We start from the raw sequence: 576,716 nt of genomic DNA, 5'->3' as shown, positions 1-576,716 counted from the left end.
CCCTGGTCCAGGAAGATTCCACATGCCACACAGCAACTAAGCCCGTGTGCCACAACTACTGAGCCCGTGTGCCACAACTACCGAAGCCCGCACGCCTAGAGCCCGTGCTCCAGGGCAAGGGAATCCACAGCAATGAGAAGCCCGCGCACCGCAACGAAGAGTAGCCCCCGCTCGCCGCAACTAGAGAAAAGCCAGTGCGCAGCAACGAAGACCCAACGCAGCCAAAAGTAAAGAAAGAAATTTAGGGGGAAAAAAAAAGCTGTCCCAGTATGTGGTGCTTTGTCTGAAACTGGACATCTCTTTATTTTTCATTCAACCAAGGCTGTGTTTGGGGCCCTCAACCAGTGTTTCCTATCTGACCTACTGCTGATGACCAGGGGGTCACAAAGTGGTGGTCAAGCTCTCCTTGGGCCCTGAGTGACTGTCTGCACTCCGTGTGTGTGAATATGTCTAGGGAGCTTCCATCCCAGAGGCAGAATTGAGGAGCTCTATGGTGCAGACCACTGAATGTCTGTAATTCTAAGTTCATGGCCACTACGTGGCATTTCAGAGGAAAACAGAGATCTGGGAGCAGACTTTGGAGACAACTAGGCTTGGAGATAATGTACACCACCAAATTAAATATAAGTGGGAATTGCAGCAAGTGCTAGCCCTGGAACATGATGGCTTCCAGAGTGACTGAAGTGGGGAGGAAGGGATGGTTCCCCCACCTCCTTCCCTGGCTGTGCTCCTGCTGCTCTATCAGGCCAGGCTTGGTGGGGAGGGAAGAAGGTTCGCAGGCAGCGGGAGGAGGCAAAGGGCCCCGCAACCCCCGCTTCCGCACGCATGGTCTCTTCCTCTCGCTTCCTCTGTAGTCTGATCTCCAGACTGTTCCTGGGTCCTGGGCGAGCCAGTTGAAGTGGGCATGATACTAATAAGCTGATTTAAGAGAGGAGTTTAGCTCATTGGGCCTTTGGGAAAGACCTCAGCTGGCACTCTGCTTGGTAAGGTAAGTTTCAGTGAAGCTAACAGGGATACTAGCCCACTCCACCGTCATATTCTTATTTTATAAGCTGACTGTATCCATAATGACTTCTGTAAGTGGAATCCACCTTTCCTCTGGCAATAGATGGAATTGTAGATGGTATCCTTGGGGTCTCCTCTCCTTTCTAGAGCTTCTCTGAGCTCAGGGGAGGGTAGGCACAGATGACTTCACACATCCACTTACCCTTGGGGTCCCTGGTCAGTGTTGTCCATAACATATGATGCCATTTGGAACATCAATAATGAATTGGTCCTTTCTCTTATACTCCCTAACCCTACTTACTCATAGACCTATTTTGAGGAATAAATGAAATTAAAATAATTATAGTCGAACATCTACTACATGCCAAATCCTTTACTAGGTATTTGACAAATACGATTTCCAAACCTAACGACAAGATCATGAGATAGGAATCATAACTACCATTTTATAGATGAAGAAACCCAGAGAAGTTATGAATTTGCTCAAGGTCAGTAAGTGTTAAGATTCCAGCCTAGGTCTTTTTGACTCTAAAGCTCACATTTTCCCACATGATACTATGCTATATAAAACATTGCACCGACCAGCACAAAATTAGGTTGTGCTGCAGTAATGAGAGACCCCCAGATCTTAGTGGCTTCTAACAACCAAGTGTTGCTTTATCCTCGCATGTGATGCCTTATTCACATCACAGTTGGCTGGGAGCTCTGCCCCATCATCCCCCAGGACTCAGGCTGAAGATGGGGCAGCCACTGGACTGTTGCCAGTCCCCATGGTAGAGGGAGTGGGAGCTCTGAAGGGTCTAAAACCAGCAATTAAATACCCTGACATTGCACAACTCACTGGCCAGAATATTACATGAAGATTCCAAACCACAAGGGGGCGGAAGTGCTGTCTGACTGGACAGCAGAGAACAGAAAGTATGGCAAGTCGCATTCAAACCTGCCATGAGTGTCTGGAACGGGACTTGGCACCTAAATGCTCAGTAAACCATAGTGTATGCCCCCTCCCCTTCCCCGGCTATGAACAGATCAAATAATGCTTCTTTGGATTAAGAGACTGGCATAATGAATAGGCCCTTCATTTTGCACTTTCTTCAACACTTCTTTCTTTATTGGCTTTCAGCTGGATCATAGGATGCTGGCAGCAGTACACAATCTGGGTCAGATGGTCCCAGGGCCTGGGTCTCCAGTGACTTGATGTCTGACCATGTGTCAAGGGTCTCCATCAGTCAAGGTCAAATGCCATGTTGCAGGTGATGGATGACACTCACATGTCCGTGACACACTGCCAATTGGCTCAGGGCTACAGGCAATCCCTGGCTGGCGGCTGTAACTCCAATCCTTCTTCTTCCAGACAGGGAGGTGTATCAGAATGCAAGTGAGTGACAGGGGCGTCATCATAGGAATATGTTGAATCTGTTCTAATCGATAAAAAATGCATCAATCATTTGAAAATCTGAATAGTTCATTATTAATAACAAATTTTCTATGACACACCTCATAACAGACATGCAGTGTGTCAGGACATCACCATGAAGGAACTGCTGGTCAAGATGATGCCAGGCCAATCCATTGTGAAAATGAAAAATTGTGTCAATTAACTGGTTGTTTTATCTACATGGTGCCAAGGAATTGATTGGAAAGAACGTTTTGTCCACACTAACTGAATTGGCTAGTGGTCTTGGCATTGTGTAGACCCAGCCTGAGTATTAAGAATGTGAGCATAGGGGCTTCCCTGGTGGCGCAGTGGTTGAGAGTCCGCCTGCCGATGCAGGGGACCTGGGTTTGTGCCCCGGTCCGGGAAGATCCCACATGCCGCGAAGCCGCTGGGCCCGTGAGCCATGGCCGCTGAGCCTGCGCGTCCAGAGCCTGTGCTCCGCAACGGGAGACGCCACAACAGTGAGAGGCCCGCGTACCGCAAAAAAAAAAAAAAAAAAAAAGTGTGAAAAAAAGAATGTGAACATAATATCAAATCATGGACTGTCGGACTGAAAGGAATCGTCAGAGACAATTTTCATACATTCCCCTCATTGACAGATACGGAAACTAAGGAACAACCAGCGTCAAAACATTTGCTGAGGGACACGCAGCGCAATTGTTAACTATTGTTTCAGAAGAGGTAAATGTGGGCACATCTTCACCCACAGCATTTTTAACATTTTCTGTAGCTATTTCAGAACCAAGACGCTCAACCCAATGGCATTGCATACTTTCTAAAAGTAGACAAGAATTTGAGAAACACCCCGTGGTGCAATTGTTCATTGCTTAAACTTGCTGCTGACTCATTTGCCTTCCACTTCTTTACCAACATGGTTGTGGCATCCGTCACTTACATTGGCTCTTTTCCCCAGCTGGTCCCATCCTCCCGGCAGGGCTGGGAAACGGGATGTAGTGACATCACCTCCGCGAGTCCTCATTGGCTGGTGGGCGGGGCTCAAAGGTGAGGACTCCGATGGGACCTGCTTGGCGCAGGGGTAAGCCTCCTGTCCTCCAGCATGAATCCTCCAGCACGAAGCAAGCCACCTGTTGCCCACGAGAGCAGGACGTTTAGGGTCAAAAAGAATTTCAGGCTTCATCTTTTTGAAAAAGGACAAATACCCCCCTACAAGCAAACAACTCCTGCTGGCCGCACTTAAAGTGTTGGGGGGAAAATGTCTCATCCAGAAATAGTCCTCGGATCAGGGCCTTCCACACTCCCACTTAACTGTGAATTGTATTTTTTCACTCACTTTGGGTTTCTGCCCCTTGAAACGCCTCTAGTCTGAGACAGGCGATTTTGTGGTGTCCCTTTATCCCCTTTCTCAAGTCTGCTTCAGAGACCTTTAAGGCTCCTCGCTTCATGGTCTGGGAGGGAACTCCAGAGCAGTTCTGAATGGCCCCAGAGTCACTGGCCAAGATCTAGCCTGTCCACTGTCACTGCCCAGTCTAGGATTTTGGCAGCTCTCCTAGCCCCACAGGCCCAGATGCAGGAGGCAGCCTTTGGTATGGACAGAGAGCTCTTAGGCTCAGGGCCAAAAAGTCAGCCCTTTCCCCCAGATGGAGCACATGGGACTGCCCTGCCCCTCTCCTGGACATCGCACCTCCCGTGGGTTTGTATGGCTCAGAGAGTATTTGGAGTTGGGTCGGGGTAGGAGAGCAGGGAAGATGGGACAGTAGGGTGACGTCCTGGGACCATTCTGCTCCTAACCCACACCAAGTAAGAGAGGTGGAGGAAGAGGACCATGAGAGCGATTCTGGGTCACAGCGGGTGCCCCCCTCTCTCCTGGTTGTGATGGATTGTTGAAAAGCCGTTGCAGAAAGTCTTGCCCTTTCCAGCCCTCCTTGCTGGCTTTGGTACCAAGCTGCAAGCACAAACACACACACACCACTCCACCTTATAACACACATACTGCTCATCCCTTCTGGGCCTTCTAGCGGGGTCATCCCTGCTAGGTTCGTATTCTGGAAAACCCTGCTGGTAAAGGAATTGATGGCTGAAGAATTTAAGACTTTCAGGGAGAAGAGAGTTAGGAGAAGAAAAGTCAGGAATGAACTAGAGAAAACCCTTATAATGGTTTTTATGTTCAGAAAAGAACCCAATCTGAGCACATACTGAATAAAGAGTATTCTAGAACATATCATATCCACACCTGTGGAAGTACGAACCTGTCAGCCAAGCTAGTGAGCAATTCAGCAACGTGAGTATCACTGGGAATGCACTCTCCCAAGGGCGGCAGCACCACTTCTAGGAATATACCCTAGAGAAACAAGTTCAAGGATGTTCACTGCAGAATCATTTGTGACAGTGAAAAATTGGAAACAACTTAAATGTCCATAAGTAGGTGAGCAGATGAATTGTGGTCTATTTGTACAGTTTAATGTTATTCATCAATTAAAATGAATGAGCTAGGTCTCCACCCATTAGCATGAATAGCGCTTGGAAACATAATGTTAGGTGGAAAAAAAGCAAGTTCCAGAATGATAGTTCAGTGTGACACCACTTATGTGAATTAAGAAGCACTCAAAGCATGGCAAGGTGTAATTTATGAGTTATTCATATGTAGTAAAGTAGGAAGACATGTATGAAAAGAAAATCCATCAATTTCAGGACAGTTGCCATGTTTTTGAAGGAGGAAAAAGGGTGCAAAGGGGACTCTGCCATGTCTGTAAGGTTTTTGTTTGCTGGTTTGTTTACTCATTTATTTATTTTTAACTGATCTGATATGAATGTGGCAAAATGTTAACATTTGCTATTTCTGGGAGTGGGTGCAAGACTTTCATTATATTACCCCCTTGTATTTTTCTGTATGTTTGAAATATTTCAAAATTGAACAAAGAAAATTCCCATGGCATTTTGCCCTCATTTACATGAGCAGTAATGGGTATGGTACTGTGATTTTCCATTTTCATCTTGTCCTTGAAAGAAAACTTTCAAGATTTCCCTTCCTTATACCTCTAACAAAATGCTTGTGTGCTTTTGTTCTTGTTGTTTTGGAAATATCATCAAAAGGGACATTTTTCCAGCCACTTATTCTGTGCCCTCCTGATCTCACGCATGGCTCCGTCACCCGGATACCTGGAGAAACAGGTACAATCCAAGCAGGCTTCACCCAGCCTCCTCGGCACCTTAGCCCAGTCCCTGGGCTGGAGTCTCACCTCTGCCCAGGAGGGCTTCCTGCCAGACTCCTGCTGCCCCTCTGCCTGGAGGGGAGGCCCAGGGTCTGGTTCACTTTCTCTGTCCTTTCTTTACCTTTCTCAAAGTTTCCTCGTGAAACCCTCCCTACTCCTTGGCCACCACATCTCTCTTTTCTATCTCAGCCCTGAGATTCATGATTCCACCAGCACTGACCCACTGAGTCCTTCTCAAACTGGAGTGTGCATCAGAATCACCTGGAAAGCTTACTTAAACCCAGATTGCTGGACCCCACCTCCAGAGTTTCTGATTCAATAGGTCTGGATGGGGCCCAGTGGTGTGCTGCAAGCTGCTCTCTGAAAAGAAAATAGGCACTGATTTGTAGTGTTTGCCAGTTTCCATGGTGTAAATATTCCCACCGCAGCTGATTCCAAGACCCCAGTGCGACTGTCACTAAAGGTGGAGCTGGGGAGCAGATGCGCACATTTTCGTTCTCCCAAGGTGACGCAAACCATCTCAGCACGCCCTTGGTGCTGGGTGCTGGGACCAAGAATGTGCGTTTCTAATAAGATCTCAGGTGGCACTGAAGCTGCTGGCCCAGGGACCACACTTCCAGAACCACAGCCCTGGAAGGCTGAGCACAGGAGCGTGGGGTTTGGGATGGGATTCCTGGATTGTGTGGGTGACTGCAACTTGGACCTTAAAAATCCCACCTTCTTAAGAGGAGCCCAAAAGGAGATTTCCTGCTCTGAAAGCAAAGGCAGCTTTATGTCCTGGGGACAGGCAAGGGCTGGACCGCTGGGAAGACAAGTCCAGGGTGCATCTTGAGGGGTGCACTGGCCTGACGTTCTGTCCCCTGTCCTGAAAGCCCCCTGCCCACAGACCACTAGCCGTGCTGCTCCCACCTCCTGCGATGGTCTGCTCTCCTCCGCCCGCCCAGGCCCTGCAGCTAGGGAACACCGTCCCACAGGATTAGTGTACACTAGTCCCACGGGATTAGTGTACACTAGTCCCTGGGGGCTCTCGAAGGAAAGAACAGTGTCTGAGGGTGTCCTTGGCAGAACAAGCCATAGACGCTGGGAAAGAAAGAAGGGAGGGAAGTGGGAAAGGAGGTATAAGAGGATAGGAAAAGGATAGAGAGGGAGGGTGGGAGAGGAGACAGAGTCCAGAACAGAGAGTCTGATGATGGGGGGTGGTGGTGGGAGGGCTCAGCAACTCCCAGGGGACTCAGGTTACACCCAGATTAGGCACAAATGAAAGCACCAGATGACAACTGTCTATTCCCTTCCTAATGAAATGACAGCTCTCTTCTGGGAGCTCTTTGGTCCTTCCACTGTCACTTCCCCAGGCTCAGCCTGGATGAGGCCACCTCTGGGGAGAACAAAGAAGGCTTTGTAGGCTCTGCTGGGAGGAGAAAGCTCATCCCCGGGAGGAAGGCAGGATTAACATACGCGCTCCGTGATATTATCAAGTTGGTATATAGGATTATATGTCATTAGGATTACAGGGTATAACAACTCCAGGTGCGTTTGACATTTCTATTCAAACGGTACTTTGGGGAAACCTATAGGTTTCATTGCTGGTAATTTCTCTGACTCCTTCCTCCCGGAGGCCCAGTGTTCTGTCTCAGCCTGCCCACCCCCGTACCGCACCCCCCAGCATCCCTTGGCTGGCGCGCCCACGAGCTCCTCTGCACCCTCACAGCTCCCACCCTCCAGACAGCCGGTGGGCCTGGGAGGGGAGGGATGGTAGCTGAGAGAAGGAATCCAGCTCCCTCTGATCTTCTGGAGGCAGAAGCTGAGGCCCAGAGAAGGAAAGGGACTGGTGCAGGGACACTCCCTCAGCTTGGGATGCCTTGCCCCAGGTGCTGCTGGGGAACCTTGAACAGCCGCAGAGGGGGGACACCGACCACCTGGAGAGACTTCCCATTTTGCCTTGAACTCTCCTCCTTTCTTCCCTCTCTTTCTAGATTTTCTTTCGCTTTTTCTGTGCCACCTCCCCTGCCCCACCTCCCTCTCCCTAAGACTCAGCCTTGGCCCCTCCAGCTCTGGCGGCCATGCCCCTCCCATCCTCGTCTCTTGCCCCCAGGGCCTGCGGACTGGCTTCAACCCCTTACAGTGCTGGCCACGGTCCTTGGGCCACAGCACACCTCCTGTCTGTTTGGGTGCGTTAGGTAGGGGGCATGCAACCATGGCTGATTTCAATCAGACAGCTCACTGCCAAATGAACACATACACACGAAAGCAGAAAGACGCAGCAATGCGCAGGCAGCCGGGCAGATAGTCCCCAGAGCTGACAGCCCTAGGCTCAGAGTGGGGGGCCTTCATCTCCATGGTCATGACTGACAGTGACTCCCCTCCACGCCCCTGCAGGGAGGGCATCATTGGCCCCATGTTACTGATGAGGACACTGAGGTACCCACAGGGAGGGTAAAGGACTTTCCCGAGGTGACACAGCTCACAGGGGGAGGACCTGAGATTTGAATCCAGATCTGATTGATTCTGAAATTCAGGTTGTTTCCATTAACATTGGAAACAGGAGCCTTTTCTGAACCCTCCCTCTCCCTGGGCCCTGCTCTCTTTCCTGGGAACAGCTTCCCTGGGGTGCAAGGCTCTGAGTTGCAGCCTGAGGGGCTCAAGTGAAGGGCCAGGGACAGTCAAACGCCTGGAACGTGGACCCAGAAACTCCCTTTGAAAGGTGGCCTAGACCCAGGAGAGTGGCCTGTGGTGCAGACCCCCTCACTGAGAGGCTTCTTCCCTCCAGCAACCTGTCCCTCCCTCCTCCCCTCCCTCCTGCCCTCCATCTGTTTCTTTCCTCTCCATCCCTCTCAGGCCCTGAGCCCCTCAGGACTGTGCCTCAAAGAAACTGCAATTCTGTGCGCAAGATCTGCAGGCCTTGCCCTCCTAGAGCGGAGTCGGACTCTGCAGCGGTGGAGCGACCCGTGAGTGGAGCTCTCTGGAGGCTGTGGGGCGCACTACCCCATTCTGACCACACGATGCCACCCTTGAGCTGCAGATGCGTTCCCCACTCGCGGGCCCGTGGGCAGGTGGCAGGGCATGACCTCCTTTGCACTGCGTGGGGTTGGGAGGTCAGGGTGGCACCAGGGGTAGGAGGTCCGGCAGTCACAGGCACTAGTCAGCTTACTGCCTTTGTCACCACCCTATCATCGCCCACTGATGTCTGTGTCCGGGCGGGGGCTCCGTTGACCTCACACAGCTACAGTAATTGCTCTGGGACCCACACGCCCAGCCCTCATTCCTGACACCACCCCCGCCCCAGCCCCCAGTGAACACCAGCCTCATTCGGGATCCTTTAGCACCTCTGAACTCAGCGTGGGCCACACATCAGCTCATGTGTGACTTGCCTCTTGCGGCTTCTGCATGGGGAAGGAAACTTCCAGCTGCCTTGTTTCTTGCAGGCTGTGGCTCTGGTGTGGCCTCTAATGGCTAATGGACCTGGGGAGGCCTGACACGGTGCCCCTCACCGTGGGCTTCTCGGGCACAGCAGCCAGCCAGGGCCAGGTGGGAGGATTCCAGATAAGGAGGGGCAGGGGAGCGAGCCTTTCCTGGATGGAGAGTGTCAAGTTCGGGACCTCCCTTAGTGGTGGAACACGAGACAGGGCTCACTGCAGCCACAGCAGTGATGTCCAGACACCCAGCAGCTGGCAGGAGGGACGGCGATCCACAGCCACCTGCAGTTGTCACAACCCATCCTCTCCCCCATTTAGAAAATGAAGAACCTGTTTATATTTTCCCTTTTATTTATTTTTTTGCTCCGCGGCCTGTGGGATCCTCCCGGACCAGGGCACGAACCCGTGTCCCCTGCATCGGCAGGCGGACTCTCAACCACTGCGCCACCAGGGAAGCCCCCTGTTTATCTTTATTTCACATTTCTCCATATCACATACGTCCTCCTCTGTCCTTCATCCCAACATTGCTCGCACCTTTGGTAATGTTTCCTTGAGCCTTAAACCAAGCCTTGTATATGACCTCTGTCCTCTGTTCTGTCCCCTGTGCCCTGGGGGCTGACACCATGTGGGCCTCCCCCAAGGGTGGTCCCTCAGCTCCCCGAGGCCCTGCCCCTCCTCCTCTCCAGCGGGAGCAATCCCACCTCCTGTCTCTAGAGGTCTCTGTATCCCGAGGCAAGCAGCTCTATTGAATGCTTAACCAACACAATAAAGGATTGCATTGGAAGGATTTGGGGGTGGTTCATAAGGTGAACGGGGCAGCTGAAGGTCCAGGCTGGCGGAAGGCAGGTGCCAGACAACTCAGGGGATGCCGGCAGCACGAGCTCACAGTCTTCCCATTGACACCGCTGCTACTTAATCAGCATCGACGGTTTCGTTCCCAATCTTGTACCCTCCCCACGGGATTCCAATTCCCAGGCCTGTCTTGGGTCTCTTATCCAAGTGGGCAGGGAAAGGCAAGGTGTCTTGAGTGACAGTCCCACCAGGAGTCCCCACAGGGTGGGAGAGGTAATTCCCCAAAAGGAGCCTAGACAGAGGTGGTCTCTAGACAGGACAGAGGGCCGGAGCCCAGCTGCCACACAACATCTGCCACCTTCAACAGAGCCACTCCTGTTTTTCCTTACCTTGTGGAATCTCCCATAGACTTTGCACACAGGTAAATGATCGAAGGCGTGGTGGAGCACCGATGCACAGAGAGGTTCAGCACTTGCGCTGAGGTCACCAGCAGCTCTATGGCATGGCCAGGTTGACGGCTCCACTCCATGTTGTGGGTTTGGTGTGTGACCCCCTGGAGCCCTCGGGGGCGTCCCCTCTGTAGACAAGGCCTCCCGCAGATACTTTTTGGGGTAAGGGCTTCCTGACTACTGTAGAGAGGAACAGCAAGCCCAGACCGCAAAAAGATCCAAAGGGGCCGGCAGCCCTGCTTGGGCAGAAGGGCAGGAGGGGAAGGCGCATCCCTCCAGGGCTCGGCCCGCAGGACGCCTTCTGCTAGCGCGATGGAGCCAGGACCTGGGGAGAGGAGAGGGGCGGGGAGCAGAGAGCTGAGCCCCAGGAAGCAGGTGAGCAGCTGGAATCCCAGTAACCCCTGCCTCCACCCACCCAACGTCACAACCTAATTCTTACCTGGTCCGTTTGGTGGGGAGGCCGGCAGGGCTGGGAGGACGGTAGTGCACCCCCAGGCAAAGGGGCCCCCTGTATCCTCTCTGACCTTGGAGGATTTTAGTCTCCTGCTGTGACTGAGGTTCAGTTAGATAGTCAGGCTGGTGTAGGGGTGGGCACTGCCGCATCAGTGTACCCAGGTCCTGCTGGGAACTCTCCCAGAGTCACAAAACGCCAAGAGCCCCAAGAAGAGGATGGTGTTGGATGAGAGCTCTGAGGCCAGACACCTCTGAACTTGCAGGCGTCTGCTGCTGGTCTGCTCTGACAACGCCCTCTGTTTCAGCAGATGAGACTGTTATGGTGAAGTCAGGGGTCAGGTGCCAGCTGGCTTAGTCCGAGAAACCTCCCCTGCTCGTATCAAGTGAGCTGCTTCGCAAAAGTGGCAGCTAAGTCCCTGCATCTCAGTGTCCTTCCCTAATGAGGGGCGTCAGCAGAAGTCCCTGAGCTGGCCTGGCCTGGGTCTTACCTGCCTTACCTGGAGGACGCCCCCCGACCCCCAGAGGCCACAGGTGCTGAGGAGTGCAGGGAGTTGTAGCCCGGTCAACATCACAGGTGTGCAGAACGGATGGCTTCGGCCTGCGGTCCATTGCAGAGCTCAGGGTGGGATGGTTTGGCCTGTGCTTTTCCTGAATGAGTCGAGGACGCATCTGCATCCTGCCAGAGAGAAGTGGGCCCTCATGCCTCCCCGACTCCCAACACGGGCTTGTTAGCAGGGGCCGCCTAGAGACCCTGGCCCTGCTCTGTGGGGTGGTCCAGGGAAGAGACAAGAATGTGGGACCTGTAGCCACGGAGGAGAGCCTGTGCCTCCACGTGGGGGGCCCTGGACCTCACTCACGGCAGCTCAGGACCTGAGCCTTCTTGCTCAGCCCTTCCCCCAGCCCCCGCCCCGACCCCGGGAGTCCATACCTGATGGTGACTCAGCTGCATCACGAGGACTGGGGCCTGCGGCTGCTGCAGAGTCTTCACAGGAGTGGAGAACCACCCCCAGCCCGTCTGAGCTCTGGCCGCTGCCGGGTCCTGTCCCCCCACCCCGTTCCACCCTCACCAGCATGGTTCCCTGGGGATCCCCTGGTCCCACGGCTGCAGCCTCTGCCACAGCCAGCGCGGACCGGGCCTTAGTGGCTGGGGAAGGCACACTGGGGGGTTGGAGCCGAGCCAGGCAGGCCTTGGTGCTGGACCGTGAGGCAGGGCCGCTGAGGGCCACCAGGGAGTAAGCCAGGCCCTCCCTGCTTGCACAGGCCCCCTCGCCCCCCACAGGCATCACCTGAAGCCTCCTCTCCAAGGGTCCTCCCTCTGACGTCTGCACTCCAATGTGTTCCCCTGTGGAGGCTCGCTGCAGGCCGGCACATGCTGCCCACTTAATCTCACAGAGACCCCGCTGAGTGGGTACTCTCAACACCCCTCACGGGGGGGAAGCTGACCTGTCTAATCACCACTAGCGAGCGGCTGAGAGCCAGCTGGAACCGAGCCGGGGGTCAGTCTGGCCCTAAAGCCCACGCAGCGCCCTCCCCCCTTGGCCCTTGGCCTCCAGGACAGACAGGACCTAGACTATTGCCGACGGCCCCTCCCTGCCCCTTGCCTGACTCTTTCCTTCTCCCACTCCCTGTCTGGGGAGTTTCTGCTGCCTTTGAATCTTAGGTCAAGTCCAATGTCTAACAGTGGGTACTTCGCCTCTCTGTACCCCGGCTTCCTCATCTCTAAAGTGGGTGTCATAACCCCGTGCGTGGCTCAGACAGAAACACCTCATGCTCCTGCTACCAAGTCTCCCCACCTGCACGCACCTGTGCCCTTGACATCGTCCCCTTCTGACCTCCGGTGAGTCATCCTGCTCCAACCTGAGGCCCACCCCTCCCCTGTGCCTGGAGCACCACCCGTTCCCCATCCCGGCCACCTCACGGACACTGACTGGTTGTGCTCCCTTCCTGGGTCACTCCCACCCGAATAAAAGCTCTCCCCTGGCCACGCGGCCCTCTCTAGCCACTGCCTATCTTTCAGGCAAAACTATTTGCTACTCCGCTTGCCCTGGTCCCACTCTCTCTACAACCCCCTGTAGTCATTTTGTCCCTGAGACCACTCCTGTCAAGGTCACCATCATGTCCATGCTGGAAGTCCAGTGGTTGGTTCTCCAAACTTGTCTCACCTGACCTGTCAATAGCCTTGGACACAGGTGGTCGCCTGATCCTCCCGGAAAGGTCTTCTTCCCTCGGCTCCAGGAATGCCCCTCCCCCGCCTGTCCGCCTACGCCACTGGCTGCTCCTCTGCTGGCAGCATTGAGAGTCACCGCCTCATCTCCCTGACGCCCGCCCCCCGCCGCCCCCCAGTGCCAGAATCACCAGGGTGCAGTCCGTGCACCTCCCCTCCTCTCCCTCCACACTCAGCCTTTAGTGATCTCATTCAGGTCAACTGTGACTCCTCCCCCCCCCCCCGCACCCGCACTTCCAGTCGACTCCAGGTTCGGCCTCCAAAGGCCTCTCTGATTCTGAGTCTCTATGCATCCCTCCTAATGCCCCAGGATTGGCCGAGCCGTTCTGATCCTGGTGCCTCCCTGCTCTGGCAATAGCTGAGATCCTCACCTTCCCAACGTGCGTCTTGGAATCTGGAAAGTGTAAAACGTGGGGTGGCGCACGGGAAGAGGGCCTCAGGCTGCCCTTCCGCTCCAGCTCTTCCCACGCAGGCTGGACCAGGTTCTCAGAAGTGCTGTCCTCAGGCCACGTCCCTGCTGATGGGAGGGGAGAGGGACCTGTCCAGTGCGTTGTGGGATGGGGAGGCCAGGGCTCCCTCTGTTTCCCCAGCTCTTCCGCCTGGCACACCATCTGCCCACACAGGACCAACCTCACCAGGTCCAGACACTGTCCCCTGTCCGAGCCCAAACCCAGCCCCTCTGCTCGTCCCAAGGAGGCTGCCTCTACCCCGCTCCCCGCAGGCTCTCCATCCTCTTCCTCCCCCCTTTCCCTACTGAACTCCTCCCTGCTCAGTCCACCAGTTCCACCTCCTTCCTGGCGCTTCCCTGGGTTCCCTAATCCCTGTCCTGAATTCCTGCCGCACGTGCCTCAGGGCCACCCATTAGCCCACTGGTCGTTGTTCACCTGGCAGAGGTCAGCTGCGTACCTGGCGGAGGTGAGCTGCGTGCCGGCCAGATGCCATACCTGTGCTGGGTGTTGGGGATCCAGAGATGAGCCCACCACCGTCCCTACCCGCCAGGAGCTCCCAGCTTAGAAGCGAAGTGTAGACACGGCCCCCTGGATGCCTTGAGCCCCTCAGACAAAACTCAGCCCCCACTGAGTTCGTCAGCCTCCCCAGGAGTCGATCTCCTTCGGGACCCCTGTGCCAAGGCACCAGCACAAACAGTGACGGGCCAGGTAGGCAGCGATGGGCGCCTGAGGAGGCGGCAGAGCTGAGGGTGCCCAGGAAGGGGGACTCCTCCAGGCGGGGGGGGGGGGGGTGCAGCACGAGGAGACGGGGGTGGGGGGGCGGGCTTCACCAAGGAGCCTGGCGGGAGCTGTGCTGGGAGGAGTGGGGGGTGTTGCACTTCTAGCACTGGGGGCTGGAGAGAGAGATTGAAGCAAAAGCTCTAGGTGGAAACAGGCTGGGGGTGGGGGTGGGGGTGGGGGTGTGTCGGGGAGGGATGGGGAGAAGTGAGAAAGGGTGCAAGGCCATGGCCGAGCTCCGCCGCAGCGCCAGGCATTTCCTCCAGCTGCCATGGGCCGCTTCTGAAGGTTGGTTTGGTTTTTTTTTTAATTTTTAATTTTATATTGGAGCATAGTTAATTAACAATATTGTGTTAGTTTCAGGTGTACAGCAAAGTGATTCAGTTATATATATGCTATGCTTAAAATGGATAACCAACAAGGACCTACCATCTAGCACAGGGAACTTTGCTCAATATTATGTAACAACCTAAATGGGAAAAGAATTCTGGAGGTTTTTGAGCAGGAAAAATGTATGAAATTGATTGGAGGAGGCAGATTCTGACACGCCCTCACCTCGGGGGATGTAGCCCCTACTCCCCGCTGAGAGTCACTGACCTAGTGTATCTTTGAATAGATCCTAAGAGCCAATTAACGTGAATCCTTAAAGACAGATTCTTAGAGTTATCAATACCCTTAGTCTAACATTTCTCTTTAAAGATGGAGAAACTGAGGCTCAGAGAGGGCAATGGCACTGTCTAAGGCCAGAGCTATGAGCCTAGTTGCAGGGCAGGAATAAAGAAGTAGACGTAGAGAATGGGCCTGATGACACGGGGTGGGAGGGCGAAGCTGGGGCGAAGTGAGAGTAGCAGCGACATATACACACTACCCAATGTGAAATAGCTGGCTGGTGGGAAGCAGCAGCATAGCACAGGGAGATCAGCTCAGTGCTTTGCGATGACCTAGAGGGGTGGGGTAGAAGGGTGGGAGGGAGCCTCAAGAGGGAGGGGATATGGGGTCATGTGTATGCATACGGCTGATTCGCTTTGTTGTGCAACAGAAACTAACACAGTATTGTGAAGCAATTATACTCCAATAAAGACCTATTAAAAAAAAGAGAGAGAGAAAAGAAATTGATTGGAAGAGGGAGAGGCTGCAGGCGGGGGAGAAGTTAGACGCTTTGCAACAATTCTGATGAGAGGTAGCAGGGCGGACCTGACCCAGAAAGATGGCAGGCAGGATGGATGCAACAAATTTATGAGGATGTCGTAGTCAGGAGTGGACGATGTACAGGTCATCTGGGAGGCGGGGAGAGGGGTCAGAGCAATGGGGACAGAGGGGCAAACTCAGGGGGAAAGTGACCTGCAGTCCAATTGAATAAACGGAAGTTGACGACCCACTGTGTAGAGGGCCACTTTCAGCAATGATGATGACCATGACATGTGAAGGGCAGAAGGGACACAGGGAGGCAGAAATAGAAGCTGGAGGCTGCCCAGAGAGGAGAAACAGCAGAAGGAAGGGAGGCGGGCACGTGGATGTGGCCACTGTGCTCCGGGCTGGCGTGTGGAGGCCTCCCTGGCACTGTCCCTGCAGCCTGGCTGGGTGGAGGGGCTCCGCAGGGCATGCCTGCAGGAAGGCCACCCAGCAGGCTGCTGGACCTGGGGGGATGCCCAGCCTGGGAGGGAGGCGGGGCTGCACAGGGTGCCGGGTGGGCCGGGGTCTCCTGAGACCGTGGAATCCCCACCCCAGCCTGGAGCAGGGAACTCAGTGGAGATCTGCTCCCAGCACCACTGAGTGGTAGCCGCTGTACTGGGATCCAGTCCCAGCTCTGTCAACTGGCTGGGTGACCTTGGGGGCCTCCGTGTTCCCTCTCAAAGGCCACCTTTAATGCCTCTTAACTGTAAAACAAGAGAGTTTCAGACACACAGAGGAGAGGGTGCCTCCACCGCCTGGCTGTTCTGCCCCAAGTGGAGAGGCCACCACGGGCACCTCCACTTCCTCACCCCTTATTTCGAATATGTCTCAAATTCAAACTCCTGAATGCATTTTGAATCCACCTGTTCGCTCCCTCTGCCCCACTGCCCCTTCCCTATAGAAGACTCCGTCCGCTGGCTACCTTGTTGACCAGAGCAGCCTCCTACCTGGTCACTCCACGTCCACTCACACCTCTGCAATTATTATTATTATTTTTTTAGTGCAAATATGCTCATGTCCTTCTCCTCCTTAAAAAAATCTCTAAATGGTCTCTTATCACCCTTAACTTAAATCCATGCATGATCACCTGCCCTGCCCAGCACCCGGGGCTCCTCCTGAGTCAGTCTTTCCCTCTCTCCCCGTGCTCCAGCCACACTGGCATTCCTCCAGCTCTTTGAACACGTCAGACTTGCCTTGGGGCCTTTGCCCTTGCTGTCCCCTCTGCCAGGAGCCCCAGCCCTCCCTCTCCAGTTGGATAACTCCTGCTTTCTCTGCACTCCCTCTAAGAAACCTTCCCTGAGCACCCAGATGAAATCCACTCGGTTAGTCCGTTGCATAGCACCCTGTACATCTTCCCAACACTTAATCTCCTTTTGCAAATGTATATTTATTAGTGTGATTTGTTTGTTTATTTGTTTAATGTCTGCCTATCCCGCTGGACTGTAAATCCGTGAGGACGGAAACCTTGTCTGTCTTGTTAGCTGATGTACACCTAGCACCCACAGTTAGTGTTGATGGGATGAAGGAAGTGAGAAATTAAAGAAGGAAGATAAAGAGGGAGGGAGAGAAGAGAGGGGGAGGGGGAAGGGGCTGTGTTTTCATGTTATAACTGCTGCTACCTCAGCAGACCCTCCCCACAGAGCTGCAGGAGGCGGCCTCTTCATACGTGCATCCAGCCTAGTCCTGTGTAATAGGACCCCTGCTAAAATTAGGCCTTTTTACATTGTGATTTCATCACTTGCTAAATCACCTTTCCTGTATCTTTCTTCATTTTAGCTTCATATGTTTCGATGCAACACCCTTGGTAACACATTGGCCCTCGTAATTTTCTCAATTTCATATTTACATTTTCCTTTCTTCGTGTTAAAGTAGAAACACTCCTTATTCAAGTTTTACTCATTAATTTATAGGACATTCTTTTTAAATGCTCAGTAATAATATTTTCTGGATCTATTGTAAGTTCTTATTGTGCCTCATAGTTTTATTAACCATAAAACGAAACTAAATAGAGTAACAGTTGTTTAATTTAACATCTGAATCTTGTTCAGGAAATAATTTAGATAAAAATAACTATTGTATATTCTGAATGGTGGGTGAATTGAGGTACTGCAGTTTATAGAATTTCATTCTATTAATAATCTTAGAGTTTCCTGATGTGTTTCTTTCTGATGCTAATAGGAACCCAACTTCCCACCCCCACTCCGCCATCTGAACTCACTGGATCTGGGAAGTTGGACTCTGAAAAGAGGGCCTCAAAATCTGAAAACTGCTATGATTCGCTGGGGTTCTCCAGGATCTGACCTCCAGCAGAAGGAGCTTTTCCCAAAGGTCAGATATTCACATGTGCAGAGAAAACCCTCCTTCCCAGTTAAAGCGGAGGCCAGGCCTGGAAGCATCACCCTCTGGATTCAGGGGATCAGGAAGCACTGTAAATGGCACAGCAGGTGAGCACCCAAGGAGGAGTGGTTTGGGGAGTTGTGCTGCTGGACCTGCCTCGAAGGGCCCTTGGAGAGGGTCTGGGGCTCAGAGCTGTGGCCAAGGGCACATCCAAGCATCGGGGAGATGGTTCTCAGCAAATGAAAGCAGAGGAGGTGGTCTGGAGGGAGCCTGGGACAGGGAGATGGGAGCGGAGGCTTGGGGCTGGTTTTCCACCCTGTGGGGGAAGGAGGCAGCCTGGGTCTAGAGGAGGAAGGGCTCATCCCAGCCTCATCCCAGGCTGCCCTGATGTCCTCTGGTGGCCGTACAGATCCCTAAGCTGTGGGCAGCTGCCGGACTGGAGTGTGTCGGCCCTGGAAAGTTACCCCTGACCCCTCCCAGCCACAGTCAAGGGATAAGCCTGTCTTCAGGCCTTCTCTGCTATTCATGAGTCAGGCCCCTGGCCCTGGCACCGCTCTGGGAGAGTGAATGGAAACTCACGATTCTGACGCTGCAAAGGTCATATCCAGATTCTGGGCCCAAAGCGCAGGCCCGTGTGGAGCCCTGAAGAGAGGCCAGCACTGCCCTCCTACTCCCCTGCTTCCCCTGCCTTGGTCGACTGCCCTTGGAAGAGCCTTTCTCTAGATCTCCATCTTCCTCCTTCTGCCCCGACCTCTCTGCCTGTCTCCCCACCAAAACTGCCTCCTGTGGAAATGTGGCTTTCTTCTTCCTGGGGCAATAAATAAAGCCAAGGGAGGCAAAGGCAGAGAGAAAAGTGAAGGGGAGGGTGTTTGCACCCAGTCCCCATCCAAGGTCCCCATGGACACCCGGGCAGCGCTGGGAGGGAAGCTCGGGCAAAGCAGGCCAGCGTGCACCAGGCACCTGCTAAGTGTCGCAGCGTGACTGTGACCCTCACGGCGTGGGCAAGGCAAGTCTGTATGGCATCATGAGTAATTCTGACCCCTGAACTGGGGCAGAGAAGGCAAAAGCAGCTGTTGGACTTTGACTCCAGCCCCGATAGAGTCACTAGGACTGGACTTGCCCTCCTGATTGGAAGCACAAAATGTGTAAAGCAACTATTTTCAACCATCGGGTCACGGGCAGCACAAGACTGCAATTACTGAGAAGGGAGAGGCAGGAGGTGAGGCCCCCGTTTGCCTCAGATTTCTACCCAGGCGATTTCCACATGGCAGAGGTCAGAGTTCAGGGCTGCTGAAGAGGCCAGAATTTGAGGGGCCAGATAGCTGGTATGGGCTGAACTGTGCCTCCACCCTCAGCAATTCACATGTTGAAGCTGTAACCCCCATACCTCAGAATGTGCCTGTGTTTGGAGACGGGGCTCTTAAAGACAGGAGTAGGGCTTCCCTGGTGGCACAGTGGTTAAGAATCCACCTGCCAATGCAGGGGACACAGGTTCGATCCCTGGTCCAGGAAGATCCCACATGCCGCGGAGCAACTAAGCCCGTGCGCCACGACTACTGAGTCTGTGCTCTAGAGCCACGAGAGCCACAATTACTGAGCCCACGTGCCACAACTACTGAGCCCGCATGCCTAGAGCCCGTGCTCCACAACAAGAGAAGCCACCGCAACGAAGAGTAGCCCCTGCTCGCTGCAAATAGAGAAAGCCCACGCATGGCAACGAAGACCCAATGCAGCCAAAGATAAATAAATAAATAAATAAATATTTTAAAAAATAGAATAAAAAAATAAAGACATGAGTAAGTTAAAATGAGGCTGTTACGGTGGGCCCTAATCTAATCTGACTGGCATCCTATAAGAAGAGGAAATCTGAATACACAGAGGGACACCTTGATCTTGTACTTCCAGCCTCCATGACTGTGACGAATACAGGCTGGTTAAGCCACTCAGTCTGTGGTACTTTGTTACAGCAGCCCTAGCAAACAAACACAATAGTGGAGAGAGGGGAGTTGTGCTGAAGGAGACTGTGGCATCTGCAAGGGTGCCTGGCTGAGGGCTGGGCTGCTCTGCACAGGACAAGACTCCACAAATCCCAGCAGGGAGCGGCTGCTGTACGGCGTTACTACAGGTCATTCAGGGCCCAGAGACCAAATTCCAGTCCAACCAGAAGTAGCAAGACCTCAGTAAGTACTTGGAGCATTCAGGAGTGATCCTGGAAAGTCAACACCTTGGGCTAACAACCATGACTTAGAGTCAGTGTCATACCCTAAGACCAAGGAAAAAAAAACAGCGAAGAAAAAAACATTAGCCTGCCAGGATCAAGATGATCCACCTGCCATTAATGTCTACCAGAACCAAATCAACACCCTTTAAAGGAAGAAAACACGAACTAGACTCCTTACGTCTCATCCATAATGGCCAACAATACAGTAAGAAAACATTTTAGACATGAGAAGAAACAGGAAAATGAGACCCATTACCAAGAAAAATAGATCCAATACAAGCAGGTCCCCAAGTAATAGAGATGTTATAATTAATAGAGAGGAATTTGTAACCAACTACCATAAATATGTTTAGACATTTAAAAGGAAAAGATATTCGTAATGAGTGAACAGATGTAGAAATTTCAGCAGAAAATGGAAACTATATAAAAGATCTAAATGGAAATTCCAGGACTCAAAGCTACAAGATCTAAAATAAAAAATTCACTGGATAAACTTAAAACATCAGATTGGAGTCTCAGAAGAAAGGGTCATTGAACTTGAAAATAGATCAATAGAAATTATCCCATCTGAAGAACACAGAAAAATGAGTTAAAAAAGGAACAGAGACTCACTGACCCATGGGACGACATCAGGTAATTTAACATAAAAAGAATCAGAAGGAAAGGAGAGAGAGAATTGAGCAGAAAGGAATATTTTCAGGAATAAAAGCTGAAAATTCCCCTAATTTGGTGAAAAACGTCCACCTACAGATGTAAGAAACGACAGATCTAAGAGCAGTGCCCTGACTTGAGGCTGAGGAGGAAGAGGGGGCTGGACAGGCACCAGAGAGCTGGAGAAGGCTGGTAATTTGGGAGTCAGTCTGGGAGTGTGGCCTGGGTTGAGCAAGTACAAGGGGAGAAAGGGGGGGGGGTGCTGGGGAAGGGGGGCGGATAGGAGGAGAGCATCTGCAGTGCCCGTCCTTTGCTCTCAGCAGCCCTATGACCTCAGAGAGCAGCTTCGGAGAAAGAAACCGGGTAGAGCCCACAGTCAGCACTTGAGGAGAGGGTGGGGAAGGGGAAAGTGGGAAGGCAATAGCTCGACGTATTTTATTTTATTTTTTAGAAGTTTACTGGTCAAGGGAAAGGAAGTAGAAAGAGGAAGCAGCTGAGGAGGGTGTTGGGTGAGGGGAGCTGTTGCTGTTTACAGGCCCTGGGGAAGGGGCAGATGGCTTAGGTGAAATGACGGAAGACAGAAAAAAAGCAAGGAAGATTTTTGAAGGAGTCAAGCAGGTATGAAGCCAAGGACTCAGGGGGAGCCCCTTGGAAGCCCCTCAAAAATACCAACACATTCTGAAGAGAAACAGAGGATATGGTAAATGATGTTTCAACGTGGTGAGGAAGGAGGTTGACAGAGCTCAAATCCTGGAAAGTGTGGTGAAAATCACGATCCCTTCACATAGTAGCTCACACTTAGACCAGAGCAGGCGCTGCTCTAGGCGCTGACATTTGCCCACACGGCTATCTGTGAGATAGGGGCTATGTTTCCCCCACTGCTACAGAAGAAAATCCCCCAGTGCCGTAGCCAGCAAGGGGCAGGGTCAGGATTTGAACCCAGGCAGTGAGTCTGGCACCAACTTCTCCCTATTAACCACTACACCTAGAAGGGGCTTCCCAGACATGACCAGCTGGGGAGAGGCACACTGTACGGTGAGAAGGTCAAGGAACCCCCTTCTCCACTTAGAATGTGACCCTAAAGTAATCGTTCCTAAAAACTAGGGTCAGAGACCCTTTTGGGGAGCTGATAAAAAGTAGACTCTCACCTTAGAAAGCATACTAACTTTTCTCGTGATATTAGGGGGTTCATGGCTTCCGCAGATCAACCAATCCATGCAGGGGCTGAGCCCAGGACTGGCTTTACAACTGAAGGACTTATTGTCCCAGCTGCAGGGAGTGCTGCCACCCTGACGGTCCCCATCCCTCTTCTGGAACCGTCCTTGACTGAAGAGGGCACCTTGCCCATTGCCCTCTCCTTCCCAAGGCAAAGCACAGGAGTTAACTGACTCGGCGGCTCTGAAGGGCTCCCCCCCCTCCCCAGTGGGTGCAGATCTTGAGAGTGCGACCTAATAAACGTCCAGTCTGTTACTCACCCTCCCAGAGTCAGCTTCTGGGAGAACCTGGAGAACTCAACCGGTGACACATGGACTCCTTCCTTTCATCATAACAGCAACTAGCAAGGGAAACATACATGCTAGATTAAGTCCTGCATCCCCTTTTTGCAGGTAATAAGTCTGAAACTTAGATGGTTGCCTGCCCAAGGTTCCAGAGCCCGCAATAGCTACAGTCAGATGTAAACCCTTTCCATCCAGGGCCAAATCCCATAGGCACTACATCCTCTTTCATCCAGGAGGGGGCAGCCCCAAAAGAATGAGCCAGGAAGGGGAGACAGGTTGGGCCACTCTGATGTGCAGGCAGAGCCCCTGGGTCCTAGAAGGGTGCTCCATCCTTGTGCTGCCTGGGCACATTCAGGGTTGGACAGTTTAAAAAATTTTTTTTAACATCTTTATTGGAGTATAATTGCTTTACAGTGGTGTGTTAGTTTCTGCTTTATAACAAAGTGAATCAGCTGTACATATACATATATCCCCATATCTCCTCCCTCTTGCGTCTCCCTCCCACCCTCCCTATCCCACCCCTCTAGGTGGTCACAAAGCACCGAGCTGATCTCCCTGTGCTATGCAGCTGCTTCCCACTAGCTATCTATTTCACGTTTGGTAGTATATATGAGTCCATGCCACTCTCTCACTTCATCCCAGCTTACCCTTCCCCCTCCCTGTGTCCTCAAGTCCGTTCTCTACATCTGCATCTTTATTACTAGGGTTGGACACTTATGGCCAAGCCGCCAGAGGCCACCTTCAGCAGGGAGTGCCGGGGGGGCCTCTGAGCTCAGCTCTGACGGGGTCTTGCAGGATGGGGATGGCAGTGCCTACAGGTCACACCCTCACCCAGAAGTCTGCCTGCTGACCCTCAGGGAGCCACAGACCCCGGTGTGTATCCCAGCCCTGCTGCTTGTTAGCTGGGTGGGCGGGGGTGGGGGTGAGGGATGGTCTCCAGTGGGTCACTCCCCTCTCTGGGCCTCCCAGGCTCCATCGAGGGGCCCAGGGCGAGTCAGCATTTTTCTCACTCCCTACTGCAACTTTCCAAACATACCTGCTCCTCCTCTGCAGGGCCTACCTTCCAGCTACACCCACCTCCTCGCCTCAGTGCCATCCTCCCAACTCCCTGGACACTCCTCCACACTCACTGAAACCTATGTCCAGCTTACTGTCTCCCTGTCTCTCCCAGCATCATTTGGGGGTGACCTCAAGATCCAGGTAGAATGCCCACTCAACAGGCCAGCCTTGGGGACTTGGGCCTCCTGCTCTCCAGGTCTTTCACCTCTAGCTCCCTTCAGGCACTCACAGCCTTGGCCAGCTCCCAGCCGCCCTGTCTCCACCAGCCCCCTTTCTCCCAGTGGACCAGGCCAGCTGGATCTGCTGGCCAGATCACCTGAACCACTCCCTCCTCTCAGCGTTTCCCCTGCAGTAGAACACACTTCCTGTGGTCCCAACACAAGCACAGACTTCTTGTAACTGTCAGAGACGTGACAGAGCATGAAATCAGTTACATAAGTTATCTGGCTTAAGCCATGGTGCATTCTGTTTGTTTTGTGACAGGGCAAAAATGGAAAATTTTGCCTCAAGGTGGACGTTTTAAAAAAGACAACCTGTGGGCTTCCCTGGTGGCGCAGTGGTTGAGAGTCCGCCTGCCAATGCAGGCGACACGGCTTCGTGCCCCGGTCCGGGAAGATCCCACGTGCCGCGGAGCGGCTGGGCCCGTGAGCCATGGCCGCTGAGCCTGCGCGTCCTGAGCCTGTGCTCCACCGCGGGAGAGGCCAGAGCAGTGAGAGGCCCGCGTACCGCAAAAATAAAAAAAAAAAAGACAACCTGTGCTCTCCGAGAGGCCTGCTGTGTCGTGTGTATCCTCTCAGTTCCTCATGATCCCCGTTGCCAACGTGTGGGACCTGCCAGGTCCACAGCTCCACCGGCTGCCTTCCACATTCACCCATCAGAACGCCAACACTGCCTCAGGCCCACAGTCCCCTTCCACACCCACAGCGCGCCTAGAAAAAATAATTACATCATCTTGCAAACTGAAGCCTCCCAAAGCCAAGGTCTTCAACCTCAGTGTGGCCTGGCATCCATGACAATCCTCTGATTTTCCTCATTTCTCTCAGCAGCTGTTCTCAACTTCCACTACATGCCTCCAGCCATCACCCACTAACCCGGGAGGATAACCGTGCTTCCTTGACGCCATGGCAACTGAGGCCTCCAACCATGACCGGCCCCAACTGATGTGGTCTCTCTCACCTGTCCTGGACTCTTCCCCTCCAGTCTCAGCGTCACAGGCTCCTGTTCCATCAGTTATGTCCTCTTTCTCTTACGTCCTCAAGTGTTTCCTCTCCCCTAGATATGTCTCCACAAACCTATTCATACTTTGAGGAATTATGCTCAAAATACGTACTTCCTTCATTCTGAGTCACTATAGCTTTGGTTCTCTCTCTCTTCCCCTTCTCAGCTAAGCTTCTGAAAGAGTAGTCTGTAGTCTCGTACACCAACATTAATGGGATAAAAAATATTATAAACTGAATCCAGCAGAAGAGTAATAAATATAATAGTATAAACGACAAAGTGAAGTTTATTGCAGGAATTCGAAGACTGTCAACCTTAACAAATCTATCAATGCAACTTGTCTCAGGAATAGAGATTAAAGGAGAAAAATCATACGGCCATTTGATAGATGCCCAAAAGGCATCTGAAAAAATATAGTGTACATTAAAAAAAAATCCCCAGAGTAAACTTGGAATAGAGTGATAATTCCAAAGAGGGATAAAGTACAAGTCTAAACCAGGAACTAATGTCATGCTTAAAGATAAAACGTTATCCTGTAACTATGCAAAGACCTCCTTGATTCAAGCTGTCATGAAAGATTGTATGGAAATAAGTTCTAGTCAATGCCATAGTAAAAAAAAAAAGAGGGCTTCCCTGTGTGGCGCAGTGGTTGAGAGTCCGCCTGCCGATGCAGGCGACTCGGGTTCATGCCCCTGTCCGCGAGGATCCCACGTGCCTCGGAGTGGCTGGGCCCGTGAGCCATGGCCGCTGGGCCTGTGCATCCGGAGCCTGTGCTCCGCAACGGGAGGGGTCGCGGCGGTGAGAGGCCCGCGTACCGCAAAAAAAGAAAAAAGAAAAAAGAAAAAGAAAAAGTGATATAATTATTGGAAAGGGAGAGTCAAAAACCTGATTAACTTCACAGAAAATCCAAGGATCAAGTGAAAATTATTATAATTAATAAGTTGATTAAGGTAGTTACAAAAGAAATATAGAAAAATATATTAGATTTTCTACATAATGGTAACAACCAGTTAGAAAATATAATGGGAAAAAGCGTTGCATTCACAATAGCAACCAAAATATAAAATATCAGGGAAAAAATCTTAACAGGAAGAGTGCAGGACCTTATAAAGAAAAGCTCTCACATTTTACTGAACAATTCAAATGAATAGAGGGCCATACTCGGTTTTAAGATAAGAAGACTTGATATTGTAAAAATGTCAATCTTCCCCAAATTCATCATGAATTTCTCATAAGTGCAATCAAAATCTCAATTGAGTTTTTGAGTTGAAGTTGATAAAATAAATCTGACATTAATCTGGATGAATAAATGTGAAGAAATACATAAGAATTTTTTTGGGAAAAAAAGACTGAATTAGAGCATCCCCTGATGCTTGTCATATCAAATATGAACAAATATATTTTAAACCTATAGTAATTGCAGCAGTAAAGTATTGGTGTCAGAGTCAACAGATGGATCAAAGGAACAGAACAGAAAATCCAACTGGCATTTCGAGACAGTGGGGGAAAGAATATGCTGTTCAAGAAATCGTGCTGGCATATATACAATGGAATATTACTCAGCCATAAAGAGAAACGAAATTGAGTTATTTGTAGTGAGGTGGATGGACCTAGAGACTGTCATACAGAGTGAAGTAAGTCAGAAAGAGAAAAACAAATACCGTATGCTAACACATATATATGGAATCTAAAAAAAAAAAAAAGGTTCTGAAGAACCTAGGGGCAGGACAGGAATAAAGATGTAGAGAATGGGGCAGGACAGGAATGCAGACGTAGAGAATGGACTTGAGGACAGGGGGAGGGGGAAGGGTAAGCTGGGACGAAGTGAGAGAGTGGCATGGACATATATACACTACCAAAGGTAAAATAGATAGCGAGTGGGGAGCAGCTGCATAGCACAGGGAGATCAGCTCGGTGCTTCGTGTCCCCCTAGAGGGGTGGGATAGGGAGACGCAAGAGGGAGGAGATATGGGGATATATGTATACGTATAGCTGATTCACTTTGTTATAAAGCAGAAATTAACACACCATTGTAAAGCAATTATACTCCAATAAAGATGTTAAAAATAAATAAATAAATAAATACTATTAGAAACTGAAAAAAAAAAGAAATCGTGCTGGGATTTTATGAACACTATTTTCTTCTGATTTGATTTGATTTACTGAAATAATGAAATTTTCCATATGTCAAAGACACTATATTGCCAAAATATTTACAGATAAAATGTTATGATATACGGGATTTGCTTCAAAATAATGGGCGGGAAGTGGGAGGGATATAGATGAAACAAAATTTGCTATATTTTGAAGCTGGGTTATGGATATGCTGAGGCTAATTGCACTATTCTCCCTTCTTTTATATATGTTTGAAAATTCCCCCAAATAAAAAGTTTTCAACCTCATACGAATTAAAAATCCAAACTAGGAAAATATTTGTGATATGACACACAAAGATAAATGTCCTTAATACATATGTTTCTCTTAGAAAGCAGTATAAATTTTGACCATTCAAATAGGAAGACAGAGATGCTGTTGAATGAGAAAAAAATCAGATTGAAAATAGTGTGCAAGCTAGGATGCCATTTCAAAAAATATATATCAGGAAAAATATCTGAAAGAATATATGCCAAAATGTTAACTGTGATTTTTCTGAATGATAAGACTGAAAATGGTTTTGCTTCCTTTTTTAACATTTTTCTGTATTTTTCAGATTCTTTTATTATGAGAAGCAAATATTACTTTTATAATTAGAAAAAATAAAATTGTTTCTATTTTTTTAAAAAGGAAGGAAGGAAAGAAGGAAGGGAGGGAGGGAGGGAGGCAGGGAAGGAAGGAAGAAAGGAGACCCGTGTCTTGTGCTTTCTTCCAGAGCTCCTTTATATCTATACAAAATATATGTGTTTACTTTTTTAAATGGAAATGGTAGGTAGCATGCTGTACACACTGTTCTATCCTTGCCTTTTCCACTTGACAGTAGATCTTGGTTTATACCAATTTAGTCTCCCACCAATAATGCATGAATGCCCCCCATCCTTGCCAATACACTATTCTATTTTTGATCTTTGTTGAGTTTTGATGGATGAAAATTGACATCTCATTGCAATCTTCACTTGCAGTTCCCTCATTATAAGTAAGGTTGAGCATCTTTTTATCTGTGCAAGAGCAATGAATTTTTCTTTATCTCTGAAGTTTATTCACATCCTTTGCCCATTTTTCAATTGGATTTTTCATTTTTTATATTGATTTGTAGTGATTCTTTCTATAGAAAAAAGTAGGCATTTGTTTGCCATATATGTCTGCAAGTATCTTTCAGCAATTTATCATTTGTTATTTGATCTTGTCTATATGTGCTTTTTTCCAATGCATATGTACATATATTTTTTATTGAGGAAGGGGAAGGGGAAGAGTGAGGTATTTTATTTGTTTGTTTTTAATATTTATTTATTTGGTTGCATCGGGTTTTAGTTGCAGCAGGCAGGCTCCTTAGTTGTGGCTCATGGGCTCCTTAGTTGCAGCTCACTGGCTCCTTAGTTGTGGCATGTGAACTCTTAGTTGTGGCATGCATGTGGGATCTAGCTCTCTGACCAGGTATCAAACCTGGGCTCCCTGCATCAGGAGCATGAAGTCTTAACCACTGCACCACCAGGGAAGTCCCCAGATGTATATTTTTAAATAGTTGATTTAGCCAGTCTTTTGTTGAATTGCTTCATGAGCATACAGTTCTCCCCTATTCCAAGATCATATATATATATATATATATTTAGAAATATATATATTTTAATGCTCCATATTTTCTTCTAGTACTTTTATGGCTTCAGTTTTAACTTTTATATATTTGTTCCATTATTCTGAAGTAAAGAAGTAGGAGTCAACCTTTTCCCCAGATGTCTCCAGCTGTGCCCAGACCTATTTATTTTAGTGCCCATATAAATTTGTATCTATTTCTGAGCTCTTTATTCTGTTGTATTGATCTGACCAAATGTTCTCCAGTGCCTCTCTATTTTAATTATGTTTCCGCATAGGGTAGAGCTGTTCTCTTCTCACGACTCCTCTTTATAAGAATTTCCTGGCTATTCATGCATGTTTATTTTTCCATATGAACTTGAGAATAAGCTTGTCTGGTTTCAAGAAAAAAATTATCTAGGTATTATCTAGATATTTAAGTGTAAGGCATAATTTAGGAAGAACTAACAACGTTATACTTAGGATCAACATTTTCCAACCCAAGAAGTTTTTCATCTCCATTTGATGAGTTTATCAGTTACGTTCCTCAACAATGTTTCAGAATTCTTCATAATGGACCTTACCCTTTATTGCTATTACAATTGGTTTTCCCCTCCATTGTATATATATATATTTTTTTTCGGTAAGTGGACCTCTCACTGCTGTGGCCTCTCCCGTTGCGGAGCACAGGCTCCAGACGCGCAGGCTCAGCGGCCATGGCTCACGGGCCCAGCCGCTCCGCGGCATATGGGATCCTTCCGGACCGGGGCACGAACCCACGTCCCCTGCAACGGCAGACGGACTCTCAACCACTGCGCCACCTGGGAAGCCCCGTCCATTGTATTTTTAAACTTCTGTTCATTTTATATAGGAATGCTGTTAATTTGCCATATTACTTTTGCATCATCAATCCTACAGAATTCTTACTATTTGCAATTTTTTCCATTGATTCTCTTGCGTTTTCAAGTTATGCAATCGCATCATTTTACATTAATGATACAATTTTACTTCCTGTTTCCTAATTTGGTGCTTCATTTCTGTCTCTTACTTAACTGCTTTAGTTAATACTTCATCTAACTCCTCCTTACCCTGATGGGAATCCTTCTTTGGTTTATCAGTAAGCTATATGATGAATTTGGTTTGAAATACATAGAAATAGAAAAATAATGAAAACACAAAACAGAAGAGGAAATAAAAATGGATCATGAGTATATGAAAATATGCTCACCCTCATCTATACTTCTTATATAACGGATGAGGGTTCACTTATATTACACTGCCCATGCCTTGCCTCTCCTGTTGTATCACCATCTTTGGTTAATTAGTGTTTATAGTATCGTGACAATGTAAACATGGCCATTGCAGAATCAATTAGGGTACAAGGTTTAAGTTTTGTGTGTGTAGGTTTTTGCTTTACCAGGACTTTCTAATTGTCTCTATTTTATTTTTGCCATGATCTCCTTCAAACAATCCTCCATGCTTTATTCAGAAGCTCTGGCACCTCAGGTACTTTACCTTTGGGAAACCCCCTGTCGTGAGCCCTTTCTCCTTTGGGCTCCCAACCAGATGGCAGCTCCCTGGGCTCAGCTATCATCCTGGGACATCTCCCAGCTGCTCTCCAGATGGGAGCCACTGCTTCTGGAATTTCCTGTCCACCTTTCTTGGCTTCCGCCTTTATTTTGTGGAGTACGTTATTAATAACTTCCTTAAATGGTGTGTTGAGTTCTTATATAATCTAAAAAAAGTCTTTATTCTATACTAGATGATGATAATTTGTCGTGTATTGAATTCTGGGTTGAAATTCCCTTCCCTCTGAATTTTGAAGGTCTGGTTTCTCTGTATTTTAGAGTCTGGTGTTGCCATTAAGAATTCTCATGCCTCTGTAATGTTCACAGGGATTTTATGTTGATATTTTCTCTCTGGACGTTTTCGGGTTATTCTCTTTGTCCCTGATATACTGAAATTTTAGGTTGACATACACTACTGATTTTACTCTTTGTTCTGTATGGACTTGGGAACTCTGTAAAGACCTCTAAACTTCAGAGCTGATAATTTTCTTGTATTATTGATTTGATTGTTTCCTCCCCTCAATGTTCTTTGTTCTCTCTTTCTAGAACTGCTATTAGTCCCATGTGAACCTACCAAGTTGATTCTCTTTTCACCTCTATTATCTTTTTCATCTGTCTTGTTATCTGCTCTCTGGGTTATTTCCTCAACTTCATCTTCCAACACTATTGAATTTTTATCTTCTGCTTTCCAGGAAATTTCCTTAATCTTATCTTTAATTCAACTGAGTATTTTATTTGGGCAGCACTCTTAAAATGTTTTAATTTCCATGAGCGCTTTCTTGTCCTCTGAGTTCTCCCTTTTGGTACTGTCTCTGTGGACATTAATTAGAGGCTGTGTCTGTTTTGTCTGAATTCTTTTCTGTTCCTGACGTTATGTCGATTTTCTCAGGGGTCTTCTTTCTCTGTGTTTCCCTCCGTCGCATTATGTCAGAGACTCTCCTTGGGGCTGGATTATCTTTGGCTCTATCTATTTGTATGTTGAAACATAAGACACTGAAATGTCATTTGGGAGTTCTGTGTGCTTGGGTGGGGTTTTCTCAGGAGCTGAGTTTGGCTTTTGGGTTCTCAGTGGGAGCCAGCTATTATGTGGGGACCCTCACATGCCTGTTTTCTGGGGCCACTCCATCTTCCTGAGAAGAAACCTCTAACCATGTGGCTGAGGTGAGGGTTAGAACCCTGGCTGTAAATATTTGTTTGGTGGTGCAGGTTGACAGTTACATAAGTGGACTTTCAAATAATCTCCCTACTCCGATATCAGATCTCACTCTTGCCTTCTGCCACTGCCGGCCCTGCGGGGACCAGTTCTCAGGAGTGAGTAAGTCCCTTCTCTTCCACCTCCCTTTCTCTGAGCTCTCTAAGCCGATTCTTTCTCCACTCTGCCACGCGACTGTTCCCTACCTCCACCTGCTCTTACCCTTCTAAAAGTTTGTGGAAACCTCTTATCTGCTGATGGCCTCTCCTCATCATAGTATTTTTCTTTAAAAAGAATATCCCCTTCCTATACGTCTAGAGGGGTCTTGGGAGCGAAGGGAGATAACAGTATGTTCTGTGTGCCATTTCATGTGACTATTTCACCATTGGCTGAGCTCCCAGGGACAATACCTGTTTCTCAATCATCTTTGTGTGCCCAGAGCTGAGCACAGTGAATAGGTCAGCAGTCTGTAAAGTATCCTCTGAACAGAATGGAACCTGCTGGTCTCTCTGAAGCCCTCATGCTTAATACAGTGTCTGTTTGGCCAAGATAACAAAGGGGCACAAAAATCATGTCATGTACAGAATGATGAGGGGCCTGCAGACCTTCTGTCTGGAGAAGAGAAGACAGTGAGCAGGGGGGCAGAGGGGATATACACGGGGTTTCTGGCCACATACAAATATCAGAGAGATCTCATGCAGAAGGATTGACACTTTCGACGTGGCCTCGGAGGACAGAAGTAGAACTAGTGAAGGGGGAAGTTATTCAATGACAGGTTCAGCTCCTTATATGCAAGCCATCTCTTCAATTCTCAGCTCAGCCAGCTGCCTGATGATGGAACAGACTACTGGCGGGGGATGAATTCCCTGCCCTGGAAATGGTCAAGCAGATCTGGACAACTAGCCATTAGAGTTGCTGTAGAGAGAATTCACTCGTTGAGAGATTAGACTCGACTCTTTTCTAACTCTACTGGAGTTAAAGCACCCTCTTTTATAGCAAATGGTTGATAGTATCCTCTTTATTATTCTGAAATAAAATAATAGAGATTAAAACCTGCTTTAAAAATATTTTTAAAAAATCAGTACAATGTAAATTGGTGCAGCCACTGTGGAAAGCAGTACGGAGGTTTCTCAAAAAACTAAAAATAGAACTACCATATGACCCAGCAATTCCACTCATGGGTATACATCTGAAAAAAACAAAAACACTAATTCAAAAAGATACATGCACCCCAACATTCATAGCAGCATTATTTACAATTGCCAAGGTATGGAAGCAACCCAACTGTCCATCAACAGATGAATGGATAAAGAAGATGTAGTGTACACACACACACACACACACACACACACACACACACACAATGGAATATTACTCAGCCATAAAAAAGAATAAAATTTGCAGCGATGTGGATGGACTTGGAGGGCATTATGTTAAGTGCAGTAAGTCAGACAAGGAAAGAAAAATATTGTATGGTATCACTTATATGTGGAATCTAAAAAAATACAACAAACTAGTGAATATAACAAAAACCAAACAGATCCATATATAGAGAACAAACTAGTGGTTACCAGCGGGGAGAGGGAAAAGGGGGAGGGGCAATATTGGAGTGGGGAAAAAAGGGTTATTATGGTATTACATGAAATCATGTGTGTGAATCTTTTGAAAATTGGAATTTAAAGAATGGAATTTAAAGAATCTTTCATTCAATAAAAAATCCATACAGTTCCCTAACTGACATATAAAAATTAAAATGACACAATTATAATATAGGAATATGTGTTTCAGCATGTAAATGCTCAAACATGGTAATGCAGAATAGGATGAAACTGTGAGACGCTTGCGTCTATGTGTAGAAGCCACATGAACGTGACAGGTGCCAATGCTGATGGACACAGGCATGTTATTTCGGTGGCTCAGTGACTGTGGGATCTTTGCTCTCAGAGAGGTGATTTTCCAAACTAATACCCAGCTCTTAGCGACGTTCTGAAGTACAACCTTCCTTGATTTATATACAGAAACATTCCTAGCAAACTCAACTATGTTTATATGTAGGCCAGAGTTCAAAGATAATTGTGGACAGCTTTCCGCTGCTTGGCAAGGTATTTGAAAGCTATGGACAGTGGGACAAACCTTTTCTTGTCTTTTCCGTGCAGGACTGTCTCGTGCATTAATACTAAGTGTCAGTAGCATTCCTCTAATCATTGTGACAATCAAAAATCTCCCCCCTCCCCGTATTTCCAAAATATCCCCAGGGGTCACTGCTGCCAAACCATTGGACTGGGTGATTGCTAAGGTTCCTTCCAGCCCTTTGAGGACCCTCTGATTCCCTCAGGAGCTGGAGAGTCAGCAGGAGGACAGATGAGTCTGGTATCCCCCATCTCTAGAGCCACCGGGGCTGAGTGACACAGAGTTGCCTCTGCCTCGTGCATCTGTAGGGGTTTCCTCTTTCCAAACATATCTGGCTCAGCCACGGTACTGGCAGTCCCATTAGCCCCCAGCCCCATGAAGCAGGCTCACTGAATGGGCGTTGCCCCTGCATTTGACCTTCATGAGGATGGCAGGAAAACTTGACCTAAAATCATGGCATCGATGGTGCTCTTCACAGAACTCTGGGTGCCCTTGCTCACTCGCCCCTCAGGTTAGCCAATCCCCAAACCTGAAGGAAAACAGCACGTTTATGCTCCTCACCTCCTGGGCCACTGTGGCTGGGAAAAAAATGCAATGCAGTGCAGGTTGCTGGGGTCCCTGCAGCTGGGGTCCCCTGCTGGGGATCTCCCACCTGGCTGGCTCTACCTCTTCTGCTCCAGGAACCTCTCGTGGCTCCTGCGGCTGCCCAGCCCGCAGCTTCCTCCTGGCTGTCCGCAGATGACTTGCTCCAGCCAGAGAACACAGAAAACATTGATGGGGACTACTTCAACATCACTCTCCTCTTTCTGTTCTGAATCTCATCTCCTCTTCCCAGCTGGACAACAGTTATCTTCTCTCCCCCTGTATCTTTAACCAATTTTAACTCTTTCCTCTTAGCTCAGAAATGGGCTCGTCTTCTCCAACCTAAACAGGATACAGAAACCCTTTTGTCCTACTTCTTTTTTAAACTACCGCTCTGTCTCTCCTTCTCTCTTCCCACCAACGTTGGAGATGAATCTACACTTTCTGTGTCTTCTGTCTCAGTACCCCAGGCCCACTACAATCTGGTCCCTCTACCCACACACCACTGCGACCACTGGGTCACTAGTGATCTAATTACCAAATCCAGCTTTCAATCTTCATCTCCAAAATTCTCTGCAGTATTTTACTCCATGAACTAGACTCCTTTTCCTGAGTGTCTTGTGATGTTCAGGCATCCTCTATCTTTTTTTTTTTTTTTTTTTGGTACGTGGGCCTCTCACTGTTGTGGCCTCTCCCATTGTGGAGCACAGGCTCCGGACGCGCAGGCTCAGCGACCATGGCTCACGGGACCAGCCGCTCCGTGGCATGTGGGATCCTCCCGGACCGGGGCACGAACCCATGTCCCCTGCATCGGCAGGCGGACTCTCAACCACTGCGCCACCAGGGGAGCCCCAAGGCATCCTCTATCTTAATGCTCTTTTTCCTTTTCTGACCCATTCCTGCCAGCCTGTCTTTACTGGCTCCTTCCCACCTCTCCACCCTCTTTCCCATCCCCCTCCTTTTCTCCTCCTCCTATCTCCCCTTAAATGGTAAGGCCCCACTATTCTGTCTATTCCTCTCCCCTTCCTTTCCATCTTTAAATTATCTCACCCACTCCTATGGCTTCAGCAACCCTTGGATGCTGTTGACTCCCTGATCTCCAGCCAGCCTCAACCTCTCTCCTTAGCTCCAGTTCCAAACACACAGCTGCCTCTCAACCTGTCCAAACTTGCTCAGCTTCCTGGGATCTTCACCCCACTGAATGGTGCCACCGCCATCTGGTTGCCTAAACTGCACACCCAGGAGTCATGTTCAACTTCTCTCCCTTCCAGCCAGCATGCAACGTGTCCCTAAGCCCTACCGATCCTCCCTCAGAGCCCTCTCCCAAACCTGGCTCTCTTCTCCATCCCTTCGGCCACCCCCTCATCATTGGACCTCTTTCTAAGTGTCCCAGTGGGTCTCCATGGCCACCAGATTCCTTCCATTCCAGTCCTTCCACTTAACCTTTCACAGCTCTCTTTAGAAGACCCATCTGAGTCAGGACATTCTCCTCTGTCTTACCTATGGCCTCCATAGAGACCTCATTATCCACAGCTAAAGCGGAGGCTCCTTGGAAGGCACAGAACCCCTTCTCCATCCTGCCCAGCCACCTTTACAGCAGCCATCCTGAGCCTCCATAACCCTTGAACACACCTGCCCTGTAAGACGAACCTTTGCTCTCCAGAGAGTAAAGGGCACCAGTCCTTGTTCTATCTCACACAGTATCTCCTTTCTGCTACTATAGATGCTGGCATCAGCCTCGTGTTCTGACAGTTTTGTTCTCACTGCACCCCAACCTCATTCATCTTTGAATAAACAGCGCCCGGTACGGTGCGAACACACAGCCAGCACTCTGTGATTATCAGTATAATGACTGAATAGATGAATGAGCAGATGGGTTGATTAAAAAAAATTATGCCCTTGTCTGCCTCTTCATCATTCCCTAGGCAACTTTGAACATGCATACACATTACCTGGAAATCTTGTTAAATAGATTCTGATTCAGCAGGTCCAGAGTGGGGCCTGAAATCCTGCATTTCTTTTTTTAAAATAAATTTATTTATTTATCTATCTATCTATTTATTTATTTATGGCTGTGTTGGTTCTTTGTTGCTGCTCACGGGCTTTCTCTAGTTGCAGCAAGCAGGGGTTACTCTTCGTTGAGGTGTGCGGACTTCTCATTGCAGTGGCTTTCCTTGTTGTGGAACACAGGCTCTAGGCGCACGGGCTTCAGTAGTTGTGGCTTGCGGGCTTCAGTAGTTGCGGCTCGTGGGCTCTAGAGCGCAGGCTCAGTAGTTGTGGCGCATGGGCTTAGTTGCTCCACGGCATGTGGGATCTTCCTGGATCAGGGCTCGAACCTTTGTCCCCTGCATTGGCAGGCAGATTCTTAACCACTGCGCCACCAGGGAAGTCCAACCCTGCATTTCTAACAAGCTCCTAGGTGATCTTGATGCTGCTGTGGACAGACCACACTCAGAGAAGCCAGGCCCTATCCTATGCCAATGGTTTCCAAACTTGTTGAATATTAGAATCACCTGGAGAGCTTTAAAAACTCCTGATACCCAGGGTGCATGCCACACTAGACCAGGATGCCTGGGGAAGAGAGCCAGGTGGCAGTACTATTAAAAATTCCCAGGTGGGCTTCCCTGGTGGCGCAGTGGTTGAGAGTCCACCTGCCGATGCAGGGGACACGGGGTTGTGCCCTGGTCCGGGAAGACCCCACATGCTGCGGAGCGGCTGGGCCCGTGAGCCATGGCCGCTGAGCCTGCACGTCCGGAGCCTGAGCGTCTGGAGCCTGTGCTCCGCAACGGGAGAGGCCACAGCAGTGAGAGGCCCGCGTACTGCAAAAGCAAAACAAAACAAAACAAAACAAAAAAGATTCCCAGGTGATTCTATGTGCAGAAAAGTTGGGGAACTCCTAACCTGTGCCACCTCTGACTTTGCCTGTGATGAATCACAGCCCCGGGTGCTCATTAGAATCATCTGGGGAGCTTTTAATCACCTACTGAAGGCTGGGCCCCGCCCAGATCAATTAAATCAGAATCTCTGGGGTTTGGAGCTGAATGTTTTTAAAGCCCCCGGGTGATTCTAATATGCAGCCAGTGTTGCAATTCATTGTTTTCAGGCTCTGGGTCTGAGGAATGGCTGCAGGTTTGAGGGATAAAGTGCCCAGAATACAGAATAGGTGTGAAATCAGACCCCAGTCTTGGCTCTCCAGTTATGTATAATTTTGGAGAGGTTAATTTAGCCTCATCACTGAAACACGATTAAAAATACACGCCCTCCTTACCCCAATTTTTAATTTTAAGTCTTCTGGAATGGAATGGGGAACGGAATTGGGAAGGCTGCCCACGCAGGAGCCTGTCTGCACGTCTCTAATATGTGGTCACCAATTGCGTCCCCACCTATCAGCTTGGCTTCAGAGGCCCATCGCCGAGGGAAGCCTCTGTCAGGCCCAGCTAGGAAGCAGATGGTTGGGTAGCAGCCCAGGCCACCAGAGGGGATGTCACAAGGACCTGCACTCACAGGCAGACTGAGAGGCGGAATCAAACGCAACCCCTGCAAAGCATTCTGGCCTACAGCCTGGATGCTGCACAGTGGGCTGGTTGGCCCTGCGCAGTGACAGGGCGCACCCGCTGTTCTCTGCACACACCGCGGCGCTGCCACCTGACCCATAGCAAGGAGCCTGCGGGTTTGCACCGAACTCCTCTCTGATGAGCTGTCTCTGCAAATCTATGCAGCTGCTGCAAGAAGGGTACAAAAGGAACAGAAAAAGTAGGTTCATGACTGGCATCCTATTGGCACGTCCCACCTCTGGCTGCCTGAGCTTGGGCTCAGCTTCCTTAGCTGCTGTTATTATTACTTTCTATTTTATCAGCGTCATATACACATATACAAGGGCCCTGGACCGAGCTGGCACACTCCTGTCTCTGGAAGCAGCAGAAAACCCAGAGCCTCAAGGTGTGAAGAAGGGCTAGGTACAGGTTCTGGGTCCTCGGTTCCAGGGAATCTTGAAATTGCCTGTATTTATCTGAAATTAGAATTTAACTGGGCATCCTGCATACTTATTTGATAAATCCAGCAACGCTCCAGGAAAGGAAGGAGGAGTTAAAAGGAACAGCAAGTACTCCTGTGAGACAGGCCTGGATGGGAAGGCCTGTCTGGCTGGGCTGGGTCTGGGCTGGAGGCTTCCAGTTTCTGAAAACCAGACAGCTTACTTTTTTGGTTTTCTCAAAAACTAAATTACACAAACTCTTCTGTCCCTAGAGCATCTTCTGGAAATAGGCCTCTTCCGGAAAAAGCCCAGCCAATTCCCTGAGGCACATGAGACCCTGGCTGGGCTAAGGACTGGGGGAGGGTCTTGACTCCCAGCATCCCAGCATCTATTCACCCCAAGGAACTAAGTCACCGTCACTCTCCCCAACTCTAAGGGAACAAAAATGCCCTCCTGCCACCTGCCTTCAAATGCTTCTACCTGGGACTTCCCTGGTGGCTCAGAGGGTAAGAATCCGCCTGCCAATGCAGGGAACACGGGTTCGAGCCCCGGTCCGGGAAGATCCCACATGCCGCGGAGCGGCTGGGCCCGTGAGCCATGGCCGCTGAGCCTGCGCATCCGGAGCCTGTGCTCCGCAACGGGAGAGGCCACAGCAGTGAGAGGCCTGCGTACCGCAAAAAAAAAAATAAAAAGAGGAGCCATAGAGGGCTTTTGCTTCTCCCTGGTTACAACCCAACCAGAAGCAAAGCTGCAGAGAATCCTGTCCTGAACATGTAAAGGGTTTTCCTGGGGCATCTGGAGATGGCGGGGCTGCCTGGGCCAGCCCCACAAACTGTGTCTGAGAAGCAGCTGTTGTTTGTAGATGGTCTCACTGATGGACAGCACAAGGGGAGCATAAGCTATGGAGTCAGGAGACCAGGGCACAAAGCTTGATCTGATGGTCTTGGCTAGTTACCCAGCCTCAGTTTCCTCATCTGTGAGATGTAACTCTCTTACTGGGTGTTGTGCAGATGAAATGAGATGGGCACAGGACCTCAGTCGTTGTATTATAAGGCCTAAAATTTCAAGGGCTGCCCTGACATGCGTCCCCAAAGCCTAACTGTGAGTTCCCTGCTCCTTCTAGATATGCCCCCCATCCAGCTGGAAAGGCTCCCCACCCAGCAAGTTCCCCCAGTTGCACCCTCCCCAGTCTTCAGCTAATGGGTTTCACTTCCCTGCCAGCCCAAGAAATTATTCAAATGAGACAATCACAACCCCCCACAAGAATCGGGGGGCACCCACCTTCTTATCACTGCAAAGCCTGTACTACGCAGCCCCCGCTGGTTTGCTCCGCTCCCAAGGGCAGCTCCTGAGTGCAACCCTGGTGTGGCTGCCATGTGACCCTGCAAGGCATGCGGTGTCCCCCCCGCACCCCTCCCCAGGCCGTGAGTGTATGTGACTAACAAACTGCTGCGGGTCTCATCGGTCCACTGTCAGGTGCTGTATGTCTGACCACCTCACGATATTTAGCGCATTTGTATTTCCTTGTCTTCCCCAATGCGGTACTTGGCTTCCAGGCACAGAGACAGGCTGAGAGCTTGACAACAGAACTTGGCCAGACAGCATGTGGGGAGACAGCATGCTGGGGTCTTCTCAGGCTCTTAGGGTCAATAGCCCTCCATGCCCCCGACACATTCGTCTTCACTGTACTCATCAGACTAACTAGTGCCTGTGAGGGGCTGGGGCAGATGCTTTATCTCTGTTTTCTCGCTGTGTAGAGAAATTACTAGTTCAAGGTCACACAGACAGGAGAGATGGGGTTTAATCCCTGGCCCCGACCCACTGTCAGTGCCAACCCTGTGACCTGCAGCCTCTGGTGAAGCCGCAGCACTGTGCATGGGGGTTGTTCCCCTTTGCGGAGGAGACACCCTCTTAGTCTCGCTTCTGAGGTCTGCAGAATCCAAAGGTTGGCCTTGGGCATGAGATCCATGTTTCCTGGGAAGCTCCGCATAGTGAGGAAAGCACAGTGACTTTGTCCCAGCTCACTTGGACCTTGTCTCAGTCCCTACTGGGCCCAGAGGCCCCACGGATGGCTAGCGAGGTGATTGGAAGGCTTCTACGTGATTCCTTATGGAAGGGAATACTCCAAGCTTCTTGGCACTAAGACTAAACTTTAGGACTATTTCCATTTAGCTCTTCTGTCTTTTGTTTGGGGTTTGCCAGCTAGAGCTCTGAGCTGAGGGTTAGAGCTGTGTGGCTTTGACCAGCCATTTCCTCACACATGCTTCCCGTGGGTACCTCTCTAATAGCAGTGAGTCCCTGATTTCTCGCTGCTATGATGGGACCTGGGCGTCCATCTGTAGGGAGAGGCTGACCGTGGCCAGGAGGCAGGAAAGTTACCAGTGGATGTGGGGCAGCTTTTCCCATGCCCCAAGGCACCCTGAGCCTCTCAGGAACCCAGATATTTTAGGAGCTGGCTATCTGATTTCAGATGCTACTGCACCTGCAGAACAAGTCACCCTCAGAACAAGTCGACCCTCAAGCTTTGGGGACCACCTCTGCTTCAGCTAATCCCCATCATGCAGATGGAGAAGATGCGGCTCGTCATAAAGACTTGCTTAAGCAACCAGCATGGGGCCAGAAGGAGAATTTGGCCCCTTGTATGGGGAGTGGTGCTGAGTCAGTCCAGCTCCCTGCAGAGCACCTGACCCGGGGGAGTAGAACCAGAAGCCCCTCTGGTCCATCATGCCTGTGGTCAGGCGAGGACAATATCAGAGACCTGGGCTGTCCCCCACACCCAGTGCAATGTCACATGCAGGCTTCCTGCAGGGTAGGGCCCCTCACCTTCCCTGGCTCTCCTCTCCAGGTCCCTACTGTGCACATAAGAGGACAGGCCAGGCTCAGACCTATGGGGCAAACATCCCTCTATCTGCCTGACCTTGGCCAGCCTTCCCCTGAGGCCACAGCCAGATGTTACCTAACTGAGCACAGAAGGAAGCCAGGGAGCCAGGGAGCCAGGGCAGCATGGAAGGGTAGCCAGGAGTGGGGCTAGGCAGATGGTGGTCAATTTGGACCAAATTTTAGCTGCAAAAGTCCTGGGGTGCAGGGTAGGGATCACTGTCCTTTGGCAGAAGCCACACCCCCTTGCTGTTTGCATGTTTTGCCCACACTGCCACCTCCCTAACCACACACAGCTCTGTCATAGAAATTAATTCCTCTGGAAGAACAGCCATTTCCTGACTCCCCTTGAGACCCGTGGAAACTCAGGATGCTGTAGGAGCTGGGCTTAGGTTTCCACCTTGTGAGAAGGAAGTGCTCCTGGAGGGGGGTGACTGTCTCTCCTGTCCTTGCCCCTAGCCTGGGGATTTTTCTCTCCTCACTCTGATAGCTCAGAAGCAAGCAGAACAATGGCTTCTTCAGAGAAAAGGCCATTTCCTGCTGACAGTGTGCACACCTCACTCCAGGTCCCAGAGCTTCTAAGTAAAGAGGCACTCTGCTCTCTAAGCCCAGACCCCCTCTAGCGCTATAGCCTCAGTAGGACAAAGACAACACCTGGATCTGCCCCGGGTCAGATATGACAAGGTTGGCCTAATCTCTGCTACCTGAGAGAGGAGAATATCTGAGGAGGAAAAATGTTCTGATTTCCAGGTAGAGAAAGAGGTTCATGGTCCCCAGCTTGCCAAAGGTCTCTGAAATAGGGCGGGGCAGGATGGAGAGAGGTGACTTCTCCTTGGCTTCCCTCCTCCATCCCTGAGTCTGCTCCTCCTGGAGGAGTTGGGATGACAGTAAGAAGACACATGAGCAAGGTGGAGAGAGGTGTCTGAGACAATATTCCAGCACCATCTCTGGTGCTTTTATCAGCCAAAGGAAACCACGAGTGGAGAGAGCCACAGGTAGATTTGCTGTGTCCTGGAGTCCACGTGGGGGGGGGGGGAGGGGTGGGGGCTATCTCAGAGTCCTCTGTGTGGCCACAGTCCAACGAATGTGGTCTACACAGAGCTCTGCCACCACAAAAATTACTTTGGGGGCCTCTTGGGCAGTCTGGAGCACAGCTCTGGTGAGAACTCACACAGACTTCACTCCATCCAGAGCCCCAAAGCCATGACATTCAGCTGAACCCTCTCTGACTGCTGGGGGAGGTAGAGATGTGGGCAGTATTCATCCCCACTGCCCCTCCGCTAGGTGACGTCTATATTTAGGAAAGGAGGAATGGACGGGGCTGTAAGGATGTCTGGAAAGGGATATTAGGGGCCATGAATTGTGTTTTGAGAAACCAGAAAGCCCTGGACCCAGCCTTCTGAAGGCTGGCTTGCCTTTTGGGGGAAGGAATTTGGCTTTATTTACTTTTAATAAACTGAGGTGGGAAAGGGGAAGTTGTGGCAGGGCCTTAGCAGCCTCTGTTCAGAGTCACTACCCCTTGGAGGAAATCAGGCCACAAAGCAGTGATGGCTGGCAGTCAGCTTCGGAGATTTTGCAGATTGGTTTTACCCCTTCCAGCTTCCGGATAGAGGCCTGGGATAGGGAGGCTAGGGCCAGACTTCTGTGTGTGTTGAGGGCGGTGACGTAGGAGGGTTTAGGGTCGGGTTCAGGAGTGAGTTAGAAGCCAGAGAGGCCCGGGCAGTGGGTGCTCACTCCCAGGCCGGGCACTCAGTGCTGGGAGGAAAGAGGTGGCGGAAGGGCGGGCGTGGAGCTGTCCGCACTCTGGTGCTGAAAACGAGGGCTGCAGCGGAGCCGGTGGAGAGCAGTTCGCGAGCCTGAGCCTTGCCCCAGTGAGAACGGGTGGAAGGAAATGAATTCCCCCTTCTACTCACGCTCCAAGGAGAGAAGAGCACAAATGAGTTCGAGCGAGAAGGCAGGTTGAGCTTTGAGAAGTGAGCTTCTAGCCGAAGCTACAGCCAGCTCTGGTGAAAGCGGGTCATGGCCTGGCTGGGGGTAGGGTGCAATCTGGGCCAGCTGTGGCAGATGAGCAGGGAAAAGACCCTGGACCTGGGCTGGTCCCTCGCTGCCCCCCTACACTCCTGGAAGGTACCCCAGCTACAGGGCAAGGAGGGGTGGATGAAGCGTTCTCACACCTACGGCACTGACACACTCGCACAGCAGACTTCCGTGAGAGCAGAGGTACACAACCCATGGACACACTGCGTGCCCCAGAACACGCACACACCAGGCACACTCAAGCAGTCCCATACACGCGCCCTGCACACGGGCATTGGCTCCCCCCTCCAGGCTTCTGAGGCTCCCACTCCAGTCTCACATCCCCAAGTCTGGCCTGGATGTCCCTCCCCACCTAGCTTCCCGGACTCAGACGCACCTCCAAGGGAGGCACAGCCACTGGGAAGGCCCAGTTCTAGCTTGAGACCCGATAAGGTGCTGGAGAGGAGCAGAGAGGCGGCTCCTGCGCTCAGAAGGGTGGGGGAGACAGGAGGAGGGGCTAGGTCTCCGACACCTCTTCTCCTTTCCCCAGACGCCCAGTTACGGACTAGAGGAGTGTGGACGGGAGTGAGCGCGAGTGTCTCCCTCCCCCATGCTGGGGACACCCTGAGGACCTGCGCGTACCTTGCGTGGGAGGCCCCGCGTGGAGCTCCCTCAGCGAGTCCGGACCTGCAGGCTCCTCTGGTCCCCCTGGATACAGGTGTGGTGGGAGTGCGGGTTACCCCGCGTGCCCTCCAAGCCGCCTCCTGTCCGTGGGCAGCAAAGAAACTCCGTCCCGGGCGGCGGGAAGTTACCCAGGTGCGGGCGCTAGGAGCGAGCGCCCTCTGGTCCCTGGTCCTGGCCGGGGTTCCCTGGCCCCCGCGCCCGCCGCCTGCGCCGCCTCGTCGGCGACCTGCCGCCCGTACACTGCTCGGAGCCTGAAAGCCGGGAGCCCGCCCGCCCTCGCGGAGAGTCCGCTGCTGACCTGCATTGACGTCATTGCGTCATTAGGTTTCCCCTGGAAACACTGGCGCGCCCAAAATAGTAACACATTAATTCAGGCCGGGGGAGCAGGGAGAGACTGTTTGTAACCCTGCAGCTAACTCTGCGCGCGCGAGCGAGTGCGCTGCAGTCCCCACCCGCTCCGAGGGCAGCGCCGAGCGCGCTCGCCGACTATTTTGAGAACAAAGGATGGCAAAATTTAGAATCCCGGAGAGGGTGCGGGGGACGCCGAGACCCTCTCGCCTTGCACGCGCGCGCGCGCGCGCACACACACACACACACAGTGCACAGCACACCTGGGTCTGTCTGTCTCGGGCAGGCGCTCCCCGCATTCGGGCTCTTTCAGGGACTTGCTGGGGTGTGCGGCCAGAGCCCCGGGGCAGAAGGGTAGGTCCAGGTCAGGGCCTCCTGCCCTGCGTGCGGGCTTTGAAGGACGAACTCCCTCCCCCCACCTTGCGACCCCGCGTGGCCGGCCGGCGGGGGACCTCCTTCCACACGCGCATCCACACCCACCTATGCAGACCCGAGCGGGAGGGGCTCCTCTCTCAGGCAGCAGGCGCACCCCTGCTCTTTCTCCCCCGGCCGCGCCCGGACCCCGCGGGCAGGAGGAACCCTGCAGGGGTCCAGCCCGCCGCCAAGCCACAGGTCGGCGCCCCCGTACCCTCTGGCATCAGGAGAGAACTGATTTCGGACGGAAGCACTGGGGGCCGGGGTGCTTGTCACAGGCTCTGGAATCTTTTGTGCTGGGGAGCGACCGACTTTTCTGAGCGTCTCCTCGTTCCCGCTCTCGGCGGGGCCCGGCACACAGAAACGTGAGCACCCAGCTTCAGAGGCTCTTTACTAAGCTCTCCGTCCTGCCGTGACTGGGCCGTTGACTCAGCCTCTGCGAGGGTGAGGAGATGGCTCCTCCGGATCAAAATAGCAAGGGCTTAGCCTTGGGGCGGAGGCTGGGAGGCTGCGCGCGGGGCCTGGGAACTCCGAGCGCAAACGCTGAGACCGCTGGGCGGAGCGGGCTTGGCGGGCTCCGAGTGCACCTAAGTGTAGGTGGGGGGGAGCAGGGAGGGTCTTTCGAGACGGCTCAGCCTTCCCCTTCTTCCCAGAGGTCGCAGAGAGGTCCTTTCTCTCTGCTTCATTGCACCCTGGGCTTCTCTCACCTTTGCTCTCTCTGACTTGGAAGGGGGTGTGTGCCTGGGGTTTGGACACATGTCCCCCAAGGACTCTGTCTCTTTGTGCTGTGTGCAGACCTCAGGACAGTGACTTGGCTCACACAGCACACTGTCCCGCAGCACGGGGGGAGGGCTGCCTCTCACATAGCACCCTGACCCGTGGTCTCCACACTTGGCCTTTGTTCCTGTTGACCACAAAGATGATAAACAGACAACCGCACACTGACCTTGGTGGACACACCCAATTGTACCTATCAAATAGGAACCAGACCAAAGAGCAAGCTTTGGAGAGAACAGGCCTGGCCTTACCCCTTGTGACCGTGTGTCCTTCCTCTGCATATGCCTTTCACTCCCTGAGCTGCAGGGACTCATCTGCAAAACCAGGTCATAAAGCTCACTCCATAGGCTGTTGTGAAGATGACAAGAGATGATACCTAGAATGTGCTGGAGAAATGACATGCTCTATTTCTGGTCCTGACCCTCCTGTGGGTGGTTTTTTTTTTGCAACAGTGAGTGAACCCACACTCCTCAATATATATACACTCCCTGGTGATATCTTTGGGGGAAGCCTGTAAAAGGACAGCAGGGAAACAGTGACATCGAGTGCACCAGCCCCCAAAAGGTTGGCATGTGTGCTCTTTTCCTCCACATCATCAGCCTCTGACCAAAGCCGAAAAGTAGGTTTCTAAAGCCTTCAGATTCAAGGTCAGTCAAGTGGCGGTGGCTAGAGGTAGGGTGGGGGTGAACATGGTGTGTCTCTGCTTCCCTTTCTCTAGGCTTAACTTCCAGCAGGACTTGCACCAAGGCTACATGATCTGGGATCCCCTCACCCTTGCCCTTCTCACCCACAGCTCCTGTCCCACTGAGCTGCAGCCATCATCTACTTGTCTGGCTCCCCCCGGGACCATGGCAGGGATATGTGGCACTCTGTTCCCCCAGCAACTCCTGGTACAGTGCCTGGCACAGCAGCTGACATTAATTGCTGGTAACGTAATGACTGACAGTTCTTCTTTTGGGAATCTCCTGCCCCGGCCCCACTATTTCCATCTCTCTCTCCATGTCAAAGTCCACCTGGTCCCCAAGGCCAGGGTCAAATGTTGACTCCTCCATGCAGGCCTCTCTGTCCCCAGAGATATGAGCTCACTTGTCCTTAGTCTCTGGATCGCTTGGAAGGGCTCTCATGACTTTGATCTTATCCTGCCCTGGGTTACTGTTCTCTGTGTAAATTCTACATCTCCCTGCCGGGTCGTAACTTCTCAGAGCCAGAACTGGGTCTTGCCCATCTCCACGTGCCCCACAGAGCTCAGCTCAGGAGATGTTTGCTGACCTGAACGCTGCAGGTCTGCTCACCGTCTCTCAGCCGAGGACCTGCCTTGAGATGGGAGTGATGTTGATGGTGATATCTCTGCAGACCTGGGCTGAGAGAAACCTGTGCAATCTCAGTCTGGGGATGCCCCACTCCACCCAGCTCCGAGGAGGGAGGCCCTGGCAGAGAATCCTTCCTGCTTTTCTTCTACCCTGGAGGAGAGTGCAGAGTCTGTCTGGCAACCTGGGAGTATGGTGGAGAGGTGATGGAAGGAAGAAACCCACCTGGGTCAAAGTCACAATCTGGGCCCATGGCAGCATCTGCTACTGAGCAAACAATAAACCAGGGACTGTGAGTGAGGAAGGGGCTCTGCCCCAGCCAGTGGAAATGTGGCAGCCGCCAGCCCCCTCCACGCACATGCAGTCCTGTGACTGGCTCTCTGCGGCCCAGCCCCATCCTGGCTGCAGTGCTTCCCTAGACTCTCAGCTCTGCATCCCAGTCAGCACCCCCGGGGTCTCCTAATGGAACACTTCCCTGCCCTTCAAGGTGGGGAGTGGAGGAGTTCTCTGTGCAGGGAGGTGCAGCGGTACCCCACTTTGCCTCCAAGATGCACCTCTCCTCAAGCGTGTCTCTGGGCCATTTGGTGACAGAGATTCACTCAGCCTGCCTTGGGTGACTGGCTGTGTCGTGAGGAGATGCCTGGGAATAAGGCAGCTGGGCTATTCTGTGTATGTTCATACATGGTGGATACTGGAGCAGGGGGCCTGGAGGGCTCTTTGGATCTGGGGGCCTCTCTGACTGCCTGGGGTGTCTTGTAGCCCCGAGGCAGCAGGAGCTGCAAGGTGCCAGGTTAGAGTGTTGCCTCCAGGGCTGCTCAGCAGCTCATGTGTCCTTGCTTCCTGGCCCTGTCTCTGCAGCTGTAGTTCAAATTGCTAAGAAGGGGAGAACCCAAATGTTGCAGGTAGGGTAACCTTGGTCCTTGGTCAGCCAGAACGTCTGCCCCAGGCCACCTTGAAGCTCCTGGGATGTCCAGAGATCTACAACCCTTGGCTTGTAGGACCTTGAGTTCAGACTAACCCATAGGGCTGGAGTAGGACCCAGTAGGGGTGGAGGCGGCCCTCAGTAGAGCTGTAGGAATGGTGACTCTCTTGAAAAGATTCCTTTGATGTGTTGAATGCTTTGGCTGGCCTGTCCAATACAAACATCCTCTGGAATAGACATTGACCTCTCCCTCCTCCCCTAGCCTGGAAAGATCAGGATGTGGTTCATCACGTGGACAGCAGGTTTCATGACAGACAGGACAGCAGGAGCCTGCCAGACTGTCTCCCCAGAGACTGCTCTTTGTCCCACTCAACCCCCACTTAGTTTTCAAAAACAGGTTCAGTCAGAGAGGACCTGGGACTCCTGCGGAACACAGATTGGCCAGGAGAAGAGGCATCCAGTCCCCCCACTCCCCACTAGAGGCCTTGTTCTTAGCCCCCAAAAGGTAAAGTGACTAACTTGGCAACAGAGTCAGGAATAAAGACCCCTGGGCTGAGAATTAGAACTGGCTTCTAATCCCAGCACTGCCGTTAAGTCACCATGTAACTCAAGAAAACTGATGTCTGTTCCCTGGGACTCTTTTCACCACCTACTTCACCTACTATTGGACGGAGATAATCGAGCAGGGTTATCAGCATGGATGTGGAGACCTGGTCACACCCTTAACTTCAGTGGAAATTGACCCAGCCAACAGGAGCCCCTTGAACCTGGGGGCTGTGGTGGGCAGATGGCAGAGTGAGCTGCACTCTTGGGATACGGCCTATGGCTGGCTGGGTCTCTCTTTCCCAATAAGCCCCTCATCTGGTGCCTTCTTAGCCTCTTTTGTCTGGCAGTTTCCTGCACCAAGCAAGGATGCCACAGTGCTTTAAGTTCTTTCCCAAAACATACGTGAAGATCCATTCATTCAGTCATTCAACAACCTCAGTTGGTCCAAAGCCATTTTTGCTCAAATTGTTCTTCTCTCAGTTCCTGTTCCTTGACCACCAGATTTCATCCCAGGTCCTGCCCAGGCTTTGCTCTTAAAATTTCTCAGTCCATGGGTCCAGTCTCTCCCCTAGAGGCAGCAGCACCCCCTCATCATCTTACCAACCTCCAGCTCTGCATCTGAGGGTCCTAGAAAGCCCCCACCCACATCCCTCTCTTCTGTTGCACTGGTCCCCCATCTCCTGAACCACAATCTTTCCCCACATCCTCCTAGCTTTCAATCCCTGCAAGGGGAGCGCTGAGCCAAAGTTACAACTATGCAGGACCCTAGGTTTGGGTCTTGCTTCTGATAGAGGCGCAATTATGCTTGTTGCTCTTTCGGGCAAAGGTGGAGGAAGATGAGCAGCAAATGATTAAATCTGGAACTTGCCAAGGATCCAGTGGTATAAAGCCAAGATTGGGTTCAAACCAAGAGGTGGAAGAGGTACCAGCTCAGCTGGTGTAGACAAGTTCGGCAACCAACATTCAGAAGAAGGCGCGCTCGGGCTGGAGAAAGCTGGCCAGCCCCACAAGGGGAGATGACACTTGGGCTGAACTTCAAAAGATAAGTAGAACCTGGGCTGGGGAGAGGAAACGAGAGGAAGACAGATAGGCGGGAGCAACTGTATAAAGAAGTGGGTCTCAACCCCGGCTCACCTTAGAATCATCCTGGGATAAACCTGGGCTCAACCCAAAGATGATACAAAGATGCTCAGGCCCTCCTCCCAAGAAACTCAGATTCCATTGGTCTAGGGTGGAGGTTTCGCATTTGTATTTATTACCATTATTATTATGATTATTATTATTATTAGCCTCACCTCCTGGCTTGTGGGATCTTAGTGCACCGACCAGGGATTGAACCTGCACCCTCAGCAGTGAAAGCTTGGAGTCCTAACCACTGGACCGCCAGAGAATTCCCCGGCATTCACATTTTTAAAATTTTCATTTGTGCTTTGTGATTTATCGACCATTAATTACGTGCCATGCTATCAGTTATTCTTCATTTGTTGTAATTCTAGGGACTACAACAGTAGTGGTGTAGAGGGCAGTCCTGTCTGTTGGAGTCCTGCCTCCACAGTCAATGGCCATCTGACCAGGAATGATGTCCTGAACTTCCTAAGTTTCTTGTTTCCTCATCTGTAGAATGGTGACAATGACAGTCCCTACGGTACATGGGGCTGCTCTGTGGCTCACACGAGATAATGCTTTCACATGCCGAACACTAACACACCGGGCACTGGTTATGTTCAATGGCTCCAGATGATTTAATGTGGAGCCAGGGCTGAAGATCTCCAGCACAAAGCAAAAGACACACTGGGTTGTTTGGGGAGCTCTCCTGGATGTTGGGGCAGATCCGCATCAGAGGGAGGAGAAATTAAAATGGTTGGGACTCTACGGAGGCACAGTTTCATGACAGGGTGACACGTTGGGGCTTCATCCTAATAAGCACAACAGGAGCCCAGGTTTGGGGGTTTGAGGATGAGGGTGACATGATGAACATGACATCTCAGGAATCTAGGGCTTGTGCAGCCTTGATCGGAAGGAGGGAGATGGAGCCTAGAGAATAGTCTGGGACCAGAACAGGCAGTAGACATCGCAAAGAAGGGATGCGTGTGAGGTGAAGCACAAAGGAAGAATCGACAGGATTTAGGACCTTCATGGACGTAAGAGTTAAAAGGGATTGAAGGAAGAAAAATAAATTTAAGTTTTCAAGTCTAGCGGGACTAGGGAAATAACCCCTGTGTTGGTTAGGATTATATTTAACTCTGAGTATCAGACCACTCAAATCAACAACGGCTTAAACAAAATAGAAGTTTATTTCCCTCCCAGATGAAAGTCCAGTGGTGTTCAGTTCAAGCTGGGAAGGCAGCTCTGTTCTACAAAGTCCTGAGAGAGCCAGGCTCCTGGCAGCTCACTCATCTGCCATCCTGGGGCGTGGTCTCTGTCCTCATGGTACCAGCTGGGGGCCCTTGGGTTCTAGCATCCTTATGGGGAAAGGAACGAAGAACTGGCAAAAGGCAAGAGCCAGGGGCTCTGGGAGGGAGGATTCTTGTAGCTGTCACTCATCACTTCCACTTACATTCTATTGTCTGGAAAGTTGTCTATGGCCACACCTAGTTGCAAGGGAAGCTGAGAAAAGTGGTCTTTATTTTCTAAGTGGCCTTGTACCTGGCTACAAAATTCTGATACCCCCTGTGGTAGAAGTGAATTTTGTTTTATGAAAGAAGAAGAATTCGGACCCTGGGAGAGAGCTAACAGTTTCTGCCATTGCCTCATTTTCTTAAATGGTGAAGTTGAAAATGGAGTCAGTTGGGGAAAACAACTGTTTTCGAATATGTTGAGTTTGAAACAGGGGACAGTAGAGTACAGAGTTATGGGCTGACCCATAAGATTTCTGACCCCTCTGGCATACACACCCTGGATAAACCCCTCCTCGTGGATTGGACTTGTGAATATGATGGGAGCTTTCAAGAGGGCGTCTAGGGTGGCATGATGGGGATGCAAGTCAGACTGCAGGAGGTGAATGAGGAGATGACTAATGAGAAAGGGGAAGCAGCCATCGCCATTGAAAAGCCTTAGCACAGCACACAAAATCCTCCATGAGGCAGCTACTATCTCCCTCTGCAGATTCTTCTACCAATCTCTTCCTTTCACATCACTTCAGAGGATGACTGCCAGACTTCTGATTCAAGAAACTAGGCGGACGCAATAGAAAACACTGGCAAAAGCATGGATTTGAGGAAGAAGACAGGAGTTTCGTTTGACTGAGTTTGAGGTGTCCGTGAGAATACCAAGTGGAGAGATCTCCAAAACAGTTGGAATATTCAAAGGGAGGGGAAGAGACAAATGTCAATGGCCTTGAAAGATCATTTCCTCTTTTTCTGTAAATCAGCTGTTTGTTGGCTCAGCAGATCTTAATCAGCTCATGGGAAGAACGGACCCAGCACTGAGTTTGGAGGTGCCCCTTCCTGGACCAGGGAGCTGTCACTGTCCCAGGGTTGCACAGATGTGTCTGCCCACAGTCTCTATAAATAGGGAGCGTTAAGCGTTAAGTTCCTCTCAACCAAATGCTTTCAGTCTCATCTTTAGATGTCGCCATCAATATCTGTGAAACAGACTCTAGGAAAAAGACTAAAAAAGCTATCTTTATTTAGCCTGGAGAAGAGAGGGAGGGAGAGCCGCGAGTTGCTAGGAATAAACTGCTGTTTTTATCTTTCTGTCCTCAAGGAGGCCAGAAGGGGTGGACTTGGGATGCATTTGGAGAGTTGATTCTCAAGGGGGTGGAGAATGGAGATTTTTGCCCCGTCCCCTGTCCCCCCACCCACCAGGAGACATTTGGCAATGTCAGAAGACATTTTTGGTTATCATGACTGGTGGGGGTGGGCAGGCAGTGCTGCTGGCATCTAGTGAGTAGAGGCCAGGGACGCTGTTAAACATCCTACCATGCACAAGACAGCTCCCCAGAACAAAGAATTCTCTGGCCCCAAACGTCAAGAGTACCCAGGTTGAGAAACCCTGAGTTAGAGGAATTTTAGTTAATTTCTCTTGAAGTAAAGAAAAAATAGTCACTCAGTCCACCTTAAAGGAAAGGGTACTTTATTTGCTTGTTTATTTAAGGATGTATATGGCTGGCAACTGGGGTTAGAACAGGACAGCTGCCAGGAGGGAACCCACCTCTCTCAACTTTAAGGTCTTTGCCTTTCCTGGTTTGCCGGCTCCCACCTCCTCTCTCAGCTGATTGGCCAAACCTTTTAAAATGCCAAGGAAGGCAGCCTGATTGGCTTAGTCCATCACCAGGGCTCCTTCAGAGGCTCCAGACAGGCCACCTTCCTGGGCTCTGGCCAGCGTATGGATGGATGACATACCCTTTGGTCAATGGTCCACCACAAACCCCCCTTCCGATTAGAGGTCACTCTTATACAAGGAACAGTCGAGACATATTCCCTGGACAGGTGACCATGTGCAGGGCAGTGTGAGTCAGAAGGAGATAACAGAATCGAATGCACCGTGACCAGCATTTGTATTGGTCTTTCTGGCCCACTGTTATCTTCTTCTTGGTGTAGCAAAGATAGGAGCTGAATACAAAGCTACAGTTTTCATTGTTACTCCAAAGCAGTGCTGTTCAATACAGTAGCCACTAACCGCATGTGGCTATTCTAATTTAATTTTTTTTAAATTAAATGCAATTAAAAATTCAATGCCTTAGTCACATTAACCTCATTTCAAGTGCTCAAGAGCTACATGTGGCCAGTGGCTACCTTATCGGACAGCACAGATGTAGAACATCTCCATTATTGCAGAAAGTTCTGTTGGACAACACCGCTCCAAGGAAGGTATCGACCGAACAGGAAGGGTTGGCTATAAATGGAAAGCACATTTTAGGGTCAGCCCTAAAGAGAAAGATGAGTTGTCTTGTATTGATTCTGTCCTTACTGCGAGGTGTGAGCAACTGAGCCTGGCCAGAGTTCATGCCTTGGTTTGTGTGTCCCCTGGGGTTTACATGCCTCTTCTCAAGGAAGCAGGAGCTTGGAGAATAATTTTACTTGAGGAGGATTGCTGTAACTCACCCGTTTGGAAAGGTACTATAAATGTCGAAGAGTAAAGAGTCGTTGACGAGCTCTGCAAGAGTGCAGAATCAGCTTTTCAAACACCATGACAATAGATGACACAGAAATTTACAGCTCAGGTGAACACAGGAGTGTGACCACAGCTGTTAGTCTCACTGACATGCCTTTAGGAGCCTCTGAGGCCCTTCTTGCTTGGCTCCCATCTTTCTCGCCCTCCTTTTCCCTGGTCTTATTTCGCCTCTAAAGAGAACGCGTTCTCTTCACCCCCCTATGGTGTCATTACTGCTGTTCATCTAGTAACCCCACCCCTTTCAGGCACAGGATAGACTGCCCTTCCTGTCCCCTGTGGTTGGGGACTGAGCCCCTGAGACCAGCCCTGGCTGGTGAGTGAAGTGCTCCACCAATCTGGATTCCTGATGACTACCACGTCGAATTGCCAAAACCATGATGGAGGTGTGAAGTGAGCAGGAAATAAACCTGTGTTGTTTTCAGACACTAGGATTTAGGAAATTTTTTTTTTTTTTTTTTGGTGTATACCGTATCCTAGGCAATCCAGCCTAGTCACTGTACTTTTCACAGTCACGCCCCCAGCAATTTACTGTGTTCATTAGCCTAGGTTGTTTTCTGTTACTTAGAAAACGAAGTGAGTTGGTTGGGGCTTCCCTGGTGGCGCAGTGGTTAAGAATCCGCCTGCCAAAGCAGGGGACACGGGTTCGAGCACTGGTCCCGGAAGATCCCACATGCGGTGGAGCAACTAAGCCTGTGCACCACAACTACTGAGCCTGCGCTCTAGAGCCCACGAGCCACAACTACTGAGCCTGCGCTCTAGAGCCCGCAAGACACAACAAGTGAGCCCGTGCGCCTAGAGCCCATGCTCCACAAGAGAAGCCACCCCAGTGAAAAGCCCATGTACCTCAATGAAGAGTAGGCCCCGCTCACCGCAACTAAAGAAAGCCTGTGCACAGCAACCTCAAAGACCCAAGGCAGCCAAAAAAAAAAAAAAAAAAGTGAGTTGGAATTTTTTATATTTGTACCACTCACCAAAGTTGGATGTTTACAAGATGAATATATTTTATGGATTGGGTCTCTTGATAGTAGAACAAGGAGCCTCTTCACCTGCTGAGAAGGGGACACATTTCTTCCCTAAACTGGTTAAGTACCAGCTGTCTCCTTGGTTTCTTGCAGAATCACCTAAGGATAACATTTTTGGAAGAGAAACTCAGTGGTTAATAACAATAATGGATCCAAGAGGAGAATAAAATACTGGGGAGGACTTGATGGGAATTATCTCAATCCCTGAGACGGAAATCACTCTGCTTGGGAAATGGACACACAGCTCCTGGGCCAAGAAAGGCCACTCATTCATTCATTTGCAAACAATCATTGAGCCTCTAATATGTGCTCTGTCCAGACGGAGCTTGTGTCCTGGTGGGGGTGACCGACAAAAGTGCAATGAAGGAAAAAAACACGCAATGAAGGAAGAAGCACACAATGAAATGGGGTAATGGGGCGACGGAGCGGACAAGAAAGGCCTCTTGGAAGAGATGACACTTAAGGAGAGACCTGGAGAAAAGGAGTCAGTCATGCAAAGAGCAGAAGAGGATTCCAGACAGAGAAACAGCGGTTCAGAGGCTTGAGAGGGAAAGAGCTTAGCATATACAGTAAATGGGCGGTGGTGGTTTTGGTTGGGGGGACCCCAAAGCCAGCGTGACCGGAGTGTGACGATGGTGGACGCGAGGGAAAGAAGAGGTGTGAGGTGTCAAAGAGGTGGGCAGGGGCCTCTGGGCCTTCAAGTTTCACTCTGAGAGGCCGAGGAAGCCCATGGAGGAGGTTGGGAAGCGGGTGATGGCAGCATACTTTTTCAGTGAAGGTTTTAGGCTGTGTGGTTGTACGACCTCTGGTGCAACGATTCACTGTGAGAGCGGCCACAGACAAAACATTTATAAAGGAGTGAGCATGGCTGATTCCAATAAAACTTTACTTATGGGCAATAAAACCTGAATTGCATATTTTCACGTGTCACAGAATAATATTCTTTGGGGTTTTTTTCTGACCATTTAATAATGTAAAAATCATTTTTAGCTCACGAACCGGATTTGGCCTGCGGGCTGTCATTGGCCAGCTCTTGATTTATATCACTCAGGCGGGACCGCTATTGAAGCAGAAAAACTGTTGTGGAGACTTTTGCAAAATCATCCATCAGGAGGTGAAGAAGGATTGACTTGGGTGGTTGCGGTGGAGGTGATGAGGATTCTGGGGTGAGATGTGTGCTGGGGCTTGGGGCCCAGGATGTGCTGATTAGCAGGATGCAGGAGTGAGAGAGGAAAGCAGTCATGGTTGACTGGGTAGTGGCACCATTCACTGAGGGGACCACGGGGAAGGAGCAGATCTAGATCTAGGGGAAGCAGCGGTTCCAGCTGGGCCACTTTGAGTCTGAGTCTTTTTTTTTGGCCACGTGCCTTGTGGGATCTTAGTTCCCCGACCAGGGATCGAACCCGTGCCTTTGGCAGTGACAGCGCCAAGCCCTAACCACTGGACCGCCAGGGAATTCATGATTTTGAGCCTTAATGGACTCAACCAGATGTGATTTGGAGCCCAGGGAGCAGGTGCCTCCACACCCGGATTTTTCCAGAGCCTGTTGCTTACAAGCTCTGTGACCTGGGGCAGTTCACTTCTAGCCAATCTTTTCTCTTCTTTCAAATATGGAGATAATATTTCCTGCTCATCCCTGTCTGGATGGTAGTGAGGATCAGCTGTGATTTCCCTTGACCCTGATTAGGAATCCCTACTGATTCAGCACCTCAGCACTCCCTCCCCAAGCAAATCCAACTCTGAAGGAATCGATGGAAGATTCTTTGGTTTTTTGTGGGGAAATGGAGGTGTTGAATCACTCACGGCACATCAGAACTTTCTGAAAATCCCCTTTAAACTTCTCTGTTCTTTCCATGAGGTCCCTCTCCCACTGCAGCCGCCTCAGTCTTCTAAGATGAAGGAAAACACTTTCTTCTTGACACTCAACATTTCTAACACCAGATGTATGGGTTTTCCCCCACTATGACCAGTTCTCCAGCTCTCTGGACACCAGGTGGGTGCTCTACGATTCAATTCCGACACTAATTACCTGGAGCTAACGCAGCTCCCACAGGTGACCAAGACTGTCCCCACTTCAGGCACCAATCACACGTAGTGGGGCCCCGGGTTACTCACCCTTCTGTCCACCTTGGCTACAAATACGGAGTCGTCAGACCACTTCCTCAGGTTCGATACTTTGTTATGGTGGCTCATAGAACTCAGGTAAACACTTATGTTTACTGGTTTGTTACAAACAATACAGATGAACAGCCAGGTGAAGCTGTCCATAGGGTGAGATGTGGAAGGTTCCCAAGCAAAGGAGTTTCTGTCCCCGTGGATTTGGGGTGCACCACCCTCCTAGCACGTGGATGTGTTCACCAAACTGGAAGCTCTCTGAACCCCATACTTTAGGGATTTTTATGAAGGTTTCATGCCAGCGGCATGATCGATTATTAACTCAGTCTCCAGCCCCCTCCCCTCCCCGGAGGATGGGAGGTGGGGCTGAAAGATCTAAGCTTCTAATTCTCCCTTGTTTTTTCTTACGACCAGCCCCCATCCAAGAACCCACCAAGAGTTGCCTCGTTACAACAAAAAACCCTCCTATCACCCAGGAAATTCTCAGGGGTTTAGGAAATCTGCCCCAGGAAGTGGGGCAGAGATCAAATATACATTTCTTATTTTGCCACACAGGGTCTTACCTCTTTTTTTCCTGAGCCCACCCTCTCCTTAGTCTCTGGCATTTCACACCCCCAGACTGAAGCACCCTGACTGGCCTTGAGGGAGGAGGGGATCCTCGGGGTGTTAGAACTGCTCTGTATCTTGACTGTGGGGCTGGATACACAAACCTGCACATGTGGTGAGGTTGTGTAGAAATAACCACACACACACACACACACACACACACACACACACACACACACACACGTGAAATGGGGGAAATCACAATAAGATCGGTAGATTGTACCAATGTCACGTTCCTGTGCTATGAGGTAAAGGCTACAGGGGTTCTCTCTGCATCATTTCTTATAAGTGCCTGTGAATCTACTGTTATCTCAAAATTAAAATTTTAATTAAAAAAATCTTAGGTTGTAGTCCCGATCAACAAGTTAGAAGCTAACCTTTTGCGCAAAAGCCCCTCATGGGGTTCGTGAAACAATTTTCTCTACTTTTATCTACATCTGAAGTTTTTCATTAACTAGAAGTTAACACACACCTCCCCTCACTAGCCAAGCACAATCACCCTGCTTCACATCTGAGGAAGTTTAATCTACCTCACCCTAGAAATAAGAAAATGCTTTTAAAAATATGCCCAGGTGAGAAGGTGTATTATTGTTAAAATAGCCCACGAGTATTGAGCACCGAACCCTGTGTTTAAAAGCTAGAGATGCAGGGGAGGGTGTAAGGAGAACTCAGACCTCAGACAGGTGGGGAGAGAGAGGTGGTGTGGGCTGAAGTTCCCCAGCTGATTAAAATATGGGACCCCTGCCCCGTACCATCCCCCGTGACTAACAATCTATCCTAAGAGCATGAAATCGGGTGCTTTGGGCTTGGGGGCCCCTCCCACCGCAGCCACTGTCTAAGCCCAAGTCTTCATAAGGCAAAGAGTGATCATCACTCTTCTGATGATGAATGATCATCATTCAAAATTACTGTAATCCAATTACATAATGTACTTCTGAAACAGTGTTCTCAGACTCTGGTTCCACCGGACACTTACACATATTCCTTGAACAAGGGCCTCGCAGTGCAGGAAGTTTAGGGAACTGTGAACAGTCCTCCTGTGTAAATTTCTCCCTGGAAAGTCACAAGGGCAGTAGAATTTAAAGGCTCAGACAAGGGACTTCCCTGGTGGTGCAGTGGTTAAGAATCCACCTGCCAATGCAGGGGACACGGGTTCGAGCCCTGGTCCAGGAAGGTCCCACATGCCATGGAGCAACTAAGCCCGTGCACCGCAACTACTGCGCCTGTGCTCTAGAGCCCGCAAGCCACAACTACTGAGCCCGTGTGCCACAACTAATGAAGCCTGCATGCCTAGAGCCCATGCTCCGCAGCAAGAGAAGCCACTGCAATGAGAAGGCTGCACACCGCAACGAAGAGTAGCCCCCGCTCTCTGCAACTATAGAAAACCCGCCTGCAGCAACGAAGACCCAACACAGCTAAAAATAAATAAATAAATTTATTTTAAAAATAATAAAGGCTCAGACAAATCCCACAATAAACCTGCTTAACTTTAAGTCAGCAATTCCCCAATTTGTTAGCTACCTACTAATATCAACTGCTTATCCAATGTTTGGAGGGGAAAGCATGTTTGCTATCATCTACAAGCGCCTGCTTTGTGCCAGGCATGGCAAGGTTTCAGTTCCTTTTGCCGCGGGTATGAGAGTTCAGACCATTTCCCCTTTGCCTTCTGGTTCTTTGCTGCTCTGGAAGGCTAGGAGGCTTAAGCCTTCCCAGAGAGGGAACGGCTCATGCTCTAGGTTAATGAGCCATCAAGTGTTTTTATGAAATAATTGAGGAGGGAGAAGGGGTTTCCTGAGAGGGCAGTTTCCTAAGAAGAGGAGGGCCCTTGCCTGAAAAGAGCTCAGTGGGCAGACTTGGCCAACAACCACTGCAAGGAGGATTATTTGAAACCCCAGCACCCGATGGAAGCCAAGTCACTGCCTGGGAGCGCCTCCCCTCCATTCTGACAGTATTGCCATCACCTACACACAGGCAACCAGTCACTGCCATTTCTGCCAGCGTTCAGCCTGGCCTAGTGACCGCCAGCAGAGGCAATCTTTTGCCCAATCCACCTTTTGGCTTTCCATGTGTGGAAACACAGTCCCTGCCAACCCTCTAACCTTTCCATACTCCTCAAGCCCCAGAAAAGAGAAGTGGACTCCTCAGCTCTAAATGGGGTAGAGGTAGGGAGGGGTAGGTATTTGGAGGATCAAACCAGTTCAAGATCTGCAGAACTAGGTCAGTGATCACTAGCACGTCTGCAAGGTAAGTACTCTTGACCCCATTTTACAGATGAGAAAACTGAGGCCCAGGCAGCTTCATTGACATGTCTGAAATGTGTATAACTACTTGAAGGCAGAGTAAGAAGTTGAACTCAAGTGGGTCTTACTCAAAAGTTTGGGCTCTTGACAGCAGTCGACCCCATCCCCACCCTGCTGAGCTGCCAGCACCCATACTCACCCGAATACCCATGCCCACTGCCCCTGCATGGTCAAAGACCAGTCAGTGTCTGCTCCATGTAACGGTAAGCCTTCTCTACAGCAGTTGTCACTGCTTCTCTACCTCCAAATCAGCAAATATGTCTTGGGACTCTGTTATTATAATGCACTTTTCAGTCCACAGGACAGTTTATATGTAAGACTTTACTTGCTCTTCATAACCTCCCTGAATGGCAAACTGTTAAAGTTTTAAATTCAAATAATACCCAAAAAAATACAGGGATAAAGATGCCATTATCTATATTCTCACCTCCAAGAAGTAACCTCAGTATAACATTTTGGTATTTTTGCTTTTCTGCCTTTTATTTTATGTTTATATATTTTTAAAGTATATAAGTAATATATAAATACAGTGTCCTGGGACTTCCCTGGTGGCACAGTGGTTAAGAATCCACCTGCCAGGGCTTCCCTGGTGGCACAGTGGTTGAGAGTCCGCCTGCCGATGCAGGGGACACAGGTTTGTGCCCCGGTCTGGGAGGATCCCACATGCTGCGGAGCGGCTGGGCCCGTGAGCCATGGCCGCTGAGCCTGCGCGTCCGGAGCCTGTGGTCCGCAATGGGAGAGGCCACAACAGTGAGAGGCCCGCGTAAAAAAAAAAAAAAAAAAAAAAGAATCCACCTGCCAGTGCAGGGGACACGGGTTTGAGCTCTGGTCCGGGAAGATCCCACATGCCGCGTAAGCCCGTGTGCCACAACTACTGAGCATGCACTCTAGAGCCTGCGAGCCACAACTACTGAGCCTGTGTGCCACAACTACTGAAGCCCACGTGCCTATAGCCCATGCTCCACAACAAGAGAAGCCACCGCAATGAGAAGCCTGTGCACCACAGGGAAGAGTAACCCCTGCTCTCCGCAACTAGAGAAAGTCCGCACGCAGCAAGGAGGACCCAATGCAGCAACAAATAAATAAATAAATAAATTTAATTTTAAAATAATAAATAAATAAATAAATACAGTGTCCCTTACCAAAAAAATTTTGGCATAATGAATAAAACGAGTGTCTCCCCTTACCTCTACCAACACCCCATCCTAATCCTCTCCCACCACTAGGAGAAATACTATTATGAATTTGATGAGTTCCTTCTAATTGTTAAAAGTGCATTTTATGTACATAACTGTGTCCACAGAAAATATATAACTTTGTTTTGCAGTTTTTATTTACATAAATCATCGTTATGCTGCACATTTCATTCATCTTGCTTTTTTCACTCAATATTATCATTTGAGATCTACCATGTTGGTACATGTTGATCTAACTTTTCTTTTTTTTTTAACGATGGAAGGAGTTTTTATAATCTCAAAGTGAAGAATGTCTTTTGAAGTACAAAACAAAACCTAGATGCCATAAACGATTGGTAAATTCAACTATGTAGAGATAAAAAAATGTCTGTAAGGCAAACGCCACCATAAGAAGAATCAGATGACAAATGACTATACACATGTATTTGCATTTCAAATCATAGGAAAATGGATTATTTTTCTCTTTGTTTCCAGCTTTATTGAGGTATAATTGACAAATAAAATTGTAAGATATTTAAGGTATACATCATGATGGTTTGCTATATGTATATATTGTGAAAGGATTCCCCCCATCAAGTTAATGAACACATTCACCATCTGACATATTTATCCTTTGTCTTTGGTGAGAACATTTAAGTTCTACTCTCTCAGCAAATTTCAATTATACAATACAGTGTTATCAGCTATATTCCCATGTTACACATTACATCCTCAGACATTATTCATCTTATAGCTGAAAGCTTGTACCCTTTTACCAATCTCTCCCTATTTCCCCCACACACCAGCCCCTGGCAACCACTTTTTCTAACTCTTTGTTTCTATGAGTTTGACTTATTTTTGGTTTTTTTAGATTCCACGTATAAGTGATACCATGCAGTACTTGTCTTTCTCTGTCTGACTTATTTCACTTAGCATAATGCCCTCAAGGTCCATCCATGTTGTCCCAAATGGCTGGATAATACTCCAGTATATATTTAGACATTTAGGTTGTTTCCGTGTCTTGGCTGTTGTGAACATAAGAGTGCAGATATCTCTTTGACATACTGTTTTTATTTCCTTTGGACATATACCCAGAAGTGGGTTTGCTGCATCATATGGTTGTCCTATTTTTAATTTTTGAGGAAGCTCTGTACTGTTTTCCATAGTAGCTGCATCAATTTACATTCTCATCAACAGGGCACAAGGCATCCCTTTTCTCCACATCCTGCCAACACTTATCTCTTTTCTTTTGATGTCAGCCATTCTAACAGGTGTGAGATGATATCTCATCGTGGTTTTGATTTGCATTTCCCTGATAACTGGTGATGTTGAGTACATTTTCATGTACCTGTTGGCCATTTGTATGTCTTCTTTGGAAAAAATGTATATTCAGTTCCTCTGCCCCCCCCCTTTTTTTCTTTTTTAGCTGCGTTGGGTCTTCGTTGCTGTGCACAGGCTTTCTCTAGTTGTGGCGAGTGGGGGCTACTCTTCGTTGCGGTGTGCGGGCTTCTCCTTTCGGTGGTTTCTCTTGTTGTGGAGCACGGATTCTAGGTGCATGGGCTTCAGTAGTTGCAGCACGTGGGCTCAGTAGTTGTGGCTCGCGGGCTCTAGAGCGCAGGCTCAGTAGTTGTGGCGCACAGGCTTAGTTGCTCCGCGGCATGTGGGATCTTCCTGGACCAGGGATCGAACCTGTGTCCCCTGCATTGGCAGGTGGATTCTTATCCACTGTGCCACCAGGAAAGTCCCTCCTCTGCCCATTTTTTAACTGAATTTTTTTTTTTTTTTTTTTTTGCTATTGAGTTGTATGAGCTCCTTATATATTTTAGATATAAACCCCTTATCAGTTATGATTTGCAGATATTTTCCTCCTGTTTCGTAGGTTACCCTTTCATTGTGTTGATGGTTTCCTTTGCTGTGCAGAAGCTTTCTAATTAAAAAGCTTCTCAAGATTTTAAGCATCAGTCTGGCAAAGACCTCAGTATTCCCAGCCGTTACCTTTACCACATCCTTCTTTGGTGGGACACCAGGATTGTTGCCACACTGAATATCATTGCACAAGCCTCCCTGCACATAGGTTTGAGTGCAGTGGAGCTGCCACCAGATTGCCAATAAAGCCACTGAACCAATTTACATCCAGGCCAGCACTGTGCCAGGGTGCTATTTCCTCACTTCACTGACAACTCTTGAAATTGTTAAGACTTTTCAATTTTTACTTAGCCATAGAGTTGTTCAGGGCAAGACAAAACAAAGCAAGCACAAACCCATATCCACAAGGACAAATCTAAAACCATCCTCTCTCCACACCCCCTCATGCAGCCACCCACTACCTCTCACTCCTGCCACCGCAAAAGCCACCAATGGGTCTTGCTCCCTTCTAATCCATCCCACACACAGCTGCAGAATGCTTTTTTCAAATATTTCAAAAAATGAGACACCCCTGTGCCCACTTCATCAAATGCTCACTTTTTCAATTTTTAACATTTAATTGTATTTGCTTCCCATCCGAGTTTTTATATTTTTCCTACAAATTTATGGAGTAGCCATAACCATAAACAATATAGAGAATCGTTTTGCATATTTTGAAATTTTCACAAAAGGCATCAGACAGCATGCACCCTTCTGCAACTTGAATGATGTAGACACTGGTTTTAGAGGCATCCTCATTGCTATATGTAGCTCTTGTTCATTTACTCTAACTGCTGCACTGTATTCTGTTATAGGGATACATCACGTTTTTTAAAATAATTTTTTAAAAATAAATTTCTTTCTTTATTTTTTGGATGCGTTGGGTCTTCGTTGCTGCGCGCAGGCTTTCTCCAGTTGTGGCGAGCGATGCTTACTCTTCGTTGCGGTGCACGGGCTTCTCATTGCGGTGGCTTCCCTTGTTGTGGAGCACGGGCTCTACGCACGCGGGCTTCAGTAGTTGTGGCTTGCATGCTCTAGAGTGCAGGCTCAGTAGTTGTGGCGCACAGGCTTAGTTGCTCCGTGGCATGTGGGATCTTCCCGGACCAGGGATCAAACCCGTGTTCCCTGAACTGGCAGGCGGATTCTTAACCACTGCGCCACCAGGGAAGTCCCAGAACACATCACCATTTATCCATTCTCCTACGATTCTGGTTTTTCATTATTACAAACAATGCTGGGGTGACAGTTCCTGTTTACAATCTCCTTATGCATATGCATAATGATTTCCCTAGGGGATGTGCCTGTGAGTAGAATTGTTGGCTGTAAGGATACACCCCTAAGCTCTGCTAGATTTTGCCAATTGCTCTTGAAAGAGATTATACCAGTTTACACACTTAAAACTGTAAACATGTATTAATACTAAATGTTTAATAACTGACAATGTCATGATGTGCAGTTAATGTGCAAATTCCTGATTAATTTTGACATTGAGCAGTTTTTCAGATTGGCAGAGTGACCACTTGGGCTTCCACTTCTGAGAAATGCCTGTTTGCATCATTTGCCATTTTTAAATTATACCTTTTTAAAAAATGATTTGTAGGACTTTTTAATATATTCTAGATGCTAACTCATTGTTGGTTATTTGCATTGCAAAAACATCTGTGTCTTGTCTTTAATTGTGTTCATAGTATCTTTTGTTGTACACAAGTTCTAAATTTTAATGAGGTCAAATTTATCAATCATTTTTTGTAAATGGGAGGTTTTGTGCCTTGTTTAAGAAATCCTCCTGGGGACTTCCCTGGTGGCGCAGTGGTTGAGAGTCTGCCTGCCGATGCAGGGGACACGGGTTCGTGCCCCGGTCCGGGAAGATCCCACATGCCGCGGAGCGGCTGGGCCCGTGAGCCATGGCCGCTGAGCCTGCGCGTCTGGAGCCTGTGCTCCACAACGGGAGAGGCCACAACAGTGAGAGGCCTGTGTACCGCAAAAAAAACAACAGAACAAAACAAAACAAAAAAAGAAATCCTCCTAAAAAACAACAACAAAAAAATGAAAGCCTTCCCCTCCTAACTGGAGATCACGAAGATACTCTACTATATTTTCTTCTAAGTATTATAAAGTTTTGCTTTTCACATTAAAGTCCACATAGAATTTTTGTATGGTATCTGTGAAGACTGATTATCCCATAAAGATAATAACTTGTCCCAGCATCATTTATTAAATAGTCCTTCTTTCCCCACTAATGTAACAACCTCTCTCATTTATCAAGTTTCCAAATATGAGTGGGTTTATTTTCTGGACTCTAGCCTATTCTAAGCCATGGAGTTACTTTTCTGTCTCTGTGCTAATACCTCACTGTCTTACTATATAACTTTATAGTAAATCTTCATATCTACTATGGAAAGTCTGCTCCACCCCTTGTCCCTTGTTATGCCTCTTCACAATTGTCTTAGCTCTTCTTCTTCTTCTGTTTGTTTTTTTGCGGGGTTTTTTTTTGGTCTTCCATAATAATATTTGAATAAGCTTGTCAAGTTACACACACACAAAAAAAAATTCACAGGAATTTTCATTTGTACTGCATTGGATTTATAGATTAAGTTCAGAAGAGATGACACCTTTATGATATTATCTTCCAACCCATGAATATTTTCCATGAACATATAAAAATCTCCATTTTTCAGATCTTCTTTTACGTCCTTCAATAATATTTTGTCATTCTTCTCTGTAAAGGTCTTACGTATCTTTTGTTAGATTTATTCCTAAGTATCTCAAAGTTTATTGCATTGTGAATTACTTCTTTATTGTATTTTCTAATTAGTTATTACCTATGTATGGAAATAGTATGGATTTTTCTATGTTGACCTCTTTCAGCCATTTTCTGAGTTCCCTTATTAGTTCCATTTGTTTTTCTGGATATTTTCATGGTAAAGAATTCCTGGGACTTCTATTTCTAGAAGAGGCAGCCTAGATACTGTGACAAGACTTGTGGCCACAATCATGATTATCTCTCTCAAAACAGTTCTTATTGCACAGCTGGGATTGCAGCAAGTATGGGAAACTTCTAGGGGACCAAGTGAGCTGAAACCAAAGTGCGAAATTATAAGCATACAGGAATGATGGGATTGCCTTGAGTGCCAATGTCCATGCATAAGTGCAACAAGATAAACTTTGCAAGACTAAACTTTCATCCAGCAGCAAGGAGGAGCTGAACCCAAGACACTTGCAAAGAGCTCGAACACTGATAGATGGCTAAAGTGGCTACAGCCCTGTGTTGGTACATCCCTTGGCATCCAGAAAAAACTAATGCAAATCTTCTCTAGAGAAAGTCATCTTCAATTAAGGCCCAAAGATTTCCACAGATTAGTATCCCTCAATGTGAACTCACAGTAAAAGATCTCCAAAGACACAAGGAAGAGCTCCCATTAGTGAGAGTCAAGAGAAAAACCAACAATAGAGTTAGGTCCTTAAGGATATTGGATATTGGAATCTTTAGATAAAGTAACTGTAGCAAGTGTATAAAGATATGAGAGACTGAGTCATGAATATAGGCTAGCAATGAAAGACTATCAAAACTGACTGTGAAGAGTTGCAATTACTGATAAACATATAGTACTTTTAGAAATGAAAAATAAGATTTTAAAATTAAAAAGTCAGAGTGGGATGAATAGCAGATTAGACCCAATTGAAGACTTAGTTGAAGAGAGAATTAGTGAACTGGAAGAGAAATACAAAGATATGACCAATAATTCAGCACCAACTAGGACATAGAAGCTATGAAAAAGATTAAGAGATATGAAATAATCTGGTATATGTCTGACAGGAGTCCAAGAGGAGATAATAGAAAGAATAGAGGAGAATTGAAGAGATAATGGCTGAGAATTTTCTAAACTTGGTGAAAGACATCAATCTTCATTTTTCCTAAGCAAGATGCATTAAAAAGAAAAATCCACCCCTAATGTGTTGGATGGAGCATCCATGCATTCTTCAACACTTCACCCTTCAAAAGGTGAAGACTAATTCCCCTTCCCTTGAATGTGGGCTTACTTTTTGACTTTTGTACCTCTTAGTTTTGTTTTCTATTTTATCTCTCTGCCTTAACACAGAGGAAAGGCCATGTGAGGACACAGCAAGAAAATGGTTGTCTGAAAGCTGAGGAGAGAGATCTCAGCAGAACCCAACCATGCTGGCACCTTGATCTTGGACTACCAGCTTCCAGACCTGTCAGAAAATAAATTTCTGTTGTTTCACACACTTAGTCTATGGTATTTTGTTACAGCAGCCTGAGCAGACTAACACAATAAGGATTGTATTTCTTTTCTTTTAATAATTACCTTTATATTTTTAATATGCATTTTAGTAATAAATTATTCTAGCAATGTCAAAATTTAGTATTTCTACTCTCCTAAACATAAGTCCATTAGCTTATTTTAACCACCACTGAACACCATACCTCCCTATGACTTTATTGTCTTTTTAAAATTTGTTTCACCCTTTTTAAGTCACAAAAACTATCTTTTTAAAGTTTAATAACTTTACTAACACGTTTTATCAATGTCTGGGCTCACCATTGTTTATTGCAACCCACATCTTCCTTCTGGGTTCATTTCTTTTCTCACTGAATTACTTTTTCTTGTGGTGAACATCTGTGGGAGGAAAATTCTTTTTGTCTTTGTGCGTCTGGAAGTGTCTTTATTTTATCTTTGCTCCTGCATGGTAATGTAGCTGCATGTAAACTCAAGGGGTTGAAGATATATTACTCCATTGTCTTCTGACAGATATTACTGTTGATGGTAAGTCAGCTGACAGTCTAATGGACTTGCCTTCAGTTGTATTTTATCTTTTCTTTATAATACTGCAGTGGTCTGAATGTTGAAAATCCTATGTTGAAATTCTAACCCCCAAAGGTGATGGCATTTGGAGGTTGGGCCTTGAAGAGGTACTTAAGTCATGAGGATGGAGCCCTCATGAATGGGATTAGGGTCTTATAATAGACACTTCAGAGAGGGCTCTTGCCCCTTCCACCATGTGAGTATACGATGAGGTCTGTGACCCAGAAAAGGGCCCTCCCCTAACCATTCTGGCACCCTGATCTCAGACTTCCAAATGGGCTCAGAACTGTGAGAAATAAATCTCTATTCAGTCTGTGGTATTGTGTTCTAGCAGCCCCAAAGGACTAAGACAATAGCTTTTACGATTGTCTTGTTATTGTTCCTGTTCTAAGTTTCAGTACAGTGTGTCTAGGTGTAGACCCATTTTTTTTTAACCTTGTTTGGCACCTTGAGTGCACTTATGATCAAAGGATTCATGTCCTCTTCAATATAGGAAATTCCCAGCTTTATCTCTCCAGATATTACTTCTCCCCCCTTCCTATTTTCATACATTGGAGCCTCTTCCTATCATACATGTGTCTTAATTAGCCCTTATTTAAATCTCTTCATTCTCTGCTGCATTCCAGGCTAATTCTTTTGTACTATCTTCAAATTCACTAATATACCCTTTGTTTCAGTTGTGGAATTTATCTTATGACATTTTTTAATGGCTAATTTTTCTCACTTCCAAGATGTCTATTTCTTGGCTCACTTTTCCTTATTAGAATATCTTGTTCTTTTAAAAAATTTTTATTTAATAGAAGTTATTCTTTCAGTCATCTCCTTGAGCCCCTTCAACATATTTATTTTAAAAATTTGTCAAACTATTCTATAAATGAATGCAATCTTCAGTGACTTTGTCTTGTTTCATTGATTTTGTTGTCTTTCTTAGCATTAGAATTCCTCATATGTTTCATAATTTTCAGTAGAAGGTTTCAGTGGTTTGGGTTTTTTTCCCTCTCCCTCTTTGGCATTTTTTGTTGTTAGAGTCTCTACTTGGCATTCCTGGAAACCCCAGCTCAGAACTAAATCTTTGAATAAATCATTGCCCTTGCCTTTGTGGGGAATGTTAATGGGAAATAATGGACAATAAATAAATCTATAATATGCCAGGTGGTAATAAGCACTATGGAAAAAATAAAGCAGGATAGGGGACAAGAATCACAGAGATGGGGGTTCATTTGAGCAGAGACCATCACGCTTCCAGGAAGCAGGCTGAAGCCAGACTGCAAGAGCGCTGGAGAGCACCATTCCTTCCGGGCCGGGTTCAGCTCTCCGCCCCACGCCATCATGCAGCCCTCTCCCACTGTTGCTAAACCTCTGTCAACACCTGTGTTCAGACTGCAGTCGAGAGCCACGCACTTCAGAGTGTGCAAGGAGCAGAGAACTGGGTCACGCACTTCAGAGTGTGCAGGGAGCAGAGGACCGGGGGCCTCCACAGGATTCTTCACTCTAAAGGAGAACAAGGGGTCAGTGGCGGAGCCTGGGTGAGGTGAGGCGGGTGACAAGGGAGCAGCCCTCTGGGGTGTGGGTCCCCTGCTGGGACCATCTCATGCAGAGACCAGGAGCTGCTAGCAAGGATGGGTCGTCACAAGAGCATGTGGAGTTGAGGAGCTGCTGGGCTGTAGGCTGTGCAGCTGGCTTGGGGAAGAGAGAGGGCAGAAGCAGGGGGTCATTCTAGGACCTCAGCAGGGACCCAGAGAACCTCTGGGGGAGGGGGTGGGCAGGAGCTGTGAGAGGTCTTTCCCTGGGTCAGCCTGGTCCCAGGTAGGACATACTGTCTGCAGTAAGCATTTATTGAGCCTGGCCCTGGGTGCAGGGCACTGCTCCAGATGAGTAAAACAGCCACTGCCCTTGAAGGGCTTACATCCACTGACAATGAGACAGTGGATGGAGACCTGTCTCCACCACCAAGAAAAGGTACCATAGCATTCCCAGCTGAGGTTAGTCAAGATATGCCAGTTCCTGTTCTAAAGTCTTAGAGCATCTCATGGCTACTCTTGTGGTAGGTAGGTCCCATTTCTTGGTGTAACTGGGAAGAAAAAGAGGATTAAGTAACTTGCTCTAAATCACGCAGCTGTTAACAGGGATTTGAATTTGGGTCTGTAGAACTGCCCATCCCCCGTTGTCAACACAACAGAAGAGGGGTCCTAACCCAGCCTAGGCGTCTGGGGGAGCTGGCTACGGACTCTCCTGGAGAAGTGATGCCCACGCCCCGCAGAGGGATGAGCAGCCAGAAAAGGCCCACGTCTGAGCACGGCGGTGTTGGGGGGTGTCCCGGGGGAAGAGAGTCCCTGGGAAGGCTGGAAAGATGCCCTACCCTGGCGCTAGCTCACCTTGCCTCTGGCCCTCGGGTGCTGTCCTTAACCTGAAACCAGGAAGCCGAACAGGGCAAGGAAATTCCCCGGGGCCTGGGGCCAACCTAGCTGAGGCTTTGAGCAGAAAGAGGTAACACAGGGCCGGTGGGACAGCTGCTCTCCGCGCTCCCCGCCCCCGGCCAGCACATCCCACACCACCTCTTCAGTCATTTCTTCCCCAGATAGAACGCATAAGGCCGTCTGGGCTTGCATCGCCCTCTTCCAGCAGGCTTCTTTTAATATGTAAAAAGAATTATCCCCGTCTGGCGATAGAATAAGATAAAACAAGTTAAAGCTCGAAATTCTCAGTGTAATTCGGTTTATGACTCAATCAACAAAAACTTGTTAAGGATCTGCTGTGCTTCCGAGGTAAAGCCCATCCTCCCGAGGTGCGTGGTTTGCAGGGCACCCACCAGGCCGGGGTCGCCTCTGCGGTCCTCCCGCCGCCTTGCGTGCCTGCCGCGCCGCAGACTCTGAGCTCGCGCGCCCCCTTGTGGAACCTTGAGACACTGCGCGGCGCCGCCCCGGCCCCGACGACCTGGGACCGGCGGCGGCTCACCCAGGGCAGAAGTGAGGCTCCCTCCAAGCCAGGAGAGGGCTGGGGGCGACGGCCTGGCCAAATCCTCCGGCCCCCTTGGGTCCCCAAGGTTCCTTCCCACGCTGCAGATGCCTCGTCCCCGCAGCCCACCCGGGAAGGGGGTGGCAAACCCCATAGCTGCTGTGAATGGACTTCTTCCTCCTTCAAACCCAGCCTCCAGCTCACCCTCCCGAGCTCCAGGCGGGAGGTGGAACGAGGGGACCCACGGTCCATGACCCACCAAGACCCCCCACCCCCATTCCAGAGTAAACATCTCACTGTCCGCTTTTGACTTGAGGAGGTTCAGAACAGGGGCTTTTCCAAACACGACCCCAAAATGGGGCTCCTGCTTGGAGGGTATTACTCCCTCATCCGTTTTCGCTCTCATCTGGCCTTTTAAGACTCACACTAAGGATAATCAGGGACGCTGGTAAAGCTCTAGTCAGGAGATGGTTGTTCAGGTAGTAAGGATCCCCTGGGTAGGCGTTCCCCTCCCCACCCTGCCCCCAGTACCTGTCTGTGTCCACATTTACAGGAGGGCTGCGACACCTTCCAAAGCAAATCAACCTGACCTCGTCCGAGCTGAGGTGGTGAGGCTGGGACACACTGTTACGCTCTGTGGGCTTTCGCGGAGGCGGCTGCTGGATGGGACCGCACTATAGGCAGAGACCACCGGGGTCTTGTACACAGGTCTCTCTAAGAGAGAAGGGAGTTTGGACCAGCCAGCCAGATCAGCCGTGGGTGTCGGCACCAGCACGGGCCGGGTGGCTGCTTGCCCTGGAACTTATCTTGCTTCATCCACCCCAGGAGTGTGAGTGTGCCCTGGAGAGAACTAGGGCTTTGGGATGAGTTGTCCGCTGACTCTAACTCCTCAGAACCCAAGCCACCTTGACCTAACTCAATGTACCCCTGAAGGAGCACTCTCCTCCCACCCAAAGAGCCTCCCTGAGTCTATGACAGAGGGTCCCTAGCACTAGTTGCTGCAGCTCAGCCCAGGGGCAGCTTTGCACAGCGGTCAGGCCAGCAGCCATAGAACCCTGGCACCACCAGCTGTGACAGTGAAGACAGGGGCAGTTGTCTGGCTGAAACAGAAATGGCAAAGGCAGCGGCTGGGGAGGGCTGCGGCAGGATTCAGAGCAAGGACAAGTGATGGCGAAGACTGGTGCCTAATCAGTCCAGGACACCCCTTGGTGAGTCCAGAAATGCCTGCGGAAGGGATCTTTGCAAATAATAAAAATTCCTATGTGAACACGTGGAAACATCCAATCTTCCACTGATGAGATTTATGAATAAATGATTATGTGAACACATTTTACGCTCACCTTAATGATGTCTGGGTCCTTTAAAGACCATATTTTTCAGAAGCAGAAAAAAGTTTTAATTTTTAAGACTCCCTGACTAGTTAAATCTGGTCCAGGATTTAGTGGGACACTGAAAACCAGCAATGTTCAATAAGATGTTGAGCGAGTCCAATAAATAGCATCTCTCTTCTCTGACTAGGTTCTAGAGAAATTGAAAAATAAGACAGGAACAAGGAGGTGGAGAAATAAAATGTCACCTTTCCTGATGGCCAGGCCTAAACTGCAGGACTCGGCCTGAGAAGAAAAAGACTCACTAACTGAACCCCAAAGGGAGGCAGCCTCGCTTACTCATTCCCGGGCTGGGATGAGCTCATGCCCAGGAGGAAAAGAGAGTAAAGGGTGTTGAAAAGCTAGCAGTTACACCAACGGAGCCTTCCTTACACACCCAGGAGTGTGGATGAGTGTTCCCTGTAGTAATACGGATAGACTTCACACTGTTTTATATGTTGGTTGGTTCTTTTTTTTGAATCCAGAATGTATTTTCTCCATATGGACTGTTTTACATATGACCTTGAAAAGTCTGTTGAACCTATAAAGGAATAGACTTTTAGTACCAACTAAAGCTCTGGCCCAGGGGAGAGAAGCGTGCAGAGGGAAGAGACAGTGGTAGCCATCCCAGTGTCCTTATTCACCCCAAATGCCCACCTGGGACACTCTGTTTTCCAACATGTTTCCCTTCCACTCCATCAGTTCGACTCTTATTCCTCAGGGTGGGAAACTTTGACTAGGAGGTTAAACAATTTCACATTAAGCCGTAATAACTGACAAACCCTTCTCCTTTTACAGTTACAAAAATTTTAAGCAGAACAAATCTTATTAACTCAAACAAATTTCTAATACAATTAGTAGAATTTCAGAAAGAGTGTAAAAGTGAAGTGAAAATTCAAGCAGTTAAAAGGAAAGATCTTTGATAGCATATGGGGAAGGAAAGCAGAGGCCGCCCGGAAGACCGAGTGTAAAAAGGATGAGAACAGGGAAGCTCTGAGTTGAATAATTAAAGACCTAAATAAATGGAAAAACATCTGTATTCATGGGTCAGAAGACTTCATATTGAATATTGTGAAGATGACAATACTCCTCAAGTGGTCTTCAGGTTGAATAAAATCCATATCAAAATCCCAATGGCCTTTTTTGCAGAAATGGAGAAGCTGATCCTAAACTTCATGTAGGATTGCAAGAGACCCCCAAGAGCCAAAACAGTCTTGAAAAAGAACAAAAAATGTTGGAAGATTCAGACATCTGGTTTCAAAACAAAGTTACAGTAATCGAAATAGGGTGTTGCTGGCATAAGGGTAGACATATAGAATTGAGAGTCCAGAAATAAACCCATACCTCTATGGTCAATTGGTTTTGACAAGGGTACCAAGGCCATTCAATGGGGGAAATAATAGTCATCTCTTCAGCAGATGGTACCGGAAGAACTGAAAACCCACAAGCAAAGAAAGAAAGAAAGAAAGAAATGGATCCTTACCTCACACTGTATACAAAAATTAACTGAAAATGGAGCAAAGAACTAAAGGTAAAAGCTAAAACTCTTAGAAGAACATATGAAGGTAAATCTTCATGACTGGGCTTGGCAATAATTTCTTAGATATGACGCCAAAAATACAAGGAATTAACAACAAAGATAGACAAATTGGACTTCATCAAAATTAAACCTTTTGTGCATCAAAGGACACAATCAAAGAAGCAAAAAGACTCTTAGAATGGAAGAAAATGTTTGCAAATCATTAATCTGAAAAAGGTCTAATATACAAAATATATTAAAAACTCTTACAACTCAACAACAAAAAGACAAAGAACCCAATTTTAAAATGGGCAGGGAGTTCCCTGGTGGCATAGTGGTTAAGAATCTGCCTGTCAATGCAGCGACATGGGTTCGAGCCCTGGTCCGGGAAGACCCCACGTGCCACGGAGCAACTAAGCCCGTGCACCACAACTACTGAAGCCCACAGGCCTAAAGCCTGTGCTTCACAAGAGAAGCCACCACAAGGAGAAGCCCGCACACTGGAAAGAAGAGTAGCCCCCGCTCACTGTGACTAGAGAAAGCCCACGCACAGCAATGAAGATCCGACGCAGCCAAAAATAAATAAAATTTTAAAAATAAATAAATAAAATGGGCAAAGGAGTTGAATAGACATTTCTGAAAAGAAGATATACAAATGGCCAACAAGCACATAAAATGAAGCTCATCATCATTAGTCATTAGGGAAATACAATAAAAACCACAATGAGGGGGCTTCCCTGGTGGCGCAGTGATTGGAGTCCGCCTGCCGATGCAGGGGACATGGGTTCCTGCCCCGGTCCAGGAAGATCCCACATGCCGCGGAGCGGCTGGGCTCGTGAGCCATGGCCGCTGAGCCTGCGCGTCTGGAGCCTGTGCTCCGCAACGGGAGAGGCCACAACAGTGAGAGAGGCCTGCGTACCGCAAACAAAACAAAACAAAACAAAACACAATGAGAAACCACTTCACATCCACTAGGATGCCAATAATAAAAAAAAAAAAAAGAAAGAAAGAAAGAAAAAGGAAAATAACAAGTGTTGATGAGGATTTGGAGAACCGTTATACATTGCTGGTGGGAATGTAAAATGGTTACAGTCACTATGGAAAACAACTTGGTGGTTGCTCGAATAGTTAAACATAGAATTACTGTATGACTCAGTGATTCTACTCCTAGGTATATACTTAAGAAAATTAAAAACATGTGTCCACACGAAAACTTGTATGTGAATATTCATAGCAGCATTATTTATAATATCCCAGAGTAGAAACAACCGAAATGTCCCTCAATTGATGAATGGGTAAACAAAATGTGGTATGTCCATACAATGGAACATTTCTCATCCATTAAAAGGAATGAAGTACTGATACACGAGCCTAAAAACATGCTAAGTGAAAGAAGCCAGACACAAAAGGCCACATGTTGGATGATTCCACTTATATGAAATAATTGCAAAAGGTAAATCCATAGAGACAGTTAGCACGTTAGTGGCTACCAGGAGCTGAGGGGAAGGGTAATGGGGAGTGAATCCTTCATGGTTTGGGGGTTTTCTTTCGGGGTAATAAAAATATTCTGGAACTAGATGGTGACGATGGTTGCACAATATTGTGAATGTACTAACTGTCACTGAAATGCGCACTAGCATGAGAGAGCATTAGAAAGCTGTAGGGCCAACAGCTGGGAAGTAGTGATTAACCCAAGAATTAATAAGCAATGGTAGAGGTGGCAGAGCACACTGGAAGGAAGGGAAGTCTCCATAGCAAAGTCTCCAGTTCAAGGCATCAGACACACACTTATTTCTGCCCCACCTAGATCCCATTAATATGATGAAATGCTGATGAAAGAAATCAAAGAAGACCTAAATACTTGGAGAGGGATATTGTGTTCAAAGATTGGAAGACTCAACATAGTGAAGATGTCAGTTCTCCCCAAACTGCTCTCTTGCAGAAATAGACAAGCTTATTCTAAAGTTTATCTGGAAGCACGCAAGCCCTAGAATAGCTAAAACAATCTTGAAAAAGAATAATAAAGTGGGAGGAATCACCCTACCTGACATTAAGGTACTAAAGTAATCAATACTGTGTGTTATTGCCAAAGGGATAGACACGTAGATCAACGGGACAGAATAGGGAATCCAAAAATAGACCCAACACGAAGATATTGGACTGATTTTTTTACAAAAGTGCAAAAGCAATCCAATGAAGGAAAGATTGCCTTTCAACAATTGGTGCTGGTGCAGAGACCAAAAAATGAACTTTGAGCTGTCTCACACCTCATACAAAAATTAACTCAAAACGGATCACGGACTGAATTGTAAAATGTAAAAATTATAAAAGTTTTAGAAAAAAAGTAGGAGACAATCTTCGGGATTTAGGGCTCGGCAAAATATTCTTAGGCTTGATGCCAAAAGCAAGCTCAATAAATGGAACAATTGAACAATTGGACTTCACTGAAATTAAAAACTGTTGCTGTGAGAAAGACCTTATTAAAAGGATGAACAGACAAGCTACAGATTGGGGGAAACAATTGGACTTCACTGAAATTAAAAACCATTACTGTGAGAAAGACCTCATTAAAAGGATGAACAGACAAGCTACAGATTGGGGGAAAATATTTGCAAACCATATTCCTGACCTGCAAAAGGGGGCTCCCTAATCCCTGGCATTCCTTCTCCATTTCCGTGTTCAATTCACTCTCCGCTCTACAGCTGAACAGTTCATATCTTCTCTCCTCTCTTCAAATTTCCAACACTTCCTCACCCTTTTTTTAAAAAATAATTTTCTGATAGCTTTTATTTACTTTTATTTATTTATTTTTTGCTCATTAAAGTTTTTTAATTTTATTGAAGTGTAGTTGATTTACAATGTTGTATTAATTTCTGCTATACAGCAAAGTTACTCAGCTATACATATATATATATACATTCTTTTTCATATTCTTTTCCGTTATGGTTTATCACAGGATACTGAATACAGTTCCCTGTGCTATACAGTAGGACCTTGTTATTTATCCATCCTATATATAATAGTTTGCATCTGCTAACCCCAGACTCCAAACCCTTCCCTCCCCTACTTCCCTCCCCCTTGGCAACCACAAGTCTCACTCTTAACTGATGGATGCCCTTGCTTCTTATTTCACTGAGGAAGCGTAATCAACTGGAAGAGGATTTCCAGGTTCCCCAGCAGCAACTGCCCCCCTGCAGCCTGCCCTTCCGGTGGGCAGGACCTCCATTCCTATCAGAATATTCCAACCCCTTTGCCAACTCAGAGACTTTTGTCTGCAATCGTCACCTGTCTTCTCCATGGTACATCAGATTTTTCTATTGGGTCCTTCCTATTAACATACAAATATGCCATAATAAAAGAGTCATTTTAAAAGAAAAATATTACGCCCTTGACCTCGTGTCCCACCTCCAGGTATGATCTCCTTTCTCTGATGTCTTCTGCAGCAAAATTCCTCAAAAGATACATCTTGGACTTCCCTGGTGGCACAGCGGTTAAGAATCCACCTGCCAATACAGGGGGACACGGGTTCGAGCCCTGGTCCAGGAAGATCCCACATTCCATGGGGCAACTAAGCCCGTGCGCCACAACTACTGAGCCTGCACTCTAGAGCCCATGAGCCACAACTACTGAGCCTGTGTGCCACAACTACTGAAGCTCACGTGCCTAGAGCCCGTGCTCCACAACAAGAGAAGCCACCACAAGGAGAAGCCCGCGTAGCAACTAGAGAAAGCCCGTGTGCAGCAACGAAGACCCAACGCAGCCAAAAAAAAAAAAGATACGTCTGTAGTGGCTCTCTTCACTTAATTTTTCCTCATTTGTTTTTATGATGAAAAAATTTTATCATGAAAAAATTAAATACTCAGAAGAGTGAGAGAATGGTATAATAAACTCCCATATACCTGTTAAGAGATTGAATTGTATTCCTCCCAAATTTGTGTGTTGAAGTCCTAACTCTCAGGACCTCAGAATGTGACATATTTTGAGATAGGGGCTTTAAAGAGGTAATTAAGGTAAAATGAGGTCATACGGGTGGCCCCAGTTCAACATGACTGGTGCCCTTATAAGAAGAGAAGATTAGGACACAAACACGGACCATGGGACGACCCGGTGTGGACACAGTGAGAAGGCAGCCTCAGAAGAAACCAAACGGGCTGACACTTTGATCTTGGATGTCTAGTCTCTACAACTGTGAGAAAATTAATTTATGTTGTTTAAACCTGCGGTATTCTGTTATGGCAGCCTGAGCTACCTAATACAACACCCATCACCCAGATTCAGTAATTATCAAAGGTTTTTCTCTACTTGATTGGTTTATCCCCTCTTTCTGAAGTATTTTAAAGCCAACACCAGACTTCAAGTTATTTTATTTCCATGTGTATCTGGGGAGAAAAAGCACATTTCCTTATATAATCACAATGGCTTCTTCACACTTAGAATATTAGCAAGAATCACTTGGTAATATCTGACACTCAGTCTTTACTCAGATTTCCCTGATTGTCTTTAAAATGTCTTTTCAGAGCTGTTTTGTTGAAATCAGGATCCACGCTGGTTTACTGTGTCTCTTAAATCTCTTTTGACTAGATTAACCCCTCCCCCTGAATCCTGCCCTTTTATTTCTCATCTCACTGACATTGAAAAAACCTAGTCAGTTGTCCTTTACAATGGCCCATATTCTGCATTTGACTGTTGGCTTTCTCATCTGTGTATTCTTTCTTGTGTTTTTGTTTGTTGTTTTCTTTTTGTTTTCAAAAATATTTCAAACTTAAAGAAAACGTGCAAAAATAGTATAAAAAACTTTTTATTGAACTGTTTGAATGAAAGTTGCTGGTATCACACCCCATCACCCAGGATTCCTTTAGTGTACATTTCCTACAAATAAGAACATTCTCCTGCAACACACCAGCAAAATGAAAACGTTAACATGGATGCATCACTGCCACCTAATTTGCACACTCCATTCAAGCTTCACTGATGTCTTTATATATGTCTCAATAATGTCTTTTCCATCGAAAGGATCTAATCCAAGATCATGTGTTTCACTTAGTTGTCATGTCTCCTCCAGTCTAGAATAGTTCCCCAGTCTTTCCTTAACCTACAGGACATTGTCAGTTTTGAAGATCACAGCCAGTTATCTTGTAGAGGTACCTCAGCTCGGATTTGTCTGATGTTTTCTCATGATTAGATTCAGGTTATGCGTCTTTGGCAGGAGTATCACAGAAGCGATGCTACATTCTTCTCACTGAGTCCTGGCAGGTGGTACACGATTTCAATTGGTCTCATTACTGATGATGTTAACCTTGTTAGTTGACTGAGGTAGTGACTGCCAGGTTTCTCCACTGAAAGCCACTCTTTCCCTCTTGGTAATCCATAAGTACTTTGAAGCTCTGTAATATCCTGTTACTTTTCAAACTTTCACTCACTAGTTTTAGCACCCATTGATATTTCTTGGCTGAGGTCGTTATTACTATGAGAGTTGCCAAATTTTCTAATTCCGTCATTCCTTCTGTATTTATTAGGTGGCATCCTATTATTAAAGAAAAGCTTTGTCATCTCTTTTCTTCCTTGCCCCCACCTGCCTTGTCTCTCCCCCTTTCTCTGTCTCCGTCTTTCTGTGTCTCTCTGTCTCTCCCTCTCTCTGTGTCTGTCTCTCTCTTTCTCGCTTTCTATCAGTATAAGCTCATGGATTCCTACTTTATTCACTGAGTTATAATCTGTTGTTATTATTATTTTATTTAATAACCAAATAGTCCCAGATTTGACCAGTGAGCGCTCATTCAGGCTGGCCTCTGTGTCCCTCTGACATGTTTTGAGCACGTCCTTACTTGCTGGTACAAGATGTTCCAGGCTTATCTTGTACTTTTCTTGCTTCTGCCTTGGAATCAGCCATTATCTCCAAGGAACTGTGGTTCCTTTTAGGGGACAGTGGTATTAAGAAACCAAGATCTGGGCAGTCAGTGTGCTTTTTGATTTTGGATTGCGTTACTTCCAGGCCCTCTCAGTAGACAGAGTTAGAAAATCTCTCTCTCTCTCTCCAATATGTCAGCATCAATAGAAGATTGGTTACATATGAGAATTGATCAAATAAGCAAATATATTGAGGATGATGGGATTCAGAGTTCTCACAGGTGGAAAAAGTTCAAATACGAAAAAGAGAAAATTAGAAAGAACCCTATGATGTTGGACTGTAATTAGACACATTGGTATGAACTAATGGCTTTCAACATAGATATGGAAATAAGTATAGATGAAAATTTGTGTAGAGAGAGAGATATATACAAATAGGAATCAATCAGTGACAAAGTAGGGTTGTTGCAGAAGAATTTGCAAGAAAAGAGTTGAATAAATAAAAGCTATACCATGTTCATGGGTGGGAAGGGTCCACATGGGACTTGGACATTTTTTATTAGGTTTATGCTAGATACTTTAGAGTTCACATTGCTATTAAGATGCCATCCCTGGGAGTACAGCACATCCTGAGTCCAAGAATATAAAAGCCACATGCTAAAAAAGTAGAGAAGAAAGAAGTTCAGTTTCTTGTTGACATCATGGGGTCTTTGCACCAGCTTTGGTCTGCATTCTTGTGAATTTACTTATGCAAAACTAAAATTTATATTATGTTAAGTGCCTGTTGCCTCTGTTACTCAAAGTTGGTAGAAATCCCAGTTAAACTTCCAACAAGATTTTTTTGTGCAACTTGACAAACTAATTCTGAAATTCTTGTGAAAGGGTAACACACTTGAATTCTGGGCAGTGAAAGAAGTGAGAAAGAGGAAAGGGCAGTGCCTATAGCAGGAAAGTAAAACTTTCCCCTAAATTCCCCCGTAGACTTCTGCTTGCTTCCCCTAGACCAAAACTAAGTCCCATGAAGCCCTTACCTGAAGAGGAGGCAGGGAAATATAGTTTTATCTGGATATATTATTGTCATAAAAATATGCTCCAAATGAGTTAAAGACCTAAATGTAAAAAGAAGTGCTTTAAAATTATTAGAATAAATTATAGAAGACTATCTTTTTTACTTTATAGCAGGGAAAGCTTATTTAAACATGACAGAAAGTCTACATGTCAAATCATAAAGGAGATTTCTACATAAAGGAAACTTTACAACTCAAAATTTAAGATTCATACAGGGTACAAGATACCACAGACACATTTAAAAGGCAATCAACACACTGATGGCAAACATTTTAAATATATAGAAAAGGAATTAAAATCTAGCATTTATAGAATATCTTTATATCAATAGGAAAAAGGAAAAAACATCCAATAGAAAAAAATGAACAACGGGTATAAGTACCCAATTCACAAAAGAGAAAATATAAATGCTGATAAACAAACGATGTTCATCCCAGGAGTAATCAAAGAAATGCGACTCAAAACTCCACTATTTTAAATCACCAACTTGGAAAAAAATTTCTTTGTAATATCAAGTGTTAGTGAGGGTGTGTGGAAATGGGCATGCCCATATAGCGGCTGGGGGAGGGATGTTAATTGGTACAGCCACTTTGGAGAGTGATTTGATAGTATCTATTTAAAATGGAAAACGTTCATATCCTAGAACCTAGTGATTATGCTTCTGTGTCAACACTAGAGAGACAGACACATGTGGAAATATTCACAGATGTGCACACAGACATGCACAAGAATGATCATTGAGGAATTTTTGAAATAACAAGAGTGGTATAGGGACTTCCCTGGTGGCGCAGTGGTTAAGGATCTGCCTGCCAATTCAGGGGACGTGGGTTCGATCCCTGGTCAGGGAACTGAGATCCCACATGCCACGGGGCAACCAAGCCCACGCGCAGCAACTAGAGAGCCTGCGTGTGGCAGACTACAGAGCCCATGCACTCTGGAGCCTGCGCACCACAACTAGAGAAATCCACACGCCGTAAGGAAGAGCCCGTACACTGCAACGAAAGATCCCGCATGCTGCAACGAAGATCCTGTGTGCTGCAACTAAGACCCGATGTAGCCAAATAGATAAATTAATTTAAAATAAAGAGTGGTAGTATTTTTTTAAAAAGAGTGGTAGTAATTTAAAAAAAAAAGAGCAGTAAAATGTGATACCTTCTTAGGATAGAAGATGACACTTCAGCCCAAAGGAATGAACCAGGTTTAAATGTATCAGTGTGAAAAATATCACTGAGGGAAAAAGTCAGTTGCAGATGTAAGGTTTCAGAAAGTCGCCCCCCAAATATGCCATTTTGGCATATTGATTATTTTGAATTAAAGGAACTTGAGAAACAGCTGGTGTAAGAAGGACACTCTGACCCTCCTTTATCTCCCTGAAAAGCAGGCGATAAATCTCCCATGTGAAAGGTACCTTCTCTGTACTGGGAGGGCAGGAGGTACCCTTATCACCAGAGACAGGGAAGTTAGGGCTGAGAAGGTTGTAAAAACAAACCTTGTTACTTCTTCAGCACTTTATTACCCCAAGTGCAAGCCTCTTTGTCATGTCAATTCTTCACAAATATATTGTTTCTTTGTCTAAAAGGTATAAACGCTTCCTGCTCTGGTCATTTCTTTGAGTCTCATATCTTTGTGGGGCTCCTATATGTATGTATATAATTAAATTGTTTTCTCCTGTTAATCTGTGTTCTGTTACCGGGGGAAGGGGGAAGGGGGAAGGGGTCTCAGGCAAGAACCTAGAAGGGTAGAGGGAAAATTATGTTTTCTTCCCTACGTAGAATACCTATGATACCATTTGTATATTTTTATTTTTATTATTATTATTATTATTATTATTTTTGCGGTACGCGGGCCTCTCACTGCTGTGGCCTCTCCCGTTACGGAGCACAGGCTCCGGACGCACAGGCTCAGCGGCCATGGCTCACGGGTCCAGCCGCTCCGCGGCATGTGGGATCTTCCTGGACCGGGGCAGGAACCCGCGTCCCCTGCAACGGCAGGCGGACTCTCAACCACTGCGCCACCAGGGAAGCCCCATTTATATATTTTTAAAAGCACTCCCCCAAAATAATACTATACATTTTTTGTGGGTCTCTCTAATGGAGTAAAAAAAATTCTTTTGACTCTGAAGGACCCACACCCAAATCATGATGGTGGCTTTCTCTGGAGACGGGAGGAGCAGAAGAGTTGGGCCAATAGAGACTTGAGATTTATTTTGATAATTTTTAAGGTGAATAGATTCCTGTATTGATTTGTAACTGAGATGAATTCAAACTCCAAATCATAAAACATAGAAATGTGTATCAGAATGGTTTGCATATTGGCCATAGGTTTGGGGCATAACTGTGTTCAATTGATAGCATACAGGGTTCTGTATGGCTCTCAGGCCAGTAGTTTTCAGTGAATCCTTCCGCTGTCTTCCCAAAAGGCTCCTTCCAGCTCTCCCTGCACACAAGGGCTGGGCCTAATCAGATCCCAGAATAGACAGAGCAGGGAAGCAGGATCCTTGGACATCTTGATGTGACAAGGCCTGTTTTAAGAGGCTACACAGCCTCTGGGTGCCCTGAGGGGTCTTGCTTTCCTAAACTGTCCTGATTTCCACAGCTCACTTCCCTGGATTCTCTCTGCCAGTGATCTCCAGGGTTACCTGCTGTGTGTGGCAGCTGAGATGATGGGGCTCCGTTTGTAAGTGTGAGGGCTGGAGGCCCTGCCTGGATGGTCAGATTGATATCCACAGTGCCCTGGGTTCCCATTCCCTGGTTGTCTGTTCTGTACCAAACACCCTAAGTCTGTAGCAGCTCTTTCCTGCTGCTGCTTCCATAGAGGGTGGCTCCAGGCTGGGCTTGGGGGTGGGTTGCCCCATCTCTGCCACACGTGCTGGGTCTGCTCTGGTGCCAGCTTGGAGGGTTGGGCACCGAAGCTGCGGGCCTCAGGGGCTCGTGGGCTGCCTGGGGGCCCTGGAGGCCCACTTGATGGTTGCACTGTCCCCACTCCCAGAGTCTCCATTATCACCAGAACTTTTACTGCTGTCTTCCCAGCCAGGAGCACAGGCCACTCAAGGACCACTGTCCTCTCGGCGCCGGGCAGACCACACTTGGATCACCCATTTGTCTCCAGCTCCAGGGATAGGCATGACACACCCAAGAGGTATTTATTGCCTGATGAAATGAGGAAAAGGGGCATAAAAGGAAAGAGTGCTGCACACACTGGTGCCGCTGGCAGAATGAAAGTCACAGAGAACAAGAGAAGCTCTGTTATCAGTCTCTAGCTCCTAATTCTCCCCACTGCTCAGCGAGGTAAACTGAGAGCAGGGGGCCTGTCCCTGTGTGAGGGTCAGAGACTGGAGCCTGGGGCCCTCTGGCTACCTTCAATCCCATCCATTCCCTGCTTCCCCTCAGGCTCAGTCATGTGACCACGGAGCACAGCAGAGGTGGGTCCTCACCCACCCTCTTGTGTCTCCCCCTAAAGTGGGGGAGCCCTGCGCCCTGGGCCCGAACCCTGAGGGGAATCAGGATCCCCCGGCTCTCCCCGAAACCCTGCCCTCGCCTCCCCCTCCCTCTGAGTCCATCCCTGGCAGGCTTAATTAACTTCCAGAGACACTGATAGCCCTGGGTGATGGGAGCTATGAAATTGCAAAGTCTGATAAAAATAATAATAGAATGCCTATTGCCCATTAGCCTGTGCCTGAGCCCTTAAGGAAGGTTAATTAATTAATCATCCTCCTTGCAGCCTGTGGAATCTGGTTTGTTTGGGTCTGAAGTGCCCGTGGTGGCCTGGGAAGGAAGGCTCAGCTGAAGGGCCTGTGCCCTGCAGAGCAGCTGGGCTCCACCACACCCCAGTCCAAGTTAGGCCTTAGAATCCCAAGGGGTCAAGATGATTGCAGCCCTGGTGGTGCTCTAGCCCCACGGCTGCTAATCAGAGATGTGCCTCTTCCAGCCAAGGGACCTGGAAGTGGAGATCACCCATACTGGAGTCAGTGTGGTAGCTACCTGGTAGCTAATGGTGGAAGCAGACAGGATGAAGGAGGTAGGGGTGGGTGCGGCCAGCTTGGAGCCTCTGGCTTCCTGTGCTCCCCGCTAGCACCTTCCTCAACCAGGAGGAGTCTCCAGAGGGCAGGCGGGCAGCTGAGGGCGCCCCTGCACCACCACTGGGAAGTGCTAGAATCCCGCCCAAGGATGTCTCCCCTGCAGCCCGAGCGCTCCACAATAATTTGGCCTGAGAGATGAGCACCGGAAAGTTGCCCATTTAATTTAATTTATTTCAATTTAATTTTAATTTAAGCTAGTCCACCTTTGCTTCTCCAGCTATTTTTTTCACTTCCAGGGCTGTTAAATTATTGCAGCTCGTGAAGAAAAGGAAGATGGAAAATGGTCAGAGAGCCCAGAGGAGCCCAGCCCCTATCCTGAGAGCCCCTCCCCTTCCTGCGCCCCACAAAGTGCCCCTCGTGTCCCCGCGGGACCCTCTAGGCCGGACTGAGGTGGAGGTGGGGAACCGGCACCGCTGACAGATCCAGAGCCCCATTTTCTACCCTAGAGTGAAAGCAGTAACACTCCTAACAATTCATCGAGCCTCTGCTATGTGCCACCCTACCTTACCTCATTTAGTTCTCACTACACCCCGCTGGGAAGCAGGCGTCATTCCCATCTTTCAGATGAACCACCTGAGTCTTTGAGGCCGAGTTGTTTGGCCAAAGACACAGCCTCTAAAAGAGGACAGGGTGGAGGGACTGGCTGTGTGTCCTTGGACACGGGAATTGCCCTCTCTGAACCTCAGTTCCCAAACTGCAAAATTGGGGTGATAATAATCACTCCTAAAAGGGTTTCACAGGTATACTGGCCTCAGAAAATTCGGTAAGTGCAGAGAAGTTATCAGAAAGACTGGACTTAGAATGTGGAACGTTAGGAAGATTTTTCTTCTAGGATTAAAAGCAACTTCTGGGGACTTCCCTGGCGGTCCAGTGGTTAAGACTTCACCTTCCAATGTAAGGGGGTGCGGGTTCGATCCCTGGTCAGGGAGCTAAGATCCCACATGCCACACGGCCAAAACACCAAAGCATAAAACAGAAACAATATTGTAACAAATTCAGTAAAGACTTTAACAATGGTCCGCATCCAAAAAAAAAATCTTTAGAAAACAAAAGCAAGCGACTTCTGCCTTGGAGGGTGGAAACCTGGCTTTGTCTTTGGGACCAGACTTCCCTGTACTCTGAAATGAGCCCGTCAGGAAGCCATGTAGTCGTGTGGGTGAGACAAGGACCTGCTCCCTGTTGGAGGATCAGGTGTGCAGACACTTGCTGACCTAAAGGCCTAACCCAAAGTGGAGGCTTGGTCTGTGGTTTGGTCCTCCCTCATCTCATCTTTGGAAGAACCTGCCCTTGCAGAGGTAGCGAGATTTTTTTTTTTAATATTTATTTATTTGGCTGTGCCAGGTCTTAGTTGCGGTACACGGGATCTGCGTCGTGCCACGTGGGATCCTTCAGTTGAGGCATGAGAACTCTTAGTTGCAGCATGTGGGATCTAGTTCCCTGACCAGAGATCAAACCCGGGCCCCCTGCATTGGGAGCACAGAGTCTTAGCCACTGGACCACCAAGAAAGTTCCAAGAGATTTTTTTTTTTAATCTAAAACCTAGAAGATATCTTCGTCTTTGTCCAAAGCCTCAGAGCCTTTGCATGAGCTTCTCCCTCTGCCCAGAAATCCCTTCCCCAGCTGTTCACATGGTGGGCTCTCTCCTGTACTTCAAGATTCTATTTAAATGTCACCTTCTCAGTGAGGCCTTCCCTGACCACCGTATTTAACATGGTAGCCCCATTCCCCTCCTCCCATAATATCCACCTTCTCCCTGGTTTAGTGCTCAGCCCCCGACCTCGGCACGTGGCACCTTCTAACACACTGTATTATGTCTTGATGTGGTGTCTCGTGTGTCTCCTCCACTAGGGTTTTAGGGCCATGAGGGCAGGGATCGTGCCTGCTTGGTTTACTGCTGAATCGGCAGTGCCTAAAATAGTGCCTGGCCTTACATAGCAGACGGTCAACAAATATGCAACTGAATTAAACAGAAGCTTTTGCTCATTAGAGATGAGGAGCAGAAATGGGAATATGGTTGGGGGATGAGGCGGCCAAGACCGACATTCACTTCGCCTCACATTGGAGGAAAGACCTAGTCCAGAACTCGGATGGGCTTTGCCGGCACACCTGGGACGGATGGTCGGTGACCACAGGCAGGGATGTAACCGCATAGACCCGGCTCTGGAAGGATGTGGCTGGACCCTCAGGATGGTCTTGTCAGGACAAGGTCAACCACAGCCTTTTTGGGTTGCCTGTAAAAGGTATGGCTGGTCCCATAGGAAACAGGGCAGGTCTGAGAGTGGGGAGGTTTCTGTTGAGTCAAAGCTAGCTCTCATGGAACATCCTTAGGGTGGCAGAGAGCTGGTCCCTGCCATACAGTGCACACTGTGCTCGTCAGAGGGCCAGCCCACCCAGAGCAGGTTAGGGTCTGTGGGCTCCAAGGACAGCCACTTCTAATGGCAGTTGGCAAGTCTGTCCAGGTTTCAGAGGAAGAGCCACAGCGGAGAAGAGTGACCCCTTCCTAAGGCTGGAGTGAGGGCCTCAGCCATAGTCACCAGCAGAGACCTAGGGATGCAGAAGAGTGGTGACTGGAAGGAGAGGCAGCAGTGCATCAGAAGATGAAAACAGAGCCAAGACACCCAGAAGGGCCTTTTCCAGAGTGAACGTGTATAATGTGTGTTGGCTGAATTGTTTAAGAATATCCAACTCTGATAAAAAAGAAACAACAACTAAGAGAGACTATCAAAGCAAATAGCTGGTGAAACATTTTGAAGTATAGAGAATCTATGTATGTGAACAGAGAGACAAAGAATGGAACAAATAAGAGTATTACTGATAGATAAGAAAGATTAAAAACACAGGCATCAAATACCCATGATACACTAAATATACATGATGCTCAGTGTTCACAAGGTCTCAATCTGGCTGTCCACCGGTGACACTCGTTCTGGCTCCATGTGTGCTGTGCCCAAGAAAATTACTAAGTTCAAGCATCCCAGATGCTAACTTCTATTAACACCTACTGTGGAAAATACCTTTAATAATCTAAATAAAGCACCAAGTGGGTTTGAATCTTTAAAAGCATGAATAGCTGCTCTACAGGCTCATTGGTGAGCCAGCCTTGCCTCTGCACGTCTCTGATAGAGCAAGTGTTGGCTCCAGGCACCACCATCCACGGAGCCCCTTTGCTCCCCTGACCATCAGTGACAAGACATGCAGCAGGGAGAAGCAGGACATGTGAACACCGGCACCCAGGATTCGGTGCTGTGCTCCTTCTACCCGCGGGCACCCCAGCCTAAGTGTGCTGACTTACCCGTCTCTTTCCCCATGCTTCTCACGGTGCAAGTTTAATTGATTTAATAAGCCATGTAATTCGAGAATCTTTATCTGGTCTGTGAGCCTTTCTGTCCCGTGAGCTCTGGGACAGCTAGTCTGACCATGCGCGGAGGTAATTTCCTGTGTGACAATGTGACATGGAGTACCTTTGGGACGCTCCCTGATAAACCTGGGGGAGGGAGGGCTTGGCGGAACTCAGGGCATGATAATTTGGATTTGAAAGGAAGGGCTACCTCCTTTTGTGGGCATAGTCTACAAGTGTGGCAGACTGCCCTTTCCAGGATGGTATCTCCCATCCCAGATCAGGTGGGGAATCCATGTCCCCTGACCTTGACTCCCAGTGCACCTTTGTGGCTGGTGAGGCTGCAAGGTAGTGTTGGGCGAGGACGGTGGAAGCGACATTACGTGGCTTCCAAAGCCAGGTCAGAAAGAGCGATAAAGCTTCTGCTTCACTGGCTGGAGTGGTTCTCACTCTGGAAGCCTTCAGTTGCCACATAAGCAGTCTGACTGCCCTGAGGCTGCCGTGCTGTAAAAAAGCCCAAACTGACTCACAAGCAGAAAGGCCACAGAGAAAGGCCACGTGTGGGTGTGGATGGAGATTCCAGCCTCTGTCAGCCTCAGCTGCCAGGCACGGGAGCCAGTGAGCCTCGGAGCCCCCAGCCCCCGGCGTCCTGCTCGGGGGAGGCCAGGACCCACCGACTGCAAAGAGGTTTGTCCCTGGAGCTGCCCTGCGTGCCCCTGCCCAGGCCTCCTCCCTGCCAGCCCAACGCTGCAGGCGGGAGAGGAGTGCTCACATCCTTGGCAATGTCCCTTCCTGAGGGGCGGCCGACGCCTCCACCACAGGCCCTGCCCAGCCAGCACCCCTGTGGCCCTCAGTGGCCCTCACCGGGAGTGTAGCCAATTCTGATCAGCAAGTGGCTTTTTGGGACGCATCTCTGACCCCACGAGTCTCCCAGCCTGCATGCCTCCCCTCAAGGTTGGTGGCGCTCGGTGACAGCGGAGACCTGATGAGTGAACCAAGGAGAGCCGAGGCCTCTGCAGGGCGCTGGGCCCTGCTTGGAGCGCACGTGCTGTTTCCTATCCATCCATCTCTCCAGGCCCTTCTCTTTCTTTCCCTTCAAAATAATCTTAAAAACAGCAGCTTCCAGCCCCACCTTCGGCCTCTCATTTGCTCTCAGCTCCGTGTGCATCTCTTGGTTTCAGTCCATTTAATTTACCTCGAGGTGTCTCTCTTGTCCCAGTTCCCCATCCCCGCCCCTGCCCCAAGTCACTCCGGGGGATTCTACTGAGCACCACACAGAGAAAACTGCTTCATGGCACACCTTGGGGACTTGCCCCATCTCGATCTTCCCAGTTCTCGATTAAAGAGTTGCCCAGAGGATTCACCGAGGACCTCTGAGGAGTAGAGGCAGCATAAGAGAGGGGTTACAAACATGGCCAGGTCCAGATCCAACCTCACGGCTCACCAGCTGTGTGACCTTGGGCAAGTTACTCAACCTCTCTGTGCTTCAGCCCCCTCATCTGAAAAAAGGGGTGGAGTGAAACTATTTCACAGGGAAAATGAGTGAATGCCTGTGAAGCATTTGGAGCAGGGCTCAGCACACAGTGAATGCTGTGTAAGTGCTGTTACTGTTACGCTGGTCCCTGTGCTGCCAGTGGTGGAGGGTACAGATGGGGCTGGAGGTTTTTGCTTCTGCTGGAGGGGTCCATGTGCCTGGAATTCTTCTAGAAGAGGAGAGAAGTACCCTACCTTAATATTCACCATTAACAACCCTCCCCCCACACCTTCACCTCCACTGAGCCCAAGTCTGTCTCTTTCATTGCTCTGGCCCTGCTGGTGGTCTCCCCACTTTCCAGGTGAGGAAGAGGCCATGCAGCGATGGGGCGGTGGCCTGCTCCAGGTCAACCAGTTGCGTCAGCTCCCGCCTCCACGCTCCACCCTCCCCACCCACCATTCTTTCTGCCATGTCTCCTGCTGCGGCCACAGCGGGGGCAGGATTCCTGGGAGCTCTGAGTTCTCTGTTCACGCCAGCCCCAGAGCCTGGAGACACCAGCTGTCTGCAGGACTTGATTCCTCCCCCGTCCCCTATTTCTGGCTTTGGGGTGCTGGGAGCCTTGGGAAATGGCAGCCCAGGAGGGAGTCTCTCCGTTTGGGGACCATTTCCAGCCGAGCCTGGAAGGAGGCTGCTGATGAGGCCTGGCCCCTCCTGGGATGAGTTGGTGAGGGAACAGCTGCTGTGGTGGCAATGAGACAGTCACAGTTTTCCACACAGGGCGTGTCTCCCATTTGGAGAGGGGCGCCCGGGATGCCTCAGTCCGCCCTCGCCTCCATTTATCCAAGCCCTTGCCATCCTTCCAGCCCCTTTCGGGTGTTCCCTGGAAGATGCTGACCTCCCTTCGTCATGGGATCTTCGGCTGGGCAGCTTTGAGGGTCCTGTTGATACGTGATGCGGTGATTTGCTCGGCTATTTCCAGTGTCCCTCTGACCCCAGCCAGGCTGGAATGCAGGCCCTGAGCCACCCCCAACTCTGAATCCCCACAGTCTCTGCTTCCTGGGGATGTGGTACAATGACTGTCCGCTGACGTGACCAAAAAGGAGGTGACCTGGAGACTTCAAGACTCTTGTCCATGTCTAGAAGCTGGGGGTCTTGGTAGCAGGTCTACATGATTCATAAGAGCTGGGAAGACGGAGTCATCATCATCAGTGCCACCTCCATCCCTTGCTTTCGTCAAGCCCTGCCTTTCTGAGCTGTGACTTACTCTCTCTCCATGATGAGAGGTCCGTGACAGGAGCCAGAGAGCTGCTCGGTTCTTCTGAGGGAAGGCAGGGCACAGGCTGCTACCAGGCCCTCGTGACACATCAAAGATCAAGAGGAACCTTGATGGAAGATGGCAGAGGAAAGCTGCCTCCCTCCCGTGGAGCTCCTCTCGACAGGTGCAGCTCATGCTGTGTAGAACCAGGCAGAGGGCCGGCGAGCTGGACCAGGGATGAGGGGCAGACGATGACTGTTTATAATTAGTCATAGTCGTCTACCACAAACACTTGTGGAACCCTCACCACCCGGCAGGCACTGGGCTTGATATCTATTCACTTGCTCCTCAGAACGGCCCCATGAGACAGAGACGATTTATCTTCCCTATTTTATAGATGAGGAAAATGAGTCACTCGCCCAGAGACACACACATGGCAGCAAGTGGCAGAACAAGGACTTGAACCTGGGAGGTCTGACTCTTTATCGGCACATTAAGAGCAACCTTACCCCACCCCCAACATCAGTACTCACTCACTCACCCCGCCTATGGAATAGCTCTCTGCCAAGGCTGCATGCTCAGTCCCGTACTGCTCCCGTCTCCCTGGACCCATTTGTCTCCATCAGCTCTTGACATAATAATGCTGTGTAACAAAGCACTTAAAAAAAAATCTCAGTGGCTTGCAACAAAAATCATTTATATCATGAATCTACAGGTTACTGCAGCTTGGCTGCATTTATTAGATGCCTATTACATGCCAGACACTCTTCTCAGTCAGGACCTTAGGATCTAGCCATTCAGCAGGGAAGATACACAAGACAGTCATTATAATGAGAAATGTAGGCACTGATAGAAGTTGTCCAAAGTGACACAAAGAGAAGTGACCAATTTTCCTTGGGGATGAATTGAGGATAAAGGGTCACATGTGAGCTGGTCTTTGGAAAGTCAGAAGGATCTCAAGACAGTGAAAGTGGAAAAGAGCGTTCTAGAAAGTGGGCATTGCCTTTAGCAAAGGCACAGGAGGACAAAGAGACTGGGGTGTTTAGTTTTCTGAGGAGCAGGGTGGGTGGGCAGGCATGGGTGAAGGACTAGGTCAGCCACAGATAAGGAAGGGTCAGTCTGAGCAGTCTGAGAAGCCCTTGGGATTTTTTTAACCTGTAGAGTGGACTTAAAGAGGAGAGAAGGCAGGAATATGCTAGAAGAGTTGGGCAGTTCTCCAGGTAAGATATATTGGGAACCTGGGGCCAGCTAGACCCAGCGCTGGGCAGATGGGAGCTGGGTGTGCGTGATCCCAAGGTGGGAGGGGACAGAGGGGCTCCACGTAGCGAGGGATGAAAAAGCGACACAAGGAATATTTCTGTGGGGCTCACATTCTCCCTGTTTCAAAAGATGCATTATTGAAATGTGTTTCATCAATGGAAACATAATTGAGATAAATTCATGTTCCAACCCCTGATCCCAGGGGGCGATGCTTTGCAGAACTCTCGCTCACCTAGTTCCTTACTAGAATGTTCATTCTTTGCTTGAAAGTGAAACAGCAACTCATTCTTTAGAGGCACAGGTGTACAGGCTGCACCCTTCTAGAGCCTGGGGCCCAGTGCCCACCGTGGGGTCTCTTCTCCGTGGGTCATAGTCCCCGTTCAAAGAGAGCCCGTGAGGCGAGGGGTCTGCGCGTGTCTCCCCACCAAGTGCAGACAGATGGATTCCAGGACCTTCATCTTTGGGCTCCTTAGGTGCCCAGCTCCAACACGGGTGCTCAGAAAGCACCCTTTGCAAGTGACGGCTGGATGCTCAGAGCTACCAGGAAGCCATCTGGGGCCGGCTGAGCCAGCCAAGGGTCCCAAGGGAGCCCCCGCGACCACGACGCCCCCCCCCCCCGCCCCCGCCCCGAGCCGGGAACCTCCCACCTTCCCCTTCTCATCCCTCTGCCTCTGCACCTCCACTTGGCCGCCGCCGCCGAGCCTGAGACTGGCTGTGCTGGGGACAGACACCTGCTTGGAGATGCGAATCCCAAACCCACAGCCGCAGCTGCGGGGAAGGAGGGTGTGGTCGCCGCGGGGAGAGGCTGCTGATTTTCAGCCCGTTTATTGGCTGGGGCTCTGCAGGCCGAGCCGTCGGGCTCCCGCCTCTCCCCGATGCTGTTCTTTCTCCCCGCCAGGGTTGGGAAGGGGTTGATTTTCCAGGCAGCCACTCCAGCACCGCCCGCTGCAGCGGCAGGCCCGGGGGAGGCTGCCGTGTGTCTATTATTTATGATTGCCTGTCTCATGGGGCATGAAATCACCGCGGGGGGATGCGAGCTCCGGGCTGCCCTCGTCTCCCCTGGCTGAGGCCGAGGGGCGGCAGCAGGGTGGTGCCACGCAGGGGTCCCGGGCTCACGGGGGCCCCCGCTGCTTCACGCCCTCTGACCCGGAGGGGGCACCTGAAAGGCAGGCACCGCGCAGCAAGAGGCCGGCGTCAGCTGGGAGGCAGGGCGCCTGGCTGGTGCTGTGTGCGCCCAGCCCTTCATGCCCACCCCCCTCCCAGGTGGCTCGGAGCTTCAGTTGCACGTTTCTGCCAAGTCCCCAGGGCCGTGCTCCCTCTTAGGGAAAGCTCTAGGGGAAATTCCTTGCCTATTCTAGTCTCTGGTGGCTTCTGGAGTTCCCTGGCTTGTGCTAGAATAACTCCAGTCTCTGCTTGCTGAAGGGTAGCCCCAAAAGATGACTGGAAGGGTTCAGGATGTGCCACTCTGAATACGCCACTCGGCTGTATTGATTATTTTAAACTGTAGGCAACTGAAAAGCAGCAGGTGCAGGAAGAGGCTTTCCCTGAACTCCCCCTTACCTGCCTAAGACAGGGCCTCCCAAAGGACCTCTGTTGTCATCAGTCCCCTCCCCAGGGTTTCATCAATCAAGGGGAATTGACTCTTATCACAGGAGAGGAAACTAGAAGTGACACGACACCCTGGCAGACTGTGTCATGAGCTACTCCCATCTGTTCTTCTCAGGGCCCATTCATCTTTCCTAAATATTATTTGCTCTCCCCTAAAAGGCCGACCTCCCCCCTGCCCTTCCCTATTAAATGGTATTTAATCCTGAATTCTAAAGCCACCTTGGGGAGTTACTCATTTCCCCCTGGGCATCTCCCACTTATACATGAGTTGTACATGTTCGTAAACTTCCGTTTGCTTTTCTCTTGTTAACCCGTCTTTGACTGCGGGGCCTCAGCTAAGAACTCAGAAGGGTAGAGGGAAGGTGATTTTCCCCTCCCACACTGTCTCCTTCATGTGGCCTTTCCCTGTGTCTCTGTCTCAAATCTCCCTCTCCTTCTATAAGGACACCAGTCAGTGGATTTAGGGCCCACCCTGAATCCAGGTGATCTCATCCTGCGATCCCTCCTTAACTCAAGTACAAACTTTATTACATCTGCAAGGACTGTTTCCAAATAAGGTCACATTCACAGGTTGGGTGTGGGGAGGGGGTTGGACTTGGACACATCCTCTGGGGGACACTATTCAATCCACTACAGCCAGGTCCTCGTGGAGACGCTTCTTAGTTCTCTCCCCTAGCTGCAGTGTGACAAGGTCAGAGGGCACAAGGCTGCTAGATGAAGCTGTTTGCCCGAGAGCTGCTTCTATGCTGGGCTGCTCACTTACCTCCTAGTACTGGTGCAAATGAGAAGTAGGGCCAGTGTCTTGAGCCACGAGCTCAGAGGAAGGGCTTACAGCAAGCCCTCTCCTCCTCCCTGCTGGCAGAAAAGCCGGAACAAATGAAGAGATAGGAAGAAAGGGAATTGAATTAAAGAAATACGAGGTCATCCCCTGGCAGTCCAGTATTTAGGACTCTGCACTCTCACTGCCAAAGGCCTGGGTTCAATCCCTGGTCAGGGAACTAAGATCCCAGAAGCTGCAGGGTGTGGAAAAGAAGAAGAAGGAGAATAAGGAGAAGAAGAAGAAGGAGAAGGGGAAGGGGAAGGGGAAGGGGAAGGGGAAGGAGGAGAAGGAGGAGAAGGAGGAGGAGGAGGAGGAGGAGGAGGAGAAGGGGAAGGGGAAGGGGAAGGGGAGGGGGAGGGGAGGGGGAGGGGGAGGGGGAGGGGGAAGAAGAGGAGGAAGAGGAGGAAGAGGAGGAAGAAGAGGAGGAAGAAGAGGAGGAAGAAGAGGAAGAAGAAGAGGAAGAAGAAGAGGAAGAAGAAGAAGAAGAGGAAGAAGGAGAAGGAGAAGGAGAAGGAGAAGCAGAAGAAGGAGAAGAAGAAGAAATCCAAGCCTTAACAGAATGTGTGGCCTCCTGGAGGAGAAGGGGGAGAGTAGAGAAAGGGGCAAGTGGGGAGACCTCCAGGCATAAACCCACCGAGATGCTGAAGCCCCTGGACCCACCCCTACTGGGCAAGGAGGCGTCAAGTATGAACTGACACCTTGGGACCCCTGGGCAGCTCCCCCTACTGGGCAAGGAGGCGTCAAGTATGAACTGACACCTTGGGACCCCTGGGCAGCTCCTTGCAAAACTCAGATGCCTCCACCTTTTAAACTGAGATACCTTCCCTGGAGAGCCTAGGACCTCCCCCTCTAACATCCTACCTGCTTTGAGTGGTTCCCTTCGGCAATCGCACACCCCAGGAGCTCATCCTGCTTTCTCCCATCAGAATGTATCCAGCACATGGCTCATTCCCTTAGGCCTTCTTTTTTCAGCTTTTCAGATGATAGGGAGCTAATCCTATAAACAAATTCAAACCAACTTGGGAGTTAAAGACAGAAACTGTTAATGACTGTTAACAACAAAATGGGGCGGGGGGGGGGGCGGTGGTGGTGGTGGTGGTGGTGGCATATTTTGCATTTTAGTGGAGAAGAGGCAGAGAAAGGGATCGAGGAATCCCTAATGGTGGCTTTCTGTCCTGCCATAGGTGGTGAGGCATATCTTTTCATTGAGGGACTTTATCAGCGCTCTGGACACTGTCCCCTGTGAGCTGGCCATACACGCACAGCTGCTGTGGGGCAGCCTCCAGCTCCCCTGCCCTGCACATTCCGGCCACTTTGTGGACCCTCCTGCCCCAGAACAGGTCTTGTTGGATCAGTATCTGGTCCCATAAACATGACTCAGGATCTAGTTATTACTGTTTCCTCCGATTTAAAAAGATGAAGCAGCTAAGTAACATGCCAGGTCACACAGCAAAACTGCCTTGATTCCAGCCCAGGTGTTCTGACAGCGGAGTCCCTGCCATTTTCTCTGATTTAGGGTGTTGTTTATTTATCCCCTGTCAATGCCACTGTCTCTCCTCCCCAAAGCCAACCATTCTAAAATGTAGAAGTGCTGGAAAAATTTTTTTTTTGGTGTGCATGTGGTTTTTTTGTTTTGTTTTCTGTTTTGTTTTGTTTTTGAATTTTATGTTTTTTATACAGCAGGTTCATATTAGTTAACTATTTTATACATATTAGTGTCTATATGTCAATCCCAATCTCCCAATTCATCCCACCACCACTGCCCCCCGCCCCGCTTTCCCCCCTTGGTGGCTGTGCCTGTGTTTTAATCTTATTTGAGTGTTTCAGAATTATGGATCTCATTCCCTTTCTCGCTTTTTCTACTCAGCACTGCTTTTAAGACTCTTGAAAGTTTTTGTGAACAGCGATTTCCTTGCTGCTGCAGAGGGCCCGTGGTTTGCTTCCAATGCATTTTGCCCATCCAGCCTCCCAGGGATGGGCTCTCCATCTCCCACCACAAGGAATGCTGCCATGGGCATCCTCATATCCGTCCCCTTGTGAGGCTGTGTGTGAGGACTTCGTGGGGGGACATGCCAGGAGCAGAAATGGAGCCTGCAGGCTGGAGCCTGCATTTGCCTCAGGACTGCCGCTGTCCTCTCCAGAATGGCCATTTCGGTCTACACCCCACCTATACTGCTGCATGCGTTCTCTTCCACCATATCGTATAGGCTCTCTGGCCATGAAATAGTGTGTGGTGTCAGGTCGGAGAGTCAAGGCTGATGCTGAATAGAGGTTCTGGTGAACCAAAAACGTGAGAAGAGAAAAACTACAAAGATCTGCTGCACAGAAATAGTAATCATAGTCATTGATATCCTGCTACATTTTGGCCAGATTACCAGCCTGTCCAATAATTCCCAATATGTGCCAGTGCTGGACGTCTTCTGTTTGCGTGTCAAGATCTACTCTCCACCCTTCTCCACTCGGCTGTCTTCCCTGAGGCTGACCCATCTGGGCAGTACCAACAGGCTCCCTTTGTCTCTGGCTCCTGGTTTGGGGTGGCCAATGGGAGGCACTGGCTGGAGACTGGAGGGTGGGAGGAAAGTGAAGTAGGCTTCTATGTCCCATTAAAACTTTTCTCATTCCCTTCGACCTTCCTTCTTTCCTCAGCTTTTCAGGTGATAGTGAGTCTGGTCCCCTATCTGATGGCCTTCGTCATCCAGTGACTCTCTCAGGGTTCCGTTAACTGCCCCTGCCCTTGCCCTCCAGGTTTTGGGTAACAGCTCCTCTCTCTTGCCAGCCCTGGGGTCCTGCACCATCTCTTGTTGATTTCCCTAAACTCTGCCCATACACTTTGTGTATATGCCTTTATTGAACAGAATGTGTCACCTATTTCCAGGGTCCATAGAGTGTTGGGTTAGACTAGATGATATTGAAGGACAGTTTCAGCACTCTGCATTTATGGACAGCTACCAGGTCCTCTCACATGCCTGTCTCAATGCCCCAGTTAGAGACATTGCCTGGGCTGTGACCTGCCCTCTCGGACACACTTACCTTCATACCTTCAGCTCTCTCACTTGCCCCTTTCCCCAGTGGAGGCCTCTGGTCAGTGCCACGCCCCACACCACTCCATCCCACCCCCAACTCTTCCCTTGTGTCCCTTCGGCTCCCTGGGTTTACTGCCATAGCTTTCACCCCCTGCCTGCATCAGGACTGTCACAAGATTGTGAGCTCTCCAAGTCAGTTACGGGGTCCCAGGTTCTTAGCACAGGGTCTGGGCCATAGCAGACCCTCAGTGTCTGTGGAGGGCTTGCTGGTCCTGTGGTGTTTTCTCTAAGCACTGGGCTCCTTTCTGGTCCAATGAAGATGGCGGTCAGCATCTGTCTGGCCCCTCCACTACCCCGTCCTGGACCCATGGCTTGTCCCATCTTTGGGAAGGAGTCAATGACAGAAGCTGGAAGATGTTGTTGGAAGATCATGGCGGCGGGGGGATGGGGGTGGACGGCTGACACTTCAATTGCATAATTATTTCCTCAATACTGATGGTGCTGCGGAAGATGAGGCCTGCCTGCAGGATGGATGGTGTGGGGATGGGTGAGTTATATTTTCCCAGATAAAAGCACCGATTGCCTATAAACTCTGATTCGGCCTGGTGTAAAAGCCACTTTATTGCCCATCCAGAAATTACTACCCATAAATAAGCACATTATGATGTAAAAATAGATTTTTATATAATTTTTTCATGCCACCACCTTGTAATTCCTCATTTCCGAGCACCCTGAGATTGCGCTGAGGTTTATTTTTCTCTTTTAATTGTTTGCCATGGCATGCCAGCTTCTGATGAGATATCCTCCCTGAGATCAGAGCAAGGCCTGGGTATAGGTAACAGCCATCGCCTCGTGGCAGGCAAGGTGCTGGGGCACCCAAACTGCCACGAAGCAACATCAGGCTCCACGTGATGCCACAGTGTGGAGCCTGGCGGGGTGCAGGTTCATATTCATTTGAAGCCCTCCAGGAAGGCAGGAAATGGGGAGGGACTGCGTCCCTCCCACCTGAGCAGAGGGAGGGTGCAGCGTATCCCCGCCTCTCTGGCCCCCTGCTTGTGGGAATGCAGCCAAGGAGAACTGGCTCTGGCTGTGTTTCAGCCCTGGTCACCTGCTCCATGTGTCTTATGGGTCTGTGCCCTCCTTGTTCTCTCATTGCATGGGGAACCCATCTCCCCATAAAGCTTCCCCTCAGAACTCTGAGCTTTTCCGCATTGAATCCTTTGGTCTGGGTTCCCTCCCAGGTGGACAGCCCATGGGGGCGCTTACTTTGGGAGATGAATGACTGCCCTCCTCTGCAGAAGACCCTGGGTGCCCACCCAGTCGGGCTACCTCCTCTCTGCAAAGGGCAAAAGACTACTGACCCTCCAGAGACTTCCTTGCTTGCCAAGGGCAGAGGAGGTCACTTCCCTGTCCTTACAGCTTTGATGGTGGGTGCTTTGAGTACAGCACCAAGGCAAACCCGGCAGCTTCTCCCACACTGCACCCCAGGGGACCCTTGCAGCCATCCACTTCCCTCCTGGCCTGAACCTGGGGCCTCCTTTCCACCTCCTGATTTCCTGGTCTGCACTAGACCAAGGAGGAATGCCTCCATCTGCCATCCAAAAGCCACTGGACAGTATCTTCCACATGGTCAGCTAGTGGAGCACCTTGGTGCTTCTGGGTGCCTCTCCTCCATCGGTAGAACTGCTGCGTTTGTCGGGGATGAATGAGTAAATGAAAGAACGTTTAGATCAAAGGCCCTCAAACTTGGCATGCATCACAGTCACCTGCGGGGCTCCACCGTTTCTGTTTCAGTCGGTCTGAGGTGGGACCTGAGAGTTGGCATTTTTAACAAGTTCCCAAATGCTGCTGTCGCTGCTAATCCGGGAACCACTCAAATCATCTGTGTCTGTCACCCTGATGGGTAGGAGGGGTTACTGAGAGTTGGGAGTGGGAGATGGAGAGTAACTGGTAGCCTGCATCACAATTCCTGGGATAGATATGGAGAATATTCGGGGAGAGGGGAGAGGAAGAACAATTACCGGAAGTGCACAGAGACTGGTGGGCGGGGGAGAAGCGGAGGGGGAGGGAGAGGGGAACGGGAAGAGGATCTGAACCAGGAGGCGGTGGGCCTCTCTGGGGCTGGGGTCGAGGGCTTCCGGCGCCTGGTGGAGACTGCATTCTGAGAGCGGCCCGGGGGCAGAAGCAGCAGAGGGCCCAGCCTCCAGCGCCTTGCCAGGGTCGGGCGGCTCAGGCCCCACTGTGCGGGGACGGCATCCTGGACACGCCTGGCTGAGGGGATCGAGGGCGCGGCAACCCCCGCTGCCCGCACCTGCTACCCTCTTCTGCTGCCGCCCAACTTGAGGTGGGGCCCAAGGAGTCGGCGAGGGGAGAGGCGTCCTGGCCAGTCTTGCGCGCCACTGCGCCCGTGGGCCGCGTCTACGTCTGGCGCGCGCGAACACTTGCGAGCGATCAGCCAGGTGTCCATCGTTAGGTGCATGGGCCCGGGTGCAGCACCCATCTGCGGATGGGGATGGGGGGCGGCCGAGGCCCCCCCGGACTCAGGGTGGAAGGCGGGAAGTGGGAGAGATGGCGGCCAGCGGGGAGAAGGCGGCGGGCCACGGGCGCACATGCGGGATGCCAGACGCCAGGTCCCAACTCCGGCCCTGCAGCGAACTAGTTCTGCTACCCTGGCCAAGTCACTTCCTCTCCTCGGTCTCAGTTTCTTCATCTGTAAAATGGGGCGATAATGATTTCCGGTTCTAAGGCTCCACGAAATTTTGATGTGGGAGGCCCAGAGAAGCTCCCACACAAACCAGACCTGTGATGCCCTAACCTTTGCTCGCAAGCCAGCAGTGGGTGTCCTCAGAAGAACCGTCACTCATGGCCTCCCTCTGGCTGCTTCTCACTGACAAGGCATGGGCTAGCAGCACCCAGCTGCATCTACCTGCCTTCCTCCAGGTCTTGTCTCCCGGCCGCCTCGCCTTGGCCCCGAGGGGGCGCTGTTTACCGAGTCTGGGCGTGGTCACCGGGGTTGAGTCTTACGTGTCTGCGGCCTTGGACCAGGGTACGATCTCGGATCACAGCAAGGTGGCCGTGGGATGCAAGCATGTGATGTGCTTGGCACAGAGGCTGGCACAAGGGAAGAGGTCCACGTATAAGAGCATTTGGATAATGGGATCCTGACCAGCCCTAAGCTTTGTCAGGCCCTGCTCTGCCCCCTCAGCACAGTGGACCTGAATCCAGAATTTTCCAAAAAGAACTAGGGAATCATCAACCTGGAGCAATATAGAGCTTAAGGATTTCCCTTTTTTCCAACAAGTAAAGGCTGGCCACTGACTCCCAGGTTACCCTGTTCAGCATGAGTCTTGCTGAGGCCTGGTGAGAAGGTAAAGGGGGCGGGGTAAATTGATATGGCATCCTGGGGGATCTGACCGTCTTTTCTCTCTTCCCTCTGGGCCTGGTCCCATACAATACCCCCTGCCTGGGTTGAGCTGCACGTTAGTTCTTCATTCATTCATAAATCATTTATCAAATACCTGCTACTGGTAGAGACTGTGCTGGGGATAGGGAGACAGATGAGTAACACACGGCCTGCCTTCTAGAGGGTTTCTGTGACATGGAGGCCAGAAGTCCTTCCTTCATAGGGCTACCCATTAGTGCTTAGGCCAGCGCCAGGCACGTGGATGCTTGGCTGTCGCTCACATCATGATCATAATGGGGCCGTATAGTCTAGAGAGAGCCTGCCAGCACTCTCAGCATTGTCCCTGGCACTCCTAGGGCAGAGAGATTCTCCCCTAGGTCGGGTTGTCCTGCAGAGCCATACTGGAGCATGGATCCTTCCCTCAGATTTCTGGCTCTAGGTAGCATGAATCATGTTCTTGCCCTGTCTCCAAACTCAGGCCTTGGTCACCTCACTGGTGCCCTCTGTGGGGGCCAGGTGGGTTCTCTACCTCCCTCCTCCTGGTAGGCTCTGGGTATGGGGCAGGGCTTGCTCCCCAAAGATCCTACTGCCTAAGAATCTCCTGCGAGCTTGTTAGAAATGCAGACTTGGGGCTTCCCTGGTGGCGCAGTGGTTGAGAATCCGCCTGCCAATGCAGGGGACACGGGTTTGAGCTCTGGTCTGGGAAGATCCCACATGCCGCGGAGCAACTAAGCCCGTGTGCCACAACTACTGAGCCTGCACTCTAGAGCCCGTGAGCCACAACTGCTGAAGCCTGCGTGCCACAACTACTGAGCCTGTGCTCTAGAGCCTGTGAGCCGCAACTACTGAAGCCCACGCGCCTAGAGCCCGTGCTCCGCAACGAGAAGCCACTGCAAGTAGAAGCCCGCGCACCGCAACGAAGAATAGCCCCCGCTCGCCATAACTAGAGAAAGCCCGCTGCAGCAACGAAGACCCAACACAGCCAAAAATAAATAAATAAAATAAATTAAAAAAATGCAGACTCTTGGCCTTGCCCCAGACCTACTGGATCAGAACCTGCATTTTAATAAGATTACAACCATGATAAAGTTTGAGAAGCACTGCTTTGGGCCTGCTGACCTGAAAGGCCAGCCCCCACAGGAGGAAAATGGAAGATTGGTCTTCAGGAGATGCCCACAGCTCAAGGACCAGATCCTTCCAGGTTTGGGGCCTAGCTCCCCATCTCTGCCTTTAGGGTCCTCTCCTGCCCCAAGAAAACTGGTCTTACTGTAGTTGACCAGATTCAAAGATCTGCAGATGACACCCACCTGGCAGGGCAGGGGACTTGATGGGCTCAGCTACGGGTCTTTAGTGCTCAGCACAGAGTAGGTGCTTTTTTTTTTTTTTGGTTGCACTGGGTCTTAGTTGCGGCATGTGGGATCTTTGTTGGGGCGCACAGCCTCTTCGTTGTGGCACTCGGGCTTCTCTCTAGTTATGGCATGCAGGTTTTCTCTCGCTAGTTGTGGCTCGCGGGTTCCAGAGCATGTGGGTTCTGTAGTCTGCGGCACGTGGGCTCTCTAGTTGAGTCGTGTGGGCTCAGTAGCTGTGGCACGTGGGCTTAGTTGCCCCGCAGCATGTGGGATCTTAGTTCCCCAACCAGGGATTGAGCCTGCGTCCCCTGCATTGGAAGGCAGATTCTTTACCACTGGACCACCAGGGAAGTCCCTAGGCGCTTAACTCTTGTTTATTAAATTGCAACACATTCTTTGTGACTGGAACGCAGTACAGTAATAGGGTAAGAACTGGCTAGGTTGGGCACCACTGCCTCGAGAGGGAGTTTCCAGGCTTGTGTTCTAGGAGAAGCCGACGCCTGCTGCCAAGGATGCTATGGAAGTGACTCCTGCTTTGATGGAGTCAGAGGATTCCTGAACCCCCTCCCCACAAAGCACCAAGACAAAGACAGCAAATATGTGGGACACATATGCCCACCCCGCCTCTTACACTCTTGGTAGACATCAATCATTGATTGCAGTTGACTTTCTGGCATGACCTCAGAATCCTTTTCTACACAGCACCCCAGGGAGCCAATATCAATTGATCAGATGCGGCACCATTTGAGATCTCTGCCTCAGGCCTCCCCTCGGGAGCTGCCCTCTACAGATCAGGCCAGACGGGACAAGGAGGCCAGGCCAGTTCCCAGTGATGCCCACTGCTCCCACCCTCCCACTGCACTGCCCAGAGTGGGTGCACTGCTGCGCCTGCGGAGACCCCTCTGTAACTCTCCCCACCAGATGTTCATAGCTGGGGGGTGAAACCCAGCCCCAGACCTGTCTCGCTCACACAGGCAACTGTCCCGAGTGTACGTGACTCCCACCTCCCACCACTCTGCAAACTGGAGAGTCAGGGACTCAGCCGAGTGACCTCAGCTCCCTACCCCTCCTCTGACACCTCTGGCTCCCATCTGGCCTGAACCCCACAAGGCTCTCACGAGCAGGAGGCCTTTACGTGCCTGGATTTTGTAGCGTCATCACGAATTCCTTTCACCCAAACCGTTCTGCCCAGACTCCCACCTTCGTCGGGCACTGGCTACCCAGGCACAGGCAGGCTGCCGACGCCGTGCCTCCCTGTATCAGCGGGCATCACGAAACACTGGTCTGTTTCGGGGTCTGCACAAAGGGCTGTACAAATCTCTCATTGAAATCGGATAGCAACTATAAATGCAGAAACTTTTACGTTTTTACCTTCAGTTTACAGATGAGGAAACAGCATCAGAGGTTAATTAGCTTCCTGAGCCTAAGGCTCCGCAAGAAGTTTGAAACCCAAAGTCTGAAACACCCGCTGCAGGACAGGCTGGAGAGAGGGCAGCCTGAGGGCTGACCCAGGCGGGGCGGATGGCGGCGGCGGGCGCGAGGGAGGACCGCTGTGCAGCCTGCCCTTTCCTCTACCGTGAAGCCTCCGAGGCTCAGAGACACTCCTGACCACAGGGGAGCCGTGCCTGTGACCACATCCCACCCAGCAGGGTACCGCTTCGACTCTGCACAGCTCTGGCCTCTCCTTCCACGCAGACAACTGAGAACACGGGCTCTGTCCCCAGGCTCACTTGGCCTGGACCAACACGCAGGTGGAGACAGGAGACCTGCCCCATGGTAGAGGGGGTGGTGGCTTCCTAGGCCCCGGGCACCCAGATGACTCTATGGATTGAGGCTGCCCGCTCACTGAACTGCCTCAATGTCACTCGCTCCCATGGCACAGCGGCTGGGCCCAGGGCCTAGAATAATGAATCCGTCAAGCTGGGATGATGCATCTGTGCTGCCAGCCTGGCAGCAAAGCCCTCATGCAGCGGGAACAGGGACCTCCCGCCGGGGCCTTGTCCAAGGTCCTGAAGCAGCCGTGGCTGGGCTCTGAAGCTCGGATTCTGCCCAGTGTCGATTCAAGCCCGAGCTTCGGTGCTCTGGCCAAAAGACTGTGTGCCAAAAAAAAGTCTTTTAAAAGACCCTGGCCCCAAGAATAGCCAAAGCTATGGGGACAGAGGTAAAAGCTGTCATTATCGTGGGTGGCGGGGGCCTAGGGGACGTTCCGGTATGCTGACCTTCTAGTTTGAGTGATGGTTTCAGGGATGTGTAGACGCGTACACATCCAGGAGCCGTACACTTACAATCTGTGCACCTTACTCTAAGTTTACCTCACCTTGAAGCTATCCAGGGACTCTGAAGTCAGATGTCTTACGCTTTTTCCTAGGGGGTGGTGGGGCCTTACTGGTCAGTGTCCAGGGCTGGCGAGGGCGGGCCTGAGCTTTGGTCTTTTGTTCTGTGGCTGCACACACAACCCTGGAACCCAGCACGCAGCTTCCCCAGCCGGGGAGGGTTTCACTCCGTGTGTTCCCTTACCTAGACCCACTCTCTACCTGGTAAACTGCAGAAGCTGTCACTTTGTCCTTGAAACCTTCCCTGGCAGAGTGAAGTGCTCCTTTTTTAGGTTTCTCTGACCATAACTCCACTTAACTCCCAGGAAAAATTCACTTTCTCTCCTTTGAGCTCCCATGCCACCTTACTAATAAACATCTATAAACCCACCTCCCAGACTGAGTCCCGGGACATTCCCAGTAACTGACATCCTTCCTTATCCCACCCCCAAAGGGTTTCCTGCTCCCTCTGGAGGTGACCACCACCCAGACTTCTGTGTTTATCATCCCTCTGCTTTGGTTTTGTATTTTATTACACACATCAAAGATGTCAACGTGTACCAGTTTGCTCAAAGAAATGCCAGTTTACATCTGTGGTCCAAACGTAAGGAGTTAAGTGTCCCTTTACATTCTCAAAAACATTCCATAAATCTTATGATCGCTCGACATACACATACGTGTAAGCAATGTATTACTTGATTTTGAACTTTAGAATAATGGCATCATATGGTACGAAGTCCTCTGAGATGCGCTTGCCTTACTGTTTCCAAAATTTACCCGTGTTGTTCTGTTACCACAATTCATTCATTTTCATTGTGTGGATATGCTTGTGGTGTCTGTTGTGCCAGTGATTTGACGTAGGAACAAAACTGCATCGACCACTCTTGCACATGACTCCTGGTGCAGGTTCTTACGGTGAGGCGGCCCTTGGCCACAGAGGCGGCAGGAACTGCTAGCGCACGTGGCGTGCACTCCGTCAACCTGACAAGCGACCACCGCAGCATCTGTATAGACCTCTGCTTCCATGAAGTTAATGAGGTTTCTCTATCACCGGCACCTACCGTCCTCATAGACCGTAAGCCCCACGAGGCTAGGGCTTAGTCCTCTTTGTATCCCAGCCCTCAGAACAGTGCCTGCAACCGGTAGGCGCTCAGCAGATGCTGAAGGCCTGAATGTTCAGGGGGCTCTGGGTGGCTCCCCTTCTGAGAAAACAACTCAGACACTGCTGCTGGCAGGGCAGCACGAGCAGCAGCTTTGCACAAACCGTGGGCGTTGTAAGCCCGCTGCAGTTACAAGCGCTCTGCGCCCGTGACAGGAGGGGTCCCCTGGCCTCCCTCAACTGAGCCAGGTCCCCAGCTCGCCTCCGGGTCTCTGACGGCCAGGCCCACTGAGACAGGTACCCACCAAGGTGAATGCTAATGATGTAGAGAAAAATCACAGGCCTGGGGACCTGTTTTCTATTTCTGGGCCTGCCATTAATAAACTGGGTGACCTTGGGCGAGTTACTGTCTCCTTCCTCGTGCTGCAAAATGACTTTGGACAGTGATAGCCAATTCTTGAACTTGAGAAGTCATCAGAATCACCTAGGGAGCTTGTCAAAAGTGCAGACTCCCAGGCCCCGGCCCACAGGAACTGAGGTCTTGGAGTGGGAAGTGATACATGTATATTCACCTGAGAGTGAATTAAAAATAGATAATGAGAAATGCTCGTCTGTGGTGAAAAAACAGTACACAGGGATTTATAAGATACACTCCCCACCCTCAGCTGTGCTACCTACAGGCAACCGCTTTTAATCATCTATTTTAGATCTTTTGGTGGTTACCATCTTATTGCTAAACAATAGGCCAGTTCTTGTTTTATCAACTTCAAACATTACCCATTGTCTTCCTGTGATGAGAGAGAGGATTGAGCTCACTCACCCCACCCCCATTCCCAATATAGTCCCGGCACTATTCTTGGAAGCTGCATTTTAACAAGCACCCCAGGTGATTCTGAGGTAGCTGGTCTGCCAGCCACACTTAGAGAAGGAGTGACTTAGCGAGACGTCTGGGTGGAGACACTGAAGTCCCCTGTGACCATCTCTTAAACCCCTGGTTTTTCTGCTTGGCTTCTAGAACTTGCTAATAGACCCTTTCCCCACCACTGAGAGCTCTGAAAGGCCGGGCATGGGAGGCACGCTGGCAACCACACTGTTCTGGGTTTGTGGTGGGTGGAACTGCCCTGCCCTGTCATCTTGCTACCCCTTCTCAAAATGTGTCACCTCCTGTCCCTCAGCTGTATAATTAGGACGAGCAGGTCTCCCCTTAGGGACTGGCATAGCTCGGGCTCTGGCAAGACTGCTGAGCATCTCAGTTCTTTACAGCCACCAAAGAGAAGTATCTTCACACAGCGGAGCACACAGAGATGAGAATGCACACACTAAGGCTAACGTAGACAGGACGAACCTCTCAGACAAGCTGAGCAAGAGAAGGCAGGCACGTAAGGATACGTACTGCACGACTCCACTTACGTAAAACTCAAACCCAGGCAAAACCAAAAAACAAAACCAAAAATGCAACAAGACAGGTGAAATTCATCCACTGGGATAAAACAGGACTTGCCTTTGGGGGCGACAGTGACTGAGGGGCAAGCTTGTGAGGGGCTGGTGACGTTCTAGGTTCTGTGTGTTTACGTGGCTATGTTCACTTTGTGAAAACCCGAGCTGCACAGTTACAATTCGTGCACCTTTCTGAATGTATGTTTCCTTACAAGTGTTACCAATAAAAAGAGAAGAAAAACCAAGCAGCTCTCCTTCCTTCCCCCTGAACAATCCCTTCCCTAGAACGGGCCCGGGCAGGCAGAGGTGGCACAGTGAGGGGCAGGCCGCGATGTAGCTCAGACTTCCGGCCTGGTGCCCCGTAGAGCGGAGCGGCCTGATGGGTCAAGGAAGTGGCTGGAAATGAGGCCCACGCATGTTCCCTGGGAAGGCTGACGAGATACTAGCCAACCGAGACTCACGTGCCACCTTCCCCACCTGCTAGCAGCTAAGCTGTCCGGGGGAGGGTGGCGTACGGGCCCCTGGCCCGCCTCCCCAGGCTGCTGGCCAACCCAGTGTAAATATTATTACACTCCTACGCAACTGAAGGGCGTTAATTATTAAAACACATGCCACCCAGGGTAGTGCACTGTAATTAGGTTCAAATTAAATTAGCATCCTCTTGTAATTAGGACATCAATAACCACTCTGGAGGCACCAGTTCTCCAGCCCCTCCCTGCTTCCCATCATGGGCTAAAGCAAGAAAAGGGGTCCACTGACTCTCTCCCTGGGATGGAGAAATAATCAAACCAATAAATGAAGTGGAGGCAGCCTTGCGAGCCCTTCCCTCCACCGCCTGCCTTCCCTACTGGTCCCGCCCACTGGCCGGGCGGAGGGAGATGAGTCACTGGGGAGGGGTCTCGCAGCAGTACTTCTCCCTAGTGGCCAGTCTAAACCCTAGAGTCTGCAGCGTCAGCCCTCAGAGACTGGGAAACTTCCAGAGCCTGCCCAGATTAGCAATGCTGCTCTCCTGCCATCCATTAGTCCGACTCGGCCCTCCTCCTCTGTGATGCCTCCCCAGCCACCAGGCGAGGGCGGCCCTCGTCCTCGGGCGCTGCCACTACTGTGGATTGTTATGGGCGTTTCAGCCCTGGCTCCTCCTCCGCACCTAGACTGCCACGCCCCCGAGCCTGTGGAGGTTGTCTTGGCACTCACTAGACCCATCGCTGTGCCGGTGCTGCTGGGTCTTAATCCGTGTTTGGTGGGTGGATGGATGGATGGATGAATGATAGGTGCTCAAAAGATTCTGTTGTTCGGCTGGAAAGGTGGATGGGAAGGCAGAGCTTATGATCCTGACACCAACAGCCATGTTTTGCAACTCTAGCGGGAGAAGGACCTTTGGAGGTTTTTTTTTTTTTTTTTTTTTGGTGCTACTTGTGCAAGTGCTGATGCTGACTGGCCTCAACTGGGGATGAAAATAAAATACGCCAATGCACCTGCACACTCTTGAGCGCCTCCTTAAATTCTGTACCCTAGGCGCCTGGCTCGCCTCACCCTGGTCCCAGCCCTGCCCAGGACAGACCTCAATCGATGTGGCAAAGAGCATAACACTGAGCTGGGGCCAAAACCAGCAGCAGCAGGGCCTTCTGGCCTGGTGAATATTCTGACCTTTGTCTAAATCAGCCTTGGAGAAAGGTTCAGGCATCATTTCAACTGGAGAACCATGAAGGGTTTATCCTTGGGCACAGATGTAACCAAGGCAACTGTTAAGACAGTGAGATGACTTCAGACCCTTTTACAAAAGAGTGAGCTGGCATCTCGCCCCTCTGCCAATTGCGTTCAAGTGAATACACACCGACCTACCTCTGGGCCCTACCAGGAGGTAGAGAAATGGGTGAAATGGGCATTTTCTTTTCCATGACCAGCCTCCACGATGGAGAAAAATAAAATGAGAGACCATGGTGGGAGTGGGCCCTGACTGCGGGGGCAGAACAGCTTCTCCGGGAGTGGAGACAGAAGGAGAGGCTCACACCCAATCCTGCGGACTTCTCGGGCCGCAAGGGGCTGTACGGAGTCATGGAAAACAGTTTACTGGCCCATAAAGGGGTTCTGATTCGAGGAGCATAAACACTCGTTCTGACCAACCCAGCGGTTCCTGCGGGGAGCCATGTGCAGATGAGTCAAAAGAGAAGATCCCCAGCCTTCTGCATGATGGCCATGGTGCCAGGTACACCCACCAGGCCCAGGAGCTGCTTGGAGCTCTGAAGGCCTGCCCTGCTCCAGGAGTACAGGAGCATAGGAAGACAGGAAGGAAGGAGCATAGGAAGACAGGAGTCCTGGATAGAACCCCACGTGACCCCTGGGCCTGAATGAGTGGGTGTGGGGCAAAACTGCCAGGAGCCAGAATTTTCTGGGACCCGGGACCTCGTTTAGGAATGAGAGCTGGCCAGCCAGGCCCCATCACCTCCACTGACTTTCCCCAAAGACTTGACCAAAGGACCAATCTTACATGGCAGCTTGGAGCACCGCCCCAGATCAGAACGTGGGGGCGGGAAGCGGGGCTGCCAAGAAGACGGGCCACGGTTTGACACCAGAGTATGTGCCTGGGAAGGTCAGAGCCACAAGCGTGGGGCCCTGGGGTTTGGGAGAAAGGGCAGGTCCCCTGGACACTGCAGCTGCTGGAGTGGTGAGCCCCCAACACACGTACACCTGCTTTCGTGCCCTGAGAAGCACGCAGGCCCCTCACTGCACACACCACAGTGGCCGCTTAAAGGGCTCCCCCATCAGGGGCTAGGAGTAGCCTGGGGTTTCTGAGCTCCGTGGCCAGCTCCATCTGGAGGACTTGGGGGACACCTTGTCAAGTCGAACAGACCCAGAGCTAACCTGGGGAGACGAGCTCTCCTCGGCCTGCTGCCCAGACCCCTCTCGGAGCCCCCATCCTCCAGCTCCATTCTCCAGTGGACGACACACGCTGGAGGGAGCTGGGCAGGGACTGGGGGCCACTGACCTTAACACATGCTGTGCCAGCCTATCTGGCATTAGCCTTTCCTTCTGCTACAGCAGGAAGAGGGGAATCCCCTCATCTCCCTCGGCAAGTCCCTTCTGGCCCCCTGTGGGGGCTCTGGTGGGTCCTGCCAGAGGACAGGCCCAGCAACTTCCCGCCTGGGCCTGGCGGGGCCGAGCCTGGCCTTTCCTGCATGGAGTGTCCTGGGCACTGCTTGCCGAGCTGCTAAGGTTCTTGAGGGCAGCCACGTGCAGATGAGTCAAAAGAGAAGATCCCCAGCCTTCTGCATGATGGCCATGGTGTCAGGTACGCCCACCAGGCCCCAGGAGTTGCTTGGAGCTCTGAAGGCCTGCCCTGCTTCCCACGACTGGCTATGTTTCTAGGGGGTGTGGCCAGGCATATGGACTAGACCTCAGGGGTCATTCAAGTGCCCAGATCTCCTGCTGCCTGGGGCTGACGAAACCCTGGGCTCTGGCCTCCACCATGACCAATAAGGGCTGCAGACAGCATGTACTATTTTATTGGGCCTCAAAAGCTTTAAATACAGAAATGGGGAGGGCTGGCAAAGGGGCAGACGTGGACACGCTGGCATTTGAGAATGGACGTATCAGAGAAATCACATAATCAACAGCTGGACAGAGAGCTGGGGAAAAGGGGAGTCTGGGATAGAAGTGGGGTGCCAGCTGGCCTTGGCTGCCAGGATCATGCCCTCCATAGGACAAAGTCTTTCATGTTTCTTCCTGATCTGAGGACAAGTTTTAGAAAACAAACCCCTAAAGAGAAACAAAACCAGCTGGGAGAGACAGCGGCTGGCAGTGCCTGTCCTCACAGAAGACAGTGGCCTGTCCCCTGAAAGCCTTGGGCTCCCCCACCCCCCGTCCCCAGCCCAGATGCCACCCTACAAGACATTCCCATACACTGAAGCAAAGCTGGACCCAATCTATGCCCCCCATTTGAGGTCTGGAGCTGAAAACCCCCTCCCGGCAGAGGAAGAGGTACTGGCGTGAGCGGTGATGGGGGCCAGACCCGATTCCCTCCTTAGCGGCTGTAGCCAAACTCATCTGCGTCATCGGCTCGGAAGTCTCCGTAGCGCCACAGGTTCAGCTGCGAGGAAACAGAAAATGGCTCTTCAGGGAGGTGGGACCTGCTGGGACCCAAACGGCCAAGCCCCTCTCTCAGCACCCTCGGGGGCTCCTGAGGCAAAAACTCACCCTGGCGCTCTTGGCCGACTCCTGGGCGTTCAGGTATTCTGTGATCTGGCGGGACAAGAGGACAAAGGGGTGGCCAGGGTGAGGCCCAGGTCACATCACTCCCCTGCTCCTCGGGTCCCTCCACGTAAAATCCAAGTGCAGAGTCACAGTCTCCTAGCTGTTTCTCGACTCTCCATGCTGGCTGTTTCACCCGTCTGAAACACGCTTCCCCTTCCTGTCCACCTGGCTACCTATCCTGCCCCTTCACGTCTGTGGTCAAGTATCGCCTTCTTAAGGAGGCCTCCAATGACCCCATTTAAAATCACCACCACTCCCTCCGACATACTCCTGAGACCCTTTCTTTACTTCTACTTTCCCTTTTTCCATTGCACTTATCGTCTAACATTTAATTTTGTTGACTTATTGTATTTATTTTCCTTTTTGTCTCCTCATGCTTGAATGTAAGCTCCATGGAATGTTGTCTCTTGTTCACTGAGATCTGTCGGTCCTCAGTAAACATTTACTGAAAGAATGAGTAAGTGAACGAACGAACACATTAGGTGTTTCTAGACACCAGCGACGTTATGGGTAGCTTCATAGGGCGGACACTGGGAGCTCCAATTTTATAGGGAAACTTAAGCTAACTCCTAGGAGTGACCTAGGAAACTGGGGGGAAGACTAGGGTCAGGCCCCTCCTGTCCAGATGAGGCACAGAAGTGACTCACACTGAGGTCTTCTTCCAAATGAGTTAATCAACTTGCAGAACCAGAGCCATGGATCCACAAACCACCAATCATTATGCGGGGAGAGAGGAAAGGCAAAAGACGGGGGAGAAGGGGAAGCAAGGCCACAGTGGAGAGAGAAGAACACTGGTTTCAACCCTGCCGCTCGTGTCCCTCCACTCAGGAGTGCGGGGGAGCCGGGCGCTGCAGAAGGGCACGAGCTTCCCACCGGCCTGGCCCGTCCCTCGAGGCTGGCGTGTCGTGGGGAGAGGCTGGGGGAAACTGGGATGAGAACGGGGCCGAGCGGGAGAGGCCTGGTCCTCGTGATCAACAAATGAGCAGTACAAGGAGGTTTCCCGGGTGTCAGCCCCCGATCCTCGTGGCCCACCCTATCGAGCAGCCGGGCTGTCTGTGCTCTCCTCACGTCATGAATGGGAGACTCAGGCTTCCAAAGGCTGATCTCTGGGGCCAGATGTCTCAGGAGCGAGGGAGGTGGGGCCCAGGCCCGGCTCTAAGCCCTGCGCCTCTCCAAACAGGCTGGAGGGGTGTCGTGGCAGAGTGGCGCTGAGTGCTGGGAGCTGGTTATGGACTGCGAGAGGAGCAGGTGAGGACGGGAGACAGCACAACAGGCTGTGACCTTCTCCACGCCACCCCTGGCAGAGCTTCCCAGCCTGCCACCGGGGGTGCGGGCAAAGGCAAACTTTCCGCTCCAGTTTGCAGCTGTGTTTTCAGCCGAACCAGCAGCCAATTAATTTGGGATGTAATTAGCTTTTAAAATTTAAACCCCAACGAACCCAAATCCATTATCTTTCCCCAACAGGAGCAGCAAGACGGTGGGTGCCCCACTCCCCCTCTGGCTCCCGGTGCAGTCCCCTCCCAGTCCCCCCATGACAGCGGTGGGAGGCACGAGGGACACCCCACATCCGCAGCACGTACCACCTTCTGGAACTGTTTCTCCTTGCGCACCTCCACCATGACCAATCCCTCCTTCACCAAGCCCAGCCCCACGTCCCCCTTGGAGTCGGCAAACTGCAAGGTGACGTGGGGACAGCCGGCGCTCAGGTGCTCCACGTTGAGCAGGCACTGCGTGTTCTGGATGTCCCGCACCACGCTGTCCACGGCGTCTGTTCGAGCATCCTCCTGCGGCAGGGACACAGCCGGGTCAGCGTGAGAGGCGAGCGCCAGCCACGAGCCGTGAGGGCCCAGGTCCTGTTCACGGACTTCAAGGACGTCTGCCCAGCACGTGCCGGCATCACCTCACTCCCGGCTTAGACCCCAGCGAGGGAGGAAACAGGCTCTGGACGTGGAGGGCCCCCTTTCCCACAGCCCCTCCCGACTACAACACGAAGAATAACCTCCCTGCCCAGGCAGACAGGGCCCGACATCTCCTGCTGCTGCCCGCAGGGCCCCCAACACCCGGCTGCGGTTGCTGGACCAGTCTTCGCCCAACGTGCCCTGGCCCACCAGGCCCCCCGTTTCTCAAGAGCCAGCTCAGAGGCTCTGACGCCACCGTCCCTCAACCTCCTTGGCCACACCTCTCTCCCCCGTGACTAACAGACCGTCACCATTGTTTCTACTCCTCCCATCAGCCAGTGGGACCTCAGTGGAGGATTTCCGGCAGAGGTGTGACACGCTCAGAGCCGTTTGGGGGCAGTTACTCCTGGCGGCATCGTCTGAGCCTGGAAGGAGCGCTGGGAGACCACCGCAGCCGAGAGCCCAAGACGCTAGAGACAGTGGCCACTAACCAGGGACGCGCCGGGGGCTCAGCCCCGTGAGAGGGGGCCAGGGTGAGGGAGGGGTGGGATCGGGACGGGGCTGGGCTTCTTCGTGCAGATACGTGCTGGGACTGCGGCAGCGTCTGAGCGCCATGGCACAGTCCCCGCTGGGGAAGGCAGGCGTGGAGACTCACGTCTTGGGGCACCTGGATGAAGGCGAAGGCGTACTCCGTGGCTTGAGCCGGCAGCACGCGAGTGCTGAAGGCGGGTGGCAGGGTGCCCAAGCGGGAGGACGGCAGGATCTCTCTCTGCAGAGGACACACCAGGCCGCAGCATCACACACTCGGAGCTCCCTTGCTCTCGGGGGACAACGCGCACGGCCAGGCCCCTAGGGATTCGAACTCAGCGCCTCCATCCCCCACCCCATCCCCCAGGGCTCATTTCCGAGTAGCCACATACACGGACCCGCCCAGTCCGCGAAGCCTGGGAGGTGGGAAGCTGGGCCTGGTGGTGGCACACCCGGTGGCTCCTACTGCATACCCAACCTGGTAGCTCAACTCTCATCACTGTCTCCACTTTTCCCCAACACCTTTCCTCTGTGACATGGGCTCCCTGACCCCTTTCCCACAGGCTGGGTGGGGGCCCTGGCTGGAAGAGCGCTCCAAGACGAGGGTCCAGGCAGCACCCCACCTGCTAGTGGTTCTGGCTCAGGTGTGTGGGGCAACCCCAGCCTGGCAAGACCCCTTCCTCTGTGTATTGCTGGGTGGTAAGGTGGGAGCGTGGCCCAGCCCTGGGCTTTCTATTAACGGCCCTTCCACACTAGTCCTCAGGAGCGGCGCGGCTCTGAACGACAGCGTTCTCTCCTGCTTACTGCTGGGAGGCTCCCAGGCCCAGCCCAAGGGACATTTCTCCCAGGGTTACCAGCCCCTTCCCAGCAAGCCTGGGTTTGGGATGTGCTGGGGATCAGCACACAAGGACCCAGCTGAGCACGTGGACCAGGGGCCTCCAGGGACCCACTCTTCAGAGACGTTGGGCAGAAGAGGAACCGGGGCTGGGGCTGGGGTCTGGACAGAGGACCACTCAGTGCTCACAGGCCTCGGACCAGAGATGCCAGTTTTGCCCAGTCACTCAGGGGTCACAGGCCTGTTAGAGGAACAGCAGAGAGGCCCACACCCTCACCATCCTGTCAGGGAGGGAGGGAGGGAGGGAGTCTAAGGCTCAGAGGGACCTTGGGGAGAGCAGATGGACTTGACCTAGGGGCCTGCTGTGTGGAAGGGTCCCTGGCGGCACTGGGGGCCCCTGCCTTGCGTACTCGTCCACCTCCGGGCCCCCACACTCACGTTGCCGTAGTCGATGTAGAAGACGTGTACTTTGGCAGGAGACTCGACTTTCTCCACTCGGGCGCGGTACCTGCAATGGCATCGCGGGCAGAACTCAAGGGACAGCCCTGAGGAGGCTGGTCTCCCTGGAGCGCCAGCGATGGCAGGGCAGGGGCCACAGCATTTCCCTGCCCAGGTCTCAGAGTGAACACCCATGGGTGCCACAAAGGGCAGTTCTCGGACTCCACAGCTCGGGTGCTCTGGCCACCCTTTAATGGAATCAGAGCATAGCTGGGGGCAGAGGAGGGAGAGGGCAGCGTGTGGAGCAGATTCATGTGTCCTTGGGGCACAAAGCGACAAGACTAATGACTAGATTGATGCCTGCTGTTTAAACCCAGCGCACTACCAGCAGCTGCAATCAGCCGGCGGATCTGCCTGGGAGGCCACAGCGGGGAACGCATCCACATCACCTCGTCACCCTGGGAAGGCCATGGGCCCCACGCTTGGTAGATCAGACATAAGTGACCTTCCTGCAGCCTGTGAGCGCTGCCGCTCACGTCCCAGGCAGCTGGGGTGGAGGGTGGCGGCTGGTCCGGGCTCACTGAGGACCAGCCTCCACCCTCACCTCACCCCCCAGCCCCACCCTGACGTCATTTTTCCTGCGTGGGGTGAGGGGGGTGCTGGAGAGCTCCAGCCAGCCAGGGCTCCCCCAAAGGAGTAGGCCAGGAGAGAGAAGGAGGGACCCTTCTTTATGCCAGAGGCTGACTGCAGAAAAACCACGGGTTAAAGCGCAGGCCGCAAACGGGCTGTGGGCCACAAAGAGGGCCGCTCCGGGGAGCAGCCCAGGTGAAGAACAAGCACCCGGTGGAAGCGGCCACCACGGCAAATGCCTGAGGTCTGGCTAGTGGCTCTGCAGGCCTGGGCCCTGGGGACAGAACTGCTGCTGCTCCTACTTCAGACTCTTTGCCCTGCTCGGGTCCAGGTGGCCTACCATTCTCCGTCTACAAATTTGGCAATGCAGAATTCGCCCCGGCGGGGGGCATAGGAGCCCTCGACGGGAGGGTGGCTGGAGATGTCATTGCGCATGTTCTCCATCAGCTTCTCCAACTGGGTGCCTGTGGGGAGGTACAGGGAGTGAGACCTGGGTGCCATGTGCCTTGGAGTATCATCTCTAGATGGGGCTGGGGAGTGGGCAGGGTGTGGAATGCTGTAGGGTGCCCGTGGCACTGGCTTGCCCCCGTCCCACAGGGAAGTCCTCTTTGGTCCCTGGTCGAGGAGGTTTCACAGTATCTTGCTGACACTTCAGGCCTTAGAGGCAGCCAGTCTCCCAGTCTCGGCTCTCCAATCTACTGGCCATGGCCAGAGACGCCCTAGGGAACGTTCCTGGGCTCTGGTTTAGGAGGTAGAGGAAATGAGTGGACACTAAGCAAGGCCAAGGCCAACCAGCCTTCTCCATTCCTACCAGGGCGGGCCCTGGCCTGGGCGACAGAGGCGGTGACGGACAGCAGCCACTCTCTGCAACGTCTCCTGGGGGCAAAAGTGGAGCTGAAGGATGGGCCCCATACGACCCCGGACAAGGAAAGGGCCTCAGAATCTGCGCCGGGCAAGGTGGGGAACAATTCTGGCAGCACGGCCCGGTCTCAGTCTCTTCAAATGTGGACACTCTGACCTGACGCGCCCCGTGAGACACATGCTGAACTGAACCTCCAAGTGCTGCCAGGCTGGGTTCCCACCCTCCCACGCCAACTCACTGCCCTCCTCATTTGGGGGGAGGGAGACCCCTTCCCTGCCTTGTCTTTCCCGAACCACTGCCCCTGGGTCATCGGTCCCTGCTGCTGGTCTGTTTTTCACTGGGTGTGGCAACCCCCAAGGTCTTCTCAGTGCCCTCCCCTGGCTCCTTCCTGCCACAGCCCCTCACCCCTACTCTGCTGAGCATCAGCCCCCAGTGGCGTCTCCTTTGTGTCCCTCTGGGCCCGACTCAAGCTCTCAGCAGGCCCTTTGCTCCCCCTTCCCTCTCTGAGGCGAGGGCGGCTGGTAGTGGGGAAGGACTCGCCCCCCCATCCTCAGGGCCCCCGGCCACTCTGTTACAGGGGCCTGACACATGACGGCCGTTGGTACGCTTGTCACAGGGGGCCTTATCCATTCCCTGTCTGGTTTATGTTTCTGCCACTACACTGGGAGCTCCTTCGTGGCACAGACCATAGCTCACTCGGTTCTGCTTACTCTCAAGAGACCCAGTAAAGCCCCGGCTGTGCAGGGTGCCTGATGACTGCAGTGCTGAAGAGGGGCCCGCAGGCGTTTACCCTGTCCACACTCTCGGGTCCCGATGCCGGTGTTCACAGGACGGTTTCAGGGACTTTTCAGAAGGCGCTGCCCTCCCCCCAGCCCGGCAATAAACCCTCCGTTCTCCTGCGCCTGCGTTCCTCGCCCAGACAGTAAAATTTCAGGGACTAAGAAGCTACCTCTACACAGACAAGGTCCTGCCATACTTGGTCTATTTTTATTATTATTATTATACTTTGCTCCAAGGCAACAGTTCTGCGAACAGGCAAAGCCCTCTGGGAAGTCCTTACACAGAGCCCGGTTGGTCATTTAGAGCCAATGGCAACGTGTTCATCATTTCACCAGATCCTTCCCGAAGGCAGGCTTTAATTAAGAGAAGGGAAACAGGGCCAGAGGACGTCCCTGCCTCCAAGAAGGGTAAAAGGTTTCAGGAGAGGGAGGCTGTGTACGCTGAGGTTCATTTCCACGGATCTGATGGAAGGCAGGGTTTTCTCTGGAGCCTACACCTAGCCAGATGGCGTGCCACACAGCACCTCACTCGCTCCTCCAATCTTCCAACAATACACGGTTTCCCCCAAGTTCTCCTTCTCTCCCTGTTATCTGCCTTGGCTACCACTCAGTGCAGTCCTGGCTTCCGAGAGCAATCAGAGACAGGCAGGCAGGGTACAGAGCTGGCACGGGAAGCCTCTGAGATCACAGCCAGTAGGCGGGCAAAGGCCTTGAGCCCTCAAGCTCTGTCTCCTGGAGACTCCGGGGCCTGTTCTTACTCAAGGCAGGTCTACCCAGCAGGACCCAGAGGCCAGGTGGAGCCTGCCTGGGAGCCGGGGTACCCTGGGCAGGGTCTTCTTTGAGTTCCCTTTCCCCAAGCTCTCCAAGGGCCATTCTCGCTGGCTTCTGTGCTTAGGAATAGCTCTCCTACCTACCTGGGCCACCACCCAGCCTGGAGGCCCCCTCCCGGCTTCAGTCCCAAGGCAATGGCTGGGCCCCCTCTCACCAGGACTACAGCTGGCCACAAGAGAACTGAATCCTTCGGGCTCATCATTTCCATCTCCGCCCCTGCCTGGCTTTGCTCCCCTCCCAAGTACAGCCAGCCCAGGGCTCGAGGTGGTCAGTCTTTCCTGGTGAAATGACATTGCCACAAAAGCAGGTACCTGCCTGGGAAATATCATTAGAGGGGAGGCGGCTGAGGCGAGGCTGTTGACAATCTGGAGTGGGCCTGGAGGTGAGGCCGGGGAGGGTGGGCAGAGCCGCACCCTGCCACCTACGGGGCTGCGTCCAGTGTCACCGACACCTTCAGCCCCCTCCGCCCTGTAAGGATCTGGCTCTGTGGACTGAGAGCTGGCTCTGGGAGCTTCTTCCTCTGACCTCAACTAAAACGTTTCCCTGCAGAGGGTGGCAATGAGAGGAGGGAGGTCAGGATGGCGAGAGTGAAGGGAGTAAAGGTGGGAAGCTGGGCTGGAGGGGCCCCAGCGCAGCTGCTGTGAGAGCCGCTCTACTGCCCTCTCTCCTCCAGAAGCCTGAGGTCTCTGCTGAGGGGACCCTGGCCACGGTGCGCTGCACTTGAGGGTAGGAGGAAGGAAGAGGGTGGAGAGGGAGGGTCCTTCAGAAAGACTTTCTGGGGATGACTTCCCCTAGAGCACCCCCAGTTACCGTGGCAACTGGCTACCACTCAGGGCTGTGGCAACCTCTGGAGAAGGAGAAACCCCAGCAGAGACGAGCCCAGGCTCCCCCTCCTCCCCTCCCAAGGAAGCTGAGGGGGAGAGGCACTGAGCTGAGCCAGCTTGTGCTTCCTGACCACACAGAGACAATCTGTCCGTTGCTTCCTGATACACGTTGAGGGCTACAAATCCTCCTGCACAGCCCTGCCAGGGGTGTCTGGGACTAAAACAATTACCTGAGAGTCTCCGAGCACCACCCAGACAAAACTGGTTACCTCACCAGTCCTCAGAGGACCTATTCAGCCTCGCCCGCTCCCAGGCTCACTTGCAGCTGATAAAACGACCTCGGGCCCGGGAGGTGGGCAGCAGCCGCAGGCTATTTCGGGGAGGCCCCCGGAAGCCCTGGGCTGTGTCCCTCCCTCCCACTCAACAGAGGGGCCCTGAGGCGGGCCAGATCATGGCAGCAGCCGTGAGGGGCCGCGCCTGTGCGCTCACCCGTCTCCACATCCTGCACGTAGAAGTGCAGGTCGTCGGTGATCTCGGTCACAAACACTGGCTTGTAGCTGGCCGAGCGCTCCTTCTCCTCCAGCACGGGTGCCACCTCCTCCACGGGCTGCTCCTCATAGCGAGCCCAGACCTGCGTGTGCCGTCAGCACAGGGGAGGAGGGCACGAGGAAGTGAAGTCAGAAAGGGGGCCAGGAAAGGGGCTCTGGGCAGGGGGAATCACTGCCCCGGGAAGTGAGTGTGGAGGTGATGTCACCACAGGACGAGCCCCTGGAACCCTCCTACCCCTGCGTGGGGATGGGGAGAGCACTTCCCATCCAGCGGCTCTGACAGGCATCAGAAGCAACTGGGGAGCTTATTGAAAACGTAGGTGCCTGGGTCTCACCCCAGCCTGCCAAATCAGGATGTGCTCTCAGGGTCCCAGGGAAAAGGAATCAAAAGCAAAGTCTCCCCAGCAATTCCCATTCCCACGCATACCAGCGTGTGAGAACCTGGGTCCCCATCTCCCTCCCTCACACCACCCTGTGGGGGTCACTCTGAACTCTCCAGGCCCTCCCACTGTCACAGGGCCACAGGCGCTCCCGAGACTCTCCAAGTGACAGCCCTGGGCCGCGGAGGCGAGGGCTGCCACTGGGCGAGCATGCCTCGGTTCTCACCTCCAGCAGGCTGCTCTGATCCCGGCTCAGAAGCTGGGCCACACCCCTCCACCCTTCCCTCTCCCTCCCTCCCCTAGCCCTGCACTGTCAGGGCTGTAGCGGCTCAGAAGCTGATTCGGGGTGACAGCACGTCAAATCCAATCCTGCGGCCAGGAGATTATCCCAGTAGTGAGGCCTGTCATAGCAGGGGAGGGAGGTGGCTCTCCATCTGAGTGCTGGAAAGGGGGTGGGGGAGTACGGGGGACTGGACCACACACAGGGTCCCACAGACACACACACAGGAAGGAGTGGGGTGGTGATAAAATATTAGCCCAAACCTTACATGCTTACTAGGTACCACACTAAACGTTATCCAGGTACTGGCTCATTTAATCCTCACGACAACCGTTTGAAAAGGTATAAACGTCACCCCTGTTTTTACAAATGAAGAAACTGAGGCACACAGGCTTGCAAGATGTAGCAGAACCAGGATTTGAACACAGGCGGCCTGGCCCTAGAGCTCTTCAAGGGGAATTTTGGCAGTGACTGGGCCTCTGGACACAAAAGATAGTACTGAGCAATGGGGAAAGTTGTAGGTGGGGAGATGTGGACTCTGGTCTTTTCATTTTGCCCTTTACTTTGCTGTGTGACTTTTGTCAAGTCACATGCCTTCTCTGAGTCGCCTTTTCTTCCCTTGCAAGAGGTGGCAGAGTATGACCACATGATCACGCAGCTAACACGCGGACTCCTGGGGGGCATCAGGAAGCAGCTGAAGGGCAGGAAGGCTGGAATTACTGAACCACTTTGGGCCACACCCGCAGAGGCCATGCTCCTGCTTTTAATGTGGCACGAGTGTGTGTCCTTCCATAGGAGAGGCAAGGGCCCCGAGAAATGGAACGAGCAACAGGGACTTTCTGAGCCCGGGCGAGGCTGCCAGAGGGTGGCGGAGAGGGATGGGAGAGACATCAGCTGGGCCCAAACTTCTGCCCCCTCCCCAGCAGTGGCCCTCCTGACCCGGCAGTCTGTCCTCTGCCCCCTTTTCCCACCACACCACCCTCCAATCTGTCTGCACTCAGTGCCCCTACCCGCTCCAGACCAAGTGAGCAGCCGTCCCCTCTCCCATCGTGCTCCCTCCTTTCCTAGCACACAGCGGGTTGGAGAGGCAGGGCCCCTGTACTGCCTCCTGCGTGGGCCCCCATCCTAACCCCACCCGGCTTCTTCTTCCGTGTGGATGAATTGGGAACAGACTGACAGGCTGAGAGCAGAAACTGCTAACACTCCTCAAGTAAAGGTGCCTCAGGCGACAGCATCAGGTTTCCTCCTGGGAGAGAGGAGGCGGAGCATCTTCCCCGGCAGGTGCAGGGTGGGCAGCGGGCTAGAGGTCACAGATGATGCAAACAAAGCCTCGGGTTGGCCCTCAGGCCCCTCTCCTACAAGGAGGCAGCAACGGGCCAGTCCTGTCGGTGTCCCACAGCTCCAGGGGCAGCAGGAGGGGAGCACAGGGGTGTATACTGCTGCCTCCTCCTCAGATGGAGGAGCTCCACTTGTAAGACAGGACGGGCTTGGCCCTTCAGTCGTGGAGCCGTGCGGGGTCCCTGCCCAAGCTGGTCAGCGTGGCTTCCTGGTGGGAAGCAGTCAGTCAACTGGATGGGCTTGGCCACCCAGGTCCCCACCCTTAGAACCAGGGCCTGTTTGCCCACACTGGCTTCTGTTGCCCCCTGCAGAACCTGGGCAGGGAGGGGACAGACACATCAGCAAGACACCCTCTGTGACCCCTCCATGGCCCTGGCTACAGACACAAGTGGGCAGTGGGCAAGGGAAGCCCCTCCCTCCTCTGCTACACGCTGCTCCGTCGCGCCATTTCCTGTCCTGCTCAGATCGCTTTTGCATTCCGGGGCCAGGTCAGGAGTAGAGGCTGTCTCCCCTCCTGTCCTCACCCTGCCCCTGGCCCTCCCTCCTCCCCGGGGAGCCCTGGGTGCACCTCCTGGCAAACGATGGGCAGTGTGGACCGAGGCTCCACTGGCTGCAGCCTTTCCTTTCTAAATCCTGTTTAGTATCGCTGCTCAGGAGGCTCCGGAGGTGGGGCTGGCATGGGGCCAGTGGGGTGGAGGCCTTCAAGCCCGCGTCGGGGAAGCCAAGCTCAGTAAAGGCCAACCAATGGCCAACAGAGCCCTGTCAAGGGCCCTGCTGGGGCACAAAGGGGGAGGGGCGATGGGGGAACAGTCCAGACAGCTGCCATCTGCGGCTCCCTCTTTGGTCCTCAGACCTGCCCAGGATCCCTAAAGGAGGCGGAGAGGGGAGCCCTGCATCAGCCTCCTACAGAGGAAGGGGAGGGCCTGACTAGCCTCTTCATGAGGAGAGGCGTCTGCAAGGCACAGGGAGGAATTAGGCCTGGCAGGGAGGCAGCTAAATTCTCAGAAATGGGAATACAGCACTGCGGGGTTTCCCCAGACAGACCTGCTCAGAAATGTACACGCACATAATCACACCCACCTAAGACTTCTGCTTGCTCCTCGTCTCACAAAATCTCTCCGTATTACTTTCCTCAGTCAGCTCATAGGTACCACGATGATCTTTTAACCCCAGATGTGCCCGTCTCTCAACAGCTAAGGCAGCTCTCGTGGGGTCACCAGTGGGGCAAGGCTGGGGATCCCGGGGACGCCTCAGATATACAGTTTACTGTCCCCCAGAGGACCACCAGCTTCTCTGAGTGCAGCTAACTGTGAGGGCCGCTGCAAGGCTCTGCCCACACTGTTCCTGGGTCCCGGCCCCACCAGGATAAGGCAAGTCATGTGAGGTCACCCCGGGATCCTCGAAGAGGCTGAGATGTGCGGGAGAGGGACCGAGGAGGCAGGCAGGCCCCCACCCTGAGGGTGGTGCGCCGCATTTTAATTGGACCGGAATAAAACCATGCAGCCTGAGTAAGTAATTAATCCCTAGCAATTACTCCTCAGCACCATCACGTGGCACCCGCGAAATGACGACTTGGGTTCTTTCAGACAAATCCACTGCGTAGTAAACAGCGATGCCCAGTTCAGCACCTAAGCAAGGGACCACCCTCCATCTTTGGCCAGATTCCCTTCTCTGTCCTCTCTCCTCTCAGAGGGGAGAAGATCACTCAGATCTGAAGAGACAGCTTCTCAGCTCAGGTGCTGAGTAGCCAAGGAGCAGGGCCGGGGGGCAAAGATGCTTTCAGAATCTGGGCCTTAGAGGCCGGTGCTCGCCACGCTGACACCCAGCTGCTAACTCGTTCAGCCTTTGCACGTGAGGCCCGGCACCACGTCTCCTCCATTTCCACGCGGCGGGCAGAGGACATGGAGGTGGCAGTCTTAAGTTCAGCTGCCACAAACAGGAACTCCAAGAGGAGGCTCCTCTGCTGGAGCCAAGGCTGTCTGCCTCCCCATCAGTCTAGGCAGAGGGTTTAATGTGAGCAGAACTGGAACAAGGAAGGGTGGAAATCTCCTTGGGGGCCCCACGGTGGCCTGCTCACTCCTCCAAGGCATGGACAGTCCCTGTCACCTGTCTTAGCTTTTGGGGCCACCTCTCCCCGGGGTCCTTCAGCCTCCAGTAGGATCGGTCACCTGCCCTAATCTCTAGGGGATGGGAATAAGACATACACAGAGATCCAAGAAGGGGTCCCGGACCGGGCCCCTGGGGGAAGTGATGTGTCCTCTCTCAGAGGACAGGTGGGAAGAGCCGGAGTGGGGGCGAGGCCGAGGGGCCTTCCGGGCCCCAAAGCCCCGACTCCCTGTGGCAGGTGTCTGGGTCTCGGCTCTGAGAGGCGAGTTGTAAGCCAGATGGCTGCCCCATGGGGAAAGAAACGTTTATTCCTGGAACAAATTTATGGCTCAGCATGGCCGTCCCATGAAATCCTCCTCAAACTCAGAGAAGCCCTGACACATTGGTGGCCAGCTGATTTATCCCCATTATCGGTGCTGGGCTGTAAGTCAGTGGCGACAGGCTGGGGGCGGGGGGTGCCGAGCCCGGCTCCCATCACCCAAACCACTGGGTTCTCTAATCGTCCATTTGTTTCCAAAAGCTGCTTTGTGACCCGCCCTCCTTGTCTCCTCAATGCAGTGTCTGCAGAGACTGATGGGCTGTAAATCTGGGTCCTAACAGCTTTATGCATCTCCTGGGGCAGCTTCCAAAATGGGCTTCCCTGCAGGGCAACGTGAAGGAAACTCAGACGTGGGCTGCAGGCCAACGGCCTCTCTGAGAGCACCGGAGGGCAGGGTGCAGGAGGGAAGGCTTCTTGGTCTCCTGCGGCCCAGGGGCTCCAAGGTCACCTTCCAGGCAGCTTCCTGCTCCAGGGCCACCAGAGCTGGCCCAACAGGGAGTGCTCAGAGCGGGTCCGGGGCCATCTCAGCGTGCGGTTCCTGACATGGGGTCTGAGACCAACGCCAACCGGGGTCACTCAGTTGAGGGGTGACAGAACCGCTTCTGTCTGTCGTATGGAGACAGCGGTGCTGGTGCGTGGGGGTGGAGGGGAGGGTGAGAGAGGCAGCCGCCTCCTCCCCGGCCAGGCCCAATTCCACAGCCTACCTTCTCTTTCTTCTGCTTGGCGGCCTCCTCGGCAGACAGCAGGGACTTGTAGTAGGAGCTGCGCTCAGCGGTGAAGTGGACCTTGGAGAGCGCGTGCTCCACCAGCAGGACGGACAGGTTGGCGCTGTCAACGTGCAGCCAGCCGATGAAGTTGCCAGCCTTGTCCATGCCCTCCACCTCCACCTCCACCTGGGGAGCAGAGACAGGGAGCGTCAGCCTGCAGCAGGGGCCCAGGGTGGGCAGCGGAGGAGAGCGGCCCTGGGCCACTGCCACCACCATCACTCCATGGGACAGGAGTAGCTGCAAGGATGAGTCAAGCAGAGTAGGAGCTGGTGGGAGGCTCTTAGAACACTTCACTTGAGTGCTGTGAGCTGGTCTATACTTTTCAGCCTCTTGCAGCCCAGAACCATTGTTGACAGATACATCACTGACAAAGCAACTTCAAAACTCCCCTCTCTTCTCAAATCCCCTCCCCTTGCTCTTGGCAGAGAGCTACTAGGGTAAACTTCACTCTCCTTAGCTTAAGCAAGCTCTGTGTGTGTGTGTGCACGCGCGTGCGCACAAGCATGTAGATAAAGGTCAGGGGTGAGACAGGCAGCGGCCATAGCTGTGGGGACATCCCACTCTTCTTCAGCACCCACTGAACCCCAGCTCTGCCCTGAAGACAGGCCCTGGGGGAGTAAGGCAATCCCCGAGGAAGGGGAACTTGAGTTCTTCCCAGAAGAGCTGAATGAAATAATGCTTAATGAAGGTAATGAAAGAGGTGGGATGAAAGCCAGGTGAGGAGAGGAGGGAAGGGGACAGGTGAGCAAAGAGATGTGGGCAGGAAGTACACTACCACACGGGGGCGGGGCGGCTCGGGGGTGATTCCAGCAGGAAGTTATCCCTAAAAATGCGTAACTGGAAGGGTGTGCTCACCACCATCAGCCCAGACCTCGGGGCGGAGTGCTAAGGCTGATCCCCAGACCCTGCAGGATCCCTGCAGAGCCCAAGGGCTCCCGGGCCTCCTCCCCTGAGGACTTCCCCAAGACCCAGGACCCCAGACCCGGCATGGACTCTGCTCCCGCCTCACGAAGGCAATGGCCCACGAGGAATTCCTTCTTTGATCCTCTCCCAACCTCTTTCTTCTCCTGCTAAAGGGGCCTGTAAAAGCCTTTGCTGACAAACGTAAAAACCTGTATTAATTTAAATGGCTTCAAGCTCGATTAAGCAATAAAACGAATGTCTAAATACCTGGGAATTCTCTGAAGCCTGGGCTGGAGCCAGTGGCAGAAGCCAAGGGCAGAGGGCTAGGTTCAAGGGGCGAGGGGGGAGGAGAGCAGCCCGCCCACCTGGCGGAGTCCTGACTCAGCAGGGAGAGACGCTGGACACGACTCCCTATAAGCAGACAGAGGCGGCTTGGGCGGCGGAGGGAAGGCAGTGGGGGTGGGACCCCAACTTCTTCCTACTCTTGAACACCCTTCTTCCTACTTGAGGTCCCCCCGTTACCCCTTCAGGTGGAACGCAAGTTCAACGACACCTGAAGCGGGGGTGTGGCACAGAAGGGAATACGCAGAGTTTATGAGAGCTAGAAAAAAAGTGATGTCATACCCATCCAGTCCAACTTGATTTTGTCGGCAGGGAAACTGATGCACAGACAAGGGAAGTGGAGCTCGCCAGGGTCAGAGCTGAGAGCAGAAGCCAGGCTGCCCTGCTGCCTTCTTTCCCTACTGCCCACTTGACTTGGGAGCAGAAAAGACCCTCCCCTCCTCTTCCCCCGCAGCCTCTGTCTCAGGAGCAGTCCTTCCTTCCTCCAGGCACACCTCTGATGCCCCTTCTTCGCTTTCCACTGGGTTGAGGCCGGCTCCCTCCACCACCCTGCACTTCCCTGCTACAGCCGGGGCGGGCAGAAGTGTTGGGCTCTGCTGCGCTGGGTCTACCCCACGCGGGCCTCACACCGCTGAGGGCTGGAGCAGGGAGAACCAGCGTCCAGCACCTGGAGGTGGCAAAACGTGTCTCTCCTTTCTCGAATTCTGGCCATCAATTTACTGGAGGACCTGCATTTGCGGGAGAGGTCAGGTGGGCAAAATGGTACTTGATAAAAAGCAGGGGCCCCAAGAGCTCATCAGCCAATAAGCCACCTGAATTCACTTGAGGTGAGTGACGGACGCCCTGAGGAGCCCTTTGCCACCTTTTAAATGCCCGGGGCGCTGAAGCACTGGGCGCCCCTACAGTGGGAGGGCTAAGGATGGAGGAAGAGGCTGCCAGGCTTGCCGTGGTCAGACAAGAACAGGGATGGGCAGATGATACATGAGAAGACCATCTCCTGCATTTGCCGAGCTTTACCACATGCGCTAAGGCCAAGCAGCAGCGGGTCCCAGGAGAATTCTGGGAAGAGCAGAGGGCTGCCTGCCTCGTGCCTGGGGGCTCACGAGACAACGGGTAGAGTACGGGGTGCTGACGCAGGCTCCCACCACCAAACCACTGGGCTCCTTTGCATCTGGGGGCTCAGGACACACCTGCTCACGACCAGCTGAAAGCAAATCAAACTGGAACAGTTCCTGGACCGACACTGAGCCCAGGCCCATGCCAGCACCCCCATTCCTGACCTCTTGTCTTCCATGTGCTCACTGCCAGGTGTCCTTTTCCTAGAACTGAGGATGGCTGCCCTGCTGGAGCACAAGGCCTCCCTCCAGCCCGAGGGCTTGCGGTAGGCTGGTGTGACAAGAAGCCTGATGGCCTCTCTTGGCACCAGATTCCTGGGATGGAGGCAAGAACCTCAGAGAGATGATTTGCAGAGGCAACTGGCCAGGTACAACCCTTCTCTCTCTATAAGGTGCCCACGCTCAGATCCCACTCTACAAGGCCAATGTCGAATTCACATCTCACCCTGAGGCCACAAACCAGATGCCAGCCTCTCAAGGCTCCCACTAGAGGGCGACCCCGGCGACCAGCAGCCACACCTGGGGCCAAAACTGCTGGGGAGCAGCCAGGCTCTCCTGGCAGGTGAGCTCTGGCTTTACGCTTACCCGGCCGCTCCCTTCCTGCAATCGATCTGTTAACTTGGGCTTGACAAGCCCCTGGGCCCAGCCAGCTGCAGAGGAAAGAAATCTCTGGCCTTGGGCACTGTTGCCGCCCAATCCACCCTGGGTTGTGGAGGGAGATAAAGCTGTCGCCCCTGGGCCTCTGCTTCCCCTTTTATTACAGCTGCTGCCACCACAGTAATTTCTCAATCAAACAACTGGGCTCAGGGGAAGCTGGGGTGGGCTTAGTGGAGGGAAAGGGCTGGGCCAGTGTTCCCGCTGCTCCTGAGACGCTTGGCTTCCGCGGCCTCTCTGCCCTCACCCTGTGCTGTGTCTAGCCTTCTGGCCACACCCCAGCCTGGATGGGCACAGGGGTTCAGTTTGAAGATCAAAGTCTTGACTCTTTAGCTCTGGGGAAGTTGCATGGGAACCAAGCAGAGGGTTCAGCAGGGCGCTCCCAGGGGGGTATATGTGTTCATCCTTCATCATGTCTCTCTTTCATACTGACTGCTAGGAATCTGTGACTTGACTATGACATTATGTGGGTCCATACCTGTAAAAGCTCTGTTTCTGTGTTCAACTTTAAGACTCAGCCGCAAGACTCAAATTTCTGATATTTTCTCCTAATTAAAAAGAATATATATACATATACACACGCATAGGCTTATATACAGTTATCTGGGGTACTTATCTCTATAAAGTCACCATGAACAAGGAATTAGGGAATCCTGAACCACTGTCCCCAGGGGAAACACAGGGTTAGGTTCCTACAAGACTCTAGTCCCATTTTTATCAACTTATCAAAACATAACCTTCTTCTATGAGTGTTTCTGTTTAAAGACACTGCATTTAATACATATTGATGATTCATTAACACTGAACTCACAGCCAACAGCACTGTAACTCATGCCTGAATAAAGCTTATCTAACACATGGATTTTCTCCTCAAGGCGCATCACAGCCTCTTGTACTCAGGAACACTAGACAGCACTTCAGCGCCATGCTTGGAGGCCATTTTTAACTACAACAAAAAGTGCAAAAACCGGAAAACCGTGGCACTAAATAGACCACGAGGAGGGCACTTGTTTGCAGAATGATAGCTGAAACAAGAAGGCAGAGCCACTGCCTGTGCAGCCTTAGCTGGGAATGTGCGCGTCTACAAATGATCCAAAAAGCACCAGGAGTACTGACTGAGGTTACAAATAAATTTTAGTAATTAAGTGAATTCGCAAATATGGACTCACGTGTAATGAGGATTGACTATATACAGATACACAGACAGCAATTTCCTACAAGCTGCCTTGAACTGTAGACAGGAGTTAGGGGAGGCTCATTCTTGTCAAACACACAAGAAACCTCTTCTGGTTTCTTTCTGCTACCGCAGCATTAATGAGATAACCATTCATGGAGTGTGGTGTAGAGTGCGAAGCGGTATACAGCATGGCTACCTGTCTCTCTGGCATCTTGGAATGTTCCAGGAAGAGATCTGGACTCACCGTCTTCCTTGGGAGGCCTCCTACAGCGGCATGTGACCTCAGGTAGGTCAGGCCTTGGGTGACTACTACAGGCTGCCAGAACACTTCAGAAGCATGTGGGCATTTGGTGTGTACACAGGTGGGCTGATAATGGCCTTGAGGGGACCACAGGGTATGTGTACATGTGGACACAAGCAATGTCAGCAAGGGACAGATGATGGCTCTTCTCCTCACTGCCCCTCCTCAACTCTCATACAGAAGCCGAATGCCGAGACCTAGCAACACACGGAGCTGGGGGGAGGAGACTGCCTCTGGAGAGACTGTGAGAAGGGGTGGTGCCACGTGGAGGAGGCGGCTTGGTGATAACTCTGGTTAAGACAGAGCAAGAGGGCTTCCCTGGTGGTGCAGTGGTTGAGAGTCCACCTGCCGATGCAGGGGACACGGGTTCGTGCCCCGATCCGGGAAGATCCCACATGCCGCGGAGCGGCTGGGCCCGTGAGCCATGGCCGCTGAGCCTGCACGTCTGGAGCCTGTGCTCCGCAGCAGGAGAGGCCACAACAGTGAGAGGTCCGCGTACCGCAAAAAAAAAAAAAAAAAAAAAAAAAAAAAGACAGAGCGAGAGCCTAGATGTCCAAAGGTCACGCCTGATCCTCAGGCACTGAAGGACACCGAGGTGCTGCCTCACTGCGCACCCCTCCTGGTCTGGTCACCTGCCAACATCTCTTGTCCTGTGCTCTTGATACTGGCAGAGTGGGTGGGGATTTTGTGGTTCTGAACTAGGCCCCGTGAGGTGAGCTCTTCCAGCTTCCACACCACCCTCCTGTGAGGGCTTCCCTAAACCTCAGCCTGCAGTGAACTGAACACCTGGCCTGAACATCTATGGGCTTACTCTCCCTTTGACACGTAGGGGCCAATGTACAGCACAGAGGTTAAGAGCACCAAGTCTGGAGCCAAACAAATCCACCCACCACCTGCATGAGCTCTGGCGAATCAGTTACCTTGGAACTGCAATGGTACCTGCCTCAAAGGATCTGTTTTGACGATAAATGAACTAATGTAAGTATGCTAAACACTTAGAAGAGTGCTTGACACACAAATGCTGCTTCTTCTTCTTCATCAATTATTTACTTCTGGGGAAGGGCAGTTATTTCATTTCAAAATGTCTTTATTCTCCACCTAGACTGTCAGCTCCAAGGCAAGTGAAGCCTGTTCTCTGAATCTGCTCCAGAGCTGGGTATACTGACTGGGCCATGAGGTGGTAGAAAGAGCATGAATCTTGCAGTCAGACAGACCTGGGTTCAAATCCTAAATCTAGCCGTGAAGTTTTGGTGACGTAAAACTGCTTCCTCTTCCTTCAACTAAGGGCCAGCTGACAGCAGCCAGGCTGGTTACAACCAGCAGCAGCCCTGTGTGGCTAAGCTCAATTCCCTTGGTTCTTAACACCCAGAGTGGGAGCTGAGGGAAGTTCAGGCTGACGGGAAAACCTAATGAGTGACTGTCCCCAAACCCAGCTGAACAAACAGATGCCTTTCTAATCAGTGGAGGGGGGAGGGATCCTTCTCCACCACAGGGCCGATCGGGGATGTGGCCCAGCCAGCCATGCCCAGAGGGGGAGCAGCTAGCCCCACTGGGCCCGGGCTGCCTGCGGGGCCGGGGCAGCCAGCAGGCCCTGCTGCCTCACAGCGGGACACGTCCTCCTGTTCCCAAGCACATTAAGGTGCCACTAATGAAACTGTTCTGGCTTATTTACCAAATTAATACAAATGGCACAGGCTGTTAATTTGCACGTCTCCTAATTACTGAGGAAGCACTCCCGTCCCAGGCAGCACACACACCTCAGTGCCCACCCCAACAGGCTGTGGTCTCACCCTTCGCGGCTGCGGGTACGCAGGGAAGGGCAGGACGGGAGGAGGAAAGAGGAGACCCTGAGCAGTTCCCGCCCTCCACGGCTGGAAGCAACCCGGGGAGGGAAGGTGGCAGTGGCCCTGAACGTTTTGTTTCCCACAGCCCTCTTCTCAGCGGCTGGAGCGTCCTGGTCTCCCCCCCCCGCCCAACCCCACCCCCGCGCCCCGCCACTGGTCCCTTTCTGGATTCTGTCCAGCTTCTTAACACAGTAACTACTTCGATCAAACAGGCGATGGGGGCGGAGTCATTCTTCCACTCCAGGCAGTGAGGCACAGGCTGCCGGGGTGCAATGCCGGGCCAGCCAGGCGAGGGGGTGTGCAGGAAGCAGGAGAAACAAAAGGCAGACAGGGGCTGATGTTCTTACAGAGCCGACGACGCTAACCTCTCCTGGCCCCCCAGCCAATCAGCCTTCTGAAAGAGTACTGTGTGCTGGAGAAGAAGACCAGATAGCTCAGCTGTAAGACCACAGAGGAAATTTCAACCACCTTGCGGGGTTCATTCAGCTGTCCCTCTCCTGCTCCAGGAGCCAAGCTGGATGCCCAGGGCTCTAAGTCTCGGGCAAAGCTGGAAACACGCAGGTCCCCTCCTGTAGCCTTCTTCATGGTGGGGTCGGGGGGAAGTGAGCTGGAGGCCGCCTCCACGGAAAGGCCAACCTAAATGAGGCAGCCAGGGGCACTTAGGGCAAAGGAATTTAAAAATATTGGACCAGGTAGGACGTACAGCAGGGGGCGTTACGCTCCACGTGGTGACTCAGGGCAGCCAAAGGAGGCACAGCACAGAGGGGATTTTTGGCAATGCGGGAGGGTGGGGAGTCTCCCCTCCCATATAACCCACCTTCCCCTTTTTACGCGTTGGGAGGATGGAAAAGAGGTACAATCTGCCCCGGGAGAGCGTCTTGGGCTCTCTCTTGTGCAGTGCCTGAGGCAACACAGGAAATTACTGAGCCTCGGCCCCAGAGGCTGGGAGGCTGTATGTAGACTGCCTGGAAAACAGCCAAGGGCGATGCTCCCTTCCCCAAGGGAGGTGGCTGCCTCGGGTAGGACAGGTGATGCCAGCTGGGCAAGAGCAGCAGCTCAGAACACGCCTGCCCTGGGGCATCTGGAAAGGAAGACTTCCTGCACAAGGGGTGGCAGAGCGGGGAGGGGAGAGGTGCTGGCTGCAGGTTCCTCCAGAAGGTGCAGCAGGAGCGCGGATACCTCGGGGGAGGTGACATCATCGGCCCCCACGACAGGCAGAAGCCTCCGTCCTTTCCATATGCTGTCTGGTCCTAGCCCTGCTTTAAATAACCCCAAAGCCATCAGTAACAAGCCTGGAACTGGGAACAAGATAGGAATGAGACTTGGATGGCGAGAAGGCATTGAGAAGCATAGCAAAAACCCTGGACTGAAACAGCGATCCAGGGACCAGCTCTTCTGGGCTGGGGTGTCACACCCTCCTCCGGGCTGTTTCCCCACATGTTAGTGAGAGTTGAACCCGGTTTTTAAGGTTCTCTCTGCTCAGAACGTCCTAAAGTATGAGCTGGGCTTAGGGGTGGTGGCCCTCGTGGCGCACCAGTATGACTGGGAGTCGATGAGGGAGAAGACAGACAAGGGGTTACGTGGGAGAGAAGGGCAGGGGGGAGGCCCACAGGCGCATCGCCAAGCCCTGAGGGAGAGCCTGCAGAGAGGAAGAAAGGCACTCCAGCTCTTCCCAACCCGCACGTCCCATCCAGAGCTTCCTGCAAGAATGTGAGCAGAGATGCAGGGTGACCAGAGTGCAATTGAGCCTCCTTTTCCTGCCCCGCAGAGGTAGCCACGCCGCCGGAGAGCTGGGCTTTCCACCATCACTGATGCTGCATGAAGGCTGTAAGGTGCTGCCACAGCCGGAGCCGTGAACTTGAAGAGACACCTCACCTTCATATGGTAGCAGCCTGACACAGCGAACTCGTCCCCTCCACTCGCGGCCACACGCGGACACACGGCTGTCCTTCAGAGACGAAGAGCATTAACACAATGCAATTAATAATGTAACGCTCCGGAAGCCGCAGAGGCAGTGCCTATGAAATGCCTCCTGGGTCTCACTACCGCCACCCGCCGGCGGGGAGCGGGCAGGTGAGGGGCAGAAGCGGTACCGAGCTCCCCTGTGCTCCTGGAGTAGCAGGGCCCCAGTCCCCACCGGCGCCGCTGCTACTAACCCCTCATCACCTCCAGACCAAATGATGCTTTCAAGCCTGACCCGCAGCGCCAGCTGTTCCCGGAAAACCTCTTTTCTGACATTTGTGCGCTCGTCTAAGCCAAAGCCCTAGGAATGCCTGGAAATCAGGCTCGGGTTGGCAAGAGGGGCCAAGAGGCTCCTGGAAATTGAGGGAAGGCCGGAGCACTGGGCAAGGTGGCTCAGCTAGAAGTTCGGGGCTTCCTTCTCTCTCTCCTTGAACACCTCAGGGATGAGGGGTGGGACGGCAGAGGTGGGGGGTCGGGGGGCAGCTCCTGGTCCCGCCTGAGGTGGAGAGGCAGGAGCCGAGGCGATCAGCAGCGTCTGAGTCTGCTGGGAAATGCAAACCTGCTGACTCCAGGCCTTTTCAAGCGGCAACGCAGTTTACCAACTGACGCAATCTGCTCCTCTGGTGCAGACAATAAGGAAAGCAGACTGTTCATCTTCCCAGGAAAACCCGGGGCTGGAAGCTGGAGGGAAATTTAACTCTCTCTTCCCTGAGGTTCAGGCAGGGAATGTGGCGGAACTGGGGGCCCTCGCTCTGCCCCCACCCCTGTCCAGGGCACCACCACTGACATCCTTTCCCACAGGTTTCCCGAGCCTGAGGCAGGCTTTGGAATCCCTTCTGGAAGTGGGGCGCACCTGAGCGGCCCCACTCCTCCTCATGTTCCCGGCTGATGTGGAGAAGAGCGGTCCCAGCCAAAAGGAGCGGCGAGGACTGCTCTTCATCTGGGGCCCCACACAGCATCCTGGGCCCCGGCCCTTAGCTTGGGCCAGGGAGCCAGCCGCAGTGGGTGTCCTCCCAAGCCCGGCCGGGGTCCCTGAGGCTGCCCCTGAGCCCTGTAGGGACTGAGCTGGGGTGAGAAGTCAGTTGGCCTTTTCTGTCAGAAGAAATTAAGTGTGTGTAGGACCTGTGGAGGAACCGTATGAGGTTGTCAAATCTCTGACCTGAAAGTAACCAAATGTTGTCCAATCGGGTCAAATCCGAATGCCAGCTCCCTCTCTGTAGGCACTTACATCTTCCTGATGCCAAGGCCTGCTCTGGGGCACGTGCACTCTGCTTTGCCGAGCCCAGATCTCAGGCTTTATGTGAACTGCTGTGGGTTTCTATGTGGACCCACACTTTGCCTTCATAAAGCACTTACGGTGGCGTCAGTAATCGTTTCTTTCCCTTCCACCCTGGAGAAAAAGAGCCTGGCTCTAGGGAATTCCCTGGTGGTCCAGTGGTTAGGATTCCACGCTCTCATTACCAAGGGCCTGGGTTCAGTCCCTGGCTGGGGAACTAAGATCCCGAAAGCTGCGCAGAGTGGCCAAAAAAACCCACCTGGCTCTAGATCACACCCTCACCTGCTTCCTGGGGCACCTGTTTCTATTAGTCACCTTCTCCTACAATCAACCACCCTGAGTCCCTTTCCATCAGCATCTACCTGTTTGCCTACAAATATCCTGCCCATCCTAGAAAACCTTGCTTTGACCTCACGTCCCATCCACTCGACCTCCTTCTCTTTACCCGAAGAGTATTTACCTCACCTCCTTTCACTTCTCCATCCAACCTGGCTGGTCATCACTGTCGACATTCCAATGTGACTACCACTTCAGAGGTCACTCAAGCCCTCTTAACTGCCATTTTACTAATTTCTTTTAGGTATCTGACAAAGCTAAGCACTCCCCCTTCTATTTTGAAGCTCTTTCTAAGGCCTCTGTGATTCCCAGTCTTGGCGTCGTCTCCGTGATTTCTTGGTTTCAGTTGTGAATCTTTCGCACCAACACGCCCCTTGAATGTGGATGTTCCCCAGGGGGCCACCTGAGGCTGTAGACAATTTCCGTCCTGCATGGATCAGAGTCATGACACCACCACTCCTGTTTCCAGCCTAGCCCTCTCTTCAGGATTCACCTCCACCAGATAAATTTCAACGAGTCCAACCCTGAATCTACTATCTTCACGATAAAAGCTGCACTTTCACCTGCATTTCTTATCTCACTCAGTAGCACGAGCAGCTTAGAAATCATCCTCGACTCCTTTTATATTCACAGTCAATCTCCAGGTCACAGTGGTCCTGCTTCATAGACATCTCTTGAATTCTCGCCCTCTTCTTTAATCTTATCGCCACTCCCCGAGTTCAGGTCCTGGCTGTGGGTGACAGCCCCTCACTGGCATCCCTGCCACCAGCCTCGCCAGTCCCTAATGGCCCCTGGATGATGCTGCAGTGTGTGGCTTATCACAGGCTGTGCGGTACAGTGGTTAGATGCGGGCTCTGTAGCCAGACCATCTGGGTCCACATTTGCTCTGCTGCTTGCCAGCTGTGTGGTCCTGGGTGGGTTTTTAGCCTCTCTGGGTCTCAGTTTTTTCCTATTTGTCACGTGGGCATAATAATGGCACCTACCTCAAAGGGTTTTTTGTTTTGTGTTTTTTTGGCTGCGTTGGGTCTTCGTTGCTGCGCGCGGGCTTTCTCTAGTTGCTGAGAGTGGAGGCTACTCCTTATTGCGGTGTGTGGGCTTCTCATTGCGGTGGCTTCTCTTGTTGTGGACCACGGGCTCTAGGCACGAGGGCTCAGTAGTTGTGGCTTGCGGGCTCATCAGCGCAGGCTTAGCAGTTGTGGTGCACAGGTTTAGATGCTCCGCGGCATGTGGGATCTTCCCGGACCAGGGATAAAACCTGTGTCCCCTGCACTGGCAGGCTGATTCCCAACCACTGCGCCACCAGGGAAGTCCTCAAAGGGTTTTATTAAAGAATAAATGAACAGACCCAAATTAAACACTTAAGAAGAGTCTGGCACATAGTAACTTTTCAATAAACGTTGTTACTTTGCAAAGAAACCCCAAATTGGATCAATTTTTCCTTTGCTGAAATCCTTTTCTTGTTCTCTACCAAAGTTCAAATTCCTTAGTACAGTAGAGGATAAGCTCCTTATAAAACTGGGTTCTTACTGGTCTCATCGTCTACCATTGTGGCCCTCATTCTTTTGCTTTAGCCACGCCAATCCACCTCCAGCTCCACACAGATGCATCGTCCCAGGCCTCTGTACAGGCTACTCCCTCTGGCGAGAATGCTTCTTCCTATTACTACACCTGTGAACTCCTACTCTACCCACCATTAAGATTCTGCACACTTGAACCACTCCTTTATATACTTAATGCTTTTCCTCACAGCACTTTGTTCATACCAATATTAACTATAGTATCATCTGATGGGCATTTATGAATGGTCCACCTTATTAATGGCACATGGTAGGCACACAACAGATAGACGATGAAAGGTAACAGTTCCTAGCTTCTCCAGACCCCTGGCAGAAGGAAAGTTCCTGGGACAGAAAACTGTCTTTGGGGAAGTCCAGTGGCACCCACCTGACTGGAAAAGGCCTGTTTCAAGAACCCCTCTAAGGTGACAAGGCTGTCCCACAGCTGCCGCATCACAGCAGGTCTGCTCATAGGAGCCAGAGGGGCAGAAACTGGCTTCGGTCAGTACGGCCAGCAGTGATGACTCAGAAGCACCCAGACGTCACGAGCAGAAGGGGCTGCTTTGCACTTGGCTTTGCCTGTACTGAACATAACTGCAGCGAGCCTGGGCTCTTCTCTTTATCCAGGCAGGAGCGCAGGCAGCAGCTGCATGGGCCTCCCCTGGTCTCCTACACACCCCCCACTCCTGGCCACCACCCCTCAGCAAGGCAGGGGTAGGAGCGAAAGCTAGAGGAGGAGTTACGAGGACAGGACAGGGCCCTGACCACCGTCAGGTGCTGAATCCTCCAAGCCAGGGGCTGGGCGTGCCCGTCAGGCCACGGTCAGCTGAGGGAACATCTGAGCACAGGGTTGAGAAAGCCTCAAGGTCTCAGGCCCTTCTAGGAGAACATGGACCCCAACGAGGAGAGGCAACTGCGGCTGGAATGGAGGAATCTGGGGTGTGGACTGGGAAGCCAACTCCTGGCTCGGACTCTTCAGAGTCGTCAGAACTGGGCTGTGGCTGGGGAGGCCACCCAAAGGCGGTCGGGCTGGGGCAAGAGGGTCCAACGCTGAGGGAAGGGGACACGGGGCTCCTTCTCCTTCACCATCACCTGGTCTCTTGGCAACAGGGCCACAGACACCAAGCCCTCTAGCAGGCCAGAAAAAGGCACCAGAGAGAAGGACTGAACAGAGAGAAGTTCCACACTGGCAGCCAGGGACCAGGCAGTTTATTCGTTCCATTGAACTGAATATAGGAAATGGCAAACAATGTCGACACAAAAACACAGAATGCTCATCCCTGACTAACGTCAGATCAACTGCATGAAAGCACAGCTGAAGGCACTGAGAGGATCAAGGAGCACTGTACCCAGAGGGGGACCCCCTGCCACCCCGCCTTTCCTTTCCTCCTCATGTCTGCCTCCTCATCCGGCCAGCTAAGAAGGTACCATCTCCTCTGGGCTCCTCTTATGCAGCCCCCCACTCCTGTAGTCACCTGTATCCTTCCTTAAATCTGTCCCCACCAGGCTGTACATCGTGTGCGCCGTGTGCGACTACCCAGGTAGGGCACCGTTTTCCGATGCACACGAAGGCCATGCGCTAGGGGGCCAGAAGCCCTGCTGACTTACATCCCTGGACGGGCCACAGAGAGAGTCCTGTCCTCTCACCCCACTAAGGAGCTGCTCTCTCAGCCCCAATAGAGAGGAGATCTGGGCATTTGGGGGGACTCTGCCCATGCCTGATGCACGTTCCCAAACTCTGTTTCAAACCTACTGTAACACAGTAAGGAAAATAAAACACCTTTTGAGATGCTACAGAGCCCCTGCAACTGTAGTCTTTGGGTCCTGGCAGAGCCAGTGGGCTAGGGCTGCCGTGTGTTCACCCTCCTGTCACGTGGGAAAACTGGAGTCTTGCTTTGTATGACCTGGAGGGCCCGTGATCTCTCTGGCCTGTCAGTAATGCAAAGAAAAGCCCGTGGGTAAAAGCCACCCGTTATAAGGTCTGAGTGCATACAGCTGAGACTGGGATAAATACAGCCTGCCAGAGGCTAGATCGGCCTGGTTAATGACCCTGGCCCCTGCACTCTTCCATGGGTTGAGGCTGGGTTTCCTCACTGCTAACGGAGATTTTAAAGTGGCACTGCTTACACCGTCAGAGCTGAGCTCTCATGTGCCATGAAGCCTCCCCAGACTTCCCGGGCAGGGCTAGAGTTTGCTCCCTGGCCCCAGCTGCCTCTGCCCAAAGAAAGGCTGCGAGTGATGGGCAGGGGCTGGCCTGAGTATTCTGACCCCTCTGCTTCTCCACGCTGGGACCCCATTCCCACTTCCTCCTCCACTGGCAAAGGCTCCTGATGCTGCTGTGGGCCTTGTAGTCACCTCCTGAAAGTTCCCAAAGCCACAGGAAGGAGATCAGAGCAAGAGAGGGTGGAACATTAGTGGTAGGAAAGGACAGTATGTAGGATGGGTCAGCAGCTTGGTCTTGACGCGATTGTCTGTCCATCCTCTTGACGGGAGCCAGGGTCCCATTAATCACAATTATTTCTCTTGCTCCCATTTCAACCAAATGTCCCCAGTACAATTCAACTTAATGAGGTCCCAGGAGCTAGTGGGTAGCCCCTCAGTGCTACCATTTGCTCAGGCTGACTGTGCCCTGTTCCCAGGCAGGGAGTAGCTGTCCTGGGTGCCCCCCGATGGGGCCAAGGCAGCCTCATTTGCCCTGCTCCACCTCCCAATTTGGCCGCACTAAGCAGACTTCCACTGACAACTGCTCTCTGCTCCACGTGGGGAGCCCTCCTCCAAGATAGGTATGTTCTAAAGTGGCGACAGGAAATGAAAACGTTCACTATCTCCAGCTAAGATTTCCCAGAAGTCACAATTAAGAGGTTTTAAAGCGAATCTCTTTGACTCGGAGAAGCCCAGTGAGCCTGACCTTTGCCTAAGCCTAACTGCCTGTTGAAGGCTGTTCCGATACAGCTACTGCTGCCAGTGTGGCTTCTCCCACCATGGATGGACTTCCTGCCACAGTGCCCTCGGAAAAAAGCTTCGAGACTCCGCCACTCAGTGGAAATACCAGTTAAGAATTTGATTTCTTTTAACGCTATTCGGAGGTGCTCTCAATTGCTCGCTGCTCCTGAGGGGCTGCCTAGAGCCAGTGGGCAGGAAAACACAGAGAGGGAAGGTCAGGAGGAATAAAAAGGAAGTGAAAGGGCAGCCCTGTCCTCTAACTTAAGCAGGTCCTCACAGGGATGCCTCAGGGAGGACAGAGAGAAAAAGAAAGGCTAAGAGGAGATTCTTAGCATCTTGTACCTTCTCAAAGAGAGAATATACAAACCAGGGCTCACACCCCCCCATCTCCCCAACCTCATTTCCTCTTACTCCCCATCAAGGACCCTCCACCCTGGCCCTGCTGATCTGCTTGCTGTGTAAGCTGCCCAACCCCACCTGGCCTCCCGTAACCCTGCCTGTCCCCGAGGCCACGACCCTGCATCACAGCTGGAAAAGCCAGATGAGCAGCAACCCCTGCACTGCCAGGGGAGGTGCAGAGGTGGCAGAGCCCACCCAGAGACGTCTGCTCGTTTACCAGTAAAGAAATGCTAAGACAGGAATTCCCTGGTGGTCCAGTGGTTAGGACTCCATGCTTTCACTGCCGAGGGCCCAGGTTCGATCCCTAGTTGGGGAACTAAAATCCCACAAGACCTGTGGTGTGGCCAAAACCAAAAACAACAACAACAAAAGAAATGCTAAGGCAACCCCTTTCAGGAAGTTTCTGCCCAGGAGTGGAGAATGAAAACGTGTGAAGCTGTTTGTAAGGGGCGACCTCACACCACTTCTGTCCTCCAGGAAGCCTTCCCTGATTCACTCTTCCTAACAAAGAACTCCATCTTACTGCCCATGTCCCGAATCAACTGCTCTACCTTGTCAACCCATGAGCTTTTATGTTACGGCCTCTGAATGAGGCTGTAGGCCTGTCTCCTGTCAACCTACCCCCAGTCCCTACAGCCTGTCCTGAGCAGCAGGATTCTAGGCCGTGCTGGAAAGTGCATGATGGAGGAGGATCCTGGCCTCCTGGGAGAGGATGTGCCTGGCAGGGCTCTGTCGTTTCCGGGCAGCATCTTCTACATGGCTATATTCCTGGTTGCTGTGCAGAGCTTCCCTAGCAAAGACAGCTTCCAAGGCCAGGAAGGCAGCAGAAAACACAGGTTAAAGCTATAATGGGGTACAATGTACCCTGCAAGGGGAGATGGCTGTGGTTCAGCCTTGCATCTCTGAAAAGACCCAGCAGGGCTGGAGAAGGACCAGGAATGCCGAGGTGAGCTGATTAAAACACAGGAGAATGTCCAAAAGTGATTAGGATTTTTCAAAATGGGAAGACAAATGCTGAAGGAACTGAAATGGATAACAAACATGAAGGATATTGGACTTCCTTGGTGGCGCAGTGGTTAAGAATCCACCTGCCAAAGCAGGGGGACACGGGTTCGAGCCCTGGTCCGGGAAGATCCCACATGCCGCGGAGCAACTAAGCCTGTGTGCCACAACTACTGAGCCTGCGCTCTAGAGCCCACGAACCACAACAACTGAAGCCCGTGTGCCACAACTACTGAAGCCCGCGCGCCTAGAGCATGTGCTCCGCAACAAGAGAAGCCACTGCAATGAGAAGCTTGCGCACCGCAACGAAGAGTAGCCCCTGTTTGGCGCAACTAGAGAAGGCCTGCCCACAGCAGCGAAGATCCAACGCAGCCATAAATAAATAAATTTATTTAAAAAAAACCAAACATTAAGCATATGTAAAGAGCCCCAGGAATTACTGTCATCAACCAATCAAGAAAGAGTTATTCGGCATCTACTAAATAGAAAAGCAATGCATCAGGCCCTGCAGTAGACCCAAATGGATGAAAAAAATAACTTCTGTCTTCAAAGAACTTAAGATATGGTGAAGCCACATCATGGCAACCAGTGACAGAACGCCACATGACCACCGAGTGGTAGCACAGACAGCAAATACTGGAGGGGCTCAAAGAAGAGAGCCAGCTCTGAGGGCTGGAGAGTCGGGACACTCTCCAGGGAGGGGAGCGGCCGGGCATCACAGGCTGGGCGGGACATCACAGGCAGGGGCAGGGCAAACACATGCTAGTGTGCAGAATGACTCAGGCCGCACTTTGGAAATAATGCATGACTGGTAGGAAGGAGCAGGAAGGAGGGTAGAATTTCTGGATAGAAAGGGAGGCTGAAGTCAGTGGAGGTGCAAGCAGATGTTAGAGGGACGAGAGAGAAGGGATGACAGAGAGAGCAGAGGCCACGAGGCGGTGTGTGCAGCCCAGAAGAAGAGCTCAAGAGGACGGCCTAGAGGGACGGGGTGGGGGGTGGGACAAGTCATCCCTCCTGACAGGTCTGGGATGGATGAATCGGGGGTGGATCCTGTACATTCTCAGGGAGGCAGAAAGGAAAGAAGGAAGGGTAGGAACCTAAACAAGATGCACAAAACCCCTGTTACAGTCATGACAGTCGGGAGGCAGGGATGAGAGAAGTGAAAAGGCGCAGCGGCGGCTCTTCAGTGGCCTGTGCTGACAAGAGCCAGACCGCACTGCGGGGAGACGGGAGGCAGAAGGAGGGGACAAAGGCAGACGTCCCAGCCTGGACCAGGCTTGGTCTGTTAGCATGAGTGTTTACTCCTTTCTTGCAAGACAGACAGCAAAACGCTTTGTGCTCAGTCCTACCTCCACCCATCTGCCTCAATCCCAATGTTTTCTCCTGATTTGGGGGACCTCATCCACGGGCAGAACTGTACCGTGGTTACCAGTGAGAGCTCTGGAGCCAGACTATCTGGGCTTGAATTCGGCTTCTGCCGTTTAGTAACCCTAGGTGAGTTTTTTAAGCCTCTGCTTCAGTTTCTCCAAACTGTGACACGGCAGTAATAAAACTGAATGCCTCCCTCCTAAGGAAAGTGTGAGGTTTAAACGAGGCAGCCCTCAGAACAATGTCTTGCACACAGAAGGCACTCAATAAACGCTGGCTCTTCCTATTGGGTCAAGCACATAGAGTGACAACAGAAACACATTTTGAGTGTACCCAGGTCACGGAGTGACTAACCTCTGGTTCTCTAAGGGAGAAATTAGGGGCTTTTGGCCAATACACATTCTAGCTTACTTGGTCCAAGCCTTGGCAGGGCCTATGTGACTCACAGAGCCACATGGGAGCTTTCCTTTGAGAGAGGAGGGGGTCTGAACTAGAGGTGCTGAGTTCAGCCTGGTGCCCCGGCGGATGCCACCTGACCAGCCCGGTCTGAACCCTGGCGATTGCCCCGTTCAGCTGAACCAGCAGAGCTTTCCAAAGCTAGTGGAAAATGTGGATTTGCTTCTCTAGTCTCATTTCCTACCACCTCTTATCCCTCTTCTACTTACTACTTGGACTCTTTGATCTGGGCACACAATGCTATGTGTTCCCTAAACAGACACGGAAATGTCACCTCGCTGTGCCTTGGCACATGCTGTCTGTGGCACAATTTCCATTTCCCAATTTCCACTCTTTCTTTCTTCCTTAGTAACAGGCATCCTTTTAGTCCAGACATCAGTGTGGCCAGCTTAAGGACTGTCCCCTCTCTCACACCACTGAGATTCAGTTGAGACATTTAAAAAAATTTATTTATTTTATTTTTTTGGCTGCGTTGGGTCTTTGTTGCTGTGCGTGGGCTTTCTCTAGCTGCGGAGAGCTGGGGCTACTCTTCGTTGCGGTGCGCAGGCTTCTCGTCGCAGTGGCTTCTCTTGTTGTGAAGCACGGGCTCTAGGCGCGCGGGCTTCAGCGGTTGCAGCACGTGGGCTCAGTAGTTGCCACACGCGGGTCCTAGAGTGCACGGGCTTCAGCAGTGTGGAGTGTGGGCTCAGTAGCTGTGGTGCGCGGGCTCTAGAGTGCAGGCTCAGTAGCTGTGGCACACGGGCTTAGTTGCTCCGCTGCATGTGAGATCTTCCTGGACCAGGGATTGAACCCGTGTCCCCTGCATTGGCAGGCAGATTCTTAACACTGCGCCACCAGGGAAGCCCTCAGCTGAGACTTTTAAGTGGGAATTCTAAGAAAGTATTTGCTCTTGCTGGGCTTTCTCTCTTTCCCTTGGCATCCTGTCAAGAAGGAAGATGTGAATGGCTGGAGCTCCACAGCCACCTTGGATCTCGAGAATGGAATTCACATGCTAAGGGGAGCTAAGCAGGAGTTTGAAAGGGGCTCAGATCCCTGTTGACACTGGGAGTCACTGTACCTGTTCAAGACTGCCTGTGTCTGGACTTTTTTTTTTTTTTTTAATGAGAAAAGAAGTAAACTTCAATCTCGTTTGAAGCAAATGTGGTTTCTGGTCCACATCAGCAATTGAATGCAATTCCTAACCGATGCACTGGTACCTCTCTCTGGAATCCATGTCCTCCTTCTACCCTTGGCTTGGCTGATGTCTACTCATCCTTAAAAAATTGGCCTCAGCAGTACTTCCTTCAGGAAGTCTTTTCTGAATCCCCTGTTGTACTCTGAGAGAATCCTGTGAGTTGCAGAGCAGGTATCACCCTGCACTCTGATGAGCTCTTGAGCCTGCCAACTCCTTGATGGCAAAAAAAAATAGCTTACTTGACTTTGTGGTCCCAATTCCTAGCATGGCACCTGACACAGTAGAAAGTCAGTACATGCTTAGTAAATGAAAAGCAAATCCAGATGCCAATCACTGGCACTCAACTATTGATTTATCTTGGCCTTTAAGAATGTTTGATTCAGAGAACATAAGAGGAAGATTATCACAGAGAAACAAGACCTTTCCTTCTTCTTATTACTGATCCAAACATAGTCCCTGCATATAGTTCTGGGGAAAAGGCCTGCTCTGAGGACCCACCACATTATGGCCGTACCCTTCTAGTTACTGCCTTGAACACAGGTTCTGTCTGACAGCAGGGCTAGGCAGGGGGTAGATCACAAATGCCCCAGGCGAGAAGGTACCACAATTTCCACTTCCACATCTGAAGACCAATAGCTCCGTATCAGAGGGAAGAGGGAGGGGAATTAACATTTATTGGGTACCTGCTGTGTGCCACACACTGAATTAGGTTCACAGTCATGCATGTTGCCTTGTTAATCCTCACAACCTTTTTATGCAGTGATTATTTTTAGTCTCACTTTTCTGATAAGGAAATGAAGGCTCAGAGAGGTTAAAGAAATTATCCAAGGTCATTTGGTAAGTACAGAAGCCAGAATTTGAACACAGTCCTGTGTAACTGCAGAGCCTGGCTCCTGTCACTAACCAGAAGGCAGAATGGTTGCTGACATGCAGGAGAATGGCGCTCCCAGATGTCTAAGAGTTTCCTGGAACCCTGCCCCAGGGAGTGGTTGGCCCATTAGAGGCCGGGAGGGGGGATGAAGGCATGCTGAGAAAGGCCAGGAAGTGGACCTGGGGAGAGGCATCTGTCTTCCTGCTGGCTCTGTCTGCTCTGCTCTTGGGCTGAGGGGTGATGTGTCAGCAGAGAGGAAGAAAGTCATTAAGAAAGCCGAGGTTCCCCTCCGCACAGATCTGCCCGAGCTTGTTTCCCCGATGATCCCACGCTGAGCACTCTGGTTAGTGGTGTTCTGGGCTCATTACCCTCTGGGACTCGCTGCGTCTCTTCTCTGTTGGTTGCTCAGCATGAGCCCAGCCTTGGGGAACTCATCACTACCTCTCCCACTGCCTGGGAGAGCCACGGGCTGTAACCCATTCTCTTGGGCCTGCATCAGGAGGCGGTCAGGCTAGAGCACCCCCTTGCCGCTTGTCCTGTAGGTTCCACTGCTCCCATTTCATTCCACCCCTGCTGCCCCTGGACTCCACAGAGGAACGCTAGAGCAGACATCCAGAGACAGGCTCTCACCTCGGAAGCTACAGGGGCTCCTTTAAATCCCTGTGGTGGGAACATCAGCCACACTGAGAAGCCAAGGACACGGGAAATTGGTCTGGGAGAGCTGCGGGGGGAGGGCCACAGGCAGTGGAGAAGGTAAAGATGAAGGACGAGGTGAGCCTGGCACACCTTTCCGCCTGCCTCCCAACCCCCGATTGGATCTGCCCTTTCAGTCCTTTGATCAAAACAAAATCCTTCTGGCTTCCCCAACTGAAAACTAAGTTTATAATTGAAAAGCCCAGAGAATTTATTGCTGTGGAGATGAGAAAATGTAAACCTCATAACCTTCCCGCAGGCCAACAGATCAGGCAGATATCCATCCTATTAGAATAACTCTCCTCTGCAGATATCCATCTTATTCAGCTAAATGGTGAAGAAAGCCTGTCCCCACACCACAGAGATGCTGTGTGTATTGTTTTCTGCTCACCTCTCTGAGTACATTCATCAGCCCATTTTGATTCCTCTGTTGAAATCTGCCTCAGAATTACAAACTGCCGAGTGGCAACAGAGGTTTTAAGTTAAGCATTCCCGGGCGTAGGTGAGCTCGGGGAAACGGCGGGTTGAAAGGCAGGTGGGCAAGATTTAGCGCTTCGTGTGCGGGGTGGGGGAGCTGAGGCTCATCCACAGGTCTGGATCCAGCTGGGGATGGGGGAGCCGGGAGAGGGGGCAAGGAAAGAGGGCAGGGAGGAGGAGTTTACAAGCTCTCTGGTCAAAGGGCCAGACACGCGGCATGACAGAACGGAAACTACTGGAGACCGAACCACTGCTAATGCTCACCTCCACGCAAGGCATAAGTATCTGCCGTGCAGAACGATGTATGTGCGAGGTGGGGACCCCGGGAGGACAGTCGGCCAGGTACTGGTGCCTCCCTCTGCTTCCCTTTGGGCATTTGTGGGTCCCACGACTCCAGCTAGTTCTGGGTATGGGACAGCAGAGGCAGTACTATCGAGGCTTGTCTTGAGGTCGGTTTGCATTAGGAGGTGAAATCGCCTCTCTCTATCCCGTCTTACTGCCCCTGGAGTGGACTACGGAGCCTGAACCAGGATGCCTGTGTATATGTGCTGCTGCTGTTGCTGCTACAACTGACCACCGCGTGGGTGGGTCACTCAGCCTCAGAAAGGAGGCCCAGGGGACCGCAGATGACTTACTGACAGTGGCCTTAATGGTGCTCAGTGGTACGGGGAAGACGGGCAGCAGCTGGTCCAGCTCTCTGGGAGCCCGCCCCCTGCACCAGCCTTTCCCACTACCTTGGTTTATTTTCTTTTACTGCAGAGCGGCTCCTGTGTGTGGGCAATGAAGGTCTGACTGCTGTCCTCCACAGGCCTGGGGTGGGGGAGCACTCAGCTTGCTGAAGTAGGGCAGCGTGGGGTGAGGAGGCCCAAGAAGGGGCTGATTCCCTCTGGTGCATCCCTAGGGGAGCAATACCAGAGCATCCTCCCTGGGCATGAAAGGCCCTTTGAGGACCAGCAGTCGAAGGAGCCACTCAAACTCTGGCTTATCCCTAGGCTCCTCCTCCAGGATCCCCATCCTCTGCTTGCCGGGTTTGCAACCCTCCCCCTCCCCAAGCACCTCATCTTTCTCAGCTGCTATGTTCCATCCTCTTGCTCCTGGACAAACCTCCTTCCACTGCCATCCAGACATCCCACTTCTATCTTTTGAATGATTTTCTGTTCCACAGTCTTCTAGCTACTGGGGGAAAAAAAATATTGCCTTCCAAAGTGACTGGCCTCCTGCAACAATTTTCTTTGACACCTGTGAGTCATTCAGACCCCTGATGGGAGGGCAGGCAAGGGGGGAGAATTACTAGGCATGGCCTCGGACAGAGGTGGGGAGCAGGGTAGAGTTCTTCATTTAAGAGCCAGCAGCCTTGGGAAATGGAAGTGCTGGAGTGGCAGAGGATTAGAGAGGGTCTTCTTGAAGTTTCAGGTACAGGCTTGTATGGGATAAAGGAGGCTTTAGGGAGAGGAAAGAGAAGCTGCTAGCTGACTTACTGCCAAGGCACAGGGTGACAGTTCTCATAGCCCAAAATGGTTTACAAACACAGAACCTTTGCCAAAACGTGTCCTTAACAATTTGAAAGCCTTAAAACCCTGTAATTGCCTCTCTAATGCGAGCTTTTAAAAAGACCCTTCTCCACCAATGGTCTACAACATACTAATCTGGTCACACCCTGCTCAAAACACATCTGCAAAATTTTTAATTCAATCCATTTGATTTATGCTCTATTTTATGCCAATCAATTCAAGATAACTATGGGTCAATTCTGTATGCATTAGACCCACACTGCTCATTACAGCAGCCACCAGCTCTAAACTGGAAGTTCCTAAAGGGCAGGGGCTGGGACTGGTCTCTTCACATCACTTTTCTGACTATAATTCTCCTGCCCCAGGGGACCCATCACTGTAACACTGAAGTCCCAGAGGGAATGATTTTCAAGGCACAAAGTAGGGTGGGATATAAGATTGGCATTCCAGGCACAGCCCATCGGGCCAGGCTTTGGACAAGGAGATGGATTTCGTCTGATTTCCCTTGACGGACGAGATGTGTTCAGCAAACAGCCTGGCCTGTGGCCAAGCTCCGACAGGCATCGATCAGGCTGCAGTGTGAGCGTGCAGACATATACCCAGACCTTGCCAACGTCTTGGCCTGGAAGACGGTTCTGTCCGGACCTGGGATGGCCACACCCGCCACGGGGGAGGCTGCTGCAGAGCGGACTGTACTGATGGGGGGAAAGGAGGCAGGATGGGGCCTCCTCAAAATGCCCATTCTTGGTTGGGAAGACAAGCAAAAAGGGGCACTGGGCGAAGGCTGGTGTAAATGGCCCAGTAAAGCAAAAGCAGAAGAAAGGGCGAGCTGGCGCTCCTAGCCTCCTCCACTTCCCCTGCCCAGCAGCTCGTCTGTACCTGGTGCTGCCCTCGGGCAGCCCGCGGGAATTACAGAACAGCCCATCTGAACCAAAGGTCACCTTGATCTCCTTCCCAATCCAGATGTCTTCCTCATACTTCTGGGAGATGGTCAGCTTCTAGCAAAATATTCCCTAACAGGGAGTTCTCAAAGAAGAGTCCATTCCACTATTTAGAAAAGTCGTCTTTCAAGTTCAACCTGTACTTCCTCTTACTGGTCTAAGTTTTGTAGTCTGGAGCAATTCAGAACAAATCTGATCACTTTTTCTTATTTACCTGCAGGTAATTTTGGGAAGGTTCTCTGAGCCCAAATACCTCTCTACGGGGTTTAGCAAGTCCACAGAAAGCATCCGTCCCCTGCCTCCTTCCACATGGCAGCCATTCATACTATTAATATTTAGTCTGCTTTTTCTTTCCATCCCTAGTGATTTCTATGACTCCCTGGTCCTGGATCCCAGCCACCCTCTATACCACCTGGTCCCTTCCTAGGAATGCGCCTCCATTTATCAAGAACTCTCTAAAAACAGTCAGAACTGAACACAGTACCCAGATGTTGCTTCAGCACAGCAGAATAATTACATCCTTTGAACTACACTATTTTCTATTAAAGCAACTTTTATCCATCGTCATTTCACACCACTGTTAGTACACAGTTTGTAGTAAACAAAATGCCCTGGGGTCATTTTCAAATGAACCGCCATCAAGATAGGTCACCTTCATCTTGTAATTGTGTAACTGACTTTTTGAACTTGAACACAGGACTCTGCATTTGTTAAAACTGGTAAATTACATTTCACCTTGTAAGTTACAACCCATCTCTCTCCATACTTGCAAGAAATTTTGAACCTTGATTTTCTGTCCTAGCAGAACACAATCTTGTATATCTCAAATGTGATAAGTATGCCTTCTGGGCTTCCACCCAAATCTTAGGAAGGGCAGACAAACCCAGGGTCAGTAACTTAAACTTGTATTGTGGCTCCAAGATGCTCCGTAAGTAAGGACCTGGTGAATACTGTTGAGAAGGAAAACCCTATGGTGGGAGCCTGTGGGAAGTCCTGGAGGCACAGCACAACAGGCAGAACCAGGGAAGGACCAGGTCTGAATTCTTCCCTCCAGAAGCTCGTCTTCGTAATTTAGCTTTCAGATACATGAAGCTACTGCCTTTTACAAGGATCCAGAGATGGATTTGGGGTATGAGTCTACATTAAAAATGGAGACGAAGCAGAGAAGAGCTTAAAAACATCTCGACAATGATGCTCTTCCTCAGCTCGGGAGGGCTGACCTGGCTCTGTCCCCTCTCAGGGCCCCTCACATCAGCGGCTCTGCCTATCTTCTCGGAACAATGGTTCTCGCAAATACTTACAGGAACTCTCGGGGAGAGGCTGGCTGGGTCATAGGTAGATGGCTACAGGAATGCAGAAAAGGAACTTGGCGGCAGCACAGAAAATGGATTTGCAGGCGACATGATAAATGGAAGTGGGATTTGGGCCCAAAGACCAGGGGAAAACAGTGTGATGGAAGACCAAAAAAATAAAAAATAAAAAATTAGCCAGGAACTGGAAGATGAAACAAGTTTTTGTTCAAAGATTGTTCCAATGGCGTCTGAGGGGCATGTGGGACTCTCCTGGGGTCCAATTCCCTGGATTTTATATGGCTATGAGGTCCTCTTTCTGGATGGCTCAGCAGCAATGATCTCCTCACTATGGTGCAATAACTGAATTGCTCAAGTCAGGGAAGGAGAAACTTGTGGAGGTCTTTTCTCCGTGTGAGAGTGGGGACTATGAGTGTGAGCTACCTGGGGGAAGGTGGGGGGGAACGGTGAGGTGTGGGGAATCTCATCCAACTTTTCTCTTCAGGATCTGCTGGGTCGTGCTGACTCAATCTATGATATAAAGATGGCCAGAAAACAGTGTTTTTGTTTGTTTGTTTTGTTTTTATGCGGTACGCAGGCCTCTCACTGTTGTGGCCTCTCCCGTTGTGGAGCACAGGCTCCGGACGCGCAGGCTCAGCGGCCATGGCTCACGGGCCCAGCTGCTCTGCGGCATGTGGGAGCTTCCCGGACCGGGGCATGAACCCGTGACCCCTGCATCGGCAGGCGGACTCTCAACCACTGCGCCACCAGGGAAGCCAAAAACAGTGGTTTTTGTAAAACTTCTTTGTCTACTTATGGACATTCATACAGAAGAACCCTCCACATACAAAAAAGGGGAAGGAGAGAAAGAAAAGGGTGAAAACTGAATAAACAACTCTTTCTGTTCACGTCTCTCTTACACACGCATACACACAAGCACACACACGAACGTGCAACTAGCTCCTGATTCAGCCTTCTCATGAAGACTGGATGGGACCAATTATGTGGTACCCGAGGCTATGTGCCTGGGATAGAGGGTGTCCCTGGGGTTAATTCTTCTTGATACAGAATGCAGTGCTCTCTGGTAAGCCCTTCCTATGTGTGTGTTTACCCCGGCCTCCCTGGTTTTAGCCAAGCTTTCATTTGATGACCCTAAGACATCAGCGCAAAACCTCTTTCACCTTCACATCACCTGCAGAGATGCACTGTTCCCCTGACTTATTCTCTCCCTTACTGCACTCCAGGGCTCTCAGGTGACTTTCTTCCCACAACTCTGCTTACTTAATGTTTTATGGATGAGGATAGTAAAGGTTAATGAGTTAAGTGTCTCATGTGTAAGGCCATGCAGCCAGCATGTGAAAGGGCCAGAATTCAGAAGTGGGCCTCTGATTCCCAAGTCCACATGCCAACAACCACAGCATCCTGCTGCACGAACGTGGCAGCAGGCGGGAAGCTCTTCCAGTCTTCTGGTCTTAGCAATGAACTGAGAGGCAGAGGGTGGTTCGAACCATGGTGGACCCAAGAGGAAAGGGAAGGAAGAGGCGGACCCTGTGTCGGGATGGCAACGGAAGAGAAACCTGTCCTCCTTGGGAGGCCTTGGAGGAACAGGGGAAGCTTGGGGAAGTGAGCAGCTGTGAGAGGAGGGACCAGGAAGAACGAGGGCTGGGAGATGAAAGCCCAGAGCAGCCGGGCCTTGTTTCTTTTATCCAGAGTGGAAAGAGAAAAGCTTCTGGGGGACGAGGCACAGCGACAGATCAATCACTGAGCCCTCCACAGTGCTGGGAAACTCAGACCTGGAGAGGAAGGGTGGAATGGAAAGCTCTGGGGCTTGCAATGATCCTGGAGCTGCTCATGTTAGGGTAGCAGAGAAAAAGGGGTAAAGAGAAGAGACTGGGGAGGGCAGAGACTCACAAGTAAAGGTGCTGACCCCACCTCCATCCCCGGGAAGGACTGCAGGGTGAAAATACCCGAGGCTGCTCAGAAGACATGAAAGGCTTTGCAATGCTGCTAACCTTCCCCTAAAGGTCTCTGGTGGACAGAAAGATGGACATAAAAAACACCTGCGTGAACAGCTGGAAGGACTGCAAACCAGAGCGCATCCTGACACTGGGCTAAACCAGTGGGCAGAGGGGACACGTCGCGGAGTGATTAATATTTTATGTGGAGAATGGAAGATCTCTTACAGCAGCAGGGAAATTACACAGACACACCTACGTCACCTCTCTAACAGCTTCCTGCTCTTGCCCCCAAAACAAAAATCGGTCCCGGCAGCTCTCTCCCCCATCCACACAGAGGGACAGGCCACCCCTGGGAGCTGTTTTAGTCGGTGACACCTTCTCTCCCTCCCTCCCTCCCTCCGTTCCTGAGGCTGTTACCAAACAGCCTGAGCTTTCCCCAGTTCATCCCACTCTTTCCAATCAGTGCTAATTGAACCACTTAACTCAAAGACAATAACATTTGTCGTTTCAAACCATTAAGAAAAGCGTCTCAGCTCTGCAGAAGGCCTGCTCTGGGGATGGCAGCGCCCGCTCACATACAAACATGCCCCCAAGGCACACTCAGCGTGTAATAAACATGCACACAACTAACAGTTCCAGGAGAAATTTTGCACAAGCATGGTCAGCAAGTGTCAGCCTGTCCTTCACAATGGGGTTGCCTGAATTATTAAAAAAAAGAAAAAAATCACTACCAGTTCTAATTCAGCACCTGGAAATTGCAGCTGTGGTCTCATCCCCTTCCATCCAGAGCTTCTAACCTCTTGTGTTCTCGGAGGTCCAGAGATGAACAGGAAAGAAGAGAAATGTAGACCCCAGGCCTCCCCACACTTGGCAACTAGAATCTTTGTGGGGGAGATGGGAGAGGGGAGATGGAAGAAGTTCTCTCTGAGCTCTCCTCATCTCCCTTCATAAAGATGCCCACCAGCAACAGCATTACATCACGAAGAGGCGCATGCGGCACAAAGGTTCGACATGACCAGAAAGAACATTCTCTGCTACAGTTTCAACACCAGTCCTAAAAGGCCCCAGGAATGAGAGGGCTCGGGAGAAGCAGAGCTGCAGACGTGGACGAGGGCCTGGAGGTGCAACGGGAAGAAGGAGTGAAACAATGACCGTGAGGAAAGGGAAAGGAGAGCGGAGAAGGGGAGGGTGGGAGAGTGACCCCCAGCCCTGTTTTAACACTGTGAACGGAAGGAGGAGAATGTACTTTTAGTACCTTAAGAGTGAAAATAGCGCAGGGGAGGGGTCCTCATCTCAGCTCTGCCACTACCGTGTGCCAGTGTGACTTCATGGCTTAACTTCTCTGGGTTTGTGATTTCTTATCTCTAGATGGGGGATGGGATTAGACTTCTGAGCTTCCTTCCAGCTCTCAAATACTCCGATTCCAACTCTTGGCTCTGCACCCCGAAGTTGCATGCCCAGTTCAATCCCCTCTGCGTGTTCCTCTCCTGCTGGGAGCAGGGCCAAAACTACTCTGGTGCAGGCCCCTGTCTTCTGACTTTTAGGGCCTCTGCTCACCTAGTTTGTGCTCTTCGAGCTTTGGGACTATGCCAAGAGGGGTTGCCTCTTCTGCCACTGGGTTCCAGAACTGACGCCTCCCCCTAAAGTCCCACTGAGTGACATCAAGCCTCATCAGTTCTCTGACAGCTGCTGGATCTGCGAGAACAGAAGAGATGCTGTCAGAATGGAGACAGGCAATCGCTAGTCTGACCTTTAAAAAGGGAAAAAAGAATGGAGCAAAAGAAAAGGAAAGATGGTGAAGTCCATGAACCACAGGTAAGAAAGCTTGAAGTCTGTCCTGGACCAAATCCCAGAAGCAGTTGTTGAAATGTAGTTTGTGAGTTCTTAGAAAGCAGTGATCATTAAGAGATGACATGTTCATGAAAACTAAGTCCGACTAACCTCATTCCCTTTGTGGGCAGGGTCACTTGGCATCACCCTGCTTTTTCCAAGGGAGTGAATCATTTTAGATGGGGCAATGACAGGGCACTGAATGACAACCACAAACCGTGCTGTTCCATTTTCAATTATTTCTCAGTGACTCTGAATAAATTAAGGAGAAAGTCTTGATTTACTGCTAATCTGTCTTTAGCATCTCTTTAACAAAACCGGGCAGACCTCAGGCTCAGAGCCTTGCTGGCAAACAGGATTTAGCCAGAATTCAGTAACACTGTTCTGCATTCTCCGTATTTATTTTTAAAATTTCCTTTCATTTATGATAAGTGATATGTTTCCATTTTTAAAAGTTCCAAAATAGTTTCAGAAAGAACAGAGTGATTTAAAGAAAAATATTAAGGAGATAACAGTATAGAGGGTACCTGGACTTGGCAATAGCACGTGGACAGTATAACGAACGCCTCAAGTTCAGGAGACCCAGCTGTAAATTAAACGCAGCTGGGCAACAGCAGGGCCGGAACCACTTGGTGGCACTTTGGCTGCCTGAGTCTATGGGCACTTGCTGGGGAAAGGCCCGATGGTTGCCACTCAATAGCCATTTCCCCTTCTCCCTGCTGGCAAGTCTCTGTCCTTTTTCCTTGTGATATCTATGTGACTCAGGAAAATGTGATGATCTAAGTTATTTTTTTGTGCCATGGGACTTGCTGGCAGTCGAGGGAAACCTATGGACCCCTTCATAGAATAATAATATTTTTGGATACACTGATTAAAGTACATGGGATTGCAGAGGAAACCATTTACACTGAAACAGTTATTAAAATATTTTTTAAAACCCACCCAAATCAGGATATAGTAAATATATGTACTTCTTTATTAACACACCAAATAACAACATCTAGCAGTAGGTCTGACATCTATAATCTCAAGGCAGTGATAAGAGTAAACATAATGTTGAAATTCCTGCAACTATTATAATGTGATATAAAAATACTTGTGATTTCCATTGGTGACAAAATCACAGATACACTAGTTTTACTATGATTTTTGGCTTACATTCACATTCAAAGGACATGCTAAATTTGAGTTAGAGGCTAATAAAGACAGAATTTTCTCCCCATCCGAATTCATGGACCCTATGAAACCCTGGTCTCACTCAGTCCATCACTGGGGAGCAGAGTTCTCTTTCCTGGTGGCACATCACAGTTTAGTAGTGTCATCCAAATCTGGACAGTGAGATATAGAGGAAGTCAGGTGAGAGGCATGTGGGGAAGGATTTCTTTGCTTTTAAGAAGAGATGCAGAAACACACTGCTTCTCCTGCCTGTGGAGATCGGCGTGTGGGCATGCAACGCCTGGTGCTATGGCAACCATCCTGCAGCCAAGAAAGAACTGTGGTCACGCTGAGGGAATGGTTCAAACACAGAAGAGGAAAAAAACTAAGGTACCTGATTCTGACCTGGGGCCTCATCTCAGTTAAACTAACCCACCCTGGAGCTGCCTTACTTTGGGACTGACTTTCTATGAGAGGTCAGTCTCTTGCATAGATGGTCTATTGCAGCACGAAGCACCTATAGCCTACAGTGACCCATGAGCCTTTTCCATAGTGACCTGTGTCTTTTTTAACCTACACAACAAAACTAGGTGGCCGCATACCCTAATGTTTCTGAGTCACAGGAGTTGCTCTGTGTCCTAAGCCCATCTGTCATTTTTTTCCAGCTTCTCAGGGTCCTCAATGTACAACTGAAGAGTTGCTGTCTAATGAGAACTGACAAGATGGAGGGCAGAGGGATGGCTGATGCCAGGAGAGCTCTTAGCAAAGGCTGCCACCCACAGCATCGGCTCAGGGTTCTATTCTGGTGCAACAACTGGGGTGGGTAGGGGGAGGAGTCAGGGTTCATGAAAAGTTGGTCTAGGAAAGAGGGCACAGGTGGAGCAGAGTCATGAAATCAAGAGGTAGAAAGTCTAGGTTCCCAGATTCTTAACTGGTTTTGATTCAAATATCAGGACTGATACCATGCCAGTTCTTTAAACGAGATCCTTTTTCTTTTTTCCCTCATCGGTCCATCTCTGCCTGTAGCTTCTATTCTGTCGATGTACAAATCTCTCAATTCATAGCCACAAATCTGATAGAAAGCTTGGAGAGGACATCAGACAGACTGTATAATCTCTGCTAATCCTGTAATCAGAAGCTAAACCCAGGACACAAGTGCATTTGCAAAGTAAGGACTTTAGAAACTCAAATGGCATTAGCAGGCCAGAGAGACCAATGTAGACAATGACTGAATGAGACTCATCAATCCAGAAACAGATTCATTCCTTCCATTCCATGTGCGTTATGTGGAAAAAAAAAAAAAAACGAATGGGAAAAGGCTATTACACCTGAGGATGAGAGCAAGGCCATCCCTAGTCCCTTCTCGAAGGATCTCTTAAATTATAAGTTTGGGAGTAGCAGTGAGAGGAGGAATAACAGATGGGAGAGGTTAGGAGCAAGGGAAGACCAGCACATTCCTTATTCTAAACCCTGTTTTATTATCTTCTCTGGGAGAAAAACAACGAATGATTCCAGCAAGGCGAGAACAAGGCAGGCTTTTAAAAATAAGCATGTTGTACATGCACAGGGCCCATGCAGAACACTCCTTGGTAACCAGCTTTCAAGTCACTGGTTTCAGAATTCCTGTTCACACCTGACCTGCTCCAGGGGACAAAGGTCTCTGTGAAACAGGTAGGGCTATATTTGCCTCCAAAGCCTGTTTTGTCAGGAGCCTGCCTGCCTGTCCCTTTGTGGATGGGGTCTGAAAAAATCTTCCCGCACTTCGCCTCAGGGCTGCAAAGCTCCTTGACGGTGCTGCATGGAGAAGTGATTAACACACCAACCAAAAGTGCCACAGGCCCAAGAGAGGCAGAGGGGCACTGGAGATGGGAGTGGCCCTGGGAGACACTTTCCTTCAGCCGAATGGAAATAGTTCCTTGGTTTTCTTCTCCACGAACCCCGATGTGACGGCACTGAGTCTGTGGGTGGGTCGCTGTGTGGGACCACATCCCTATTCCTTTTGGGGGACCAAACGTTCCTCAGGAGAAGCTGAGTTTGGGCCAGTGCAGGAGACCCTACTCTGCTAGCTTTGGCCCCTGACACAGCCTCTCTCAGGCCCACCGTCCTTCCTAGAGGAAGGTTACACTGTGGTCGGGTTACGCTGTCCTATTTAATGGGCACCCTATAAAAGTGCTGCAATGTTTAGTACATCATTTTGGTGGACTAAATATGGGGAACCGTATTTTTTGATATTTTTGTCCAGAGAGTTGGATATCAGGCCCTTGATCAGTATCTTAAAAATGAGACAAAAGTGGGGGGGTTATCCCTGGCAAAGGTGAAACCAAAATGAGAAACCCAGTAGCACTGAAATACGAGGGGACAGGCTCACCTCTGAGACGGACCACGTGATGGGACAAAATTCAGTCAACCTCTCGGCTTCTCTCACAACAAATGCAGCCTAACACAGAGATGCCAGACCCCTACCCCATGCTTCCCAGCGCTATTGCCCTCCAGGCTCACACATGAGTCTTTAGGAAAATCCTTCAACACCTGCTTAATTCTTCTCCTTCCTAGAAAACAGTATTTAACAAGAATGGTCTTATTCACCTAAGCAAGCAAGTCGAGGTTATGTGTTCAGAAAGCTCGTTAATAACAAATAACACTCTTAAAGAGATAGACGCAGACTGAGACCGGAGCTGGCAGGAAGCCCACCCCTAAGCTGCGCTGAGAATGGGCAGGGCTGTCGACGGTGGTGCTGGAGGCCAGAGGCAGGCCTGGTCTCCGATCAGGGCGGGAGCCCCTCTTAGTCTCAGTTTGATAAAGACATTTACCCTGCAGCTCTCAGGTGTGCAGGAGCAGAAGGTCTGTCGCCGTTCAGACAACGGGAGCAAAAGACTGCTTTAATTGGTTAGGAAGTCAAAAGGCTCAGGCCAACACAGGGTCCTGCTGACCGAAAGAGAGATGCAGCAGCCCCCCCCTGGAGTGTTGGACACAGGCTCCATCTTTCTCTGGAGGTTTCCACTAGAAGGAAGAATGAGAATGCCCTCAGTCTGTTGGTCAGTTGGTCTTTTCATACTCATCTCTCTCTCTTTCACTTACTGTCTCGTGGGCACACATGGCCTTGAACAGACCCCACGGACTGGCATTTGGAGGCAGACTGTCAGATGCCAGGGCAGGAAGGACAGAGCTGAAGTCGCTCTGTGTGCCTGGGATCCCAAGATGGTCTCCCCTTCGGGAGTGAACCCCAAGGGCTCGGGGCCAGCTCCAAAGCACCACCGAGTTGCTGGGCCAGCGAGGCCAGCTTGGGGGGAGGGAGGGCGTCCAGCCCAGAGACTGCTCACTTACACAAAGAATCCTTTCAGAGTTATTGGCTGGCAAGGCCCCTCTCAGACTTTTTTTTTCTTTAGGGCTTGCGCACTGAATACAAATCAAGCAGCCTCGCTCGGCTGTCACACAAACTGGCCCCCGTCACCAAGAAAGTGACACAGAACAAGGGCTCCTCTAGCCAGGCTGTCAGTGTCCAGGCGTCACGGTAGCAGACTCCCAGACCCCTAACTGAGGGCCCCACGAAAGTGGGGCTCCAGCACCCCTTATCAGCAGCAGAGCCATTTCAGTCTGGCGTCCATCAGAGGAACAGTTCCAGGTAGACCAACACGACAGGTTCCCGAGCATGCCGCCTAGCATTCCTGGCTGGTAGTGAGGAAAAACTGAAAAGGCAGGGATTCATGGCCAGGGGCAGTGTTCTGGGGTAAAGGAGAATGAGATCGTCATGTTACCCTTGTGTAAAAACAACCAAATCTACCTATCCGCTCTGGCCAAATTCCAAACTGCATGTGAGAGAGACAGTAAGTGAAAGAGACAGAGAGAACAGGAATATGACAGCCTGACGAACCAACCAGCTGGGGAATTCTAATTCTTCTCTCTACAACTGCTAGAGGAGCTGAAGGTCCTAGCTCCCTTATTTCACATTTACCCACCCCAAATTCCTCTAGGTATAAAGGTGATTCCCACTGGAAGCATGTGCAGATAGAACTGCATCTAAAACCATGGATCAAGGGCAGGCTGGAGGCTGGGGAGATCTCACACCTGAAGAGGCGCACGTAATGCAAAAGGAACGCAGCACCCAGGAAGCTGGGTGTCAGCCAACCCACCCATCGGTCGTTTGATGACTCATGGAGAAGCCAGTGGTGTGAGCTCCAGGCTAGGCTCCTGTTGTCCCCAGTGCTGCACACCCCTCCACTTCTAAGGGTAAGAGCCTGGCCTTTGGCTCAAGGATGGGGTGGGCTGAGGATGGTCACAACAGCAACTAAGAGACAAAATTCAAGCCCACATTTTCATTAGGGGTCCTCCAAGTCTCCCTCAGAAACTCCTTAGATCAGACAAATGAACCCACCTTATCAGGCCAGTACTGGATGATGAACTGAGGCCATACCAACTGGAAGTAAGAAAACCCGAGCTATAGCTGAAACTGGCACATAAAATTGAAAACAATGAACAAGTTGTGTGAGGCAGCTTGACGGCCACAGATGCTGATCCACAGAGACTGAACAACAGATAAAGAAGCCTGGGAAAGGGAAGGCAGTGCCTACATGGCACTGCTGTACAGGCCATGGAACAGCTACAAGAAGAAACGGCAGCAAAGGGCACAACAGGTTTCAAGCCAAATTGAACAGATTAAAAACACAGAAAAAGTTCCAAGCTGAGTATGTTTCTTAAATTCAGTCAGAAATGCCCTAGGGTAAGTATAGAAAGTGTGTTCCCATCTTGTTCACTCTCTCTAAACTATAAGGTCTTCTCTGAAGCAGTGACCTGCTCCATAAGGGGGTCCTAGAATATTCCCAGGAGAATAGCCCTAAGCCATGTGACTATTTTTTTTAAAAAATTATTTAATTTATTTATTTTTGGCTGCATTGGGTCTTCGTTGCTGCGCGCAGGCTTTCTCTAGTTGGGGCGAGCAGGGGCTACTCTTCGTTGTGGTGCATGCGTTTCTCATTGCGGTGGCTTCTCTCGTTGCGGAGCATGGACCCTAGGTGCATGGGCTCCAGTAGTTGCAGCACGCAGGCTCCATAGTTGCTGCATGGGGGCCCTAGAGTGCGCGGGCTTCAGTAGTTGTGGCGCATGGGCTCAGTAGTTGCGGATCGCGGGCTCTAGAGCACAGGCTCAGTAGTTGTGGCACACAGGCTTAGTTGCCCCGCGGCATGTGGGATCTTCCCGGACCAGGGTTCGAACCCGTGTCCCCTGCATTGGCGGGCGGATTCTTAACCACTGTGCCACCAGGGAAGCCCCATGCGACTATTTTTTTTTTAAACAAAATCTGTGATATATCCATGGTCAAGGAAAGTGGAGTCACAACAGGAAGAATCACCTTCCCTCATGGGAAAAGGGAAAGAAAGCCAATAGCAAAGCTGGGGAAGGACCCAGGTGGCCAGGCTCCCAGTCAGACTCTCCAAACAGCTGTTTGCTTTAATCTCCCCCCCTGAGTGTTTTAAATTAAGAGTCTGTTGATGGAACTGTTTGTTCTTCAGTCATGCAAAATTTAGGAACTGCAGCTAATAGAGATAAGGATCCTGGACAGAAGCTCTGGGATCCTCTCACTGCCCAGCCAGGTGCCCACCGACTGCACTAGAGCTCCAGCACTCAGTGGGATAATTATTGCTGCCTTTAAATTTACCCAGCTCTCCATAAAGCGAGGTAATGAGGCGCCCTTTACTACTGCTAGTGGTGATTGTCCTAACGTTCTTTAATTAGCGTTGGCATAGCCACTTTCAAAGCATTTCATCTTACAGTCCTGGTGTTCCCTATTTCAGGCTCAACAGCCCTCACTCCCTTCGGAGAAAATGCACTTTAGCAAATTTGAAAATGACAGGCACATGTATCCATGAGCGCAGATAATCGTATTTGTGTACCTGTACTCGCTCTTCTGCTCACTCTTCACATATCCACAACTGCCAAGAACCCGTGAGCCTTGATGATACCTCCATAAAACTCTTGCTCATAAATCTGTCAGCAAGGGGTTAGGAATTTTAAAAACTGAGGACTGGCGAAACCTTATGATCACTAGGATCCTCCTTAAATTTCCCAGTATTTAAAAAAAAAAAAAAAAGCTGTTTTTTTTTTTTTTTTTTAATTACAAGGTTCGGGGTCTTTTTTTTTTGGTTGCACCAGGTCTTAGTTGAGGCAGGCGGGCTCCTTAGTTGCGGCACATGGGCTCCTTAGTTGTGGCATGTGCATTCTTAGTAGCGGCATGCGTGTGGGATCTAGTTCCCTGACCAGTGATCGAACCTGGGCCCTCTACACTGGGAGCACAGAGTCTTATCCACTGCGCCACCAGGGAAGTCCCAAAAGCTGGTCATTTTTCACCTATCTTTTCAAAGGTTTATGGAGTAGGGCTAGGGCTACTGATACACCATTAGAGAGGCCTGAACTCCTATTCATTTGGGTCAAAGAATAGTCCTCTTTCCTCTGAAATAATCAATTCACCACTATGATCTAGGTGTTGGGCACAAGATGGGAAGGGCCTCTGCTTTCATGGGGTGTGCAAGTAAACGAGCATTTCAGATGATGGTAGATCAAATAAGAAAATAAAACCCAGGGATGTGACTATGATTGGTGGGGCTACTAAAGTAGTCTAAAGGACAGGGTAGTCATGGAAAGTCCCAGGAGACCTGCTCAAGAAGGAGTCAACCACCTGAAGATGTGGGGGAAGAACACTCCAGACAGAGGAGAGAGCAGAGGCCCTAATGGGGAGAACCAGCTTAGAGTATTCCAAAAGAAGAAGAGCAGCATAGCTGAAGGGTAGGGGGTAAGCAGGAAGATGATAAAACACGAGGGCATAGGAGCAGGCAAGGCATGACAGCTTAGGGCCTGTGGTCCATGGTACACCATTTGGTCGTTATTTGAATTATGAGGGGAAGAACACTGGAGTGTTCTAAGCAAATCAATAACATGATCTGTCATAGTGTCACAAAGATGGCTTTGGTGGCTGTGGAGAACAGATTTAGAGGGAATCCTTTAATTTCTAGTTTTGAGTAAATGTTCTGTGATATAAGATGTTAACATAATAGTAAGCTGGGTGAAGACCATATCCTATAGTCTGAGTATGTTCAACCTGTCTCTGAGTCTAAAATTATCTCAAAACTAACTGTTAAAAACAGTGAGAAACACCTTATATCTCAAATGAAGAACGAAAGGTCTAAATTAGGTGCAATACCAAGAGCAGAGAGGGAAAAATAAAAGAAAAAAAAGGATTCTATCAGTAATTGACTTTGGATACAAATATTTCCCTTCTATACTAGTTTCCTTATTTTAAAAACTGAGGACTGGCGAAACCTTATGACCACTAGGATCCTCCTTAAATTTCCCCGTATTTTTTTAAAAAAAAAAAAGCTGATCTTTTTTTTTTAATTACAAGGTTCTGGGTATTCTTTTTTTTTAAATTTTATTTATTTTTTATTTGGTTGCACCAGGTCTGTTACTTATTAGAAAGTAACAGCTGCTGCTACTACTATTACTATCAGCTAAGACTGACTGATTTTCCTTACTTGCTTCTAGTCCAATAATACCACAAAATAAATAGTTATTAATCCCACTTTACACATGAAGAATCTGAAGCTTAAAGAAGCAACTTATATACACAGCATATATTATACACAGTAGGCAAGAGAGAACCATGATTTGAACCCAGGTTTCTCTGATTCCAGAATGTTTTCATAACCTCCACTATGGTATAATGCCCACTAACGTGTATGTGTGAGTGCATGCATACACGCATTCACTCATTCTTTCTCTCTCTCCCTCCCTCTTTCATGTAGGACTCAGTTTGGGGGAAAAAATGTTTGGGCTTTCACCAACCAAAACATGAATAAATTTATGAAACCATTGTGTATGTGTGTGTACCTGCAGGCATGGACTCTGGGTTAAGGATCAAATTTGTGCTGGAGATACTCGAAAAGCCATTTACTCATAACTCTCACTCCCACATCTGCCTCTGTATCTGCTGGGCTCTGATCTTTAGGGCTTTCTTAATCTCCAATGAGTGGGAAGCTCAACATTTCTGTGACTTAGTTACAGGTGGGCCAAATTTTGTAGCAATGCCAAGACGTACCTCTAATATTACTGGTAAATGCTTAGATGTTCCAAGATCTTTGGGATAAAATCAAGAGGCCATGTAAAGAATGAGAAAATTATCAAGAAAAGGAATCAAGGCAGATTTCTTGAGCTTCTCTGGCCCACACGTCCCCTTCCCTCGGCTCACGTGATGTTTCCTAACTGTTGCACTGACTGAGGGAACCCTCTCTCCCTTTCCAACGGGAAGACCCAATGGCCATACCGCTGACACCTGGTTCCTCTCCTCTGCCCCTCACAAGCACAGGTACACAGAGGATGTACCTGCTAGAGGTAAGAGGGAGGGTATATCTTAAGTGGCACATCGCAGCATCACAGTGGTTTAACATTTGAATGCTGAATAGATTTGAGCTCTGTCACTGCAGTGAGCTGAATGAGCCCCAGACAGATAATGCCCACACCCCCACCCCCAAACCTGTAAATGTTACCCTATTTGGAAAAAGGGTCTTTGCAGATGCAACTAAGGATCTTGCAATGACATCACCCTTGACTGACCAGGTGGGCCCTAAATCCAATGGCAAGTGTCCTTTATAAGTCAAAGAGGAGACAGACAGAAAAGGAGGAGTCAACATGACGAAGGAGAGTGACGTGATGCAGCCACAAATCAAGGAATGGGACAGTCACCAGGAGCTGGAATAGGCAAAAAAGGCCAGGCACAAATTCTCCCCTAGGGCCCCTGGAGGGAGGATGGTCCTACCAGATTTTGCACTTTTCGCCTCCAGAACTGCGAGAGAATAAATTTCTGATTTTTTTTTTTTTTTTTTTGGTACACGGGCCTCTCACCGCTGTGGCCTTTCCCATTGCGGAGCACAGGCTCTGGACGCGCAGGCTCAGCGGCCATGGCTCACGGGCCCAGCCGCTCCGCGGCATGTGGGATCCCCCCGGACCGGGGCACGAACCCACATCCCCTGCATCGGCAGGCGGACTCCCAACCACTGCACCACCAGGGGAGCCCTAATTTCTGATGTTTTAAACCACCAAATATGTGGTAATTTGTTATGACAGCCTTAGGAAACTGATATAGTCACTTACTAGTTCTGTGATCCTGACAAAGCGTCTTAAATTCATCTGCAAAATGGGGAATCTAATGGCACCCACCTCACAGAGCTGTTGTGATGATTAATATGGGTACCGATCAATGCCCCAGGAAATGTTGCTGTTAACATCATTACTGTTACTGCTACACAAAGGCAGTTAAAGGGAAGGATAAACCACAGGGCCTGTACTGGGCTAGTGCACCTGAAGAGTACATTTCCAAGGCTTTTGGCTGGACCTCTCTGGGCTGTTTGACCATAAAGACAATTGTGGCTAGAATGGGCACCAACTGTCTATTCCAAAAGAGGCGGCAGTTGGGGCCTTGGGAGGTTTCTCCCTTCACTCAGGCCTGGCAGCCCGAAAAGAAACGGTTAAGCCCCAGGAAACCAGCCTCAGAGAAGAGGATGAGGCCCTTCCATTCTATAGCCCTTTGTCATTCTTATTAAGCATCTTTTCTTTTCTGAGGTTTTCTACAAATTGCTCTGGATGGGACCCAGAGGGAGAGTGCTTTTCTGTCCACTTCCTTCCGACTTCCTTAGAGAGCAGAGTTCTTAGGGGAAAAGGACAGTGGATTTGGAGGCACTAGGAAGAGTGAGTAAGTCTAGAACAGCTGTGTCGCCTTGAATCATCAGGCTCAAGGAATAAAATCCATTCCCTTATGACTGTGGGTAGTAATGGCATAGTCACAGGCTCACTTCAGGACCACAGGCAAGAAAAATAACCTTATTTTTTTGCAATGGTGACTTTATCCACTAAACAGAAACCTCATGACCAGTTGACCCTGGAAGAGTATCTGTACATGTGGGTGGAAGTGAGTGAGAGATGCAAATACACACACACACACACACACACACACACACACACACACAATGTGTTCATTGCCTTAGGTAGGAGAAGGTGACTTTTTCCATATAGACCATTTCTTATGTTTTGTCACTACTAATTCACCAACCAACTGATGTCTTTCCCTTTGTGGAGGTCAATTTCCATACTATTTTTCTTTTTCTTTCCTCCTATCTTCCAAATCGCTTTTCCTCCCTTGCTCTTGTTCTTTTCTTAGTTAAAACGGCAGTGTAAACAGTATAAAAACAGATAAGGTACTTGAGTAGGGTTTGGCAGCCGAAAAATATTGCAAATAGGAACTAGAGTTTCAGGGGATACATATGTGATCTTCCTGCCACGGATGGACCCACCTTGAGGGGGCCAAAAGCCTACTGGAGGCAAGGTAGCACCCTGCTCACTCCTGGCAAACCCTGCGAAGCATTATGGACATCTAGTGGCTGCTGAGGGTAATGCCTCAGCGATGCATGTCAGGCTGAGGAATGGTCTACCATGGGCTTTACCAGGCGCCCAGTTATGCTGGGTCCCCTTAGCCAGTCCCCTGGACGACCATTTCTTCTCAAAAAATTTTTTTTAACACTTTCTTTTATGGGGGGGCCACGCTGCGCAGCTTGCAGGATCTTAGCTCCCCGACCAGGGATTGAACCCGGGACCTCGGCAGTGAGAGCACAGAGCCCTCACCACTGGACCAACAGGGAATTCCCTCCACTTCTTATTAGGGGTCCAAAGTCACTCTGAATGGCTCTATCAAAGACCCATCGTTAACCCAGCCCAGCAAGGTATAATGATAGCAGCTGCATACAACAGCACAGAAGGCAGGCATTTGGAAATATCTTCAAGCCCCAGGTTTAAATGCCAATTAGCCACATACTGTCGTCTTGACTGAGGGGCTGAGCTCAGAAGGGACAGAGACTCTGATGTTAATTAGTAGTGTGGCTCTAGGTAAGTCACTATGCCTCTCTGAACTTCATTAACGACATCTGTAAAATGAGAGGTTAAGTCCAGATGATCTCCAAGGTCCCTTTTAGCTTTAGCACTCTGTGATCTGCAGGCCTTTTTCGTAGCTGAGAAAACAGTCTGCTCTGCTCTGGCACTGTGGATTTCTCGATTCAACTGAAGGAATCATTCGCTTCTCAACTTTGTGGTGCGTTACCAAGACTTGACTACAACCCCAAAGGATCAATCTTCTTCACAAAGCTTTACATCTGAGGAGGGGTGGGAATCGTGGACGATGAGAGCTGGAAGGAACTTTCTAGTCCATTCCCTTAATTTTAGAAATGAAGAAACCAAGGTTGAGAGCCGTCTTAATTTAAGCTTTGTCACATGTCTAATCAGTGGCAGAAAAGGGACTAGAACTCAGGCATCCCAGTCTTAGTGCAGGTAACAAGCGGCTGACACAGCCTTGCCGGATCACTGGCTGGCTTCTTCAACTCTGCTTTATCGCAGCAGTCTCTCTGTGGGAAACCACAAGTGAAAACACTCTCAACCCGGGGTTTTCTCCTTTTCTCCTCTCCAAGTTTAAGCCCTTCCTCTTCTTTTTATTCCCTGGTGGCACCACTCCAAATCAAGGACGCAGTCAGAAGCAGGGGCTGTGAGGAGCAACAGACAGATGGCTAGACGACACTCGAGCGACAGGATTAGAGGCTTCAGTGCCACTTCCAGTTCAAAAGGGCTGTGTGCGCTGCCATGGTCCCACAGCCTCCTTGGTCCAGTTGATGGTTTCTGTGATGCTCCTTAGCCTAGCTGGCCTACAGAGGGCAAAGTACCCCTATCTAGAACTCCATGAGCTGCACGAAGCTTGGGTGATATCACTCACAAATATTTACCACGAGACCACCCCATTACTAAGTACCGGTTTGATCCTACCCTTCCATCCACCTACACAACATTTGCTGGGCCTGGAGCTGAACAGATGGGTTCTGAGTTTGCCCACACCAGCCAGGCAGGCCCCGCTTCTGCCTGAGGGGGGAGGGGCAGCCATATACCAGGGCGCCATCCAGACCCTGGCCGGGGTCCCTCTGGAACCCTACCAGCTCAATGCCAGCTGTGGCAAGGAGAGAACTTCTCAACAGCGGGTGTTCAATTCTCCTCCACAGATACCTGTCAGGCTAGACTCACACCTGGGTATAAATGGGTGCGTCCTGCTCGAAGCTGATGGTGTGCAAATGGGGCTTAGTCAAGAAGGGAAAAAGAGCCCAGATGGAACTCAACCTCCATTTCTCTCTTTGATTAGTAATTGTGAGTCAAACGAGTTAAATAAAGGATCTATTTTCTCAGCCCCTCCTCTCCCACCCTTCATTCTAGTATATTCCATATACCCTTCCCTGAAATGTTTTATGCAGGCTGTCCCCCCACCTTGTCTCCGCCATTTACTCTATGCAGAGTGAACATACTGGACATCTTTGTGGCAGCGATGAAAACACTGGACTCAGGGTTTGAAGACTGGATTGAGATGCTGCCTCTGTTGCTTTCTGGGTGTATGACCTTGAGCATGTTATTCGCCTGCCAGAGCTCAGTACCTCTATCCATAAAATGGAGACAACCATGGCAACTGTGTCACTGGGTAAAGGCAGATTAAACAAGAACAGATCTATCCACCCACCCATCCATCCATCCATCCATCCATCCTTGGTATAGTGGAGAGCATACAGTAGACAAACATCCCAGTAAATGACTGTTGAAGTAAATGAATGAAACCTGAGTTCTTATTGACTGGGAGAAAACTCTGGAGAATCACTTTTACTGTCCAAGTTCCTAGACATCTGAGCTCTGCCAGGGTTCAAGGCCTGGCTCTACCGCTTACTATGTGATCTTAGGTAACATATTAACTATTAATGTTGTTATTATTTGACTGCAAATACATAATAAAAAAGTTGGTAAACGACAGGGAATCCAAATTGCCTACAATGGAGCTGTTTCCATTCCCTCCACGGACTTCAAAAATTCCCTGGCATATTTAAGGAGGTTTCAGATTACTGGGCAGCATACAATATTGAGATAAGGGTGTGGCAGAATCCAGAGAGCTAAGAGATCCAGGCCAGGACCTCCTCCTCTTAAGCAACAGCCCACGTGCAGGTAGGTGATGGGCAAGCAAGCTTGCCAAGGCAGAGGTGGGCGGGCACAAGGAAAGGAGCCTGGAGGTAGCCCTTGAAAAGAAGCAACACTAAACCAGTGCCATATTCTGCCAGCTGGCTTCCCAGGGCTTAGCCACAGTTGGCCTCCGCCGCACCAGGCAGAGAAAGAGGAGTCATTTTCCCCGGTGGGAAAACTCTGAACAAGTCCTGTTCTCGCTCCTACACTGGTCCATCAAACGCCCCGGGGTCGCCTCTCACCGGAAGTAGGGGCAGGACGCTACGCAGTTCTTCCCAGGGACTCCCAGAAACAAAGAAGAGCTGGTGGAGCTCATGGGGCAGAAGCTTTAAGACCCACTCCCTCCAATCTCTGGGCGCACGGAGGGGAAAGGGCGCGGGGCTGCGAAGAGTGAGAAGCCGCGGCTCCGGCTGCTTAATGAACGGGTTGTGCCCTGGCTGCTGGGAGTTCACCTCAATCCTTCCAGCTGGTTGGCGCGCTGTCCCAGGTTGTTACTCCCCTAGCTCCCCGCACTTGGTCTTTCCTTCCACGGTTTGCCTCACCCGCAACCCTCATTAAGAAAATTATCAGTGAAAGCCCTAGTTAAAGCCGACGACGGGTGAGGAAATTTGCGAGGGAAGGGGCAGGACGAACAGACACATGTGCAGCAGCGCCCCGGCCGCCCCCGCGTCCCCCAGTGCAGCTCAGAACTCCGAGCGTGCAGCCCGGGCCGAGCGGCCGGTCGCCCCGTCCGCAGTCGCCGGGGGTGAGGATGACGCGGTCCGGGCGGGAGGCCCGCCAACTGCAGCAGCCCCGCCGAGGGCCGCCGCGCCTCCAGCTCCCCAGGCCCTGAGCCCAGCGCGCCCAGAGCCCGAGGGTGCCCGGTGCCCGGTGCGGGGCGGGGGCGGGGGCCGGCGCGATCCCTCCGCAGCAGCAGCCCCGCGCCGCTCCAGCCTATCAGCGGCCACCCGGCGGCTCCCTGCGATCGGACCAAAATAGCTGCGCACGCCTGCGACTTGCGCGCGGCCCCCCACTTGACGCTCACTCCTGTTCCCTCGCCCGGCCCGCTCCCAGCGTCTAGAGGGGGCGGGGAGGAAGCGGCCGGGGAGGGGGGTGGGGCTGGGGGAGAGAGGAAGGAAGAAGGAAGGAAGGAAGGAAGGAAGGAAAGGAGGAAGGGAGGGAGGAAGGGAGGGAGGGAGGGAGGAAGTCGCACGGAGGCGCACAGCTCCGGGCTGCGCGGCGCGGGCCGGCGCGGCGCTGGAAGGCGCCGGCGTTAACCCCTCGAGGGCAGGCAGCGGAGGGGGAGCGGTGTTAATACATAAGAGCACTGCATCACGCTAATCTTCTCTCCTCAGAACAGTATGCGTCAGCAGTACATTCACGTTCTGACTGAAGGACAAAAGGATGAGAGAGCAGTCTGCGTGGCTGCTGCCTGCAACACCGCGAGCCTGGCGCGAGGAGGAGACGGTGGGCGCCGTGCACAGGGGCCCCGCTGCTGCTGCTGCTGCTGCTGCTGCCGCCGCCGCCGCCGCTGCTAGCGAGTGGGGACCATGTTCCCGGGCTCCGGAGCGTTCCCCGCAGCCGCGACCCCCGCTGCTCACGCCGCCGCCGCCGCCAGCGCCGGGGCCGCTGCAGCAGTCCGCGGGCAGCGCAGCCGCTGAAGGCGCCGGGGGCCGGAGCCCTGAACTCGCTCCCTCTGCACAAAGCCAGATCCGGCGGCACGCCGGCGGCCCGGCTGCGGCGGGCGATTCCGCGCCTCCGGGGGCTGCAGGCGCCCCCGGACTCCCCGAAGGGGCCTGCGGCGCGGGGCGACCCGGCCGTCGCGCGCTCCTCTGGCCGGCAGACCAGGTCCCGGCGCTGCCTCCACGCCGCTGCCCCTCGGGGGGCTGGACGGATTACTGCTCCTCGCACCAGCAGCCGGCGGACTGGGAAACTGAGCCCAGTTTTTGTCTTTTTAACCCTTAAGAGAAGAGACGAGGAGAGAAGGGGGTGTGTGTCGGAGGGCGGGCGGGGGGGGGGGGCGAAAGACCGGCGAACACCTCCTCTTAACTCTCGCAGCACCGCGAGCGAACGACTGCATCAGCTGCCTCGGGCCGGGAGCGGCCGACACAAGGAGAGGGGCCAGCGCGGCGGCAGCTTCGGCAGCGAGCGCGGCCTGGGAGGCTGCGGGGCGCCCCCTCACTCCCCGCCGGGTGGCAGCCCCGGAGCGGGCGGGGGGCGCCGGAGGCACACTCCGGCGATGAAGCGGCTTCCTCCTCGGCTGGTGCGAGCCGGGGCCAGGGTCCAAGGACAAAGCCGGGAAGCGCTGGTGGCGCCCCGCCTCGGGCTGAGGGGGGGGCATGCACCTGCATAGCCCGCCGGGCTTCGGCTCTCCCGGCGCGCCTCAACTCCGCGGCTCCGCTAGCCGGCTCCGGATTTACTAGAAGCCATTTTGTCTCCCCCACCCCTCCCCTCCCCTCTGCCCTCCCCGCCCCCTCTACTTCCCCCTTTTGTTAATTAAAACTAAGAAGTGAGAATGGGAACGAGGTGGCCAGCTCCGGCGGCGAACGCTTAAGGACACCGCGCCAGTTCTTCCCTCCCTTCCTTCCTTCCGAGGTAGGTGAGAGAGAATGACTGGGTGGGGATGGTCGCAAAGGGGGAGAGAAAGTCCCAGCTTTCTGAGGGCTGGCCTCGAGGGGGGGCTGGTAGACGAGGGGCCACTCTTTAGTTTGGCATGATTTTTTTTTCCGGCCGATCTGCTCCGTCTCTCTAATCGCCCCCTCCCCACCTCCTTCTCCAGATGGAAAGAGGAGCTCCTAGCTCACTTAAGCCGGGGTAGGGCTGGTTCTCCTTTCCGAGCCAAAATCCCAGGCGGTGGTGAATTATGAACGTGCCACACCATGAAGCTCTTGTGGCAGGTAACTGTGCACCACACCTGGAATGCCGTCCTGCTCCCCGTCGTCTACCTCACGGCGCAAGTGTGGATTCTGTGTGCAGCCATCGCTGCTGCCGCCTCCGCCGGGCCCCAGAACTGCCCGTCTGTCTGCTCGTGCAGTAACCAGTTCAGCAAGGTGGTGTGCACCCGCCGGGGCCTCTCCGAGGTCCCTCAGGGTATTCCTTCCAACACCCGGTACCTCAACCTCATGGAAAACAACATCCAGATGATCCAGGCTGACACCTTCCGCCACCTCCACCACCTGGAGGTCCTGCAGCTGGGCAGGAACTCCATCCGGCAGATCGAGGTGGGGGCCTTCAACGGCCTGGCCAGCCTCAACACCCTGGAGCTGTTTGACAACTGGCTGACAGTCATCCCGAGCGGGGCCTTCGAATACCTGTCCAAGCTGCGGGAGCTCTGGCTGCGCAACAACCCCATAGAAAGCATCCCCTCTTACGCCTTCAACCGGGTGCCCTCCCTCATGCGCCTGGACTTGGGGGAGCTCAAGAAGCTAGAGTACATCTCGGAGGGGGCTTTTGAGGGACTGTTCAACCTCAAGTACCTGAACTTGGGCATGTGCAACATTAAAGATATGCCCAACCTCACCCCCCTGGTGGGGCTGGAGGAGCTGGAGATGTCAGGAAACCACTTCCCTGAGATCAGGCCTGGCTCCTTCCATGGCCTGAGCTCCCTCAAGAAGCTGTGGGTCATGAACTCACAGGTCAGCTTGATCGAGCGGAATGCTTTTGATGGGCTGGCCTCCCTGGTGGAACTCAACTTGGCCCACAATAACCTCTCTTCTTTGCCCCATGACCTCTTCACCCCACTGAGGTACCTGGTGGAGTTGCACCTACACCACAATCCTTGGAACTGTGATTGTGACATTCTGTGGCTAGCCTGGTGGCTTCGAGAGTACATACCCACCAATTCCACCTGCTGTGGCCGCTGTCATGCTCCCTTGCACATGCGAGGCCGCTACCTGGTGGAGGTGGACCAGGCCTCCTTCCAGTGCTCTGCCCCCTTCATCATGGATGCACCTCGGGACCTCAATATCTCTGAGGGTCGGATGGCAGAACTTAAGTGTCGGACTCCCCCCATGTCCTCCGTGAAGTGGCTGCTGCCCAATGGGACAGTGCTCAGCCACGCCTCCCGCCACCCACGGATCTCTGTCCTCAACGACGGCACCTTGAACTTTTCCCACGTGCTGCTCTCAGACACTGGGGTATACACATGCATGGTGACCAACGTGGCGGGCAACTCCAATGCCTCGGCCTACCTCAACGTGAGCACGGCCGAGCTCAACACCTCCAACTACAGCTTCTTCACGACTGTCACAGTGGAGACCACTGAGATCTCGCCTGAGGATACAACACGGAAGTACAAGCCCGTTCCTACTACGTCCACTGGTTACCAGCCGGCATATACCACCTCTACCACGGTGCTCATTCAGACCACCCGTGTGCCCAAGCAGGTGGCGGTAACCGCGACGGACACCAATGATAAGATGCAGACCAGCCTGGATGAAGTCATGAAGACCACCAAGATCATCATTGGCTGCTTCGTGGCAGTGACTCTGCTAGCTGCTGCCATGTTGATTGTCTTCTATAAACTTCGCAAGCGGCACCAGCAGAGGAGTACAGTCACAGCTGCCCGGACTGTTGAGATTATCCAGGTGGATGAAGACATCCCAGCGGCGGCATCTGCAGCAGCAGCAGCAGCTCCATCCGGTGTATCAGGTGAGGGGGCAGTCGTGCTGCCCACAATTCATGACCATATTAACTACAACACCTACAAACCAGCACATGGGGCCCACTGGACAGAAAACAGTCTGGGGAACTCTCTGCACCCCACAGTCACTACTATCTCTGAACCTTATATCATTCAGACCCATACCAAGGACAAGGTACAGGAAACTCAAATATGACTCCCCCCCCAAACTTATAAAATGCAATAGAATGCACACACACACAAAAGACAGCAACTTTTGTACAGAGTGGGGAGAGACTTTTTCTTGTATATGCTTATATATTAAATCTATGGGCTGGTAAAAGAAACAGATTATATTAAAATTTAAAAAGAAAAATCAAAACAAAACTATTTTCTAACTTGTAAGTTCTATTTAAAGGGGGTGGGGGACCTTGGGAATGTTGTGGGATAGAAGCCACAAGTCAGTCTGCTGTGCTGCCAGGAGAGATTTCTGGTATAGGGTTGAAACTGCTAAAATAAAACCAACTAAAACACCAACCAATATCCCTAAAGAGTTAGGGTGTGGGCTGCTGAGGGGTGGAGGGTAGACTGAACTGTCGTTTTTTAGAAGATGCTTCATAGGACACAGGAATACCCATTTCTCTAGACATCTTTCTTAGGCTGAGAGCTGTCTTTGCAGATTTATCTTATTTAAACAAAGAATACAAACAAACGAAAAAGAGCACTAAGAATTTGTACTGTGCTTAAAATGTTGAGAGGCAATAATTTTTTCTTCAGAGGCCAAGGGAAAGACAGACCTGTAAAATGTAGTTTAAACAGGAAAACCACCAAAATTCAACTGAAACCTTAAGGGACCGAGTATGTGCATCCCTGTGCACAAGTCTTCTTGGTTTGTGCAGTGGGACACAGCGTGACCCGCCTGACAGAGGGCTTCGGGAAGGAGCAGAGAAGGAAGGGAGCTGGCGTAGCTGTCAGTCAAGCGCTTTCACATTGCACCAGATTCCTGCAGTTGGGCTTAACCCACTCTGTGCAAGGCATGTGTCTATTCAGGGCTTCCCAGGAGAAGGAGGTGGCCCCTGGGGGGGCAGGGGGGTGTGGTACCAAAGGGGGATGGGAAGGGAGAGCAGAGGCAGAGAGAAGGTATTCGCAGGAGGCCATAACTCAGCATTGTGCCATGTCCACCTGTTGTTCCTGGTATCTGACAAATGATTGTAGACAGTGATGCATTTGATGATTTTTTTTTTTAAAGGATTGGTTTAAGGTGGACAAGGGGGGAGAGGCTGGGAGTGGGAAGCTTGGGGGAGTGGAAGCTTTTCTCATGCTTGTGATTTGGTGACTATTCTAAATGCTGATTCATTAGGGATTATTACTGCTGATGTCAACTGGCTGTGGTGATGGGGAGGGGGCAGGACATGAGTAGAGAAGAAAGAGGAGAGACAAAAAGGGCACAGGCTCATTGAAAGTGATGAAGCCTTTCCTCACCAGGATGGTTCACAAAAAAGATGTGAAATCCACAGTTAAAACAAAGTGACACACACAGAATGAGTGTGGCAGGGAGTCCTGTTGAATGTAGCACAATGGGGGGAAATGCTTCCCTCTCCCAGAGCTACCTCAGGAGGAGGGGGACGAGAAAGGGCGGGCGTGGGTGGGGAAGGCAGAGATCCCTGTTATTCTGGTCCTTTTAATGATGTAACTTCTTTCATTTATTATTTTAGCTTTAAAAGGAAATAAAGGGTTCAGATTTGAAAGGGGGTGGGGTGTGGGGGGGAAATGCCACTGATTGTAACGTGAGAAAAGTGTATTTTTGTATTTTAATAAATATTGTTCAATTTTTAATTCAGTGTCCCCAAAGGGTTAAATTGAGTAAGACCCTGAACCTATAGCTTCTTATGAGCACTGACCAAATCATTTCTATTTAAAGAAAAAAAAAGGGGAGGGGAGGACAATCTTCCATTTCTTTGAAGTATGGGAACACGCTAAAGCTGTCAGCCACTTTTCCTTAGCTTAAATAAAAGCACCCCGATACTAGTGCACCGTTCACAAGCTAAGTGTGTTAGTCCCTGGCTCTGTTGGGGGGTAGAACTGAATTCCCTGTGCCCTGGAAAAGCGGGGGAAATGGGTCAGCCTCAGCTCCTGGGACCCGGCCAGGAGTTAAACGCCACCTCAGCAGAAGCTGCTGGTCAGGCAGCACCAGCTCTACACGGGGACCCCGGGGGACCTGGATTTAAGAGCACTGCAATAATGTTGTTGTGCTTAAAGATCCCACAGGCGGTGTTGCTTCTGTTCTCTGGGTGCTGAATAGTCAGTCAAACGTGTCTTGGTGGTGGTGGGTATTGATCTCCTGATGTGTAGCCGAGGGACGTGGTCCAGGCAGGCTGCCTGAACTGGGACCCTGCGTCTCTTCAGCACTAGTATTTATACGAGTGCAGGGAATCGGGACTGAGTGGGTGTCATCTCCCTGGCGCTGAGCACAGAGAGAGGCAGGCAGCACTTCGCAGCAGTTGGCTAAGAAAGGGCCAATTCCTAATCCTCCTCTGTGTGTTTGTGTATTTCACATACACAACATTTCTGGGTGTCGGTGTTTGTGGCAGTGTGTATGCATGGGCTCACACTTTTAGAAACTGCCATTCATGTCTCTAGGCTACAATGATATGTTCCTCCGCCCGTCCTTTAGTACCCTACCCCCAGTAAAAAGAGAAAGCTGCAGCCGAGAAAAGGGTGGGACTTGGCGAGGACCAGTTGAAAAATGCAAGAAGTCACCCCCTTTCCTAGTGCCATAAGACACAGCTCAGGCTGTTTAGAACAGCTTCCTGGGTACACATTCAGAGGCAACTGTGAAGGAAGGAGCTGCTTCAGAAATAGAGGATGTGGAGCCCGTTTCCTTACACCCCTCCTCTTTTGACAGCTATCTGGGCGGCCAGGGAACTATGCAGTAGCTGTGGAATGACAAAGGCTCTGGGGCTGAACAAAGATCTGAGGGGAGAGGGGAAGAAATGGGCCTAAAACATTCCTGGGGAAGAGTCCTATGAACAAATGCACTTGTCCTGGGGGTGCGGCATATTCAGGTCTTGGAATCTGAGGGAGAAGTGCTTTCCAGAAGGAACCTCAAAGGACGTTCCTGGGGGAGAGAGAATATGGTCCTGGGTATGAGTGTCCTTAGAGCTGCAAGGGGAGTTCCTTTCCCCACTGGGCCTACTCCCTGACCTGGGCACCGGTTCAGCATTTAGGGTGGCAACTCTCCTCTGCCGTGATGTCGGGTACACCCTCCTTTGTAGCAGACACTTGGGACAACTTTTCAGAGAGGAGTCCCACGAGCACCGAAAGTGCAGCCTTTAATGCTGGGCGGGTGACTCATCCTCGGCCTGGCCAAGCTGTAGGGTTTGTTACCTGAGAACGGAACACGGGTTGGCAGCTCTTCGGGAGGGGAGTCATAGCAACACGTTACAGGGAAAAGACTGCCGCTGATTATATGGAGTTAGAGACTTTTCATTACAGAATTTTTTAAAGGCCGTGAAAAACCATGTAGTCTAATCCCTTCACATTTTACAGTCAAGGAGACCGAGCCCCAGAGAAACTGAAAGATACAGTCCAAGGTCACACTGCTAATTAGTGGAAGAGGTGGGACTGAAACCCAGGTCTCTTGACTACCCAAACCAATGTGCTTTCTCATAAAGGCTCTTACTGGCTCTCAAGAACATCTCTCTTTCCTGGCCAATATGCAGTGAAAATGGGGCCTTCCTATAGCTATTGCTGTGTTCTCTTCTCCCTCCTCTTGGAGCTGTCCAGTCTCCTTCAGAACCAGCTCTACTGCCCTCCGGGGCCTGAGCAGAATTCGGACCACAGGGGCCCCAGAGGTGGCCCAAGGGCCACGTGTGCTGACTAAGGAGTTGGATTCTCAGGACTATACCTAACAGCTTCCTGATTCTTAGGTTCAATGGCAGGCAGAAACCACGGGATCCCACAGAGGGCAGCGGCTGCTAGGGAAAAGGTGAAGTAGACAAGGCAGGGTGCTCACAGTGGGAACGATGGACTGGCCTTCTCCCAGCCTTAGCCTTGGAAGCTTGCAGAGTAAAGGACTGACAGAGGCCTTAGAGCACCTCTCAAGGGCAACTTCTCCCCAGCGGAGTGGTTTCTGCTTATTTGGCTGAACAATGAGACTATTTGGGGAGGCGGGGGCTCTTTAACTCCTCTCCTCCATTGCATCTACCCTGGCCCCAGCTCTAAAATCATGATCTGGTCGCCACTCCCACAATTTGTTCTAGGGCCTTTTATCACTCTTTGGTGTAAAGCTGCATTCTACTATCAGTGAAGATAGAGCAGACAGGCTAGTTTCTAAGGCCTAGGGACATCCGCTCTATCATGGCTGTTAACATGTACTGTAGCTAGCAACTTTTTGGGACGGGGGGGCGCTGGTGCGGGGAGGGCAGCAGCCTAGTAAAGAGTCCCTTGAAGACAATGCCTATTAATGGGGAAGAGATGCAGAGTCCATGCCGTTAATGGTGGAGATGGGTAGAGATTAAGAGAAGGCTAAGTGGGCCTTACTCAGCCCAGGCGACTACCTTAGGGGGCCAGAGCCCACAATTAAGGCTTCAACATTTTACTGCAACAAAGCAGCAAGGGCTTAAAATTAGAGAAGAAAAAGAGAGAGAACATTTATATCCAAACATATGTCTGATTTTATCTCCTCTGCTGGCACTCAGCACTCCGTGCCATCGGCTAATGCAGGCACCGTTCACGCCATTTCTAAATCCTGCCTCAGCTAAACTGCAAGGCAGCTTTTGGCTCAAAGCACCTCTCTTGGTTTCCGTCCATTCAGAAAGCACCCTTTTCCCCGGAGGGGGGAAGAATGGTTTGGGTAGTGGATTAAGGTTGTTTTCATCTTTGCTTTAAATTGAGATGAAGTAAATTGCTTCTTGGAGCAGGGATAAAGGCTTCAGGAACCTTCAGTGAAATACACGTATCTGCAAAGCAATATAGCATAGTGCTTACAAGTGTGGACTCTGAAGCCAGTCTTCCTGGGTTGAACCCCAGCTCTATCGCTTACTAGTTATGTGACTTTGGACAAATACTCATTTTCCTCATCTGTAAAATGGGCATAATATTGGTATCTACCTCACTACTCCGTAGTTGTTGTAGGAATTGAAATTTGACGATCAGGGGACAGACCAACTGACTAGCCCCCATCACCACCTCTATTCTTGAACCTCATCCATGTCCAAAGAGAGAACATGCCTACTGAGCTACTCTAAAGAGGAAGGCTAATTAATTATCCAGAAGTCCTGGGCAGCACGACAGCACCGTCTACAAGCCCAAACACTGTGGGAAAGATGGGGTGCACTTTTCTTCCCAGGAAAACACTGCCTTGTGCTCTGTTCTTTAATCTAGCTCTTTAGATGGCCCAAGGCACTGTCTTAGGCCAGGAACGGATTACCTTTTCTTATGGTGGGTCAGGAGAAAGGAAAGCTGCTGCTGCTGGAGGTGCACAAGATGAGGGCTGGGACAGGAAGCACCTACTAAAAGTCCTGGTCCTTTACCAGGAGGGTGAGCTTCCCAGTGTCTCATCACCTCGCCCTGTTTCCTTATCAGGGTGCTTTGCCAAGGGAGGTGGGCCCACGGAGGCACCAGGAAGGAGAAGGGAGCACAGAGAGGGCTGCTGGGGCTTCAAAGCAGTATTGGAGGGCTTGAAGGAAAGAAAGGCAGGAAAAAGCACCATAATTTGAGCAGGTGAGAGCAGGATGGAGCTGTATGGCAGATGCACAGGCTAAGGGGCTGCAATGCAGTTAGGGAGGAGAGCCAGGGAGATTCCTCTGCCCTAGCAAGCAGGAGGCTGGCTGGACCCTGGCCGGGGGGAGGGCCGGTAGCGATATTCATGGCACGGAACAGAGCAGAAGAAAAGCAGGGAGATCAACTTTCCAAGAGAAGCCTAAGAAAGAATGCATTTGATTTCCTAATGAGAGGCTAGAATTAGATTTTAGGATGATCACAGGTTTCATCCTCTGGAACATGCCAGCTTTGCTGTCAGTACTTGGGCCAAACCACCTGCCCACGACAGTCCTGTTCCCGATGCTGGAGGCTGTCCACTGCTTGGCAAGGGTGGGGGGGGGCAACCCCACCCTCAGGGCTGTAATCAAATTCTGATCCTGATGGGCTCCCTCAGGGCCTCCCTCATTTCTGTGAAGGCACAGTCATGGGGGGAGAGGAGAGGAGAGGGTGCAGCTCACTGTTTATCCACGAAAAGAGTGTTATATAAATCGTGTTTTCCCATAAAAATAATGACGACTGTTGAGTTCAGTGCACATGGACCCTGGCAGTGAGTCAGAAAGGTCAGGCCTGGGCCCGTGGGGGAGAGCCCACGGAGAGGCTCTCCTGGCAAAGGAAGTTAAGCATCTGAGAGGATGGCGCTGTCTTCTCTAGCTTATCCTGGTAAAGACTCTGAAACCTACAGCAGGGAGGCGCTGAGATGACAGGCTACTCTGATACCAGGTGTGGGGACTGGATGGACCAAAGTAGTACTTGGCCTTCCGGGTTCATCCATCCTGTGTGCCTAGGAACAATACTAGAGCAATTACTGAAGTTTAGATTAATTACCAAATACCAAAGGAACAGCCCTTGATCTACTTGCTTCTTTAATATCCACCCACCTTCTTGTATCTCCCATTAATAAAAAGCACCCCCCCGGTTAATTCTATCAGACTCCCCCCCCCCATAATTCCCATTTGCGTACAGCCGTCTGCCATGATAGGACCTAGGATATCCCGCAAGATCCTTCCATTCTAGAAGCCTGATGGCTCTTTCTTCCTTCTAGCAGTTCTGCTTCCTCTCCCAAGGCAAGTCCTTAATCTGTAGTCTCTTACATTTCTTTAATAAGGTCTCAATCCTGGTTTCCCTGTCTGTGCAGGTGCTCATTTAGTTACCAGATAAGCCACTCTACCCGCTCAATGAGTCAGCAAAGATGAGGGAGAGGTGCTTTCACACACTAACTGTTTCCTGTGCAAAGTTTGGTTTCCTGGCCTCGGGCTACTTCTTCCCAGGCTTCAAGGCCCTCCCCGCTCACCCAGGTTCATTAAGAACATTCATACAGGTCCTCCCACTCAGGCTCCACCCTGGAGGTGAACTGAATCAGCTGTAGGCAGTTCCCTGGATAGTGCCGCTGTGTTTGTAGGAACACACAGCGCACCCCTCACAACAGGCCCATCACAGTCCCAGAAATGGAGGCCAGGCCTCATACTAACAGCCTATTCCTGCAGCCCACCAGCTGCAGTGGATACAGTTATAATCTATTACCACTGCAAGACGACTTAATTTCTGGACTTAAAGGAAGTCGGATAATACTTTATCCTATTAGCGTTTGCCTGTGTGAATTGACACTGGCTTCCTTCTGACATGACAGCATATTCTTCCAATTCATCTCTTAAGGAGATGAACTGGGGAAGTCTGGAGTAAGATAGGAGGGAGGGCCAAGGAAGAGACTGCTAAAGGAACCAGGGGAAGGGAAGACAATCTTCAAATTAGGAACGGGGAGAGGAGACTTAGAGGGATATGGCAAGACTGAGATAGCTCAAAACATGTTTGCATTTCATTTTGTTTCCCTTGTGAGGGAAGCGACAGGAACTACCGGATGTGTCGTATGCTTGTGTCTGAGGAAAAAAGGTTCTGAAGCCACAGAGAAGCACAAACACAACACGGAATTGGCCTATTCCATGTGCCTCTGGTTTCAGCTCGTTGGTCTGCAGGGTAGCTTTCCCTTTAATTCCTCTTCCACCTTCCTGTTTTAAGTCCACATCTGCTCTGACCAGTGAGTGGTATCATATCAGCTGAGGGCAGCTCCACAGTGTGTTCTCACTGCTGGTCGACCTTGGAATGGCAATGGTCACTGAGGACAGAATGATGGTTTACAGCTTCTAACTTCAGGAATGTGGAGACAGTGAAGGGAGCTTCCGAGTTAATTCAGAAAATCTAGTTGAACCCTCTCATTTTATTTGTGAGGAAAACGAAGCCCAGGGGGGATGTGACTGCCAGTGCCCGCTAGCTGGTAATGCAGAGACCAGGTCTCTGGGTTCTCAGCCTAGCACCGGCAGGGCCACTGCGACTTACAACTCCAGGGGGCGCCACTGACAGAAGCTACAAAGTGATTAGTGCCCCCTGGAGTTTGCAATTTGGTGCAGTCCCTCACCCTTTGCTTCCAGGGACGGAGGGAAAGAAGGGAAAGGCCTTTCAGGCCAGTACTTTATCTGTGCTTAATGCTGTCAGCCAGATGGTGCCCATTCCTGACTTCACTCAAACAGCTAGAGCTGAAAAATCAGGCAACTTTTCCTTTCTCTTCAGCCATGAGTGTTCCAGGGCATGGGAGTTCTGATGGCTGCCCAAACAGCTAACAAATTAGAAGGAGCACTTGTGGCTGAGGCCGCCCTCCCCATCCCTATAAAAGCGAAGAGCTGTAAAGAACAGGTATCCCTGTGAAAGGGAGTTTTGCAGAAGCTCAATCATGTCAGAGGTCCGTTCAAGGTCAAGTGGACCACTGGAGAAGCAGGGACGTCTAGAGTTCTGCTTCTACCTTCCCTGGTACTGTAAAACAAGGAGACCCTCACAGGGAAAGCTCAGGCAGCCCAGGCTGACTCGGGGCCTGCAGCTAGTAAACGTCTCCTCTTCCCCCATCTCAACAAATCCCCTCTTGGGAGACGGAGTGGCCCTGCCTAGGATTTTATCACATATATTTAATTAGAATCTATCTCCTTCATGATGGTTTCAAGTGAAGTCCCAGTAGAAACATTCTAAAAGACAGCCGCTTACAGCCAAGGATCTCTTTTAACCAAGTTAATTTAGCAGAAATTTGCCATCTTGGATCGGGTGGAGTTACCTCTCTTCTCAACTTCAAAGCTGGGAAGAGAGGGGAGGTGGAGAATGCAGAGAAATAAAGAGGAGGGTGGGGGCTTTGAGCAAATGAGTTTCCGTCTATTAAGGAGCAGTAATTTCTGCTAGCTCCCCTAGAGACTGGTCCCCTCCAATAATGGCCTGACTCTAATGAGTCCCACTCCTAAGCAACAGCCTGTGTTCTGCTGGTGTTGAGATGAACAGTGCCAGAGAAACTCCCTTTCTCTCGGAGGTGCTGCTATTATCATCATGCAGGAGAGATTACCAGCCAGAAGGATGTGCTGCTGTTGGGGGGACAGAAAGATAACCAGAGAAATGTACCTCTCCAAGGCATGGTACTGCTGACCTAGGACAAAAAAGGGCTGAGAGAGAGGCTAGAGGTTAGTGATAAGATGAAAGGGCAGACACTCTGGACAGGAGGGAGAAGACAGGAGAAAGTAAAAGCTTAGGCACCTCCTGAGGAGTTGATAAACTTAATGCCAAGACTAGCAGGCACTGGCTGGGAGGGAGGGGGAGGTCACAGGGGTGTGGGGTGTGTGGGAACGAGTTAAGCTCAGGCATAATGAACAAAAACTGATCGCATTTGAGATATGCAACATGGTAATATGAAAGCTGAATCAATTTCAGGTCCCTAGATACTGATCACCTTCCGGGCAGAAGCACAGGTGTGTGGGCTAACACCGAAATTGCGGGGATAAGTGAAGCTGCAGTGTCAGTTGAGGGGTGGGGTCCTCTCATCCTGCCCTCTCCCTTCGCATACACTGAAGATGGTGGGGAAAAAAGCTAATACGTGGCTCTAAGTACTGCTGAGGCTGCTGCCAGCAGGTCTTGAGTAGGGGGTGGGGAGTCCCCTTATTTTGCCCCCAGTGGCTTCCCTGTGATGGAGATGCACTGCTTCCAGAGGCTGCCTTGCCAGATGTGCCAGCAGGCAGCCCGGCCACAGAGCCTGCAGTGCAGACAGATGCCCTGGGCCGTGTTCAGGATGGCAAGACCCTTTATGGTACTGCGGCTCAGCTCTGGGGCAGTGCCAGAGCGGCAGGGTAATGTTCCTCAGCCAGATTCATTCCCCCCCAAACCTCTTCAAATATGTGGGCCATGGAGAGAAGCAAATTTAATTAAATTACTGTATCGTGGGCTGCCCTTCCTGGGCAAGGGCTAAAAACAGGCTCATGCTGACATGCAGACCCATCTGTGTATACAGAGCACGCGTTTCTTTGTGCTTGGCAGCTGGATAGGGTTGGCAGTGCCCACTGCTGGCCCCGGTGAGCCGGTCCCTTTGCTGCAGCAAGGCAGAGTCAACACTGATGTAGCCCAGGCCCCGTGTGGCTCCGCTGACCTTTTCCTTTCTGCTTAAAAGATGACTGAGTGGCACTCCCGCTTCCTCCATCAGTTCCTTTCTCCTCAAACGTCTCTCTTGCTGACACCCAGGACTTTCCCGTAAGGCGGTACCCTAGCTGAGCCAGGGAAGGAGGAATGAATCTGCAGGGAGGTGTGATTCAGAACCGTGCAGGGCAGGGTTTGTTTAGCTTGGCAGGAGATGGAGGGGTCTCCCTGGCGATTCTCTAGAGTGTCACCTCAGCACTTCCCCACTGGCAGCTCCGTGCTGGAGACAGAACCGTTTTCAGGTGCCAGAGCACAGCAGCAAAGCTCTCTGTCCCTGCACGGACTTCATGGTTGATACAGAACCTGGCCATCACACACAGGGGCAAGGAAGTGCAGTGGCAGTGGCAACGAGAACCATTTAATATGTGGAAATCAACACCCAAAACAAATGCTGGCTGTGCTGTTCCTGTCAGCCCCACGAGATCATCTCATCTCGCTTCTGGAAGTTTGGGCCTCACTGCTCCAGCTTACAAAGTACCACGAGGGTAAAGAGTTTGCCCCCAGTAGAGCTGCGGCTGGGAAATGGCCTGAGGCAGAATCGGGTGTGCAGAGTGGGAGACGATGACGGGTTGGGGTGGGGGAGGGTTGTGCTTTTCCATTTGGAACTGAGACCCAGGAAGACTCAGCTGGGGAATCTTTTCCCCACCTGCCCCCAGAGATAACAGTGCCATCTCTCATGCCTAAAGTTACAGTGAATGCCACACACGGAGCCTGAGAGGTCGCCTTGGGCTGGGACAACAAGAACAATCTAGCTGGGCAGCTTGCAGCTGTACTTATGCAGCCCCCTGGGGCCCAGGGCATCCTGGCGTCAAGCAGGCACCCAGATGATGGGGGCAGTGCAGGCAGCTCTCTAGGTCCCTAGCTCAGCAGGTTTACAGGCAGTGCCACAGTGAGTTGAGAGGGCGGAACCTCCCTACCCCAACCTCCAAGCCTCTGAGCCGCTGTTACAGGACGAGAGGCTGGGCCGGAAGGAGATGGCAGCATCCCCACATCCCCCGCTGGAGCTCTGCTGCCCTCTAGGCACTGCGCTCAGCGGCTCCAAGGCTCCTTTGTCACTGGGGGTAAGGGGTGGGGTGGGGGGTAGTGTATCTGCTAAGGTTTCTGGCTACAAAAAGGTTACTTTAAGGGTTTAGACAAATCCTGTCAATTTCGGACCCTTGGGACCCAACTCAAGAACCTGGACTGTGCCCGCAGGTCACCTTAGTCCAGCGGTTCTAAATGACGAGGACGTGTGGATCAAAAATGAAAGCAGGCAGGTCGATAAAACGTGGTGATACTTGAAGAGAAGAAAATGGATCCAAGAGAATAAGTTTCCTGGGGCTAACAGGCTAAGCAGCAACTGTAGCAGGAAGAGAAAGCAACATACCTTGCTGGACAGAAGCCCCAGAGAACAGGGCCAGTCCTGAAGAACAGGAAATCGACCAGTTTGGTGATACCTATCATGTGGCTTTAGAGACACAAAAAGGTTCGTAGGTACTGGACTAGGGTAAAAGATCTTTCTTCCTTACTTAGCAAATCGGATAGAAGAGAGTAGACCCCAACCCTAGGCTGTAGGTAACCATGATATTTGGAGTGGAATCAGCCCCCTTAATTCCATCCCATCCACGTCTCACGTTCACTAGGACATGAGACTGCTCATCAAATGACTGGTTCTAACTGGGGGGATAGAGGCTCTGCCAGGCAGCCTCTGTCTTTAGTCAGTTATGTTATTGGTCCTTGGGTGCCAATAAAGATACCGTATATCTCAGTCCTGATATTCCCGCATGAAAAGGGTTGGCTTTAGGGGCTGTGTTGAAGCAGCCTCAGACTGTTTCCTCTAACGGAGAAGAATTCTTGGAAATAATGTGGGTAGCAGCTAAGCCTCAGGGTAAATCACGTGAATATTGGTATTGCTGGAGCAATGGCATGCCAATAGCTGCTGGGGTCCCTTAGGTTTACAGACGACCTGAATGAGCCAATGTGTCTGCGCTGATTGCCCCATCCAAAGCTCTACCGGTGGCTGACGAGCCTGCTGCCGCAGCATCCCTCCCTGCTGCAGGCTGCTGCCAGAGGGCATGGCTGCGGGTCTCACTCAGGCCGAGCCTGCTAAATGGGACCCTTATTCCTGTGCGTCTGCAGCTCGGCAGGGACCTAGCACCGGGAAAGGCAGAGTGAGGCCAGCCCTGGTGCGGCATGTCTTTCTCGTGTACAAGGTCACCCACGACCCCTCTCACATTTGTCACCTGCCACTTCATTTCTCTTGGAGAGGGACAAGGAGAAAGGAAATGAACTGATTACAGTGGTATGTTGCAGGGCACCACCTTTCGGCACCTGGAGCCGGTCTGAGAAACCGAGGTGCCGTAGAGAAGTTGCCCAGTCTACATTAAAGGGAGAGAAGGGGAGGAAAAGAAGGAACGCTTATTTCTGCTCTCGCCTCGTTCTCTCTCAGCTCCCAGGAATAGTCAGGAAGCAGAGTGGGTAAAACTAAGGCTATTTGCAAAAACAGATTCGCTCTCATGCAGGCTGGGAAGTGTTTCCTGCATAATCTGAACTCAGACCTTGCTGTACCCTTGTCCTATGTGGTTCAGATTAAAATATATATATATATATATATATATATATATATATATATATTTTTAGCGTGTTGTCTGGGTGAATATGCCAGAGCATGAACTAAGAGTGGTCTCCGTGGCAGCCCCAGGTTGACCTGCAGGCCAGGCCTGGCCCAGCCCCTTCATCGCTGGGAAAGCAGGACAGGAGGAGGAGGGCAGTGGCGGGCGTCACTGGGTAAGGCCGGGGCCGTCTGCACTACTGTGAGTCAAGGTTGGCTCAGACAGGAGACGCGAGGGGGGAGGTGCAGCTCCTGACGGCTCCGACAGCTTGGACCTGTCCAGGCCAACAAGCCGCTCAAGTGCAAGAACAGCCAGCCAAGTAGGCAGAGCACGAGTGAGGACTTAAAGCTTGAAATATCTGACAAGAGATGGAGGGAGGGGAGGACGCCGTCTGGGATTTCAACTGGTGTCTGGCCTTGCCTCTCACTGCTGAGGCAGACGCTTCTGCTACTGCAGGGCGGGATGTGACGCCTGGGAGCTGGTGGGCGTAACCCAGGTGAGAACCCCTTGAGCTAGATTTTTTTTTTAAAACCTTCATTTCAACAAATTGCAAAGACAGCTCTGGACTGTTCTCCCTCACTAATGCCCTCTGAAACAAAATCGAACTGCTGTCCACAGACACCTGTTCCCCTCCAGTCACCTGCCCGAGGTTAAGCAGCCCTGGGCTCTGTGTGTGCGTGTGGGTAGGCCTGCACCGTCAATCACACGGCCTGGGATGGCAGCTGCGTGTCAGAGCTAGCTAAGGGAGGCGACACGGGGCGCCCGGAGCGACAGACACTCTTCTGCTCTTCCACCCTCCTGTGGTTGGTGGCGGTGGGTGAGGGGGGAAGGCCAGCAGTGGGGTGCTCAGTGCCGTACAGCTCCTCCTGGTGAAGACGCTTTGAAAAGACAGTGGTTGTCAGTCCCAAGTGCATATTCCCCACACTGAGGGAGCTGTTAAAAAATGCCAGTGTCCCAACTCTAGACCACACATGGAGGAGACAGCACTCGGATATTTTCAAAATGTACCCAGGTGATCCGCGGGCACGCCCAGGATGACAGCCTCTGCTCTAGACTTGAGAGAGCAGGGAGAAGACTCAGTGCTCAGACAGGACAGTCCTGTCACTAACTCCAGAAGCACGCCTCCTGTACATGGTTTTGCTTAAGCTGAGCCAGGGGTCCTGAGGTTTCATTCAGGTTCAGGAGAGTAACTTCCAAGAAAACTAGCCAGGTACCACTCGACTGACGGCCCTGAAAAAATACAGGGAAACCCTCCTACAAACATGTCGGCCTGCTCAGAGCCCCCGGCAAGGAGGGAGAGAGGACAGATGTTCAGAGGCCCATGAATATCAAATGGGAGAAATCGAGGCACAGAGAGAATACCATTTATTCCTGAGGAAGGTGGGAAAAGAGGAGAAGCCTTCCCTCGTCATAGGCTGCTCTACAAGCTGATTCAGGCAGGGCTCCCGATCAGCACCCAGTTTAGGTTCAGAAGCCTAAACGAACGAGAAACTACTTTCTTAACTGGTAGGTTTCTGACCCTTAGCTGATGGCACTCCCGGCCGGAGCCCTTCTGTGGTTCACTTATTCATGTGTGCGCTTACTTAGAGCCCGTCTGGCGACCAGCACTGTGCCAGGCACTAGGGAACAGCGGACATGAAAGGCTTGGGCCTTGCCCTTGAGGAGCTCAGCACAGCGGGGGAAACAGTTACGATGGATGGTCTGAGCGTGGCGATGGGAGATATGTGCCAGGGAGCAGCACAGAGTCAGGGACAGCTTCTGCCCCCTCCCAGCCAAAGAGCGCCTCCCAGGCTGCTCGTTCTTATGGGGAAGCAAGTCCCCCCGTTGGAATTCTGGATGTAGGCCCCGGACAGCAGCAGGACCAATACTGACTCAGACCCTGGGGGGACGACCTGCTCCAGGCCCTCCTAGAGGCGCAGGAGGTGACTTCGCACTTCTCTCAAGCTGGCATTTGCTGAAAGGACTATGTCAAGGCTTCCCCTGGGAGTGGGAAGGAGGGCACCCAGGCTCTCAGTAAATACTACGGGTAGTGAAGCTCCGGGCTGGTTGACCTTGGCAGTCTGTAGCCCACTCTCTGCTTCAGCTTCCCTTAGCGACACACAGACGCACTGAACGTTGAGGTGTAAATAGCAAAGCCCCCTGAACAAAGAGCTGCTAAGCCAGGGTCCTAAGCAAGGCTGTGCTGTGTAAACGTAGCACGGAAGCTTCTAGCTTGAGCTCCATTTAGTGTGGCTGCAGCAGGCTGCTATTTGCCCCACCTGCTGAGCAGCCAGAGCAAAATCCTGCTTGGGAGTTGGAAGAGGCGCTGAGGAGACTTGCACGCAGAGCTGAGAACACGGGGGCTCCTGGGAGCAGGGGGAGGGGCAGGTTTCAGCACCCCCCCCCCCCCCGCCTGCCGCTTCAGCAGAATCCCACTAGGAATAGTGTTGAACACGGAGGAAATCAGGACCCCCCGTGGCATGTGTCACAATGCAGCTGTCTTCTATCTCCTGTGTGGCGAGCAAGGTCCTCAGGCTGGAGTGTGGGAGCGCTGGCAGGCAAACTACACGGCACGACAGCGCTCGGGGCTGGGTGGCACTGAGGTCACTGCGTGCAAGAGGCAAAGCGGTCCAGCTGTCCACTGTGAACTCTGACGACAGACACAGGTCTGCTTTGTTCTTTGTGCCCACCCTGCTCCTCACCTACCCAAGAGTTTGGGGTCCAGATACTCGTAGGAACTCATCCTGAAAGGTCTTAGGTTATCCAAAATCAGAGCTGATCTACGGTGTGGGGATCCAAATTTAATCTCTTAAACCACTGCTTCTCAACCTGAGATGAGCATCAGAATCACCTGGGGAGCTTTTTAATTAACATTTTTTTTCACTATTAGAAAAAACCTTTCAATTTGAAAAATGTGAAACACTGAAAATAGAGAATTGTCATGAACTCCCATACACCAACCATCCAGGCTCAACAATTATTGAACTTGTCATATTTGGTTCATCTATCCCCCCTTCTCTCTGCTGAAGTATTTTAAAGCATAGCCCAGACATGATGTCATTTTGCCCTTCCATACTTCAGCAATGCATCTCTAAAAAACACAGCCATTTTCTTACATAACCACAATGCCACTATCGCACCTAACACGATTAATAAAATTATTCCTTGCTATCACCTAATATTCCTGGAGAACTTAAAGTAAAAATCTGGCGCTTGATGAAGCCAGGGAGGCCCGGGTATTAGGATCTTTCCTAAGAGCCTCCCGCAGCTCCCAATCCCAGTGTGCAGGTGGGGCTGAGAGCCACTGCCTCATCACCCCAGGACTCCTCTATGGGGTCTGACACAAGCTCCACGAATGTCCTACAGCCCCCCGTCACATGGTATACAATAAAAAAAAAAAAAGGCAAGGAAAAGGTGAGTCCCAGACCAGGATGAAGGAAAGGAAAACGAAAGCATTAGGAAGTCAGCAAGCCACAGGACGGAATCACTCGTTCAAGGCAAGGCTGTCCTAACTGTGAGGCCCACTCACTCGGTCCCCCAGACCCATCAAAGGTCTGAAAGGCTTGGAAGGAGAGTTGTTCCCAGCTGCCCAGAGGGCCCTCAGCACCTCACAGCAGGCCAGCCTGCATTAGGCCTGCTCTATTTCTGGTTCTCCTCCCTGTGCACACTGTCTCTCCCGCCTGGTATTCTGGGCCAACTCCGAGCCTCAGCGCCTGGCTGTAGGCAGGATTAATGAGGCCTCTGGTGAGTGGGGTGCACCAAAACTTCTTGGGTGTGGGCGCTGGGGTTTGGGACCCCAGTCTTCAATCTTACTTATTTCATTAAAAAAAAAAGCCCTACACATCCTGCAAAAAGATGAGGCTGTATCACTGCAGCTAAAAATACCTCTATTGAGGGCGTCTGCTCACCAGCTCCTCAGTTAGAGATGCTCCAGGGCCCTTTGTGAGCTGTGTGGTGTTGGCTCACACAGGGGCTCTGGGCAGCTGGGGACAATCCCTGAAGCAGCGAATAGTGACTGCTGGGAGGAGGGGGCTGGCGAACAACTAGCCAGCCAGGACGGTTGGCACGCATCAGGCAGCTCCCAAACCCTTCTTTTCTTTATGGACCTACTGCCTAAGCCAGGAAACCCCCGCCGCCTTCTGCAGCAGGCTAAAACACCATCTCTGAGGATGCCCCACAGTCACTGGGGACTGTCGTCGACTCCCCAAGATGCACAGGAGTATGACAATAATTGGCGGGGGGACGGGGCATGCCACCCATTCTGGCTCAGGGCGTGTCTGTGCTGCTGGACAACTTCAAGTGTGAGTCAGTGGTAATTAGACACAGGTGAGGCCTCTCGGTGGCCTCAGGAAAGGGGTGCTTGAAATGCAGGCTTGACACCTGAAGGGGTAACGGAGTGGAGGCGTAGGGCTTCACGGCAATGAGGGGCTCTTTTCTCTGGATCTCTTTTCTAGGTCCTCTCAGCACCCAGAGGGTCATTCAGTCTAGCCGAGTCATTTTTATGGGGGAAGATGAAGCCCCAGGGAGGTACAGTGATTCTTGTCAAGGTCACAGATTCAGTAAATGGAGGAGCCAGGACTTAAACACGGGGTTTTTGATTACAAGTCCAGTGCTTTGTTCCACTGTACTATGGCATTGCAATAAGTGGACTCAACAGGTATTGAAAGAGCTATGGGAAAAGGTATTTCCACAGTTCAGGTGCCACAGGGACCTCAGGTGAGTGTTCCCTGGATGACCTGGGAATTTGAAATCCCTGCAGGTTCTGGGGAACTCAAGGGTCAGATTCAGCAACTGAATCAGTTGTTCAGTGGGGACAGTGACAGCGCCGTAGATCTGATCTTCAGCCAGAGATCCAAAGCCATTCACTTCTTTTCTGCCTGGGAGAGTGGGGAACATCTGGTATTAGCTTGACTCTGGGCTGTCAGAAGAAAAGGGGGCAAGGACAAAGCCACGGCCTGTTTTCCTTTCTCATCTCTTGGCCTTGCGTGTGACCCTTAAGAAAGAATTTGGAAGCTTAAGTCAAAAGCATGAGAAGACTGGGTCAAAAAAAAAAAAGTATTGAAGAAAACAGTGTGAGGTGTGGGAGAAGGCGCAAACTGGTTCAGGAAGGAGAGTGCCAATCGGACAGCTCCTGAGTGCTCAGTGTGGGCAAATGTCTGGCGTTGTCCAGTATGGCAGCCAGTAGCCACACGTTGCTATTTAAATTTCATTAAAGATTCTGTGCCTCGGTTGCACTAACCACATTTCAAGTACACAGTACTCAGAAGTGGCTAGATGCTACAATACTGGACAGCACACGTAAAGAACACTTCCGTCCTCACAGAAAGTTCTATTGGACAGTGCTGGTAGATTGCCTGGTTGTGTCTGCTCATTTCTTACTGGCCGCAATGAGTAGTTTCTGAAACCCTTTTGGGGAAGAGCTGAACTGAGGGAAGCTGGAGGGTACCATTATTCACTCTCTGGCAACCCTTCTAAACCTGAAAACTCAAAAGCTTAGAGCAACTAGGAGCATGAATCCACCAGTGTACTAGGCTCACCAGGCCCTAACCCCTCTCTCCCCTCTCTCGTCTGCATGTTCACAGCCACTCTGACCTTTGCATATTTTATTCCATTTCTATTTTATGCTGTTTTAATTGATGTTTAATATAGCTTAACTCTGTGTGGTGTTCACAGCCCCTCACCAGGGGGCCATTCACAGGCAGAAGCACAATTAATAGCAATCCCCAGAAGATTATACCCTGTATCAAAGTTGTCATTGCACCGTATAAATGCTTATTATTACTATTGAATTCTCCAGCCCTGACACCTCCCTGTGTTTACTAGGTCCTAGCAGACAATCCTCTATGTTTGTGCCTTCCCTACTCTACAGCACCATCAGGACCAAATATAGCCCTTGTGTGTGTGTTTAGCTCCATTCAGTTGTGCTTTGGAAAAAGGGGGAAAAAGTCAGAGTTAATAAAGTTAAATTGCTGGAAAATGTAATCTGTTCCTCCCCCACTTGACAATCCCAAGAAAGACAGGCAGACACCACCGCTAACAAGATGGGTAACCTGCCTCAGCTATAGGGTGGAGGTGAAGCCCAGACCCTGATACCACAGCACGGCTTTCGGATCAGCCTCCTGTGACAGTAGAGGGAGCAGGTCTAAGAGCACGGGATGCTGGGAGGGCGGCTGGGGGGCTATCCTGTGCCTGGGCTGAACGTGACCAGAACACAGAGCTCAAGCCTGGGGGGCAATCCCAGCTCCCCAAGGAGCTCAAGGGCAATCCAGACAGGAAATCTGACCCCTACGCCCCTCTCTCAGTGAGAAAAGCGAAGCAAAGCAATTCTGTAAACCGCCCTCCTCATCCCCAACACACGCACACAGAGGAAAAGGAAAAAACCCTCGACTTGGCACTCCGTGGTTGCTTCTTCTGGGCTCTCGTGAAGCTTAGTTTTTGGCAAGAAAGACAGCTTTTCTACGATTCACATGTCAGGAAAAGCAGTGGACGATTCCAGGTGGGTCAGACACCTGTCCTCCTCGCGCTCTGGCAGGCCTTCCCGTCCTGTTTGCCGTTCTCGCGGCACCCTTGTCTAGCGAGTCTCCCTTACAGAACGCAGAGGCCCCAGAGGACTTCCTCCTGTCTTAGCTTCTTGTTCTTTTCTCACAGTGGAGTGTAGAGAACACACGTTGCTTACCACTTCTGTCCACCTGTCACATTCACCTGACTCCCTTTTACACGCCACCGATGTCACACTCTCCAGTTATTGCCACCTGTACTGCGAGTGGATGGACAGGTGGCAGTGGCTTTTGCCTGGGAGGTGCCGAGGGGAGCAATACAATGGGAGCATGGAGACAGCAGGTCTATGAATTACCATGTGAATGTGCCCTAGTGATTACCTTCCTCCGGCCTCGGCTCTCAACCACTGTGAACCGTTTGGATTGGACAGTATAACGCCTAGAGGCCTCATAGCTATAAAATGCTCTAAGGCAGTATTCAGAAGGCTGTATGCTCAAGTCCTTGGAAGCTGAATGGGTCATGCTTATTTCTATTTATAATCCCTTTTTTATTTTTGCACTCAATGCTCTATGGAGAAATGCAGATTTCTATTCTAAATTCTTCTGACAAAGGAAAAGCTCTATTTTAGGTTGTTTGACGGGGCAGTGTTTTTAACTAGACTGAGTTTCCCATATTTTCTTTGCTTTGCCTTCTCCCATCTTTGCCTAAAAGCTTCTAAAAAACCAGAAGTGCTTTCTGTACTCAGGCATAGCAGGAACTGAGGCTGCCTTGGCTGAAGGAAGAAGATGGTGCCCATCCAGGGCCCTAGTGGAGCCGGACTATTTGCCACCTGCTGCACTCGTTGCCTCGTCTCCAAACAGGGCCCGTTCTGTAGTTTGCTGCAAATGTATTAGGAGCTGAGCCACTGGCACTTCCCACCCATGGCAAGCCTCGAACCCTCCGTACTCTGGCTGCCAAGACGATCTGAAAGCAGGGGGCCACTTTCCAGCTTAGGAGAAAAACACGTGCATTAAGTGGAAACTTCTTTTCCCTCCTCTCCTCCTCCCCAGCCATTTTGAAAGCTTTAGAATGAAAAGGAGGAAAGGAAGACCTGTCTGATGAAGCCGAGGGAGGTGATGGAATTATCAGACTTCCCTCGCCCCATCTATGCCGGCCGGGATGGTTTCCTAATGATCCATAGGAAAGGAACAGTCATCCTGCTGGCAGCTCACATGTAATTAACCAGCTTCACGGAGCGCTGGCTGCCTTCTCCGGGCCTGGCACCTGCAGACCGCAGAGCTACCTGACATAGTGGCACTGGGTTTCTAGTGAAATCTCCCTACTGGGAGAGGGGCATCCAAAATAGTGACCTTGACCCACTGGGCACTCACTCAGGATACGTGACTGCAATGGCAGTACTCCTCTGCAGAAGCCGGGCCCTGTGCTCGGGCTGACACGAAAGACTGCAAGCTGCCTGACGGCAACCACAGCTCTGGGAACCGCGACTCCCATGAAGTGCCTGCTCAGGTAAGTGGCTCCCTCTGCCGGGTGGCGCAGGTTACGGAGCAGCGGCAGCTTCTGGGCGGCCCTCCAAACATTTGCTGCTCCGCAGTCAAAACTCTACTGACTGCAGTTTCTGGAACTGGCTCATGCTGTGAAGGGACTGAGAGGGCTTAACGACCCTGCGGGGCATGGTGGACAACAGGTGCTTCTGTGTAAAGGTACGTGTTAGAGAACCAACAAAATTCAGACCACCACACACAAGGGGAAAAGAGGCTGGGTGAGGCGAGGGCTGCCTCTGCAGTCAGGGCCAACCTCCCTCTTAAGTGCCCTGGGATTCAAAGAGCCTTGGCGTCACACCAGGTGAGTGACGTTATAATATTTGCCATTCGAGACGCAGGTTTTAAAAACCAACTCTTTAGTGCTCAGTGCCTGAAATGTCATGAAGGGGCTGGGCCTGGGGAGGGTGTCTCCATCACCTTCCCCAAGTGAGAGCCAGAGGGTGTTTCCACTGAGGGAGAACAGAACAACACACACGCACAGCACACGCACACAGGCACCCACCCTTCTGGGGCTTGTTTCTAAAGGTGAGAAAGAAAGCAGCTGATAAGCACTGTCTCCATTCTTCACCCCTGGTGGAAACAGAGTCCTCCTAACATAAGAACCCTTCCTCCCCCACTCCCCACCCCACTAGTTCCCTCGGGCTGAGCCAGAGTTAAGGCTCATGGACAGCTTTCAAAAGCAGCCACTTCACAGGGGTCATGGGCTTGTCACTCGGCATACTCAATTTACATTCTGTAGAAAAGTGTGTAATAAAGGCAGGCTGTGCACTTTAGGAGAACAGGGGGAGGCAGCCACGCCACGCCGCCTCTACCTGAGAGTACAGCCCACGTGGCCAGCCCCTCAAATAAAGCCACAAGTCAAAGAACAGGCTCCCCAGGCTTTTCCCGCTCACTGCCCACAGTCTCCTTCCCCACCCAGCTTTGGTTATACAAGCCAAACCCAGTGGTTCTCTCATTCCTGTTATAGCAGCCCAGCAACAAGAGTAGCCCAAGTTGCAGACCAGCAAAGTAACAGGCAGAGGGAGAGGTCACTGACGGCTTGGTAGGAAATGGATCGCTCATGATCAATGAATGGGGACTGCCTGCCATTTGTCCTTGCCGCCGCTTTAATCAATAAGGGAAAAGGTGAACTGCTATTGATCTCTTCAACACCTCTCAATGATACTGTACAAATAACGGAAACAGAAGAGGGAGGGTGAAGAAGTGAGAGAGGAAGGGCAGATAGAAGAATTCTTGGCAGTGGGAGAACACGGGGCCTCCCTGGAGGTGGTCTCCCTGTCACGGGGTGTTAAGGATGCTCGGGGGACGTGGGAACGTGCCAACTAGAGCCCTTCCTCACCCCGGGCAGGGCTGCCATGGAGAGCAGCCTCGGGGCTCCCTCTGCACCTCCTGTGCTCGATAGAAGCCACGTGGCTTCTCCTCCTGTACACTGAGAGGCGCTGCTGGTCCCAAGGCCTCCTGAATTTCTGACTTTGCCATTCTTCAGTGGTGTTTGGCTAGGTTATCTCGACAACTGACTAAAATTCCGTATGGGGAAGCAAGAACCAAATGCTTCGAGAGTAATCTCTAGCTTCGCTGTACTCACCCCACCCCCTGGGTCAACTGGCAAAACCCCCCCAAAAAACTAGATAGGCAGCAGATAAAGGTGAAACTATCTTGCATCATACTTGCTACTGACAAAGACAATGGCTTCCGGGGTTCAAGCCTGACCCTTGAAACACTCCGGGCTGAAAGACATGTCAAAAAGATCAAAAGGTGAGAGGTTGGATCTGAATCCTGGGATCATGTGCAGACAGGCTTGATGATGTAATATGTAAATACAGTGTTCCCCAGCGAAGCAGGAAACAGGGCACACTATTACCACAGACGGGCATATCAACCCATAACAGAAAGACATACGTGTAGTGTCTGATTCTCAGGACCTGGCCCAAGCAGTTGGCTTTAAGGAAGACCGAGAGAATTCTTCAGTGCTTGGGGACAGCTACCGTTTACGAAGTACTGCTTATTAGAACCAAAGTCATGTCCAGTGAGAGGCAATGTAACAGACAGATGGCATGGCAGAGGGAAAGGGGAAATATGACCCAAGGTTAGCTCGACGAGGTAAAGAATGGTGCGATCTCAGGGTCCAGGAAGGACACTTCTCTTGTTTCATCAACTGGGTCTAACTATTCAGATGCAGATGAGGAAAAAAACTGTCTCACCGGAGCTTCCTCTCCAGGTCACACAGTGCCCTCAGCCTGTGGGTGGTTATCTGTCATCTAGGGCCTGGCAACCCTTTACTGCATACGTGGGAATGACGAGGGGCTCCTCAGGGGTCTCGCCACCATGCCTTTCAGCATTCTCCAGGTGGAACAGGGCTGAGTGCTCCCATTTTGCAGATGGTGAAACCAAGGTAGGAGTCACATGTCAAATATAAAACAGAACCCAACCATAAAAAGCCATGTGTGAAAGCAGTGAGAGCCCTGGCATGATTCTCCAGGGACAGTGACTCAGGGTGTGATTGTGTAATTCTGAAATCAATGACAACACAGTTCGCCAGTCTCCCCACCTTCCTCCCACAAATACCTGAAGGGCCAAAACACAGAGCAAAATAAAATGCAAGTTATAAAGCTGCTGATGTGTTTAGAGTGGAAGTGCTGAGATTAGAAGGAGGAAGTGGTTAAGTGCACCCTGGGCGTTTGGAAATGGCCACGTCTGCAGCCCTGTAAACCGATGAAGGATGAGCTCTGGCCGTCTCTGCCAGGCAAACAGAGAGACCAGCCCCACGCTCAGGAGCCGGAGTGCAGCTATAAGAGGGCATGAAGATAAGCAACAACTATTTAGCAAACAGCAGTGCCCTCCTACAAGGAATCTTCCAGTTCCGAAAGTGACCCTATTCTAAAATCACCAAGTGGCAAGTGGCCAGGCCAAAAATCCATGTCCAATCAGTGGTAATGGACTATTTGTTGCATCTCCTCATATAAGGTTGCAGTGTTGCTATAAAAATCCTGGGTCAGTAGTTTTAGATTTATTTAACTGGAGAGGTAACGGCATCCCAGCACTGCAAGCACTGGAGAGACTTCTGGAGTGCAGTGGCATATGCAGGGCTCTGGTTGGGGAAGGACGGAACTGTTGGTTTTCTTTGCATGACCTTCCATCTCTGGGAATATACAGTCAATGCCAAGATCCTTTTCTGGTGACCATTACACAGAATTCCAGTGAACCAAGAGAAGGGAAAGGGAGAAGAGGAAGGCATTATGCTAACCTGGAAAGAAAAATGGCACAGTGAAGCAGCTTCCCATTCGACCTTTCATTCCTGGTTCAGTGGATAGCTTTTGTTCTTGCTGCAATGAGTGTCCCAAAGGGTTTGTCGTGGGTCCTTTTCTTAGCCATTTTAATCCTGGCTAATATCTAGATCTTCCTTTAGAGCTCCTGCCTGGCACTCCACTCTCCTCCAGCCCTCCAACTGAACACAGATCAAAGATAAACTCAATGGCAATCAGACTGCTGTGGTCACGGTAAGGTGGTATGGAGACAAAAAAGACCACCACTGCACCATCAGAGGATAAGGAAGAGTGGACCAGCCAGGCTCTAAATAAGTCATCCCTGTATCCCCCATTTTCAAGTCCCAGTGACACTGGGAAATGAGTAAGGTCAGAGTCCAGTACAGAGAAAGCATGGGAGAGCCCTTGGTGTTGGCAGGTCATCCTCCAAATACCCCATGGCAGTCGGAGTGCATGGCACAGATACTCAAGCCACTCCTTCTTAGATGTCCACGTGGTATGTATGGAGTCCTGGCTTCCCCCTCTTTGGTGACGGGTGGCTTATCTATGGTCCAAGTCAAGTCTAGAAGAGGCTCTGTGTGTAGGTTCAGGACTTCTCAGCATTAGTGTTTCCACTGAATGTGACCCTGCCTAGAAAGAAGCTGTTCTAATGTGCAGGAAGATGCAGAAGCAGCGGCAAAGAGACCCTGACTTTTATCTTCTTTGTAGGAAAGAGACTGGCTGACCCCTGATTCTACTTAAATGCTCCCAACACACAGGCCTGTGCCCAGCCCACCCTGCCTGCTCTGGCTGTGGAGGTTTATCCTCGGGGAAGTTCCAATCCTAGATTTTAGCTAACCTCCAAGAGAATTTTCATTCATAATAAAAATGATGCTGTGAGCTGTTGCTCACTGAGTGTTTACTACCTATGGGGGCACCAGTGCTGGGCACATTACATATATACATTATTTCCAAAGTAACCCTACAGAGCAAGAGCCCTCATTATCAGTGAGTCACTTAGGTTTAGCAGGTCGGCTGCAGCGCATAACCCCAGGGGCACCATTCATACTGAATTCTATTACACACTGAGATTGCCCTGGTTTTAGAGAGGGTAAGGATCATGTCCAAAGTCACACAGTACACGGTGAACCTGGAATGAGAACCCAGGTCTGACTGTGCACACATTACTAACAGAGTCTTTATTAAGTGGCCAGGAAGGGAAAGATGTCCTTAAATGGGCAGACATGCTGTTCAGACCAGGTTAGGGGATCTCTGCTGTTAATTCTCAAGCTTGCTCATAATCTTATTTCATACACCACTGCTTTTCATAACAGACCACTGGTCACTTTCATTTTCAAAATCCATTTAAGTTCAGCTGACCAGAAACTGTCATGGGTAGAGCGGCAAGTGGGAAGTTCATCTATAAAGCCAGGTTTGGAACCCAGAGGATCTCGTCCAGTCCGGCAACAGACACAGGCAGTGGGCATGCTAATGGCAAGAAGGGGGCAGGGTTAAGGTTGGCTCATCCACCAGAGCAGTCAGGCTTGTGTCCCTGGGGGAGTCACACGTGAAAAACCAGAATGTTAGTATTACCTGGAGAGCAAATGCAATCTACAGTCCGCTTTTCTTTGCGGGCAGCTCAGGCAGCCCTGCTATTGTTTATTAAGAGCCGTGTTCTAAAATGATATCAGTTGAATTATGTAATTCCAAGGGGAAATCATTAACGTTCAGGCAGTGGGCGTGTCTGGGAATAGTTAGGACAAACAGAACAGGGAGGCATGGGGCCTGAAGACCCCTGAACGTGCCAGCATGAAAGCTCACACTCAAGTCTACGTGGGCGTGGGCCAATGTGTTGGGGTCTGAGGTGAAGCTCTTCTGGAAACAGAGTGGGCAGTCTATATGAGGCCGTCTTGCATGTGAAAAGTAAATATGATCTGCTAGTCAGAAGGTATTAATGAAACAGAATTAATTTCCAGATTAGGCTTCCAGAAAGAAGTGGACAGACTTAATAAGGGATTTCATCTGAAAAACACAAATTCTGAGTCCCTTTTCTTCAGCCCTCTGTCATTATATTAAGAATGTTAGCTCCCCCCGCCTTTTTTTTTTTAAAAAGAGAACCCTAACCAAAGCTTAAGAAGCAGTGAGCATCCAGGGTGACTGAAGAGGTAAGAGATATCTAAATTAAAATAAATGGTACCCAGCTCACCCGGCAGGCACCTTTACCTCTGAGGAGTCCACCAGTGTCTTACCTCCTGACGGCAATTCTCCATTTGTTCTGGGTCAGAGGCTCTCCATAGTTCTACAGAAGGTAGACCAGGAGGTCTGCTGAATGTGCCTGGCAATAGCCGTCTTCCACAGGGATGACTCATAAAGAACGTCGTTTTATGTCAGACAGGCAGATAGTATCGAATACCATAGGTGGCAGGGGTTCTGCTTAGCAAGGCTCTGTTTGAAGGATTTTTACGACCTTACGTTTGTAGTGATAATCTGTTAGCAAACCAGTAAATGCATTCTCCAGCGGCAATCACTGCCCACTATACTCGCTTCCAGGCCTCAATTTAGATGAAGTTCAAAGTAAGTACTATGGACTATTATAGCAGAAAGATGCAAGGGGAAGTCATGTTTGAGCCTTTTACAGCTTTACTCTGGGACTGATGTGGGTTAGAACTAAAGATGGAAAGGAAAAACCAGCGTCAGGGACTGCCTTAGCATTGCCAAGGCTTCTACTTGTGGAGGAAACAGAATGCGGCAGGTCTAAAGACTATACCTCTGATTTCCTTGTGCTGGAAGGAATATTAAGAAAAACCAAACTGAACTGGAAGAAAAAATACAGAAGTCTGTCAAGGAAGAGTTTACATACAATAGTAGGGACCCATTGTCCAGGGAAAGGAAGAATCCCTCTGCTGAAAAGGATTTTCTTCCCTGAGACAGAATTACTTTCTTGAGACCTTCCTATATATCCTAAGCAGGCTAAATCTCTTGTGGGCCTGAACCTTATTCTGCCCACAATCCCAACAGCCAGCCCGGGATGCGAACTCTAGCCTCTGGAGGGCAGTGAGGCCTATCAAACCTATACAGTCAGGCTGCATGACATAATTACAGGTAATAGGATCTTGGCCAAGCCAATGAAGGATTAGGCCCAGCAGCTATTTCAGAAGAATGGATGCAATTCTATGCTTGACTAGCTATGAAAGTTCCAAGCTGAAGAATAGGGAACAGACGACAGCCAGCTGAGCCAGCAGCTTTGCAGAGAGGAATCCCACTGGAGCCGGCACACTGCTGGCACCCATCAGCGTGCGCCGCTGAGCTTGCTTGGGAAGAGACCGGTGACGGCTCCCAAGGAGTTTAAAAGCCGATAAGGGAGACCAGCAGCCAGGGGAAGGGGGAAGAAAGGACGATGTGACAGTCTTCATTTTAGCCTCACCTATTCTCACTCTGATGCCACTTTTGCTGAATGGGACTAGAATGGGAATTGAAGGCCCTCCTTCTAGAGCTTTTAGAGATACCTGGCAAGGGCCAGGAGCCCAGAAATGAAGGGGCTGTAAGTGAGCAGATAACAGCCTGGTATTCATGTGGTGCTTACAACCTATCAGTGAACAGGAATTTGAACTTCACAATGAACACTTCACCTCATTTAATAGTTAGATCAACAAAAGCAGAGGATGGAAAACAACCAGGGAGGGAAAGAGACAAGTAGCCTATATTAGGAGAGTGGGGAAGGGACACTAACACTTTCTTTGTGAGCACTGGAATTAAAAAAAACAAAACAAAACATTCAAATACTATTATCTCATTACCCCATCTCTAAGATGAGGAGACCCAGGGAGGTCAGGGTCCCATAGGAAGCACACAGTCAGGTCTGAGTAATGGAATTTTTCAACGAGAAGTTCCTAAACTAGCAGCTGTGTGTCCAACCTCTATACTCCAGAGACTCCCTCTCCGCCCCACAAATGCTAAGCTTAGAGAGCTTTCCTGAAGAACTGTAACAGACAAGAACAGGCCTTCTTCCCCATCTCCAGAATTAGGTCACAGGGAATCAATTAGTCAATTTAATGAACATTTATTGAGTATCTCTTACATACGAGGTCAGATACGAAGAACGAAGACCAAAGCATGCTTCTTGACCTTGAGGAGCTAACAATCTAGTGCGGAGACCAATACAGACAGACCCCTTCAGCATCGTTGGCCAGTCCATGACAGATGTCTGTACAGACAAGGAGCTTTGGGGACTGACAGAAGGCCATCTCACCCGGCCTGAGAGATCCAGGGAGGGCTTCTGAGAGGAGGACAGGTGGGAATAAGTGAGCAAAGAAGGGGGGTGGTTGGTATAGTGGGTGGAGAGCTTAAGCCGGCTCAAGGGGTGGCAGAGATGGAATGGAATGTTATGTATGGGGAATCTTGAGTATAATAAAGTCAGTTCTGATGAGGTGCAGATTGTGAAATGAGTAGTGGTGATACATGAAGTTGAGAGGTTATCAAGGATATATGTAAACTAAGGAGATTAAACTTCATCCCAGACGCAATGGGGAGTTATGTATTTATAAACAATGCACTTAAGTCAAGATTTCTCTTTTAAGAAAGGTTAGAAATAGAAATATGGATACACGTGATGAAACCGATAGAAGACAGGTTAGCGAGGAATCATACAAAAATTAAGGCCCACAAACACCAAGCAACAGATGAAGCAGGAATCAGGCAGTCAAAAGATACAAGAACTGTGACAAGAGGAGAGTCGATATTTTGGGAGGCAGGGCCACAGCAAATTCCTCAGATCCCTCTGCGGTCTTGAGAGCCCCCAGAATCAGACTCAGTGGCACTGACCATTCAGTCAGTGCTGGACCTCCAGGGAGATCCTTTACTAATTTATTAGTTCCAGACATTTGAGGGTTGAGAAATACACAGTATGGCTAAAAAGAATGACCACCTTCTAACAGCAAAACTGGCAAGATTGGGGGAGAAAAAGCACTCGATTAGGAATACAGACATTTGGGTTTTAGTATTTGTCCTACAATAAGCTCTGTGAATAGAGGCAGTTCACTCTGCATCTTAGTTTCCAGAACTGTAAATCTTGGGGTAATATTTTTCTTATAAGTTTGCTGTGAGATTAAAACAATATATTATATACGAAAGAACTTTGGCACTAGAAAACACTATACAGGATTGATCACTATTAAGACAGAGAGTCTTTACCTGAGCCCCCCCCCTTCCCCCGTCAAAGAAAATAGTCTTAAATTCATTGAAAAAACAGACTGAAAGACCCCTGGTGGGTGATGAACTGTCAAGAATGTGCGGGGAGGTGAGAAAAGCCTTAGCCCCCAAATAGCCTTTAACGCCTCCTGGGATAAAAGAGCTGTTTAGAAAGCTGGCCTTACTGCCTTCCCTCTTTCCTGGGAAGTGGTAGAGATAATCTAGAATAGGGTGTCTTTGTACAACTAAGTGCAACATTGCTGGACGGCTGGCTTGCTTTTCCAGTAGATTATTATTCCCGGCTCAGCAAGGGCTACCAAGGGGCACGGCACTGACAAGAGTCGGAGAGCAGTGGGTGTCCTCCACCCTGGTGGATTTCCCCATGGCTGGAACCATCCTCATCGCCTTGATCCGGAGAAGTAATGTGGCTACTGTTCCACCTCCCACGCGTCTCCTGGACAGGGAAGGGGCCCGCATAGACAGACAGGAGCAGGAAGGGTGAGAGGGCACATACCACAGTGCTTTGGGCAAAGACAGGGTGTGGGGAAAACACTATTTACATCAGTGGTGAACTGCTTAGACCGGTTTATCTTTTCCAGACAAGATGCAGCACACTTGGTGCTGAAACAAAGGAGAAGGAACCACTTTCCTTTTATTTAAGTATTCTTTCCCACACAAACCCCTCCATAAATGTATACCAATATTCACTGCTAAGTCCATATTTCTCTGAAACATAAATACTTGCTCTTGAAACGGCAACAGTTGCCTGTAATGCTTTCATGCATTTTTGTTTCTAAAAGAGCACGGGTAGTGGGAGGGAGGGCATCCAGGACTGAGCCCTGGCCACTGCAGCCTGCAGAATGAGCTCCCCAGGGGGACATCCTCCCTTTTGATGCCAGCAGGAAGAAGGGAAATAGGTCAGGGCAGCAGCCAGAGCTTTCGGCTCACTGTCCAGCACGAGGACGTCATTTTCCAGGCAGCAGCAAAGGGCAGTTTCGGAGATCTCAGGACAAAGGGGTCACGGAGAAAGGCCTTGGAAATGAGCCCCCAGCCCCTCCCCGGGAGCTGCACCCCCTACAGCCTGGAACTGTGAAGAGGGTTCAACTGCGGCGCTGATCTCCTTTAATAATACTTTACACCTCCCTCTCTAAAAGCGCAGGTTTTCCCGACGGAGCTGCAGAGGCAGCAGCGGGTCAATGAGCGAGGGCTGGCTAGGTGGCCTTCCGAAACGAAGGTGTGGAGAGATCCCAAATGACTGTTTTATTCACAGGAAGGGCCTCAAAAGGAAGGGGATGGCTTGGGATTGCTGGATCAATGTTTTAGATAGGAATGCCAAGGCAGAAAAGAATCACTTACCCAGGACCACATGATAACTGGAGTGTGAAAACCTCGGAGTCTGCACTTTTAAGCCAGTTATCTAATGCTCTCTCTCACCACTACTTCTGGGAAGACGCTAGCAACGGGCACAATTCCCCATCTGGGAAATTACACCAGATCTTCCTGTCCTTGGCAGTGTGGCAGGGAATTGCCTGAAAGAGGCAGCTGTATTGGGGGAGGGGGCGGTGCCTGGCAAAGGGGGTGTCACCAAGCACATGCCGTCCAATGGGACACAATGATCTCATGTTGTGTGGTCCAGAAGTAGCCCGGCCTCAAAGGCCAGGGACATGAGAACAAACTCATTTTCAGGGACGTACCAAGCCATTTAAACCCAACTTGGCAAAACCTGTACAGCACGGTCAGCAAACATTTTTGATAAAAAGATAGTAAATATTTTTAGCCATTGCAGACCATATATCCTGTTGTAACTGCTCAACTCTGCTGTTATAACATGAAAGGAGCCATAGACAGTACATAAAAAGGTTAGTGTGGCTGTGTTTCAATAAAGCTTTATTTACAAAACTGGCAGTGGGCCGGGTCTGCCCATCCCTGCTATACACCAGATGAGTGAGGCTGAGAAGGCCTGTTGAAGGCCTTTCAGAGTTTCTTGGCTGCTTTGGCCTTCAAGGTCACAAAGAGAATCAGGTAATGACATGGTGTCTAGCTTACTGTTCATGATCTGAAGCTGGCAGCACCGCCGGAACACCCAGACCACTGACCTGGAACAGTCCTCCCAGACTCCCGACTCAGGGAAAGGAACAAAAGCCAAGAGGAACCAATGGCTGAGGAGAACGACCATGGAGAAAAATGGAGAAAAAGAAGAAAGGTGATGAAAGGTGGCAGGGGAGACACTCAGGAAAATGAGCTGAGTGATGGCCAGAAATGTTAGGCGCTCCGTCCTGACTAGTGTCATCGTAAAAACACATTTCAGGAAAGCAGGGCTCTCAGGTCTCAAGATAATGGGGGCCAGCTGAAATGAGAGGAGTCTCGTGTTTGATGGTACAGGCTCCACATGAGGATATGGGATGGAAAGACTACAAGTCTGTCTCCACCCCAAACTGAGAAGCAGACAGGCAGCAATTCCTGCTCTGTCTGCCCAAAGCTAAGACAACCCACCTCATAAACAAGGAGTCGCTTTTCCGGGCCAGGCACCCCACACCCCAGCTTTCTGTCTGCTCCCCGGCAGGGGCTGACCTAGGGGCGCTGGTCATTACACAGTCTCTCCCCTACTTCACATCCTTCTCAATTCAGTCTATGGGTTCTGGAGTCCAACTTAATGGCCATATCTCTGTGGGATCACACATGGGGCGCAGGAGGTGCTGTGAAATCATGAGACCCATGTGCTACTAACTCCTTTCCTACACGAGAGAGCAGATTTACAGTGACTGGGAAAAGCAGGCAGGGGGTAGAGAAATCCTGGCCCCAAAATAAGATAATAAAAAAGCATTTAAAGGAGGGGTGGGGCAGGATCAAGGCCAATCACATCTTCACAACACCTGATTACCTGAGCTAAATGTGATTATCAAGGGAACAGGCACAAGGTAAGAAAACCCATTCAACTTCGGCCAACAGGACAGCAGCTTGGCCGCAGAGGAGTTCCTGGAGTGGAGGCTGCCCTGAAGGTGAGAGCCGTGTGCGGTGTGAGGCTGCGGACCCCTGCTCAGCCATCCAGGAAACCCCGCGGCCCTTCTCCTAAGGGTGGGAAGGACCTCTACATCTGAGGACCAATCCATCAGGCTTTTCTAGATCCTTGGGGGGTGGGGGGGGGAAGATGGCAAAGAGAAACGCTCCCCAGGACAACCCCTGGAATAAAAATGAAGGTACTATACAGGTAGAAGTAAGTGAATAAACCTATAACAAATAAAACCCTCTCTTCATTCCTACACTGTTCAGAAAAGAGTTTTCATATATTATATAAAGGAAAATGCCCAGGAGAGTAGGCTGTAACTGGTTCCTTTAGTCAGAATCTCAAGTTATCCTTTCTTTAGGCCATACCCATCTTTCCTCTGGATAAAGACCTTTCAAAACAGTCAGCCCAAGTAATCAAACAAGCAGCTAAGAAAATGTAGTAAGGTTCTCGATCAAGAAGCCCCAACCCATGGCTATGAAAGATCGGGACATTACAAACAGGAAAGATCAATACCAACTGCGGATTAGACTAAGGATCTGCAAACTTACGTGTCAGAGGCACCAACGAAAATGGGGAAAACTTTTAATCTTTTTCAACAATCAAATATCAGCAAATACACAGACAAAGGTAAGGTCATAATAACCATGAGAGAGTAAAAGAGTTTTGGGCCACTCACTCCTTTCAGTGGTCAGTATTCTCTTTGACCCCCTTGTGCTTTTGGATATCACCAGCGGGCCAGAAACATGATCAGGAAGAAAAGTGGCTGGAGAAACAAGAGTTGAAAAAGAAAGGGAAAGAAGCTTTAGGAGACAGGAAACAACAGGAAGAGGACTATGGTGAGCAACGAACAGAAATGTGACTTAGAGAGTAAGTGACGAGGATGTTACTAACAAATGTCGTAGGCAGCCCAGTGAGGGGATTTCCTCCCCCCATCCGAAGCACAACCAACCAACAAAGGGACTCACCTGCTTATTCCAACATGAAACAGCTCTGTAGTGCATTATCCAAAGGGGATATTACAGAGGGGAATTCTAAAATATCTGCTCCTTCGACCTAATTCCTGTGCAATGTCAAAAACTTTCAACAGCTACTGACAGACAACAGGAGTGTTTGGATTCTTGAAATACTTCTCTAGTGGGAAGCTATCTTTAACTGATAACAATTCAACCTATGTTGTGGAGTCACAAAATAGGGGGGAGGGGAAAGACACCTTGCATGCATAAGGATGGCTTCTTCACAAACAAATGCATCTGACCACAAACAAAATAGAGCGGAATGTGAGACTGATGAGACAATTAAGGGCATTAAGCACTCCCCCCCAATATATTCACTGGCGTTTCAAATCAAAATGAGAGATGCGGAAGCTTATAAACAGGTATCTGTATCACTTGGCAACCCAAAGAAGACCACACATCTGCTCCCCAAAACCTACAAAGACTCATGAGCAAGATAACCTCTAGAACCCCCATAATCTTTTTCACTGTGTGTATTATGATATTGCATGAAAGCAGGAGGTACCCTATGGGTTTGTTAAAAAAAAAAAAAAAGGAAAAAGGCAGACCTAAAATCCTAAGCCTGAGCCCAGCACACTCCCCACTGTTCCTTTTCTGTGCCCACCTAGCAGGATGAGTGACTGGCATACTCCTGGAAAGCAGATGGATCTGTTGACTATGACTTGATAAAAATTAGCAGGTAGATGGGCACCATGGCAGCTGAGCAGCCTAACTCCTGCCTGCAAGAGCCAGCCCGACAGGCAGAAACAAAAATACAATTAAATTAAGTCAGAAAACCCGCTACAGAAAATACAATTACTCAAAGATACAAATAAACGTTCAAAGAAAATTGGCCCCTGACAGGGTTAGTCAAGCTTCTAGATCCAGCTGGAGGCAGGCAGCTCAGCTAATTCGCCAAGGAGGAGACTGCAAGGCCGTAAGCTCTCAGCCTTAGGATCCTGGCTGGGCCGGCCTGGTGTTCATCCCACATCTCAGGACGCCCACTGGCCAGTGAAGCAGGGCTCAAGGAACGGGACGTGGGCAGACACAGAATGGATCATGGCCGGGGAAGGCCGAGCACCGGAAAAAGGGACAGACTGATCTCTGCCATCAGACCGAGTGAGCCCCACTTTCTCCCCCTCCTCATCCAAGCAGCCCCTGGAAGATGCCCTACCTCTCGCTGCAGCACCAGCTCCTTGGTGAAAAGCGTTGCTTCCTCACTGAACGGCTCTCCCTCCTGCACCAAGCCTGGGAGGTTTCGGGCTCCTCGGGGGCATTCGATGCCTGTGTCAGGAGAAAAGAAGAATTTGTGATGAAAAGGGGTCCACTAGGCCTGGTGTCCAGCAAGGATGGTCCCCTGACCCTTGTAACAAGACAGGCATTTGATCAGAATGCCATGACATGAGGTAGGGCAGAGGCAGTGGTAGAAGGGGAGGCGTTTAGTTCGCCGGAGGTGGGAAAAACTAACATTATCACAGCAGTAACAGCGAAGAGGGGATCCCAGTCACAGAATCTGGGAATTACTAAGATCATCTGGCGAGTTCTAAATAAGATATGCAGGAAACACACATACCCCAACATGTGGCATGAATCCTCATCTTGGACTGTTCACTCCTTACGGGCCTACAGTCTCACTGCTTGGACCATCACTTAAATAAATGGCTCTCTCACCTAAATTACACTGATATCCCCAGCCATTCTGCCTCCTGACAGCCATTCCAGCCATTTTCTCTTTACTCTCTGACTTTCACATCCAATGCAAAAGTGTTAACTTGGTGTCATTTTCCTCTTCAAATAAGCTTCCCCCTCTGTCCTCTGGCTATACTTGGGACAACAGTACCATCAGTATTTCATTCAGAAGGAGAGACAGAAAAAACAGAATCCTGATGAAGTATCAGGTGTCTGGAGGCAGACACACCTGGATTCACACCCTACGTAACTATTAGGATCTGTGACCTGGGCCAAGCTACTGAACCCTTTCAAAGCCTCAGTTGTCCTATTTGTAAAAAACCTACTTCACACAGCTGTTGGGTGAGCTAGGGGAGATTATTAGGTAAAATATTTAGTACCATGCCCGACATACGGAAAGGTTCAATACATTTTAGCTCTTATTATTTTACCATTATTATCACTGACACAATTACCCACTCTCAGAATCTCAGTCACATCTTTCAATCTGCAAACTAGACTGTAAGATTCCTGAGGACAAAATCTTACCCTTCACACTCCTACCTATTCAAGGACAGTATTTTATACAATATAGGTGCTCCTAACCAATGCAGACTGCCTTTTCTTTCTCTTTGATTCAATCATTCATTTTGCAAATATTTATCACCAACAGTGGTCACCTGTGAGAGGCCATGAACTATGTCACATTTTAATGTCTGGATTAGACTTATAAATATTTCCAAAATATTCAAACTGCAGCTGTACTTACAAAGTCAAAACTTGAACTAGGCTAGAGACATAGGAAAAGAAAATAATCAAAATATGGGGGGGTGGGTGAGGAGGGATGTGCACTTAGTGCTCGTGTCTCTAAGTAACTGCCGGCAATAAGGCAGGACTGCAAGGTGTTACTTCTTATTTACAAACAGCCTCAGGTGAAGTTACAAAAGATTTGGCACAGGGAGGCGCGGCAGCAGGGCAGCTAGGCTACTGCAGACACCTGCTGGGAGCCTTTGGGAGAAGAGGGGCCACCACTGCCGGGACAGAAGGTACATCCCTTACGGATGAAGCCAGGTGGCTGCTCATGTTTCTGGCCACAGCACAGATTCAAGGTCATGGAGCTCAGAGGAGAGGTGATAGTTTATACCCTGGTCTTTCAGAAGCTCAAGAACAGAGCTTTCTCTCCAAGCCTCAAAAAAGGAACACACGACATCAAACAGAACACTGGATGGGGAGCACGGCACAAGGAGAGAAACTGCAGCAGGAGAGCAGCTGGAGCTGGTGCCAGGACCACTCTCCCGCTCGCATGAAGACGGGGATGGTGAAAGTCCTACCCGAGTGTCACCTGGGCAAGAGCACCAGGGCCGCCTCACTCTCTCCCGGCACTTCAGTGCCAGGCTCTGAGGGAGAAGTGGAACTGATTTTTGAAAAAGACATCAACAAACTCACAGAACCAAAAAGCCTGAGATTAACCTTGAAAGGAGAGATGGGGGAACAAGTAAAATGAAAGACAGCCATGATTCTTACAACAGTAATAGCCAAAAACATTTTTCATTCTGTATCTGTGAACTAAGCAAAAATTATAATTGTCAGAAAGAAAAATAAACAGTTCTACTGAAACTTCTGGTCACATAACCATAGGTAAAGCACTGTTGAGGAAACAAGAGTAACGCGACAACAAGTGTTCAGTTTGTGTCTGACTCCTGGATGGGGCAGAACTGGGGTGCTGTTGGTGGGACTGCTGTGTCACTTAAAGGACCCAAAGAGTCTCCCTAGCTGAGGAGATGTCCCCACTCTATTCCTGTAGCTGTCTTGGTATTCGGAAGTCTCAAGAGAGCAAGAGACCCCAGCAGCCCTCTCTGAATCCTGGGAGACCACCAACTGATTAAACTGAGAAGCAAGATGGCCCCGTGAGCCCAGGGAGTTGAAACGTCACGCTGAAATGGATTCAGATCACGTTCCTGGAGAGAAACACATGGGCCCGTGGTGACCAAACACCAACCGCTGCATGTGGACCCAGAGGCGAAGGAGGGCCTACGTTCCACTGTCTCTCTATTTGCTAGGAGCTGGGCTGCAGCTCTTCGAGAGGAGAAAGCTGAACCAGGATGTTCCCCTGCCCTTTAAGTGGAAAAAGTAAACACATCCAAGCACATCAATTCCTGTCAGGCAGGTAGGTAAGAGAAAGGAAAGCGAACAGAAAATTTGCTTGAGAACAAGAATACCATCTCTGCTTTTATCGTTTACTTCCCTTTCTGCTGGGCTGACTCTTCCCTCTCTTGGACCTGTCTCCTCTGAAGTAACCCCTTCCCAGTCAAAACCTGTCTCAATGTCACATCTCAGCTCAGGGTCAGGGATGGCTTAGTCGACACTACTTACTAGGATAGAGAGAGGTGGATCTTAAAAATAGATCCAGTGGGAGCAGGTATCAAACAGTGAAACCCAGCTAAACCCAGGTATAAGTGCTAGGAGAACAAAGAGCGGGAAAAATGAGTATTTACTGAGCATCCTTGACTATCTATGAACTGATGTAAGGACCCAAATCACCAAGCTACTAAGTGGCCAATCTGAACCCTAGACTGCCAGGTGCTAAAGCTATTGAGCAAAAACCCAGTTTTGGAGTTGAGTACTGCTGTCCCCAGAGGGTGTTAGACAAGGTAGGAGTGCAGGGCCCGGGGACTCGATTTCTTGTCGGGCAGGTGAGTGGAGACACAGCTGGGGTTTACATGTTAACGGCAGGGCTCTCGGTACCGGGTCATCACCGTAGCAGAGGTGCAGGCACTGTAGGACCGGAGCACAGAGGTCAGGGAACCCCTAGGTTCCGGCCCTAGACGGGATCCCAAAACAGGGAGTGTGTGGGTGAGATGGAATCTATTAGCAGACCAGGGCTCGCAGCTGGGGCCAGGATAGGGGGAAGGGTTTTTATAATATTGGATATCTGAGTGTTAGAAACCTATGAGCCAAGCTATTTCTGTAGACGGACTGTGTAGACGAGCGTTTTTCAAACTTTTAACGTTGATTATGACCCCACCCCACACTTAAATATGGGTATGTACACATATACAGCAAAGTTTTCACAGAGCAGTGGTCAATCGTGACTACATGTGACACGCTGTCTTCTCTGTTTCATTAATGAAAAAAATACGGTTATGACACTGAATTAACTGAAGACCTCTGGTGGGGCAAGGCCCACGGCTTGGTGAACGCCAGGAGAAGACTGGGGTGTGAAGACAGAACGCCAGGTGGCCCTGACGGCCCTCCTGAAGAGGTCAAAGTCTACACCGAGTGCTTATTCACCAGCTTCAGGACTTGGCTTTTGTGTCCCAAGGGATCAAGGGACAGGGCGAGAAATATGCTGTCCACTAACAGGGAGCAAGTCAAACAAGGTAACATCGTAAAGCTGGAAAGACAGACACGGCTGCTGAAAGCAGGGGAAGGCCACGCACCATCAGCAAGAAGAGGCCCGCCGAGCCCTCCCTTTCCAAGAGCCTGGCCAGTAAGGAAACACCGTTCACGCTGCACCTTGACTCAAAGGCCACTGCAGTGCTGGGCTGGCTGTGCCGCTTTGTTACCAATACAACAGACTTAGAAAAGGTTAAAGAAAGCACATCACGGGAAAGAAAGCTGGGGTCTCTGAAAGCAACTGCAGAGGCAGAGCTGGGCAGGCTCACCGGTGGCAAAGGTGAGCGCCCGAGACGGTGAGGAGGAAGCGAGGTGTCACCGGGTTCCAGGAGCCCTCCACAGCCAGGCCAGGAAGAGCCCGCGGTTCTGAATCACGCACGTCACCACCAACCGCTGTCTTTCCCGATGAGGCCCTGGCGAGGGCACATTGAGTCTGCTACGCTCCCAACACCACAGGTGCAGGTCAACCGCCAAGCTCACCCCTGACGCGGGCAAGCCATTCATATACCACAAACATTTCGTTTAAAAAACAAAAAAAGTTCCCCAACATTCTTGAATATTTCCTTCCCTACCATGGGGTCGGGGTGGGGGGCAGAATGGAGAGAGAGACCCCCCCCCCCCGGGCAGGTGCAGCTGACTTCCGCCAAGGGCAGATGCCGGAGAGGTAGGCCAGACACACCTGCCCCTGCTCCGGAGGCTCCCTGACCTCTTTAAAGCCTGACAGACAGACCTGCCTGTAGGGAAAAACCCATCATTCCTCACACCTTTTCTATGCTTTCTGGGATATGATGGCTGACCAAGACTACTTAAAAACAAAACAGAAAGAGGATCTGCCTCATCTTGTACAGTTTAGAAAGAGAAAATTCATCACTAGCTATCAGCACATCATTTCTGGTTTCTACTCTGCCACTGACAAAGTATAAAACCTCTCCAAGCCCCAAGGTCTCTGTCTGTAAAATGAAGAAACTCCAAATTCTCCCCTGGCCAGAAAATCCTACAATCTGGGTTATGCCCTTTTGAGATTTCCCATCCAAGGCTTGACTCCCTGAGTATAGGGTGCCTCCTTTCAAATGTAAAATGCTGGGCTATAAGAGCATTCTATTAAAAAGAAATTATACATTTAGAGACATTGACTAACTAGGTCAATTAACACAAACACTTCGGTCAGTCAGCTGTGGAACGAGAAGTACAAATTCTTGTTAATGATCCGATAATGGCTGTATAAGATTCTATTGATGGCTATGTGAGAGTCGTGCATCGTTCTGAATATTTTACACTGTATGCTGAGCTTTATGATAATCAAGCTGGGCTCAAAGCATGGTGGCTTTTTTTTTTTTTTTACTGGGAGTGAAAGGGAAGTATGGCAAGTATGGCAAATCTGCCTCCGCTAGAAGGGACAGCTTCCCAGTGGCACTTAGTCCAGCAAACAAGAGACCAGGCATTCACAGCAGGAAACAGAACTCTAGTGGAAACAGTAACCAACTGGAAGCATAGGTTGAGGGTGATTATTGCTTGTCCACTGTGTGCTCGTTACTACATCGGACATTATGGAGGCAAGGGCAGAGGACGCACGCAGACCTCACCTTCGCCCTCTGCCTACTTCAGATACTTGGCGAGTTCCCTCGGCAGACCTTCCCTCCCCCCGTTTCACAAATACGCATCAGTGCCTACTCTGGGCTAGGCACTGGGTTGGGAGGTGAAAACTCAATGATGAAAAAGACTGGCTTTGTCCTAGTGAAGCTTAATTAGCAGCATGACAATATTATTTTCCCTGCCATCGTATGAAGTATGCTATTGGTGATGGAATTTACCATTCAGTCTGTAGGGTGGAGAATGTTAAGAAATAACACATAACTGGATTATGGCAGGTGGATGCATTGGGAGGATGCACCAGACAAGTCAATCGTGGGCTCGCCACTGCCATGTCCCTTGCTAAGTGTCAGCCTCAGGCAGCTGTCTTCCAGCACATGACCCTGGCTTCTGTCCTCTCCCCCAACCAGCAGTTGGGGATGGAGGTCAGAGCAGAAGGTGAGAAATGAGGGAGGGAGGGAGGGAGGGGAGAGTTGCTACTGCACTTGATTCAAGGATAGTCAATTTATAGCAGGCTGGCAGAGGGGGAAAAAAAAGCTCTGTCTAAAGAGAAATGAAAGGTGACAGGTGAGAGAGATTCTTTCTGGAATTTGAACTGGGCAGCATGCAGAACATCAGCCCGTGAGGAAGAGGAGGAAGGAGGGGAGCGCACTGCATCAGCACTGGAGCACTAACACCAGAGACCTGCGGCGAGGTCCTGGCGCCACCAGACCCACGACCGCCCTCTGTGTTCCGGGATCTGGGAGATCTGACCTCACCTTGGATGCTGTTTAACAATTTCATGGATGTTCCCATAAATCTGCTCTCTCCTCTCATTGCTACCATGAGCAAGCCTATGTAAGAATCTGGCATTTCCAACCCAAATTAAACTAAAACTAAATTGCTTCTTAGGGTGGGTACTGTATCTTATTCAGATCTTTCTAGCATCTGACACACTGCCTAGCACACAGTGGCACTATAGATCCTCAATCAATGCTGAATGAACATCCGTGAAAAATACTTCTGGGACAGAAGTCCATACACAGAGAAGGAAATGGCTCATGAACAGTCAGGGTCATAGACCTTATGCAAATACCAGGAGAGGGGGCTGACAGAATTCCTATACACACATCCCACTTCCCCATGGTGACACAACACTTCAAGGACGAAAAAGAAAGCACAGCTACACCCTTTGCCCCACGGGTCTTTGAATCAGCACATTTGGGAAACGCAACTCAAATACACAGGGGACATGGGCAGCACCGACCAGCAGTGTGAGCGAGACCTGAGGCTGCTGCACCGCAGCTATGTTCAGTTTCCAACTCGACAAAGGAGGAAAACAATTCCCACCCGTGACCCCATGTTGGGCTCCAGGCGGCCATGCTCGGAGCGCACTCAGAGAGATGACTCAGGGGTGGGCAGGCCTGCCTGGAAAGGCCAGTTAAAGGTGCTTAAATCTGTACAGCTTGGCTGAGCGGTGACCAAGAGGGTGACACGATAACAATCTGCAAGTATTTGAAAGGTGTAAACACAAAAAGGAGGGAAAATGCTTAGCCTAAAAACAGGGGGTGCAATTATTAGGGGAAAGAAAATCTGGACGAAATATCGGAAAACCTTGGTGTAGGGATGACTACGGGGTCATCGGTAAGTTTCCCAACGGAAATGAAAAGGCAATTATTCGATCCTAAAGCCGAAAGGTGGCCACAAAGCCCATCCCTCTGCTTCTGTGAAAGCAGCCCAGACCAGGGGGCTATGGTTTTACTTCCTATATTTAGGGAGAGACTTCTTAAGTAATATTCAAGTCAAAATACCTCTGCTTTAAATACTGCTCCCTGAAATTTTAACAAATTTTGTTGATCAAACCATAGCGGAGACAAACGGCCGTGCTGGTGGGGCTTTCAGAACAAACACAGGCTTTACCGGCTAGCACACGGCACACACCTGGCTGGCAGATAAAATGGGGCTAAGCAGAGCTGGGGACAGACAGCTGGGAAAGGGACAGAGGACTAGACTCTCATGTCACGGAGCATCTTCATCCCCGGTCTCTAAGACCCTGGGTAAGCATGCTATGAAATGCTGTACATTTCCCAGACAGGAAACCACGGACACCTCTCCCTTCTTTCTACATAAACACAGTCCCCTGGAGTAAACGTCAAGGACAAGGCGAGGCACAGAAAGAACACCAAAATAAGATTCCTGTCACACTGACTGCACTCCAATACCTCTGCCTGAGTTCCTGCTGCTGCGGCTGGCCAACTTATACCTCACAGACTCTCAGCAGAGATTTCTACCCTCGCATTCAATGAGTTCCACTTCTATACTTTCCCCTGCCATCCTTCCCCCCAGTGAAAAACAAAATTAAAAAAACCCACATCGGGGCTTCCCTGGTGGCGCAGTGGTTGAGAGTCTGCCTGCCGATGCAGGGGACACGGGTTCGTGCCCCGGTCCGGGAAGATCCCACATGCCGCGGAGCGGCTGGGCCCGTGAGCCATGGCCGCTGAGCCTGCGTGTCCGGAGCCTGTGCTCCGCAATGGGAGAGGCCACAACAGTGGGAGGCCCGTGTACCGCAAAAAAAATCTCACTTCGCACAGGGAGTTAGACATTGAGCTCCATATGTAGTCCAAGAAAAGTGCCATGTTCTTCCTTTTCTACTCTTGCCCTAAGCACCAAGAACAGAATCCAGAACTCTTAAGCCAGCGGCACAGAAGGCAGAGGCAGACAGGCCACCCGCCTAATCTTAAGCGATGTGGTTATCACCTGAATCTACATGCAAAGCCAAACCACTGTACCTTGTTGGAGCTGAGAAATGTAATACCTCTCGTGTACCAAAAAAGCTTGCTCTCAGTCCTCTCATAAGCTTTAAAGCAGAAATCACTGGAGGTCTCAAGTTGCAAATGTCGTCAGTGAGTCAGTTAACAATTGAAAATGGCAAATCGTCCCACCTTGGACCAGCTGGTCCTATATTTTCACGTTTCCAAGATGGCCCAAACAGCAAGGCAAACGGTAGACCAGTGGGTTCCCAAGAGTTAGTTCTACACGATACAAGGCCTCAGTTTGTACTGAAAGGGTCAGAAATGAAACTAGGATTTTGCATTGTCTCAGATTCTTTATTCTCTCCCTTGTTCTCTAAACCGCTATTTTGTTACCTCGGGGGAGGCAGCATCTTCTGGGCCAATTTTGGAACATGTCACTGCTGAGGCTCTTTCAGTGACGAGAATAAAGGGAGAAAAGAAGAATGAAGGAATCCTAATTAAAGGGATCAAACTCCTCAGGTAATGGTAGTCAGGGGAGTCGGAACTGGGCAAAAGCCGAGACTGAAGTTGTTTTTACTTCACAGTTCCAGTTGTTTGGGGGAGACTTTTATTAGGTTGCCCTGATTTGCTAATGTTTGATGCATCTGTTGAAAGACCAGAAACCGAAGTTAATTGGGACAGGAGCAATGAGATCCATTCTCCACAATGTGACGGGAATTTCGGCTCCCTTTGAGGAAAGGGAGGGATGGAGGGAGGCATCTACAGAAGGCAGGGACAAGTTTCTCCGGCACAAGTCACAATAGTGTGACCACTAGGGGAGGGGTGACGTCTCGAGTCTCATCTCTAGTTATCAGCCTGTCAGTGGTGGATCCCGTTCTGCAGTTATTTGAGGTGAGGGGTATGCTAGTTCTCTCTGGAGCCACAGCAAGGAGATACTCAGTAATTGTGTGCTAAACAAACACCAGAGAGGAGAAAACCCCAGCAAAAACAGACGCAGCAAACCTGTGATAACAATGTCCCCTTCTGAGTTCCCGTATGCATACTAGTTAATGCTTGGTGAGTTCGTGAGGAAATCTACTAACTCTTACTTCTGGGACTTTAAGGAGAGTGAGTGTTAGATGCTAAATCACTGACCGCTGTCCGAGGAGGAGACGAGGAAGGGATGGCTTAGAGGCCTCACACTGGTTGCTGGCTCTCAGTCTGGCAAGACAGGCAGTGTGCAGAACTGGCTTCATCCAACTTGATTTATCATGGGCTTTAGACACCGAAGAATCATTCCCCAAAGGGAGAAGAGCTCTTTCAGGGGGAGCTGGTGTGGCAGATAACAATCGGGCCAGCATCAGAATAACCTTTTATGATTCTCCCCACTGCAGAGCAAGATCTGAAAACAATGATTTTTAAAGGGAGAAAAAACTCTTGACTGATGAACAAGGCCGTTCCCTTCCCATGACATCCCAAGCGCATGGCCATAAATAAGCCAGCCAGGCTTTCTCTGGGGGTGTGTTTGTGAAGGGGAGGTTGGAGATGGCAGGCTGTTGGCTTCCCGATACACACGTTCATTTGGGGGTTTGCTGTAAGCAGCAGCTGCAATAATATCACCACCAACTAGGAGCAGAATGAAACAACTGTGCCCTCTAAAAATGTTTTCCATTGAGTTTCTCCTAATTATCCATATCAAAACAGCCACCTCATAGCCTCATTACATAGAAAACAAAGCGTCTGAGGTCAAGAGCTAGGCCCACAGTGGTCTTCCCGGCGACAAGAGAGCTACACGGCTCAAGCTCTTACGTAACACTGTGGCACCATGGAGACAGCACCTAACAAGCGCAAAGCCATGTCTGAGCAGCGAGGGGGAGTTGGTTTCTATGAGAACCTCAACTTTTGCTTTTTCTGACTTATTTTAAACATGTAACTTTATCTCTGAATCAAATGAAACTTAGATTTATAAAAATAAATGTCATTTTCGGTACCCCCAAATCCCAGTCTTGGTCTTTTAAATTCCATGTTCATGGATAAAGAGAGCAATTTGAATCTCCTGTCCAGGCTGGTAGAGAACAGCTCTGGGGGTAGGGAGAAAGCCACAGGAAACCTGCATGTGGGTCCTGCGGCTACCAGCTTCCAGAAGGTGGAACACACCTGGCAGGCAAATGTAAAAGGTGCTTACTCGCATAAATTTAGTGACTTTTTCTAAACCAAGCTGTGTTGTCATTTGAACAAAATGGTTCTGAGATGTGTGGAGTACACTTCCAAACCACTGCCTTTGCTGAGCTTTCCACTCATAGAAAATTTCTCTGAGCTTCTTCTCCTGAGGCAAGTGAAATCCCAGTGTCTAGAGATTAGTATGCTCAGCCAGTGGAACTGCAGAAGAGAAAACCCAGCTACCGTCAGGAATACTAACACCCCCCAAAGCAAGGATGATGAATAAAAATCTGAGAGCTCAGCAGCTCTTAGGAAGAGCCTTCTACCTCACTACCTCTATGCTTAAAGAAATAAATGAAAACAAGCCAAAAAGGAGAGGAATTCTGAAGAGCCAAGGTTCTTTAAGACCACAGGCTGATCTTGGATATAGAAATACATCCTATCCTGATAAGTAGCTTGAATTCTGGGCTGTGGATGAAGACTGGCCTTCACCTTTTTTGGTTAGCACCATAAAAAAGGGGTCAGCAGACAACTTCCTGAGGACTAAATCTAACCCACTGCCTGTTTTTGTACAACCTATGAGTTAAGAACAGCTTTTACATTTCTGAATGGTTGAAAAGAAGTATTTTGTGACCTGTGAAAAACTGTATGAAATTCAAACTTCAGTGTCTATTTACCCTCTGGCCCTTTAGAGAAGAAGTTTGCCGACTCTTGCTCTAAAGCATGTGGTAAACTGGGTAAAAAAAAGTTCAGGCCTTCCCTGGTGGGGCAGTGGTTAAGAAACCGCCTGCCAATGCGGGGGACACGGGTTCGAGCCCTGGTCTGGGATGTTCCCACATGCCGCGGAGCAGCTAAGCCTGTGCACCACAACTACTGAGCCTGCGCTCTAGAGCCCGTAAGCCACAACTACTAAGCCTGTGTGCCACAACTACTGATGCCCGCGTGCCTAGAGCCCGTACTCCACAACAAGAGAAGCCACCGCAATGAGAAGCCTGCGCACCGCAATGAAAAGCAGCTGCCACTCGCCACAACTAGAGGAAGCCCGCGCGCAGCTACGAAGACCCAATGCAGCCAAAATAAACTGAAAAGAAACCAAAACAAACCCCCTTAAAAAAGTTATATATAAAAAAAAAAGTTCAGGCAAGACAGAGTTTAACTTCCCAGAACCAGAAGATCAGTACAGGTAATAGCATAATAATAATAAAGATACTAAAAAAGCCCACGGTCATGTAGCTGAGAAGGTGAAAAGCAAGCAAATGTGGCTCAAGGGAAGCTGAGGCAGCCAACGTCAAGCACGGGTGTGTGCCCGCACGCTGGCTCTCCTGCACCCCGTTCTAGGAACGTCATCTCTCCTGTACTTGCCATTTGCCCCCTTTATTCCCACTCTACTCCCACAGACCCCATTCAAAATTTTGAAATTTCCGGAGTTGCCGTTCTCTGTTTCTCACCACAACTGCTTCCTTCCGCTCCGTGACAACAGACTTTCACTATCATACTTCTTGCTGCTACTCAGACTTTATCTTTCTACTCTACTTGGAAAAGTAACCTCCTCACTGACAAATCTCATCACCTCTTCTCAGCAGGGGTCCCACTCCATCTCTATATGGCACGCGGCACTGTGCCCCAACCCTGTAGTGAAATTCTTTCCTCCCCTCTACTGGGGTCCTCTCTCTGGGCTGTTTGTCTTGTCTCCTGCTGTTGCCCTCAGTTATGTCTTGGGCCTCTTTCTTTTCACTCGCTGCACCCTTCCTTGGAAAGTCCATCCATTTCCATGTTCTCCATCACTGTGATCACCCAGAACCTACAGACATGTAAGCCTGAACTGTCCTCTAAGCTCTAGACCCAATCCCCAAGTGTCTGACAGATATCTCCCCCTTGACCATCCTGCCAATACCTCAAACTCAACAAACTTATCGTCTTGCTAAATCGCCTCTGCTCCTTTCCTTGTCCCCTATTCTGATTGCAGTACTAGCAACCCCTCAGTCTAACAATCTCCCTTACCTTTGATTTGTCCCTACTTTATCCACATAACCTAATGATTGCTACATCTTATCGATTCCATTAATTCCACCTCCATCGTTGTTTACATGATCCATGGAATCCTCTCAATCCTCAACCTAACTCTGCTTGTTCAAGCTCCTGTCACTTCTGGCCAAGAATCCTCTGATCCACCTACCTGCCCTCCATTTTCCCCTATCCTGATTCTTCCTGCCTGATTAATTTTCCTAAAGCTCAGTATTCTGCTCAAAACCCTTCAGTGGCTTCCAGGAGTTTACCATATAAAATCAGAAATCACAACCTGACCCTCTAGGCCTTCTAAAATCTGGTCCAGTTCCTTGGGATCACATAAAACATCCATCACCCACTTGACAGCCCTTCAAATATCTGAAGACAGTACAACATCTCTTTCCTCTCATCCTCATGACTTATTTTCTCCAGACTGAACACCCACACAAGACGTGGGTTTTGATTTCCTACCATTCTCCTGCTTTTCTTCCTTAAGCCTAGATAATGTGAAGGGCATCTTCCGATAGGAAACACCTTTCTAGTCGACTTAATTAAACGTCTGCTGTGGTGGCGGGGCTCATTCACCAGGGAGCAACCCTTCCTACACGCTGAGGAGAGAGGCACCTTTGGAGGGGAAATTTGCTGCCTGAGTTGGACTGATCAGGGAGGAGTGCGCAGAGACTGTGTACCAGCCCCGTCTCCCTGGGACCAGGCAGTGTTAGACTTTTCCTCCAGGCAGGAGGCTGCAGCAAGAGACAGCTCCCCCCGCGCAGGAAGAACCCCCGGTACATGGGAGCCCTCGAGGGACTGTGGGGAGAGGTGGAGCCCATCCTGAGGAAGGCGGAGGCCGTCATGGCCTCCATTCCAGCCAGCTTCCACTCTGTCTTGGAGACCCCGGTGGTGTGGTGATAAGCAGTCTATTCATTTCCTTCTCTCATGCACAGGGCTACTGGGGATAAAAAGGAAGCAAATCCAAACCACTGCCTAGAGTCCACTTTGCAGAATTCAGGGAAAGAGTGTTCTATTGAAGTGGTTATCTTCCCTGTTTGGGAGACCTGAGGGAAAGAAAAGGATTTCTGTGTCCTTTGCCTTCCACTGATGCAGCCCTGAAGAAAGGATGATTTCAGTCGTCACTGTGGCCAGTGGGACAGTGAAAGCACGGCTCGCACTTAATTGAGGCTTTTTAGCTCCTGTCGCAGTGTGGCAACAGGGCACCAGAGCACCAGGATTTGAACTGTGACGCCGGGTTCATTTGAAAAGCTTCATTTGAAAAGCAGGAGAGAAGGGAGGACAGGGAGGGAGAAAATCAGGGACCTGACAGACAAGCTGCCTGATTCTTTGCAGTGAATGGGAGATATTAACCTGTCCTTCAGGCTGGGCCCGTCTTCAAGGGACAGGAAAGCTGCCCCAGTGGGCTCATTACTCACAGGTGAAGGACGGCATGAGGCATAAGCCCCCGGACGAGACGCTCGCCTCAAATCGTGATTTCTGATAAGGGTGCGACTGGTGAGGAAGTGGCAGTGGTGTGTTGAGGGATGGTGGGGACCGTCAACTCCCCAAACACAGCTCGCAATAAAGCACGTTGCCTGATGGCGATTCCGGGTGCTGTGACAACCACGGCGGGGTGTGTGCACGTGCTCACACTTGCATGTGTTCACACATTCAAGGAAAGAGGGCGGGAAGAGGGGAGTGGGGGGAGGCGGACTGAAGAGCAGAGGAAGGAGGCGCTCAGGAGACCGCAGTGGCCGTAATGACGCAAATCAGAAACTGCTATTTGTGGGGAAGTGACACCAGGGCTGCACCCACCTACTGACGGGCATGGACACGCAGCGAGAGTGCCTGAAGGGGCAGAGGCCAGAGACAGGAACGGGTGGATTCCCTGGCAGAGCGTACATGAGAATCAAGCTTCATTCCAGGGACAAAGGAACAATGAGCCGCACTTCCGCCGCCTCACGCCCTGGACGTGTCTTCCCGAGCCCTAGGCTGCCTGTAGGTTCCCTTTTATCATCCTGAAAACTTTCGATGCTGGCTTGTTTGTGTCTTCTCACTTCCTTCTGCTCCAAGTTCACGCTTTACCGTATCCCAGCCCCATGCCCCTTCAGGCCAGCCTTGTCCAGTATCGCCACCAGAGAGAAATGTCATCAGCTGAAGCCTTTTAGACCATGGACAGCGGCTCCTCTGGGGTGCAAGTGGCAGGGAAGCCATCTCTCTCTCTCTCTCTCACATGCACAAGCGTGAGCAGTGCTTCTCCTCAAGTGTGCCCCCTTCCACGTCTGCCTAGTAGGACCAGTGCTGGGGTATAAGAAGCTTGTTACAAGGCCCCTACATTTCAAATAAATGCCAGAGGACACATTCCTGTAAGGAATCTGGGGGGCTCTGAAAAGCTGTATACCCACGCGGTTGCCTGTTTTTATGTAACCATTTTTCAGTTTCCATAGTTTGTGTCATTAAATAATTGTTCTCTAAAATATATATAACAAGATGGACAGTTAGTTGTGGATAGGGTTCTTTCTTTCTCTCTGGACCCTCCCTCCACAGCCTAGCAAGTGTCTAAAACACATCTAGCCCAGATGGATCCCTCGGGGTCAGAAGGCAATCAGATGTCCCAGCACATGGAACTCTCCGGCTACACAACTGTGGACCCAGGGAGGAAAAGGGAGAAGGCCTTTTCCATCTCAGTCAGCCATCGTAGGGAGGTGCTGGCTCCTGAATGGCAAAGAGGACAGCTGTCAGCAAGAGGAGCAAGGAGGCAATTTCACAGCATAACAGCCAAGAGGAAACAAAGACAAGAGAAGTGCTTCAGATGGAGGCTGTCTCTGCTAATCTTGCTAAACGGGAAAATTCTATATTCTGTAATTGACCCACCCTTCGACAGCTGTTCACACTTAAGTCAGGAGAAAGGTGAATGCTTTGGAAGGGGAAGGAGGGATTTCTCCTGGCCAGCCTGGAACCAAAAGGAGCCCAGTCGCTAAATGATGTGTTTGGGGGCCACAGAAAGGGGGCTCCCTCCTCTACTAAAAAGCCCATTCGCATCCTATACAGCAAATGAGAGCATAATCAAACTGCTGCTGCCCCGTGACCCAGGCCAACGCCACAGAAGGAAACCTGCACAGCCACTTCCAGCCCTCAGGGCAGACAGGACGGAGGAGTACGTGCGGGAGAATCTGGAGGCACTGAGTCCGGTCTAAAGCACTGCATTCACCTGTGCGGACCGGGAGAACTGGCACTTATCATCTGCCAGGACCCTGAAGATTCTTATCTCCCTGTTACCAGTGTTCTGGCTGAGACTCTGTAATGGATTCATCTTTGTAGATGAGTGATGCGGTTTAAAATACTGCAGGGTTTGGCTGCCATTCCCTCCTGTGGGGTCTCAAAATAACTCCACACAAATCATTTTTGCTAACCACTCACTCAGGCAGCTCTTCCCTGCCAGAACACACACATCTTATGTAACTGAAGGAGCCGCCCAGCTTGCTGAAGAGGAGGGCGTTCCCAGAGCGCCGCTGCTCGCTGCCCCTCGGGCTCTGCAGAGCCCGGGCTTTGAAACCAGCTCTGTGCCTGGGCCCAAGCTCCCTCAACAAGAGACCCCCCCCAGGAGACTCAGGTGTTCATCAGGGAAGGGCATCCAATTCAGGACTGCCTTAGAAATAAGTGCAACCTGGACATTCCATGAGCACTTCCAGGTAAAAGATTGACTCTGCTAGATTTTGGAAAGTAATGAGTAGGGGAAGGAACAAAGCACCTTTCCTCTGAGAACTCACAGTTCAGTGTGGACGACAGGCACGTATACGGACAGAACATAAACATACAGGAGGAGTGGGAGAGGAGAGGTGCTACAGAACACCTCACAAAGCCTCCTCCCAAATTTCACGCCTTCGTGACGCACACGCTGCCCTTGGCTCGGCTTCCTTGCTGACCCTTCTGCCCAGTGCCCCTCCTATTTCTCTAAGTCTCCACCGTCAGAACCTTTTTTTTTTTTTTTTTTTTTTGCGGTACACGGGCCTTTCTCACTGGGTGGCCTCTCCTGTTGCGGAGCACAGGCTCCGGACGCACAGGCTCAGTGGCCATGGCCCACGGGCCCAGCCGCTCCGCGGCATGTGGGATCCTCCCGGACCGGGGCACTAACCTGTGTCCCCTGCATCGGCAGGCGGACTCTTAACCACTGCGCCACCAGGGAAGCCCAGAACCTCTTCTCTTGACTGCTCCTTAAACCTGCATCTTCACAGCTGCGTCCTCCTCTAACCTCCAATCCTAGGCAATCACATTCACCCCCTGTGCTTCAGATTCCATTATAAGCTGTTGATGCTCAAAGTTTTCATCTTTAGTTCTGACCTTTCTACCAAATTCATCTGGACCTGCAAAAATTCACAGGCATCGAATGTTCAAGGTCTCCAAGGTGACCTAATAACCTTCTCCTTGCAAACATTCTATTATTTACAAGCTAGAAAAGCGACCTCTCTTTTCCCATCCTCTATTATCAAACAACCAGCAGAATTCTAGATCAGAACCCTCCTAACCAGATCTGCTCTTTCCTCTTCATCCTATCCAGACATCCTGACTGCAGTTTGGGTTCTCCCAATCTAGTCTTCGTATTGCGGTAAAAGTAATCTCTTAAAAATAGATAATGCAGTGGAAAAGGAGGGACTTCCACTATATCTAATAACACGGATGAATCTCAGACAAAAGCTGGGTAAAATAAAGTTCGGTAAAATAAGACTATGATTCCAGGTATGATGTCCAAGACAGGCAAAACGCATCTATGGCAACAGAAGTCAAAATACTGGTTATCTTTGAGGGGAAGGCCAAGAAAGAGCCTGCTGGGATGCTAGAAATATTCTATATCTCGACATGGGTAGTGGTTTACTTGGTTACTTGCAGTTATCTGTGTACTTTTATATACATAAAATGAATCAAGCTGTATACTTAAGATCTGTGTGCTTTACTACGTAATAATCATTTCTAAAACTAAAAAGAACAAAAAGACATAACGCATTACCCACCATTCACTGCTTCCTATTACTTACCTTAGGGATTCCTAACCTGGTCAGGGACGGGGTGGGCTTGGGCTAGTGTTTGCCAATCCAATGAAACTGTATGAAAATCTTTGTGTGGTCATGTATTTTCTGAAGAGAAGACTGATAGCCTTCTTCAGACTCATCATTCACTAAGAATGTTCACGACTCGAAGTCATCGACGACTTCGCTATGAGGTACAATCTAAGCAGCATGGACACAGGGCCCTTCAAAGATGGGGAATCTGGCTTCCCAAACTCATCTTCAACCATTGTCCCTCTTACAGGAGACATGCCAGCCGTATTAAACTATTGGCCATTCTGAATAACAATGCTTTTTCAAGCGCCCTCTCTTTCCTTGGCTGGTTACACCCTTTCTCTCCCGTATCTGGCATTTTCTGGAGAGAAAACCTACAAGCTTTCCAAGATGGATAAAAAGGTTGGTGATCACCCTAAATAGCAAAGAAACTGAGCTACAGGGTAGGGGGACATCTAAACAACTCAGCGCTGAAGTCCAGCAAAATAATCTGGCTACAAAGGGTGGCCTGAAGCTGGGTGAAAGTGCAGTAAAAAGATCATTAAAGGAATGAATGAATCACAGCACTTGAATTCAGTGCTTTTGTGGTAAAGACATTGAGGACCTGCTTATTTAATATATATCAGATGAGAACAAAGATTCAATGAGGCAAGAATCAGGGGTCAAAGTTAACAAGATAACATGGAAAAGGGATTAACACCCGGCGTTCAACAGAAGAAGAGGGTTGGGGGACATGGCTTAATACAAGTTCATGTACAAAGGACCTAGAAAGCACACACTGACGACAGTTCTATAACACACAGAACCTAAAGGAAAACTTGGAGAGACGAAAACCACACTGCCTATCTCTCCTAGGTTTCCAGCCTAAAACACGAAAGGAAATGACTGTAAGGACATCTACATGTACCACCTAAACATTTACAGAATTACATTTTACAGCTGGAAAGAACCTTAGAAATCGTTCAGCCCAAGCTCTGTATTTTCACAGAGGAAGAAACAGGAAATCAGAGAAATTAAATGACCTACACAAAGTCACAGGCCAACTTGGTTATGAGGCACAGATTATAAGCCGTATCTTTTGACAGGCAGTTGTTCTTGCCACTGGATCCTATCAGTTGGGCTGAATGCACTTCATCTTACTCAGGCTGCCCACGGTCCTGGTTTAGCCTATGGAATTCTGTTTTTGGATGTCTTTTCCTGAGCAGACAGATAATCTGATAGGCTATGCTGGCTTTCAAAAAACACATTAGGAAGTAGTTGGTATTATCACAGCGCGGTTTACATATAATTGAAAGGATTTTTTTTTACATATATCAAGAGAATATAGACTGATCCCAAAGAAATTAGTCTAACAAATAACAGCTACTGTAATCTGAGTGGTATCTTCCATTGTGGTTAAGCACCGGATTAAGTACTTTTAAAAAAAACATGCGTCATGCTATTTAATACTTAGAGCACCCCTAATTTACAGATGAGATAACTGAGGCAAAGACAGGTTAAATAAGTTGCCCTACATAACAGGGTTTATAAATGGCAGATCCAGGATTTGAGTCTGCTTCTGTGAGTCAGAAATTCATATTTGTAATGAATTCACTAAAGTGTCTCCCTAAAGAAGGGGTATTTCACAGAACTCCCGAAGTCAGAGTTATTAAGAGATCCTTGGGAGTATCTTTGTCCACCTCTGTCATTTTATACACGAGGGAGTGGCGCTAGCATCACACCCCAGGCGTTCTGTCTCTTAAGTCATTTACTTTTCCCTACACTCCGCCTTGCTGCGCGAGACTGCAGGTTCTGCCTCGATGCGTGGCGGAAGACCCAGTCAGCACACCCCTTCCCTCTCCTGGCTTAAGGCACTCACAACGACAGGCTAGAGAAAGGGACATGCCACAGTGGTGCTCTTCCTCAGGATGCAGTGGTTGGGTAGGCTGAACAGTAGATCACCACCCACCCACCCACCCTTTACAGAGTTTCTACCATGTCCCCAGAGTCAAAACTCCAGACAAAGAAACAGTCACAAGCCAATGCAACGACAAAGTGGTTACAAGGATGATGCAACTGTAGAGGCAGCACGGGATGCCCTGTGAACACAGAGGAGGTAAAGGATCTGGACAGGAGTCAACCCTGAAGTTCACTCTTAAAGAGTGAACAATAACTGGCCAGAGGAACACACACCTAGCAAAAGCGGGGGACTGCTTACTGATGCTCCCAATGTTTACAATGGCAGAAGGGTGCTACGCAAGGCAATCAGGAGGGGCGCAGGAGCAAAGGACTCTATGCATGTGCCTGGCAGGACACTCGAGTTCCTTCTGAGAACCACAGCCCAGGTCAGGATATTTGAGAGCTGATGTGTTGTGCTTGGGAAAGCACAATGCCAAATCATCCTACTACACTCACTTCTAAGGCAGAAAAGGAACTGGCTTATTAAAACAAACCGCTTCCTATGCATTCTTTCTCCCAACAAATTTTACTATAATTTCACAGAATCAAAAAAGGCAATAATTATTCTAACACTGTGTGCATACCTACTATCTAAACATGTTTTATCAGTCAGATTTCATGTTATCAGATTTCTTTTTAATTAAAATTACGATCTATTTGAAAACCATTATCATAGCTTTCTTCTTCCCTCCATCATTGTCTAATCATCAAACCTCTGCAGAGGAATTCAAAGGGGGCTGAAAGTAAAAAGTGGACTCATAACTCATCAGCACGTCACAAAAATCTTTAACTTCCTACTACCATGGAAATGGCTTTTCCCCACATTACACATATACGCCAGGCAACAGGGACTGCAGGTCTGTGTTACTGAGACAACTTTCAAAACCAAGAGTTAAAGGGGGACACAGATATCTGATTGACAGGAGGTCACATTTCATTGGCAGAAGAATAAAGAACTTGTCTCAATGGAAGATCGGAATTGAAAAGCTTAAAATATTCTTTTAAAAAAAGAAACATTGTTCTGACATCCAAAGAGGACAAATCAAATTGGTCTCCTCCCTCAGTCCCTGAAAAGGAGGAGGAGGAAATGGCGGGGTACTGAGTGCCAGTTCCGTCCTTAATTAAGCTATGTGACCTTGGCCAAGTAACAGCTTTTCTCAGTCTCACTGGTGATAACGGCAGCCCTTCCTACCTCACAGCACTGTAATAGGCACCCGGGGGGAAAAGTATGTGAAAACACTGAAAAGTATGTATTACTATACAAGCTAATACTTTTAGAGGATAATTGTCCTGATAAGTTTTAGTATCTTTAACCAAGGTCTAAACCACTGCTTGATGGGAGATCCAATGACCCTCAAAATGCTGTTGGATCTTTTGAAAATAATTTTAGGAACTTTAGTTTCCAGGCGAATGCAGAGTTACCATACCCTTATGTAAAAAGACACAAGAAAAATACAACACAATGCTAACACTTTTGATTATAAAGAACATGGCAGGAGTAAGAAGCAGCTGGGGGGATAGGGTGCTGCTTAGGAAGAAATGGTCTGCATCTCTTAGATGCCAGGGCTTATTTCTCACTGACGTTTGTGAAGCATGAAGAACAGACAACAGCTGGGAATTCAGGAAGGGAGTAAATCAAGCTGCTGCTATTCATGCTCCCAGAAAGAAACAGCATGGATGGCAACAAGTGACAGTTCCATGAAAGCAGAAATTACATCCTTTACTGCTTTTTTCCACTGTGATTTTAGCAAATTTTTCTCCACCACCCCACCCCTGCCACTAACTTGTGCATAAGGCATCAGGGTGGCATGGGAGTTCTCTTTCTGGATGCCGTTGTTAAATACTGATCCTACTGAAAAAGAGAGTGCCAACTCCTAACGCAGGAGAACCATTTTTCCATGTTTCTGTCGTCCTTCTCCAACACTGCTACCAACCAATAGACCTCTCACTCGGGGGCTGTGCGAACGCCACCCGGGAGTGTTTGGAGAACTGCAGCAGTGGTTACTGATGCGCCCAATGTCTCCCCTGGGAGAGGGTGCTATGGCACCCTGGAGGGGAGCTAAGATGCTAAACATCCTGCAATTCATGGGAAGTCCGGAAAAGTTCCACCCCAAATGCCACACCTGCCCCCCAGCTGGGAAAGATGCAATTCAGCCCCACCTCCTCGGACTCCCTCACCCGTCATCCTCAATCACCCAAAGCGAACAACTTGCTGCACCCTGCACATGCTTTGCATTTCAGTTTCAAATCTAGCTGCCACCATCTCCTGGTTCATTCAGAACATAATGATTTTGGCCCATGGCTGTTGAACAACTTAGAGGAAAATAGATCAAATGGAATGCAGTCATCAGAATAAGCTAAAAAGTAACTGGAGATTTGACGTGAGGTTCTAAGAAGGAAAATACGCTCTACTCCAAACTTTTCTATAGACTCCAAGAGATGACAGTGTCATTTGAACTCATGCTTCAAGTAGCTTTGGCTCTGAGTTGGGAGCAACCTGTTCAAAAAAGGTGAGTTAAGAACACGCTATGCCAGAGCACAAGGTACAGAGATGAAAGTCCATGGGAAGAAGCCCCTGCCTTGTGACTAATACAGCTTGTGACCATGACGAGGCCGCTCCATTTCTTTGTGACTCTGTTTCCTCATCTGTAAAATGAGGAGCTGGATGGTTTCCAGCACTTGCTCCAGAAAGGCTATCAGAAGCTGCCTGGAGGATGGGGCTGAAAAGAATGAACACACTGCACTTGATCCACACGATGACCTAGCCTTCCACGATTGGTATATGCTAGCCAGAACAATGTCAAGAAATGAAAATCACATATTAAAAAACAAACATAGGAAATCTGGGGATCCTTAAAGCTAGAAAACCCACCCAAGTCCCACCTGCTAGTTGTCAACATTTGAGAAAGATTATTCTTTGCCATTTGGGGAAATCTGCTCTGCAGTTTTCTTCTTCATGAGTGGATGATACTTTTTTGCCAGAGAGATCTGAGGCCACAGGAATGGAAATGCAACAAGTCTTTGCACATGTCAAGAGAAATATACACATATGTACAAAGAGGCTGGTTCTGTTCAGCCTCAACTGAGAGCACGTATTCTTTAGCAAACACTTGTGTTTGATTTGTAGTCAGCTTGCTTACACAGCACTGTTTGGGTTTCAAGGCTTAATTTATTGGACTATATTCATTCCCATTCCCCATTTTCCTTCAAGCACAGCAATTCCAAGTAGTGAGAAAATCCATCATACTCTTTATGCAAAGTGTACTTCAGCTTTACATTAGAACTCTGAAATTACTTTTTCTTTTTAATAACGAGAAAAGGCATAAATAATATACACCAATGTGGTTATCCTACCTTGATGCTCTCTTAACAAATTTTAAGAGTTATGCACAATGATCTTAATGTGCTGATAGGATCAAATCACTGGAACTCACAGGTTACGTGCTGAGAATGGTCTGGCCAATCAGCTCTCAAAGGTAATGCTAAGAAAGATGCCCTTCTGACTCCAAAGGGCAACACTATTATTGTTGAAGGGTGTCCTGCTTGTTGATTTCAGCTAGCCTGATAAGATATACCCTCCTTTTTCTTCCAAGCAGGTCTCAAAGGCCTGGTGAGGAGCAGACACTGGTATTTGCGCTGATTTATTTTGGTTGAGAACGGACACATAGGAAATGGTAGAGAAGCTTGTTCCAACCCAGGCAATCTTTCTGCTTTCATAAGCCCATAGAGATACTAAAAATGAAGCATCAGAACAAACAGAAGATGATGATGTCAACAGAGGAAAATGAGGCTGATTAGACAATTTCACATGGCAAAAGTAGTATTTAAATTTTGGTTGTGTTGGTTTTAGGTCTTTCTTTCTTGAAAAGGAGTGCTCTTTGCACGTGCTTGGTACAGTGGCAAACAATCAAAGAATTTAATTTTTATTTGTTTTGCTATCATCGTAAGGTTTCTTCTAGTTTCATTTTCAGCTTGCTGCTCAAGCAGCTCAAAATGAGCGTGTCTGAACCCAGAACTCACCATCGTGTAGCTCCATTTGTTTAACGGAAAGAAGGAAGGAAAGGACGTTAAATAAGTACCATCTGTAGATACTGTATGAAAAAACATGGCCACTGACTGACTACAGCAAGATTTTAGAAATATACCTAGATACTTGGGTGATACGTTAAAATTTCATGCTCCCTAATTACCCAAGTAGGCAATTTAATTCTGCAAAGCAGGTATGCATCTACATGAACGACAAATTCACTAACTGTCTGGATAGAATGCTATGGCCACAGAAAAACCTAGAGAGGTCCACATGTGAGGGGGTTACGTGGTCCGAAAGATAGGGACGCATTTAATGAATGCCCTCTCTTGCCAGGAAGAAGTAGAAGTGCTTTTTTTATGGTTTAAGGCACCTCTGCCTACACCTCCCAAGTCCATCTGGGAAGGAAAGGACACATTTGGCTCTAGAAAACTCTTCTCCAAGACCTAATTTCCCTTGGATTCCCCTAAAGCTTCATACCAGGATGTTCCTGGGAAGCTGGCAGGCTGGTACTGAACCTCTCAGAAGTTGACCTTTCATTCCAATTTCACTGTAACACTGCAGCATCTGATATGATCCCTTAAAGGCTCTCAGAGTCTGGCCCTAATCTCCCTCCTAAAATATAACTCAGAGAAGATGTGAATATAGACGGCAACGTGGTCCATTTTTCTGCACCAATCAACACAGAAGGATCATGGTGAATACAGATTTAATGTCTGTTTTCTCAGCAACTGATGCCCCTGGGGCTGTAGGACATAGCTAAATGGAGTAAGTCATATAACCAGGCTGCTTTCACTTCATTATTAATTCATCTGTACTTAACCTCAGCTGGGGCCTCAAAAAAGAAAAGTTATGCTGCTCAACAAAACTTCTGCACTCCACCCCATTTTCTAGATAACTATAATAGGATGTTTTCTTTATTCTTCTATGAGAGATTACTGGTTTTAATCAGAAGCAGGATCACCACCAAAGGGAGTCTGAAGTATGTGGGGAACGCTTCCGGTTGCTGCAGTGGCTGGAAGGAGGGGAGCTGCTAAGGGCACTTAATCCTGCTCATCTGGGCAGCCCCGCACCATGAACTTACTGTGAATCAATAATGAGGATCCATTCTAGGAAATGGAGGAAAACAGGGCGTCTGTGCCAACAACTGTGATACTGGCCCAGATCCTGTCACGTGGAACTGGGAAAGGGGAAAGCCACAGGAGCAAAGGCACTGTTGGCCCTTCTCTTCCGACCCAGCTGGCTCCAGAAGACGAATGGGCAGCAGCTAGAAGAGCAGATCTATTTCTACTTTTATCTCCACCTGAGTGGGAACAGACAGTAGATTGGAGGGGGCACAAAGCTCGAGGGAGAACACGAACAAATTCTTATGTTGATTGATGTTGGCCAGTACTGAGATAAAATGAAAATCTATACTCACAACATGACTGCCAACACACCTGTCTAGATCTCTGTATCACAGGAGAATACTATGGCTATTAGTTGGAGTTCATTCATCAACAAATATTTACCAAGCACCTACTATATGGCAAGCACTGCTGCACATGTTAGAAATACACGTATTGTGGAGGGGTAGACAGGACATACTTGCAGGCCACAATAAGAACTCCAGTTTTGAGTGAAATGGAAGGCCATTGTTAGAATGGCATCCAGGGATGAATAAATATATAGACAGCTACATGTGAAGAAATGGGTACATAAAAATGACTGCAGTACAGTCTGCCAGGGAGAGACTCCTAAGACATCCCCCTGACCACGAAGCAGAGTCCCAAGGGCCACTGAACGGCTGATGTCTAGATACTGTTTATCCCATCTCCTCACCAAACAAAGACACAGGGCACATGGCACTGCCCGGGGAAGCTGTGGAGGGAACCACCCCCACCTTCTCCTGAACTCGTGGGCTGTTGCTATCACAATCACCACCATTCTAGGATGGTGTTAAATTAGCCCATTTAACACCACCACCAACAAGCCCCACACAAATGTAGCTTCCAATGGTATATTCATTTTTATTAACTGGCTAATTTAACACTGCCTTAGAACTGTAATAAGAGCCGTATCAGCAAACATGCCAGCGTGTGGCACGCCCTCTCCCTCTCCACCCCCGTATCCTCAACTCGCACCTCTGGTCCTATTTCCTGTGTGTGCAGAGAACCCAGATGGCTGAGAAGTCACCGGTTCTAGTCTGGTACTTGTGCCCGATGCCTCCGAATCGCCGCGTCCATGCACTCAGCAAAGGCTAGGGGAAGGCGGGAGGGGCGACTGCTGCTCCTGTGAGGGAAGCCCCGCACACCTTTCTCAGTGGAGCAGACAGAGGTCGGAGAGCAGGCGCACGTGCTCTGGATACTTAGCGATGGACGAAAAAGACACAGTCAGCCTAAGACAATGTGTTACATTTATCCAGGGGCTTCACACGGAGGCCTGAATCTCCACAGGGAACTGGAACCCCAGTCTCATAGGACTCCTATTACCACGCCAGCCAACCCTGACCCTCACAGGGAGAGTCGGTCCTAGTTCTGCCTCTCAGGCTACCACGCATGGCTATGTCCTACCTGCCCTGATTCATTCGAGGATGCCATCTGCATAGACAACTGGGATCAGTATCCTCACCTGAGAAACACGGATAACAATTTAAACGCATTCTAGGATCATTATACATGTTAAATCAGGTAATTTACCGTTTAGATGCTTCTACCAGTGCTGGTAAACAGTAAGCGCCTACTGAAGTAATTCAGAAGCGTTAACCATTTCAACCCCAACCCCTGGGTGGCAAGGACCAGTGTGATGGACAGGGAGGAAGCTTCCCGTATGCGACCTGACCCTTCAGTCTAGACTGGCCTTGCACTACTGGCCTTCCAGCAGATTCTACCGGGGCCTGTGGGTTCACCAAATGTCCTCATGTCCACTCCCAGCCTTCAACATATGACCTAAGAAACAGCCAAACACTTGCTGATCATGACTTAATTAGCTACAGCACTATCCTCATCACACAATTCTTAGTCTAAGAATCCTGAGCAACCCTTCTCTGGACAATCCTCTACTATACGGTCAAGACTGACTAGGACAAGCCCACAATCCTGTTGCTGTTTTTAAAAGGTACACACCAAGTGGAATGGAAACAACAGCCTTCTATGGAACACGATGGTCAGAAACAGAAACCTAGTGGGTTATATATCCTCAGTCTCGGTTTTGAATCAAGACAGCAGCTGTGGCATCAGAAGAACAAGATAAGAGAATGAGTGTCGATTCATCAAAGGCATTTTCACATTGATACGGCCATCGAATCGACCGCCACCTACATAGGACCAGTGCTCAGAAGGATGGGGCGGGCTCCATGAAGTTTCAATCAGGATGCTGAGAACCTCGGCAGTAGAAGTTGCTAGTTAGCGTATTACCACTGGTTCCAAACACTATGCCAGTGTGGTCCTAACACTGTCATTTCTCTAACTCCATTAGCTCAGCAGCAGCAGGGACAACATGGTAAAATAGCTTTGATGAAAAACCACACTTGGACTGACTTTTTTGGAGAGCTGGGACTAGAACTATGGGATCATGATTTTTTTTTTTTTTTTTTTTTTGCGGTACGCGGGACTCTCACTGTTGTGGCCTCTCCCGTTGCAGAGCACAGGCTCCGGACGCGCAGGCTCAGCGGCCATGGCTCACGGGCCCAGCCGCTCCGCGGCATGTGGGATCTTCCCGGACCGGGGCACGAACCCATGTCCCCTGCATCGGTAGGCGGACTCTCAACCACTGTGCCACCAGGGAAGCCCGGGATCATGCATTTTAATTATGTATTTCCAGTTCCCCGGGACACAGACAATGAAGAGCATATTGGTAAATGCTCAGTTTCTATATGGCCTCTCATACAGGATTTCCTTGTTCTGGGAAATGCTCCCTATTGATTAGAGGCCCACTATGAAGTAGGCAATATTCCAGGTGCTAGGTTTCACTCTATGGTAGCAAACGAAGCAGAGAGAAATCCCTGCCTTCATGGAACTTGTAAGTAGAGGGAAAAGATATTAAACAAGTAAATCGTATAGTGTGACAGAGCGGATGAGTGGTAAAAGTAACGGAGAAAGTACCAGGGTGAAGTTGCCCCAAATGCACGCACACACGCACAGACGCATGCATCGAAGTGCACGGAGTGGAGTGTCCAGGGCTAGGATGAGGAGACGACTTGCTTGCTGAGGCTTGCTCCCGGCCTTGGAACTCAGCAGCAGACCAGTAATAATCACTGGCAGACCAGGAAGCAGCCCTCAGGACTTGGCTGAAACTCCGAGCCCTCCAGGGAGCTCCCCCCGATCACTCTTTGTCCCGTGAACTTCCACATACGTTTTCTAACCGCATCCTCACTTCACTGCTTCGACAATTTTAGTCTGTTTTAACAAGCACACCATCCTCCCCAAATGGACTGGTCACTCCGATGCCATCTGATGTATCCTCCAGAGTTCTACTGCACACAGTGGGGCAATCAGAGCAAGTGGGGTACCTGGGCTCTGCACTTCAGAGAACCTGCGCAGTCACGGAGGAAGGAGATGGGAGCAGAGACCTGGCAGGTGATGACCGTATGAAAATCTTTGAGCATTGCTGTTCATTCGGCATACATGGACTGCACACCCGCTCCATGCCAGGCGCTGGGCTAAGGAGTGGGCATAGAGGTGGGCAAGGAACATACAGACACGTACACAGAAAATCAGGATGCTAAACCGAGGTTTCCTTGAGAGCACATACCTAGAGCTGGACTCCTGGGGGTGAAGGGCTGATGATGAAAGGAGAAAAGGGGCCAGACACTCTAAGCTGAGAGAACAAAATGTGGAAAATCCCTGAGGCCAGCATGGCTGCTTCTGGACACGTCAAGTGCCTCTGCTCAGGAAGAGGGCTTGGTGGAGGTGCAGGGAGGCGAAAGCTACAAAGATGAATGGGGCTCAGACCATGAAGAACCTTCAAAGCCTTATTGTGAAGGCAAAAGAACCACTGAGATATTATAAGCAGGGCGACAACGTGAGCAGATGTGCATTTTAGAAACATCTGTTATAGAGAATACAGACCAGAAGGATCACTAGAACACATGAAGGAAGATTCATTAGGAGACTGGGATCCTGCCTGGAAGGAAGATTAGAAGAAACTAATTCTATAAACTCTACAGATTCCTGATAAATATGCCCAAGAAATGGGGTGGGTGTTGGTCCCTAAAAGGCTGGGTCTCAGAAGCTCAAAAAGAGCCCTAGATTTCTGCTCAACTACAAATTCCCAAGGGCCAGTACCAAGGAGAATCTAACAACAGAACTCAGCCCGTCTTCCCTCCAGCTCGCTTTCCATTTACTTTTCTATTTTTAATCTCCTTTAAATTTACCAGTCCTATATTTTAAGGATGGAGAAACAGACAAGTTAATCCAAGTTAGTGAGGGCCCTTGCATAAGACATGGAGATCAAACCAGGTCTTTCCTGGCTCTCAGAGCCAGCAGGGAATAGGTTAGGAACACAAGAGGAAAGGAGTTGCGCACAAATGTTGGCAAATGTTTGGATGATGGAAGTGATTACTCATTTCTAATTTTTCTATTTTCACAAAATCGTCAATAACCATGTTATTTCTTTAACACACACACAAAAAAAAACAGAAAAAGAAACCACTCGACCATCTCTTTTAAAAACAAATCTATAGGGACTTCCCTGGTGGCACAGTGGTTAAGAATCTGCCTGTCAATGCAGGGGACACAGGTTCGAGCCCTGGCCTGGGAAGATCCCACATGCCGCGGAGCAACTAAGCCTGTGTGCCACAACTACTGAGCCTGAGCTCTAGAGCCCGCGAGCCACAACTGCTGAGTCCATGTGCCACCACTACTGAAGCCCGCGCGCCTAGAGCCCGTGCTCTGCAACAAGAGAAGCCACCGCAATGAGAAGCCTGCACACAGCAACGACACTCACCGCAGCTAGAGGAAAGCCTGCACGCAGCAAGAAAGACCCAACGCAGCCAAATAAATAAATTTACTGGAAAAAAAAATCTATACAGTTTAAAAGAAAAAAAAAGGAAGCAGGTTAAGACATGCCTCCCTGAGGAGAGCTATTAGGAACTGTATTGTCCTCTCTCCTATTTTAAATCCTTGATTTTCCACCCAAGTCTCCCTGGCATGTGCCACCACGCTCACCCCAGCCCCGCCAGTAGGGGGCGACGTGGCTTTCCGCAAGGAGTCCCCACCCGCCAGGCAGCACGAGTGATGGGTGTGCTCTCACTGCTCTCTCTCAAGATAAGGTGCAGCTCTCCATGGGAGATGCAGCAGATATACATCAGTGCCCTAACGAACAGAGATAAATGTCATAACTCCAGCCCCTGTCCATAAATATGCAGCGGCAGGAACATGCTTAAACAGCCCTCTGCGCCTAGGATTTAGTGGGCTTCCTTACTTGCTCATGTGCTAAAAAGCGCTTTTAGGAGGTATTAAATAGGCACATTAGGATCACCCAAATCAATAAATAAGGCATTCTAGCTGTGTGGAGAGGCTGTGTGTGCCCTGCTGGGCAGGGGAGTGGAGGGAGAAGCTTTACAGAGCGCCTGCTCGGGAGCCTGGGCGGCAGGGGAGGAGTCTTTATCCGCAGGACCCCACTGCAGACACGGGGAGGCTCGTTCTCAACAGCCTGAACAGGAGAACAAGATTCCTCTTCTCTCGCTCCGCTGCCCATCATCTCCCGGAGATTTACCATGTCTCGAGTGTAACCGGTGGGCACCTTCTTGGAGCAACACACTTCCTGATTACGGTGGTTATTCTTTAACCACCTCCCATCATCTGCTCCTGCCTTTAAGCCCAGGCCATCCATTTGGCTTTTCATACAAAGCTCTGCTCCTAAACAAGCAACCGGCTCATCTCTCCAAATCAATGAAGCTCTCCAGCTCCCCGGAGAGGGATATATTAAGTATCAATCATGCGTATTATTTTACAATATAATTACTTTGGCAATTAATCCATAAGAAGCATTGCTCTCCAGATTCGAACTTCTGCCAACACAAATACAAAGCTCTCGGAGAGTGGTCACACGGCTGGAGACTGACTTTCCAGGGGAAGAGAGATAAAGCCGAAGACATAAGAGACTAAAGGATGAGAGGAATCTCCCCAGAGTCTCTCTCAAGCCTTGCTTCGTGAGACCAGCAGACCCACTGCTTCATCATGGAGAAGAAATCAAGCGGAAGTGAGGGAAGGCCCAACGATCCTACTTGAGTAGGTAACAAAGGCTCCTGCTCTTAAGAGGCTCACGGGCTGCATCCTGGGGGGAGTGGAGATACATATTTTCACAAGTAAGATCTTGAGCACCCCTAGACAGAAACCCACGGCTAGCTCCGGAAAGGTGGGCCTTTGTCTTGTTCACCACTCTGTCCCCAGAACACAGTGTACATTCAATAAACATTTGCTGAAGGGAGAGAAGAAAGGAAGACAGGTTGTGCCAGACTCACTCCATCGAGAGGCACTCATCTAGTTGCCCTCTGTACTCTCTCCATCAGTCAGCCCATCCATCTTTGCCCACAACACCAAGAAGTACTTGTAAGATAGTGAATTTTTACAAGTCAATCCAATTTTCCAAACATAACTGTTGTCAGTTTTTGCCTCACAGTGATCTCATTAAAAAAAAAAGTAGCAACATTTACTGTTTAAATTTTCTATCCATTCCCCTCTCCATCCCTCTGGTGGAGGAGGAACAGTAAAAAGGCTAAGATAAGAGCAGCAGCAGGAGAGAGCAGGGAAGGAAGTGGTAATTGCCAAATGGGATAAGCAGCCTCTGAATAAATGAAAATTAACAAGACTTGTTTTGCAACAGCTTGAAATCTAAGTGAAAAGAATTCACTGATAGGATGAGGAAAAAATTTCATTTGATTCAAAGCATTTAGAACTTTTCCTTGGTATTTCTTTTACTGTCCCCCAAACGAACATTATGATGATAAATTAAATAAAGGGCAGATTGAGAGGGCTAAGGGAGATTCAATGAGGAATCCACGTAAACGTACTGAGCACAGGCGCTGGTTCACAAGTCCTACCACAGAAAGCTTCCTGCCCACCCCCCTTTCCTATCAGAGGGAAGAGGGAGAGAAAAAAAAAAAATTAGGGGCAGGAAAAAATAAAAGTATCTTGCATAAATAAAGAGGAAATGGGATTGAAACTACAAAAGACTGGAGTAGGAATCATGAATGAGAACTGTGTGTGGGAGGTGAAGCCAGAGGGAGGAGGGAAGAGAACATTCTAGCACATGGCCCTCTGCTCCCATTAGCAGACCTCAAGAGGCTGGGGGGTGAGGAACTGCCAGAGTGAGTCAAACACCTGATCATAGATGCTTTCTTTCTTAACTGCATGCTTTTCTTACTTGTCTTAACAATCACCCACACTAGGGAAAAAGGTCAAGATATATTGATAAAGATGTTTTACAGGCATCTGCATAAATAAAAATGTTCTAGTTAATTAATGGCCTCAAAATATTTGGTATCTGACACTTTCAATTTTGATAAGCAACTTCAGAAAAAATGTGGATTGCTGTAGCCTGTCATGTCAAAAATGAGCTACCAGCACGCAAAGCTAAAGCAAACAGCCATGAAATCTAACAGAGCTGCTCCCCTTGGTGGCTGATGGGTCTGCTCAGCAATCTCCAGGGGCTGCTAAGGTCATGGGTCTGAAAAGATACAGGAAAGCTAAGAGTTCTTAATTTTCAGCCTAGAGCTAATAGTTTCTCAGTGAAGTTGGCTTTCTCCCGTTCCCCGAGTGTGTTCCATCAGCTTGCACCTTTTGTGGTTTGTTGCCTGACCTTTGGACATAGTGATGATCTCTATTTATGTGCACTCCTGCTTCCTGGAGGTAGAATGTGGTCTCGAGAGAATCTTACAAACGCATGTGTCACAAATACAACTACAGAGCAAAAGCCCATGGGTATCTTAGAAATGTGTGCCAAAAGAAAGGAAGATCAGAAATTGCTCTGTGATGAACTTTTAAGAACGTAAGGAACTTTCCTGCTCCCTATTTTCCACTGAAGAACGCGTGACTCTCGAAGTAAGTGAAGTTTCCACTTAGTCAACAGATATTTAGTGAGTGCCTACCATGTGCCAGGGACTGTGCTAACCACAGTGGGTGCAAGAGAGACAAACAACACAAAGACTCGGGGAGTTGTGAGTCAACTAGAGAAGGTCTATATTCGATAAGGATGCTATGGAAGCATAAGGCAGGGAACTATGGGCAACTTTGGGAACACATTATAAGGGCGAAGGGCTTACTCAAGTCCAAGAGTCAGCAAAGTTCTCTGGGAAAAAGTCAGAAGCTGAGAAGAGACAGATGAATAAAAGCTGGCTGCCTCAATGTGGCAAATGTCGATTTTCCAACACATGGCCTAAAATAAGGCCAAATAAGAACTAAGGAATCCTGTGCTAGAGAAAGTAGCCTTTTTGTTTTTTCAGTAATAAAATACAAAACCTGAGGCATTTGCTGAGATTCCCACACTCACTACTAAGGAAGAGACCGGGATTTGTGAAAGGCCCCGTGAACTCAGGCATTCTTCAACCAAGCAGACCTCACGTTTCCACCTTCCAATTTTCACCATCACATTCTGTCCCAACAACGTAGCTTTACTCACTATAAGGAATTCCTTTTCAGACACAGTATCTCTCTGTGTTAAGAGTCTGATGAACCTAGTGGCAGGGCAGGAATAAAGAGGTAGACATAAGAGAAGGACTTGAGGACACGGGGAGGGGGAAGGGTAAGCTGGGATGAAGTGAGAGAGTGGCATGGACATATATACACTACCAAATGTAAAACAGATAGCTAGTGGGAAGCAGCCGCATAGCACAGGGAGATCAGCTCGGTGCTTTGTGACCACCTAGAGGGGTGGGGTAGGGAGGGTGAGAGGGAGGGGATATGGGGATATATGTATGCATATGGCTGATTTACTTTGTTGTATAACAGAAACTAACAGTATTGTGAAGCAATTATACTCCAGTAAAGATGTATTAAAAAAAAAGTCTGCAACCTAACATACAGCTGAGATTTAACTGGCAACTTCCATTGCTACTGGGCACATTGCTTGCGGATCCTTCACTGAGGGCTAACTGCCCCACTCTGCTATACCACACAGAGGATCTGAATATAGGTATCATGGCAGAAAAGATCCGTTCCAGCTCCACAAGATGTGGCCATGAGGACAGACCAAACGAGGATGCTCCACACCCCTGAAAAAGCAAGGGCTGGGACTTCCCTGGTGGCGCAGTGGTTAAGAATCTGCCTGCCAATGCAGGGGACACAAGTTCAGGCCCTGCTCCGGGAAGATCCCACATGCCGCGGAGCAACTAAGCCTGTGTGCCACAACTACTGAGCCTGCGCTCTAGAGTCCACGAGCCACAACTACTGAAGCCTGCATGCCTAAAGCCCATGCTCTGCAACAAGAGAAGCCACCGCAATGAGAAGCCCACGCACCAAAACGAAAAGTAGCTCCCGCTCGCCGCAACTAGAGAAAGCCCGCACACAGCAATAAAGACCCAATGCAGCCATAAATAAATTAAAAAAAATTTATTAAAAAAAAAAAAAAGCAAGGGCTAATGTGAGCAGGAAGAAGGGAACATCACAGTAAGACCACAGTTCTAGTCTCAGGGATGGGAAAGAAGGCACTGCCCTAAAATGCCTCAAGGCTGAGGCCTCCCCAGATGATAGCATCTATGTGAACAGAATTCAAATCATGCAGTCAAGTCTGGGCTCAAAATGGCCATTTTGGGTTTTTGCTGGTCACTGGATAAGAAGCACTTCACAGGAGTGATTTGCTCATTACACAGTAACACCCTTTCAGCCCCACTTTTTAATGGGGAAACTACACGTATCTAGCAAGTGGGGGAGCCTAAGCGCAGACGAGAGGGGAACTGGTTCCAAAACCTGTTCTCACAGCCACTAAGGATTTGTGTGGGCAATGGAGATTTCATAACTCCCAAGTCTAGGAGGGAAAGAAAAAAAAAAAGGAAAACTGATTTAGATCATTTCCAATCAAGACTGGTATGTCAACAGGCAGCACTGACCTCACCGGGAAACCTGTTAGAAATGCAAGATCTCTGACCCTCCTCCAGACCTGCCGAGTTTGAGAAGCATGATGCTAGAACTCATTGGGAGTGAGTTTCAGCCCTATGTCGAAGTGCCCAGGAACCATCCTGTGTCTCTAAGTAAATGTTACCACCCGCAGCAGCCAGTGGTCAGTGCCAGCCGGTTCCCATCTGGGTCCTGGTGACGACAGGCCCCCTCTAAAGTCTCAGTTCTAAATTGCAAATCAAGAATTTCTTCCCAGTGCAGTGAGAGCAGGAGGGATGAGCGGGAAGGGGAGGGATCAGTAAGCACGCTTATCTTCTATTCAGCATAAAACCAGGCTCACCAAACAACCAGGGAAAGGAAAACAAAGTGAGAGCATTAAACACAGCTGGCCATTAGCGCTGACAAAGGCTGAGGGAAGCACCTTTTCCTTCTGTAGAGAATCTAACCCACACTTCACCCCAGACTGGGGCCAAATCCTGAGCAGGGAGGGAGCTCAGGAAGAAGGGGAAAGAGCTTTTGCTTTGGAACAGGAATTTCTTTCTCAGATGAAGTTCGAAGTAAATAAAGGTGACTTCTGAGTGACTTGAGTAGTTTTGTCTTCTTTTTTTTTTAAAATTCAAGACCCTACACACAGGCACATGCTACGAGATGCTTTTTTGCTCAAAAAAACAACAACAAAAATACACACGCAGGTTTTTTGGTTCCTAAATGCTTCTGGGGGACTGGTTCTGTTTCAAATGTAAGAGTTAAAGCTACAAACATACTTTTCTCACTGTGTATGCGCATCCCCTCTCCTTCTGAGCACTGAGATTAAAATCCACCTCCTCTAAACTTGGCTCATTAAAGGCAATCTTCCTGCTAAGTATTGAACTTGAACTACTTTGAAGCTTGCTGCAAATAAAGGTCAAACTATTTTCCTTCTTTCTTAAAGATTTAGGGGAAACAAGCTTCCACAAGGGCAGGAGCTGAATGAGTACTGAGAACCTGCCATTCAAAGGGATTCAAGAGAAGAGTTTCATTTACTTGCCAGCTCCCTGTCTTATCATCCCTCCCCTTCAAATCTCTGCACATCTGCATCGTTCAGTGTAAAATGAGTCAGGAAATGCAAAAGTGAGGGTTCTCATAGCAACAGCTAGCAATCCCACACCATCGTACATAAGCAGTATTGGCAATTACTAATTGGGCTGCTGCGAAAGGTAAACCCTCAATATACCTCATGTGTGAAGTGTATGAACCAGCATTCTAACCGAATTTGAAACTTATGTATTTCTCAGCTTATGTGTTTAAGTCTATAGCTTTAAAAAGTGGGCACGTGAAGAAAAACAAACCCAGGATAAACCAATGCTTAGCACAATCAATCTATAACCCCACCGAGAAGAGACCTAGGAACATAAGACAGCTGGGCCACGGAGGGGCACAGGTCCTACGTGAACACCTGGGAGAAATTTGAGCAAAGGTTGCGCTCTAAAGAAGCAGCTTGCTCCAAAGAAGCCCAAGGCAGCTTCTCAGCTCCTTTGGAGCCGTCCTAGAAGCACGTGATCCTCGTCTGGTTAGGGCCCTAATTACTCTTCTGAGAACTGGATCGATTAGCATTAGCCCTTGGCTAGCTTACTTTTAAGCTCAGGATACTTCAAAACTGAGCCCTGCCATCCAATTAGAGTGTTTATCTGATGAACTGAGGGAAGACACCAGCTGTCTTCTAAGCTGTCTTCACCTCCTCATACAGATCACATTTATGTCAGGGCAAAAATCCAATCAACTCAATTTCCTGAGCAATGGGGAAGAGTCCATAAGGTCATGGCATTTTAGGGCTAGAAAGAATGTCAGCTCGCATTTAACATAATCCAAGGCCACGTAAGCTGGGACCATATCCCAGAGTTAACAATCGCTGGGGTAGCGCCTGTAAGCGTACAGCCAAGGGGAGCCAGGAGTGAGGACAGGTACCCGTGTGAGCCTTGTTAAAGGCCAGAGTCAGCAGTAGGGTCTGGATGAGAACAAGGTCTTCCCATTTCTCGTCCAGTGAACTTTCTATCATCAACTGTCCTTTAAAATATCTCAAACTCACCTTTCACCAATTTTATTCCCCTAAAATTAGGCCTCCAAGTCCAACTCTACCAAGCTGAATATTTCCAGCCGTACTAAAAGGTAACAATCTCATCAAGTCCTCTATAGGATCATGGAAAGCAATGGGGACAAAATGCCTAAGTACAAATGCTAATTATTGGTGGTAAACATTACTGTGACAATTCTTACTGTTACAAAATCAAGGCCATTCACCAACGAACGAAAAAACACTCTAGTGAAGGAGAAAGAGACAATCAATGAGAAGAAGCACAAATACCAACATGGTATTGTTTCTGTGAAAAGTCACAAAGACACAATACTGGGAGAGGGTGCAGAAGAGCAAACAGATGACAAGAATGTGCAAAGTTGAAAGAAAAAAGAAAAGAGTCTCTCTTTGGAAATTCTGTGCCATGAATTGTGAGACAAGCAGTCAGGTCCCTGAACAGGAGTGCCAGGCTTTTTACAGGGCATGCTGGGGAATCTCAGCCTTGAGTCTTCTTTCTGTGGTGCCCCCTCAGCTTGCCGCAGGTTAGAGTCCAGATAAATGTAGAGTTCCTCAAGAGATCACTGATATTCTCTGAGCACCTTTAAAAAAATAGAACTCAAACACGCTTGGATGTGTGTATGAATGAGTCACTTTGCTTTAATCAGATCCACTGTTCACTGAAATCTGAAAGGAAGTAAGATTAGAAAGCCCGGATCATTTCTAGGGGCTCAGAGAGCAAACGTGCTGATCTGCTGGGATGAACACCTTCTCAGGGGCGTCCAAGCAGGGCTAGAGACCACCGCCTTAAGTGCTACTTCCAGGGTCCCTCACCTGTGGAGACATCTGGGGCTGACAGAGCCCCCAAAGCTACTATAATGATATCTTTTGAACTAAAAAGACCCATCAGCTTGACACTTGGCCTGAACTTTGAATAGAGCGCTGGAAAGCAGGAGGTCGCCCAGAAAAGCCAGGATGTACGGCGGTAACAGCCCATCTTCCAAACTGGGGCAGTATCATGGTTGTTGCCAGGGAACAAGTTCAGTGACCACATAAGAAAAAATTTTTTAAAGTATATTCTGTATGAGATGGAAAAAATTATCTTTCACTGTTTACAGATGTGAGGGGCAATTTGGCAAAAGTCTTCTGATTCTAAAACTACACTGACAGCAGATGAGGCAATATGTTACCAATTCAACAGAAGTAACAGAAAGATTTTTGCACAGTTCTTGCAACATTTCTGTAAATTTGAAATTATAACAAAATAACATGTTATGAGTATTATTTTAAAAAACCCAACAACTTCTGATGCTTAAGTGCTAGACAACCTGGGACATTTAACCACCGTAATCAAGACACTGTGAAATAGGCATCAGATCTGACAGTCCAGGGAGCCTTGGCAGGCATCTCCGCAGAGGAAAGCCCGTTGTCTATCTCCAATATTAACAGTTTTATGCATTATCTGTCAAAACTCTGCTACTTGAGGTAGTCAGTTTAACCCTTTCATCTCCTTATGAGAAAGGAGGATTCCTTGGAGGTAAGTACTGCTGCCCCTCTAACCTGTTCTCTCTGAGCTCTACTGAAGAATCACCAGGACTAAGGCAAGTAGCTCGGCCTTTTCTAAGTAAAGCAGCTGAATAATTTATAAGGGTTGCATAGGGCCCATTAGAAGTGCCAGAGCAGTAATAACTGGCTTAGGACTTCGCTTACTCAGGGCTAAAGTTTAATTTGTCCATAAATGCCCTGCTCATAAACCCATCCCACAGGTCTGACCTGCTCTCTCTCTCCTCCCCAGTCACATGTCCTAGCCATGCTCTCAGCTTAGGTGTGTTCCTATTGGGGCCAAGAAACAAATCCAAACTCTAAAACAACAACTAAAATCTCATATCCACATTACTACATTTCCTAAAAAGGGCCACCACCATGCCCTTCTTAAGCTTTGCTTTTGGTCCTCCCAGAAGAAAGGTGGCATCTGGTTGATTCCTAGCCAACAAGAGAGCACAGGCAGATGAGATGAATGCACGGAAGACTGGAAAAGCAGAAGAGGTAAGACCTTCAGTACATTCAATGTCAAGTTGCACAACACATCCTAAATGACAGCACATAGGATAAGATCAAGAAAATATGCTCTGCTCTTTATTTAGGAAGTTAACTTTCCTAGGCCTCAGTTTTCTCATCTATGAAATGGGGATTGTAATGGTATCCACCTAACAGCTGTGGTAAGGATTAAATGAGTTACTTCACAGCGTATAATGCTCACTAAGGTTATTACTATGATTAGAGATTCAAATCTCGAGAGAAACCTAATCCGATCCCCTCACTCTCTGAAAAAGTCCAAGGCCCAGAGAGGTTATGTGACTTTGAGGGGCAGTTTTAAGCCTTAGTCCAGTTCTCTGGACAGGTACCCGGTTTGGTACTCTGTTTTCCATTTTAGGGCTGCTGTGGCTCTAGCACTCATTCTCCATGGTAATAGTGCTGTTATTTTGTTTTCAGAATTTCCAAATAAGCTAATAAGTGTTAGCCCAGAACCAGCGTGCATCCATTCGCTCATCCAAGAACCGTCCAGTGAATGCTGACTCCGGATTAGGTGCTGTTCTAGGCACTAGTACAGGGATTCTGCAGTCACAAGACAAGGTCCCTGCCTTCAAGCATCTTACACTCTGGTGATACAAAGAGTCACGAAAACATACAAATAAGTAAACTAGAAAATTTCAGACAGTGGCAAAGTAGACAAAATTAAAAGGTGACATGTGAGAACCATGGCAGAAGTTAGAGTTGGGAGGGTGCAAGTCTCTTAAAAGAGGTCATTCATGACAGTTTCTTTGCAGTTTAATCTCTAAGGAGATAGCATTGTAACACCAGTTTCAGCATATGCATACATGAATATGCATGACTGTGTGTGATAAGAAGGAATCATACAAAGTGGCACAAAGCCCTAAAAATTTCACTCTTGGGCAATCACCTCAGAAATAAACATACCACCCATTAATGACTTTATCAAAATAGACCTTTTCTGGACACGCTGGTACAGATGCGTGGGTTAAGGCAAAAGGACACCAGAGTAATGGAAGTGGGGATCACGTGGCTCTCTTTCAGGTGAAGTTCATTTTTCTGGCCTCGGGAGGTTGGATTCTTAGTTCCTTGGCATCTGCGTGATGTGCCACGAAATTCCTGCCCCAAGAACCAGTTCAGGGGATCAAAGAGCTATTCTTACTGTCTCAGTTCAGGCCAATGGAGGGAGGGAATGGCGGTAGAGGCAGGCCACTCACCCCTCCATTCAGCACCCTCCTCCACAACGGGGCCATTGAGCGGGCGCCACAATCAGGGGCTGAGAAGAAAAGGCCGAAGGAAAGCATACAGAGTACCCGCGCACAGACACGTCATTCATCACCAGGCAAGTGCCAATATCTGGGAACAGCCATCTCAATTTCTGCAAATCCTCCAACCTGCAACAGCTGCTGGTGACTCTGGAGGGCAGCGCTGCTGCTGACGGTGCCAATCCCCAGCCCTGTCCAGGAGCCAAGTCCACATTACTTAGGTTAGAGACATGCTGGCTGCAGAGAACGGTGACAATGGACTTCACAGCTTATAAAGCAGCTTACAAAGGGCTCCCGTGTATTTCAAAAAGCACTTCAGAGAGCTGGTGAGAGAAGCTATCTGCACAAACGCATTCAAGCAGTTTATTCCTAACCCACTTAGTTCAAGGTCTCTGTCAGAACCCATGGACAGAGTGGAGGAAGGTGCAGGGAACTGCGAGGGGGCTGGATGGCTCGGCAGCTGGGGGAGCTCAGGGAGTCAACCCCATCCCTTCTCCTCTGGAGCCCCAGCAGGCTCGGAAGTGATGGGCAGCAAGCAGTCCTTCACCTGATGACAGATGTCATGAAAGAGTCTGTGGGATTCCTTGGGTCTTTAGTGAGCTGTTTGTCTCAACTGTTTCCACCAGCGTCCTCATGTAGCATTTACAAATGAGACTCTGAACACTCCGAGTACCATCTAGATGCCTGCCACCATACAACCCCAAGGAACCTTCATCTGCCCCGTACTTTCACTGTGACGCCAGCCACTGGATCTCATGCTTTGCTTATTACTCCAAACACTCCAGGGACCCGCTCATCTCCTCCATGCCATCTATACTTGCCTTGTTAGACTCACTTTCTGGTTTTTTTTTTTTTTTTTTTTTTGCAGTACGCAGGCCTCTCACTGTTGTGGCCTCTCCCGTTGCGGAGCACAGGCTCCGGATGCGCAGGCTCAGTGGCCATGGCTCACGCGCCCAGCCGCTCCGCGGCATGTGGGATCTTCCCGGCCCAGGGCACGAACCCGTGTCCCCTGCATCGGCAGGTGGACTCTCAAACACTGCGCCACCAGGGAAGCCCCCTAGACTCAGTTTCTGGAGAACAATTTTGCCAGGTAACAGGAACAGAGATCAAAAGAAACTAGAGAAGGAAAAACATAAATAAACACATAAACACTGAGGCTCCTGTGTTTGGAGGCCAGAGCTCATGGAAGCCACTAAAGGACACGTCTAACAGAGTACACCAGACATGAAACACAAACCACCGTCATGGAAGAAAAGAAATACAGAGGTAGGTAACAATTCTTCATGAAGTTTGTCGTGCCCATTGACCTTTCAAACTTTTAAACTTCTTTTGAGAAGCTGATGGGCAAGACAGAATGGATAAAGAATTGCTACCTACCTCTGTATTTATTACCTAGAATGCACATCTATTTTCCAGTGTGACTTCCCTGGATTTTTCATGATGTGTTTTAAAAGCCAGAATTCACCAAGAGGAAGGGTCCCTGTGACAGACCTCAGAGAACCAACATTTGTTACCACAAAGAAAGAGCACAATGATGTGAATGCACAGCCATCTACCATAGCTTTACTTCCGGCCCTCAATCTGCTGCCAGAAACCAGCCAAACCCTTGAGGCAGAGCTGGGCACGCCTCAGCCTAGGAGGCTCCATTCCCAGGTCCACAATCCATGACTGGCTTGGTTCTTATGATCTAGGCGGTGGAGTTTCCATGTGGCAAGAGGAAGAGTTCCCTGAAGAGAACTTAACTACTGGCATTTATTTAAGTATGTGCTGTATTGTGGTGTAATCTAAATGTTTCTTGTCAAAAAGAAGCTCCTTGAAGGCATATACTATCTCCCTCTCTTTCCCCTTGTAGCGCCAAGCAATAACAGGTGTTAAAAAATAACCTCTGATTATTCAACTATAGAAGAGAGGGGTGTGAGCCTGAAGAGAAGCGAAAACAAGTATCTGTTACCACGTCTCCCCACCCACCAAACTGTGGGGAAGAAATTCCCTCCTCTCTAGGCAAAGTAGACTGCTCACCAGGCGCATCACGTGAAAGGGAAAGAGGCCCCTCCGTGCACTAGGCCTCTTTTGATATGAAGGGTTGGTCTGTCATCAGCACATCCTAATCAGCAGTACTCACAAATAAGGCTAAACTTAGGGAATTTTTAAATTCTTTTCCATCAAACAGTGAGAATCAAGAGTAAAAAAGAAATAGTTTGTTGAAGAAGAGACTAAAATACCTCAGGGGCCTAGAGGAGTTATTTCTGCAGTCCCTGCACATACGACATCATTCATGAAGAAGGCAGTGGTACAAATATAGCATAAATGTCGTCTGCTCTAGCTTGTAATTTAAAATGCAAATGCTAATGAGCAAACTGGTATATCAGTAGAGTTAATAACCGCATGCCTAGCACAGGGGCTGCATCCAAAACACACACAGAGAAGAGACAGACACCATGTTCCAATTTAAAAATAAAAACACCCAAATTAACCCTAGAAAAATCACTAGCAGATGTACAAGCTCAGGAAGAGGAGGCACACCAGGGCAGGGAAATGGGAACTTCTCCACCCGCCATAGACTAACTAACTAGTCCATTTAAATATCTTCCTACATATAGTGAAGGTAAGCATGGGAGTTACTAGGGTTTATTCAGGACTGCTAATTGTAAAGCATGAGTATAATAAGGAAAACTACAGGGAATCCAAAAAGCTTAGACAGAAAGTTTCTCCAAAGCCCATTTAGAAGCCTGCCAGTCAACTTTGCAGGGAGCTGTATGTCCAGAAATCAAAGGCCGCTGAATAGAGACGTAGATTCTCATTTATTTTATCATAAGCAAAGGATGGTTTAAAAAAAACCTGAAAACAGGCTTCCCTGGTGGCGCAGTGGTTAAGAATCCGCCTGCCAATGCAGGGGACACGGGTTTGAGCCCTGGTCCGGGAAGACCCCACATGCCGTGGAGCAACTAAGCCCGTGCACCACAACTACTGAGCCTGTGCTCTAGAGCCCACGAGCCACAACTACTGAAGCCCACGCACCTAGAGCCCGTGCTCCGCAACAAGAGAAGCCACCGCAATGAGAAGCCCATGCACCTCAACGAAGAGTAGCCCTGGCTCACCGCAACTAGAGAAAGCCCATGTACAGCCATGGAAGATCCAAAGCAGCCAATAAATAAATTAATTAATTAAATAAGTAAATCTATTTAAAAAAAAGAAAAAAACAACAACCCTGAAAACATACAAGGCCTGGATTAAGTGGGTAATTTAAATAAATGGGAAAAAGCTCTAATGATGAAAAACCATGACTGAGAATGCGGTTGTCTCAGATGCCTTCCAAATATGAAAGGAACTTTTGTGAATTGTTCTTGCTCCTACAAGGTCTGTGCTTGGCAGCCCTACATCAGAATCTGGGACCGATCCCATGGCACTGAGACCGAGCACAGCTCCTTGGGCTTCCTCGGAGCCCATCATGATGTGACCAGTGGTCCTATCCAGTTGCTTAAGTGGAAACCCGTGGTGCCCCCTCAGGGGCGACAGGAGAGGATGCTTGGGCTAGCTGCCCATACTGGACACCACGTGTTCTAATGCCCATGTCAGTGCTGTTATATAAAGGGCCAGGAAGAGACTCTGGCAAATCCATCCCATTAGTTTGGGGAAGCCTCAGGAAAACTCTCTGAAAGGAACCCAAGGTGTGAAAAGACCCGGGGCTTGGGGGCAAAGACACTTTTCAATGATGAAGAACCTTTTTGCTTTTTAAAATCCAGTCATGGGCTTCCCTGGTGGTGCAGTGGTTAAGAATCTGCCTGCCAATACAGGGGACATGGGTTCAAGCCCCGGTCCAGGAAGATCCCACATGCCGTGGGGCAACTAAGCCCGTGGGCCACAACCACTGAGCCTGCGCTCTAGAGCTCCCAAGCCACAACTACTGAGCCTGCGAGCCACAACTATTGAAGCCTGTGTGCCTAGAGCCTATGCTCTGCAATAAGAGGAGCCACCACAACGAAGAGCAGCCCCCGCCCACAGCAACTAGAGAAAGCCCACGCGCAGCAACGAAGACCCATCGCAGCCAAAAATAAATAAATAAATCTATTAAAAATATATAAAAAATAAAATCCAGTCATATCTGTTTGAAAGGGGAATGTGAAAGGTGGTTCCCATAGCAACCAAGATTAAGTCTTATGGGCACAGTGCACACTGTTCACCCCAGGGCTGCCCATTACCAGATTTCTAAGCATTTCCCTTTAATTTCAAATTACCACACCATTTACATTCCCTCTCCTGCATCCAGGACACGCAATTTCCTACTCTTAGGCTGGCCAAATAGACACCCCCTCAGGGTGGGGAAGTGGTGAGTAGCCCAGTCGTGGATGCTACTGCTTGCCACCATTACTACTAAATGGCTGGTGGAAAATGCCAATAGGCTGACAAGATGGCATTGAAATATTCACACTGAAATTTATTTTTCTGGGGACGCCACAAGAATCGGATTAGAACCGCATCAGGGCACAACCAGAGACAGGTGTTGGTATTGGAAAGACTCCAGCAAAGAACAGCCATCAGAGCTCTGTAAGCTTTCCATTCCTTCCCCCCATGCCCACCAGGTGGAAGGCAGCCTAAATAATCTTTAACAGACTCAGAAAGAACCTTAGAGTAGGAGGGGAGGAGAAGGAATGGCAAAAGGAACCCTTGGGGAAAAACTCTCAGGTCTGACCCTCTTGTACCACTCTACTGGCTCTCACAAGCGCTGCAGAGAACAGGCCTGATACCTCTGCAGGATATTTTCCCCCTATCTCATTGATATCAAAACTCCAGAGCAGCAAGAGTAAAAGGCAGAAGTCAGAGGACTTAGGAGGCAAGGGTTCTTTTCACTTACCTTTGACCTATCCACCCAGAGGCAATCAATGGGCCTATCCAGAACTGAGGATAAATCAGCATCTTTCTTTCCTTGGCACGGGAAACCCAACTGAGATGGTGAGGGCAGAACATCCCAATTGGGAGGCTGTGCCACCCCTCAGACTGACTCCGCAGAAGGTAGGGCCACCACTAGGACTCTCTCCCCCTCAGTTGCTGGAGCCTCTGGACTGACTGGCTGGGAACTGCCATATGGGCCTTGCTGCTTCCCTCACCTCTGGGTCCCAGCATCACACCAAGATAAGCAGGCCAGTCTAAGGGAAATAATTAACTAGGAAGCGGGAGAGCAAGAAGGCATCTTTAAGTGTTCTAGCTCCAAGGTCTGTGGCTGCCGTTAAACCATGCTGAACAAATCGTATTTTTATTGATGTCTTTATTACTCTGTCTCAATCAAAAAAAAATTAAAATGACTACTGAAAAAAATTGAATCCTTGCCTCTTTTACCCTGAGACACTCGACTGTGTCCTGTACATCTCCTTTGATGCCTCTACTGGTCCTTGGGTACCGGCCTTCCTAGGTCTCTTACCACCCAGGTCACTGCCTTCTGATCCTTCTGCAGTTTGCTGATGTCCTCCCTAAAAGCGTGGTCCTCAGACGGAACATCACACTCCAGGCCTGAACTGACGCGGCTGAGCCAGCACTTGGCTCTATCCCTCTCTGGATACTGTACTTCCGGGTTATGAATCAGGATTGCCTTAGCCTTTTTGACAGTATCACAGAAGAATAATTTTATAAAAGGCTAGGAATTGCTTCTCCTCCCCTTACACTTCTTACAAATATATTTTTTCTTCATGTCTACATATCCTGTACTTCAGTACATACAAGTACTTTGCTTGAAGGCTAGCACCATATCTTATACATTTCAATATTCCTAGCAAAGTGCCCAGTGGATATAAAAAATTATTAAATAGCCATGTGATTGAGTGACCCACAAACATGACGAGGCTCATTCTGGGGATGATTCACAATCTAAAGATGGAAGATAATCAGGCTGTAATAGTAGGCTTGCACTTCCATCCACGTGACCATGGGTGATGGTCTGCCTGCAGAGACGGGGAGCTAAGGGCAGAGCGCTGAATGTTCCACAGCGGGAGACCCAAGAAGGAGATTTACACGACCAGACAAAAGCAGAGGGAAAAATGATTGATGAGTCCATCCATTTCTTTACGCGACTCTCCCTGAGAGCTAATGATACAGGCAAAGCTGTTTGGCCTAAATGAATCGCACCCAGCTTTTGCCAAAAGAAAATGTTCCAGATCTTCCTGGATGCTCAAATACCACCTCCCTTGGGAAGTCTTTTCCATTCCTCAATTGACTGTTCTTTCCTCTGCATTCTCATGGTATGTTGCCTATACTTTTCATAGCTCCATTTTATTTTTCCCTGTTAAAGTTTTTCGTGTGGCTGTCTCAACTATTAGACTAAAAGACATTCAAGAAAGCAGAAATTATCTGATTAATTTAAGCATCATCCACAAGCTATCAGAGACTGTGTTTCTTTTAGTGGGTTTATAAAAATCTTGGCCTCATTAAAAAAGTCTCCCCAAACCTGCTTATTGTGCTAATATTTCCTGACAAGTGACCCTAGAGGACTTTCTGACACAAATGTAATTCGTATAATTCACAATGATACCATTAAAAGTGAACAACTAGAGCAGCCCTAGAAAAGTTTCATGTCAAGCTGCCCATTTCCAGTAATGGGACCCAACTGGAAGCAAGTAGGAGGCAGAGACAGAACCAAATGGGCAAGTCCCAAGAGAAAGAATACTCCACTTTACAAATATCCATTAAGTTGCAATTCAATTAAAGTAACTGAAAAGAATTCATAAGTATCAGCAGACCCTGTAACTACTTAATTAAGGATAGAAGCCCAGCAAACACAACTACAACAACAGCCTGATTCATTACACCTCTGTGATAGCAGAATGGGATTTCTCACTTAAACATACATTGGTGTTGTGTTAATTTGGTTAGGCACTGGTAATCAATGGGGATCCACCATTCCTGGGGCCAGGAGATGAGGACGATATTCCTGTTCACCTTCCCTCTCCTCTCATTAAAGTTCTTGGTCTACTGAAACAGGCAGTTGATATTCCTATTAGGATTGGCTGGAGAAGAGACATTACAGAGACAGAAGGAAATGAGGTACTTTGTTCAAAGGCATTCAGGGTGGAAGGACACACAGCCAACCCCTTAGCTCATCATGCACATTCCCGCCACCATTTATCAACCCCCAGACATCTAGGACCTCTCCTTATTGCCTCCCTTGTCATAAGGCAGCTTCAAGAGGGGACTTGTAATCAAAGAGAAAAAAAAATTGAAAAATGCCAAAGGGCAGGCAAAGAAAAGTCTCATTTTCTGGTCTTGTTTCATATGACTAGGTAACTGGTTAATTATAAGTCACCTGCTGTGATCCACATGGAAACCCCCTGCCAGGTGGCTGCTGCATTCTTGGTGGTTTGTACAGTGAGTTCCACCCCAGGTGACAGACATCCACTCCCCACCATGCCAAACCTGCCTCGGTCCACAATTCCTCGCACTTATTGCTGTCCCACCGTTAAGAACAAACACAGAAATGTAAATGGGGTAGGCTCAGTGAGTTAGAAGACTCCAAATGTCTGACACAAGACTCCTTAGATTACTTTACACCGAAACCTCAAATTATTACCCTCTTCTCATTCAGGCATTTGGTTTACAGGCACTAATTTGATACCTGCTATGCTTAGCCAACAGGACAACTTCCTGAACTGCGCCCTCAGCATGACCCAAGTAGCCCAGAGCTAAGAAAGTAATGCAAAATAGGGCAACATAATATAAAGGTCACAGCAATAAGGCACACGCTCCAGGCCCACCGGTGCTGTGGAATAAAAACGTGAATCGTGGGCCAAGCAATCTGCAAATACGTGCCTCCGTATCCCTTTAGACGAGATACTAAGTAAAAGGTGACACACAGGACAAGTGAAAATGAACTAAAAACAAAGACTGAAGGTAAACTGCTTTTGTTCTAAGAGGAGGAAATGTATGGAGCTCACTAAATGCTAGATGAGGAAAAAGGGTGCTTTTAAACAAGTGTTGGGGGCCTGAGGAATGTTGACCTTTCTGTTAACTCCGGACAAGAACTTCCTGTGACTGCCTCTGAGACTGAAATAAGTGCACATAGGAGGAGGCCACAGCAGCAGGCGGGGGGACCTTGAACCGTCTCAGTTCTGAGGCGGTAAGGTCACCTGCTCACCGGCTGAACCTAAGCCAGGTGCTCAGAGGACTGAAGGGCAAGAGCTCTCAGGAGGCGCTGGCCTGTTAGCTACAGCTGACTTTGCCCAGCCCCACCTGCTATCCCATCTGACCAAGCAATCATTCCACATGCAGGGGTGCAGGAACCATGACGGAGAGGCCAGCTGGCTTGGGCCAAATGCCACTCCCTATCAAGCTGCGGGGCCGTCTGCCCAAAAAAGGCCACGTAAAAACGGAAAGTGTCCACCCCACCTTGAAATCCAGAGGGCTCTCCAAAAGGCTGGGAGTGATGATCCCAGCACATATGGGATTGCTGAACAATTCTCTTGACTTTCCCCTTGAGAATCACAACCCTAACGTCATTTCCAGCAGACGTCAATTTTACAGGGTGCAGGGCACATTCCACAGAGAGCTGCCAAGCCGTGCCATGAGGACCACCTTCCAGGTGAGCAGCTGCACGGGGTAAGCATCGTGTCTGTCTACGCTGACGTTCAGCTTTGTGGTTGGTCCCGGATGACCGAGGGACCCTTCTCTCTAGGATCCTCCAGCCATGTTCTCCATCGCATTCATTCTGTCTCCACAGGGTCACTGCCCTAGCAAACATTTACTTGTATCCTTTCTGAGTTCCTGTTCAGACTAGTGCCTCTCAAGTTCCTGATATCTTCTCACTTCATCTCTTTTATATCCTCATTAGCCAAGGAGACTTTGTTGAGTTTTACAGTCTATAACTGGCACTATGAAGACAATAGGTATACTGAATAGCTTTTCCAAGTATCCATACCACGTTCTGCACCAATCCTAAGAATTCGTTATAAAAGCACTCAAGATGCTGACATCTTCAGAATGTTCCCTTGACCCTTTAGCATTCACTTTTCTGTACTCCTTTTTCCATTCTATTAGACTGCTGTGAAGAGCAGTCTATTTTAAATTGTTCCTTATTGCCCACATTTACTCCCCAATCGTACTGACAAAGATCATCTGTGACTTACCAATTAATCAATAGTATAAAATCACTCCCTAGTTCTTAACTACTTGATCTTTTAAGGTAAAACCCGACACTGCTGACTCCTTGGAATTCTCCCCTCCCTTGGCTTCCAGAAGACTGCTCTCTGAGGATTCACCATCTAATCCTCTGACCACCAACGATCTGTTCCAAGAACCTACTCTTAGTGTCGCCCTTGCTGGTGGACATCAAAATCTGCCCAATAACTCAAGCCTTGGACCTGTTTACTTTCTTTCCCATACTCAATGTCATCCCCCATCCTTGACCAAAAAACCTCAGTCATTCCTTGAATTAGGAAGTCTTCCTCTTAAATACTCTTCCAATCTCTCCTCTCCTCCATCACCAGATTTCGGGCCTCTATCCCTCTTGCTTCTTAACCACTCTCCCAGCCTCCAGCCTCACGTATACCAATGTATCTACCAAAATAAACTTTCTTAACACAAGTGTGAGCATGACACACGCTCTGATACCTTGAGCGCCTCTGAGGGTCCACAGTATATTCCACAGAAGACTAGCTTCCATCTGTGTTTCCAGCCTTACCCTACTCTTGACTCTTCATACCCCACCAATACCAAAGGATTCATGGTTTCCTGGACACATCAGAATGCATCATACCTCTACATCTTTGTATACCTGCTGGTACCTCTATCTAGAATATTCCTCTCTTCCTCCCCTCCCGTCCTGTCCTTACAACATTGCAAACTCCTATTTGTCCTTTAAAACACAGCTCAGATACACAATCCCTGATCTCCACCTAACCAACCATTCTCTTCTCTGGGCTACTTCTGTGCATTGTAAATAATTCTATTTTCTCACCTAACACCCAACACTACAGTTTGTTCATGTATCTGTCTTCCCTCTAGCGCTTAAGACCTAGGACTGTGTCTTACCAGGATGCAGAGTTCCTTGCTCCAGACTCAAAGAGGAAAGCCAGTAGCTTTTCTTTTAGTGAGCATTTTGCTTAGTCAGGAGGAGGCTAGGACAGCTCCTAGCTCCTTCTCTTGATTTACTTGAATTAATGGGGAGGTCAAAGTCTCTGTGGTAGAGCCACAGGTACGTGCACACATACTGCACAACTGTGCCATTCTGTACAGAGTTAAGGAAAGCTTTCGTTATGAATTCACTAAGTCTTTGTGAGAAGAACAGGAAGGAAACATTTATTGATGATCTACTTTATGGCAGGCTTGCTCTAAACCTCTATACATCCTGAGCGGCAAGAAACTTTCTCCAGTTAACTGATGTGTAAACTAACGTTTGAAGTGAGTCAAAAAAACAAAACAAAACCCAAAAAAAACAAACCTCCCTAAAGTCCCCTGCTTGTACAGAGCAGAGCCATGATTCAAACCGAGGCTGGCTTTCTTTTCCAACTTTTCAATGTCCTGTATCCCTGCCAGGTTTCTAAAGAAATCAGAAGATGCATAATACAACTGCATAGAGTACGGCAGGAGAAAAATGGAAAAGCTTATGTTTCTACCAGGAATTTGCTTCTGTAATCTATCTTCCACAGTGTAAGTTAACTCAAGCAATGCCTTTTGAATTGCTAAGCTTAGAATAATGCCAAGTACACAGAGGAACCAGCTGATGCCGAGTTGAGTGATCAGGCTGCATGTGTTTCAGCAAGGTACCACCAGAAGGGTTCTGCAGGAAAACTCCAGGCAAGACAGGTTTAAAGCTCTGAGCCGGCTCCATTCAGGTGGTTTTAAGTTTGGAAGCCAGAACCTCAATGTTTTCTTTCCCCTATAGATCTGCAGCCAGGTTTCCAGGAAAGAATAATACTGTTTCTCTTTCACACCTCTGGGATAAAGCTCTGCCAGAAGGATGCTTTTGTTTTGCAGGCAGAGAGCAAAGAATGAGTTGAATATATACCTCAAACCCTGTAACAAGAATTCACTGCTAAGAAACTCCTCTGCTACAGAAATCTTAAGAAAAAGGGCACAAATGGCTCCATGAAAGGACTCACACACACTGCCACTCTGCCCCTCAGTTTACTTACAACTCATATTCGCAGACACGAGAGCACAGCCCTTCGGCGAGGTATGGACTTCTTGCGGCCTTTCTTCTCTAGAGCTGCCCCTGAGCTGCAGAAAGCCTGCAGAGCTGGGCAGTGATCAGTAACCTCTTAAGAGAGCTCAGGAGCCTCACGGAGCAGTGAGGGCCAGGCAGCAACAGTGAGCTTCACGGCTTTCTGCTAGGTGAGTGACTAATCACACTTAACAATCCATTTAGTTGGGGCCTGAGGGAGACCCTTATGGGGAAGAAACCATCAGTGCCTTCGAGGAGAGCAAGGCTGAGGCAATCTGGCAGGGGATGGCAAACATGGCCCCCAGTTCTCTTCCCCCATGGCAAATTCTACCCCAGGATTCAATAGAAGTAGTGCTAAGGCAACAGGCTGGCCTCAGAGGAGGTGGCGTGCAGTGGGTAAACACAATGGAATACAATCTTTGGGAATGTATATCGGGGTGGGGTGACCTTCTCCCTCAAAGACCACAACTGTGAAGTACTGCTGGAAATAAATAACTTTCTTGTCTGCCGGCAGGGAAGAAATGAAACGGTCTGCTCCTTGAATGCACACACGTAAATTTCTCAAAGAGCACAGTTCACACACAGACTTGCTGGCTTGTGAAATGTTACTAGATAAGACAGGATAAGAAAGATGGACAGTCGGTTAGCAAAGTAAAGGAGGAAGGCTTGCCCTGGCATGGCACCCTTAGTGCAAGAGGGAAATACCAGGGACGCAGGGGCTTGTGAAGGTAATGTCACATCTGGGGTTTCATAAAGGATTTGGAAAGAATAAAAGAGCACAAGTGGCACTGCCTGTGGAGCTACAAGGGCAGAGTGTCTCGGCGCCTCTGTGGCCTTGCCCGTGACTAACACAGCAGGGCGGTCCATCCCAAATGGGCAACACCAACCGTGAGCACTCCATCATTAATGTTTTCCTACGTCTGGAATTCCCTTCACTCAGGCTGTGTTAGCCTCCCTTCACTACGGGCTGTCTTGTTAGCTGTCCTGCACTCCTACGTCCTGTGGTTGGCGGGAATGAGAAGCAGGACAGGACCAGTGCTGGGTCTGCAGTAACAGCAGGATCAAACCTAGGAACTCTGTGTTCACATCTCAATTAGAGGCTGAAGCACCTACATGGGCTCCAAGTCCTGTAGAAAGGAGGGCACGTGACCTCCAGGGATGACTTCCGAGCTCCAAGAAGAATTTTCAGAACAACACATAACACAGAAGACTTACCTGCAAGCAAGAAGGTGATAAGGCAAGTTTCCTTTGGCAAATACAGCTTGAGACGAGACCCACTGAACACATACTCCACCACGGCTTCAGAACGACCTGCCCGCTGAAGGAAGGGCAGAAACTGCTTTGCTTTTTGGGTGTCCTGGGGGAGAAAAGAAGAATCGTTAGAAAAGTAATGGAATCTAGGTAAATGTTTCTTTCTCTCTGGTCTAGGGCAAAAAGTCTGGCAGACCGCAGGAAGCTGGGCGAAAAACCCTAGAATACCAGACATTTCTGAAACCAGGACAAAAACAAGATACCGATGTGACTTTCATAGGAGAAATATAGTTAATCAAAAGCTTCCAGAACATTCTCACTCTCTTCTCCTCTCTGTTCAATTACTAAAGTGGATATAAAAGTTAGGACGGGGCTTCCCTCGTTGCGCAGTGGTTGAGAGTCCGCCTGCCGATGCAGGGGACACGGGTTCATGCCCCGGTCCAGGAAGATCCCACATGCCGCGGAGCGGCTGGGCCTGTAAGCCATGGCCGCTGAGCCTGCGCGTCCGGAGCCTGTGCTCCGCAACGGGAGAGGCCACAACAACAGTGAGAGGCTCGCGTACCGCAAAAAAAAAAAAAAAAAAAAAGGTTAGGACTGTGGCCTGAAATGAGAATTTCACTCCTCTGGAATAGGAAAAAGAGCTCTTCTTCCTTCTACATAAAATCGAGGGGAGAAGACCAATACTCACCTTCTTTGGAGATTCATCTAACCTTTAATTTTCATTTAAAAACCCCCAAAACAAACGAACAAAAAAACCCTGTGACACCCGGATCCTGATACAGCCCCTAAAGCCCTTTCCCAGGAAACCCAAAACAGTTCGTCTTCAAACTTTAATAGGCTATGTTTTCCTAACAAGGAGGAGAGCGCAGCTTTCTTTGGGCACCGATACCGCAAGCCCTGCTCCCCACGCTTTTGAGGGATAAGCCAGGACCTGGGGCACACTGCTCCTGTTCCCAGCCTGGGAAATCTGCAACTGCAGGATGTGAACCACAGGGACCAGTAAATACTGCATCACGTCAGCGCAAAGAATTACAGAAACAATAAAAACACATGAAACTGCACAGGGCTTTTTAAACTTTTTTCACACATCAACACAAACTGCATGCATTCCACCCTCAAGAGTGCCAAATCGTGGACCTTCTGAACCTCAGAGCTCTTAGCTTTGGAGGAGCTAAGAGCCACCAAGTCCTTTCAGTCTCTCAAGCTAATTAAACAGATGACAGAGTAAGCAAGCATCGAAGTATCACACGGCACGTGCTGGGGGACTAGTCACTGGATGAATTCAGGAGGTTTTCAGCGCAGCCAGCCCACTGGCAAACTCCCTCTGAGGACAGCAAGCTCTGCACACTTTCCTGACTCGGATGACATAAGCCGTCTGCACTCGCCAAGCTCTTCCTTCCTAACTCTGAGCGGCAGAGCTATTGCACCTAAATTCATGCACATCAGACAATGAAAATTTAACAAGCCATCAAGTATTTGAGCATCTTTACAGCAGCCAAAGGGGCTCCTCTAATTCAGAAGCAGTGAGGTAGGCTGGGATGAAAACAATATTTATAGTAATGAGATTCATCCTTCCCTTCAAACAGATTCCCAGAGAAAAGGAGAGGCAGTCATCAATTCTCAGTGTTTCTAAGGGCACATTGGTAAAAGGTAAGGTAACAATGAGCTTTAGTGGGTTGGAAACTCCCCCAATGAACACTTAAACAAATACGCATTCTACTATCCACACACAGTGGGAAAATGCCTTTCTAGCAGTTGGCTGAAGTCCAGAACAGCCAAGCAAGACAAATGCTCCATGGGAAAGAAGGCACTACTACCTGATTAAAATGCTCTTGCCATACTAGAATAAATCTGGGACATGATTCCTGAGCTGAGCCAATAAGTCAACAATTATCAAATTGATTATCACAAATCATTAGGCAACTTAAGGTCTCTAAAGAGAAGGCCTTCCCTCAAGACTGCAGTAATCTATATTTTTCAGAAATAGACATTTGCTCATCACTGTCTCCTGGACATATTTACCTGAGAAAAAGATGCTTACAGGAATAAAACAGCACACGCACAGGTACACCTTTAATGCAGCAGATTGTCCTATTTTGCTAAATGATTACTTAGTTTATCAAGAGACATACTTACTCAGAGAATCAAGGAGAAACGAAGGGGCCCTACTATTAGCTATGTAAGACACATAGACAGAGAGACAGACAGATAGATAAAAATGAACCAATGGATGTTCCTCACTCCTAAGTCTCAACCTACAACTTAGTCCTATTCCAGAAATACGCAGGAGGACAGCAAAGAGAATGTGACATGCCATCGATTATGACAAAGATTAGAAGTGAAAGCCAACTGTGACAATCGAAGGCATGAAAGCAAATTTTAAAAGCCCACCACAATTGGCCATGTCTCTTTCCAGAGGCAAAACTGTAAGATAAGACATGGAGCTCCCCATCCTCTTGAGGCAAATGCTCCAAAGGCCTGGAGCAGGTGATATGCCCGTGGACCACCTGTTAAAGGAAAAGATGGAAATCTTGTCCAAGGTGGTAGAGTTTTAGAAATAAAAAATCCTTATAAAGCCAATTAAATTGAATAATCACCAAAAGATATCAACTCTTTCAAATCTCAGTCACAGGCAGGCAATGGAGTCTGTCTTTCCTTGTCATCTCAAGCTGTTCCTTTGCTTGGCAAATTCCTTTTCAATCCAAAAATTCTTGAAACCTTTAATATTTGTTTCAGTGGCTCAAAAGAAAAGACTGGCAAGGCAGATTGACAAGTTCCCTCAGGTGATGTAGCTGTAAGTCATTGTCTGCTAATTTAGCTATGGAATTTTTTTTTTTTAAGGAATTTTGATCATTAGAAAATGGACTAAATGCTATGGCTAAATGACTTGCCTTCCAAAGAGCCTGTGAAAGTATAGCAACGTGCTAGATTCCAATCTCATTTCTAAGGTTACAGCTATAGGTAAATAAGAGAAAGCATGACTATGAGAACCAGTATAAGAGTCCAGTTTAGGCCCTACTGAGGGGTTGAGGATGCCAGGTGGATCTCAAGGGCAGCCAAGTGATCAAGTTCAAAGCATGTCATTAACACGACATTTAAATTTTTCTTCCAATAATGCAAAGCAGGACCTTCTAAGACTTAGTGAAGTGACAGAATTCCTTATAACTCCAAACATATTTTTAAAAATAAAGATTAAAGGCCTCAAATTTAAAGAGATAACAACATTGAGACTTAGGATGCTCACTTCAAGGTAAGACTATTAAATATCAAATGTTTCTGCTTGGAAGTCTAGTTGCAAAGTCCCTCATCCTCAGGTTTTCTGTGCTGTGGCTGGTTTACATGAGGTCTGGGCATCTATCTGCCATAGTTGCCATAGCTGAGTTACACAGTCTCAAGGCTTTGAGAATCCAGGTAGATAAATTAGCTATAGTTTTGTTTTCTGTACTAACATTCCCCTCCACTGGTGTAAATAATCAAGAAGTAACTGCAGTGCTGAGCAGATAAGTGTTCTTTGTTGCACTGGCACTTTTCACATTACCTGTGCTCCAAAACAAACCAAACGTGAGTATTTTCCTGTACTCCTAGAAAAGCTAATTTAAGGTTGTATTAGCTACATTTAACCTGCTATTGTGGACGGCATCTCTTTAAGGAATGTTTCTGCCTCCTCAATGCACCTTGAAATTGAGAAAGTAATGATGTAACAAACATGCCTGGGGTGACTTCATTTCAAAGAATGTGAATATCTATCCTTCAAACTTACAGGAGCAGGGTTTTGAAGGACGCTGAAGAAAAGCAGGATGATCCTTAGGGAGTGGAAAAGGTTATAAAGACACCTTAATCATACACCCCTACTCTGCCCTCACTTTTGGATGGTCAGGCTAAATTTCTTGTAAATGTGGGTGCATGTGTCAATGCCTATAAAAAAAAAATCCCTACAGCAGTGAGACTGCAACTTACCTCTACAAAGTACCCTCCTGTGTAAGCAAACACACGTTTGAAATAACTGAATACAATGAATTACCAAGTTTGGGAGAGCGGGAAAGTTGTGAATGGGAGTGGGGTGGGAAAGAGAACAAGGAAAGCAGAATCCTTATATGGCAGGCACAGGACAGAGGTCCACAAGAACACTACTTACACAGCTAGGTCCCCTGCATCCTTGAAGAGCAGAACTTACATAAATCAAAGTTCTCTGAATTCTGGAACTGGGATTTCGGCTGTCCGTTTACACTAGATGTTAGCAAAGTGAATTCTATGATTTTTCCATTGAAAATAGCCATACAGTAGGCATTAACGTGGTTAGGACTGGTGAGAGGCAAACCTCATGGCACACAGAACAGCACAGGGAAATGGGAATCAGTAAACTTATTAGTTAACAATTAACCACTCAGGATTATCATGTGCAAGTCTCAAATGGGAACTGTTAATAATGAAGCTCACTAATTAGTTCCCATCATCACAATCACTCTTTGATTAACATCATAGGAAAAAGAACTAAAACCAAATACATGCAGAGCTTATAATGGTACCATGGGGGTATTCAACTCCACAAGCACTTGAGAAACTGAACTCGAAAGAGGCCCATCAAACGTGATGAAGCTTCCTGCAGGTATAGTTGCGGCCTGAACTGCCCACTCCAGCAAACCAGGAGAGTTTCTCCCCTAAAAGAGCTGACAATCCTGTATCTATAGGACTGACCTGAGGCTCAAGGACTCCAGAGCACAATGCTGTTTGGGTCCAACCAATCTTAATATTGAAGCAGCAAAGCCTATGTGTACAAGAGGACAGATGCAGAGAGAAAAAGAGAACATGGAAATCAGAACTTACGGCTAAGGATACTGAAGCAAACACACTCTGTTATTTTAAGCTGTATTGTGGTAATTCATCATCATAGGTATCTATCTTGTCAGGGCTCTCCAGACCAGGTGAATTACCTCTGCAACTATGTGGAAGACAAATCACAACTACATCCCTGACCAGAAAGGCAAAAAAGTCATCCATCACCGCACACTGTTCCTCCTTCCCAACCACAGGGCTCTACTGGCCCCATGTGATATTCCAATTCACACAATGAGTTTATGATTCTCTTTGAGGAACGAGCTGCATAGCAAGATAATCTCTTGACATAAATGGGGCCCTGAGAGGAGATACTTGGGAATAGGCCCAGCTCCAACATTACCACAAAGCACTTAAACATTTGAAGCTCCCCTTCCCTGGCTGGTTATCAATGTTTCGTGGTGAAGTGTCTGTAAACGGGACTGGTAGAGGGTGTAAACATCAGTGAGGTGCAAGTTTAACAGGAATGAAGTGAACACAAGAGAGAACCCTAGAGAAAACCACTCTGGGAAAAAAAAATTATAAAGAAACAAACCATGAGAAAAAACAGGTGCTGAAGCTGGCCATCAATAATCTTTCATCAAGTGTCGTCTATGGTTTAGTTTCTCACAGTGTTTAGTTAGCTGGCACAGCACCTCACTCAGGCTCCAACACGTCAGAAAGTAGGAGAAATCAGGTTTCAGGCTCCGGGCTCCATTCCTGGGAGCATGAAGCAAGAGGACATTTGCAGGAGTCCTAGGCTGGAAGAAAGCCCTAAACTTGGGAGGCTGCATTCTAATCGGGAGAACACTCAGAGAACATGACCTTCAGTTTTCTTCCCTGCTTCCACTTCTTTACCAATTATTAAGGGAGGGCAGCCTAAAAAAGCAGAGAGTGCCAGTGTGGTGTGCCTCTCACACTGTAAGAAGAAAGCTGTTGACCATGTCCTTTGTGTCCCCAACATGGAGGGGAAAATGCCTCCGCCATCAGACTTGAAACGTTGAGGATGCGCCTGACCTCTAGAGCCCTGCAAAAGACACGTGTCTATGAGTATTTTTATTTGGTTGGTCTTGCCCACCATCTATCTCTGTTCCATGAGGTACAATACTGAGAAAAGAAAGCAGGACTTGGCAAATGTTAAGAAGAGAAGCACATTCATGTGTTTAGAATGAAAACATGCAAAGCAGCATCCCAACAATCGTGGCCGTCCAACTAAGAGCAAGTCAAATCCTGTTACAGAGATTAGAGGATCCCCAGAATATGGCCTGGACTTCATCTGTCATCACTCCAAGCTGGACATAACTGAAATCTCCCTCAACAGGGCTCTGGATAAACAAACTGTAGTCCACTCACATGACAGAATGCTACTCTCCAATAAAGAGGAAGTAGGCAACAACGTGGATGGATCTCAAATACACGACTCCATTTCTACGACAGTCTTACAAAAGTTAAACTGTACGGACAGAAAGCAGATCAGTGGTTGCCATAGATCAGGGGAAGGGTTGGGGGTTGACTCCAGAGGGGACGGAAGCATTCTGGGGGATGATGAAAGCCTCTTTTCTTGACTTTGGTGATGGCTTTGTGTATACCTGTTTATCTAAACTCCATAAGTTACACCTAAATTTAAAAATAAACAAGAAGGGCTTCCCTGGTGGTGCAGTGGTTGAGAGTCCCCCTGCCAATGCAGGGGACATGGGTTCGTGCCCCGGTCTGGGAGGATCCTGCATGCCACGGAGCGGCTGGGCCCATGAGCCACGGCCACTGAGCCTGCGCGTCCGGAGCCTGTGCTCCGCAACGGGAGAGACCACAGCAGTGAGAGGCCCGCATACCACCAGAAAAAAAAATTTTAAGCAGAAAATAGTTTGGATGAGAAAGCAAGGGGTTAGAAGAGCGTAGAAAAAAAATCTTAGCCATTTCCCAAAAGCACCATAAGAAAGTATCAATTCTTAGGCAATGGCTAAGAGAAAGCATGATGTCATCCCTCAGTTGGCTATACAGAGGAAATATTCTCATCAAATAATGAAAAGGGTACTACTAAGTACATATGCCTATTGACATTTCTTTTCTACCTTGAAATAAAATCATTCTGTGATCCGGATTAATGTGAATAAAATAATACCAAATTCCCAATCAAATGAAAATTCTGTACAGGCTCAGAGATTATTCTTTTATCAAATGACTTTCAGTTTCCCAAATTTAACCAGCTGAAATTATGCTGTGAGAACTATTCAATTTAACCTTTAGAAATGCAGTTACAGCCTCTGAGCGGGAAAAATCTGCATTTTATCACCAACAGGAAATACAATGCCCTTCGTTTATTCTCTAAGACAAGAAAAAAAAAGTCTACTTATAAGTTTAGTATAGAAAGTGCAGACGGTGGTATATCTGTGTCTCAGATAAAGAGAGCAGATGTAAATCTGTATCTACTTAGGATAAGGTATCAACTTTTACCAGTATGCTCTCTTCCTTTCTTCAATCCTCTTTCTTTAGCGTGGATGACCAAGGCAGGGCCAAGCCACATCCCTCCTCAGGTCTGCTATTCCACTCAACTGTCTCAAAGTTATGGCTCATGATTTGTGGTGTTCACAAATAAACTCCACCTTCTTCCCATCCACTATTTCATCCCAAACTGCCCCTATTCCCATTTCTACAGACTCTAGCTCTCCAACAGATTACTATTACAATTCTTGGTTAAACTGATATTCAGCGTTTCTAAAATCATGACTTTTTAAATTACAGCCCTCCCTGGAGCGCTCCCATCTGCCTATTGACCTCTGCATAAATGGTAACCCGTGGGGCCTGCTACACAGCAGATGCCCTGGGCCGACCCTGGAAATTCCCTTTACATCCTTTCCTAGGTTGTATTTCCTGAATCCATGCCTTCCGCCATAAAAACCTTCCTCCTTACAACCTTTTCCTTAAAAAAAACAAACAAAAAAAAAACCAAAAAAAAACCCCACTATATTTTCATGGAGAAAATGTCTTATCTTGGGTCAGTTAAGTAAATACAGGATTGCTTTTGTAGATTTTGTAGATTTTATTCGGGCGAAAGACTTTCCTATTCATGAGAACATTGAATCAACACATAAATTCTTTTCATTATCTACGAGCATAGCAATACACTATATTTCTGATACCGCTGGCTGCTTTAGTTATATGAAGAAAACATTTTACTATGAAACTTAATTATAACTGCTCAAGAATATGGACATAAGAGACAGTGGTCTAAAATTACCAATTTATAACCAAAAAAAGTTTAAAAGGGAGCTTAACGCACTGGAAGGCATACCTTCCAATTATTTTCAGGTTAATTATTTCTCAAAAAACATGTAATTTATCCGAATTGTAGAAAAACCAATTTATATCACAGACAATTACATTGATAAGAAAATAGTTAAAGATAGCATTACTATTTTAAATTGGTAAAGATAAACACAATCAATAGGGATGCGAAAAAAAGGCCATTTAACTTTTTAACAAGTCTGCTGTTACTTTTCTAAGAAAAAAGGATAATAAATTATTATAGGAATACCACAATAAACATCTCATACGTTACCAGAAGAAGGATGTGAGAATTGTCTAAAAACATAGCTTATACCTGTATGTGACAGTAAGAATATGGAACAAAGCACTCAACCAGCATCTGAAACTCTGGATTATCAATTACAAGGCTATGATTAAAAAGTAACATACAGGTTTGGGACTTCCCTGGTGGCGCAGTGGTTGAGAGTCCGTCTGCCGATGCAGGGGACACGGGTTCGTGCCCCGGTCCGGGAAGATCCCACATGCCGCAGAGCGGCTGGGCCCGTGAGCCATGGCCGCTAAGCCTGCGCGTCCGGAGCCTGTGCTCCGCAGCGGGAGAGGCCACAGTGTTGAGAGGCCCGTGTACCGCAAAAAAAAAAAAAAAAAAGTAACATACAGGTCTGAAGTACAATTTTTTCTTTAAAAATTTTAGATCGATTTTTATCACTTCTAAGGTCTCTATATGCAAGAGGTGAGAATTTATTACAGAACCACAAAAAGGCTTGAAAGATATAATTAAAATAATACGTGCAGAGTAAAGAATTTAAACGATAGTCTGACAAAGCACAAGTTTTCATTTCATGGGCAAATCAAGAACTCAGAGGCAAGGAAATTGATGCCATGCTAAACTCTGCCCCAAATGAGACAAGAACACACAACTTCAGAAAAGGATGGAGGAGGAAAAAAACACAAAAAACCAAGCAATCTATGACATAATATAAAAAATGAAAATAAATGTTAAATAAAGGTTACATGATTAAAATAATTTCAACATCCCCTAAAAGTACTGTGAACATTCAGCTTTGCTTGCTGACATGCCAATTTATGTCCAATAAATTAAGTAAAAAGCATTTTGAAGGAGTTAATATTTACATTTTTAAAGTGCTAACGAAAATAATTATAAAATTTGCAAGGTTAAGTTCAACTTTTTGAAACAGAGAAAAAGGATATCCAGTATGGTAGAAATTATTAATTAAGACAAAAGGTGGTCAGTGTTTAAGAATAACAAATGCATAAAACTAAAATCTAATCATTTTACTCAATAAAGATTTATAGGTAAATAATGATCATGCTAAAACATGTCATGCTATCCTTTGGTCTAAGTTTCTACTTTATGAAATTGTTCTAAGAAAATAACTACAGACTATGATTTAGCTAAGGAACCAATGTTCGTGTGTGTGTGTGTGTGTGTGTGTGTGTGTGTGTGTGTGTGTGAGAGAGAGAGAGAGAGAAAGGAAAAAATATTCCAAATAAACTAAATATCCAACAATACATAAGACACAATATAGGTAGACATTAAAAGTGAGGTAAAAGAGGAATATTCATGTGGAAGAAGGAATTAAGCACCTATTATGTGTCACTGTTCTAGGCACTGACTGTACCGTTAAGAATAAAAGAAAGTCTCTGTTCTGAAAAAACCTTTCATCACTTAAAAAAGAGAGGGGGGAGGAGAGAAAATGAAAAAAGAAAACAACCCCACATTTTGGTGAACAGATGTATTCTTATTGAAAAATTTCTGGTAGTACTAGTAGAGATGATTTTCTTCCTTTGGCTTATTGATATTCAATGCATTTAAAAACAAAAATTTTGACAGAAAACTTGTGCTAAGAACTGTGTACGTTTTTGTTTTTATTTTATTTATTTATTTGGTTGTGCCGGGCCTTGGCTGTGGCAGGTGGGCTCCTTAGTTGCGGCATGCATGTGGGATCTAGTTCCCTGACCAGGGACTGAACCTGGATCCCCTGCATTGGGAGCGCAGAGTCTTATCCACTGCGCCACCAGGGAAGTCCCCAAGTTTTTGTTTTTAAAAGAAGAAAATACATTAATATTCAGGGCTGATTCAGTTTTGCCCAGATAAACTTGCAAATTATTCAGGTCAGATAACTCTCTCCAGTTTTTTTTTTTTTGAGCCAAGAGTCAACATTCTCTTGAGTGAATTAGTTCTTCATAATTGTTCCACATATTTTGAGACAAATAAATATTATGGACACTGTAATGAAGTCTGGACACTGATTTGGAAAACATCCCGACCTAAAATTGCATGTGAAGCGTGCTCCGTGATTCCTTCAAAAACATCATCTAAAGCACAGAGCTTTATGGCACTGAAGACAGCAAACTAAGTAGCTCTTTTCCTAAGGAATAAAAGTTTAACTTAGATAATTATGGTTCAGAGCCAAAAAGGAGTGTCGACATTAGGTAGAAATACAAACAAAAATCACACATTAGCATGATGCAAGAATAAGAAAAATGTGTTCCTAGTAAAGCCAGCAGCACGATGTAAAGAGTGCCATGGTTGGGCTCAGAAACAGATTTAATAAAAAGTACCCAGAATTCCACACATACATGAAAAATGTGCAATGATAGGCTAAACAATAAAGAAACTACCCTTAAAGAAAAATAACTTTAAAGTTGTTAGAATTGTCGTCTTTTGGCATATATTTGGGAATTCTAATTCTTCCTAAGGAAAACTACAGATTTAACCCTGCCTCCAACCAGTGACTTTACAACTTTGATATGATGTATTTGCATATGGATATTGTACTGAGGTTCTAAATGTGAGGTTCTAAGGATCTAGCCTATCAATTGAACAAGACCTCCAACTAACTCCTCCTTTAGGCCTCATTTTAAAATCACTTAAAAGATGGTCTCTGGGCACATGGGAGAAGGGGTAGGCTGTGAAGATACATTCTCACAGGTCTCTATACTTCTATCACAACTGTAATTAGAGACCGAATTGTGTATGACCTAGAAGGACTACACCTGTACTGTTTAATGTTATATCCTCAACACCCAGCACTGTGCCTGGAATATAATAAGGTTTTGATAAATACTAATTGTTTGATCATTCATTCATGACTCAACATGACAAATGCATCTAAAACACAAGCCAGATAGCATACGTTAAATGTCAAGGAGAGATAATGGGGCAGTAAAAGAACTCAGGAGAGAAGGAGTATGATTCGGGGACTTGGATAAAAAGTTTGCAATACAAATACTACTGATGAGGATGATGGATCATTTTAGAGGACTTTCTGTAGGCTAGGCAGGACACTCAGCCATTTAATAACCACCACCACCACCATATGAACCATGTCAACTGTTCTAAATACTTTGGATGTATTAACTCATTCAAGTACACCACAACCTAATGAGGTAATAAGGGCCATTATTACCTTCATGTTACAGATGAGAAAACCATGGCACAGAGATGTTAAATAACCTCAAGGTGACAAATTAATAAGCAATCGAGCCAGGACTTGAACTTGGCTGATCTGATACTGGGGCTCATGCTACTAATCATGTACTCCGTACTGCCGCCATATGCTAGAAAACAGGCATCCCTCCTGTTGTATCCTTCTACTAGTCTACCCACTTCTAGTTACTAACCAGCACAGTTAACGGTACATCTAAGATCTAGGGTCACATTCGTTCAAACACAATTTCATACTGTTTAGGTCATCTCCCGGCAGATCAAATCTAAATCAGGCTCTGTGAAGAGATACAAAAAGGATCCCATTTTCTCAGGAGTTTATCAACTATTCAGGAAAACCACTGCACATATGTCAACTGAGACGGGTTACCAATCAATATATCAACAAGTACAAACTCATGGTAATAAGTGATTGTGTAAATGCTGAAGTAAGGCATGATGAGAAGGCAGTGAGGATCAAAAGGGAAAATTGCCAGGAAGAAGAGAAAGGGCCTGAAGGAGGAGGAGGGCATGGTCAGGAGAGCTGAGACAGCTACTCAGAAACAGCACATCCATAAGGGAGTCGGAGTCAGTGGACTGAGAACTGGAAACGGTGGACTAGACTGAATATGAAAATATTCTCTACGGTGGGTGAAGTAGCCAGGCGTGTTGCAATAATGTCCTACAAGAGAACACAGGTCTTCCTCCAAATTCAAACCCTCCCGAATCTAATCTTGTCTTACGAATTCTATCATTTCTTCCTGAGAACACCCTTTCACGAGGAACTGAGGCACAAAATTACTAGGTAATTCCAAAGCCACCCTGAGGTCTGATTCGAGAATATTTATCTGGACGTCAACACTGCAAGTAGCGTACAAAATTCTGTACAACATATTCCTTAGGGAATATGTTGGAAGCATGCTAAATAATGCCTTACAACTTGAGTAAGCAGAATGCCTGTGTAGGTAAAATGACTTACTTTGAGATGTTTACATAAGCAATAGCCACAGGACAAAATGAGTTCAATCTAGGGCTAAGCAGTGTTATGATGGTGGAGAGTGAAGCCGTGGCTGGGCAGAAATATTTCAAGTTTCATCACATCACTCGGCAGTCACAGGACAGATCAGACAACCTGATCTCACACCTGAACCTGGGAATCGGGAATGTTATCAACTGCCTCCAAAATACCTGAAGCATTCATTTAGCCAAGTCTGCAATGGGCTCATTCACAGCCAATTTGGACCCATGAAATAGACTCATAGAACACTCCCCACATGCACCCAGAGAACAGAAAAGAGAATTGAAGAGCATGAACCAGCGAGAGCAGAATCTGTGCTAGAGGCAACTCTCTCTGGAAAGAGATGACATTTTTTTCTTTGGAAAAAATGCTCCTGGACTCCCTCAATTTCTTTTCTCCTTTCTTTGAACAAAGGAAGAAAGACACAAAAATTATAGCTCAGGACACTTAAATAAAAGCTAGGACCCTGTTTCTCAGAGCTCCTTTGTAGGCGTCCCCCTGTATGAAGTCAGTTAAACAAGGAATCAGAAGGGAACTAGACAAATTTGTGGCAGAAAACTTCCTGAAAACAGAATTCACAGCAGTGACACACCAAGTCTACAGATTATTTTGGAAATAAGATGTTTTACTGAAAGAAGTAACAAATTTTAAGAAATGCTGTCTCTAATAGTGCTCTAACCTCTGGACAAGTCACCTGATCAAACATTTCTTCAGAGGTGCTGAAATTCAGAGCTGGAACACACCCACCAAACGTCAAGACATAGGGCCCTGTGCTCAATGTCCAGTCCCTCTACCTCAACCTATTATGGCGCCTGAATTTTCCAACACAAATGCTTGTCGGACTGTGACCACCTAGAGGAGTGGGATAGGGAGGGTGGGAGGGAGGCTCAAGAGGGAGGGGATATATGTATACATATAGCTGATTAACTTCGTTATACAGCAGAAACTAACAAAATATTGTAAAGCAATTATACTCCAATAAAGATGTTAAAAAAAAAAAAAAAGCTTGTTGGTGAAAAAACGGCAGACCCAGTAAGGTACAGGATGGAATTGGGCATTCTGCAGATGAAAGAGACATATTCACTTTAGAACTGTATTTTTAAAAAGAACTTCTACAACCAAATGACTCTTCATATTTTCAGGTACAAAGGAGGCAATAAAAACAATGTTACAAGTAGTTTTGTATTTCTCTCTTGTTTTTGCAATTTCTTCCCCTATCCGCTTAAAGGATAATTTTCAAACAGGTAAAATCATGACTTCTATACAAATATAAAATAAAGATGTGTCAAAAATTTTATTTAAACTCACTAATTCATGAGGGAACCAGAAAGATATTACAAGTGATTCAAAGCAGAGCCTGGAGGATGGATATATATACAGGCAGCTAGAAATGCTGAAGTCAATTCGCTAAAGACGCAAAACTGTACAGCAAAACTATAGAGTGAAAATGTAAGGTTTGAAAATATTTCTTTTATAAAGTAGAAATTAATTGTATCTGTCTATGCAGGGCCACATTTGTATAAACAGGAATCATTTGCATCTTTATTAGGTCTTCACAAGTTAAATTCCCTCTCCACAGGGGTGCAAAACATGCCAGTTAAAACGTAAAATAGATAGCTAGTGGGAAGCAGCCGCATAGCACAGGGAGATCAGCTCGGTGCTTTGTGACCACCTAGAGGGGTGGGATAGGGAGGGTGGGAGGGTGGGAGACGCAAGAGGGAAGACATATGGGAACATACGTATATGTATAACTACTGATTCACTTTGTTATAAAGCAGAAACTAACACACCATTGTAAAGCAATTATACTCCAATAAAGATGTAAAAAAAAGCAAAGGGGCTACAGAATCAGATAACCCCAAAGGGTTTACTAGGCAGCACCCAGCGTTCCACTGAAAGGATACCCAATAATCATCTTGCCAGTTTCAAAGTCCACTAACAATTTCTCCTGATGTCCCAAACTAAATAAAAGAGGTGAGAGATTATGTCCTAGATTTCATGCCCTACGGTGCAAAAAAAAATCCACAACAGAAGAACTCAGTTAAAAACTGGATTAAATTTGTAAAAGGAGGTGCTTAAACACAACCACTAACTGTGGTAGAGGCTGAAATACAATCTTTTTAAAATTCCAGAATTTCTGTGCAATTTCATTCAGAAACATGTTCAGACTAAGAAAGATAGACTTCTCTCTTATTCCCATGGAAAGCATAAATGCTTTCGGATTTCTTTAGAAGGAGAGAGGGATACCCCTGCAGTTCTGGGGAGTGTGAATAGGAGAGCTTTACAAAACAAGAACTGGCCACACAGGACTCCTAGGGCTCAAAGAACTATGGACAAAAGGCCATAAAGCAACGCACTCAGCCATTAGGGAGGGCGACCAGCTGAAGCAAACTCCCCCCAAATCAAGGTCTCCTTAATAAACTCCAACTCTTTTGCAGAGGGAGAAGGGAAAAGGGAGCTGTGGGGAGGGATGGGAGGACAGGAGAGGAGAGGGGGAGGGGATGGAGAAAGGAAAGAGCCTCAGCAGCATGGGAGAGAGACTCCCAGGGTAGCTGCCACTCTGCCCTCGCAGCTGCCTTCGCCACGGGGCTGCCGTGCATGTTTCTGTGCTGTGAGAGTCCTGGTCACCGAGCTGCACATTGCAGTCCGACTGGAGTGGCTGGAGTTCAAGAACCTTCGGGTGTGGGGAGAGGAACAAAGAGAGCAGCAGCTTCCCCTAAACTGGCAAAAACTAGAGTTGCCAAATGCAGGAGGGATGCAAGAAAGCACCTGAGAGCCCAGCACTAGCACTGAGCCTGGCTTCCCCGTGAGCAGACATCAACCTTATGGAGCACATAAGGCTTCCAGCAGCAAGGTCAGCAGCCGGTGCGCTGGCTCTTGCAGGACAAGGTTCTTCTGGGATTTCCCCAGGGGAGCAAATGTATAGTGTGAAGGGAGCTCTAGTGCTAAGCAACCAAACTCCCAGGCAGAACCCTAGGCCTTGACCTTGTGTAGTCAGCACAAAAGGGACATTAGAGGGTTAGGAGGTTACTCAGAGGCTAAGGGAGAGTAAAAGAGGGAAGAGCTATTAAAACAAACAGGAAAGGAGCGTCGGTACCATCAAATCACCGGTGATTAGAAGCTGAGAGGAACCTTAGGGTCACGTAAGCAGGAGGCATTCTAAACAAGAAGGCCAGAAGACACACAAGGGAACTGCAGTTTAACACAGGCCTAAGTTATAAAGCCCCTGGGTGACTGTACTGCTTTACACCTTCCTCGGACTTACTGGACAGACCACTTTTTATATCTCTTCAGCCGAAAATATTTTAAAACTCTTACACTGAGGCCCAACTCCATTGGGAGGTAAGAAAAGATAACTTCTATAATGGCCCCCAAGACTCATGGAAAGGGTTGCCTCCAACACCCCGAGGAAAAGAGGACACTGCTATTCAAGTTCAAAAAGATACTGAAAAACCAGAACCTGAAGGAAGAGGTCAGGAGGACATGCTTAAAATCCTGCTTATTTATTTTAAAGGAACACTTCCATCCTTTATATTTGCATGTGAGACTCTGACTGGGCAACTCCGCAGGTCTTCATGATTTAATGGAGAAAGCAGGGACCTGAAAATCTGACTCCCCCTAATCCCCACCCCCAGAGCTAGTCTTTGGACCATTCTAGGCCACGCTTAAGCACATTCGTATTAGTAATAGTATGTATCTCCAACAAAAACCACTGATGGATAGAGGAGGTTACCAAGCAGTCAGTATGGAACGTGAGCAAAGAAGACAATCTTCAAGTGAGCCCGACCAGAAGGCAAGGAAGGAGAGAAGAGCAGAATAAACAGCAGCAAAATCCGCTTCCAAGTCATCAGGATTCCGCATCATGGAAAGGCAGAAGATGTTCAGGAGATGGACAGCCCCATCCTGGTAATCGGACCCGTTCTGGGGCTGTTAGAAATGTGGCTGAAGTGGATAGGATGCCAGGCTAGGCTCCAGCCTCTCATGGTGTCGTCAACACACGTCATAACCCCACGCGCACCTGAGAGGAAAGAACACATGACAGGAAATAGAGGAAAAGTCAAATAGACACTATGACTCACCAAACACCAGCGGAGGGAGGCAGAGGAAGAAATCGGTGCAACGCGGCTACAACCTGAGGAGTGGGAGCCCTCTCCTACCTCAGAACCGTAATTGATTTGTCTGATTTACCAGAACAACAGCAAGCCACGCACCAGCCACATTTTATTGCCTGTTTCACACGTTATATCTGCAGGAGACTGTATTTATTATAGAGGAGGCTACGGCAAAAACAATAATAAACCGAAGATAAGCAACAGCCTTATATTCCACTGACGCGCATTCCGACTTTTTGTATGCTGGCGAGGGAGGGAGTGGAGAAAGGAACAGGGAAAAACAAAACCCACTAATAATGAAAACATGGTTGTATGAAGGGAAGCAGTCACCACAGAACCACCCTCCAAATGGAATCAGATCTAGTACCAAGTTGATCAAATTCTTAGCGGTTTCACATTCACAGGAACATCCCGGCCTGAAGGGTAACCGGACAGGGGTAATAAGGACAGCAATGACAGGTGCTTGTAATAGGCTATTTCCTTCACCTTCAAAAGTCAGAAATAAAGGAAACCAGTAACTGCTTCAGGACCCAAATTACCAGATTTTTCTTTTTTTTTCCTTTAGTGGATACCCTGAAAAACAGGAGTAGAGATGCAGAAGAGCCAAGTTTATCCAAGCCCCAGTCAAAAGGTAGGTTCATCCAGTTGGCATTACACACAGATACCACGAAGCTTACAGAAAACACAACACTCAGCTGACGTTAATGTCAAAAATCATCTATATTAACAAAATCAAAACACAACACAACCTAAACATTGGGGAGCCATCGTAACATTTTTGAAAAGTCAAAAAACTGTAATGCGTTCTTGATATGGGAAGGGATGCAAGAGGCTCAACTGGGGACAGGAGAACACAAAGTTAGAAAGCGTGTTTAGTAGCCAACACCTGAGCGGTCAGTCCTGGGAAAAGCTGATGAACGCACATGAAAAGGCCTGCTTGTTTCAGCACCACACGAGGAGGCCCGCATCTCACCTGCCGAAGCAGTCAGTCTACACCTGGGTTACTTAACTTCCCACAATAGCAAGCAGGGCTTGCACTTGCTAACTCGCTACAGGAGGCATTTTCATGCACTCTGAGCCTTACCTGCTGAGATCATTTTTACAAAATACAACAGAAGAGATGGGAACAAGGGGTAGAAACCTGACTCTAAGAGTGGGAGGCCATTAAGACCAGAACAAATGTATGGGTTATTTGTCTCACAATCATGATATAACCTCTTCCCCAGAGCATATTTCTTGAGTGTTCAGAGAACAAAACGTGAAGAGCATATGTGTCTTCTCCTCCTCCAAGGATGTGACCTCGGTTGGGGTGAGAGGTCATGCACAAATATCAGTTCATAGTCAATTACGGTGGCAGCATATTGCATACAGTGTCAGCTCAACAAAAACTGCCATTTACCACGACCTGCAACTAACAGAGGGGCCAACGGTGGGAGGGAGAGACACAAGGATTAAAAAAAAATTGAGAAACTTTAATGAAACCATTGTATATGCTGTATTACATGGCCTTTATTCCAATGTTTGTTTCTTCAACCAGATGTAAACTATTTGCCCATCTGACCCCACATGCCTACCTGTCCCTCAGTAAGATAACCAGAATGCTTCAGGAAGCTGAAGACCCATACATCTCACTTAAATGGCACAAGGGCACCCAAAACACACATACTGAACACGACATTGTGATGGAAAGAAAGGAAGGTTAGAAGGGGGAGACAAAACTTGTCTATTATACAGGGCACCAAAAAACGCTGCAATCTAAGCTGAATAATGTATTATGAAGGTGGACAAGGTCACTCTGACATCTGTTAAATGGAATAGCTTTTTCACTTCCACTCTCCCACGTGATCTAGCTTTCCTCTTTTATTTATATGGTAAGTGGGGAAGTCTGAGCTGCATTTAGCTATCTATCTATCTATTTATTTATTTGCGGTACTCAGGCCTCTCACTGTTGTGGCCTCTCCCGTTGCGGAGCACAGGCTCCGGACGCGCAGGCTCAGCGGCCATGGCTCACGGGCCCAGCCGCTCCGCGGCATGTGGGATCTTCCCGGACCGGGGCACGAACCCGTGTCCCCTGCATTGTCAGGCGGACTCTCAACCACTGCGCCACCAGGGAAGCCCGCTGCATTTATTTTTGAATAATGTAAGAGCAAACCAATTCGCCAATATCTAGGCAGAAAGGAGGATATGTATGAAACCGAACTACAGTTCAGTGGGGGATTATGAAGACAGGTTTCCTAAGATTCATTGCTACCAAAAACAAACACGCAAACATAAAGAAAACTCATCAAGGTAGAAGGCAGCATGTGATCCAAAGATAGCGCTCAAGAGGACACTATGCTGGGGGTACCAAGAGGACAGCCCCAAAGCAACTGTAACTCTACCTCAAAAACCTGCTGAGGGCCTCACCTCGATGCCAATAGGAAATCTAAGCAAGAATAGGAACTCCACAGGCCAAAACACAGCACCATCCCCAAGGCTGAATTCAGCTTCTAGACGGCCCTGGAGTATGGGCCAGACATGAGCTTTTGGGTGGGCGTATCTGCCATTAGTGCAGGAGTCACCACTATGTTTTCCAAAATAGGTATTTTACAGCGCTGTCCCCCTGCAGTTGAATAACCAAAAAAATTACCCTTTGACTTCACCAAAAGAATGATATTAAAGGAAATATTGTTGAGAATGCCACAGCAGATACATATAGAAATTAATATACACATGAACAATAACACAGCACGGTAAACCACAGAGAAAACTGGCCTGATACCAGCTTGCTGGGAAAGTCACCTGTGAACCATGAGCCTCAGGAGATACAACACAGTCACCTGTGGCTCAAAGGCCATTAGTATCAGGTTTTCTGGGCTTCTCTGGACTTGAGCTACGAGGAACGCACAGTGATGTACCCTGCTCGTTAAACAGTGGCACGACGTCTTGACGGAAGTCTAATTAATTAATTGCCACACTGTGCAATCTGTAGTCTGCAGTGACTGCTACAGAGAGGGAAAAGCTCAACAGAATCCCAGTGATTAAAGCCAACAGCGGACGACCACACCCAGGCAGAGGAGAGCTGCCGAGACAGGTTAGAAGCCACCACAAGGAACTACAGGCAAAGCCTGAGCCAGGCTTGGGAACACAACACAAGATACACTGGAATTCATCACTGCTGTGGGCCTGGCTGAGCTTCTGTTTACGGTAGTATTTTCTTCTTGTGCCCAAGGCAAGCTTCGCAAGTGTCCAAGCTAAGACTGACTACCCTTCCTCTGTCATGTCCCTTGGGCTGCGTGCTCCTCCCTACACATGCCCTGGAGCCCCTCCTTACCCATTAGTGGCTATGGGAGTTGAACTGGATGGTGTGTGTCCCAGGAACAGAGGGTGAAACTGACAGCCAGAAGGCCTTCCCCCGGCCACCTGATCAAAATCAACCCCTGAACCCTCACTACTGCCTTGGTCTGTTCCATTCCTCAGAGCAGTCGCTGCTGCCTGGCATTGCTATTGTCTCCCTTTCCCGCTTGCATGTAGGGACTTTATCAGTTCTGTTCATTGTTACATTTTCTGCCTAGAGCAGTTCCAGGCACAGTAGGCACTTGCTGAGTAAATGAATAAACCCCCTCAACTAACAAAGGAGTCTAATTCAGCCAATGAAAGTTCCTAAATATGCAAGGGTAGCATCCTGATCATGAAACAGTCGTTTGGACACAGCCTTTAGGGAGCTCAAAAGTATCTGCATCATCTCTTCTCCTACATCATCTAATATATCTGTTAGCTCAAAGGATGCTCACATACTTCTCCCTAGTTGATTAGGATTAATTAGGATTAATTCCTAAACCTGTCCTAGAACCTGTATTTGACCTTTCTCCACTAAGACTTTCCAGTCACAGAACAGGGATTTTTTTTTTAAAAGGTAATTTTATTTTAATACAACTCAAAAGAAATATCTCCTAACTCATGATAACAAGAAAAGGGAAAAGCAACTCAGTAAAAATTCAGATGAAGAGATAGGCACTTTTACGCCCTTGTTTAAATTCTGTTTTCCTGGAGTATAAAACAGGATCTCTATAGATGCATTAGGAGAAGCCATGGAAAAATTCACATTCAGTGCCTGAAAACGAATGAGCTACAGAAAACACATCAACTGAGGTCCTTCGGTGAATAAGCAGCCAAGCTCCTGGCGCCTCGGAGCCACACAGCTCCATTCACGGACACAACTCACCCCAGATATGTCTGCGACACGGTGGATAGGCACTTCCTTCTTGCTATGCAATCCTTTACCATTCTTAATAGCCCTGTAAAGAAAGAAGAAAAAAGAAAAGAAGCCCGATGACAATACAAATCACACTGGGAAGGGGTAAGGAGGGTGGGAAAAGGCGGCAGGAAGAGACGTTGGTCCGATGGTCACATGTCACTACACAGGGCACGCTGCGGAGCAGCCAGTCTCGGCCAGAGCATTGAGAGGTGGGGAGGGTACACTCCTGCTCTTCTCCTATAAGCCCAGTTACCACAAGCGGGCTGCTAGTTACCGCTAACAGTGTGCCTGGTTATCAAAGAGAGCTCCAGAACTTGTTTCCAAAGGAAAGGCATCGTTCTAGGCACAAAAGAAGAATCAGTTGGAAGAGCACATTCCTAAAAAACAGAAGTAATAACGTTTCTTTCTGTGTTTAATCACATGAAACATTTTAAATGCAAAAATATGTAGCTAGTGTTCCAATTCTAATGGAAATAAGTTCCTCCCAAGTAAAAAGATAAGTTGCCCTGAATGAAACAATACTGTACAGAAAAGTCTTTTTAATAATGGGGAAGAAGGGAATTCCCTGGCAGTCCAGTGCTTAGAGCTTGGCGCTTTCACCACCAGCCCAGGTTCGATCCCCGGGCAGGGAACTAAGACATGGCAAGCTATACCGCACGGCTGAAGGAAAAAAAGGGGGGGAGAAATTAGCAAAGGTACATAACTGACATCAAGCCTCATTTTCAATCAGTCTCAGGTTGTAATAACACTGGGTTTACCAGCGGACCCTGGGACACACATCTGACCACTGGCTGGTTTGCTCCAATCTCCCACCTTTTGCCTCCTAATCCCTTGAGTGGTAGCTTCAGGGACATGATGATCACTCATGTAACAATGAAGGACCGCAGAATCAAAGGTGATGAGTACATCACTCAGCGATGACACCATTAGTCAAGACCTTTGCGCATACTGCCAGCCTGCAGACTCACATGGGGAACACTGCTGTGTTTAGACATTGAGGAAGAGGTTCAGGAGTGTGACTGCTCCATGAACTAGACTTTCCAGGGTTTCCATATTCCAGAGAAAGTGTTAAACTGCCCAGGCCAGGGTCAACACGTCGGACCCTCACACTAGGAACCACACTGCAACCTTCTTCCCACTCGGGCTCCACTAATGAGCAGGAGTAGAGGCATTACTCTCAGGTCCTAACTTTCTAAAACCAATTCACAAATCAAACTGGGCGGGTGTTGCTGAGTGCAAAGTGGAACAGTCATTTCTTACATACTGGGACCCTTATCACTCCCCACTTGCCCCTTTTTCCAACCCAGGGGACTTGTCTCTCACTCAACTGATTTGAAACACCTTCTGTTCAGATACGACAAAACACTTCCCTTACCACCCAGTTTCCACTCCATGATGAGGGGAATAAGTCAAAGTACAGAATTAAGAAAAAAATCATACACTCATTCTAATCTGAACTGTTGGCTGAAAGAAAACATTTCCAAGTTCCTTGACTCCCATGATTCCTCCTGAATCTGAATCAAGGGCTTCAGCTTTAGAAATTGCAAATGGGTCACAATTGCTCCATTTAATTTCAGTCCAGTGATTTACTGTTCAGGGTGTCTGATAATGACCACGGACCAGGTTTAGCCCCTGGTCCCTTGGGATCTGCACACTAATGGTAGCTCTAACTCTTCCATCTCCCAAAGCCCTGTGTACATCCTGCTTGTGTCCTGTTTCTACAGCCTCCTCTGCCATCAGCAGGCTTTCCCCATTTTGCTACCATAAACTCCAAGGAGGGGGCTTGGGAACAAACCCGCAGCGAGGCAAGGCAAGAGCTCACTGCCACCCTGAGGTAAGTCGCCTTTCTTCTAGGTGAGGCCTGCTCAGCTTTCTGCAGGTCCCACGTGGGCACAGATTGCCCACAGCCTTCTCCTCTTCTAACAACCAAAATACATGGACCTGCCCAATAAACAGATGGTTCATGGAGAACACTGCTGAACTCCTGGCCTTTCCTGGGGGTTGGAGAGCACCTCATATACTACGAGGAAAAAAGAACAGGGCCTGGGCAGTAAGTCAGAAAACAGGTTCTCAAGGCAAAAATGGTGAGCTGGCAACCTACAATTCTGCTTTCTCTCTGTGACCCCAAAGTAGCTTTGTGCCATAAGCAGAAATTCAGCACTTAACCAAGATTAAACATACCACCCCAAGGGGAAAAACATAATACCCCAAAGCAGAAAATATGGATGATAGTGTACATACGACATTTGAAACAATCCAGAATTCTTTAAAATTAAGTCTTTTTTGTTTCATTGTTTTTTTGTTTTCTTTTGAGGTACGCGGGCCTCTCACTGTTGTGGCCTCTCCTGTTGCGGAGCTTAGGCTCTGCACGCGCAGGCTCAGTGGCCATGGCTCACGGGCCCAGCCGCTCCGCGGCATGTGGGATCTTCCCGGACTGGGGCACGAACCCGTGTTTCCTGCATCGGCAGGTGGACTCTCAACCACTGCGCCACCAGGGAAGCCCTGTTTCATTGTTTTATTTATTTTTTAACATCTTTATTGGAGTATAACTGCTTTACAATGGTGTGTTAGTTTCTGCTTTATAACAAAGTGAATCAGCTATACATATACATATATCCCCATATCTCCTCCCTCTTGCATCTCCCTCCCACCCTCCCTATCCCACCCGCTAGGTGGTCACCAAGCTGATCTCCCTGTGCTATGCGGCCATTCTCTACGTCTGTGTCTTTATTCCTGTCCTGCCCCTAGGTTCTTCAGAATCAGTTTTTTTTGTTTAGATTCCATATATATGTGTTAGCATACGGTATTTATTTTTCTCTTTCTCACTTAATTTTACTGTCATACAGTGAAGTAAGTCTTAATATTAAAAGAAGAAATTCTCTTACCTTGTTCCTAAAAAAAATACTAGATACTTGTTTACATTCAGGCATTAATTTTGGAAAAACCTTCAAAGACTTCATCTTTTCACACTTTAGATACAATTGCTAAATTAGATAAATTTCAGGCAACATCATATTTAAACTGAGAAATAGTTCTTGGCAAAACAGAGACAAGGGCTTCCCTGGTGGCGCAGTGGTTGAGAGTCCGCCTGCCAATGCAGGGGACACGGGTTCGTGCCCCGGTCTGGGAAGATCCCACATGCCGCGGAGCGGCTGGGCCCATGAGCCATGGCCGCTGAGCCTGCACGTCCAGAGCCTTTGCTCTGCAACGGAAGAGGCCACAGCAGGGAGAGGCCCACGTACCCCAAAACAAAACAAAACAAAACAAAACAAAAAACCCAGACAAAATTGAAAGTTAGTAATTTGTAGACACTAAGCACAAATGCTGCCCGCCCAGGAAGCCCTCTAAAGTATAAGTGGTATGCTGGACCCAGACGGCAAAGTGTGAGGGATCACTGAGTAGCTAAACGGTCTCATGTGCCAGCTTGAGTCTCCCTCCCTGTGCTGAGGTTGCTTTGGTTCTTGTTTGCCAGCTGCTGCAGAAACGACACCAGGTGAGCCATCCCCAGAAAACCTCCCTCAGCCTGACACAAGGCTGATGCCACGGGAGGGGGAGGGGAGGGGGAGGGAAGGGGGGAGGGAGGGGATCTGGGGGAACCACCCAGTGCAGGAGGCTGGGAGGGAGGTGATATGGGGATATATGTATACATTTCGCTGATTCACTTTGTTGTACAGAAGAAACTAACAACATTGTAAAGCAATTATACTCCAATAAAGATATAGAAAAAAAAAGAAAGAGATTCATGCTTTTATCTCAAAGAGGTAAGGAGCAAACACCAAGAGTGGTAGGCTTACCACAGTGCGGTTAATGAAAGGAATATAATATGTACCTTTGTTCCGGGATGCAAGCATCCATATATGACATGCCGGCCTACTAACAGTTGTATATAAGGAAAATAAAAACAGGAAGATCCTGGTTCTGCTGCCTTGTCATTATTTCCTGGTGCGGCTACCCCTGTATCTTACATAACCCACCTTCTCTGGGATAGGTTTGGGGCCCTCTGTCTTTGAGACCTGGGAGGGTATAAAGGTAGCAGGTTTGCTTCCACTGATACCTGCTCCACAGAGCAAACACCAACTCCCCTCTCCATGCTGCCTGCAGGCTGCAACCACGGCTCAACATCCCTTTTCATTAGGCAAGGAATGAAACTCCTGACTTCTAAGCTTCACCTGCTGTGTCTGCTTAATAGCTGCTTTCTCACAAAGGCAGGCTGGAGCTCAGGCCAGCCAGGAGAAAAGAAGCAGGGGGGCAGACCACAGGCTGCTCCTCTCAGAGGCTTTCTTCTCCAAGCAGCCGCAGGACAAAGATGGCAACAACCAGCAGTGTCAATAATGGACAGAAATCATCACCAGCCAGGAAAAGTGAGTAACGTCCACATACCTACAAAGAGGTAACAGTAAAGGACAGGGATGAAAACTCAGGTGTCTAGGTTGCTTCTAGAAGCTTCTAGAAGCTATAGCGTGGAAGAGGAACCCCATTCAGATCACTGGAAAACTATTCCCTTTAACCAACGAAGTCTGAAATTCTTCTGTATGAGATACTACTGCCTTCCCACTAGAAGATAAAAACCATCAACTCTGCAAAGGCAGGCAGGGAGGTTGTTAAAGGGAGATCAGCCCGGCTACCTTAGCGCAACACAATTAGAAACTAGCACTCTTTATATGAAGGAACAGTTTGCTCTTCGGTTTTGGGGCCCCTTGCACAGGCAGAAAACCTCCTTCTCCAAGGCACAAGCCTTAGCACCACTGACATCTTGTGTCATCAGTTCATCTTGTGCCAACAAAGAGGCCATGACCTTAATTTCAATGTATAGATTATTATTCTGAATATTTTTGTGAGTTTACAAAAAAAAGTTCAAAGACTGTATGGTTAGATTCAACCTTATCCCAATCATAAAATAGTTGCCACACGAGGAATTCTTAACCTGGCGACATAAGTGAGCTTCACGTAGGATGCTGGGAATACCTATTAGCTAACCTGAAGTGGTAGTAGAATTATATATATGAATTTTTCTGGGGCATGGGAACTCCAACCGTTTCCCAGTTCAAAAAGAACCACTTTCATACATAAAGGCATTTAAAGAAAATAAAGTGACAGAAAGCATACCACAGAGAGGTAGCAGGGAAATGCCGAGGAAGATCAGGAGGCCCTGAATTCATCATTCCCCTTTAACAACACTGTCTTGGTAACCAGGAACCACAATGTCCCTTAACTCTGCTTCTCCTCCCTTGCCTGCAACCAGAACTTCCTTCCTAACTGTGCTCACCTGGCTTTTTTGTAACCCCCCTGGGCCAGGCCCACACCAATTTATTCCAAGATAACATCAGGAATATTTTAAATCCACTCAGGTCCCTTTGAGAGTGCACACCACTGCTGCATGACTTCTCCACAGAATTGATTTTTTCATTTCGCTCCCCTACTTATACCCATAACAAAGACCACCAGCCTGTGACATCCATCGAGTGGAAACTGTAATGCTTGGCTTTCATGGGCCCCAGAGTTTATGTCTTCCCACCATTTCCACATTACTCCTTCTAATTCAATTAGGTCCATCTTCCCCAGGCCCCCTATGTGCAAGTTATTCATTACACTGTCTTTATAGATCCACACTAGTGAAAGAAAAGAATTACAGCTTATCAGTAGCCACCACCTCACCACAATCATAAAACAATTGTCATGTAGGAATTGTTAACCTGAGGTCCTAGGTGGGGGGCTGTTTGAACACTGGAAGTATCTATGAACTACTTTGAAATGGCAGAATTATACATGTGAATGGGTACATGCACGTGTATCTCTCAGTTCATCATGCAGTTTAAACTGCAATGCAGTATTTTCAAATTGTATCATGTGTTCACTTTATTTCTATAGCTAGACTACAGGCCCTTTGAGGGTTAGAATTCTATCCTTAATACTCGTTACGGTACTTAACACAGAGCTATGTCACATAGTTTTAAACTCAGGGTCACCTAGTTCAATGACTGTGTGTCTAGTAAAGCTGAACAAATGCCCGCTGACTAATGCAGAGTGTGAAGATATTTCAGATTGGAGACATGGATAATGCCAACTGAGTGTAGGGCGCAGAAGAGTGAGGCTTGCTGGCTCTCCTGGAGGTGCAGGTTCACGATGTATGCTCCAGGTCGCAGACATCTTGGTTTTGCTACTTGGAGTGGGGCAAGGCAGAAGAGCTGAAAGCCTGGCCTCTAAGCAGAAGCAAAAGTGCATCAAGAACAAAGGCCTCTCGCTCCCTTCTTCAAGAGTCCTACAGCTAGAGGAGATGGTCAATAGTCTGAATGGCAGTGACGGGAGCCAAGCTCCGGCCACTATAAACAGTGAAATGGAACCAAGTGGCAGGATTGTCAGAAACACCTACTAGATAATACAGGGTAAATGACTAAGGAGAAAGGAAAATAATTCCAACGGAAAAGGATAAAAAGCAGAACAAAGAATGAGCAACTTGCTAAACTTCTAAAGAAGCTTTCATTGTGTTTCAGATCATACTGATGAATACAGCAGTGAAACACAGCAAAAAGGAACACCTCCTTTGGTCTTTCTACTGGTTCCTTGGCAGCGGGAAGAAGCAACCAGGTCCTGACACTCGGAAAATGAGACGCAGAGCAGGCACAGGCGCACAATGGTGGGTGGGCATTATGCAGCTGCATTTTCAACGAAACCAGAATTACTGATAAGACAGAAAAGATGGAGAGTACAGAGACTGGAAAGGAGGAAATTGAGTCCTGTGGTCAACGGGAGGTCAGTGAACTAATGAGTCAGGAGGTATTATGAGGCAGCGGAGCAAATAACAAGGAACTCTGGGCCACCTCATCGAAAACTAATATAAGAAGAAACGAAGACGCATTGCTATTCCACCAGGTGTGACATCTGATCTGCTGTGCTCAGGTTAAGAGAGGGGGAAAAACTGAGCTCTGTGGCAGAGAATCACCAGAGAAGAGGTAGCCCGATATTAGATTCATGCGAAACACAAGCAGACCACGCTGTCCCAGATTAGGACCAAAGGACTACTAGAGCAGGTAGAAATGGTCAGTGTCAGTCTAAAGACTTCTTGAGGGGCTTCCCTGGTGGCGCAGTGATTAAGAATCCACCTGCCAATGCAGGAGACACGGGTTCAAGCCCTGGTCTGGGAAGATCCCACATGCCGCAGAGCAACTAAGCCCACGTGCCACAACTACTGAGCCTGCGCTCTAGAGCCCGTGAGCCACAACTGCTGAGCCCATGTGCCACCACTACTGAAGCCCGTGCGCCTAGAGCCCATGCTCCCAAGAAGAGAAGCCACTGCAATGAGAAGCCTGTGCACCTCAACGAAGAGTAGCCCCCGCTCGCCGCAACCAGAGAAAAGCCCGCGTGCAGCAACGAAGACCCAACGCAGCCATAAATAAAATAAATAAATTTATAAAAAATAAATAAAGTCTTCTTGAGAGGACAAGGCTGCAGAAAGGTGAGATGAGATGAGAGGCAATGACAACTCAAAATTGCCTCAATGACACTGGTTTTATAATTTTTTCATATCTTTTTATTTATTTTTATTTTTTGGCTGTGCCACATGGAATTCAGGAACTTAGCTCCCCGACCAGGATCAAACCCACAACCCCTGCAGTGGAAGCGCAGAGTCTTAACCACTGGACCGTCAGGAAAGTCCCAAATTTTTTCATGTCTTGATCACAGAGACAATACAGAAATACAGGGCCAGAGAAAAAGTAGGAGAAAGAACAACGCGTAATTCAATTCCAAGATAAAAGCATCATTAACAAAATTTCTAAGTGTTTATATACACATACCCACCCACTTAAATTGTGGGAAAAGTCTGGCGATTGTTTTTTCCCCCAGAAACAATAACTAAATGAACACTTCCTTGTAGTATTAGTTTTATTACATCATTTTGAATAACTTCACGTAAGTCCATAACATGGATGCACATTCCATAATTTACTCAATTGCCTACTGCTAGATATTTATGTGAATGTTAATAGTCCAGTATAATACTTCCGGTACTATAAATAATGCCAAAGGAATAACTCTTAAACTGTCAGGCATCTCCCTAATTATTCCTTAGAATAAATTCACGGAAGTGGAATGGCTGTGTCATAGGTCAGCAAAGCACTATTCCTGTCTTCCATTTCCCTTTCCCAAGGCAACCCAGACAGAACACGCCTTGCCTCGTGGACTCTATTTGTGGATAAACCCGTTGATTTAGGTGCTCCTTCCCAGGTACCCACTGGTATCTCCATGCTTATAATTATATTTGCAATTATTTACTTGCTCATCCAAAACCCCACTAGACCACACATTTTTGTTTTCTCCCCCAATGCACCTGATGTTTGTTACTGTAAAATGAATAAATTAGAGAACATTTTAATGCTTTTTCCTCAGTCAAAAGATGCAACAGGCTTACTGCTGGGAAAAATGGTTTTTCCGATGTGAGTACACTTACAGGGACCTGCTGGAAAAGATTCACTGCCATCCACTTGAGATCTGGCTCTCTGAACTTGATGCAGAAGCAAGAGGCATGGGAAGTAAGCCTTCTCAACTTCCAGGCCCAGAGCTGGAGGAGGGGAGTCAGGGGCAGCTGAGGAGATAACATATGCATGAGGGAGTTTACAAGAAATTTAGATGCAAAGAGTCTTACAAACGAAAGGAAGCTACAAAGGAGACTTCCCCTTCACAGGTAGCTATAAAATTCGGTGCATTGATGTATTGGTGATTAATTATTTGAACTACAGTCCTCTGGAGCGATTTCCAAGGATTAGAGCAAAAGTAGGATAGGGATATGTGTAATAGACACTCAGCGCTCCGACCCACTCAGCCCCCTGACACCGCAGATGAGGCAAATCAAGCAAGCACAGCAACCCTTAAGATGATTTCACATAAAATTAGCCGAGAGCTGGTAGAGGCTACTCAGAAGGAATTCAGTTCAAAAGCCACGAACGCAGGGTATGAGGAAGGGGAAAGAGGAGTCACAGGGAAGGAATACAGAACTATTCAATGGGCTTGGTGAGGAACAAGTATGGCTGGCAGGGAAGGCATAGCTAGGACAGAAATCCAAAGAGATCGAAAGCTTATCCATTCCATGCCTTAGTCTCTATTACCTTTTACACATGGTTACAATTCCAACTATTAAATTACTAATGTGCCATAAAAAGGACACACATTTTGATTTTTTCTTAAAAACCAAAACCAAAACAAAACAGTGGTAAAGAATTGTTTAGGGCAGTGGTTCGCAAATTTTCATGCGCATTAGAACAACCTGAAGAACACGTGAAAAGAGACTGCTGGGACTCAACCCCAGTTTCTGATTCGGTAGGTCTGGGGCAACGGAGATGTGGGGAGACCTGAGAACTCACATGTCTAACAAGTTCCCAGGTGAAAATGACGTTGCTGGTCTGAGGACCATCCTATGGGAACCAGTGGTTTAGGGAGTCAAGTTATGAGACATTCAAAAATGTCAAGGGTCAAATGTTATCACTTTATTATTATAACTTATTTGGGATTAAAATTATGTTCCCAGTATGATAATCTTCAAATGTATTTCAAAATATGTTGGAAATATTTTGAAACCTCAAATACTTAGGGCCTTTTAGCCAAGAGAACAGTGAGATGGTAGAGAACAGACAAGGTGCTGTGGACAAACGGTCACAGCTGGGTGGAGAGGGGGGACCAAGTTAATTAGGAAGGTTAGTCTAGAACAACTTCCTCTGAAAGAACACAACCAGTGCAGATTAATAATTACAGGAAAGACTGGGCAAGGAGGACTTCTTACTGTGAGTTCATTATTTGACCATGACCTACAGAACTACCCACACCTTGTGTAAAACACAGGAGCTGAAGCTAATGGGTTCCGACTTTACCCCAAACCCCTCACACTAGTCATCAAGACGAGTCTCGCAGTTTGAGTTGTATCAGATGGAACTGGGAGTGGGGAGGAAAGACAGGATGAAGAGTGAACAGATCCTCTTAATATCCTGAAAGAGAAAACTGTTTGGAAATGGAGATATTATACAGCTCTCCAGAAGTGGCCATTTGTGCCGCCTTAAATGCAGATTGATTACTGCTATTTGGATGTTGAGTGCATCATCTCTTCTGAAGAAAGGGAAAAGCTAAATTTCCCCACATTCAGCTGTATCGTTAAATCACTTCCCCACACCAGCTCTTTTAATGCATTTTCCTGTTATCACATCCACTTGCAGGAGCTGATGTACCCTACCCCCCAACAGTGAAACGCCCCCCAACACTGACACGTGCTGAATCTCATTAGCAACCTCTGGCCGTGCCACCAGGGCAAGGGCAAGCCCCAAATCTAGCGGGGAGTGCACTTCCAGGGTTAAGGAAGAAAAGAAGCCATTAGGATACTGAACAGAAAGACCAGCCTCCTTTCTCACGCTGGCCTCCCATTTGCACCAGCATGATGTAACACAGCCGGGTGAAGAGGGCAGCAGATAATTCACCCAACTCCAGCTTTCTATAATGCCTGGCCTACAAAAATCCAACCGCACTCTGGCGCTACAGGAATTCAACAGTGAAGGAAAGAGAAAAACTTCAAATCAGAGCTCTGTTTTTAACAGTATTCACTAGGATCTAGTTTTATGCAAAGAGAATTTTCACTTGGTTCAGGTCATTAGGTTGAAAGCGAGAAACCTTGGTTTATTAAAGCTGTACCATTAAACTATTGAGAAGAACAGAGGCTGGACGGAAGAGATGAGTTTCAGGGAGATGCCCTCATGGGAAAATTTAATAGGAGTGAGAGATGGAATAAAAAAGATATCAGGCAGGCAGTGTTCACGATGCAGAGGGAGAAAAAGAGGAGGGGCTGAGAAAACAGGTAGGAAAAGAGAATAGGAAAAACAGCAACACCCAGAGGTCCTATTCAAGGTATTCAGCGTGTGTCCCTCTGAGACTGCATGCTTTGTAAGGCTTGAGTCTGTTATCTTTTCTCTTCACCACCTGGGACCCAGGGTACACTAAAGAGAACTGGAATGAAAAGGCACGAATGCAAAGCCATCACGTGCAAGAGAAAACCAGCCTTGAACAACTGTTCCCATTAGAGGAATGATTTGTTTTCTTGGAGAACTGGTTAACTCTAACTGGTCTATACATTGCGATAGGATATATTAGTTTCAAATTTTCAAAACACAGACCCAACCTCAACACCAGTTTTCTCACCGGATTGGTAGGAAGGTGAAACCTGCTTCATACCAAGGCATTTCGCAAGTCAGAACAGTGTCAAGCCAGTAATGCTGACCTCTTCCAATTAAAGCAACAGAGAGCAAAAAAAATGCTGGTAAGTCTTCACGTTTCATTCATAAACAGCATTGTAAATGCCAGTTAAGTTGAAGGCACAGATAGGGAAGACCCTATAAAAAAGTTTTGTATTTTTTTATGCACAAGTCATTTTTTTCCTCCACCTATTAAAATTTTGTGAGAAAATTCCGAAAAAAAAAAAAAGTGGAGCTGCTCTGGCTCAATCAGGAGTGGGAAATCAAGCATACTTCTCTCCCAGTGGTATTATAAAAATGCAAAATACATTTACAGTTCACTGCTACAAGAGCATGGAAGTCAGTAAGCCCAATGCAGACCCAGTAACTGCAACACCAAGAGAGCTTTGTACTTGAAACAGTTTCCCTCTTAATAATGACTACAGGTATTGGCCTAGGGAAGAGTTACCAACAAGTTTATAGCCTTCTGATCAAAGTCTGTGATGGAAATGGCAACACAGATTTCCTAGAGGTACAAGCAGAGTGAATTCTACAACAGGGAGGGCGCTATCAACCAAGTTGGTTGGGTAAAAGCAAAAGAAATTTGATAGGATTTTAATGAAGGGCTGATGTTTACAGGGTTTGGAGGTTGGAGATGCAAAAGTCAGCAGACAGGAGCACTAGTTGCTTTTGTTTTTAAAGAAAAGGGAAGTTGCAAGGTTCACTCAATCAGAAACAGGAGGTCCCTGCAGGGTCAGGGAAGACTCGGAGCCCAGGCAGAGCTGAGCCAGGGCAGGCTCACGCTTGCCTCGCCGAGAGGGAGGACAACACCACAGTTTCCTTAATCTGCAGTGTGCCTGGCAAGAAAGAGAACACACCGGAAAAGATAAGAGAGAGCCTGCCCTTTTCTCTTCTCCCGAGATAACCCTAACCTCATTCTGTATGTCCAGAATGAATCTAAATTCATTTAAATCTGCTCAGACCCTAGGTTGTTCAATACAACTGCTTTCCCACTGTCAAGCTGGGGCATAAATTTCTTTTCTGAATATATACATTCTATCTTGAAATCACAAAATCTTAGAATTAAAGGGTACCTTCAAGGAATAAAGCCCAACTTCTGAACTAACAACTGTATTTTCCTGCAATGAACCACAGAGTCACGGTTTCTAGGAAACCTTCAAATATTACATTTTAATATAAAAGTAGCTTTAGGTGGATGCAGACAGATGATATCCTACAGGTCGGGATGTCCAAGGAAAACAGGGCACACAGCCAGGCTTTGATTCCACGCATTGCCAGCTTATCTTTCGTGTCCATAATGAACTCAACAAAAGCCCACCAGGAAGACCTGTAGAATGCTAGGGGAATTCACATTCTGTACTGTTTAAAATCAAACAGGATGTGTTATATCAAATACACAGAGTTTGAGAGACTGTGTAATACCTTAGAAAATAAGAAGGGTCCCCATAATGGCTCAGTATCTTGGAAATACCAGAAGAATATGAGATTCTCTGTAGGAGTCAAAGCCCCGCCTCAAGCTTAGAACACTCATCAAGACAGACAAAGCAGCCAGCCCGCCGGCTGAGAAATACTGAAGTCAAACAAGAATGGGAAATGTTGGGAAGCCAATATGGGGGTGAAAAATTAGAACGGTGCAGAAAAGAAATGACGTGACACACTGCCAAAGGAGTCCACATGATGCCCCTAAAAGGGGGGGACCAAGTTCAGGAGTGGCATCAGAAAGTGTGGGTCAGCTGTACCTAAATTCTTTTTGCTACGAATATGGAGGACACAATGGAGCTCTCAGAAGACTGGGACACAAGCAAGGGCTTTTCAATGGAGCCCACAGAGAAGCAAGGCTCAAAAATACACACATAAGTGCCAAACCTTTATTTTGCCAGGACACAAGGTAAGGAGGGAAGAGGCAGCTGATGATAGACAAGTGAACTAGAAAGGAAGGTCGCCTGTCGGGAATTAGGGGTTCATTTATCCTTTAAACAAGAAAGATGTGGCTTCCTCTAGATGCGCCATGTGTTTGAGGCATGTAGAGGGTTCCCCAAAAGCAGACAGGCATCCGAATGAAGGCACTGAGAAGGGTCAGGCACACGAAACAGAGCTGCTGAGAGGGGTACGATGAGCTCCTTTCTGGCGGGCAGGTGGATACGCCTGAAAGCACAGGCAGCTGCAAACTGGCATTCTTCTTCCTCTTCTGTCTCACCTGGTCTCCCAACGCACGCCTAACGCGTCATTCCCTGAGCTCCCATCAGATGATCTGAGAAAGGCTGGCAGATCATACCCCCTTGCAGAGGAAGCAGCAGCTGCAGAGCCCTGAGAAAGCTCATCAACTCCCGAGCAGGCAGCTGGCTGACCCGCAAAGACAGAGTTAACAGGCTGCCCTTCCCCCAAAGCTTACAACGTTCTCTTAAAGGATTAATGGCCAAGCAGTGCTCTGGAAAGTAAAGTCAATGGCAGAGCACTGGGCACCAGTGCCGAGATCACTAGTGGTAACCAGAGAGAACAACAGGGATCCAGGGGACAGGGACAAAGAAGTCTCTTGGAACCACCATCCCTGTGGGCAGGGACTCAAGAGAATGCTGGCCTTGCCATGTTACGTTCACCCACTTATTACTGACCAAAAGACTTCCAGGATGAGTGACCTGCCATGAACACAGCAGATGTTACTAATTTGGCCTTTGCTAAAGCATTAGATACAGTACCTAACGAAATTTTACTTGGGAAATTAATTCAAATTGGCTTGGTTCAGTACACAATCACTGGAGTTTAAAAAGTGGCTGAAGGATGATAAACAAAAGACAGTTAAGTGACAGTCCAAGCGGTGAAAGACTTGGGGTCAACAGCAAAGCCATTCTTGTTTAGGGGTTCTATTCAGGGCCAAGGAAAGGAGTAAACAACTCGCTAATGAGATCTGCAGAGGACACTCAGCTGGGAGATAGAGGGACCGCATGGACAGGGGCATAATAATTACAAGGCCGACTGGAAAACAATATAACTCATCTATCTAGAGGAAAACAACCCTAAACTCAGATCACATTCACTGGACAGGTAGGATAAGGGGCAGAAGCAGCATGTAAAAGCACAGGGAGCGCTTCCCTGGTGGCGCAGTGGTTAAGAATCCCCCTGCCAATGCAGGGGACACACGGGTTCGATCCCTGATCCGGGAAGATCCCACATGCCGCGGAGCAACTAAGCCCGTGTGCCACAACTACTAAGCCTGTGCTCTAGAGCCCGCAAGCCACAACTACTGAGTCCATGTGCCACAACTACTGAAGCCCGCGCACCTAGAGTCCGTGCTCCGCAGCAAGAGAAGCCACTGCTTGCCGCAACTAGAGAAAGCCTGTGCGCAGCAACGAAAACCCAACGCAGCCATACATATATACATACATACATAAATAATTTAAAAAAAAAAAACCACAGGGAATATCTCATAGGGGCCAGAGTGCTTCAAACCGAAGGCGACCGAAAATAAAGCAGTGTCAGAGAAGAGGTGCTCTTGCGGTGAGGTCGACTATCATTTTCCCAAAAATGGGGGTGCATTCTGCACTGAAAATAGTCTTCAATTGCTATAAGGCCACCATTCCTATCTGGCAAGTGTTCTGGTCTTTCTTGTTGCGGCTGGCATCGGGCTTGTGGACAGCACCGCTCCCAAGGAGGACTCATTCGCAGGTCATGTGGGCCACTTCTCCTAAAGCTTTCTAAGATGTGTACTGCCCCATGGCAATGCTGCAATGACTCACTGGCCAGGGGAAGTGCTTAATTTCTCTCCGTTTACTCTACCTGCAGCAGTGCAATGACTCCGGAGCCAGTTTTTCCACCATCCGTCTGAAAGCAGTGGCTTGGCACAATTATCTCTAGGCAGCTCACTGCTTTAACAGGCAAGTGTCTTGTTACATTCTATCAGCTCGAAATGAGTACCAGACTAAAAAGGCTGTTTTCTTTTTAAAACCTAAAAAATGTCACCTATCTCTGCCTCCTCGTTAAACATTGTAGCACAACAGCATAATAAGAGAGCCTGTTGTGGCCTCACTTTCCACAGCAGCTAGGTAAATTATTTTCATGCTTACCTGCCTGTCAGAGTCAAATATTCACCAGTGGCAGAGTGAACCCAGGGCAGAAAATGGGACTCTAGGTCCCACTGTATTGCTAAGTGCTTTTGCTACACTGGGAATACATAACCGCTTCTCCAAGTTGCCACCAGATCAGACTGAGCATGCCCAGAATGAACCTCCCCACCCCCACCCCCCAAATCCCACCTAAAGAACAGTCTAATCATTGCCCATTTCCTAGAATAGCAAGATCATCAAATAGTAGTCAGAGATGTGAAGACACATTTCCCACTATGGGTTCTTTCAGCCCAGTTGGCTTAGTTCGCTGGGAGAGAAGAATAAGGAAGTGAGAGAGGATTGAAGAGAAACACCAGTTATGGACTATACATCATATTATTTTATACTAGACATGAATGAGCCTCAGGCAACCAAAGATACTGAACTTTGTGCTGAAGACTTAGGTCCTAGGCAGGTCCTACTGGGAAAAGCCCACAGGAAAGAATCCAAAAAGCCACAGCAACCTGTCAGACTGCTTTCTGTGTGACATTCTACAGATGCCCTATCCATCAGGATGTGACATGATGTTAGAGGTAAACGTCATGTATTAGGGCAATGTTCTGGGCCAAAGAGCAAGAGAAGTGATCTCAATGACGAAGTCTAAAGTATAGACAGCATGTGCTCAAACTCATTCCTCCTCTAACTGTGGAGCATAAGCTGGCAATTACCAAACTTCTAGAACAAACTAAGTCCTAGGTCACAGGAAAACATCTGCGTGAGGCAAGCGCCTGCAATCACTTTGAAACAATGGATACATTTTGGTTGAGCCCAGCAGTCTGATAAGCTCTCCGAGTCAGAACAGCGATCATCACCGAGTTCCGGCTCTGTTTCCCGGGAAGGCTGGAGGAATCGCTTTGTTCCCAGCACCGCCCAGTGACACAAGGCCCCATGAGAAAGAGCCCTGAGGAACTCCTGGTAAGAAATACTGCTGAGCAGTACGCATGTCCTTGGGGCAACCAGCCATGGGGATGAAGGACAAAAGGAAAATGTCACAGGGCTTCTCACAAATGCTCTCCTGCCAGCTGTCAGAAGTGTGAAACGCAAACTCATTTCCTAATAAATGTTTTCATTTCCTTTGTACATGACAAAAGGTCTAGAGGTGACAAATGGGAGGGGCTGGGGAGCAGAGGCCTCTGCAGGGAAGAACCCGAGGCAAACGTCCTGCACAGTAAGCAGGGCTCCACTGTTTGTCCCAGGGAAGGAAAGGATGGTGGAGATAAAAATATTCCACGTATAAGTTTCTCATCTGTCGTTCATTTTACGGCATCTACTAGAAGATCATATCTAATATATGCCTAAATTTTGCAGATTTAAAAATATAGAGGCCCAAGAGTGTTTAACCAAGGTTAGATTGTGAGTTTGAAGTGAGGTCCCTTTTCTTTTGATGGGGAAAAGCTGGAATAATAAAAGAACACAAGCTTTCTCAGCATGTTGTTTTCTGTCGCATTCTGGTCAGGGATGGGCAGGACAGTGGGAAAGAAAAAAGTGGGGCCCTGGGACCCAAGGCGTTCACTTTAATTTAAATTATGCATCTCACCTGGCCTCGGCGGCGAGCAGTTCATCATAGTGAGAGGACCGCTGGTCGTCATCCTGCCGGTATCTGATCACCGTGGCCAGACCTTTGCTGACAAGGGCCTCAGCAATGTTTCTGCAACAGAAAAGATAGGTCAGTGAGCACTTGAGGTGCATGTGGGGCTCAGTCAACAGCAATAATAAGTTAGCACCTGGAGGTCTTAACGCATCCTGGCAGAGGAAGGGGGAAGCCAAGGATTTCAAGACCAATGAGTTGCTAAGCTAGAAATCCAAATAAAAAGGAGAAATAACCAAGTCCCCTGGCTCAGCATTTTTCTGGTTAGTACAGTCAGATGCTATATCAATCCATACATAAAACCTGGCAGAAAATATCTGTAAAAAGCCCACATTACACAGGGCTATTTACAGAACGTTATAAACAAGCCACTACCCTCAAGAAAAGTCTGCTCTAAAATATCAGGCACGCAGATGAGAAAAAACAAAGCACATAAAAGCATGACCTAAATTTCTCAAAATCTCCTTTCTAGCCTATATGGGAACTAGAAAATACCATGTTCCAGTTTGGCAATGTTGGGAACACTGGTTTCGTGTAACACTCAAAGTGCGTCTCTCCTCATCAGAACTTCCAACGCAGGCTCTCCCCTCAACCCAAAGGGGGCTCGGAGGAGGTGAGGCTAGGAAGGAATTGGCGGGGGGAGGGAGAGGGGGAGGCACTGGGGTAGAATGAAAGATCTTTTAAAAAAATTGCATGAGTCAGGGAAACAAAGTAAAAAGTATAAACCCTGTGATGACCAGCTTTGGAGCAATACTCCCAACAGTCCTTTTAGGACCACAGGATATTCAGATTAGAATCCTGCTTCAAAAAAATTTCTCCAACGTGCTGAATCTTTTCTTCACTAGCATAAGAAAGCGGGGCCACTGTGCGTGGCTTCCATCTACTCAGAAGAGGACACTGGAAATGGCGCTCAGACAACTAACGAAGCGTATCTGCATGGTTCCCCTCCCCCCCAACGTGGAAAGGGACCTTTGATGGACAGAAATGAAACTGCGAAAACAAATTTTCAAAAGTTACCTGTAGCCAAGTACTGCAAAGCAAGAGGCATAATATCACTGGGGGAGAGCGGCGGTTATGTCTTTCTTTGTGTCTGTCGTAATTACACCAAAGGCCCCACTCAGACCATCTGGTGAGCTGCCCTTTAGGGAGGAGGGACGGTAAGCAATAGGCTACTGTACCATATGCTACGATTTAGTGTCGCTGGGGAATGCAGTTAAATCTAGTGGTTCTTACTCTCAGACTTCGGGGATGCAGTGAGCCGGGCTAAGCAAACTATAGGCATGTTTAAGCCACTTAAGGGTTCTCTTCATCAAAACCCAGGGATTTACTTTAAAAAAGGGGAGGGGGGATATGTGCGGGTAGACAAAGGAGGAAAAGATGCTGTGGCTGATTCTCTTCTCATTATGTGCCCCTCTGCTGCCTGCTTATCTACTGCCAGCACGATATTAATATCTCCAAACTGCCACGGAATTAGCACCTCTCAAAATCCACTCCCACAAAGAGGCTGCTTTGCTGGCCACCCTGTCTCCTGAGTCACCGCATAAGCGTGCTGGCAAACGTTGTCATTATCACAGAGCTGGGTTTGGCAGTGTGGAGAATGCCAGCAGCCCCAAATCAGCAGCTGTAGACGATGCTGTATGCGGAGAATTTAACTAAGGGTGTCACCAAAGGCCTGAAAGGGCAGGAGAGAGGCTCCGCCCACCAAGAGGCCAGAGAGAAGATGGGCACGAGCCCACCTGTGACAGGTTGAGACGGCTTAGTGATTGGAAATGCCAGAAGAACAAAGGCACGTTTGGTACTAGTGCATTTGGAATAACAGTGCATTGACATTTTACAGTCAACACGTGGGGTCTGGAGGAGAAAGCTGGAATGACAGGGCAGAAGAGGGAGAATTCACACAAATAAGCTTCTATATGAAAAGCTAGAGGATACTAAGCAAACTAGCACAAATGTTTAATGATCCACCCTGGTTAATTCTGCTCCGATCAATTTACAGTATTGAACTGAGTGCCTATGTGGCCAGCAGAGAACCAAGGGCACAACCCTTCCCTCTCCTGCAGGGTTCTTGCCCTCCGGATCCTGCCAGCAAATGTCTACAAACCAGTTAGGGCCTCAGATTCTAAAATCCACAACCTGTCCACCACCTTCCCTCCCTTCTCTCCAAAGCTTCAGTGTGAGCCATATTCCCTTAGCTTCTTTTCCCTAAATACAGACTTCTCCTGGAAGAATGGTTTGATGCTAGTAGTCAGCAGCATGGACAGTAAAAACACAGGAAACAATGACAGACATCACTATGGGGCCCTTCCTACGAGCCAGGCATGTGAGAATCACACCACATGTATTTTCTTCTTGGTGCGTGCTCCCCTGTGACATCACAGCATATTACAATCAATTCATCATCTATCTTCCAATTCGAAATTACGAAGTCTGAGAGGGCAAGGGCTGTGTCTTTCTTGCTCTGTACCCAAGTATGAGAAAAACATCTGATCGTTTTGGAAATACAGCACTGGAACATTATTTCTTATCCTAAGCATTTATTAGCCAAGCTTGCCCAGCATAGAATTAAGGACAAAAGCTTTCTACATGCCTTCCCAGCTTTTGTTATTCTCCTCTCCATTATGTAACACTTGTATTTAAAGAGAATGGAAGGGGGCTTCCCTGGTGGCACAGTGGTTAAGAATCCTCCTGTCAATGCAGGGGACATGTATTCAAGCCCTGGTCCGGGAAGATCCCACATGCAGTGGAGCAACTGAGCCCATGTGCCACAACTACTGAGCCTACGCTCTAGAGCCCGCAAGCCACAACTACTGAGGCCCACGTGCCACAACTACTTAAGGCCGCGCGCCTAGAGTCCGTGCTCCACAGCAAGAGAAGCCCCCGCTCGCCGCAACTAGAGAAAGTCCACGTGCAGCAACAAAGACCCAATGCAGCCAAAAATAAAATAGATAAATTTAAAAAAGAGAGGGAGAATGAAAGGGAGACAACTAAAATGGAATTAGCCTAGATACATGTACTTGACTCTCTCATTCATTTCTTTTGGCCACTAATGAAAGGTCAGGAGATCTCCCCCGGCCAAAGATGGCTCGGAACTCAACACCAGTGTATTGATTAGTTGCCCAGTAAGAAAAGAGAACATTAAATTATGTGCCATGACATTATGCTGCTTTAGACAAATTTATAAGTTCTGCTTTCTTGAGTGTATCGGTAATTCTACTCTAATTATACATGTCTGGTTTGAATGGATAATTCACAATCAGCAGACAAAAAGGGACCGACCTAACAGCCTTGGAGTGGAGGTCTAACAGGAAATCATCTCTCTCTGTATCAGCTAGAAACACAAAGAGAATTAGTGCTGGGATTCAAATGCTTCTTCAAACTCAAGGAGAATTTTAGGTTATATGAGAAGTGAACCGTTTCCACTAGTCAAGGTCAGATGTTCCTGATAAAAACACAAGCAATGTGGGTCTTTGCAAGCTTTCTCAAAAGATCTCCATGTAGTTGACATCCTCCCCTCCCACTCATTTCCATAGCAAGCAGGTTGCAAAAAGCTCATACTTTCTCATAAGATACCTTTGAAACCATGGGGTACTATACTCTGCCAACCTGGAGAAAAGGTGTTCTGTGCCCATATATGAGAATAGGATTAAAGTAGATTTTAGTCACAGTAGGCTATAATGATCTGATCATACCTTTGCCTGCCTTCCCCATCCCTACGCCCCAAACCCAAGATTAGAAGTAATAATCAATACATGGATAGATCAGATAACTGACTAAAATTACCTAGATTACTTAAAAGTGTGGGAGAGGAGGGGAGGGAGTAGTTTTAAAACAATCTTGCAGAAAAATTGCACATACAGTAACAAAGAACATGCCAACCTTTGATTCGTTTGAGAGTAAATGACCTGTTATACCACCACCCCCAAAACCTTTAGTGTGTATTTCCTACAAACCAGGACATTTTCCGACATAATCAGAAAATAATGACTTGAGCCAGGATATCAGTATGGACACAGTACTGCCATCTAACCCACAACCCTACTCAAATGTTGCCAACTGTTCCAATAGAGAACTTAGGGGAAACCAGATCTAGCTCAGAATCAGGTGTTGCGTTTTGTTGTCCTGTCTCCTCTGCCTGGAACGGTCTACCACGATTAGTCTACCACGACCCTGAAACTTTTCAAGAGTATAGGCCAGTAATTTTGGCCTGATGTCTCTATGATCAGAGGCAAGTTATGAATCTTCGGCAGGAAACGTCACAGAAGTGATGCTGTGTTGTTCCCATGGCCTCCTTTGAAATGATGTGTAATTTACAGATAATGTTCATTTTGATCACTTGATTCGGGTAGTGTCTACCAGGCTTCTCCACTATAAAGTTACTTTCTTCCTTTTTATAATAGATACTGAAAAGAGACACTTTGAGCTATGTAATTTTCATCAAACTCCCAAGTTATTCATTTATTGATTTGTATAGGTATACTGCCATGAAATATTTTATTTAAAGGGTCATATAATCCACTACCATCATTTTTTATTCTGATGCTGAAATTTTTCCCAATTTGGCCAGTGAGAGCCAAGTCAAGCTGGCTCCTGTGTCCTGTCATTCTCTGAGCACTTCCTTGCTTTCGGGCACAATGCGTTCCAGGCTCATCTTCCACTGTTTTCTGCAGCTCTGAAATTAGCCATTTATCCAAGTAGTCCACATTTACATTTTTATCTCCATACATTTATTTCTATATCTATAACTATTGAAAACCATGTGTGGCAGTCATGAAAATGTGCCTCTCGGATCTCTGACTGCAGGAAGCATAATTGACTGACAGCCCAGCTGCTATGCTCTGAAACCTATTCCTCTCTTTCTGCCAAGGCTATGCTTCCCACCAGCTGCTTCTAGCCAATGACTGGGTGCAGTGGAAATACTAAGGCAGGCTTATTGCTGAGAGACCTGGGACTCCTCTGACAGGCAGCTTTGGCTTTGAGGACTCCTATCACCTTTGCTGAAACTCTTACAACTGCCCACAGCCCCAGCTTAGGTTTTTCTAATTCAACCTTCCATCCCTCCCTTTTCCACAGAGGTTAGGCATTCACAGCCTCCTCCAGCTCCCTTCCCATTTTCCCTCAATTTTCCCCAATTAACCTCTTGTCCATTTAATCCTGTCTTGGCATCAGCTTTTTGGAGAACCTGAGCTCACCATGAGCTCACAAAGGTACTAAAACCCCATTCCAACACTATAGGGCTCGTGTAGTTTTCTTCCTTTCCATATTTATACATCCCTTTTGACAGTGGGAAGCCTGCCTTCCATTATCCTTAATTATTTTCCTTACATGAATAATCTTCTCTACATACACACATACAGTGTCTCACACATTCTTTGACTTCCACAGTTCGGTCCTAACAGTAGAGCTAATTTAAAGGGTATACGCTACTTATCAAGAGAACCTGGGGTAAATGGATAAGAATATTTCAAGAGTGGACATAAGGCATAACACTGGAACACACACAGGCGTGTGCGTGCACACACACACATACACTTCATTCTCCATCTGAGTAAGGATAACAGATAACTCTCAATGGCTTTGGCTCATAGATCTCTAGCTATTTGAACTAAACATTTTCCACTTAAACACCATCAACATTTTGCCAGTCACGGAAGTAGATGTCCATGGAGATTACAAAGCAGAGTATTTCCTTAAGGCAAACAAACACGTGGACACATATTCAGAATAAAGTAAGCCCATAAAGAAATGCCTTTACAATATATTTGAGTCAAGGCTAAAGGAAATGGTTGGAAGATAGTTGACAGCTCAATTATAACGGTCACATCACCTCCAGCAGAGGCACCTATCTCACGTGTGCGCGTACATGCACACACATACACGCATTCCTCAAGACTTCTCTACAATAACTTCAAGGCCCCGTGGGTCAAATTCCATAAGCTGAGCACAGAATGTACCCCATGGCTATTCACTGTGCGAACATGATCCAACAAGACATCAGGCATGTAGCCAGGGCCTGTCACCCATGACCCTCAAAGATTCCAGTATCTTATGCTGGGAAACTGCCTCTGCTTTGTTTCCACATTGGCTGGACCTTCAAGACAAGGACAGGCTTCCTCAAAAGTGCTGAGATGGAGAGCTCTGGCTGACAGGGTTCCCATATTAATTTCTAACATATCAGATGGCTCATCTCATGTCTCGGCTATATAGGAATGTGCTTCTGTGGGGCTGAACCACAGGGAACCTATGGGGGGCTGATGTCTTTCTTTGCAAATAAGTTAGAGACAAGGAAGGAGGGAGAGACCACCACAAGATTCGGTAATGAGGCAGAAAGCGAGGAGGACTGGACAGCTATCTTCTTCAGAATATCAGGGCCACCTTTACGCATATACACAGAAAACATGGGCTCTCAGTCTAAGAGGGCAAAGAAGTGGGGAAAATGATTAATGGCTACCAGGCCCCAAGGCCAGGTCCCGCTCCGATCTTCTCTACAAGTTCACACACAGACCTCTAATACCCACACCAGGCAAGAACCTGGCAATTTCAAGCTTGATATAGACTTGGCTTTTATAGGCTGACAAAGTAAGACTGTAAAGCGTGAGAGCAGAATTCTAGATGAGAGAGATCTACGACAATGGGCAGTGAACAAGTATCTTTACTGACTACTGTTTTTTCCCCAGGCCTCAAACTAGGAAAAAGCCCAGCAGAGCAACAGGGAGCTGCCACAAGCTAGTATGACAGCGTCTCCAAGGGTTGCACTTTGCCTCTCCCACCCAGTGTCTTCTATCCTCCAATCTTAGATTGAATTCCCAAGAAACTGGAACAATGAGTTTCCCTATTTTTTTTTCTTAAAATACATCCAGGAGGCACTTCCCACATAACCAAGCAGCATATGTAGACAGGAGATTCTGTTTTAGAAGCATCAATAATTAGAAACATCTGAGGTGGCACGACATGCTTTACAGACTTCCCAAATCTCTCTCCCACCATCTTCCCTATTTTTTCACTCACCCCTTGAACTAATGTTAATTCTAAAAATAACCGAAATAGATTTTTTGGGATCTTTTTACTCTTAATGGCTCCATATTCTGTTTAACAAGTCCTGTTACCAGGATAGTCACCAGAGGATCCGAACGGTGGCTAGAGACGTTCCTGGAACTCATAACACAGATCAAAAACAACAAAGAAGATTCAAAAGCCTCCATGTCCCTACCCAGGCTTTAGAAACTACAGTGAAATGAGGGAGAAAAAGCAGTGATTAAGAGTCTTAGGGCAGAGGACATACTCACTCCAGACACAGAGCCAAAGGTGACTGCTTTTGTCAACCCACCAACCCAGCTGTGGTTACATGGAACATGAAACACGGCATGACCCACAAAGAAGCATGACCCCAGAAAGCCGGACTCAAGAACAGGCAAGTATGGAATGGACTGATCTGAACAGCCTTAGAAGCTAATCAAGCAAAAAGGCACCCTTTCAAACAAAACACTCTCCAATAAGCAGCTCATATTTAATGAGCATTCAGAATATATACAGGTTCTAAACACAACTGTTCTACCAATGAGAGCATTCTCTAGAGACTGGATTTGAGATTATGAAAATCAAGAACTCTTCAGAACAAGGACTCTGTCTTTATACTTTCATAAATCCTACTCATTCTCCCTCATGGGGAGGGGATGGAAAGAAACCAATGCAGACTGATACGGACTAAGTCCAGCTGGAAGAATCCAAAAGGATGCAAGGTTAAAATGAAACCAAAGGAGACCCATAAACAAGACTTGCAGGGAAAGAAAGGAGGAACGAGGGAGGGGAGAGGGGAGAGAAAGGGGAAAGAAAAAAAAATCATTCCACAAAAAAATTACTGCTTTGTAGTAAGAGAAATCCTTGAATCCCCAACACAAACATCCATCCAAGCCTCAGTATTAATAGTAGGCTTACCCCTGAGCGTAGACAAAAGCCTCACCAGCTTCAGAGGCCACAACCCACTAAACACCAAGAGCACTCTTCAGTTTGGGAAGAAAAGAAACAAAAGCAAAGCTATCTAGGGAGCAGGGTGTAAAAAACTGGGTGATGATGAGATGTGACTTCTCACTCGACCTGTCAAGAACAGCTATTTCTCTGCTCCAAGATGTGTCTCAGCCCAATCACCCCCATTACCCTATCCCCACTCAAGCCCTACACGAGAGCACACCTACCCTGATTCTCCCGAAAAAACTGACAGAAAATAAGACAGAAATATACTTGGAAGCAGTAGAATTGAACACCTAATTCATTCCCTAATTCTGTCTGGGGAAGAGAATAGTTGAAAATATGGGTCAAAACAATTTTAAAAAGGAAGGGGAAGAAGCATAACACTAAATAGTTATGCTTACTAAGTACTAAATTTTATTCTGCCCCCAGGATTTCTGCAGTACTGTAATCTTATTGCCACCTCTTATATGACAACTCCATTTATTTGGCAATATCCTGGTTATGGCTTTATAAGACAAGGAAAACGTGGTATTATACTCTTATTATGCCAGCTCCTCTCTGAGTATCGCCGTACTTCCAAGTCAGCAAAATATCAGAGGAGGTTAGGCCAGTGATGAACCTTGGTTGAGGTATGAGGGGCATATTAAATGTAAGCAACAATAAAACAATGCCACTTCAAATATTCACCCTAATCTCCAACTCTCAAAATAAGGCAAGAAAAAAATGTCTGTTTCATAGACAGAAACTTCATGGACTAACTTGAATCTCCCTCTACTACAGGACAGAACATGGGATATACACCCAAAGTGACACTCCCTCTATTGGACAACCATCTTTGTTTCCCAGGAGACAACTAGATCCCTCAAAAACAATTAAGATAATTAAATACTGTATTTAGCTTGAAGTAGGCTGTCTAACAAATATGCACTTCCAATCCAAACTGGTCCACTCATTGCTAAATATGCCACGCATTTACATTTCAAACTATTTGCAGGACATGTGAATTTGCATGACTCATCACCAAGTAAAACTCAGCATTTCAAAAATAAAGCTCACTTCCCCAGATTAAGCTTTTCTGAAATCCACCAAATCAGCTCATTCTCCTAACATCTCTAATTGTGGGACCATCATATTCCCAGTCACCTAGGCCTGACATCTCTGCTCATTCCCAGATAAAACTGGCTGTCCAAACTTTGAATTCAAGTCACCAATGCTGCTCCCACGACTGTTTTGTAATGTTCTTTCTCTCTAACTCAGCTGCGGCCCCCACTACTTCTCACCTGGACTGCAGCCTCCCCCTACCTGGCCTCCTAGCAAAGCTGACCAATCCTGAGCACTGTGAGTTGAATCCTCTTAATCATCATTCTCCAGTCTACCACAGTCACAGAAACCTTGTTTGAAATTTTCCGATAATGATTCCAGATTTAATGAACATCTACTGGGTGTCTACTATAGGACAGGCTTTTTAACACACATTAACCCAATCCTTCTGTAGTAATACAGAGTTAGTATGCATATATTTCTTAAAAAAAAAAAAGTAACCAGTTCTAGGCTTGCTACAAGTAATCCTGTTAGTAAGTGGTAGAGTCTCAATTAGAAGCCAGATTTTTAAAAATTTCAAACCCAAGGTTAAAAAACCTTAATTTAGAATCAATCTGTTATATCACATAATGCTGACACTGTTAGGGAACCGCTGACCAAAACTGCCTGCCTTGGCCAGGCCCAATGATAACCACTTGCCTGAATTGTCTCGTAACAAGAGATCCCGATGAAGGATGCAGTGCTGTCATGGAAAACTAACCAGGAGGGGTAGAAAGGAGGAGGCAGGAGAGGATATGTCCTGCTAACCTCCCAGAAACCCTCATGCTGGAATCCATCTTGGCTGAAAGATGTGTGCGCTACCAGGGAGTACCCTGAGTCAGACCAAATATGGGCGAAGCAAGATGATTGGCCAGAGACAACCTCGAAATTAACCCCAATACCATAAACCCTGAGACTGCAAGCCACGTGGCAGACCAGTCCTCCTGGGTTCCCTTACCCTGCAGCTCTGTACCCAGGCACCCCTTCCCAACAACGTCTTTTGCTTTGTTGGCAAAAATAAATAAATAAATAAAATTTCAAATCCAGTTCTCTTTTGACTACAGTGCCATAAACTACAGGTAACAGACTATTAAAGAGGCATTCTACTAGGGAGCGCTCATATACTTCTCTAACCTTATTCTGTTAAATGCCTTTCAACCTCCTGCTTTAGTCTAACCAGTCAAGCATGGCAGTCACCCACCTCAATTCCTCTGGCTGGGCCATTTGTTTGGCACTTATCTTTTACTGCTGCAGATTATTATCCTCCCTTGTGTACGTATCTTGTCTTCCTAGTCAGATCGTATTCCCTATTGGTCCAAAAAGAGCCACACACTTAGTGGGCACTTAATAAGTATTTATTGGCTAGCTGATTGATTGCACTCTCAGAGATCCCAGGAGGTTCTGTGGGTGGTTGGATGCAAACAAAGTAATAACTGACTGAATCATAGAATTTGAGCAAAAAGAGTCCGGAGAGATACACTAATCCAAAACCCTCCATATATAGATGAAGACAGACCCAGAGAGAAACCCTGAAAATTGTTAAATGAGTTGTCTAAAGAAACACAGACTGACACCATCACAATGGGCATCTGATAGCCTTCTGATTCTCAGCCTATTTCCCTTTATTATGCTGCTGTCCTTTTAAAATTCTATAAAATAGCAATAAATATATTGTGCACATGAATTATTCAAGACACTCTTAATACATTAAAAATTTATCAACACATTAAAAATAAACCATCCACATCATATAATAAATTTCATCACTCTAATACTCATAATCCCAGCCACAATATACATTAAACATTTAATTATAATAATCTGCTTGCCTTCTGGGGATTCAGAGGACGTTTTTTCCTTCTCTATGTTCCAACACAAGGTATAAATGCTGATTGTAGGCATAAGCATGTTTTCTTCATCCCTTTTCTCTGCTCCTCCTTCTTTTGAGAAACTAACATTTTACAGAAGAGCAGTGTGAGGTGAACACCTCCCTCAACTTCTCTCCCTCAGTAATGGCGGAGTAATGAACTGACAGTCTGTAGAGTCCCCTACCATCACCCTGACTCCTGAAGCAAGTCACTGACCTATGAGAGCTCCTGCTACGCAAGCTCACCATAGTCATTCTGTACTTCTGTGCGTAATATGGTCTTTACATATGTGTCTGAAAGCCAAATTAGTCACATGTTAAAACACTGGCTGTAAGAGGCAATTACCTTCCCCCTTTCCAAGTGAAGAATAACAGCTGGTTTAGGAATATCTATGAACATATTAAAGTGTGGAATATGTGAAAGGTAAATTTCTAAAAGTCAAGAAAATATGTATCTGTTTTTACAAAGATACTACTATATTCACATACAGGGATTAGAGGTGATTATAACCAACTTTCTAAAAAAAGACATTCACGGTGTGGCAGAGTTAATTCTACAAAGGAGGGCCTAATTATCACATCTAATATCAACACTTTAATAGGGAAAAAATCCTCATCTAAGTTATAAAGAATGAGTGAAGAGACCGAATAACACAATAATAACAGATGAATATGGTAAAACAGAAACGTTAAGAATAAATGTTTATCCAGTTCTCCTTCATCCAACAAAAGACAGAAGTTACACACAGCATTTATATTTATTCTTCAATAGTGAAAGCCATTTAATGTTTCCCACACTTCCTCTCTCCATAGAGAGCAATTATGAGCTCGTTTCATAAAGAACTCATGGCACAGAGCCGTGATTCAGGGCAGAGGATCTGGGTTCTTACTCCAGTGCTCTGGCCATTTAAACTCTTGCTAAGGAGCTACGCCTGCACCAGTTTCCGTATCTATAAAATGAGCGCGTAGATCTAAACGTTCTACAAAATACGTTCCAGCTCTGATACATTCTAATGTAATTTTTAAAGGGAGCTAGGATTTACTGATCAATAGTCTTACATATCTTTATATAGCACTAGCTTATAATATTCAAGGCCAACTAGATTACATAACACTTCAGTAACTATTAAACAGATCTTAGGGTTTATACACATTTCTGGTTGTGGTTGGTGGAGCACTGTGGCCACGGGTACAATTTCTTCCAGTCCTTCCACTGGGGGCTGTGAGTGCCCTCTCCTCTCTGCACACACTATGGTGGTAAATGCTGGGATTCCAGGCTGCTGGGCAAAGTTAAGAGGATTCTTCAACTCTTTAATGCCCACCATGTCTTTAAGATTTAATGTATTACCCAAATGCTATGGAATATAATAAAGAGGAGGGAATGATGAACAAATAAGAAATATACAGTATATTTTCTACCAGTGAAACTAAAGTCCAGCGGGTTCTTTACTGTCTAGTACCTTCTACTTTGGCTAAGAACTTTTATCAACAGCAAGAAACCGACAGACCTCATTAGTAGAAATGTGTTCAAAGAACTGATTCTAGAATCGACACTTAACAGCAATTTATCATGTTTCTTCTATCTCTGAGGCTCACTAGGTTATGGAGAGCTGGAATCCTACTTCTGCATCTTATCACTGAAAACAGGGAAAAATCAGAGAATCATCTTGACATTTACATGGTTCACCAAGTACTACTTTGGCCTATCAAGTTTATACCTGAGAAATGTAAGTAGCAGCAATATGTCAATAAAACAATTATGAGATGTTTGAGTAGTCTCTCTGAGCTTAACAACATACAAAAGACTATAGATTACTGAAGAGTAAGTATTAACAAGAAAAGTGGACCTCATTATGATAGGACAAAAAAATCACAAAGACTTCATTCGTTATGATCATGGAGTTCAGAGCTGAAAAGATCTTAGTGTTTTACTCCAATTCCCTCATCTTACAGGTGGCTAATCTGAGACCCAGAGACATAAAATATCATTTAGTGACTGAACTGAACTAGAACTCAGGTCTCAAGTCATAAAACAGGCTCCCTTCCACCAAGTCAGCCCACCTCCAGTTTCCATATACAGAATGGAAAAGCTACTGATACATGCAGCAACTCAGAGGGACCTCAAAATTACAGACGGAAAACAGCTTAGTGTTTGTCACTGATGGTGGGAGGGGAAAGGCTTAGGAGGGGGTAGCACAAAAGAGGTCTTTGCGATGGCTGAAGAGCTGTCAGTCTTGATTGTGGTGGTGGTTATATGGATCTACACACATGATAAAATGGCACAGACCTATACACACACACTGTTCCAATGTCAAATTTCCTGGCTTTGATATTGTTCTATAACTGTGTAAGACATAACCACTGGCGCGCGGGGGAGGGTAAAAGGTACATGGGATGGACCCTTGTTTGAATCTATAATCACTTCAAAACCAAGTTTTAAAAAGTTTAAAAAAAATGTCAATAAGAGAGGAAGGCACCAAAGATTGGAAACTCCATTCTCAACTAGAATAATAATTCTCAGCCAGAATAATCCTTTTAAGATTAAAGTCCACAGATCTCACCATCACTCCTCTGCTCAAAACTCTTCAGTGTCTCCTGTCTCATTCAAAGTCAAAGCCAAATACTTGCAATGGCCCACAAGAACCTATATGGTCTGCTTCCATGCCCCCACCCCGCCCTCCCACCTTCCTGGATTATCTACTGGGAATTAAAAGGCAAGATATTTGTGACCTAGTGTTTGAGGTGCTGTGAACCTTGTAATTAAGCAAGCACAGGGTCCTGAGGAAGGACGTACACAGATGCTGAACTGGGGTCTCGGTTTGGCTGGGTCCCAAAGGTAAAGTTTCACTAAGAAGTCAAGAGCTAAAGGGTGAGTGGGAGCTGGCTAGAAAAATCTATGTTCCAGGCACACAGAGCAAACTTACTTCAAGAATGGTGTGTTTTTGCTTTTATTTATTATTTATTATTATTATTTTTTAACAGAAATGGATGAGAGCCAGGGAATATTAAATATAAACATGGAGAGGTAAGCAAGGGTCAGCTCATGGGTTTGTGTTAATCCTAAAGGCTGTGGGATGATTAATGAAGACTTTAAGCAGGAGAACAATCAGACTCGTTTCAGAAAGCAAATTGCAACAGTAGTGTGCAAAATGGATCAGAAGAGATCCAGACTAGAAACAGTAAGGCCAGTAGGAAGATGGACAGCATAAACCAGGCAGTGAGGAGAAAAAGGCTGAAATGAACCTGAGATCTACCTGTAGGTAATCAGGAGTGGAGAGACAGGTGATAAAGACGACATTTTGATTTGTGGAATAAAAGGCTAAGTAAAAGGTGGCACCATCAATCAAGATGTGATCATTTGAGTAAAGAAACAGCTTTTCAAGGGGAGACCATGAGCTCCGTTTCAGCCATACTGAGCTTCAGTAACTAAGTGGAGATGTTCATCCAGTCAAAAGCTGGATATATTGGTGGAGAGTCTGGTAGGAAGAACTGGGCTAGAGACACAGATTTCAGGTAAATCAGCAGCATCTACCTGCAAACTGAAGCCAGGGGATGCATGAGACCACTTGGGAGGGTGAGCAGAGGGAAGAAGAGGGTCAAGGATAGAAGTTTAGGAAGCACAAATATTTAAGGAGCACTCAAAGTAGACGGAAGACAAGTATTCAGAGTCGTAGAAGGAAATTCAGTCAAGTATGGTGTACTGAAAAGAAGAAAAAGAAGTCCAAAAAAGATTGTGATGTTTTAAATACCGCAGAGAGATCAAATAAAAGGATTGAACAGTGTCCCTGAGGGAGGCACTGGTCTAGGTAGGCTCAGTTTCAATGATGTGGAGTAGCCAAAGCCAGATGGTAAAGAACGCAGAGCAAATGGACACAGAATTAAAACTGCTTTTAACTCTTAATTAACTTGGCCAGGAAGAGAAGACAAGAATAGGAAAAGCAGATATGGTAAGGGAAGACTAAAGGGAAAATTTTAAAAATTGTTTTTAAAAGGGGGGTGGGGATAGCTGATGGCACAAAATCCTCAGGAGGCCAAAAGCAACAGAATTCAGGGCGCGTAGGTAGAAAAATTAGTTCGGAAAGAAAGAGGGTGAAATCTTCCAGAGATGGGAAAGGAGGAGGTAAGAAAGCAAGCAGGAGGAAGACAAGTTTGGGGCTGAGAGACTATTAAAGGCATTTTCCTGATAAGCCCATATTTTATCCAGAAAATAGGAGATGAGATTGTCTGCTGACAGTGAGGGGCAAGAGAACGGGGTAGGGGGCTTAACTGAAGATGGTTGTGAAAATCTAAAATAGCTGTTCATAGTGAAATAACAGCATGAAGACAGAACTTATACAAAATTAATCCAGCCGCATTATGCAGGAAGAAATGGAGAGCAGAAAACCTGCAGTTAGAAAAGGCATCTTTTTTCTTTTTAACATCTTTATTGGAGTATAATTGCTTTACAGTGGTGTCTTAGTTTCTGCTTTATAACAAAGTGAATCAGCTATACGTACACATATATCCCCTCCCACCCTCCCTACCCCACCCCTCTAGGTGGTCACAAAGCACCGAGCTGATCTCCCTGTGCTATGCGGCTGCTTCCCACCAGCTATCTATTTTCCATTTGGTAGTATATATAAGTCCATGCCACTCTCTCACTTCGTCCCCTAGAAGGCTAATGAGTTAATATAGATCCGAGTTGTTGACTGCACGGAGCAGAGCAATAGCAACAAGAGACATAAGAAAGGACTGATGAGGGAATTCTTTAACAATAAACAACTAAATCATCACCTAATCACTGAACTGCTTTCTCTCAAGACCCCAAGGGTCACCAAGGCAGGATCAAACATCCTTAATTTCAGCTCCTGGTGGGAACTAAAGCTATGGATGGCTGGTCCCTGGCTGGTTCCTGACTATTAGACTCCCAGTCCAAAATGGTTGTACTCCTTCTTGAACAAAAACCAACTTACTGACCCATTAAACCTGAATGACCATGCCTGTTTAAAGCACATCTGGAACTACATCCTGTATGAGCGATGATCAACTCTGATTTCAAGCTACACAGTTTGAAAGCCAGTTTTAAAAATCAGCATTATTAGGACATACAAATGGAAATGAGAAGCAGGTATGTGGTAAGTTGGGAGTAGGAATAAGCAATGAGAAATAAAAAGTTGATAATCATCAGCATAGAGAGGACAGGTGAAGCTATGAATTAACAAAATACTGAAGAGAAATCATTTACAGCCAAAAAATAGCAGGATCAAGATACTCTTAGGCAATATGAAGCCAAAGGGCTTAATTAAACCTTTTTTGTTTCAAGTATTATATCAAGGCAAGGTGTGGCACTTAGAGCGCTTGGCATCTCATCTCTGAAGTTCAATTCTAAAGACTGATGAACAATGTTTCTGCTATCTGTACGGCATCTTTTCTCTGAAGAAGTATACGACATAGGTAAATGTGTCTGAAAGCATTACTAAACTGCTTCCAATACTGATCTTCCCAAATTAACATGGAAAGAAACCACCTCAAATTCTTTATGTTATGGAAAGAAGCAAAGAGGTATGGCCAAGAATATGTAAACTGTAGAGAATTCAGGAAAACGGCACAGGTGCAGATGTGCTCAGAGGGACACACCAATGCAATCACCAGTAGCGTTTCTCTCTCAAAGAAATTCCTGCCTGACTGCTGATCTGGGTGCGAGCTAATTTCCCCCAGGGTGAAAACTGCTGTTGAGAGGCAGAACTCTCTACCATCTGTTACTGAGAATTAGCATAATGACAGATTATCTAATCCCTTACATTTAACAGTTACAAGGGGTGCTCTTACAACGCCAGTTTGGTCACATCCTCATTCACGTGGCCTATCCCCACCCCATAAAAATTGGTCCTCCCAGCCTGCTGGTGATGAATCTGGTCTGGATTTTACCCCCAATCTTGCCTAAGAGTCCAGGTGCTTTGCCATGAGAAGCTGTGCTAACCCATTTTATTCAGGAATGGGAATGCAGCTGTTATTCCAGATGCATCTGAAAAGAAAGAGAAACTGTCTCCAGGAGACCAGCAAAACTCCTCACGCCAGGCAGTGCCTTCCTTCATGACGAGACCAGGTTGAAAATTTCAACTGAGACAAGGCAAAGGTTAAGTCGGTGCTGATCTGGTGAATGTGACAGAAAGGAGAAAGACATAAGAAATCAAGAAATTAAGTGGAAATCAAGAAAGTAAAAGACGGCTGTTTTCCCGGTTCAAGTGTGCCAGATAGCGAGACTTAGGTAGCATTTAAAGAATGAGAAGTGGACATCCGGAAAAACAAGGACACGCTTATAGGATCAAATAACCAGGAGTAGATGGATGGCTGCTTGGGGTACCCAACGCAGGAAGAGAACTGTCCTGTCACCAGTGACCGGCAAAGCAACAGTTCAATTAGAAAGAAGTGAAAACACAAGAGATTGTATTGAAAACAGTTTTCAAATGCAGCCATTTCCACATAATCTGAGTCTTGGTAAGGGTCAAGAGAAAACATGACAAGAAAATGTACTTGCATTTAATGTGATACCAGGTGTGCTTTTATTTTTTTTGGCGGGGGTGGACGGGTGTTTCTTCATCATAACTTTTTGGATATAAGTGAAATCAAATATTTATTTATAACATTAATCTAGAAGTATTGTTTTGATTAAAACCCTACCCACTCTTTTTCTCCAACTATGCTCTGCATGAGGGTATTTAACACTAGAATGTACGTTATCGTTAGAGACAGTTTTGAGATAGTTCTCTCTCATCCGTCTTAAACTTTTTAGACATGCTCTATGCCCTCAGAAATTCTTTCCTTAAGTCACAAGGATGCATCTTCATAATACTCAGGTGGCTGGGTTTAGTACTTGATCTAGAGGTATCTATTCATATCTCCACAGCTTCTAGAACAGGGGATGCAAACTCATTGCCTCTCTTTATAATTAAAGTTGCATTGGAACACAGCCACACCCAATTGTTTACATGTTGTCTGGCGGCCTTAGCATTACAAAGGTAGAGTTGAATAGTTCCAACACAGACCACATGGCTCTCAAAGCTGAAATACTAGTATCTAGTACTTTATAGAAAAAGTTTGCTTCTCCTGCCTTAGAGCACTGCTTTTTAAAGTGACCTTTAAGAGGTCAATTCCTGTGACACTCAGCTCTCACAATTAGGGGGTCATATTCACTGTAATAATTGCTTCACTCATGTTAAAAAAAAAAAAAACCAAAAAATCCAACTGGCTCCTTTTTAATAATGCTGCCATGTGACCTTCATGCAGTTATAGCAGGCTAACTGATGTGCTCCAAATAAACTGAGGAAGCACTTTGTAATAATACAAGAGTCTCTGTGAAGATGCCAAGTATTAGGTGACATCCTTTCCCCTGAGAAGTAATTTTGCGGGGGGGAGGAGAAAAGAACCTGGCATCTATTCATGGTACTAACAGTCTGGCCACAAGATTCCATCGTAAATAAACTAGCCCGTCTCTTCCAAAGAGCACTCACAATGCTTCCATTAAGAGTGAGGAAAGCAACCAACACGGGCACCTCTGCTTTCAACAGCAGCAGGAGGTAAGGAGAGAAGCGGCAGGGATCTGGACTTGCTGTGCAAGGTTACCTCACGAAGCTGTTGTAAGGAAAAGAAGTAAATAAATGATGATACTGAGACTGTGCCGGTACACAGTGAGCACTACACCTTTTGGTGTTCACCCTTGTTGCTGCTCCCATTAACACCGGCCTAGTTTGGTCACTCTTCCTGGACTCAGACATGTTGTTTATAAAACGAGGGAGGTGGACTAGCTCGTCTTGAACCCTAGACAGTCCTACAAAATTCTAGGACTTTACTAGAAGAAAAAAGGTTCAAAGGAAAGATGTTAAAGGTACGTGTACAAGGGAAGCATCTCTGAGGAAACAGCTGAAAAGGTGAGCCTCACTTCACAAGGCCAGAGACCTGTCCAGTAGATGAAGCCATCCGTGCAGGCTCCTGCTTCGAACCTGGCTGTCCTGGGAGGAGGGCACCCTGGGCTGATGAAGTTGATGAGCTCCCCTCTTTGGAGGCAGCACATGGCCTGGGAGAGCGCCCACCCAGCTGCAGCCTCTGCATCACATGCGCCGCTGCAGCGGCAAGATTCATGGCTTCCGCAACAGGCCAGTGTTATCCAATATGCATGAAATCAAAGTTTTCATCATTTCCAATGGTCAACGGCCAGTGGGTGTTAAATCCCAGAATACCAGGGTTAACAAAGGAGTCATTAAAAACCTAGCATTAAATCACTGCTGTAGCCAATGGCGAGAGTGATGTCTGTAATACATTACAAGGCTGATTAGAAAGAAACAAGTTCCAATTTAGAAATGAATTATCGGATTTTTTAAAAAACTGGTTGGATAGGTATCACAACAATTTTGTTATCACAGGGGAATGAGAGGGGGTGACATACAAGTTATGTCATGGGTGGTAAATTATCATCTAAAATCACAGGGAACAGAAATCAGAGGTGAATAACTTCCTAAAGACATAATGAGGGGGCTTCCCTGGTGGCGCAGTGGTTGAGAGTCCGCCTGCCGTTGCAGGGGACATGGGTTCGTGCCCCGGTCCGGGAAGATCCCACATGCCGCGGAGCGGCTGGGCCCGTGAGCCATGGCCGCTGAGCCTGCGCGTCCGGAGCCTGTGCTCTGCAACGGGAAAGGCCACAACAGTGAGAGGCCCGCGTACCGCAAAAAAAAAAAAAAAAAAAAAAGACATAATGAGGGAGAAGAGAATCCTGACACTCTGGCCAGATTTTACCTCCTGTCTTTTTAGTTTTTATGTGTGGGCGGGGCTGGGGGGAGTTCTGAGCTGCAAAGCCGTTATTATTATACTTTGTGCCCTAGAAACAAGTTTACTCTAGAGAAGGTTTAGAACAATCAGTCTGCTTCCAGTCCCACTACCCCTGCCAGACTCTAAATAAACTCATTCTTCAGCTCATCCTTCTCGGAGCTGCCATAAAAAAATATACCTTCCAGAAAAAGATGACTCAGCTATTAAAATGGAAGGTAAACTGTGGAGAGGGCTGGATAGGGAGAGGAGGGGAAATGAGTGCTGACCCTAATGAACTGTCTTCTAATCTACAATGAACACTGTGTTATTGCTGAACATAATCTAGCAATGTGAAAACAGTCTAATGGTCTAAAGATGAAAAACACAGAACGGGCACAAGTGGGCAAGGTATGACCTACCTATATGCTCCAATTTTCCTGAGTTTCCAGATGGGAAAAACAGCCTCCAGCGACTCCTATTTACTTTTTTATGGATCTATCCTGGGACAGTTCATTTACAATAAAAACACATGTCACCAAGGTCTACTCAAGCCCAGGCTGAAAGAATCCCTTTACAGGCAATGATTCTCAACCACACCCTCTCAAACACAAAGCTCAACAATGCAGAACAAGGTATGGAAAACAGTTCCAATTCAAACTATCCAATCCAAAATAGGAATACTTCTAGTTATTGACTATTCCTCCTCTGCCAACCAAACGCACTCTAAAAACAAGACTGACATCTCCCCCTGAAAACAAGTCTTGCAAGGTTCTCAAAGACCAGACTCAAACTTTTGTGTGTTATAATCAAGGGCAATATTCAAAATATTCAAATATTTAACATTATAGTACTGGCTAGTTTGTTATACATGTGAACACCAGCTGAACACAAGCCCTGCTTATATATAGAAAGGTGTGAAGGAAAACAGCCAGGGTCATAAATGGGGTTAGACCTAGAAGAGCATCAACACAAAACAGCAAATCACTTGAGGATATTAGTCTGGATTAAAGGCTGCCAAATAATTATGCCTCGGTCACCTAAGTACACATTATTAATTTCAGATACAACCATCTTATCTGATACATCTACAACTTATCTGAGAGTAGAGGAGTATGTTGGCTTTGGAAACTCCTGTTTCCTCTAGCCTTCCTTTCCTAGTGCTTGTTAATACTGGCAGCACATTAGAATCACCATTCAAAATACCCGTTCCAGGCCAATAATACCAGAATCTCTAGGGGGTAAAGATCAGTATTTTTAAAACAACAAATATCAGTACCTAGATTTAAAATATGGGGCACCATTATATTTTTAAGAGCCCCAAGTGGTTCTATAATGTAGTTTTGTGGAAAACTGCCTAGACAACTAATATAGGCTTCTTTTCAAGAATTCAAGGGGCCAAGAATGAAGAAATGCAACTTCAGGGCCCCAGAATCATACATGTGTCAAACAATCTAGCATTCCGCAAAGAACAAGAACCTAAGAATTGTGGGTAGGGAGCACACCAAACTTTGGAACCGGTTCAGGAACAGCAAATGCATTTCTATTGGCTCTATTTAGGTTGCAGGAAGATAAGCAATCGGCTGTGGGAGCCACCAGGGAGAAGATTCCTCATGTCTGTCTCCTCAGAACAGAGCTGCCAGTTGCAATGCTGCATTTTCTAGGCAGCTGTGATGACAAGAGGCCCCTCCAAAATGTTGGCACCACTTGGGGAGGGGGAGTTCTCTGCCTCTCAGGGGAATAAGGGACAAATAAGCAAACACGTGGCCATTATGACAAAACCAGGCCTACGTACCCAGTTTATTATTAGCCTGACATTAAACACCACTTAAAAACAAAACAAAACCACCCGCCCACACAAACACGCACCCAAGACAGAAAATTACATAATGGCATCTGGAATGATTGGCTCTGACAGTGCAAGGAGAACCAGCCAAATCATAGAGGTCCGGTAAAGACCAAAATGGAGACGGGGTAGCCCCGGAAAGCCTTTTTCAAATCCTCTATGGTTGGACTTCCCTGGTGGTGCAGTGGTTAAGAATCTGCCTGCCAACGCAGGGGACACGGGTTCGAGCCCTGGTCCTGGAAGATCCCACGTGCCGTGGAGCAACTAAGCCTCTGCACCACAACTACTGAGCCTGTGCTCTAGAGCCCGCGAGTCACAACTACTGAAGCGTGTGCCACAACTACTGAAGCCCACGCGCCTAGAGCCCATGCTCCGCAGCAAGCGAAGCCACCGCAATGAGAAGCCCACGCACAGCCCCCGCTCGCTGCAACTAGAGAAAGCCCGCACGCAGCAATGAACACCCAATGCAGCCAAAAATAAAATTAAAAATTAAAAAAAAAAAGATGCATTAGAAAAGGGTATTAAAAAAATCCTCTATGGTTTTTGCAGGTGCTGATATACATGAAAAATGCTTTGTCCTTGTTTAGAGGAAGGCATTCAAAATAATACTCTAGATTCTGGAAGGCCATCATTCTGCTCTGCAAAATTCCAAGCCACTGTTACCTGAAAAAATAACTATCTTCTTCTACATAAGTTAGAAGAAAATTGTTTTGGCACAGGCTGCTTCTTAGGGTGGATGCTCAAAAGAAGTTCTCTCAGATGGGTCAGCAAGGAAAAACAGGCCCAGTAAGAATTCTACTAACTGCTCCGTTATGGTTTATGGTCCATAACCCAGCCAGCTGGCACCACGGAAACAGGCGAGTCGTGTTTTGTTTCCCAGAATTCATGAGCAACTGGACCAAGCCCAACGTCAGTATGGATAAGGTCTAGAATGTGGGAGCAGCTTTAGACTTCCACCGCATAAACAAAGTATACAACTGCAGCGGGTAAAAGCTCTAGAAGTGAGTCTCCACTTATAAAACAAAGTCAAAACAAAAATGTTTCCTGGTAGTCAACGTTTGCCTAAGAATTAGAAGACACAATGTTTTTTAACTGAACAATTTGCAGCTCTAGTAGAAGCAACAAATGAACCCAGCAATACAATAAGCGTTTTGCGATTTCCTATTCTCCCCTTCCCTTGGGGGGAACGGGGGGTTATTTTGGTTTCCAACTTTGAAACACAGTAAGCAACTACAGAGCCTCGGTGGTGAACCCTCACTCAAATGGTCTGATCTCCCCATAGCCACAGCCTGTGCTACGTGACAAACGTAGGAAAACAGTTTCAAAGCCAGGTTTCTGAGAAAGTGGTGACAAGAAAAAATGATTTACACAGGTGCTTCTTACTTGAGAGGAAAAGGTGATTTTGCAGTCAATGTCAAGATGATTTTTGTTTGGGGAGGAGGCGGGCTAGAACTGCAATATAATTAATTCCCCTTGTTGCTGACCTGATACGTGATGGTCTATAAATCAGTTTTAACACAACAGAAGCTCACATTAAGGCAATAGTTTGTTGAATCACAGCTGTCATGTAAACAGATGTATCAGAAAGCCAAAAGGCTCCATGTAAAACCCACACTGGAAACTTGATAAAAGGCAGTCCCAAGTTTCCTTTGGCCCTATGAAGCTCATGCCATTAAACATCTCTAAATTCTATGCTGCAAGCTGACTTCCAAGGTCCAAATATCTGTTAAATCCCTCCATGTTCCACTTGCTGTGAACACAACGATGGCACAAAACTTCACAAAGGCATCACAGCAGAGAGGGTCAGTCTAAAAGATCCACAGAAAGGGAATTCCCTGGCGGTCTAGTGGTTAGGACTCTGCACTTTCACTGCCATGGGCCCAGGTTCAATCCCTGGTTGGGGAACTAAGGTCCCACGACGCGGCAAAGAAGAAAACAAAAAAAATTCAGAGAATCTGACTTTCAGTAAGACTTTTAAGGTAGGGGCAGAGAATAGCAGCATTTCCTAAAACACTTAAGTCAGTAGCCCTCTGCCTTTTAAACACCTAATATATACAGGTAGGAAGTAAATAGGTAGCTAAATATGTATACACAACAAGTATACCCAGGGAGACTGCTTGCTAGCACACCTCTTGGTTTGAAAGATACTATTCAATAAATTGCTTTTACTAAGGAATAAATATTGTCCCTACTCAATGGTCAATGTGTGTTAAACTCCTTGAAACATTAAAAATTACTCATGAATATCTAACTTCTTTTACGGGAGTACTTATCAGTCATTACTGTCTTAGGTGAACAGAGTATACCTTCGATGCTTAGAGGAAAAATGATGTGATTCGGTGGCAAGTGAAAAAATGAGAAAAGAGAAATCCAAAACTAAAGTGTCTGCCATGGAACAATAAGAACTGACTAGTACAACAACATCTAACCATAATCCCATGGGGAGATTTGTTGTTTAACTAACCTTTGAGCAGGTACTACATACTAGGCATTTTCTACATCTTATTCAAGCTCATCTGTGAGGTAGCAACGTTATCAGTAGATGGGCTTGGGTGGGGGGGGACTGTGAAGAATAAGAGGGTGGAATATAAAAACATTCAAGAAGAATCCTTAAAAAAGGAAAAAGTTGAGTGAAAAGAAATGGCCAGAGATGTAGGAGAGGTGACAAAGGACAAAAGAGACCCCTAGGTCTGAAATTAGGCCAATGACCAATTTAGAGGCCAGGCTTAGGACTCATTTAACTACTTGACTATTATGGCTTAGTCACTGTGCTAGACATTTTAAATGCACTGGCACATTTAATCCTCACGACAGCCCTCGGAGTGTAGTATTATCGTATCGAACTCACATAAGAAAAAAACTAAGGCCCAAGATTGCACAGCTATCAAGGCATAGAGCCGAGGTTTAATCTCAAGTGTGCTTACCTCCAAAGCCTACTTGAAGAAAATATCCACAGAATCTTCAGATCCAACAATAACTAGTCTTCATCTCAACATTATGACAAATGGTCAAAGTTTTCCTGTTTGTAAATTAAATTCTTAAAAAATAACCAGCACTCAAAAGGCATACCCTTCAAACAACGGTTATGTTAGCATGATTACATAATGGCTGATTCCCCCTATTTTCTAAACTTTTGAAAATGATACTACAATTTTTATCACTTTAAAATATCACTCAATATGAACTGGAGCAAATCCCTGTGAAGCAGCATCACCACTGGGAGACAGAAAAATCTATAAAACTCCATTCCTGCTTCCCTTACCACTGTGTACTGTGCTGGCCACAGGAACTGTAAAGAGAAAGGGGCTGAGATATGGCATTAAAAGACACAATTTGTGCTTACTGGTAATCATGTCAAATGTCCCCTCTCCTTATCACATCAATTGCACTCTCCAAAGGAAGAAATAAAGAATGCTTGAGGGAGGTCAGAATGGCAGACTGAGAACTTATGTCCACATGACATTCTTTACAAGGTCCCACTGAAATGACAGAAAAGACAGATATGCACAAGAATAAAGCCCTAATAGCGCTGGAAAATAAGAAAGTGTGTTAACAGCATATCAGAAAGTTTGCACAAATCCTGAAAGACAGAAAATAGATCGGATCAGATGAGTGGCAAATCAGGGGCGCCTCAAGGGCCTTTATTGACACAAACAAAGCACACGGTGAGTAGGCTTTGGGAACATCATCTGAGCAATTAATCAGGAACAGCATTCAGAAGAGCAGGGCCGGCCAGCCAGCCTCTTCCCCATCCATCCCTGTGATGCCCACAGAGCTGCTAGGAGCAGAGAGTTTTGACCCCTGGTAAAAGAAAAGCCCTAACCAGCAAGCACAGGCCTTTCTTCCAGCACGTACTTGTTTGTGTGATCCCAAGCAGTTCACATCCCACAAAACCACCAAAACCCCGAAACAAACAGGGTTATACTCAGTCGTCTTAAACCCTATGGAACTTTCTAGCCTAAGCACCAGCAAAAACGACCCTAATAAAAATGGTGCACAATGAGAAATCTCTAGGGTTCGAGTAGCCTTGAACTCTGGGGCTCTGATTCTTTCTCTTCCATCTAGAGAAGGGACTACAGGGCTTTGTTTTCAATAGAGACCATTTAAAAAAAATTTTTTTTTAATTGAAGTATAGTTTATTTACAATGTTGTGCCATCAGTAGAGACCATTTTAATCAAAACAGTCTGATGCATAGTGTAGTCTTCTTCATTAATCCACTGTTTTCATTCTGGAAAAAGTGTCTTCATAGCTTTTGTGACCTCACTGACAGGCTGCTACCGGGCTTAACGTAGCAAAAAGCATAAAGGTTCTTGAAGTCACTAATGTAGTCATGACTTACGTGAAAGGAAATTCCTACTATAGACTCCTCCACTTTACACTTAGATTTTTCTTATTTAAGTCTTTATACCTTGCTAAAGTTCTCCCTTTAAATGTAAGAAAGTTTATCCCTTACTGTTTTCAATACTTCAATGTATTTGGGAACATCACTTATAAACCAATACGACTTCTACTTTATATCAATGTGTTTCCCCAAATTACCGATGTCACACGAGATAATTCACTTCAAAAAACACACATGTTATAATAGAACAGAGGGCAGGTGATTTTGGTAGATGGATTTTGTGGCCTGAAAGTTAAGCAGAGGCACCGTGTTTAGAGAGAGTAGGCCGAACACATCACAGACCCACCCCACCCCTGGTCGCCCCTCATAGGCCATCCCAGGGAAATGCACTCTCTACCAGGTGATGAAAGCCCCCCACGCCTTGACAGTTTTAGTGGGGCCTGAAATTTGCCTGCTTCCTCTATGTTCCAGGTCCACTTTCAGGCACCATATAAGGAAGGCTGCGTCTGATCATTCCTGCTCCCTTATGACTTTTTTATGACAGATGTCTTGGAGAAGCAGACACAGAAAACTGCAGAGGAACAACCATGCCAACTCCAGCCTGGTCCTTTCTTTATAAATATAGGTCAAGCTTCACAAAATGCTTGAGGACTTATGAAAGAAAAAGAACAAAGTAAAGAGCATTTAGTCATGGGGGAAAGCTGGAAGAAGTGCTTAATTTTTAAATAAGATTCTCAGAGATAGAGAAAATATTATATTCATAGACTAAGAAGAGGATGCTATTAAAATAGAGCACTTAAAGAACAGAAAATTTAAATATGAGTGCTGACATTAAAAAGTAAAATAGGTTTGATTAATAGACTAGCATGTAAATTTCATGGGAGCACAAATCATTTCTATTTTAGAACTGCCATATATTCCTGGTGCCTAACCCAGTGCTTAGTACACACCAGGCACTCTCTAAAGACTGGGTATATGAAATAACAAGTAAGTACATGAATAAGTGAGATGAATGAATCAGAGACGGTATGAATGTAAATGAGTCAATATACATGGCTGGCTGGCTAAGCAAGTGGGAAAACAATGAAGACATCTCCTTGAATGTAGGACAAAAATGCAGAGGTGGTCTTAAAAATTTGGAAGAAAAGTTAGATATATGAAGATACAATATTACAAAAGAAAAAGAAAATGATTCAAGAAGTGACAACAAAAAAATCTCTTTAGTGTTCAGTGTTGAAAAGACAATCGAGTATGAAGCAAAAAGGACATCGAAATATTTTGATAAAGTTTCAGAAAACCAACAATTAATGGTAAATTGTAAAAACTCTTCCAGAGCCATAAAAAAAATGTTACATTTAAAGAAACAAATTGGATTTCTCATAAACGTTGTTGAAGCAATAGAACAGTGTCTTCAAAGTTTTCAAGAAAATAATTTTGAAGCCATAATTTTATAATGACACTAATAATCAAGAACATAAGCAAAAAAATTTAGACATTTTCAGAAATTTAGAAACTTTACCACCCAACACATGAGAAAAATCAAGGTTCTTCAACAAATGAGAGGAAAATCCACAAAAAGAATGACTTGAGATATAGTGGCAACTATATATGAAGAAGTGTAAAAAGGAAGAAGGGATATAGACACACACAATTAATTCAACAGTTCTCTGGACATTTAATGACATGGATTTCTTTTATGGTAGGTCTAATCACACTATCATGTTTTTTGGTCCAACAGGAACACTTACACAATTATAACTGCTAGGGGATGCGGGATAGGTTTAAATATTTAGGAACATCTTGCAAGCAAAGGTTAGAAGACAATGACATTGACAGAGGAGAAAATGAATAAATGCTATAAATCTTGATAAAAGCAAAAAAACTTTTTTAAAAGAATAAGAAAAAAGTGTAAGCATTCTAATTTCCTAATCTTTCAGAGTGGGCAGTACATAGACACTATATAAAGTTAATCAGAAACAGTAACTGAACAATATAAAGTTTACCATTGGTGAAACAAAAATAATGTAAGAAAACTAGGGGCTAAAGGGTAGAAATAACAGTGCAAACACTAAAAAACGAAGAGATACTGTTTAAAGCTAAAAATTTTAAAAATTAGTAGTGTTAATTTATAGGGTTATAAGGATAACCAACTCAAAAAGTGAGAAGCAGTCTCTGTTAGAAGTTAGCATCGGGTCCTCTGCCCGGTGAGGCAGGAGTAAGGTAAGCTAGTCTTTAGGTCCCTAAGAGAACATGGAGCAGGATGGGAACCACGGTGAATTGTCAGGACTCACAAAGCTTCACCAACACTGAACGACCCAAGAATGGTAATGTGAAGAGGAAAAGGACAAATGGCTTCAGTGGGTAGTCGCTTGAGCATTTCATTTTGTCTACTGACAGGTTAAGTTACTGACTCATCTAAAAATAAAGATGTAAAAGGGATTATCTCTTATTTTTATTTTAACTTGTTTGAGTGGTAGATTCTCTAAAAGTCCCAGGCAAAATCTGAATAGAAAAGAGCCTTTTAAGGTACTGTTTATATAAAGTCACTTGTGTTTCTTAAAGCCAAAATTTCCATAAGCAAGGTTCTGGGGGCAGCAAAGCCAGTGAATACCCTTAAGGACTCCTGACATCTCAGCGACCAGAGTCGAGAAAGTTCCTGAGAATGAAGTGCAGCCGGGAGAGCCTCCGCACAGGGAAATGCTTAAGACTTTGTTCACGGCTATATTCCCAGTGCCTGGCGCACAGCAGGTGCTCAACAAATATGTGTTGAAGAAACAAACAGATAAATCTATTGTTCTTAGCAGACAAATATAGAAGGAGCAGCTGGTCTCCTGTCTGGGCCCAGTCCCTCACTAAGTTACTTTGAGGGCCCACAGAAATCGGAATAGATAGCATTTCTACTTTTTCCAAACAGGGCCTTTAACTTAAGATGATTTTGAACACACTTATCCATATCTCTAAACATTCCAGAATGTTCCTCCCTTAGGATGAGTTCCCCTTATTTGGAGAAAAGCCTCACTTTCTCCCAGGCTCTCCCTGGTATACTTTGTGAAATTGATAAAGGGGCCTTCCTGAAGATCAGCTCAGTATACACTGTCACCCAATACTTGACATTCTACTCAATTGATACTGAGAAAAAAAAAAAATAGAGAAAAGTGAAAGAAAGAACACACATTGCTCAGTAAAGGATTCTGCTGATTTGTAAGAGCCAAGTGCTCCATTATGAAAAGCTTAATTGAACTTCCATATATAGTGATGAGGGTAATACAATAATTTGAAAGCATCAGGGCTGTACAAAGAAAAAAAGACTCAGCCGCATGAGATTCCCACATATAGACAGCCACAAGATGTTCAAGACCTAACTGAAACTGAGCAGTGTTCCCACCTGAACCCTTTGCCACAACCAAGTTCCTTCTTATGGTGCTGTATGGGGCCATTCTCTTAAAATGGTCACTGTGCTAAAGCTAGCAGGAGATAGGTGCAGTTATTTAACCATTCTTTCCAAAGTATTCTACGCTAAATGCCACAGATGCTTCCAATGTCTTCAGGATGGTGGACAGGCATAAATAATTCTACTACTCAACACAGCAACCTGTGAGGTTGAGAAAACAACCTACGGTGCTCTTTTTAGAGGTGAAGGTTGGTTAGGAGTTTATGATTTAGGTGTTTGGGGGTGAGGGGAGAGGAGGAATGTTTCTTCTGATGTCTTCTTTTCCCTTAAAAGCAGGAAAAGGTTGGAAGGGGAAACCCACTAAGGTAGATGAAGTGTAAACAACAAATCTGTGCAGAAAAGTGGTGGCTACAACCCAGAGTTTACCTCCTGGCTGAGCCACTGACATTAATACTATGTCAGGTACTGAAAGAGTACCTCTTCAGAATACTGTGGGCCACTTGGTGAGTAAGAACACTAGGACAGAAAATGGGGTTTCAGGAGGTCGCGTTCTTCCTATGTTTAGCTTGGAATTCAGACATTAGTGTGTTTTAAGATTTGACCTGACAGCAAAAGCCTTACAGCTACAGAACTCAAGCCAGAAAAGCTAGGGATGGTATGACACTGCTTCCTACTATGGCTGAGAAAAACTGAACTAGGATTAGAAAAGAATTCTTCTCGAAGAAGGAGAATACCTTAACCTCATGCTCAGTCACTAACAGAAGAGCTGAGGAAGTACGCCTGCAAACTAGAACCAATGAAAATGAAAAAAGGAAAAGAAGTCTGATTCTAGGACTTCCTTGGCAGTCCAGTGGTTAAGACTTTGCCTTCCAATGCAGGGGGTGCGGGTTCGATCCCTGGTCCGCAAGCTAAGATCCCACATGCCTCGCAGCCAAAAAACCCAAAAAAACGTAAAACAGAAGCAATATTGTAACAAATTCAATAAAGACTAAAAATGGCCCGCATCAAAAAAAAAAAAAAAAGAAGTCTGATTCCTTGTAAGTGTAATAGTCTGATTTATATAAAAATAATAAAGACAAACTATCTATGAAGAAGCCAGAGAGCCGCAAAGGAAGCTCATAAAGATGGCATTGCTCCTGCTAGATGATAACCATTACAACAAAGAGTAGCTAAGATGCTCCAAGCCCAAGAGATCTGCCACAACATCTCTGGTAGTAAGGACCCCACACAGGCATCAAGGTGGACAGCAGTGGCTTTACATGAATGTGGCCGGGAGCAGAGATTAAAACAATGTTTCAAAAATCACAGTTACAAAACTCCAATCACCTCTCAAAAAACTGACCTTGTGCAGAAATGAGGCATTTCCCAACTGTTCCTATTGCACAGTTTCATCTCTGTGCCATCTTTCACTTTTCCAAAATGGGCCATGTCTATTGTTTCCTATTATTGTGAAATACTTCACATAATGAGAAGGGGGCAAAACCTTAAATGACACTATCTACTGGATATGTGACAATTTTCCAGGGATGGGGGACGGGGTGGTGGTAATTATGAGCGTACACGTGTGAGGCTTGACCCCAAGTCATATTTTTAGGTGGCCCTTTATAAATGTGAACAAAATTTTTTTTAACACTTTTCTTTGAAAATGTGATATGCAGAAAAGACATGGGCAATCAGTTAACAGGTAATATGGGTTTGCCAAACTGCAGCTCAAAAGTAATTGGGGGGCTTCCCTGGTGGCACAGTGGTTGAGAGTCTGCCTGCCGATGCAGGGGACACGGGTTCGTGCCCCGGTCCGGGAAGATCCCACATGCCACAGAGCGGCTGGGCCTGTGAGACATGGCGGCTGAGCCTGCGCATCAGGAGCCTGTGCTCCGCAACGGGAGAGGCCACAACAGTGAGAGGCCCGCGTACCGCAAAAAAAAAAAAAAAAGTAATTGGGAAGTCCAGCACAAGTAAAGGTCACCCCACAAAACTTGCTCCCCAGGAAGGCTCTGGCAATAACGGAAGAATGAGATTTTAATCACTGAAGCTAATTACATAGAAGACTAAATCACAAGAAGAGTTATATAAGTGTCTTAAATACAATACAAAGTAATTAACAGGAAGCGCCATCTTGACAGCTTCCTGTAACAATCCAGGCCTAAAAGGATCAGCTAATTCCCAACCTGGGAGCCAGAGAATGAGAAACAACTCAAAGTTTGATCTTTTTATTTAAACTGTTTTGATTAACAGGTAACAACTCTTGCCAACTCCATAGTGAAGTTAATCAAGAAAAAAATTTTAATCTATTAGAGGAATGATGAACCTCGTTTTCATTGATTCCCCAGAGGGCAAGAGAGGGGGAGTTGAAGACGGTTCCACCAGAGAGGCCTCCCAAAGACCATGTGACTCGACGCAGACCCGTACAGCAAGAGAAAACAACAGGAGGATGAGATGGAACCCTGTGGAGGATAGGGATAATTCACACACTTTGGCATGTGAAATACACTGAAAAATCTGCTTTGAAATAATCCTGAAAGAGGCCATCTCATCTGTCTCTTCCTTCTCTTTCCCCTGGAATGAGTAGTTTGAGAAAAGCTATTCGAGAATCGATCTCTTTTTTTTTTTTTTTTTGCGGTACGCGGGCCTCTCACTGTTGTGGCCTCTCCCGTGTGGAGCACAGGCTCCGATGCGCAGGATCAGCGGCCATGGCTCACGGGCCCAGCCGCTCCGTGGCATGTGGGATCTTCCCAGGCCGGGGCACGAACCCGTGTCCCCTGTGTGGGCAGGCGGACTCTCAACCATTGCGCCACCAGGGAAGCCCCAGACATAGTTTAGATTGGGTCGTTTAGACACAGTTTAGATAAGATCATTAATTCTGCAGCATCTCTACAAGCTGAACAAAGCCTAAGACCTCTCACGAGAGAGGCAATGAATTACTAGAGGAGCTCTCCTAGCAACCTTTCCTTAACTGACCCACATGTTCTACGATCTCCCCAAAACCCAGAGGCTGATACCAGTTAGTGACTGAGGACCACTCTAACACACCTGTGCACTTCTATCCCAATCTGTTTCTGTCCCTAGATTTATACTGGTCATTTTTATTATGTACTTCACTAAGTTTTATATCAATAATTGAAATATGAGTACCAAAAGAAAGTGTCTTTATGAAACATTGTTTTAAAAGGTTTAATAAGAGGAATGGCTTTTAAATGGCTGCAACATGTGCAAAAATCAGAGCAGGAAAACTATAACAGATGAGGGGGATGTAAATCACAAAGATCTAGGATTCCATAATTAGTGTTTTTAAGTCATCATTCCATAGAGAAAGTTATGCAACTCACAGTGGGTCCTTGCTGCCCATATACCAAAGATTTGGAGATATAAATACCTTTTTGTGTTTAAAATGGAATTAAGGGGTTTCCCTGGTGGCGCAGTGGTTGAGAGTCCACCTGCCGATGCAGGGGATGCGGGTTCGTGCCGCGGTCCGAGAGGATCCCACATGCCGTGGAGCGGCTGGGCCCGTGAGCCATGGCCACTGAGCCTGCGCATCCGGAGCCTGTGCTCCGCAACGGGAGAGGCCACAACGGTGAGTGGCCCGCGTACCGCAAAAAAAAAATAAATAAATAAATAAAAAAATGGAACTAAAACATTTGGGATTAAAAAAATTAAATCCCCTGCTCTAGCCAATGTTTCTGAATAACCATTAAAAGCAGATAGAAGGATTTCGGTATAATTCTAAATATAAGCTGAGTATTTTGGACATTATTAATACCTCAACTCTCCTACAGTATTATTTGGAATGATTTAAGTAGAGAAGATTCAAGAAAAAATGAAAACAAAATCAAGGCCATGGGAAAACAAAGAGAAGCCATGAGGAAGACTTGAACATCAGAAGCATGCTACCAGGAAGACTTTCTAGAGTTGCCCTATCTTTGGCACTGACCTTCCAATAACCAAATAAACAAGGAAAACTATCAGATACAAGGTTTTTTTTTTTGATATTTATCAGATTAAAATAAACCTGTAGCTCAGAAGAAACAGCTGTCCCAGGTAATGAAACATCTAAGTACTCCCAGTTTTATTTCATAAAGGGACACTGTGCGATACAGTAAACAATCACTCACAGGTATCGAACTCCTACCAACTGCTGAATACTGAGACTACAGCAGAGAATAAGCAAGACAAAAATCCCTATCTTCAGGGAGCTTACTATCTGGTGAAGTTTGGTCTCAAAAATATTAGTACATCCCCACATTTCTCCCAGTTACCGCCCAGCAGTTTACACATAAAGTCTAGTTTAGTAGAAACAAATCTATGAGGAAACTCAACGCACCCACGGTACCCTGCCAAGCCGGTCTAATCCGAGGTAAATACCTTGGTAAATAATGCAAAAGTAATTACTTACGATCTAATTACAAGAACTGGGAGATAGAAAGGTCAATGTTAACGCCCCATAGAACATTTCCAGAATATCTAATTTTAAGCAGTGTAAATTTATTTTGAAAATATACTTCAATGGTAACCAAATGAAAAAAAGAAAGAATTCTCTCTAATGGGTCATTAGAAAAACGCAAATAGAAGCCAAAATAGAAGCCAAAAATAAAAAGATGTGCATTTTGACAGCAGTGGTGTTGTTTTAACCAGTAAGTGGATAGAAGGAGCAGTTATCGGAGAGGACTCCTTGTATGTGGCAGCGTAAATCTTAATCTAGGGGAATACTAACTTTCCAGCTTTCCACAGGAGGAAGGCATGCATCAAGCTCCTAAGAATTGGTGACAAATTGGTAATAATTGTTGTTGCAAGTCATACAGATGGAAGAATGAGCAAAATATTTCTTAGTTTCCCCCATTCCAAAAATATTATCTAATTTCTCAAGAACCTGCTTCTAAAAATAACCTGATGCCTGTGATGATATTAAGGTAATGATATCAAAAGCCTATATTCAGTTCCTCTCGGCAAAAGTGAAGTCTCCGATTGCTGCGTGAACATCAACAACATTAATACCTATAGGAGCCGCAACAGTAGCTAAAAATACCTGTTTCCAAAAGTGACAACACGAATGGGGGCAGGGGGAGCGGGGCGACGGATGGGAGAAGCTCCTGTTTGGCAGGAGAGCTTCTGGAAAGTAAGTTAGCCACCAGATCCTCTTTCTTTCCGGGGCATGCTATAGCTTACAGAGAGGTGTTTCTCCCAATGGGCTTCACTGTACTTTCAACAAAACAATCCTTGTTTTGATGAGAAGCCTATCCTTTTCTTCCCCTCCACCATGCCCTCTTTTAAAAGAAAAGAAAAATACCAGTTTGGTAACAAACACCATTTAAGATTGTGAAATAGAGAAGGAGACAATTAGCATGCTGGTGTCTTTTACACAGGGTAAGAATTGCTCCTGGGGACTGACTGATTGTTTTAGTATTTATTGTGGAAAGCACGGCCCAGCAGGCTTCCTACTGCCCCCATCAGATAGCTCCTTGGAAGGCTGTTCCTCAACCGAGCTCCCAAAAGACTTTGGAATGTAACCAGGGTAAGGCCAGCGGAGTAGAAGAGGGAGACCCTGTCATCTACTGATTACATACATCTATACAAAGAAAAGGTCCAATTAACCTCTCTTCTCTTTCTGGCCTACAATTAAACTAATATGCAGAGAATCTTTCTAATTTTGCACAGTACCTAAGGGCCCGACTGACACTCAATAAACGGCATTATTAATAGTAATAATGAGTGCTACATAGTGCCAAGCACACAGAGCCCAATAAGTCTTAAATAATGACAATAATGAAAGTATATGATTAACTAATGAGCGATTATGCAGTACTTTGCAAACGAAGTGCTACACAGGCACATAACAATTATAAGCCACTGAGTTAAGAGTAACAGAAAGCAAATCAGGACAAAGGGAGGAGAGACTTGAATGAGGAGAGAACTCTCAGCTATGGCTGAGTTGCTACCAGCCAGAACACTCACATTCCTCCAATGGTGACAGTGGCACAGGTACGCTCTGAAAAGGCAGGCACCGTCTCTGTGGCTGGGCTGGCCGGTCTAATGTAGTCCACAGTCACGTTGACCTGAAAATAAAGAATCAAGGTAGACCACTGTAAAGTAATTACACTCCAATAAAGATGTTAAAAAAAAAAAGCATCAAGGTAGTTAAGGCTGAGAATTTGCAACACAGCTCACTAGCAGCCCCCTGTGCCAGCACAACTGTGAAAGCTGACCTCACTCACAGTATGCCTTTGTGGGTCTAAGATTTTAAAAAACAACCGAAAGAGAGCTGAACCACACATGGGGAGAAAATATCTGCAAAAAGCCATCTCTAATAGAGGACTGTAATCCAAAATATAGGAAGAACTCTTAAATCCCGACCATAAGAAAATGAAAAACCCAATTTTAAAGTGGGCAAAAGACCTGGATATCTTACCAAGGAAGACATACAGATGACAAGCATATGGAAAAGATGTTCCACACGTGTCACTGGGGAAATGCAAACTGAAACAACTATGAGCTACCATGACGCATCTATTAGAATAGCCAAAATCCAAAACACTGACCACAGATGCAGGTGAGGATAGGGAACAAAAGGAATTCTCGTTCAGTTACTGGGAATACAACACAGTACAGCCACTCTGAGAGATGGTTTTGGATAGAACAAACTTTTACCATACATCCCGACAGTAAAAAACTTGAGTCCACACAAAAATCTGTATGTGGATGTTTTTGGCAGCTTTATATATAGATGCCAAAACTTGGAAGCAACCAAAGTGCTCTTCAGTAAGTGAGTGAATAAACTGTGGTTCATGAACACAACTGCATATTATTCAGCCCTTAAAAAGAAATGAGCTGTCGAGCCACGAAAAGACATGGGGGAATCTGAAATACATATTACTAAGAGAAAGAAGCCAATCGAAAAGCTATATATTGTATGATTCCAACTGTGACGTTCTGGAAAAGGCAAAAATACGAAGACAGTAAAAAGATCACTGCCAGGGGTTAGCAGGACGAGACAGGATGAACAGCCGTGAGGGCAGGATTTTGACAGCAGTGAAACTATTCTGTATAGAAGTATAATGATGGATACATGTCATTACACATTTGTCAAAATCCATACAATGTAGAACACCCAGAGTGAACCCTAGTGAACTATGGACTCCGGATGATGCTGTGCCCATGTAGGCTCACCAATTATAATAAATGTACCACGCTGGAGTGGGACTGTTGATGGCAGAGGAGGAAGTACGTGGGGGGCAGGGGGGAGAGATACAGGAATTCTCTGTACTTTCTGTTCAATTTTGCTTTGAGCCTAAAAGATGCTGTGAACCTAAAGGATGACTGATATCAAGAGAGAAGGAAAAATGGCTGAACCTTTAAGGCCTTACATAAATTATACTCCACAGAGAAGAGATTTGGAACATTCCTGGAGGACTCCTAGACATTATGGTAAAGCAGTTCTCTAACCTTTTCAGACTCCTTTGAAAATCTGCTCAAAAATAAGAATGAATGCCTCTACAGAAAAACTGCATGTCGTTTCAGCCCGCCATAAGTTCTCAAGGCCTGTGTTAAGAACTGTCAAGAAGAACAAACAAGATGGCAGTCACAGAGATTCTTGGGGCTGATTTCACAATATGTGAATCAAAATGATGCAGCTAACTACACCCGATACCAACAGAGTTGGAGTTAGGAAATTGGGGGTGGGGGGGTGGGGGATGGACTGTACCGGAAGAACCTTTAATACTAGGTTAATCCTAGTATATACTAAACATATGGATATGGACACACTGAGCGATGCTTTTTCTTTACAAAACCTTTCAAGAGGACGTGTGTGTGTCAAAAGAAAGTTGTAAAAATAAATAAATAAATAAAAGAAAGTGGTATGTGGTATCCCTTAGCAAACACACAGGGTCTGTATTATAGCATTAAGGCAAATGCTTGGCTTTGGTCATGGCCGAGGTTACATACCTGTTACGTACCTGTGCTGAGGAGTCAAGCACCCTGAAGCCAACCCCATGATCTGAAAGTCCAGAATTCCCTTTCCTAACTACGACTTTAGTTCCCACCGGTCAGCTTAGAGACGGCACGTTGGACAAGCATCAAGTTCAGCCACACTGCTGGTGAGCAGCATCAAAATCCTTTCAAACTGCCTGTTGCTCCAAAAACCATTTTATAAATGAATATGGAAATTTCCAGAAGGACAGCTGCCTCCAAATTCTGACTGTCAGATCACTCACTTGAACGCTCCATCTAATCATGTTTTAAAAGCAATAAGGAGCCACATCAGCGAGAAAAGCCAATTAAGGGCTGAAAGTAAGGTAAATCTTTCTCATGAGAAGTACTATCATCATACAACAACACAGAAAGAAGAAAATATAAAGAGGACTCCTTAGGTCAGATGTCTACACTGACACTACTGCTCAGCCTTATCATCTTTCTAAAGCTAAGGAGATGGATAAATGTGAGGAATGTGAACAGCCCAGGAGCGGGGGTAGGGCTGAAAAACTAGTACCTCCAACAAAGAGGTTTTCATAGTTTCCCTGTAGGCATCTGGCCAGAGTTATTACAGGCCAAAGACAGGGCAAGGAATGGGAGGTCTACACACACAGAAGCAACGCTGACTCAAATCCCTGGGAAGGAAGGAGTCCTCTGCATGTTGTCTGTATTGACCCACCCTGGAACTCTCCTCTGGCAAGCCCTGATAACTAACCTACGGAAGCAGAAGAGGGCCGGGAAAGCACGTAGACACCTGTTGAAGTTCTGGCAAAAATTACACAGGAAATCAGTGTTGTACAGGAGCTAAACCTCAAGGGCGCCCGTACCATAGGATGTGAAGTAACTCAGGGCCAAGTTTAAAAAGGGCACAGACACAGGGTATGGTCCAATTTGGGGCATTCGGGGGGCAGGTCAAAAATTTGTGGAGATGTTCACCTGTTTTTGTGTTTTCACCCAATCCATCTAGTAACAAACTCAAGCCCTCAATTCCACTACCAGGGAGAAAAATTCATCCCTGCTTAAAAATAAACTCAGTGAATCTCAAGATTACCTTGCACCTGCCAATGACAAGCCTCCTCCTCAGCAGACAGGAGTGGGACAGCAGCTCATCAGCGCAAGTACACGGCACAGAGTAACATTAGCTCTCTACCCAGAGAGCAGCTATTCATCTAGGAAGGCCACTTGAGTAGCGCTGGTGGTGGTGGTGATGGGGGTAATGGTAATAAACAAAAATGAACCCTTAGCATCTCATCTTCCAGGCCAAAAGGTATGCTATCCCCAAGCTGTCTTTAAAGAAAATCAATGGGAAGACCCCCCTCCCAAAAATCTTTCATCTTCAATAACCAAAAGAACCAGTAACTACATTCTACATTCACCTGCCAATTAGTTTTTTCCTCTATCTAGAGAAAGAACTGAAAGTCAAGAGATTAAAGAGCTCATTGGAGAGGTAACATTATTAAAGAAATTCTCAAATACAAATGAGGCCCTGAGAATAGTCCACAGCCAAGACACACACCTGCAGACAGCTATGACAAACCAGGAATTAGAGTCAATGTGTAATTGGCATTTATGTCCCCCTCCTGGGGATTCTGAGATCTGTTCTCCTGCCTTGGAGTTTTTCATCTCTAGATACGCATCCCTGACTTGTCAATCACTTTTGGAAAAGAGCAGTTTCAATTAAAACTGCAAATCTTAGCAAAATCTTCATCTGAATAGTGGATAACCTGAATTTTGTGCTTGGGGGTAATTACATAAGGAATGGCATGAGTTGAAAAGAAGTAATGGGTTAATGCAAATGTGTCCTTCATTTTTGCAGCAAAGATACTCCTGGAACACTGGGTATGCAGGAATTTACATGTACAGGACACAGGGCAGGGCCTGATCCCTCTTTACAGCAAGGACCACAAGGAGTCCAGGGCTCCCTGCTGGTTCCACCTGTCATTCTCTTATTGAATGAGTCACACACCACATCTTTGGGCCTCACTTTTCTCACGTAATTCACCTGGTAAATGAGAGCACCAGACTACAACTTTAGAGCATCACTGAACTCTAGAATTCTACAAAATAACTTAGCCAGACATGGTGTGCTATGTAGTGTTTTCTTAGACCAGTGTAATTCCTACCTTACATTTACTACTATGAACTAGTACAGATAAGAGTGTAAGCGCCAGGAGAGGGAAAAAAACATGCCTTTTATTCATGGAAACTGCCATGATAAGGCCTGTACGGTAGGAGCATACACAGTGAATATTTGTTTCATGAATGGATACATGTAATCAGGAACCCTTTCAGACATAAAATTCTGGAGGATACTTTTGAAAGGAGGTGGTTAGGCATTTTGAGGACCACTTAGTCAAGCTGTTAACCATTCTGTTTCATATATTAATTTAAAGCATGAAGGAGGGAAGACGTATATTGAAATTGGGATAATGCTTTAGATTAAGAAAAATATAATTTCCTGTATTATTTCTCAAAGACAAGATAGGGTAGCAGGTAATCTGATTCCTCCTTGGTGCATTAGATTGTGGAATATTCCTTGAAAACAATTTCAAGGACCCTTCGGAGGAACTAAGATGAGAACTTAAAACCAAATTTGTATCCCAATCTCTTATAAAGTCTGGAAACAGTTTAGTACAACAGAATACACTTGGGCCACACCTAAGGAATTCGGACAATCTATGGATACTCTTCACGTAACTAATCGTTCACTAGAAAGGGTGACAAGCCACCAGAGAACTTCATAGACATTATGATGCTGATGATAATGAAATGACAAAATCTGAATGCCTAAGCATAAAAGATACATAAGATTTCCAGGCCACAGTCTGAGTTTAGGCTGTTATGTGAGGTTATTTTGCATAATTACTATATAATCCCACCCACTATTCCATGCAGCCAATCATAAATTCACAAAGGGCTGTTCAAAACAATACCCTGGCTTAAGAAAAAAGCTCTCGTATGGCCCGTCATTCTCATGACAGAAACAGAAAACACATCATCTGGGCAAGTCTGGCTAAGGCAGTCGGGAGACAAAAGTAAGTGGAACAAAATATTTTACGCAGCTTAGATAAGAGCATGGACTCTGGGAGCTGCCAGACTGCAGGCTTTGGTTACCAGCAATTCTACATATGAGCTGTGAGAACCTGGAAAAGTTACCTCACTTCCGTGCTTCAGTTTAACATGGATAACTCTACCTATCTCACTGTTAGAAGAAGAAGTGCATTAATATACATGAGGCATTTAGAGCAGGGCCTGACTCATACGAAGCTGTGTCAGTTATTTTTAGACAAACATATACTGATTTTCTTGGGGAGAGCCTGGCACAGAGTAGGTGATAAGTATCTGCGAGATAAATACATAAATACACGCGTACATACATACATGCATAAATAAGATGCATGTTGACTTTAAATCATTAGGCAGAAACACTCAATTAAATATACTTTTCCCCTTAAGGAGTCACAGCAAACAGGAGTACGTACCTCATACATATTTCATCTCAACTTACAGATAAATATGGGTTATTTTAAAGAATGATACACTATTTAGTACTTATTTAGACACTTTCCAGATTAATTTTGCAGGTACTAGTTGGGGAGATTTTATTTACCAAAGATAACTGAAGTAGAGTGTGGGGAATCATCTCAACTAATAGGTTAACTAGAGGAATTTGGGGAGGACACTCCTTGCCTTACAAAATCAGGAAGACAAGGAACAGAGAGCAACCAAGTTTCCATTTGCTGTGGGCATAATAGGACAATACTTAATTTATGCATTCTTGACCTTTTACTGCTAACAAGCAACGTAGGTAATCATTCTAAAAATGTGAGATACCTTTTTTTTTTTTAAATTTGAAACACAGTTCAGTCACCCGTTCATCTAGATATAGGATGAGCTTCAAAACAAAATTGCCAAGGAGCCTCTTGGTCCTGCTTCTGGGCACACTGACCTCCCAGGTGAGCCACCTATTCAGACATAAGCTAAACTCTCATAAAACGATGTCAAACGTACCCTGTGCTGTCTAGGAGGCAACAACAATAAGAGCCACAAATGAGAGCAACATATGCACATTGACATTTTCTAGCAGCGACATTAAAAAAAGAAACAGATAAAATTACTTTTTTTTTTTCTTTTCACGGTACGCGGGCCTGTCACTGTTGTGGCCTCTCCCGTTGCGGCCATGGCTCACGGGCCCAGCCGCTCCGCGGCATGTGGGATCTTCCCGGACCGGGGCACGAAACCGTGTCCCCTGCATCGGCAGGCGGACTCTCAACCACTGCGCCACCAGGGAAGCCCTAAAATTACTTTTAATAGTATTTTTGATTTAACTCAAAATATCCAAAACATTATCATATCAACATATAACCAATATTATTTTTAAAGTATTGGGGTTTTTTTTTCTTTCTTTCACTGACAAAGTCTTTGAAATCTGATGTGTGTTGTGCAGGAACAACACATCTCAGTCTGGACCAGCAATACTTCAAATGCACAATAGCCACACACAGCTGTGGTGGCGATACTGGACTGTACATGCCCAGACTGTCCATTAAGGGACCAGAGTCTTAGCCTCAATCCTCTATTACACGATCCTACCTTTTGTGGTTATACCTTTCTCTAGTTTCTATGGGGAACTTTTGTTATCTTCTATTTTAAGATTCCTTGTAAATACTCTTAAACCAAGTATGAAAAAACATGGTATAAAAAATGTTTATCATTCATTTTCTTACTTAAAAAATCTATTATTTAACTAGACTAGAAAGGCAAGCTATTTATGTAACTTTCAGTTCCAGAAAACAATTTCAGGGGTGAGAATAAATGTGCACACAAAGGGAAAAAAATTCCTCTAATTTGTAACTATCGTTGTAAAATATATTCTGTTCAATATTTGATGAAGATACTTTTTCAGCGACTTCTCTACCAACTCAATGGTTGGACTTAATCATTGAGTTGCTGACGTAAGTCTAGAATTCTTCACCTTAGTGTTTGAAATGTACTCTAATGGAAACTATAAACTCACATTAAAGAAATATCTGCTTTTGTAATTATGATCAATGCTTCTGTTGAGTATTGGTATTATTAGAAAGAAAATGAGCAATTGGTAGATGTGAACTGTTTATGTTTATGTTCAGCACAATCAAAAGCTGAAATCTGGGCTTCCCTGGTGGCGCAGTGGTTGAGAATCTGCCTGCCAATGCAGGGGACGCAGGTTCGAGCCCTGGTCTGGGAGGATCCCACATGCCTCGGAGGAACTGGGCCCATGAGCCACAACTACTGAGCCTGCGGGGTCTGGAGCCTGTGCTCCACAACAAGAGAGGCCGCGACAGTGAGAGGTCCGCGCACCGCGATGAAGAGTGGCCCCCGCTTGCCACAACTAGAGAAAGCCCTCGCACAGAAACGAAGACCCAATACAGCCATAAATAAATAAATAAATAAAAAGCTGAAATCTCTGTGTCCCATTAGGACATCGTTTAGCTCTGGCATGTCTTAAATTAGAAGAACTTTTACAGATACAGTGACAAAAAATTATATATCTACACTGCAAAGAGAAGGAGACAAACGAATGATCCTTTCCTACCTCTCCAAGCCACAGCCTAGATGTATTCGGTAACACTCCCTTCAAAATCATTGTAATTAGGTGTTAAGGCTGTTTATTCACATGTATTTATGTTGCTCTCTCTGATCTACAATCACCCTTTCCCCCTCCCCCCTCCCCCCCCCACAAAGTCAGGACTATTTTGAGCACATTTCATTTTCATCAATGGAATGTTAACCTCTACTGCTTCCCAACCTCCATGAGCAGAGTCAAGGAGCTTTCTTATTTGATGCATTTCTGACAAAATGAACCCATTACTTCCCACACCCTTGTCGGATGGGCAAATGCATTTATCTGTTTTGAAAGGAAAGGTAAAATCCAGCTTCATACGGGGCCTATGGAGATGCTAAGAGTCTCTACCTGACATTAGGCATTCATTTAAGTGGACATCACTACTCCCCGAGAAACACTCAGTTTGGTAAATATTTAATTAGAAGCATACACAGGCATGAGATCCACAAGTAAATGTGAAAACATTTTATATAAAGGGCCATTAGAGCTGGGCAAAGATTTCTAGAAGTAGTGATAACACCCTGACCAAAACATAACATTAAAATGGTTGGAAACATGATGCATAGTTTATGTATGAGGTAGATAACGAGCACATATAAAGTGATCAGGGAAATGAAGTTCTGACCATTGAAAATATTTCAAGTAAACCTGATGAGGATCAAAGACAAATAGAAACCACTATGTGAGAGTAACCTTGCAGCTGCATTTTCATTAATCCTCTTGATTCTTAAGTCCTTATAAACCTACAGATATATCTAAAAAGTATAACCTGTTTGCATTAGTGCTCCACCCTCTATATTACTCATTACTGCATTATGGTTTAACTCATCTCAATACCTAATTTTAATACCACAGTGTCTGTACCAAAGAATGCCAAAGGCCCCCCAAAACACTACTGGAAACTGTCCCACGGGTTCCCTGCATGTCTCTTCTTACTTCTCCTCAGAGCCACCACCTCCACTGCTTTCCTCTGGAGGATGAAGGTCGAATGTGGGTCATTTCTCTCCTCTATACAAGTGTCAGTCATGGTCATCTGTGTCCAAAGCTTCCCAGGTCAGCAGCAGTCAGGGGAAATTAAATCACTCCACCCAGAGCTCTCCCTGGAGGAGTTCCAGCCACACAAGCAGCACAAATACATGGATACTCATGCCTTTGTGTAGAATACACACAATGTCAGCTAGTCTCGAAAATAACAGCTGTAATAAAGCTAAGATGAGAGGCTCAGGGATATGAAGAACGGGGATTTGCTTAATGGCATCTAAGAAGTATTACTGGAGGAAAAAGGATGCTTTTAAGACATGGATAAAAACAAAAAGGTTAAATTACATTTTCTCTACAAACATAATATGTGCCAGTCTACAAAGGAAAAGGCCACTCAACAAAAGGCCAAACTGGGAAACCAAAGCAATAAAAGTGGGAGCTAAAGTAGTCACGCAGCCAAGAGTTCCAATCAATTCCTATTGCTCCGGGGGTTAGGTATTGCAAAGTCAGTACAGAAAAGCCACCCTGCATTCACTACGTTCAGAGCACACCTATTTCTCCAGCACGCCCGCGAGCTGCCATTTAGAAGTCACTCAGACAAAGGAAATAAACGAACACTCAGGTAAGTTAACTTAAAGGTGAAAGTTAGAATGCTGAATTAGACTAGTAGAAGTGTATCTTGACCTCAAAGGAGAATGATGAAGAAAAAATATAATTCTTAAGGAATACCTGCCAATGGCACAAAGAAAAATAGCCCAAAGATACAGCCCTTCTGTTGTATAAATTATCCTTGGTTTCGTTGCTAAGAAAAGATTCCAAGAGAGTCAGATGTTAACATCATAGGCCTTTCTTCCTTTAGATATACCTTCCTCTCCCTGTATTTCACACAGAAGATAGAGGCCTACTAAATGAAACGAAGTCCCTTGATCAAAGGCACAGCGTGCCCAGAGCAATAACACCTAAGGTCAATGTCTGAAACTACACACGGACACTGATCAAAGACCATCCTGACTGCATCTGTGTCCACCTCCAAATCCAGGTCTCTTAACAAAAACAGTGTACGTCTATGCACACGGCCAAGTCCCCAGCCCGCAAATACGTATTAGGAAATTAGGTGGTTAGCACTGGATTATAAACCTAGGTCAAAGGCACCAATTACAGCCTAAATTCATGAAGCAAATTGCCTCTCAGCAGCTGCATAGCCAAAGAAGCCCTCTCCCAGACTCAAAGTTCTTCCATTTCCATTACTAACATAGAGATACAAAGTAAAGAAATTTCTCTAGCTCTTCAAAAAATTAAAAATAGAATTACCATAAGATCTAGCAGTTCTACTTCTGGGTATATTCAATCCAGGGTCTCAGAAATATTTGTACTCCATGTTCATAGCAGCACTACTCACAATAATCAAAAGGTAGAAGAAACCCAAATGTCCACTGATGAAGAAACAAAATGTGGTAGATACGCACAATGGAATATTTTTCAGCCTTAAAAAGGAAGGAAATTCTAACATATGCTATGACTTGAATGAGTCTTGAGGATGTCATGCTAAGTTATGTAAGCCAGTCACAAAAAAGAAATACTGTATGATTCCACTTAAATGAGATACCTAGAGTAGTCACACTCAAAGAAACAAAGTACCTGGTGGTTGTTAGGGGCTGCTGGGAGGAGGGGACAGGGAGTTGTTGTTTAATGGGTATACTTTCAGTTTTGCAAGGTAGAGACTGATTGCAGGATAATGTGAATATATTTAACACTACTAAACTGTACACTTTAAAATGATTAAGATGGTAAATTTTATGTAATGTGCATCTTGCCACAATTATGTGTGTGTGTGTATGTGTGTATTTTTAAACTTGGGGTAGTCTACCCATGTAAGCGAGGCAGAGGCCAGACAACTGCAGAATCTCCTTGAAGAATTCAAGAGGATACTTCTATCACTTTCCCAAGAAAATAGATGGTTACCCACAGGCAGTTGTGATTAGAAGTCCTGTACCAAAACCCATTAATAAAGGAGTAGAAGTCTCAGTCATGGAGGACAAATCATTCCATCTTTCTCAGGGTATGAAATATCTATTTTCTTGCTTTCTAAAAAGAGCCAACTGAAGCTGCATGTCTAGGTGCCACAAGTCTAATTAGATGTACCTGCTTTACCATTTCTCAGAGGCAGCTGTAGAATGGGATAGAGTAGCCTACAGCTCACTGACTTCCTATAAAATTGTCACATAATTTTGGAAGTCTTGCGCTCTGACACGTTCCCTCTCTGAGGAATAGTCCTCCGTGGAGATCTGTCACGTGTAGATCTACCCTTTTGGGGAACTTTTTATTGCCTCCCACCATAATTTCCCACCTCTGTCTAGTTCTCCAGAGGAATTTAATCACTGTTGTCCATGCTCTTCTCTAATGAACATTCAGTTTTCATATGCTTCTCTAAGTGGCATTTTTACTGTTGGCAGAAACCTAAATTGGTACATCTTTTGCAGTCAAACTGGCAATTGTACTAACATTTAATATGTGGATGTCTTTTGACCCAACAATTCCACTTCTAGGAATTTAGTCTATAGAAACAAAGATGTATGTACAAGCATTCTGTCCTTTGCATTCATGGTAGTTTAACACAAATGCATAATTACAAGTTGTGATCTAACTCTGACACTAGCCCAAGTTCCAAGTTGGCAGTCACCACGGCAATTTTTTCCCTCTATATTACAAGCATGTCTCAATAAATACGCTGTAGCTGTTGAAAACAAGGGAGATCTATATATTCTGCTATGATAACATGTTCAAATTTTAAAAAGCAAAGGCACAATGGTAGCTATAATCTTATTTGGGGGAATTCAAGGACACACCTAGAAACAATCTGGTGGAACTTACCCAACACTGGTAGAAGGGCTTACACCTTCAAAGGTACTATCATGGGGCACGTTGAACTTTTCTCACCATAAATTTCTAAGATTTTAAAATTACATTTGGAGGAGAAAAAAATACGATTGAGTTAAAAATATAAACAAGTGGTAGCTGGAATAAAATGTACAACGGAAACACGTACTTTTATTAAAAAACAAACAAAAAACTGGCCTACTCACAACCAGACTTCAATGTTGAATATCTATTTCATCAGACTAGTTCCCAGGATGAGGCTAGGGTCACCACTTAGTAGCGTCTGCCAACCAATAAGGATTATGCAGGGCAGGCTATACACTGTTAGAAGGACACTTCCAGGTGCCCAGTGGTGCACTGTTTCCATAGCAGGTGGGCATCACTATCTGCAAATGAACTGTCAATCTCACTGTGCACTGATAATGATGCTGCCGCCACCACCTGCCTGCCATATGTCTTCCCTACTTGTCACGTAACAAGGAACTGCATTTTGGCATGCTGATCACTGACAAGTCTGATACTACTGCTCAATGTTTGTTATAACTAGCTGCAGCACTTCATATAGCCGAGGCAGCTACATGATGCCTCACAGGATGCAGGACATAAAATATTACTTTGCCAACTGACCACTGACTAAGCCCCCCAATTTTTTTTAATATTAATTAATTTATTTATTTTTGGCTGCATTGGGTCTTCGTTGCTGTGCGCAGGCTTCTCATTGTGGTGGCTTCCCTTGTTGCGGAGCACAGGCTCTAGGTGCGCAGGCTTCAGTAGTTGTGGCTTGCTGGCTTCAGTAGTTGTGGCTCACGGGCTCTAAAGCGCAGGCTCAGTAGTTGTGGTGCATGGGCTTAACTTGCTCTGAGGCATGTGGGATCTTCCTGCACCAGGGCTCGAACCCGTGTCCTGTGCACTAGCAGGCGGATTCTTAACCACTGCGCCACCAGGGAAGCCCCCAACATTTTACAGCAGACTACCCTGTTGTTCTTCCTTTACTTCTAAGTCCAAGAGCTGCTAATCGAAGGGCTGTGCCCCATCCCCAATTCACGCCCTGTGATCCTGTTTCCCATTAGTGGAATAAACAAGGAACATAGACTTCCCACTCTGATACTGAATTCGTTTTTTCTCCCTTAATCATCATGGTATAGTCAATAAAGACTGATGACAACCCCTGGGGTTTCCATTTTTAGCTCTAACATAATGCACAGATTAGCCAAAGGTATGACATCATAGGTCAAGAACTGGTCGTGATGGAACACTGTCTCAAAGCAGCGGGTAATCTGAAGATAATGAAATATGGTAAACCATGTTTGGTGTACCAGTAATCTGCCTCCAGTCACTGCTCCTATTAGTAGAACTCTAACTCATGCACTCCTCTCTGTATATATCAGAGAATCTCAAAATATAACGCTTCTTATCCACACCTAATCAACAGACTGGAAACTCGTTTCCAAAATGAAGAAAAGCAGATTTTCAGAGCCTGACATTATCTTTTTAGGTAAAAGAAAGTGAACACACAACTGTGAAATCAATCAAGCATGTAAACCAAACGTTTTTTCCCATTAATGATGAGAACATAAAGGTAATTATCCAACAGCACTTTCTATGAATTAGCAAATCATTGGACAAGTATATGCTTCCCTTAATGAGGGGACTCATCGCACATTTCAGCTGCCACTCCCATCCCCACTCTCACCCACCACTCAGCTCACTGGATAAAATGCCACCCAGCAGTAACATCAACAAAGAAACACCAAGTACTGCTTGTCATTCATTCAGCAGCCATTCCACCAACAGTCAACAACAGTCAAAAGTATACTAATTTAGTAAATTTTAGTATAACCACAATGCTGTGCAACCACCACCATTATAATTCCAGAATACTTTCATCACCCCAAAAGATACCCTTTACCCACTGAGCACTCATTCCCCATCCCCTGGCCACCACCAATCTACTTATTGTCTCTTTCAATTTGCCTGTTTTGGACATTTCCTTTAAATGGAAACATACAATAAGTGGTCTTTCGTGTCTCACATCTTTCACGTGGTATAATGCTTTCAGGTTCATCCAGGCTGTTCCATATGTCAGTACTTAATTTCCTTTTATGGCAGAGTGTACACAGTGTGTGCATATACCACATTGTGTTTATCCATGAAAATATACGTTTGAGACTACAGTCATAACAAAGTGCATTAAGAACCACTTGATTAAAATCTCATTATAATGATAAAAATAATTTTTTTTTTATAACAAGAAAGTACCTTGAAAATCAGTTGAGAGCAGCTGATACCATATGCAGAAGAGCTTACTATCATTGACACAACTAACTAAGCCATCGGAGTCAAATCACATAAGGGAAATATCTGAACCTCCCAACCTGTCTGGTTCAGAGAACCTCAAGCAAATCCATGTATTTTTTCTTTTTTTTAAAGCCACTCTTTCATAAAGAGGAAGAAGAAATCTCTCAGGGCCTAAGTATTGTGGGATGGTTCAAATAACCAACCAACCAGCCACTTCAGAGGAAAGCAAACTTCTTCCCAACAGGTCATGTGCTCAGGACAAACAGCAGAGGCACTGTGTAGAATGCCAAAAATTATACAGATACCATCTATGGAAATATTCTTCCAAAAGACACAATTCTGTAAGGCTTTAACCCTCCTACTGGCTACAGCTGCTTCCCAGTTTCCTTGCACACACTCACTCATGATGAACCAGACTGTAACTCTGGTTTCAAGAATCCTCATATCTTCATTACTTCGCCTGTTTGAATACATCCTTGGTATCCACAGCAGTGCATCTCTCTCTGACCTGTCACATGTGCTCATTTCTATGTGATGGTCTGCATACCAGCTGACCCAATTCCTCTCCTGCCTGCACCAATTCCACAGTGGAAAATGAATGATAAATTCTTCTACAGCACAGAAGGAAAGGAATAAACAGAAAGACTCAATGAGCCCTCCTCCATAATTTAGCACGGAAAGATTTTTTTTATTCTTCTGCTACTAAAGAAAAGTCTCCATGTCTTTTAGCACATAAGATAATCTCAAAATAGGAAAACTGGTTTACTCATTACATAACTGAGCTATAAATTTATTAACCTGAATATCAAAAGACGAGATTAAGAATACAGTGAGGGTATTTAACAACATTCTGCCACTGTAGAATTACCACAGAAGTTCAGACAACTCTGTGGGAAAGAATTTAAAGCCAAAACTTCTAGCAGCTCTAGAGGGTAACAGAAAAATGTCCAGTGAGTATAAGCAGAATATACTGATACAACCACCTGGATCACACAACAGTACCAACCTCCAAACACTAGAAAATCACCAACTGAGGCTTCCATCTATAGCCGAGTTTATTGCGATCATTGGCCAAGGTCTTTATGCAAACTACCCTAAGGAGAGACTTTTTTGTTTGTTTGTTTGTTTTGCAGTATGCGGACCTCTCACTGTTGTGGCCTCTCCCGCTGCGGAGCAACAGGCTCCGGATGCGCGGGCTCAGCGGCCATGGCTCACGGGCCCAGCAGCTCCGCGGCACGCGGGACCCTCCCGGACCGGGGCACGAACCCGCGTCCCCTGCATCGGCAGGCGGACTCTCAACCACTGTGCCACCAGGGAAGCCCAGGAGAGACTTCTTGAAAAATCTCAGAAGAATTGTCTGAAGCCCAATCATTTCACTTCATTCAGTACATTTCAGAACTAGTAGGTATAGGAAACGGAAATCAAACTTACTGTATTAGAGAAAGCACAGGCAAAACTGCTATAAATACACGCTAAATTTCATATATATGAATGAAATCAAACAGAACAGTAACACATATCAAAAAAACAAGAAAATTTCAGATTAGGTGAAAAAGAAACGATGGGTCCAAAATATATTGTCTATTTTCTCTGTAAAAGATAAACCAAGATGCATAGGTATGTTTAAATCAAATGAAATGATGCACTTATAAACAGAACCTGCATAACAAATGGTTGTAATTGATAGGTTATAAATAGAAATATTTAATAAAATGAGCATTCTGTTAGTGACATTTGATAAAATTCCTGTGAGTAAATGTCATGATAAACATAATACAGTAATTAAATCACTAAAATATTCAATGATAAGTGTGGGGTTCAAAAGCCTAGAAAAACATCCCATAGCTAATAGGAAATTATAGGCATGTTAGAGATACCCTGATCTGGAGCAAATGGGGAAAACAGAGAAGAATTAACTGGCATTGATCTAATAAGCAACTCCCAAACCTGGAAAGAATGAACATAACCAATTTTTAATAATTCCACAACATATCAGCAACCAATCTATCTGTGAGAGCTTTTTTTTTAAATACACATTTTTGCTTCTCTTGAATATTTTGAGACTATATTTTAGCTGCTTAGAGATGTCTGGGCTGTGGAGCTGGGGAAGTCACATTAATAACATCTACAACATAACAGTTATTCAGAAGGATTAAATAATCTGTCCGAAAATTATGCAAGATGGGGCTCTTCTGCAATACGGAATGGCAAACTCATACAATTTGGAATAGGGTAGCTTACAAAGACTGAAAATGGAAAATATCTCAGTAGTAAGTTACTTTTTAATGTTTAAGTTAAAATTATTACTATAAAAAGATGTTTTTTATTCCAACTCTTAGTTAGCTGAGCTTTTAAGGGATAAAGTAAAATGAATGACTATTTAAAATCAAATGAAAGGAATCACAGTTATTACCTAAGGCAAGCATATACCACTATGTAAGAAAAAGCAGATTCAGAGGAGTTATGTGAATTACCCCAATTTAAAGAGCAATTCAATGAAAGAGTTGTAACTCCTAGAACCTAAATACCAGAGCAAATAAAATTTGAAATTATGAGAACAGTAATCCACAATAAAAAGTCATTTCAGTAAATGAAGCCTGTTATATGCCTGGAGAGATTTACAGTCTAAGAGCCCAAGGTCTTCCAAGTCTGAGAAGCTACCCTTTCAGAAGCTACACTTAAATACAGGGTACAATGCAGGGGGCTGAAGGGGTAATCCATGAGAAGCCTGAGACAGACTTCCAACTTTGGTTACTGCCTCCGGTTCTCTCCAAAACTATCCAGCTTATTGCTGTATCTCCTGCTGCTCTATAAGAAAACCAAAAATAAAAATACAAAGAAATGATTTTGTTGCGATGTTGCTTTAAAATAACTAAGGAAATAACGGAAGGTTAAAATTAAGCATTAAGAACTAGACTAAATGAAATATATGGAGAAGAATAAAATTAAAGTTTAAATTAGAATTAAAATCTCAAAAACCATTAGTATGATTTTTTAAATGGGAGAAAATATATGGGACTTAAAAGGGGGGAAGCTATTATACTTCTTAAATGACCAAATCCTGTGTAAAAAAGCACTCAACATCAATGAAGACTTATTATATACGAATTATAATTATATCTAAATTATACATAAAAGAAGCTTTTCTGCCCTTAACGCTTCTGAACTTAAGATCCTCCCAAATCTAGAAGCCTGATTCTGTATGCTCAGTGAATCTAGTTGATTATACAGTATGGCATGTTTAGCGAAACATAAAATAAAGCCACAGTACCATAGTTCAAAAAATTAAGATGAACACAAATTGGTGAAATAAATTATCACACAATCATGGAATAAAATGACAGAGCCATTGTAATTATTACTTTACAAAATTTCATTTAAGGATGTGAGGAAATGTTCAGGTTATGCTGTCAATTGAAAAAATAAGGACATATAGATTTATTTGTATGTTTATATTTGAATCAGAGAAAATACCTCAAAATGTTAACAGTGCTTTGCATTACTTTTAATTTTCCTTTATCGTTTCCAAATTTAATATAACAAACATACATTGCTTTTATAATCAGGAAACAAAAACCCACAGAAGGAAAACAAAAGATCACCACAGTTAAGGTGTGGTCTAAGGTAACAGGAGTCACACTCGTAAAAAGCATAACCTGTGTGTCACTGATAATAGGGGAGACTTGATCCTCTGGCTCCAATTCTCCAGAAGGCTTGGAATCAAGTAAAAAAATTTTATTTGGTGCTCGCATGTCCCTACTTCCCTATTTTCAAAAATAACTTACAAATTATAGTAACCAAGTCTAACATTCTAAAAACCAGAGAAAGTATGTGGCGAATACTTAACCTGAGAAGGAAGTCCATGGGGTCACTCCCAAAGAAGAAAGGTCAAGAAAGAGGTCTGTAAAGCTTTCCAAAGTGAAGAACTAAAGAAATAAGATGGTCAACAGTAGGAAGATGACTAGAGGGACTTCCCAGGGGGTCTAGGGTTAAGACTCCACCTTCCAATGCAGGGGGTGTGGGTTCCATCCCTGGTAGGGGAAACTAAGATCCCACATGCTGCGCAGTGCAGCCAAAAAAAAAAAAAAAAAGACTAGAATTACTCAAAATAAAGACACTCCCTGGCTCAAGAAGACAAAATAGAAATCGCTTTATGCATTCCCATTTGTATCTGTGGAAACTGCATAGGAACCCTTCATCTTTTCCTAGCAGTGCGAATGCTACCTCTACTAGAGTGATGACAAGACCAGCACCATGAAAACGAATGAAGATCAGAATTTACATTCTAGGCTGTATAGCCAACGTGAATCCTAAACCTATATTGGTTTAGTCCTTAGAACTGGCAGGTAATTTTGGAGGCCAACAAATGACAATAGTGCTGAGGATGTACCTGGCCTAACTCATTTCAATCAATTTTGGTTAATATGCACTTTATTGTAAAAAGGACACTATTTAGAATCAGTGGAAACTTGAGAATAACACTACGGAGAAATGACAATATAATATGACACTAACTGAACAATCAGTTTATCTACATCTTTTAATAAAGCCGCATTTCTACTTCATTTTGTTCTCAATATACCTCATTTAGTACTAGCATAAGTCATTAATTGCTATAAGCAACCAAGAATTAGCACTCTGTAATACAAAAAATAACAACTCTCTCACCTGAAGTATCAGTGAAGTACTTTAAACAAAACATGTTACCTATGGGATGAGAAATAAACCCATTTCACAACATTACCTCAAATGTAATCAATCTTCAAATTCGACCTCTTAATAGTAAACCAAGTGGAAATAATATTTTGAAATGCTGGATTAATTAATCGAGTGTTCATCTGGGAGCTGAAAAGCAGGACATCCAACATCTATTTCTAACTGATGACCAAACAGCTGTGCTTGTTGGATAGGTAAGTTCAGGAGACAGAGACTTCAATTTGGGGCTTCAAGCTTGAGACTTTCAGAGAGACTGGGGGTTAAGAAAGAATGCTGGATGGGGCATACTTTGTACTTTATTTAGCTTACTTTGGGTCACAGTAAATTAAGTTCTCATCATATCTCCTGCTATTTCCCATGGAAACTCTATCAAGATATGAAAAATGTACCTGAAATCTCAGAAAAGAAGCAAACTGGATGTTAAGAGTACTCTCTAAGCTCTCCCTTCCCCAGGTCCACTCCCACTTCCTCTGAGCCAGGCAAATCCAAGTCAGTGTCACTGAGCACTTGGGGATTAAAAAGGTTTTCCTAAAAAAATAGGCAAGCAATAGACTCTCATCTTGTTAGATTGGCTTTTTTTTTTTTTTTTTTAGAAGACGTTGGGGGTAGGAGTTTGTTTATTTTTGCTGTGTTGCGTCTTTGTTTCTGTGCAAGGGCTTTCTCTAGCTGTGGCAAGTGGGGGCCACTCTTCATCACGGTGTGTGGTCCCCTCACTATCACGGCCTCTCTTGTTGCGGAGCACAGGCTCCAGACGCGCAGGCTCAGTAGTTGTGGCTCACGGGCCCAGTTGCTCCGTGGCATGTGGGATCCTCCCAGACCAGGGCTCGAACCCATGGTTCCCTGCTTTAGCAGGCAGATTCTCAACCACTGTGCCACCAGGGAAGCCCTAGATTGGTTTTAAAGGCAAGAGAGGGGGGCTTCCCTGGTGGCACAGTGGTTAAGAATAGCCTCCCAATGCAGGGGACATGGGTTCGAGCACTGCTCCAGGAAGATCCCACATGCCACAGAGCAACTAAGCCCATGCACCACAACTACGGAACCTGTGCTCTAGAGTCCGCGAGCCACAACTACTGAAGCCCGCGCGCCTAGAGCTGGTGCTCCACAACAAGATAAGCCACTACAATGAGAAGCCCACGCACTCACTGCAAGAGTAATCCCCGCTCGCTGCAACTAGAGAAAGCCCGCATGCAGCAATGAAGACCCAACACAGCCAAAAATAAATAAATTAAAAAAAAAAATAAAGGCAACAGACGCTAAAGAAAATAAAATGACAGCCGTCTTTCTCTCATTCAACCTTATCAGGACACAAAAGAGAGCAAGTTCACGTTCTGTCATATTATATACTGCTCCCTGTTCTTAATTTGCCTAAGCCCTGACTCAGTAGTTTGCTATTATCGATTGAGCTCTTACAATATGCTGAGCACTGCACTAAGTGCTTTCCATATATTATCTCATTTAATGCTCATGACAGGACTGAATTACGTAATGCTACCCCAGAGATTCAAACACATGTCTATGCGGATCCAAAAGTCCGTGTGCTAAACAACGACAAATAGCCAAAAATAGGATATTGATTATATACTCACTAGATATTAAATGATAAAAGTACCGCATGTAGAAGTCAATTTAATGACACAGGGAAACCGTCATACTGAAGGTTACAAAACACTAAGTACCATGTAATTATTAGCTAAGTTGAAAATTATGCAAATACCCAAATGCATAAAAAGATTGGAATAATATACACTCAAGTATTAACAGATGTTACCCCTGGGTGGTAGTTTCTTTTTGCTTTAACTTTTCTTTCAAAAACATTTCTTTTAGAATGAACAAGTGTTGCTTTTGTCACTGATAAAACAGGCAGTACATGTTATTTATAGCAAAACGGCAAAAACAAAATACACTATCATAAACAAGGACAGAATGGACACTATCCCCAATATTAGCAGATTTCATAATTACATTTTCAAATAGGAAAATTATAGTCACAGAGAAAACTAGGCTGAAAACAGCAACAACAGCAACAACTCGTTAGTATTTTTAAGCATGTAAATGAAATATAAATGCAGAGATACCATTTTTCTTAATACATATGAAATTCTAACTATTTATGATACCAGTATTTGAAGAATATCCCCCCACAAACACATCTGTCTATATAAGCCTAAAATATCTCCGGAAAGATTTACAAGGAAATAACACTAGTTGTTTCTGAGAAGGTAAACTCAATTGGTAAAGGAGCAAGATAGAAGGGAGCTCTTTGATTTTATAGCATTTATTAGCATTTAAGTTTTGAACCAAACAAATGTATAACCTACTCAAATAATTAACATAAAAAATAAGCAAGGACCTTCAAGATGCTGGAGGAGTAAAACATGGAGATCACCTTCCACCCCACAAATATATCAAAAATACATCTACAAGTGGAACAACTCCTACAGAACACCTACTGAATGGTGGCAGAAAACCTCAGACTTCCCAAAAGCCATGTGGCTGACAGGGTCTTGGTGCTCCAGCCAGGTGTCAGGCCTGTGCCTCTGAGGTGGGAGAGCGGAGTTTAGGACACTGGTCCAACAGAGACCTCCCAGCTCCACGTAGTATCAAACGGCAAAAGTTCTCCCAGAGATCTCCATCTCAACACTAAGACCAGCTCCACTCAATGACCAGCAAGGTACAGTGCTGGACACCCTATGCCAAACAACTAGCAAGACAGGAACACAACCCCACCCATTAGCACAGAGGCTGCCTAAAATCATAAGAAGGTCCAAAACATACCACCAGACGAGGTCCTGCCCACAAGACAAGATCCAGCCTCATCCACGAGAATACAGGCACCAGTCCCCTCCACCTGGAAGCCTACAAAACCCAGTGAACCAACCTTATCCACTGGGGGCAGACACCGAACACAACGGGAACTACTAACCTGCAGCCTACAAAAAGGAGACCCCAAACACAGTAAGTTAAGCGAAATGAGAAGACAAACACACAGCAGATGAAGGAGCAAGGTAAAGCCTCACCAGACCAAATAAATTAAGAGGAAACAGGCAGTCTACCTGAAAAAGAGTTCAGAGTAATGATTGTAAAGATGACCCAAAATCATGGAAATAGAATGGAAAAAATACAAGAAATGTTTAAAAAGGACCCAGAAGAACTAAAGAGCAAACAATGATCAAAAACACAATAAATGAAATTAAAAATTCTCTAGAGGAATCAATAGCAGAATAACTGAGGCAGAAGAAAGGATAAGTGACCTGGAAGATAAAATAGTGGAAATAACTACCACAGAGCAGAACAAAGAATAAAGAATGAAAAGAAATGAAGACAGTCTCAGAGGCCTCTGGGACAAGATTAAACACACCAACATCCGAATTACACGGGTCCCAGAAGAAGAAGAGAAAAAGAAAGGGACTGAGAAAATATTTGAAGAGATTATACTTGAAAACTTCCCTAATGTGGGAAAGGAAATAGTCAGTCAAGCCCAGGAAGCACAGAGACTCCCATACAGGATAAAACCAAGGAGAAACATGCCAAGGCACACATTAATCAAACTATCAAAATTAAATACAAAGAAAAAATACGAAAAGCAGCAAGGGAAAAGGAACAAATAACACACAAGGGAATCCCCATAAGCTTAACAGCTGATCTTTCAGGAGAAACTCTGGAAGCCAGAAGGGAGTGGCAGGACATATTTAAAGTGATGAAAGGGAAAAACCTAAAACCAAGATTACTCCACCCAGCAAGGATCTCATTCAGATTCCAAAGAAGAATTAAAACCTTCACAGACAAGCAAAAGCTAAGAGAATTCAGCACCACCAAACCAGCTTTACAACAAATGCTAAAGGAACTTCGCTAGGCAGAAAACACAAGAGAAGGAAAACCCCTACAATAACAAACCCACACAATTAAGAAAATGGTAATAGGAACATACATATCAATAACTACCTTAAAGGTAAATGAATTAAATGCTCCAACCAAAAGGCACAGACTGGATGCATGGATTCAAAAATGAGACCCATATAAATGCTGTCTACAAGAGACCCACTTCAGACCTAGGGACACATACACACTGAAAGTGAGGGCATGGAAAAAGATATTCCATGCAAATGGAAATCAAAAGAAAGCTAGAATAGCAATGCTCATATCAGACAAAACAGACTTTAAAATAAAGACTATTATAAGAGACAAAGAAGGACACTACATAATGATCAAGGGATCAATCCAAGAAGAAGATATAACAATTGTAAATATTTATGCACCCAACATAGAAGCACCTCAATACATAAGGCAAATACTAACAGCCATAAAAGGGGAAATCGACAGTAACACAATCATAATAGGGGACTTTAACACCCCACTTTCACCAATAGACAGATCATCGAAAACAAAAATAAGGAAACACAAGCTTGAAATGACACATTAGACAAGATGGACTTAATTGATATATATGGGACATTGCATCCAAAAACAACAGAATACACTTTCTTCTCAAGTGCTCCTGTAACATTCTCGAAGAAAGATCACACCTTGGGTCACAAATCAAGCCTTGCTAAAATTAAGAAAATTGAAATCGTATCAAGTATCTTTTCCAACCACAACACTATGAGACTAGAGATCAATTACAGGAAAAAAAAAACTGTAAAAAAAATACAAACACATGAAGGCTAAACAATACACTACTAAATAACCAAGAGATCACTGAAGAAATCAAAGAGGAAATCAAAAAACACCTAGAAACAAATGACAATGAAAACACGACGACCCAAAACCTATGGGACGCAGCAAAAGCACTTCTAAGAGGGAAGTTTATAGCAATACAATCCTACCTCAAGAAACAAGAAAAATGTCAAATACACAACCTAACCTCACACCTACAGCAATTAGAGAATAAAGAACAAAAAAACCCCAGGGGCTTCCCTGGTGGCGCAGTGGTTGAGAGTCCGCCTGCCGATGAAGGGGACACAGGTTCATGACCCGGTCCGGGAAGATCCCACACGCCACAGAGCAGCTGGGCCCGTGAGCTGTGGCCACTGAGCCTGCGCGTCCGGAGCCTGTGCTCCGCAACGAGAGAGGCCACAACAGTGAGAGGCCCGCATACTGCAAAACAAAACAAAACAAAACAACCCCAAAGTTAGCAGAAGGAATGAAATCATAAAAATCAGATGAGAAATCAAAAGAAATGAAGGACACAATAGCAAAGATCGATAAAACTATAAGCTGGTTCTTTGAGAAGATAAACAAAATCGATAAACAATTAGCCAGACTCATCAAGGGAAAAAAAGGAAAAGACTCAAATCAACAGAATTAGAAATGAAAAAGAAGTAACAACAGACACTGCAGAAATACAAAGGATCATGAGAGATTACTACAAGCAACTCTATGCCAATAAAATGGACAACCTGGAAGAAATGGAAAATACAAATAGACCAACCACAAGCACTGAAATTGAGACTGTGATTAAAAATCTTCCAACAAACAGAAGCCCAAGACCACATGGCTTCATAGGCGAATTCTATCAAACATTTAGAAAGAGCTAACACCTATCCTTCTCAAACTCTTCCAAAATATAGCAGAGGGAGAAACTCTCTCAAACTCATTCTACGAGGCCACCATCACCCTGATACCAAAAGCAGACAAAGATGTCACAAAGAAAGCTACAGGCCAATATCACTGATGAACATAGATGCAAAAATCCTCAACAAAATACTAGCAAATAGAATCCAACAGCACATTAAAAGGATCATACACCATGATCAAGTGGGGTTTATTCCAGGAATGCAAGGATTCTTCAATACATGCAAATCAATCAATGTGATACACCATATTTACAAACTGAAGGAGAAAAACCATATGATCACCTCAATAGATGCAGAGAGAGCCTGAGAAAATTCAACACCATTTATGATAAAAACCCTCCAGAAAGTAGGCATAGAGAGAACTTACCTCAACATAACAAAGGCCATATATGACAAACCCACAGCCAACAGTGCTCTCAAGGGAGAAAAACTGAAACCATTTCCTCTAAAATCAGGAACAAGACAAGGTTGCCCACTCTCACCACTATTATTCTACATAGTTTTGGAAGCCCTAGCCACAGCAATCAGAGAAGAAAAAGAAACAAAAGGAATCCAAATTGGAAAAGAAGAAGTAAAGCTGTCACTGTTTGCAGATGACATGATAGTATACATAGAAAATCCTACAGACTCTACCAGGAAACTACTAGAGCTAATCAATGGATTTGGTAAAGTAGCAGGATACAAAATTAACACACAGAAATCTCTTGCATTCCTATACACTAATGATGAAAAATCTGAAAGAGAAATACAGGAAACACTCCCACTTACCACTGCAACAAAAAGAATAAAATATCTAGGAATAAACCTACCTAAGGAGACAAAAGACCTGTATGTAGAAAACTATAAGACAATGATGAAAGAAACTGAAGAAGATACAAACAGGTGGGGAGATATACCATGTTCTTGGATGGGAAGAATCAACATTGTGAAAATGACTATACTATGCAATCTATAGTATACAATGCAAACCCTATCAAACTGCCAATGGCATTTTTCACAGAACTAGAACAAAAAATTTCACAATTTCTATGGAAACACAAAAGATCCTGAATAGCCAAAGCAATCTTGAGAAAGAAAAACGGAGCTGGAGGAATCAGGCTCCCTGACTTCAGACTATAGTACAAAGCTACAATAATCAAGACGGTATAGTACTGGCACAAAAACAGAAATACAGATCAATGGAACACAATAGGAAGCCCAGAGATAAACACACGCACATATGGTCACCTTATCTTTGATAAAGGAGGCAAGAATATACAATAGAGAAAAGACAGCCTCTTCAATAAGTGGTGCTGGGAAAAGTGGACAGCTAAATGCCAAAGAATGAAATTAGAACACTCCCTAACACCACACACAAAAATAAACTCAAAATGGATTAAAGACCTAAATGTAAGGCCAGATACTATCAAACTCTTAGAGGAAAACATAGGCAGAACACTCTATGACATAAATCACAGCAAGATCCTTTTTGACCCACCTCCTAGAAAAATGGAAATAAAAACAAAAATGAACAAATGGGACCTAATGAAACTCAAAAGCTTTTGCACAGCAAAGGGAACCATAAACAGGACGAAAAGACAACCCTCAGTATGGGAGAAAATACTTGCAAACAAAGCAACTGACAAAGGATTAATCTCCAAAGTTTACAAGCAGCTCATGCAGCTCAGTATCAAAAAAACAAAGAACCCAATTGAAAAATGGGCAGAAAACCTAAACAGACATTTCTCCAAAGAAGATATACAGATTGTCAACAGACATATGAAAGGATGCTCAACAGCACTAATCATTAGAGAAATACAAATCAAAACTACAATGAGGTATCACCTCACACCAGTCAGAATGGCCATCATCAAAATATCTACAAACAATAAATGCTGGAGAGGGTGTGAAGAAAAGTGAACACTCTTGCACTGTTGGTGGGAATGTAATTTGATACAGCCACTATGGAGAACAGTATGGAGGTTCCTTAAAAAACTAAAAACAGACTACCATAAGACCCAGCAACCTCACTACTGGGCATATACCCTAAGAAAACCATAATTCAAAAAGAGTCATGTATCACAATGTTCACTGCAGCTCTATTTACAATAGTCAGGAAATGGAAGCAACCTAAGTGTCCATCGACAGATGAATGGATAAAGAAGATGTGGCACATATATACAATGGAATATTACTCAGCAATTAAAAGAAATGAAATTGAGTTATCTGTAGTGAGGGGGATGAACCTAGAGTCTGTCATACAAAGTGAAGTAAGTCAGAAAGAGAAAAACAAATACTGTATGCTAACACATACATATGGAATCTAAAAAACAAAAAATGGTTCTGAAGAACCTAGGGGCAGGACCGGAATAAAGACGCAGACGTAGAGAATGGACTTGAGGACACGGGGAGGGGGAGAGGTAAGCTGGGACGAAGTGAGAGAGTGGCATGGACATATGCACACTACCAAATGTAAGATAGATAGCTAGTGGGAAGCAGCTGCATAGCACAGGGAGAGCAGCTCGGTGCTTTGTGACCACGTAGAGGGCTGGGATAGGGAGGGTGGGTGGCAGATGCAAGAGGGAGGGGATATGGGGATATATGTATACGTATAGCTGATTCACTTTGTTATACAGCAGGAACTAACACAACATTGTAAAGCAATTATACTCCAATAAAGATGTTAAAAAAAATAAGCCCCCCAACACACACACACACACGAGAAAAACTTAAGACAATGTTATTGGTTTCCTAGCAAAGAAAAACATCTAGAAAAAATACCTAAAAGATAAAAGATATGTTATCTAATTTAAATGTCTGCCTATTTTATACAATAGTTTGTCAAAAATATCCTACGTTTCCATACTGGCTTTCCTCAAATGTCTTCACAATGTCTGTTTCAGCGAATGAAACAACAAAAAGGATTTAGTTTCTTGATTTGACTTTGAAAATCTTTAGGAGAAAATAAAAAAAGATGCACTGCTTTATCCATATATGTCCTTTCTAAAAATGACACCTCCATGTATTTCTTTTTTTAAAGTTAAGAACATGTTATATAAAACAACCAAAAAATGTTTCAAATTATGTCTTCCTGGCTGTTTAAAAATTAAATTTAAAAATTCTGTAAGGAAAAGTATCTTTGCCTCGCCATAGGTACACATCAATGCAAAGAGGAATCTCTGCAAGAAAAGGAAGAAACAAGAACCGAAAAAACATCAACCTGGACACACAGGGGTGGAGGACAGGGATAATGACTTGGGAGTCAAGGAAGAAACGATCAAATCCAAATGCCAATTCCAGGAAGGTAGACCATCCAAGGAAAACACACTTCCCACAGATTTGGAAGCAGGTCCCAGTGTCATCCAAACAGTTATTCTTTTCTTAGTGAGTACAATGTGCAAGCACTCCACAAGGTCTTGTGCTTGGGGCAGCATCAAGCTGACATATTACCAGAGCACCTAGCAAGGACACACACAGCCTGGCCCACTGACTACAGTCCCCCAGGGAAGGGCAATCCAGACTAAAAGCACTGACCAACAGTTTCTTCCTCATCCATGTTTTCCCTTTTCCAGAAACAAGGGAAGTAACAGTTAAAGCAGGCAGACAATTTAAAATGTATCACAACATCATCTAGCCTGTCAAATTTTGTGTTCATCCGTGATGGCCCAAGGAGAAACTAGAACTGCCAAGCAAACCAAGTGGACCTTGTTCAGAGAGAAGCTGATGCTTCGTCAGCTTTGGTCATGGACCAAGTTCCATGCTGGTGGAAGAACAGAAACAAGAAAAGATGACATTCAGCACATCCCTTTTTTTCCTCTTAAGGCCAGAAAGGTCCCAGGGATCCAGGGCAATGGCCAAGTCAGACAGTACGGCAGATGGGTTGTGTGTATTGGAAAATGAGAGCTACTACAGGCTTGGAATTTTGAAGCTGTTCGTGTTGCAGGTCTGAGCACCTTTGAGGAGGGGGATGGTAAATGCAAGGTGGAAGGAGGGGAGGGAAAAGGAAGGAAAACCACCAGAAGGTTACAGAGACGGAAGGAAAGGAATGGGGAGTATGTGTTGGTACAGGAGGAGATATTAAAGACTATCAATACCACGTTCACTCTCTGAACAGCAAGAGAGACGTCATAAATCTACCTAGACTTAGTGATCTTATAACCATTTTCCCTTCGGGAAGCTATGATGAGCAACCACCAAAGCAGAAGCATGGAAGAGCGGCAACACGACTCATCTTTGTCTCTCATCTTCAAAGACTCTCCCATGCTGGGGAGCTCAAACCACACACAGCTTTTCTTCCACACAGCTGGCAGCACCACTGGCAATGGGAGAAACTAGTAGAAAATGTGAAAAGGCTCCAGGCTGCCTCAGAGTCAGTCACTGTGACGCACTGGGTTTCCCAAGCCATTATTTCAAAATGTAGCCAACTGATGAGTGATGGAGGGAAACAAAACACCAGCCCCCCAGTGGGAGAAAATCATTTGACGACAGAGGTCCCAGAAAACGGAGAAAAAAGGTCCTTGCCCCAATGGGAAACTTGACTGTGACCACAACCATAACAGTTTAAACTTTAAATTTCAGTTGAAAAGATATACAAGATACTGTGACCATAACTCAGTGACATAAGTATAGCAGGAAAAGAATGAATGCTTTCTCTTGGGGAGGTAGGAGTCTGGCTGGTAAAAGATAATTAAAGCCACACCATAAAGGTGGTGCAGATTTATCTTCAACACATGCGAACATAACCCTCAAATCTTGTGTTTTGGCTACCACAGGTAACCCCATTCATTGTTATTTAAAATAAATCTTTGGTGTCAAAAGATTACACTTTCAGAACTATAAAAGGATCAGGTAGATCAATTCAGCAAAAACAGGGCAAAAAAATGTTCACTCCCCTTTAACCGACAAGGAAATTAAGGAAATATAATAAAATAAAAGGAACCATCATCCAAGGTCATGGAGTTAGGTGAACAAGGACTAGATGTACTTCATACTTCAGGTCCCTTGGTTCCAGGAACCCAAGTTTTCCCACCTCCATCCCAGGCAAGGGGAATCGACCTGCCCTCCCCAGGGTGACTACCAGGAAAACTACACAGTGATCGGTAGATGACTGTTACGTCAGAGAGTCTGGTCAGAGATACCAGGATGACCTTTCTGGATTCTTTAAGATCTTACAAAAATAGATTCCTTTGTAATTTACGAGTGAAGAAAATAAGGCAGATTGGAAGAAATAAACTCATCCCAAGTGTAAGAATTTGAACATACACAATATTCAGCTGCATATCTTCTAGCCTCTGAGGTCACAGAAATGTCCTACCTCTTCATTATAATGGGGGCTGACAATTGTGGACAATGCTACAGGTCTGCATTTGAGGTGCTAGTTTCTATTTCCATCCTAGGAACTTACAAGGTTCCATCCTTTGTGCCCTGCCCAAAAGTTATTCCTAATGCAGCTGTCTGCTTCCATGCCCTCCCTATCCTGGCACACCTGAGGAGTCACAGCTATCAAAATAACACACCCCTTTTACAAATGAAGAAACAGAGGCGACATGAATGCACAGACCATACAGTTAGGGATGCATCTCTCAGCTCTTAAGATTCACTAGGAAAGTTAAGAAGCTTCCCCAGCTCACACCAACGGCCTGAGGCAATATTTCACCAAAATGTTCAACCAATTTCTAATTAGGGCCCAGGTCACTCCGCCTTACATTCCCTCCCCCTCCCTCTTTTTTGGATAAAGGGGTGTCAGAGATTTACAGGCTGCAGAAACTGGGCCTCGTGAGGGGAAAATCTGATGCTTAACGGGCCTCTCCTGTCCAGTCCCCCCGGCCCAACCCTCACATCGAACTCTAGTCTGACAGGCTCTGAGGAGCTGGGCTCAGCAGCAACCCGCCAGGCTAAAAGGTACCCGACACACCGCAGAAATGGCCAAGCGGAGCCAGTTAGGGACTTATTTACTTCCAGTACATTTGGACTATTGTTGGAGAAGACAGACATTATGAAGCCCAGGTCCCAGAGAATGGGAACGTCAGGGAGCAGTCAGGGGCCATCAAGCGTCTGTCACTTAGAGGTTTAAAATCATAATGAATGATCCAAGTGAAAAATATTAACTTACTGCCTACTAGTTGGGTAAATCCCTCTGTCAAAAATCATTTTTCAAGAGAACAAATTATAAATGCTGCACATTTTCAAAAATACGCAGAAACAGCCCCAAAGTTGACCTCCCGCACTAAGGAGTGGCGCTTGGGCTGCCTCCCGAAGAGCCCACAGGGAGGGCGGCCTCGCAGGCATCCAGCACACTGCCAGCAAGGGAGCGATTAGTTCATAACCATAACTCATATCCAGAAAAACAAAAACATCCTTATTCTACCTGGTTTTTTTTTTTGTGGTACGCGGGCCTCTCACTGTTGTGGCCTCTCCCGTTGCAGAGCACAGGCTCTGGACACGCATGCTCAGCGGCCATGGCTCACGGGCCCAGCTGCTCCATGGCATGTGGGATCCTCCTGGACCGGGGCACGAACCCGTGTCCCCTGCATCGGCAGGCGGACTCTCAACCACTGCGCCACCAGGGAAGCCCTCTACCTGTTTTTAAGGTCTTGCTTTTTATTTGTCAGACAGAGCTATGCCTGAAGTCTCGTTGAAGTGGGGCTCGAGGTCTATATTGTACGAGGAAATTAAAGAAGACAGGTGACAGGAAAACCATCTGTCCAGCTTAGAGCTACGCCATGAGCTTTCTACATCCCTTCTCTGTATTCAAAGACTTCCAATCTTTCTTAAGAACGGCCAGATAGAGGACAAATCCCACTACCTCTGTAAAGACTTATTGGGGGATCCTAATCTGATTCCTGACATCAGGAGCTGAGAGCTGAAGAAAGGGTCAGACAGGCTCTTTGCCCCATAGAGGGTGAGGGAGGTCAGACCTGGGAACAGATACTCCAGAAATGGGCACAGGGGAGTAATAGGACAGACAGCCCCCGACTTTACATGGGGAGCCAGCCAGGAATAAGGAACCGTGCTAAGATTCTTACAGAAAAAGAAGTGTGAAAGCAAGAAGCTGTGAAAGGGCTTGGCATGTCGACACAAGGGTGAGAAGTTATTTGTGACGTATCATATGGAGGGTAGAGTAGGAAGTAAGACTGGAAATGGAAACATCCCTAAATGACATTATGCTATTTTATATACAACCGGCTTTCCTTTACCTTCATTTAAGGAGTCAGATGCTTTTCTGCAGCCATCTGGGTGTCCCCAGAGTCTGTGAGATGACCATGACTGTGCATATAGAAAGCGATTCTGACAGCAACATGAAAGATGGCAGAGACTAGAAGGAGAACTACTTAAGATGCAGTTGCAGTGATTGAGAGATAAGGAGCATACAGACCAGTAGCCATGGGTAATACTGTGAAAAGGAAGATTTGGAAGTGATAACTATAGCAGAATCAGATGAAATTGGGATGGGGAGACTGCTGATACTAAAGTTTGGGATAACAGGTGGGTGGTGACATTATTTAAGACCAACAACAAAGGTAGCCTGGCCAAGGCAGTTTGTGAGCAGGGAAGAAAATCGTATGGAAGCCAAGAACTACATTTTAGACATAATAGATGACAGCTATCTACTGGCATCTGTATTTGGGTATCTAGTATTCAGCAGCTGGAAACTGATCTTAAGGCGGAGAAAGAAATCAGGGGTGGAAATATTCATATATGAGAGACAGCTGAAGCCATTAAGTGCAGAAGGTCACACAGCAGGTGTGACCTCTCGTCTCTGAAAGACAACTATGATCTGTACAATTCACATTAATATTAATCCAATCCTGCCAAGAGACATGTTTCTTATCTCAGTTATTCAAATCTGTTCTTATTCAACTTCACACATTTTGATGTAATCTTATCGCAGTTAGACTGTAGGCAACTTGTGACAGAGATGATATTTTATTCATATTTTTCCTCCAAAAAGGTACCCAACCACCATGTGCCTTTTCTAAACTATTAGTTCCATGAGAACAGGTGTTCGTAAGGCTCAATCCCCAATGTCTTGAACAAGGTGTGGTATGGAGTAGTTGCTCAAGAAATAGTTCCTGAATAATAAAAATGAGTTGACTTCCCCAGGCTGCCACTTCCGGCCTTCTCCTAGGGACTGCCTCCAAAAGGATAAACCTACTCAACCTTTGTCTTCAGAAGAGGACCACCTGCTCATCAGCCCAGCCCAATCACTTTTTGCAGTCAGGAGAGGTGGGAAGGCAAAGTTGCAGCAAAGTTTTCTCATCCAAAATGACCAGATTAAAGACAAAACCTGAGATTCCTGTAGTTACAGAAGAACACTCATGCACAGCTCCCCATAGCACACACCCTGAGCAGGCGACATGTTACACATGGTGCTTATTATTCCTAATGTCCTATTTATCAGCCTTAAATGGGATGAGCATGGTTCATCAAAAGCTCCTACCAGGAATGATTTCTCCTAGGCTGAGCCACATTTCAAACACTAATGATCGAAGTCCAAGTGATGGAGGCCCCGTGACTGTGGCAGCCCTCTTAAGTGGACATCAGCACTCATCCTTCAAGGAAGGGAAACAGGACAGAAGCCCGAGGGTGAGCCTACCGACAACACTAGAAATGTGCTCTCAAGTATTAATTACTCTATACCAATTATCAGCTGGTCTGAAGATGGGATGGCATTAAAGCCCAGTAGGAGTAACGACGGAAAGAATAAACACAAATACCGAAAGACAAGACAGTCTTGTACAAAACTGAAGAACGAGAACTCCAGCCAAGAGTCAACTGGCAAGATAGACAAAGAAGCTAACCTGGGCTTCCCTGGTGGTGCAGTGGTTAAGAATCCGCCTGCCAATGCAGGGGACATGGGTTCGAGCCCTGGTTCGGGAAGATCCCACATGCCGTGGAGCAACTAAGCCCGTGCGCCACAACTACTGAGCCTGAGCTCTAGAGCCTGCGAGCCACAACTACAAGCCCGTGTGCCGCAACTACTGAAGCCTACACGCCCAGAACCCATGCTCCACAACAAGAGAAGCCACCTCAAGAAGAAGCCCGCGCACCGCAACAAAGAGTAGCCCCCGCTTGCTGCAACTAGAGAAAGACTGCATGCAGCAACGAAGACCCAATGCAGCCATAAATAAATAAATAAATAAATTTTAAAAATTAAAAAAAAAAGAAGCTAACCTACATTTCCGCTGCTTTACTTTCCTAGGGTTGCTGTAACCCAAGCACCACAAACTGGTTGGCTTACAACAGAAATTTACTCTAATGACTTCGGAAGCCTCAAGTCTGACTTCAAGATGTACACAGGGCCGATGCACCGTCTGAAGGCTCTAGGGAAGAATCCTTCCTCGCCTCTTCCTAGCTACTGGTGGCTCTTGGCCATCTCCTTGGCATTCCATGCCGCAGCTGCGTCACTTCAATCTCCATCTCCACTGTCACGTGTCCTTCCTTCTCTGTCTGTGTCCTACCCTCTTCTAAGGAAGGCACAGGTCTTTGGGTTCAGACCCCACCCTAATCCAGTAGGATTTCATTTTAACCCATTACATCTGTGAAGACCCTATTTCCAGATAAGGTCACCTTCTGAGGTTCTAAAAGGACATGAATTCTGAGGGGACACTATTCATCCCGCTACACCCATCATTATGAAAACACCAGGAAAGACCATCCAAGCCAGCAATCCTCATGGGGTAGAATTGCAGCTCTTTAGGAATACCTGAAATTTGCCAGAGAAAAGATAACTGGTAAGTGAAAGCAAAATGGCAGTTCCACATATCAACAAAAGAACTCGATTCAGTAAGAACCAAAAGTTTCGCTCAGATTTTAAACGCATGAAAACAAGGACCACATAGCCTTTGAGCTCACAACCGCATGGCCTTAATTATGAAGCTGCAGCCCTAAGACACCACTTCAGTCGCCCAGCTGTAAAGAATTGGAGGGGACTTCCCTGGTAGTCCAGTGGTTAAGACCCTGCCTTCCAATGCAGGGGGTGCAGGTTCGATTCCTGGTCGGGGAGCTAAGATCCCACATGCCTCCTGGCCAAAAAACCAAAACATACAAAAAAGAAGCAATATTGTAACAAATTCAATAAAGACTTTATAAATGGTCCACATCAAGAAAGTCTTAAAAAAATAAAGAATTGGAGGAATTTCCACCTTAGAACCAAGAGACAATTGTGCATACTACCTTCTTGTACACCCACACGTTGTTCATGCCCTTGGGAAAGAAATACTCAAGCAACCGGAAATATGAGCCTCACTTTTTGGACACAGCAAAAGCAGAGGCCACAGAAAGAAACCCTTAAGAGCCTGTGCCTAAAAATTGGACTCACTACTTCTGAATGATGTCTTATTTTGCAAAAACACCAAACCCTTTTTCTTACTAGCAAAGTTATATGTGCTAACCCTATATAGACCCTTGTAAGATGAAACTACCGAATAAAAAAATATTGAGAGAAAAGATAGCAGGAGCTGGGTTTCCTTCCCAACTGAGCACATCTGGACAGTCTCACTTTACTCTCGTCCACACTGTAAGATATTCTATACACTATCATTGAGCCTAAGCTCAGAAGAATCTATTTGCTGTAAACCAGGAGGTATAGGAAGTTGGAAGATTTGCAATTCAGCACATTTTATAGGGTTTTTGGCACATAAGGGTTATTTTTAAAGCAGGAAAAAAAGCCTGTTCTCTCCCTACCCCCAAACACAGCTGAGCTGATTCAGCACAAATCTCCCCCTAAAATAAAATCCCAATTTGCAGAGAACAGGCATGGAAAGTTCCAGCCCCAAGGACGGCATTTCAGAATCCTCGTTGAAAAGATCAGGAGTGGGTGGCTTCACCACCCACTGACCAAAGACAAGCTGACCAAAAATCAGTTATAAATGTAAGGGCTTCACCAGAGCCTACGAGCGACTTGGGAGTCCAGGGAAGAGAAGTCTTTAAACAACGTGATGCCCAGTAGTAACCAAAGACAGGAGATCCTGAGGGTTCTGGTAGCTAATAAATCATTTCCCATGGGTGAGCATACAGAAGACATTTCCAGGAATGCAGTTTAAAGTTCCAGTTTCTTCATTTAACTAAGAGGTCCTTTCTGAAGAAGGCATTACAATATACACCATACAAATACCACATTTCGCCAAAGAGCTACATGCTCAGCTCAGCACCCTGATGGTCCCTAAAGCACAGAGGTACTCTGCATAATCTGCAGATAAAAAAACCAAAAACCCATCAAGAAGAGCTCTTAAGTGGCAGCAAGGCGAGCGCTACCTTGCTGAGAACAAGCCTCCAGAAACAGGCCATGCTACTGTCATTTCTGCTAATTACCTTCACCAGACAAGGGAGTTGATGAGTCAAGCCAAAGGGTCGAGGGCATCTACAATGACCCTTGTCTCCAGTACACACTGACACACTCCTGGCCCGTCTAAGTGGGAGAAGTCTTACTTGGAAAAGGCATGGTCAGAAAATACAAGCCATTCAAAATATCACTCGATTTGGTGAATACCTTCAAGCCATTTATTCAAAAAATTTACAGCCACATTGATGGTAACAGCTGGCACTGAGAAAGCAAGGACAAGCAACCTCCCATAAACCTGTCGATTTAAATCACAATGCATTCACAACCTTAGGGCCTGTTTTGATCATTAATGTAAAGGACTTTTCCATAGCGTGAGTGTATCACGTTAATATGAAGTGGAAAATGTGGAGATGACAAAGGAAATGTTTACAAAAACCAAACTAAAATACATTAGAGGTAATTAAGAACAAGAATCCCCAGACTGCCAGCTTTGTACTTAACACAGCGTATTAAGTAACACATGGCAAAAGTATTTTGAAGCAACAGGATAGCCGTGTGATATAGCCCGTGAGAAGAGTGAAAGAATCCTCCTCAGAAAAGCTCCATGACCTTGAAGAGCTCTCACCGGCTGAGTGGAGCACGGCTTCGGCTTCGGAAGGCTACACCGGGTATCTTCAGGGACCAGTCCTCAACCTGTGCTCCTCAACCTGGGCGCGGCCCTGGCCCAAGATAAAAAAGTGACCTGTCCTTCCCCTTCTCCCAGAAGCCTCACCTCTGCCGAGAGATTGAAGAGAAAGGACCATCAAGCTCCACGCTTGCTTAGCACAGGTACCTATGACCTCACATTGTCTGCGTAACTGAAGAACATGTAATCTGACACTGGTTTCTCTGAAGAACAATCTGATGAAACATCACTTCACCGGGACATCTCAAAGACTAATGAGATAATGTCTAGAGGGCTGAAGGCAATCAGAGGGCTGATCCACGGTGCTCTTACTACCTGCGGCTATCTGTAGACGAGGACGATGTGGCTGAAGAGGATCAACTTCTCACAGCAGGTAGAGTACATGTTATACACAAGAACTGGCGTATCCCAAAAAGCACCGTGACCCTGGCTATCTACCCATGATTCAGTACATACAACAGGAAAGTGGGCCTTTCCAGATGCCTTTAAATTCAAAATCATGATTAAAAGCATAGACATCTGGGGTAAGATACCTAATTCCTATGAGTTTCAGTTTCTATGCCTATGAAAATAGAAACGATACATACATCTTTCAGGGTGGAGGTGAAAATTAAGTAAAGTGAAAACAAAATTCAGTATTTTTCCATCAAGAAACAACTCAATAAATGACAGCTCTACTCTTTAGAATGAGCATTATATGAAGTGCCTTAAAAAACAGAAGTCTTTAGGTCATGCTACATATTGGAATAGCATGAAAATCACACATAGGCAGCCACCACCAAAGAACAAATGAGCCCTATCTTCCACAGCTGATTTAGACATTCAGAATATTTTATCCCATAGAAACAAGGCTGTTAACAGTGGTTGGGTTGCCGGCCCGGTTCATAAAGGCACATTAACCTAGAACAGAGATAGTATCATTTACATACAATACCAACCATTCTAGACAGATCAGGTTTACCATGAGTTCAGTTTTGAACCTGCTGGAACTGTAAATCCGGTACACATGGAAATCATTTCCACCCACCCCAAAGAGCCCCACGTCCCCAAAGGTACAACCCTCAAGTAAAACAGGTTTCCAAAAAAGAACAATCTAAAACAATATGAATTAGAAATAATTCCCTAATTCATAGCCCAATAACTTCCCAAATGTCTGCATTTATCAAGAAAATTACCAATTTTTAGTGCCTAAAGAGTCAACGTAGTTTACGGAACAAATTTTAATGGCATAAAAATCAAAGTCAGCCGTTGATTTACAAATGAGCCTCATCCCCCAAATTTACTTATATCAACAGAAACAGTGACAAAACCTTTAGGGAACAGACGAATTGGGGGATAGAGTTTCTGGAGATAGATGCTCGTCCAGGCTCTCCTATCTATTGCCAGGGCTGAAGCTTCATTGCTTCTTGCAATTTCATCTCATCGACCATTTTTGACCCTTCAATTGTCCAAACAAGTTACAACTTTGAACACAATGGTTCCCATGGTGATAGAAATTTTGCAATCAAGGGACAGGAGTTACAGTGATTCATATGTCATTTATAAATGCTGTATTAAACAGATTAAAAAATATTTAGAGATTTTATGAAATAGCTGGAGAAAATTCCCAGTGAAGATCCCAGCTATTATTACCTTATTCCACTGAGAGCAAAATGACTTAGGCACACAAACTCTTGCTTTCCTTGGGGTGACCGTCTCTAAACATTAAGAAAAAAAATGTACACAGAGAAAGAAACTACTCCTGCTATCAGAAGAGGACCTTAGCTCTGGTTCTCTTAGGAGGGCATCTCACCATTTTATACTCACTAAGGATGCCATTCTGGAAAATGAAGGGACATGTCGAAGTTACCAAGGATTCCATGCGTCCACTACACTGGGACCATGAAGAAACCCAGAAGAAATTAGCAAGACAGTTCTCTCCTCCATGCATATTCCTTAGTCATATTTTAGTGAAAGCACAGATGGAAGATGGTAAACAAGGGATGGGGAGGGCATTCTACCAGGCAGTATAGCAATGCAGACAGCTTCTGAAACACTTCCAGGATACGCACATAACCCACCTCTCCCTTAAACCAGATAACACACACACACACACACAAATATACACTCCAATACAAGCAGATACACATTTTGTGGAAGCTGGAACCAGGTGACACCCAAATCTGCACAAGGGGTTGATGGCAGTCAAATTAGTTGCGCACTGATTCACATATCTTGACCTCAGACCTGAGAAAGTCACGCAATGCTAGATTCTAAACGAAAGCAGTATTATTAAACAAAACCAAACCACATAATGCAACAGGCACCTGGAAAAACATGAATGACTAGTATTATCCTGGATTCTCATCCATGAGAGAGGAAAGGCAGATAATATTCCCAGTTCACAAATGCTAAAACCAAGGCTCAGAGAGGTGCCTGGTTACTTTAAGGCATTTAGCCAGAATTAAATCTCGGGAGTGAACCAAAGTGAATTTCCATAACTGAAATGGAGGCCACTGGATCTAACAAAGCACCTCACCACTTTACCTTCAATCCCAATGCTCTACAGTCTAGAAGCCCCTCCAAACTTCTTATTATAGACTCTCTGGGATGGTCAAATAATAGTCTGGGCAGAGAAGATGATTTTTACCTCCATTATCTTGTTTAAGCTGTGACAGGCTGTACTAATCAGCTTTCGTGCACAGGCACACACAGGCACACATGCTCTCTCTCGGTGCCTCTTAATCACCATGTGCTGCACTGAACAGCTGCAGAGGTCTGAAGGGAATTGGCAGAAATGCGTGATGATGTGCTAGCCACCCCCCTGAGGCAGCCACTGCCCTGTCTGCTCCCAGACTCCAAAGCACATGGGTGTTCGCTGTCACAACTGATGGGCCCAGAAGACAGGCAAGTGGTTTCAGGTGGTGAGTCAGGAAAAGCAGTTTGCATCAGGAATGTTCCAGTCCAGCAGAGCTTAGCTGCATCCTTCTCCCTAGGCAGGGATACAGTATTCATCGTTTACACAGTGTCACCGTGGGGGACAAAACTTGGGCTCAGCACAAATAGAATCCAATCAACTCTGATGCAGAGGAAACAGTAAATGAGTTTTCTCGCACCAAGAAGGAGCCTAATTGCTTAAGAATTGCCGCCATATCTGACACTGGAGGTCAGTTCTTTTATCCTGAGACAGAGGACTTTACAAAGGCCCAGCAGGCACATAGTGTTTGAAAGCAGAGGCCTGGGCTAACTTTCTAGAACCACTCAGCAGCTGCTACCCTGAGCTGTGATCTCTGCTCCTAGGGACGAAGCACAATCAGGGAAGGGCAATATTCAAACAAACCAGGTGGAAGCCAGAATACGCACCACACAACTGGCTGTGCACGAAGCAAATATGCGCGGCCACTCCTTTCAGTGTGGTTTTGGATGGATTTCAATAGAAATGAACACGTGCAGGGGGAATTCCTTGCTTGTCTCTATGCCATTGTTTATGAGTCAGTAAATTAGTGATATGGTATCAACTTGGTGAAACAGACGTCAGACATTCAATCAGATAACAAGAGATCTAGAAATTGAAAGAGGCTGAAAGCCATCATTTGCACTACACTTCATGAATGAATACAGCATTCTGTCAATGTTTTATACAATGACAAACGAGCCTATTTTCTCAAGGAATCTGAGGAGATAAATACTTGTTTTAGGGAATCCAGTTTGGTTTCTCTACCTCAAAATCAGCAATTTCATCTTTTGCCCAGCTTCAAAATCTCTTGCAATAATTTATCATTCTAGTAACTACGGTACTTTGACAAACCTCTCACAACTCCAAGCGTTTAGAAACCTGCATGTAGGTAAAGAATGCTAATATGGCTTCAACATGTCGAGGTCAGACTTAGAACCAAATGGCCTTACCTTTCTGAACCTATAATAAAAGTTGGCCCAAAACATAACATTTCCTGGAAGAATCCCCACCGACGGAAAGTAAGGAGAACACAAATCAGTCTTTCTCTGAACAGATTTCCCTCAATTACCGCAGGAATTATTCTATTTGTTTCCTCTGTTTACCCAAGACACAAAGAAATGTCCGGGATATGCAGGTTGGGGAGGTCAGGGAAAATCAGTGGAAGATCAGAGGCTCATTATCAGCTTCCCAGAACAACAAGTTCTGCAGCAGGTCATAGAACATTCTGCTCTAAGAACACAAGGAAATGCCCTCTGAGGGCCTCTGAGCCGCTGCACTACACCAGAAAGTCTCCCAACGAACCACCAGGAAACCACACCCTCTTTCATAAAAGGCAGGCTCCTATTCCAGAAGCCCTCTTCTCCTCAGAAACAGGGGAGTCAGAAAAAAAGCAGCCACTTTCTTTCATTAGCAAATCCCAAATCCCACAGCCCCAAGTGGCTGGAGAGAAGCAGAGAGCTACTCTGCTTTAATGGAAGTGGATGGAGCTCAGGGCAATATGCAATTACTGAGACTGGAATTGAGCCTGGACCCTGGAAAGAACATGCCGTGAGAGCCCTGGAAATCACACTGTGGTCAGGGCCCCAATTTTAAACTTCTCCCAAGGGATGCCACTTCCTGAGACAGAGGCACGCCTCTCTTCATATCAAAGTAATACTACTTAACTTGGTGGAGGAGAGTCATTTGCTGGTCTCTGGGATTTCATCACAAGAGCCCAGATTAAAACAACACCTAACCACTTGCAAATTATGTTTCTGCCATCACTTACCTTTTTCCCAATAAGCTTCTTTCGCAGAAATTCCCGGGCTTCAAACATATAGGGAATGTCATAGAGGGGACGCAGTTTCTTGTTCTTATCCTTAAAGCAAAATAAAATACCGCATCAGGAATGGGAAAACAAAGCAAAAACTGACACATGAACACAGCTAAGAGTGCGAGATAATGACAACACACCTGAAATATGCTCTAGCTCCCAGTATCACAAATATTGAATAATTGCTAGATATACAGTAAACGATTAACAAAGTATTTGGTTAAATGCTTTACAGGGAACAAGACCATCTTTTTCCAAATGACAGGCCCAAAAATAAGCAATGGAATGTTTACACAACTGGAAACAACCTAAATGTTCATCAACAGGGAAAGAGCTATATAAACTGCAGTATAGAAGCAGCTTACTGAGTATTAGCGTCCTTCTAATATTTACAGATATACTATAAATCTCATTCTATTACTCTGTAAGCCTTTATTAAGCACCTACCAACTATTAGCCTCAGACAAAGCACTATGTAAATGTATGTTATACTCTTGGATGTAAAATCCTTGTAACCTAACAATAACAGAAGAAATCCTGCAGATATGAAGTAACACAAAGCAGTTCTGAATAAGTGCTAAATTATGTGATATAGACTAGGGACTAAGTGCTATTAGAATTCATGGAACTAGAAAGAAGTAATCAGGAGATGTTTCATTGACAAGGTGGGACTTAACATGAGTTTGCAGGATAGGAAAAAACTAGAAAGAAAATTAGAGTTGGGGGGAAAAAAGACAAGCAAAAGGAGGGAGGCAGGAATAAACAGTATTTCAGCACACAAATACACAGCCAATCCCTTCATTATTTCTTGGGGCCCAGACTTCCCCCAAAAGAGGGGCTCTGAGCAGTATAACTGAGATGATGAGAGAGGGTCTGGATGAAGGCAACAGAACTGGGAATTGACAGGAACTTAAAAGCTAGGAGAATCTCTTTAAAAAATAAATTAATAGGTGACTGACAAGGGAGTGGATAGAGGGGATAAAAGCAAAGGAACCCGAGAAGTTTGCAGTCAGGGGGAGGACAGCGTATGGAGGACTAGAGCTTGTGTACAAGAAATTGGGAGATGTTGGCTAAATTGGTTGGTATGATTAATGTCTCTCCCGCTAGCTCCTAAGTTGCATGAAAACAGAGACCCTGTCCTTTTCTGTTGTCCTTTGTGATCCCAGACCCAAGTATACAGTACTCCCTCATAGTATAAACTCAAATACTTGGATGTACTACCACAAAAGAAAAATGCAGAATAATATACAAGAGCAAGTATGCTAGAAGGACAGGACTGCATGAACAGATATTTGGGGGGGGGGGGGGGGAATCAGAAAAAAAGGAGAAAATTAAGCCATAACCCCTAACCTAGATGCACACCATTGCTTCCCCATCCTGTATGATTAGCCCACCTGGCCTCAACTTTGCTTTGCCATCTTTTACACACCTGACACAAGATCTCTATATAATTCATTCTATACTTAAAGTATTCAAATTATGTTTTCTTAAACAGCCAACTACTCTCAAATAAAGAACATTTATCATTTTAATACCCCCATATTTAAAGTAATACTAATGACAATTCTGAGGTCAAGGGCATCGAAATAGAGGTTTCCTCCTAGACCCAAAGCAAGCCTTGGTGTCCAAAACACATCATTTAAACATTTCAATTCACTGATATCACCAAGAATGTGCATAATTATTTGAGTTCAAGCTTCACATTCACCATCCACCTGTCTTCTAATTTCTCTGGCTTAAAAAAAATAAATAAAGGCAGCAGCACCATTCTCATGCTCTTCAAAGAACTTAAGGCACCTTTAGAACTGAAGGTGAATCTTTATCCTTTCTCAGAGTTGATGCGTGGGAATCTCCACACTCTGAACAGGAGCAACTGGGATTTCCAAACTCTGATCAAAGTCATGGGGAACCATGATCACTGCCTAATAAGTGAAGTACGGCCCGAAACATGAAAATCTTTAAAGAAATAACAAAGTTTTCCTTAACAAGGAAAATGGGACAAATAAGAGCTGCCTGGCTAGAGGGAGTGCTGGCCAACATAAGGGCAGATGTATAGGATTATGGATATTTTATAAGCATCCAGGCAGCCAGATGAAAATAGTGGGTCACTATTGAGGAGCCCTACAATAGTTATAATGACACTAATGATAGTGTAAGAATGCCTGCTAGACAGAAGATGCTAGGTGCCAGTAATGGACAGGATTTTTAATAAAGACAAATATCAACGGTTACCAGAATCAGCCATCAGGAATAAGGAAGTCCCAATGTATTCATATTCCCCTAGCAATACAGGGCAATCTATTCACAGAGAGGAGCTGTGTGATTCACTAAGTGAACAATGTTTTTTTAAATGAATTGAACAAAATACTTGACATTTCCCTTACACAGCCTTATGATGTGCCACAGAACCTGATATCAGAACCTTACCCTATTTATTCTGAAACACCACAGAGGTTTAAGGCAATGTCACTTGTTTGGAACTCCAAAACAAGGAATGGTAAGAAATAGTTTCAATAGGCATTCAGATGAAGATCATGGGATGAGATACAGCTAAATGTGTGAACACGGCAGTGTGAACAAGAAAGATGCTCGACAGGACTGGGCCAAGCCAAGATACTCTCAAAAGAAGGAAAGAAAATAAATAGTATACCAAACATTCCGACAGAAAAACAGGGTGACTTGAGTCTGATTATATGTCTCTCATGAAGCTCGGAAAGAACTAATAGCACGAGCAGAAAACAAGATACCACAAGTGAAAACAGAGTCATTTTGTTACTCTAACCCTGAAGATCTAGTAGCTATTGACATGTGCAAACACCTTACAAGAGAGATATTAGAAGTCCCTAAGAAACTACAAAATAAAAGCAATTCCTGCAAATTACCAGGTACATAAAAGCCTTTGAAATCTCTAAGAGGCAACTGAGGTATGGAATGTATTCTGAGAAAACAAGACTTTAGCTGAATCTTGCCTGCTAAAAAGGACTACCTAGTTTAGATTCTAATCTACATGGAAATACTTTAAAACTAAAAATAGAAAAGAATGCTTGATTTATCTGGTGGGCGGATAATACACAAACCAATATGTGCTGTAATCACTGTTCATCCTGAGAAGTGACATTGTATGTAGGCCCTGCAATGACTCACTTTAGAGATAACTTCAATCATCTTTACCTCTCCTTGGTTTGGGAAGGAGGCCCAATCTCAGCATCTAAAAGGCATGCCTGGCTTTTTATTTATTTATTTTTTTGAACAGGAGCTTATCATGCCAAAATGAGGTCTCTGTTTAATGCTCATCTGGAGGGAATGGAAGGGACTCCTAATCAAGGTCTTATTCTCAACTCCGTTTCAGGCCAAATTTAATCTAGCCCATCTAGCAGCCAAAAAACTGTAGCCAAAAAATTTACTGGACCCTAGGATCCTGCAGGATTTCTTAAAACAAGGCTGAATAAACACAAACTATGAAAACATTGATGAATGTGGCTTCACTAAAATTTTAAACAGTTCTTTACTGAAAAAGCATCATGAACAAACTGACAGGCCAAAGCACAGACTCAGTAGCTGATAAGTGAAACAAGATAAAGACAAGGCAGAACAGGATAAGAGAGAACTGGAGCACTGAGCCACAGCTGTAAACTTCTCAGTGAGGCCTACCCTGATCACATTATATTTCAGCAAAGACTCAAAGGAGGTATGGGATGTAGTCATCTAGAGACAAGCAGAGAGGACAGCCAATGCAAAAGCCTTGAGTTAGGAGATAACTGGTGGGTTCAAGGAACAGCAGAGACATCACTGTGGCTACAGCTGAGTTCCAGAGGGGAGAACAACAGACAAAGTCACACATCTGACTTAACATCTGAAGGAATTACTTTGGTCAATGTGCTGAGAACAGACACCACAGCAAGGAAGAGAGAGAACAAAGGGAGACTAATTAGGAGATTATGGCATTAATCTGGGTGGGAAATGATGTTAGATTACATCAAGGAAGAGCAGTGAAGGGGTAAGAAGTGGTCAGAATCTGGGAATATTCTGAAAGTAGATAGATGAAATGTGAGATGAGAAAACAGGGAGAAATCAAGCATGACTCCAAGGTTTTTTTTATCTGAGCAAATGGAATAATAGGTGGGGTCATCACCTGAGATGAGGAAGACCACAGGTAGAGGCAGGTGGGTGAGATCAGGAGTTTGGTTACAGGCCTGCTAAACTCTCAAGTGGAGGTTTTGAGTAGGCAGTGTGGAGTTTGGAAGAAAGCTCTGAGCTGGTAATTTACATTTGGGAGTGGTGGGCATATAGGTGGTATTTAAACCTACGAGATTGAAAAGGACAGAGGACTGAGGCATTATAACATTGAAAGGTAAGGAATAAGAGACGGAATGTATAAAAGGAGACTGAGAAGGAGCAATCAGTGATCTCAGCAGGAGGAAACAACCAATGTTATGTCCTGGAAGCCAAGGAAAGAAAGTGAATTGAGGAGGGAAAGACCAACTGTGTCCAACGCACAAGGCAAGGTGAATGAGCTGAGGACTAAGATCCGCTTGTTGGATCAAGCTAAGTGAGGGTTGGCCGTAACTTGGCAACATTAATTTTGGTGGAGCAGTAGGGGCAAGAGCCTGACTGGAACTAGGAACAGGAAGAGGAGAAGTGGAGAAAGTGAGTACATACGATACTTCAGAAAGTTCTGCTACAAAATACCAAGAGATTATGTGGCAGCTGGCAGAGGAAGCAAGGTGAAGAGAAGGGGCTTTGGTTTTTGGTTTCAGAGGGGTGAAATAAAAGGCAAAGGTCCTGTGGAAAGCAAATAAGTGCTAATGCAGACGGAAGAGGACAGAACTGTTAATGCATAGGTGAGGAGGGGGTGGCTTTCCATAGGAGCGCCAATAATTCACCTTTAGGTGTGTGGATGCAGGTACTGTTAGGTGGGTACACGTGGTAGTGAGTTGCTGGAAGTTCTCTCGTTACTTTGATTTACTCAGTAAAGGAAGGAAGAACAAATCAGTAAGAGAAACTATCTAAGAGAAAAATTGGCCAAGAGGTACGAACAGGCATTTCACAAAAGAACTGCAGCTGGACATCAAGTGTATAAAAAAAGGTATCACTTCATTAATAATCAGGGCAATGTAAGCTGAGATACTATAGGACATCCAATATATTGTCAAATTTTAAAAATGAGGATGAGGGGAAATAGGTGTGCTGTAACCACCGATGGGAATATAAAATGGTTCAAACACTGTGGCACGTTCACATGGTGCTACTCGGCATCATCTGGTTAAGGCTGAAGATATGCATCACTATACCTAGGCAATTCTACTTACAGGAGGGTATATACCCCAGAGAGGTCTCACTCATGCAAGACAAGGACCACAATGCTCATGGTAACCATGTAAAATTTACGGTCGGCTCTGTACAGTCATAGAGCAGAACAGAGAGCAGTGAGTCTGAGAGCAATGCAATAAATGAACAAATCTGAAAAACAACACTGAGCAGGAAAACAAGCTGTAGAATGATAATGATTTAAACACAGACTAAAAAAAGACACAAGCAACACTATTCCTAGAGCTATGTAAATAGCCAAAGTATAAAAATACCTAGAAACGAAAGTCAATGGTTAGTTAACTGATGCAGGATGGGCAAAGAAAGAAACAGAATGGGAAAGAAATGGGGTCAAGGATGAGTCCACAGGGACTTTCAACTTCATCTGCAAGCTTGTCTCTTTAAAAGAGGATCTGAAGCAAATGTGGTACAATAAGAAATGTTTGTTCTGTACCATTCTATAACGTTGGGGTTTTTTAAATCAAAAAAATGTTTAGGGATAGGAAACCCCCAAACCTTGTTTGGCCAACCTTTCCCTTGGCTCACAATGTCTCATACTTTTATTTCTCTCAGAGGCAAAATAACCTGCCATTCTTTTCCTCACAAGAAATGCATGAAATTCCTTTTTCCTTCCCTCAAAATGATTTTCTTTCATAGATGTATCTTTCCATGAAGCAGAAGGGAATAATTTAACTACCAACATGCTCTCAAATAACCAGGGTCAAAAACAAGTTTGATTTTTTTTTTTAAAGGAGGCTTGAAATATATTAAAAGTAGCCAAGCAGAATTATACTCTACAGAGATCTTAAAACAGACTGCTGAATTAAAATAAGAACAGACACAATCAGATTTAAATGGATAAAATTTCAAACAGTAAATGGACCAGTCCCAGTTGCCCTGCCACACAAGCTATGTTAATAAACAAAGCCTTCAATTTCCATCTGAATTATAGACTTAAAATAGGAACATTACCACATGCCCTGGGCATATTTACAATCAAGGACTGTTCAAGTCCCTTGGCAGCCAGGAGACACAATCCACGGGGATATCCACTATTTATTATCCTTAACATACACAATAGCACATTTTTATAAAAGGCAGATCTAACTAGATAGAAATCTATAGTCAGCAGCTGGGGAAAGGTTCAAAATCGTAACCACCTTGGCCAAATGGAAGATATCTTGCACCACTATACCTATAGGACCACACACAGAAGATTCATATACCCAAACACTCCCCAGGAGTTGTTTCAAAGAAAAAGACACTTTCCCTTTATTTCCCAATTAGCTCTTATTTCTTCCTCCTAAAAACCTCTCTCTTAAAGGTAAATAGGGTCTATTAAAGAGACAAGGTCTGGGAAAGTCCCAAATTCACAACAATGAAATATACTTCAGACATATCTCCAAGGAGGCAAAGGAGAACGGTAAATAAAAACAAATCAAATTGAAAAAATATTTTTTTAAACCTGAGATGTGATTATAAAAATTCACAAGTGTGGGCTTCCCTGGTGGCGCAGTGGTTGAGGGTCCGCCTGCCGATGCAGGGGACACGGGTTCAGGCCCCGGTCCAGGAGCATCCCACATGCCACGGAGCGGCTGGGCCCGTGAGCCATGGCCGCTGAGCCTGCGCGTCTGGAGCCTGTGCTCCACAACGGGAGAGGCCGCAACAGTGAGAGGCCCGCGTACCGTAAAAAAGAAAAGAAAAGAAAAGAATTCACAAGTGTGAGAATGGAAGAGGGCTGGACTTTGAACCCTGTGCTTATGCAAGATACTTGGCCCCTGAAGTGCCTTGCTGCTTTTATAGAACCCTTAGTTTACTACACTTCTCTCATACTCTGCGGACCCACTGTTTCTACAACCGCCCACTCTTCATCAGACCTAGGGAAACACTCGGGTCTGCTTCTTAGAGTGTTCAGTCCATTATGAAATGGATTATGATCCCCAATTACAGCAAGGAAAGTGAGGCTTACAGTTAAGTAACGTGCCTCACTTCTTGTTAACAAGCAGAGCAGGGATTCTGATCCCAGCTATCCCAGGGGCTGAAGCGGGGGGGTGGGGGGGGGGGGCGGGCGGTTGGGTGCCCGCGGCGGGTGGCAGACACTACCCCCTCCTGGCTTCCTAGTGCCAAAAGGCAGTCATCTCCTGTCAGCAGTCGTCAGGTTTAGTGTGGGAGCTTGTAAACATGCAGACTTTCGGGCCACATCAGGTATTCTGATTCTGCAGGTCTGGGGTCATGTCCCCAATTCTGTATTTTTAATAAGTAGCGAGCAGGACTGTGGGCCACACTTTGAGAAACGCTGTGGAGCGCCTTTTGAGCACTTTGGACCCACTTAAACCAACGGAAATAGAAGAAAAGGGACTCCAAAGGTTTAAAGAGTCACAAAGCAACACAGAGGAGCTTGATAAACATCAAAGTGGCTAAATAAGTAGGCAAGTAAGTAAATACCTGGGGAACTCTCTTTCTGCACATGTAGCTGGAGGTAACTTGAAATACTCCTTAAAAGTCTTTACAGCTAAGACAATTGGGAACATTCTAGTAACGGTGGGAAAACAAGATTACCAAATATTTCTCTACCTGCCCATGCCAGGGAACAGCAGGACAGGCACACCCTCCCCTCACCCCCCCACCCCTAGACACCAGTGGTCTAGACCTACACTAGCCACAGTGACAGCAGAGGAAGTGGCAAGCCCTAGAAATTACCAATCTTCTGGCAACTTGCCAGGAGGAGCCGGGTTCTGCAGTATCCAAAGAGGGAAAGAAGGAAAGCAGATTTCGGCAGCCTCACGTCCTTGAAGGGACTCGTCTGTCATCTACGGTGTATAGTGCAGGATTACGTTCCAAAGGAACTCGCTCTTCCCCAAATCAAAGTACCTTTTCAAGACCATCATGCAAGTGGGAAAGTATCTGTCTCTGGAGATTGTTCTCCTACTCAATTACATCAGCCAACTAAGAGCACTTGCAGAAGTTCTTGCTATTTACTGCTCAGATGCAGTGAGGACGGGCGAGGAAGGGGACAGCAGGAGGAGGCCAAACATTAGGTCTTTTCACCCCCCCAAGACCCTGGGTCAAGACTTTAAAGAATACTTTTAAGGCTCTAAGGGCTCCAAAACCATTATCCAAGGCACCACATGGGGTGCCTGCACTTAGCTACAAATTCTTCTGCAGGCATAGGGTCTGCCCCTCACAGATCTCAAGGCAAAAGAAGGTGAAGGCTCCCAAGTAAGAAGCGATGCAACCAGCAGCAAATGGGCTCCAAGCCCAAGAAGAAAAGGGAAAGTGAGAAAGCCCTCAGGGCCCCACCTCATCTTCTTTTCCCAGCGCGGGGACAAAAACTCTCCCCGACCCAGTGCTCTGAAAATAAAGATCCGCTCCAAGGGTGAGTGAAGCCTGTGCCACCTTTCCTGGAGGAATGGTGAGGATGCGGCCGGTGAAGAGTGGGATAATGAGACAAAAAGGGCATCGAATCCTTGAAGAGAACAAAGCTCAAGTTCAGCACTCCCGAAGTTAGACAAAAAGAGCCGTCCTGGACATGAAATCAAACATTCCTCAAGCATTTGATGGCAACAAATGATCAAGAGTAAGTGGGCAGCTTGCTGTCATCCAGAGAACAGAGGCCTAGGTTCTCGACAATGATTCTGGCACCAGCAGCTCCTGCCTGCCAGCTTGCCTCAGTTTCCTTCCAAGAATCAGCAAGTTAAGAATTACCTGCCATTATATTAATACATAACTTCGCAGTGAAAACCCATGCAAAAAATGACTTGAAAATCCTGTAAAAATCAGGAAGGGACTAAATATATTAGTGCAAAATCAGGCAACTCTTAAGTTTACATTCCAGGACTATTTCAGGTAATATGAACCCCATGGGGAAAAAACAGATCTACATGTGTTACTAAGAAACAAAGCTACTTAGCTAAGTTTTACAACATCTAATATGGATGTTAACGAGAGCTAAAATATCAAGAGACAGAAGAGATAAACCGAAGTTACAGCACTAATCACTTTCTGCCTCAAGTTACTATCATTTAATTACTTCTTGTAGGTCTTACCTTTCCTACCAGCCCACAGGAGGGAGTATTTGTGAGAGGAAAAAAGAGCTTAATAATAACTGTGAAGTGCCTAGTATAGTGCCATGTTCACAGAAAATGCCAACACGCAGAGAGAATAAAACGGGGAATGCAAAAAGCCCTAGCTAAAAGATTTTTTTTTTTAACTCAAACTGCACTTCTGATTAGGGGAATAAGTGGAACTGGTCAGTATATAAAAAGAACTTTCAAAGAGATGGAGGAGGCAACATCACTGTGGATCCATATCACATTAGTAATGAATGTCTCATACAGCACCAGGTGAATGTGAACTATTTCTAATATCTCTACCTTATGGCAACTTTCACCAGACATGATTCTATACTACACAAAGGTAAGTATATTCCTGAATAATGATTAAAAAGATTCTAGACTAGATATCTCACTGTACAACCATAAAATCTAGGCTCTTTGTAAGCAGTGATGCAAAAGCAGTACTCCTGGCAGTTTCAATGTGTTATGTTAGAAAAAAAACCCAATTTTACAATATCTAAATAATTAGTGTTTTCTTTTGACCTGGCCAAAACTTTAAGGCAATCCTCTTCTCGCTACAAATTTGACGTAATGAATTCAATTACTTGTGACCTTTGAAGTAACACACTCGCAAATCTATTAGCTAATAGTTATCCTTACCGAACATATATAATAATTCAAGTAAAGCTGAACTGATACTGTTAAAAAAAAAATCAAGTTTGAGAGTTCAACGCTAAATAAAATGATAGCAAGCTACAATATAAAAAGGGATAATTCCATTAATGTGGACTCCAAAGTACCAGCATCCCACCTCCCTAAAAAATTCACGAATTTGAGATGATACTAAGCCTAAATTGCCGGGGTAGTATTTTTTGTGGTTAAGATGGAAGAAAAGGATAGTGAAAGATTGTGCAGCCCTTCCTTTGTCCTCAAAAGGCTGGTCTGTGACAATACTAAGAGGTGTGAAGTTTTGCTGAATGACGCACCCTTCACATGCTGCTCAAATGAGCAAACGAAGCTGAGAAGAAATAAAAATAGTGTCTCTCTATTAAGGCCTCTTTCTACAGAGCTAATAGTTCTGAAGATTCGTGCAAACGCGAATTAATGTTAACATGGGAAACACCTTCATTGGGAAGAACACAAAAAAATCTACAAATAAGAAACCAGAATTTAAAAGCAGAAGGGAAAATGGGGGTCTTCAAGGACGAGAGCAGGCCTGGGGGTCTGCAGGGTCATGGAAAGTCACAGGGACTGGCATATCTCAACTGGCTCTGCCCCTCTGCAACTTCTTTCCTTTTCACTGGAAGCTCATAATTAACCAGTTGGCCCCAAATCTTGTTTTCTAGTAATGGAGAAATCGTCTCCCACATTTCTCACCCTTCATCCCCAGGCTAAAAATGGAGATCCAGTGCCCTCAGAAGAGACAACTCCGTTACTTAAAGTACAGGCTGCAAGCCAGATGAAATCCATCCAGCACGGTGACGTGCCACCGGCCCTCCCACAGTTCTAGAAGAGGAGGAAGGCTCCGGAGGAAAAGAAAACAAACCTCTTGCAATAGGAAGGTAATTTTCTCTGTAACAGACAGCAGGCTCGGGTGAGCCCATTCAGAAAAGAATACCATTTTGTTAGAGAAATGCTTCTTTGTGAATGCCTTCCCTTCTCCACCGTATTAAAAAATAATAATTATTATTAAAAGTTTCTTCCTGGAACAACACAGAAGGGAAAATGATGCTGGGTGTGACACCATTATTTAGCTGGTGCCAGTGGAACCTCCAATTGAGCCAGATTTCCAGTCAAATTTGAGCAATAAATCGTGGTGCATTTCAGAAGCACAGGACTGAATTATGTAAGCGCACAGCTTAGGCCTCCCTTTAGACACTGAGATCCTGCCTTGCCAGCTACATCACTCCAAGGTCTAAATCAGGCTGCCAGGTCTACTGCCACATATTTTATCTACAAAATTTAAAGTACTCTCAGCCTGTGTTTAAATACTCAGCAAAACGGGGCCTGTACTTTCTTAGGACAGATATCATTCTAACCCTACAAAGATGACTCTTGTACTGTACAGTCTGTCATCAATCAGAAAAATATAGCATCTATCGCCAACTACCACCATGAAGAAGTATGGGCAAATGAAATTACCAGAATTGTGAACAGCACAGACATTCAGAGGCAGCACCCAGGTGGCAAGGCAACGTCATTATACATACATGGCGTGGCTTGGCTGACGGCAGAAACGGACCTTGACAAGGCTGAATCCAGACCCGGTGGAGGCTGCTCCCGGGAAAGAGACTAGCCCTCCACCCACATGAAAGAAACATACTCAGGAATGTGTTTTGTGACAGTTGTTGGCACCTAGTGAACAAGCAGACAAGTGACCAGATCTCCAGAACAGCCAGGTAAAGTTCAGAGGCAGGAGGCGTGAGCAGGGGGCATCTCGCCCTGCACCAGTGGGTGGTACCCACAGCTCTTCATCTCTGTGAGGAAGGACAGGGTACCTGAGACCAGGGCCTCGGTCTGTGACAAGGCAGTTTTAGCTCCTGCTTTACGTAATGTCACTTTAATTGTGCCTGTTTAACAATGTTTTTAGGTCAATCACGTCACCATCCCGTTTTGATAACCACACACTTTCCTCGCCTATAGCTGGCCTTCCGACCTAACCCCCTTAAAACAAAAGGCTGTCCCTCTACCTTAAATTTCTATGCTTCATATTATTTCTAATCCCCACAGCAACCAATAAAGCTGGAACGATTAGCTCTTCTCAACTGAGAAGTTAGGTGTCCAGAGAAAAAACATGCCCAACATAACATCATGCCAGAGCAAAAGACCCCAAAAGAGCCCAGGCTAGTATTTCTCTACCACCTGCCTCCCAACCACTGAGGTAGCAGGAACTGCCATCACGCACAGGCTTTTCACTCCCATCCGGTTCCACAGGCACCTCCCACACAGACCTGAAAGGGTCAGTTCACTTCAGCACGGAATGCAGGCCTACCCAAGGCCACCAGCTCCTGAGAAGCTCAAGGAGATTAACTAAGTTGGACACACTATTTGTGCCAGTTATGAAGCTACTGTCACTCAGTTTTAAACCTAGCCTTTTTAAAATTCCACTTTGTGGTGCCGGGGTGGGAAAACTGCCAACCACATTTCTGCTTTGCCAGCTGGTTCCCTGCTAGGCTCTGCCAATAGGGGATGTTAAAGGGAGAATGGACAGGAAGAAAAAGGGACAAACTCTTTCCTATTCCAGTCAGCTTCTCCACAGCAATTCTTCTTCTTCTCAGCAATGGCAGCTTGTTCCAGTAGCGCCAATGGATTCCAGCTTGCAGTTTTCCCAACACGCCCAGAAACAGTCTCAACACACCTCCCTCAGAGTCACCAGAACCAATCAACTGGCAGCCCCTCCTGGGAGGCCTGGGGCCCAGCTCCAGGGAGTTACTCTTCCCCCCTTCATCGGCTCAACAGAGATCTGAGGCCCACTCGGCCCATCCCCCAAATGCTGAAGTTTTCATATCTCAATCTCTTATTGAAAGAGATTACCCAGAGGTTGTAGCTGTGTCGTGTGGTTAAAACCTCCATTTGACCCTGACCTCAGGGTTCTCTTTTTACCTTTTTAGTATTTCCATACCTGATTAATAATTCCTTATGTAAAGTCGTCTCTGTTAAAACAACTGCTGTGGTTTCTTGACCTGCCACTGTGGCCAAAAGCACTTCTCTATGTAACTAGACAAAATTTGTAACCATTAGAGAGGAACACTCCAACTTTCTTGATAATCAACTGTCTCCTGAGAGAATACTGCCTCTTACCTATTCCAGATACCTCTATACCTGGCCAATCCCAATATAGCAGGATTACCTACAATGTAAAATGTGCACCAAAAAAAAAAAAAAAAACAAGAAAAATGGTTGGAGTGCACATGAAGAGCTTCCACAGTTAAAATAGTTGATGAAGAGTAATGCGTGAGTATTTAATGGCTGGTAGCACAAGCATCACACTAGAGTAAAGGGAAGACTTCCAAGCCAGGAGCTGTCGAATCCACAGAGTCTACAAGATTAAGAATTTAAGCAGTAAGAGAACAATGTACCCTAATTTTTTTTCCAATATTTTGCTAGACTCTCATGAGTAGTGAATCATTTTGTGATTTTAAAGACCAACCATAACAGGTGTATATGCGTGGTTTAAGTTGGGATCACAGTAAAGACAGAAAATTAAAACCTTACCTGTGTCCATACTGTGGACACAGTTACCATACTGTGTGAAGAAGCACATACACACAATGTGAGGGTTAGTGGGGATGGCCAAACTCACAAGAACACCAATGAAATGTCATTTTTCTACTATAGCCAGATGGAAAAATGAGATAAATAACACCAGATTTGCTATTACATAGTTTATCATGCAATGTTGCTAGATGAATTCTAGAAACTTCTCTTAAGCCAACTGTGAAAAAAAGTGGAGCTAAATGGTTACCAGAGACTGAGAGGAAGGGGAAAAGGAATTGATTAATGGGTACAGGGCTTCAGTTCTGCAAGATGAAGTAGTTTTGGAGATTTGTCTCACAATAATGGGAATATCTTAAACACTTCTGAATCATACAATTAAATGGTTAAGAATGTAAATTTTATGTTATGTGTTTTTTAACCACAAGGAAGAAAAAAGTGGAACTCATTCAAGGTAATATTCTGATTTAATTTGGGAGAAGCCATGGCATGTTAACAAATTCAAAACCAAAATAAACATGAGAATTTTCTGATATGAATCCTAACCTTTTGTTGGCTACAAAAAGGTATTAATTATGGAGATAATCAAACATGCTAGCCCACTTCTGATCCCAACCACTATATTCCAAATTGTTTCCTTCCCGAACAAGCCCCATAACCGAATCTTCTACTCCCCTTTTTACGTTATTCCAGTGCCTGGATGTGACTGCAATCTCAATGCTAAACACTTTGCTTACTAAAATGCCAAACGTGGGCTTCCCTGGTGGCGCAGTGGTGAAGAATCCGCCTGCCAATGCAGGGGACACGGGTTCGAGCCCTGGTCCGGGAAGATCCCACATGCCATGGAGCAACTAAACCCGTGTGCCATAACTACTCACCCTGCACTCTGGAGCCCGTAAGCCACAACTACTGAGCCCAAGTGCCACAACTACTGATGCCTGCGTGTCTAGAGCCCATGCTCCACAAGAGAAGCCACCGCAGTGAGAAGCCTGCACACCACAACGAAGAGTAGCCCCTGCTCACCGCAACTAGAGAAAGCCCTGCACGCAGCAACGAAGACCCAACTCAGCCAAAAGTAAATAAATAAATTTATTTTTAAAAAATAAATCTATTTAAAATAATAAATAAATAAAATGCCAAGCGTTCTGCAAGGCCATACTCAAATGCCACCCACCATCCTCAGGAAACCTTCTGAGCTCTCTAATCAAATATCCCGTCTTCTCTCTTGGTTCATCTGGCCCAAGTCAGTATACATGTGTCTTATATCTCATAGGTGATTTGAAACTATTTAAGCTTAAAAACAGCATCTGACTCATATTTTTAATCCCACTGTACTCATTTGATCCTCAACAGAATTCAACAGTCAGCAAATGTAATGTTTTTGTTACGGATGAAGGAAAAGAGGCTCAGTGTAATTTAGACTAAAGTTCACAACAGCAGAAAATGGCAGGGGCAAAAATTGAACTCTAATTTAACCAACTCCGAAATCCATGGCCACTGGATTCTATTACAAGGCATCTAAGGACCCTATGATGCCTCTCCAGCTTAAAGCAAGAGAGAAGTCATTTTCTTCTTCCCAGTAATAAGCTCTTTGTACTACAGGCGTAGAGTTCACATGCAAAAAGAAAAGGGAAACCAGTTTCATCCTGAGCACTCCCCTACAAAGCCCCCTGCCCCCAATGGAGATGTGCACAAGGTGACCTCCTCACCCGGCACCCCAGCTCTGCCTCACCCCTAGGTGACAGGGATGCTGGTGGCTCCTAACGAATGTTGCTGAATGTGAGAAAATTATCCAGGGTCACTGCTAATGAGAAGACAGAACACCTTGCCACTTAGCTACAGAATGTTCACCTAATAAATCTTACAGATTTGAACACAACCCAAGACCAGGAGGTTACTGGAAAAGACAAACAAAGTATTTGGAACCAGCAGCTTAAAAATCCACATCCCCACTGCCATACTTCCAAAAAATAAGGTATAATGCATACAGTTTGTTATCCGTACTAATCAGAAATAAAAGGCTGTAAGTAAAAACAAAACAAAAATCACCTAATATTTCCTTCTGAACAGTTTAACGGTAATATATGGTCACTTATTCTACCCAGGACATTCCTCTTTTTTCCTTGATTTAGCTTTATTGATCTAATTTTAATCAAGGACAAGTGTACAGCAAAGGATAAAGGGTCAACAACCCAAATGCAGTGGGGAAACAAGAGAAAAACATTCTAGTTCAGCAAATGGATCAGCTTATTAATGGGCCTAGAAGTCCTATCACGGCCATGTGACACAGAGAATTAGGCACTGTGGAAGACCAATCTGCATGCTCTTTTTTAATTGCGGTACACTATATTTCCTTAAAGACAAATACACTTTTTGCAGGATGGGATGCTGCCCAACACACCCGAACCGTAGATGTTTAGGTTATAATTAAATATGGAAACAATACCATTATGTAGGATATTCACTACTGTGTTGAGAACTGGAAAATCCCCTTATTTTATCTGCGAAAAATTTCAGTTAGTTGTCTTACACTAATTATGAACTAAGATTTAATCAGACAGGAATAGGCTCAAGTTAATGCACGTATAATTTATGAATTTTTTAAAAAGATTTACCAATCGATTTGAGTGTAACTAAGGGTTATGTTTAAGCGTCTTAAGTGAATTAATATACTGACAGTTGATGGCACTATAAATCTACCATTAGCAGCAGGTCACCGCAGGTCATTTCTTGTCAGCAGTGTACTGGCCTAGCACACAGAACCCAGTAGAGCACCGGAGAGAGAAACAGAGGGATGGACTGCTGGGGAGGGGAGAGGTGGCTTGAGCTAGAAAGAAGTCTTTCTGCATTAAAGTACGAAAACAGCATCACATGCCAGTCGCTGGAAAAATCGTCCCTGCTCTCCAGAGAGAAAAAAACCTCAAAAGGAGAAGCTTGATATACAAACCACAAAATTACAGGACTGATAAAGAAATACAAGGTGCTGTTAAGAATGGAGAAATTGAAGCGCCTCAACTCTTCAAAAGGTCAGCTATGCTTCATGAGGAGATGAGATGTGAGCTGAGTCTTGAAGGATGACCAACTGCTACAGAGATGTGCCAAAGTGTGGCCCATTTGGGCAAGTAAGAAGTGGCAGTGGAAACACAAAGGGAAAACGAAAAAGGAAAAGAGGTAGGAGAATCAGGCAACCAAGGAACCAAGGGAGAATGGAGTTTAAGAAGAAAAGACAGAGTCAGCACATTCAAAGCGGTCACAATAAGGACAGAAACGTGCCCACTCAAGATGGCAATAACTTCAGCAAGAGCAATTTCAGTCAGTTTTAGCAGGCTGAATAGTTGATAAAATGGGGGTGGTTAGGGTACACTAATCTTTCAGGAAAGAGTGGTCACCAAAAGAAGGAAGCCAAGGGAGAACACCAGATTTAGTCCCAGTAAATAAGTGAAAATCATCTTTATTGGATGATTTAATAAATTAAAGGTGAGGGGAAGGACAGAGGGTTGACATAATTTTCATCATATAAAGATCTGATTATGAATGATTCATAAATATTCTACTTCCTATCCTTCTAATTACAAACTGTATGATCTGAGAACTACGTATTTATCTCCAACAGGAAATTAAACTTATTCATCTCTGTAGCCCCCAGCTCCTAGGACTGGGTCTGACATATGGTACACATTCAATTAATGTTTGTTGAATGAAATTACTTTATCTCTCTGGGCTTCATTTTCCTCCTGTTAGAAAAGGGGGGGAAAGTGGCTGGGGATAAATGCTAAATGTTCCTTCTATCTCTAAATGCCCATCAGTCTGTAAATGTTACATAAAATGGATCAGTTCCCTATGATTCCTTGAAATTTTGCCATGTTTTAACATTCACATTCAAGTAAGGCATGAGAACATCAAAGCTGCATCCATCCACCTAAAAATGAAAATCTATGGTATTCTTAAGATCCTCCTTTGAGGTGGAAATATCTTCACCAAATCAGGTCACAGAAAGGAAATAGAAGATGATCTCTTTAGAAAATGTTTTGATGAGTCTCTTTCGTCCTCCCCTCCCTTAAGGTCACTGTCAGTCTCCAAAGATATGGGCAGTACTTGGAAACCTTAAAAATGTAAAAGAAACCTTTTAAAGTTCATTTTTAAAAATTCAAAAGTAATAAATCTGCAATTGTGTAAATGTCTTATTTCTTCTAGGCCTAAGCTGTTTAAGTTTTAATCCAAATTGGGAGCTAGGAAGCAGGAAAGAACAGAGAGAAGGAAAATAAATGAAGCCCCAAATTTCAGAGTAGAGATGCCCCTGGGATCTGCAGACAGATAATAGAAATACTTGTGAGACATGAAAACATCAACACTAATCAACAGCACTCAAATGAATAACCAATTTCCCATTATTATCAAGAAAGCCATACAGCCTTAAAAATCAGAAGGCAATTATGTCTGCTATTACTGTGAAATGCCAGATAGAACCAGACTCTGAGGAGAGGATGACTCAAACCTGTGGCCCACCTCGCCACCACCGCGTGCGCGCACGTGTGTGTGTGTGTGTGTGTGTGTGTGTGTGTGTGTGTGTGTGTGTGTGTGTGTGTGTGTGTGTAGGGGGGCGGGGGAGGGGGGTTAGCAGCTGTAGTTAAGACAAAGGTATTGATTCATCATCATCGCCACACCCTACAACCCTAAGTCCACTGGCCCCTCAGATCTCTCCAGTCTTTTCTAGAACTTCCATTCAACCTGCAAAATCAGAATTTAAATATAAAATAATAGGACCTCATCCACATGAATTCTGAACACATGGGACAGATAATTTAATCTAGCCTAATCCACAGGAAATATTTAGATTACAGGCTTTAGCGATAAAGTTTTGGCCTGAGACTATTTCCAAAGAAATCAGAATTAATCCCCAAGTGGTGATGTGTTCATACTTGGTAAACTAACACTTTGTCCTGTCCGCATTTAGTTGACTATTCTGTTGATGGATCCAAACTAAAATCAAGTAGAACTGTTTAAAAGTTACTGCAGGGGAAAAAAAAAAATCCCAATGTAACAGAATACTAGTGATTATTCATGGTTTTAAAAGACTCTCCTCTCTATATTAAGAACTTAAAAAATCGTTTTACAGTTATTCTCCCAGTGCTTCTGCAACATAAATTGATTTACCAATCATCAATTTTATTTGCAGCATTCCAGAAAAATTATAATGAGGAGCTATACCTTTTCCCTTTGTGTTTCCAATGCCTTTAAACTATGTCTTTGTAAAGTTAAGATTATCGTTATTTAATTTAGCACCAGTAAAGCTAAACTGTTCAAAAAGAGAGGATATAAGGGATGAAGAAAACATTAATGGCTTTAATTTTTTATCCCATTTTTCAACAGCTTTATACAGCGTTCAATGGTAACATATCATCCCTCACCATTCTACACCAAGATTATAACCTAAGAATTATGAGTGGCAGGGTAGAGGATTCAGTAGAAAGGGTTCCAGCGAGCAGATGGACGCATGACAAGGAAGGGAAGCTTACTGTGTATACCAGAGGCACCCTCGCAAAGATATGGTGGAGAAACTATAAGCAAATATGCAAATTTTGGCCTATCATAAAGGGGAATCTTATTCAGACAACCCATATGGGTTATGTATGATATTTATCCATTTAATCACTCCAACATTCCTTGTAGTTTGCATATGCTCATACTTTTCTAAGAAAAAATAAACAAGCAGTTAAGAAACCTACAGCAAAGGATGAAAGTAAAGCCAAAAATAGATCAAAGAAAACGCAGAAAGGAAAGAGATCCATCCACAGTCCTTCAATTGAAGAGGGGCTGTTACCATAAATCCAGATCTCCATGGTTTATTTTAACTCTTGTGCAAGTCCCCGTACTACAAAACCAGCAGGATATATGGTTAACAAAGGGTGGGCAGAGAAATTGTTCCAAATGAGATTTTAAGTGAGTCATGCTCCGTAACCCAGACAATTTCATTTACTTATCTAACTGAACAATGTATTTTTTCCAAGAAGCCATTAAGAAGACATTGCATATGCCTAAAATACAGTGATCATTTTAAAATGAAATTCAAGACAAAATGATATGGGTATGAAACAGAATATCCTTTACAGCTGCAGCTTGACCAAATTTAGCCTCAAAATTTTAAATTGAAATGTGATGAAACCTTGGGTCTTGAAGTATAATCAAAGGAGGCAAACATTAGAGAAGGAGGAAAAAACAACTGATGTCAACAAATCACAAAACACTGGTGTGCCCCAGGCTTCAAGAAGCGTCCTGAAAATGTCCCTACCGTTTTTTAAAGACATCTTTCCTAATGCAAGTAGATGTGAAAGTACAAACAAAACTGTTTTATTTTCTTCTGTACATGCTTAGAAAGAAGAAAGACAAGAGGAAGGTCCTGGGACTAAATAAACATGCTGCATAGCTTGGATTATTAAGGCAGCCAGATCTGCAATTTCAGTACCACCTAAATTCAATGATCTGTGCCACGAGTCAGATAATAGACAAATTTAAGTATCTAATACATATTGTTCTTAAACACTATCCAGTCAGCCACCATTAAATATCACTTTGCTAGCCTGTAAAATTGATATTTCATATCTAGGGAGTGTACAATGGATAACTTGGGAATGCATTCAAGGCTTTGGACACACATTTAAGGTTTTACAAATAAACATTAAAAATCAATTCAACAGCAAGAATGCTAACTAAATTTCATGACTATCGAACGTCTAGCAATTACAGTTACCCAGAAAGATACTGACTTGTTAAATTACTTTCAGGCCAAAAGGCTTCGATGGCTCAAGTTCCCCAGTGGCCACCATGGATGATATTTCTTAAAGAATGTCACCTCACCACTAATAAACTTATATAAAGGATTCTCTTTTTTTCCTCTTTGAAGAGCATGCATCAGAACACACAAGATGAATCAGTATCATTTCTGTCTCTGTATAATCAGGAACCAACTCACAAAATTCAAGTAGTCATTGAACAATCTTGGGGATGGCTTCACGTCTCACCGGTTTCCTCAGTGCTGTTCATCTTCCAATTAGTTTCCCCTCTGACTAACCCTTTCCTCCCTTCCACTGGTCAATTACAATGCCCTCCTTTAAGTCAGCCCCCTTGCATGACTACCAGATTTCTTCAGTTCTTTCCATTCTCACACTGCACTTCCAATAGTCTACATTTCAATAAACAGAACCTTTAAAAATTTTTCCTGCTTCGTTCCCATCCTCACATTTCCAGCCTTTCTGTCAATTTCACTACATACACGAGAGACTCAAAAACACAAGTCTGTAAAACTAGGGCTTGTGGTGAAGTTTTCCCCAGTTTTCAAAAAATGAAAAAAGGGGGATAGCAATAAGTCTGAATTTGACCAAATTTATTGTAAATTATTCCAGATTGAAGGACTGTTTATTATTCTTAAAAATACGTGTTACACACACACACACACACACACATATTACGTTTTGGGAATTAGTTTTTCATTCTTTTAAGGAATAATAATGTCAGAAGAGGTGAGGCATTTTTCTCAAGTTTTAAAACTGCAAGGATGAGTTAGTGTTCCAGAGAGAGAGACACACAAGATAAGAAGTAGGAAAGAATGGAGAGTTCAAAAAGGAGGTAAATGCTGCATAAGGAGGCAGGGGAAAGTTCAGCCAGGGTGCTTGCCAGGCAGAAGTGTTAACCTCTAGAATAGAGGAACGAAGAGAACTTTCTGGGAAGGGGACAGACGTGTTTGGAATTTTACAAAGACCACCTGAGCAGCAGTGTGGAAAGACAGACTGAAGAGAGTGATATTTGAAACTGGGGCCCAAAAGCTTGTGCAATGGTCAAGACAAAGATTGAAAACTTCAACAGCAGGGGGAGGAGGAGTTTTGAGACAGTATTCTAAAGCTTGAATCAGTTAATATGTATAAAGTGCCTAGGTCACTACAATATGACCCATACATAGAAACTCAAGTCAGTACCTTTCTGTTCACTTTGTTTTCCTTATACCTAGGAATACCATCTGGATATGGTATAAAATAGCCATATCTTTCATTAGCCATAAATACCTGAGAACCCAAGGTTTCAGTTTAACATGTTTCCTCTCCATACAACCAAAAAGGCAAAATAAAATAACTGGTGTTTGTGCCCACCTTCATGAAAACTAATTATCCAAATCCAAACTACAGTCATGTTATGACATGACTAAAGTCATAACCAAACCAGGGAAAATTTAAGAAGTCTTCAAGGCAGAGCATAAAAAGATCTGGGCACAGTAGGTGCTCAATAAATACTTCATGACTGAGGATAAATTACTCTCATGAAATATCACATAAAGCAAAACAGCAAGGAGAGGCTCGGGCGAAGTCCAAGTTCACCTACTACAAGAGTCCCCAGGAACATACAAGTATGCTTGGCCTACTACCACTCTCTTTAGAGGTGGTAACCTTGATGATGAACATGTTAAGAGCACTCAACCTCTCTAATAAGTACAAGCATATAAAAGCTAAAAATGGAAGGAAACTCATCTCCTTACGACACCAAACAACTGTGCTTATAGCTGCTGTTAGCCTGTTAACACAAACATTCACCAGGGGAAAAGGAGGATCACAACATTCTGCTGATCACTGTCTGATGACCAGTATCTTGTCAGTCAATGAGGAGAAGAAACCAGTTCCTTTGGGCAAAAATTGTTCATATCTAATAAGGCTTCAAAAAATCTAAGAAGGTTGAAGTAGATAGAATAAGGATATTGGAAAGATTAGGTAACAGCTGTCAGACTTCACTTCTATAACAGCAGGCACATCTGCTTCAACGTCTGCTGGGAACAGTAACTCTACATATGTACTGGAAAGTGCTTCATGTGGGCCTCAGAAGGTGAGGTGATAACTGCCCTTTAAAGGAAAGAGAGCCAGAATTGATATCCCTCCCCAGTTTTCGATGAGCAGGGGCTTACCACCAGTCCCCATACCTCAGCAATATCTTTGTTGAATTAAACAAGGAAATTACTGTATAGTAATTACATGTACATTACTATACTGCCCCAATGGGTCTCTTTCCTATTTAGCGAAAGTAGAAACTCTGAAGTCAAAAAGAGGAAGATAATGCCTCATCTGCTAGACAGTTCTAGTCCTCCGCATTTCCACAGCAAGTAAATATTATATAGCAGTTGAAAAAGTCAGCGAACATGTTCACTGGCACTCCTCGGAGGTAGGGCAGACACTGCCCCTCCAGCTACACAAATGGTCAGAAGCCCCACTGTGCACAACCCACGATCATACCTGGTTTGCATAGGAGCAGTGGTCCAGGGGGCGTTTTAGTTACATTTTCTAACTTCCATACAACCTTAAGGACCTAATAGGCTGACTGAATTACGACTCTTGTCAAATTAAAAATCAGTACTTGGTACGGTAGCCAATTAAGTTCTATTTTCAGCAAACTAACAACCCATATCTGCCCCAAAGGATTGTAACCTATGACAGAATGAGGTTTAAATAGAAAAATAAGCATCTTTAAACAGCTCGGAGAGCTTAACCTCAAAGGAGCTGCATATCTCACCTGAAGACCAATACCATATCAGAATGCAGGCACAAGAGTGCAGGCCCATGTCAGGATGCAGGGTCCTAGTATTGGTTTTCAAACTCATATACATCTGTCACAAAAACTACTACTCTGATTAAGATCATTCTAAATTAACTTCTCTTTTCCCCCTGGAAAACAATCAGACCCCAATGGTAATCATTCTCAACAACCATAAAGGAGGTGAGTGTGTTTAAATTAATCTCCCTGGCCTGGGAAAGGCAATCAAGAAACAACAGGAGGGCTTCCCTGGTGGCGCCGTGGTTGAGAGTCCGCCTGCCGATGCAGGGGACACGGGTTCGTGCCCCGGTCCAGTAAGATCCCACATGCCGCGGAGCGGCTAGGCCCAGTGAGCCATGGCCGCTGAGCCTGCGTGTCCGGAGCCTGTGCTCCACAATGGGAGAAGCCACAACAGTGAGAGGCCCGCGTACCGCAAAAAAAAAAAAAAAAAAAAAAAGAAACAACAGGAAATCAGACAGGTAAATAAGGTATTGACTGTTACTTAGGATCCTGCCAGGCAGGGCATGAAACTATTCTCTGCCTCCTTGACAAAAGATGTGCGGCCTTGAGGAGACACAGATATCATAGCTTGATCACAAAGATACCTGAAAGAAACTGGTAAGAGTTTTGTGGGAACTTGTCTTAAGTGGAAATGGGAATCTGGACTTGGCTCTGCAAATAATTCTCTAATTTCAGTATCTTGGGTTTCCCCTCTATGAAATGGTTATTGTGAATAATCCTGGTAATTATCATCATGTATTTTATAAGATTACAAATCTAAACATACTTTGAATATTTTCATAATTATTAGAATGACATTTCATTATGATTTTTTTTTTTTTTTTGCGATACGCGGGCCTCTCACCGTTACGGCCTCTCCCGTTGCCGAGCACAGGCTCCGGACGCGCAGGCCCAGCGGCCATGGCCCACGGGCCCAGCCGCTCCGTGGCACGCGGGATCCTCCCGGACCGGGGCACGAACCCACGTCCCCCGCATCGGCAGGCGGACCCTCAACCACTGCGCCACCAGGGAAGCCCTCATTATGATTTCTTTTACTTTAATTATTAGTAAGAGAAAGGAAAGCTCTATCTAATATATAAGCATCTGGCTAATTTGCTCTATGGCTAGCCAAAAGTCATTCCTGGGATAAACAGAAGGACTTATAAGTCAAATCATGAAACAAGGTTCCGACTCCGATTTCTATTCCAAATGAAAACTTCAGAAGAACAAGTTTTCTTCCTTTCTTAATTCCTATGGAACCACAAATGCTGCTATTCCTTCTGCCCCAGCAACTTGGTATAACTGGAATGAGTTACAATTAAAAAGGAAATTAAATATCATAGGCAGTAATAAACCAGCTTCCATTTTTCTTGATGTATAGTTCAATTATATTAATTAGTATAATGAAGGAGGAAGAAGGCAGAATCATTGCCACATGGTATAAGCAAGTTTCATTAAGAACCACCTACCTCACTTATGAGGAATGTATAGAAATGTAAGTGCAGAAGCATTGTTTCTATGGGGACCTAATCAGTCTAATCATTTTCACGAATTATAAGCCATAGAATCACAGGGCCTGTGGGTTGGAAGGGAACTTAAAAGTGTACCTCTAGCCTCCTATGCACTGTCAAATCCCCTCCACAATATTCCTACCATCTGGTTATTCAGCTCATGTGTCAAGGCCTTCAATGAAACGAAACTAACTTCCTGGGACAGCCCACTCTCTCTCTCACTGAACACCTTTCTTAGAAAGTTCTTTTTTCATATTAAGCTAAAATGTTTCCCTGTAATTGGTTCTAGTTTTACTCCTTAATGTCCAACTCACTGCTGTTCTGGCAAAATCTTCCGTGGGTGGGACTATCCCCTCTAGCACTTTTGGCCCCCTACCCAGTAAAAGTGTCCCCCAGTGATGCACACCAAGGCAATGTGTGTACACATTTCCAACTTCCCACCATTAATAACCACCGTAAAAGTATTACAGAAAGGAACTCTGGAAATTCAGGCCACATCATGGGACTTTAGAAGTTTGGCCCTTTTCGCCAGGAAATGGGGAGCTTTTTAAAAAGTTGAGGATAAGGAGAGTGACAGAATCAGAGGTATGTTTCAGGAAGATTAACATAGCAGCCATATATAGAACTGGATTAGAGGGGGGACAACTGGAGAGAAGGAGGCCAGGTAGGAGGCCATTACAGTGGTAGAGGAAAGATGTAATTAGGACCAGAACTACTCACAAGGTGTTCTGGTCAACAGCACACTGTCCAAACCAATTTTAAATGACTCCAATCACCATGTAGCCCTAGTCTTCATGATGTATGCTACCGTAATGCGTCACTACCATGCAAGTCAGAGAACAGTCTTCATGTGCTGCAACAATCCCCCCCATGGTGTGAAGCTAAGGGTTTTTTGCATAGACTATTTAATATGCAAGTATGCAGGTGGGTACCCTGCCTTATTACATATGGGCTAATTAGGAAGCACATTATTTGTAAGGCATTAGCATAACAAATCAACTTAAAATGACACTTGAGAATAGGCCATTCAAAGTGAAAGCCAAGATTATAAATCTAAGTCTTTCAACAGGAAAAAAACCCACCTGACCTAAGGGAAGCAGGCAGCTCTCAGCTAGATGGATGTGCAAAATGAAGTCAGGCACCTTATTTGGGGATCCAAAGTGAGCCGGAGCTACTAAATAAGCTTGACTGACAAGAACGATTACTAACTACATAATATTTGAATATATAATACATAAAGCACGATATGAGTCCCATTTAATATTCACAAAGACTAAGATTTCAACAGTATCATCATTTTACAGATGAGGAAACCAGAGCTCCAAGGTCCTAAATAACTCACCCAAGGTTAGTCATTACCAAGTCACAGACTTGAAAAAGACTTGAAACCCAGGTCACTCTGACTGCAAACTGTCCTCTTGCTATAGCACTCGATTCAGAAATTACTTTAACAAGATAACAAGAACAAGGCAAACGATCTGAAGACACACGTAAAAGGGACTGTCGAGGGTGGACAAACATGACCAGTTTGGGTCAAGAAACCCTACACGGAAGGTAAGGGGCAGAGTATAACATCAAGGGCAAACTACTGAGAAAGGCCGACAGAGCTACAAGGCTGAGCAAGAAAGGCTACAAGCAAAGGAAGGTATCAATATCTTTGTTCAGCAAGGTCTTTGGGGTACAGACAGTGGACAACAAAAACAGTCTTTCTTCTCTCGTGAAACATAGGAAGGCTCATCACGTGTTCTGCAATAGCCAAAAATGTCTATCATATGGCAGAAAAATTTCAAAAGTCAACCAATTTTCTTCTGTAAGCTGACAAATATATTGGGCTTTCCCTTTCACCACCTTGAAATACATTCTACTCTGGAGTATACCGTGGTTATGCCTTTTTGAAGTCAAAAAACGTTAATACCCAATATCATCATCCAGTATGGCAGCTATACTTTTCTTACTGCCCATTCCTGTCACTGTCCCCAAGCATGGACACCCAAACTTGCTCTTCCAAGTATCCTAGTCAGCAGGTAGAGTACAGACACCCAAGTCTGTGTTACAGGCTAAAAGAATATCAATTCCAAAGCGGTTTCCTCTGCCAAACCCTCCCCTAGGTCAATCAAACTTCACCAGCTCTTCCTTAGAGCTCTTCAGCATTTATTTCTACTAACTACACGATGGTATTTTGCATATAATGTTAAAGTATCATTCTAACAATATGGTTTTTCCCTAAATTCAATCCCCCTTCTGCCACATGAAGGCCGTACTTCCTCTTTATAGGGGAGTGTTTCCACTTGTTATTGGCAGGTGTTGAGAGGGTAACGAGGAGGTGTAGTGACGGCCTTGATTCTAAAAGAAAGCTGCAATGACTGGGACTTCCGTCTTAACAAGCTGGGTCACTGGATATAACATCTTAAGAGTCACAAAATTCACTATTTGTGAACAAGGATAAGAAGGGGCCTACCGGCTAAAAATCAGGAGGTGAGCATGCGGAAGACTACAGAAGAAATGTATCCAAATTCAAGGTTGACAAAAGAATAAGAATGTGCTTTGCCTGAAGCCACAAATCCCAAAGGATAAAGGGCAGGCACATTCTTAAAACTCATCTGCCCCTGAGCAGACATAGCTGTTCTGAGCTAAAGTAAAACAGAGCCGTGTTCGAATAAGCACCAGTGTGGAAGTGACTGCCACCCCAGCATCCTCCTTCTGTGGTCTGGCCATAAACGTCTTGAACCCTTGATTTTAAGAAATACCTACTGTTTCAGACTCCCACTGCACTTAGATGTCTAAATGGCACAGTGACACATTCTCTCCCCTTAATTTCCTCACTACACCCATATATATAAGTAATACTACTTTCACACATTTTACTTAACCCTTATAATTATAGGCCTTTGCTACATTATGCCCAAGAAAATGAAGACTAGGAGGATAATATGCCCTGGGTCATAGGAATATCTTATAAGAAGATTCTTATTTTGCCCAGGAAACCACATACTGCATAGTCTGACCTCCAGGACACAAAACTTCAAACACACTCCACATCTTCTGTTTAAACATCACTGCCCCATATATTTCCCATCTTTTTAAAAACCACCACCACCGCCACTGAATCTTACATTAAACAAGAAATGTAAATTGTTTGTTTCCACAGATTATCAAAGTTGGCACATAAAAATCATGAGGAAAACTGGCAGATTCATTTATTTGGGCAATTTCAAAAGTTACCCCTTGCTTTTGAAGATCAACCCAAATAAATGAATTATTCAGATTCCATTAACTTTTGCCCTAAAGCAACGGAACAGGGGCCAATGAGATGACGATTTTATGACAGTTTGACCAAAAGATAAAATGGTCAATATAAATTCATGGGCTGATTAGAAAGCAGAGTTAGAAATACCTGTTCGTTATATAGACCAGTAAATTTCTATTAAGATGATACAGAATGGGACTTCCCTGGTGGCGCAGTGGTTGAGAATCTGCCTGCCAATACATGGGACATGGGTCCAATCCCTGGGCCAGGAAGATCCCACATGCTGCAGAGCAACTAAGCCCGAGAGCCACAACTACTGAGCCCACGTGCTTCAACTACTGAAGCCCACGCACCTAGAGCCCGTGCTCCACAACAAGAGAAGCCACTGCAATGAGAAGCCCGTGCACCACAATGAAGAGTAGCCCCCGCTCGCCACAACTAGAGAAAGCCCACGCACAGCAACGAAGACCCAACGCAGCCAAAAATAAAAAAACAAAAGTTGAGTCCTTTAATAAAAAATATACAGATTATAATCCTAACAACGTTCAGTTTCCTACAAAAAATATTTGTATTCTAGTTTCAAAGGAAAAGTGAACCAGTATGGGAACACTTGTATTGCATCACTCAAGGCTTACACAGGGTATCAGTGGCATCTTGTTCATACTCGAAGGTCAGTACACTAAGTAGAGATCTTCCTGCCTACTGTCCTGTGCTCTGATTTTTTTAAAACTGTTTTTCACCTTGAACAAATGTACAGTTTTCTAGCTGTTGATCCTTCTTTAATTTTTGTAATTCTACACTGCAGTCGAGACTCAAACTGGGGTATAACATGAGAATAAATTTATTTTTACTCTTCAAACTTTAGTAAGCCGCACTCCTTAGCAGCATTATCCTGGGGAAATTTAATCAAACTATCTGTGCCTCAGTTTCCTCATCTATAACCGGGGAGCATAAATCCCTTCAGTCACATACTGTTACGAGGATTAGATCTACAGCAACTATCAAGGATCATTTAGCATTTAGTTGATCATTTAGGATCAACTATCATTTAGCACAGTGGGAGCCATCAACAAATATCTGTTACTGCCATTCAAACCTAAGCCACTCGAGAGTTCCAAGTAGCAGCAGCTAGCAACTCGAGGAAACGTGCACACACCTTCTAACAATGGAACCAACGCTCAGGGCCATTCCAGCCGGAACTTTCACACCTCACGGAGGGCCCACCAATGTCCATGTTAAAGCCAATTTGTACTTCAGGTATGATTAATCTTCTGCACTAAAAAACAACACGAGTGTTTTCTCACCAAGAAGTTCTTGAAGTTCGATAGGCTTCCAGAACATCTGTACGACTGTTTCAAAGCAGCAGCTTGCAGAATGAAAAACCAGGGTTTCAACAGCTTTAAAAGTATGGTTTGAGTCGAGGGACAGAAGCCTAGGAGACAACGCAGGGCCGGGCAGCGCGGGGAGTGCTGAGGGCAGGCAGAAGCACAGGACCGCCAGCATGTTCTCCGGAAACCACTGGAGCCGGGTCACCGCGGCCAGCGGCTCCGCCCTAGAGATGGAGTTCAAACGCAGCCGCTGCTGGCTCAGCCTCTTCTGCGACCCACCGGAGGACACAGTCGCAAAGAACGCTACACCATGAGACCCGGATGAGGGAAGGGGCCCACCAGCTGCCGGTGGCCTGCTCCCAGCCAGAGCGTGCTGGTGTGCAATAGCCGCACCCCCGGCTACACGGGCGAGCTGCAGCGGCGCGAGGACACGCAGGTGCTGAGGAAGACAGGCCAGTGGCCTCCTGATAGCGGGCCACCTGCTGAGCACTCCCCCTGCCGCAGCCAGGTCTGCATTTCTGACCTCCAGATTCCACTCATGTGGAAGGACACAGAAGATTTCAAGAACGAAGGCAATCTGCACCGTCGGGCTGTGTTCTTGCTGCTGCAGATCGGGGAATGCACTCAAGACACAGAGATGATCCTGGTGGACAGGACCCTCACAGCCATCCCCTTTCACAACAAGGTGCTCTTTGCCGAGGCAGGGCCAGACTCTGAACTGCGGCTGGAGCTATATGGGGCCTGTGTGGAAGAGGAGGGGGCCCTGGCTGAAGCCCCCAAGAGGCTTGCCACCGAGCTCAGCAGCTCCCTGGGCTGCTCCTCAGGGAGGCGTGTGCGGGTGTCGCTGGAGACAGCTAGGGGCTCGGGAAGCAGTCCCATCTTGCTCCCCACCCCAGCTGGTGGTGGTCGTTACCACCTCTTGGCTCATACCACTCTCACCCTGGCAGCAGTGCAAGACGGACTCCACACACATGACCTCACCCTCACCAGTCATGAGGAGAACCCCGCCTGGCTGCCCCTTGATGGCAGCGTGTGTTGCCGTCTGGTGGCTCAGCCCTTCCGCATGACTCAGCCTACTGCAAGTGGCACCCACAGAGCGCAGCAAGCTGGGGAGCTGCAGGACTGGGTGCGAGCGCATGGAGTCCTGAGAGGCACCAACAGCTTCTGTCACCGTCAACCTGAAGACACAGACACTGGGGAGGAGCCGCTGTTTACTGTTGTGATCAACAAGGAGCCTCAAGTCGGGGCAGGTGGACCAGGCAGTGGGCTGGCTCTTCACCCTGAGCATCAGTAACCAGTATGGGGAGGATGAGGTGACACACACCCTTCAGGCAGAGAGTCGGGGAGCCCTGCAGAGCTGGGCAGAAGCTCTGTGGCAGCTTTTCTTTGACATGAGCCAGTGGAAGCAGTGCCGTGATGAGATAATGAAAATTGAAACCCCCGCTCCCCGGAAACCACTCCAAGTACTGGCCAATCAGGGTTCCTGGTACCATGAGATGGTGACAGGTGATGCTCAGGGCTGAATAGGTCTGGGGCCTAAGCTCTGACTAGCCTCCTCCCCTCAATCCCTTCCTGGTGCCACAGCTATTGAGCCGCTGGATGACATCACAGCGGTGATAGACAGCCTGGCCCAGCTGGAGGGCACGAGGCTGGAGACGCCCCCAGCCTGCCCTGCCTGGCCCCTGCTCGCCTGCTTCAGTGGCCCCAACCCCAGCCCTGACCCATTCCCTGCTCTGGAGGAGATGCCGAACGGTCTCCCTGGATGCTGTCCCCGAGACCACTCCCCTGGGGCTTCTCGCTCGGTTGCCCCTCTCCCCCCGAAGCGGTTCCCACAGTCCAGAGGCCTCTGCAGCAAAGGCCCACCCCACACTTGGCTCCAGTCACCAGTGTAAGATGGTGTGCTGGCAACAGGGTCTGGCCAGAAGAAGAGGTGGTCTGTGTGCAGCTGGGCTCTAGATTCGGTGCTGTTTGTAGCAGGTTGGCCAGCTTGGCCTCCCCTTCCTCTACTGGACTGGGGGATAGGCTGGGGAGGGGGAGCAGAAGCCCCTCTTAAGCTGTGGTTGCCATGGTGCTGAGGGACTCTTTCCCAGGGCTGGCTGGGACCCGCTAAACCCTTCCTGGGAGAAAACTGGAACCAACACTGCCCTACCTCCCTGCACTAACCAGCTTTGAGGATGGCACTGAAGAGCCCTGGGAGGGAACGCACCTCCCTTGTGACTCCCACATTGACCATTAAAGTTATTTAACATCAAAAAAAAAAAAAAAAGTATGGTTTGAGTTGGGCTGGAATGAGTTGGCACACCAATCACTCCTCTGTCAGAAGAGTTGGTTTCTAAAAAGCACTTTGGTTAGTTCACCAAGGCACTGGTGCCAATAAACTTCCCGTTGTATCTCATAATAAAGCATTAAACAAATAAATGGGGCATAGGATGGAGAAAGATTTACGATTTAAGCCCACCCGAGGAGACAATTTATGAAATAAAATGATCAACGTTCTAGAATTAAAAAGTAGTTTTACAAAATAAAATGTATTGAAAAATATCTAAATATAGAAAAATAAACAAATAGTAAAAAAAAAAAAAATCTGAAAGTCATGCAAGAAGATACACTTATAGAGCCAATAAACTAATTCTACTTTTAAAGTAATCGAAGAAGATGAATGGTTTACATGAAGGGAAATCAAATGTAAATTACGTGAAAAACACATTCTTACTAGTAATCTTTTATGCAGATGAAAACAACTCTAAAGTCCAGTTAATCTAGGAAAACAAAAATACTGACAAAACAAAAACTCGATTAGATGTAGGAAAGTTTAAGTATTTATGTGGTACAGTCTAAAAATTCGCTTATATACCTTTAACCTATTAACTCACTTTGTGGATATAGTTCTAAAATAAATAATCCTAAATAGGAAAAAAAAGTACATGTTTAATGCTATTAAGAAAAAAAGAAATCTAGAACATGGACATAACTAGAAAATAGTATATTTGCTTAATGGAATATATGTGTGTTTAAAATTAAAAGTGCCATAATTCAAGAAAAATGTGCAACTTCCATTTCCAACAAAGATGAAACAAGGACCAAATCCACTGTCCTGCATAAAATCAAAAAAACCAAACATTTTGAAACATGGTTTTCAGTAAGATAGGTAACAGGCAACAGAGAACAGTGATCCCTAAGAGACAGGACACAAATGAGCCCTAACTGCTTACTGCCTAGAGTTTCTAGTGGGAATGGACAAGGGTTTGGGGGAGACCAAGCCTGCTAGAGCTCTTGGCACAAAGGACCAGGGTGGAGAGAGCAGCACAGAGAGATGACTTCTGAGATCCGCACAGGGCCTCTCTTGAGCACAGTACTGATCAGCCCAGGAGTGTGCTTCCACCTGAGGCCAGGGGAAGAACCATGGGAAAGCATTAGAAGCAACAGTGCCTACCATCACCATAATGACCCAACCATTTTACTCCAGGGTATTTATCCAGGAGACAAGAAAATATATATCCACACAAAAACTTGTACACAAATGTTCATCAAAGCTTTATATATAGAGCCAAAAATTGGAGGCAACTGGAAACAGCCCAAATGACCACCAGAGGTAAATGGATGGCTAAACCACAGTATATCCATACAGTGGAATACTACTCAGCAACAGAAAGGATGAACTATTGACACGGACCACAACACAGATGAATCTCAGATAATTAGACTGAGTGAAGAAAGCCAGATTAACAAGAGTAGATACTGTAATGATTTCATTTATATAAGCTCTAGAAAATGAAACTAATCTATCATGAGAGAAAGTAGATCAATGGCTTGGGGGTACATGGGAAGGGATAGAATGGGGCACAAGGAAACTCTGGGTGGTAATGAGTATGTTCACTATCTTGACTGTAGTGATGGTTTCATGGATATATATATATATACATTTCTCAAAGCTTTCCAAATTGCACACTTTAAAAATGTGCAGTTTTCCTGCATATCCATTATGCCCCAATAAAGCTGTTTGTAAAAATAGACAAAACGTTGGGATTTCCCTGGTGGTGCAGTGGTTAAGAACCCGCCTGCCAACGCAGGGGACACGGGTTCGAGCCCTGGTCCGGGAAGATCCCACATGCTGCGGAGCAACTAAGCCCGTGCGCCACACTACTGAGCCTGTGCTCTAGAGCCTGCGAGCCACAACTACTGAGCCCACATGCTACAACTACTGAAGCCCGCATGCCCTAGAGCCCATGCTCCTCAACGAGAGGCCACCACAATGAGAAGCCTGTGCACCACAAGGAAGGGTAGCCCCACTCACCTCAACTAGAGAAAGCCCACGCGCAGCAATGAAGACCCAATGCAGCAAAAAATAAATTAATTTTTAAAAATAGACAAAACGTGGTTTCATGAACAGTTATAAATATCAGAATATAAACTAACACGTATACACTGGCCACCATCATATGATTAGAGAGATCTACATAAATGAAGTTTGTTAAGGTCTTTGGAGTTTTTACTTTTGTAAAAATTTACACCCACTGAGTTTATCTAAACGGCCATTCTTATTTTCTAGAAACAAGAGCTGGGAGACAGTTTGCCCATGATCATACGAAAAGGTCACACAAAAGAAACAGACCACACAACTCATAAGATGCCAATCTCTGTTCTACATTACATTCGTACACACTTATAGAATAACAAGATTATTGGGAAAGAGACAGATAGCTCCTTCAGAAGAGTTGTAAACCAGGGAAACTAGAGCAATTTCAATAGGGTACCCAGGTGTTCCCAGCGGTGAAGCATGAAAGGAAACCCTGTACACAGGTGGGACGACAATGTGTGGAAATTAGCCCAGTCTCAGCATTCAAAGCAACCTTTCAAAAATCCAAGTTAACATGCCTTGACATACATGATGCTCACTTAAAAGCCAATTGTGTGGTTTTTGTTCAAAAAAAGGGAAAGCCATTTTTCATCATAAGACATAAAATGTTGAAAGAAAAAGAGGGGGAGCCGCAGCTATGTATTTCCTAGGGCTACCATAAAAAATTACCAGACACTGATGGCTTGGAACAACACGAACTTACTCTCTCCCAGTTAAGAGCCCAAAGTACAAAACTCAAGAGTGTTGGCAGGGCCGTGCTCTCTCTGAAGGCTCCAGGGCAGCCTCTTTCCAGCTTCTGGTGGTGGCCAGCAATCCCTGGCAATGCTCAGCTTACAGCTGCATCACTCCAATCTCTGTCTCTGTCCCAGGGCCTTCTTGCATCTGTGTGCACCTGATCCTCTCATCAGGACACCAGGCATTGGATTTAGGGCCCAGCCTCATCAGGTATGACCTCCTCCTAACTGATTATCTGGAAGTAAGGTCTTCACAGATCTAATGTCATAGTCATAGGTTCTTAGTGTTACAACTTTAACATATCTTTTGGGGGGGTTCACAACTCAACCCACAATAGGGGGACAAATACCTAACATAGCAAAATTCTCTTCAAGGAGACAATAACAAAGGAGAGTAAGATTTCAGTTAATGTATCAAGTAATGTTTTCACTTCTAAATAAACAACTGTGCCCATTTCACACTGAATCAAAACACCTCAAAATGGCTAACAAAATGCAAAAGTTGGTTTCCTTTTCTTTTTCCAATTTGAAAATTATATTTGCAACAAACATCCCTGACCCATAACTCCCTCTGATTAATAATATTTTCATTAACAAATATACTGCTTGAATTTGGGGGGCTGAGACTTTTTTTTTTTTTAAACAACCAGAAAGGAAATTAAAAAAAAAAGTTTCATTTAAGTCAGATGTTAATTTGCTTGTAAGGGGTCTTGTCCTTTCAAGCCATCATCATCATAAAGGCGTTTTATGATCTTTAATATAATGTGTATGTACTGGTACACTTAATTTACACTTACGCACAACACTATTGTTACAGTGTACACATACATTCTTATAGAGCTAAGAGTAAATGATTTAACCGCAGTTCAAACATTCTTTTCTGCTAGGTGTCTAATGTGTACCAACCATATAAGCTTAGCATAATTCAGAACATAATAAAAATTTGATTCCTATCCTCTAATTTATAAATGAAAAAAGTTTCACTGTTAAATAGTAAAATGTATTAGCTGAAACTGATTAAACCCATCATATCACTAAGGAAGAAACTGAAGACTAAGATACAAGTCACCTGATATTCAAATGACCTCTCAGAGATGGACAGATGACGGAGGGTTCATTCTGCTTTCAAAGCATATGTCTCTGGTTCATATGCTTTGCTTGCCAGACAGTGCCTAGAGATGTCTCTTTAGTATATTACTTGGTAATTAAAAAGAGGAAAACTACGTGTTTCATAATCTGCTTATTGTTAGGCAGCATGTAAACAGCAGTATCAAAACTGCCCCCATACATACCTTTTTAACATTTGCCAGCATTGTGGCAGCACAGAGTAGGAACTGGGGGGATAATTTTTTGATGATTTCTAATGATAAGCAAAATGTTTTAGGAGTGGATCTAGATCTGGTATAAGCAGACACCAGATCTGATACAGTCCATTTTTTCCTATCGTAAGAATTACCATCAATAATGGAAAATACCTAAAAACATTACACCATGTTTTAAAGACATACACAGAGAGGCCTCTCTAGAACTGAGGTCAAAGGCCACTACCTACAGTAAAGATTTTGCAAGCACAGGAAAATATTCTTACAGAATGGGTGAGGAAATACCAAACCTTTGTACACATGGAAAAGTATCATGCATCTGAGATACTTAAATCTAATTCTGACAAGTGAGAAAAGTCCCCTCAAGGTCTAAGTCTCTAAGATTCAAGGACACAGCTACCTCTCTTACTTTCTCTTGGTGAAGGTAAACAGCATTAAATCTAAATGAGTTTTCACTGAAATATATGCTCCGCTCCACTCCCCTCCTCTCACGTCCCTCCTGCATTGATTATATTTGTGAGACTATGCTTCCAGTGCATTTAAATTAAGACACCATCTTTCCCATCACCTACAATTCTCAAATGTCACATAAACTCTGAAGTGTTACATAAATTATCCAGTGGGTAGCAAACCACCAATGATGAACAATGAATAACACATCTTTTGAAGCAAATGGCCAGGCCAGAACCAGAAGAACTCAGGTGTTCTAAATATACTAAGTAATTTACCAAGTCAATAGAAATAGAGAGGACAGTGGGGATTAGAACCAAATAAATATGATAGCTCTACTATGCATCATTAATTCAGTCTAAGATGCCACTTATTTTAAGACACATCATTTTATACTCCATTAAAAATAAAGCCGTCAGTTATGACTACAAGTTTTGTCCTGAAACCAGATGTTAAAATTTGCGGATGGGAGAGATACATCTTTTAAGAATTAAGGAAATGTGGTATGTTTCCAATAAGGGCAAGTATTGGCAAATACTACCCCATAGCTATTCCTACCTCGAATGTTCACTATGTATCATTCATATCAATTATAATCACTCAACCAGCAAGTGGACCTCAAATAGTTAAGACTATATTGTGCCAACCATATAGAAAAGAACATAGAAGGCACTCAACTAGCTTACAGCTTGGCCAAACATCACTCATCCAAATCACTTACACCAATCTAGGGAAAATAAACTTATATTTGGTCCTTTGGGAAACCAATAGCATGTGGAGGCCAAGTATTACCCTTGTGGCCCCCAAGCTGATCATTTTCTTTGCATTAACTCAGGGTGAATAATGATCAAAAGGCAACTCGCAGAGACACAGCCTCCAGCTCTGTTTGATGCACAATCCTGTGACAACATTATTAGCAAGAACCATTTCTCTTGCACCAAAATACTGAGTCCAGATGTCAACCTGGTGCCTGGAAAATATGCTGCACAGTGACAGCTGTTTGATGCTTCCATGCTGAATAGCTGCATTCTGACCAGACACATCCTTTAACCAATGAGATATCAGTGCATTCAGAAAGAAAACATTACCAAAAAGAACTCTGGACACCAAAATTAAATTAGCACACACTTCTTTTTTAATCTGCTTAAGTCATAATAAATAAGGGGCAGTTTTGCAGAAAGATGATAAAGGGACTACTGCATTTTATGTAATTAAGCAATAAGCATATAGAAGCAATTAAATGTAGACCATGAAATAGCAATAAGCATTCAGCACAACACAAATTACTCAACACATTCATTTCACCACACTTTTTTTTTTAATGGAAAGAACTGGTGACCTAGATAAAGCACTGAATTGAAAAATCAAAAGAATTTAAACAGCAAGATGTAGTGGTTTACGTACAGCCCTTGAGCCAGGCCTGGAGCCTATTCCCAAGGGTTCCACTTGCCAGCTGTTTGACCTTGCACAAGCAACCTGACCTCTCTTTCCAAGTGCAGTTTCCTCACATGCAAAATAAAGGTAATAAAACCCTCACCTCATAGGACCTTGGCTTTGTGAGGAATGAATTAGATAACGCAGGAAAATGCTTACCCAGTGCCTGGCACAGGGAGAAGGGTACAAAATCGTGTGTGCTGTTTATCATTAGTACCAGTTATAACACTATCAAGCCATGTATTTCCCAACCCTCAAGCATCTTTCTTGCTCTGAATTTCACTAGTTCTTTGCTTCTGTACCTCTAACATTTTTACTCTACCTCGCATTGTCTTCATTTGTATCACCTTGACTCAACCCACCCCCCCATCAACATCTTTGAACATCCCTCCCCCTCAGTAACTAATATGACATCAAAAAATATTTCAGTTCTATAGTGCTGATAAAGAAATTATCTGGGCAATGAATGAATGAAGCGTAAGTGAAATAATTCTGTGGGCTTGAGACCTCGTATCCACTGCCTGGCATCCTGCACTCTGACGATGGTGAGTGGAACAAAGCTGGGAGGCGAGGAGGGCCAGCGGCAGCAAGAGGCCCGAAAGCATTTCCATTTCCCTCCATTCAGAAGGATGCCTCTACATAAATGCTTCAACTCAAAGGAGACACTAATGTGCTTTTGTGGAATTCTGCCAGTCTGACGCATAAATATCCTTATCAGGGAGAGTCAAAAACTATTTAATTCATTACAGGCTGAGAGTTTAAAAAGCAAGAGAGGATTAAGCAATGCACACACCAGTAGTGAGCTACAAAAGGGCACTGTTCCAGTTAATACAGCTGCCTCTGCAGTGGAAGAGGAATAGAGACGATGCAAGATACATTCATATGGAATTCATATTAAAATATATAGACACATATATACAAAGAAAGATTAACAAAAAAAGTCTGCCAACATTGAGTAAAAAAGGAAAGACATTTCAAAGAACCCTCTCCGTAACAACATGCATGGAATGAATAGACCTGGACAAGGAATATAAGCTGGTTAGAATATACCTAACAAAATAGATACCAGGCAGGAACTGCCCCCCAAAATAAGTAACCAGAATTAACTGGGTATGTTGCTAGAGAGAAATCAAAACAGCCCTCAGAAGTGAGCCATCACTCAATACCCTAGGGTAGAAAGTCACCCTGTAATGGCACAAAGGATCCAACAGAGCTGGGCGAACATGTTTACAGCCCGCCTTGGACAAATGAGAGCAGACCTGCCTGACCAGTGCGGACAGTCCACCATCCTGAAAAAGCAGAGTTCAACACTGCCACTTCTGAAAAAACGCTCTAATGCTCCTGGGCCTCTGGAAACCAACCCAAGCCCTCCCTCTTGACCACTGTTAGTTGTGGGTCTGCAGCTGACACGTTTTCACCAGCAGTACCAAGACCTTGTCTATCCCCGTTTCAGTCTCCTTCTGGGATTTATTTCTCCAGGGGCAGTTCCTTATCAACTCCAGATGTGCAATGAAGACAAAGAATTTGCCTCCAATACATGTTTAACATACTGGAATACAACCGTTAAGTCTCTCAGAAAGAAAGACAGGGGTTGGGTGGGGTGGAGGTATAGATATAACTCTAAATATTGCTAGCTTTCTATCCCTGTTCCCTCCCAATTCCACTCAGAGAAAGGACTGGATTTTAACCTGGTCCTGACCATCCTGAAGCACTACTTTCTGTTTGTGCAAAATGAAGAGATTTTTCTTCAATAAAGGGACAATAAGAGACAATAAAGAGATTTATCCAATAAAGGATAATTTTCACTATACACTATTTTTCTCTCATACTATGACCTTAGACTCTAGTTCCCAGCAAGAGACAACAATTTGCCTCTTGACAAATTGAAATTTTTTTAAACTCCCCTATATTTTATTATACTAGCTTAGAGAATATGAACATCATCTATACAAGTTTGAAACCAGAGAAAAACTATTCCTCCAACAAAACGAATGTTCACACAAAGACATGACACCACCTGCAAATCTTTAAGTTAGTTTTATCCTTTTGTTTAAAGTTATTCCTCAAATATCAAGATCATAAAAAAACCTTTGTTCTGTAATAATCCCCAATGATTCCACTCATATGGCCACTAACAAAGCCACCATATAAAATGGAATTATGCATTGCAGATCAAGATGACCCCAGTTGAAATCTTGGTGCCTCCTTTTAAAAAAAAAAAAAGAACCTAGGTAACAAAGAAAATTGGGGGACCATTCTGAGTCACTGAGCATACCCAGGGCATTTATTTGCCCCTCTAATGTCTTTGTAATCCTCTCGTACTAGAGGGGTTATGCTCTGCCTCAAGTTTGTTATGTAGGGAAACTGGTACAAAACCCACACTTAGGTCCTGAGGAAATGAACAAGGTAGAAAAACAGACAGTGAAAGGACTTAATAAAATCAGAGAACGCGAACACTGACCCAACTGAGGAAAGCCGGAGGGTGTCAGGCTGTTAATGAGGTGCTGAGAGAGAAACAAGGCAGCCCATCTCGGACAACTATTCTAGCTCAGTACATGTCCCAGATTACGCTATAGCATATTCACTTGTTCAATCCAGTTTTACCAACAAATCCTCTTCCGTGTTGTTCCTTGAGGCTCTGCAAGGAAGAACGGGTCTGAAGAGGCTGAACGCTCTAGAAAGGAGGCTTTAGATAAAGCCTAGTCTACAAACAACTGTGGTTGTGTTTATTGTCCTTTCCCTTCTCACACCAAAAACCAATACTTGCAGGCCTATAAATTCCAAGTTTTGAAGGCAATTCCAAACATAACACTGAAAGACCATAAACTCCTGTTGATTCCTTAGAATTAGAGAGAAGAGGAAATGGTTGGCATTAAGAACCCTATATGATGCCATCATCATCCAGAATTTGTGTCTTCTTGGTCTCCAGCATTATTCATGGAAGATAGCTAACAGATTTGTTAGAATCATTATTAGAACCTAAGAGTTATTAGAACCTCATTAGCAGAGTCCAATTACAGAGAGAGAACCATGCTCTTTTAGCTGAATATTCATACCAATGGAAAAAAATAGAGCCTTCTTAATCACTTTCATTATCAAAACAAACTCCCTGCTGGAGCCTTTTAACTGGAAGTCTACCATTTTAAAGACATTTGCATTTTATCAAACTATATTGACAGGGCCAATAGAAATAGCTTCTAGCTCCTAGCTTCACATCTCCCAAATATGTGATGACATCTGTAGCGATCCACTGAAAAATAAAATAGGAAGACCAGGATAGGAAGCTAGGCCCCTAGCACACAAGCATCTGGTTGGAGATCTCACTGAGCTGGCAACCAGTCTTTCTCCAATCATCTCTGTTATGTTAAAAAGAGGGAAAGGATAAAGAAGAGAAAGGAAGGGACCAGAATCACACCTAGTTTCACAATAAAATGTCCCAAAGATAAAGGGATGTCATTTACTAATAAACGAACAAAAATCAGAAGCAGTACTGATGGTGTATCAGGAGATGAATAGGTTTGCATGCTAGACATGTTCTACCCAAGATAAATGTGTCTCTCTCCCTTTCTCTCTTACACACACACGCTCTAAACGTGTAGGGCGCCTCAGTGTTATTGCCATGAGCTATATTTTGCTATTTATAGAGGCTATAAAAGTACTTAGCACTTTACAAACCACAGAACATAGGCACTAGAGCCTGGAGGAACTCAGCCTAAATTAGACATGGACAGAGTAGTGAGGAAAACAGGAAAATATTTACTTGTACCAAATTCTTGGCAAGAATAATTCTGGGAGGCAGTAAGAAAGGGACTAGTAAGCAGTGATCTGTAGGAGAGTTCACACAAACCAGAATCAACTCATCAGTAATCCAAAACCTTAACTCTTGAAGGCAAAGAGTTGATATCATCATAGCAATTCTATGGCAATTTCCACCTCTGGAATTGTAGTTGTTTAAACATGAATTTTAGTTGTCTAATATATGATGCCAAATTCACCCAAGTAATATTAAAATGTGAACACTGAATAAACATCCAAATATTTAGGCAAGAAAAGAAAAACAAGTCAAAAAATGATCTTATGGCCTGGGTAAACTGCAAACCTAAATTACATTAAATTCAGCTCTTACAAGTGATGGTTACAGGATTTGCATCAACTAAAGAAGTCATCAAGTCCTTTATCCTCCTAGATAAGTGAAAGATCTGGGCTTCTAAAATGTCTATGAAGTATTTTCCAAGAAATAAAGAACTAAAACACAAGAAATTCTCTCCACAGAGAACACAGACATTCACAGTGTACCCTCCCATCACCTCAATGAGCCACAGCTCAGGAAGGCCTCAGACTCACAGGGTTTAAGGGTTTAAGGCTGGACCTTAATTTAGTGTTCTCCTACACTTATCAGGGATTCAGCACAATGGACAGTTTACAGCACTGAGTTTTATTACAAAACACTTGATGGTGTCACACAATTTTGTGATGTTATTATTATTCCCACTTCGCAGGGAACTTGAAGGGCTTTCTCAAATACACAGCAGGTGTCTGGGAAAGACATGAGCCAGGCCCTCAGAATACCAACCACATATACTTTGTTCATGACCTCTATTCCCAAATAACACCATAACCAGTCAAAACCAGCCAAGTTCATTTTTCTAAAGGCAAATCAGAAGTTCTCAGTAGTTGAGTATCACGCAGAAATTAGCAATAACCTAAGGAATCCCTCCCACCTCTGAGGTCACTGAGGGCATACACAAGTTTCTTGGTGCTACCTATCTATAAAGTACTAGACAGTCTAATATGTTCATGGTGTGTTCTTAGGTATCATTTGTAGCCAATATTGAAAAGAAATCACCTAACTTATTCCGATGGTCTTTTCATAAATTTCTCTTTAGCCTACCAAAAATTACCAATTCATTGCAAAAAAAAAAAAAATCAGGCTTCAGTCTCCTCTCATTCATCAACAGTGACATCAGCCCCCTTTCTCTGTTCAAGGGGGAAACCATCTGCAATAGTTCTGCCCAATTTCCCCTGGAATTTTAACTTCGACTGCCTGCTTTCTGAACCCTCAGCGATGCGAGCAATTTACCTCCATCAACTTCACCAGTCACTGTTGCAATTTAGCTAAGACATTTCCCAGGGGCCCAAAAGGAAAGGTTCCAATTTGAAAAAGTCACATCTGATCCTACAAACGAGTCCTGAAAACATCATTTGGTACCAACAGATTATTTTTTCTGATCCTAAATTCTTCACTTTGACACAGAAATTCAACAAGGAAATAAGGAGAGGATTTTCTGAAAATTCTCTCAAATATATAAACATTAAAAGACATTCTAGGGGGCTTCCCTGGTGGCGCAGTGGTTGAGAGTCCACCTGCCGATGCAGGGGACGCGGGTTCGTGCCCCGGTCCGGGAGGATCCCGCATGCCGCGGGGCGGCTGGGCCCGTGGGCCATGGCCGCTGAGCCTGCGCATCCGGAGCCTGTTGCTCCGCGGCGGGAGAGGCCACAACAGTGAGAAGCCCACGTACCGCAAAAAAAAAAAAAAAAAAAAAAAAAAAGACATTCTGGGGATTTCCCTGGCAGTCCAGTGGTTAGGACTTCACCTTCCAATGCAGGGGGTGCAGGTTCGATCCCTGGTCAGGGAGTTAAGATCCCACATGCCTCAAGGCCAAAATACCAAAACATGAAAGAGAAGAAATATTGTAACAAATTCAATAAAGATTTAAAAAATGGTCCCCATCAAAAAAAAAAATCTTTAAAAAAAAATAGACATTCTGATAAAAACCACAGCCTGCTCCATGCATGTTAGGGTTCTGCTTTGCTTTGGTTTTGTTATTTAACTCTACACCAAGTAAACTGAAGATGGTGGCCCAGGGCAGAGGAAGCCCTTGGCAGCATCTGCAATACAGCAACATCAGAAACCCAGTGAGGATGTGAAGTTCCTTCCAGAGTTAAGGACCAGGAAAAGCCAAATCGCCCTATTAAAGTATTTCACACAAGGGCACACACATTGCACCTACTCAGTGGAGTTAACCAAAAGCAATGTGAAAGTACACATTACGTGGAAATTGGCAAAAGGGTGGGAGAGAGCTCTAGCAAAAGAAATGAAACACTTTATATCAATAGATAAAAAGTCAGCTGCTACCTTCGTTACTGTTGCAAAAGCCATAGTGTTCAGATTGGAATTAAGTCTTATCCCATAAATAATTTTATCATTATTTGAAATTAGACTTAATAGGCCTTGACAACGTATTTTAGTAGGTCTCAATCTGCTTTTCTAGGATACTGGTACTTCTCAAACAATGTAGAAAAAGTGTCATCACCACTAAAAATGTTACCAAAAATTAACTTAGTAACTATAATAGTCTCAGTTTGAGATTTTTGTCCATAAATTTTTCTTTAATAAACAAGTGTGTTTATTATCAAATGTCAAACAGCAATAGATCAATGAACCAATATTAACTTAATATTGCTATTACTATTAATTACTATGCATAGAATGCATACTTTGGTGCACACATATGCTTGATTTTACATAACTTACATAAAGTGTGTTCTCTACTTGGAGAATTATCCCAAATCAAAATGATGGTATTAAATATTCCTATGTACTATGAGTTCTAGAAGGTTTGTCACCTGAACATGTTTGGAAGCCAGTGCTATATTTATAAAACTTAATGGTAGCAGGATCCCACGTGTTTAGGAAAAAAGGCTCACATTAGATATTAAACAAGGGACTCAACAAGGTAACATGATTTTAGAGTCATTATTTCTCTTTAGGGGTAGGCTAAAGATTCCAGGGATTTCTTATCTTCCCCAAGTATAACTGGAGAAGGCATTTGCTCTTTCGGGCTATTACTTTCAACTAAGTTTCAACAGTAAGTGAACAAAGTAAGTGGACTGTCAGAAGATACTGATTTACAGATGATACTTTTACTTTATCAACAGTACCACCCACAATCTATAGCCACACACACTTCAAGCCAAAAGATTTTCTGCAAGGTTCAGGTAGTACAATCAATGTGATTTCCTATGTTACTCTGGAAATACTGTTGTTTTAGAGCAGCGGTTCTCAAAATGTAGACCAAAGACCCCTGGGGCTCCTCTCTTTTCCTCCGTCTCCAATTACTTGTGTGTGAGGCTAGAATTGCTTTAAAAATTTCAACCAAAACCACATATCAAAACAAAGAAAATGCAGAAGCAGATAGGATTCCAGCTGTCTTCTATTAAGTCACACAGTAAACAGATTTGCATAAAAACGTAATGTGTCTCTCCTCATTTTATGGAAAACAGCTATTTCTCATAAAACTTATGTTAACATACAATGGGCTTTTTAATGAATTAAGTATTTTTAAATGTCAGTTTTCATTGCTAGTTATGTACTGAATGTATCAACAGATATAAAATAAACAACAGCTTTTTGGGCCCTCAATATATTAATATATAGGAGCCTTCAAACCAAAAAGGTTGAAAACGACTTTTTTAGGGGAACTCAAAGATTAAACTAGTTACTGACAGCATAAAAATGGCCCAATGCAGGAGAGCCTTAATGTGAAGCTCCCTCATCAAAAATCTTTTAAATAGAAGAGTCTTTCTACATAGACAAATCTAGTAAAAAGAAATCCTTCAGGGAAATCAAAACGAAAAAGTTCACCTTACTCTTTATCCAAACAATTATTTAACGCTGCTCTAAAAACAGATCCCTTTTGGTCTCACCCTATGCTCAGGTTCTTATACAATTAAAATAGAACAAATAGAACAATCTTTGCCTTTTTGATCACTTAACATTGTATCCTAATCTTCCCAGTAGAAATATAATCTTTATAATTTTGATAGATACAGAATTAGAATGCAGTTATATACAAATATAAAAATTCAAACTGTACACTTAAGATTTTACTGAAAGTAATAATTCAATTTATAAAACTTTTTAGGGACTTCCCTGGTGGTCCAGTGGTTGGGACTTCACCTTCCAATTCAGGGGGTGTGTGTTCAATCCCTGGTCAGGGAGCTAGGATCCCACATGCCTCACAGTCAAGAAATCAAAACATGGAACAGAAGCAATATTGTAACAAATGCAATAAAGATTTTAAATATGGTCCACATCAAAAAAAAAAAACACTTTAAAAAAATTTTAATGGACCATTGATATTCAAGAATTTACTTAAGCTAGCCTCTATTTCTGGCTAGACTATTTCTACTTTTTCTGAGGGATTGTGCTACAGTGAACATCTTCAGATACAAAGCTCGACTCTTCCTTTAAGCCCTTTCCTTAAATAGAGCTTTAAGAGGTTGGCGACTCTGATACAGATTATGCACATTCTATGAAGCCACCACATCTTGAGCCAGTTTGACTGCTTGGTCCCAAGAGCAAAGGATATTACGCCACTGCATATCCAATTTCTTTCACCATTATTCCTTGAAAATAAAGAGGATTTTATAAACGTGAAACCACCGTAAGTTCAATTTAGAAGTTGCTTAAGAGTGTCAACCTTTCTGCGGATGAGAGTCAGCATCATGGGTCAGCCTGATGTGGAGTTCCGTCTGAGCAGTAGACAAAGTCTAAGGCAAAGTCTTCTCTCTGCCAGACTAAGCTGCCTGGTACATCTACATTACTGGTATGAGCTAAGATGTCCCCCCAGATTCATATGTTGAACCTCAGAATGTGACTCTATTTGAAGATAATTACCTCTTAAAAGGGCCTAAGTTAATGACAGTACCTAGGATGGACACTCATCTGATCTGACTGATGTCAGCGTAAGAGGTGAGAAGCACACACATACAGAGGGATGACCATATGAAGAGGAATCAAGACGGCAGCCACCTGCAAGCTAGGGAGAGAGGCCTCGAAGAAACCACCACCAACACCAACCTTGGATCTGGAACGTCCAGCCTCCAGAACAGTGAGAAAATAAATGTATTGTTTAAGCCATCTAGTCTGTGGTATGTTATGGCAGCGCTAGCAAACTAAGTTACCAGTCCGATCCCTAAGGACACTTCCATGCTCCTCCCGAGCTACTCCAAACCCTTCCATTGACAGATAATGGAACCAAGCTCGATGAGGTTAGGTTTCACCTGAGACTGCAAAGCAAGTGGAAGATCAGGAGAATCTAGATCTCTTCTCACACCAAAGCGCTTTCCACTATCCTAAAAGAACAATTAGGAGACTCCTAGATATTTCTGAGCACAAATATCAAAGGTCTGCAATTCAATCCTAAATCAATTTCTGGAACACAATTCTTGAGGACACTCAAAAACAGCCAATAGTTTTTAACAACAACAACATATCCAGGTGCAAGCCTCTGCAGAATACTATAGCAACCATACCTGCTACACAAAAGCTGTGCTTTCAAAGAAAAACTGAAATAGGATAATTTAAAAGAGACATGAGGGCTTTGAACAATTAAGAGGAAGGACTTGCTTTTGGCAGGGAGGTGAAGCTAATTTTAACAGCAGGGGAAAATGGATGTTGAATAAGGTCAAACGGCTAGTAAGACCAGATAGATCCTAGTTTTGAACCATGGATGAAGAAATTCAATCAAAAAGCTAAAGACTTAGGGACTTCCCTGGTGGCGCAGTGGTTAAGAATCCACCTTCCAATGCAGGGGACACGGGTTCGAGCCCTGGTCCGGGAAGATCCCACGTGCCACGGAGCAACTAAGCCCATGCGCCACAACTACTGAGCCTGAGCTCTAGAGCCCACGAGCCACAACTACTGAAGCCCGTGAGCCTAGAGCCCATGCTCCGCAACGAGAAGCCACCGCAAGGAGAAGCCCTCGCACCACAATGAAGAGTAGCTCCCGCTCCACAACTAGAGAAAGCCCTCGCGCAGCAACGAAGACGCAATGCAGCCAAAAAAATAAAAACAAAATAATGAAATTTAAAAAAAAAGCTAAAGACTTAAAGTTCCAGTTGGCAACCTAATAGAATGGAAGAGACTGCTTGCTGAGTGTAACAGGAAGAGTTTAAACATGACTATGTATTCCAGATGTTTATGTCTCTGTACATCATCTGTCCTTAGGATGTTATTTCTTTGTTTAGCTTTCCTCCCTCAGTTGAGACTTTCTCAGCCAAATGAGAAAGTAAAGGGCCCCAGATAAGCTGGTGGCCAGAGCTTTCCCACCTTGAAATTCACCAAAAATAATCCACAAACTACAGCTGGTCAAATGATAGATAAGCATGGACAGCATTAGTTATTAACCCCTCTAGTCTAGGAATTTGCTTTATAAAGGAATTTACATACAAATGTTAAAAGCACTTTCCTCCCCCAAATCCTTCACCCCTCACAAAAAAAAATCTGTTTGGGTTTGGGGATGATTAACTTAGCTGAAGTAAGGGACAGTGAGTTGTAATTAGAGGCAGGCAAAATATTCAGGTTCTTCACCACGCTAATCTTACACTTGATGGCCAAAATGGTAGTGGCAGGCGGCCTAGAAAACCATATGGAGATAAGATGAAAACAGTGATTTCCAGAAGTCCTCGTTAAGGTATACACGGAGAGCAACCACATGAAATCTATCTTTGAAATCTTCCTGTACTTTTTAAATATGATCTAAAAATTATATTGTGCTATGAACACACTGTGATGACATACAAATTTGTTCAGAAGACAGTTTGCAATTACAATGCAGTTTCTAGTTCATCAAGTCCATATTGTTACAATATCAGCAATTAGTAAATGCCTAGACACACAGTAGAGTTTGAATGCTTGAAAGGTATGAAGAAACAACCAAAGGGGAAAGCTGTTAGACAAAAAGCTAGCACTTTAAAGAACTATTGAATACAGAGATAATTAGGTTAAAATTTTGGAGAGGCTTGTCCCTTAATAGCAAAAAGAAGACAGAATGATGAAACATAGCAGAGAGGTGCCTTTTGAGACTCTTACATAAAAGTTATACGTTAAGCTCTTTACTAATTTTTCTCAGTCATATATGCACATAGATGACTGTCCTAGGCAAAGGTAGAAAAGTTCAAAATTAATAGTGCTAAAGTCAAACAAATACTTTCCCCTTAATTAGCTATGAGCAGGGGATCAGATTTCTCTAGAAAGTGAAAAAGGGAATGTTTGTTAAATAAAGGTCTCCTATGCATTGTCTTATTCAACCTCATTTACTACACAACAACCAGGCATTGAAACGCCTATCTTCTTACAGATGCAGAAACAGATTTAGTGGTGGGCTGGTTTCAGACACCAACTAGCCTGCCTACTCCCTTCAAGTCCATTCCTCTTCCATTCAGCATCAGGTCTCTGAAGTAATAAATAAGTAGGGCAAATTAACGAAGCTGTAAAGTAAAAAAAAAAAAAAAAAAAAAAAAACCCTCAGATCCATCTACATTCATCTGCCCTGTGACCCAACAAAAGCATTCCTAGGTATACAGGAGAAACAGATGTGCATGTCCACCAACCACATATACAGGAATGTTCATCAGCATCTTTATCATAATAGCTCCAAGCTGCCAACAATCTAACTGTCCAGTAAGAGAATGGATAAACAAAGTATAGTTAATTCATACAACAGATTATACACAAAAATCTTATAGGCATAATGTTGCATGAAAAAAGCCAAACACAAAAGGGTACTTAATGTATGATTACATTTAGTGAAGTTCAAGAACAGGCACAACTAACCAGTATTGATTAGAATAGTGGTTACCTCAAGACAAAAAACACTGTCTGGGAATAGGCACTTTCTGGGATGCTAAAATATTCTCTATGTTGATCTGGGTGGTAGGTACATGAGGGTGTACATACCTAAAAATTCATCAAGCTGTACACTTAAGGTTATTGCATCTTATACACATGACTGGGTGTTTAACTTCAATAAAAAGTTTTCTTTAAAAAAGCTTTCAGGGGCTTCCCTGGTGGCGCAGTGGTTGAGAGTCCGCCTGCCGATGCAGGGGACACGGGTTCGTGCCCCGGTCTGGGAAGATCCCACATACCGCGGAGCGGCTGGGCCCGTGAGCCACGGCCGCTGAGCCTGCGCGTCCGGAGCCTGTGCTCTGCAACGGGAGAGGCCACAACAGTGAGAGGCCCGCATACCCCCAAAAACAACAACAAACAAAAAAGCTTTCAGGGGCTTCCCTGGCGGCATAGTGGTTAAGAATCTTCCTGCCAATGCAGGGGACACGGGTTCGAGCCGCGGTCCGGGAAGATCCCACATGCCACGGAGCAGCTAAAGCCGTGCGCCACAACTACTGAAGCCCGCGCACCTAGAGCCTGTGCTCCGCAACAAGAGAAGCCACCGCAATGAGAAGCCCACGCACCACAACGAAGAATAGCCCCTCCTCGCCACAGCTAGAGAAAGCCCACGCACAGCAAAGACCCAACGCAGCCAAAAATTAAAAATAATTTTTTAAAAAAGCTTTCAGAAAGTGGCAAAGATAGGCAAAGTAATACCATTTACATTTAAATGAAGACTAACTTATTGTACTCGAAGTATAATAGGGAAGAACCTTCGTATTCTATTACAGGTTAATCACTCAACGGGTACTGCCTATTCTCAAATTATACATAGGCCCATCTCTGGGAAGCCTGCCTCCCAGGTAATGAGTGTTAAGCTAACATACCTTTGGTATGGCTCACAAGAAACATTCTGACCATGCCCACCTGTGAATGGCTGCAGGAAAAAAGAAATTAACACATCCCCTCCAGAGTCTGGCAGGAAGCAGGACGTTTCCCCCCTCCCCTTTTAGTATAAAAGAAGCCTAAATACTAACTCGGGGAAGATGGTTCTTTGGAACACTAGTCCACCCATCTTTTCAGTCTGCTGGCTTTCTGAATAAAGTCGTTATTTTTTCCCCCAACAACCCATCTCTCAGTTTACTGACCTACCATGCAGCGAGCAGTATGAGCTTGGACTTGGTAACAGGAGTAGAATCTGAAAATTACTTGATATTTGTACCATTATGTAAATATACTGTTATTTCTGGTAGCAGCTGGCAATTCTACCTCTTAGAAAATTAAGCTGTATATCTAATTTGTTTGGGGGCAAGCAAAAAAGTTGGAGAAGCCCAGATTTTATGTTGCCACTGTACCTGGGAGGAGATAAGCCTTGGAGGGCAAGACTCTCAAGAGGAATGGCTAAAGCAGAGACTGGTGGTAAGTAAAACTGAAGACATGCAGGTCTAAGATACAAGGGGCAGGGGCAGGACACTGGAAGAACTAGGGGCTCTACACTCTGGGAACATAGCTTCTGCTTCAGAAGAATAAAGACAAAATGAGAAATATCAACTAGAATTCTCTAGTTTGTTATTATTTTTTTTTTTTTACATTATACAAAATGTACTTACAGAACTTACCTGCTATCGCCCCCTACCCTGTGCCAATCTGCTTTAAAACAATACACAGGTCTGAAGTGTATAATAAGCTGCTCTGAAAGCAGATGTTGTGAGGGAGGCACCAGGGAGAGAGGAAAGGAGGGCGAACAGGCAGCAACGTCACAATTGTTGGGGTGCAAACAGTGAATAATCCCCGAAGTGTGATACATAAGGTTGACATTATTAGGGCAGAAAGCCTCAATCACTGGCTGCTTTAGATTTACAATGATTTATTAAGTAATTTTTTTTTGATGCCAGTGCTCTAAATTCTTGAGTGCCTGCTGCATTAACCTAGCACAGTTCATAGCCTACGCTCTAAATGTCTGGATGTTGGTAGGCTACACAAGTGATAGGGACCTGCTACGTTGCTACATTCCTTACCCAAGGTCCTGAAAGGAGAGGCCACTGTCACTGTCTCTGAAGCTCTGAAATAGAACCACGCTTGCTGAAGTTACCCCACTATCCGTGTACTCTGACAGATTCTGAAACCCCCTGGTTCTTATGCTGCATCATTTTCCATGCTGGGAACACATCTCTCAGAAGCCAAAAATCAGATTACACAGAGTTCATAGGAAACCTCTTCCTTATCTGTCTAAACTAACCCTTTCTCTTGGATGATGCATTCCTTTCATAAACACGGTTAATCAATTCTAGTCAGCAATCCAAGGTTCAACTGCCTCAAACTGTCAAGTTTATATATAAGAATATGAGAATTTGACATTAAAATACTGCAGATCAGAGGCCATAAAAATACAATCCATCTCCCCACAGGCTCCAGCACTCTCCCAACTGAAGACCAAAACTCCAGACAGATTTAAGACAAAAGCTCCTCTGGTTGTAATTGGTTTGTAAAAAACAAAAGTTTATCTACTGCCCACCGGCATCTATTAGCTCTAATACTTCAAAGCCTGATACAATGGCTCATTTGATTTGAAGCTCTATAAATCCCTGAACATTTCTATGTATTTTTCCATTCAAATTCAAATGAATATTATTTTATGAAGCACAAATGGAAATACCAAACTTTTTTTCAAAATGAATAGGCTGTTCCCATTACCAAACCCAGAGGATGAGTATTTGTGGGGTTGGATACTCCCGTACGTGTGTATAATCCTCCTACAGTCATATAGCACTGCAATCCCATTAGCAGCAGGCTTAAATTAATAAAATTGTTTGTCTTGTCAGCTTGTGTTACACGTTGTACAAACTTGTTAGATAATCAGCAGAGGCCTGACAATTCATTATCCTACAGGGAGCCAGTCTGAAACCTGCAGCTTCCGCGCTCAGACGGAGCCACCACATCAAATGAGAGCAGCGTCTGCAGACAGCTGCTGCACACTCTGAAGGGCACAGACACAGAAACTCTGCACACAGCCTACCGTTCACCAGCAGCCAAAGAGATTTTCTATTTCACTCCCAGATACAGAGCACCTACGGCTGCCAGGCATCCGCAGGATAGTCTTCTGAGAAATCTCTGAAACAAGACAGATTCGACTTTTTTCTGGTCCTCAGACTGACTGGCAAGGGTTAAAACTGTGGTCAGATTTTACAGGGGGTTTTAACATCAGTGCTTTGGCTCATACTAAACCACCAAATGTTATTCTTCTCCAGCAAAGATGAGGTGGGGGGGAGGCGGTGAACCCCGCCTGAACAGCAGAAGGTCCTTTCGGTTTCGCTTCCATCAGATGCCTCCACAGGGCAAATGCACACAGGTAGGCATTTAGTTGTCAGTCCATCGGCTGTGGCAACACGAGGTGTCACTCTTCTCGGGCTCTGTGTTACCCAACGCAAGCAATGCTGCACTGAATTAAGTCAGCAGGAACTTACTTGGGTATCTCTGGTGAAAGGAAGTAGATGTCAGGTGCAGAGTATACTTCTTGGCATCACTTATCCAAAATACAAGTTGGTGGCAGATGGAAGACTGTATTCCAGTTGCTTTTTGTAGGCTACAGAGATCATCCCTACAACTCAGCCCCAGAGCTAAGAACAGCTATGCAAATCGGAACAAGCCCGTGGACCCCAAGGAATTTATTCAGGTCTAAAAGAAATGAAGCTTTGAGGAAAGTGAAAATGCTAATGAAAATAAGACCCACAACTTGAATACTATTTTCCCTTAGGCTTTTAATGCTTACCATTACTGACCCATCAGACCAGTGAAAGTTTTGCAGGCCAAAAAGTTTTCCCAAAGTGAAGAATTATGGGTTTCCCATTTGGGGCTGCAGAAATCTGGCCATCCAACAAGTCTGTGGTTCTGTTTCAAAATAGTGTCCCTTTCTCTCTGGGAGAGGATAATAATCTCCCACCTCGCCACCAGGCTTGGCCATGTGGTTTATAAAGCCCTTCCCCACAGAAGGCTTACTTACACACACGGCTGTTCTGGTGAACTTGGGAGGGGCTAGTTAAATCGCAATGAGTCACTGCTTGATTGCCACGAGGTCTCTTTTCCCTCCAATATGATATTGGTAAAATCCCAGATAATGAATGATCCTTCAGCCTGATTCACAGCCATAGCCTACCTATGATGGATGGATGTATGAATGAGAAATGAACCTCTATTATTGTAAGCTACTGAGCTTTTGTTACTGAAACAGAATTTAGCTTAAGTGGACCAAGTAAAAGCTATAGGAAATTTGGTCCCAGCAAGGATACTGATGCTACAGTGAAAAGCAACAGAACATCCAGAGAGGCAGAATAGAATCTTCCACAGAATGATGGCTCACTTTAGGAAAGCAAAATTCCTTTACTCCACACCTGACCTCCTCAACCGGAGTCCCATTTTCACTCAAGAAGATAATCTATACAATTCCAACAGTGAAATCATTTTCTGTCCTCAAAACAGAAAATACCGTGGCACAAAATGACATCACATTCGGAGTGTCTAGTATCTATTTCATCTTTCTCTGCTTCCTATCTTGCTGCAAGGCTGCTAGATACAATTCACTTCTAACTGATAATCTACTTTGGGCTAAGTGTGAATAAAATATAAACAAATAGGCTCTGAGCTGTCAAGGGGGCTCTACTGAAAGTTAGTTTTTAGGAAGACAACTATTTGGGCTCTTCAGCAGTCAAAATTTTACCTTCTCACCATGATCTGGATGGCGAGGTACGACAAAGAGGTGACCATTTTAGCAGGATTCAATTGGCACAAAACTGTATTCGCTGGGCAGAGTTCAAAGATAAGATATAGTAAGAGTTAAAGTCCATTTCAGCACCAAAAAAATTCTTCAGGGTCCTAAGAAGGCAGGATACAACAAACAGTACCTTAATGAACATAGCAATGAGGGAAGGAAAATCCACAGACCAAACTGTTCCACTTTACTTTGCTTATACATTTTGTGTTTTCTGCCAAAGAATCAGAAGAATACGTCCAGGCACCCTAGGGGAGCCTGTGTTGTCCTGCCCTCATTCCAGCCCTGTTTTACAACCAATAATCAGAATAAGCAAGGCTTTAGTTGGAGGCAGGGGTGTGGGAGTTTGGGGTGGGGGTGGGGCGGCGACTTTTTCAATTTAAAAAGAGAAACATCAATTTTCATGCCCAGCACACCTACACACAACATCTGGCTACCAGCATCCAAGGCTCCAATGGGCCTGTTGTACATGGCCTCTGCTCTTGGAGAGATTCAAGAATACTGTTTCCTGGGCTTCCCTGGCGGCGCAGTGGTTGAGAGTCCGCCTGCCGATGCAGGGGACATGCGTTCGTGCCCCGGTCCGGGAAGATCCCACATGCCGCAGAGCGGCTGGGCCCGTGAGCCATGGCTGCTGAGCCTGCGCGTCCAGAGCCTGTGCTCCGCAACGGGAGAGGCCACAACAGTGAGAGGCCTGCGTACCGCAAAAAAAAAAAAAAAAAAAAAAAATACTGTTTCCTATTATCATTATGGCTGTTAGTAAAAAATTCCACTCAGATTACCCTCCCCAAAGCACAAAGTACTCCAGTAAGAATTTGAAACAGGTCGTTCTGAACCCAGCCCTTTCTATACGAGGCTCTGAGCAAGACACTTGACAGGATTCATTATCCAGGAGGAGGCACTGAACCTCTGGCCCGCTGCAGCCCTGAAGAGGGCTGCTATCTGTCCCTTAAAACAGCTGGGAGTGAGTTAAGACCACTGGGTCAATACCATGTTTGTCTGCAAGCTGCCAAGGCACATAAACAGGAGTTCAGAGGGGAAAAGCACCCAGCACCTGATCGATGGCAAGCCAGCTGTCTTCGAAGAGCCACTTCCGAGACAGGAGCGGAAGCGAAGGAGGCCAAGTCAGAGGCCAAAGCCCAACGGCGGGCCTGCAAACTTCCGCCCACTGGCTAGATCTCTCACCTGCTACCTGTTTTTGTGTGGCCTGTCAGCTGAAAATGGTTTTTATATTTGTGAGGGAAAAGTCAAAGAGAACTATCTGAGGACAAGTGAAAATTCTATGAAATTCAGATTTCAGTGTTCATAAATAAAGTTTTGTTGGAACCTAGCCACGGCCATCATTTAGGTGGTGTCTCTGGCTCGTTTCAGCTACAACAGCAGAGCTGATAGCTGTGATGGAGATTGCATGGCCTGCAAAGCTTAATATTTACTAAAAATATTACTATCTGGCCCCTAACAGAAAATTTAAAAGTGTGCCAATCCCTGCCTTTGCTCTCTAAATTCCCCTTCTGCTTCCCCCCGGGGAAATAGAGTGTACAAGCCCAGCGCTCACCACTGGAACCACCAAGGAACACCGCAGAGCAGCCTGTCTGGCAGCGAGGGGCTGGCTGGGACTCCTGAGGACAGCGGGCAGCTTCATCTTTAGATTCCCCATGCCTGGCACACGAAAGGTGTTTAATAACTGCGTGTCACTGACTGGCTTGTGAACCTAAGCATTATGATGGTTCCACAACAAACTCACCACACACGGTTTACCGACACAGCCACCCCCTCCAAATTTCTACCCGCTCGTTTTTAGAAACCACAAGACACCAAGAAAGCTGAATGAAAACCACTCAATTTATATGGAGACCAGCATGCCCAGTACCATTCCTGCTGGAATCAACTCTTCGGCTCTATTAGGGAGACAATCTCCTAGGACGCTGACAGAAAGGAGGAGATAAGAAGGCAAGGCTGAATGCTACCTCTAACAATATGGCTGGCTCGGCTCCATCGATCAGATAGTCACACAGCAGTGAGCAGAAAGGAAAGCGAGCGGGGCAAGCGCCAGCCGTACACTCGGATGCTACTTGTGATTCAGGCGACAGCTGCACACTGAGTAATGCTCCCACAAGCAGTCGGCTGGGGAAGTGCCGGGCCTCACTAAGCGCTCCGGCTGCAAACCCACGCACGCTCTTTGGACAGCCAATTGCCCGTGACCAGGCCAGTGTCCAGAGGGTGCTGAGGAACCAGGAATGCAAAAGGGTCATTTGTTCGTAACAATCCTGGACAACTGCAAGGACACTCCCTATTTTTCCAATCCTGTCCTAGCCAAGGATTTGCCAGAGCAGAAATATTGCTGTGAGTCCCACAGAACCCCACAGCATTATCTTGCAAACAAATGAGGACACTGAGGCCAGTCTCTCTAGAAATAGAGCCCCTAGGCAAAACGAGGCTATAACCCAAGCTTCCCTCTGCCAAGTTTCTTTTTCCTTTTTTTTTTTTAAATCAATAAATCTGTCTGCGTTGGATAACCTTCCCCATTTTAACCCATCCCTCAAGTCATATTTATAAAACCAGGGAAAACACTGTGGGTGGTACACAGTTTGACGTGGGCAGTGCACAGGCAGGAACGCAAGCTTCCACTCCTCACCTGATATTCTCCACAGTGCAGACCTCTACACTGTCCTAGCCCAGGCGCTATGGTACCAAACGTCTCATGTGCTCAGAGCCAAGCCAGGCGCTATGAAAGCCACCTCGAGGAGCTAAAAACGCTTCTTTTGAACCAAGTCTGACCATCCATAACCAGAGGCCTAGGTAGGCTTCAGCTCCCTTCAACAAGAGGAGAGACTGAACAGGCTTTGACAAGTAATTCTGCCAAAAAACCAATAGCAACTTAAAATGGATTTGTTCGCTTACATTGCCGATAATTCTTTAGATTGGCCTCCATAACATCGGTAAAGCACCTAGAATGGTCTGCCTTATCAGAGTCACCAGTAAACCAAAAGAATTCTACCACCAACATAACTATATATTACCATTACATACAGCCCAGAAGGAAGACTAACTTGAAGGGAAGCCAAGTGTGGAGTCCAAAGATACTAGTACAAATTCATCCCTTTAAAAGATACTTCCTACCTTATACTTTTGACTTTCTGGTTTGGGAAAGGTAAGAAGGTAGATGGTGGTGCTGACGTCCTTTCCTTGTCAAAATTCTCTAAAAGAGTAACCTCAAACTACAGGTCTAAAATCCCTTATCCACGACTCTGAACTCCAAGAGGCTCTGAGCGCCAAAATACTGCTTTTTATAACATATTTGATAGTAAAACTCAACCTAATCTGAAGTTACTTGCTGCAAAACCTCACCTGATCAGATGTAAGGTTACTTTAAAGCCTTTATCCCATTTAGTGTGAACAACACAGGTTTCACTGCAGATCTATTAATGTGTTTAATTATGGGGTTGCTACCCACAACCCCCCTGAGGGGGATATATAATATATATACCATACTTGGACCGTACCACCTTTCTATAACCCAAAAACTCCTGAGTTCAGACACATCTGACCCTAAGGGTTTTTAAACAAAGGGTTGTGGGTCCACGTTTCCTTAAAACTTCCTCATCCCTCCCACCCGTGGCCAGCTCTCAGTCTTTCCATTCCTGGGAACCAGCACACTGAGTGCCTCTAAGTCCTCTGTAACCCGACCTTCAAGCCTTCTCAAGATTTCTTCTTTGACCCAGCTGCAGCATATGTAACCCGTTACTGGATTAAAAATAAACATCTATGCAGATGAGTCAAAAATTTTTGTCGTCGCACAAGTTGTCGGGTTCCATCTCTCTTATTTCCAACTCCCTACTTTAACATTCCCGCTTGCGGGTTGTGCTCACTTGCCTGAAGCAGAACTTCTTGTGGTTACCCAGTCTCCCAAACCAGCTCCACTTCTGTTACCCTACCTAATTTCATTAACTAAATTCTTAGTACTCTGGATCAAAATCTTAAGTCTCAACTGACAAATTCACATCCACTGATCTACAACTTAACCACTCCCTCCCCAGATTTAATCGATCAATCAAACCTTGCTGACTCTTCCTGGCATGAACATTCTTGCATCCTTTCCTTTCCAATGCCCACCACCTAATTCAGACTCTCCATACCTCATCGCTCACACCACCAAGGCCACCGCACCAGCCCTCCACTTTAGTGTCTCCTCCTTGCATCTAAAGGGCACTCTGAGTACACCCACCCTTCTCTCTTCTCACAACGCCTGCTCAAAAACCTTCAAAGGCTTCTCAGTCCACAGAATGAAGCCAAAACTATCCTTGGTGTAGCTAACAAGATCGTTCAATTTTGGTTCTAAGCAACATTTTGCAGGCTTATCTTAAGGCTAAACGGACATCTGAATCAACAAGGGGAATTTTCAGATCTTATATACACCCATGTCTCTGTATCCCCCTCCCACCTCAGATATTTAGGGTTAATTAGGAGGGGTACTGCATCACACAGTTTGTCATTGCTGCTCTATTTGTTCCCTTTATTTTTTAGATCTCCTCCATGATTCCCACGTGCATTCACAATTTGGGGGCCACTTAGAAGAAAAACTTTAGTCCCAGCACCTGTGTACGCCTTGCACCTTTCACTCACCCACCCTCCCAGTCTTGTGCTAAAATGCCGTTTCATCTACTAAGCCCACGTCTTGCAGCCCATCTTGAAACACTTTCTCTTGCCTCTCAACAACTATAGCAATTTCCAAATAACTAATTAATAGCTTAATTCTCACACATATAATTAGGGTATCTTTTGAAAATCGGTAAATTGACTTTAGAATTGCTTCTGCCATATATCAGATTAATAGACTTCATGGCTACTAATTCAGATAGTAACTGCCAGGATACATACACCTGGCCAGTGTGGTTATAGCCCAGTACCCAAAGGGGGTTGGCAGTACCCTGGAACTGTACTGCTATGCATACCAGCTCTGCGCACAGGGCACATCCTATGAAGAGGTGCAAAAACAGAGTCAGAGAAAATGTATTACCATGTATTATGGTCTGCCTGCATGAAGTCAGAAGACAAGATGTCACGAAATGGGGATTACCAGGCCAGGAGAGCAGAGAATCATAGGCATACTCAGCCAAGATGGAACGACTCCCCTGAGTGCCAGCTACTAGCTTTGATATCCTGTTTTCACACAGGCTTGTGTTTTCACTGAGCTAGAAACAAGGTCAAAGGAATAGGCTACACAGATAATAAGGACCTACTATATAGCACAGGGAACTCTACTCAATACTCTGTAATGACCTATATGGGAGAAGAATCTAAAAAGAGTGGATATATGTATAACTGAATCACTTTGATGTACAGCAGAAACACAACACTGTAAGTCAACTATACTCCAATAAAAATTTAAAAAATTAAAAAAAATTTTTTAAAGGAACAGGCTAACACAACACTGACTTTAGCAACTGATAACTAGACATTTAAGAAACATAAAAGATCAAGATGTTTCCTAATCCAAAGCAATAAAACACACACACAGAAAGAAGTGGGGGGCGGGGGTGGTGGGGGGACAATGGCTACCTTTGGGTCATCATCATACTAAAATATATTAATTCTACAATCATCAAGACACACTGTTCTCCCCTGTTGTCTACCAACAGTTTCTTCCTACATTAGTCAAATAAAAGGCAAAGAAACAGGAGAAAGCCCAAGTCACGATACAAGGCAGTGACTCTGATAACAGAAAAACATGAGTTGCCTTTAGCTAAAGCGCTGCTAAAAATTACTGCAGTGGCATGTCCTGAGAAATTAGTCCTTGTAAGAAAGCACCATGCTGCGGGCCTGCACAAGCCAGAGCCCCTTCCTCAAACCACTGACGGTCAGCATCATCAAATGGGTCAACCGGGCTCTGATAGCTGTTGTCAGCTGGAAAAAAAAACTTTTTTTCTAAAGGATCTTCCAGGCTGAGCATGAAGGTTTGGGGATTATCTGACTCCAACTTCCCTCTAGACTACAGCTAGAGAAATTCATATGCAGAGTACGCATGATCACAGAAACATCCCTCAATTCCCAATGCCAATTCCTTGTAATACCCTGCAAGTCTGGGACAATGAGTTATGGTAACTGGCCGTGTCAGTACAAGAGTTGTGATCTGTGTGAGTGAAAAACAGAAGCAAAAATTATTTCAAGTCCATGATTCCTCAGAGAGACAAGGGCAGGAATTGCCATGGACAATCCTACACGTTAAGAGTCCTTTTACAGCCACACGTGCTACTATATCCAAAGCACGAGATACAGGCCCCTGACCCTTTAATGAGGGCACACCAACATGTCTATAATTTTCAAAGGAACGGAGATGTTTGTCACTTTGAAGAACTTGGCCAACCTGGAAAATAGCCCTGGAAACCACATTTTCTCTTCATTCTATATGAACTCTGCCACCCAAGCCATACCCTCCACATACACAATCAAAAGACACCTTATATGTACTGAGTGCAAAGGTTTTCATAAAATGTCTATTATTCCAACATCAGCTTTTTCAAAAGTTATTTTTAAGACCAACGAAAATACAGAACAAAATATACTGGCAAAGAAGTACAGCACACCTTGCCTCCAAGTCATATTGATTACCTACCGTCACACGTGACTAGCATAGGCTGACTACTCAGATGCTAAGATCGAACGTTAGTAGCCTGTTAGCCATTTCTGCAACTCACTGAATAGAGGCTCAAAGTGGCCAGTCGTTGCTGGGGACTGAGGGGGAGAGGGACTGGACGTCAGTAAAGCCACATAAGGTGTGGCTTAATAGGTGTTTTTGTACTACCAGAAGCCAGCCACCAGTTACCTAGCCTACACCGCCATCGCACACACAGGATCCAGGTTCACAGGATGCAAGGAAGAGCAAGAAAAGGGCAGCCACACAGAGCAATCAGAAGCGTCTCCCAATGAAACAAGGCACGGAAAATCAGGAAGGAGGGAGACTTTCACTCTACCAGCAGGATGTCTGTGTTTCCATTCTTTCTTTCCATCTCTCATGCCCTCCTCTGATGAGTCTGTGACATTACAAACCAATTTCTCATTTAAGCATTCATTGGTTCCTGCTATTTCCTCCCACCTCAAATCACAATCCCTAGAGTTTGAGGCACCAACAACCCCTTGTTATGGAAATGAATGTAAGACCACTAGGGCTCAAAAGCTAGGTTAGCTGGCCAGAAAGAGCTGAATGGAATGTGTAAGAAAACGAAGACCTCTGCCTGATTCTTTAAGACAGTGCTATGACCAATACTAGACATTTTAAAAATTATTTCTAAAATTCCGATGCATTACAATTGCAGGCAGAGACTGTGCTCTGAAACAAAAAGGTATTTCTAAAAATGCCTAATTCTCTACCATGACCATTTCCCTTGAGTACTCCTGACTATTTGCCTACAGATGCTTAGGAGTAAAAACAACATCAACACTCAGGTGTGCCCACAATCACAGCCTCCTCGGCGGTAAGGGTGGAGAACCCCCAAATGGCCTCAAAGCCGCCTCAACACTGGAGCATGCGCTCGGAGACCAGACAGACAAGAGCGGAGGCTGGGGGCTGTGCTGCGGGCCCCCTGGCCTGATGTCGCCCTCAAACATTCAGACACTTAGTGGCTCAGGCCATCCAGGACTATTACTGATCATCAGCATTTTATCAGACTATATGACGTTTCAGGACTTGGAAGGGTTATCACAGACTTAACTACGTCTACGGTGGAGCTACTCAGTGTGCACAAGAAGATAAAAATCACTTAGGTAAATTTGTGGCAGCCCCTCGAAGGAGAACAGAAAGTGTACAGTCATAACTTCAGATAGTCAAAGAGATGGAATCCAAACCCATTTACGCTTGTGCTAACAAAGATGTCTCCCCCTGCATCATTACAAATCATCGATGGCATACTACAAAAGGCATAAGACATCAAAGATTCTGGTAACCAAAGCAGTAAAATTCTGAAACTAAGACATAGCGACATCCTTAAAGCTTCTACCGAAAGAAAAAAAAAAAAAAGCCTGAATCTACAGGACAAATTAAGTCCCTTGTTTCCATCTTTTTCCCAAATCTTCACACAGTTGAGTGAGTGCCTCTTCCCATGAGTATCCTTCCACTTACCGAGGATATTTAAAGGATTAACAGTAGTACTGTTCTATAATTTAAGGTTCTTGGAATTCATCTTCCTAAATATCAGTTTATGAATGTAATCGAAATTTTAAAAAGGAAACCCTGCTCAAGGACTACATAACCTGCAAGATACAGAGACAAGGCTTAGAGAAAAAAACAGTTGCACTTGTGGTCATCTTAGCATTTACCTGAAGCGGCCATCTTAGCATTCAGAGGGAGGTGTTCTGTTTTGTTTTAAATAAACAGGAGTCTTTATTTAATCTCTCCAAACTCTGCCTTTCTACTATCCATTTGGGGAATGAGCACGTCATCATTTACATATTCATGTGGGAAACTGAGTGACCATCAAAACGTTTCTTGGGCAGGATAGGCCAAGAGACAGACAAAAGTGCCCTATCAGGCAATAACATTTACTTCACGTTCACTGTGTGTGCAACACCTCTACCTTGGTCATGCAGGGGTGGCCAAGAGTAAAAACCAACTTACTTAGCAAATAAGCACTTCATCATTAAGTACCCTGATTTTAATATAACTTCAATACACAAAGGGAAGCAAACAGAATGTATAAGGTCACCAAAAAGAACAAAATGAATTAAAAGAACAGGGAGGAAATGGGAAAGAACAGGAGACTAAGTATATTTAGCACACCTTCAATATCTATTAATTATAAATATAGATCTTCCCTAAATCAGTGTTAACTGCAAAGGGAATATTCATGATCACTTTGCTAAATAAACAGATGTTTGACTAAACTTACAACTTAATCACCATCATGAAAGATTATAATCTACTATCATTAAAAAACACCACATACAAACTTAATTCAAAAGGGCTTCTAGGGCAACTCTGAGTTCATTAGAACCAACATCATTGCACATTTGAAAAATATTTGTATCTATGTGTAATTTACATGCCTGTTGATAAAAGACAGGTGTAAGGGCTGGGAAATGAAATGGAACCTCAACAGCAGGTGAGACTGCTCCCACTCAAACCACCATGATTACCTTGGCCAATTTCAATAACAGAACTACTCAAAATTACAATATGCTCAAGCTGTAATAGTCCAAGGATGACAGGCATACATGGTTAAAGTTTAAAAAGCAAAACGAAACACACACCTTAAAAAAAAAAGTCAGTACTACTTTCTTCCAAGAGCCAGAAACCATAAATAATCAACTTCTTCCTGAGGACCAAGGTGACCATCTCAAGTTCACAATCAACACAAGAACCTTCAGACTTACTGAATCCATTCTCTTTAAACTGTGGCTCCAGTGCTTTTCACAAAAACAGCTTCCAGAAGGGACAGGTTATAAAGATGACAGTGAGGACAGAGGAGACAAGAGAAGGAGAGAGAGGGCGCTGACCTTTCAATGTAGAGCTACCAAAAGGCTGGGGGCTATTTTGCTAGAAAGTAAAAACATCACCTTTCTCCCTGGCATCGGCATCGGAGTAATGACAGCAAATGCTTGCTGACATTCAGCAAAATGACAAGGGCTGCCTGAGGAGTGGCCTTCACAAAATGTCTAGGTAAAAAGCAGAGCTTCAAGGGAAAACACCTTACAGACTAAGGTTCCTGGACACTGCAAAAAGCACCTCTTCAAATGGAAGACATACAACGAATGACCAACACCTTTGCAAGTTCGTGGGGCTTCCGACAGGCGTACAATTCAGTTCCTGCCCTAGCATTAAGCTCTGCACCAGTCATACATGTGTCTTCCTTTTCCCCAAGAGGAAAGTTTAATAGTTGTTTGATGAGACATTGGGTCCTGTAACACTGGATGTGACTGAAGGGTTTAAACAGAAAGCCCTGAAGCAAAAATAAAATGGGGGTGGGGTGACGTGTTACCTCCACAGCCCTGCCCAGTGACAGGTCTGTGTCTGGGTTTCTACCTCATGAGAGGTACAAGCAGGACCAGCACCAGAACCCAAGTGGAAAGAACAAGTCAAGCATGATTTCTCTCTCCTTGGAGTCCCCACAGCACTTGGTTATACCCCTTCCGGCGCATAGCAGATGTTGCCTTGTTTAACGCGTGCTGGAGTTATTTCCACTACCAGACTGAATTTCTGACAGTGGAGGTTTTATCGTGTACCTTCGGAGCCCTCCTCATCCCCAACGCAATACACTGTTCAAAGTAAGGACTAAGTAACCACCTGAAAAACTGTACGGCTAGAAAATGACTAGTCACTGCGAACATCCCTATGGTGCAGGCTTTGCAGAGCACTTTCATACAAGCAGTAGTACATGGTACTTGCCACACTCCCTTGCCCCCCGCATACCTTCTGCTCTTTTAAGTATGACAAACAGGAGTTAAGATGAACTTCTTACCACAGGGTTTAAAAATATATATATACTGCAACACAGATGAGTAGGGTACAGTGGACCTGGAATAATAACTCTCTGAAGAAGTTCCTCCAGATACATGTCTAGCCTCTTTGGAGTGAAATGCTGAGTTACTACCCTTAGTGACCCTCTGGGAGAGTGACAGTTCCAGAAGCTCAAAGCTGCAGAAAATGACACTAATTCCGCCCTTTAGTGACACCACAGTGGAGAACGAGAAATACCCTTTAATTTGATGCAATTTAAACATCAGCCAGATACACATCTTGGAAGCACATGATGTCCTCTGGTCTCAGGGTTCCGCCTGGGATCAGTCCAGCTTTCACGCCCTTTTTCACACACTAACCCTAACATCACAACACCCTTTGTCTAAGGCTACCCACACTCAGCCATCAGCTGCCTATCAAGTAGATCTCTTCACCTAAGGTTAGAAAGAATACCTTTCTGAGGTTCCTGCGAGACTTACCTTTAGGCTAAAGACAAGCTGGGTGGTGAGTCTTCCTGCTCAGATGATCAGAAGGGCAATCTGGGAACCTGTCCAACCCCAAAGTGGTAGCATTCAAATTGAGAACTGAGAACAGGACAGCAGAGCCCAGCAATTTCAGGGTATTAGATTTAACAATAAGGAATCCCTCACCTGTCTCTAGGGAAACACTGGGGAATTAATTACAAGGCTTTTAAAGATAGCCAAGCTCCCCCAAAAGAACACTAAATAAGTACACAGTGTTATCATTTATTAGGAACAAAGTTCAAAAGTAGAGAAATCTACTGTGTTCCATTCTAACAAGGCGGCCTTTTAAAGTCACCTGCAGAAGAGAAATATTAGGTGTCTCATAAGGGCCGTAACAGATACACAGCTGAAGGCAATGTTAAAAAGTGAGGGAGGGGGGATAAGTGCTGGCCAAGAAGCACACAGGCAAGCAATAGGAAAAACCTGGGGGTTTGCAATCCAGTTTGAGAATTAGAATCACCTGTGGTACAAAGCCCGCTCCATTCCCGGAGATCGATTGTTCTGGCGTTGCCGTTAAGTCCCACAGGTAATTTTAAGGTAATGCTCTAACAAAAAATGTTTAAAAAAAAGAACAAGCAAACAGAGGACAAAAGGAAAGGGGCATTTCAAGAAGCCATCTTGTAGAAGAGGAAACCAAAAAAAAGAAAAAAGAAAAAGAAATTGAGATAGTCTGGGACCTGGGACCCTCTGAGTGCTTGCACCTGGACAAACGTCTCCTGAGCAACAGAATACAAACTATAAGGGACTAAAAATAACTGTCCAGCATGGGCAGTTGGGGCAATTATGAATAAGATACAAAAAGGCCACCAACCAACCACCAAAGGTGCAAAAGCTCTTGATCCCAGCACATAGCGCCACAAAGGGGATGGACAACAGACCACCCAAGGGACTTGGGCCTCCTGCCCAAGCCACTGATCCCCCCTACCCTCACCCCATTTAAGGGATGAGCTGACCCCCAGCCCACCTCGGGAAGCAAGCAAGGGTACCTGTTTCTTGTTCTGGCTCCCTCAGGTTGCAGCATGAGCCCCTAAATCTGTCTGGCCTCTTAACAGCTTCTATTGACTAAACAGTCCAAGGACCCAGGTCAGTAACAAAATCATATTCAGCAGTTTTAAAAGAGTCGTTTTAATTTCTTGAGGAAATTTGTTATACATAGGACAAGTCAATTCCGGGATGAAACACCCACTGAAGTATCTGAAACATTACGGGCATTCCTAAAAGAAAATTAGTTTCCCAGACAAATTTCATAAATCAGGTCATACTATAGCTTTTAAGGCAACTGCTGGCCCAAATCACAAGACAGAAAAGTCAGACACTACTACTATTAGTGACTCTTGTGCCGACCCTAACGTACAGGGAGAGGGTGGGGGCATGGTGAGAGGGGGTGGAGGGGTCCCTATGGCACCAAGCAACTTCCTGACGCCCGCTGTGTCCTACAACTTAACTCTGACACGACCTGGAGGCAGTGCCAGATCCCACAGGCTAAGGGCGAAGTCCTCCGAGACTGCACCCTCACCTTTCAGATGCCAATCACAAGTCTAGGTTGTCACCTGTGCCTCTTACCGAACAGCTATGAACTGCAGGTTCCAACAACCTCCTCCTTGGGTTTCATTAATTTGCTGGAGCAGCTCACAGAACTCAAATATTTTACTCACTAGATTACCTGTTTATTTTAAAAGGATATAACTCAAGAACAGCCAGATGGAAGAGACGCACAGGGCAAGGTCTGGGGAAAGGGCACAGAGCGTCCATGTCCTCTCCAAGCGCGCACCTCTCTCCCAATCTTCAGCGTTCACTGACCCAGAAGCTCTCCAAACCCAGTCCTTAGGGTTTTTATGGAGGCCTCCTTAAATATGCACAGCTGATTAAATCATTGGATACCAGCGATTGGTTCAACCTCCAGCACAACCCTTCCCCTGAGGTCAGGGGGTGGGACTGAAATTCCAATCTTCCAGTCACAAGGTTGGTTCTCCCAGCAACCTGCCCCCATCCTCAGGTGAGCCCAGTCACCTTATTAACATAACAAAAGACACCTTTGTAGCGAAACAGGGCTGAAGACCAAAAGATATGTTTACTATAAATCACGATATCACAACTATAATTTTCTCTCCCTAACTATGAATTTCTCTTCCTACCTCCAGAGAAGACTGAATATGCAACAATGCTTTATAGGGAAAGAGCTTTCCAGAAGGGAAATATTTAAACTTTTAAGAAATGAGTGGCTATGACATCTTTATTATGGAACAACTGAAAATTCCTCAAAGCGTTAAAAGAATATAACTATTTCAAACATTTCTTAAGGCAAGCTTAACAAGATTTACACCTACAAGATTTTATTTGGGTTCGATGCCATCGCTTTTAATCTTAAGACCATACCCAGAACAATCCCACCAGATCCCCACACATACCACAGCCACCCAGGAAACACCGACACAAAAAGGTTGTTCTCAACCATACCTGCACATCAGAAGCATTTGAAGAGCTCTGAGGGAGGAAAGGGGGGAAAAAAGCTATCTGGGACCCATACTTGGAAATTCTGATTCAGTAGACCTGGAGCACATAAGGTTTTTAAGAGATCCCTAGGTGATTCTGATGTGCAGTCAAGGGCTGAAAATCGCTGCATTAAAAACCTCGACACTTAACATTTCCACTCCGCATTGCTCTGCTGATTGAGCCATGTTGCTCCAGAGTCAGACCATAATCAGTTCTGTTCCATGACACACAGATGAGTTACTGTGTGTATTCTTTAGGGCGGTGATTTAGTGCAGTTGAGACACTGATGAGTTCATGGCTTTGTTTCTCATTAATCTTTTACTGTGTTCCAAGTTGTGTGTGCTTTTCTTTCCACAATTCCAAGTCAACACGTCAAAAATAAGTGTTTAAAAAAGTACCCAAGCTACCTTTTTTTTTGTTAGCCTTCTGCATTCGAAAGATGCTTGATGAATAAAAGATACCCACCCCCAAACACACAGGCATACCGAGCATGTGTCCATTACAAACAAATGTAGCCAGTTCCCTTAGAGCAGGAGAGACTGCAGAAACCTGTTTTGCCCTGCATCTTAACACCTGAGATCTGTGCTCGTAGGCAACAATAAGAATTTAATTATGGAGAGCAACCTGAACCAGAAGAGATGTGCCAGAAAGCTGTACCTGTGCTTTGGGCTGGCAAATATTGGGGGTTGCGGCGTTGGGGGCCGGCAGGGGGACCACATGCGGGAAGGTTGTCAAGCCCCACTCAGAGGCTCTCTTCTGACTAATCTTTTACCACCATGATTTTAGGACTTGGAACCCAAGATTTGTTATCCACTTCCAGAGCAACATCTCAGAGACCATGCTCATCAGTCATTACTCAAGCAGACGCAGGTGCTTAAGAATTTCCAGAGCACCTTGGCCAAGAAATCAACTGTAAAAGAAACCCTCACACCTCAGACAAGACAGGCTCACAGAGCAAGAAGTCCAGGTCCAATCTGCTATGTGGCATTTTCATTTCTACATCTCTTGCATAGTCGTTCTGGGATCTGGGGGTCAGGATGCCGAGTCTTACCCACTAATCAGCTATATACCCTCAATGAGTTACTGGCCCTGGGAGGGGGCATTTTGGGTGGATTTATTATCACCCACCCAGGGGGAGGGACAGCTAGAGGCGTCAATAAATCCGGGAGAGCTCAAAGCAGTCCCTTGAGGATGCAGGACAGGGGCTGGCAGACGATTATTACCAAAGAAATCACGGTGGTTGTCTGGGCCTCGGAAAGCACCAGCACTAGGGAGAAGCAAGTTATTAAAAAAGACAATAAAATAAATAAATCAGCCTTCTGGGTTCACATAAATATTTTGCTAATCAGTTAAAGGACAGTAAAGGGAATATAGAAAGAGTGCCTAACATTTAATGGGATTTGGGGAAAATATTACACTTTCCGAAAGTTACTGAAGTGCGACAGGGAGCCTGTGAGCTAAAATTACTTTTTCAAATGACCAATATACTAATTTCTTCTTCAGAACCACAGGGAGGGACCCACACAAATGACACAGTATCACAAAATAATCACCAGCCCTGCCTATTCTTTCCCTTCCTGAAATTGCAGCCACATTTCAGCACAAACCAACCACTCTCAGTTTCATCAGAAGCAAACCAGAGGGAGCCGATGTCCCTGCAAGCTACACACCTATGCACAAATTAAAATCTCTCCACTTACACTTCCTGTGCACAGACACAACTAACCCTGGAAGTGTCCTTCCAAAGCCCTCTACTGGCTCTTACAGCTAGCTCTCCAGAGCCAGAGGGGAACAGGGAGAAAGTTTATCAAGTGGAGGCAGGAAGCGGGGTGGCGGGAGAGTCTTACAGGACATCTGCTATAGGCAGACTGGTAACTCAGCTCTTATTCCTCCATCCTCCCCTGGTCTCCTGTGTTCCCTGGACCAGGATTTATCTGAAGAGATGGTCATCTCTAAAGGATGGAGAGGCACGAAGAAAAAAAAAAATAGTAAACAGATGCCAACACTTTAATCTGGGATCCTCTCACCTCTGCTGATGGAGTTCTCCCAGATAAGCAGCCGATCCTTAAAGAAACAGCTTTCAGTGTGACCACAACTGTACTGCCTGTGCCTGAGAGGACCCCCTAGGAGTAAACAGTGGGCTGGTCTTGAGCAGGGAACTGGGGGTGGGGGCAGTGCAGGTGGGGAGATACTTGCCAACAGCAAGTACTGACTCTCAGAGAAAACACACACAAAAAACAAGCAAGAAGAGTGCAAAATTGTGCGTTTGAACAATTTAGAGGAACTCTTAGTGCCTTCTAATTATCCCACATAGATGTTAACCATATAAGGAGTTAAAGTAACTGCTGGGTTGGTGCATAATGTGCTTTACGCTCCCAAGGCACCAAACCAGAGTTTCTGGCCAAGTAAAGAATGCAGTTCACCTGCTGAGGGGCAGGGCACACAGAGTACACTGCACACCTGCGCCTGCATGTCAGTGGCTGCCTTTTTGCCTGAGCGTATATTTGGGATGCTGACTGTAGCTTATCACCTCAATGATTTGAGCCATAACTCTCTGCAAACACCACACCACTTCTTGAGATCAGACAAGACTGTTGCCAGTGCTTAGGTTTCAAAGAGAGACAGCAGAGCTGCAGAGAACCTGCATTTGTCTCCTTTCCTGGAACCCTGAATGGGCAGCATCCTCCTCAGGGGGGCAGTGTTGGTAATATTGCTTCAAATTATGATAGTGATTTTAATACCTACTGGCCACCAATGCTGTTGTATTTTAGTTAAATATAGCTGCTTCCTATACACTCACCTGGGGATAACAGTTTTTATCAAAACAGGCTGCAGTGTAATAATCTGCAATGTAATTGCGCAGATACAGAAGCACGCACTGTGGAAGGAAGTCACTGACAGAGCGGCACGTGGGACGAAACAAATAATCACTGCCGGCCACACTCACAAAGCTGCCACGGGGGCCTTTGTGTTCCCATTAAAGTGTCTCACCATGGCCTAGCCAGGGCAACAGAAGACAGCAGCGGTCCCCCGGAGAAGATCTACCATCTATTCCACACTTTATTTCAGAAGCAGCAAGTTCAGCTGTTGGGGGGGGAAGGGCAGGGAGCCATCCTGGCAACAAGACACAAAGGGCTTGGATTGCCGCCTGCTTCTAAATAACACAAACAGGTAAGGAATTAGGTGATTAGAGAGCCTTCTGCCAGCAGGGCGAAATATCAGCCCCTCTGGGAACGCATGTCTGTGGTGGAAATTCCTTGCACTGTGTTACAGCACAACCCGCCCAAGAGCTACCTCAGCTCTGAATGGACTTTTTCCTACTTTCTACTTCAGGCAAACCTTCTCTTTTAAGAATGAGGATATAATAATTGTAAAGACAGAAACAATTTATCCACACAAAAATTGGTGGAAACTTGGTAAATTACAGGATGTCCACATTCTGTAAAACTGCACAGCCATTAAAAATCATGTTTTAGAAAATTATCTAAAGGCCAGGGGAAGTGCTCTGTTACAAAACATGAACACAGAAGCAGCTAAGAAGGCCGTGAGATATTAACAGTGTTGATGCTGCCTCTGGATTGGTGAGATATAATATTTTCTTTAAAAATTTTCCAAAATTTATGAAGTGAACATGTTTCATATATAAGAAGGGAAAAAATGTCTATGGTAGAAAATGTATGTAAAGATGAAATGAGAAGCTTAAGCCATCTAATAGGGTTACTGTATGAAAATAATGAATGAAAACTAAACAAATAATAAAGTATCCAGGAGCAGATGCTCAAGGGGCTCGGAAACCTGTACAAAGAGGACGAGTACTGAGCCTCTACTAAAGAGAGAATCCAATCTCTTCATAGAGTTGGCCTGACTGTTCTAGACAGTGAAAGTACTGCCAGGAAAACTTCATATAGGAGACAAGACCATCAAGGAGACACAGTTGACCCACTTTTCTGATGTTAAACACCCATTGGAAATGTAAATTTGGATCTCTCTTGATATCAACTATGTGCCTCCAAAATAGCTGCGGGAAATATTTTAATTTGTAAAATACACTGAAACAAGAAAGCAGAACCAGCTGCTGCTCTGGTGGCTGGCAGCAATTCTGAAAAACAGGAGCTCGGAGAGCAGTCCACCCAGCGTAAGGGAGGGGGTCACCAACCTGCCCAGTCAACATCGAAGTCCAGAGGACACATGTGGAGACAAGTAAAACAGATCTCAGTTAGAATCCTGGTTCCTGCACTTACCAGAGAAGGAGCCTTGAGCAAGTTACCGAATCTTCCCAAGCCTCTGTCTCCTCATCTCTCTAACAGAGACGGGGAGGGGGGAGCTAACACATGCGCTGGGCCACACTCTGCCTGGGCCACGTGGGCATCCAGGGCACCTGAGCCTTCCTCAGTATCCAGCACCCCCTTTACTCCAATTCTGTAAACAATAAACAGACTTCCTCTACAAGAAAGAGAACACGTTGGCTCATTAGAACCTTCCAGTCTACTTGGCAGCTGGACTTCGTATCGTGAATGAATACATCCACAAACTGACTTTCAGATCACATCTTTGTGAGTTCATTTAGCGTAAATCAATTAACTCAGCCAAACAGACTGCACTTCTCAGCCTGTGAAGCTCAGAGCTGAGCCCTGAAAAGAAGCCGGGCTGAGCAGAAGACCTTCTCTAAGACCTTAAAAAAAGAAGTGTCCCTCCTCCTCAGTCTTAATAGAGTCCTCACCACCCAACGCTAAACATGCGCGAGTACTTTTGTGCGCCTGTCACGATTCACAAGGCGCTTTAGGATCTTGCTACGCTGTGTCCTGAACCGTGACCAAGCTGCGTACGTGCATTTTCTTGCGTCCATCTGAGCGCTGCCCGCACGTGCTGAAGGCAGGCACACTCCTCTTCTTGCACCCTTCTCTCTGCCTTGCAAATCCAGTGAGTATAAGCAAGCGCACGTGAGGTGTGAATCCAGCTCTAACGGCACACCACTTCATGAATGTTCGCACTTTTCATCATGAAGTTCACCCAGAAACTGCTAACAGGCCCCACCTCAACTAAACAGCAGCTCAAATAGTATGTCATATACCCCAAGAAATTCCACTGCTCCCTAGAGAGCTCTGTCCTCCGAAGCAGACAAATTTCTTCAGGCGGAACTCTCATATCTCCTTTCACTGGAATCCTCAGGAGATGTTCTAAGCTGAGAAGGGATACGTCTGGTTTCACAGTTGGCTCTGAAACCTGAGGGGAGAAAAGCTCATCCAGGAAACAGCAGAGATGTTACTGCGTTTAAGTCCGGCTCCAGGAAGAAAAACAGTACCGTCAGAGACCAAAACCCTGGAAAAGTAAACCGCCACTTTGCCACTGCGAGGAGCCAACAACCCAGAACACTAGTCTCAACAGAAACACCTGCAACTGTGAAAGACGAACACTCCAGGCTCCAACCGCAGAGACTCAAACACAAGTAGCTTACAAACCACACTGTGGCCTAGCCTCTACTCTGGGGTTAATGCCTGGATTTCACGTGAGAATCAACAGGGTGCGTGCCTCTGCCTCTGCGCTGGGGCTTGGAGGGAGGGTGGGAGGAAGGGAAGCCAGGAAGAGAAGGGCCATGGCAGACCCCTATCCACACTGCAAGTTGACTGTTCGATTAAAAGATATGGCATCAACGGAGATCCACTTAATCTTTGTCCTCAGAGCAGTCCTGTGCAAACCCAGAAGGCCAGAGCTCATCTGTAGCAGATGAGAGGCAATAATGTTGGCAGCCATATTTGCGGTGAATCTAACAGTTAACAATCAAATGATTTGCCCTTGTAGAACTTCCCATCGGGGGATACCTTAGAACGACACATATGAACATCATTTTCCTAGCAGGGAAGGGGGCAGAGGTGGAAGAAATGTACCAAGGTTAAGCAGAAGCCAGAAAGAGCAATGAGTCCCTACTCCCCAGCTTCTGAATTCCAAGTCACTTCAGCAACACCACCACGCTTTAAGGTATACAAGCATGGAGCAGTGGGGAGGAGTCAAAAACTGCTTCCTTAGGTTTTATACCCTCAAGTCTCCTGCCGCATTAAGCTCAGTTACCTCTACTACCACAGCGGGCTCTGCATCCCTGAATTAGCCATGGCAGGAGTTATAACTGAGCAGAAAAGACACAGTCAGTGTAGACTGAAGGTAACAGGAGAAAAAGGGAAATGAAACTATCTCCTTAGGTCCTGGCTTCCTCGTATTAATCCTGACCACCACCAAAGACAAGGACCGCGCCAGAGAGAGAGAGAGGTCTAGATGGCAATGGAAGAGGGAATGAGAAAGCTGTTGGGAAAAGTATCTTGAAGCTACAATTGTCTAAGGCTTGCTTCCTCCCATGGGCACCATGGAGGTGAACCATACAGTCTCTAAAGAACTGGGAGTTTTGAAGCCTTCTACCACTAGCTTCAGACACCAAGGTTGAAACCTGACATCACAAATGCCATTCTCTGCTTGACCAAACACTATTCAGGTTCCTTTGAACTCTCTTCTCAACTAGACCCTGCCTTTTGGGCACTGTGTTCATTGCTGCATTGTCCATTTTAGTAAGAATCCAATTTTAGCCAGATTTCCCCACCTTTGATATCTGATCACACTGGATATCTGATTGGGTTTCTTATCCTCCACCATCCCCAAACCCCACCCTGCTCCTTAATTAGAAACTCCCACCCTCCTTGTGGTACCCAGAGCCCAATCACTCTCTTCCACGCAAAACCCCATTGCAGTGGTCCCTACACCTATCATAAATGTGCTGAATCGGGTGTACCTTACTGTTCTTTAACAAGCGTCATGAAGAAGGAAACACTCTGCCCCACCGCAAGCACCCTGCACAGCCTCATTTTAAAAAGCAAAGACTCGACTGCGATCGGTCAGCCACCTGCTTCAAATCAGTATCTATCAGCTACAGATTTAGAGACTTGACCAATGAAGACATAAATTATGTAAATTCTTGGAGCAGAGGGATATTGGCCTGGCTTCAACCACGCCAATGTAGTTTTCTAGAATCTAAAATTACATTTAATAGAGTTCCCCTGGTGGCGCAGTGGTTGAGAGTCCACCTGCCCATGCAGGGGACATGGGTTCGTGCCTGGTCCGGGAAGATCCCACATGCCGCGGAGCGGCTGGGCCCGTAAGCCATGGCCGCTAAGCCTGCGAGTCCAGGGCCTGTGCTCCGCAACGGGAGAGGCCACAACAGTGAGAGGCCCGCGTACCGCAAAAAAAAAAAAAAAAAGATGACGCTCCTTCTGGCTGAACCAAAAGCAAGGCAGCTAAAGGGAGACAGTGAACTTCAACTCTGCAGAGATGAAATGAGGATTCATTTGCAGGCTCATGCAGCATCCAAAACACAGAGAATTTCAGAGCAACATTCAAGACGAGGGCGACACCGGGGGCAGTCAGGAGCTCCTTTGTAACGCATGAGAACAGTAACAGGATGACCAAATTTCCTGTGCCTGGAGTGACGTCATCATTCAAATCAAAGCTTACAAATTTCCTCTCTGTGCTCTGGGAGGGAGGGAGGGAGGGAGGGAGGGTGGTAGGGGGAATGGGAGGCACCACAGCAGGGATAGGAGAGGTAACTGAAAGAACTCCAGGGACTTCCCTGGTAGTCCACCTCCCGATGCAAGGGGTGCGGTTTCGATACCTGGTTGGGGAGCTAAGACCCCACATGCCTCGGGGCCAAAAAACCAAAACCATAAAACAGAAGCAATATTCTAACAAATTCAATAAAGACTTTAAAAATGGTCCACATCCAAAAAAAGAGAAAAAATTTGTGTTTTTTTTTTGAAAAAAAAGAAATCCAAAGGAAAACTAGAGTGGCAGGAGCACAAATCCATACTCTCACCATTCAGATAATTAAAGAAATACTTCCAAGTCAAAGCACAAAGGCCAACAAAAGAAAGGGCACCAGCTTGTATTAAAACTTTTGAGGACCCTGAGGTGGGGGAGATGATGTCGGGAGAGGGCAAGAGGGTAGAGACACAAAGACACAGGCCACAAGTCTCCAGAGTAGCCACTCGGGGATGGGCACAGGAGCAAGGAGAGAGCACGTTCACTTATAGTTCAAGACAGAGATATTAAACACTATCAGCTTCTGCCCTGGGAATTCGTTTCTTGAGGGATGATGAGGGTGAGAGATGAAAGGCTGTAGGATTTTATTGCCCTGAATTTTCAGTCTGTCAAGTCCCATTTACTACCGCAGGTACCTTAGGGCTAATCTGTATCTCTGGGGATGGAGACATCTCTCTCAAACAGAGCCCCAATGACTCTTCTCCCACTGTGGGATTTTATGGATATCTAATAATAACCAGGGGCCCAAATGGTGTTACAAGCAGAAGCCGCCTTACGGCTTCTCAACTGAGAAGCTTACATTTTCCGTAACACTGATATTACGCAGTCCATGCATCTCCAGAATAACTGTAACTTCTTGGTATGCAAACAGGACCGTCTAGACTGAGAGAACCATCACTCCTCCCAGAGAAGAGGGTTGGAAGCGGGTGAGGGAAGAAGAGGTGAAGCCAAAGGGCTTTAAGAGCGAGGAGGCAAGCGCCACAAAGGATCTTCGAAGGTGAGGCAGAAGCTGGCCAAGGGCAGGGAGGAACCCGGATGTCTTCCTGAAGAAAACACTGAGCTGGTGGTAGCTTAATACACACTGAAAGGAAGAGCAAAGGGCTGGGATAACTTTGCGCTTTATAAGAAATAAATAAAATAAGCTGCTTTGAGTGATGTCAAGTATCCCTCATCTTAAAGTACAAACTGGCCTAATAATCCTGGCTGTCCCAATGGCCAAAACCAGCAAGGGGAGCCAGCTGCCAGCCCTCCCATGCAGAACACAGTGTGTGCACTCCCTCACAGCAGCTGCACTAACAGAGAAAGGGGAAAGGGGGGCCAATGAGACTAGTGTGGGTGGTACAGTCTGCACCCCCATCCGTAGGGACCTGCTCCAGCCAGAGCCTGAGGGAGCCGGCCTGGGCATGGGGCACACCAGCCACCCCTCCGCAGACACCCACCTACAGCTTCTGCAGGGCAGGCTTTCTAAAACAAGCCCCTCCAGCCGGATGAGCAGATGCTAAAGGCAGTTCTGTATGAAAGAATGCAGCTTTCTCTGAATTCCAGACCACCTTACAAAAGACAACAGCACATTAAAAAAAAAAAAAAGAAAAAAAAACCTCAAACCTTTCTACCAGCCTCCCTAGTACTGATGGGGAAAACATCCCAGGAAAGATAGAGCAGTAAACTCAGAAAGTCAAGTGTCAGGTGTAGTCTGTCCATTCCACACATTCCCAGATTATGAACAACAAGATGAGAGCCGATGAGAACGAAAGGAGACATTATACAACAAACACGTGAGTATCAACTATGGGCCGGGGAGTGAGCTGGCAACAGATCTGAAGAAACGCGAAATCTACTCGCCCCAGAAAAATCATACAGAGTATGAAAGGGGGACGAGAGAAAAGGGCATTTTAAAGCAGAAACTAGAAACTACAGGAACTACAGGCGACCCTTACGTGGGTTATCCAGAATTGGCAGGACAGCAGAAGGAACCAGATTCTGGTACCGATGTCTGAACACAGAGACGCAGCACATGCCCACATAAAGGGGAAGCTTCTGCTCAGCCTTACGAAGGGCCCAATACGGTGAGACAAGGATGAAGAGATTATATCCACTGGCTCCTAGCAGAGAAGTAAGGAGCACAAAGTCTCCATGATGTCTTCACGGCTAAACCGAACAGAGCTCCTCCTGTGAAACAGCAATATGCCAAGGTGGCCACCAACACAACCCTGAACCACGCAGAGGCATCTGCAGCCGAAAACAGGCTCGGATCACATGAGATGGTGAGATGAAGGCCTAGAAAAATGTGAACAACTCACAAACTGGCCGAGGATTTCAAAGGCGGACTGAAATGAAAAGTGACGTTAGAAATATGCCTAAGCCTGTAATTTGCAGGAGGAAAAAAAGCAGCCGTCTGTGTCCTTCAGCTTCCCCTTCTAGTCTCAGTTCTGAAAAGCCTTTTCCACAGCAGTGACATGACCTGATACTGCTTCATCCACAATCTACCACCCAGTCTAAAGTCTACCTTGTGACCACACCGTGCACAAACTGGTCAGAATTTGAGACCCAATTTCTAAGATTATAAGCATCTACTAATAAAAATAATTTCCCAGGTCCACAGCACCTGTAACACACGAGGAACTGAAACGTTTGGGTTTTGAACTGAACAAAATTTTCCCAGTACAAAGCTAATCAGTCCACCAAGGAGAGAAACCTACAACTCTGGCCTGCAGAAGTGCAAGGCACTGGATGACTGCACTAAACTTGCCTTGCATATAAATGTTATGCAAAAAAAAAAAAAAAAAGTAATTTATTTAAACACAGTGTAGGTAGCTCTGCAATCAGTATCTCATAAATAAAGAAAGAAAGATGAAAGGAAAGCTTCTCTAATTGATTTAAAATTTTTTTCCAAGCAAAGAAATAATCTGACAACCAACAAGGTCATCAAGAGTTTAAAAAAAAAAAAAAAGATAGCCCTCAGGGGAAAAAGCACACCTAAAAACTCCAATGAATCAAGACATCTGAACTGCTATCTATGAAAGAGGGATAATTTGGGAAAGCCTGAATAAGAGTAGAGGTGTTAAAAGAAAGTCAGTTGGGGACCAACCTGCAGAAGCACTTAAAATCCTGAAATTAATCCCTCTGGTGGACTGAACCCAATCTGCCCCGGGCTACTGGAATACCACTATGAGGAAAACCAGTGCCCAGGGAGAGGCAGGGCTCATCACCCCAATGGTGGCAACTAGATTGAAACTAGGAGTGGGGAAGAGGAAGTGCCTACAGAAAACCAAGCCGTGTGTGACCTGACCATCGAAACAAGCAATCCAATTAGGAAGTAGGAAAAAACCCGACTGCAAAAACTCCCTCCTGGGGCCTTCGACACCCATACGCTGGCTCAAGGTGCAATGGCTAGCAGAAGCAGTCACAGATATTAGCGATGGATTAGGAGCGCTAAAAACGATGTCGCTCAAAAATAATGTATGGATTCGGTCTTCAGCCTCAGCAGATAACGTCGACTTAAACATTTATTAAATGCCTACAGTAGTCACAGCACTCTGCAAGTTTCGGAAAAAGAGGGGAGAGAGGAAGCGGAGAAAAACGTACCATTCCTGCCATCAGGGGAGTTTAGGCTTCACGGTGGAAAGCAGGCCTGGACGTCAACAGACAGAACAGGATGATACAGAGAAGGAAAGGACTGGGTATGGAAATCCCTGGCCTAAAGAGGCTTTCGAGAACCAAGGCAAGAAAGAGGGTTACCTCAACATAGCAGCTATGTTAAATGGTCAGAGGACAGTAAATATGATGGGGCTGTCAACTCTGGAAACAAAAGAAACTTACTGCAGCTCACAGGACTGAACAGAGACAAGAAATATGAACATAGCAGCACTGGGAAGATTTAGATAAATTGAAAATACAGAACTGGTAACAGTGATGATTAAATGAACGGAGAAGAAAGACAGAGAGAGATGGATTGAAAGACATAAATGCACAAGGTTTGGGAAAGGCTTAACCAGCAAGACCCACTAAGGAGACTGTTAAACTCCCACAAAAATTATTTGTAGGGGAGAGGCAAGATCATGGAAAAGGGGATGCATCAGCTAAAGGACACAAAAGAAAACATAATTTGTAATAGAGAGAAAAAAGTAAACCAAAGGGAAATAGATAGGCAATTGCTGTCTTCTCCAGGTTATAATTCACTTATAAAGAGCGGTGGAACATACATTTTAGGAAACTGGATCCACCCAGATATGAAATGTCTTGACTCTGGTGACCACTCCAGCTGAACAACAGGTATTAATCTTTAAAAAATGACTGGATATATACATCCTGGAATCTTAAATAGATGAGCTAAGACCAAGCCATCGTCTCCTAATGGTAATTTTTTCAGTCCTCTAACAAAGAAGTTTCAAGTGTTCTTCTCAAAAATGCCCAGATCAAACAAATCTGAAGCCGGTACAGAATGTCTCTGCTGGCGCTCTGACATATTCTATGTCCTTTGATCACATGCTGCAAGTCCCCAAATCTCTCCATTGGAAACCGGTGAAATGCTATATCCACTTCAGAGAGCTTCTGCTTTTCTCCAAGGTCCTCAATGCCAGGCTGGAGTCCCTCTGTAATCTGCTATTTGCCTTATGCTTCCCAGTCACACATGCAAGATCACAGTCAGTGGGTTTACTGGTTTGCCCCTGCTACACTTAGGGACTGCAGCCCCAGAGCTTCCCGTTGGTATGCATCTCAGCTGGCAGCATCGTCTGCTCTAGGGTCCAGAGGGACCACTCATCGTGCTTTCAGAAATCTAACCTGGAGGAAACAGGTTGAGAACCACCTTCAATCGTGTCAAAATGGCAAAGCACCCCTGGGGTCCTGCACAGCAAATGGTGATATTAGCACCTGAAACCACCCTGCCTCTGAGAAAAAACCCTTAAGCATTGCGAGGTATCACTAATAATGTGCCTACCTGCAAGCTCCGTCTCCCATCACCTGCCTAAAGAGGAGACCCAGTGGGCTCAGGCCTGGGAAACAAACCCCTCAAACAGGCAGCGAGGACTCTGGGAGATTAGGCAGACTGCAGCTTTAACAAAACTGATCCTACAGTGCCCAGGTCTGAATATTTAGAGGCCATGCTGTGAAAGAACATTTACATGGTGGGTGAGTAAGTTCACAGAGAGGAGGCTGAAAGACAGGGTGATGGAAACAATACAAGTTGAAAGCATGAAACCACAGATGAGAGATGTGTGTGTGTGTGTGTGTGTGTGTGTGTGTGTGTGTGTGTGTGTGTGTGTGTACGCGCGTGCTGTCTTTGCCTACTACAATAGCACCGCAAGATCGGACTTCATGGGGAAATAAGTCAGCCCCTTCATCAAATGCCCAGGGGTTGTATTTCCTTTGTCATTAACACTCCAAGTGTAACACAAAGCCCGCAGCAGCCCTGGGCAATAGAGCACTAGGTTTTCCAGTTTCAGATCAAAGCCAAAAGCTCTCTAGGAAGTCCTGAGATGCACAATGTGTTATGTCCTTTAAGGCAGCAGCTCAGAAAACTCATAGCCTTTCTCCAAGATTTAGCACTTGGATCTTTGTGGCAAACAACTGGATAACACACACTACACCTTTAGAGAAACGCTGATACATGTTCGAGCCACAGGAGCGCCACATACCAGTGTCCAAAATGGACCTCAGCCTGAAGGAGCTCCATCTCCAAAGAGATGACGCTGGATTCGCCCTAATAATCCAAAAGCTTGGTGCCACAGAAACAGAACCAACAGCATCAGACATCCAACTGTACTCCTTCTGAGGGAAATACTACACACTCTAGCTTTTAACTCTGTCACATGTTCCAGCAACAAATCAAGCTCTAACCAAAATCTGGGAGCCGTGGCTAACCCATGAATTTCCGGGTCCTACTGGAAAAGAGTTGCCTAGAATGCAAACAGTTCCTTTGATCGTGCAGTTTTGTTCAGAGCCCTTCCTCTGGCTACAATTAGAAAGTAACCAAAAGGGGGGAATGGAAGTACACCGTTAGCCTTGGGCAAAACCTCCTTGCCTTCATGTATAATTTAATAGAATGAATTTGTCTCTGTATTTAAAAAAAGGAAAATCCAATTTGCCCTACTATCCCCACAATATACAAAGGTGTCTCAGAAGATCTGTATTAGCTGATGTCACGTTAATTTTTAGGGTAGGGGGAAGATAAACATTAAAAGAACCTCCTCGTTCTTAACTGCAGGGCAAGCCCCACTGGGTCATCATCTGGGAGCTTGTAGGGAGGCCCACCCACAGCAGGAATCTCTGCACACCACCTGCCTGCCCCTGAGGAAGCTCATGCAAAGACTCTCCCTCTTCATCTCCTCCTCCAGTTCCTTAATCTGCACCTTATCTCACTCTGTTCTTTTGTGTAGAATGAGCTCCAATACCATAAGCTGCCAAGTTGCTTTCTCTCCGTTTCAAAGCCACTGACACCCCGTCCCCCAAAATGTCCCCAAATTCGAGAGAAGGCAATCTCCTGAGGGTTTCATTCAGCACCCTCCACGGTCCCTCTGTCATCTCCAAACAACTGTCAAGCATCCTTTGTTTCTGTGAGTACGAGACCATTACCCAATTCCCAAAACACACCCTCGACATCTTCTTTGGAGAGTCCATCAGCCCTGTTCTAACTAGGACAGCCGCATCGTCTTGTACACATTGTGCCGTGCACGAGGGCACCTGGCCAAGTGGACCGAGGGAGAGGGGGAGCTAAAATTCAGCCTCCACTCTACTTGCCAAGCCCTGTGCCCTGACGTGAGACTGCCTGAAGGAAGGGGCACCCTTCTCTAACCTGCACAAGGGTGCAATGCGGCCTAACAGAGGTCCCGACATCCAAGCCTTGAGTACTTGACTGGACTCCCCTTGTAGTACAGGAACTGTTGGTATACAGTAAAGAACACTAGGGAAACCAAAGACTCCAAGGGGACTCCTGCTTGCCTAGTCATTACACACATATAGTTACAGCCTCACTGGGATCTCTGGGTGATTTCTGTTCCTACACCCATATTGTAAATCTCTTTAAGATAAGCAGAGAGCAGAATCTCCACTCATTGTGAGGGTTCCAGGGAGAATTCCTCAAGTAGAAAGACTCCTCCAGGGTGAGAGGCTACTGGAGCCACATCCACAGCCTCTCCTTCCTCACACCTTTCACCCCCAGGTGAGCTTTACCAAAAACAAAACCAGAACCCCTCGCTACAGATCAGTTTTCATCTAGCATGATCTTCTTTTATAGACGCAAAGTACTTTCATGTTTTATAAATGAAAGCCACCAACACAAGCACACTCAAAGCCAAAAGGTGCCATCCCTTAAAATCGTTCAAGACAAAAGCCTACAAGGCACGGCAGACATGTTTTCAACACGTGGCCTATGCCTAACTCCCAAACTCATTTCTTACTAACCCCTGGCATTAAGCATCCTCTATTCCAGTCATACTAAATTACTCACAGTTCATCACATGCCCCCACATTCTCTCTCTTTTCATGAGTATCCGGGAATATTCACGGGACATGCATGATCTGGCCCTGCCCATATTTTGGACCACACAGGCATCACACCACTCATGCACCATCCGCAGAGGCCATCCATTCCCTATTCCCAAACTCACCCGGTTCTTGTCATTGCTGCTGTCTCGGTCAGAAATTGTCTTCTCCTCACTTTTTACCTAGCTAACTCCTAATCAGCCTTCAGGCCTTCCTCACTTCCTCAAAGAAGCCTTCCCAGATTATGCATTCTTATAAACGCTAACCCTTCCTTTCATAACACAAGACATAAACGTGATTACTTGCGAATTTCCCCTACTAGATTTTAAAGTTCCATGAGAGTAGTTCCACGAGGGTTTATTCCCCACTGCAATCCCAGCATAGCATCTGGTACAAAGTGGGTACCCAGTAAGTATTTATCAATGACAATGAACCTATTCATTTGCATTCCTAAACCTGTGCTGTCCATTACAGTAGCCACTACACACCTGTGGCTACTGAGCCCTAGAAATATGCTAGGATGAACTGAGATCCGAGTATAAAATATACACCTGATTTCCAAGACACAGTAAAAATAAAAGTAAAATATCTCATGAATTTTCTACATTCATTAAATGTTGAAATGATACTGTTTTGGATATAGTAAGTCAAATAAACTGCATTAAAATTAATGTTCTTTAAAACATAGCTACTAGACAATTTTAAATAACACACAGAGCTCACATTTGGGGCTTGCATCATGGACAGTGCTGGTCTACAGTGCCCTTTCTCTCATCTGCTCCCTTCTCGTCTGTGAGCACTCAAGAGGTATACGAGCTGCTCCTGGGAAGACTTCCCAAGCACCCACCACAACAGGGCTCTTCACAGCACCCACCACCACTGTACTCAACGTGTATTATATTAATTTCTTATGTGACCCTCGTTAAAATCTTCCAAAGGAATTTAATGAACAAATAAGGGAAATCATTCTTCATTTCACTCAAAAGCCATATGTTGACTCTTAGAGCTGAGACTCACTTAGAACTTTCTTAAAATGGAGTAAGATCTCAGGAGTGAACAGAAGTCTAACAAATAAAATAAGAGATAACCTACCTTGGTAAAGAAGAAGAAATTCTATAAACATGATCCTGCCTAAACTGGGAGATGTATTCCAACAACTTTTGTCATCCGCTAGGCTAAGGGAAATCCATCCATCACCCCCTGAGGAGTTCCAAAGGATCCAAGAAAAACGAAAACTTCTCAGTGGTAGTTTAGTTCTTACTCCAGAAAACTTGCTATCGTCAGACCTAAGCTATAAACTCCCCCACGCCCCTAAAAACTGCTTAAAATTCAGCTACTGAGTCTCCTTAATTCCAACTGCATGGCACAGATGCAGAACTGTGGACTACTCCCAGCGCTGACAAAACTGGACATGTGTATTTACTCTGTGCAATGAGGCAGAGCTACAGTTACCGAGAGAACCTTATTTTGGCATTTCTAGGCTTTCGTGCATTTACATTCTCAACCTTACCACAATCCTGCTTGCTGCATTAAATTGCCTCCTCTGTGGGAAAGAAAAGGCTGGGGGGTTGGGGGTCGAGATGAACTGATTGGCCAGACATTCAAAGAACCCATCTTGTATGGGTTTCTTACGCATGATCTGACTCAAAAGACAATCACAATATTTTCATTTGACTCTTATGGGCTGTCTCTAAACTCTCACACAAATGAAAACAGGGCCTGAATTTCAACTCATGAATGCACCAAGACGTGCAAAACATCAGAAAAGCAAATTTCAAGTCTCTAGAACTACAAAAGGGATACATTAAAAAGCCACACAGCACTAACTTCAACCACACTGTTCAATTTGCCTGTGGCACCGGCTCTCACTGAGGACCCAGTTCTATAACCAATCGACACAGTTACACACTTTAGTTATCAGAAGGCAAAAACAGGGGCTAAAAAGATGTCTGTAAAAACAAGACAGCCAGACAAACAAAGAAGTTCAACCACAATCCCTTTCCCCAACCTCTTATAACATAACAATGGAAAGAAAATGACCACAGAATTTAAAACAAAACTGCCTGCAGTTTTCAGCCTAAACATAATTTCTCAAAGTTGACATACCAAAATCATACACATTGGCTAGGCAAGCACCCTTGCTGCCAAAAGATCCAACAAACAGCAAGAAACAGTACAGCTAATAATTCCAGTTACCACTTGGAAAAGATGAGTAGGTGGCCCCAGATAATATATATACCAAGATTCATTTCTTCCTAGAGCAAAAAGGTACAGATCAAATCAAAATGACCAGCAGAACAAGCCTTACTATCATGCATGTGAGACATAGATCTTTTCCTCCCCTTATCCTCAGATAATAAGATCTCGTTAATAAACAAGACTCATTTACCACCTAACATATACCAACCTTAACTCCTCTCAAGCCCCTTAGGGAGGAATGCCAACAGGGCCCATCGAAAATGAAGGAGAGTAGTGGGTGTGGTTCAGGAGAAATTGAGACCTGTCCAATAGCAGCTAGGCTGCAAATGCTAGGAAATAATACTTTGGCGATTTACACTACTTGTCCGTTAGCATTATCCCACACATGGACCACATCTAACTAATTCTCCACCTCCTCCCCTTTGGTTTTGGAAAAGAGGCTTTGCTGCTTTTCTCATCTCACCTGTGTATTCTCCCCCTCCAGCCTCGGTGGTCGGATGCTGGACAAGTGGATGGTCTTGTAGTCCCCAGAGTTCAGCTTCACAACAATGGCATCGGCATTCAGCACCTGCATCACCTGTGGGCGAGAAGGCAAAAATGCTTAAATTTGCCTTGATAGCCCAAATCTCATAGCACACATGCTAAGGAGCAAGGCACACCCAGTTACAGGAAGAAGGATGAGATCAAGAGCCATTTGGGGTAGATCCAATATCTTTCTTTATGGTACAACAATGTTGAAGAAAACTATCCTATAATTATCAGCCCCCAAAGAGATGGTGATTTCTCATCGAGGCAGGATCTGTGTCATTCATAAAGACAGGCAAGCTTTTTTTAAATCTTTTGCCCTGACCAAGATTTGTGGTTAACTACAAAGCTTACGAACTGGAAATCCAGTCTCTACGTGCTATTGAAGATTTTCCGTGAAACAGGTTCTAAGCTACAATCAAAATGCCTATCACAACATGATTCTAGGAAAAGAGGCAAGGGCTGGATTAGAAGAAGGTAGCAGCACTAGATGAGAAAGAACCAAAATAGGACGCCCCAATGCAGAGCAGAAAAATCAAAGGCAAGTGAAGGGCAAAAAGAATTGTCATCTCAGCGTGCGAAAGGAGATGCTCAGCTGTTAATCTCACCAGCAGAAACATTAAATTGCTAAGATATTACTTCAGCTACTCTGAAAGCCTCCTTTTCAGATCACTACTATGGGCATCTCTGTTTTGGAACCCAAAGTCAGTAACACTGGACCCCACTCTCAGCCAATGATTAACTCCCAATCTGGGGTAGTTTACGAGGATATCTATTCAAGGGCAAAAGCACAAATATTCCTCTGTGGAGGTTATTAGAACACTCCACCAATGTGCAGAGAATAAAATTCCATTGAAACCAGACTGGGACCACATCAGGGTTGTAACTAGACCTCATAATTCAGCCAGCAGTCTACAATTCACCCAATTATATTCAGAACCTGTTGTTACAAGGCTGTTTGGATTTTTTTGCAAGTAACACTTTACCATGAGGTAGCTATTGACTACAAAACACAGTCACCGTATACAGAACCAAAACTAACTCTCCTAGGCTTCAATCAGACCCCAACAGGAGCAAACAGGTAGCTGTACAAACTACTGGGGTCAGCTGCACCGTGAGTGTAGACTTGCAAAATTCCCTTCCTCTTTTACATGTGAAACAAAAGGAGCCAGCCTCTCCTTTGCTGTGGTGGGTATCACACTGGTAAGTATCCAGAAGAGCCTTCACTAACTATTCCCTGGAAGGTTCACAACCTTTTACAACAGAATATACCCATTTATTTGCAGACTCCTGCAACAGTGGCTAGTCTCTACCTTTTCCAGAGAACCAGCCAACCACACACAAAAAAAGAGTAAAGAGTAATTTGAGGGACAATCTGAAGAAGGAGCAAAAAGCAAAACCAAGTGAGAAATTTTACATGACAGGAAATAGCAGGAGGAAAGCGCCATCAAACAGAATGAATGAAAAAAGAAAGACGACAGCTGGAATCAAGCTGTAAGTCCATGGATGGCTGACTACCGCTCGTGGATGGGAAGACATCCTGGGGTTTTAACACAGTAAGTAATGGAAACAGTGTAGAGAAAAACAGGCCAGGGCCAAAAGAGTAGTCAAGAGTCTGAGAAAGAGCCGTGTAGATTAGGAGAGGGGGTAATTATTTTTAATTTTCAACTATGTCTAAGATTAACTTGCAAACCTGAATGAAGGAAATAAAAAAACAGGCTCAAATAACCACAGCCATTCTGCTATAACCTTTTTCATAGATCTGAGAGTCACATAAAGGCTAATGCTAAAACTCAGACAGCCAGAATCCAAAACTCATCTGACCAGAAAACCTTAGTGAAGTCCAAGGGTAATCAAAAGCATGATGTGTGGTCACAAGAGGGCCAAGTCAAGGTCAGGAATGATTATCTAGGTATGAGTGGTGCCTAAGTGTATAGGACCCTCCAAATCAAAGAGCCCCTTATACCAGGCCCAATCACTTTAAGTGTAGATCTTAAAAACAGCCAAGAAGGTATAACCGAGAACACAGACTCAGTAACTGCAAAAAACAGAGGACATCTTGTTCCCATTATCACCTAGACACATTAATGCCAAGTAAAAATGTCCATCATAATGGAATCTCCCTCTCACTCCCTAAAGACAGCAGCAGTGGCTTGGCCAACTGACCAAAAGAAAAAGACCTCAGCTAATGATTTCCCTATGCTTCAAAATCCCACATTTGTATGACATGGATTACAGCACATGGGGGTAGGGGAGGGGGCCACGAGGTATCCACGCTATGTGCTATACTGCTATCCCACCTTCAAACCAAAAATTCCACAAAGCCAAACCAAGCAAAACAGCTCGTACAGCAAATCAATACTGCTCCTCCCTCAAAAGTACAGGACCACTGCCCAACAGATACAGTAATCAGCAGGCATCTCAAGTGCACGCACATCACAGTATTTCCTACATCTCAATGATGGACCAAGCTACACATTCCTCTCACTGCAAAACTAACTCCTATTAAATTGTCAATTGCCAAAAACATAGGGAAGCTTCCTGTAATCAAGACATGAGAAATATCTAGACATTCTCTACTCCCTAGTCATGCTCAGAGAGAAATACAACCAGGGAAAGTATCACAGTGCTCGCACCTTCACCCCCTGATTACAGAATGTGAAGATCTAAGCACACCCCGGTGACAAGTTACTGGTATTCGTCACCCCTTATGATGCGTTAGCAGCCGCGGCAGCAGCAAACGGCTTCTTGGGGCTGTAAATTTCAGGCCTCAGCAGCAGACTCTGCTCGGCATCTCCCTGATTAGCAACCTCCTCTTCAGGAACTGTACACTCTGACGCTGCCAGCTAAACGAGGTCTGCCCTCCTGAAGGGGTGTGAGTGTGCGCGTGCGCGTGTGTGTGTGTGTGTGTGTGTGTGTGTGTGTGTGGTTTATGGTGTTTTATTCCTCTGTAAATTGTGTCATTACTGTCCGGAGAACAAGCAGCTCCTGGGCAGAGACATGGAAGAAACAATAAAACAGTAGTTACAGTCACACACTGTGCAATAAGTAAAATGCAGAGCGGATGACTAGCCAAAGCCTGCTCGTCAGCACCATCACAGACCACATTTATAACAGTAATATTTCTGATGGTGCTTTTCATCAGGACATTCTGAAGTATGCCCACATCATCGCTTACTTTCTCCACAAGCTACTGATCCCTAGTCAAAACACACACACACACACACACACTCACACACTCACACACACACCCTACCCTACCACACGCTCCAAGAGCAGAATCAACACAGAAAAAAAGGTCACTGGCTGAACTTGAGATATATGCCCTAAATCCAATTCCCTCCCCATTTCTTAGACCTAAACTGTAAAAGGAAAAATGAGTGGCTTGATGACACGCGCAGACTAAGGGCTGCCAAAAGTCAGGAAAATGGCAGCGTGCTGTCAGGGGCAAGGGACGTCCATCCCTCCCCCTGGCCTCCTGCCACACTCCCCATCTGCGGAGCCCATCCACAGTGCTGCGCTCTGGATGCAAAGGGCTGCTGCTGCTCAGCTTGTAAAAACCCTGCGGCATCCATGCAATGAACATAAAGAGCCAACAACAGCCTCCTGAGCTAGAGACCCTCAGAAGAGTCCCCAGACACAACCATCAGTTCTCCCAAAGCTGCCTAAGTTATCAGTACCAGATAGGAAGAAAAGGAACATCAGCCCAAACAGGGCTCCTTCAGGCACCACCAGCGAGCGCCCCCGATGGGGCCACTGGAAATGGGACAGCAAACACCCTTTCTACTGACATCCGGCTGCCTCTCCTGCTCCCCGAGGCTGTCTGCCAGGTCTGTTCTCCCCAAGCTACTCCTGGAAACACTAGTGAAACAACACCAAAGTGGGGGAAATACGGAGCACCCCACCCAGTTACAGCAATGGCCGGGGCTCACTGCACAGATCCCTTCCCCAGCCCCCAGAACAGCACAGCTGCCACCCTTTGTCCTCACACAATACAAAGCGCCACTTTCTGAGGCAAATACCCCTAGGCACCTAAGCGCAAGCCAACAAACTGGACACCTTAAGGGGTACTTAAAAGGAAGCCAAGCACCAGACAAATTCCCACAGAGGGGCAGCCCACAAAATACCCAACCCATACTCCTCGTAACTGTCAAGGTCATCAAAAGCAAAGAAAATCTGAGAAACCATCAAATCCAAGAGGAGCTTAACGAGATATGACAACTAAATTTAGCGTGCTATTGAGGATGAGATTCTGCAACAGAAAACAGACATTAGAGGGAAAGTAATTTTAGTTGATAATAACGTATCAATGCCGATATACTACTTACAGTTGACGTGCCATAATCATGTCAGATAATAATAAGGGAAGCTGGGGGGAGTGGTGAAAGGGGGTAATGTGGGAAGTCCGTAGTATCTGTTAATTTTTCTGTAAATCTAAAACTCTTCTAAAAATAAAGTCTCAATTTAAAAAGCTAGGTAAATGTTTACAAGTCTTTCCTAATTCAATCATTTTCTTATCAGCAAATTAGTTTGCTAACTTAGGCTACAAACCAAGTCTTGACCTCGTTTTGGTATAGGAGGGGCCACCTTCCTAGCCAGACCATCCCCAGAACTTCCTTTTCATCTGAAAGCCATATGACAAAAGGTCAAGGAAGTAGCTAGTATTTTTTGTTCTCTCCAAGTTACCAAATAGGAATATAAAAGTCTAGCCAAAATTACTAAATATCCTTCCTTAAAAAACATCTCCGAGGGCTTCCCTGGTGGCACAGTGGTTGAGAGTCCGCCTGCCAATGCAGGGGACACGGGTTCGTGCCCCGGTCCGGGAAGATCCCACGTGCCACGGAGCAGCTGGGCCCGTGAGCCATGGGTGCTGAGCCTGTGCGTCCAGAGCCTGTGCTCCGCAACGGGAGCGGCCGCAACAGTGAGAGGCCTGAGTACCGCAAAAACAAAGAAAACCATCTCAGAGAGACATGATAATGAGCTCCATTCAAAGCTATGACATTTTTGCACAGCAAAAAATCATCAGGGCCAAACCCAGTAAGTACTAGAATCCACTGCATCCATGGATAGCTTATAACCTGACCTCCAGAACTGGACACAGCCAACAATATCACACAGCTAACTACTTAGGGTTATCTCCCGGATGAAGCCCTGAAGGGTAATAAGCTCCTTGAGAACGGGAACCACTTCTCATTCTTTTGCATCTTCTCAAAGCACCTAGTGTGGGGCTCTGTTGGTTAAGCAATCAGTTGGTACAGAGAACCAAGCTAGAGGCCTCTATCTTACCAGGCCGGGCAGTGAGAAGACTCCACCCCCTCTCCCCACTCCCAAGTGTTATTCAGGTCTGTGAAATCTGCAAGGCCCAAGCATCCAGCAGCAGGGACAGGGATGCCAAGCCATGTGCTCAAGGGACCATATGGCTACCAACAGCACAGATCAGCTAAAACGCCACAGGGAAGGCAGGCAGGAAACTGGCAAGCCACGACAGGCACAAAAGTCTCAAGTAGGCTCAGCTAATCGCTGTGAAGTGAACATTCCTCTCTGCTAACCTGGAGAGACAAGGATAGCCCTCCCTAGCATCTCCTTCCTTAAGAAGAGAAGCTGCTTAAGCAGAGAATGGAAACCAGTCTTTCAGTGCCACATGTATCCAGAGAATACTTTGTTGAGTTTCAAATTTCTCAGAAGTGAGACTCTCGGCCAACATTCCAACCTACAGCTTTGCATCAGTTCCAGAAGTCACCCAGAGGGTCCCAGAGGCACCTGGTTAAAGAGTTCACAGGTCACCTTTAGCAGGCTTTGCAGGCTATTTAGCTGTTCCCTGTACAATTAACTCCTGGGAGAGAGTGGTCCTCTCTTCAGCAGTCACTCTATTTGTTCAGGCCTTAGGGTCACATCAGGCTCAGAGCAGAATCCTTCAGCGAGAACTTGCATGACCGTCAGACTATGGTAGGGAGGGCCCAAGGCACGTGCTTAGGACCTTTTTAGGTTTCCTTGAAAGAGTAGTTTGTCATTAACAAATGTTTTAAATTCGGCAAAATGACTACAAAACTGCAGCTGGGTTCTAGCTTGTGAAAAGAAATACAGATCATTTTCCCTTTTACATTTAATGCTGATATCCCATGTTCTACAACAGGGTTTGGTAAACTGTGGCCAAGGGCCCACCACTTACTCTTGTAAATAAAGTTTTAGTGGAACACAGCCACGCCCATCATTTACATATTACCCACAGCTGTTTTCTTGCTACAGTGGCAGAATTGAGTAGTTGCAAAGAGACTGTATGACCCAGAAAGCCTAAAATATTTACTATATAGTCCTTTAAGAAAAAGTTGGTCAAGCTCCGCTCTACAACATATTAGAAAATGAACACACATGGGATGTACACTAGTTACCATTCCTGGGGAGCAAATATCCTCCAAAATACTCCTAAGGAAACAACTGCCATTTACAGAGAGATTTATTCCATTGTCTAAAAACTGGAAACGTGATAAACTACGTAATAACTTACTGGGGACTAGTTAAATAAATTACGATGCAGCCTTATAATGGAACACTGTGAACTAAAGCAAGTTCAAATATTTATTCTGTTACTCTCCCTAAATAACTCTACACAAAAATAAAGGGTTTGGGGGGCTGTTTTTTATTTTGTTTTGTTTTGTTGTTTGCCAAAAGCCCAAAAGGACAAAGATAATGGGAGAGAAGAATATAGCAACAAAACCTGGAAGCTGGAAAGCAGAGGGATGAGTGGTAACTGACTCCACAGACTCACAAAAGCTACATCCTGAGCTAGTGGTGAGAAAAGAAAATAGCCTTTCTGATTGATACTGCAGACTTCCCCTACCCAAGAGTAAGAAACTATCAAATCAGGAATCTCAAGGGGGGATGAAAATAAGGCCCAAAACTAGGACTGGTTTAAAATCTATGTAAGAAGCACCTGGATTTCAAGATGTATACCCTAAATCCCATACATGAGTTCATTGCTCCTAAGCCAGGGTTGAATACCTAATTCTTTGAGAGAGACAACCAAGGATCACCACATAACTGAGGAAAGCCTCTAATACGGAAAATAAGGGGTCAAAATAACCAAAGAGAATTAAAAACAACTTAGACAACAAAGACTATGCAGGGAGAAAAAAATCTTCAAAAAATTATTATTAATTCCTCAAAAGCCTAACAGATGATATTCATCTCTGAAATAAGTATTACATGTTATTTTTTAAACAGTATAAGAGAAACATTCAGAGAACAAAGAAAGCTCTTAGAAATTAAAATACAGCATCATAAATGAAATGTCTAATAGAAGAGATGAGAGACAAATATGAAGATATCTAGAAAGAAAAGACAAAAAGATGGAAAATATTAAGAAAAAATTAGATGACTAGTGCACGAATTCAAACATCCAAACAGGAATTCTAGAAAAACAGAGAGCAGATAAACAAGATGGAAATCAACAACAAAATAGTTGAAATTCCCAGACATAAAGGACTAAAAATTAAACCACAACGTGCTCACACATGGGTAAACAAAGAGCATCATTGTGAAATTTCAGAATAAAGAAGAATTTGCTAACAGCTTACAGAAATAAAAAATATATCATAAGGATGAGAGATCAGACCACTAAAATACATGGAAAAAAAAAACTCCAATAGATAAATGACAGTGGAGCAATGACTTCATAATTCTAAAAGAAAATAACTTCTAACATAAAATTCTATACCCACCTAAACTATCATGTGTAATAACAGAGTAGATATGAAAGGTCTCAAAAAATTTACCTACCAAGCACTCTTTTCCCAAGAAGCTACAGAATGTGTGCCACCGAAATAAAGTAGTAAATCATAAAGAAGCCAAAAGATCCAGCAAACACAGTACCAATCCAGGAGTGAGGCAAAGAAAAACTCAGGATAATGGTAAAGAAATCGAAAGATGACAGCTTTATAAAAGAAAAAACAAGAACTAATCCAGGCTGGTACAGGTTACAAGGCTCCTGGAAAGTAGTATTGAAAAAGATAAAGGATAACAGACTGAATCAATGTCTTGAGAAGAGATTTAGACAGCCAGAATGTGGGGGCTGAATTAATATGCATGAGAAAGATATATACATAAATTTTAAAATAATTATTACCTCCAGGGAAAACAAAAAATCATGCAGGAAATGAAAAGTATTCATAATATGCTATATGGCTCGGAAGTGATTAGCATTTACAAAGTAAACATTGAATATTAACTGAGCCAGAATTATGGTATAGTCCTATTAGAAGGCATAGAGAAAAATACATGCACACCCATGTGTGAAAAAACTAAATCTTCTCCTTCTATGGTGTGAAGGAAAAGGGGTTATGCCTGAAAAATCAAGAGTGAGCAATGTAACATTTTATTCCAAGACATGGATTAGCAAAGAGTTGAAAATGGCTGCCTCGAGGGAGAGGGAAACAAACAGTACATTTCTTAAGCAGAGAATAGAGTTCTTTAAAAATGTTTACATAAATGGCTGCCTCAAGGGAGAGGGAAACAGTACATTTCTGTTTTTCTTTTCCTTTTTTTTTTAAAGTGACTCAGCCTTTGCAGTGTTGTTTTGGGAGGTCACCACTCTTTTTTTAAAATTTTATTTATTTATTTATTTATTTATTTATTTTTGGCTGCATTGGGTCTTCGTTGCTGCATGCAGGCTTTCTCCAGTTGCTGCGAGCAGGGGCTGCTCTTCATTGCAGTGCGCGGGCTCTAGGAGCACAGACTTCAGTAGTTGTGGCACGTGGGTTCAGTAGTTGTGGCTCACATGCTCTAGAGCACAGGCTCAGTAGTTGTGGCGCATGGGCTTAGTTGCTCCGCGACATGTGGGATCTTCCCGGGCCAGGGATCAAACCCGTGTCCCCTGCATTGGCAGGTGGATTCTTAACCACTGCACAACCAGTGAAGCCCCCAGACAGTACATTTCTTAAGAAGACCCTGGAGTTCTTTAAAAATGTTTACGTGTTAAAAATAAAAACTTACAAACTTAAAAATTATATACAAAGGAATACAAGTCAGGACTATTCAAAAGTTGCTGCCAGTCTGCAATGAGATAAGGCACTTGTAGCAGAACATAAATCAACTACATCACCAAGAACATTTTTCTGTAGCAAGATTTTCTTGATGAAAGCAGCAATGCCTTGGTTTACATTCTGGCTCAAGCTCCTTATATCATATCAAGGTACTCTGAGTAGGACTGGTATAGATCAAGGGTCAGCAGACTTCTTCGGTAAAGGGCCAGATAGCAAATATTTTAGGCTTTGCAGGCCATATGGTCTCTGTCACAACCATTCACCTCTGCCACCGTATCACAAAAACAGCTCTAGACAATATGTAAACGAACAGACATGGCTATGTGCCAACTTACTCATGACACTGAAATTTGAATTTCATATTATTTCAATGTGCCACAGAAATTTTTTTCTACGTAAAATCCATTCTTAGCTCACAGGCCACACAAAAACAAGTGACGGGCCAAATCTGGCCCGTGGGCCATAGTTTGCCAACCTCCGAGATTGACAGTATGATCAACTTTGTTTTTTTAAAAAAAAAAAAACCTGTGTCATAGTAATTCCATCTAGTATGAGTGTTTTTCCTTCTTTTTTATGTTTTTTCCTGTTTTAAAAACAAAAATAAGGCTGAAGAATTTCCAAAATTCAGTAAGTTTCAAAAACCATTTATCTACCTATAAACACCTTTTTCTCTCTACTCTCTGAACAAGTCTATATCCAAATGACCTAAATTTATGTTTAGGATACTACAAGATCCTTAATCAGTTGGCTTTTGGAGGCAATCTCCTCTACTCTGGCATTGTAACAAATAAAACTTCATTGTAATTAAAAACAAAAGCAAAAAAAATGCCTCACCCTGTTTTAAAACAAAAAAGACAAAACATAGATTCTGGGATCCTGGATTTTTTAAAATGGAAGAAATGTCCTATAAATGTCCTAAAGCTCTCCTTTTTCTAGTTATCAATAAAATCATATTCAAGATAAATGCAAAGCCACTGACTCAATTGTCTAATCCTTTAGCTGAAGAATTTTTCTTCAGCAATGCCTTAGGTTCCCCAACCTGCCAAGGCCAAAAAACCCTTCAAAATCTTCTAGGTTTCTCTACAAACTCAATTTCAACTGAGGAGGGGCTGCTAGGGACAGTACAGGATAATGAGACCCTCCCAAGGGTCATCTACATCACTAATATCACAGATGCCCAAAGTGATGATGGTGAAAAATGGAAGGCCTGCCTCCTTAGTGAGTGAATTATCATCCTTTCATTGTGCAGTGTAGTCTTTAGAACAGATTATAGGAAACATAAACACACCAAGTAAGTTTCAGTTAGGCAGAGTAGCCATGCCCAAGTTCCCAAACTAGTATGGTCCTCACAAAAAGAAGCAGGGGTCCATTCTGATCTTCATCAAGATGTGGAAGATGCATAGGGAGTATCCAACCAGGGGGTCCTCCCACTAATGTCCACTAAAAGTCACGATTATACTTAATCTTACAGGTGCTTAGAGACCATCTACCAGAAGAGGGAAGGGGCCGCTTGAACATTCTGTGACCTACTACTTTGGGCATCATAAAAAAGAAAGTGAAGAAATTCAGCCAATTCCTCGGAGACTTGTTAAAATTTTACCATTCTAAGAAAAAGCATTCCAGGATTTTTCAGACTGACAGTGCCACCTAGTGGCTTTGCATCTTAAACTCACTATTAGACATTTTTAGCACAGCCACTTCTCAAGCTCAAGGATATGGATATTTAACCACTTTAAGTCCATAAAGACAAAGCTTCCATTATGTCTTGCCAAAATTAACAAACAGTTAAAAACACTAGCAATTTTGGGAAAGTGAGGTCTACCACAGGTTCTAACACTCAAGGTACCAAACCCCACAATGAAGGAAAAAACACTTCTACAGCACTCCTGCTGGACCCAAACAATCTATCCAGTAGCTCTAGTTCACATCAGAGAAATCCATCTCAGGACACATCAGTGGAGAGCCCTCAATAAAACACATCACTAATTATTAGAGAAATGCAAATCAAAACTACAATGAGGTATCACTTCACACCAGTTAGAATGGGCATCATCAGAAAATCTACAAACAACAAATGCTGGAGCGGGTGTGGAGAAAAGGGAACTCTCCTGCACTGTTGGTGGGAATGTAAATTGATACAGCCACTATGGAGAACAGTATGGAGGTCCCTTAAAAAACTAAAAATAGAATTACCATATGACCCAGCAATCCCACTACTGGGCATATGCCCAGAGAAAACCATAATTCAAAAAGACACATGCGCCCCAATGTTCACTGCAGCACTATTTACAATAGCCAGGTCATGGAAGCAACCTAAATGTCCATCAACAGACGAATGGATAAAGAAGATCTGGTACATATATACAATGGAATATTACTCAGCCATAAAAAGGAACGAAATTGGGTCATTTGTAGAGACGGGGATGTTTCTAGAGACTGTCATACAGAGTGAAGTAAGTCAGAAAGAGAAAAACAAATATCGTATATTAACGCATATATGTGGAACCTAGAAAAATGGTACAGATGACCTGGTTTTCAGGGCAGAAATAGAGACACAGATGTAGAGAACAAACGTATGGACACCAAGGCAGGGAAGCCACGGGGGGGGGGGGTGATAAATTGGGCAATTGGGATTGACATGTATACACTGATGTGTATAAAATGGATGACTAATAAGAACCTGCTGTATAAAAAATAAATAAAATTAAATTAAAAAAAAAACACAAAACACATCACATTAGAAAAAATTCAAATCCACAAGAGTCCCAAAACAGAAAGGAGAGAAATTTGAAGTCATATATACTTGGGCATAAGAAATCTAAGAGAGGGCGTTCCCTGGCAGTCCAGTGGTTAGGACTCAGTGCTTTCACTGCCACTGGCCCAGGTTCAATCCCTGGTGGGAACTAAGATCCTACAGGCCATGCAGCATGGCCAAAAAAAGAAAAGAGAAATCTAAGAGAATGTCATTTGCTAAATGGACAGAACCTCCAGAATATGAGAGAGATTTCAAGGGGTCAATGTCTACAACTTTAACCCATGAACTTCTAGTGAAGTTATGCAAATTCAAGGCAAGAAATTTAAGTTCTTATGGTTTCTAAGTCCGCTACAATAAATACACACGTGCATGCAATCATGCACACACATCCATGCAAGCCATGCAGTGGTTTGCCTAAAATAGAAATGCTTCAGCTCTTGACTGATTATTCAGAGCTCTGTATTATCACTAGACATCGTCCACAATGCATCTCCAGATGCTGAGAATGACTCACCTTGGCAACAAACTGCTTGTCCTTTTGGTCCAAATTAGCAGTGGGAGCCACATAGTCTCTCCATATTCTCAGCCTGCGCTCCTTGGCAAACCTGGCAACAAAGCAAGGATGCAAATTACTCAGATGGACTAGGTCAGCAATGGAATCCACCATCACCACAGGAGCAAACAGCACAGAATCCTACCCTATCTCATAGACAAGGCACCCAGCAGAAACGGCCAATCAAACCTGAACAAAGCATGACAGCCACAAGAAAAACTGTACAGCAACTGGAACTATCCAAGATGCATATATACCATAAACCCATGGCTGATAGGCTGAGGTCTGGGTGTACACTTTTCTGAGTCTGGACAGTACAAGTCCACCTCAATAATTAGCTCTTTTGGCTTATCAAGTACCTCCTGAGCTATTACTAAATGCCAGGCACTGGAATGACGAACACAGAGCAACTACTCTCTTAAATGGGAGGGAGAACACACACATCTAACAAATGTATTTTTTAAAAAGCATAGGCCCGCTCAATTTCCATTTGAATTATGAAAAGGTTGTCAGCAACCCAAAGCCCATGTGGAAAACAAGAACAAAATTGTCACTCTAGTGCAACTAATGATTATGAAAAATGGACAAAAATCCAATAGAATTTCACTGCCAAAAGGTAAAAAATCATGCTGGCAGAAATTTGTTTTAGAGTAGTAAGCCCAGGAGACATTTTTTTGAGTCAGATTAAGATAGGGAAAGGGAATACGTGCAAAGATTTTTTTTAATCATATATCATATATCATAAATCATATATATATGCACACACATATATTATATATCAGTAAAAAACTGTCAAAGTATTTATTGAGAAATAAATGGATGGAGGGGAAAGGGACTATTAAACTATTATTTCTGAAAACAGTATTACAACCTTTAAAAGCAGCATGTAGTAGTTGTAAAGCACATGAAATACTTCAATACAGATTTACCAACAATGCAAGCAAGTCTATAACACAGCATGCAAAACAACAGGCAAGTAATCATATCACTGAAACATGATTTGCATTCCTTGGTCTAAACCTGTTTTTTAATGATGAGCACTCTTAAAAATCTCTTATAGATGTTATAAAACATGTAGAAACTACTGTCACTGTAACTCACTTTCTTCAGAGAGAGGCAGGAACTTAAAGAATGCAAAAAGAACTACCAACCAAAATAATAATTTAGAATAATAGACTTACAGGATCTTCTGAACAACAATAAAAAAATTGAGCATCATGAAATAATCAGAGGTATCTGGAACGCTGTGCTTGATAAGGGTATTGTATCTTTTGAATTTAACTGTGGAACATAAAAATACTAGACAATTTGTACAACCATTGTGTTTTTTCAATCAGTCTACCTTTGTCAGGCAGGCCATATCAAATGGCCCAGACAAAAAATCCCAAGTATTTCTGCTTACAGGTACAGAAAGCTGTAAAAGAGCTAGCAAAGGGGAAACACAGTCATTTAATTCACGTTCTTGCACATCTCCTAGCTGTGCACCTCAAAGGCAAAGATGTGAAGTTATCAAGACCGTTATAGTCTTACGACTCTGAAATAAGCCACACAGGCTTGAGTGGAACGTTGTCACTAATGGTCCTGGCCTTCTACCTAAATGTATCCTGAGAGACAGTTGCTGGGACTTTGAGAACATCATCTCTATTCATCTACCTGCTTCATTTTCTTCCATCTGCCCCATCAGGAACATCAAGTTCACCTATATACCTGGAAACATTTTGAAACAGCCACTGATCTTGGCAAGATCCAACTAGCATTTGCCTGGAAATCAGTTATTGCTACATCTGCTTTAACCATGAGGCACCTAGCCAAAAACACCTCACAGTTGCATTAGCATTTATAACTACAACATACTGTTAGATAAATTAGGGCATCAGGCCTCACAACAACATTGGATAGTTCTGTTTGGGGACCCACCGGCTCTATCTTTCCATCATATGCCTGGCTCCAGCCTGTATGTCGGGAAGTAGCTGATAAGCTATTTCACTGTCCTCAAATAAGCCTCAAGTTTATTTCATTTCAAATGCCTAAAACCTGGAATTTAAGTGATGGGCTTGGAGAAACAGTGTACTGAAAACGCTAAAAAAGCAAGTCAGGTGAAGAATAATGTCTGAGTGAAAAATCTAGGCCCTTAGTATACAGCACTGAATTAGACTGAACCTGGAGACTTATAAGTAAGCCACTCCTCTCTGAGATCCTGGCCTCTTTTGGAATTTCCCTAATCCTTTACACTGACATGGATGGGTGAGAGAAGATCCCTAGATTTCTTCCCCTGAAGATCCCTACCAAGATCCTTGGCTGGAAGGCTTCCCCGACAGACCTTACCTCTCAGCCGCCCTCAGCTTTTCTGCACCCCGTGTGTAAACTGCAATCGACCAATCCACACAGCGGGCAAAACCTTCCTTCAGGAGGAGCTCTGTGATGTTGCCATTCTGAAAAACAAGGCACGTGAGAAAGCAGGCATAGATTAGATTCTATTGCAAGAGAATCTGTTTCTCTAGACTTCTGACATGGTTAACATTGCCACAGTCTACTTTGCAGTTTAAAAAAAAAAAAAAGAAGAGCCATTTCTCTCATTAAGAAATCAGCCATAAGAGGGGAGATGCTGCTCTGCGACTCCTTTCAACAGCCTTGGCTTCACATCCCACAACACCCAGCACAGTAACTCTCACTTAACAGGGGTAGGATAAATGTTAGTGGCACTGAATGGAATTGACATTTCAATAGCTCTTCTTGTGGGCTGAGGATGTTAATCTTCAGTAGAGATTATACCTATTATTTCCTTCCCTGAGATCAGCACTTACTCCCCTTTTCATAAGGGGAAAGCTAAAGAACAGGCTGAGTAAGGGATAACTTAAGTTACATTTTGCCCAGTGAATTGCAATTCACATTCTACTGTGACACAGAGCCATCTGGCAGGGCTCTGGCAGACAGCTAGCACTCCAGAAGAAACAGACATGACCTTGGCACATTCCAAACCAAGCCTCCCAGCCTTCCACAACTGCCATCATGGAAGAATTCTTTAGCCAAAGAGTAACAATAGTTTATTCTGTATTGGATAGAGGTTACAATAATGAAAATCTACTTAAACTTGGGTGCTAAAAAACAAAGTCATTTCCCATCCAAGAATACCCCACCTACCAAAGTATACAACAGAGTAAAACTCCCAATAGTCAGAACTACAAGAACTTAAAGAACCTGGTTCCTACTCAAAAGCAGAGTTAGGCAGTAACTGGATAAGGCCTGGAACAGTTTTTCCATAGAATGGTTTCCTCTTCAGAGTTCTACCAAAACCCCACGTAGCTAACTTCTAGACCTGCATACAAAACTCACCAATCCCATCCAGAAGCTTCATCACCACTTCTCACTGATGTGGCAACCTCCCACCTTTCTTATTGGCAAGCTTTAGGACCAGCCCTTGGGAAAATAAGTGCTAGAGTCCTTCCTCCCCTTATAAACCCAGTAACAACTGAGATGAGTTTTCTAAAAGTACAAAGTTGCAGATTTGTCCAATTCTATCAGGTAACTGATAACCCCCTAGAAAAGGCCTCAAAATCAGTAGATTATAATCCTGCCAAGATATTTCAGTGGCTCAAGAATATACAGGGGAAGAAGAAAAGCAAACTACAGCTCTTCAAACCCCAAGTGGAACCCCACACACACACCCCCCCACATGGCCCAGTCTGCATAGGCACACTCACTGGATGAAGGATGGTACCCAGAATGTTCTGGTTGTGGCAGCTCTCCAGAATGATCTGGACATCTCTCTGAAGCAGTCGAGACTCGGTGAAAAATTTGGCTTCTGCGGCAAAAGGTTCTGGTGTTTCACTGCCATCTGCTTCCCGTCGAAAAGTTGGGCACTAAAGCAAAAGTAAGGCGAGTGGGTGACGCAGCCTAATGTGAGTGCTGGGCTCGCTCAGGCCACAGGGAACCGTCCAAAAAGCACAAACCCCACAAAACTGAGCTTGGAAAGGTCTCAAATCAGGTCTTCCAACCCTTTTTAAAGCATACTGATAAAATGCAACTAGAGATATCGTCATCCCACACTTTTTGGTAAAGCAAACAAAACTCATGTTACCATGGGGAAAATCATCTTAATTATATCAATACTTGAAAATGACCCCTTGCCAAGTAGAGATTCACCAATGCCTCGCTTTAAATCCCTGATTATCTCTTTAATCAAAATGGGTATTTTATACTGACAAGCCACACTCAACAAACTTCAGAGCCTCCCATCCCCTCCTCCCTAGGTTTCAACAATCTCAGCACAGCCCACTCCAAACAGACCCTGAGTACTTAAAAAATAACGTCTTATTTGATCTAATTAGAACTGTCCAACTGCAAAGTTTAAAGTACTCTAGTCAATGTTAACAGCCCATACAAGAAAGAAACAGTACATACGAAGTCCCCAAGTAGAAGAGTCTGTCACTGAACGCTTCCACAAACCCTATCACCACCCTGTAGCCCAATGTATGATCTGACCTTGATCCCTGACAGCATGACCGTGACCAGGTAGTAGTCAGGCAGGAGCAGGGCCCTGACCACACTGCCGTCCCTCACGTGCTCGATGATAGCTGCATGACAGAACAAACGCCTTGAGTCATAGCAAAAGTCGTGCCGAGGATAAACAATGCCCAAACAAACTGCCCAGAATGCAGTTCCTCTCCCCCAAACCCCAAGAAAGCCTCCCTCCAAGAGGTGACAAAGCACCGGCACATCACGAGTGTTCACACAACAGACTCCTGCCCAAACTATTCCTGGGGGATTTGGTTCAGACCAACGTCTACGTCTTTTGAACCTTCTGGGACCTCATGGCTTACACCTAAGCAACCTAGCTTACAGATAACAAAGCTTATCTGTGTACTGAGTGCCTGGCAAAAAAATAACAACAATTCAGGATTGGTAACAATTTTATTTTACTGAGTCTGTAAGTTAATATGATCTCAAAGTAGGACCAAGAACTATACAGAATGTGTGTGTGTGTGTGTGTGTGTGTGTGTGTGTGTGTGTGTGTGTATGCATGCACGCACATGGGCACACGCATATGTGTTTCGTTATATACAGAATACACATGTCTACCTTGACGTTTTGGGGACAGTATTTAGGTAGCCATCTTTTAGAGAAAATAGGAAGATCCCCCATGTGCAAAATTACCAGCAATTTACTAGCTTGTAGCCGCAAAGGAATAACCTCAGCAAAATACATCTGATGCAACCTATATGAACTGGATTCAAGCTCCCTTCCAAAATACCGGGTGTTGTTTTACCCTTAACAATTTCCCTTGGGCACTAAAGCAGAATTGCTTTTATTAACCTCAAGGAGCTCAAGAGCAGATAGAGAGAAATCACCCTGAGTCACATCCGTCTTTTCCCGACAGCCTCACCATTAACAGGCTTCTGGTGGTGCGAGTCCACAAAGTGCCTTGGGTTCTCAATGGTATACTTGAGGTCCCGGAGAGTATGTGAACCATTCCCCTCACTCCACATTCCTTTCTTAGCTGCTTTTGCTTGCTCCTCACACTCCGAAAGCCGGTTCTGCTCAGGACTGGGACGTGAGAAATAATAAACACATGTGGTTAGTGAATTCACAACAGAAATATCAGGCTCATCTTTGATTCTGGGTTTCTTCAGCAACTTCTCCCCTTGAAAAGACCAAAGAGTTTGTTTCACATCTGTGGCTTCAGACCCCCGCCTATAAACAGAAACCCATCATGAGTGCAACTTCTGGATTTCAGACTTATTCCCTCAAACAAAAGATTCAATCATAACAGCATTTAATGAGAGTACCCAAAGAACACGCGTCTCGGTACTGCCACCATCAGTGATTACAAGAGGACAAGCTGGTGGCTCAGAAGGGAGCCGCTCCAGGAGGGAGAGCTTCATTTAACCACCCCAGATTCAGGAACTAGAATCCGGGCAGAGCTCGGCAGGACACAGCGCAGGGAAAGTGACTAAGAACCACCCTTACTCCCTGTTGTCTGCAGAACAGAGCTGGGGAATGCAGAACAAATACCATTACAGACAATGTCACCCCGAAACTACTTACACATTCAATAAGGCCAGCTAAGCAAAGCAGTCTGAAGATGAAGACTCCTTCATTAGACAGGAAACCAAACTACATACAAGAGCAGCCAGAAAGTCAGTAGACAGACCGGAAAACAAAAACAAAAAAATACCCAGAACAACCAAACCCAGAAATGGCTCTGCTCTTCTCTCTCTCATACGTATCCGAGCTGAAGTGAACCTGGAAAGCCTTTCCACGATGTCAGCGCCTCGTTCCATCAACAGCCTTCTGCAGAAACTGAAGCTCCCACCTTGATCAGTAGGGATTTTCAACAGGGACTCCTAACCTACAATTTCTCAAGCCAGAAATCCTCAGTACTGCTCTTTCCCTCCTCCCCACAAAAAAAAACAATCATCAACTTTAGAGATCCAAAATTACTGCCAGAATTCCACAGGGGAAAAAAAAATGTAGCTTGAGATAGAAGCAAACATTGAAACTGAGAAACGAAGGCTTTAAATCAAGACAACTTTGGAGAAAAAAGGATTGGGACTCCAGGGGAGATATCTTTGTTGAGATGATACAATACTGCTTTGGGTTTTTTAAAAATTCTTCATTCTGGTTGCAAACTGGATTCCAAAAAACACTGCAACAGTAATCATGCCAGCAACTGTCCTTAAGACACAACTTCGGCGTGCTTCCAAAATCAGGATCTAAGACAAATGTCAGAATTCAACAAATACCCACATGCTCACACCCCAATTATAAGCTCTAGCCAACGACTCTTTGGAATCATAAAGGACCAAAGAAGTATATGGTGAATGACTTGACCACAAAGCCTATGAAGGCAGGAAGGAGGCAAACTGTACATTTTGGCCTTTCTTCCTCCCCATCATTGGTACCGTTCATGCAAAGATTTATCTAAAGCTTCTTCTACAGCTACAGTCATAATACAACAAGGATTTAATGATTTAAACAGCATCTTTGGGGAGTTCCCTGGCAGTCCAGTGGTTAGGACTCTTCACTGCCATGGTCCCAGGTTCAATCCCTGGTCAGGAAACTAAGATCCCACAAGCCGCGTGGTACAGTCAAAAACTAAAAAAATTTAAAAAAAAGCCAGGATTGGTTCAAGATGGCAGAGTAGAAAGACATATTCTCACTCTGTCTTGCGAGAGCACCGAAAGCACAACTAACTGCTGAACAATCATCGACAGGAAGACGCTGGAACTCACCAAAAAAGATACCCCACATCCAAAGACAAAGGAGAAGCCACAATGAGATGGTAGGAGGGGCACAATCACAATAAAATCAAGTCCCATAACTGCTGGGTGGGTGACTCACAAACTGGAGAACACTTATACCACAGAAGTCCACCCACTGGAGTGAAGGTTCTGAGCCCCATGTCAGGCTTCCCAACCTGGGGTCTGGCAACGGGAGGAGGAATTCCTAGAGAATCAGACTTTGAAGGCTAGCGAGATTTGATTGCAGGATGTCAAGAGGACTGAGGGAAACAAACTGCATTCATGGAGGGTACACACTAAGTACTGTGCGCATCGGGACCCAGGGGAAGGAGCAGTGACCCCATAGGAGACTGAGCCAGACCTACCTGCTAGTGTTGGAGGGTCTCCTGAAGAGGCGGAGGGGTGGCTATGTCTCACCGTGAGGACAAGGACACTGGCAGCAGAAGTTCTGGGAAGTACTCCTTGGCGTGAACCCTTCCAGAGTCCGCCATTAACCCCACCAAAGAGCCTGGGTAAGCTCCAGTGTTGGGTCACCTCAGGCCAAACAACCAACAGGGAGGGAACCCAGCCCCACTCATCAGCAGACAAGCAGATTAAAGTTTTACTGAGCTCTGCCCACCAGAGCAACAACCAGCTCTACCCACCACCAGTCCCTCCCATAAGTAAACTTGCACAAGCCTCTGAGATAGCCTCATCCACTAGAGGACAGACAACAGAAGCAAGAACTACAATCCTGCAACCTGTGGGAAAAAAAACACATTTACAGAAAAACACACAAGATGAAAAGGCAGAGGGCTACGTACCACATGAAGGAACAAGATAAAACCCCAGAAAAACAACTAAATGAAGTGGAGATAGGCAACCTTCCAGAAAAAGAATTCAGAATAATGACAGTGAAGATGATCCAGGACCTCGGAAAAAGAATGGAGGCAAAGAAAGATCAAGAAGATGCAAGAAATGCTTAACAAAGACCTAGAAGAATTAAAGAACAAACAAACAGAGATGAACAATACAATAACTGGAATGAAAAATACACTAGAAGGGAATCAATAGCAGAATAACTGAGGCAGAAGAACAGATAAGTGACCTGGAAGACATAATGGTGGAATTCACTGCTATGGAACAGAATAAAGAAAAAAGAATGAAAAGAAATGAAGACAGCCTAAGAGACCTCTGGGACAATATTAAACGCAACAACATTTGCATTATAGGGGTCCCAGAAGGAGAAGAGAGAGAGAAAGGACCCGAGAAAACACCTGAAGTGATTACAGTCGAAAGCTTCCTAACATGGGAAAGGAAATAGGCACCCAAGTCTGGGAAGCGCAGAGAGTCCCGTACAGGATAAACCCAAGGAGAAACATGCCAAGACACATAGTAATCAAATTGGCAAAAATTAAAGACAAAGAAAAATTATCGATAGCAGCAAGGGAAAAACAACAAATAACATACAAGGGAACTCCCATAAGGTTAACAGCTGATTTCTCAGCAGAAACTCTACAAGCCAGAAGGGAGTGGCAGGACATATTTAAAGGGATGAAAGGGAAGAACCTACAACCAAGATTACTCTACCCGGCAAGGATCTCATTCAGATTCAATGGAGAAATCAAAAGCTTTTCAGACAAGCAAAAGCTAAGAGAATTCAGCAGTACCAAAAGAGCTCTACAACAAATGCCAAAGGAACTTCTCTAAGTGGGAAACCAAAGAGAAGAAAAGGACCTACAAAAACAAACTCAGAACAATTAAGAAAATGGTAATAGGAATATACATATCAATAACTACCTTAAAGGTGAATGGATTAAATGCTCCAACCAAAAGACACAGGCTCACTGAATGGATACAAAAACAAGACCCATACATATGCTATCTACAAGAGAACGACTTCAGACCTAGGGACACATACAGACTGAAAGTGAGGGGATGGAAAAAGATATTCCATGCAAATGGACAAAAGAAAGCTGGAGTAGCAATACTCATACCAGATAAAATAGACTTTAAAATAAAGAATGTTACAAGAGACAAGGAAGGAAACTACATAATGATCAAGGGATCAATCCAAGAAGATATAACAATTATAAATATATATGCATCCAACATAGGAGCACCTCAATACATAAGGCAACTGCTAACAGCCATAAAAGAGGAAATCGACATGATCCAAACAGAAAATTAATAAGGAAACACACCTTTAAAAGACACAATAGACCAGATACATTTAATTGATATTTAGAGGACATTCCATCCAAAAACAACAGATTACACTTTCTTCTCAAGTTCGCATGGAACATTCTCCAGGATACATCACATCTTGGGTCACAAATCAAGCATCAGTAAATTTCAGAAAATTGAAATCATATCAAGCATCTTTTCTGACCACAACGCTATGAGATTAGAAATCAATTACAGGGGGGAAAAACGTACAAAACACAAACACATGCAGGCTAAACAATAAGTTACAAAATAACCAAGAGATCATTGAAGAAATCAAAGAGGAAATAAAAAAATACCTAGCGACAAAAGACAATGAAAACACGATGATCCAAAACCTATGGGATGCAGCAAAAGCAGTTCTAAGAGGTAAGTTTATAGGAATACAAGCCTACCTCAAGAAACAAGAAAAATCTCAAATAAACAATCTAACCTTACACCTAAAGGAACTAGAGAAAGAAAAACAAACAAAAGCCAAAGTTAGCAGAAAGAAAGAAATCACAAAGATCAGAGCAGAAATAAATGAAATAGAAACAAAGAAAATAAGGGCAAAGATGAATAAAACTAAAAGCTGGTTCTTTGAGAAGATAAACAAAATTGATAAACCATTAGCCAGACTCATCAAGAAAAAGAGGTAGAGGACTCAAATCAATAAAATTAGAAATGAAAAAGAAGTTAAAACAGACACCGCATAAATACAAAGCATCCTAAGAGACTACTACAAGCAACTCTATGCCAATAAAATGGAGAACCTGGAAGAAATGGACAAATTCTTAGAAAGTTATAACCTTCCAAGACTGAACCAGGAAGAAATAGAAAATGTAAACACACCAATCGCAAGCAATGAAATTGAAACTGTGATTAAAAATCTTCCAACAGGGGCTTCCCTGGTGGCGCAGTGGTTGAGAGTCCACCTGCCCATGCAGGAGACACAGGTTCGTGCCCCGGTCCAGGAAGATCCCACATGTTGCGGAGCGGCTGGGCCCGTGAGCCATGGCCGCTGAGCCTGCGCGTCCGGAGCCTGTGCTCCACAACAGGAGAGGCCACAACAGCGAGAGGCCCGCATACCACAAAAAAAAAAAAAAAAAAAAAAATCTTCCAACAAACAAAATCCAGAACCAGATGGCTTCACAGGTGATGGCTTCACAGGTCAAATATTTAGAGAAGAGCTAACACCCAACCTTCTCAAACTCTTCCAAAAAATTGCAGAGGAAAAAACACTCCCAAACTCATTCTATGAGGCCACCATCACCCTGATACCAAAACCAGACAAAGATACTAAAAAACAAGAAAATTACAGACCAACATCACTGATGAATATAGATGCAAAAATCCTCAACAAATTACTAGCAAACAGAATCCAACAACACATTAAAAGAATCATACACTATGATCAAGTGGGATATATCCCAGGGATGCAAGGATTCTTCAATATACACAAATGAATCAACGTGATACACCATATTAACAAACTGAAGAATAAAAACCATATGATCATCTCAACAGATGCAGAAAAAGCTTTTGACACAATTCAACACCCGTTTATGATAAAAAAATGTCCAGAAGTGGGCATACAGGGAACCTAACTCAACATAATAAAGGCCATATACGACAAACCCACAGCAAACATCATTCCCAATGGTGAAAAACGGAAAGCATTTCCACTAAGATCAGGAACAAGACAAGGATGTCCACTCTCACCACTATTATTCAACATAGTTTTGGAAGTCCTAGCCACAGCAATCAGAGAAGAAAAAGAAATAAAAGGAATACAAATTGGAAAAGAAGAAGTAAAACTGTCACTGTCTGCAGATGACCTGATACTATACATAGAGAATCCTAAAGATGCTACCAGAAAACTACTGGAGCGAATCAATGAATTTGGTAAAATTGCAGGATACAAAACTAATGCACAGAAATCTCTTGCATTCCTATACACTAATGATGAAAAATCTGGAAGAGAAATTAAGGAAACACTCCCATTTACCACTGCAACAAAAAGAATAAAATACCCAGGAATAAACCTACCTAGGGAGACAAAAGACCTGTATGGAGAAAACTGTAAGACACTGATGAAAGAAATTAAAGATGATACAAACAGATGGAGAGATATACCATGTACTTGGGACTGCAAGAATCAATACTGTGAAACTGACTACACTACCCAAAACAATCTACAGATTCAGTGCAATCCCTATCAAATTACCAATGGCATTTTTTACGGAACTAGAACAAAAAATCTTAAAATTTGTATGGAGACACAAAAGACCCCAAATAGTCAAAGCAGTCTTGAGGGAAAAAAACAGAGCTGGAGGAATCAGATTCCCTGACTTCAGAGTATACTACAAAGCTACAGTAATCAAGACAATATGGTACTGGCACAAAACCAGAAATATAGATCAATGGAACAGGATAGAAAGCCCACAGATAAACCCACGCACCTATGGTCAACTGATCTATGACAGAGGAGGCAAGGACATACAATGGAGAAAACACAGTCTCTTAAATAAGTGGTGCTTGGGAAACTGGACAGCTACATGTAAAAGAATGAACTTAGAACACTTGCACAAAAATAAACTCAAAATGGATTAGAAACCTAAATGTAAGACCGGACACTATAAAACTCTTAGAGGAAAACATAGGAAGAACACTCTTTGACATAAATCACAGCAAGATCCTTTTTGATCCACTTCATACAGTAATGGAAATAAAAGTAAAAATAAACAAATGGGACCTACTGAAACTTAAAAGCTTTTGCAAAGCAAAGGAAACTACAAATAAGATGAAAAGACAACCTCAGAATGGGAGAACATTTTTGCAAATGAAGCAATGGACAAAGGATTAATCTCCAAAATATACAAGCAGCTCATGCAGCTCAATATCAAAAAAACAAACAACCCAATCCAAAAATGGGCAGAAGACCTAAATGGACATTTCTCCAAAGACATACAGATGGCCAAGAAGCACATGAAAAGCTGCTCAACATCACTAATTATTAGAGAAATGCAAATCAAAACTACTATGAGGTATCACCTCACACCAGTTAGAATGGGCATCATCAGAAAATCTACAAACAACAAATGCTGGAGAGGGTGTGGAGAAAAGGGAACCCTCTTGCACTGCTGGTGGGAAAATAAATTGATACACCCACTATGGAGAAGAGTATGGAGGTTCCTTAAAAAACTAAAAATAGAATTACCATATGACCCAGCAATCCCACTACTGGGCATATACCCAGAGAAAACCATAATTCAAAAAGACACATGCGCCCCACTGTTCATTTCAGCACTATTTACAATAGCCAGGTCATGGATGCAACCTAAATGCCCATCGACAGACGAATGGATAAAGAAGATCTGGTACATATATACAATGGAATATTACTCAGCCATAAAAAGGAACGAAATTGGGTCGTTTGTAGAGATGTGGATGAATCTAGAGACTGTCATACAGAGTGAAGTAAGTCAGAAAGAGAAAAACAAATATCGTATATTAATGCATATATGTGGAATCTAGAAAAATGGTACAGATGAACCGGTTTGCAGGGCAGAAACTGAGACACAGATGTAGAGAACAAACGTATGGACACCAAGGGGGGAAAGTTTTGGGCGGCAGGGGGCGGGGGGTGGGGCGTGAACCGGGCAATTGGGATTGACATGTATTCACTGTTGTGTTTAAGATGGATAATAAATAAGAACCTGCTGTATAAAGAAATGAATAAAATAAAATTCAAAAATTCATGAAATAAATAAATAAAACTAATAAAACAAACAACAACAGCCAAAAAAACCCAGTATCTTTAGCCTCCAAATTACTGATGTGGTTTACACTTTTCTGAGACTAAAGTGTTAATTAAAGCCAGCTGCAACCCATCCTACTGAGTGAACTTAACATATGATATATGCACTATAAACCTTACATACCTAAAAATCATTTCTAACGAGTTCACACTGACATTAACAACAAATACATTTTACCTATTACTTAAGTATATACAGATCCATAAACCGAAACAGGCCTAAAAGGCTTTGGACAGAGATAAATTTTCCCTGACCTTAAGACATAACCACTGAGCCCCTGTCGGTTTTGCTAGATTCCAAGCAGCAGATTTTGCTTGGAATTTGATTTATTCACTCTGCTTTATTTTACATTTACTTATTCCCTGTACCTCATATAAAATCGTACATCTACTTGTTGTTTGGTTTGTTGTCTGTCTCCCTGTTAAATTGTTAGCAGAAGTTAAGTGTCTTTGTTCACTGCTATATTCACAGTGTCGAGAACACAGCCTGGCATATAGTAAATGCTCAATAAATATTTGGGGATGGATGGATAAATACTCTGGAACTCAATATCTACGGTGTAAGGCATAAGTCTACTGATTCTTATGAGTATAAGAACAGCACTGCTTCATCTCCAAGCCTATTTTTGAATTACATACATCAAATGCCATTAATGAATGCTGAGTAACCTCCTCGCTCAGAAAAATACACACATACACCTGGGCAGGAATATCCTAGAAGCCATGAGAACACCAGATATTACCTATTTTATGTCGGGGGCAGGAATGAAAATGCAGCAAAGCCAGTGTAGAGTCGACTCCCCCAGTTCTCACTGTGGTGTGAGAGGAAGTCAGATAGTGAGAAGAGTAATGGACACTTACTTGTTCGCTCTCATGCCTTCTCTCCGGGTGGCCAATCCCTCTGCAACCAGAGATTCTGCAATGTTTTCCCCATTGGTATCTGAGGAGGAAAAAAGAGGTGTGAATCTTGTGTTTAAATCCATCTCCAATAGCAAGAGAGCTCTCATGGGACCACTTTCACCCGTAGCTCTTCAAGGAATGATGTTGCCAGAGAACGGGACAAGGCAGCAAGGTAGGGTTGGGTTTTCCAAAAAACCTCTTCTCCCCCAAAATGTCTAGTCTCTAGGACCCAGCGGTCTATAAATCTTCTCTGGACTAATTTTCTAGTGTATCTCCTCAGCCAAAGGCAATCTCAGGAACTCCAGGAGACTGACAGGGAAGCAAGACACATGCAGCAGCCCAGGAAAGGATAACTAACACTGACCTAAGGAGGAGAGGCCTGGCACCAAATGCAAATTCTGCCGCTTAACAGGTCTTTCAGCATCTTGATACACGTACTCATCTATAAAATGGGAAGAGTACCTGCCGAGATGGGTTCTTGTGAGAATTAAATGTGTGTAAATCGCCAAGCGCAGTGCCAAGCACACGGCAGGAATTCACACAACAGATTCAAAAGGCAGCCTCCCCACGTGAACAGTCAGACAGATTCACCTAGGACTGCCTACGATGTTTCACACTGGCAAGTCCAGTTCCTCTCACGATGTCCTGTTCTCTGCTCCAAGAGGCCACCAAGACAAGCAGGCCACACCATTTGACAAACACTTTCTCCTAGTCTCAGAGATGCGGGGGACAGCATCTCGATTTCCAATCTCACACGGCAGCCTTCAGAGCAGGCAAGAAAAATGAAGTGAAACATAAAACACAAGCTGATTAGGCGCCCCCTGAGCACTTGAAACATTAATTGCATTTCCACGCTACTGAAAAAGCTTTTAGGCGCTCTGTATTCTCTTAAATCCCTGCTTGTCAGCCAAAATGATAAAAGAAGACAGCTATGAGGGAATCACCACATAAAAATCTTTAATACAGCAGAGAACAAGCTCCTAGATAAACTGAAACACAGCAGTCTAGCTGATAGGTAACGTCAGCATAGAATAAAATTCTCTAAGGTTTATGTATTCAGTACACTATACACAGACTTCCACAAGCAACAACAAGTTTACATACCACCCCCAAACTCAACCTAAATGCCTTGCCATTAGCCCTGTCCAAATTTCTGCAGCACATAAGCCCCTGTTCCTACTGCCCAAAAAAAAAAAAGTTGAGATGAATGCTGTTCACGCAAAGAACGTTCAGGTTCTGAAGCTGAGCGTGAATCACAAGAACCTTTCCACTGAGGTTCCTGCTGAGGCCTGACACAGACACACACAGCTACCTGACATCAGTAAATATTACATTGGTTCTTTCGAAGCAACAGGAATAATCCCACAGAGTGGAAAGTCAAAAGGAAAGACTCCACAATGATGGGGAAAGTTGCGCAGTAAGGTGCCAAGAGGTCGGGGGTAGAAAGAACGACGGCCTGGTACAAACAAGGCGAACGGCCATAAACTCTCCAGTCAACAGCAAACGCAACAGCTCTTGGACAGCTCCTTGGCACGGAGCACTTTGAAAGGGCTGCTGGCTGGCCCACTTCTAAATGAGTTCATTGCTCCTTCAAAAGGGAGAAAAAATACAATTCTCTGGGCCAAACTCCCAAAGAAGGTAACAAAATGTGGTGGATAGAATACTGAAAACAGGGAATGTGTAGGGAAAAGATCTGATGCTTGCTTATTACTAACCAAGGTATGATTGTGATCAAGTCACAATTGGGGCTGGTACTCAGAGCAGGTGGGTGACTATATTTTCTCCAAAAGTTGAAGACTAATCAATCATCTCTCTCTCTTTTTTTTAATAAGTTCTGGGTTAACCACAAACTCTCAAATTCTGTCATTCTCCTCCATCATAAAAAGAGTAGCCACAGGGCTTCCCTGGTGACGCAGTGGTTGAGAGTCCGCCTGCTGATGCGGGGGACACGGGTTCGTGCCCCGGTCCGCGAAGATCCCACATGCCGCAGAGCGGCTGGGCCTGTGAGCCACGGCCGCTGAGCCTGTGCGTCTGGAGCCTGTGTTGTGGCCGGAGAGGCCGCAACAGTGAGAGGCCCGCGTACCGCAAAAAAAAAGAGTAGCCACATAAACAACAGGGATTTACTGTATAGCACATGGAACCATATTCAGTATCTTATAATAACCTATAGTGGAAAAGAATCTGAAGCTACACACCTGAAACACAATATTGTAAATCAACTATATTTAAATAAATTCTTTATCTATCTACATATAGCAAAAGAAAATCTTTTTTCTAAACAAAAACAAACGACAAAAAAGAGAGTAGCCATAAAATAGGCTAAATATATAAACACTAATTAATTAGCTAAGGCACTGTTTCATTACAGTTGATAGTGAGAATTGGTTAAAGTATCTGAGTGAAAATATTAAACTTTAAGCCATTTAAGCCTTTAAAACTGAAAGATGTAGATGATTTCAATCATTCTTTCGGTAATTTTTTTTTTTTTTTTTTTTTTTTTGCGGTACACGGGCCTCTCACTTTTGTGGCTTCTCCCGCTGCGGAGCACAGACTCCAGACGTGCAGGCTCAGCGGCCATGGCTCACGGGCCCAGCCGCTCCGCGGCACGTGGGATCTTCCCAGACCGGGGCACGAACCCGTGTCCCCTGCATCGGCAGGCGGACTCTCAACCACTGCGCCACCAGGGAAGCCCCTTTCGGTAATTATTTATCAATCACCTCCTATGCGCCAGATTCTATTAAACACACTAGTACGTTAACATGCTAAATTACATCCACTCTGTAATTTGCGTCAGTTTGAAAAACAAACTTTCTAAAAACAACTTTAAATTTTAAATGTCAGCTCCTCTTACCTTAAATAGACTTTTTTATAGTTGGAGACTAAGGCTATTTAAATGAACACTTACAGGCGGTCTCTCCATAGAGATATCTGTACCAAAAAAATGTTCTATAGTCCAGTGAGGTCTCTTGTCCGGTAACAGAAGATTGACCAGCTCTTACAGAATTGTATTATTTTGGGTAATGAAATTCTCGAACAATTGCATTTTGAAGACAGTATACTTCTATTTGTCTTACATTCTTTCTAGCCAGTAGCCCTCCAACAATAATGCTTAAGTGTTTTATTACCTACTATATTATTTGAATTATGGGTAAAAGGCAAATTTATTTACTTCTCTTTTTGAAAAGATTCCATATTATTTCTATAATTTCCCAATCAGGATGCAGATAGCCATTTGCTAAAAGGGCTGTTTCTCTACTGGGTAAATTGGACAAGAAGGCTCCAAGGTCATCCACAACTCACTTGTCTAAGACCTCTACACTTAAAATCAGAATCCTAAAAGGATATTGTTAGCCTTATCATATACCCTGCTTGCTTACTTCCAGCTTACTAGTCACCCAAGGCAAATAGATTATCTAAAGCAGCTCAGTTAGAAGGCTAGTTTATCAAGAATCACAGGACACTTTAAAAGGTGTCTGCTCCCAAATAATCCAGATGAATATAAGTGTTCCTGTTCATCTGACTGCTTTACGGAAAACATTCTACCATTCTTGCAATGTCCTATTTCTGTTCAAACTCCATTGTGCAATCTCACTCTCCCTCTACCTAATGCAAAAAAGACCAGAACACCTAATATCCTATAAGCTATCTGGCCCAGCTAAACAACAGGCACACACACGTATTTATTGAGTGCATTCTCTGTGCTGGAGCGAGATGCTTTACACATACCATCTCTTTAAACTCTCTGTATAACTTACAAATGAAACTAGGGCTTAGAAAGGTTCAGTTACGGGTTAAGTAAGAGTACATGGTAGAAGAGCCAGGAATCCACACCTACACCACTCCAAAGCCTGTGTTCTTTCCATTCCATTCCAAGTCATGTGGCTTACAGAAAACCACAAGCCCTAAACAAATCGTCCTTTCCTAAAGAGAGCCCCCAGGAGGAGAAGAAAAGCCACAAGATAGATAAAGCAAATAGAAGACGCAATAGGAAATCTATAGGAATTCAATTAGCACTCTGACCTAGAAGCACAGAGCCAATGAGTTCCACAGGCTGACAGCCTAAATACAGGGGAAAATAATTCTACGCTTACACGCACACCTACACCAAGCCAGGAAAGCGGGCACAGGAGTAAACTAGGAGCAGGAGTACCAGGGCACCTACAGGCCACGAGCTCTGTGCACTTCCAATGAGACCTACAGCCAACACTCCCAGAGCGACCTCCGCCAGATGAAAACCAGTCTTTGGAGGAACTTCAGACTTGGAGAAAAATGAGTACCTTTCCCCCCTGGTACTCACCTTTTCCAAGGTAGATCATGCCATACTCTCGCCCCTGGGGAGTCTTGTTTTCTATCGTGAAGCAGACTTCCTTCCCAATCAGCTTCTTCCGAAGGAACTCTCGAGCAGGAAATGCCCAGGGCTGAAAGATAAAATAAATGTGTTCAAGAACTAGGCAGTTCTCACACGGCACAATCAACATCCAAGCAACTTCACTCCTTCAATAGCCTGGCCATGCACTAGGCCTTGAGGAGAATATAAAAATGAAACATACACAACATGGATCATACGCTTAGGGGTCTCCTAAAAAACGCAGGTCGAACAGTTGGTTTAACTAGTATGAGCCCTAAAAACAGGCATCATGGTTTCCCAGACACCAGCACTAGGAGTTCCCCCCATGCCCACCCCTCCATCACCCCCATCACTGTCTACTCTCTAGCTGTCTACTGTCTAGCTGGTAAGGGATCAGCTTGGCAATGGTGGTTCTTCCCTGTCCCTCATTAAAGACCCAGATACAAGGAGTGAGCCACACATCCACAATGGGTACAGAGTCTGCATGTGATCTCAAGATACTGTGCAGGGACTTCCCTGGTGGTGCAGTGGTTAAGAATCCGCCTACCAATGCAGGGGACACGGGTTTGATCCCTGTTCCGGGAAGATCCCATGTGCCGCGGAGCAACTAAGCCCGTGCGCCACAACTACTGAGCCTGCGCTCTAGAGCCTGCGAGCTGCAACTACTGAAGCCCACGCACCTATAGCCCGTGCTCCTCAATGAGAGAAGCCACGGCAATGAGAAGCCCGCGCACCACAATGAAGAGTAGCCCCCGCTCTCCACATCTAGAGAAAGCCTGCGCGCAGCAAGGAAGACCCAAAGCAGCCAAAAATAAAAATAAAAAATAAAAATATATATATATATAAAAAGATACTGTGCAAAGGGATGGTTTTACCCCATCACTTTGGGATGGTACAGACAAAGGGAGATGTCTCCTCTGAAGCAGCACCGTCATAGTCAGTGGTCACTAGCACTTGAATTTACAGTCTGGACCTAGCTCAGTGCCCCAAGTTCCCTTAGAACGGAAATGAGGAAGGAGAGGGTAAGAGCTCAAGGAGTACATGATCTGCAGAAGTTCGTGTGCAGGAACAATACAGCGTATAGAAGGGCAGAGTGGTACATGTCTATCACCAATTGGAGCCACAGAACATGGACTACACATAGTAAAGGCAAAACAGTATATCAGCGACCTGAAAAGGAAGCGCCTGCCAACCTTTTCAGTCCATGAAGATTATTCCATGGGGTTAGCCAAGAAGCTTTTCTAGAAGAAAAACATCCATGACTTCCCAGAAACCAGAAGCCAGTTTAAATGTGGCAGTCTACCAACCCACTGGGCTGGTATTCACAAAACCAGTACTGTTAGACAACGACAACTGTGGATAGTTCTAGGAAGAACTAATCCTGAGTAAGTGCTCTTGAAGACACAAAAACAAGCTTATCCTCATTCATCTAATGCGCTCTCTTCAAAGTGCCAACAAGCAAAAGAACCAATCACTCAATGGCAATATGGAGTTCACCACATTTTAATCTCCCATTTCTACCCCTCTCCTCATTCATAATAATGAAAACAGATACTGTGACCAAAGAGTATGATGACTGATAATGAGCCCAACTACCAGCCACATCACAGAAACAGCACTAAACCAATTAACACAGCCTCACACATTTTTATCACCTTAGTGACCCACTTACTCTAAAAACATCCTCAGCTATAGACCTAATGTCTAGGCTTCAGTTTTGAGGAATACACTAATACCTAAAATTCAGTAAAACATTGCTTTCCTAAATGTAAAGCTCTGACAAAACAAAGTACTCCTAAAGGAAGCCAAGACTTCGGTAAAAATTCATTTATCAAGGGTCAGTTCACAAGGAAATAGCTAACCCCTGCAGGGAAACCTCCAACTTCTACCGACTAGGCAGAATTACTAAAAGCTTTTAAGGCTTGAGGAAGGAGCACCCTTGTCTCAGGACCTCATGTTTTACAGCTGGTCAGTCACTGAGCAGTAAGAGAAAGCTACACTGGAGGTCCTGAAAAGGACATACACCTTATCCTAGAGAAAGGTAACCTAGCTTCTTTAATATTCCAGGCTTCTCAAGTTGTGTTCCATCCAGAGTCAGGCAAATTCAATAAATAGACAAGATACGAGCTATGAAGAGAGGCGATTAGAAGATTCAGGAAAGCGAGTGACCGCATCACTCCTGCCGAGGGCAACAGAGCACTCCAGGAGAGAATCCCGTGCAGGTGTCCACACAGAGCACAGCCAGCAGAAGGCTACCTAATGGGGAAGGCCATCCCAGCAGAGCCTCCCAGAACAACTCTACGTATACAGAAACTGACTCAAAGCGTTCATCACATTAGGGGCACAATGACCCAATAGGAAGAATCACTGGTCTGGTCAAATGATGTGCCAGAGCTCCACCTAGGAAGCAATGGCTGTTAAGTAGCTGAGACTCAAAACTGCCTCTTCCCTTTAGAATGCCCAATGGCAGGTGATCTAGCAGCTTGCTCTCCACTCCCAGACCCATGCAAGGTTCTGGTGTCTACCGCGACAAATGGAATTTTAATTCCCATCTTTTCTTTGCACCAGGTAGACTCCTAAACTACTGAAACAAGATTAAATCCCACAACAATGTAAACCCTCAAAGCTAGCTACTTTTGTACTTGGCCCAGTGCTCGATCATCCCACTGTCCCACCTGCGCATGTAATTAATCCCTCTCTGCTGCAACCACGCCACCACCTCAACTTTCAAAAGCTCCACTGAATGTAGAACGACTGTGACATTCATTTCTGTATTTCACATGAAACCAACATACAGCTTCACGTACAATGAGAGCTCAAGAAATCTGTGCGAAATAAATATATAATTCCCACAGTGCCCATCAATGCAGTTATCTAGGCTGCGTAGAGTAGCTAGGCGATGCTGGGGATTAGGCTGGAACAGGGCAGTATGGTTGGGGACACACAGCAGAGCTACTTTTATTGTCACGGGACTTAGGAGAGAGCTAAGTTTCTCTGAAAGCAGATATGAAAGAAGGCGGAGAATAATCAAGTGCATGATATTTGGAACAGTGATACAAAGGGAAGCAAATAAGCAATCATGTCCTTGACTCTGTTTGAATGTGACAAAACTAGACATGCTCCAAAACAACAGAAAGCCAGAGAGAAAGTAATGCTACATTCCACAATCCACTGATCCACAAAAGGAGACGCTCGGGTTCTTTTCCTCATTATTCACTGTACACCTGCTTTGTGTCAGGCACTGACGAGGAAGAAAAACACAGATGTCCCTCCCCTCGAGGAGCCGACACCAAGTATAGAGACATATAAACATGGAATAGGGTGACAGCACAAAAAATGGATGATGAAAGGTGATGTCAGGTGTGACTTCTCCAGAGGATGAATCACCAGGGCACAAGGAGGAGACGGAGCTTCCGCTGGAGGAGGCAGTTGAGCCAAGGCATGAGCAGGCAGGACTCAGGTGGCCTGTTAGGAGACCCGAACACTTCCTCAGGGTTGGGACTTAGCATCCCAGAAGGGGTTCAGTAAGAGAAGACTAAAAGTCAAATCACAAATGGGATTGTAACCCAGGCTAAGGCATTTAAATTTGTCCAGCGCTAATGAGGAATCACTGAAGTATCTGGCAGTAATACTGAGCCAGGGGAAAAAAACGACATTATATCTCAAAAACATCTGAGAGCATACAGAGAAAGAATCAGAGGGAAGGAAAATGAAGGCAGAAAGACTGTTATCTTAATATTCCAGAGTTGAACAAAGCACTCTCTCAGAGTTGAACAAAGAACAATAGCAATTGTAATGAAGTTTCGAGAAGAGAGATTTTGAAAGAGGCAGAATCTCTAGGTCTCGATAAAAGCCTGCAGGTTGGCGGAGGTGTCTGGAATTGGGTTACCACTTGGCGTCACTGCTAACTTGAGCCAGAGCACCTTCAAGGGCATGGTGGGGGGAAAACCAAATCACAGCAGGGCAAGGAGAGACTAGATTACTGCACACAGAAATAGTGGCTGTGGCTGACAAAGGGTGAAATCTGTAGCTCTCAAATACTTCATGTCACAGGGACCTTTGAAGAGTTACTAGGAGAAACTGAGATGCTCTGGAAGAGACAAAAACCACTAGGCTGTATAAATATATGAAACTCCAATGAGAGCAGGGATCAGATTACATGGTATTCTTTCAGGTGGGATAGTTCTGGTAAGATTTTATTGTACTGTTACATAGGCTACAGCTAAGATACTTCAGAACAAGCTCCAACTGGCCTTGATTTTCATCCACAAAACAGAAAATTAAAACCCAACCCTTCTTCCCTACAGGCAACACTGCTTCTTCCTTCTGGGGAAATGAACTTGACTGGCTCTAGCCAACCAGGGTCAACACTCTTCTCCTCTTAGAAGCAGGCAAGCTGTTACACAACACAAAACTGAAAGGGAAAGAACTATTCAAAACGTTGATCAAGAAAAGCAATTAGCACCCAAAATTTGAAAAGTGCTGAGAGAGATGTAATCTTCAGCACTTGGACTAACAGTACGAGAAATGTCTGTAGTAGCAGAAATTAAATAGCACTAGAGATTACCACAGCTAACATTTGTTAAGTAGCTTACAGGCCCATGCTAAACATTCCTCATTATCTTGTTTAATCCTCATTGAACAACCCTGAGGTATAGAGTATCCCAATACTTGTGCTTACTGATAGAGGACCAATGGAAAATAACTGATTTTGCCTATTTAGTCATTATCCCAAGAATCTAATTGCTGCTGATAGAATTTGGGGTGATTTGTCTCTATTTCCTATAACACTGCTTTACTATCTTCTTAATTCAAACAAAATGCTTTTTATTATAGATGAAAAAAACTGCATGTTTTTCCTTAAATGAAAGAACCCCGTGAGCTGCTTTTTTTCCCGCACTTCCATGGGAGGAAAACAGCAGACGGAAGCTGAGGTACCAACTTGCCCATCATCATCAAGCTGAGGCAAAAGACAAATAATTAGAATCCAGAAACTTCATTTTTGATAGCCAAAGCACCACTGAAGAAGAGACAAGAACTGATGTTTCAAAGTACAGGAGCCAAGAAGACTGATGGCAGCTGCCTGGAGAGGTAACTTAAGGAGTCCCAGGCAGACCACAAAGAAGGCAAGGTGGCCAGGCATTAGAGATGGGGGAGAAGGGGGCTGGAGTGGATGGTGGAACAAAGCTCAGAAGCTTGTCAAATCGCCATAACACATGGTTCTTGACAACTACTGAACCACAAGTTGCCCTAAGAAACTGATAACTTCCTCCCTTCAAAATGCATATTTACACAAAATTTTGCAAACAATTTCATGGGGTTCACAGACGTCCTTAGGACACAGATCCCAGATTAAGAATCTATAATAAGGCACATTCCTAACATTTATAGTATATGCTACCATTTATGAAAATGAGTGTCCACGGTATAGCACAGTGAACTATATATACTCAATATCTTATAATAACCTATCATGGAAAAGAATCTGAAATACATATAACTGAATCACTTTGCTGTACACTTGAAACTAACACAACATGGTAAATTAACTATACTTCAATTAAAAAAAAGAAAGAAAGAAAAGAAAATGAGTGTCTGCTTGTATAGGTGATAAATGCCTCTGGAGATTCAAGCCTGCCGTAACACCAGTAGTCTCCTGGGAGAAGAACTAGATTTTTCACTGTGCATCCTTCTGAATTTTGAAGGTAAATGAAGAATTCAAACATAAATAAAAGAGCTCTGCCATAACTAAAGCCAACCTCAAACAGCGGAGACTACCTAGGAAATGTACTAACCTGTTCCAGAGAAAGAGGCTTGAAACACTGATAAACCTGAAAAGGCTCTAAACCTATGGGAAAGTGTATGACGGAAAGAGACTGGGATTACTGGGATTAAAAGTAGTGAATGTATAAACTGAAGCAAGCCACTGTTGATTTGTCATCAATCCTGTGATATAAAAATACTTGAAATAGGGAGGCTACTTCAAGATGGCAGGAGTGAGACGCGGACATCACCTTCCTCCTGACAAATACATCAGAAATACATCTACATGTGGAACAACTCCTACAGAACACCTACTAAACGCTGGCAGAAGACCTCAGACTTCCCAAAAGACAATAAACTCCCCACGTACCTGGGTAGGGCCAAAGAAAAAAGAAAAAACAGACAAAAGAATAGGGACGGAACCTGCACCTCTGGGAGGGAGCTGTGAAGGAGGAAAAGTTTCCACACACTAGGAAGCCCCTCACTGGCGGACACGGGGGGAGACGGGGGGAAGCTGCAGAGCCATGGAGGAGAGCACAGCAACAGGGGTACGGAGGGCAAAGTGGAGAGATTCCCGCACAGAGGATCAGGGCCGACCGGCACTCACCAGCCCGAGAGGCTTGTCTGCTCACCCATCAGGGCGGGTGTAGGCTGGGAGCTGAGGCTCAGGCTTCAGAGGTCAGACCCCAGGGAGAGGACTGGGGTTGGCTGCGAGAACACAGACTGAAGGGGGCTAGTGCACCACAGCTAGCCGGGAGGGAGTCTGGGAAAAATTCTGGACCTGCCTAAGACGCAAGAGACCACTGTTTTGGGTGCATGAGGAGAGGGGATTCAGAGCACCACCTAAATGAGCTCGAGAAGGGTGCGAGCCGCAGCTATCAGCGCGGACCCCAGAGACAGGCATGAGACGCTAAGGCTGCTGCTACCGCCACCAAGAAGCCTGTGTGCAATCACAGGTCACTATCCACACCCACCTTCCGGGGAGCCTGTGCAGCCCGCCACTGCCAGGGTCCCGTGATCCAGGGACAACTTTCCCGGGAGAACACACGGCGCACCTCGGCTGGTGCAACGTTACACTGGCCTCTGCCCCCGCAGGCTCGCCCCGCATTCCATACCCCTCCCTCCCCCCGGCCTGAGTGAGCCAGAGCCCCCGAATCAGCTGCTCCTTTAACCCCGTCCTGTCTGAGTGAAGAACAGATGCCCTCAGGTGACCTACATGCAGAGGCACGGCCAAATCCAAAGCTGAACCCCAGGAGCTGTGCGAACAAAGAAGAGAAAGGGAAATCTCTCCCAGCAGCCTCAGGAGTGGCGGGGTAAATCTCCACAATCAACTTGATGTACCCTGCATCTGTGGAATACCTGAATAGACAATGAATCATCCCAAAATTCAGGCGGTGAACTTCAGAAGCAACTGTAGACTTGGGGGTTTGCTTTCTGCATCTAATTTATTTCTGGTTTTATCTTTATCTTAGTTTAGTATTTAGAGTTTACCATCATTGGTAGATTTGTTTATTGATTTGGTTGCTCTCTTGCTTGTTTTATTTTTAATATATATATATTTTTTCCATTTTCTCTTTCTGTGAGTCTGTGTGTGTATGCTTCTTTGTGTGATTTTGCCTGTATAGCTTTGCTATAAAGAAACACAAGCTTTAAATGATACATTAAACAAGATGGACTTAATTGATATTTATAGGACATTCCATCCCAAAACAACAGAATACACTTTCTTCTCAAGTGCTCCTGGAACATTCTCCAGGATAGATCATCTATTGGGTCACAAATAAAGCACTGGTAAATTTAAAAAAATTGAAATCGTACCAAGTATGTTTTCCGACCACAATGCTATGAGACTAGATATCAATTACAGGAAAAAAACTGTAAAAAATACAAACACATGGAAGCTAAACAATACACTACTAAATAACCAAGAGGTCACTGAAGAAATCAAAGAGGGACTCAAAAAATATCTAGAAACAAATGACAATGAAAACACGATGACCCAAAACCTACGGGATGCAGCAAAAGCAGTTCTAAGAGGGAAGTTTATAGCAATACAATTCTACCTCAAGAAACAAGAAACATCTCAAATAAACAACCTAACCTTACACCTAAAGCAATCAGAGAAAGAAGAACAAAAAAACCCCAAAGTTAGTGGAAGGAAAGAAATCATAAAGATCAGATCAGAAATAAATGAAAAAGAAATGAATGAAACAATAGCAATGATCAATAAAACTAAAAGCTGGTTCTTTAAGAAGATAAACAAAATTGATAAACCATTAGCCAGACATTAAGAAAAAAAAGGAGAACACTCAAATCAATAGAACTAGAAGTGAAAAAAGAGAAGTAACAACTGACACGGCAGAAATACAGGGATCATGAGAGATTACTACAAGCAACTATATGCCAATAAAATGGACAACCTGGAAGAAATGGACAAATTCTTAGAAAAGCACAACCTTCCGAGACGGAACCAGGAAGAAATAGAAAATATAAACAAACCAATCACAAGCACTGAAATTGAGACTGTGATTTAAAATCTGCCAACAAACAAAAGTCCAGGACCAGATGGCTTCACAGGAGCAATCTGTCAAACATTCAGAGAAGAGCTAAAACCTATCCTTCTCAAACTCTTCCAAAATATAGCAGAGGGAGGAAAACTCCCTAACTCATTATACGAGGCCACCATCACCCTGATACCAAAACCAAACAAAGATGTCACAAAGAAAGAAAATTACAGGTGAGTATCACTGATGTACACAGATGCAAAAATCCTCAACAAAATACTAGCAAACAGAATCCAACAGCACATTAAAAGGATCATACACCATGATCAAGTGGGGTTTATTCCAGGAATGCAAGGATTCTTCAATATACACAAATCAATCAATATGATACACCATATTAACAAATTGAAGGAGAAAAACCACATGATCATATCAATAGATACAGAAAGTTGTGACATAATAGATGTGACAAAATACAACATCCATTTATGATAAACACCCTCCAGAAAGTAGGCATAAACGGAACTTACCTCAACATAATAAAGGCCATATATGACAAACCCACGGCCAACATTATCCTCAATGGTGAAAAACTGAAACCATTTTCACTAAGACCAGGAAAAAGACAAGGTTGTCCACTCTCACCACTATTTTTTTTTTTTCTTTTTTGTGATACGCAGGCTCTCACTGTTGTGGCCTCTCCCGTTGCGGAGCACAGGCTCCGGACGCGCAGGCTCAGCAGCCATGGCTCACGGGCCCAGCCGCTCCGCGGCATGTGGGATCTTCCTGGATCGGGGCACAAACCCGTGTCCCCTGCATCGGCAGGTGGATTCTCAACCACTGCACCACCAGGGAAGCCCTCACCACTATTATTCAACATTGTTTTGGAAGTTTCAGCCACAGCAATCAGAGAAGAAAAAGAAATAAAAAGAATCCAAATCAGGAAAGAAGAAGTAAAGCTGTCACTGTCTGCAGATGACATGATACTATACATAGAGAATCCTAAAGATGCTACCAGAAAACTACTAGAGCTAATCAATGGATTTGGTAAAGTAGCAGTACAAAATTAATGCACAGAAATCTCTTGCATTCCTATACACTAATGATGAAAAATCTGAAAGAGAAATTAAGGAAACACTCCCATTTACCATTACAACAAAAAGAATAAAATACCTAGGAATAACTACCTAAGGAGACAGAAGACCTGTATGCAGAAAACTATAAGAGACTGATGAAAGAAATTAAAGATGACACAGATGGAGAGATGTACCCTGTTCTTGGATTGGGAGAATCAACATTGTGAAAATGACTATACTACCCAAAGCAATCTACAGATTCAATGCAATCCCTATCAAACTACCAATGGCATCTTTCACAGAACTATAACAAAAAATTTCACAATTTGTATGGAAACACAAAAGACCCTGAATAGCCAAAGCAATCTTGTGAAAGAAAAACGGAGCTGGAGGAATCAGGCTCCTAGACTTCAGACTATACTACAAAGCTACAGTAATCAAGACAGTATGGTACTGGCACAAAAACAGAAAGATAGATCAATGGAACAGGAGAGAAAGCCCAGAGATAAACCCACACACGTATGGTCACCTCATCTTTGATAAAGCTGGCAAGAATATACAATGGAGAAAACACAGCCTCTTCAATAAGTGGTGCTGGGAAAACTGAACAGCTACATGTAAAAGAATGAAATTAGAACACTTCCTAACACCTTACACAAAAATAAACTCAAAATGGATTAAAGACCTAAATGTAAGGCCAGATACTATAAAACTCTTAGAGAAAAACATAGGCAGAACACTCTATGACATAAATCACAGCAAGATCTTTTTTGACCCACCTTCTAGAGAAATGGAAAAAAAAATAAATAAACAAATGGAACCTAATGAAAGTTAAAAGCTTCTGCACAGCAAAGGAAACCATAAACAAGACCAAAAGACAACCCTCAGAATGGAAGAAAATATTTGCAAATGAAGCAACTGACAAAGGATTAATCTCCAAAATTTATAAGCAACTCATGCAGCTCAATATCAAAAAAACAAACAACCCAATCCAAAAATGGGCAGAAGACCTAAACAGACATTTCTCCAAAGAAGATATACAGATTGCCAACAAACACATGAAAGGATGATCAACATCATTAATCATTAGAGAAATGCAAATCAAAACTACAACGAGGTATCACCTCACACCAGTAAGAATGGCCATCATCAATGAATCTACAAACAATAAATGGTGGAGAGGGTGTGGAGAAAAGAGGACCCTCTTGCACTGTTGGTGGGAATGTAAATTGATACAGCCACTATGGAGAACAGTATGGAGGTTCCTTAAAAAACTACAAATAGAACTACCATGCAACCCAGCAATCTCACTACTGGGCATATACCCTGAGAAAACCATAATTCCAAAAGAGTCATGTATCACAATGTTCATTGCAGCTCTATTTATAACAGCCAGGACATGGAATCAACATAAGTGTCCATCAACAGATGAATGGATAAAGAAGATGTGGCACACATATACAATGGAATATTACTCAGCCATAAAAAGAAACAAAATTGAGTTATTTGTAGTGAGGTCGATGGACCTGGAGTCTGTCATACAGAGTGAAGTAAGTCAGAAAGTGAAAAATAAATACCGTATGCTAACATGTATATATGGAATCTAAAAGAAAAAAGAATGGCTCTGAAGAACCTAGGGGCAGGCAAGGAATAAAGACGCAGACGTGGAGAATGGACTTGAGGACATGGGGAGGGGGGAGTGTAAGCTGGGACGAAGTGAGAGAGTGGCATGGACATACATACACTACCAAACGTAAAACAGATAGCTGGTGGGAAGCAGCCGCATGGCACAGGAGATCAGCTCGTGCTTTGTGACCACCTAGAGGGTGGGATAGGGAGGGTGGGAGGGAGACGCAAGAGGGAGGAGATACGTGGATATATGTATGTGTGTAATTGATTCACTTTGTTATAAAGCAGAAACTAACACACCATTGTAAAGCAGTTATACTCCAATAAAGATGTTAAAAAAAAACAACTTGAAATATACAGAAAAGAAAGAGTACATCAAATGTGCAGTCAAGGAGGAGACTGGGCTATAACCTGGGTCCACAGCCTCTGCGAGGGGAAGCACCTACCTCATCCGGGGTGTCTTTTGCATCAGGTTGTGTGGCAGCTGCCCTGCGGGCAAGGTTTCCAGCGCGAATGTTGCTAAGGTTGATCTGCCTCTCTGGAGGAGGCCCACCACGAGGCTGCCCGCGCACAATGATGGCACACCCTGAGAGGACCTAGGTAAGGGGAAAAACAGAGAAAATTAGCTGTCTAAAGGTAACATCACCACAATACGATGGTCCACTCCTGTATCCCCAACATCTAGAACACTACTCGGCCTCTTGAAGGCACTCAAATATTTGCTGGATGACTGAATGAACAAGACTATTTTTAAGTTTATAAGAGAAATACCTACATAAAACCTTGGGCTAGATTCTGAAGTGACTGACCCAGCAATACAAATAAGAATTACACAAAATGATAGAAGACTCAAAATAGACTAGGGTGAAGAGGCATGCGAGACATGGAAATAACCTTTGTAATTTCATCCCAGCAAGCTGACCACCACCTGTGTTCTTTTCAGTATTTAAGAAGTTAATGTCTCCATCCACACGTGCTGTTCTAGGGTGGAAAAGGCAAGCAATGGAAGAAGGCCAGAGAAAAGTGGAAGCTGAAGGAAGAAGCCCCGACACGCCAGCCACACCAGCCAGAAGGAGCCGAGGATTCCCAGGGCTAATGTGGAGGCAGTGCAGCCAGAGCCCAGTGCTCACACTTCCTCTGTAGACAGTGCTCAGACTCTAGGCTAAGAGAGAAATACAGAAGAGAGAATCTAGAAACCCCACGCCTTCGGTGATTACAACAGGGGCATCGAAGAAGCACCTTAAAGCTCCCAAGTCCAGCAGCTCCTTCCCTCTCTCTCTGAAGGATGCCAGGCATAAAACCCACTTGGCAACTATGGAATGAGCTCTAAAGCTCACTTAAAATATTTGCGGGGGGAAGAAGAAAGGATTTCACGTGGGAGAAGAGAAGAGACGGCACACAGAAAAACGAGAATCATCGCCCAAGCTATTCAAATTCTTTGCTCAGCGAGGCACGATTTAATCAACAGGGAGCCTTGAGCACTGGCTTCACTAGAGCTGAAAGGCTCAATCCCACCTTCAAAACAAGAAAAAGCTGCTGAATGAAAAGTTAGTAGATGGAAGGTTGGAGAGTCCTGCCAATGCAGAACTCCGCAGCAGACAAGACCACGGAGTTTTCTGTAAAGGGAACAGTCCTTGGAAAGGAAGCTGACTCAAAGGAAGAAAGGAAGGAATATGAAGGAAGCCACTTTGATATGCATTTGCTTAGCTGACTTGTCTCCCTCACCTCTCCACCTTAACTCATGCTCTAAATCGTGGATTATTAATATAAATACAGAAATGCATTAAACATATATGTACATCTTAAAGAATAAGAAGCAAACAACTATGTAACCACCACCCAAGTTAATTACCAAAACACTAGCAGAACCTTGGATCCCCCGTGTCCCTCTCTACTCCCAGCCCCGTCTCCTGACCGCCACCACTATCCTGACCATTGTGATAACCCCACCTTCCTTGCTTTTCTGTACAGTGTTACCATTTACGTATACATCTCTATGCAATATGGTGCTTTTGTTTTTCCTATTTCTGAACTCTATAAACTGAGTGTACTGTGTGTACCCAACAGTGACTTGCTTCTTTTGCCCTTTTTTTGGGTGAAACTCATTCATGCCAGAACACTAGTTTATTCACTTTTGTGGCTGTACAGTATTCCATTGTATGAATCTACATAGTCCAACAAATATACATAGTCCAATTTTTTTTTTAATTAGTGCTAAGATTAACATCTCATTATCCCCAATACCTGAAGCATATAGACCTTGGTCTAAATGGTTCCTCCGTGGCTACACCATGACACATATAACAAAAGACCGTCTTCCTTACCTAGTTACAAGTCATGCTTTTCATTTTTATCCTTTGTGATCGAGTGTTACCAGCAATTAAACCCTACAGCTTCCAACCAAACAGTCTTGCTAACAGCCTTTCTTGAGAACCCATGTCCTGGACATCATCCCAGGGATCTGACATTCTAAAAAGACAAGCCCTCAAACAAAGCAAAGCCAAAGAAGAGATATACTAGGGCACAGGATGGTTGATGTCCCTGAAATGAGAAGGGCCAAAGGAAGAACAGGAAAAGAACCTGGAAATGATTCATTTACAGTCAATTCTTCACACGTGGCGGAAGAATAGCACATTTTTGAATAACTGCCTTGAAATCATTCATGTACAGACCGCAACGGGACTGAGAAGCATAGAGCATACAAAGCAGAACACCCGTCTCAAAGGGCTATTCCTTGATTTTTGTCAAGTTTTCACAAAAAGTAATAAAGCACTCCCAGGAGACCCAGTACCTCTCGGGAAGCCCAGCTGGAAACTCACGTTGGCTAACCAGTGAGCACTGACCCAGGCTAAGAAACAATCCTTATTTCTCAAGTCTGGCGAAACCCGCTGAAAAGCTCAGGAATAGAATGACTGATGACTACCCTCTTATTCCCCCTAAATATCAGCAAGGTGTTACCTCTAATGCCTTGACCTAGTAAAGTAGATCCCTGGGGGACAGTGGGTCTATAACTATTATCCCGGGCCCATTAAGGGCTTTAGTGAACAACTTGTACAAAGGCATTTTGAAAAACCTCGTTTGTACACTCTCCCCTTGCCCTGAAAGCTATTCTGAAGACTGCTGTCAGAGCTTCTTTGCATTACTGCACCAAATATGCCATTCAGACAACAGTCAGTACTTGAATTAATATTAGAGAGAGGTGATTTTATAGGCAGCACAACACCTTTTATACTATTGAGGATACAAATGCAAACAGCAGCCACCAAGTCAACCTCCCAAGCAACAAGGACAGATATTCACTGTGGCAGGTACTGCTATTCCTGTTCCCCCAGGAGGAGAGGACTGGCATGGCTACATCTTTCCTCTGAAACTCTCTCCCCCTCATTCATTTGGCCACAGCCTTGGCGATGAGATAGGAAAAGACTGTCTGCAGACCATTATGGAAGGAAGAGACCTGTCTATATGGGAAGAATTTGTTTCCTTCCTATTATTTATAGGAACTGAAATAGTTCAAAACACACTCCACCTCCTTTTTTGCTCTCCCCATTTCATCTCCCAAGTACTGTTCAACTCCCTCCACCTGCCTCACTTATCAAGTCTTTATTCAAGTTCTTCCTCAATAAAAATATTTAATGGGCTTCTCTTGTCTAAGGTTCCCCACCAAATAAAGCCAAGGGAAAGACCTTCTGGGGGAAAAATACTTAAAATGTCTTTATTTTGGGGGGGCTGTGTTTGGTCTTCATTGCTGCACGCAGGCTTTCTCTAGTTGCAGTGAGTGGGGCTACTCTTCTTTGTGGTGCGCAGGCTTCTCATTGCGGTGGCTTCTCTTGTTGCGCAGCACGGGCTCCAGGTGCGCGGGCTTCAGTAGTTGTGGCACGTGGGCTCAGTAGCTGCAGCACATGGGCCCCTAGAGCGCACGGGCTTCAGTAGTTGCGGCGCGCGGGCTCAGTAGTTGTGGCACGTGGGCTTAGTTGCTCCACGGCATGTGGGATCTTCCAGGACCAGGGATTGAACCCATGTCCCCTGCACTGGCACGCAGATTCTTAACCACTGCGCCACCAGGGAAGTCCTTTAAAATGTCTTTAGGTAAAATATGAAAAAGACCAAGGGTCTATATATCAAACTTAACTTGTATCTCATATGGCATGAAAACAAGTCATTTTTCCTCTGTAAATCACAAGACCTAACATCTGAAGTTGATTACTTATAATTGTATCCATTGATTGAGCCATTTATTTATTCATTCATTTATTAATTCAACACAAATTTATTGAGTACCTTCTATATGTCAGGCATTGTTCCAGGCAAGTAACATACTTCAGTGAAATAAAACAGACAAAAATGTCTGCTCTTGGAGACAGGGGTAATTGTTCTGCCAAAGCTGTACTGATTCATGTTGCAAACTTTCATGGATGCAGTAATTATCATTAATTGCTAATTTATAGGGCATAGAAAGCAAGTCATATGGTAACTGCTTTATCCAATTATATTAATAAAATGACATATTCTAGAAAAATGATCTTAGCCCTACCTGATACAGCAGGAGGCTTGTGAAAACAGCTGTCAAAACGAGTCAGTGTGATTGAGGTTATGAATTAGACAGTTTTCATCTCTGACAATAAAGGCTGCAGAGAGACGTGGTGTGATTCAGAGGACCTGGCTTCAGGGCACAAGTTGGATGGTGACAAAGGCTGAAACAAGCCAGCTGAGAAGGAAAATGGGGACTCAAACTGCTCAAACCCACTAACAGGTTTACTGGGAGATTTACCTACAGTGAAACACTTTATGGGCAGCTATTAAAATACTGCACAGCAACAGGAACACCACCTTAAATCTTCAATAGATACTGATAAATGACTTGGTTTAACTCTTAAGCCCCTAGACCATGAACACCAAAAGATAGAAAACTTCTTATACAGAAACCTACCCAGGGCTTCCCTGGTGGCGCAGTGGTTAAGAATCCACCTGCCAATGCAAGGGCCACGGGTTCTAGCCCTGGTCCAGGAAGATCCCACATGCCGCGGAGCAGCTAGGCCCGTGAGCCATGGCCACTGAGCCTGCGCGTCCGGAGCCTGTGCTCCGCAACGGGAGAGGCCACAACAGTGAGAGGCCCGAATACCGCAAAAAAAAAAAAAAAAAAAAAAGGGCAAGGATTTGAACAGATATCTATCCAAAGAAGATAGACAAATGGCCAGTAAGCACATTTATTATTAGTCATAAGGGAAATGCAAATCAAAACCACGATGACATATCACTTCATAGCCACAAGGGTGGCTATAATCAATAAAACAGACAATAACAAGTGTTGACAAGAATGTGGGGAAATTAGAACCTTAATACATTGTTGGTGATGCAATCACTTTGGAAAACAGTCTGGCAGTCCCTCAAAAGTTAAACATAGAATTATCATATGACCCAGCAATTTCACTCCTAGGTACAAAGCCAAGAAAAATAAAATACATGTCCACATAGATTTTGTACACAAATGTTCATGGTAACATTACTGATAAGAGCCAAAAAGAGTAAAAACAATCCAAATGTCCATCAAGTGACAAACAGATAAGCAAAATCTAGTATAACCATAAAATGGAATATTATTCAGAAATAAAAAGAAAGGAAGTACTGATTGATGCTACAACATGGATAAATCTTGAAAACATTATGCTAAGTGAAAGAAGCCAGACAAAAAGCCACATATTGAAATAATTCCATTTATATGAAATGTCCAGAACAGGCAAATCTATAGAGACAGAAAGTAGATCTGTGGTTCTCAAGGGCTGGAGGGAGAGAACAGGGAGTGATTGCTAATAAGTCCAGGGTTTCTTTTTCTTTTAAGTACCAATGAAAACTGTTCTAGAATTAGACAGTGGCAACAGTTGTGTGAGTAATTTTATGGTATGTGAATTTATTTAAATTAAAAAAATTAAGATCCAATATGGAAGTATAAAAATATGACATAAAATGTCTATTTCCACAGGGGTATTTCCATATCTTGTAGGAAGATTAGACCCTTAGCTGAACAACACTAACAAAAGTTTTTTAAAAGGCAGCCTACTCAGACCCAAAATTCAGGCATGGGGATTCACAACAGAATGAAGGGCTTCTGTAAACTTTCAAGTCCTCGAGAAATAAGAAGATAGAAGTCACGGGAAAGAAGCAGAACTTTAGTGAAATCTACAAAGCCCTAAAAAGGAGAAAGATGGCCAAAAACAATACAAGCTTTTTCTGAGAAACAACACAGCAAGTAGAATGAACTCCTTTCCCTCTGTGGCACAGAAAGGAGAACCAAGAAAATCATTAACAGTCCAAGAACCAAGAACAGGCCATAATGCCATCCAGAAGTCTACAAAGGCCACAACCCAAAGGCTGCATGTTTAGAGGACAAAGAAGCAGGCCAGCGACTCTTCTCTGGACAAGGTGTTTTCTCCACCTAAAAATACCATCAGGGGACGGGAAAGAACTGTTGTGCACTTTAATGAAGCAAAAAACTCTAAAGAAACGGAATTAAAGTAGAACTTAAAAAAAAAAAAAAAACTGAGATTGGAGAAAATCTTAGTATATCAGAAAAAATGCTTCCTGGCCGCCAGAGCTGTTGCCTCCACAGGAAGAATCATCTCTTGAAAATTAAAACGTCATTTAGACAAGGAGCAAGCAATCCCAGAAGAGCCTAAGCCGTGTGGTCTGGGAGGTCTTTCCCAGCATATGCGCCAACATGACCGGCTTTTTCTTTCTTTTTCTGGCGAAAGCAAGAGGCAAACCTAAATGAAAGGGCCCAGCATTCAAGCACAATGACCTGGAAGCCCATGGCCTCGTGGCAGGCCATTTCACTTGTGCCAGGCACACCAGCTCTTTCAGGAGAGACAATCCAGGGCCAGCTGTACCATGAACTGGGCCTCAGTTTGGAAAGAAGCAAGTTCAAACCCCAAGGGGACTCTAAGGATCACCTGCAGAGAGAGGGCAGCTAACTGAGAGCATCTAATCAAGGCCCTTTTATTTTACAGATGAAGAATCTGCAAATGAGACAGGCTAAAGTGACTTTTGCTTAAAATAAAATTGATGGCAGAGCAAGTACTAGACCTGAAGTCCCCAAACCTGATGTTCTACTATGACACAGGAAGAAACAAGCATTTGGGGAGTTGCTATCTGTTAAAACGGTAGGTGAGGTTACCTACTGATTAAATCTTTTCCTCAGTTAAAAATCTCCATTTCCGTGTGCCAGCAGAGCAGGTGTCAGAGACTAAATCACTAAGCCAGCAAAGCTTCCATGAGCTGGCTCCCCAAACCAAATCAACACTTATTAAACACTACCATATGCAGGGAAAGCAGACTTGCAGTCTCAATTTTATCAAAGAATACCCAAAAAGGAGACACAAAGGAAGAAAACTTCAGAATGATAAAAAGCAGGATTGGCAAACTACAGCCCAGTGGCCAAATCCGCCCTACCACCTGTTTCTGTACAACCCATGAGCTAAAAATGGTTTTTACATTTTTAAGTGGTTAAAAAAAAAAAAGGATATTATGTAACACATGGAAAGAGTATGAAATTCAAGTTTCAGCTTCCATAAATAAAGTTTTGTTGGAACACGGCCAAGCTCATTCACTTATGTAATAGTCTATATGGCTGCTTTCACACTGAAACAGCAGAGTTGAGTAGCTGATACAGAGCCCACATGGCTCTCAAAGGCTAAAGTATTTACTACCTGGCCCTTCAAAGAGTCAGTTTGCCAGCCTCTGATATAAAACATTATGACAAGGAATGAGATGAAAACTAGTTTTATGGCAGGTTAAATGGTACGTGCACAGCAAAAATAAATTCTGGACGACCACTTCAAGTTACACATACTGCTCATCTTTATAATCAGGGAAGGGGCAGTGGTAAGTGGCAATAAGAATTTAGTTTCAGAATCAAACCCATGTCAGTGATGATTTTTGAAAGTTCATTGGCTCTATTAGCTTCAATTTCCTCATTTATAAAATAAGTATATCAGAATATCCATGAGAGGTGTGATGAAACCTAAACAAGGGAATAAGGCCCTTGGCACAGAGGGTGGCCAAAAGACTCAATAAATAATAGCCAATATCGTTTTTATAAGAAATGGCTTGGGAGTTCCCTGGTGGTCTAGTGGTTAGAATTCGGCACTTTCACTGCCATGACCCAGGTTCAATCCCTGGCCGGGGAACCGAGATCCCGCAAGCCGCTGGGTGTGGCCAAAATTTAAAAAAAAAAAAAAAGGGCTCAAAGTGTGGTCTGAAGTAAAGACTGGAAGTATATGTACCACAGAAAAAGAACCATTTCCTCCTGGGGTTTACAAGTGAATATCAAATTCATGGAAATTCTCCCACCACTGAATTCAACCAGAAAGAATTAGAGAAATAATCCATGATCTCATTTCCCTGCTTTATCACCTAAGATACCCACTCTCTAGGAGAGTGGACTTAAGTGATTTCTGAACCTCTGTCCTCAGAGATCATGGCAAATAAGTATCGTATCTTAAGTTTATTCTCAACTTCAAACTTGACAAAGTGTCTTGACAATCACAGCCTCAGATGACCATGAATCTGAAATCAGATAGTCTTAAGTTTGAACACAAACTCAAGTGACAAGCATTCCGAACACTGTGATGACATTCCCTCATCTGTAAGTGAGGACAATACTACTGCCATCTTCTCTGGACGTTATGATTATTAAGCGAGATGCCTCACGGTACCTGACACCTAGTAGGTACGCAAGAAATGTTAAGGGCACGCTGGTCTCTCTTCTCTTCCCTCCCTACTGTCCACTCCTCTCCATCCTCACAAAAAACTGTGGCACAGTTAGATGATGGCCATCAGGACTAGAACACAGGTTTTCCCCGTGCACTTTCTAATAAACCCCAAATATTAAACATCTGATATGAGAACTATGTATCAAAACAGTCGTGACTTAACATAAAGAACACAAGGCTGTAACCTGCACAAATACAGCCTAACCAGAAAGGAACTAGCTCAGTCTCCTAGAGGCCAGAAGCCCGGTGATGATCCTCTGCAGAGCCAAGTCCTCACCACCCCAAGGCTCAGCTCCACGGTGGTCAAGGAACCAGAGTTACTCAGAAATAAGAACTCAGCAGGAACTATATGGCAGGAAAACACAAAGTGTCATTCCAGAAAAATCCATTCCAGTTGTCAAAAGAGTTTATCAGAGTAAACGTCACGTGTGAAAATTACCAAAAAGGGAAAAGAACCAAAAACTGACTCCAGAAGAGCGTAAGAGTGATCATATGATCACTCCAGGACTTGACCCCTCGACCAAACGTTTAGGGTCAAGTACTCAGACTATTAAAGCTGAAGGAAAATTACTGCAGTGATCAGGGCTTTTGGGTGGTGATTCTGCTGTTTAAAATGGCCCACAGGCGTAGTCATGAAGTGTTCTTAAGCACAAAGAAAGCTGTTATGTGCCCTACAGAGAAAATATTAGGTAATTTTCATTTAGGCACAAGTTATAGTGCTGTTGCTCATATGTTCAAAGTTAATGAATCAAGACTACATATCAAGTAAGAGGACTTTTTTTTTTTTTTTTTTTTTGGCTGTGTTGGGTCTTCATTGCCGCGCACGGGCTTTCTCTAGTTGCGGCGAGCGGGGGCTACTCTTCGTTGCGGTACGCGGGCTTCTCATTGCGGTGGCTTCTCTTGTTGCAGAGCACGGGCTCTAGGTGTGCAGGCTTCAGTAGTTGTGGCTTGCGGGCTCTAGAGTGCAGGCTCAGTAGTTGTGGCTCATGGGCTTAGCTGCTCCGCGTTATGTGGGATCTTCCCAGACCAGGGCTCGAACCCATGTCCCCTGCACTGGCAGGGGGATTCTTAACCACTGAGCCACCAGGGAAGCCCCAAGTAAGAGGTCTTTAAACAAAAGCACACAGAACAAGGTCATATATCTATTACTTGATGAAAATGTGGTGACCAGAGGCTCACAGGAACTAACTCAGTATTTCTCAGAGGAGCGATGGTTCAAAATTCACTAATTCAGCGCTTGTGACTTGACAGAACAGAACTACCACAAATAATGACTATATGTTATAAATACAAAGAAGATGATATGGCAACCTCTGCGGGGAGAGTCACAGGAGTTACTTGCACTATTCTTGCAACTTTTCTGTAAGTCTGAGATTATTTTTAAATAAAATTTAAAAACCTTTTGAAAAAGGTGCAAAACATACTACCAGCTGCTTTAGAGCCTCAAAGACAAAACAAATCCCTAGAACAAGAACTCCTTGGTGATTCTGAAAATCTGTCTTGCTCCCCTCCCAAACCCCCTCCGCACACACAACTAAAAGAATGAATGTCAAACTGAAACCAAGCAGGATCCTGTAGGGCCCTCCCAGGTACAAAAGCCCCTCCGTGTCCCCCATTTCTTGTTTATAGAAGGCTTTAGTCTCCTAGGCCTTCCAGAGTTCCAAAGGGCAGGCTCCAGCAGTTACTCATTAGGGGAGTGAGGGGATACGGAAACAAAAGGCAGTTAAACAAGAGAAGTAACGAGAATAGTTCAGTGATAAAACAGAGTTCTAGTTCCTCCTCAAGGGACACACACAATTTAACACATATCTCTGAGTTGTTCTGCACAAACTAAGACCCCCCCCCCCAACCTGGGTAGAGGACAGTGACTACACACTGTATACCCCACACTGGCTGGCAGGCAGGCACCAGAACATTGATAATTAAGATTCACATCACCCTATTACCTCACCATCAACCAATCAGAAGAAGAAAGTCATACACCCTGCAGCCCTCTCCCCAAATGTTGCCTTTAAAAATCATTCCCGGGCTTCCCTAGTGGCGCAGTGGTTGAAAGTCCGCCTGCCGATGCAGGGGACATGGGTTCGTGCCCCGGTCCGGGAAGATCCCACATGCCGCGGTGCGGCTAAGCCCGTGAGCCATGGCCGCTGAGCCTGCGCGTCCGGAGCCTGTGCTCCGCAACGGGAGAGGCCACAACAGTGAGAAGCCCGCGTACCGCAAAAAAAAAAAATTAAATTAAAAAAATAAATAAATAAATAAAAATCATTCCCTGAGGGAGGGATAAATTGGAAGATTAGGATTGACATATACACACTACTATATATAAAATAGATAACTAATAAGGACTTACTGTATAGCACAGGGAACTCTACTCAGTACTCTGCAATGGCCTACATGGGAAAAGAATTTAAAAAAGAGTAGATGTATGTGTATGTATAACTGATTCACTTCGCTCTACACCTGAAACTAACACAACATTGTAAATCAACTATACTCCAATAAAAATTTAAAAAAAGAAAATCATCCCCTGAAAGCCATCAAGGAGTTCAGGTCTTCTGAACACAAGCCACCTTGCTTGGCACCCAGCAAATAAACATACTTCACCACAACCTGGTGTCAGTAAATTGGCTTTGCTGTGTAGCAAAGCAGACCCAAGTTCAGTTCAGTGACAAAACCATTATTGTGTTGCAAGGACCATATCATCCCATATGATCCGCTGATCGCTTCATGTTCTTCTTCCAAATGAGATAATATGCTAGACGCATTCAAATCACAGAATTCCAACCTCTGAGCACACAGTTCAAAAAAGCTATCGCTGGGGACTTCCTTGACAGTCCAGTGGTTAAGACTTCGCCTTCCAATGCAGGGGGTGCAGGTTAGATCCCTGGTCAGGGAGCTAAGATCCCACATGCCACACGGCCAAAAAACCAAAGCATAAAACAGAAACAATATTGTAACAAATTCAATAAAGACTTTAAAAATGGTCTGCATCAAAAAAAAAAAAGAAAAGGCTATCACTCCCAAAAAGGATCTTGAATTTTAGGGAGATGTCCTCTTCCTTCCAGTGCTAGTTATCTGGTGGGTATTTTAAAAACCTACATGTGTGATCTAATTAGATTTTATATTCAGAAAAGCTAAAAACCCCTTAATGTCTCAAAAGTTTTGAGAAACAATGGATGAAAGTTCAGAGTCCTCTATTGAGAACATTCTCTAAGAGGCCATCCATATTTTTGGTTTAAATCCTGTAATCTTGATGGTAATCCCTTTCCTCAGGAGCTGGCCTTCTTTATTAATGAAGAAGAATCTGATTATCAAAAACAATGCCTGGGTCCCCCACTCTAGTCTAGAAACAAAGGGAAAGGTGTTTTGGTAAATGCCAAGAGAAATCTATTAATTTGCAAGACACTGGATCCCAAGTTTAGATTTTATTTTCTTTTATCCTTACCAAATCCTGATTTCCTCTTCCGCAAGAATAAGAGTCTCTACAGCTAATCAACTATACTTTGAATACACTGAAAAGTTAAATCACTGCAGCCACCATGACTACAGATGGAGGGAGGCACAGCGCAGGGCAGGGGGTGGTATTGACCCATCATCTTTCAACTGAAACAAAGAAAGGGGAGAAGGAGGATGCACGGAAAGCCTCTGAAGGCAATTACAGACCAGCAGTCACCTGAGAGCTTGTCGGAACTGCAGACTCAGACCCTACCTGGACCTCCTGATTCAGAATCTGCCTTTTAATAAGATCCTCAGGTGACAGGTATGCACAACGAGGTTAATCTCCCCACACACACACTTTATTCCCCACTGTGCCTGGGGAATCTGCCTGGCTCAAACATGTCCTCCGGCAAATTCAGCTTAAACTTTACTCAAAGAGGCCTTCCCAATCCCCAGACTAGGTCAGCTATATGCCATATATGCTCTGAGCCTCTGTATTTCTCTCCCATAGAATTCATCACAACATTAAATAGCATAATGAATTGTATAGTATCAGTTTTCCACTCCATGGTGCAAGCTCTCTCCGGGCAAGGACTGCATCTATCTTATTCACCATGGTAGCCCCAGAGCCCAGAACAAGACGAGAGACAAAGTAAGCATTCAGTAAGTGTTTTTTCTGAATAAATGAATGGTCCTAGTATGTATCAAGCGCAAGTATCAAGTGCTAGACTTTGGAAAGAAGGGACAAAAACAATTAAAACACAGTCCTTGTCCTTAAGCAGCTCATAGCTTAGTGGATTTTTGTTGAAGCTAACGAGAGAGCCAAGCTCTTAAGAGTATGTGCTGCATTCACAGCTGTTTTTCCGACAAATGACAACAGGTAACCCAAAGGTTCTCTAAGGCCTTACAGGGAACCCCTCCCTAGCATGACCTACAGGCAAGCGCGTCCTCACCTAACCCTCCCCTCAAAGATTCTCCCCTCCCAGAGTTCAGTACTTTGTCCAGCCCTCTCTCTCTGTCCTCTCTAAGGCAACTCCAACAAACTTCAGTATCATTTTATTCTCCACTAAGAAGTTTGTGTTTCCTCTGGGAACATTTTCTTCAACCCGCTTTCTTCATCAGCCCTCTTATTATGAAATGTCAAATTTCCTTGTTACATCCTTTAAGAATGTTTTACCTAACTCATTTCCAACCACTCAATTATTTCCTGCGAACTATGAAGTCTATTGTCAACAGAAACCATTCAAATCTATGTCCCAGACCACACTGGAGAAATCTCCCGATTAACTATTCGATACTCAATTGTCCTCCCACTTTCCTCAGTCATTTCCTATATCCCCCAAAGAGATATTCTGTCTGAACAAGAACTGTCATCTCTTCTAGGATTATATTTTCGATGATTCTTATATTTATTCTTGTTTAATAGACAAGAATCTCTTGAGAGATTTACATCCCAAAGCCAAATACCACGGTAACAAAAATGCCTAAACTGATAGCGATGAGAGTAACATTTTTTTCATTTTATCTCCAGGGAAGAAGCTCACAGTGAAATATTAGTGGAGGCAAAGAACACACTGACAAGGAGGGAAGTGCTCAGTGGAGAAGACAAGCTGAAGCTACTATCAAGGCACCTCACAGCCCTGTCCAAGGGGCTCAGAACCCACCCCGCCTTCCCAACCAGACCCCAGTTAGAGTATAATACAGCCACTAAAAACACCGAATTCTAGACACTAAGGCTTTGATGTAAAGATCCGTTCTAAGCACTGTTTGTACACCAAGTATTACAGATATGTTCATATGCCTGTCATGAATGGGATTAAAAATTCCAAGGGCATGCCTTCTGAATATTTTCCACATCTCACCCTGTAATACTGTTTACCAAACAATGACAAACTGTAACCCTAGCCCAAAGATGTGGTTTGTGGACTGTGGGAAATTTTAAGGCACTTCAAAAAGTCACCAATTGTTTTCTTAAATGCTTCAAAATACACACTTCTAGGGTGTCTGGCCTTAGCCTATTTTGTGGGTTTCAAATCACCAGTGCCTTTTTTGGTTCAGATACACTTTGCATATCTGTCCACTCCACGTTTCAGAACTGCTAAAAAATGTGAGAGGAAGGTTAAGGTCTTATTTCTCTTGAACTGATGCACTGGCACTGCAGGTATCAGAGGCAACTCCCCAAAGACAGGTCTTCTGTTAAGGAAGCTCAAGAAAAAATGTGTTCTGAGGCCAAAGATTTTTCCTCCCCGCTTCAGGGGCAAATGGAGATGAAGCAAGTTGCCAAGCAAGTTGTCAAGGCAGGGTGGAGAGGCCTAGGTTGCATTCCAGGGGCTACTCAGTTAACGGGGTCTGTACGTCCAGCCCTCCCCACCCTTTAACTCTCGTGCCTCCTCCCCAACTCCAGTGCTCAGAGGAAGGACAGAAGTGTAACCACAAAACCTGATCCAGAAAGGGGGAAAGCCCAGCTACTGCTTTCCCAGCCTCAATGGCCACAGCTGCTGTCATCTTATTTCTCCTCCTCAGAGCACTGCCATCACTGCATCCCTGAGCAAAAGGTACACTAGGCAAAACAGCAAATCATAACCCCATGATTAAAAAGGGGGTAGGATGCCTGCACCAGACAGATACAGCTAAGTGAAAGTATATCAGACTCTTGCAGCATTCTAGAGGAATGAAGATTATTGCATTTACTGTTCCTCAGGTTTGCTTCTGTAAAGCCATGCACATTTTTTCTTAGAACTAATTTATAGCAAACGGATGCTGGATTATGAGCATAATACTCAATACTGTTCAGAATGAATCGTCTCTCAAGAATACCTAATATACTTATTTTGGCTTATATGTAGGACTGACTGTAGAACTTGGGAAAGTCAAGAAACTTCTGTGCTACCCATGGAAAGCATTGATGTTCCCATTTTATTGTCCAAACTTCTTTGGAAACTTTTCCTATTTGAAATGTTGATAGTCAATTTTAGATGTCAAAATAAAGAAGTACAAACCACAAATCTACCATAAACCTTTCAGAGTCCTTTATTGCTAAATTAATGTACCATCCCAAGATTCCCCTTACTATTAAAATCCTTCAGAGAGTGTGATGAACGCCATTATTACCTAACACAGCTGAAGATTACAAGTGGTCATTCCTTCCCCACTATATGCTGGTGTGCCCAGCCCACCCCCATCCTTAACCATAATGCACAGATTTGCACACCTCTTCAAGAAGTTAAACTAAGGCTATCTGGCCATGATCTGGAATTTGCTTACAAGTACTGCCCAGAAGAGACTGCTCCTCCATTTTTATTAAAAAATGCCAATAATATTCTACTTACCCTATACTATCATTAAAGCCCAGCTCTTTGATTCCCCTCACCGTTTTTTTTTTTTTGGTTTTTTTTCTTTCAAAATAAATGAAAGTTTGTAACACATAAAGCATAGAAATCTCACAAGAAAGTTTATGGACAGCTCAGACTCCTGGGGCATCTTTACTATGTTTAGCCTTGTGCCATCAACCCCTTTCAAAAACCGATTTTCCCCGTTCCTCAGATAATCTTGAGTCCCAAGTTTATTATTCTCTCTACACTGGCTTTCACCTTCATCCTGTTGATAATCCGGGAAATACATTTTCTTCTGACACGAGAGTAGGAGAGATACTTTCATTCAGAGCACCAATCGGGGGACGCTGAAGAATTCAATGGAAGCCGCGCAGTCTGGCCGGCAGCCCCACACTGACTGGCTCTGTGACACGCTGGCATGAGATGACTAACACCCGGGCAGGGCAGGCTGAACCGGGAGCCGGGCCTGGGCTCCAGAGAGCCTGCGGGAGGTCTCAGGAGAGTCTAAAGCTCTCACAAGAGAGGAGTTTAACAAGATAACTCGGCTTTTAAGTAACAGAGGCAGCCCCCTGGCCTCTGGGCTGCAAAAGCGCTCACCTGCCAGGAGTAATAACACAAGCAATTACTGCACACAGAATAATAAAGCTCAGAGGGATTCCCAGGTACTCGGATGGAGTCTCCCTCCCCCTTACTTACACAAAGGGGGAAGGAATGGGAGGAAGAAATGCCCCACCTTCCATGAAGACTGGGGACAGTACTGTTAGGTAAGCAGCTAAATTACACTTGACAGAGTAAGTCACTGTTTTGGGTGGTTGCCAAAAATAAAAATGCCCCTGGTATTAAAGGTTATATATAAAATAATGCATCCTCCCTCTCCTGGAACAGAATTCATAAAGTTTAAAAGTTCACTAACATCACATTCCGGAGACTGGAAACACAGACTTAAATGTCTCGCTTCTCATTCCTTTCTCTACCACAAACTTCCAGGAGGCCTTCCTCACTTTAGGCAAGTTTCCTTCAACTTGCACATCGACAGCAGATTGCTCACAGCTGCTTTCACGAACATCTGAGTATTCCCACCTGGACCTACCCATTTCTGCTGCCTTTTATCTCATCCATTTTATTCCTCTGCCTCTGTCAAGACCTGTCACTTTCACCGTCTCCCCAGAAGAGATGTTTAAAACAGAGAAACTGATCTGAAAATATCACATCTGATCTTTCCAACCCATCCATTCTCCAAGAAAACCTTCAGTATTTAACTTCACGAGGTCCCGCTTCCACCATCAAACAAGGTTACCTGCCTCTATTTAACAGCATTTTAATGAGAGGGACACCTAAAATCTCATCAGCCCAAAGCTTTACCCAGAATCAGGTGCACAGCCTGGTCTCAAGCCTGGGCTGCCTGTGCTCCATGAAAGCCTGGAGACCCTCCACCCTGCCCCAGGCCATCCTAGCAGCTACTTAAAAAACCATCTACCTTCTGTTTATTTTGGCCTCTGCTGAACTATGCCAACCCACTCTTTCTCCCAGACTTGACTCTTCTTACTAAACCCATAAAACATACATTTTATCACTCAAATCAGAACACTTTTGAGAGTGAAAATGGGGCGTTACTGATAATTGTGCCAAGACAACAGCCCTGGGCAAACTGTGATGTAAGTTGCCCTGTCCTTACAAAGGTGGGAGGCCAGGTAAGGGGCTGTTCCTCACAAATAACCAGTTTACGCTGGTCCTACACATTGTTCCTCTCTGCCAATCTCCCAAAGAGGACCAGAAAATGCCCAAACAAACTAGTCCACCTCGGGGCAAAGAAAACAGAAAATGTTTTATGTTGTAGTGGAAAATTTTTTCGAAATATATCAACTTCAAGTTTTGATCCTTTGGGGGTGGAAACGAAATGCAGCCCAGTCCTAAAGCACCGGAGGCTAGAGGGTTCCTGGGAGGATGGGGCAGAAGTCAAAGGAAACCAAAACTTTGCCCGTTGTATTTTTGCCTGATTAGCCTCACCTGCGCCGCTGAACCACAACTAGTATTCACATACAGCTGCCCTTTTCCACGTGTTACCTAAATTTGTTTAATCTTTCCTAACGGTTAAATTAATACCTCCAAAGCTCAGAAGGTTACACATTTGCCAGTGCACAGTTTCTGCTAAGCCAGGGCTTCCCAGACTTTTAAAGATTCCAGACCAGTAGAGTTTCCCCCACTTCCAAAAATTAAGGACTGACATGTTATACATTTTTTTATCTGTACCGAGGACATGAAAGAAAACAAAGGCCATCACATCATTTATAAAGTAAAGGACATTTTAGCCAAAAAAAATAATAATAGTAAGAATATAATCTCAAAATTAAAGCCAGTCCTTCAAATTGAACCGCCTTAACATCACGAAACTTGCCAGGCGCCCTTCTTCCTCTCATTTTACCTCAGCTGGTTCCAATTCCAGTCCCATCTAAGCTGGGGACAGATGCGGAAAGTGCTGGACTACTAACACCAGCCAATGGTCAGAACACCGCTTTCTCTCACTCATTCTATCAGCAACAACCCCATGAGGTGAGCACTGTTATTATGCTCGTTTACAGGCAAAGCTGGAAGGTAAAGGGTAAAGTCACTTGCCCAAGGTATTGTGGCTAGTAGCCAGTGAAGCTAATGACGTGGGCCACAGCCATCACAGAAAATCAGTTCGGTTCGGCCTCAAGACACAACTTATGTGTCTGTTTCCCAAAGTGTGGGCTTGTTTAAAAAACAAACCAAGAAAAACTGGTTTAGGTGGTATATGATCCCTGTATGTATGTACCAGCATTTAATATTTATACATAAATAAGAACTGTCTCCTGTCCCCTTTTCAATTCTCTTTCAATCCTTTCTATTAAACGAAGTTTCAGTTTGGCGGCAGGAAGCCTTTCGCACATCTCTACCACTTGTTACACACTTCCTTGAGAGCCCGCTGCGAAACGCTGTACCTAGCTAGAATTTAATAACACTCGCTGTTTAGTTTTCATTGCGGGGTTTTTCTAAAGGTACTTTCTAGTAAGTAGTAACCAGGAAGTAATACTGGTTTCCCATTTTCAATGGTGAAATCATTTCCTTTTAAAATAATATTTCAATTTTTAAAATAGCTGATTGCCCCAAAGATTTTCAAACTAAATAAAAGTAGAGGCAGTGTTCCAATGTGCTAAAAATATGGGAGGGGCACACACACACCGGAAGCCCCGGAAACTGGAGGTAAACCATCAGCAGGGTTGAGATGAGCTGCACCAAAGGCTGAAAACAAGACTCCCCTGGTTCAGCCTCTCCGAACAACTCTAAAAATGGCTGACTTTCCCCGTGCAGGATGTGTCAGGCTCACCACCACTACCACCCCACCTGCTAATCCAAGAAGAAAAATGAGGAAGAGCTACGTACCAGACTGTAGGAAAGAAAAGTCAGGCCTCTCACAGGACCTTGCCTCTGACCTCCTCCTGTCATCCATAGGTAGGTAGTTGCACCCTTTCTTAGCCAGGGAGCTCTCTAGAACCCAGAGAGAGCCGGTAAGGCTAAAGCTCTAAGAGCCTACTATCCTTGAAGTTCAAGACCTCAAAACATCTGGGGGCCTTCAACCAATTAAAGAGTAGTGATGTAATGATCCCCAGGAGCAGAGCCCTGCCCTCCACTGAAAAGATAGTGGTTTTCAAGGATACTGACTGGGGAAATAGACTACCAACCGTGAAAGCATTAATGAGTGTAAGGAGAGGATAAGCTGTATTTTGCCCTAAATCTAATCTAAGATGATCCTGGTAGGATATAAAAAGGTGAAGTCTAAGTAAAGCGCCCGCTACAACTACCGAAAACATTAAGTGCACTTCTAGGAATCTATCTTAGGGAAATGCGGACACAAGAACACGAAGATGTATCAAAGAATGTTGATATATCAACAGGAAAAGAGTGGATAAGCAAACACACCCAAACTATGGAATACTCCTCAAACATTAAAGAATGAGGTAGATGTATAATTATGACACAGATAGTTATGACAATTTAAAAAAGAAAGTTACAGGACTCATTACGACCTCATTTCTGTTTGTTTGTTTAAAAAGGGAGGGTGTACATATCTGCATGAAAAAACTGTGGGAAGAACATTTACTTAAGGGAATGAGAATGAATGGTAGAAAACTCATAAGGAGGGCAGAGAGAGATTTTTGCATTTAACTTTACATACTTCTATACTGTTTGAAGTCTTAGGAACAAGCATGAAGTTGAACATTTAAATACCAATAATTATGAAATTACTAACACTGGATGGCATTCACCTGAGCATGTGGAAGTATTTCAGGGATGAACTAGAAAACTGCTGGTCAAAAGAAGGAAAGGCCACCAAGGAACTGCAAATGTGACCCTTAATCATAAGGACCTCAAAGACTTGAGAATTACAAGAAAGTTTTATTTACAAATTAGACAAGCTAGTGGAATAGAAAGTAAAGACTGGGCTTCCCTGGTGGCACAGTGGTTAAGAATCCGCCTGCCAATGCAGGGGACACGGGTTCAAGCCCTGGTCTGGGAAGATCCCACATGCTGTGGAGAAACTAACCTGTGTGCCACAACTACTGAGCCTGTGTTCTAGAGCCCGCAAGCCACAACTACTGAGGCCGTGTACCACAACTACTGAAGCCTTTGTGCCTAGAGCCCGTGCTCTGCAACAAAAGAAGCCACGGTAATGAGAAGCCGGCGCACTGCAACGACGAGCAGCCCCTGCTCACCGTAGCTAGAGAAAGCCCGCGCACAGCAACAAAGACCCAACGCAGCCAAAAATAAATAAATATTTTTTTTTTTTTTAAAGTAAAGACTAGGGCTTCCCTGGTGGTGCAGTGGTTGAGAGTCCACCTGCCGATGCAGGGGACACGGGTTCATGCCCCGGTCCGGGAAGATCCCACATGCCACGGAGCGGCTGGGCCTGTGAGCCATGGCCGCTGAGCCTGTGCGTCCGGAGCCTGTGCTCCGCAGCAGGAGAGGCCACAACAGTGAGAGGCCTGCATACCGCAAAAAAAAAAAAAAAAAAGTAAAGACTAAGACCACCACAGAGGCCACTGTCATTTTGGGTTTTACGGGTGTTGTTCTTGTTAAGAACGGGGCTTATAAACAAGAAACAGGATGGATATAAATAGAGAAACCAAAAAGCCCATATGTGTGGTTCTGCAGGATTCTAAGAGCAGAAAGTGAGGAGCAGAGAATCTTCATGTTTGTAGATGACACTAAAGACTTCCATAGTAATAACGTGCCAAGTTATGGGTGCCAAATTATAGGAAGATCTGGGGAATCTATGCAAATAGAAGGAAAAGTGGCAAATGAGTGTTAAAATGAGCATATGGCCTAAATCAGGCATATAAAACAACTCCTCAGCTGTCAGTTATGACCTAGGAATAGGGTCTCGGAGTCACTGTAAATGGACCCCTGAGGACGTCAGCCTAATATTGAGCTACAGATTAAAAGCAATGCAAAGTGTCCTGGGAGCCATCAAGACAAGTACTAAAAAGAAAAAAAGAAGCTACTAACCCCTCTCGTATAAAATTCAGAGGCACTGGCCCCAAAAACATACACTTCTTTTGTCATTTATGTCCTGCCCCTTCAACTACATACAGCACAGGAGTTAAACAAGATCAGTGGGTCTCAAATGCCAGCCCCTGGATGAATCCCAAACGGACTCTTTCAGAATCACTTAGGAGTGGCTTTTTTAAAATACGTATTCCCGGGAATTCCCCGCTCGTCCGGTAGTTAGGACTCCACGCTTCCACCGCAGGGAACTAAGATCCGCGTGGTGCGCGGCGCAGCGGGGGAAAAAAAAGAATAAAATACGGATTCCCAAACCACACTTGCAGAGATTCTAATCCAGTGCCTCAGAACGGCCTTCTAGGTGGTCCTGATGCAACGACCTGTTTAGAAAATCACTGGCCTCCTTCTCTCTCTCTAAATCTACTCCGAGAAAGGATGTAAGAAAGCTTACAATAAAAAATAAACTGAAGAAACCATGGGAGGAACTACCAAGAATAGATTAAGATGATTCCTATACTAGCACATGAAATGGAAGTGGGAAAGATCTGCAAGACAATGAGAATGATCTAAAGGAAGACGCTTTGGCCTCAGAGTGTGAAAACCAGAGCTCAGAACACAACCAAGCCGCATGCTCCCGCCAGACTCCCACAAACAAGAGCAGGATCAGAATAAACTCTCCCCGTGAGTTACAGGTTCCCTGAGTGTCCTCTTCATCCCCACCCTTCGCAGGTCTAGACCTGCTGCCCCAGGAGAATGGCTGGGTGTTCGGAAGCAGAGGTGAGACTGCATAAATAAAACCCACTGGTACCATGTTCTTCTGGGTCCCAAGCAATCACTCCCACTAGCCTATCCCGACACCACCGCTGAAGCCAGGAATCTCCATGGCTCAATTCCATCTACCCTCCAGCCGCTCCAGTGTCTGATCACTTAGTCTGCTTCAAATTCTAACTCTGGTCTTCCACATTAGAAAACCATAATTCAACTAATCTACCTTCTCAAAACAAAACAAAACAAAAAACAAGCAATGGGAACAGAAAATATGTCTCCTGCAGGATAAGCAGCAATTCAAAGTGAAGACTACCAGAAGGCATAAGATTTCTCAGCTTTGATGCATGCCTGAAAGACACGTGACATAGGGCTTCCTTCTTATACATTTGCAGCCTTTGGGGGCTGTAAGGAGCTTAGAGACGATGAGTCCAACCACTTCATTTAAGAGAAAAGAAAAGAGCCTGAGAGGCAGACTACCTTACCCCACAGCACACAGCTGCAGAACAGCAGCATCTGGCCTAGAACCTGTGTCCCCTTAATCCCAGGTCCATGATCTCTCTCCTCTTCCAGGTTGCTTCCCAGGGACAATGTTAATGCATTGGATTTATTAACTTGAAGCACAGTTTCCCAAATCTCCTCAATTCCCCCTATTACACATGAGGTTGGTGTTACAAGACCATCCCGAGCAGGCTACTTCCCACATAAAGAGAACGCAAAGCACCTCAAACTGTGTTAAGGCATAAAGAGAGAGGAGATGGTGCCTTAAAGTCTCCGTCATAAGCATGTAAATGGAGAAAATGTGCCAAGCCCAGTTTATATCAGAGACTGAACATCTCAAAAATGACATCTGAGAGTGTCATCTAAATTTTCATTAGGTTTATTTTCCCTGTAAGTTGCTTAACTTCCTAATTTTTAAAAAAGGCCAACTGAAATCTCTGGGGTTTTTTTTCCTAAACATTAGAGCTAAGTGAGAAAAACGTGACGTTAATTTATCATATTGAGTCTCACGGAAAGTAAGTGAATCCCCACGACACTCCATCTGCATCAAATGTTCACAACCTGTGATTCTGCATCAATTTCCGCTGTACGAACAAAAAGCATACGTCAGTCTCCCAAGAGAGGAATTAGCAACAGAAACTGGGGCGGGGCAGTGGGAGGACCTGGGTGGGTATCCATCTCCAAACAAGAAATCAGAGGAAAAGCTACCTAAGCCCAGAAAGAGTTGAATCCCTTTACTTCATTCCTTGTCCCTGATAAGGAAAAAAATTTCCTGCAATATTTAGCTATGCTCTCCCTTGAAAAAATGAAACAAAATAAATCCAAAGACCAGATTCCAAAGGATATCTACTGAACACCCTGCTAGAACCATACGTATCAGCTGGACTGCTAGCCCGTGCTGATAAGTAAGTTTCGCAACAGGCCTTAGAACCTTCTTACTGGGATTCAAAAACCTGGTCAATTTTCTCTTCTGAACTTACTGATGAAAACTAAAATGTTCACTTATTTCCCAAATTTCACTCCCCAAGTAAACTGGGGCATAGACGCGCCAAATCATTTGCCTCGTTATTACCAGCACTGAACACTACCCCACCTCAGGAGCCCCCACTCCTGTTAATGAGCCACACTGCTCATGAGCTCTTCTCTCCTGACCATTAGTTTGAGCTCTGAAGCATGCTACTTCGCTTTTCACCATCACTGTTACCTAAAGCTTGCTACGTTAAAAGTGTTGTCAGAGGCCAGAGCTACTACATTCCAGGCAGTAAAAAAATGATGTCAGGAGCATAAACACTGACAGGTTCTAGCTGCTATGTAACTCTTGCTAAGCCTGCTCTTGGCATTTATCTTCTCATCCAGGTCCCGTCCACTGAAAGGTGGGTACCTTGGGAATACACAGGATTGGCTGATAGGAAGTCAGGAAACCTTAGTCTTGGGACTTCCCTGGTGGTCCAGCGGTTAAGACTCTGCACTCCCAATGCAGGGGGCATTGCAGGGTTCCATCCCTGGTCAGGGAACTAGATCCCGCATGCCACAGCTAAAGATCCCACGTGCCACAACTAAGACCCAAATAAATAAATAAATCTTAAAAAAAAAAACAAACCTTAGTCGTGGCCCTGTAAGAAACATGAATATGACCAAGAGCAAGTATTTTTTTAATCAATCTCTCATCAGTTATATTTATTCAGTAGACTTAATGTCTGCTACTGATCTCACCAGGATACCAGAACAACCATCACCTCTGCTGCCTTTCCATCTTTTTTCACCGTAAAACACATATATTAATAGCTCAGGTTAAACCCATACCATTTATGTGAAACAATGAACTTGAAGAAACTGAAGAGCTACTATAAAAATTCTGAAAATAATCACCAATGGAGACCCCTAGGACCTTTGCACTTGCTGTTCCCTCTGCCAGGAACTCTTCCCCTATGGCTGGTTCTTTGATGTCCATCAGATCTCAGCTGAGGGAAGCCTTTCCTATCTAAAGGAGCCACCCCTCCCTTCCTCCCAACCACTCTGTCCCATTCCCCTACCGGAAATCACTATCTTATACTATCATCTTCTTGTTTACCTGTCGATTGCCTATCTCCTCTATGAACCGGTAAGGGCAGGAATCTGATTTACTTTTTTACCACTGTTTCTCTAATACCCAGACAGTGCTTGACACAGATGATCAATAAAATTCGTTCAGGAAAGGAAATATGATTGCTCATCATTCTATATCATTAGTTAGTACATGGCAGCAGCCACTGTTAGCATGACTAGAGCCAGATGGACGCTTCCTTTTCATACAGGAAAAACGACAGAAAGTCTTTAAGACATAGCAAAAACTTAGTGCTCCTTTACTTACAATTTTGATTGAAAGCTACCATGCTCACATGCTGGGAAGTGGGCAATTTTAAGACTAGAGGGAAAAGCCTTCCATCCTATTCCATCCACTTCTTTGCAAATGGCCCTACTAAAATATTCTTATTCGGCTACCTTGTCCCTTTGAACAGTAGAATAAGAGTGTTTTAAGCAGCTTAGCAAAGGTGTTTTTCTTTCACAGTCTGCAAGAGCTAAGTGCACATAGGAAGGAACAGATTAATAGACTACTACTCTATCCCCACTGCACTCTGGAAAGACACATACTTCTTAGCTCAGAAATGTAGGAAACACTTAGCTATAATGATCTAAATTATAGGCAGCATTTCCTACAAGCTGTACACTGGAGAAATTTCCACTAAGCTACTCACCAGGAAGCCTACATCCCGCTTCACAACAACCTGGCAGCACAATTCCTGTCAAAGGAGGAAATTGTGGCCAACTCCTCCTTTAGGTGTCCCAAGGCTTAGGCATCGAGTGGTAATCTTGGTTCTTAGCATAAAACCAAAGACTGGCAGAGGGATCCTTTTCCCCTTTTAAATGGGGCAGGGTGAAATGGGAATTGAGATTTGGCCTTCCACACCATAAGCAAGATAAGATATGCTGCTTCCATGGCTGCTTCTGATAAGCACAGAAGATTCAAGAACTGCGGTGGCTTTATCCTGCTACGTGCTCCTGCTTGAAAAGACATGCAGACATAAGATAGGAGGGTTAGAGTGAAGACTTCGAAAAGGGCTCTATCCCCAAGACAGAAGTAAATGGGGACAGCAAAACCAGCGAAAATAGCCATCTCTAAGTAGCTGCTAAGTGGGGTGACTGAATTTTATACTCAGTACCCCAAGACTTCTCCCAACCTCTATTTAACATGTGCTGACAATATTCTGATGCAGCTAAAGAAAGTCTAGTAATTACTCAAGAAACCCAGAGATAGAATCCTCTAGGGTTTTGAGAAAACATCTGATTTGACAGAGACATTTACTTTCCCAGGTCCTATTCTGTCTGCCCACACAATTGCCAGTCTTATCCCAACTCAAAAAATATACAAATCCACCTTCGGTTTTTCCATCATTCTCACTGCCTTCTCAGTAACAGAAGGGCCCCACAATGCTTGTGTCAACTTACTGCCGAGTTCCTCCTTCAACACATTCCAGAACCAGCTCTGTCCCTTGGCTCCCACTCTCAATAGCAGACGCAGCCTCTTCCGTCATTTAAAAAAAACTGGGCAAATGCAAAAATTTTTTACAACTTCATTCTCAGCTCTTTCTTCTTCAACCTTAAAAGAAGGAATGCAGGACTTGCGAGGACGGCAAGGCAGAGACCAGAAGAAACTTGCACTTGCCACGGCCTTTCCATGGTTCTTTGGCCAAAAAAGAGGAAGGGTGAGTACTCTTCTTCACTGCAGCAAACCTCAACCCCAGACCTTCAGACCTTCAGCTCAGCCTGAGTCCAGACAAATCTCAGCCTGAAAGGCCCGCCTCTGGTTTGTCAGTTTCTGCCCCTCAACCCAAAGGCAAGCAAAGCAGTGGCCACTATTTTCCTATTCATCAAACTATTTCCTCCTCACTTTCCTCTGTCATAGAGCCCCATCTTCTCTTGCAGTTCTTACGAAGCAGTTCCTGGTACCACTGGAAACGATTACTCTCCAGGAAAATACAACTTTGCTTAGCAGAAGAACTTCACACAGAGCAATTGGCCAGGGGTCGATTCTTCATTCCAGACAGGCTTTGAAGCCTGGCACAATTCTGCCTGTCGCTCTGCAGTTCACCCAGCTTCCCTCACCTAATCCCTGCCTGGAACTCACCCACCCACCCCTTGCAGCTTGGTCACAGAAAAACAGCAGTATAGGTGACCCTACCACTCAATCTTCAAAACCTCCGTCCAACCCTAATGTGTCTTCCACACCACACTCCTTTGCACCTAAGGACCATAAGCACCAAATAAAGTCACTTAGCACAACAGCAGCTCCCGGACAAGACAGGAGGAACGTCTAATCTTTCCTTCGCTCAAATACAGTCAGCTTCACTTTCCTGCAATTTTGCGGCCATGCATCACCCGCCCTGCCCTCTGCTAACGACATGCCCTGGAGTCAGAGGCACTGTACTATGATGTTCAAGAACCTGTGCTTTAGCAGACAGGCCTGGGTTCAAGTCCCAGCTCTGCCTCTCATTACCAATTAAAAAGTACCTGTCCTGGGGGTAAACTACTCTTTCTAAACCTCAGATTACATACCGGTAAAATGTAGCCAATGATCCTATCTACTTGTTAGGTATTATAAATGAGATAATACAAACAGAATACTCAGCTCAAGACATGAGCCTTAATAAACAAGTGATTGTTGATATTCAGTATCCTCGGGAGTAATCTGTGGGCAGACATCATCACCCCATAGAATCCAGATGCCCTGGAAACCTCCAGAATTTGTAGAAGCAAAAATATGTTCAGCTTCCTTCCACTCCCACCCCCCAAATAAGGGGGGCCTTTAAGAAAAATTCAAGGCTTAGCAAAGGAAAAAACTCAGAAAGATTCACTCAGTGCTGCCAATTCCACTACCAGACCGCCAAGCACTGCTCTGTTCCTATGGTGAATGGAAAGATCAGTGCAAATGAAAAAGCTAATTTAAGAGGAGCCACTTCAGGATAATTCTTTCATAGGTCAAGTCAGTATTTCAAAGAGGTGAAAATATGTGGACCTTGGAAATTCCCTTCTCTTTCAGTTCCTGATAAATTCTGACTCTCCGTTTATGTATAAATAAACGGGAAAGCAATATTGAAAATCCTAAGAATCTCAGCTGGAGGCAGAATATCGCCTAAGAAATGAATACATAAGCATCAGTGGGAAAAAAAAGTCTTGAAATCTAATTCATACACACAAGCTGAAGAATACTTTAATCCTGTGAAAGACAGTAAACCACTACAGAGCTTTGGGACAAAATCTCATAAAGAATATTTCCTGACGGAAAAGTCAGAATTGCAGTCTGAAATGCAATCTGGAAGTCTGCGGTCATCACAACCAGAAATTCTAGTAACAACCAAGAAGTGTCAGGTTCCAATATTAGGGAGTGTTGGGGGGAGGCCAACAGAGGGGACAATTGATAAAGAGAATTTATACTACAAAATTATCATGGAGCCGGGGGTAAATATTTTTTAATGACACTTGCAGGGTTTAAATTCACCATTCAAAGATGTAGGAAGCGGATATATAATCAGGCAGAATCTACGGTGTTACCGCAGTGGACTGGGAATCAGAACACTTGGGCTCTGGTCCTGGAACCAATCCAAACCACCAGGTGACCTTAGGCAAGTCACTTGCCCTCTTCAAACTAGTCTCATCTGTAGTGAGGGAACAATAATGATCGCTAAGATTCCTACCGGCCTAACATCTTAAGAGTCAAAAAGAGGGGGAGCACAAATATGAGGAGCTCTCAGGACTACAGACTTGACACAAGAGGTGGAGGGGAAAGGACGGGAAATGAGGGCCAGAGCGCGAGAAAACTTGGCGTAAGTAACTGAGCGTCGGTGAAAATATAAAAGCTTCAAGAAGACCAAGTACTCCAAGAGTTCCATGGAAGAGCGGACGTCAGGATCTTGAAAAACTGCAAACTACTCAGCATATGCCAAAATGGACAGAGCACAGGGGGATCAGAGAACAGATACCAACAAATTATCCCCCTTAACCAATCACTAATCTATCTGTCCTGGTAAACAGCCAGGAGACTGAGTGCCGCGATCACGGAAATCACTGTGACCCCCTAATGCCACGGTGTCCAGGAGGCAAGGCACCCAGGGGAGTCCGTATCGGCTTGCGTCTAGGGAGGGGATTCCGAGAACGGGTGAAAAGTGAGGAAAGGGGCAGAGAAAAGAGGATCTGGGAGACCATGCAGGCTGGCGGGAGGGAAAGGAGCCAGCGCCAGACTCCCGCACGGTGGTGGCCTGTGGGATCGGTGTCCCGGTCCCCGCTCTCACCATCTTGACGATGCCCCGCTGCACGGTGGGGACCGCGGGTCCCCCGGAGGAGCCGCCGCTCTGCGCGGAGGAGGCCATGTGTAGCAATGGAAAACCAGCGAGTAAGACGGTAGGCCGGCTTGGAGGTGTCAGTGTGGGTGTCGGTGTTGGTGAGAGGCCGCCGCGGAGAGGAGCAGGCGGGCGACCGGCTGTGGGCGATGGACGGGACGGACACGCCGGACGCTCACAGGAGCAGCAGCAGGACTGCCAGCGAAAGAGACGCGATCTCCGCCGCCGCTACACGTTCTACTCGCCGCGCAAGCGTGCCAGAGCGCCACTGCTCTCCGGCCAATTAGAGCCCAGAGCCCGCCGGACTCCAAGCCAATAGACACCCTGCTCGCGGAACCCCGCCCCTTGCTCCCCAAACCTGTGGAGAACTTCAGGAAGCGCTGAAAGAGCTGATTTGCGGTGATGGGCTAAGTCTGGGGCGGGACTTCCGGGGCAGCGGTAGTAGGTAGTGTCGGGAGGTGTAGTGGAAAGGAAAGGACACGTCAGCATCTGGCCGCGGGGCGCGGTGGGCCATGGGAGCCCCAAGGGCGGGGTCAGCCTCGCCCTCCGGCTTGGCCCCGCCCATTACGCCCAGCCCCGCGGGCCCCTGGGGAGCCCACGTGGAAGCCAGTTTTCCAGGAGGGCGCACCAGGGTTGGGGAGAGCTGGCTGGGACCCCGAGCCAACGAGGCCGAATCCTAGAGGGATCTCAGTACTGGTGCACACCGACTTCCGACATTTTACCTCAGCTGAAAGTGTGGGAAGAACTTGGAAGCGTCTGAACGCCGTGAAACCTACCAATGTTGGCCTTGACACAGAACGTGGCCGCGCGCCCTCCCTGTAGTCGGGAGTGTATCTCGCTCGCATTTGTGTCTTCGGTGACTAGCACTTGTTAGGCACTCGATTAATGTTTTTTGGTGGAAAGACTAAATCTCTCTTACGGGGTGATGTCTTGTGCGCCAGTGAAGTTGCTGAGAACCTTGCTAACACTCCGTTGACGCAGGGTGAAGAGCCACGCCTCCTCCAGCCGCCCGACCCCATCCCTTCACCTAGCCCTAGTCTCTCTTTCGAGTAAAGTGATGGCGGGGTAGGGAGGCGCAGAGCAAAGACATATAAATGTTTACGTGAATGTTGAGAGGCAACTAATATTCGTCGAGTGCCCACTATGAGGAGCCAAGGATCTTGCTTTCATGCCATTTAATTTTAATCTTGGAACTTGGTCCTACGCTGAGGACACTGTTTCCCCTGTAGCTCTTTTGAGAAGAGGTTATTCTCCCACGCTTCACCTTTCCCAAAGGCAAGTTTTGGGGTGAGCATCTTCCAAGATGCCTAGTGCCCCTTCCATACCATTAATTTGCCATCCTCTTCAAAAAAAAAAAAGTCTCTGTGGTGGCTCATCCCACCTGAGTATAGTACTCTCCTCCTCACTGGGGTTGTCTTCTCTGCCCCAAATGCCACTTTGTCATTCATTGAAATTGACACCTGGTGCACACTCTTCTCCACCCAGTGATCCTGAGCGACTTTAACCTTTATGTGCCTGACTTATCCAATACCCTGGCGTTGACCTCATCTTTAGTGAACTTGACCTCTGCACCCGTTCAGCTACCCTCTTTAGGACAGATGAAGCATTACAACTGCTCCATAGCTGAAACTGTAAACTCAAACACCCCATTCTCTGATCATAATTGCTGTCCTTTCTCCCTTCTCACTAAGTTACTTCTTATACCTTGTATTAGTTATCTGTTGCTGTATAACAATTTACCCCAAAACTTAAGTATTAAAGCAATAAGCATTTATTATCTCACAGTTTTTGTCAGGAATCTAGGCAGGTCTTAGCTTCAAGTTCCTTCACAAGGCTGGAATCAAGCCTGGAATCAATGGGAGCTTTGGTCTCATCTGAAGGTCCCATCTGACTAAGGGAGGATCTGCATTTAAGATCGCTCAGGCAGTCATTGGCAGGATTCAGGACCTCAGTTCCCTGCTATGTGGGTCTCCCCGTAGGGCACACAGCATGGTAACTGGTTTGCATCAGAGCAAGTGACTGAGAGAGTGAGAGGGCAAGCACGAGTCTTTTTGAACCTAATCTCAGAAGTAACATCCCAGGACTTCCCTGGTGGTGCAGTCGTTAAGAATCCACCTGCCAATGCAGGGGACACAGGTTCTAGCCCTGGTTCGGGAAGATCCCACGTGTTGCAGAGGAACTAAGCCCATGCGCCACAACTACTGAGCCAGCTCTCTAGAGCCCACGAGCCACAACTACTGAAGCCCACGCGCCACAACTACTGAAGCCCGTACGCCTAGAGCCCGTGCTCCGCAACAAGAGAAGCCACCGCAGTGACAAGCCCCTGCACCGATATGAAGAGTAGCCCCCGCTTGAATCTCCACTGGCCGCAACAAAGACCCAACGCAGCAAAAAAAAAAAAAAAAAAAGTAACATCCCATCACTTGCTATATTCTACTGGTGCAGCCCACACTCAAAGGGAGGAGATTACACAGGGGCATGAATACCAGTAGGTAGGATCACTGGGGATCATCTTAGAGGCTACCTATCACACACTGTTCTTTAAGTAGAATTCAAAGTCCCTGAACCTCTCTGTCCTCTTTATATCAGCTCTTTTCTACTTTCTCCTGGTCCTTTAGACTCCATTATTTTTGCCCTTCTCCTTCCAGTATCCTTATCTCTAATCCCCATTTGTCTTCCACTGGACTCAACTGTCAAAACTGCAACTCTAGATCTCTCTGCCTTCTCCAAACCTACCACTTAGCTAGAGCAAACACTCAAAGATGCAGGTGATTGCCACACTAACAATTCACAGGCCCTCACACATTGCCTGGAATTTCTTCTGTTTCCTCAATCACTTTGGTCTCCAACTCCATTGGGTCTGGTGTGTCGTTGTTTAATTAAGACTATATTTTTAGAGCAGTTTTAGTTTCACAGCAAAACTGAGAGGAGGGTACAGAGATTTCTCCATATATTCCCTGCCCCCACACAGACATAGCCTCCCTCATTATCAACATCCCGTGGTCCGTTTGTTACAGTTGATGAACCTATATTGACACGTCATAATCACTCAAAGTCCATAGTTTACGTTAGGGGTCACTCTTGGTGTTGTACATTCTATGGGTTTAGACAAATGTATAATGGACATATATCCATCAATATAGTATCACACAGTATTTTCCCTGCCCTAAAAATCCCTGGGTCTGTTTTACAACTGATGGGAACATACTTTATAACAAAGGGAGCTCTACGTAATGCACTGTGTTAACCTAAATGGAAGGAAAGTCCAAAAGGGAGAGGATATCTGTATGTGTATGGCTGATTCATTTTGTTGTGCAGTGGAGGCTAACACAACATTGGAAAGCAACCATACTCCAATAAAAATTAATTTTAAAAAAATCCCTGGGTCTGTTTTAAACCTTCTCTGTTTTCCTCTTAACCCTGACTCCACTCTCCCCCACACTCTCCAATAGTACAAAGCCTCCTACTTCGGAGGGATAATAAAAACCATCAAGAACTCCCTCCATATAAAGACTCAGACGTAGAGAATGGACTTGAGGGCACGGGGAGGCTGGGATGAAGTGAGAGTGGCATGGACTTATATACACCACCAAATGTAAAATAGATAGCTAGAGGGAAGCAGCTGCATCGCATGGGGACATCAGCTCGGTGCTTTGTGACCACCTAGAGGGGTGGGATAGGGAGGGTGGGAAGGAGAGGCAAGAGGGAGGGAATATGTGGATATACGTATGCGTATAGCTGATTCACTTTGTTATACATCAGAAACTAACACACCATTGTAAAGCAATTATATTCCAATAAAGATGTTAAAAAAAAAAAAAAGAACTCCCTCCATTTCCCACCACAAAAGCTAAAAACTTATCTTCCTTCTCATTCTTCTCCTTTTCTCCCTTGTTACAAAGAAAAAACTTCCTACTGCTTAGGCTAAACTCTCCATCTATGTCGTGGATCCACCCCCTCCACCTTCTCAAGGGCGCTCAGATAATTCCCTCTCCTGTTTCATAGCCTCTCAGTTTATCCTGGATTCTTCTCATTAATATTTAAATATTCTCAAATGTCTTGCATAGTAAAAATAAATTAATTAAATTCATCTTTACTCCACATCCCTCTCCAGATAGCTCTCCTCCCTTCATAGGCAAACCCTCTTGGCGAAATTCTTTGTGCTTGTTGCCTCTGCATCCTCACCCTGCATTCAGTCCTCAGCTCCCTGCACTCTGACTATTGCTCTTATCAACTTACTGAAACTGTTCTCTCCCAGGTCACTCATGAGTGACCTTCTTGTGACTACATTCAATGGACACTTTTCACATTGGGCAGTCACTTAGCTGAGCTCTCCATAGCATTTGACATCGTACTCCTTGAAATGTCTCTTTCCTTCCCATGTTTCTTATATTCCTCCCATCTATCTCCATTGCAAATGACTCTCCCTTTGCCTACCCCTTAATATTGATGTTCCCCTGGGTTCTTCTCAAAGTATCTTCTTTTCTAGTGTAAAACATTCTTCCCGAGACGTCTAATCCATTCTCATGGCTGCATGCTAATGATTCCCAAATAGATAACTCCTGTTAAAATAACTCCCTTGCGCTCCAGACCCATATGTACAATGATACTCTGGATATCTGCCCATGGCTGTTACCTTGGGAATTCAAATTCAACATGTCTCACAAGGAGCTCATTATCTTTCCTCCCTAGCCTCCTCTTCCCTAGTATGTGTCTCAGCCCAAATAATGAGATGAAAAGCTACCCAGTTACAAGCCAGAAATCTGGAGATCGTCTGTGACTCCTCTCTCTACCTCATTCCTTAATTCTTAGTCAATCTCGGAAATCTGTTAGATCTACAGCAGTGCGGTGTAGCACATAAGCCCGACCTGGAACAAGACCACCTGGGTTCACATCCCAACAGGATATAACCTTGAGCAGGCTGTGTGGTATCTCTGTTCCATGGATTTCTCCTCTGTAAAATAAAGATGATAATAGGACTTACCTCCTAGGGTTGTTCTGGTCTTGAGGATTGTATGCGTTAGTATATGCTAAACGCATAGAACACTGCCTGGATATATGTGTTAAATTTGCTGTGATTATTATTAAGTATCTCCTGTTGCTTAAGCCTGACATATTTTCACCCGGGTCGCTGCACTAGGCTTGTAATAGAGCGCCCTGACATCAGGGAGCTTCCTTTACCTACACCCCACCCATTCTTCCTACTGCAGCCTAAGTGATATTTCTAAAATGCAGATCTGATCAGGTCTTTCTACGCCCTAAGCCCCTCCCGTGATTTCTCTACACCAGCTCTTCTCTCACAGCTCTACCCTTCCACAGTGTGCCCAGGCCAAGTGAACTTGGTTTTGGCCATTCAAGACCACGCTCCTTGGCCTCCAGGGCTTTGTGCCTACTTTTCTGTCTGCCTGGAGCACGCTTTCCATCCCTCTTTCCTCCTCCCTGCCCTGACTCACTTCCCCTGTTTCCCCATCCTTCAATTCCCCACTTAGAAATCAGAATGTCCCCCCTGGAAGGCATTGGGAAGAATGCCTTTCCTCAGGGTAGGATTGTTTTGTTTTTTCTCCTACTCTTGGTCTGTTAGAGCACTTATGAGATTATAGTATCATTGTCTCTTTCCCTTTGAAAATGTCATCAGACTGTGTCTAATTTCCTTACGGTGGAATTCTGAGGCCATGCCTGGCACAGAGAGCTGCTCGGTATATATCTGTGAATAAGTGAATGACAGGGACTTCCCTGGTGGTCCAATGGTTAAGACTCCACGCTTCCACTGCAGACAGCACAGACTTTGACCCCTGGTCGGCGAACTAGGATCCTGCAGGCTGTTCGGCACAGCCAAATAAAATACAACAAAATAAATGAATGACAGAAAAGTATTATCATATTCATTTCACCTGTAAGGAACTATAGATTCAAGTAGGATGTTTGTTGAAGGTCACACGGCTAGAGGATTAGTAGAGAAGGGATTTGACACTAGTTCTTGTGACTCTAAAACTCATGTTCACTCTGCCATTAGTAGTGGAAGGAGACTTAGAAAACCTTAGAGGTGACTCCTGTGTGTGGAGAACATGAACACATACCGCCCCCCACACACAAACAATCTAGAGATGGACAAGATTCATTTAAACAAACAAACAAACACCCTATTTTCTGTACTCCTTTGAGAGTAAATCTAGGAAATATATCCCCAGTAGTAATAATGGCCAAAGTATATTGAGCACTAAATACTAAACAGACTCTATGCAGAATGCTTTTCCCTACATTACATAATTTAATCCTTAGAACAATGCTATGAAATAATCAGTCTCTTTCCACAATGGAGGACATTAATGCTTTGAAAAGGTGAGCAACCAACTGTAAGTCAATTGGTAATAAGGGATGGAGTCAAGATGTGAACGCAGAAATTTCTGACCATAGTCTGCTCTCAACCATTTAACTACCCTGCTTCTAGGGTGGCCAGACATGCCCCCTCAACCTCGATCTGCACCTGTAGAATCCAGAGGCTTCAATGAAAGAGTTTTCAACTCTCCAGTGAGCTTCCTTTGAGTAAACGGGAGGAAATTCAGCACTAGACTAACTACCTGCTTCCATTCTTTTTGTTTTGTTTTGTTTTTTGTGCGGTACGCGGGCCTCTCACTGCTGTGACCTCTCCCATTGCGGAGAACAGGCTCTGGCCTCACAGGCTGAGCGGCCATGGCTCACAGGCCCAGCCGCTCCGCTGCATGTGGGATCTTCCCAGACCGGGGCACGAACCCGTGTCCCCTGCATGAGCAGACGGACTCTCAACCACTGCGCCACCAGGGAAGCCCCCTGCTTCCATTCTTCCAAGCCCCTCTCCAACTTCAACCCACCCTCCTTACTGTCAATTTGCTGTTCTTTCTGAGATGCACATTTCAATCACACAGACTCCCTCCTTACCATTATAGTGGCTCCCCTTCTGCTTCAGACAGTTTCAACTGCTTAGCATAGCACAGGAGGCCCTCGCCTTCCGGCTCTGACTTCCTCTTCCTCCTCCTTCACCTCCTCTTCTTCCTTCTCCTTCTTTCTAAACTTTGTTACAGACTGAACTGTGTTCCCCAAAATTCATAAGTTGAAGCCCAAAGCCCCAATGTGACTGTATTTGGAGATAGGGCCTTTATGGAGGTAATTAAGGTTAAAAGAGTGGTTTCCTAATCCAATAGGATTGGTGCCCTTATAAGAATAGGAAGAGGAACCAGCTCTCTCTCCGTCTCTCCCTCCCCACGCCCTCCCCGCCTGCAGGTGTACAGAGGAAACGCCATGTGAAGACACAGCAAGACGGTGGTTGTGAGGTCTCGCCAGAAATCAACCCTGGCACCTTGATCTTGGACTTCTAGCCTCTAGAACTGTGAGAAAATAGGTTTCTGTTTCTCGAGTCATCCTGTCTGGTATCTTGCTATGACAGTCTGAGTTAATACAACGTTTTACTGTACTATGCTTATCTAAAAGAAAAGTCTCATATGGGACTTCCCTGGTAGTCCAGTTGGTAAGACTCTGTCCTCCCAATGCAGGGGGCCTGGGTTCAATCCCTGGTCGGGGAACTAGATCTGGCATGCATGCCACAACGAAGATCCCACGTGCCGCAACTAAGACCCGGCACAGCCAAAGTAAATAAATAAATAAATAATATTTTTAAAAATAATAAAAGAAAAGCATCATAAACCCAAGTTGTCTAGATCAACCCTGTCCAAAACAACTTTCTGCAGCAATGAAAACATTCTATATATGCTCTGTCCAACATAGTAGGCAATAGCCACATGTGGTCAATGAGTACTTGAAATGTGGCTAGTGCAACTGAGGAACTGAATTTTTAATGTTATTTAATTTAAATTAATTTAAATTAAGTTTAAGTAGCCATCTGAGGCTAGTGACTGATGTATTTAATCGCCAGGTGATCAAACTTAAATCTTGCTGTCATATCTGATACCAGAATCTTCTATGTTGGTTTTTTTTTAATTAATTAATTTATTTATTTATTTTTGGCTGCGTTGGGTCTTCGTTGCTTCATGCGGGCTTTCTCTAGTTGCGGTGAGCAGGGGCTACTCTTCGTTCTGGTGCACAGGCTTCTCATTGTCGTGGCTTCTCTTGTTGTGGAGCACGGGCTCTAGGCATGCAGTTGTGGCACGTGGGCTCAGTAGTTGTGGCTCGCGGGCTCTAGAGCTCAGGCTCAGTAGTTGTGGCGCATGGGCTTAGTTGCTCTGCAGTGTGTGGGATCTTCCCTGGCCAGGGCTCAAACCCATGTCCCTTGCATTGGCAGGCAGATTCTTAACCACTGTGCCACCAGGGAAGCCCTATGTTGGTTTTTATTTTTATTTTTTTAACATCTTTATTGGAGTATAATTGCTTTACAATGATGTGTTAGTTTCTGCTGTATAACAAAGTGAATCAGCTATACATATACATATATCCCCATATCTCCTCCCTCTTGCGTCTCCCTCTCACCCTCCCTATCCCACCCCTCTAGGTGGTCACAGAGCACAGAGCTGATCTCCCTCTGCTATGCAGCTGCTTCCCACTAGCTACCTATTTTGCATTTGGTAGTGTATATATGTCCATGCCACTCTCTCACTTCGTCCCAGCTTACTCTTCCCCCTCCCCGTGTTCTCAAGTCCATTCTCTACGTCTGTGTCTTTATTCCTGTCCTGCCCCTAGATTCATTAGAACCACTTTTTTTTTTTTATATTCCATATATACATAAAGTCTCTGGAGTTCCCTCATGCTCTAGTGGTTAGGATTCAGTGCTTTCACTGCCGTGGCCCAGGTTCAATCCCTGGTTGGGGAACTGAGATCCCACAAACAGGGTGGCATGGCCAAAAAACAAAAAAAAAGAGTCTCCTTCCCAATATGTATAAAGCTTTTGAGCTATTTCCCTCTGCCTGGAGTTCTGTGCCTGCAACAGGAAAAAGATGGACAACATCTCTGCCTCCTGGAAGCTTACATTTTATTTTTTAAATTAACTAATTTATTTTGGGGGAAGCTTACGTTTTAATATCGGAAACTCAGGATGGGATCATTATGATGGCTGAACTTTAAATTTAGATTAGAGGTACTTGCAACCAAGGCAAAAATAAAAAAGACACATTAGGTTATATAATTATCACTGTGTGATCAAAGGAAGTATATTATTTTATGGGAAAAAACAAACTTTTCCCTTGACATTGAATTCTAGAAGGTTGTCATTACATGACTGTTTATCTAAAGAGCAATGAGTAATATGATGGCAATGTTTGCAGTAGAGTTTTGTGAGATGAAGAAATGTGGCTTTTTCTTATTAAAAGGTCACAGAAAACTTAAAGGAATACTATTGGATAGTAACCCAGTGAAAGGTTCTGTGGTAGAAAAGAGGAATCATTATAAAGAAAAAAATCTGCTCTAAAAAAGGGGGTCACAATACATATTTCTTGGGAATTTTCTGTGGTCCAGTGGTTAGGGCTTGGCACTGTCACTGCCGAGGGCCTGGGTTCAATCCCTGGTCGGGGAACTAAGATCCTTCAAGCCACGCAGGGCAGCCAAAAAAAAAAAAAAAAACCGCTAAGGGGAAATACCTAATTATTTCCTCCCAGGTACAGATAGTCAACCAAAACAGTTAAGAAAGGGAAAACAAGACCCTCTAAGATATTCTAAATAGGTCAAGTATAGAGAATAATATTTAGGTATTCCCTAGCCCATACCATAGTCATACAGAGAGACTCTAAAATTGGAATCCATAAACTTGACATGATCCTGACCCTTTATTAAACCCTCCTGATATCGGTGTACTTTGGTTCAGGGTGTATAGAGAACAATCTGGAATATTCTAAAATTGTTTCCGACTTTTGACCTGGCAATTCCACTTTCAGAAATCTCAAGGGAAAAAATGTCCACCTGGGGCAGAGTGGGAGGAGTCCAAAGCAAGTATTAAGTCAAAGGGGTTGAGAGGAAGTGCTCTATAATGTGTTTGCCAAGGTATGAATTGTTTGTGGAACATATACTTTGTGAAACTTACAAGTTACATAACCTAATTCTCAGTTTCCTCGGCAGTAAAAATGGGCATAAAAGTCGTGCCTGTCTCATTAGGTTGCTGTGAGATGATGAATGAAAAGTTCTATTTACAGTGCCTAGGATCTAGGGAGTTCTTAATAAGGTGAGTGATAATGATGATCTAGAGAATTTGAAGTTACACATAGCCCCAAAGATATGAAAAAAGCTAAGAAAATTTATGATATGTAAACAATGAAATACTAGGTAGCTTTAAAAAATGACATATCTTTATAGTGCAAGGTAAAAACCATGACACGACATAGTTTTGCATGTTGATTTTAACAAGGTAAGAAGATATGTATAGCTTAAAAAGAACCCAACAGAATTTTTAGAGATGGAGACAGAGTGTAATGTTCTGTTGGTTTGCTGGGTATCATTTCTAAAGTTCAGAGTGAATTCTTTTTCAAATAAACTTAGTTTTCAGTGCCAGAAGATTAATTTCTTACCCTTTTTCTTGTGAAATATAAGACACAAGAAAGTGCTCCAAACAAAAATGTACACCTTAATGATTTATCACAAAGTGAACACTAATGTAATTACCACCTAAGTCAAGAAGATGAATGGCCAGCATTCCCAGAAACTGCCCTTTTAATTGCTGCTCTTCCTAAGCCTGTATCTTAAAACACTATAATTTTGCTTGTGTTTTTTAAAATTTATAACTGAAATTAAACAATATGTATTCCTTCATGTGGTTTCTTTTGCTCAGCATTATGTTCGTGAAATTCATCCACATTATTACATATAGCTGTTGTTTGTCATCTTCATTGCTGTATAGTATTCCATAATAATGACTATACCACGCTAGGTTTGTCCATTCTCCTGTTGATGGATAGTTGGCTTGTGGCAGATTGTGTTTTCCAAAGATGGCCACAGAAATATCTCTCAACACACATGCTGTTTTTATAAAGTGATCTCAACATTCCTCGCATTAAAAGGTGGCGTCTATGTCCCCTCCCCTTGAAGGCCTTTGCTCTGCCTTAACCAACAGAGTGCCGCAGAGGTGACTTCTAAGTCACTTCATAAAGTATGCCTTGCACTTCCACCTTGTTCTTTGGGGATGCTTGCACTTGCCACCAAGCTGGGTGAAAGTCCAAGCTACCCCATGGAGAGGCTGCATTCAGGTGTGCTGGCCAACTGCTCCAGCTGAGTTCCTGGCCAACAGCTGGCATCAACAGCCAGTGGTTGCCTAGTGGTTAGGAATCTGGGCTCTCACTGCCGTGGCCTGGGTTCAATCCCTGGTCGGGGAACTGAGATCCCACAAGCCCGCAGCCAAAATATATGCACATATTCTGTTCCCTGGTGGCCTAGTGGTTAAGATTCTGGGCTTTCACTACCGTAGCCGGGGTTCAATCCCTGGTCGGGAAACTGAGATCCTGCAAGCCATGTGGCGCAGCTAAAAAAAAAAAATCCAGAAGCATGCATATATTTGCGTCTTCTGTGCTATTTGGGGGATTCTCTGGTGGTACAGCTGTATGAGGAAGAAGGCTTTAGATGATTTCAGCCCCTCACCACTGAGCCACAGCCTTTGAGTCTCCCCACAGAAGTCACAGACATTGCAGAGCTGAGGCAAGCAATCCCCTCCAGGCCCTTTCTGAACTTCTGACCCACAGAATCCACAAGCATAACAAAATAAGAAACGCATGTTCACGAATGTTTATTTATAGTAGCTAAAAACTGGATACAATCCTGTTCCTGGCACTATTGCTATAAAATATATATATATTATGCGTTTCAAACTTAGCGCATAAAACCACGAACATGCGTTTCTTTGGGGAATATATAGGGGTCATAGGTTATGAATATCTTTAACTTTGGTAGATAATGCCAAACTTTCTTCAAAGTGGGTGTGCCAATTCAGACTGTCTCCAGCAGTACACGAGAGTTCTAATTATTCCATATCCTCACCAGCATTTGATATTATCAGTCTTTTTTTTTAAATTTATCATTCATTTATTTGGCTGCGTTGGATCTAAGTTGCTGCGTGGGAGCTTTCTCTAGTTGCAGCAAGTGGGGGAGCGGGGGCTCCTCTTCATTGCTGTGTGTGGGTTTCTCATGGCAGTGGCTTCTCTTGTTGCGGAGCACAGGCTCTAGGCACGCGGGCTTCAGTAGTTGTGGCGCATGGGCTCAGTAGTTGTGGCTCGTGGGCTCTAGAGCACAGGCTCAGTAGCTGTGGCACACTGGCTTAGTTGCTCTGCAGCATGTGGGATCTTCCCGAACCAGGGCTCGAACCCGTGTCCCCTGCATTGTCAGGCGGATTCTTAACCACTGCGCCACCAGGGAGGTCCTTATCAGTCTTTTTAATTCCAAACATTTTGGTAGAGGGGCAGTAGTATTCTCATTATGGCCTTAATTTGCATTTCCCTGATTTCTAATGAGGCTAAGGATTTTTAAATATGTATAACTGGTATTTGGTCGTAAAGGTATTCTCCTCTATTATCTTCTAGGAGCTTTATTATTTTGCCTTTCACATTAATAGCAACAATTCCTGGAGGTACTGTGACATCATTTCGTTTGTCTGCCCTCAAGTCATCTTTTGGGATTGTAGTCATTTCAATGTTATCCTGATCCAAAATGAGAGGATCTAACCCTGGAACATTCTCCTGCTCCCAGAACTTATAAAGTTCTTCATTGCAAACCAAATGATAAAGTCAAAATCCTGAGGCCCTAGAAGAGTAAAACACTTTATTCTTCAAGCAGTCTAATCCCACCAACTCATTTGGGACCAAGCTCTACAGAGGAGTACCCCACTCGCTCTGTGCTCCCCATTACACACCTCACCTCCAAACCAAGTGCTTGAAGCCATGGTTCTCCCCCTTTCTCACTGTGCTGTCAAACAAGCAGAAGTGTCCCCACTCCCATCTGGCCCCTGTGGCCAGGACCAGGTCATTAAGAGGAACGTCTCTCCTGAACTCTGGATTCCCAGATTTAGGGGCAAACGTGAGGATGTCAGCGCATTTTAACTGTGACTTTAGACCTTTCGAGCTTGGTGTTTGAATTCCCCTGGAAGGATTAGGATGGCTTCTCTTCCTGGGAGTTACTACCCATGGAATTGCAAGGCAGTTAGATTTCCAACCTGCTCTTCTCTAAGATGTGAGACCAAGTTCTTCCTAGCCATGACAGACAAATGGGAAGGTCTGTCCAGTTACCCTAATGTTTACTGCTATACAGATTCCACTAAGCATTCATTTCCCTTCTCCTTGTTTATTCTCTTTGTCCCACCCACCTTCCTTCTTGCTTCTGACTCATCCACATTCCTAAATGAATTTGTCTCTTCCCCAAAACTAAAAATAAACCCATTATAATTAAACACCCTTGGCCTAGCCAAGAGGCCCTGAACACACCAAGGTGAGAGATAAAGCACGGAGCCATTTGGGATCGCAGCTCCGTGGACAGAGGGCGTTGGAGTTCAGTTAAGTTCCTTATATCTTCCTCTGAAATTGCTTCCCTCTCATGGGGGCAAATGAAAATACAAGACTCTACTAAAATCTATAAGGGCTGCAAAGTGCAGCCAGGGGGAAGTTGGGCTGGAAATCGGAGAGAGACAGAACTGAGTATTCTCCTGGTGTGCAGCCTGCCGATGTGAAGGAAATTGTGGAGACGGGTGTGCAGACCCTTGCGATTGGCTGAGGGATGAGTGAGGCCTTGAAGGTACCCCATCAACTCTGGAGTACCTTGGGAAAGAAGGCACTGATGTGCGGGCCCTCCAGGCAGAGCAGGCAGTGAAGGAGGATAATGCCTTGGTTACCCAAGGTGCCAGGGTGGGAGGGGTCTTCCATTCCACCTGCTGATGGAAACTTAAGAGGATAAATCAGGAATTCCCTGGCAGTCCAGTGATAAGGACTCGACACTTTCACTGCAGTGGCCTGGGTTCAATCCCTGGTTGGGGAACTAAGATCCCACAAACCATGGGGCACGGCCAAAAAAGAGAGAGAGAGAGAGAGAGAGAGAGAGAGAATAAATCACTAAGCAATGAAAAAACAAAACAAAACAAAACAAAAAAACCCAACCCACCCTTAATACAAAAATTCCACCCCATGCATTATTTTCCTTAAGACTTTCAACCTCCGTCTCATATCAGTATAAAAACACTTTAGGGCCAGGAAATGCAAAGGAGCAAAAAGGAGTCAGAACATGGTGGGAGCATAGTAAATGCTTACAGAAAAGGGTTGTAAACTGGTTAGGAAGTAGGTGGTACTCATGAAGTTTTCCCCAACAAGGCAGCCTCACAGAGGCCCTGGCACCCCTAGCCTCCTTAGGGAGGGCATTTCTGAGGGTTCGTACGTACCCCACAGTGGGTACTGGTTGTATAACGCTAGGGGAGAGCCAAGAAGTTCAGCTCTAATCACTTATTCAGGTGATAGTGATGCAGCTGCTCTGCAGGACTGGGTCCCACCAGCCCTGTCTATTGCCCAACATACACAGAGTGCACCCTGGAAAGACAGCACATTGCTTCTCTTAGGTGACAGCACGACTGACAGTTATACCTTTCTAGCCTCCAGGCCAGAATTCATCTGGGTGAGAAAGAATGAATAGGCGTGCGCCCCATGTGATCATAAACCAACAGCCCAGAAAAGCAGCCGAAGTCTCTTTCTCATTTGAGTTTTTGCTTAGTCTGTCTTTATTTATTTATTAATATTATTATTTTTTTCCTCAGCCTGGTTTTATTGCACATCGCTTCAGTATGCCTGCATAGCCATGTGTTCATCATTTGGGTAACTAAGAAGCCCCATTTTGCCTTCTATTGGTGCTTAAGTAAATTATAAACACTACCTTTTGCTCAATCTCTACAACGGGCCAGGCATGGTACTAGATATTTTGTATATACTATCATATGATCTCATGAAATTGCTATAATAATCCCCCATGGGAGAAACGTTGTTTCCACTGTAAAGGAAATAAAACGGAGACTCAGGGGGACAGGATTCCAACCCAGGTCTGTGTGACTCCTAAGTTCAAGCTCTTGGTCCTTCTGTCCATCTATCCGTGAGGCATGGTTTGGGAAGCCTCTTTAGAGGCCGTCCCACCTCATACAAAGGCTGAGGTCGTTGTCAAAGACATCCTTTCAGTAACATTTAATAACATTCACCTTATCTACCCATTTTTTCCTTATCTCACAAGGTCTTCTGCCCACCCAGCTTTTATTTTCCCCATCAAATGATTCTTGTTTTTTCAGTCCTAGAAACAAAATGCTGGGCTAGATGAGTCATTGTTTCAAGCCACTGTGACAATTTTCTGTGTTCCTCCTACAGAAACTGTTATCTAGCACCTTGGGTAATTTTTTTCTCTTTTATCCAACTCGACTGTCCTTTGTCTCCCAAGAAAATTTCTGTTCCTACAAAGTAGCTATTAGAGGGAGTCTCCTCTAAGCTCCTAGGGTTAAGACAGAGCTGAATATATCTGAGAAGGTTTGGAAGTCCTGAAAATGATCATTAAAGAGGGGATTTGCTTTAATAGTCCCTGCTGGTCCCAGCCCCACCCCCGTTTCCAGGGCCTTTGCCCCCTCATAGGGATTCCTCCCTCCCAGGTTCTAGGTAGCCAAACACTGCCCTCTGGCTGCCCAGTGGAGGCCTTATTGGCAGGTTAGGCCCAGTAGTTGGCCCTCACCTCCTTCTCCACCCAGCTCACATATTCTGGATGTCATAGGATGGTCAAGTTATTTGCAGGAAGCAGCCAGATAACTTCAGGGCTTGTTTATCAATGGACCGTGGACAGCTCCTGATCAGCTCCTTACCTTAGGGCCTAGAATTTCCAGGGAGAGACAGGATAAACCTAAAAGGAAATCTAAAAACATTGACAAGAACATGACAATCAGCACACAGCACACAGTGATGGTGGTCCTTAGGATTGGTCCACAAACAAGAACTTGCGGTGAGAGTATGAGGAGAAATGGCACCTTGGTGAGAGCAAGGAGGATTATTGTCTTGCTGGGCATTTGCTCTGCAGTCCCTACCAAGGGTAAGAACTCAGTTTTGGGACCAGACAGGACAGGATAGAGCAGAAGATGCTCCCTTCTTGGGATATGTCTTGGAGGGGCATGATTCTCTCTCTCCAAACCTCAGTGCTGAGAGGTTACCATAGGAAAGGTGCTAATTAAAACAATGGGATCATTCCTGTTATGGGTTGAATTGTGCCCCTGAAAAATTCATATGATGAAGTTCTCACCCCCAGTACCTTATAATGTGACTATATTTGGAGATGGGGTCATTGTAGATGTAATCAATTAAAATCAGAGGTCATACTAGAGTAAGGTGGGCCCCTAATTCAATGACTAGTGTCCTCATGAAAAGAATGCCTTTTTTGAAAACACACACACACACACAGACACACACACACACACACACACAGACACACACACACACACACACAGGAAGAACGTCATGTGAACATTGGAGCCATAAGCCAATGAACTACCAGAAGCTAGGAGAAAGACCTGGAACAGATCCTTCCCTAGAGCCTCCAGAGGGAGCATGGCCCTGCTGACACTTTGATGTCAGACTTCTGCCTCCAGAGCTGTGAGACAATAATTGTCTATTGTTTAAGCCCACCCGGTTTGTAGTATTTTGTTACAGCAGCTGTAGTGAATTAATACATCTCCCTATGACAAAAAGAAGCAGGTAAACTAGGGTTAGTTTATTCATTAGAAAGATGAGGTCCCACAGCAAATAAGAGGCCATTTGGCCTAAATCTCATTTTTTCCAAGCAATGTGCTCCCCTCCACACACGTGCCAGGGGTGTCCTCCCACCCTCTCTTGATGGAGCAGGACAGAAGATGCCACGCAGTCAAGAGGCTCGATTTCCTATGTCTTCTTTCTCATTTCCTTCCCACATACTACTTCCTTCTACTTCAAACTTTCCCCTTTCATCTCCTACTCCATACATTTTTAAAAGATGGGAGTGAGTTAGGAGAGGAAGAATGTAGAAGTTAGGAGGCATTTTATGTTTTTTTTTTAATTAAATTAAATTAATTAATTAGTTTAGTTTTGGCTGCGATGGGTCTTGGTTGTTGCACGCGGGCTTTCTCTAGTTGCGGCAAGTGGGGGCTACTGCTTGTTGCGGTGCGCAGGCTTCTCACTGCGGTGGCTTCTCTTGCTGCGGAGCACGGGTTCTAGGCGCACGGGATTCAGTAGTTGCGGCACGCGGGCTCAGTAGTTGTGGCTCCTGGGCTCTAGAGCGCAGGGTCAGTAGTTGTGGTGCACGGGCTTAGTTGCTCCGCAGCATGTGGGATCTTCCTGGACCAGGGATCAAACCCATGTCCCCTGCACTGGCAGGCGGATTCTTAACCACTGCGCCACCAGGGAAGTCCCACTTGGGCATTTTAACTACTCTATTTTGACCCTACCTTCTTGTCGCCTTTCCAAGCAGACCAGAGCTCAGGGGATTCACCCTCCAGTACAGAGAAACCCCAGCATCTGGAAGAGAGAGACAAGCTGTCGTTTTCCTATTTCAATTGCTTGGTATCTCCGTGGACTGGCTGATGAAATTCCCTTGCCTTGTCTTCACTCTCAACTGGGGCTCTCCCAGTACTCAAGATATGTGAACTTGGAACTCCAGGGGAGTCTGCTCTTTACAGACTTGCTTTGCTTCTACCCTTCATCTTCATAGACTGACATCTCCATTATTGCCCAGGGCTCATAGACTGACAGCTCCGTTCTTACTCAAGGTTCCACCAATAGTTTCAAAAAGAGCTTTAATTTTTTGAGATCAGGGTGATAAAGAGAAGGGAAGCATGCATAAGAACTTCCTTTTCAAAGACATCATTCTAAGTGAAATAAGCCAGACACGAAAGAACAAATATTACATGATCCCACTCATGTGGTACCTAGACTAGGCAAATTAATAGAGACAGAAAGTAGCATAAAGGTCCAAGTGTTAGGGGGAGTGCGGAAAGGGGAGTTATTGTTTAATGGGTACAGAATTTGCGATGATGAAAAATTCTGGAAATGGATAGTAAGGATGGATATACAACACTGTGAATGTACTTGATGCCACTGAACTTTACACTTAAAAATGGCTAGAATGGTAAGCTTTATGTGGTGTATATTTTCCCACAATGTAAAAAGAAAAGAAAATACCAGAGGTAAAATCAGCATTCTTTATTACTGATCCACCAGAATCATTTTTTTCTGAGTTACTAAGATTGGTATCTTTGGGCAATTACGTTAGATAGTTTGACTGATATTTTTACTGGTTGGTTTAAAATAAATTCCTTCTTTTCTCCTGAAAAAAGAGAATTCTATTCTCAAACCCAGCTTCCTTAACAAGGCTAATAACACCCAAAGGATTTTACTCTGTTGGGTTCCAGAGCATGTGTTTTCAATTCCATCCCTGGAGGAAGTCAGACTCATGGTGTGGAGAGCGGCTATTGGACGATACGGGATTTAAAGGAGAACTGGTGTTTCAGAGCGCTGGCAGGTGCCAAGTCTTTCCCAAGTCTGCATCTCTTTTCCCCCTTCTGACCTGATGCTGACTCCCCTGCCAATCACAGTGCTCGGACTCTCAGGGGAGAGGTGATGAAGGAAGCCTGGGTTATGAACAATTACTATCAAACTCAGGGTCCCTACGAAATGCAGAGCACTGGGCAGGCTGCAGGGGGAGCCCACGTGCAGACCCTGCAGGGCCACCTGGCTCTCCCAGGCAGACTCCCAAGTAGCTGATCCCCCGTGGCTGAGGTCAAGCAGCTCTACCCAGCGTCTCTCCAAATACAGCTTGACTGGGATAATTACTATTATATATTATGAGAAACAGAAAGAAAACTAAGAGAAAGAACTCAAAGTACCAAGAGACAAGAGAAACCGGCATAGTGGGTGGAGAAAGTGAGGGCTTTGGTGAACCATCTAAATGTTGAATAGTGGGAGAAGAAAAGAGAATCAGAGAGTAAACAGAAGCTTCCATGAAACATCACTGCTGCTGCACTTTCTTCCACAAAAGAGAGACAGAGACAGAGAGAGAAAGAGAGAGAGAGAGAGAAATGTGGAGCCGTCTAAGGAAGGTTAAAATAATTGATTTCACGTAGTGGACATTTGAGAGCGTAAGAGCGAACAAGAAGTGGACCTGAGGACTACAGTAAAGAGAAATTAGGTAAGCTGAGGGTTGGTGGTGAAAGGGATGCCAGCTGGGCTGATGATGAAACCTGGGACGCGGACCATTCAAAGCCTGGTTACTGTGCTTGATGGTGCCAAGCCAGAGACAGTAATGAGACTTGATTTATAATTACCTGTCTTTACACAGCTTGTCCTCTGGGTAGTAGAGTGACTTCTGTTGGGCTGAGCAGATGTTGCTTTGGGGGCCTTTGTGGACACAGTAAAGATGACGAGCTCTGGATTCCTGGGACCGAGGTAAGATCCTTATCCTTGGGGAGGGAGCTCTCTTCCCCATTGCCTTTGGGTCTTGCTAAGCAGCGGAAAGTTACCCAAGCTGGAGCACTGAGCTTTCCTAGGTAGGACCTATTACAGACATAGTTTCAGTGATGACTAGATCACATTAAAACAGTTCAGTCCCCTCTCACTCTATAGTGAGACCAAGACCAAGATCCCACAACCTTCAAAAAGCATAGAGGCAAAGACCTGGGATCATCAATGACTCATGTTCCTCCTCCCCTTCCCTTTCAAAAGTGCAGAAGTTTGTGGATATTTCAAAGGCAGCAGAAAGATAGCCACCCCACTATCTCCAGATAAGGTGGCTCTAGGTCAGAGAAGGAATTTCATATAGTAGGCTTAATGAGCCCAGGGATCAAGAGGGTAAACTGAAGAGCAGAGAGACTGAAATGACAGGAGTGCAGAATTAAGGCAGCAAGGGCGGGGCTGGGAAGGTCCTAGGCTGGAACGGGTGAACTCAGTCAATAGATCACGGCGTCACCTGTTGGCACATAATAGTATTAGTAACAGTAGTAACAACAATTATAGTGTGATACTTAGAGTGAGTGTTCTGTACACGTGCATGATAAACCCTGTCCTCAGTCTCAAAGCTGGATCTCTGAGAGAACACTTCCTAACTCATTTTATGAGACCAATATTAATTACCCTAATATCAAAAGTGTTAAAGACATCATAAGAAAGGAAAACCGAACACCAGTATGTTTCATGAACATAGATGAAAAAAAATCCTCAGCAAAATATTAGTAAATTGTACCCAGCAATGTCTAAAAAGAATCATACATCATGATCAAGTGAATTTACTCCAGGTATGCAAAGCTGGTTCAGCATTTCAAAATCAATGAATGCAATCCATCACATCAACAGGCTAAAGAAGAAAACAAAATCATATCAATTGATGGAGAAAAGGCATCGAACAAAATCCAATACCCACTCATGATACAACTCTCATCAGACCGGGAACAGAGGGGAACTTCCTCGGCTTCATAAAGAACATCTACAGAATTTACACCTTAGGTTCGTCAATTGTAACAAACTGGAGATATCGAATATGGGAGAGGCTGTGCGTGTGTGGGGACAGAGGGTAGATGGGAAATCTCTGTACCTCCCTCTTAATTTTGCTGTGAACCTAAAACTGCTCTAAAAAAATAAAGTCTATGGGTATGGTGACGCCTTTTTAGATACAACACCTAAGACACGGTCCATGAAAGAAATAATTGATAAGCTGGACTTTATTACAATTAAAAACTTCTGCTCATGTCCGGAGACTGTGCTCCACAACGGGAGAGACCACAACAGTGAGAGGCCCACGTACCACACACACAAAAAAAACAAACTTCTGCTCTTTGAAAGACAATGTGAATAGAATTAGAAGGTAAGCCACAGACTGGGAGAAAATATTTGCAAAAAACATATCTGATAAAGGAATATTATCCAAAATATACAAAGAACTCTTAAAACTTAACAATAAGAAAACAAACACCTGATGAAAAAATGGATCAAAGTCCTTAACTGGACATCTTACCAAAGAAGATATACAGATGGCAAATAAGCATATGGCAAGATTATCCACATTGTATCATTAAGGAAATGCAAGTTAAGATGACAATGATATACCCCACTAGACACCTATTAGAATGGCCAAAATCCAAAACATTGACAACACCAAATGCTAATGGGTTTGTGAAGCAACAGGAACTCTCATTCATTGCTGATGGGTGTGCAAAATGGTACAGCCACTTCGGGAGACAGTTTAGTAGTTTTTTTACAAAATTAAACATACCCTTACCATGTGATTCAGCAAGTGTACTCCTTGCTATTTACCCAAAGGAGTTGAAAACTTGTGTCCACCGTAAGTGAATGCATAAATAAACTGTGGTTCATCCATACAGTGGAATGTTACTCAGCGCTAAAAAGAAATGAACTATCAAGCCGTGAAAAGACATGAAGGAATCTTAAGTGCAAATTACTAAGTGAAAAAAGCCAGTCTGAAAAGGCTACCTGTCGTATGATTCCGTTACATAACGTTCTGGAAAAGGCAAAACTATAGTGATGGTAAAAAGATCAGTGGTTGCCAGGGGCTTGCAGGCAGGGAGTGGGGTTGAATAGGTGAGGCACTACAGACCTCTTAAGGCGGTGAAATTACTCTGTGTAATACTGTACTTGTGGATACACAACCTTATGCATTTATCAAAACTTATAGAACTTTACAGCACAGAGAATGAAACTTAACGTATACAAATTTTAAAAAACTACCTAGAGGTTAGGGAATCCTAAAACGAATTGCAGAATATGACTAAATAATCTAAGTTTATTACAAATGTATGAAACAGCTTCAGGGACGGGAGTGGGGAAAATCAAGTTACTTGATTTAAGTAACTTTGGAAATGAGTGGAGTCTGTAAGACTAAAGGTAAAATAAATTGTACTTATGTATTGTACAGACTTCACAGGTAAGCAAGGGAGGAAACCAGAATGATCCATGTGATAATGGACTGGAGTTGGAGACATCAGTATGAACTCATGTTTAGTTTAATATCGATGCAAATGGTTACATATGGAACTATTTATAGATATGTCTATATACATGGATTAGTACACTCATGTATATTTCTTTGCTCTGTCAGCTGAAAGAACCCAGAAGCACTGACACCCCAGTGGCAGCAAGCATGCCTAGTGCCCAGGTCTTTGTTTCTCATACCATTCTCCAACAAAAGGTACCAGAGCTCCTTGGAGAAATGGCTGATTCTAGGCCTGGGGCAGGAAATATACAAGATAAATAAGGAGACACTCAACACACACAAAACAAAAACTGAGCCCCATGAAAATGGGGGTATGTCAAAGGGACAAAGGAGGCAACTGAAAGAGCTCCCAAAGGCCAAAGCTAGAACGATTTGAGCAACAAAAAATGTAGCATATTGGATAATGATATTCCAAAGAATAAAATAAGTATCTGTAGTCCATATTGACAGACATACATTACTGAACAAATAAGTGTGAGAGAAGTAAAAAGTCTCCTAAGCAGAAGAAATCCAAAATCAATGTAGACACTTCACTCTCAAGCAGGTGAAGCGTAACTCCCCACGCCTTAAGTGTGAGTTGTACATAGGACTTCCTTCAGAAAAGTACCGTATGGAAAAGAGGGGGAAAGATTAACTTCGGTGGGGAAACCCAATAAACGCTACCTCAACCGGATGATCAAGGTCAGCATCAACAGAGGTAAGTCACGTTGACGTGTGATGTGACATGACGAGGACCGCACTTTACCTTTTTCAGTCTTCTTCTTCAAAACCCATAAGCCCAGTCTGATCATGAGAAAAACATCAGACAAATCCAAACTAAGGGATGTTCTACAACTCCTCAAAATTTTATACGTTATCAAAAACAAGAAAAATCTAAGAAACTGTCACAGCCAAGAGGAGCCTCAGAATACCTGGGGACTAAATGTAGCGTCCTGGATGGAGTCTGGAACAGAAAGAGGACGTTAGGGAAAAGCTGAGGAAATCTGAATAAGGTATGGACTTTCGTTATTAATAGCATATCCATCTTGGTTCATTAATTATAACAAATACTAGTGTAAGATGTTCATGATAGGGGAAACTGGGTATAGGGTGTATGGGAACTCTCTGTATTATCTTTGAAATTTCTCTGTAAATCTAAGACTGTCCTAAAATACAAAGCCTATTAAAATAAAATGTATTTTAAAAATGGAATGCTATCTTCCTCCCCAGATCTTCCACGTCATGCAAAGTTGGGCAGGATGGAGTGGAGAAGATTTGCAGAGCACAGAGCTAGCTGTCCCCAAGGAATAAATGGAACTTTGGGTCACCAGGCGGGTCTGAAAACCCCAGTCAGGATGCAGCCCCTTCCCCTTGGGCAGGTCTGATGTGCATTTGGACCCAAGGACGCACTCTCCACAAGTGATGGGCCACTGAGGTCTGAGGCGCACAGTGCCAGACCTGGCAGCTTTGGGCTGGGCTCTTCCTCACCTGGCCTGGTGAGGCTCCTCCTGGAGCCCTTGGCTCTAACCCCTGAACTCCCGAGCTCTGCTGGAGGTTGTCTAGGGGAATAAAGACTCCCCACCCCACCCGGCAAAGCCTGGTCCTAGGTGAAACAAGGGGAGGGTTGAGCTCAGAGGTTAGGGGCCCGTGTTGAAAAAGAGGGAAGAGGGGGGCATTTTCTGTGTCCCCAGTTAGGAGGAAGTGCTCTTCACTCTCTCTGTGGCACATTCAGAGGGAGGGAGCTGAGTAGCCAGCGTTTCAGACGCTGAGCGGAAAAGCGCTGGGATTTGCAAGTGTTATAGCGGGGTGTGGGCTGGGAGAGTAGGGTTGGCAGTGTGGGCAGTTGCAGATTTAGCACCAAGCTCAGGAATATCCAAGGAACTTGAAGATACCCCACATTTTTGTAGCCAGGAAACTACTATGACTTTAAACTCGGAGGCACGTGCTGCCAGCGAGTGGTTTAGGCGAGGTGGCCAGTGCGCTCTGGAAAGCTGAGGGCTGGCAGGAGATGGGGCTCGCTGGAGAGAGGGAAGATGGGAGCCAGAACCCCACAGCCTACAGGGAGGTGCCACAGGGAGGGGCGGAAACAGCCTGGAACTGGCATTTCCACCCCCAGTGAGTGCCCAAAGGCCGGGGTGAGGTGTCAGAGGGAAGCCGTCGGTCTCTGTTCTGGCTGCGCCCTGCCCTCTCCAGCTTTACGCACGGGCTTGTCTTGTCTGCTGGCCCCTTGAAAAGGGCAGGGGAACTCCAGCCGCCTCTCCCGAGGACAGATCTTTTCGCATAGCTACAGGGCTTTACACCAGGGGCTCCCAAGGGCAGAAGAAGCCAGCTGTCAGCGCTCTACAACAGGGCGAAGGACAAGCAGGAATGGCCGTGGGCGGACTGGAGAGGGGCGCACAGGCTGGCTGGCGGGTGGCAAGACCTCTGAGTTAATGTATAATTGACAGCAGATGGCAGGGGCTGGCGGCAGCCTGGGGCCTGGGCCCAGTGAATGAGGGACAATTAGCCCCAAGCCCGGGGTTGGGGGGTGTGTGTAGGTTGAGAGAGCCAGACAGTGAAGGCAGATATTTGCTTCTCAAACAGTCTGGTGCGTTGGGCAGAGGGCTGAGTGGCTGAGCCTCTGGGCTGGCGAGGCCCCCCTGCCACAGCCCTTCCTCTCTTTTCCCTCCCCCCATCACCTCTGGGTCGAAAGCCTCTGTTTGTTCAGACCCAAGAGTGTGTTGTAAAGGTGGGGGGAGAAGGTAGTTTATGGGGGAAATCGCTGCCGCCACCATCTGCCAGGTCTTGTCCCTTCTCCCCCTGACACCCCTATCTCCACCCTCACACAGCTGTCTATGGGAATAGTGGGTCTGGACGTGGAGCCTTCGTCCCCCAGATGCAGGGGCAAATCAAGAGGAAGGGATGAGGCAGGAAAGGAGGAGTAAGATTAGAGCTACCACATGCCTTCCTTGGGAACTCCTCTCACCCAGGCATGGCAGAGGCCAGGGACCAGCAGTCCCAGCTGCCCTGGGAGTGAATGGCCTCTACAGCCACCCGAGCGTGTGCTGTCCTGCCCCTGGTGCTGAAACCGCCTGAGGCAGTCTCCCCTGTCCCCGAGGGCTCCAGGCTAGTCTGAGGATGCTGGAGGAGGTTGGAAGAGAAGGGCAGTACATGGCAGGGTAAGGTAGAAAACCCACTTCTGTGATATATTTGGCCCTGCTTTGAGAATAAGAGTTCCCAATCCTAGGATCAAGCTGAACATACAACATCAACACCCCTGCCCCCCAAACCAAAGCATTTACCACTGAAACCTATTCTTCCCCGCTCTGGGTCTAGTGTTAGAGCACCACACCCTGCTTACTTTCAGCCTGACTTCTGAGAGGGTTTCACGGACTCCAAGGTATGCGATGGACCCAAAGAGCTTCCCATGCCGGGGTCTGCCCGAGACCATGGTGGCAACAAAGCTTCCATGCGCTGGGGGCTTTGTTTCCCTTCCAGCCACTGGCCCCCCCACCTGAACAACAATCCAGATAACCTGTGGTATTCTCTGCGGGAACAGGAGTGTCATTCATAGCTCAGAGTCTAAAAGCACCAAATCCCGCGTAGAATGGAGCCTGATAAATCGAGAAATGGATAAACACCCCACCTGCAACCTAACTCCCTTCAGAGGCTCATTCCCTCCATCGCTCCTGTTGCCAGTGTTCTAAAGTCCCGGGTCCCCCAGTTTCCAGGCAAGAACTCATCCTGGGCGTCACCTCAGTCAAGGAGCCAATTGAAGGATTGGTGAGGACACTCTTGGGAAGAACTGGTGCTATGTGATACTCTCTCTATGCACACCGCATTCTCTCAGAGATCCATGAGCCAACTTGGCCGGTATTTAGGTGTTGGTCTATATACCCATTGACCTCTTATAGCAATACACATAGGACCCAGGAGTTGACCCGGAACCCAGAAGTGCGTTCTGGCTGGGAAGCTGTGTCTGTAGTTCTGGAATTCATGTTTGGGCTTCCGTGCATTCAAAGCCTTGCAGACACAGTCTGAAATTCCCCATCCTCCTTATTCCCCATTCCCTTCAGGAGTACTGGCCCCTAAGTGGGTGTGCTCAGGAGTCAGGGGGCCTGCATGAGACTGGCTCTGTACCTGCTTCAGGGTGGCAGGTAGGCGCAAGGTAGGCTCTGAGGACTTCCGGTGGAAGGACACAGTGGGTCACTGGCTGTGGTTTGCCCTGACTCAGGGCCGGTGTCAGTCAGCCCCATGCACACCTCCCTCCTCCTCTCTCCTCTGCTCATGGCCTGTGACATCACTGGCTGCTCCCAGAAGGCTGCCCTCTGCTCCTGAGCACGGGCTTTCTGTGGCTCTGGACCCCCTGGCAGGACTGAAGCAGGAGCAGAGTGGAGGCTGTTAGCAGGACCAGACCACCACCACCATCCCTGGAGCCTGCAGGGGTCTCAGGAGCCCAGGCCAGGAGACTGAGACCCCCCCACCAAACAGGTAGCTCACTGCAGGCTCATTGTCTGCTCCGCCTCTCATGCTGGTTCCATGTCTTTGTGTGGCCAAGCCAACCTCTCTCGTCCTTTGTCTTTGCAGCCACCACCCTCCTGCCCCTTCAGCCCCCTCTCCTGCTCTCCCATCTTGTGAGGACCAGTTCTTTCATCAGACAAGTTAATATGAACGTTGGAAATGTGTGGTGTGGTGACCGGGGATGGCTTTCTGTTTTGAGTTGGGGTGATTTTAGGTTTGGAGATGATTTAGGTTTGGATGTTGAACCTGAGACCCCACAGCTCCTCTGAGCTCTGATCACCCGGGGGGACACAGTCCTATCAAGGATTCAGGGTTCGGCTGATTTTCTGAGCTTCCACCTGCCCCCGCTATCCCGGCATAGCCTTTACATCCCCAGATTGACTTTCCTCTCTCTATTGCTTTGGAGGCAGCAGGCGTGGAGGCAGAGAAAGAGAGCCTCAGGATTAGAAGCTGGAAACTGCAGCTTCTGAGGAGGGACTGGCTTCTAAACCTCCTTGAGCTTTACTCCCTGGGTGGTCCCTGATTTGTGGGAGCCCCAATCTCTGCCTCAGTTTTCTTTCTGGAGAAACCTCTGCCTTCCTTCCTTTCTGGAAAGATGAGAGCATGCAGGGGAATGTGTCTCTAACCGTCTAGAGAGGAGTGAGTAAAAGCTGATTTATCTCCTGAAATTTATCAAGTCGCTCTGGCTGCCATAGTCTTTGTGAGTTCATTGTTGTTTCCTTCGCGCTCGTCCCTCCTCCCTGCTTGCACTGTAATCTCTTGGAGGGCGAAAACCTTGTCCCTATTCTTTTTACTCCCTTCATCTTGAACAACCAGCTATGTGCTCATGATTAATACCTTATTCAGTAAATAATTGCAGATTAGTTAACTGAGCCAAGATGGCATGGTTATTACAGGAAAGTTCTATGCATCAGCTATTCTCTGGGGGGACCTCCAGCCCTGCCAGGGGTCCAGGCATGAAAGGAGGAGGCTTCAACTCCCACTACTAGCAGATAAAAGCAAGACGGATGTGGTGGCCCACGACCTGTGTCCTGGGCTGCCAAGAAACTCTCTCGTGCTCGCACTGGCTTCTATACAGATCAGAGACAGCTCTCTCCTGCTTCTCCCTCTCTCCCTTTGACATGTCTTCGGTAAACAGTAGTTGCAAGAATGAGTGTCTGGTCCCAGAGACTTGGCCTCTGAAAGTATGAGATCTAGACCTCTCCAGAGTTAACAGGGAGCAGCAACCCCAGCGGGTTAGAAGCTGTCAAGAGAGGTGTCTTCTGGGACAAACCAGGACTTCAGGCTTGTTCATCTCTACTTCCAGGGGGTGGGACCCAAGCCTCAATGCCAGCGGGTAGAGCTGAGCCCTGGTGTTTCCCCAGACCTTCTTGGAGAGTATCAAAAACCAGAGCAAGACCCTCCCATGAGGTGCTCTGAAGGAAGCTTTCTGGCTGGTGGTTTGGAGAACATAACATCAGGACCTGCATGAGAGTAAAGGCAAAGCCTTGAACCTGGTCCCCACCTCAGACCAGGGATATGGAGATCTTTGGTCCCTGGTGCCCTCTCTGGCTGGGCATAGCATCCTGAGCTTAGGAGGCAGGACTTGGTCCCAAGTGTATCACCTGGTGGCTGACAAGGCTTTTGAGGGGTCAGAGGCGACAGTGGTCCGTTTGGAAAAGGGAAAGCATCGTCCATTTTTACCTGACCTCTTGTATGGAACATGTGAGAAAGAAAGCCCTCCCACCCTCCCAGGCCCTTATCAGGACATCCAGAAAGATCCAGTCCTCTGCTGGCTCTGTGATGTTTTAATTCAAAGGTTTAGTAAAGAGAAATTGAATTTTCGTAGCCAATCTACTGGCAAACTTTAGAAACCTTATCCTCTATCACAAAACACCCCAAGGCCATTCTAAGCAAGGGATTCTGCCCAAGGAACCCTCGATTACGGCAGGTCCAGCCTCAAGAACAAAAAAGGAGCTCCCAGGAGGAACTCCGCTCCCCAGTCTTCCCAGTTCCTGCCCTTCTGTGAGGAGGCCCAGCCTGGAGCATGCTGCAGGACGGTAAGATGCCCAGGAGAAGTGGGAAGAACAGGGTAGCATAGGAGGGCGGGAATGGCTCCGGGCTCCGCTTCCATCCACGTGGGTTCATGTGCCCTCAGCCAGCGTTCTGGGGGAGCCCCTCCCAGTCACTCCCTCCCCGTTCCACCCTGCTTCCCTTAGACAATGAGGGCCAGTGCATGTGGCCAAGGAGCAAAGACTCACACATGAGGCAGCTCCCAAAGAAAGTGGCATGTCTGGGGGACCCTGGGAGCAGAAGGGGAGCAGTCCCCTGGAGAGAGGATTTTCTCTGTGGTGGGAAGCCAGGCTACCGGGGCCTGAGTAACCCTCTCCCAGGAGGGTCCTCCACGCTGCAGGCGGGCTGGGGAGAGGGGAGACTTCAGGTACGAGGCCTCCTTCTCCTGCCCAGGGATCAGCAGTGTGAATCAGCTGGGGGGGCTCTTTGTGAATGGCCGGCCTCTGCCCCTGGACACCCGGCAGCAGATCGTGCAGCTGGCCGTCAGCGGGATGCGGCCCTGTGACATCTCACGGAGCCTTAAGGTAGTGTGCTGGGACCTTCACCCAGTGATGCGCACAAGAAGCAGGGAGAAGCGGCCCCTTTAAGGCAAGTCTGGGGCTGTTGCAGACTCGGAGGGCCTTTGGGGCTTGGGCTGCCTCCTTGAGGGCTGGGATAGGGAGCTTCAGGGTTCCAAAGGTGAGGCTAGACTCGACTCTGGGGCCTGATTCAGTCAGTCTCACTTTGCCTTGTAGCTTCCTTCTGTCCCAGGGACTCTCACCCTCTGCCCATCATGCTTCACCTGTCCCTGCTTCTCACCCGACCCAGGTATCTAATGGCTGTGTGAGCAAGATCCTAGGGCGGTACTACCGCACAGGTGTCTTGGAGCCCAAGGGGACTGGGGGAAGCAAGCCACGCCTGGCCACACCACCTGTGGTGGCTCGAATCGCCCAGCTGAAGGGTGAGTGCCCAGCCCTCTTCGCCTGGGAGATCCAACGCCAGCTCTGCGCTGAAGGGCTTTGCACCCAGGACAAGACCCCCAGTGTAAGTGCCCTCCCCTCCCCAGAACCGGAACTGCGGCTGCCAGACTGGTTGTCTGGGGAGGGAGAAGAAGATCCCTTCTTACTTGGCAGTGGGGCCTCCCAGGCTGGGGGGCGGGGCTTCTGGGCTCTCTTCTGCCCCAAAAGTTTCTCTTCTGAAAAGCGGTGGTGGTGAGCCAGGTGAGAAGAAGAAAGCGTGGGGCTGAAAGGAGGCTGCCCTTGGGAACGATGTGTGGGCCGGGACAGAGGAGAGAAAGGATACTGGGGAAACATCCTCAGGATGCAACCTGGGCTGGGCACCGTTTCCCCACTCATCACTCCACATCCTCAGGTCTCCTCCATCAACCGAGTCCTGCGGGCGATACAGGAGGACCAGAGATTCCCCGGGGCACAGCTCAGGTTGCCAGGTGGGTCTTGGAGCTGCCTCCAGGGATGTTCAGAGCCAAACCTAAGCATTTTACAGTCCTCAGATTCCTTTCTTGTTCTTTCTTGGATCACCCTCACAACAAGACAATAACGTGGGCCTCACAGGGGGTCTTATTCTCTCCTAGCAGGAGAAAATGGAGGCTCAGAGGAAGGGAAGTAACTTACCCAAGGTCACCAGCTAGTTGTTGGCAGGTCCTGGAACAGAGCGCAGCTCCCTAGGTCTCTAAGTTCACAGGATCTGCCGAGGAGACAGGACTCAGAGCACTTTTGAGGTGCTGCGGGATCAGGCAAGCCTGGCCCATCCTTGCGGCTGTCTCCCCCCACATGCTAAGCATGCTCCCACCATGGCTGCGAACCCTCCCACCCAGTGCCCCTGCGGCGACCCCCGAGTAACTGTGGATGCCCCAGCGGTGCGGCTCTGCTCTCACCCTGCATTGTGCCCTGCCTACAGCACCAGGGACGTGGGGACTCCATCCGACCAGAGGAATCACCGTCACAGACCAGCACCAGCCACTGTCTCCCTTTGCAGCTGTTTTGGCTCCAGTTCCTCCAACGCCACCTAGCGGCTCCGAGGCACCCCGGGGTCCCCACCCAGGGACAGGCCACCGGAATCGGACGATCTTCTCCCCAGGCCAAGCTGAGGCGCTGGAGAAAGGTGCCAGAGCTGGGGCGGACGGTGGGCCACGGCGGCAACGGCCCAGAGGCCTGCGGGCCGAGGCTGAGAGCTGGAGGCCGTGGATGCCCCTGCGTCGGGGAGTAGGGCAGGTCAGGGCTGGCACGGGCGGGGAGTGGGGCCTTGCTCCTCTCCCCGCGCCCTGGCTGTGTGAGCCTCCATCTCTGCAGAGTTCCAGCGTGGGCAGTACCCTGACTCAGCGGCCCGCGGGAAGCTGGCTGCTGCCACCTCTCTGCCTGAAGACACGGTGAGGGTGAGTGAGCTCTGCCACACAGCGTGCACACACCACAAGGACAGCGCGTCTGGGCCGGGCAGGCTTCCGCTTCCGCTTCCGGTGACGGTGACGTAGAGAAGGCGGCCAGAGGCGGAGACGGGCTTGTTCGGAGCAGGAAGGAGCCAGGCTCCTCCCTGTTGCGCTTCTGCTGAGCTTTCCTCTCCATGGCCCGCTCCACGCCTTAGCACTGAGGAAGGGGACGGAGAGCCCAGGCCAGAGCAGGAAGTGGGGACGGCAGGGCTGAGGAAGGGTCTGCACTCCGAGTCCAGGTCAGGAGCACGTGGTGAGAGCAGTAGGTGCTGGGCCTTGGAGCGCACAGCCAGCTGCATCGTTTCTGCCCTCCTCAGATCTGGTTTTCCAACCGAAGAGCCAAATGGCGCCGACAAGAGAAGCTCAAGGGGGAAATGCGGTTTCCAGGTGATTTCTCTGCCCATCCATCCACTCACCTACCCTTCTTTCCTCCCTTCCTTCCTTCCCATCCATCCTTCCATCCATCCATGCAACCACCAAACAATACTCGGCACCTCCCATGCACCAGACCCTGTGTTAGATGCTGGACATACACAATCCCTGCTCTTCAGGGCTGCACTGCCCCCACTTTACCATCCCTGGGATTTAATCCTTCTTCCCCAGTGTCCCAACACCCCGCCTTGGGAAGGAGGGCAGTTTGGGGCTGTAGCGTCCATTTCCGCCCCCCCCCCCCGAAGTCATTGCCTTTCCTAGAACCTCCCTGCCTCTCACCTCCACTCCCTGCTCCCCAGACCCCTGTTCCTCCCTCTGGTGCATCCACCCTTACCTTGTAGGTGCTTCCCAGGACCTGACTATACCAAGTACCTCCCCAGGGACTGTCTCTGCACAGGTATCCAGGAAGAGGAGGAAGACTGAAGGGATCACTGTCCCGTTCCCAGTGGGTGCCTGAGCTAGAATGCATGACTCCGCTGGGCCCTCACAGTACATGTTTCTAGAAAGTGCCGTCCTCAGAGTTTACCATGTGAATGGCTCCCTCTGAAGTTGTTCAGGATACAGCCCTGGGGGTGGGGTGGGGTCGTGCAGCCCTGGGGTCCCAGTTGTGCTAAACAGGAGGCATCACTGGCAGCTGAGGGTTTCCTCTTGCTTTTTCCAGCAACCCCCCGGCAGTGTGTCCACAGCGGTCCTACCTGCCCTGGCATCCTTGGCTGCCTCCAGCTATCCGCGGTTCTGGGGGACAGCATCAGACAGATGTCTGAGTGACACTCCACCACAAGCCTGTCTCAAGCCCTGCTGGGGTGAGAATCCAGGCCAGGCCTCACTCCTGCAGGGTGTAGGGAAGGCTAACTGACTCCTTGACCTGCCGGAGGGCATGGATCCCCAGTCGGGGTCATCAAAGGAACCTCAATACAGTTTTCCTCATTCTTTGCATGGCCCATAAAGTTGGGGAGACTAGTACCCCCGAGTCTATACTATCATTGACGGTCAGAGCGGGCAAAGGGGCTGGGATGGAGATTCAAGTGTGTATATCCAGTGTAGAGAACTGATGTCCGCCTCTCTCCCCATCAGTGACTTTGAGGGGTGGGGTGGCAGCAGCGAGCCCAAGCTCACCCTCTCTTCATCCCTACAGGCTACTTGCCCCCCACAGCCGAGCTCCCTGGATTCACTCCTGCTTTGCCATCCTTGCCATTCCTTCCTCTGCCCCCATCGCCAGTCTTGGTACCCATCAGGTCTTGCTCTGGCCTGGCTCCCCACTTCGAGGCCTGGGATGAGGGAGGCGGTCCAGAGTGGAAAGGAGATGGGATGGGAAGGATCTGATACCGCCTGCCCAAGCAGAGCACCGCTCCTTCCTCCTTCCTGTGTCTCCTCCCCATCTGTGGACCTTGCCCTTCTTATATGTCACCTGATTGCAGAAGCCGTGCCCACCCACTTCTCACACTGGCCTTAAGACGCTTCCAGTTGGCAGTGATAAAAACATCTTTTAAATTAGCAGTAGTTCTGTTGTCCATCATGTTTTTCTCATGAGCACTCATAATCCCACCCCTATATTTAACAATTATAAAGTTTGCCATTGGGCTTCCCTGGTGGCGCAGTGGTTAAGAATACGCCTGCCAATGCAGGGGACACGGGTTCGAGCCCTGGTCCAGGAAGATCCCACGTGCCGCGGAGTAACTAAGCCCGTGCACCACAACTACTGAGCCTGTGCTCTAGAGCCCACGAGCCACAACTACTGAGCCCGAGCGCCGTAACTATTGAAGCCCATGCACCTAGAGCCCGTGCTCCGCAGCAAGAGAAGCCACCGCAATGAGAAGCCTGCACACCGCAAAGAAGAGTAGCCCCCGCTCGCTGCAACTAGAGAAAGCCCGCGCGCAGCAATGAAGACCCAGCACAGCCAAAAAAAAAAAAAAAATGTTTGCCATCTATCTACCTATCTATCTAATTTAGTTATCTATGTAACTATCTAGTTATCATCTAATATATTTATGTGTCTATATAATTAGGTATCTAGCTATTATCTATCCAATCTATCTAATCTTTGTATTTATCTATGTATATATATATCTACATATGTATGTAGATATGTACCTATCTTGGTGTTTGGGTGCTCATATACCCACATGTATGCACATATAACACATACACACACACTGATAGTACCTCGTGGCACGTCACCCCTGAGTCCTCCAGCATGCATCTCCAAAAAATAAGGGAAATTTTCTTACATAACCACAACACCATGACCACATCTAAGAAAATGTATAATAATTTCTTAATCTAAGAAGAGAGACATGGGGCTTCCCTGGTGGTGCAGTGGTTGAGAGTCCGCCTGCCGATGCAGGGTACACGGGTTCGTGCCCCGGTCCGGGAGGATCCCACATGCCGCGGAGCGGCTGGGCCCATGAGCCATGGCCGCTGAGCCTGCGCGTCCGGAGCCTGTGCTCCGCAACGAGAGAGGCCACAACAGTGAGAGGCCAGCGTACCGCACAAAAAAAAGAAGAGAGACATGAACTCCTTAATTGCATATGTATATATATATTTTTGCACAACAGCACACAGAGTGGAAATGACCCTTTTTAAATTCTGCTCAGCCCTTTATATGTGCTCCTGGGGCATGTTTGCGTGCTTCCTCTTGGCTGTGAGTTCCAACTCATCTCAATTTTGTCTCCCTGCAGAGAAATCACGGCTCCTCCTGGGAAGCCCTGGGATGTAGGGAAAAAGAGGGCTATGGGGGGAAAGGGGGACAGAGGAGATATTTGGAATGGGGGATGGGCTCATCCCTCCAAATTCTTTCCTTTTTGAAGAGCAGGGGATGGAATGATGATGGTGCAAAGCAGGGTGGGGGGGACTGGGGGCATGTTTGTTTACTCCCATCTGTGACAGGTACAAGTGCAGAAGTTGTCCTTCAGGAAGTCTCTTTATCATCAAATACTCTAGAGCTGTGGGGCTCAGTAAATAGCCACCGACCACATATGGCTATTAAAGTGCAATTAAAATGAAATAAAATGAATAATTCAGCTCGTCAGTCACACTAGCCCCAAGTCAAATGCCCAGCAGTCACATGTGCCCGAGGTTACTGTACTGGACAGTAAATTTTATAGAACATTTCCATCAGCACAGAAAGTTCTATGGGACAGCACAGCTCTAGAATGAAATTCCGAGGGTAATCCAGCGCAGCCTGCCCCGCCCTGCCTTCTCTCCCTTCAAGCTGGGGACCCTGCTGGACAGACTGCTCAAGGAAATGGGCGAGGTTTTGTGGGGTGACAGCATTCACAGTACAGCTGAGAATATGCCCTTCACTTCAGCAACAAAACTGACCTCAGCAATGGAAGCAGCTGTCATCCGAGGCTCCATGGCTGAGCACCATTCAAGTGGAGGATGGATGACCACTTTCGGGGAGCAGGGCATACCTGTGTGTGTGTGTGTGTGTGTGTGTGTGTGTGTGTGTTCCTGGGCACATGCATGCCCGTGCATCTCAGTGTGTAGATGTATTTATGGAAAACTGAGGAAGGGGTTCTCCACTAAATGACCCCCAACGTCTTATCTCTGAAGACTATATTCCACTCCACATCTTTGGCCTGTTCTTAATGTTCTGCAGGAAAGGAGATGCCCTGGTCTCTAGAGTTTGCAACCTTTTTAAATTGGATTAAAATGTTTACAAAATTCTTTCATATTCTTGAGGAGAAACATACTTCCAGAAACTCGACATCATTTTCCTCTATCCAAACAGAATGTCTCTCATGTTCCGGTTTCAGGTTCTCTACTCAGTGGACTTATAAACCAGGGACTGATTATGGGATGATGCAATAGGGGTCAGGCATCACTGGTATTTGAGAAACTTTTAGGAACTGTCTGGATGCTGCTTTATATAATATTGGGTTAACAATGAGAAAAATTTTCCCTTTTCCACTCCCTTTCAATTCTGATTGTGTCAAAGAGAAAATTTTCGTTTTGGTCCTACGCTTTAGCCCCTCTGTAACAGTTGCTAATCTACTTTTTTAACAGAGGGAAAGGGAGTCTCTGAGCCTTGGTCAAGGAAGGGAAATCTAACTAAGATTTGAAACATCACTTTGTTTTCATGGTATTTCTTTTCATGGTCACTTTCTATTCATGGCAAGTGATTCTGGTCTTCCATTTTATGATAGTGATCAAAATATCCCTTTTAAAATAAATGTACTAAAGAGTGTATGTCAAGAAAGACATTAATAGGGTAGACGGTAGGTAAATAAAAGCCAAAGTTATGAAGACAGTGCAAGAATGACAGTCATTTTGGAAACTGTTTTGATGGAAAGAGCCATAGACATTAGGGTCTACTCTGCTTGAAGAATTGTGTCAGAGGTCCCAGTCACGGGCAAATCACTTCAGCTCCCTGTAAACAGTGAGGTAGGCAGTGATGGGGAAAGTACCTGTTGTGTCCAACTGATTGGATCAAAGGTAATGGTAAGGTGGGATGGTTGGTAAGCTTTGGAGGGAGGGTGGGCTATAGAGGCATAAGCTGTTATGACCATTAATAATCCTTCCTTTGTTCTAAGCCAAAAGAACATCTAGTCATATCTGGTTTCTGAATCCTTCAGGGCAAGGCTGGATCCTCATGGGATCACTGGGAAAAGTCTAGTGGTTCTGGAGGGGATGCAGAGAATCAATAGAAGAATAGGTTACCATTTGGTCTCCCCTCTTCTGGATAGAACTTGGAGTGACCGAGGTCTCAGTCGCCACCCACATCCACACCCCTACTCACAAGTCAGAGGCACACCAGGGTCTTGGGGGTGGACTTTTGTGATGTATTGTTACTCGCAACAGGTGTTTTGCTAAACTGGGTAGGAAAAGTTGTGGAACAGATATTCTCATGGATCTTGACTCTGGGGTTCCTGTTCGGTTTAGTGTAGTAGTTTCTCCTGGAGGATTTGGATTTTGGTAGGTGGCATCCCATCGACCTGGGAGGCAAGTGGAAATAGAAACGTTCAGTCGGTCGTTTGCTGATCTTTGGCTTTTAGGAAAAACCTGGTGAGATCCTGTGGGAAGAGAGAATAAAGTGATTTGTTCCATTCTTGATGAGGGATCACAAGGACAGAGTTGAGGTTAGTTTATAGGAAAAGGCAGTAGAAGTGATTTTTTAAAATCCAATGAACAGTGCAAAGTTGCATCAGAATTCACAGGGAGACTACAGTCAACAGGTTAGGTTTACGAAGAATTCAAACTGGATCCGGAGAGACGTCTAATGGAGTGAGAGTGTGCTAGGTGCCAGGCTGTTTACTAAGCATTTCACTATCATCAGCTCATGTAATACAATAATACCACGAGATAAACACTATATTGCCATTTTACCCACAAGAAGCAGACTTTGAGAGGTTCATTTGCCCAACATCAAACAACAAGTTTAACTGATAAACATCGAATTAGAACCCAGTTCTGAGTCCAGAAATGAGCTCTTAACCACTTTGATACACTGTCTACTAGAATGTTAGGCCTGGAAAGAGCCTGAGAAATTTAGTTCGATCCAAATACTTCATGGAATAGATAAGAAAACAGGCCCAGTGGGATTTCATTGTATTTTCCCTAGTTTGCCACAGTTAAAAGGTTTGTGCAGAAAACTGGTAGAAAATGAAGGAGAAGAGTGAATGTACACGGGGATCTCTATCTAGAGGCATATGGTCATTGAACCTTCACACCACTCTATGAAGTAGATATTATTCCCATTTTACAGATAAGGAAACCAAGGCCTAGATATGTTAGAGCAATTTCCCTGGGGTTACAGAGCTAGTAAGGACCACACCTTGTTAGTTTTGGTTCCAGGTCTAATACAATATCAAAAGCGGGGTCGATTGTGAAGGGACAAGGCTAAGAGCACTGAGGTGCCCTGAAGAGCTGTGAACAGGGAATGATGGAATGGAGGCAGCATCTTAGGAAAGTGAACTTGGGGTGAGAAGATATCGGGTGGGAATGGGACTGGTGGCAGGGAGTCCTGCTGGGGAGCCCTTGTTGCAGTGTAGGCTCTTGGTGGAAAACCTGGAACCCCGCTGTGGCGATGGCAATGAAGAAGGAGCAAGCACTCAAGAGGCACTGTTAAGGAGGTACCTGAGTTTTCAGGGTTTGGTGAAGGGAATGTAAGGGAGGAAGGAGAGATGGTGCTGGCGTCTTGAGTCTGAGAGTTTGCGAGGACGGCAGTGCCCTAGATGGCCGTGGGGAGGGCAGGAAGAATCACCTTTGAAGGGGAGGGTGAGGAGGCTGATTTGGAGGGGATGGCAGGATGAAGTCAAGCCAACTGTCAATCAGGAAGTTGGGGGCTTCCCTGGTGGCACAGTGGTTGAGAGTCCGCTTGCCGATGCAGGGGACACGGGTTCGTGCCCCGGTCCAGGAAGATCCCACATGCCGCGGAGCGGCTGGGCCCGTGAGCCATGGCCGCTGAGCCTGCGCGTCCGGAGCCTGTGCTCCGCAACGGGAGAGGCCACAACAGTGAGAGGCCCGTATACCACACACACACAAAAAAATCAGTAAGTTGGAAAGAGATAAGGTTAGACTTCAGGAGAGGGGTCAGGGCTGCAGATAAATATCTGGGTGCCATCAGCACCCCAAGGATCCAGGGGCATAGGGGTAGAAAGTGCCTAGGGTGGAAAGAATACCCGCCAAAGTTACCCGCCTTCCCTACAAAGGGGGCAAAACTCCACATCTTAATGAAGAGAGCTACACAGGTACACCTCATCCTATGCCCTGCAGCCTGGCTGGCAAGCACAAGTGTCAGCGTGACGTAATAGTGAGAAACCTAGATCTGACTCCTCTCTCCAGCAAGTCTCGGTCTAGAAGCCCTGAAAGAAAAGGCACAGATTCGCAATAAATGGGTGGAGTTGATGGAGCTGTCAGACAGAAAGCAGCCCGGGCTGCCTTTTGGTCTAACTGCCTCCTGCCTCCCCACCCTCCTCTCTTCTTCTCTTGTTCCTCAGCTCCTGGTCCCAGACCCCGCGGTCCTTACACGCTTTACCTTACCTAGAATTCCCAAACACACTCTTTGGTAATGTCTGTGCTGTCTGCCAACAGGGTGCCACTTCGGTCAGATCGCATGTAGAAGCCATTGGGTGCAAGCACTGTGAGCAAGTTGCTGCCCTGAAGCTCTATACCGAAGTTGAAGGCAAACTTTCCCCAAGGGCGAAAAGTGCCAAAGGGTGTTATTGACCAGAAGGACCCACCCTGTGCTGCGGAGGGAAGAGATCAGGTTGGTGGGCCATTCTGGAGGAAAGCCTCCCTCAGTACAGCCTCTGAGAGGCTCCCAGGAGGCACGCCACCCCTCCTGGACCACCCTACACTGCCTGTGTTGGCAGGTCCCTCTCTAGAAACACAGGAGGGCTGGCTTCTGTTCTGCACCCCCCACCCACTCTGGGGGCCTTGAAGTGTAAAAGCAAACAGGAACTCTGCTTTTGCTTTTATATAAGCAGGCCCTGAGTGGCAGGCCCTGAAGTCTGAGCTGGGGCTAAGGCTGGGTTAGACCATGAACCCAGGGGTGAAGAAGAAGAGCTACTCACCCTGGAAGTGGTAGATGCCCTGGCGGCAGGGCAGCAGGTAAATGCAGTCGGGCTGATCCATATTGCACTGCAGGAGGTCGTGTCGTGACGAGGTACCCACATACCCATACCGTCCCCTCAAGGCGAGGAAGGGGCGGTTGGCTAATTGAATCCCAAATTCCTCATTTGGGCCTGGAAGAAACAGGAAGAAGTTATCTGGATGGGCCGCCTCTAGGTGCTTTCCCAGATGGAAGCAGGAAGACGGGCACTAATGGCAGAAGGGTGTCGTCAATTATCTTAATATTTAGTGAACACTTACTATGTGCCACGTCTCACGCTAGGTGCTTGTGAAATGTTTGTGAAAGCACTTAGTACAGCATGGAGGCCAAGAAATTTTAATATTCTTCCTTCCTTTGAGATGTGCGAATCTGTTTAATCCTCAAGATAATCGTGTGAGGCAGGCAGGTTGGCTGTCACCTCCACTGATGATGGAGACAATGAACCTGAGCCTCAGAGAAGTGGTTTGCTCAAGTGATGATGAAAAGTCAGTGATTCAGCAGATATACAGACCCAAATCTTCTGACCCCAACTCCAGTGGTCTTTCTGCTTTCATAACCCCCGCTCCCTCTGAAAGCGTCTCTGACTTGGAATAACCTGGCAAGTGCTGCTTCGCTCACCTGGAATGGTGGCACTGGCCACCAGCAGGCCATTGGCTGCGATGCCCAAGAAGCATCCACTGGGAGACTGCAGGATGATCCTGCCACGGTGCCAGTACATACGAAAGAAGGTTTCAGCCTCCAGCTGGTGCCCATCAGCCATCACTGTCCTATGGCGCCTCTGGAGAGAAGATCGGGAACAGAGAAGGGAAGCAAGGACCCCAAATCTCAGCTTTCTTCTCAGTATTTTTATTTTAGACCCTCTTTTCCACATCCCACCCTCTAGCTTTTTTTTTATTCTCCCAGGGTACGCTTATGCCTTCAGATGCTTTTTGGAAAACATGTGGTGACCTCAGCTCTCCCACTTCTCCAATCTGTGCTGTATCCCATATGGACAGAAACGAACCTCGGCCCAGACTCCAAAATCATTTTGAAGTGGATCATAGTCATAAATGTGAAAGCTAAGCTATAACCACAGTTTAACTATAAACATCTAGAAGAAAACGTAGGAGAAATTCTTTGCAACTTTGGGGTAGGCAAGGATTTCCTGGGGCAAGAAAAAAGCACTAACCATTTATAAAATGGAGAAATTGGACTTTATCAAAATGAAAAACTTGCTGCTCAAAAGACACTATTAAGCAAATGAAAAGGCAAGCCACAGATTGGGAGAAAATGTTTACAATACATAACTCTGGCAGAGGACTGATGTTAGAACACACAAAAACCCTTACAACTCAATAACAAGACAACCCAATAACAAAGAAACAAAAGATCTGAATAGACACCTCACAAAGAAGATATACAAGCGGCCAATAAGCAGATGAAAAGATGCTTGGGGACTTCCCTGGTGGCGCAGTGGTTAAGAATCTGCCTGCAATGCAGGGGACGTGGGTTCGAGCCCTGCTCCAGGAAGATCCCACGTGCCGCGGAGCAACGAAGTCCATATGCCACAACTACTGAGCCTGTGCTCTGGAGCCACAAGCCGCAACTACTGAGCCCGCACACCGCAACAAAGAGTAGCCCCCGCTCACTGCAACTAGAAAAAGCCTGTACGCAGCAACGAAGACCCAATGCAGCCAAAATTTTAAAAAAATAATAAAATAGAATAAATTTAAATAAATAAAGGGCAGCCACCAAAAACACTGGAAAAAAAAAGAAAAGATGCTCAACATTATTAATTATAAGGGAAATGCAAAGCAAAGCCACAATAAGATGGCATTACACATTTAATTTTAGAGTGGCTAAAATTAAAAACACAGACAATACCTAGTATTGGAAAGGATGTGGAGCAATTAGAACTCTCATACATTACTGGTGAGAATGTAAAATAGTACAATCACTTTAGAAAACTGCTTGACATTTTCTTAAGAAGTTAAACACACATTTATCGTATGACCCAATAATTCCACTCTTACGTATTTGCCCAAGATAACTGAAAGCGTAGGCCCACAAAAAGGCTTGTACACGAATGTTCATAGCAACTTTGTTCATAATGGCCCAAACTGGAAACAACTCAAGTGTTCATCAACAAGTGAAAGGATAAGCAAATTATGTTTGTGTTTATGCGTAGAGTTATGGAATACTACCCAGCCATAAAAAGGAACGAACTACTGATACATATGACATCATGGACAAATTTCAAAAACATCATGCTGAGTGAAAGAAGTATATATACTGTAATTACTGTATGATTCCATTTATATGAAATTCCAGAGTAAGCAAACCTAACCTATAGTGACAGACTATATACCAGTGGTAGTGGGGAGGGCAAGAGGGGAGGGGATCTGACTGAAAAGGGGCAAGAGGGAATTTCTGTGGTGATAGAAATAGTCTCTAACTTGTGATATGATTGTAGCATGGTTGCATACATTTGTCAAAACTTATTGAATTGTACACTTAAAATGGGTGCATTTTATTGTATGTAAATAATGCCTCAATAAAGTTTACGTTTTTTTTTTTTTTAAAGAGGCCCCATTGAATGAAAGTGGGCCCATTGGATGAAAATGAATGTTTATTGACAAGGACCTCCACACTTTACCTCACCATCTGATCATCTGCCTTGAAGAAGGAAAAAGTGTGTCTGGAGAGGGAGAGCTCAGGGCTTAAGGGTTCTCTTACTCAGAAAGTCAAGGTCTCACCTGGGCTAGGTAGCAGCCATTGGCTGAACGAAGCTGCAAGGTAGGGCTCTTGTTGTCACATTCAAACTGGAACAAGGACATTGGGGTTACCTGCTCAGAGGAGGCACACACATCCACGTCTGCAGGGGAAGAACACATCAGAAGAAGCCTGAGTCTGGCCTCAGCCTCAGACCCTCCTCCACACTTCATGGCTGGTATTCCTTCTGCTTTCCCTCCTCAGGCTTCATCACCTTCGGTTGCACCATAATGGCCTGGAGAAGACCCAGGCCGCTTTCTCTCCAAGCCCATGCCCCTGGTTTAAAGCCCTTCTCCATGGCAGCAGAGATCCTCTTGGGACCTCGGGATCTCCCTTAGCATTAGTTTCAAAAATCCTCACTGATCCCAAACATACTTTCCTCTTTTCAGCAGCCAGCCCTCCCTCCCTCTATGGCCGTGTTGGACCCAGCACTTGCCATAGACAACGGTGAGAAACTTCTGAGTCGTGGACCTGAGGCTGACCCAGGTAGGGCAGTGCTGTAGGATGAGCCACTCCTCGCCCCCATGGGGATCAGAGCCCAGGCTCAGGAGCAGGCGTGTGCCCTGTGGATACAACATGCCTCCTTCTCCATCACTCAGCGCCACAAACCCTCCAGGCCGCACTTGCATGTGGAAAGCTGTCTGTGTTGAGGGTTGGGAGACCAGACCGTCTAAGTGGGACAAGAAGGTGTGTGCAGAGGTCTCCAGGTGGTAGTATCCATCTTGGAAATGCAACAGGAAGCCACATTCCTTCAGGCAGGGAACTGGTGCGTCCACCCAGACTCGGCCCATGGTGGGGTCAGCCCGGGCATAGCAGTGGTTGAAGGGGCTGTAGAGGATCACGTGGACATGCAGGGCTGGCCGCGGGGTCCACATGTGGTAAGCTGAGAGGGTCCGGGAGGTGCAGAAAACATCCTTGCCATCAGATTCCAGATAACGACCACTGATGAGGCACTGGAGGGTCCATTTGCCACTGCGGTGGAAGTGGATTAGGAAGCATCCATGATGGCTCGTCCTTGGCCGGCCGTAGCACAGAGAACCATCCGCCTCGCACAGAAGGTAGAAGCCCTGCAAGCTTCTTAGTCGTACCACAGCCTGTGTGTCATGCTTACTGCTCACCAGGATCTCCCAGGTCTGGAGGCATTGGGAGGGAGAAGAAGGAAATCAGTACTGCCGAGAGACTAGACCGAGGAGCCCTTCGACTATCACCCCTGGCATTACTCCAGCGCCTTCACTGAGGGCAACCACCTTCCCTCCACATTGGCCTCCTTGCTGTCCACTCTTCTACCCTGTCATCCAGTGGTAATCTAGAGATCTCAGGGCTCCTCCACCACTGGGGCCACAGGGCTTCTCAAGACCCCAAGAGACATTCTAGATGCCCACTCCTCCAGATAATGGAGCGTAAAACTCCCTCTCTCTTCCTTGGTTGCTTCCTTAAATACCTAACTTTCCAATAAATGCTTTTGTTTAAGTCTTACTTCTCTCTTTCTCACTGTCGCCCCTGGACAGCACACTCAGACAACACGTCCGCCCCCCAAAAGCACCTCTCCACCATGGCAGGAGAAAAGAAAGACCTCTTACAGGCAGGCCCGGGCTCCGGGGACGGGGATGGGAGCACAGACAGTTGAGATGGAATTGTCTGTTTCAGCTGTGATCAACCTTGTTATAAGCGAGAGGAACTTGCCACTGCCTTGCTCTATAGCACCATCCCGAGAGGCGCCTACATCACTCTCTAAAATGAAGACCAAATCTCTGAGGGCTTCTAGAGTACCCCAGTCTCAAACTACAACCGGAACATAGACTTTGCAGTAACCCCGCTGGTCCAACTTCCTGGACGCCCACAATTCTGCCTTCCAGCCTGGCCTCTCCACCTCTCCTTTCTGTGATAACACACCCACTGTGCTGGGATAGAGGGGAGGGAGCAGCCAGAGCAAGACAAGGTAGCAAAGCCAGGGCTGAGGCTTCACCTGCTAGAATAGGGTTAGAGAGGGGGAGATGGAGCAATGGAGACCTGTGAGCAAAAGCCTGGCTTGCCCTGACAATGGCAACACACACACACACACACACACACACACACGGCTTGGGAAAAGTGGTTCCAGTGCAGGTTTGCTTTGTTACCTGTCTCCGGCCCAAACCCTTTGCAGTAGCAGTGACAGCATTCTTATATGTCTCAAAAGTAAGGTAGGATCCCGCCCAGCTGATGAGCCCAACCCTTAGGCCCTTGGCCTTGGGTTGTCTTGGCATCCACTCCACTTCATCCATGGGGCCGGCACCACAGGTGGTGACTCAGTCTGGCCCAGCCTTCCCCGCCAGTGGTGAGGTTCTACAGGCCATAGGGCTCCGAATCAGGCCCTTAGTGCCTACCGGAAGATGTTCCCAGACGGAACTTCCTAGGCAGAGGCTGGCCTGGGGCCCAGCACCTCTGTGACCCGGGAGCATTGTGACTGTGAGGGTTGCCTCTTATCCCACCATAGAGGAGAAAGGGCACTGGCTCAGCAACATCAACCCACAGCCCAGAGGAAGTGGGTCCAGGGCCACTGGCATTAGCCTCCCCACATCACTCCAGGCATCGAGGTAATTGACTGGGAATCAGAACTTCAGCCTGTGCCAACCACCACCTGTGACTTCAGGCAAGTCCCTCCCTTTCTTCACTTGTGTTCCTCATTTTAATCATAGGATAGAAATCAACCTCTTTCCTCCCTAGAAAGTGGGTTCTGCCTGGCTCCCTTGGGGCTCAAGTGTTTTTAGAGTTCAAGATACCTAAGAAAAATCTATTAACTTCTATGGCCCTTGGGAGGATGAAGCCAAAACATCTCAGAAGGTACTTTTCAGGGAGTGTGAGGAAACCCTAGATAACCAGCAAGGATCAGATTACTCATGCTAATCAGGAAGGGCTGGCTCAGGAGCAGGGTAAGGAGACTGGCCTTGGTGGGGGGACCACAGAGCACCCTCTTCGGTCCCCAGTTGCCCTGCTGCTGGGCAACCAGCAAGGGCTGCCCCTAAGGATATCAGTCCTTCCCTCACCAAAGAGTCTCTGTTGTCCAATAGCCTCCAGGACCCACTGCCTACTTCTCTAAGTAGCTGGGAGATGGATGGGAAATGGGCGTTAGGTGGTTTATAGACCCATGAAGGTAGAGCCTGTTACAGCAGCAAAGGTCCCTTGGAATTGGGGAAGGAAGGAGATTTCCTCCATTGGAGCCCCTAAATACTTCCAATCTCAAGAGTAAAGGAGGAGAAGCTGAGCTAGATGAGGGCAGCGATGTGTGTGTGTGTGCTGGGGGGACTGGGCAGGCCCTGCAGCCTTAGCTGCTTTGAGCCTCCCCCATATTGTCTCTTTGCAGCCAGTAACCCAGCCCCCGACCTCTAGGCTACAGACAACACCATGTACAAACCACAGCAAATTTATTACTCAATATCCAGTGCCACATCATAGCACCACCCGGAGCCCTCACCTTCCCTCCCCACCTGGCCCCAAGGGTACACCCGAAACGGAAGAAACAGAAGTAAACCCAGATCCCTGCTCCTCCTCTGGCAGAAGGGACCCTGGCCCCAGAAGCCCCTTTCCACAGGTCCCAGAAGGCAGGAGAGCGGAGCCCTCCGTGCCCAGAGAGCAGGGCCCCAGGCTCCAATAACAGAGGCAACATGCAGGCAGGAGCAGAGGCCGCTGTCTGCGGGGGAGGAGGAGATGGGGGGGAAGGGCACTGCCTGAGGAGTCCAGGAGTCTGGTCATCCCGGGATGCACGCGGGAGCTTCTGGGCAGCAGGGGCCGGCCCCTGGTTGGTTAGCGCTTCGACAGCTCATGGGACAGCCAGTCCAGCCCATCATACAAACCTGTGCCTTGGGTGGCACAGGTGGCCTGGACGTACCACTGTGGGGAGAAGGAAAGAAAGAGGTCAGTAGCAGGGAAGAAAAGGGGATGCCTTTATTTCCTGCCTGGCCTGGGGCCCCTTTGGGAGAGGCAGGCCCTCACCGTGCGGCTCCGCAAGTGCTGTAGCCCCAGCTTGTCGGTCAGCTCGCTCACGGGCATGGCGTTGGGCATGTCCTGCTTGTTGGCAAACACCAGCAGCACCGCATCCCGCAGCTCATCCTCCTGCAGCTGGGAGAGGCAAAGGGGGTGGAATCCAGCTGTGTACGGGAGCCCCCCTTTTTCCCTTCTAGCATATTTGTGAGAAGAATAGAATATTGTGTCATCTACTGCTGAACCCAAGACAGAGTGATAAACTAGCTTGAGGCCATTTTGGCCTGAAGTCCAGAAAGGGTCTTCTTCTAATTTGACTCCTTGCCCTAGTCAAAATGACAAAATTTCCAAATGGAAAAATAAGAACGTAAGATGATGTTTCTCTCCACCACGTAGAACTTCCCCCCTCCCCACCAACTTCTCAGAGTCAGTTGTGAAGACAGGAGAGAATGCAAGGAAAAAGTAAGTCCTATACTTTTTACCTGACCCCGATTCAAAACAGGGTGAGCTACTTCTTGTGACTGTGTCCACAAAGAGAATCACACATTCAAGGCCTCTGAGGCGTTTCCTGACTCTCACACCAGCACAGAGGATCTCTCTGTCCCAGGGCTCTGGGTGCTCACCATCTTCTGGAGTTCATCAGCAGATTCCTGGACCCGCTCTCGGTCATTACTGTCCACCACGAAGATGAGGCCCTGGGTGGGAAGGAAGAAAGGAGCAGCAATCACTCGAGCCTGGGACACATACACCCTAGTCTGGCTCTTCCTCTCTTCTGCCCACGTCTAATTGTGTCTAAACCCTTCTCATCTAGTAAACTTCCACTACGGCTTTGCAGATGTTCTCGCACAAACTGGAGACACCCAGCAAAGGATACAGCCTCTGCCCTCAGGCAAGCAGTCTAGCTAAAAGATGTGCAAGGGAACAGGGAAAGACATGTGATGAGAGCTAAATCAGGCAGTGTAGATTCAGAATTCTGCTTCTCAGGAGACGCTTACGGTGGCTAAGTCTCAGAAGTCTGAGGCCAGTTCTGAAGGATGAGGAGAGGCTAGCCTACAAATGAGGGTAGAAGGAGGTAAGGGTTTTTTCCTGGCCTGGGCCAACATCTCAGTCTTTCTAACCTTAACCCTCTTCCCCTGGGGTTGGGGAGCCCCAACCTGAGTGTTCTGGAAGTAGTGCCGCCACAGAGGCCGAATCTTGTCCTGGCCTCCCACGTCCCACACTGTGAAACAGATGTTCTTGTATTCCACTGTTTCCACGTTGAAGCCTGCAGATAATTGGTAAAAATATGAGGAAAAAATCCTGAAAGGAAGGAACTCACTAAAACTAAGTGGATTCAGCAGGGATATAAAACTAGAAGGCAACGAAGGCCCAGGGGAAAAGAACCCCAGAGGACCAGCTAGCCCACAGATGGGGCCGGGCTAGGTCACATCCATCCCGCCTCATCTTGCACGTAAAGATACCCTGACCCACTTCTCAGGTAGCAGTATCTGATGTCAGGGTCAGCTCCCTGCACAGAAATAAGGGCCTGGGGCAGAATGCAGAGCAGATCCTCAGAAGGGCCGCCGCCGCGCTCCCGCTCCTCCCGGTCTCGCCTCCGGACTCACCTATGGTGGGGATGGTGGTGACAATCTCCCCCAACTTCAGTTTGTACAGGATTGTGGTCTTGCCAGCTGCATCCAAGCCAACTGCAACGGAGAGGGGCACAGGGCTGGAGATGGGAGCGAGGGAGCCCCCTAGAGCCCAGGAAAGGGGAGAGGCCAGGACAGCTGATGGTGACGGGGGCGGAGAGCCCGAGCGCCTCCAGGTGCGCGCTGTTATCTACCTTCGGGGCCTTGAGTGCAGTAGGGTGGGGAGCGCCAACTCCTGCCCCCAAAGCGGGGGAGGGGCGGCAGAGGATTGAGGGGAAAGAGGCGCAAAAGAAAGGCCGCGCTCCTTTTAAAAGTCGTCTCCAAGGGCGGAATCCTCCCTTCTTACGAGCCGGGCTGGGGCGAAGGGAGCTTCACCCCACCCAGGCCCGCAGCTCTCGGTCTCAGGCCCCGGGGACAGTGCTGCAGACCGCGACCCACCCGAGAGTAGCGGCCCCGGGGGGTTAGGAGATGGGTGACTCGGGGTCAGAGACCGGGGTGAGCTGGGCTGGAGGGACGCAGGGGCGAGAAGGCTGCGCGGGGGCTGGTGCTCCAGTCCGGGCCGCGCGCTTGATCTGCCTCACCCATGAGGATCCGCATCTGCTTCTTCCCAAAGATCCGCGAAAAGAGCGCGGACACGGTGAGGCCCATGGCGGGGCCCGGGGGAGGGGGCGCGGGCACGGACGCGGGGTGCGGGCTGGAACCGGCCGCTGGGGGATGGGGCCCAGCAGCAGCAGAAGGAGGAGGCGCCGCCGCGGCCTCCGCGCGTCCCGGCCGGCCCTACGTCACCTCGGGCCGTCCCCCGCCCTGGCCCCGCCCCCGCCCCGCCTCCAGACCGTGGCTCCGGAAGACACTGAAGTTGAGCGAGCCTCCGCATCCTCCCCCGGTCCCGCGCCAGCTTTAAAGATGGAAAGGGCCTGGGTCTCCCCAAGTTGCTAGCGCGCCTGTCAGGTGTATGGCGCTGAACCGGCAACCCGGGCAGGGCCGAGAAAAGCCTACAACGCTCCATAACGGCCCTCCACCCCCATCTTCAGTGGCCGGTCTCTGGGCCTTGGTTTGTTGCGTCCAACGCACTCTGGGCTCCGGTTTAGCTCTTGGTGACCTCCAGCCTCCTCCCCGGGAGAGCGGAAGTTCTGTGCAAGTGTCTTAATCCTCCCTTTTGTCCTCCCAGCTCCCAGCGAGGGACTCTGAACGTAGCAGGTGGTTCAGTGACCATAGAATCTCGAGAGGAGTACGCCAGAGGTGGAAGAAGATGCACTTCATGGTTCCTTCAAACGCCACCTTCATAGATCCCCAATCAGCAGAAACAGTGGAAGATCCCCAGTTCTGGCGGCGGGGTCGTAGACCCTACTTCTGTATACTGGAGAACTCTGCCTTCCCCTTGATGGCCCTGGAAACAATGCCTTTCAGTCGAAGAGGGCAGCCTTTCTAAAGTTCCCTCCTCACTCTGCCACAGACCTGGGAACCTGGATTTTCAGTGCACAGCTATCTAGGATTTTGTGAGGCTCTTGCCAAAGAGCTTCATAAGTTATTTCCGCACTCATCTTAGCATCTGAGGCGAAATAGCAAGATAGGAATTAATTTAAATTTCTTCTATGGCAGAGCCTGGGTCAATGCCAGGCACCTAATATATGCTTAACAAATGCTGGCTGGGTTGAATGGACTAATTGGTTGCTCAGTGGAGCAAGGGCAGGCGTTTTGCCTATTCTGGATTTGCAGTGGGCTTCTAGGATCAGTTGCTTATGGACTGGACATGGTGAAGTGAGCTGGGAATCAGAGAAAGTTCCTTCCTCCCTCCCTCCTTCCCTCGCTCCCTTCCATAAATATTTACTAAGTACCCACTTTGTGCCATTGTTCCAGGCCTCTGTTAAATTCTCAGTTCTGCCTTTTTTTGGGGGGGGATGGGGGCTTGACTTCAACAATATTCACAGCCTATCATTTTCTCATCTATAAAGGGAGACTAATATCTGTCCTGTCTCATGAGGTTACGGTGAAGATTAAAATGATAAGATAATGTATCTGAATGTTTTGTGTGATGCAGATGATGTTATCTGGGCCACCAAGAATCTGGGTCTGAACAGACTTCTAGTGTCTGCCCCATCCTGACCCTCAGTCTGTAAAAAGAACAGACTCTGGGCACCAGGTATGAGTGAATACATGACTTTTTTACTCTTCAGTCACAGACTTGCATTCTTAAGAAGGTTTTTTACAATGTTGAAGAGCACATTTAAAAGAGTTCCAATATAATAACACAACTAGTGGTGACCAAGTCATCTTTAGCTCTTTCAATTAGCCTTTTTCTTTCCATCCCTGTTGTCACTGCTCTATTTCACTACCATCTGATCCCCATGAATGAAAATGGCCTTCTGCACCTTGGTATCTTCACCTTGTCATACAAGACTTGATGATGCCACTCTTGTGATGAAAATCCTTTAGTGTCTTATCACCCAAGATAAAATCCAAATGCCTTAATTTGGGTCCTCATCTATTGTGTCAGCCCCATCTGTTGCCACCTCCTTCGCATACCCTAAGCTAGTGCCTTGAAATGATTCTCATTGCTTCCAGGGTGAGCCAGGCTCTCTGATGCCCCAGGAGTCCTTGCATTTTTTTCCCTCTGCCTGGAATGTTTGTTTCCCTCATCTCTAGTTAGATAGGCAATCAGTACTCATCCTTCAAATCCCAAAGTATTTCCACTGAGAGCCTTCTCTGTCTCCCCTTGACAGGTCTCCCTCCTCTTAACTTCTGTACCACTTTGAATATACTGCTGTTTGCACGTCTGCTTCCTCTCTAGATGTGGTCTCCTTGAGGGCAGGACCTTGTTTCTTCATGGTGATCATCTGGCACAGCATTTGGTTATGTTGAGACTCAGACTGATCCAGATAGGATTCTAAAGTTACTGGCTGTGTGACCTTG

General features: G+C 46.3%; 5 protein-coding genes and 2 pseudogenes across 8 annotated transcripts; 4 read left to right on the top strand and 3 right to left on the bottom strand.

Moving 5' to 3' along the window:
• Positions 1 to 109,140: 109,140 nt before the first annotated feature.
• On the bottom strand, positions 109,141 to 526,846 carry SND1 (staphylococcal nuclease and tudor domain containing 1). Its single transcript, XM_079932265.1, has 24 exons — positions 526,556 to 526,846; positions 498,352 to 498,501; positions 486,883 to 487,003; positions 482,547 to 482,625; positions 473,824 to 473,984; positions 472,923 to 473,014; positions 472,142 to 472,300; positions 470,766 to 470,872; positions 468,402 to 468,492; positions 456,033 to 456,146; positions 370,839 to 370,928; positions 330,122 to 330,222; positions 294,855 to 294,965; positions 277,960 to 278,032; positions 257,066 to 257,207; positions 204,940 to 205,049; positions 123,211 to 123,399; positions 118,025 to 118,166; positions 114,580 to 114,703; positions 113,610 to 113,679; positions 112,464 to 112,577; positions 111,491 to 111,694; positions 109,854 to 109,898; positions 109,141 to 109,746 (listed from the first exon to the last, which is right to left on the bottom strand). Exons 1-24 carry the CDS (start codon positions 526,631 to 526,633, stop codon positions 109,681 to 109,683), a joined length of 2,733 nt encoding a protein of 910 aa, XP_079788391.1. The 5' UTR covers positions 526,634 to 526,846; the 3' UTR covers positions 109,141 to 109,680.
• Positions 167,922 to 171,602, top strand: LRRC4 (leucine rich repeat containing 4). The gene is made up of 2 exons (XM_079932108.1): positions 167,922 to 168,448; positions 168,633 to 171,602. The coding sequence occupies exon 2, from the start codon at positions 168,733 to 168,735 to the stop codon at positions 170,689 to 170,691; it is 1,959 nt and encodes a 652-aa protein (XP_079788234.1). The 5' UTR covers positions 167,922 to 168,448; positions 168,633 to 168,732; the 3' UTR covers positions 170,692 to 171,602.
• Positions 399,837 to 402,015, top strand: LOC307192003 (rhotekin-like; annotated as a pseudogene). The gene has a single exon. The product of its transcript is annotated as a rhotekin-like (transcript).
• On the top strand, positions 526,632 to 540,426 carry LOC307191754 (mth938 domain-containing protein-like; annotated as a pseudogene). Its single transcript has 2 exons — positions 526,632 to 526,857; positions 540,049 to 540,426. The product of its transcript is annotated as a mth938 domain-containing protein-like (transcript).
• An 8,776-nt stretch (positions 540,427 to 549,202) lies between these two features.
• Positions 549,203 to 559,192, top strand: PAX4 (paired box 4; the record flags this gene model as incomplete). Its single annotated transcript, XM_079931950.1, is given in 14 exon segments — positions 549,203 to 549,227; positions 552,213 to 552,271; positions 552,565 to 552,645; positions 555,382 to 555,585; positions 555,869 to 556,084; positions 556,412 to 556,487; positions 556,958 to 557,161; positions 557,350 to 557,432; positions 557,801 to 557,870; positions 558,257 to 558,312; positions 558,577 to 558,718; positions 559,051 to 559,058; positions 559,060 to 559,122; positions 559,124 to 559,192. Coding segments are annotated over 14 exon segments (1,356 nt in total).
• A 5,707-nt stretch (positions 559,193 to 564,899) lies between these two features.
• On the bottom strand, positions 564,900 to 570,482 carry FSCN3 (fascin actin-bundling protein 3; the record flags this gene model as incomplete). Of its 2 annotated transcripts, none has more annotated exons than XM_079931655.1 (6): positions 564,900 to 565,105; positions 565,433 to 565,603; positions 566,089 to 566,248; positions 568,206 to 568,324; positions 568,658 to 569,354; positions 570,339 to 570,482. In XM_079931655.1, 6 exons carry the CDS (start codon positions 570,480 to 570,482, stop codon positions 564,900 to 564,902), a joined length of 1,497 nt encoding a protein of 498 aa, XP_079787781.1. The 2 variants fall into 2 exon arrangements, with proteins under 2 accessions (XP_079787781.1, XP_079787782.1); XM_079931656.1 differs by having other exon boundaries at positions 564,908 to 565,100.
• A 1,133-nt stretch (positions 570,483 to 571,615) lies between these two features.
• Positions 571,616 to 574,613, bottom strand: ARF5 (ARF GTPase 5). The gene is made up of 6 exons (XM_079931026.1): positions 574,388 to 574,613; positions 573,783 to 573,863; positions 573,333 to 573,442; positions 572,802 to 572,873; positions 572,191 to 572,316; positions 571,616 to 572,088 (listed from the first exon to the last, which is right to left on the bottom strand). The coding sequence occupies exons 1-6, from the start codon at positions 574,452 to 574,454 to the stop codon at positions 572,002 to 572,004; spliced, it is 543 nt and encodes a 180-aa protein (XP_079787152.1). The 5' UTR covers positions 574,455 to 574,613; the 3' UTR covers positions 571,616 to 572,001.
• Between the last annotated feature and the right edge of the window lie 2,103 nt (positions 574,614 to 576,716).

Source organism: Stenella coeruleoalba (genome assembly GCF_951394435.1).
Source record: "Stenella coeruleoalba genome assembly, chromosome: 9".
Lineage (NCBI taxonomy): Eukaryota > Metazoa > Chordata > Mammalia > Artiodactyla > Delphinidae > Stenella > Stenella coeruleoalba.
Note: the sequence above shows the minus strand (reverse complement) of the source record. Positions and strands in the feature narration are given on the sequence as shown.

What these genes read in the sequence shown, in the direction of transcription:
- LRRC4 (XM_079932108.1), top strand. Translation starts at nt 168,733, where the DNA reads ATGAAGCTCTTGTGGCAGGTAACTGTGCACCACACCTGGAATGCCGTC.
- SND1 (XM_079932265.1), bottom strand. Translation starts at nt 526,633, where the DNA reads ATGGCCTCCTCCGCGCAGAGCGGCGGCTCCTCCGGGGGACCCGCGGTC. An exon ending in TCTACATCGACTACGGCAAC is followed by an intron (nt 112,578 to 113,609) that starts GTGAGTGTGGGG and finishes TGTCCTCTGCAG; the next exon opens with AGAGAGATCCTGCCGTCCTC. An exon ending in AGAAACAGTTCCAGAAGGTG is followed by an intron (nt 109,899 to 111,490) that starts GTACGTGCTGCG and finishes TTGTCCCGCCAG; the next exon opens with ATCACAGAATACCTGAACGC.
- ARF5 (XM_079931026.1), bottom strand. Translation starts at nt 574,454, where the DNA reads ATGGGCCTCACCGTGTCCGCGCTCTTTTCGCGGATCTTTGGGAAGAAG. An exon ending in CACCACCATCCCCACCATAG is followed by an intron (nt 573,443 to 573,782) that starts GTGAGTCCGGAG and finishes AATTATCTGCAG; the next exon opens with GCTTCAACGTGGAAACAGTG. An exon ending in CTGATGAACTCCAGAAGATG is followed by an intron (nt 572,317 to 572,801) that starts GTGAGCACCCAG and finishes TGCCTCTCCCAG; the next exon opens with CTGCAGGAGGATGAGCTGCG.